The 576716-nt window shown below is 42.9% G+C and overlaps 2 protein-coding genes and 1 long non-coding RNA gene across 4 annotated transcripts; 2 read left to right on the top strand and 1 right to left on the bottom strand.

Annotated features, from left to right (window-relative positions):
- The first annotated feature begins 115067 nt into the window (after positions 1-115067).
- On the top strand, positions 115068-142872 carry MED30 (mediator complex subunit 30). Of its 2 annotated transcripts, none has more exons than XM_045002941.1 (5): positions 115068-115210; positions 117010-117215; positions 123097-123255; positions 128635-128745; positions 142391-142872. In XM_045002941.1, exons 2-5 carry the CDS (start codon positions 117042-117044, stop codon positions 142484-142486), a joined length of 540 nt encoding a protein of 179 aa, XP_044858876.1. In that variant the 5' UTR covers positions 115068-115210; positions 117010-117041; the 3' UTR covers positions 142487-142872. The 2 variants fall into 2 exon arrangements, with proteins under 2 accessions (XP_044858876.1, XP_044858877.1); XM_045002942.1 differs by lacking the exon at positions 115068-115210 and adding an exon at positions 115420-115520.
- Positions 142873-294983: 152111 nt separating this feature from the next.
- On the bottom strand, positions 294984-542804 carry EXT1 (exostosin glycosyltransferase 1). The gene is made up of 11 exons (XM_045004642.1): positions 540928-542804; positions 325396-325489; positions 322938-323045; positions 314798-314917; positions 310912-311044; positions 308831-308949; positions 308006-308101; positions 304020-304109; positions 299796-299956; positions 298473-298644; positions 294984-295478 (listed from the first exon to the last, which is right to left on the bottom strand). Exons 1-11 carry the CDS (start codon positions 541887-541889, stop codon positions 295293-295295), a joined length of 2241 nt encoding a protein of 746 aa, XP_044860577.1. The 5' UTR covers positions 541890-542804; the 3' UTR covers positions 294984-295292.
- LOC123363541 lies at positions 355383-363471 on the top strand. Its single transcript, XR_006576796.1, has 3 exons — positions 355383-355484; positions 359514-359635; positions 362813-363471. It is a non-coding gene; the product is annotated as an uncharacterized LOC123363541 (long non-coding RNA).
- Positions 542805-576716: the final 33912 nt, after the last annotated feature.

Raw genomic sequence — 576716 nt, 5'->3', positions numbered from 1 at the left:
TTGAGAAAGAAAGGGGAAAGTTTTCTGAGGAATTCAAATGGCTTAAGATAAAAAAAATTACGTTATGTTATTTAGTAAAAACACCGGGGAAATGGAGTAGTATTAAAAAGGCACTGTTGCATTACCTGAAAGACACAGGGAAGAGTGAGAGGATATAAACTGCTAAATACTGAGGAATTGTAGTTGGTGGTGGCTATAGACTATTCAGACAAGTCTGCTTCACCATAAAAGAGAGAAAAAGACAACAAAGAAGGGGGCGGCAGAGAGAGTGGGAAAGAACTCTGTTGTCCCTGTCTGGACAGTAGAGAAGTCTGCAGGGTAAAGGAAGGACATCAGAGATGGAGAGGAAAAGGAAGAGGAAACCCAGGGAAAGAATTGGCCTTTGGATCCTCCTTGAGTACAGAACTCTGACAAGTGTCCAGGAGAGATAGGGAGAAGCCACTGTGCTGGAGAAAGCTCCAGGGTTAAGCCTGGTTACAAGAGCAGCATCTGGGCCTCCAGGAGGTCCTCAACTGAGAAACAGAGCTCAGGCGAAACTTAAGAGGGATGAAAGATCAAGCCTGAGGAGGGCAGAAGTTATTTAAGTATATATTTTTAGTTGAGGTTTGTTGGGGGACTTCAGGAGGGAGCCCTGCAAGCCCCTATGGTGAAAGAAAGGTGAATCTAGAGAAACTATGGAGTCAAAGAAGAATAAAATTACACGGTGGGCCCAGGAAGGGGCTGTGGGAAATGTCTGTGGCAGTCTGAGGTAGGAAGAAGCCCAGGGAGAAAGTAGGGGATGGATCTGAATACACAGAAATCGCCTATTTATATAGGGTCTCTGGGCTGGAACCCGGAGGAGAGGGAAAGCCTGGGTTCTCCTACAAGTCCACTGAAAAGATGCTGTGAAGACCCCAGAAACCAAGAGTGGAAGGTCTTGGATAAAATACTTGTACTTGGACCAAAGACTTGACATGAGACCATTGGTCTCTTGTTTGTGGTACTCTGATACGCTGGAAAGGGTGAAATTTTAAAGTGACCTGGCTGTAGGACTAAGTCACAAGAAGAAGCAGACCACTGTAGGGCCAGAGTAGCTGTTGACAAGGAGCTGCTAGATGAGGAGAGCCTGCTATGCAATGCCAAGCCACCAGGGGGTCACTCCAGCAGTGAGTCAACTCTTCTACAATGGTACAACATGGATGTGAACTCTACTAAGGCATCGCACTAACCTAACATTTCCTGGCTCTGTTTGGTCCATGACATCTTGTCTGTTAATCAGCAAACTTGGCTTGCTGCAGCAGCAGTATCTCTGCTTGCTGCTTGGAACTACAAGGGAGCAGTTTGATGTTAATGTGAACTTTGTGTTCCTTGTTTTAACAGTGGTGAGGACTGAAGGCCTTCTGGTTTGGGGACACAACAGACTGCTTGTCTACACAGTTCATGTAACAGCAGTAGAAAAAACAATGTAGTTAAATGAGTTTTGCACAGCTCTGACTAGGCCCCTTCTTGACAGACTCAGTGACCCAAACTGTGATCTGTCTCCTATTTGTCTCTGCTGCTACATTAAATACAATAGGCCAAACCTAGCCCTCAAGTAACTCAACTTGTTTGACACTGCTAGTTAAGCTTGCCTGCTGGGGAACTGCCTGGAATGCTCAGCTAGATGTAAAAATCTCCACACCAAAATCAAAATGAAAGTGCAAGCATATCGAAGTCCCCATGATGTAAAGAAAATCCTGGAAGAAATCACATGTCCCCGCTATATAGTCTACCACTGAAATGGCAACAGTTTTATATGTACCCTGCTAGCAAGAAAGAAAGAAAGAAAGAAAGAAAGAAAACAGCCCTGCAGTAGATAAATCCATTTAAAATTGGCTTTGCTGAAGAATAATGAATATATATCGTACACATTGCAGCCCAACTCCCTCCAACAGAGCAATGGTACAAATGCTTGTTAGAACAGACATTGGACTGAGGCTATTATAGGGAATTTCCATTTCTGAGGGAAAAAAACCTGACCTAGATTTCTCCTCAGCAAATATATTCACTCAGTCTGAAAAGCAGCAGTGGTTTAAGTTTTGATTACATTCAAACCTCTGCATGGAATTACAATATGACTTAGCATCAGGTTTAGAAATGGTTTGTGGTCTCATTCAAATCATACCATGTTTGCATGAAACAGATAAATGCCCCACAAACATTTTGATTAAACGATGTGAGGATAGAATTACATGCACCAAAGTAATGTGTTAAGCAGATTGGTCCTCCTGCTGAGGAGAACCGTAGAGAAGCTGGAAAGAGACTGGGCATAGTTCAGAAAGCAGCGCTTAAAAGAATTGAGTGGTACATTATTGGAAAGGCAAAACTGTACATTATTTCTAAAAAATGTAGTGAAGTTCTCCTCTCTGGGAAATGAAAATAGTTAGGAGACCTCTCTACCCCCAGCAAGATCACACATGTTATACATCCCCTCCCCATTCCTTTCCACATGCTGTTTCAAAAGCCATCACATAACAGAAAGGATGGTCTTTCTCATAGTAAGGAATTGTTGCTCCCTCAACTGCCCTGAGGTAAAAATAAACATGCCAATATGTGTGCAACTGCCATCTGTACCTGAAAAGGGCAGAAGCTCTGTCTTGGTAACATAATTACTTTAATTTCAAAGGAGCAAAGAAAGGTACAGTTTTGTGGCCTTATTGCCGTAGGCAGGTTTATGTATCCGACTTGATGAAATACAGTGCAGGCTCACCCAATGAGACTAGGAAGTATTCAAGAGCCTAAAGTGCATGTTGCCTATAGGTGTGAGCCATGTGTAAAACAGAGTGGTTTCTGAGGAGGTAGATAAGGGACTGTCTTCCTGCTCAAACCCTAATTCAGACTCCTGGCTTCCCACTGATCATTAGATCTGTCTGTCTCATCTCCTTAAGAAAAATGGCTACATTATTCTACAGCAATGGACAAAACACAGCGACCTGTGTTATTACTAGAGACATGTTTTGATTCTGCAGATATTAGTGCAAAATTTTAAAACAAACAGCTGAATTATGCCTCAGTTGGGGGTCAAAACTAGAGATCAACCCAAACCAAAACTTGGGATCTGTAGCCAGACTCCGCTCTGAACTGTTACATTGCATCTATCTCTAGAATGGACCATGTCTGAACATCAGATCCAAACCTGTAGGGAAAGTTAAGCTGCATACCTACATTTTGGAACCTGAGCTTCAAAGATGTTCAGAGCAGAAACTTGGATTCTCCTCTTTATAAAGATACTGCACCAAATCTTCAGCTCCACTCTGGCTGCTTTGTGCTACTTGGAATATCTTAAAGTAGCCCAAAGTTGGCATAGGAATCCTCTTGACAATTCTTACAGTGTTCCCCTCCTGCTTCATGGCAGAAAGAGGGCATAGCTGAGATATCGCTATTCTCCAGTTATTGGAACATCCCATGACAGTCTGAGAAAAAACAGCATAAATTAGAGCAACTCTTAAACTGCTCTTCCTTGGCCAGGGGTCCCAGCTGGTGAAGCCAGCCACTCTTGTCCCACCTCAGTCTTGTGCCAAGACCAGCTCTTCCAGACTGAAGAATTTTCCCCACAAAGTTCAAACCTAAACTTTTGAGTTTGGGCCTTTCTCTAGTCGGAATCATATCAACCCACCTAATTTCACACGATTTCTGTTGTAAACCATAACCTAGCCATGGGTCAATTGAAATTCAGCCCAGGTTCATGCAAAACTCAAACTTGGCCCAAGATTCTGGCTGACAACCAAAGTAGATGGTTTCAGGTTTGTCACGAATACTTTTCAGTGATCTGGCTAGTACAATATTTTGGTTGACTGTTGTATCATATTGTAATGTTTTTTATAATGCTATCTGAACCATTTTAGCAAAGCTGGTAGCCTGGATATATTTATCAGCAGACTGAAGTTTTGTGGTTTCCTCACATAACTGTCAGTATTTGTCCGAAATGGGTAAACCAACTTGAATTTATTTTCAAATATCCATGAGTAAAAACACTTGTGCCATATGATCATCATAGTTTCTTTTTTTGAGGTTTATTATTGACACTTTACCTTTGCTCTGATGTGACTTAAGGTGCTCACAAATCATAAATGCACATACATTCCCTTTATACAAGTGAAACCATCTTGCGTAAAACTGGCCAGACTTTCAGCACCACTACTGTAGTCTGTATAGAAATGTTGTCCGTAGAGCTAGTGGTTTTGAAAGTGAAGGTGGCTGACATGAAAATACAAAGTGGGTGTCCTGACCTGAAATGTTTACCATGAATAAGACACTAGAATTGAGTTCTTCTGTAGAGGCCTGAGTACTAGGAACTGTGATGTTTCTTTAGGGAGAGAGAGAACTTCTTTACTCCTGACCATCAGTAGCGCACAACCATTTTGAATGCTATCATTTGTGATGAATGTGGAATCAATCAAGAGCATTTGAAAGGATTATCAATAGAGATGGGTTAGAAAATTTTAGTAAACTGTTTTGTGAATAAATGCCAAGATATTCACAAAATTGTATTGATCTCCATGAAATTTTGTTTTGAAAAAGATTGGGGGAGGACATCCTGAAAATGTCAAATGTCCCATATTCATTGTTCATTTTGAAATTTATTTTATTTTATATTTTAAAAAAATGAAAAAAGGAGGTCAGGCTAGCTGATCTGACTCCATGACTCTAAACATTTTGATTGGCCAGACTTTTTATTATTTTATTATTTATTCTGAGTTTTCATTTCCCACCAAATTTTGGCTTTTTGTCCTGATTCAGGATGAAAAGCAATTTGAAATCTCAATTTTTGGCAGGACAGAAAATCTGTTTTCTGACTAGCTCTTATTATAAACATAGATCCCTGGCTGGTGTCAATGGCATAGCCCAATTAAAAATTTTGTTTTCTCTGACCTTCTGTAGTTCAGACAGATAAACTCAAATGAATAATTATGTCTCTAGAATGTAAGCTAAAAATACTCTTAGGGTGAATTATTACAAGAAAAATGACAACCCAACTAAGTTAAAGAAAAGACCTAGTCACAAAAAGTTATGCCACATTCTCTATTTCACAAAGACATAATGAGTCAGAGACATAAGTCCAGTGTATGCTGTTACTTCCACCTACTGAGTGGCTTGTTCAAATTTCAGTTGTATTTTTGGAGAGGAATTGGGTTGAATCAGTTATTCAATTTGCCATATGCTAATGCTGGCATCTCATGTTTGTCACTTCAAAGGACCTCTTGCAGGAAAGCACACAAATCACGGGGACCACAAATAAACTGTGCTTATGACCAAGACCATCCTGGTTAACTCTGATTCATTCTTTATTCAATCCTAGTAGATTGCCCCCTTTTGTGATGAAAGGACTTCTCCTGGACATGGATAGTTCAGCATCTGAGTTTAATTAATGACTCCTTCTAGCAAGTATCCTTGTGAAGAAATATTAAAAGAACTAATTATAATTTGACTAAAACTTCATAACAAGTTGGTAAATAACAAAAAGGAAGATAAAAAATTAGGGTTAAGTAAAATCCATTTATTCATGTCTGAATATTGGTGATATCATAGCAGATTTTTCTGAAGTCTTCTCAATCCATCCCTACTTTCAAACACTCAGCAGATTACCTCCTAGTTATTTCCTGTACACCATCCATCCATCTCCTCGCTGGTCATCCCCTTAAATAATGACCCACCACCATTCGTTCTTTGATAACTTTTTGAGGTTATTTCCCTCCCTATGCTTGATGCGATCAAAGTACATCTATTTGCACCTGTTGATTTCCAACAGCAGGATCTGTTTCTCTCCAATCATATCTCTAACATTAGCATTTGTTTTCTTTTCCATCCAGGAGATATGTAAGAGTCTTTGCCAGCACCATGTCTCAAAGCTTTATGCCAATCAAACCATACCTTTTGAGATTCCACAGTTTTTCCAAGCTTTCATAAGGGAGACCATGGATGAATGAGCCATTCCTAGTCCTCTTCTGATTTCTTTGGAAAAGCTTCCTTGGATATGTGAGTTCTCAGGTAATTGTATTTATTTACTGCCTCTCCAACTTGACTATTAATTGTGATATCTGCTTGCATCTTGTTTTTGTTAATTAAATCAACATATATACATTGCATTTTCACCCCATTCAGGAATAGTCCCTATTCCTCACTAACTGCTTTTACAAACTCTACCATTTGGCACTTGCATCAGTGGTTGTAGCAAAAAGCATCATGTCCCAACTACATCCACTTTGTCAAACCATCCAGGGTTTGTCTTGCAATAAATTCTGTGTCCATGCTGAAAAGGCTTGAGGGTAGAATACATCCTTGTCTCACACCCTGTACAGTGGAAAATCACTTGCTGTCTTCTGCTACTATTTGCATCATGTTATATTGTTGATGTAGAGACTACTGATGAGTTCGATGAGATGCTGTGGAGTCCCCATGTCTCCAGTATCATCCAAAGATGGTTATGTTGGATGGTGTCAATTGCTTTTCAGTAGGCAATGAAACACATGATCAATGGGTGATTATGCTCCCTGCAGTTTTTAATGATGTGATGGATGTTTGGAATTTGATCATGTGTGTCTCATCCCTGTATGAAATCAGTTTGTTATGGCAGTAGTTCTGCTTCCATGTTTTGCTTCATGCAATCTTGGATTATATAGAGCAGAACTTTGCTCATGTACAATTATCAGGGAGATAATACAATTGTTACTGCATTCTGTTATGTCTCCTTTCTTTGATAAGGGCAGAAAAATTCCCTTCATCCAGTCACCTGGACAATTTCTAGTCATCCATACATTACTGCAAATTTTACATGAGAACAACACCACAGTCACTAATCACTTTTTACAATTCTGCTCATATATTATCTATCCCTGCTGCTTTCCCAGGTTTCATTTTCATAACAGCACTTCGTCTCACAGGATTGATGACTCTGGCTCCATACTCTCTCTTCTGTCATCCTGTATTGTAGATGGCTCTGATGAGGCATACATATTGATACAGTAAGCATTTGATATCATCACCTTCAGTAAGAACTCTGCCATCACAATATTTTATTAAGTTTGATCATGGGGAAAACTTTTTGTAAGAAGTCTGACTACTATGAACATATCTTCTGTATTATTTCTCTCTTTATAATGCATTCCCTGCATTTTGTCCTTATGTATTCACTCTGGTCTCATTTAGTCTTGGATATATCTGTTCCTTGTACTCTCTCCTATGTTCTTCAATCTCCATGCTATTCCCTTTCACACTGCATCTTTTTTTCACCAGTTCAAACAAATTGTCAGTTAAACCACGCTGGCGTCCATTGCAATTTTTTTTCAATGAGTGCTTTAGCAGCTTCAAGCACGATAGTTTTCATTTTATTCCAAAATTTGGTCAGGTTGTTCTCTTTCATCTTTGACAACGTCTCAAATCTGTTTTAGACAGACCTTATATAGTTTTTGTTGATTCTGGACAACAAAATGTCAAATATTATATCTTTTTAAGTTTTAATTTTAGGTTTGGTGGCCAACCCACAGTTGATGGCTGACAGTTGATAGTCAACCTGTAGTCTGCACTCCAGAAAGTCTTTGTCTATTGGATGCTCAACCTCTAGCATTGCTGTATCATTACATAGTCAGCTAAGTTCTTTATAGTGCTGTCAGGTGACCTTCACATGTAGGATGTTGGGTGGAAAAAGTATTTGTAATGACAAGGTGATTTGAGCAGCAAAATTCAACTAAAAGCCTCCCTCTCTCATTTTGTAAACCCAAACCATTATTTCCCATTACTACTTTATCAGAGCTTACACTTCCAGCTTTTGCATTCAGCTTTTCAATTACAAGGGTGATATCTATCTTCAACTAGTATTTTAATGTGTCTCTCATCAGGCCATTCACAGAGCTCATCATTCATGCCATCATCAGCTGCTGCCATAAGAGCATAAACATGTATGATTGACATATTGACTGTCTTCACTCAAAGACAAACTGTGATGATTCTATAGCTGATTGGATTATGTCAAAGAATATAATTTGTCTTCTTGGATTAGACAAATGAGATCTGTGACAGGATCAGGCCAGATGGCTACAGAAGAGCGTTAGAAGGCAGATATATTAGTCCCAGATTAAGTAGATCCCTTTTCCCTGGGTAAGGTAACAGGGGCAGTTCCAGAACAAGCAGGAACTTGCTGGAACCAACTAAGGCAGGCAGGCTAATTAGGACACCTGGAGCCAATTAAGAAGAAACTGCTAGAATCAATTAGGACAGGCTGGCTAATCAGGGCACCTGAGTTAAAAAGGACCTTACTTCAGTTTGTAGCATGCATGTGAGAATCTGGGAGCAAGAGGCACTAGGAGTTGAGCGTGAGAAGACATATTGCTAGAAGACTAAAGAGTACAAGCATTATCAGACACCAGGAGAAAGGTCCTGTGGTGAGGATAAAGAAGGTGTTGGGAAGAGGCCATGGGGAAGTAGCTCAGGGAGTTGTAGCTGTCACGCAGCTATACCAGGAGGCACTCTAGACAGCTGCAGTCCACAGGGTCCTGGGCTAGAACCCGGAGTAGAGGGCGGGCCCGGGTTCACCCCAAACCTCCCAACTCCTGATCAGACACAGGAGTAATTGACCTGGACTGTGGCTTCTACCAGAGGGAAAGGTCTCTGGACCGTTTCCTGACCCACATGGTGAATCTCTGAGGCGAGCAAATCTGCCAATAAGCGCAGGACCCACCAAAGTAGAGGAGGAACTTTGTCACAGACCCTACAGTCTCTCATTTTCACAGCTCTTGAGTAGTACACTGTGTATTCATTCATCATCGTGAAACAACCCATATAATTTCATTGTGGGCCTGAGATTCCATATATATCTAACAGCTTTCCAATTATTTGGTGTTGGGATTCCATCTGAGACCTTTTCTACTTAGCTTATCCAGATCACTATGTTCACTTCTGGAAGAACACTTTATCCAGTTCTCTGGGATCCAAAACACTAAGTTTGACTCTGGATTTCATTGCTCGAGTCCCTTTATTAGGCATAGAGCAAGGCTATGCTGAGTTGGTCAGATTCACGTGTAGGAGGTGGGTATAGGGCATACCACATAACCAAAGTTATACAGACAAGCTCTTCCTTTGTATACATTTACACATCATGTTGCATTTGCTGTATATTATACCACACATTTTTGGATTGGATTGGTTATTTTTCAGGAACCAGTACCTGTACAGCATGCTCTGTCTCTGTGATATTCATATGGTACCTGATCTTTATATTCCAGGTTTATCTTGTCCGTAGTCCCTAGCTACTTAGCTAACACAGACATCCTGACTCCAGCATACTGTTTGTCAAGCCCCTATTTACAACCTAATCATTCATTCACCTTCCTAATTACGCCAACTAAGAAATGAGGCAAGTTACTTATGTCAAGCCAGGCTTACATTTGGTCACAGTGATGAATTTCCCTTCGTACATACTCCTCACACTGCACGTTCCTACTCTGATGCTTTGTTTGTGAAGGTTCATGTCATTCTCTTCCTTAGTGCAAACATCAGACACAGTACTTTCCAAGGATTTGGTACGGCACCATCATAACCACAGCCTGTGCCATTAATGGCTGGAGCCTTCTTCCCAGTATAATTTGTCACACATTCTGTCTTGGGGGTCTCACTGCCTAGTGCCACATACAGATCTACACTTTGCCTTTGTTCTGCCATGATAGTTCTCATGGGGAAAAGTACAGAGACTGATTTCCTGTTGCCTTCCCTCCGGTTTGTGGCTTTTGTTGGTTAAATTCATGATTTAACTCTTCCACCTTTCGATGGCATTTCCTCCAGCAAGGGTTCCATTACCTTCTCCAAGTGCCCATCCAACCAAATCCATTGGCACTTCCTAAGGTTTGCCAAGTTACCTGAATGCCACTCATCATGCAGGTGGTGCTGTCTACTGCCATTACAGCAGCAGGCATTAATGTAGTCTGACCTGCCCCACAAACAACTTAGGTGTATAAGGAAATTAATGGGATAAAGTGTAGAAATGGAAAATCTAGGTTGAATAGCGGGAGAAGCTTCTTGACACTGAACTATATGAGGCTGTGGAACAATCTCCAAAGCAAGGTGGGAGAAGCCCCATCACTAGGGACATTTAAAACTAGACTGGATGAAGCCCTAGAAAATCTTTCACTCTGAAGAGATCTGTTCTGCATTGGCTGGAAGATGGACTGCATGACTTAGCAGGTCTCCTCCATCTTTCAAGGCATGATGCAGCCCTGCCATATGGATAGTTGGCCCTTTTAATGATTGTGTAAATGCAAAGGAACTGTACTAATAATAAATTGTCATAATTACGTGAACTCCTGCCTTCATATGGAAACAGGTTCTTGGAAATTAGAATTAGAAATCACCCAGTAAATCATCAAGTCCATCTCCTGTCAATGAATGTTGTAGAGCCCCAGTCCTGCTCTCACTGAATATATCAATGGAAAAGTGTCCACTGATGTCAATGAGTGCAGGACTGGGCTCATATCTGCAGGCAGGGTACATCAGCTATTAAATTGAGCTACACTTGGTCTTAGGCAAAAGACCTATAAAAAGTGAATGACTTCCCGTTTGAAACCCTAATGCCAATCCAATGAGAGAAGAATGTGATGGATAGTACAAATCTTTCCCAGTCTAAAAGGGATCCCTGATGTCATGGCCTCAGCCCCATGGGACCCAAATGAAAGGGGGCAACATGAACCAGGAAAAGGGGGAAACTAGGACCCAGAAGTATTCCTACAGGGAGTGAAGAGAAGGAAGCAGAACAGCTACACTCTATTTTTCAAAAGCACAGATGAAGAAGACAGTATCCTAGGAAGATTGCTGCTAGGAGAAGACAACTCTCCACACCTGGAGGGCCTGTGACAAATGTATGTACTTTTGTTTTTCTTATTTTGCACTGTGCATCTTCTTTGAATAAACAGCCCAAGGGCCAGCACGAAGAAACTTTACTTCAATTTGGATCTTGAAATAAATAACCAAGTATCGTTCCCAGTAAAAAGGTTTTTCTTCTGTACTAAAAAGGTTCTCTTGTTGCTCATGGGAAGAACTTAGGAACTGGACTCAGTCCCCCATATTTTCACCCTCTATTATTTCTGCTGTTGCCTTATTCACCCTCCAAAGTCAATGGTGATAAAAGGAAGCTATAATTTACGGTATGCTGAAGGCCATCTGTGGGAAGCTAATTGTTTTCCCCCAGCCACTTTCATATTTTTTTTCATCATCTCTGTAAGTGTGTTTGAACCGGAGGCCACTGCAATTATGGCAACTACCCACGACAGCACACGCTTTTATTTTTCTTGGCAACAATTATTTATCCAGCTTGTCAAGTTGCTGATGACATTGAAAGAGCATCTGTTTCACGCTGTCTGCATCACTTAATGTAGTAGGACACAATTTTCTGGACCATTTTGTTGGTTTCTCTGACGTCTTTTCTTTATTTAAGTTTACTATTGCTGGCAACTTTTACTTGAGCTTGGCTTGTTAACTGTATCCTTGTTTACTTGATTAGCTTATTTACTGCTGCTAACTAACTATTTAGCTTTCACCATGAAATGTATCCATCTGGGGTTTTCCCCCATGTGTTGCATTGCTCACTGACCTGTCTTGTGTCTGCCTGATCCACACACTCCCTGGGGTGATTCTCCCGCTCTCAGTTAATACAATGAAGTAACACAGAGGATCCTAGGGAGAATAATATTGAGCCACTGCACTATGAGTAAAATAACGATTTAGTTCCCAAAATGTTTACATAAGCAACGGTATTGCAAATCACATCATTCACTTTGGTTTCTGACTTTAGTTTATTCTGAATAATCAATCGGGAGTTTGTTTCTCTTTGTTCTAGATTCTAATTGCAAACAGCTATAATCACATTTCTACATGCAGATTACACACTGGTCCCAGGAAATAAGGGTACATATAAAGCCAAATTATGGCTACTCAAGCATGGGTCCCCTTGGTGTGATGGGATGGAGAAGGCATAGGGAACCCCTTCACTTCCTAGTGCAGGGTGAAATCATGATTTGTCTAGTAGGGTTGCCTCCTGTATGGTTTTTGTAGCACCGTGCAGGTTGCTGGTCAAAATGTGCTGTGGTTTTTGTTTGTTTGTTTGTGTTCCCTCACAGCACCAACATTCCCTCTGTAAGCTGTGTGCACATGTGGCCGTGGCTGTGCAGCGATATTGTAACTCCTGACACATGCACATTGCAGGGATGGGAAGGGAGCCTGGACGGTGCAGCAGCCAGGTCCTTCTCTGCATGCTAGGCCCTCAACCTGCTTTTGGCACCAGGGACCGGGAAGTGGGATGTACCCAAGGCTAGCCATCAGGGAGGAGTAAGGAGTGGGAACTGGGGTGAGGGAGGCAGGGCTCCTGGGAGGCCATGGTAGGCAGCTTACGAAAGGGCTGAGGCTCCTGGGAGGGGGTGGGTGTAAGGGTCAATGGGAAGATAAGAGACAAAGAGACCCTGAATCTCCCCTGTCCCATCACCTGCACTGCTGCCTGCAGGAAGGGATGGGATGAGAGGGGTAAGGCTGATGGTGAAGGGGGGCACCAGAGAGGGGAAGAGGAAGGTCAAGCTGGTGACCTGTTTGGCTTCCTGTTTGAAACCCTAATGCCAATCCAATGAGGGAAGAATGTGATGGATAGTACAAATCTTTCCCAGTCTAAAAGGGATCCCTGATGTCATGGCCCCAGCCCCATGGGACCCAAATGAAAGGGGGCAACATGAACCAGGAAAAGTGGGAAACTAGGACCCAGAAGTATTCCTAGAGGGAGTGAAGGGAAGGAAGCAGGACAGCTACACTCTATTTTTCAAAAGCGAGATGAAGAAGACAGTATCCTAAGAAGTTTGCTGCTAGGAGAAGACAGACAACTCTCCACTCCTGGAGGGGGGGCAGTGGCCAGGTTTGCTGTATTTCTGAGGTGGCAGGCCTAGCCACAAGCCTGGGCAGTGCAAAGAATTTGAGGTGGCTAGCATGGCTAACAGTTCTAGCTGTTTCATTCATAAAGTCTGAAGCTGACTGGCATTTAAGCTGAACAAGTGAAACTTTGTTTAACCCTGTGAACTGCTCTGCCTATGTGGCTGAATTGCTTCCAGCCTGACTCTCACTTTCAGCCTCTCAATAACAGTCCCTCCAGGGCATATTGGCGCTCTGAATCCAGTTCTACTGAGGATGATACCCTAGTGGCCTCAGGGAAGGGCAGTGGAGAGATAGCTGATCTGTGGCAGTCATCTCAATGGCAGCTCTTTGGAAAATCCATGCCGGAATATGGATTTAAGAGCCTAACACAATGTCTCTGAAATGTTATTGGTTGACATACCAATTTCACAAAAAAGTCTCATGAAGCGAATTGATTAAACATCAAACTTGCATCCCTTAAGTGGTGCTTGTGCCATGTTTGCACTAACTGCTAACTTTTGGCTCTTGTATGTGAAAATCTTTCTTATAATTAATCTTGTAGAAAACGCCTGATGACTTTTATTTGAGGAATAGGAGTGTGATCACGTAATTAAAGAGTATGGGCAATTTTCTGTTATTTTACCAGACTAAGTGTTGTAACAGCAGCTTTGGGCTCTGTATCCTACCAGCCATGGGGGTCAAGGTCTGGGTGCGTATACACTCCATTGGCATTTCCTGGAGTTTGAGTGCTTAATCATATGACCTATTGGGAACCACAAATTTTGTGGTTCCCAACAGACCTTAATGTAACACCGACAGACCTGGTCATCGGCAGGTAGGATCAAACCTGGGAACCTCTGAAGCTTAATGCATGAGCCTCTACTGCATGAGCTAAAAAACCACCTAGCTCTTAACTAAGGCTGTAGCAGACTCAATCTCTAAGTGGTCTCAGTGCCACCAGAAGGGACAGAGCACCACACCCAGAAGATGTGTGGGTTACATACTTACCCCTAGCTGAGGAAGTATGTCCCAAGCTTCAGAGACTTCCCAGTTGAAATCCCAGATGAGCCCCCACTTGTAACGCTGACAAGTCGTTGGTAGGTGGGATCAAATGGCAAAAATGTCAAGGAGTCAGCCAGGAGCAAGGAACAGTGGCTGGCAGGGTGGCCACTGGAGAGGAACCGCAGCTGGCAGGGCAGCCAGCCAGAGCAAGTGCTCAGATGGCAGAACAAGCCAGGTGCCTTCTTCCCCAGGTGGGATGTAAACTCACACAGATGCACCTCTGAACCCTGGTTTCTCACTGACCAAGGACAACCACTGTGAGTGGGGTGTGGTGAGAGAGCAGAGAAGGGCACAGTAAATGAACTTTTGGTGTAGAACTCAGGAACATGAAGTAGAAGACTCTGCCCCATGCACTCTGGGGTGGGTGTCCTACTCACATTTTTATGTTTATGAATCCTGCTTGCGGCATTTTTCCCTAATTAATGTTAGGTGACTTCCCTCCTTTCATTAAAAGTTTCTTTTCTACACTCAGACTCTGTGCTTGTGAGTGGGGAAGTATTGCCTCTTAGAGGCACCCAGGGATGGTGTGTAATTTTCCCAGGTTACTGGACAGGGGCACTAGCTGGTTCTATGTTGTACTCTTGAAAAGGAACACCTAGCTATTGAACCCAACACCGGTTGCTGCCATCAGCACTTGCCTAACATCACCATCAGCACTTGCCTGGAGCAGAGCCAGCAATCCACACTCCTCCAATTCTGGCTGTCTTCTTTCACAGGGACACAAAGAACCTTCCATCTACTCCTAGCTCTTGGTGGTCACTGGTACCTCAGGCTGAATATGAAATGCTTATTCTGATCGCTTTTTGGTTCAGAATAGGACCCCTTGAACTAAATTTGAGCTGTTCCTAGTTCTGCCATAAATGTGTTTAGATTGAGAGATTCAGATAATGAATTAGTCCACACAATCTTGACTCAGTGATTACAGTGCAATATTTGATTGAACACAACAGGAAGACCTTTGTGGCCACAGATCTAGGGAGCTTTTACTTGCCTGACAAGACTGTGGAAGCAATTAGTTAACACAGTAATTCTCAAACTGGGGTCCGTGGACCCCAGGGTGTCCTTAGAGACTGTACAGTGGGTCTGAACATCTGTTGGGTGGCCCACTGAGGGGAGTGAAGGAGTGGTGGTGGGGATCTCTACCTGAGTGCTTCCGCATGGGAGCAACCTGAGCTGCCAGGGATCGCCGCTCCCCTCCGCCCCAAACATTCCTCCATGCCCCCCTAAGGGCTCGGGGAGGATACACCAGAGGTTTTCAAACTAGGGTTGGGGAAGCACAACCAAAAATTGCAGCATCACTGCAGAAAAGAGCTCTCCTTCTGCCCACTGACTCCACGAGTAGGTAGCAGCTAGTCAAGGAGACACATCACTGCTCTGCCCTGCTACATCAGCACTTCAGGGAGCAGCGTCAAATGGAAGGCAGAAATCTGGGGTGGACACCTGACCCCATGTGCCCCCTCTCACCCCACGCATTGCCTCTGATGTCACTCGGGATAGATAGACTCTGTAGTAAGATGCAGACACAGCGAAACACCATCTCACTGATATCTGTAAGTACCTCTACTCTTTTTCTTAAAGCATTACTAACCAAATGTGTTGATATGAAGTACACATACTTTTGTCAATCAGTTGCTCAGTTGGGGGGTCTGTGATTAACATTGCATTTGAAAATGGGTCCATCAACAAAAAAAAAGTGAGAACCTCTAAGTTAACAGATAATCAAAAGCTGCCCTATGAACATTAGATGTGATATTCCAGTGATTCATTGAGAACATTTTTCATGACTTTCAGTACAAATGCACAGATAGGTCGCCCCTGCCCCCTCACACACACACCCAAACCACCAATGGATCAAAAGTTTAGTCAAGAGGAGTCACAATTTTAAACCCTTGATTTGCTTGACATTTTCCTTTCAGTATGAAATATCAGGTCTCTGAGATCAAGCAATGACCTGGCACTGCAAACCCATTTTCTGGAAGAAGATTTTAAATTCATAGGATTGACATAAAGGTGAATCATTCTAGTAAAAAGGCAATGTGGATGTACTCTATATGAAACCTGAGCAGAAACGCACTGAACTCTGTCACATAATGTCACAAAGGTCCTTTACTCCAGTGAAAAGATCTAATTCGCGTTGTGAAAGCGACTGTATTTTATTATTGGCTGGACAGTATTCTGGGAAAGGAACTCAACAGCAGAAGAGACAAGAGAGATGAAATGGAAAAGATCTAAACATAACAACTTGAGGGAGACCTTCTGCCTGGTGTGGGAAAGTAGGTGGGAAAGGTACATTACCTCTGAGGGCAGGATGGATGTTCAGGCTGTCGGATGCCTGAGTGAGAGCTTGGGGCATGATCCTGTTCCCAAGTGAAGTTTAGTGGAGTTCTACTGTTCATGTCAGTGGGTGCAGGATTGAGTCTTGGGGTCAGTTGTAGTGGAACAGTGGTGGGGAGAGCTTGTTATGAAAGGCATAGCAAAGTAAAAAGGAGCAGACACAGGAATGGCTTTTATCAGTATCTTGATTCGTAGACCTCAGAGATGATATTTCTTATTCACAGGGCCGGCTCCAGGCACCAGCTTATCAAGTAGGTGCTTAGGGCGGCCACTCCGGAGCGAGGCGGCACTTTCAAGTATTTGGCGGCAATTCGGCGGAGGGTCCCTCGCTCCTGCTCGGAGCGAAGGACCTCCCACTGAATTGCCGCAGATCGCAATTGCGATTGCGGCTTTTTTTTTTTTTTGGCTGCTTGGGGCGGCAAAACCCCTGGAGCTGGCCCTGCTTATTCAAAGGAAATGTCTGCAGCACTTTGGAAAGCAAATTGAGGGCTTAGAATAATACTTCTCTTTCCCAGAAGTTTGATTTGTTGATGGTTTTGTGTTGATATTTTTCAGTCTGTATTAAAGAAGAGGTATCAGACTATTTAAGAGTAATTAAAATGTAATCCAGTAGCACCCAAAGGTTCTAAACAAATCTATGCAATGTATCAAGTATCAGAGGGGTGGCCGTGTTAGCCTGGATCTGTAAAAAGCAACAGAGAGTCCTGTGGCACCTTTAAGACTAACGGATGTATTGGAGCATAAGCTTTCGTGGAGCATAAGCTAACTACAACCTCGTTAACCTCCAGACTGATAACCTCATTATCTCCAGACTGATTCTTGCCTGCATATTTATACCTGTCTCTGGAAATTTCCATTACATGTGTCTGACGAAGTGGGTATTCACCCACGAAAGCTTATGCTCCAATACATCTGTTAGTCTTAAAGGTGCCACAGGACTCTCTGTTGCTCTATGCAATGTAGAAACCTACGTAAGGGCTTACTCCCTTCCCAAAGAATTTACAATCTTAGATACATGATATATAGAGGGTGTGCAGAGAGACATACTATCGTACTATATGCATTTCCATATCCTTTTAATAACTATAAAGGGATAAAATACCACCTAGTTCACTCCTGCCCTCAAACTATCATTATTTGGCTGTGCTGGTAAGGGGGAGAAAGTGATTCTTAATACCATTTGGGCCAATAGAGATCAAAGTGCAGAAGGTCCCTTTCACGCCTGGATCTGGGGAAATGATCAAGCCCATGGTAAAGCAGAGGTATCCTTCCAGAAAGCACCCTTGTCTGTGTAAACCCACTGCTCAAGAATGTTCAGTGCTAGGAAAAAAAGAAAGAAAAGTTTCTAATGCATGTGTTGTACAAAATGTGTATGTTTAACGTTCTAAATATGAAATACACTCTCAACACACATGTCGCTGTCCCGCCTCAGGAATGACTGGCCGAGTTAGAAATGGATATTAGTGTAAATCTGTAGTTACCCCTAAGTGGATCAAATTCTGCTATCTGCTAGTCAGGATTCACACTGCTGTAACGGGAAGCAAATTCTGGTCCACGACCTTCAGTAACTCTCTGTGAGCCCAAGCATTCCAGATGGAGCACAAAGGGAGAGTGCTTTTGTTTGACACTCATATTCACTTCATTGTGGCTGAGCAACTGATTCAATTCTCTGCCTCTCATCCTGCCTCCTCCTCTTCCCGCCCCCCCTGTAATCACCTTTGGGCTAATCCCAACTGCTCAAAAAGCATGTTTGGTGCATTGAGAGAAGGGGTTAGGATACAAACAGTATCTCAACCTTAAATCCAGCATTTTCTAAGATGAACTCTAAAATTGTTTATGGGCTGACACTGTTTGCCTGAGACACCTTGTGATAAATGAGAGGCGGGGGAAGGGGGTGCATAGCTTCCTGTTATGGACACCCAGGCAGCCAGTTAGCTATAAAATCCCTCTTGGTGCTGTTCTCTACTTGCTTTTACCTGTAAAGGGCTAACAAGCCCACAGGTAAAAGGAAAGGAGTGGGCACCTGACCAAAAGAGCCAATGGGAGGGCTAGAACTTTTTTAAATGGGGAAAAAACTTTCCTTTGTCTGTGTGTTGTGCTTCTCCAGGGAAGAGGGGAACAGGGCAGCAGTTATACAGTGAGAAGCTGAAGGCCAGATATGAAAATCATCAGATCATATCTAGAACTACTTATTTAACAACCCAGATACGTAAGTAGATGAGGAATGTTTAGAAAGACACGATTAGGTTTATTTCTGTTTATTTCTTATTGGCTTGTGGACTCCTCTGTGCTAAACCAAAACACTTTTTGTTTTGCTTGTAACATTTAAGCTGGACCTCAAGAAGGTTATTCTTGATGTTTAATTTTTGTAAGTGGGTTTTTGAAATCCAGCAAAAGCCTAAGTTCCAGATGTATTTTCTTTCTTTTTATTTTTAATAAAATTTATCCTTTTTTAAGAACAGGATTGGATTTTTGGTGTCCTAAGAGGTTTGTGCATATGTTGTTTAATTAGCTGAGGGCAACAGCTAATTTCCTTTGTTTTCTTTCTCCGCTCTTCCCCGGAGGGGGGGGGTGAAAGGGCTTGAGGGTATCCCACAGGAAGGAATTCCCAAGTGCGCCTTCCTGGATATCAGGGAGGTGGAAGTGGTTCACTACAGAGAAAAGAGCTACGGTGTGGACGGAACAGTCCCGAGTGAGGAACCCTAAGAGCAGCCAAGCCTGGGGACCTTGGAGCTGAACTTTATCTTATTGTTCATTACTGTGTTAATAAAACCAAGCCCCAGAAAGAAATGTGGTTTTAAATGGCTCATGCACTGTCCAAGTGAAGTCAAAGTTAGTGAACATAGAAAGCTCTTCTGTGGTTGATTCTTAACTGCTGCTTCATGAAAACTGGAATTCTTGGCTTCAGAATTTTTGGACTTGGTAGTAAGTGAATCGTGGAGTCTGGAAGTTCCTTCAAGGAACTGTTTTTGCTCGTCCAGACAGCACTTTAGGCTGGGACTGGTCCCCATTAATACACTCATGATAGCAGACCATAACAGTAGCATGAAGGGTACCTTTGCCATCCGTTGTGTCTTTAAGGAAGTCGGTTACTGGCAGCACAAAATATAAACCTACCCTTGATGAGGTCTGGGGGAATGTGCAACCCTTCATTCATAGAGCCCTGCACGGATACAAATTTATACCTGTGGATGCAGATATCTACAGATATAAATTGGTATCCACGGAACCGCAGGGCTTTCTGGGGAACCGCGGCAGCGAAAGGAGCAGAACGTTGGGCCGCCACTCCCAGGAGCCAGCGCCCTGTGGCTGTACCACTCCCAACCCCACCCACTGGGGTGGGCACCAAGCTCACTGGCAGCTGTCCCTGGTCACACTAGTGTGTGCAAGCAGCACGCACGCTCCCAGACAGGAGACGCAGACAGCTGCGTGGAAGGGATGGGGGCAAGGCTGTGGGCAGGGCTGCGGGTGGTACACCCGTGCCAGAGGAGCTGCCGGTGCGGGGCACTGGTTCCTGGGAGCAGTGGCCCCACGTTCTGCTCCTTTCACCGCTGCAGTTCCCGAGCGACCCCTGCAGTTCTGCAAATACTGATTTATATTCGCGGTTATCCACATCCATGGGTATAAATTTGTATCCGTGCAGAGCTCTATAATTCAGTTCCAGGAGGCGAAAAATCTCATCTGCAATTGCAGTCTCCAGGCAGAGTGCTTTGTTGTACACAGTGAGGAGCCAAAACTGAGCATGAGGAATTTGCTATGGGTTTTGGAACAAATTGTTAAACCAACATTCACTTTTAGTGGTAGATTGTACATATGCTGTATAGTTGTCATGTATGTGTTAGAAACCTGCCTTTTACTCAAGCACTCATACATGAGGCTTTGCAATAAAATGGCAGCCTTGTGCTCCAGTTGCTTACTGTCGTACTTGCTGGTGTCGAAGTCACTGCACCACTGATGCATACCTAAAGAAGAAGTATAGGTCATGTGATATTATTATTTCAGGTTTGCCATCAGCTATAGATCCTGAAACTCCCATGTATTACAAAACAAAATGCTATTCCATAAAAATAGCAGCTGCAAACAGTCTTCATATTACTGTTGACATCAGCACTTTCTTCCACTTTTGATAGCACCACATCTTTTGCAGCCAGCTTTTAAGTATATGTGCTGTGATTCATTTCTGTGGATAGATTTACTAAAAACTACATCCATATCCCAGTTCATCTTCAATAAGTGCTTTAAGAGCCTTTCTGCTAAGCATTTGTTCCTCTTCAGTCCTGTTCAAAGCACATATTTCTTGGTATTTAGCCTCTGCATTGGCCATTGACATCACTTTCCCATCCATTAGAGCTTCTCAGAGGCAATTTAGGAACTCCAGCTGAGTCGCACCATTTGCAGTAGTAAAATCAGTATTTGTTTCTGTTGTTTTTACCTTTTGACACAACACATTACATACATGCTTGGTGTAGCACTTGATGTGAAGCTTAGTGTTATCGATGTGGGCATCTTTTGGGTCAATGTACCTCTTAACTTTACTTTCTAAGTAATATTCTTGGTAGAGTGACTGCTTCATACAGTTTCTCACCTGTCTCATGTGCCAAAACAGTGCTTAAAAATGGATGACTTCAGGTTTCCAGCTTACCACAGAAGAAGCAGGTGTTCTTGAAATGCATACCATGGGACCTAGTATGAGGAAAGTCTTGCCCACAGCTCGCACTTGTCCTGGCATCTTCAACTTTTTCCTGATGCTTGATGTACTTTCTCTCCAACTTTGCCAAATCCAGTTTATGGGTGCACTTCTTATAACTTGTAAGGTGCCACCCAGCATTGTGTTTAATCAGGTCCTCCGCAGTGGTATTCTCCAATTCAGCTACTAGTCGATGCTCTTTATTCCCCCAATGATGCCTAAAAGTGATCAAGACCAAAGTGAAAACAAGGATTTTGGAATAAATGACATTCAGATTGTAATTTATTGTTATGTAATATATATTATATAACTAAGTGCATACTGTTTGCAGGTGGATTCTAGTAATTTCTGGCTTGATACTGGCATCTTAACCAATGCCTCATTACACCTATATTGGCACAATAAACTAAGCTGATAATCAATACCACTGAACTTTTTTGCCGATGAAGGTAAATCAGCTTGAAGCTCCCCTTCAATTTATAGTAATCTCTACCATTAAAAAAAATAAGGTATCATGTTCTGAGCATTAAATGATGACGTAATACTGTCAGTCGAGGGCTGCAATTTAACTTTACGAGGGCTTCAAGTTTGACAGGCCCGTCTTAAAGTATGATTACAAATCATCGATTTTTAAACATTTTCTCGAATCTATATTTACACAATTGTTCTGGGTTTGTCATGCTTGGCACTATTGTCATCATGGAACATAGGCCTTTTGAATGATACTCAACTTGACCCATTTCCAATGACATTGTATTATCAATATTTCCACCACCCAGAGGACTTAGAGCTGGGAGCCCACTTACCACGCCAAAGAGGTTGACACCATTGAAATGATAATTTGATAGATTTTTACAAATCAAATGATACCTCCATTATCTTTCTATCATTTAACTTGCCCTCAGAATTACACATGCTCCCAGACTAATTTGAAGATCGCTGGATTCAGTCTGTAGGGTCTAGTGCAAGGGCAGAGCCCTCGGATGCACAGACAGCTGACACATGAGGATTGTGATATGTCCTTTCTGCACACAAGCCATGGGTCAATCAGGCCCTCTGTTTTCTATTACTATGGTATAAATCCTAAGTAACTCCACTAAAGTCAGAGTTAATCAAGATTCATGTCAAAACCCTTCTGTTTGGTGCATAAAGAGAAAGTATAATAGGTGAAGAGAATGTTTATACGTGAGTTCTCAAAATTATCACAGTCTACAAAGCATGCTTTGTGTAATTATTATATGGACTTCAGAGTAGTAAGATGGGTGTGTTGGGGGAGCTTCATGAGATCACTGTAAGTTTGGGGCATTTCTCTTTGCACCTCATAGGGTGGAATTCAGCCTCCACTCAAAGCTGTTCTTAAAAATCCTTTATTCTACTTTCAGCTTCCAAGGCTGATAATGGCGAGAATGTGCTACTCTTACCCTCTCATGTATATCACTGCTCCAAAGAAAAATAATTTAGTGTCTCTAGCTGGAGAAAACTTTGCAGTTCTTTTAATAACTGATTCGGACACATGTATTTTCCCCAGAGATGTGGAAATGGCCTGGTTCAATAAAATGTAGGAATAAGAAACTAGATGAAGGCGGGGAGAGGGGACCCAGCTTTCAGACTCTTTATAACTAGATTTGAATATATAAATACTGCATGAAACATAAAATCATGTGGCTACTCCCCTATAAATGTCCACAGTGCTACAGCGTGATTTAACTTCAGTACTAAATGGTTTTAAAATATGGGTGCACACTAACTACAAATGGCTAGTTCCCTCTGAAGAGGAATGAACACCTAAAAGACCAACCCCTCTCAATGAATAGAAAAAGTGTTGTACATTTCTTAGAGAGCTCAAATAATAACTGCCAGCATAAAATATTCACCCATACAACTGTATAAATATGAAAGTGGAATTACACAGCCAGTTGCTCTGAGAGTTAAACAGATTGCTAGAGTTGTTCCATCAGGCTCTGAAATAAGTATTTGGAAGGCTTGATATGAAGAAGTAAATCAGGATCTCCCTTAAAGATTTTCTCTTCTAAAGTGCTGGTGGCTAAACTGACAGAAACATATCCTGAAAATCCTATCAAATGTCTTCTCTTAGGTATTGTTAAAAATGTATTGAATGATCACTATCGTATTTGTCAGTATTGGAGTCTGTAGGGTGAACTAAAAGAAAAACATCGCTAACGTCGACTATTCTACGCTATTACTTATGTTGTTATAATTTATGTCGCTCAGGGGGGTGACTAAGCCACCCTCCTGAGTGACATACGTTACACTGACCTATGTGCCGGCCTGGACAGCGCTATGTCAGAGAGAGAGCTTCTGTTGATGACATAGCTACTGCCGTTCATTGGGGGAGGAGTAATTAAGTCACTAGGAGAGCTCTCTCCCATTCGCTCAGAGTGGCTACACTAGAAAGCTTACAGCAGCACAGCTGCATTGGTGCAGCTGCACCTCTGTAAGCCCTTTAGTGTAGCCATAGCCCTAAAACAAGAATAAGAGAATTCAACTGATCTTAATCTGAAACTACATAAGCAAGCTACAGAGACTCCTGTCTGGTTCTACAGTAACCACTCACCCAAGCTTTTTAGCAGGATATCAGGATACAAGCACCACATCATTACACAGCTCTTGTTGGTAGATGATATTTGAGAACATGTCACTAGTATCACAGTATGTAGAAATACCAGTCTTGTACATTACAACCCAACACTGTTTATGAATACCATCTTGTTTTCCATTGGATTGTTCAGCATTTCAGTTATTGGAGATGATCTGCTATGGAAAATGACTTTGCAAATATGTTTTCAGGGTTGTTGTAGCCTTCAGAAAAAAAGTGGGTGAGGTCATATCTTTTATTGGACCAACTGCTGCTGGTGAAAGAGACATGGTTTTGAGCTACACAGAGCTCTTCTTCAGGTCTGAAGAAGAAGAAGAAGAAGAAGAAGAGCTCTGTGTAGTTTGAAAGCTTGTCTCCTTCACCAACAGAAGTTGCTCCATGTGATGGGGCACCTGCCCCACACTGGGCTCTAAGGGGTTAATAGAGCCCTAGGGCAGCTGCATGGGAGGCAGCCAATCAGAGAGGGGCTGTGAGGAGCAGCTAATCAGGGCTGGGCAGGCCCATACAAGAAGAGATGCAGAGCAGAGCAGCTTCAGTCACTCCCTGGAGCTTGAGGAGGGAGGAGGACTGGCTGCCTTGCAGGCTGAAAGCAGGTAGTAGCCTGGATAGAGCAGTGCTGCAGGCAGAGATCTGGAGCACTAAAGGCAGGTCCTGGAGGGCTGCAGGGATCTACTGACTGAGGCCATGAGGCAAGGATAAAGAGGGTGCTGGGGCCACGAGGAAGTGGCCCATTGAAACCTACTGAAGAGTCAGAGGAGAAGCCACAAGCAGCGTCCTTCTACAGGTTCCTTGGGCTGGGACCCACAGTAGTGGGTGGACCCCGATTCCCGTCACACACACAGACACTCACCACTGCGGTCACCTCTGAAAGAAGTGGCTGGACAAGGACTGCAGAGACGTTTCCTTGAAGGGGGGAGCTCCAATTGTGGCATGGCCAGAGGGCTGTGTCACTGAAGAGGACATCACGGTCCATGAAGGGACATGGGTCCAGGAGCAGAAGAGGTGACGGGTGGTGTACCACCAGAGCAAGGTGCACCGGGTACCAGAGCTAATTCTCGTATTGGCCATGAGGAAGCGCTGGTGTGTTGAGACAACCACATCACAGTCCAATAAAAGATATTACCTCACTAACCTTGTCTCCCAATGTTGTAACCATGTTATTGTAGGGTCCATGTTTATTGTGTCTTAATGAACATAGATCAGATTTGCACAAGTTACAAATTAAGATCCTTTTTCTAGTTGTCAGCCCCATAGACTCACTTTAGTCTCTGAAAATTAAATACTCACCCATCATCAACCTGGCCCACATGAGGTGCACAGCTTAACTGTACTTGAACTACATCTACAATACAAGTTCGTTGAATCAGGGTTGTTGGTGATGTTGCACAGTCCAGACAGCACACAGATTGACTTTAAGATTCTAGGGAGAATTTGCAGGGGTGAAAAGCATTTTATAGCTTATCAAGGGAGAAAATTTAATGTCACTTAATAGCTTTCAGAGCAGTTGTGGAACCCTGTGATTCCATTTTTAGAGAACTGCACCAAGAACAATGTTTTTTTAATTACATCGTTTAGATTTCTGAGTTTATCAACATGACTTGCCATAATGGATTGTTGTATTTCTTTTAAAGTAACTGAATCAAATTAACCAAAGAATAAAATCTTCATACAGGGCACCCAGGGGCGGCTCTAGCCATTTCGTCACCCCAAGCACAGCGGCACGCCGCGGGGGGCGCTCTGTTGGTCGCCGGTCCCACGGACATGCCTGTGGAGGGTTCGCTGGTCCCGCGGCTCTGGTGGACCTCCCGCAGGCATGCCTGCGGATGCTCCACCAGAGCCACGGGACCAGCGGACCCTCCGCAGGCACGCCTGCGGGAGGTCCACTGGAGCCGCCTGCCGCCCTCCCGGGACCAGCAGAGCGCCCCCCGTGGCATGCTGCCCCAAGCACGCGCTTGGCGTGCTGGGGTCTGGAGCTGCCCCTGAGGGCACTGAGTCACTTACAGCATGGCCTATTTGTTTTCAAGCAGCCAGTAAGTCAGTTATGAATAACATGCTTACCCAAAGAAATTAAACACAAAGATGTCAGCATAGCCCAACCAAAGCTATGGGTCAACACAATGACCTAGGCAAAAACTAGAGATCTACTTGACAATGCTAGGATTCACTTGTATAAACATAGCTTTATATAACTATCTGAGTAATACAAATAAATCTATCTTGTAGTCATTCTCAGTGGAGGCATGTCAGTAACTGACTAGCAGGGAATAAACAACCTTATAGTAGTAACAATCACGTTGTTATTAGATGTTAGGAAGCATCAAGTTGGATTTATATGTGTTGACTACACCATGAGACAGCTTCAGATTAAATTGCTGGCTTGTTCTAGGACAAAACAGACGTTAAAGAGGAGAATGTTGTCTTTCAATAGCCTTATGATGATTTAGAGTAAGTTTAATCATCTCTCTCTCCCTCTCCAAAAAGATTAGAGATGTGACTGAAAGAGCACCATGTATGCTGCTTTTATTCTCAGAGAGATCACTCATTATAAATGTATAAATTTTCATGCAACCTACTTCACATTCAGAATGTGAGCACAAAGTTAGGAAGTTGGAACCTGGAACAGAGCATTTAAAATGGGAAACATGGTATGGTTCATAACACAGTAAACAGAATCCACAGAGCCTCAGGGCTGTTAGCAAAATGGACTATTCTCTAACTGCAAACTAAGCCAAGTCCTTGGGTAAATTAAAAATCTACCAGCATAAATAAATAAAAGCATGTTTTGTTAGTGGAGGGAAGGAGTGAGCATCTCTGCCAGTTTTGAGTTTGCTGTGTGATATTTCCTTCAAAGAATAGCTTAGCAACTCATTTTCCTAGTGTATGCATCCCCTGTGCGAATGAGACAAAATTCCCCCATTTTAATGCTTCTTAGTTTCACACTTATTTCATTTCCTGCACTCACCAGCCTCTTTTTGGTTTGTAAACAGGACAACTGCACAACTATACTCAAGCCCCATAATTATGACACTATTGATAATAATCCAGTAGATAAATTGTCTTTTGTGATTTTATTTTTTAAAGAACTAATACTATTTATTAGGGGGCAAATGAGTGTGTTTGATTACAATAACGTGCGAGCTCAGTCTCACTCTCTCTCTCTCGCTGACCGACATTCACCCCTAAAACTGAGCCTTTCTGAAGACTTAAGAGTATTTAGTTAAGGAACTCCCTCTGTGTTCCCCATTCTCCTCTGGTGCTCAGCTTCCTTTCCTGAGAGGCTGGAGCTGTTGTGCAGTCAAGGGGTATGCAAACTTATTTCCCTCCTCTGAGGACTTCAGGAGCAGTCTGCTAGCTTTGCTTTTGACCAAGCTACACTGGTGGTAGCTTGAAAAAGAGGAGACTAAGGGGGGATATGATAGAGGTATATAAAATCATGAGTGATATGGAGAAGGTAGATAAGGAAAAGTTATTTACTTATTCCCATAATACAAGAACTAGGGGCCACCAAATGAAATTAATGGGCAGCAGGTTTAAAACAAATAAAAGGAAGTTCTTCTTCACACAGTGCACAGTCAACTTGTGGAACTCCTTGTCTGAGGAGGTTGTGAAGGCTAGCACTATAACAGCGTTTAAAAGAGAACTGGATAAATTAATGGAGGTTAAGTCCATTAATGGTTACTAGCCAAGATGGGTAAAGAATGGTGTCCCTAGCCTCTGTTTGTCAGAGGGTGGGGATGGATGACAGGAAAGAGATCACTTGATCATTACCTGTTAGGTTCACTCCCTCTAGGGCACCTGGCATTGGCCACTGTCGGTAGACAGGATACTGGGCTAGATGGACCCTTGGTCTGACCCAGTACGGCCGTTCTTATGTTCTTATGTGGTGTCTTCTTCATCAAACCAGAGCTCTGTGCTAGGGTGTAAGGTCCAGAGCACTTTTTTCATTTTAATGTAAGAATCACCACAGGAATTACTGCAGGGGCCTGTTTTCTGGACAGGGACAGAGGCCTGCTTCCCATTCATCCCCGGAATATGCCAGTAGGGTGAAATAGCATAGCTACCTTCAACAGGATAAATACTCATTATGAGGGATTTAAACCCTTATGCTTCAGCGCGTAAACCAACAAACAACTGATTGGGGTTAAATTTCCCCCATGTACAGGTGTAACAACATGGCTGGATTCTTTTGATTACCCCTCCACCCCCTGCAAGGTGAAGCTAATTGAATTCTGCTGACTCACAATGACACATTGTGATGCTGTCTGATTAAAAACGACCATTTATATCAATGACATTGCCACTGTTACACAGTTACAACAAAACTTGTACAAAGTCTATCATGCAAGATATTAATGGAAAAGTTATGATTTGCTAAGTATGATTATCCTGTTTATATGCATGTATCACTTTTGTGTCTGAAGTTATGAATATTGAGCTATATACCTGTGTCACCATTGTATTTGTCCTTGGGATAACATCCACCAGATAAAATTTACATTGAAGCCACATAGCGAGGTGTTGATAGCCCATTAAAGACCATTAACTCTCACAATGGCCATAGAAGAAAGTCATCCCACCCAGCAAGCCTTCCTGTGGATGCCTTAGCCTCCAAGTAGCCACTGGCTGCCCCTGTGAGGGCAGGCCTATACTGCCACAGGGATCGATGCTCTGAGGTCGATCCACTGGTGGTCGATTTAGTGAATCTAGTGAAGACCCGCCAAATCGACTGCAGATCATTCTCCAGTCAATCTCTGTACTCTACCCACAACGAGAAGAGTAAGGTAAGGCGACGGGAGATTTTCTCCCGTCAACCCCCCACAATGTAGACCGCGCGGTAACTCGACCTAAGGTACATTATTCACGTAGCTGGAGTTGCGTACCGTAGGTCGACTTACCATGGTAGTGTAGACATGGCCGGAGTCAGCAAGCCATGTAAAGGGCATGTGACTTCCTCATGTGTCCCTGAACGCCATCTTGCACCAGTAATTTCCCACAAACTGCGCTGTGAGCTTTGTTTTGGGACAGTAAAATTCCAAGCACCTGGCAGAGAGTATAAAGGCCCCTTGAATCATCTCCTGCTGAATCATCTTTCCTGATCTGATTCTCTCGACTTACAACTAAAAGGAACATTCTAAACCAGTGGTGGGCAACCTGTGGCCCACAGGCCACATGCAACCTGTCAGGGTAATCCGCTGGCAGGCCGCGAGACAGTTTGTTTACATTGACTATCCACAGGCATGGCCGCCCGCAGCTCCCAGTGACCGCAGTTCACCGTTCCCAACCAATGGGAGCTGCGGGAAGTGGTGGCCAGTATGTCCCTGCGGCCCGTGCAGCTTCCCGCACTCCCATTCGCTGGGAATAGTGAACCGCAGGCCGCAGGTTGCCCACCACTGTTCTAAACCATGGATGAGGTCCTTCCAATCTTTTGGAAGTTGCCAGAGAGATTTTACAAGCGAGCGGTCTATAACATCACTGTTACACATCTGATATAAGAACTTTGCAATGATTGTATGTATATGATCTATTAACCATTTTTAACTCTCTTCTTTTCTCGTCTAAATAAATCTTTAGATTTTAGTTACTAAAGGATTGGCAGCAGTGTGATTATTGGGTAAGATCTGAGTTGTATATTGACCTGGCTATGTGGTTGATATCTTGAGACCAGAAGAACCCTTTGTTTGATTAAATTGGTTTTCAATAACCAGTCATCATTAAGTATAGTGTCTGGGCAGTGAAATATGAGCTGGAATGCCTAAAGAGACTGCATTTTTGACTTCTTGTTAAGCAGTGTGGTGAGGCAGAAGTTTACTTTTAGTTACTACAGAATAGGGAATAACTGGTTAGACAAGGATTCTGCTGGAAAGGACCTGGGGGTTATAGTGGATCACAAATTAAATATGAATCAACAATGTGATGCAGTTGGGAAAAGGCTAATATAATCATTCTAGGGTATATGAATAGGAGTGTTATATGTAAGACATCACAGGTAATTGTCCCACTCTGTTCAGCACTGCTGAGGCCTGAGCTAAAATACTGTGTCCAATTTTGGGTGCCTCGCTTTAAGAAAGATGTGGACAAATTGAAGAGAGTCCAGAGGAGAGCAACAAAAATGGGGATGTGGGAGTTTAGAAAACCTGACCTGTGAGGAAAGGTTACAAAACCTGGGCATGTTTAGTTTTGAGAAAAGACATAAAAGTCTTCAAATATGTTAGGGGCTCTTATAAAGAGGATGTTGATCAGTTGTTCTCCGTGTCCACTGAAGGTAGGACAAGAAGTAATTAGCTTAATGTGTAGCAAGGGAGATTTAGATTAGATATTAGGGGGAAACCTTCTAACTAAAAGAGTAGCTTAGCACTGGAACAGGCTTCCAAGGAAGGTTGTGGAATCCCCATCACTGGAGGTTTTAAAGATCAGGTTGGACAACTTGTCAGGGTTGGTCTAGTTACACTTGGTCCTGCCTGAGTGCTGGGGGCTTGTGAGGAGGTGTGCTAATGCAACAGGTCCCCGTCTGGTCAGGCAGAGCATTGCATAGCGTCCACTCAGTCTGGCGGGGCAGTCAATCAGCTCCTCTTGCCTGAGTCTCTATGGTAGTCCCATTTCTGGGGCATAAAGGGTGTTAGCCTCAGTCCTGTTGGGGTGTACAGGTTTCCCCTTATCTTTGGCTGGGTTAGCTGGTCCAGGTCCTCAAGGGCTCTAGAAACTCCTTTGATTCTTAAATTTCTGAGGGCCTGGTAGGGGAGCCCAGGCCTATCCACTCAACTGGGTTCTAGCTCAGGGCCCTTAAATGAGGCAGGTGAAATCAAACCTCAACAACTCCTCCTGGTGGGCCCTGAGATCCTTCTTACCTCTCTTAGTTCTGGAGGCTTCACCAACCTGTGGCTTTGTTCATCACTTCTCTGGGGTGTGGTCCCTGGGTGGCTTCTCACCAGCTAGCTCCAGGACTTTCCTTCCCCAGCCTGCTTGCTCCTCTGGCAGACACCTTGCCCCTCTGCATCTCAGCTGTTCTATTCTTCCCTCTGCTGTGAGGCTGATAGTCAGCACTGGCTGGTGGTTGCTGCATTAACATCTTGGTCAGCATGGGGTCATGCTGGTCATGGTCAGCATAATGATATACCCTATGACAGGGCTGAACTAGAGGACCCCTCAAGGTCCCTTCCAGCCCTAAATTTTCATGAGTCTATGTATGTTCATATGTTTAGTCCCAAGACTTCTCTGTTAATTCGGGATGGGATTTTCCAAAGCACTTAAATGCCTTAAGAGCACAAGTCCTATTGACTTGTGCTTTTAGATCTCCCAGCTGCTTTTGAAAAACCCCACCCCCAAATTCTTACTGGACACATCCTCTGTAGTGTTCTGCTTCTGCAACAAATTCATTGCTACAATCTACCAGAAAGTAGTGACTATGTCAAATAAAATTGTGAGTAACCATGGTGTCCCCTACCTCCCAGAGCTCTCCCAATTGAGGACACAGGATTTCCACACTCAGTTCCCTTTCAGACATTGCACACTTGTATTTCTGTCAGAGTCCTTCACTCAGAGAGCTTTCACATGTCTAATATTCCAATTATTTTGTCTTGTGTCATGTTGACAATCGGTTTGGTCCTGTTCCCATTGAAATCAAAACATGACACAATTCCTATTTATTTCAAAAGGAGCAGGATCAAACTCAGTGCTTACGAGAATAGGCTCTGGACAAACCCAGTTATTAGCAATGAACTTTCTTATATAAAAGTTAGAAAAAAATAAAAACCATGTCCAGATATTCATAGTATAGTCCAACATTTACAGGTGTACATAGAATAAAAAACCTAAATTCTTCGGCTGGTTGGCAAATAATACTTGGTCATACTCAGCAGGACTTGAGCCAGCTACCACTGAATTAAGGGGAGTCCTATCACTGACTTCCTTGGAATATGGATCAGGCCCAAATTCCTTTCTGGATCCATCACAGCTGTATGTGATTAACAAGTTAGTGTGTTTTAAACAGTACAGTATTGATGCAGCAGCAAGCAAAATGCTGGTGCTTCATTTGAATTCTTAAAACAAATCTGTTTTCTTAACAATCTACTTGACTTTCCCCATTTGTGATTTCCTTTGATTGCTCTCGCTGTAGTCAAAAGACTACACATAAAAGAGTTCTAGAAGAGCACATGTGATTAGGCTAATACAGGATAACCTAGCAAAGAATTTCAATTCTACAATACAATTTTTACTAATATGATGCCTGCTCCTTCACTGCTTTTAATATCAGTCAAAACTCTCTGATTGACAAAAATGAGCATTTTGCCTGAGTAAATCCTGCCCCAGATTATAGCTATTTTTTTTCATATCCAGCTTGAATCACTTTCCTTTCCAATACTGTACATCCAATAAATACACACTGTAACAAATATCATTACTATTATATAGCATAACTGAAACATTATTTAGTCTGTCATCTCCTGCTTCCCTATGTGCTCTATCTATTTTGTTTTCCCAGGGATAGCTCAGTGGTTTGCGCATTGGCTTGCTAAACCCAGAGTTGTGAGTTCAATCCTTGAGGGGGCCATTTGGGGATTGGTCCTGCTTTGAGCACGGGGTTGGACTAGATGATCTCCTGAGGTCCCTTCCCAGCCTAATAATCTATGAAATATTATGTAATTAGCATAAATTACTAGAAGGCAAGATGGTCCAGTAGGAATGGAGGCTGGTCCAGTGGACAGGACATGGTCATGGGGCTCAAGCGACCTATGTTCAGTATCTGAATCTGACACAGATTTTCTGTATGACCTTGAGCAAGTCACTTGGGCCCAGATCCTCAAAAAAAAAAATTTAAATTTACAATCAATCGGAATTAGGCACCTAAATACCTCTGCTTCAGTTACCAATCTGTAAAATGGGGATAACAGGACTTCTTTACTATGAAGTATGTGAGGGTAAGCTTTATCAATGATTGTGAGACACTCAGATAGTACAGTGTTGAGGACCATATAAATACCTAGATAGACAAGAATCATTTGGCTTGTTTCATCACTTTCTCCTAAAATATCACAGTAATTTGCCCTGAGCTCTGCTTTAAATAAATGAGAAACTGTTTTTGGAAGAATGACTTTGCAGTGTGTGCCCCATTGGGAGCTGGGAGCTTGTGTCAATAATGAAATAAAACACTGTGTGTCAGAAAGCTGCCTGCAGTCAAAAACAACAGCTGGGTTTGGATAGAAGGATAACACTAGATCTGGAGCCCAATCATCTCACAGGAAGGGGAAAGAAACCTGCTGGAAATAAGCTCATGGTTTCTCCCTCCTTTTGTCCAGGAGAGGGGGGTTTCTAATCTCACACAGGAGAAGCCTGGGTAGCCTAGAAATCCTGCAGAGTCCTAAGTATCATAAGGAAAGTAGGCTGCAACTAAGCTGGTCCTGGGTTGTATCGTGGAGAGTCATCCCTGTAGAGATGCTTCCTTGACTCTTCTTCTCCCCAACATTATGGCTATGCTGCCATTAGCTCTCATCCAGGCCTGCTAATCCTACGGCCTCTGAGAAAGAGTAGAGGTCACAGAGGAGGAGTGAATGTTTAAAGCAGCACCAATTTCCAGATAGATTTTGCTCAGAAATCCACTAGTTTTGCAAGGGACTGTGCAATACACAGGAACTCTTCTGCCTTTTGCACCCACTGACCTATGAAATCCCAACCCCACAGTACGCTTGCAGAGTGACTCCCGTGGAACTCGGGACAGCATTTTAAAAGTTTCTAAATGGCTTTCAATGGGTTACGTAACTTACGTGCTCCTTTGGGTGCTATTTTGAAAATCCCATCCTTTGACTTCAGCAAAGCCACTGATTTACCCCTTCCATTCAACACTGATTATTTCTGCACAAATTTGCTCCCCTTAATTTTAACTCTTTCATCCTGTCTGCATATACAGTAAGGTGACAGCCAAAGTTCACAAAGAAATAATAAAAATGTGAATAATTGAAACTTTGTAGAAGTATTGAGAGCCTTTGTCAATTACACATGACAACCAGTTTTGCATGTTGCACAGATGGTACAATTAAGTATTGAGTTACCCCAATGCTCCAAAGTATGATCCTTGGCATAAGATGGCACATATGCTAACTCCTATAAGGATAAGATCAAAGATTCCAAACCTCTCTCTGCACCCCTATCAGCAAAGTATCATGCTATTTCCATATTGGCATGCAGGAGTCAGAAATCCATTCCATTTCTAAGAGGTTTCGCAACTCCTCTCTTTTTCTAGCAATCAAATGTTAATGGACTATGCCACTTCAGTTTGCATTAAGTTCATTTGTTGACATAAAACCTTGCCAGACCATTTCCTACTAAACTGTTAGTCAATCTTATGTTTGGAGTCAGAATGAGTAGTTGGAAATAAAAGTATGTTCCTAGGAAGCAGTGTCCTCTCAGTATGAATTCTTTTTTTCTTAAACAAAACATTTCACATATTTTATATCAAGGGGAAACTTGGAAGAACTCATGTTTGATGTTCTTTTCAGGCCTAATGATATGCAGAAGAAAGACTAAAGATGGTTTGCACAATGCCAGCTATCAGAGATACTTTTTCTTATTCTTATAATAATCACTGGGTTAGGGAGCACATTTAAAGAGTTTTAAGATTTACTAGTTTGTTTGATCACCTTAACTGTTTTAATGAGTTTATTTATGCCAGATTTCCCCCACATAATCCGTAGAATCAACATCCTAAGATCTTTATCCCATGCTCAAAAGATAGCATCAGGCTTCATAGCATCTTGATTTATGCTCAGACCTGTATGTAAGTGTGAAATGATTTTTTATTCTGCAGCAATAGATATAATAAAAAATCTATACAGTGTTTCCATTGTGTGGTAGAACAACTGATCATCTTAATATAGTCAAACCTTCTTATGGAGAAATTATTTAAAAGAATAACTTCACAATAAACAAGGGGGCACTGTGGTCCCCATTCTGCAATAACATCTACTAGCATGAGCCCCTAACCCCGGATGAAGCCCTGGGGGCCATAAAAATAAATTTAATGTTGCACTTAGTACTGAATTGAACCAATTTGGGACTCTCCTTCTTCTCGATATGCCAAATCCTGAAGCCATCACCCAATAATCTGTACTCAGGCAAAATCCCCATTGATGTCAATCCCTCTCCTATAAAATATGTGGCCTACTGGGTAGAACACTGGGTTGAAACTTAGGAGACGTGGGTCTTACTCCTGGCTCTGCCAGAGGCCTGCCAGGTGAAGCTGAGTCTTTTTAATTCTCTACACCTCAGTTTCCCCAGTTGTAAAATGGTGTAATGATGTTGACTTCCTTTTCTAGAGCACTTTGGGATCTACCAGTGAAAAGCTCCATATAAAAGCTAGGTGTATTCATTATTATTGTTGTACAGAATGGAAATTAACAAATGGATCCGACTTAAATTGGAGTCCCCACTGTTTGGGCTTCTTACCTGCTTATTATATCAGATACTGTTTATAAAATCATTTAGTAATACTGGGCATAAACAGTAAGGTATAATTAAGGTTTTTAAAATGTGAATAGATCATATCAATCTACAGTAAATACAAGAGTGAAATTATTTCAGGCCTGCCTCTATGGGGTGTTTTAATACACTTATAGAAATGAGAATGTTAAACAGCACTGAATGCTTTGCTGTCCAAAACTCTACAAAATATATGTTAAAAAAACAGTCTGTGACCTCAGTGCCCCTGAAAATGTGGAACTGACAGCAGTCATGGACATAACCAACAGTCATGGACATGGATGTGGTGGAAGCTACTCTGCACAGTCCGGCTGTTATATCTTGGTGCCAATGTGTTTCTTTCTACAGACTCTCAGAAGTCATGCAGCCACTAGCTGAGGTACAAGCCAAGGAGGGGTCTCATGGGAGTCAATGTTACCTAGAACTGTGCTAAATCTCACGTGCACAGCTATGAGGCAAAGATGAGAACATGCCTATGGGAAGCTACTCCTTAGCTCTTCCTTCTGCTTCCTAGACATGCCCCTCTTGACCATAAATCGCCATCCCCATAAAGCTAAAATGGGAGGATTTGGGAAAGCAGCTGCCCTTTACCCTTTTCTGGCACACACCTGGCCTGCCTCTGTTTCCACTAAAGGAGAGGGGCTTCACGCACTCAGCCCTTAGGAAATTAATGGAAGTTTTGCCCAACCAAGGACTGTAGGGTTTGACCCAATGTCCGCACATTATTTTCTGTTCAGTAAGAGAATCATAGAAATGTAGGGCAGGAAGGAACCTTGAGAGGTCAGCTAGTCCAGCTCCCTGTGCGGAGGCCGGACCAAGTAAACTTAGATCATCCCTGACAATGAGCTCATAGTTTCCTCTTTACTTTTCTAATTGCTGCTACAGATCACTTCTCTGAGCTCTGCATGGTGACTTTTACGTCTTTCTCCTCAGAGAGACCCTGAAAAATCAGATCTCATCAACCTATCAGCAGTTTAGCCTGTTTTTACTATTCTGCTTTACCTGACACTTTGCAACAATAAATTACCCTTTAATAATCTCTTATGAGGGCTCTGATCAAAGTCTAAGTAGGCTGTCTCCACTGGGTCCCCTACATTAGCCCTGTAAAGGGCTCTAACAAAGTTGAGAGCACAGATTTTCCTTACAGAAACTCTGTGGTTTTGATGCCATGAAGTTATAGTTATCCAATTGTCATGCTAGTCCATCCTTAACTGAACCCTCAATCAGGTTCCCTGCTATCATAACAAGGTTCAGGGATCAGTAATTCTTAGCTTCATTTTTAAAGATAAGCATCATCTGGTGAGTTTTCAGTCTTCAGGCATAATCACTGTAAAGGAAATAATGTATTCTTGTTATTATCTTCACTATTTAATGCTTTGTTTGCATTAGATTCCTTGGATGAATATCAGCCAGTCCTTACGATTTTCAGCACCAGGGTTTCTCAAACTGCATCACATATAGCTTTCTTCTTAGGATCTTCAGTCTATTAAAGGCCACAGCTTGATTTCAGATGAAGTGCTCTTTGAATAGGAAATTTCTCTTTATGCTCTACCATAAAGATTGATGCAAAAGAATAATTTAATATCTCCGTCCTCACATATTGTACCTGATGCAATCAGCATTTACAGGATATGACTGGATAAGTTTGAGGAGACATGGCTTGGTAGAAAGGCAGAAAGTTCTGGGCAGAATGGGCAGAAAGATCTGTTCCCTTGAGAGTACACTCCCCTCCAGAGCCTAGAATGGAACTCAAGATTCCTGAGTCTCACCATTCCTCTTAAGTAAATCCATTTATTCACATCAGAACATTGGGACATCATAGCAGAATTTTTGGAAGCCTTCATGATCCATCGCTAACTTCCAGCACTCAGCAGCAGATCTTCCAGTGAGGTGCCACACACCTTGCATCCATCTCCTCGTTGGTCGTCCCCTCCACCATTCCTTCCATAATAACTTTCTCAAGGTTATTTCCATGTGTACGCCTAATGTGACCAAAGTATATACGTTTGAGTCTGCTGATTTCGAACATAAAGGTCTGCTTCTCACCAGTAATATTTCCAACATAGGCATTTGCCTTTTTGTCTGTTCAGGAAATATACAAGAGCCTTCATTAGCATCACATTTCAGAAGTTTCGGTTTTCTTCTTGTCAGCAGTATTAAATTCCCATGATTCATATCCCTAAGTCACTGTGGAAAAAAGTAGGCTTTTCACAATCGCACCTTTGTACGTTTCAAGATGCCACTTTTCTTCAGACTTTCTTAAGGGAGGCCATAGCTGAACAAGCCTCCCTAATCATCTTCTGATTTTTTTGGCACAGCATCCTTGTTGGATATATGAGCCCATATAATTAAATTCATCTACTGCTTCGACAGCTTGTCTGTTAATTACGATGTTGACTTGCATCCAGTTTTTGCTATTTGTGTCAATGTACGTGCATTTTTCATTGCATTCAGGAATAACTCATATTCCTCACTAACTGTTTTTACGAACTCCAACATTTGTTACATTGTCAAGATAGTTAAGTCCAAAGCAGACTGTGAAGAGTTATAAAGGGATCTCACAAAGCAGGATGGTTTGGCAACAAAATCGCAAATGAAATTCAATGTTGATAAATGCAAGGTAATGCACATTGGAAAATATAATCCCAACTATACATATAAAATAATGGGGTCTAAATTAGCTCTTATCCCTCAGGAAAGAGATCTTGGAGTCATTGTGCATAGTTTTCTGAAAACATCCACTCAATGTGCAGCAGCAGTCAAAAAAGTGAACAGAATGTTGGGAATCATTAAGGGATAGATAAGAAAAAAAATATCATATTGCCTCTATATAAATCCATGATATGCCCACATCTTGAATACTGAGTGCAGATGTGGTGGCCCCATCTTAAAAAAGATATATTGGAATTGTAAAAGGTTCAGAAAAGGGCAACTAAAATGTTTAGGGGTATGGAACATCTTACATATGAGGAGAGATTAATAAAACTGGGACTTTTCAGCTTGGAAAAGAGACAGCTAAGGGGGGATATAACAGAGGTCTATAAAATCATAAATGTTGTGAAGAGAGTGAATAAAGAAGTGTTATTTACTCCTTCTCATAACACAAGAACCAGGGGTCACCCAATGAAATTAATAAGAAACAGATTTGAAACAAATAAAGGAAGTACTTCTCCACACAGCAAAAGTCAACCTATGGAACCCATTGCCAGGGAATGTTGTTAAGGCCATTACTATAACGGGGTTAAAAAAAGAAGTGGATACATTCTTGGAGGATAGGTCCATCAACGGCTTTTAGCCAAGATGATCGGGGATGCAACCCCATGCTCTGGGTGTTCCTAGCCTCTGACTGCCAGAAGTTGGGAGTAGCTGACAGGGGATGGATCACTTGATGATTGCCCATTCTGTTCATTCCCTCTGAAGCACCTGGCATTAACCCTTGTTGGAAGACAGGCTGCTTAACTAGATGGACCATTGGTATGGCCCAGTATGGCCGTTCTTATGTTCTTACGATGGTTGGTGCGAAGAGCATTGAATTTGCAGCATAGCTGAAGTTGGTTAAGAGGTGTCCACCAGTGGAAATCCCACCTCCTTCTACTTTGCCAAAACCTTCCAAGGCTTGTCCCATAATAAATTCTGTGTATATGTTAAAGAGACCTGGGGACAAGATACACCCTTGTCTCACACCTTGCCCGGTAAAAAAACACTGCTGTTCGCACCATGGTCTGCTGTTTGTGGCAGAGACTTATGATGAGTTCAATTAAATGCTTTGAAATCCCCATGTCTGCCGGCATCCTGCAAAGATGGTAATGTCAGGGGGCATCAAACGTTTTTGTGTAGTCAATGAAGCACATGATCAATAGGTGATTGTACTCTGCATTTTTCAATGATGTGAAGAATATTCGTGATTTGGTCACATATGCCTCAACCTTCTGTGAAACCAGCTTGTTGTGGTGGTAGTTCTGCTTCTACCCTTCATTTAATGTAATCCTGGATTATGTAGAGCAGAACTTTGCTCGTGTGCAATATCGGGGAGATGGTACCATAGTTACTACACTCTGGTATGTATCCCTTCTTTGATAAGGGCAGAAATATTCCCTTCATTCAGTCCTCCAGCCACTTCCTAGTATAGGGTGAGAAATGAGACCCACTCCAGTTAGGCTTAAACAGCTTCTTTTAGCTTCTATTATCTATGTTGTATGACAATGCTATTATCAATTATGAATTGCATAAACATGCAAAAATAGACAAGGCAAGAAAGTAAATGGCAAATTACTCATCCTGAGAACTGGGTGACTCTTTCCAAATCTCTGGTCTCTGGTATGTTTGGCTTGTTCTTCCCCTGTTTCTCCTCCCCTCTCTTTTTGTCAATCATCTATCTTTTATCCCCTGTTCCATAACTTTGCAGAGACTCACTTTACCAAGCTACCTCATCTGTGTACTTATCTATATGCCTGTCATTCAAAACCCCTAATTAAAGCATTCTCATGCATAAATCACAATAATTAACCTAAATTAATACAATTTTACTCTTATCGGTCTAGTTCACCCACACTATTTCATCCAACTGTACCTTCTTTTTATCCTTTTGACTGGTTTGTTTTTGTAGCCTTGGGTTTCTACTTGTTTGCTAGATCTTGTCTGGTTAATATATCATTTCTTTATCTTGATGATCGTCGTAGGGGGGATTTCACCTGGCCATTATTCACTGCAGAGATGGCAACTCCCTCTTGACTCTCTGTTTCACCCTACCATCTGCACAGACTGAAAATTATACCGCTAAGACACACAAACCAGTTTTCTAGTTTACACAACCTTGAAACTGTCTCAGAAAAGTCTGGAGCATTGTATCAATGGAAACACATATAAAAAGCAAAAACTCCTTTATATTTTCTTATAATACTATATATTCTATATATAATATTCATTTCTCTAATATTTCGTGTATATATATATGTGACTGACACAATTAATTACACAGTTCTCTAACATTAGTCATTCATACATCATTACAAATTGTCCACATGAGATCGTGACCACATTCACCAACTGCTTTTAACAATTCAGCAGGCAAGTTATCTACCTCTGGTGCTTTCCCAGGCTTCATTTTCATAATAGCATGTACTACTTCCTGTCTCAGTACTATGGCTCCAGTTCTGTACTCACTTTTCTGTCAACCTGTATTATGAGTGGCTCTAGCGAGGTATACAGATTGGCATTGTAATCTCTCCACCTGCATTTAATATCATCAGCCTCTGCCATCATGATCTTTTATTAAGTTTTATCATGGGGAAAACCTTTTGGTAAGAAGTCTGACCATCATGAACATACCTTTTGCATTATTAATCTCCTTAGAATTCTCAAGTTCCAGGCATTTTGCCTTCAAATATTTGCTCTTCTCTCATCTAGTCTGCCTTTGAATCTCCTCACTACCTTGTATTCTCACCGATATTCTTCCAACTCCATACCCTTCTCTTTCACTCTGCATTGCTTTTCTGCCAGTTCAAACACCCTCTCAGTGAACCATGGTGCAGTCCAATGCAGATTTTTTCAGAATATGTGCTTTGGCAGTTTCAAGAATAATACTTGCTTTATTCAAAAATTAATTCGGATTGTTCTCCTCTTTCATCTGTGCCAATGCCTCAAACCGACTGTGGACAGAAGTTATATAATTTTTGTTGATTCTGGACAGGTCCAAATGCAGTGAACTTGTTGTATATTGTATCTTTTTAAGTTTAAATTTTATGTTTGAGGCTAAAAGCTAATGGTATGACCCACAGTGTGCACTGCATTCGACATTCAATCTCCAGCATTGCTGTATCATTACATAACCGATTTGGTTCTTGTGATACCATCAGATGACCTTCACTGGTATAAATGTCTAGGATATTGGGTATTTATAATGACCCGGTGATTCGAGCAGCAGAATTGAACTAAACATCTTCCTCTCTCATTTTGTGAGGCCAGACCACTGTTTCCCTCTTCATGAGATCTTACAGCTCCAAATTTCACATTTAAGTTCCCAGTTACAAGGGTGATATCTTTACTTGGTGTTTTAGTGAGTATCTCCTCAAGTCATTCTGAGAGCACATCAATCATGTTGTCAACTGCTGTTGTAGAGGCATAAACCTGTATGATTGACATATTGACTGGCTTTGCTTGAAGGTGAATTGTAATGATTCAATTGCTGACTGAATTATATCCAAGCACACACTTTGATGTCTCCTTGGCTTGGATAAATGCAATCCCATTTTCTCTCCTTTTCTCAGATCATGAACAGTATATTGTGCATCCATCCATCATCATGAAATGACCCTCATCCTTCCAACACAGCTCTAAGATTCCACATATATCTATCTTACATCTTGCCAGTTCTTTGGTTACAATGGTGACCTTCCCTTCGTACATACTCCTTACATGCCATGTTCTTACTCTGATGATTCATTTGTGAAGGTTCAGGTCATTCTTTTATTTTGGGGAAAACATCAGACACTGTTTCGGTACAGCACCATCATAACCACAACCTGTACTCTTAATGGCCAGAACCTCCTCCCTAATATAATTTGTTGTGCCTTCTGGCCTGGGGGTCTGACCATCCAGTGCCACACTTGGATCACTTCTTTGCCTTTGTTCTGCCATAAAAGGGGGCTAAATTAAACTTGCATGAGTAACCTGAATTCTGATGTCTCCTAACTTCTGAGTCCTTGACTTTGCAACCTTAATAATGTTCTTTTAACATAGATTTTTGTGTGTAATAATGAATCAGTGTAGAGATATCTGAGTATATGTATGCTCCTATACAATCTGAGTGAATCTTAGGTATTTAATAGTGGAAATATCAATAGAAAATATATTCCCTGGCAATATGTAGGAAACATAGTTAGATTATTTTATAGTTGTTTGTTTGGTTATTTGTATGTATCTCTACATGTGAGTGTTTGGTACATTCTGTGTGTCTGTTTCTCTGTGTGTAGAACTTATTGAGGAAAACCTAAATAAAAGAAATGAATTCTGCAGTTAGGTCTGAAAGGGGCTAGTTCTGCGGTCATTTTTATTTCCTGTAGAAGTGAGTTCCACAGTTAAGGCCCAGTTCCTGGAAAAGTTCCATCTCCAGGACTCATGAACCTCTCCTAATTGGACAATAGTTCCATTATTCTGGTGGAATGCAGCAATCGTGGGAGGTCATGGTCACAGAGGGAGTGAATATCTCTCTGGTAGCTATGGCTAATTCCTTTAAGTAGGAGAACCAAGACCTCAAATTGGACTCTGTATTCAAAGGGGAGCCAGTGCAAAGAGTAGAGTGTTAAGATGGTAGGCTGATTGTGTTATGTGCCAATGGGAGCTTTTCAAGACTGTGACTTCATTCCTAGATATGAGTTAAAATAATCAATCCTAGAAGTCACGAATGCATGGATGACGATGCCCAGGTCTGTTTCTGATAGGCTGGATGGCAGTCTACTAGTTGCCAGTTGAAATAGGAAGTCGGTGGAGTTTGGTGTCATGGCTATTGGGCCTTTCAGTAGAACTGAGGAATCCAAAATGACCCTAAGGCAGTGGGCTGACTTAACAATCTGAGTGCAGATATGCTTTACAGTAAGGAATATTATAAAAGTGGCACACTCTTTGAAATGTTTGGCTCTTCCTACTTGTCTGGGTCCAGCTTTAACCTGCTGCTCTTCATCCAAGTGCCGATTTTGGATAGACTCTGAGAAAGCAGGGAGATAATGTTGTTTATGTTTGACAAAAACAAGACAGACACTTGGGTGTCATTTGGATACTTCTTGCTGTATTGTCTTACCAACTCACCCAATACCTGTATATAGATGTTGAATAATATGCGGAAGAAGACTGAGTCCTGTGGGATGCTACAGATGAAGGCTTTGGAGATGAAGGAGACACATGCCCATAATGACCTTCTGAGCTTCTTCTCAGAGGAAGGACTTGATCCATTTCAGACCATTTGTGTCCACCCCAGAAGTCTGAACTTGAGTCTGGCCTGCTGCAAGTGTAATGCATTTTGGAAGGAATAAGATAAACTACTCGGACACATTGACTGTCCTAACCATTTAGGAAAAAGATCTGGGCATTACTGTGGGCAGCTGGCCACCATGAGGGGATCGTCGCTTTGATGTTTATATATCATAACATATAAAAATTGAAATGATAAAGTTGAAATGAAACATTCCAATCTTAATTGAACATTTGGACCTTATTGAAACAAAACATTCTGATAGAGTCATTTCGATGTTTCCAAAACAAAACATTTAAAAAATTTTGTTTTGTGGTAAATTTTGACTTTTTGTTCTAATTTGGAACAAAAAGTTAAAAACATGAGAATTTCCTGCTGAATGGACATTTCATTTTCTGACCAGCTCTCAGGAGAAGGAATGGTGGGGTCACAACCCAGCCCTCTCCACACCAGCCAGCAGAATTGGCTTGGCACAGAGAGAACCACATGCTTCCTCCATTGAAAGGATGGCAGAGCTGCTGTTGCTGCTGCTGCTGTAGAGGGTGCTCCACTGGAAAAACTTTGGTCGAGTCAGCCAGAACTCCTTAGGAGAGCTCCTTCTACAGGGAATATGATGTCGCTGCATCCCCTCCAGATAGGACTGTAACTTAGAACTAGGTATAAGTTGGACATTAAATTAAACTTATTTCCATATCCTAACCAAAACTGAAGGTGAGCAAACAAACAAAAAAAATTGTTAGAATTGTTAGCTAGAACTGAAACAGGAATAGGATGTGATTTTACTCAATAAGAAAATTTACTAAAGATATGAATTTTGTCTCTCTCCTAGCAGAAATACCTGCTCTTGTGCTGTTACTGAGACTGAAAGTAACTTTTTTATGTGTGCATCAAACAGGCTGTCTTTGGTCTTTTCTTGGTTTTTTTTTAATTGAAGTTGATATTTACACTTGGGAAGAGTGGCAACACTTGTTCTCTGCAAGATACTCAGTTAGGATCTGATTTGGCACTGTTGCTTGAGAGCATTAGGAACATGTTGTTCTCTGCTGTTATGGAAGGAACAAACTGCTTTCTTTGCACAGAAATCCCTGCTAGACAATGCACAAGGGAAGGATACAGATGTCAGTGGTGCGGTAGCTGTTGAATGCTGCCACTGCAAGATAGGCGTGTGGGTGTCAAGATGGGGGATGGGTATTAAAAGGGAGAAAAATAAAAGGTTACTTGGTTTCTTTTAAATCCATTTCTTGTGGTACACTATGAAATCCAGCAATTACAGCCCCAAATCCTGCTCGTCTATTCACCTCAGAGGATTCATGCAATCAAATTCAAACCAGACATAAATTCAACCCATTGAAGTTCCCTGGTGTGGCACCTGCTTAAGCCAGAACTGATTTAGGTCCATTGATTTCAATGGGACAACCCATGTGACTAAAGCAAGCAGGATTTGGCCCAGGCTCAGAACATGCCCTTGAAATTTTGAAGAATATTGACTTTTTCCCTTCTCCCCCCTCATCCTTTCCCTCCATATTTGTTCTTTTTTTCCGCTCCCTCCCTCCCTCCTTTTCCTATCTATTCATTCCTCTTCTCCCTCCCTCCCCTCCCCCTCCATTCTTTGGCAGGATGCTGAAATAACCCTCTGTGATTTCTCTGAAAATAAACTACAGTTTAACTGAGACTGCAACTTTTTTCAAGTGGATCTTCTTTAAAAGTAGTTAGAATAGCAAACCTACCGTTTTATGTGGCACCTGCACAAACTGGTCTCTAACTGGAGACACCCATTTGAAAATGTGGAATTCGAACTGCACATTCCCATCAGCTATTATTAATATCTAACTCCACCCCCCCAGGGCCGCCCAGAGAGGGGGACAAGTGGGGCAATTTGCCCCGGGCCCCGCGGCAGTCCGGGTCTTCCGCGGCATTTCGGCAGGGGGGGGGCTTCAGTGCTGCCTTAGCAGAGGCGGCTCTAGGATTTCTGCCGCCCCAAGCAGGGCGGCACGCCGCGGGGGGCGCTCTAGCGGTCGCCGGTCCCGCGGCTCCGGTGGACCTCCCGCAGGCACGCCTGCAGATGATCCACCGGAGCCGCCTGCCGCCCTCCAGCTGGGACACCGCCCTAAGCGCGCGCTTGGCGCGCTGGGGTCTGGAGCCGGCCCTGGCTGCCTAAGACGCGGAGCGACTGAAGGGCCCCCCCACCGCCGAAGACCCGGACCGCCGCCAGGTGAGTAAAAGCGCTGCTTTGCCCCAGGCCCCCTGAATCCTCTGGGCGGCCCTGCACCCCCCAGCCTCCCCTCTCCATGTAGACCATAGGAGGAAGGCTGGTTTTGCTATTAAGATCCAGGAAGGGGAACGGGGAGACCTGGGTTCTATTCCTGATTTTCCTACAGACTTCCTGTGATATCTCAGCCAAGTCATGACATCCCTCTGAGGCTTTATTTCCCCATCTAGAAAATTGGGATCATAATATTTCCCCCACCCACACAAAGGTGTTATTAGGTTTCATTGGTTAAAGTTGGTAAAGTGCTCTGAGATTCTCCAATGGGGGATGCTATAGCAATCGTACCAATTGTTCTAACGGTCCATGTTGCCTAAAAAAGCAACAGGATTTGGACAGATTAATACAGGTACTCAGTGAGAACGCTGCAGGTATCCTTTAAAGGTGAGACAAAATTATTATCTATATTTTTGCACTATCTGCATAGAGTACAAGACATAGTCACTGGTCCAATCCGCTGTATGGAAAAGTCTTCTAGAGTAGAAGTATCAGTGCCATGATATCAGCTCTGGCTTAACTATTGACATTGGCAGGAATGAGTAAAAACCATTGAAGGAAGTAAAGATTTTGTCCTGCTACAGTATATATGAATTACTTCGCCCTCCACTGAAATGCAGTCCTCTCCCAGATGAAATGCAACAACTGCGTCACAGAGCACAGAAACATTACACCACAAGGAAGAATGTCCGAACTGAAACTGGGTAGAGAGAAAGTAATTACCTAAATTGAAATTTAGTCAAGGCAGCAGGGTTAAAACTCCTGCTCTTGTAAAAGATGCTTTGGGTTCTCTACTGACAACAGATGGTAAGGATCTGTTTTGTTTCTTACCTGTACAGCAGTACCTCTATTAGCAAATAGCCTCCTAACATCATCCTGGAATATTGGTTCAGTACTTACCCTAGATGGAAATGTGAATGGTACCGGATAAACAATGCCATTTCCTGATGGAACATGGATATCCTTAGAGGTCTCCAGTCCAAGTTCTGAACAGGTAAGGACTATTCAGATTGTGAGATCTGATGCTTGAGGTACTATGGCAGAAAAAGCTAGATCTAAAACCATCCAAAATCCATGACAAATATAGGCAGACCCTGCAAATCCTTATTCACACGAATAGTCCCGCTGACTTCAGGGGGGTAACTTTTGTGAGTAAGAACTACTTATGACAGAGTGGGATTTATCTATGTCAAATTCTGAACTTCATTTTGTATTATGTGCCAGGCACAAGTCTAAACTTATCTGAGAGCAGACAGACAGCTGCCCTGCTCAGAAAATGTGCCCCACTATCAATAAGAAGCTATCAAGACCACAATCTAGGCACAATGACTTTGAGGGTCTCTCAACTGCTGGTCCATAGAACATAGAACAAAATATGTTTTCCATACAGGGGCCAGTGGGCAGGAAGTGGCATGGGCGAGAGGAGTGAGCTTTACCAGGTGAGGATTGAAATATGCCAGATAGAGCCCATGGGGCAGGGAAAACACCCTACGTAAGAGCATGAGTTTGTTCTGTGCAAGGTGGGGCAAACATTGTCACATGGAAGTAGGACATGCAGATAGGTTTGCCACATGTCCGGTTTTTGACTGGAATGCTCGGTCGAAAGGGAACCCTGTGGCTCCGGTCAGCATTGCTGACCGGCCACTAAAAGTCCGGTAGGCAGTGTAGCGGGGCTAAGGCAGGCTCCCTACGGCTCCCGGCAGCGTCCGGCATGTCCAGCTCCTAGGCGCAGGGGCGGCCAGAGGGGCTCTCTGCGCTGTCCCCACCTCGAGTGCCAGCTCTGTAGCTCCCATTGGCCGGGAACTCCTCCCTCGCATGCCACTTGCACTCATCCCCTCCTGCACCCCAACCCCCTGCCTCAGCCCCAATCCCCCTTCCTCACCCAAACTCCCCCTGGGGCTGGCCCAGCCCTGCGCCCCATCCTGAACCCCAAACCCCTCATCCCTGGCCCCATCACAAAGCCCACATCCCCAGCTGGAGCCTGCACCCCTGACTGCACTCCACCCCACCCGTCCCAACCCTGAGCCTCCTCCCACACTATGAACCCCTCAGCCCCAGCCTGGAGCCTCCTCCTACACCCCAAACCCCTCATCCCCGGCCCCACCCCAGAGCCCTCACACACAGTCAGAGCCCTCACCCTCTCCCACATCCCAACCCCCTGCCCCAGCCCGGTGAAAGTGAGTGAGGGTGGGGGACAGCAAGCAACGGAGGGAGGGGGGATGGAGTAACCAGGGGTGTGGCCTCAGAGAAGGGGCGGGGCCTCAGGGCAGGTGCAGGGTGGGGCAGGGCAAGAGTGTTCGGTTTTGTGCGATTAGAAAGTTGGCAACCCTACATACAGGAGAGAGAGGACAGGCGGGACTCTGCCCAGCTGCAAATGCTGACAAACCTCAGACTCACAAGCAGGAGTGTGCGAAGACTAGGGAAGGAGGCATCTCAGGGTTTCTGGTTATTTTCAAAGATCTGTAACTTTCAAGTGCTTTCAAGAAAAGGTTTCTGTGGTTTAAGATATTCCTTTGCTAAGCTTGTGTTCCTTGCTTTCCTGTCACATTATCCCTGAAGCAGTTCAAATAGAAGCTCAGAGCACCCATAGCTTCAGTGGAGCTCTGGGGGATTGGTTGGTCTCAGACCCTGGATTTGGGGTTTATGGAGGGTGTGCAGCAGTAGCCCATATCCCAAGGAAGGGCATTAGACAAAATGTCTGAGCCTGGGAGTGGGCCCTAGAGTCCAAGACCTAAAAATAGTGACTGGATTCTACCCAGACCCAGCTGTCTTGGAAGCATGGGGGGTGCAGCTATTGAGTCCACTCACAGCCAACCAGTGACTGCCCAGAGTGGTACAGGGCCAGGTTGTTGCACTACTCACATGAGTACAGATTGCACAGGATCAGCCCCTAAATGTTGTTTAAACTTAAGATTTACACATATTTTGCTTATTTGCCAAGACCTGAGTTTAGATTCTGGGTTTCCCCCTTGTGTGGCTCATGATCTCATTAGCAGCTAGTAGCCTGAGATGTGCAGAGATGAGGCCACTCAGAACCTTTCAGGATTGGGACCCTGTGAGGTACTGAGCACTTCTGCAAGGTTCTGAGGCCAAAAGTGTCAAGCTTGGTTGACTAAAGTAAGACCTTTAAATCCATATTTACATAACTAATAAGTGGTGGCTTTTTTTTTTTAAGGGAACAGAGGGTGATCAGTGGCCTTTGGGCTTGTGCCGAAAAACAGCATAAGGAATGTAGTTTTGCAAGACTAACATGGCATCGACTGCTACAGGACATGTGCAGAACCCTGAATGCAGGAATCTGTCTAATATAAAAAGCCTTTCAGTTCACCTTTAGCAAAAGCTGCAGTATTGTTTTCCAGAATGGTGAGCTAACAGAACTATAGCATGAGCTAACTTTTTAAAACCAGCTTTGGCGTAGCCTTTAAGTGGCTGTAAAAAACAGATCATCTGCACAGCAATTAGAGTCAGAGGAGGAGGAAGAGGTCACTGGACCAGTCAATAATCAGTGCACCTTTTCCCCTACAGCTGGCACACAGAATACTTCTAAAGCTTGTTGCTTAATTAAGCTTCGGAATTTTAAGTAGTGCGCTTCTGCCATCTAGAGGTTTTCCTGCCATCCTGAAAACCTATCTGTTGACTTTTTTCCATCTACTTCACAAACATAAGAAATGAACTGAACCAGAAACCCTAACCGTTGATTAAAGGATAACAATGTTAAGATTGATTCCACATGAAATTAAACTAAAAATAAAGAGTGTGGTAATGGTGGAAATGAACAGATGGGGAGTATCCTTGATCATTGCTTTGATGGGCAGAAAACTCTGCCTCACAATTATTACTTTTTTGTAGTATTCTCCATGGAACAAAATATATTTAGGAAGATGGAAGATAATATTGGAGATGTGCATCAATGTGAAAGATAAAACTTTCTTTTAAATGGATATAAAACACTGATTTTTTTTAAAGTCCTCTGAGACTGGAAGAAACTGATCTTTATATTTGTCACCTGCAAAATAAATTGACTTGTAATGAAGGTTGATCCTGTGATTAATATAACCCTTATACAAAATGCATAACCAGAACATTGCAATTAAAAATCTCTAAGTATTAAATAGAAAGGAAATTTACATAAAGATTCCATTAACCTTACAGTTCCTTCCATTCGGTTTAATCACACGTAAAAATCCACCGTGCACATTCCACAAGCAACCTGAACTGTGACACCCTCTATATACTTAAAACCTCTGTCAACATATGTCTCGACAACTTTGCCAGAAAGAAGGTAGAGACTCCATATCACCACGCTAGCTGAGCTGCATGCTGCCTTTTATGTTTTAAGCACCCCTGCCACCCTCCGCCTTTAGCATTTAAAAGCCAGAGGTTTTTCTTGCTCTCCCAGTAAAGAAGTACAGATTTCTCAACTATGAAGCTCAGGGCTGAATTAGTAGTGAGAGCTACATAGGGGCAGGGAAGCCCAGAGACCTTGGACCCTAGTCGCTCTTGGCCCTTCTGAGCTCCTTACCTGCCTGGAGAAGTGACTATTTGAATACTCCAGCACTTAAAGTTTTATGAAGGTATCATTCTAAGGGCTAAGGTGCTACACTTGATCAGTCCAAAGCCAGTTTGCTTCTAAAGCATTTAACTTCAAGGGGTTCAGTATTGTTAGGTGACGTGGCTGAGGCAATGGCTAGAAGGAAAATCTGTATACCGTGGCTATAGGAAACTCGGTGGTGTGGATGCAGTAGTCAAGTCTTGAAACGTGGATTTAAAAAAAATGTTTGGAGGAAAAAAGCATATGAATGGGATAGCTATGATTGTGAGACCAGAGGTTGCTGAAGGTGTCATGAGGATAGAAAGAAGGGGTGACCAATTGATAGCAATGTGATTGATGATAGAGTGTAGGGTTATATGTATGATGTCGGCATATGCTCTGTAACTAGATAGACCTGTGCAATAGGAGAGCTTTAGAAATTAACCGGCAGAGTTGGTGGCTCTGGCTGAGAGAAACATCTTGGTAGTGGTCAGTGATGATTTAAACTGCAGTGTTGGTGAAGAGAGACTAATAGATGGAGGGGTGGGTAAATTTGGCTTTGGTAAAAGAAATGAAGAAGGAGAGAAGTGGGTTTAGTGGTGTTTGTTTAATGGGTTTGCAGTGGTGAATACATGGTTTGGAAAGAGAAATCCACCTGGTGACATACTATAGTGGAAAAAGTAAAGCCCAGGTGGACTATATTTCGTTAAGAAGAGAACATATGAAAATGATGAAAGATGTAAAGGTAATACTGAGTGAATATCTGGCAGAACAACATAAGGTATTAATAGCTAAAATCTGACTGCAACCTGAAAAAACAGTAAAGAAGATGAAATTGAGGAAGAAAATGTGTTGGTGGTTATGTAAGAGGGGGAGAAAGGAGGATTTCTGCCAAAAGGTAAAGGAAGGCATTCATGCTTTGCCAGTGATAATGAAGTCAATGAAACAAGATGGAGAAATTTAAGAACTGGAGGTATGGGTACGATGGGGTGCTTTCAGAGAACAAGCTGGTAGTGGAAGTCTCAGGTTGTCAGACAAGGCCCATCTGCTGAGGGCTGAGCGAGTCTTGGTGCATTGCTGTGTCAATAATTTTGGTGTCCTCACTCTTTTTCATCACAGACCTCATAAACAGATGTAACAAATCAGGTGGTATTTGCTCTCAGCAGTGTGACGGGGTGTGCATATCCCGCACTAGGCAAGAAAGGTTTAACCCCACACTATGCGTGGGGGAAGTCCCGCTCCTCAGACTGTGCTGAGCATGCTCCAACTGCTGCTTCAGTATGAAAGGGAGCAGCCCAGCTCATTCAAGCCTGACCATGAAAAGGTGGTTGCAAATCAGATATCGAGTAGTTCCTTGTGTTACAACCTCAGCTATGGAGCTAGCTCCATAACCTGGCATCTTTCAGCATAAGAGATCCCAAAATGCTTTATGTTTATATATCATATTACATTTCATGCAACTGAGATTTTGTTCAAGGCAGTCTAGGAGATTTAGACAAACATCTTTTATTCATATTAAAATCTGAATTCCCTATATGGATTTGAAATTCTCAACCTTTCCGTCATTGAAATGCAACCACATCCGTATGGAGAAGGAACACTGGATGCTGGTATCCCATATCCGAAAGCCATAAACAATGTGGTGAATGAGGGAGTGGTGTTATGTGGCATTGTTTATAAATATATGCCCCTCTTGTTTTCTGTTGATATTAACCTGCCTGACTGCAAGGAAATAAATCAAAAGAGGCTGTAAAGGAGAAACTAACAGGAAACAAAACAATGGCAAAGATAAGACACTTGGAGTAAACAGCTTCAAAGGAATTAAGATAACAATGGCTGAGCCACTGACTGGAAAGTAGCTACCTAACTGACTGTGCATCCAGCCGGGCATGATTTACTCTTCCCAAGGCTGGCAGTGTGGAATCAAAAAAGGATTCTAAACCTCAAAGATGCTGGTCTTGGGAAGGAGGAGGGTGGATGGGTTGTCAGCAGATTGAGCCCAAAGGGAAAGAGAGACAGAGGGAGCATGCTGCAATCAGGAGAGTCTGCTTCTCCCTGAGTTGGGTGTCAAAGCTGTCAAGGAAAGATCAAGGTGCAAGACAGACCCGTGTGTGTAGGCCTTGTTTTTAAATTTTGTTCTGTGTCTTGTACCTTTGGGGGAATCAATAAATAATGTTTTGGTTTTGAAGATTCTGCTTTTGCATCATTTTAATAAGCTACTGGTCACAGGTCTCTGGCATGAAAGGGCTTACATATGGGAAATGGAGCGGCAGCCCAGAGATCCACTCTGAGAGCAGGTGGACAACATGGTTCCACCCAGAATGAGGGGCAGGAAGCCAAGCCTGTCACCTGAGGGATGCATTCAAGAGGAAGAAAAAGAGGTCTAACACAGCTGCCTTGTAACCATGACAACCAACCACTATAAACCTTTAAGAGAAACGGCACTCTGGTGTTGTGAGGTGATTGAATTTAGAAAGGTTAATGTTTTTTGCACGTTATGAATGAGCCATTTGAGATATATCACAGAGGGGCAGCTTGAAGTAAATCTAACCTGAATATAGACCAACTCACAGAAATCATTCTTGACATCATAACTCTGATCAACTTCACCGCCACGGTGTCCTGAAACCTAAACCCAAATTCAGATGAAATAAAATGTTTAGATAGAGGAAAACATCTGATAGTGGGTTTTCTTAATGGCCATTCGTATGTCTTGGCTGGTGATGGGGTGGGCATAGTCCTGCTCCAAGATGATAAAGGCATTGTATACAAAGCTGTAGAGGTACTTGATTAATATCTGGAGTGCGGGAGGAAGGGAGACGACTGATCAGATCTTCGTAGCAGTGACTGTCTGTGGTTTTTGTCTTTTACAACACTCAGCATGCTGTCCATGTTAGATCATAAACAATGATCGCATTCCATAGATGATTATTTCATATGCAGATGAACTTAAACAATGACCTTTATGCTCTATATATGGCATCTACAAAAATTCTTAACATGCCTGGCAGCCCTTCTTACACCAAGGCCCAGATCCTCAAAGGTATTTAGGCATCTAGCTCGCATTGGGAGGATCTGGGCCCAACTCCTCAACACTCTTTTCATGAGAGGGCCTGATCCTGGGATCATGGGAGTTCCTGGGAAAATCTCTGATTAACTTCCATAGAAACAGGATCAGGACCATCTCCTTTTTGTATACCTCTATATACATATTCTAGGCTTAAAATGTGACCTATCTTAAGGCCCATCCTGCAAGCCCCTACATGAGTAGTCTGGTTTGAAGTCTCATTCACATGAGTAATGTTTACAGGATTGGGCCCTTAAAAAGATACTGAAAATGAACTGTGATGGGGAAATATGCCATATAGCTACTTGACTTTTTGAAATGCCTTTACAAATGCTAAATGTTGACTTCAAAACCTGCATTTACATAAATATTTTGAGTTGTTTTTTTTTCTTTTTGTGGGGGAGTAGCAGGAACTGAGTATCCTCCCATTTACACCAGTTTTTGTCTGGTGTAGCTGTGATTACACTACACTGCACTAGTGTAAGTGAGAGGAAACTGCTCCAGTTTTGCCGGTAGCCTCTAGACCCTAGTGACTGCTTTCCACTCGTAAGTTCTGTAACAAATGCCATTCCTAGAGCTGTACTGAAGTGATATTCTCCCTGATGTTGGCGAACACACACAAATATGTGGTCAAGAAAACATAAGGCTGTTTCTGTTGGTAATTGCTTGAGGACTGGATAAATGCTCAGTGTAAGTCTCTAAAAGCAGCACTCATAAGGCACTATGGATGAATACTGAGTATCTAAAGATTGAACTGATGTTCTACACTATAGGAGAAACGTTGTCACCCATAAATAAGCACCATGTGAAGTGCTCAAAGCATTACGGTAAAACAGTTGTGTTTAAAATTTTGGAGGGAAGGGGATGCCAATATATGCCAATCGAAAAAATGACTGTATGGATGAATTCTGAAAGGATATTTACAAACAGTCTGGAGTAGTAAAATTAAAAACCTACTATTGCTGCTATTGGGGCACATAGTACTTCTAGGTTAATGCTTTAAGAACAAAGACCCATCTTTGAACCTCCTTATAATCAGACTATATTTCATCTGTTCACTGAAGAATCCTTTGTAGCAGGCTGGCGATGCACTTGGTTGTAGTGTGGGATGCTCAAGGGTTTAAAGCTGGCCCCTTATTCCTTTGTGTGAACTTCTTTGGTTTATTTCTGACTCCTTTCACAGTTTTTATGTCAATGATTTCACTAACATACAATCTCTATTTTACTCTGCTCTGAAAATATGCAATGATTACAAAAAAACAGATCAGTGTTAAGAAGCAAAGCTGTGCAAGTGGACCTTGAAGGCAAATGAAAAGGGAGGCTTTTAATGAGTCTCCTGACATGTTTTATGCTGCACCCAAAGGCATAGCCGCTAGTGCACCATCCCAATACAGCAAAGTAATGAGATCTACTGTAATCTTTTCACAGGAGATCAGCATTAACTGGGAATCAGTCCTGACAGCATTCTGATATGGAACTTGCAATGGGAGTTGCATACAGCATGTGCTTACAAGATTGAGCCCTCATGCAGCAAAATGGTATGCAAAATGAGCTACCCAGGGTCCTAAAGGCGGCATCTTTTTAGGTCAGCATTGAGGAATACAGTTTGGACAGTGTGTGGAAGCTTGAACTGCCACTGGCTAAGCTGTATATTTTGTGGAAAAAGAGAAGGCGTTGGGATGGTTTAATAGGCACTTTTCACTAGAATTAAATTCGCTAGCCAGTCCCTGTGCCTCCATATTAGAACACACTGATGCCATGTGAAGAGAGTGAGTAATAATTAAAAAGGCAAAGTAAAAAAAACCATGCAAGTCTGGCTTTGAACTTTGGGTCATACTTTGTATAAAGGCTCCATTCGTAAAGGGTTAACAAATGGTTAATAGATGTTTTTAATAAATGACTAGTCAATTGCTATAGAGCCCAACAGGTCCAATAGGTGGTTATAACCATGGGTTATAACCATCTATAATGCCTTCCACTGAGGTGCTTATAACCATCTCTAATACATCCCACTCAGGTCTGTTACAGTCTTATAACATTGATGTGACATTTATGAACCCTTTATACACTATTTATAAATGTAACCTTAATGTAAAGTGGGACCAAACTTGGATTTTTCCCACATTCATGCCAAAGACTCTGCCACTGTGCTACGTGTAATAACCATGGCCTGTGCAAGGCCGTGGGCACAACTTAAGCCCTGTGTTAATGGCTTATACGCAGCAGAGTTTTGTGTGGGCCCTCCGCCCTAAGGTGAATTTCAGACTATATCAGCAAGTGGAACCATAGGATTATGAAGTATCAGCTGCTTGTCCTTTCTAACAGTGGATATTTCCACAGAGCCTGTTAAAACCAGGCCCTCTATTAATATAGGCACAATTTTGCACCTGCAGTGAGCTGGGCCTACAGTTTTGCATCAGCCATTTATTTATGCCTTTTCCTGTCCAGTACAATATTTGTGTGTGCAGAACTGAAATGTATCAACCTGAGAAGGCGGTTGGTCTTTAGGTAAAAGCACTGGAAGACTGGTGGCAAAGCTGAGAAGTATCATTCTCCTCATTTGACAGATAGGGAAATGATGTTATATAGAGGGGACATGATTTGTTTACTATCACATTGCTTGTCAGTGGCAGTGCTGGGAATAGAACACAGTCTCCTGATTCCCCACTCTAGTGCCTAATGCACTGGACTACGGATCCATCAAAATAAAGAGCAAGAGCCTGGTGTGGCCAGTGCTTCTGATGATCTGAATGTCAAAGAGAAAGAGGACATATTGTTTTAAACAAATTTCGAGTTCATGAGCAAATTACACCAAAAAATGGATTACAGGCCCTGCTCTTTCATCTGATGATATATATGTCTATTGATTTAAAACTATATTTCCCCTCTCACTAATACTTAAAATTATGGGACTAGTGACTGATTCATCGACCAGTGGTATTGTTTCCTCTGAGGTCTGATGATAATTAATTTTATGTAATAAGTAGAGGCCAGGTTTAATAAAAGATCCATCTGGCTTCATATAATAAATTGATTTTATGTTGCCTCTCTGAAGAGGAAGCCAGGCAGAGTTTTTATTGAATCTAGGTCCAAATATAATACATCATAACTCTCATTTTCAGCTTATTTCATTTATTAATAAAATCCATTTAGTATCTTTGGATATTTTTCAAAAGGTTATCCTTTATCCTCCTTGTCGTAATTAGTACTGAAGGTAATTAGTTTTTATGTAGGAGTTCTCCTTCATCTAGATACAAGTCATCTAAATTATTTTCATTTGCTTATGGAAATGAGAACACCACAGTTTTATTTCTCCTTCAGTTGCTCCCTAGTGATTACCTTAAGTGGAATTACAATTTCTGTGCTGCTGTAGTGGAGTTTAACTCTTCTAGTGTTCTTGCTTTATACAGCGAGCCACAGCTTTCTAATGTCATTTTTGTTGGGTAGAGAATAAGCAAGCTCTGTGAGCCAAGACAGTAGGGTAGGAGGGCATGAGATGAGGGATCGTGTCCAGTCTGGATGTAAAATATTCACAGACAAACTACAAAGGACACAGTACAGAATCAGGAATATGGGGAGCTTTGAGGAAGAAGTTCTTAAAAACAAAGAAACCTTAAATACCACACACCAAAATTTCAAATAAATATAGGGCACACTTCTTATATTAAGAATATCTTTATAAGGGGTTAATAAATCATTAATAGCTTTGATACGCATGTCACAGATATGAGTAGAATGGATAATAGATGGTTGGAAGCTGTGGTTCTAAGTAAAGTTGGTCAAAACTTTTCCGAAGGAACGTTTTTTCTGTTGGAAAATGCTGTTTCATTGAAATCAAAACTTTACACAAGAACATGTCAATTTCAACAAAATTTTGTTTGGAAGAAAAATTAAAAACAGAATATTTTGACCTTGTCAGAATGGAATGTTTTGATTTTTCACTTCAAAATGACTTCATTTCTAAATTTATTTTGTTATAAAATAATATCATATAAAAATGTTACAAAATCAACATTGAAATGAAATGTTTTATCAAAATTGAACAATTAAAATTTTCATTTCAGAAGAAATCTTTTTGTTTCTGGTCCGATTTGGATAGAAACTACAATTTAAAATGTTGGAATTCCCTGTGAAATGAAAATTCTGAGTATCAACCAGATCCAGTTATAAACAACCTGTTGGACTCTATAACAATTTATTAATAGCTGTTTTAATAAATAGTTAATCATTCATTAACCATTTACAAGCTAGTTATAAGTCTACATTTAATATAAAATTTGGCCCAAGTGGGCTTCAGAAATACATTTTTTATTGGAAAAATGTAAAGGGGAATCATCTGGGTGGAATAGCTATGCTCTGACATGCTTTGTTTTGTCAAGCTATGCATGACAAAACAAAATCATTTGGAAATAGAAATCAACTGCACCTCCAGTGCCTTTCTGGCAAGGTCTCAAATGATTCAACAATATTAATTATGCCTCAGACCCCTGTGATTTAGGTACTGGAAGTACTTTACAAATGATCAAACCAAGGCTGTTATTTGTATTTAAATTGAAATTGTGTTAGATGTTTTCCAGTCATGGAGAACTCAGCCTTTACTCCCAGTGGCGGATTACCGTATGTGCCGATGGGGCCCTGGCCCAGGGGCTCCGGCCAATTTGGCGGCCTCACCAGAGCACTGTCATTCTGGCCCTGCCCCCTGCTGCTTCTTTCCCTCCCACCCCTCAGCCCTGCTCCTCCTCGTCCCCTTGAGGCCCCGCCCCCGGCCAGGTTGGAAGATGGATGGAGCATGTGTAGAGAGTGCGTTGTATTCCCCCACCCAGAGCTGGCTGAGCTTCCTCTCCCTTTGCCCTCTTTCTCTCCCCCAGCACAGAGCTGCCCAAGCCACTTGCCCAAGCCTCCTCCTTCCCCGTGCCAGGCTGGCATGAGCCCCCTTGCTGCTGCTGCTGTGTTAGATGTTTTCCATTCATGCAGAACACAGCCTCTACTACTCCGCAGGGTTTACAGTCCTAAAAACACCAAGACAAAGAGTGTAAGGGCAACAGGTATAACACACAAGCAAAGAGGTCAGGCTCAGAGTAGTCACATGGCTTATTAGTCACACGGGCTTTTTTGTTTTGAAAAGTTACACACTCCAAGACCCTGATCCAGCAAAGCACTTAAGCATGTCCTTAATGGCACTATTCATGTTTTTAATTTCAATGCCAGAGTCCTTACGATTCTCTCTCCACACAAATCAGCAGTTCACTTAGAAGATGAACAAATGAGGTAGATAAATAAGAACATAAGAATGGCCTTACTGGGTCAGAGCAAAGGTCCATCTAGCCCAGTATCCTGTCTTCTGACAGTGGCCAGTTCCAGGTGCCCCCAGAGGGAATGAACAGAACAGGTAATCATCAAGTGATCCATCCCCTGTCGCTCATTCCCAGCTTCCGGCCAACAGAGGCTAAGGACACTTAGAACAAATAGAACACTTAGCTAGTTTCTGTTGGTGTCATAAGGTATATCTATTCTGCAATGTAAACCCAGGTTAAGTAAGACTTGTAGCCCATAGAGCAAGCTTAGCATTTGATTTTACTTAGCAATAACTCAAGGCCTGTATCCTGTAAAACATTTGCTTAAGCAGGTTAGCATAAGTGAAGCCTAGGCCTATGACTCTGACTGTAGATAAAATGGCCTGTAGTTACCCTAGATTTTGGGGAACTGGGAATTGCTTGCTTAAGAGAGGAGTTGGTACATAACAAAACCAGGTGACTGCAGGAACATTGAATTGATACTAGGCTTGGATAGGATAAAATTGTTAGCAGATGTTTAACCTCAAACTTACTTTAGCAATAGTTGATGTATATGGTAATGAGCTAAAAGGCATTAATATGTTAGCCTATTTAGCCTATAGAATAAAGGCACTCTGATATTATTAGGGTGAGGAAGTTAGACATGGACATGGGAGGCTGGGCATCTGAATGAATATTCATGACAGTCACCTGGGCCCTATAATAGGCCAGGTCACTATGTAAGAGATAATGAGCTTTTCATCATTGGACCCTTCAGCGCTTCATTGTCATCATCTATCACTGACCTTCGGGTCTCAGAGTCTGAACAATCGGACTCACGTGAAATGCCAGGGACAGGGCTTGTCCTTTGTCTCTTACCACCAGATCTGCAAGGAAGTATGTGAGTCTAAACGTATATGAACATATGTAAGGAAGATCAAAGATATACCTAATACTATTATTACTGCTATTTGTTTATGTGATTTGGAGCTTTCTTGTCTTTATTGATTGTGTTAATAAAAGGGGCTAAGGCTTTGCTTTTGGCCTCAGTGTGAGTGTCTTTGCAGCGTGAGTGTCAGGGTTTCCCACAAGATATTGAACTTGTCAATTTTAATTCTATTGTGTCTGATTCTGGGACTAGAACCCTATTACCCCCAATTCTTTAAACTGGTATTAATTGGCAACCAAGTACAATTATCCACCATTAAAGATTCAGACTACAGACTCAAGGCAGCTGACCCACATTAGAGAACCCTGAGCTTGAGCATCTATACTGTTTTTTTAATCCTACTGTCTGTGCCTCAGTGGGTCACAGCTGAGAATACCAGATTCAGGACAAACTGCTGAGAAATAGGGCAGACTCACCCCAAACTGGTGGTTATTCTGTCATTAGATATACCAAACCAGTAACAAAAGTAAACTTCTTTCTCACCACACTGGTTACCAAGAAGTCAAAAATGAAATCTCCTCAGGCATTCCAGTCCTTATCTCACCACCCAGACCCTAGACTTTATGATGACTGGTTATTGAAAACCAATTTAATCAAACAAAGGGTACTTCTGATCTCAAGAGATCAGCCACATAGCCAGGTCAATATATAACTCAGATCTTACCCAATAATCACACTGCTGCCAATCCTTTAGTAACTAAAATCTAAAGGTTTATTTATAAGAGAAAAGAAGAGAGATAAACAGTTAATAGATCATATACATACAATCATTGAAAAGTTCTTATATCTTTGAACTTTTGTGGCAGTGAGGGAATAAACTTCTGGCTTGTAAAGTCTCTGGTAACTTCCAAAAGATTGGAAGGTCCTCAGTCCATAGACTTAGTTGTAAGTACATAGTTCAGCGAATCAGAGCAGGAAAGAGGCAACATGGAGATGATTCAAGGGTCCTTTATACCCTCTGCCAGGTGCTTGGAATTGTATTGTCACAAAACAAAGCTCACGGCGCAGTTTGTGGGAAATTACTGGCACAAGATGGAGTCATGGGTGGGTCACATGAGCAAGTCACATGCCTTTACATGCAGGGCCGGCTCCAAGTTTTTTGCCGCCCCAAGCAAAAAAAATGTTCCCCCGTCCCCCCCGCGCCCGCCCCATTCCAACCCCTTCTCCAAATCCCCGGCCCTGCCTCCTCCCCCGGGCGTGCCACATTTCCCCTCCTACCCCTCCCTCCCAGTCTTGCCTGGGAGGGAGGGGGGAGAAGCGGAGCGGTGGCGCGCATGGGGGAGGAGGCGGAGGTGAGCTGGGGGGGAGTGGTTCCTCTGCCCCCCCCAGGGTTACTTCCTGCAGCCCTCCCCGCACCCCCCTCTGCCGCAGCTCACCTCCGCTCTGCCTGCTTCCCTGAGCACACCGCCGCCGCTCCGCTTCTCCCCCCTCCCTCCGTCCCAGGCTTGCGGTGCGAATCAGCTGTTTTGCAGCAAGCCTGGGAGGGAGGGGGAGAAGTCGAGCGGCGGCGCGCTCGTGGGAGCAGACAGCAGTGGAGCGGAGGTGAGGTGGGGGAAGCGGTTCCTCTGCTCCCCCCCAGGTTACTTCCTGTAGCCCCCCCCGCCCCCGCGCCTCCCACCGCCACAGCTCACCTCCGCTCAGGGCCGGCTCCTGGCTTTTTGCGCCCCAAGTGCAAAAAAAAAAAAGGAGCCGGAGTGCCGCCCCTTGGAAAGTGCCGCCCCTTGGAAACTGCCGCCCCAAGCACATGCTTGGAGCGCTGGTGCCTAGAGCCGGCCCTGTTTACATGGCTTGATGCTTCACAGGGGCAGCCATTACCCATATTCTGGCTGAGGCAGCAGTCCCCAGGTGGCCAAAGCAGCTGTTGTCAGTTGCCCCCAGCAGCAGTCCCGGGGCAGCCGGAGCAGCGGCTGTTCAGTGGCCCCAGCAGCTGGTGCCACTGCCCCCACCCCCCCACAGCAGCCCCCTGGGGCAACCCCTCCCAGCAAAGACCCCTCCCCCCGAGATTTAGTCAGAAGTATTTATAGTATAAGTTATGGATAAGTCACGAGCCATGACCTGTCCATGACTTGTACTAAAAAATACCTGTGACTAAATCGTAGCATTAATCATAACTTTTCCATTGACATCTTATATGATATACTTTGTACATGATTTGTTGCAATTGTCTAACAGTGGCAATATTAATGATATAAATGGTGATATTTCAATCATACAGCATCAAACCTACATTAAGACTTTTGTAACCCGTCCTCAACCTTGGGGCTCTGGCATCCACACTGCAGTGCATAAACCCGAGTCAAACCAACCATATCCCAGAGTCCCTAGCACCCTCCCAAAATGTGGCCACTCCAGCCCTATCACTATGTTGAACTGTGGGAAAACTTTACTGCCCACCCTTCTGTGACATTCCCCTGGTGTTATCTGGACCGGTGATCTGCTAGGTCACGCCAATCCTTGACTCTGGGAGCCAGCCTTACCCTGCTTTGCTGTGAGAACCCCCACGCCTGGATTGTTCACACACAGCCTCTAGCATGTAACCTGCTCCTTGGATTGTGCAACCGAATGACACTAGCCAATATCTCTGGTCCCAGACACAACCCTAGGAACCTCCGTCTTGCAGTGTCCAGTTATGCCCGCTGGACGCTGCAAGCTTATATGAGTTCATCAATTTAACAAAGAAATTGATGTGTACCAGGTTTGTTATCCCAAGGGGAGTCTCTGACACGCTTCAAACCAAACGCACTGCTTCAGGTAGAATAAACAAACAGATTTATTAACTACAAAGATAAATTGTAAGTGATTATAAGTCAAAGCATAACAAGTCATATTTGGTCAAATGAAATAAAAGCAAAACGCATTCTAAGCTGATCTTAACGCTTTCAGTGCCCTTACAAACTTAGATGCTTCTCACCATAGGCCGTCTGGTTGCTCTTCAGCCAGGCTCTCCCCTTTGATCAGCGCTTCAGTCGCTTGGTGTGGTGTCTGTAGATGTAGGTGGAAGAGAGAGAGATCATGGCAAATGTCTCTCCCTTTTATCATGTCCTTTCTTCCCTTTTGGCTTCGCCCCCCCTTTCAGAGTCAGGTGAGCATCTTGCAGGAGGTCAGACTAGATGATCATAATGGTCCCTTCTGATCTTGAATTCTATGATTCTATGATTCTAGCATTACCTCATTGCAGATCCAAACTGACCAAAGGAAGGGGGGTGACTCACTCGAAAGTCTAATAGATTCTTTTGTTGCTGCCTAGGCCAGGGTCCTTTGTTCCTGTGAGGCTGGGCTGGGTTTGCCTCAGACTTGCCCTGATGAGGTGTGAACTGCCTCTCTGGAGAGCTTTTGCCTGGGCTTATTTTAAGTCACGAGGATACATTTTCATAACTACATAAATGAAATTATAACCTATAACATTACTGTAACAACAATGCTCAGTGCATCATGAGCCTTCTGAAGACACCCAACATGACAAACTTTGCATTGGATACCACACAATCATTTTATAAAGATGAACATGGTGGTGTAGGATGTTCCCCGAGATACAGAGCGTCACACCTTCACATTACAGGAAGTTTGAACAGCCCACCAACACAGCCTGCCAAGAAGTCATTTTGGTCTGTGTGCTCCCAGCTACCAGAGCCAGCAACATGAGGAGGCGCCTTTTGAAGAACTTCTCTTGCTTTCACTTTCACTCCTGTGTCAGGAAACTAGCAGCACATCTGTGAGGCACTGGTGGACATTTTGGTGGTTTTCTGTCCCACTAAAAGTACCTGATGGGTTTCCTGATGGAGATGCAGGAGGAGGAGGAGACAGCAGTGGAGGAGTACCCTGGCATAGCAGACTCACATTGGCAGATGCTGCTCAATATAACTGGCATAGCCGCTGATGTCCTCTATGTAGACCGGCGCTTCTGGTGCAGAGCCACAACACAGACTGGTGGGATCACATCATCATTCAGATCTGAGATAATCAGCAGTGGGTCCAGAATTTTAGCATGAAGAAAGCTACATTTCTGGAACTTTGTGAGAAGCTTGCCTCCACCCTCCCGCATAAAGAGACACAACTGAGGTCACCCTTGACAGTCCAGAAGCAGGTTAATATAAGTGTCTGGAAGCTGGCTACCCCAGACTGCTACAGGTCTGTTGCCAAACAGTTTGGGGTTGTGGAGTCGACTGTGGGTAGAGTAGTGGTGGAGGTATCTGAGGCAATCAGGCATGTGGTTTATCCCAAGGTGGTGTGCATTAAAGATATTCTGGGGATAGTTGGTGGCTTTGAAAGAATGGGGTTTCCTACCTGTGCTGGAGCCATTCATGGGACTCATGTGCCTATAGTTTCCCCTCCTCAAGGAACACATGAGTACACAAACCACAAAGGGTGCTACTCCATTGCTATGAAAGCCCTCATGGACCACAGAGGCAGGTTTATGAATGTCAACATGGGCTGTACTGGAAAAGTTCACAATGCCAGAGTTTTTCACTGCTTGGGAGTCTACATTCATGGACTAGTTGGGACGCTATTCCCAGCAAATGACATTGACATAAATGGAGCTACTGACCCCACTGTTATTCTGGGGGACCCTGCATACCCCCTTTTGCCTTGGCTTATGAAACTGTACCCTGATTTCCGAGGCCCTGGCAAAAGAAGGTCTAATTACACTCTCAGCAGGTTTAGAATGGTTGCTCAATGTGCTTTTGACACATCACGTTGGAGATGTCTACAGACCCGTTTGGATACCAGTATCGTTAATGCTGTCTGCATTACAATGGCTTGCTGTGCTCCATACAACCTTTCTGAAGCCAGAGGTGAGCCATTTCCCCCTGACTGGCCCTAGGACAGCGAGGGGCCGCTGAGCTGGTACACTCAGGCAGAAAGTGCATCTGTCACTGTGGGAGCTGATTGCACCCAGGCAACAGAAGTCAGGGATGCTTTGTGTTCTCACATTATGGACGAATGTACTTGTGAGGGAAAAGGGGCTAATTAAATGTTGGGACGGACATTTAGTGCTTTGGAAGGTGTGTGGGCTTGATTGCGGTGCAATATAATTATGAATAACGTGATGATTAATGAATTGGAGGGTTGGGGGCAGCATGGGTTTATGTATGGAATTTTTTGAAATGTGAATTGCTGCATGTTGGTAAGCAGAGGAATAGTGTTTGCCTACTAAAGTATAATTGCTCATGATCATGTTTTTAGCTTTATTAGCTGAAATTATGATTGTATCACGTGATGCAGTGGCAGCAACAAACTTTCTTGAAGACCTAAAAGGCTTTATTTGTAAACAGGTTAATACCAGTCACCCAGTGTTGGACAGACCAGCTGCCATTACAGCACCCCAAAACAAGTACCAAATGAACATTTTCAAAGAAAAAAATGCTGGAAACAGTGGAAACCCAACTCAAACCCGCTTCCGCTACATGCTTCCTGGCCTATGTTTTCTTTTGCCCTCTTTCCCTGTTTTCCATGCACTTGGAGCTGCAAGGGGAAGAGTGGAGGTATCCACGGGAAAGGGGTTGAAGAAGGAAGACCGCCCAGGGTTTAGTTGTCCTGCTTAGCCGCTCATGAGACTTGAATGCATGGGTCACTCTGACATGGAGCTGTCCAAGCTACTGCATGCCTGATGGTACATTGCAGGGGGATCTGGCCATGGTGTGGGGGAGGCAGTAGGAGCTGGCGCTTTTGCGGCCATGATGGAGGTGAGTTGCTGAAACAGTTCTTTCTGTTGAGGTATGTCCTCCTCCCGTATGTCCTCCTTCCCTTAAGAATCTTAAGCGAATCCACATGTTCCATAGAATCTCTATGGATAGAAATGTCATGCTCTAATAAAAATATAACGTTAGGGATCTATTATCGACCACCTGACCAGGACAGTAATAGTGATGATGAAATGCTTAGGGAAATTAGAGAGGCTATCAAAATTAAGAACCCAATAATAGTGGGGGATTTCAATTATCCCCATATTGACTGGGAACATTTCACTTCAGGACGAAATGCAGAGATAAAATTTCTCGATACTTTAAATGACTGCTTCATGGAGCAGCTGGTACAGGAACCCACAAGGGGAGAGGCAACTCTAGATTTAATCCTGAGTGGAGCACAGGAGCTGGTCCAAGAGGTAACTATAGCTGGACCGCTTGGAAATAGTGACCATAATACAATAGCATTCAACATCCCTGTGGTGGGAAGAACACAACTGCCCAACACTGTGGCATTTAATTTCAAAAGGGGGAACTATACAAAAATGAGGGGGTTAGTTTAAACAAAAGTTAAAAGGTATAGTGACTAAAGTGAAATCCCTGCAAGTTGCATGGACCCTTTTTAAAGACACCATAATAGAGGCCCAACTTCAATGTTTACCGCAAATTAAGAAACACAGTAAAAGAACTAAAAAAGAGCCACCGTGGCTTAACAACCATGTAAAAGAAGCAGTGAGAGATAAAAAGACTTCCTTTAAAAAGTGGAAGTCAAATCCTAGTGAGGCAAATAGAAAGGAGCACAAATACTGCCAACTTAAGTGCAAGAGTGTAATAAGAAAAGCCAAAGAGGAGTTTGAAGAACGGCTAGCCAAAAACTCCAAAGGTAATAACAAAATGTTTTTTAAGTACATCAGAAGCAGGAAGCCTGCTAAACAACCAGTGGGGCCCCTTGATGATCGAAATACAGAAGGAGCGCTTAAAGATGATAAAGTCATTGCAGAGAAACTAAATGGATTCTTTACTTCAGTCTTCACGGCTGAGGATGTTAGGGAGATTCCCAAACCTGAGCCAGCTTTTGTAGATGACAAATCTGAGGAACTGTCACAGATTGAAGTGTCACTAGAGGAGGTTTTGGAATTAATTGATAAACTCAACATTAACAAGTCACCGGGACCAGATGGTATTCACCCAAGAGTTCTGAAAGAACTCAAATGTGAAGTTGCGGAACTATTAACTAGGGTTTGTAACCTGTCCTTTAAATCGGCTTCGGTACCCAATGACTGGAAGTTAGCTAATGTAACGCCAATATTTAAAAAGGGCTCTAGAGGTGATCCCGGCAATTACAGACCGGTAAGTCTAACATCGGTACCGGGCAAATTAGTCGAAACAATAGTTAAAAATAAAATTGTCAGACACATAGAAAAACACAAACTGTTGAGCAATAGTCAACATGGTTTCTGTAAAGGGAAATCATATCTTACTAATCTATTAGAGTTCTTTGAAGGGGTCAACAAACATGTGGACAAGGGGGATCCAGTGGACATAGTGTACTTAGATTTCCAGAAAGCCTTTGACAAGGTCCCTCACCAAAGGCTCTTACGTAAATTAAGCTGTCATGGGATAAAAGGGAAGGTCCTTTCATGGATTGAGAACTGGTTAAAAGACAGGGAACAAAGGGTAGGTAACTAGTGGTGTTCCCCAAGGGTCAGTCCTAGGACCAATCCTATTCCATTTTTTCATAAATGATCTGGAGAAAGGGGTAAACAGTGAGGTGGCAAAGTTTGCAGATGATACTAAACTGCTCAAGATAGTTAAGACCAAAGCAGATTGTGAAGAACTTCAAAAAGATCTCACAAAACTAAGTGATTGGGCAACAAAATGGCAAATGAAATTTAATGTGGATAAATGTAAAGTAATGCACATTGGAAAAAATAACCCCAACTATACATACAATATGATGGGGGCTAATTTAGCTACAACGAGTCAGGAAAAAGATCTTGGAGTCATCGTGGATAGTTCTCTGAAGATGTCCACGCAGTGTGCAGAGGCGGTCAAAAAAGCAAACAGGATGTTAGGAATCATTAAAAAGGGGATAGAGAATAAGATTGAGAATATATTATTGCCCTTATATAAATCCATGGTATGCCCACATCTCGAATACTGTGTACAGATGTGGTCTCCTCACCTCAAAAAAGATATTCTAGCACTAGAAAAGGTTCAGAAAAGGTCAACTAAAATGATTAGGGGTTTGGAGAGGGTCCCATACGAGGAAAGATTAAAGAGGCTAGGGCTCTTCAGCTTGGAAAAGAGGATACTAAGGGGGGATATGATAGAGGTATATGAAATCATGAGTGATGTTGAGAAAGTGGATAAGGAAAAGTTATTTACTTATTCCCATAATACAAGAACTAAGGGTCACCAAATGAAATTAATAGGCAGCAGGTTTAAAACAAATAAAAAGAATTTCTTCTTCACGCAGCGCACAATCAACTTGTGGAACTCCTTACCTGAGGAGGTTGTGAAGGCTAGGACTATAACAATGTTTAAAAGGGAACTGGATACATTCATGGTGGCTAAGTCCATAAATGGCTATTAGCTAGGATGGGTAAGAATGGTGTCTCTAGCCTCTGTTCGGCAGAGGATGGAGATGGATGGCAGGAGAGAGATCACTTGATCATTGCCTGTTAGGTTCACTCCCCTCTGGGGCACCTGGTATTGGCCACTGTCGGTAGACAGATACTGGGCTAGATGGACCTTTGGTCTGACCCGGTACAGCCATTCTTATGTTCTTTGCCGCCATTCCTGTTCCAGGAACTGCTTTGCAAGTGCATGCTCCCTCACTGAAACCCCCTCCTCCACCTGGGCAGCAAGCCTCAGCCTTTCTTGCTGCCTCCCAGCATGCCCTTGCTCCTGTCTTGTGTCCCTCTGCTTCTGGTACAGAACCTGCTGGTCAGATCTCTCAAGAACATTGACCGTAACTTCATCACATAAATGCTCCCTTTTGGAACAGTCCTTGAAGGTACGTTAGGCCAGGGATCGAGTTCCCGATGAACACCTGGCAGTAGAGATTGAGGGGCCTGAAACTGGACAAGAAACAGAAGATTATTGTCTAAAGTAGCTCAGTGGAGAAGCACAGAACTAATTCTTGTGGAATCTCATGGACATAAAATGTTACATTTCTAAACTGGACCAACATATATTATGAAGGTGCAAGGTCCTGGCATCCTGGGTCTGAGTGCTAGGTTAGTGCAATTGCAGTGTAGATGCAAGGGGGGTTAGGCTTGAGCATAGACATGTAAACATACCCACAGAAGAAGTGAGTCTTCAGGAGGAATTTGAATGAGGGAAAGGGAGAGGCTTAGCAGCTTTGCCAATGAACTCAGTAAGGGTGTTCCTGACAGGCTAATAGTTGTGGACCCTATAAGGGGTTAATGGTGTTATTTTTTCAGTGGCTCTTATTCTGGGAGTCCCTGAAAGATAGCCTATGTCTTCATCTGTCAGAGGGTTTCCTCATGGGGGATCCCACCAGGCTGTCTTGCCCCCATTTACATTTTGAGTAGAAGGGAGGTTGAAGGAGAGTTGGTAAGGAAGGCTGGGTTACAATGACTTCAGTATGCGGATGGCACCCAGATTTACATTTCTCTTTCTCTCTATCCTGCGGGTGTAAAGAAGTGCCTTACCCAGTGCTGTATAGAGATTGGAGTATGGATTAGGGCTAACTGACTGAAGTTCAGCACGGACAAGACTGCAATGCCATTGGCTGGAGAAAGCAACTAAAAGAGAAAGGCAAAACTCCTACTTGATGGTGTATGCCAGCCATTCATTTCTAAGCCAGGCTGCCCTAGTGCCTTGTTGCATCTCCAGCTGCTTTTGACCTCTCGGGTAGCAGTGGTTGTCAAGTGTGCTTTCTATCCTACAGGTTTGACATGAAGGTTGTGTCCTTTCCTTTCAGATTCAGACCTTGCAGCCTCACCCATTCCTTCATCTCAAATTTGGATTATTTGCAATGTGAGTGTGCTTTGACCTACATCCTCACACCATTCACAGGTTGCAGACTGTGGCATCCTGCTTGTTAGGTGGTGTTTCTCGTTGCTCTAGCATCTGTAATGGCTTCCAGTTACTTACGGGCGAAACATAAAGCTACTGGCTTTGAACTAGAGTTGGGTCCCAACTACCTAAAGGACTGCCTCTCTCCCAGTATGATACCCTGGCAGCTGCAATCCTTTGGGTTCAGAAACTAACAACCCTGTGTTAGTATAAACAAGTGGGGATGGAAGGCAGATGACAGGGTGTCTCTTCTCACTGAAGCATCATCGACTGAACTGTTTGAAATTTTTTTTATTCCAAAAGGTGGGGAAGGAGGGTTGCCAAGAAAAGCTACTCTAACAAAACAATTTATTTGAAAAAAAATTGGCTTCCTTTTAAATATTTTGATTTTTTTCAATAAAATGAAAAGAAACTTTTCAGTTAATTTCAATTTCCAAAAAATTTAAAAAATCAGATATTGTTGTTCCCCGTTTCTTTAAAATGCACATTTCAATTCAAAAGGAAATAAAAAATGTGTGTCTCGTCAAAAAATCTGTTTCATCAAAAAATAATTTATTTTTTCATTTCTTTTGAAGTTTTTCATGGGAAATATTTATCTTTTTCTGATTAGCCTTAGGCACTGGCTGTCAGACCTGCTTCCCATATAGGCGAAACCAAAGCCTCAATTTGACCTTCAACTTTTGACCTTTGACTTTTCTGAATGCGGAGAATCAATGGGGAACATGGGGAAGATGGTTGTGATGTGATGTGATTATTCTGAAATAATTGTTTGGTCATAAAATGTTTGCGTTAAAGCACGTAAAAGAGTATGATATAGATATAATTTATAATTTCAAAATTAATAAATAAATGTAATCCAAAGTGTTTCCAGCACCTAGTAGTCCTGACTCTAGTCCCCTGATCTAAACTCTAGATCACAGTGTGATGGATGTGAAGCTGTTATGTAATAATTTTATGAATACTGCATGTGCCCTGGTTAGCGAGCTAGTCTCTGTAGCTAATTTGGTTACTGGTTACTGGGCTTTCATATATGAATGTATTGGTGTAGCTTAATAAGGAGATGTTGCAAAAACAAGCAGGAGGGCCACAAAAGAGCTCTACATAAACAGCCTCCCAACAAACATGTGGCAGTAATTGCAAGACCATAATAACAATATATATGGAGATATACCTATCTCATAGAGCTGGAAGGGACCCTGAAAGGTTATTGAGTCCAGCCCCCTGCTTTCACTAGCAGGACCAAGTACTGATTTTGCCCCAGATCCCTAAGTAGCCCCCTCAAGGATGGAGCTCACAACCCTGGTTTAGCAGGCCAATGCTCAAACCACTGAGCTATCCTTCCTCCCTATGCCTAAGCTATTAGCAGTGAAGATGCTGAAGTGAAGTGACATCCAGGCTCCAGCTGATGTCACCCAGCTGTTCTGCCAAAACTGGGAGCCTAGAGATCAAAGGAACAGCAAGTGGTTTAAAGGACTCTCTGCGGAGAGGGAATGGGGAATTGTCAGTGAGCTGCTCATCAGGGAACAGACTAATATGGGCACAGATACAGGTCCAGTGGGAATGTCTGAAGCAGTTGGCGCCTTCTAAGCTTCCAGGGAAGGGTAAGTCTTAGGGACGACAGGCCTGTGTATAGTCTGCATTGTTTTAAGATCTCTTTGTTTGGAATACTTTGGTTCGACATAAATACTTTGCTTTAAGAAGTGAGTCTTTTGAATAAAATTGTTAACTCTGTTCCATTTGCAGGATCTGGTTGCTGGATGACACTTACTTTAGCTCCTGAGGAGAAGAACTGCACATAAGTTGCACCTGCTGAGGTAACCTCCCACCTTGCAGGGTCCTAGAGCCCAGGATCCAGCCCAAGCCTGGAAGTCTACACCACAATTAAACAGCCCCTCAGCCAGAGTCCTGCGAGCACAAGTCAACTGGCACGGGCCAGCTGTGGGTATTTAATTGCAGTGTGGACATACCCTGAAGCTCAGACCTTCTGACACCCTGGGTCTGAGCTTGAGTGGCTAGCCTGTGCTACTGCTTGCGTCACAACATCCACACTGCTATTTTTAATGTGCTAGCTTGAGCAGAGCTAGTGCACATCTGTCCACCTGGGCTGGGCCTGGGAAGCATGCTCCCAGCTGCAATGTAGACACACCCAAAGAGGGTGCTGGAGAGGTCAGAGGCACAGTTAGCATGGTAACTGTGCCACACACTTCCTTCCTTCATTGTTATTTCAGTTCTTGGACTCAATTATTGTGCTGATAGGTCTTTTAAAAGTTCATTGAAGGTATTTGGATTAACTATAAAATGCTGAGAGAGATTCCATTCCAGCTGAATAAATTAAGACACAATAAAATCTTAATATAAATACATTTTAATAGCTGCATGTGTCACAACATCAGTACATTGTAGTTCCCATGGAATACATTTAATTTAATTTTGCAGTCATTTGAAATATTGGGCCTGATTGTCCTCTCACACCAGTGTAAATCATGAGTAACTCCTTTAAAGTCAATGTAGTTAAACTGGTATAAAACAGTATGGGAGGAGAATCAAGCCCTTATATTGGAGATTTATCAATTTTACGGCCAGAAGGGACCCTTAGATCATCTAGTCTGATCTCCTCCATAACACAGGCCAGTGACTTTCACCCTGTTACTCCTGTAGTGAACCCAATAACTTGTGCTTGATGAAGGCATGTTTTAGCAGTTTTAATTTGAAAAATGATTGTGTGAAAAAAATGGCACCTTCTGTGTTTGGTACTTAGACAGCCCCCATTACCACACAGTATCTGAGCACCTCACAATTTCCCTGGGAGGCAGATGGGGAACTGAAGCAGAGAGATACTGGTGACTTGGCTACGGTCATACAGGAAGTCTATGGTGCAGGAAATTTAACCCTGAACTCTCTAGTCCTAGGCCCAGGGGCAGCTCCAGGCCCCAGCACGCCAAGCATGTGCTTGGGGCGGCATGCCGCGGGGGGCACTCTGCCGGTTGCCGGGAGGGCGGCAGGCGGCTCCGGTGGACCACCCGGAGGCGTGCCTGCGGAGGGTCCGCTGGTCCTGCGGGACGTCCACCGGAGCCATGGGACCAGCGGACCCTCCGCAGGCACGTCTGCGGGAGGTCCACCGGAGCCACGCAGCGCGCCCCCCCCCGCTGCGTGCCGCCGTGCTTGGGGCGGCAAAATGGCTAGAGCCGCCCCTGCCTAGGCCAGTAGCCTGACCATTTCCCCTCCTTACTCAGCAAACCTGCTGTGTATGGGTATCCAAGGTCTAGGTCCTGTTAACCCTGCAGAACCAACACAGCTCTTGAAGCATGAGATTCTTTTCTCATCATGAGTCTTTTGAATAAAATAAAATTGTTAACTATGTTCCATTTGCAGGATCTCCTGCGCAAACCTGCTGTCTTTACATTATGACCTCAGTTACCCCTGTACTAACCTCCTGGAGCCAATAGGGCTTTACAGGTCTAATTTAAGGCATAATTTGACCTCTGTGATCTTTATTTCTCAAGATGATGCATGAGCCAGAAAGACTGCAGCTTGACTTTCAGATCCCAGACTAAACTTCTTTCAGGTCTACTGTTCAGAAAAAATAACACAAAACCAACACCCATCTCTACTGGTAAACAGCGCAAACTAGGCAAGGCAAAACATTCTGAAACAATAGATGGTGGAACTCCACACGAGACCAGACACTCTTCAGTGCAGAAACTCACTTTGCAATGTTTTCTTTTTACCATTGCTAAAAAACACCCTTGATGTTAAATATTTAAGCCTCATAAACTCCACAATGTCCTCCCTGAATTCCTGTACTTTGCTTCAGGGATCAATTAAAAAACACATGAAATTTTCCTTCCATCCTTGCAGGACTCTTACTCACTGCTGTTGGGACCTTGGGATTGTTGGTTGTGTGTAAGGTGGAATTTCAAGTGAGATGCAAGTGGCAACTGAGAAGGCGGTGGGGCAGAATCTGCTCATTTTGAAATTATTTATAAAATATGATCACGTTAGTTTTACATTCTTATTCAGAGGAAGCATATTTTACTGAAATTGCTGTAAGCAATGCAGCCTGAACCACATCAGGAAGAGAGGGAATGTAACAAAGCTCAAGTGACAGTTGCTGGCAGAGAAACAGAAAGGAAACAGCTGGAAAACATAAGAAACATTTTCAGATAAGTAGCCAGATTCTAGTATTCTTACAAAGTGGACAGGACATGATGCCAAAGATACATTAGGCCTTATTCCTAATTGTGCTAGCAATCTGACAGCGTACAGAGAGCAGAAACTGCCCTCTGAGAATACACCCCTTGTGCAGGGGTTTCCAGGATGTGTAGCATTAGGGACACATCAGGAGCAGGAACTGAGAAGGCAGAGGCAGGCCAGGTGGCAGGAGAAGGCGTGGCTGGAGTACACTGCACTACAGCTATTCACTGCTTCCCATGGCCCAGAGGAGCTGATAAGAAGCAGACCATAAGTTAGAGCAACCCCTAGAATACGGGGAGTGTAATGGGGGCTTAAGGACAATTTTGTCTCCTACCTCCAAACATCCTGCTGCAAGCATCGGCCAGGAGGAACTGAGAATTTGGGGCCATTGGTGTAGAGAGACCAGATATTTTTAAGTTTAAAAAGGAATGGCTTTCTTACTATTGTACATACAAGGAAGATTTGCATGTGGGATGGGTTTGGCAAAAGAGGATGAGATGGAAGCAGGAGATTATTTTATGGGGCTGCAGAAGGATTTTGACAGCCGGTTTCAGGGGATGGGCAGGTTAGTAAGGATTGGTAACTGGGGCAGGTGAATGGGATGGAGGTGGGAGATGCAAGACAATTCAGAAAGTGATTGTGGTAAGGTTTGTTGGAAGGGAGTGATATCCACAGCGTGCAGGAGGATTTTAACAGATGAGAAGGTCAGACTGCGGGTGCTTGTCCTAGGGGCCTGGAAGGATTTCATAGCTGAAATAGGGATTGGGCTGTGGTGTCTCTGGGTATGTCCACCATTTCTCATCTGCCAGGATCTGCCTTTCTCCTCTAAAATAGTCACAAGTCCTTTGCATACAAGAATTGAACAGTCATTGTCGGCACTCCATGGAAACGTAATTCCAATTGTTCCTTGAAGTATATATCACAGTTTCAGGGTATCCCCACTCCATGGTCCACTCCAGGAGTACCCAGTCAGGCCATTACCAGACTCTGGGTAAGGATTCTTGTCCCACTTTCTTCTCACCAGGTATTTAAGGCCGTATAGCTCCCTGCCTTACATTGAAATGTTTCCAACTAGCCACTCCGCCCAATGGCCAGCAGGCTCTCTCTTTGAGGGCTATGAACAGTATATTGCCGGCAGTATCACACAGCTCTTTCTAAACAAGCACCTTTATTTTTAAGACAAAACATCATTAAAAAAGTTCCTATATGTATGCTAAAAACTCACCAGAGGTCACCCATCAGTTTCATGAGGCCAGAGTAGGCCATAGTCTTCCCAATCCTTCTACAAGGCTTTGGGCCCGCCTTGAACAGAGGGTCCTGTCTGTTTTCAGGATTAGAAAAAGGCAATGAGTCCATTCAAGCTCGTCCTTTCATACCAAACGTCCTTTCTTTGTCTCCTAATCTCTGGAAAACAGGGCTTGAACCAGTACATGCGAACCCTCCCAGGTGGTGGTGATACAAGAAGCTTTTTAACTGCCTTGATCCTGTGTAAGAAATACAGCACCCAGGACAGAGACATGCAACCACACGCACACAGCTGTAAACAGCCAGATGGGCAGAAAATGTAGTAAAGATCACGTATCAGAGGGGTAGCCGTGTTAGTCTGGTTCTGTAGAAGCAGCAAGGTGCCACAGGATTCTTTGCTGCTTCTAGTAAAGATCACCTCTCCCAATTAACATAGGAAAGGTGGTGACAGTGTCATAATGCTTAAACATGTATAAAATGTAATTAGTTTGAATTTTAAGGCTTTTGATAAGTAATAAATAATGATAGTTTATAGCTAGAAATCCAAAATGGCAGCCACAATAATTTTGTATTAGAGACATCAAAATAGAAGATTCAAACTACATTGACCAATAGCAAACAGGAGATTAGGGTGAAATAAATTTCAGCAGGGTGTGGCTGATCTCACTCTAAAATACCTGAAGGGAGGGGTCAGGAGAAGGTTCAGCTGTAATGACAGGTAAAGCTGATTGCCTGAGCAGGTATAACCCCACAGGGAGGATCCATGCTAATAGCTGAAATTGAAGAAGCAACCAATCAGAGAAGGCCAAAAATTGTACATAAGGCAAAGAGCTCACAGGCTTTGGGTGAGAAAGGCTTTTGGATGAGTGGAGAAGACTACAGAAGGAGCAGCAAGAGAAGCAGAACATCAGCAATAGTACGACAGCGGAGGACAAAAGCAACACCACTAACAAGCAGAGAACTGACAGAGCAGAAGGACCCTGAGACGTATCAGAGAGATCTTGAGAAGAAGGAAAGTAAGTATAATATAGACACACATTCCCTGGTAAAACCCCAGCAGTTCCTCTAGGGTGGGCCACCCCTTGTTACCCATTGAAGTGGGCCAACTTGACAATTGGCTTATGGTTATAGGCAAGCCATTATTGGGGTGCTTTGGGTCCAAATTTTGAGGTAACAGTGCTAGCTCCATGGATTCCTAAGTGATTCACCTTAATAACCCCCCACTGTTTTTGGAGGACCTTTAGTAACCTTTCCCCAGGAACTGTATACAGTCCCTGGTCCATAGTGATACAGGAACCATTCATAAGCTTAAGTATCAGAGGGGTAGCCGTGTTAGTCTGGATCTGTAAAAGCAGCAAAGAGTCTTGTGGCACCTTATAGACTAACAGACGTTTTGGTGAGCTTTCGTGGGTGAATACAAGCATCCGACGAAGTGGGTATTCACCCACAAAAGCTCATGCTCCAAAACGTCTGTTAGTCTATAAGGTGCCACAAGACTCTTTGCTGCTCATTCATAAGCTTAATACAATATGGTCCCCAAAGATATTGCATGTGGTTGCTATATCTGTCATAGTATGACTCAAGCTTTCCCAAATCAATATACCTCTCTGTCAAACATGTCACATTTTAAAGTCTGTAAATTACTTCAGAGCTTTGTCTCCTGAAAGCATTCCTTCCGTTGTGTCCTGTAGATCCAAATTGTTTTGACATGACAGAATCTCTTAATGCTAACAAAATATCTACCAGCATCATTTATCTTTATAGAACGTCCTTCACACAAAAGTATCCCAGCACACTTTTCATCTATGATAGGTTGGATCACAGAACCCCCCTTGGAAGCTGCCACCTGATATGCCCAGACTACTTCTACCACTGCTTTCCCTGCCAGCCCTTTCTTAATAATTGGAGATATACCAATCTCCTAGAACTGGAAAGGACCTTGAAAGGTCATTGAGTCCAGCCCCCTGCCTTCACTAGCAGGACCAATTTTTGCCCCAGATCCCTAAGTGGCCTCCTCAAGGATTGAACTCACAACCCTGGGTTTAGCAGGCCAATGCTCAAACCACTGAGCTATCCCTCCCCCCTTGCTGAGCCAGACACTCCCGTCTGCTCCAACAAAGACCCAGGGTCTGAATTACTTGCCCCAAAGCTGCAGGTTTACCTGAAAGCAGCTAACAGAAGTGTTCTTGTCTTTACGACTCAGATGCCCAACTCCTAATGGGGTCTAAACGAAGGTGCTTGTTGGTACAGTGTACTGGACATTTCCAGCACTTTCTTTTCTATACCACTTCATTCTTCCTGCTATTACAAGTTTGCCTTTACCTTTGACAAACAGCAAGTCACATTCACCAGGGTTCCCCAAGGGTATCACAATGCCCCAGGTATATGCCATTGAATTGTTGCAGCATTGTGGAAAACTGCCTCTTACCAGAACAACATTGTGAGCTATGTGGATGACATACTAATAGCAACTAAGACCAAGCAAGAAAACATCAATGCTTTGGATGAAGTATTGGGGATAGTGAAGACAGCAGGTTTACTAATAAATCCAACTAAAGCCCAATTAGTCCAGCAACAAGTCGTTTATCTAGGAGTGCAATTGGGACCTGCTGGAAGGAAGCCTGACACCAACCGGATAGACTTAATAGCTAAACTGCCCATGCTGACAGATGTAAGCACCCTCGGGTTGTTCTTAGGCCTGGCTGGCTTCTCAAGAGATTTCATTGAGGGCTACAGTCAGGGCCGGCCCCAAGTTTTTTGCTGCCCCAAGCAAAAAAATTTCCCCGTGCCCCCCCCGGCCCCACCCCAACTCCACCCCTTCCCCACCCTATTCCAACCCCTTCCCCAAATACCCAGCCACACCTCCTCCCCTGCGCATGCCACATTTCCCCTCCTATCCCTCCCTCCCAGGCAAGCCTGGGAGGGAGGGGGGGAAGTGGAGGGGCGGCACGCTCAGGGGAAGAGGCGGAGGTGAGCTGGGGGGGGGAGCGGTTCCTCTGCCCCCCCCAGGGTTACTTCCTGCAGCCCTCCCCGCACCCCCAACTGCCGCAGCTCACCTCCGCTCAGGGCCAGCTCCCGGCTTTTTGCGTCCCAAGCAACAAAAAAAAAGGAGCCGGAGTGCCGCCCCTTGGAAAGTGCCACCCCAAGCACATGCTTGGAGCGCTGGTGCCTAGAGCTGGCCCTGACTACAGTGAAAATGCAAGGCCTCTGTACCAACTTCTCAGAAAAGGTCAACAGTGGAAATGGGGAAAAGAAGAACAAGATGCTGTCCAACAACTAAAGAAAGCTCTGATGCAAGCACCAGCTTTAGCATTCCCCCAGGAGAATAAGCCTTTCCACCTCCAGCTAGCCACTACCAGCATGGCAATCAGCACCATTCTGTTACAACACAATGGAATTTCCTTAAAGCCTATTGCATGTGGATCTAGAGAGCTGTCCGTGGTAGAACAACAGTTCACAGAATGTGAAAGAGAAGTACTAGTTCTCGTATGGACACTGGCACATTGGGAGTACATAGTGGTATGTATGGTATGTATCCCATTGTATTGAAAACACTGCATACTCCTGTAAAGTATGTATTGACTGGAAAAGCCAATTCAGGAAGAGTGAGCCATCCTCGCTTGGCCAATTGGACCCTGGCATTAATCAACAAGGAGATACAGGTGGAAAAAGTTGCTGGTCCTAGTTTGGCACCTTTTGCACTTTGTGTTCTAACACCCGAAGAACCCCTGACTAATCATGAATGTCCTCTTCCTGAAATCAAGAACCTTGAAATTACATCCCCTTTTAAGTTGGAATTGGTATTTGAGGATGCAAAGACTTACAATCAAGATTTGTGGGTTGTAGACGACAGTAGCATGTACATAAACGGGAAAGCAGCTACGGGATTTGCAGCTCTTCATGTTGCTTCCGAAAAGGTATATCAAGTAACCATCAAACACAACTCAGCCCAGGCTGCAGAAATCGTAGAAGTTATTGTAGCCTTGGAGAATGCAGAAGCTTCCTTGAACATTACCATCTGCACTGATTCCGAGTGGGTAATGAGGGCATTATTAGATCGGATGGTCATATGGAAGGCATGAAAGATGAGAACAACCGATAATCAGCCGGTTGCGTATGCAGGATACTTGCAACATGCATGGCAGTTAGCGGAAGCCAGGAGGGGTGACACCTTCTTATTCAAAGTCAAAGCTCATTGCAAAAATCAGGCAGAAATCACTCTCCTGAATAGCAGAGTAGATCAACTGGCAAAACAAGCTGCAAGGTTGGGACCAGAACACCAATGGGACAAAGTAAAAGCCACCAGAGACGCATTAACAAAGTAAAAGCCACCATAGACACATTAACAGATTATACTGAGCATCAGGACATTATAAAACTGCAGTTACAAGATCTGGAGATTAAACAGTTAGTAAAAGATGGAAAATGCAAATCATACAGCATTCAGTTGGGGGTTTATATGTGTTATTGCCAGGGTGATTTGTATTTTGGGCCTGAGCTTCATGCTCCTGTTTTAAAGCTGCTGTTTCACTGTTTTGTATTGTTTATCTAGTCACTGTTTATTCACAATTACCCTTTCCCTGATTTGTAAATTTATTCCCCCAATACACTTACCTGTTGTTTTTACCTTTACCTATTGCCAGTTTTTATTATTTGCACTACACATAAGGAAGAGGGAGGGAGACCTGTACACCAGTCCACCGGTGACAGACACGGCAGAGGGCGGGTCTGCTCTTCTGAGTCAAAGGGGCTTGTTTTACATCTCGATACCTACATCATTATACATTTAGAGTTACCATGGCTCCCCTTTGAGGTAACAGGTGGGAGGAAGGGGTTACATCCAGGGATTTTCTATGTTTCTAGCCTTACAAGCCTATGTCTCATATTGATTGCATAAGAGTTAGGTTTTGATTGCTATGAAAAACCTTTTCTAGTTTTGGTCAGGAAGGAAAAAAAGTTGCTGGTACGACTGAAAACTTAAACGTGAACCAAAATATTTGGAAGCATTTTACTGAACCTTTCTTCTTGGCAACAATGAGAAAATTTTGCATGCAGCCTTAGTAACTATTTCATTTGTTAGTTGTCATTTTAGGTTAGGTTAGAATTTTGAAATCCTTCTCCAGCTTCCGTGGCCCTTTTTCCTTTTCTTTACCAGTTACCATTCTGAGCACCAGGTGGCACTAACATCTTACAGTTACCAAGAGTACCTTCACAGACACATAGAAGATCTCATTTCCAGGGTCAACAGGATTCTGTGGAAATCTCTGAACAAATATGGTTCTTTCCTGACTGTACGTTATATTAACATTCCGTAAAGGTTCTCATAACTGCTTTAGGAAGTTAGGACCTGCTGTACTCCACCATATTAATGGTCCATTTGTTCCAGTACTCTGACTCTAGTGGTTCAGATGAAGGTGCAAGAACTCCACAGTGGATAATTTTTAATACATGTTTGTGAGGCATAGAAAATGGTGGCTCTTATTGTTATTTAAAAGACTCTTCTTCTTCCACTAAAGCACTTGGGATACTGCACAACAGTGAAAGTACCAAAACAAATTAAGTACAAAACAAATTTAAAAATGCATAAAATAAAAAGAGATGAAAAGCCAAATTAAGAGGCTTCATTTAAATATGAAAGTGGATGGGAAAGTCGTGTAGAGGGACTGGCATGGAAAGAATGAAAACATTTCTAGGAAAAAGTGCTTTCAGATGCTTTATATTTAAAGTAGAGAAGATGCATTTCCTATATATTTGTACTGTGATAGTGCTTAGATCAGGGCACATTGTGCTAGGCTCTGCATACACATGTAATGGAAAGATGGACCCTGCACCAAAGAGCTCATTGTTCAAGGTAAAATAGATGGATGCAACAAATAGATGGAGGAGCACAAGGTGTCAGGAATCAGGGCCTGCAGTAGAGTCTATCTGGAAGTAGGGCCTGCAGCAAAGCTGGTCTCTGGGCAACCTAAAAAACACAGCTGGCCTGCAGAAGGCCGTCTGATTGGCCCCACTGCCTGATTGGTTGGAAGGATCAGCAGACTAGCTCTTATGCCAGGCAGCAGCAGCAGCAGCAATTCAGTAGCTACTCAAAGCATTCATCCAGAGCTGTGATAACACGTGCCTCATTCCCAGTCCTGCTCCCGACTTGTCCCCACCCTTGCATCACTTCAGGTAACCCAGTTCTGACCCTTGGCTCTGGCCTCTGACTCTGGCTCTGTCCCTGAGCTCTGACTGCTGGCTCATGATTCAGTTGCTGACCCTTGGTTCTGGCACTGGGATGCTGACTCCAGCTCTTATCCTGGGCTCTGATTCCAGACTACTGCTTTGTGCACCAACCACTATGCCTGACTCCTGCTCCAACCACTAGGCACAATTGGCCACGTCCTAATCACATGACACAAGACAAAATAGAGACAGTTAAGATTAGTGTAGATGTAAGCGGGGTCTGAATGAATGTTCCTGTGACAGCTAGCTGGGAGGGGGAGAGACTTTGTGTGTGTTTATGTAAATACAGTTTGCTCCCGCTCTGCTTAGATATTCAGCACATAGAATGTGTCAAAGTAATCAATTTTGGCTGGCGTTGGGTACAAATCACCTTAGTACTGAATGCAGGGGTAGTGAAATGCTGATACCAAAATGTTGTAATTATTGTGGAAATATAGGGAAGCAGGACTGTGGTTAACCTGTCCCAAATGAGGGGTGTCACCTTCAGCTGAAAGGACCTGCTTAAGCCAGGGGCTCGAATGCCAGAGTGGTGTGAAACTAAGAGGAGTAGGGACAGATGTCCCAGCCAGGAGATGTGTGGACACTCCCAGACTGATTTAACCTGTTCCTCCTACTGTTAAAAGAATAGAGCTAAATAGGCTTCATTAGGAGCCTCTTTGTTATTTTAATGCTCAATGAGAGCTAAAAATCAGTTGTGGTGAGACTGTGTTTCTGCCCAGAGCTGAAAATCACTAAGAGCTGAAATCACCTGAGATGGGGCTGTGTTTCTGCCCAGCCTACAAAGAGCTGAAAATCACTAAGAGACTGATGTGCAGAGGTCACCGCAGAGAGAAGAAGGTGGCAGCAGAAGGTGACTGACCGTCGGCTGATGAACGAGTGGCTGATGAGGGGATGAGCAGAGTGAGTGGCCAGCAGGGCGGCTGGCGGAGTGTTGCAGCAAGTGGCCAACAGGGTGGCTGGCGGAGAGGTGCAGTGAGTAAGGTGCCTTCTTACCTCCACCCAGGGTAGTAGGTGAACTCTGCAGATGCACCTTTGAACTCTGGGTCTGCACTGACCAGGGACAGCAACTGTGAGTGGGGTGCAGAGAAGGGATGGGCATTCTAAAGGGACTTTTGGGTTGCTGGACTTAAGAACCTGAGGGGAAAAGGACACTGCCCAACTTACTTAGGGTGGGTCTTTTGCTCATGGTTTATGTTTATGAACCCTATTTGCAGTGTTTTCCCAAATAAACACTGAGTTACTTCCCTCCTTTTATTAAATGTTTCTTTGCTACACTTGGACTCTGTGCTTGTGAGTGGTGAAGTATTGCCTCTCAGAGGCACCCAGGAGTGGTGTGTAATTTTCCCAGGTTACTGGGTGGGGGCTCGAGCCGGTTCTGTGTTGTATCAATGGAAAGGAACCCCTAGATAATGAACCCGGCCGTGGTTGCTGCTGGCTTTGCCTGGCAGAAGGGTTACATAATAAACAGCAATCACAGCACACCAGCTGCCTAATCATCACTAAGGCTGATGTCCAAGGAAAGCAAGTTCTAAAACAGAACTCTCTAAGGCAGCAGAAAAATCTGTCTTAATTGGCACTTTGCATTAATAAGACTGGGTTAGAGTTAAACCGGGTTAACTTATATTTCCATTGGAAATGGACAAACCAAATCTGACATAAAAAAAATGTATTATTTGCACCAAACAATTTTAAGGTCCAGGAATTGGTCAGTTTAAATTCTCTCCTTTTTTTCCCTACCTGGTTGGCGGTGGGGTCTCTCTTGTCCAGGCCTTCTTGCTGCTATCTGCACAGGGATGTCATTCTGAGTGGTATTCTACAGTGCACAGCAGGCCTCAGAAGCTCAATCTCATGGACCTTTGGATGTGAGAGGCTCATTGTCGTGTTATGACTAACAATGGAAGCCCCAGACCATGTGGAAAATTAAAGTTTGCAATAGTGGATATCACCATTTGATATTTCTGCTGGAGCAAGGGCCATGAACCACCCTTGAAGACTCCTGAGCTAGGCACTGGAGGCTGTGGTGAAGGAAAGTTGCTGGGGCAGAGAAAAATGTCAGAGCCTGGGGAAGCCCCTAAATGTGTGGGAGTTCAATTATGATTCAGTTAAGCATTAGTACTTTGAGAAAATATTATAATTAGAAAGGTTAGAGAATCATTCTCATGCAGACAGTCTGAGTTTTAAGGTTACAGGAGAGATCAGAGGGTAAAGAAGTAGCTACTTCTTCCTTCAGAGAATTTCAATCTGTTCTTCTGGGGGACTTTTTGTGATACTAAATTTGATTTTCCTCTTTAGTATTGGAAAATGTATTTGGTCTCCTGGCCTTTCAAGCTTGGAAAGGAATTTTGTTGCATAGTTCTTTAACTGTTTCCTGCTCTATGGGCAATATAGGTCAAATTTTATCTTGTATACAAAAGAAAATAATTGTGATTTCTGGACAATGCATTCTAATTTTTCCAAGTATTGCAAAGATAGAATTACACTGAAATGTGTGCTCTCTCTCTCTCTTTTTTTTTTTTTTTGGTTGGACATTCTTTGCTATGTGTAACATTTGGTTATTAGTCACTATCTTATCTTCAGAGACCTGCAGAAATTTACATGATGATAAATACTTCCAGTCAGCATTGACCTGGGATGTGATTTGGGGTATGTCTACACTACAGCTGCTACTGCAGCACAGGTATGGCCCTGCAGCTGTGCCACTGTAGCACCATAGTGTAGATGCTTCCTACATTGTCAGAAGGGGGTTTTCTATTGAAATAGTTAATATACCTCTCTGAGAGCTGATAGCTAAATCAATGGAATAATTCTTCTGTTGACCTCGCTGCATCTAGACAATGGATTAGGTTGACCTAATTATGTCCCACAGGGAGTGAAGATTTTTACAGCCCTGAGCAACGTAGCTAGGTTGATCTCAGTTTTAAGTATAGATCTGGCTTAAGGTACTGTGGTGTGGTTGAGTTATTATATAGTGGTTAAATTAAGTGATGTAACTATGAAACAGAAAATACCAAGTAGATCCATAATTTAAGGGGGAGGAAAACAATCTGTACACTTAAAATGCTCTCCAGCTTAACTAATTTGAACAGCACCCCTGTGAGATACACAATTATATCCGTTTTACCAGTGATTTGCCCAAAATTGCACAATGAGTCACTGGAAATACTGAGATTAGAAAGACAAGGTAGGTGACGTAATATTTTTGATTAGATATTTATTTATCTTTCTGTTGGGGAAAGAGACACGCCTTCAAGCTACGAAAAACTCTTCTTCAGGTTAGAATGGTCATTCCTGTCTCCTTGTGCTTAGATCACACCCTCTGGATCAAAACCTGTACTAAGTACATTCTGGGAGAAGACGTGTCCATTACCTTTGCCAGATGGTGATGGAGCAGGGAATTGCCAAGAGATTAAGGCCACTGAACATCCCATCACTCTGCAGTCATGTCAGGAATGTGTCTTCAACCACTCCAGTTAAATGAGAGAGAATATTTTAATTTGTGAATATTTTAATTTTCTTCATCAGTTACTGTATTAGTGGGTGGGGAATTGCAGTTAGGCTAATCTTGTCCAATGGAGAGGCCCAATCTCCTGCTATTTGTCTCCTTCCATCAACACTGTGATCTTCCTGTGTCTTTTTCTAACTTCACCCGGTTCAAACTGGTTACTGTGGCAGTTTGACTGGACGTGGGACCCAGCTCTCGGTTCATTGAAATGACATAATGTACAAGAAAATGAACAGCATTTACTTTTGTTATGAATAATACAACTAACATTAAAATACCTCCAGTCTTTGTCAATCCCCTTCTGGATGGATTACCCAGGCAAAAAAGCAGCAAAGAATCCTGTGGCACCTTATAGACTAACAGACGTTTTGCAGCATGAGCTTTCGTGGGTGAATACCCACTTCTTCGGATGCAAGTGGTGGAAATTTCCAGGGGCAGGTTTATATATGCAAGCAAGAAGCAAGCTAGAGATAACGAGGTTAGTTCAATCAGGGAGGATGAGGCCCTGTTCTGGTAGTTGAGTGAAAACCAAGAGAGGAGAAACTGGTTCTGTAGTTGGCAAGCCATTCACAGTCTTTGTTTAATCCTGAGCTGATGGTGTCAAATTTGCAGATGAACTGGAGCTCAGCAGTTTCTCTTTGAAGTCTGGTCCTGAAGTTTTTTTGCTGCAGGACGGCCACCTTAAGATCTGCTATTGTGTGGCCAGGGAGGTTGAAGTGTTCTCCTACAGGTTTTTGTATATTGCCATTCCTAATATCTGATTTGTGTCCATTTATCCTTTTCCTTAGAGACTGTCCAGTTTGGCCGATGTACATAGCAGAGGGGCATTGCTGGCATATGATGGCATATATTACATTGGTGGACATGCAGGTGAATGAACCGGTGATGGTGTGGCTGATCTGGTTAGGTTCTGTGATGGTGTCGCTGGTGTAGATATATGGGCAGAGTTGGCATCGAGGTTTGTTGCATGGATTGGTTCCTGAGCTAGAGTTACTATAGTGCAGGGTGCAGTTACTGGTGAGAATATGCTTCAGGTTGTCAGGTTGTCTGTGGGCGAGGACTGGCCTGCCACCCAAGGCCTGTGAAAGTGTGGGGTCATTGTCCAGGATGGGTTGTAGATCCCTGATGATGCGCTGGAGGGGTTTTAGCTGGGGACTGTATGTGATGGCCAGTGGAGTCCTGTTGGTTTCTTTCTTGGGTTTGTCTTGCAGTAGGAGGTTTCTGGGTACACATCTGGCTCTGTTGATCTGTTTCCTTATTTCCTCGTGCGGGTACTGTAGTTTTGAGAATGCTTGGTGGAGATTTTGTAAGTGTTGGTCTCTGTCTGTGGGGTTAGAGCAGATGCGGTTGTACCTCAGTGCTTGGCTGTAGACAATGGATCTTGTGGTATGCCCGGGATGGAAGCTGGAGGCATGAAGGTAGGCATAGCGGTCAGTAGGTTTTCGGTATAGGGTGGTGTTAATGTGACCATCAATTATTTGCACCGTAGTGTCTAGGAAGTGGACCTCCCGTGTAGATTGGTCCAGGCTGAGGTTGATGGTGGGGTGGAAGCTGTTGAAATCGTGGTGGAATTTTTCCAGAGTCTCCTTCCCATGGGTCCAGATGATGAAGATGTCATCAATGTAGCGTAGGTAGAGAAGGGGCGTGAGTGGACGGGAGCTGAGGAAGCGTTGTTCCAGTTCAGCCATAAAAATATTGGCATATTGTGGGGCCATGCGGGTTCCCATAGCGGTGCCACTGATCTGGAGATATATATTGTCATCAAATTTGAAATAGTTGTGTGTGAGGATAAAGGCACAGAGCTCAGCAACCAGTTGTGCTGTGGCATCATCAGGGATACTGTTCCTGACAGCTTGTATTCCATCAGCGTGTGGGATGTTGGTGTAGAGAGCCTCTACATCCATGGTGGCCAGGATGGTGTTTTCTGGAAGGTCACCAATGCATTGTAGTTTCCTCAGGAAATCAGTGGTGTCACGGAGATAGCTGGGAGTGCTGGTGGCATAGGGTCAACTGCCAGAACAGGGCCTCATCCTCCCTGATTGAACTAACCTCGTTATCTCTAGCTTGCTTCTTGCTTGCATATATAAACCTGCCCCTGGAAATTTCCACCACTTGCATCCGAAGAAGTGGGTATTCACCCACGAAAGCTCATGCTGCAAAACGTCTGTTAGTCTATAAGGTGCCACAGGACTCTTTGCTGCTTTTACAGATCTAGACTAACACGGCTACCCCTCTGATACTTGACACCAGGCAAAAAAGCAATCTTGGCACCCATCTGGATTGCTGTTAAACTCTCTGATATTGGATGCAGAAGGAAATGAAATGGAGCAGTAATCCGGACAAGTGGCTGGCTGCAATGGAGTAATAGATAACAGGGAACGTATCCATTTTCATCATCCCACTAATAGTACTAGGGCTGCAAGAACTTTACACATCAATGAGTCATTACAAGTCATTCAAATCAATGGAAGTTTCACACCTAGAAGTCTGATCTTAATATTTTCTCCCATTCCTAGAAGTGTGATTCTCTTCCAAGTGGAGAAGAATGGATAAAAACATGTCTGTGAACAAACTTACCCTTTCACCACAGGACTTTTGAAGTCAATGGGTTTTCTGCATTGAGGGTGCATTCTTTGAACCTACACTAGTTCATCATTGTCTCATTGAACTATTTAGATAAAGTTTCCATAAAGGGAGATCATAGTGTACAATGGCAAAACCAATCCTATAATAGTTGACATTTGGTTGCAATCATTTAACAACAGCAGACTATTAGACCAAAAACCTTAAAAATCAGGAAGGAGGCAGAGTCAGTATATTTTCTCAACAAGTGATGAATCTTAAATAAACAAACATTCCTTTTAAGTGAAAAAGTGTTGTAGAGGATTTTAAAAAATAAACTTATAAATTAAAGCAAATGAAAATTACAGGGGGAAAATTAGAGTGACAAATAGCACAAACATTGTTATGTCCAAAAGTTTGGCAAACTCAAATTTAAATACCCACCCTGTTCATTGTAAAAGGATGCTGGAAGCTGTAGACTGAGAAGTGGACAACAGCAGCAGTAATTATTTAATAGTCTGTGTTTAGAAATGTAAAAGGTGGACTACTGCCTATTCCAGATAGCAAAATTATTAGGACAAATGAGAAGATATTCAGTAATGCCAGAAATGGCTACGTTAAAAGGCTCTGAAAATTGACAGGGGCCCAAGATTCAGAATACATGAAACTGAGAATATTAAAATAAGTAAGAATGGAAAGTGGAGGAGTTTCAGCTGACATTTTCACACATGTACTTAGTTCAGGAGAAAGTCCCTTAGGATTAGAAAGTAACCAGCATAACATTTTAAAAAAAGAATCAAGGGACCCAACAGGAAAATACAGAACAGTCACACTTACAATGTATTTGAAGGGATCAAATGGAGGAATAATTAAAGTAGCCAAGCCTCTCTTGCCTTCAGATGCATCCTTTGTTAGAATTCTTTGAAAATCTCTGACATGGTACTCAAGAGGGATGCATCCTTTAGCTAAGATCTCCTAAAATACTTGATAATGCAGCCCATCAGCAATGAATGTCTAATGTGTAAGAAAGAAACATTGGCAGATAAGATAGAGAGTGGGACAATGGGATAAGAATAACAGGTTGTAATAAATGAATCGTTTTCAGGCTGAAAAGGATACCTGCATACCTTAGAGATCAGTGTTATAACTGATTTGTTGTTTTTGTCAACAAGTCACTAGAGAGAAAGAAATTTAAATTGTTTGTGCTTCTTGCTCAATAAAAAGAGAAAATGCACTTTGAAGCTGAAAAAATAGAGTTAGATACATTAAAACTGATTTACTCTACAGGGTGCTTTTCCTGAAATTCTGTTCAGCTGGTACTGGAGATTTTAAGCAGCTCTATCCTAAGCCTTGAACAAAGAACTAAAAGTGTTATGAATGTCTCAAGCATACAACTGCAATGTGTCAAATATATAGAACCTTTGCTTAAGAGATGGAAAAGGTGGGTAGAGACTCAATTTTTTACCAAAGCCCCTTTTTAACAGAGTTAGAAGACATTTGTTAGGTAGAGCCTTAGGAGGAGCAGGAACAGGTCTTGGAGTATTACATAGTATAGATGTAGACGTGTAGGCTAACAAACCCTTAAAGACATCCCTAAATGAAATAAGTACTAGCCATCATTTAATAGCCAGTTTGCTTCCTGGCTGGTAGAAGCTGCAAGAAGCAGATCACTAAGTACTATTGCAGACAGTAGAAGTTCTGCAAAGCAATGTTTTTATGGCATTAGCTTGCATACAGGCACAAGCGTGGACCAATGATGTGATAAAATACATCATAAAATACGGAATGAGTGGTATTCTGCCATTAGAAATAAGCAGTATAATGTGGAAACATGCTACTATTTCTGTACAAAATCTGTATTCCTGATGGAAAATGATAAACTTTACCTATGATTTACAGTTAAACCACATTATCACCTATATAATAATGATGTCAAATGCTCAGATAAAATGAATATCCCCTATTGAGGCATTGGGATTAAATGTCAATAATAGTGTAAAGGAACATATATTATGGGCCATAAATGAAACCTCTGTATGGAAAACAGTAGAACTTGAAGCTTGTATAGAAGAATGTGAAATTGGATATGTTTGTAATAATCATACTACATAGTCATATGATATATGTTTGAATTCAGAAAAAAGGGAAATGTCATTACCAATTACATCCTTTCCCATTTAGAAATTATTGTATTATGTATTATTTCTATGTATTAGAAATTAGTGTAAACGTTAATCATTTGTTCAATGTAACGCATGATCCTCATGATAACCAATGTTTGTCTAATATAACTGTTTTAAAGGATCTTATTTTAATTTTACATTACTTGAAGTTAAATATGGGGAAAACAGAAGGGTCAGAATCAAATGTATTCGAGTGTTAAGCCAGTACCATTAGCTATAAATATAAGTTTAGTTAAACATTTACTTATTCATCCTGAGATGCAGATGCAATTACAAAAAGGATACACACAAAAAAAATTATGGTCAGTGTACATCAATCAGCTAATGAGATGGACCAAATTATGGAATTAGTAAAAAGAGATGCTAAACATAAATGGTGGGAAGTATTTTTGGGATGGTCTCCCACAGCACCAGGATTCTTAAATGCTATTTTACATCCTGTTATAATAATTTTGGCATTTTAGATTTTGGTGGTTTGTATGCTCATTATCCTACTGTGTTGGATCAGAAGAAGGTTTAAGCAGTTAAAGTATATATAATTCTTGAATGTTCAACCTTAGTGAGGCAGAATCAGGGTTGTGCAGAGGGGTCAGAGTTCTAGAAGGTTGATGTTAAATTCTGGTCTGGAGATGGTTCCCAAAAACCACTGCTTTTTTGTTACATTACATAGGTAAAAGTAGCTACCTCCTTTAACTTCACTAAACCTATCACGTTATTCAGCACCCCTAGGAAGGGCCCGGGTGGTTGTAGTTTTTGCAACAGATCAAGAAACCAACAAAAAGCAGCTGCCATGAGAGCAACAGCAATCGCAGCAACCATAGCAGCAGTAGCAGTTACACTGACAGGGAAGAAGGTGAATTGACAGAGCAGAGGGAGAGAAGCCTATGGAGAATAAGCATGCTAGCTATAGTGTAAATATAGCATAGAAATAGTATTAATGAGTATCTGTATGTACATCTGGATTAATAAAGATGTGTGTTGTTTTACATGTATAAAGTTTAAGCTCTAACACTGCTGTCAGCAACTGCACATGGCTGATCACCGTATGCCGGGTGAAACACTTAGTGCCATTCTAATTATATGACATTGCAATTGGGATATTTTAAAATCTGTATTCAGGAATTGTCTTGTTTAGATTACATTGTAGCCAGGGATCATCAGTGTGCTACTGTAATAAAACAAACTATCTGTGTGTCAATCAATCATATCGGAAGGCTGTATCCATGTCCTGCCAAGAGTAACTGGTCTGAGGGGGTTTTCTAAAAGGGAACCTCTAGTAAACCCAGGTAATTCTTCTAGGGCAGGCCTCCTTTCACCCTGCAAAAACATAACAGGTTAATAGGCCATCTTGAGGGGAACCTCTGGTAAACTCAGGAAGGGGCAATATGTTGATGAGCTACTCTGTGGGTACCCTAGATCTGTTTTTGGGGGCAACACAGGATTTAGTGCCAATCTATAAAAAGGGAAATAAGGACCACCCAGGGAATTACAGACCAGTCAGCTTAACTTCTGTACCCCGAAAGATAATGGAGCAAATAATTAAGCAATCAATTTGCAAACACCTAGAAGATAATAAGGTGATAAGTAACAGTCAGCATGGATTTGTCAAGAACAAATTATGTCAAACCAACCTGACAGCCTTCTTTGACAGGGTAACAAGCCTTGTGGATAAGGGGGAAGCAGCAGACATGGTATATCTTGACTTTGGTAAAGCTTTTAATTCTGTCTCCCATTACCTTCTCATAAACAAACTAGGGAAATGCAACCTAGATGGAGCTACTATAAGGTGGGTGCAAAACTGGTTGGAAAACCATTCCCAGAGAGTAGTCATCAGTGGTTCACAGTCATGCTGGAAGGACATAACAAGTGGGCTTCCGCAAGGATCAGTTCTGGGTCCGGTTCTGTTCAATATCTTCATCAATGATTTAGATAATGGCATAGAGAGTACACTTATAAAGTTTGCGGACGATACCAAGCTGGGAGGGGTTGCAAGTGCTTTAGAGGATAGGATTAAAATTCAAAATGATCTGGACAAACTGGAGAAAGGGTCTGAAGTAAACAGGATGAAATTCAACAACAACAAATGCAAAGTACTCCATTTAGGAAGGAACAATCAGTTGCACACATACAAATTGGGAAATGACTGCCTAGGAAGAAGTACTGCGGAAAGGGATCTGGGGATCAGACTGGACATAAGCTAAATATGAGTCAACAGTGGAACACTGTTGCAAAAAAAGCGAACATCATTCTGGGATGTATTTGCAGGAGTATGGTAAGCCAAACATGAGAAGTAATACTTCTGCTCTACTCTGTGCTGATTAGGCCTCAACTGGAGTATTGTGTCCAGTTCTGGGCGCCACATTTCAGGAAAGATGTGGACAAATGGGAGAGAGTCCAGACAAGAGCAACAAAAATGATTAAAGTTCTAAAAAACATGACCTATGAGGGAAGATTGAAAAAAATTGGTTTGTTTAGTCTGGAAAAGAGAAGACTGAGAGGGGACATGATAACAGTTTTCAAGTACATAAAAGGAAACAGGAGAAAAAAAATTATTCTTAACCTCTGAGGATAGGACAAGAAGCAATGGACTTAAATTGCAGCAAGGGAGGTTTAGGTTGGACATTAGGAAAAACTTCCTGTCAGGGTGGTTAAGCACTGGAATAAATTGCCTACGGAGGTTGTGGAATCTCCATCATCGGAGACTTTTAAGAGCATGTTAGACAAACACCTGTCAGCCATGGTCTAAATAATACTAAGGGCAGGTCTTCACTACCCACCAGATCGGCGGGTAGAGATCGATCTATTGGGGATTGATTTATCGTGTCTCATCTAGATGTAGATAAATTGATCCCTGAACGTGCTCCCTGTTGACTCCGGAACTCCAGCTTGTGAGAGGCGGAAGCAGAGTCGACGGGGGAGTTGACTCACTACCGTCCTCACGACCAGATAAGTCGACCTAAGATACGCCGACTTCAGCTACGCTATTTGCATAGCGTAGCTTAGGTCAACCCCCGCCCAGTGTAGACCAGGGCTTAGTCCTGCCAAGAGTGCAGGGGACTGGACTGGATGACTTCTCAAGGTCCCTTCCAGTTCTATGAGTCTATGATTTATTCTAATTTATACTGTAGGACAAACATAAAATGTGCGTAATATGGCTTTACCATATTGTATGCTAATATCTTTTCAGCACTCAGGTGAGAGGAAAAGTGGGGGCTATTTCTTTTTTAGGGCCAGATGTTCAGCTGGTGTAAATTGGTGTAGCTCCATTGAAATCAAGATGCTTAAAACTAACACATGCTGGATCAGGGCAAGAGTTCGCAACATTTTGAAGGATTGAGGAAACTTGACCACAGTCACACAGAAGTCTGTGGCAGACCCAGAAATTAAATCCAGATCTCTTGAGTTCCAGTGCAGTGCCTTAACCACATGATCAACCTTCCTCTTTGAAGGATGTCTTTGAGGTCATCTGGGCTTAAAAAGTGCTGCTTTCACTCAGCTTTCCATCACTTAGCTCCTCTTCAGTGCTGTCTGCTTCTACTCTTGGCTAATTATTTTATGTATCATATCTATCTAAATATGACTGTAAGCTACTCAGGGCAGGGACCTATTTGTTTGTAAAGTGCCATATATGCCTATGGTACTATATAAATAAATAATAAGACTAATAGCACTGACTCTATATATAGGATCTTAAATGTCACGCAATCTTAACATCAATCAACCACTTTATTAGCCGCCAGTGACTCTTGCAGATTCCCATCAGTCAGTTTCAGTTGGCAGCTTAGCTTCAGGTGACAAAACATCTTTTCTGAGTAGCATAAAAATAAATCTGGAAGCAAAGAAACATCGGAAGAAATATTACCTGCTAAAAAACCCCAAATCATACAGTTCAAGAAAGAGATGTAGGATGGGGGAGGGGGGGAGATCCATAAAGCTGGTGATGATTCTGAAGTGGCAAAAAAGTGCTGGATTCACTGCTACTGATGGTGATATACTGGACATTAGGCAATATGTCTGTCATGTCATTCCAAGCTGGTTGTCTGAACTCCTATTCCTTTTGCCTCCTTCTTTTTTAACTTGTCAGTGGTGGGAGCACGTGAAGAGAAACTGAATTCCTGATCTGACTGATAGCTAGAGCTACACCAAGTGGGCTGTGAGAATGGGGTAAGCTGTTTCACCAGATGAATTGTTAAATTACATTAAAAATGGCTTGGTGTAGAGTGACCAGATAGCAAGTGTGAAAAATCAGGACATGGGATCGGGGGCAATAGGCTTCTATATAAGAAAAAGCCTCAAATCAGGACTCCCTATAATATCGGGACATCTGGTCACCCTAGTTTGGTGTTTGATTCATTTAATAGATTCTGGGGCCATCGTGATCATCTAGTCTGACCTCCTTGTAACACAGGCTATAGGGATTCCCCAAAATAATTCTTAGGACACACCTTTTAGAAGAAACATCCAATCTTGATTTTAGAATTGCCAGTGATGAAGAATCTACCACTGGATTCTTCATCACTGGCAATTGGTAAGTTGACCCTTGGTAAGTTGTTCCAATGGTTAATTACTCTCACTGTTATAAATTTACATCTTATCCTTTCTGAATTTGTCTAGTTCCAACTTCCAGCCATTGGATTGCTCTGCTAGATTGAAGAGCCCATTTTTAAATATTTGTTCCCCACATAGATACTTATAGACTGTAATCAAGTCACCCTTAACCTTCTCTTTGTTAAGCTAAATAGATAGAGCTCCTTGGATCTGTCACTCTTAGGCATGTTTTTTAATCCTTTACTCATTCTCATTCCTCTTCTCTGAACCCTCTCCAAATTATCAATGTCCTTTTTGAATTGTGGACACCACAACTGGACACAGTATTCCAGCAGCAGTCATACCACAGTGCCAAATACAGAATTAAAATAACCTCTCTACTCCTACTCGATATTCCCCTGATTATGCATCCAAGGATCGCATTAGCCCTTTGGGCCACTGTGTCACTCTGGGAGCTCATGTTTGGCTGATTATTCACCACAACTCCCAAATCTTTTCCAGAGTGACTGCTTCCTAGGATAGAGTCTCCCATCCTGTAAGCATGGCCTATATTCTTTGTTTCTAGATGTATACTTTTACATTTAGCCATACTAAACTCCTATTGTTTGCTTGTGCCCAGCATACCAAGTGAGCCAGATTGCTGTGTAGAAGTGACTTGTTGCCTTTGTGGAAGTAGGGAAAGAATTAACAAGGATTTGAAGGGGATTTTAATGCATGTCAGTCAGTTGGCAAGAGTTAGGCCAGCTGTAACCCTAATGACGTGAGACTTGTAGAAGCGAGGATGGTGTGAGGCGAGAGGGAAACAACTGTGTAAGAAGTTATTACGACCTTGCAACTGATAACCAAATATGTAGACTGGCGTCTCCTAGAAGTGAGAAAAATAAGATAGCAGGATGGCTTATGTATAAACAAAATGCAGTTGTTGCTCATTATTGTCTGTATTATTGCTAGTTATTGTCTGTAACAAAGGTATAAATGCTTGCTGTAATTGTTTACCAGTTGAGAGACCTGTCTGGGACTGAGGTGACCCTGTGTCCTAGGGCACTCCCTCCCTCTATTGTAATTACTGGAGAAAAGAATAAAGTATTTGATTTTGCTGCACCCAAAGAAAAAGCGAGAACTGAGTTTTTCTCCGACACCTTCATTATTTACAACTCCCCCAATTTTGTGTCATTAGCAAACTTTATTCAGTGATCATTTTATTTTCTTCCAGATCATTGATAAAGATGTTAAATAGCATAGGGCAACGGACTGATCGCAGCAGGATCCCACTAGAAACACACCTGCTTGATGATTCCCCATTTACAGTCACAGTTTTAGACCTATCAGTTAGCCAGTTTCTATTCCATTTAATGTGTGACATTAATTTTATATCTTTCTAGTTTTTTTAATCAAAATATCATATGATACCATGATATTACATTAACATTACTAGTTTTATCAACTGAACTTCTAATCTCATAAAAAAAAATCTAGTTACTTTGATGGAATCTATTTTGCATAAACCCATATTGATTTGCATGCATTACACTACCCTCCTTTAATTCTTTATTAACTGAGTCCCTTATGAACCACTCCATTACCTTTCCTGGGATTGATGTCAAGCTGACAGGCTTATAATTACCTGGGTCGTTCCCCTGTTTACCCTTTTTAAAAACTGGCACACCACTAGCTTTCGTCCATTCTTCTGGAACATCCCCAGTGCTCCAAGACTTATTGAAAATCAACATTAACAGTCCAGTGATCTCCTCAACCAGCTCTTTTAAAACTCATGGATGCAAGTTATCTGGACATGCTGATTTTAAAATGTCTAACTTTAGTAGCTTATGCCTAATGTCCTCCAGAGATTTAGTGGAATGGAAAGAGTTTTATCATATGATATGACTATATCAACTGTTTTTTCCCCAAATATGGAACAGAAATGAACACTTCTGCCTTTTCTGCATTATTATTGTTGTCTCTACCATTTCCATCTGATAATGGAACAATAGCATTGTTAAGATTCGTTTTGTTCCTAATAGACTTAAAAAACCCTTTTTATTATTGTCAACTCTACGGGGCATAGATTTCTCCTTGTGTCTTTTGGCTTCCCTTATCAATATTCTACAATTCCTAGCTTCTTATTTATATTAATTACTATCTGCTTCCCCTTTCTTCCATTGGTTATATATTATTATGAATATTTTATAGCTGCCTTCACTTCACAATCAGGTTGTTTTTTTAACCAATATGCCACTGTTAGCACCAAACTAACTGGAATGCAGTTCCAGTTTCAATTTTCAATAAATTGCAAGTTCAGGCCACGATTTCAAAGGCAACTAGTGTTTTGGGGTCACTCAGTTTTGTGTGCCCAACTTGGGTCACCTTTCAAAAAGAGCTGAGATTTTCAGAGGCAGCTGCCTGGCACATTATGAAAGTTATTTCAAATTGGGCATCTTAAAAGCAAGTCACCTCAAAACGTTATTCAGCTTGGATAAAATCTTGCATACTGACCTACCATCTTATGGGGTGGGGAGGGAAGAAGTGAAAATGAAGCACAAGATATTGTTTTACAAGGTCTGCTGCCCACATTAGTAGAAAAAACACTCAAGCCTAATCAGCTCAGTAATCCTGAGGCTTTGTCTACACTAGAAAGCTGTCACCACCAAAGCTATTTCAGAAGAGTGTGTTCACACTTGGCTGCTTCTGCCACTGCATTGTGTCCACAGAGCACCAGACTATATTGGCAAAAAGCATATTCCACTGTGGGTATGTATTCCAGCTTCTGCGCTGCATTGAGCCTGCACTACCTTGTGGGTAATTGTCACTGTATACTGTGGAGCAGCCACTGTGCATTATAGGATACCTGCACACTTCTCAGGGAATTGTGGCAGTTGGGGTTCAAATACCCACAATGCCCTCTGTTATATTCCATAATCAATGGCTCTTGTGTTTCATTTAAGAATCTGCTGCTACAAACATGGATGTGTCACGGAGGAGCACAGCTCTCTTCTCCACTGTAAGATCTCGGCATACAAAAGTTGTATTTTGCAAGGATGCAGAGCTCAGACAGACTCAACTGAGAATGTCTGAATAGTGAACAAATGTTTCACTGTTGGAACAGCACTTGGCACGAGACATTCAGACTATGTATGGCGGTCTGGACGAGTATTGAACAGTTCCTGACTTTCAGCTATACTTTTTCATTCTGTCCAGTCCACTTCCTGGTTGATGCACATCCACCACACCTTGATAGCTTTCTTCCTCCTCTGCAGGATGCAAAATATCTGCAGTGGTTACAGGGGAGGTGGTATCGTCCCTGCTGAATATGGCATCCAGCTTATTATAAGAGGCACAGGTCATGACTCTGGAATTCTCATTCTCCTTCACCTTCTGGAAACCCTTTCCCATTCCATGGCACAGGGCTCCTCTCTTTCCTTTCCTGTGCCATTGCTCCTGTGGGAGTGCCATAGCTGTGGCTGCACATGCTCCTCCTCCCCACAGTGCACTGAAATTGAGCACCTCCTGCCCGCACCAATCAGCAGCACGGGATCCAGAATGAGGAGCCATGCTTTCAGCAAAAAGGTAGCCGGTTACAGGAAAAGAAGTGGCTGAGAAGACAGCACCAGCCCTTTAAGAGTGTGGTGGACTTCTGCACTCTGTAACCTGTGGGTAGTAAGGGTTATGAGAAGGTCACTCCTGAAAGCAATGTTGCATTGTGGGATTACAGTGGGAGGACTGCTAAAACCAGTATGTGTGCGTCCAGACTGCCACTGTCCTGATAGAACTGTACCAGCAGGGGTGCTTATATCACACCATAAAGGGGAATAACTGCCAGAAAGATAGGATTGTCAGTAGGAGACACAATTAAATCTGGATGCATGCCAGGCTGTGCCAAAAAGGAAAGTTTTGCTAGTACAATATTCTAGAGTAGAGCAAGTTTTACTCAGGCACTGGTGCTTTTAACTTAAATTGGAGTGGTGTATGTAAGGCTTCGTACATGAGAAAAACTTGTAGGACAAGGTTCAATAAGCTCAAATTACTCTATGTTGCTACAGACCAAATTTTCAATAGCTTTGTAATTATTTTCATCTTCTCAATCTCTCCCATTTTATTTTCTAACATATTTACTGGATATATTGCCTGGAATTTACCCCCTATTGAGAACAAAACGTTTGTCAGTAGGTAGGATGGCAATCTTTAATCTTAGTGTCCCTTTTTCGAAAGTCATGCTGTGTTTGATCACTAATCCCCTTCTGAGCATTTCTTATCTTGTGGATGGTTTCACCAGTGAGCCCCACAAAGGAACTGCTTCTTAATGTTTTTTGTTTGTTTGTTTTGGAATGAGGCTTATCTGCCATTGTCACACAGCACAGTGGGTCATCCAGAAACACAAGGAGGCCTTTTGTGTCACTTTCAGAACTTTGCTTTAACTAGAGCCACATTGCCTCCAACATAGGCACACAACTCCTGCATCAGAACCATTCTCTCCAGGTCTCCGCATTCCACTCAGCCTTCAGTTTCTTCTGTAGCCTTTGAAATTTCAGTTAGAAATAGTGATATGGATACAGTTTCAGAAGAATCCTTTACAGCTCTCCAACTAACAGCCTCAGTCTGTTCCTCAGTACTGCTCATCTTATAGAGAAGGGGAGTTTAGGGGTTATGGCACTGAACTCTCAAAATCTGAGTTCAGTTCCTAGCTATACCACAGACTTGCCCTAGTCAGGTAGAGTATATCTACACTGCATAAGAAACCTGCAGCAGGGGATCTCTGAGCCTAAGTCAACTGACTCAGGCTTGCAGGGCTCATGCTACAAGGCTAAAAAATAGCAGTGTAGATGTTTTGGGTTTGGGCTGAAGCCCAGGCTTCAAGACTCGACTCCCTCACTGGGTTTCAGAGCATGGGGTTCAGCCCCAGCCCAAATGTTTAAACCAGTGTTTCTCAACGACTGGTCCGTGGATCAGCGCTGTACCCTGAGATCTCCCTGACAGTTTAGGAAGGCAACAAGCTGGTCCTGGTATCAAAAAGGTTGAGAAACACTGGTTTAAACAACTATTACGAGCCCCACAAGCCTAAGTCAGCCGCTGAGATTTGCTGCTGTGGGTTTTTTATTGCAGTGTAGACATATCCTTAAATTATCCATGCCTTATCTGTAAAATGGGGACAACAATCCTTCCTTTCTTCCATCCACTAGCTGTTTTTTTTAAATTTAGATTGTAAAGCCTTTGGGACAGACTCGAGACTGTCTCCTACTCTGTTTGTACAGTACCTAGCACAATGGGGCCATCATCTCAGCTGAAATCTCCAAACACTACTGCCATACAACCCCAAAAAAGTTCTTTGATAGTCCACAGTGCAACAACCTTCCTTATACAAGAAGGATTCAGCATTACATGCTGCTCTTGTTCCTTGTTCAGCTAAAAGGGTTCCTGCAGAGTGACACAAATGGCTCTCTTCAAGAGTTCAGGACTTTTATGGAAGCACCTTGCTAGTTATTGTTCATGATTCCATATTTCAGTATTTTTAATTACTTTCTAGCTGTTGTCAGCCTGTGAAACAAAAGCTTGGACCAAAGAATCAATGCTGGTTATAATAAATATAATAAAAAAAAATAATTGGAGATATACCAATCTCCTAGAACTGGAAGGGACCTTGAAAGGTCATTGAGTCCAGCCCCCTGCCTTCACTAGCAGGACCAATTTTTTGTCCCAGATCCCTAGGTGGCCTCCTCAAGGATTGAACTCACACACAACCCTGGGTTTAGCAGACCAATGCTCAAACCACTGAGCTATCGCCCTCCCCTTATGTGGTACTACAGTGCCCTGGCTACTTGAAGGTTTTTTTTTGTTTGTTTGTTTGTTTTTAAACCAAAACTCCTTAGGCACAATTTATATAGATTTTCATGTAACTTGCTGAGCAAAACTGCCTAACTGGCATCTGCCAGAATTCATATCCCATGGGGCATCAGTACAATAAAGAGCTGTAAGGGAACCAGATCTTTCATTTCAGGGGCAGAGGAAGTTTCACAATTTTGAAATTTCTTCCATTCTGGAATGGACTGAAAACAATAAATTTCTAAATTTCCTGCCAACTGAAATTTAAAAAAAAAAAGTTGCTTTGATAAAATTAAGTATCAGAGGGGTAGCCGTGTTAGTCTGGATCTGTAAAAAGCGACAAAGAGTCCTGTGGCACTTTATAGACTAACAGACGTATTGGAGCATGAGCTTTCGTGGGTGAATACCCACTTTGTCAGACGCACTTTTGATAAAATTAAATGTTTTGTTCTGATTTCAACTTTTTATTTTATAATATAATAGTTCAAAAATGGAAGTCACTTTGCAATGGAAAATCGAAATGTTCTTGTAAGCAGGGCTGGGGAAACTTTTTAGGGTTGGGGTGCAGGAGGAAGTGAGGGCTCTTGTTGGGGAAGCGGGCTCCGGGGTGGGGCCAGAAATGAGGAGTTCAGGGTGTGGGATGGGGCTCCGGACTGGAGTGAGGAAGTGGGGTGCGGGAAGGGGTGCAGGCTGCGGCTGGGGGTGTGGGCTCTGGGGTGGGGCTGGGGATGAGGGGTTTGGGGTGCAGGAAGGTTCTCTGGCCTGGGATCAAGGGGTTCGGAGGGCAGGAGGGGGATCAGGGCTGGGGCAGAGGGTTGCAGTGTGGGGAGAGGCTCAGAGGTGCGGCACTTACCTCAAGCGGCTCCCGGAAGCAGCGGCATGTCCCTTCTCCGGCTCCTACGCAGAGGCACGGCCAGGAAGCTCTGCACGCTGCCCCATCTGCAGGCATCACCCCTGCAACTCCCATTGGAGTGCTGGAGGGGAGCCATGCCACTGCTTCCGGGAGCTGCATGGAGCGGTCCCTGACCCTACTCCCCGGCTGGAGCGCCAGAGCAGGGCAAGCCACAGACCCCGCTCCCCAGTCAGACATTGATGGATGGCTTAAAACTGGCCCGCAGGCAGTAGTTTGCCCACTCCTGCTGTAAGCAGTTGCTCTTACTGCCATAGCACCCACCCCTGCTGGCAGGAAGTGATGTTGCAGTGGTCTCCACTTCTAGTGCCCCCTAGTGACCACTTCCTTGGCCCCATGATGGCCTGTAAGTCCAAACAAATATCTAAAGTGCTAAACTAATAATTTGTCTGCCCCTTTTGGTTACAGTGATGTTATCTACCTTTTTTGCCCTTGCTCCTAGGCCCTGCAGAGTTTCTCCTATGCTGCTTCTTCCCAGCAGGTTTCTGCCACCAGGGTCTCCAGCAGCTTAGCTCAGGGATCTCCATGCTCCTTACAGGTCCTATCTCAGGGCCACCCCACAGGATCCTGTCCTGCTCCCCATATCACCTCCAACCTGACTCCACCAGGCCTGTTCCCAGAGAGGAAGAAACCCCTGGCTCCTCTCTCCTAGGTCTCCTCTCTGGACTGAGTTCACAGCTCTGTTTAAATAGTGCTCTCTGATACCCCACTGCTGGGGTCAGCCATTATAATTAAGTCTCCATTATACTCAGCTGGGAGGATAGCTGGCTGGTCACAAGCAAGGCTGAGCCCAGCTTGCCTTAAAGGGGTAGCCACCCTGTGCCAGTTCCATTCCTTTTTCAATTTTTCTTTTGAAAGGAATTTTCATCGAAGGTGACACATTTGTGAGAAATGTTTTGCTTTCAACAAATCAGCATTTTTTGACAGGAAAATGTTCTGTTGGGAAAATTTCTGAACCGCTCTAATCCTAATGCAATGGATTTTGTGGCTGGTAGGCTAAAGCAGCTGGAGTACAAAGGTAGTTGCGGGAGAAATCAGCACAACCAAGCATCTGTACAAGTTCATGATCAAGGAATTCAGAATGCGTCTGGAAATGTTAGTTCTACAAGTCAGGGTTACACCAGCCACAGGCCTTGTTAACTCACACAGGGATACAGCAATTGCCGTAGCAGGTCAGATCAGTGGCCCAATTACTCCAAAATGCTATCTCTAGTGGACTTCAGTAACAAAAACTTTAGAGAAAGACCCCATAATTGCAAATAATAGTCTTTTAAATCAAGTGGTACAGGCTTATGCTTTTAGTACTTAGTGGCCCCCAGTTCAAACCCCCCTCTTAACACAAGTGGGGTCAACTACATTCAGATCAGTGATTTTGGTTTGAGCCTGTCTCTATGCTTCATTCCCCAACGAGAATATGTATGAACCCAGAAGCAGTGATTATCACTACTGTGAAATTTAAGCCATTGGGAACAACATAACAAGCAGAGTTTGCTGAAGCAATTCTCTCACTTTATGCCAGGAATCCAATCTGTTCTTGGCTCTTACCCATTTATGAAGGCTGTGTTCAAATTTAGGTCTTACCATATATGGTCAAATATGGATTATATCTGTGCCTAAGGAACATTTTGTCTGACGTTATTTTCTACAGTTTCTTTCTCCTCCAGCTAAGTAACACTTCAGTTATTCTGAGAACACTCTCCCCATTATAAACACATCAGTATATATTGGCATGTTTTCTTCATATATGTCAATATGGAGAATGTTATCAGCAGCAATAGAATTCCCATAGACCAATTACTCTCCTGACATTTACTAAATAACTAACAGCCAGGACGAGATACGAATTGCTATAGTTTTCCTATAACCCTGTTGCCCTTTAATCATTCTTGTTGCTCTTCTCTGGACCCTCTCCAATTTCTCCACATCTTTCTTAGGACAGATAGGCAAACATTTTTGCTCAGCTGTTTCTCAGGATTTGACACACAAACTAATGGAGTGGTCAGACAGACAGTTACTTTTCCTCATCTAACTTTTGGATACCATGATTTACTTTTTAAAGGTGACCAGTAAATATAAAAAAAATTACCCCAAATCCTAAATATAGGTTTAATTGCTGGATTCTTTGTATATGAGTTGCATTTAGCCACACATAGGTGATTTTAAATTCATGCAAGTTTAAAAATCACTTATGTGCTGAATGATTTTCTAACCCTTTCTGTTTGAAAGGGTCGATATTAATCTGATATTAATCTGATTTTTCTGTCAACTTTGTAGTGCAAAGCACAAAAATTTCAATAATAATATTACTTATAATTTGAAGTGAGATATTTGCCTGTATTTTGAATCTCAATTGCTCAAAATTAAGCACATGCTAGAGTACTTTCCTGGATCAGGACCAAAGAGACCACCTGAGAGGAGGGATTCATTGAAGGGACCAGGAGTGGCAAGGTAGGCTTGTGAGCTGTCAGCATACAGATGGTAACTGAAGCTGTGTGAACAGATGAGATTATGCACAGAGACTGTATAGAGAAAGAGACGATGCAGGGCACTAAGACCAAACCTTATGGGATCGTCACAGAAAGCAGAATTAAGGAGGACCTGCCAAAAGAGACATTGAAAGGGCCTTTCTCTCCATCCTCTTGCATCTTGTGTACAGATCAGCACAGCAATATTTTATACCCCTTTTGCACTCTCTTGGTGTAGCTATAAATGACTACAAATTCATAGATTCATAGATTCTAGGGCTGGAAGGGACCTCGAGAGGTCATGGAGTCCACTCCCCTGCCTTCATGGCAGGACCAAATACTGTCTAGACCCTCCTTGATAGACATTTATCTAACCTACTCTTAAATATCTCCAGAGATGGAGATTCCACAACCTCCCTAGGCAATTTATTCCAGTGTTTAACCACCCTGACAGTTAGGAACTTTTTCCTAATGTCCAACCTAAACCTCCCTTGCTTCTTGTTCTATCCTTAGAGGCTAAAATGAACAAGTTTTCTCCTTCCTCCTGATGACACCCTTTTAGATACCTGAAAACTGCTATCATGTCCCCTCTCAGTCTTCTCTTTTCCAAACTAAACAAACCCAATTCTTTCAGCCTGCCTTCACAGGTCATGTTCTCTAGACCTTTAATCATTCTTGTTGCTCTTCTCTGGACCCTCTCCAATTTCTCCACATCTTTCTTGAAATGTGGTGCCCAGAACTGGACACAATACTCCAGTTGAGGCCTAACCAGCGCAGAGTAGAGCGGAAGAATGACTTCTTGTGTCTTGCTCACAACACACCTGTTAATGCATCCCAGAATCATGTTTGCTTTTTTTGCAACAGCATCACACTGTTGACTCATATTTAGCTTGTGGTCCACTATAACCCCGAGATCCCTTTCTGCCATACTCCTTCCTAGACAGTCTCTTCCCATTCTGTATGTGTGAAACTGATTGTTCCTTCCTAAGTGGAGCACTTTGCATTTGTCTTTATTAAACTTAATCCTGTTTACCTCAGACCATTTCTCCAAATGGTGCAAATCAGTGGAGGATCAGGCCCACAGAATAGCCAGAGTATATAATACTTGACATTTGTAAAATAAAATTCCATTCATTATCTAAATGTGGATCCAGATTTTGGAAGTGGCCCTGTATTTACTGTATTTGACTGAACCAAATCCCTGGATCCAAAATTTCCCAAGCTTTGGAATGTTCCAAATCTCAATTTTAAATTTTGCAGATCAGATTGCAGCCCAAGTGAAACCTAGATGAGGTTTATCCATGATTATCCTTCTCTCAGAGCTTGTCTACACTAGCCCACTGAATCGGTGCTGCTGCATCAATTTAGCGGGTCTGGTGAAGATGTGATAAGTCAATGGGAGAGTGCTCTCACGTTGACTTCAGTACTCCACCTCCCCAAGAGGCAGAAGCTAAGTTGTCAGGAGACCATCTCTCACCGACGTAACATGGTGTAGACACCACATTAGGTCAATGTAAGCTATGTCGCTCGGGGTGTATGTGATTTTTTTCACACCCCTGAGCAACGTAACTTACATCGATTTAAGCGGCAGTGTAGACCAGGCCTCAGTCTCAGAAACATTTTAGCGTAATACAAAATGGGGCAAACGTTCAACTGGTGTAAATTGTAAACGCTTAGTTGACTTCAGTAAATAACTCTATTTGAAGTCAATAGAGCTATGACAATTTACACCAGTGGAAGATCTGCCCAAAGGTATTCATCCTTCTTTCTGTTTACACTGAATGTAATGCAGTATCTGTTAGTCAGTCCTATAGCCAGATTCCTAAACAACTGAATCACTGAATATTGCCAAACAGAGATGAGAAAAGTCACTTACAAAACTTCTCATTTCATATAGTTGGTGGAGGAAATGGTTTTATCTTGTTCAACTTAATCAACAAATGATGAAACATTGACCTGACCTTTGCACTGTAGTTATCTTTTCTTGCTTTAGGATAAGCATTTCATTCTTCCCCATATATGCCGCTATTGCTTAGTAGATACCACCTGCTGAAAAGTCTCTTCCCACACCCGTATAATACTGTATGTTTGCTCTGTCCCTTCTGACACTAATGGAAACAGCATTCTAAATACATTTTTACCTTTGAATATAAAGATTTTCTAGAAGAGAAAAACAGATGAGTAGTGGTTTGCATCTCTGCTTTTGTTCTGACAGCCAGTGTGAGTGTGTGTGTGTATATATATATATATATATCAATGTTTGAAGGATATGAACATACAGTTCCAAACACAGGGTCTTCTTACAGCATGTGAAACACATATCAGACAGGTGAATTTTAATCTTTCCAGATAAAATTAAAATTCTTTTAATCTCAACTTCAGAAGCAGCAGCAGGATACTGACTTGTACCTGCATGTACTCTTTCTAGACCAAGACTTTGATTCTGTAAAGGTTGTGAAAAGGATTTCACAGATTGTCTGATTAAAGAAAATAGCTCTTTTATGTGTTCTTTATATATGCCTTTTTATGTATGGTAATTTGGCATTTGTACCTGAGAAGCAGAGAGGTGGAGATTTAGGGTTGATCCTGCCTGGTTCTGAGCATCCTCAGCTCACCCAATATGTTAAATATGCCGAGTAGCTCACAGAAATCATTCAGGGCTTTATGATAAAGCCCTTAGAAACGTATTTTATCTGTTCCTTCTTGCAGTGATGCATGGACTATTATTGTTGTTGCCGCCAGTATTGTGGGAAAGGACTAGGATTTCTTCTTTTTTTCATATCTGATGCCCCTTTTGTTGATATCCACAGGGATAGTATTTATTGAAGTTTTTGAAAATGTATTCTCTTAAAGGACCAGTGTTTGGTTAAAATGAAGTTAAACAAAACAAACAAAAAAAATCCCACTTGCCCAAAATCACAATTCCCGTCACATGTTCCAGATTATCCCTTAGAGTATTAAAACAGAAGATTTCAAACATATAGATGAACCCTCACTATTTAGGCTGTTTATTTTTTGACTTCCTTTTTGCTGGAACCTTGATTACACAATTAGTCAATTTCATCTTCCTTTGTCACTTTTTAGTAAGTTTCACTTTAAGATGCTGTAATGTTTGTGTTGCAAATAGTGCTAATCAAAAACTTTCCATTAAAACATTTTTGATGGGAAATGGCTTTTCAATTAAATGAAAATTTGTTTAGAAAAAAGTGTTTTTTTTAATTAGTTTTGACCAAAACCCCTCCCCCTCAACATTTGGGGAAAAACACTTTTCAGTGGCAACAAACAAACATTCATTTTCACCAAAATCTTTCCAGGGCCGGGGGGCTGGGAGAATATAATTTCCTGACCAGTTCTAGTTGCAAACACTGCAAGAGAGTTTCTAATGGAATGTTGAAAACAAAAAATGGCAACATCTCTACAGGGCTTATGTTTGGTAAAACCTAATTTTTACAAAGCCTAAGTTTAGGGCCAAATTTGTTTTAACAGTGTTCTTCTAAATTCCAATAGTACTCTCCTGGTTTAAAAAATGATAGCATATGAGGAATCCCTGTGACAGCTGCTCTAATCCCTAGCATGACAGGGAATTGCATGTATGTGCACTATGGTAGCTCCCTGCCCCCATGTGCATCCACATCCCTATCCATGATAGCAGCCTTCAACAATATGGCCTTGAAGCAGCCCCCACCCCCAAGAAAGGCAACAGCGCTGCAGAACTTAAGAATGACCATACTGGGTCAGACCAATAGTCCATCTAGCCCAATAGCCTACCTTCTGACAGCAGGCAGTCAAATACAATCTGACTTGCAACAGAGATCAGCTTCAGAGAAATTGTTTGTGGTGGGAGCTTTAACAAAGGTTTTTTAAGATAAATTGTGGTATTTAAACTGGTTGGGCTTCCTTGGAATCCCCACCTCGCTATATCACTGGTGGAATAATTTGAAGGTCTGCTGCCCTTCCATTTCCTCTCTTGTGTAGTCTCTACTCCTATTCCTTTCCCCAGTCTCATCTGTCTGCATCCCAGCTCGGCTCACCTCTGTAATTGCAGATGTGCTGCTTTGCACTGAGCAGTGATCCCGATACACCTGCCATGGGAGAACATGAGCCCCTGGAGAACAGATGCAGTCATTTGCAATTATCTCTAGTGGCCATATACAAAACAAAATGATGTTGACTTTTAATGTTTATATGAAAAGCATTCTATACCCCTCTGTTGTTGTTTTCAATTAATAGATTCAAGTGACAAGTTTTATTATTAAATGACTGTGACCAAGTGTCCTAAACACATCTCTTCATCCTGATCTCTTGACTTAGCACCATGGTTGGGTTTTGCATCCAGCTCTCAACACTCTGCATGGCTAGAGGAGAAGAAACGAAATTCAGAAGCTGTCTGACAAATGCTTAATAGTAGCAAGCCCTTTACCAGAGTTACTTGTTTGGTCAAGTGAAGGTGAGTCTCAGTGTGGTCACTAGCCTGGAGAATTCAGCCGATGCTGGCCTGCATCCAGGACATTATGGAGGACCTGTTACACCTTTAATCTTCTGGTCTTTCCCTCAGTTCATTAAGAGTACACTTGGCAGCAATCTCAGCATTTCATCTGCGCATCCAGCAGAAGTCAGTATTTTGAACTCCATGGTAGTGAGATTTCTGAGAGGAGTTACTCGTCTCCACCTTCTAGTTAGAGACAGTTCCTTTGTGGGCCCTTAATACTGTCCTAGTGCCTCTTGTGGGACCTCCGTTTGAGCCTCTGGCAACTTGTTCTGTCTCTTCTGGGTCCGAAAACAGCCCTCCTTGTTGCAATAACATCTGTGAGGACAGTGTGTGAGTTGTAGTTTTTGATCTCAGAGCCTCCATACATAGAGTTTTCCAAGGACAAAGTGGCCCTGCAGCCATATCCTAAAGCAGGGGTGGCCAACCTGTGGCTCCGGAGCCACATGCGGCTCTTCAGAAGTTAATATGTGGCTCCTTATACAGGTACTGACTCTGGGGCTGGAGCTACAGGCGCCAGCTTTCCAATGTGCGATGCAGTGCTCACTGCTCAGCTCCTGGCTCTGCCACAGGAGCTGATCGGTGGGGCTGCTGGTGGGTGGGAGGTGCTGGGAGTGTGGGGAGGAGATGATGGGAGGCTGCTGATATATTACTGTGGCTCTTTGGCAATGTACATTGGTAAATTCTGGCTCCTTCTCAGGCTCGGGTTGGCCACCCCTGTCCTAAAGTTTTGTCTAAGATGATTTTTCAGTTCATCTGAACCAAGTCATATATTTACCGTATTCTTCCCTAAACCACATGCAAATTTGAATGAGAAGCAACTTAATTTGCTGGATGTCAGCCGATATGTGGAGTTTTATATGGATAGGACCAGACTTTTCTGTTCTTCACCTCACCTTTTGGTCTCCTGTGAGGGTCAAATGAAAGGTCAAGCAAACTTTGTGCAGACAGTCTCCAGGTGGATAACTTCCTGCATCATGACAGCATATGAAGTAGCTCAGACTACATCTCCACAGAGATTACAAGATCATTCCACAAGAGTCCAAGCAATGTTAATAGCGCTCCTAAGTGATGTTTCAATAATGGACATTTGCACGGCGGCGACTTGGTTCTCTCAACATGCTTTTACCAAGCACTATGTCATTACTATTGTGTCTAGATCAGATGTAAACTTTGCGAAGGCTGTCCTGCAGTCATTTAAACAGACTCCAAGACCCATCTCCTATGAATACTGCTTGTGAGTCACCTAAGTGGAATATATATATTTGCATCCACCTGAAGAAGAAAAATCGTTATTTACCTGTACTGTAACAGTTGTTCTTTGAGATGTCGGTGAAGATGTGTCGTGGAATACCCTGCACCCTCAGTCCCCTCCACACTGCAGTCTCTACCTTGGATGTTTGGTGCAAAGGAATTTAGCAACATCAGGGCAATACTGCCCTACTATAGCCATGGGAGGGGTGAATGGCACAAGGTCTGAGTGCTGCCCCATGAGTACTGCTAGGCAAAGTTGTCCAGCTTCAGTGCACTGGACACACGCACAATAAGTAGGATATACATCTGCACCCACAGCTTGAAGAACAGTCACAGTATAGATAAATAACCATTTTTGATAGTGGATCACAAGCTGCATACGCATCAGCAATGTGATTCAGTAGCAAAAAGGCTAATATTCTGGGAGGCATTAATAGGAGTGTCAGATGTAAAGCACGGAAGGTATTTGTCCCACTCAGCACAAATGAAGCGTCAGCTGAGGTCCAATTCTGGGCCCCACACCTTGGGAAAGATGTGAACAAATTGGAGAGAGTCCAGAAGAGCAATGAAAATGATAGAAGGTTTAGAAAATTTGACATATGAGAAAAGGTTAAAAAAAAACAAGGCATGTTTAGTCTTGAGAAAATAAGACTATGGGGAAACCTGATAATTGTTTCAAATACATTAAGAGCTGTTATAAAGAGGATGATGATCAATTATTTTCCAGGTCCACCAAAGGTAGGACAAGAAGTAATGGGCTTAATCTGCAGCAATGGAGAGCTAGGTTAGAAATTAGGAAAAACTTTCTGACTATAAGGGTAGTTAATCCCTGGAATAGATTTCCAAGGGACGTTGTGGAATCTGCATCATTGGAGGTTTTAAAGAACAGGTTAGACAAACACCTGCAGGGATATTTGATCCTGCCTCAGCCTAATGGGCTGGACTAGATGACCTCTCAAGGTCTCTTACTGCCCTACATTTATACGATTCTTATATTGGCAGCTCTCTCCTACTCCCTATCACAGGAAAATTCTGCATTTGGAAAAGGTTGGACTTGCAAATCTTGAGAGCACAGTACAAGGGTAAATTGTTATGGACCTTTCCATTGGTAAAACTATGCACATTACTAGGAGGAAGGTGCACATGGGCAGGGCACTTGAGTCCTCCAACACAGTACAGCAGGGTAACTTCAGGCATCTTGAGACACCCATGGTACCCACATTGGAATGCATCTAACCCTGTTCTGAATTGGGTTAAAGGACATGATAATAACACAATTGACTAGCTGCATCTGAGCCTATTTGCCTACTTAGGCTTAACACCTTTAAAAAGGGTGGGTTACTTTCAGAAGAGGAGGGTTGTGTTGTCTGAAAATAGGGTAGAAAATTCTGAAGACATATAGAAAGTACTAAGTTTGGAGTCTGTTTATTATTTGTGATGCAGCTAGAGGCTTTTGCATAGATAGTGTCAATGTGGGTCAATCCAGAATCCCTGAAGTGACACCCAACTAGCAGTGGGATGATTTGTGGTCAAACCTGCACCTTCAGTTATTTTTTTTCTATCATTCTACTCCCTAGTTTTACTGCATGTAGCCTTAGCGCATTGGAAGGCTACCAGCAGCTTTTACTTCTTCATTGGCGAGATGATAGCTTCTTGGATGTGAGCTATTAAATTAAAATGTCTGTATTCTTATTACTTATGCTGCATTACCTTCTATAATTCTCACATCTTTTGTTCTAAATTAGGCCACTCCATCATCCTTATCCAGCTATCCCTAGGCCCTCCTTAGCCTATTCTCCTTTGTGCTTTGAAATACACGATCTCTGGATTGTACACTACTCGAGGAGGGATTGTCTTTGCTGTGTTTGCACAGTGTCCCGCACAATTGGGTGATGCCATAATATAAATATTTACTACTACTAATATAAGCCCTCCTTTTTTAACAAGTTGTAAAGCTACCACTAAGGGGGGAAAAACAAAGAGACAAGTGCCCCTTGGGATGAATAAATTATATGAAGGCACAAATAAGAGTGTAAGACAGAGAAGGGTTGCATATATGGACAAGCAATTGAACAGAATGCAGAAAACTCACAGGACCAGATTTGTAGCATTGGCAGAGGCTAGTTTTACATGCTCATTATTAACTGTTTTACATGCTATTCAGGCTTTGCACACAAAATCTGATTCACTTGCAGCAAGGGTTGTGGAACCTGAAAATAAAACAGAGACCATAAAATCCAAATTGATCGACAGTGAATAAATGGCAAATAATGTTGTTTATGAGAATGGGGCTATAGGTGAAAAGGCATTTCATGCCTTTTCTTACTGTGTGTGCCCTGGAGCAATGATGAGTCTAACTAGGCCGTGAGAATGTGAACTACCCATGCAATCCACTCGTGGATACCAACTCCTCAAAAGACAAGGCACTAGGGATATACTGACCCTTTAAGGCCAGAGTGGGAAGTCTCAGGGGTCAGTCTACCTGTTTCTGGAGTTATAAGCCAGATAAAGACCAAGAGAATGACAGACACAGAGAGGGAGGAAATGGTCCCCTGGAAAAACTCCAGGCTACTGTTCCTTTCAGGGCCTAGGACTTATAGTGTAGAGCAGGGCTGGCCTCCCCTCTCAGCCAACCAAGACAAGCTCACTCTTGCTTTCACTAACATTTTGCAGAATACCACAGGATGATAGTGATACTCACATTGCTGACTGCATCATCATTGCATGTCAGCAAGATCCTCCACTTTGCTTTAGGCCACCAAAATGCACATTGAATCACCACTTTGCACCTGCTGAGTTTGTAGTAGAACCACTAGCTGTCAGGGTTTGTATAGTTAGGCTAGAGCTTCATAAACCAGTGGAGAAGTGGTTATGCACGGTCTCTGAGAGTTCTGGTGGAAAGAGATACCATTATTAGCTATCATGTAGGGTAGGAAAGAGTGCCACTCCTGAAAACCCCACGGTTCCTACAAATTCTTTGCTTGGCCATACTGCAAACATTCAGAAACTGGCTAAAATGCTCCACTGAGGCCTGTATCTCATACAAACATAGAAATTGCCAATTTGCCATGTGGATCAGACCTAAGTTCCAGCTAGTCCAGTATCCTGCCTCTGACAGCAGTGAGTTAGTGCCAAATGCTTCAAAGGTAAAAGAACCCTATAGTGAGCAGTTATGAAAAATGCCTGCTCACAGATGTTTCTTCCTAACCTCAAGCATTTAGTAGTTGCCTTATGTCCTGTAGCATGAGGTCTTATGTCCCTTCTACAATTTATCCTATGTAGCCCAACTGTGGATGTGCTCGGCCCCTATAAATGATTGTCTTTGTGATTGTACAGGGGAGACAATACTGTGGCAGTAAGCTCTTCAACATGATTCCTTTGGCCTACCAGCATAATCTGTTTGCATAGTGTTTGACTTTAGCCATCTTTTCCTCATCTGTTGTTGGCCAGACACTAAGATAACTGGGTGACATGGCCTTATCATAGTTTAACAGACTTGTATGCTCTCTACGTATTATTGGCAGCTGAATCAGTGAAGTCTCACTATTCTTCCTAGTAGCTGCATGTAAACATTGAACTAGACGGGGGAGACTAGAACCCTGTGGTTCTGTTTAAAACATTTCCCTGTACGCAGCATTCAGTGATCAACAGTAAAGAATCCTGTGGAGGGATCTTAGAGTATGAATATGGAGGTTTCCTCTTTATTCATGGAAAAGAAGAGATTGTCCACCAACACCTTAAACCTGATTGGGAAGGATATAGGGGCAGATGTGTTTGGAGACAGCTTTTTGCTAGATTTTCAGTGCAGCTCCTTAGGTAAAGAAATAAGAGAGATTTGATGCTGTGTGTGGTAGTTGGCAAAGACCATTGTATCCAGAGACACTGGTTGAACTAATGCCATGAATCAGTATGGATGTGAAGGAGGGACTGTCTGAGCTGGACACATTTGGCCAAAACAGACAGAGTATTGTGTGTGTTTTCTGATTTAAGCAGGGCTGGAGGGGGTGTTCTGGTTCAAGTAGGGAAAGGTATGAGGTGGCTCCTGCTGCCTTGCATTGGCACAAAAGATCAGAAGGTGTAATCCTGAAAAGATTCGGAGAATTCCAGATCCCGCAGGCATCCCTATGTGCATAACCTAAAGTCTCCCAGCAAAGAGGGACTGAATTAAGTCCCTTGCAGAGAGGGAATGGTGTTTCTTTAGGCGTTGGAGCTACATCTGCCAAGTGTTGAGCACCCAGGCATGGTGGGCATTTTTCATTTATTGTTAGTAACAGTGGGAGCCTGCTGGCCTGGAAATATATTCCTCTTATTTTTACACAGAGCCTCCACACAATCAATTTACGAAAGCAGCTTTTTATTTAGAAGTTGTTTTTATGTATATCTATATATAAACACACATTGTGGGTAGTTTACATATTTAAGCCATTAATATAAGAGGGCACTCAGTAAACTTTTTTACACAACTACTGACTTGACTATAGGAATCAAGTTTGATAGTTTAATCCTTAAATAGTTGTATAATCACTCTATACATCGTAGAAAACATTATATTGCACAGCTTGGTTAATGCTAATATCTTTGTTAGGATCATTTGTGCTGTGCTTTGGCTAGGGGAATGTTTTTGAAAGAAAATTACTATTTATTTAGCCAGCCAGGTCAAAGCTCAAAAGCTCAATTAATCTGTTTCAAGGGGATGAGCAGCTTAGTTCTGGTGGCAAGTCTGTCCCAAGTAATCTTTACTGCTTTCTTTCCTCCTGTTAAAAACTGATCATGGTATACAGCCCTACTGATTTGTTACCAGAATGACAAACATTATAAATATCATACAGAAGACTGTACATGCCATCAGTATTAATATAGCACAAACACTTTAGCCCTGTACTTTGATCCAAACACACTGAATTAGTAAAAGGCCACTGGTGTATACCGTAAATGCACCCTTCTGGGTTTTCATGCAGTCATTGTCAGAATCATTAGCACAACTGCCCTAACTATGACGATAATTGTGGAAACAGGAACTTTGATTTTTATCAAGCTAACACATGCAGAAACTTGACTGCCTTTACAAAGAAAGGAAGCAAACCCTGGCATTGGTTCATTTTTCCACCATATGGAGACAAGCATATTTATTAGTACTCAAAGACATTTTAATCAGTACTTGGGGCACTCTGAATTTTAGTTTTCTAATGTGGTTGCATTTTTTATACTAAATGTTTTTATACTAAATGTTTATACTAGCCCTGTTCTTCAAAGAAGGTGATCAAGCAAGAAATTTGGGAATAGGAGGGGAGGGGGGGGGGGTTCTTGATATTACATATTTATTATATAATTTTTCTGACACAGAACACAATTTTTGAAGTAACAGCAAAGAGGATTCATACCCCACCCTGCTTCTTCCAGGTAGCGTATTTTGATTTTCAACATACTAGCACTATCTCAGGCCTTGTCTGCTTTCAATTATATCAATGTAAAGGTGTTTGAGGGCTTGTCTACATTTGAAAGTTAACACTGATTAAGGTAGGGTATGAATTAAAAGTGCAATAGCTGTTCTTAGGGGATGGTACACTAAGCAGGAACACAACACTCAACCCCAAAGAGGAGCGTTCACACACACAGTTAATGAGGAAAAACTCCATGTGTAATCAAGTCTTTAAGCTTATACCCATGCAGGAAAGGGAAAACCCTGTACCTGTATAAAGCACTTTTATACTGGTATAAATGTGTCCATTTTGAACCATTTATACTGGTTCAAAATCTGTATGTAGACCAGGCCTCAAAATGAGTTGCCAAAAACAGATAGTCTGTTATAGTAATATAATCTCACAGGAAAATGGGCAAGTTTAAAGGCTAAATCTTATTTGCCTTATTCACAAGAATAATGCTATTTAGCTGTCAGGTGAGAAGAATTTGACCCTAAATTTTCAACCTAAAGAGATGAAAAATGACATCCTCAGTTGCAACCTCTTGCATTAATTGGGATATTTCTTAAAGCCCCAGCTCTTAGAGTCATGGGAGTACATAGAATATCAGAGTTGGAAGAGACCTTGGGAGATCTAGTCTAATCCCCCTGCTCAAAGCATGACCAACCCCAGATTTTTACCCCAGTTCTCTAAGTGGCCCCCTCAAGGATTGAACTCACAACCCTAGATTTAGCAGGCCAGTGCTCAAACCACTGATCTATCTCCATGCCCAATCGTGACAAATTCAGTTTTCATTTAAATAAGTGCATTTCTAGCCCTCAGTTGCAGAGAAAGGCATGAAACTGTGAAAAGTGCACAAAAACCAGACGGCCCCAAAACCAGAAGGCCAATAACAATAACTGCCTTTTTTTTTTAAATCTCACACCTTTTAAGCCAATCATGATGTCTGGGGAGGCTGATGTCTTTAAAAACATATGCGGATTTGGCAACACCGCAGCGCCGGGCACGAGGTGACGTTGCGCCCGGCTCCCCAGCCCACCAAGCGACACGTTTCAATTCTTCTCGGCGGTAGCTCTGGGGAGAACAAAATCGAAGCAGCCTTCGAAGTTCCCATTCACACCAGGCGTCCTGCCCGCTCCGGCGCCCCAGGGCGCTCCTGGGTTGGTCACTGCACACGAAGCCGAGCCAGCGGGGTCCGGCCCCAGTCCGCCCTTCTCGGCCAACAAACACGTGAAGCCCCCAAAACCCGCACCTACCCCCCGCCGGGACGCGGCCCTGGGGCACCACAGGGGCCGCTCTGACCGCGCACAACGCAACACGCCTCGCGCCAGCGCCACCGCCCGCAGCGCTTCCCCCGCCTCGCCCCGCTCCGCTCTCGCCTTCCCAGCCGCGCCCCGCCCCTTCCTCTGGCGTCACTTCCCGCGCGGCCTCGCTTCCGTTTCTCTCCTCAGTCCTGTCGTCTCCTTCCGCCTGGCCGTTTCCAGGGTAACTAGCCGCGCCGGTCGGAGACTCCTGTCGCCCGCCTCCCAGCGGGGGAGTCAGCCCGGCCCCCGCCCGGCGTAAGTAGCTCAGCACCCCGCTCTCAGCGACCTCCTCGGCGGAGAGGAGCCCCGCCCTTCTGCCTCCCCCCCGGGCGTAGAGCACTGCCCCTCCCGCACTGGGGTCAGGAACCCCCCCCTCCCCGAAGTAGAGGGCTGCCCTTCACCCCCAGAGGTGTGGGACTGCCCCTCCCCCCAGGTCCGGAATCCCCCCCACCCCCAGAGGCTGCTCCTCTTCCCCTCCACCCGTCCCCACCCAGATGTGGGGACCCACAAGAGATCAGGATCAACACTCCCCCCCTACACACCCCCAGGACTGCATTCCCCACAGGTGAGAAATTCTCCCCTCCCTATGAAGTGGCAGACTATCCCAACCCTCCCCTCCCCTCCCCTCCCCTCGAGTAGTGGCTCTCAACCTTTCCAGACTAATGTACCCCTTTAAGGAGTCTGATTTGTCGTGTCACCTCACTTAAAAACTACTTGCTTACAAAATCGGACATAAAAATACAAAAGTGTCACAGTACCCTATTACTGAACAATTGATTATGTTCTCATTTTTGCCATATTATTATAAATCAATTGGAATATAAATATTGGATGTCCATTTCAGTGTATAGTATATACAGCAGTATAAACAACTCATTGTCTGTGTGAAATGTTAGTTTGTAGTGACTTTGCTAGTGCTTTTTATGTAGCCAGTTGTAAAACTAGGCAAATCTCTAGATGGCTTGATGTACCTCTGTTCCCGGCCAATGGGATCTGTGGGAAGGGGTGTGGGCCTGCAGACGGTTGATGTAAACAAATTGTTTTGCAGCCCACCCGCGGATTACCCAGATGGGCCGCAGGTTGCCCATCACTGACTCAGGAGTAAAGGACTGTGCCTCCTGCCTCCCCTGGAACTGACCCCTCCCACCCAGAAGCAGAAGCATAGGAGATTGGTCCCCTCCCAAGCCCAGCAGAATAGGAGACTGAGTCCCCACTTCAGTGCGAAGGACTTCCCGCCATGTTCCACATTTCAGAGTCCGGTGACCTCAAAGTATGTTGCTGCCGGGGGGAAAGGATGGGGATTGATAACCCCCACACACTGAGTAGTTGAGCCCGTGTGTTCTCTCATCCTTTCCCACTAAGCTTCTGGTGGGCAACCCCTACTGCTTTGACATGTTGCCCAGGCATCAAAACCATCTTCCTTGGGGTAGAAAGTTTTGGGCCTGCTTGCCTTTTTCTAGATGTTTGTACAGTGTGTAAAGCATCTAGAGTTCTAGAGAGGAACTTGATAAACCAAATGAAACAATACCTAGATATGGAATTTATTTTAAACTTTTATTACACCTTTCATCGCAAAGCTGCTCATGGACTACATATACTGCCTGAAAAACCTTTCTGAGGTGGAGAGGACAGCAATTGGGCTGACATCAGTCATACAAGACAACAGTAGAAGGAAAGGAATTTTGGCCAAGGGTACTAGGACAAACTCCTACTTCTAGGAAAAGTGCCCTAGGATCTTTCATGTCCACAAAGAGTAGATAGCAGACAGGACTCATCCAAATAATTCCTTTATAACGTGAACTGCTTGGATATAAGTTGCTAGAACTGAGTTCGTCCTACTGAGTTACAAACCTGTGGTTCAAGGAGGCTGAAGATATTTCAAACCTGATGTTTGAAACACCAACCTGTCTTTTGCCTGTTTAGTAATGTAGTTTGTTTTTCATGTTTGGGATAGGGGTGTCATGAGGAAAGGAAGAGTATAGTAACTGTACAGAGTTTTAACTGAGAATTCATGAACTATACTTCAGCATCTCTTTCTCCCTGTCTGTGTGCAGCCTAATTTTGTGGGATTGATTGGAGTCAGACAATGTCCACTCCTCCTCTCGCTGGGGCAGGGATGCCTCCTGGTGCTTTCTCAGGACCACAGGCTCAAGCAGCCCGGGAAGTGAACACAGCTTCTCTCTGTCGCATTGGCCAAGAAACTGTGCAGGATATTGTATTTCGGACAATGGAAATCTTTCAGCTACTGAGGAATATGCAGGTGAGAAGCAGAAAGACCTTCCCTTTTCATTGTCTTCTGTTCCCTTCCCATCTCCTACCAAATAGCTGTTTAAAAAAAAAAAAGTAATACAGTTGGAGGTGATCAGGGACATCATAGCATGTGTAGAACGTGTTTTCAGTATTTGAAGGAGGTAGTTTAGCTTAGAGCAAGTTCTTGACCAAACTGCTTTCAGGGGGTGAGGATATGTTGTCTGTATATTGCTGTTGGATTATTTCTGTAAATCTGTTCTTCCATCCTGGTTGCCTGAGCGTTGTGAATTAGAGAAAATCCTCATTTAGTGTACCGTGGGTACACTTTAAATGTAAGACTTTTGTCTTCATGTTTCTATTTTCTTTTAAGAAATAACAAAAATTGTATGTGAACTGCATTTCTGTATTCTTGCTGGCCTTTGGGGATTATTTTGCCAGAGATCTTTTGATCATCTTATTATAGAATAACATTTTCCATCCAAAACTGGGTGAAATTCTTAACGCTCTTTTTATACTCAGAAAGTGGTACAAGTAATCTTCAGTGTGAGGCTGGTTACTGAGTAAATTTACAAATAAACCCCAAGATGTAATTGTATTTGAATAATAGAATATGAGAAGATGAATTGGAATATAATCCTTGTATTTGTTCCTGTGACTATGATTTTTTTTATTTAGTTGGAAGTTATATTATATTGTAATTTTTTATCTATACGTAGGTATTTATGTCAAAGATTATTGCTAAAGCATTTTGATACTGAGCTTGATAACATCTCATAAAATTTTAAGATGGCATCCAATATCACATCTTCTACATCTTGCATAAACCAGTTTAGGGTTGAAGTTAGGGTTAGGGTTGTCATAGCACTTGTTTTGGGAGGTGATAGAAATAATAGCGGCCAGATATTTGTATCTGTGGGAAGAATCCAACAATCATTGAAGTAACTGGGAGCTGAGCAGAAGCATTTTTGAGTACAAGACAGAATTTGGCCAACAAAATGGAATAGCCTTTGTAAATTGATATATAACAGATTAAAAAGTTATAGCTTGAGAATTATTGCATTTCTAAGAGGTTTTCCGGAACTGTGCATCGTACTAGAGTTGCACATTTTTTATTGAACAAGTTATTTTTTTAAAATCCAAATTTAACTATGAAGATGCCTCATTTGAGCTATTTCACTATATTTGAATAAAAGTAAAGTGAGAAATATTGTAAAATAACTGCAAGAAAAATATGTATTCTTAAGGCAATGGTTCCCAAACTAGTGTTCGCAAAATGTCATCGAGAGTTCTTGGGGAAAAAATTCCCTAATGGCTGACAGAGCCGTCCCTAGGGATCTTGGGCAGCACAGGGTCAGCAGCCCAGAGACCCTGGATTTCCAATAGCTAAGCAGATCTAAGCAAGCCTATCTATCACACTGAGGAGATTTAAACTTCAATACTCCTTATAAGAAATGGAAAGGGAGGTGGATTTTTTTTCTTTCTGTTTTTAAAATGAAATAGGCAGCTAGTATGGTTTTTTAAATTATTATGAAGAACAAGTTTAAGCTTTGTTGTAATGTGTGTTGTTTTCCTGGACTGCTCAAGACTTCAGTGCTTGTGTAGGAGGAACTCTTTGAGTTGGCTTCTTAAATACCTTCATGCTGTTTCACATCTGATACTCCTTGATTAAACATAGGAGCCTTGTCTTATAACAGGCTTATTCAAACTGATACAAGCTATGAAAGTGAGATCTTGGAAGAGTGTTGCTGTTTTCATAATATAATAAAAATACTGTAATGTTAAATAATAATTAATAATAAATAGTGTGGAATAAGCATGTCATAAAAACAAATTTTATATTTCCAAGATCACTGCTTTTATAATTTATATTCAGGTAAAGGAGAAAATCCCTGGAAATATTCATTTTTAGGAGGGGGTTCACAAGACTTGACATTTTAGTGAAAGGGGTTCACAGGTTGTTAAAGTCTGGGAACCACTGCCTTAAGGGGTATTGCTTTGAGCAGTGACCAGTACAGTTTGATTAGGTATAGCAAATCCTCTATTATTGTAATGACATTTATATGATAAAATAAATTAATGGAGATAGGTATATCTCCTAGAACTGGAAGGGACCCTGAAGGGTCTTTGAGTCCAGCCCCCTGCCTTCACTAGCAGGACCAAGTACTGATTTTGCCCTAGATTCCTAAGTGGGCTTGCTCAAGGATTGAGCTCACAACCCTAGGTTTAGCAGGCCAATGCTCAAACCACTGAGCTATTCCTCCCCCTGCTAAAAGTAAAGGTGAAAAAAGAATAATTTATCTGTGGACTAAATAAAAAAGTAGTACCAGGTTGTACACTATTATTAACAGGACATAATCTAGTTGCTTGAAAATGTTCCTTAGATCAGAAAGGGAGGATACAAAAAAATTGTCTGTGTAAATTATTTTTACAACATTTAAACAGAATGAAAGAAACCATGGTTTCTATGAAATTCAATACAATTAACATAGCCTTGATCTATTAAAACCCTTTAAGCTATAACTAGCAAATACATACAGTCTATCTTAGTTCTCTTTTCAACTCTTAAAGAAATGCTCGTGCATTTGGTACAGCTTAATGAAGTAATTAACTTAGATATAGAGGAAATAATGTTATTGTTTAAACATAAATATTTTCTGTGTTATGTAACAGTACTAAAGCCACTTCTCGGGATTTCATAGTGGAGTCTTTTTGTAGAAATTTATGACTGTATTTCCTTTCAATATTTGGTTTTATGAAAGTCCACCTTAGCCTCTTATTTTCTCTTATTAACCACAGAAATGTGACACTGAGCCCTAGTCTACACGACAAACTTATGTCAGTAGAACTACATTGCTCAGGGGTGTGGAAAATTCGCACCCCTGAGTGTCGCAGTTATGCCAACCTAACTCCTGGTATAGACAACGCTATGTCGATGGGAGGGCTTTTCCCATTCACATAGCTACCTCCTCTCAGGGAGGTGGTGTACCAATGCTGAGTGGAAAAGGTGTCCTGTTGGCAGGTAGCATTTTCATTAAGTGCTACAGCGCTGCAAGTGTAGACAAGCCCTTAGTTCATCACTTTGATTCGTGGCTGAGATGGCCACCTAGATGCATTGGTAGTAGAGATCTCTGACTATTCATGATTTAACTGCAGTTACAGAATTCATATTTATAGTTGTGAGTACGGTCACCTCCTGAATGAAAATAATAAAACAAATTCTTTCTCTCATTTCCATCAGTGGGGAAAACTTGAAAAGTAGAAGACATTTTGTTTTGTGATGAATGTGTATATGAGTCTGTGTAGAGAGCTTATTGTGGGAAAGCTGAGTTGATGAGGTGTGTTTTGTATTAAGTTCTAATTTTGGAAGTTCTGTAAGAGTGAGTTCCATAGTCTAGATTCAGACTCCCGTTTTCTTGTCTGTGTCATAATCCTCCTCTCTTGGTAAACAGTTTCATGGTTCCAGTAGAATTTAGCTGTCAGTGGAGAGAGAAGTGATCTTAGGTAACAAATGTTAACCCCACAGAGAGCTGTGAATTTTAAAATTAAAGCTGGTCAAAATCTCACAAAATTATTTCATCAAAATGCTGAATTTTCAAAAAGTTTCAACCCTTTGTAAATTGGTCATAAACAGAAACAATAATTGAAAAAATTAGAAATATTTTTCCTAAAAATGTTGTTGAAACTTTTTTTTTAATAACTAACTAAAATGAATTGAATACAGAATCCAATGCCTTTGCTAAGTGAGCAGACTGCTGCACTATGCATTATGGAGCCTCTTTTCCTGACATAGTGAATATGTCTGGAGCATAAGTGTGTGTATCACTCTGGTCAGATCTAACCAGGAGTTAGATTGTTAGTTAGTTAGTTGTTTTTGCTGATACAGACTAACATGGCTACCACTCTGAAACTGGTCAGATCTGTGTTTGATACCAGAGAGTATCAATAGGAAAGATGCTAGCATTTGCAAAATGCTTTGAAGATATTAAATAATGAGTTATTGACCATATAAAGGTTCTGTTGATTACATAGGACTTGAGTTTGTTGATGATTTTATATCAGTGATTTGGCATATAAAATCAGCAGATAAGGTGCAAATTTTTAATGTAAAGAAAGTGGCTGGAACATCTATGACTGTTAGTCGGAGAGAAGAGGTAAAAAATAGGGCTGTCAAGTGATTAAAAAAATTAATTGTGATTAATCACACAATTAAAAAAATTAATCATGATTAGTCGTGCTGTTAATAATAGAATGCCATTTATTTAAATATTTGTGGGTGTTCTCTACATTGTCAAATATATTAATTTAAATTACAACCGAATACAAAGTGTACAGGGCTCACTTTATATTTATTTTTATTACTGTAAAAAACAAAAGAAATAATATATTTCAGTTCACCTAAAACAAGTACTGTAGTGCAATCTCTTTATCATGAAAATAGAACTTACAAATGTAGCATTATGTACAAAAAATAACAGCATTCAAAAACAAAAAATGTTAAATTTTAGAGCCTAAAAGACCACTCAGTCCTACTTCAACCAATCGTGCAGACAAACAAGTTTGGTTACAATTTGCAGGAGGTAATGCTGGCCACTTCTTGTTTACAATGTCACCTGAAAGTGAGAACAGGCATTCGTATGACACTGTTATAGCTGGCGTCACAAGATATTTACGTGCCAAATGCGCTAAAGATTCATATGTCCCTTCATGCTTCAGCCACCATTCCAGAGGACATGTGTCCATGCTGATGATGGGTTCTGCTCAATAACGATCCAAAGCAGAGCGGACCGACGCATGTTCATTTTCATCATCCAAGTGAGATCCCACCAGCAGAAGATTGGATTTTCTTTTTTGGTGGTTCGGGTTCTGTAGTTTCCGCATCGGAGTGTTGTTCTTTTCAGACTTCTGAAAGCATGCTCCACACCTTATCCCTCTCAGATTTTGGATGGCACTTCAGATTCTTAAACCTTGCATCGAATGCTGTAGCTATCTTTAGAAATCTCACATTGGTACCTTCCTTGCGTTCTGTCAAATCTGCTGTGAAAGTGTTCTTAAAACGAACACGTGCTGGGTCATCAGCCAAGACTGCTATAACATGTAATATATGGCAGAATGCAGGTAAAACAGAGCAGAGACATACAATTCTCCCCCAAGGAGTTCAGTCACAAATTTAATTAATGCATTATTTTTTTTAACGAGCATCATCAGAATGGAAGCATGTCCTGAGGGCTGGTGGCCGAAGCATGAAGGGGCATACAAATGTCTAGGTGACATTGTAAATAAGAATCAGGCAGCAGTATGTCCCGTAAATGTAAACAAACTTGTTTGTCCTAGCGATTGGCTGAACAAGAAGTAGGACTCAGTGGACTTACAGGCTCTAAAGTTTTACATTGTTTTGTTTTTGAGAGCAGTTATGTAACAAAAAAATCAACATTTGTAAGTTACACTTTCACAATAAAGAGATTGCACTGCAGTACTTGTATGAGGTGAATTGAAAAATACTATGTCTTCTATCATTTTTACAGTGCAAATATTTGTAAAATATTAATAATAAAAAATAAGATAAAGTGAGCACTGTACACTTTGTATTCTCTGTTGTAATAGAAATCAATATATTTGAAAATGCAGAAAAACATCCAAAAATATTTAACAAATTTCAATTGGCATTTCTAGTCTATTGTTTAACAGTGCGATTAATCACTACTAACTTTTTTAATTGCAGTTAATTTTTTTCAGTTAATTGCATGAGTTAACTGATTAATTGATAGTGAAAAAGAACTTTTCATAAACACTTAATTTTAGTTGATGGGCTAGAAAGTTTGTTTTAGTAACTTGTTTGGTGTTTTTTTTGTTTTGTTAACCATTTTCCTTTTTAAATTGTTTGGCTTTTTAAGCTACCAAATGGTGTTACTTATCATACTGGGACGTACCAAGACAGATTAGCAAAGCTGCAAGAACATCTCCGTCAGCTATCAATACTCTTCAGGAAACTGAGATTAGTCTATGACAAATGCAATGAAAACTGTGCAGGGCTAGATCCTGTTCCCATAGAGGTAAGTATTTACTTTGATATGCATGATTCGTGGGTCTGATTTTTATTGTTTGTTTATGTTACAGTAGCACCCATTCCTTCAGATTGCTTGTTATACTCTGCTGTTGTCTCTGATTTTAAACGAGACTGTAAACCACTGATCCCTAAACTTTTTATTTTGTGGGATTTCTTACCCATAATAGAACCTGTCCACCCTCTCCCCCCAGAACCATGGTTGGGAGCAGGACCAGAGGCACAGTCAGGAGCTAGGACCAGGAACAGAGCTGCAGTTGGGGGCCAAGAGCAGGGCAGGTGGCCAGGGCTGGGAGCCAAGGCCAGGACTGCAGCTGGGGCCGCAGCTGGGAGTGAGGCCATGGCTAGGGCCCAAACTGAGGCTGGGGGTAGAGTGGGGCTGAGTGGCACTCCCTCCCCACCCCCTGGGGGCTGTCCTGGACCCCACCACATCCGATGTTCCTCTGCTTCCCCCCAGGGGGGTGCGCCCACTAGTTTGGGGACCACTGCTGTAAACTCTTCAGGGGACAGATTGTCATTTTGTGGAGCTGGTTGAAATTTTGGGGTTTTTTAATTAAAAAATTTTTTTTTAAAGAACTACATTTTTTTCATTTAGATTGAATGAGGTTTTTTTACTTTTGGGAGGATGAAAAATTTGAAACATTTTTTTAAATGAAATTACATTTCATTTCAGATTTTGGATTAGTCTTTGTCCAGTAGAAAAAAAAGGAGAAAGGGTTTTTGTGGGAGAGAGACAAATTGGAAAAAAGCTTACTTTCTTGTGTCTTTTTTTACACTTTTCCAGGGGAAAGAACTACATTGGGTGGCGGTGCGGGGAGTTAGAGTGGAGATTTTTAGCCACTACTTTCTCTCTCATTTTTTCTTTTTCCAATTATTTTCCAGTGGGGAAAAAGAGAGAGGAAGAACACTGGATGGAAAATCCTTTTTCCATTCAGCCAAAAGTAAACAGAAAACCTGAGGAGAAACTTATTTTCTCTTGATTTTTTTAATCTTCGTCAAAGCTACCTTTTTCTCTTTGAAATTTAGACATGCCCTACTTAATCTGAGTTTACTGTATAGCACAATGGGGCACCTATCCTCATTGGGCCTCTGGATACTATTGCTCCTGCTATTACTACTACTACTACTACTACTACTAGATTTTTGGATTTTCTACAGTTTAATTTAAACATGGTGTTATATGTTTTAAAATGTTCACTAAACAGGGACAAAGACATATAGGAAATTTAGGATCAGACCTGTGGTCCATCTAGACCAGTCTCTGACAAGATTACTACCTGCTTTAGAGAAAAGTACATGAAACCCTGCAGCAGGTTGTTATGGGATAATCTGCTCCATGGAAAGTTTCCTCCCAGCCCCCAATAGATGGACTTGACTTATGCCCCGTAACATGTAGATTTATATCCTTCTTAGAGTTTGTTTATGGGATTTGGGGATTTTTTAAGCATTTCCTATAATATATCTGGATATTTTGTTATCCATATTAACATCCAGTCCCTTTCTGACTCCTTCTAATCTCATGGCCTCAGTGATATCTTGTGCAATGAGTTTCATTGTGCTTTTTGTGAAAGAAGTTTATTTTTATTGGTTCTGAGTTTGCTACCTTTGAGTTTCATTTTGTTCCTCTTCTTGTGTATTATGAGACAGGGTGAATAGAAGCTCAATCTATTAGACCAGTGGTTTTCAAACTTTTTTTCTGGCAACCCAGTTGAAGAAAACGTTGATGCCCGTGACCCAACAGAGCTGGGGATGAGGGGTTTGTGGTGTGGGAGGGGGCTCTGGGCTGGGGCAGAGGGTTGGGCTGTGGGAGGGGGGTCAGTGCTCTGGGCTGGGGGTTCAGGCTCTGGGGTGGGGCTGGGGATGAGGGTTTTGGGGTGCAAAGGGGGCTCAGGGTTTGGGGGGGGCTCAGGGCTGGGGCAGGGGATTGGGGCATGGGTTGGGGTGCGAGGTTATCTCGGGCAGCTTCCAGTCAGCAGCTCCACAGGGGTGCTAAGGTAGACTTCCTGCCTGTCCTGGCACCACAGACTGTGCTGCACCCCGGAAGCAGCCAGCATCAGGTCTGGCTCCTAGCCAGAGTCACGCAAGCGGCTCCACGCGGCTCTCACCTGCAGGCACTGCCCTCCCGCCCCGCAGCTCCCATTGGCCGGGAACGCCGGTGCACAGGGCAGGGGCAGTGCCTGGAGCCCTGTGGCCCCCCCCGCCTAGGAGCCGGACCTGCTGATGTCCACCACCGGGACACAGCGTGATGTCAGAACAGGTAGGAACTAGCCTGTCTTATCCGGGCAACACCGCCAACGGGACTTTTAACGGCCCGATCGGTGGTGCTGACCAGGACCGCTGTGGCCCAATGCCTTACATTCATGACCCGCAGTTTGAAAACCACTGGACTAGACCATTCACTATTTTGGGTCCCTTTGTCATATTCCCTCTTAGGGCCTTTAATTACCTTCTATTATGAAAGTGAAAAAATACCGTTGGTAAACACAGTAACTTGAAGAGGTGGAATTTGGGCTGAATATAGCAAAATGGTATTGCGTTGGTGAATGCAGAGAAATTGTCCTCAGGTTCAAAAGGAAGTGTGTGTGTTAGGTCAAGCTCTCTTCCAGTTCCCAGATTCTATAACTAACATTCCATCAATAAAACTAGATTAAGAAAAGGTTGCGTAACCTTGTGTCGCCTTGTGCATTGCTTCTGATATAGTCTCTAATTACGTACTAAAACAATATTAAGCTCTACTCTATTTTTTATATTAATTTAGCTCCCATCCTGCCACTGATTCCATCAGAACCAGTTGCAAGATTCTGGCTTTCGATTACGTGTGCTGCATCTTGGGGGGAAAAAAATCTTCATTTTTGCTATACTCTGTTTTCATTGGCAGTCTTTATTTACTTAAATGTTTTAAAATAAATCTCTCTTTAATTTATATACGTTAATATAGTTGGCTTCTTTGTACTGTGCAACTCCTTTTCAACCAACGGATCAGTATGTGAGGCAATTAACTATGAAGCTGGCCTAGCTGCAAACTTTCTTTGCCTGAATTTCCTGAATGTTGAATGCTTAACTGTTAAATTTGAATGTTCTTAGTCACTTTTATCAAAAAATTGCATTAGGTTTAGAGATAAAAGAAATGTCATAGTGTAGTATATTTGGCTGCAAGCTACCAGAATGTCTTCTCCTTGCCCTGCAGGGTAGTAAAGGAAGCCCTCCTCCAGAGAACCTTAGTAGCTAAGTAGTTTCTGCCTTATAAGATGCAAATATTATAAGTCATGCACTTTCATAACATTTTCACTGTACAGCTTAGATTGACACATGTAGTTTGGCATTCGTTGGCTGTCCACTTTAAGAAGATTAATGAGAATTCCATGCAAAATGTATTTCACATGCATGAAATTCAATTTTCAATGGGTTAAATCCGAACTATTTTTCACCAGCGTATTCAAAGGTGGTAATTCTAAAATGAGGACTCCTACATACCAACTTTAAACTTCCTACCCCCATCCATTTTACTCCTAGAGTTGCATTTGATTTTTTTTTTTAATTGGGAATGTCTGAGGAAGATAGGAGGTTCCACTCTTGTACTTTAAAATACATTTAATGTCTTTGCTCAACTTAAAAAAATAAAAACCTCCCTTAAGCAGAGACCAATCCTGCAAAATTATGGTACAAAGGGTAAATGTTTCAGTAAGTTATGAATGTCTGAAAATGGGTTAGCATGGAAATTATCATGCTATCTGAGGTATAACAGATATATTTGGACTGCATAAATGATTTAGTATTCATGATTTCTCTTCCTTTCACATTCCCTCAGCATAAATGGTTCAGTTTCCAGTGTAGCTGAATAACAGATGAATGTGAATTTGATTGAGAACCTATTCCCTAATCCTTAACCCTTGTCTTCTCCTTGCATGTTTCCAGTAATTACTAATCTTAGTTTTGTCTGTTCTCTGTTTACATTTAAGAGAATCTTATTCTACTAGCAGCTTCATCTTTTCTCAGTGCCTAATGTTTGAGGACACAGACATTGTGTTGACATGTATAAGGGTTCCAAATTCTCAATTTTGTTCAGAAATGGAAGTTTAAAGAAGCCAACAATGGACTGTGTGCCTTCATATACAGGTTTCATTAACTCTAAGATCTAATTCTATGCTGTTGTAGACTACTGCTTTTGAATCAGAGTAGTATTTTTTGCTACTGAGAAAAATACTTTTGTCTACATTTTTTATATGCAAATTGGTTGGATTTTCTTTTAAAGGAAGGATATGGGTGTTAAAGTTCATTTAGGACTGCTTCATCAGATTTGGGGTTCAGATTGTTTCTTTTTACAATGGCAGTTTGTAGGAAATGGTGAAACATGGGTTGTTTGATCTGATCACAATGGAAAATATTTAAGACAAAATTCATTTTTGACATATTTTCCTGTTAAGATCTTTCTATTTCAATCAACCTATAATGGTCAAAAATACAAAGACATCATGATATAGACTTCTTAAAATATTAAAGGCTAGATTTTGCCTGTTTGTAAACCACAGCCCATCTTGAGGCCTGCATAAAGTTTCAATGGTCCAAGCATAGGTCTGTGAGGCATTGTGCCTACTTGAAGTACAATACCCCTCCCTGGTGTACTGGGGGTGTGTGCTGGAGCCATTCTGTGGGCCTTTGTGTCAGGGGTGGGCAGGGGTGGTTGAGTAAGCCATGTCACCACCACCTCCCTTTAGGGCAATTTGCACTTCCAGAGAAAGCCATGATGTCTTTGCTCTCTTATGCACCTATCCAAAGGCTAAGGCCAATCTGGCACTAATATAGCACACCTGTAAAAAGAAACTTTCCTTCTTATCCTCTGTCTGTCTCTGTTCCTCTTTCCCTCTTCTCCCTTACTCCCCTCCTTACCCTCCCCGCCCCACCAAAAACACACAAAAGAAAACAAAGGAGTGGTTCAGATTAAGAACTCTGTATTTGTATATATTCCCATGCAGAGCTCCCATTGCCCACTGAAGGAGAGCTGAAGGGTTAGAATATTTTAAAATCTGCTTCTTATGTTCCTTGATTCTATAAAAAATACTGTTTACAAGCTTCACAGTATTGAAATAATAATACTAAATAGTCCTTTACAAACATATGCTTCAGATCAGGAAACTTATTAAGATTTCTGTTTAATATATTTAAACTATTGAGAGCAGAGGTTTATAATGGAAATGACATTGGCACTGAAATGCTTCATTTTGACTGCATTGCCATAAATGTAGGTGAGAAGTTTATTTTGTCTGATGAGCTCCATAACTCTGGAGCATACTATGGTCCTCTTCAGATTTTTAGCATATAGCAAAAATAGTTTTTTACTTGAACTCTAACATTTGGTTCACCTTCATAGCAACTTATTCCATATGTTGAAGACGATGGATCCAAGCATGATGATCGTGGTGTTGCCAGCCAGCTTCGTTTTGCTAGTGAAGAAAGAAGGGAAATCATGGAAGTAAATAAGGTAACAAAGTTGAGATTGACTTGCATAGCGCAGAAAATACATCGCTTTGTCCATGTGAAGCTTGTATTGCTAGATTGCTTCATAAATGCAGTGTGTTTGCTCTTTGGCCCCAAGTGACAAATAGTTCAGTAGTAAACATTTCTTGTATACCAGGATTTCAGAGTTCTCTATCATTCAGCAATTTTTGATTTTGTTCTACTGGGTGATTGCAGAACTAAGGCACCTCAACAATGGAAACTAGGTTGCTCTCTACAGTGTTTCCTAGCCAGTGCTGTGAGATTTTCATAAATGAGGCACATTTGGGTTTGTACCTAGTAGTTCTGGTTAGTGTTTGGAGAGTAGATTGGGATGAGATCATAGTTGGGTTCTCTGAGGCTTTGAGGCTTCTCCAGGAATAGTGGATAGCAGAATGTATATACAATGTAAGATGTGAAAATATTATCAGAACTACGTTGTGGATTAATAATGAACTTTAGAGCTGCCACTCCAACACCTTTCATGAGTAATAAATTCCTTGTTTGAAGGGGGGAAAAAATGGGGTCTGCTTTTTGTATTTTGAGAAATTGAAGAAGAGCTTTTCTTTTGTCAAGTGTAGCATTTATGGAACAGTAACTGGTTCAAGCACAATGCATCAGATATGCTAAAGATGCTGTTAAATTTTCAGTCTGAATGGCGGGTATAGTTACTAATTAAAATTTTATTCAAACCTAAAAAAAAGACGAATTAGCATTTACTACAGTGTACAAAGGTTACTAAAATGTACAGCATCACTAAAACACAAGTAGTTGGTCCTTCAAATTGTAAAACATAAAGATAGGATTAATTAAATATTTGAAGGGCTGGAATAGACATATGTGTAAATACTAAGCAGAAGGCAGTACAGGTATATGTAAAATAGACAGAAAACAACTGAACAAAAAAAGAAGTATCTAGATTCCAAGTAATTAAAATAAGTGGTAGAGAGAAATACCAGAAAATCCACTGAAAATATTTCTTTGATGTTTCAACTTCTCAATTCCCAATTAGAGAGGGAAAGATATTACATAAAACCCTATATTTATTCACACACTCTATAGGCAAAAACATGGAGACAGCATGTGAATTGAGAGAAAAACAACTGAAAGCTTTCCTGTTGTATTTTATCTTATATGTTTGATGTAGCGGGATTGTATGTATTAAATCCTGTATAATGTTATACTGTGAATCTATGCACATTTATTTACAATCTTTAACTGTTAATAAACATAACTGTCTGTATTTACTGTGTTTTTGATAGTTTTAGGACATATTTTTAACCTTGTTGTTTTACTTGTATGCAAATTTGTTTTTTAAACCTCCTTGGCATGATCTTGTGGAATTTCGTAAATGTTTACGCTTTCTTTTAACAAAATAAGTTAATAATAATAGAAATGTAGGACTGGAAAGGATCTCAATAGGTCATCTAGTCCAGTCCCCTACACTAAGTACTATATCTAGATCTCCCTGTCAGGGGTTTGTTTAAACTGTCCTTAAAAACCTCTAATCACAGCGATTCCACAACCTCCCTAGGTAATTTGTTCCAGTGCTTAACTACCATTATATTTAGGAACTTTTTCCTAATGTCAAACCTAAATCTCCCTTGCTGCAATTTAACCCCATTACTTCTTGTCCTGTCCTCAATGGATAATGAGAGCAATTTATCACCCTCCTCTTTATGACAATCTTTTATGTACTGGAAGACTGTTATCCTGTCCCCTCTCAGTCTTCTGTTCTCCAGACAAACAAACCCAGTTTTTTCAATCTTTCCTTGTAGGTCATACTTTCTAGACATTTAGTCCCCTTTGTTGCTCTCCTCAGGACTTTCTCCAGTTTATGTACATCGAAGTGTGGATACAGTACTTGGACACAGTACTTCAGTTTTGAGGCCATATCAGTGCTGAATGGAAAAATTACATCCATTGTCTTGCTTGCAACACCCCTGTTAAAACATTCCAGAATGATGTCTGCTTTTTTGCAATGGAATTACGTTGTTTACTCATATTTAGTTTGTGCTCCACTATAACGTCCAGATTCTTTTTTTCAGTACTCCTTCCTAAACAGTCATTTCCCATTTTGTTTTTGTGCAGTTTATACTCTTAGGGCAGGGGTCGGCAACCTATGGCACGCGAGCCGATTTTTAATGGCATGCCGGAGCAGCGTGCCATTAAAAATCCTGCCAGCGGGCAGAAGCATAGGTGTGCGCACCGGGTGTGCCCAGGCACACCCTAATGCAGGGGTGGCCAAATGGCACCACTCTCCCAGCACGGCAAGCAGCGGGGTCCGCGCTCCCGGGCTGGAGTGCCCGGCTGAGCGCAGCAAACCATCAGTCCCTCCCCCACCTTTCCCCCTCTCTTGAAGCCATGCCGCCGCGTGCACAGCGCTCTGGGGGCCGGGGCTGCAGGGCAGTATTTGGCTCCGTGGGGAGGCAGACATGCTCCCCCGTCCTCTGGAGCCATGTCGCCGAGCGCACAGCGCTCTGAGGGGCGGGGCTGCTCACTCCTGCGGGGCGGCGTGTCTGGCTCTGCGCGGAGCAGAACATGCTGCTAGGAGCCTCATGGTAAGGGGTCCGGGGCCGGGAGGGTTGGATAAGGGGAGGGAAGTCAGGGGACAGGGAGCAGGGTGGGTTGGATAGGGAGTGGGATCCCAAGCGGTGTGGTTAGGGGCGGGGGGTCTCTGAAGGGGGCAGTCAGGGAGCAGGGGGGGTTGGATGGGGCATGGGAGTCCTGGGGTCTGCAGAGAAGAAGCAGGGGCAGGGCCTGGGGTGCGGGGGTGGAATAGGGGCATATCCCCTCCAGTCCCCTGCCCTGACCCCCCTCACACAGCCCCCAGCCCTGTGCCCTGACCCCCACACACACACAGCCCTCTGACCTGACCCTCCCTCACACACACCCATCCCTCTGCCCTGAGCCCTGTGCCCCGCAGACACCCCATGTCCCTGCCCTGAGCCCTGTATCCCCCTCATACACACCCAGCCCTCTGCTTGACTCCTTCACATGACCCCAGCCCTGACTCTGGCACCCCCACACAAACCCAGACCCCCCCCCACCCTGACACCTGCGCCCCCATCACATGCCCCCAGCCCTCTGCCCTGACTCTTGCATCCCCCACATCCCCAGCCCCCCTACACTCCATGCACCCCTCCACATCCTGACTCTTGTACCCCCCACATCCTCACCCCCACCCTGAGCATCAAACGGGAGCTCCTGCACACACACACACACACACACACATTCCCACCTGCACCCCTCACACCAAATGGGAGCTGCCCAGGTAAGAGCCCCACACCCAAACCTCCTGCCCCAGCCCTGAGCCCCCTCCCTCATTCCAGCTCCTGGGCAGACCCTTCACCCCCAGCCCTGTGCTCAGTGCACTCCCACCCTCAGCTCAGTGCAGAGAGAGGAAGAGAATGGGCCAGAACCAGGGAGAAGGTAGGTACCCACTGTATGTGGGCAGGGCCGGGACCCCAGACTGGCAGCGGGCTGAGCGGGTCCAGCAGCCGGGATCCCGGTGGGCAGGAACCGGCAAATGGAACCCACTGCCAGTTTGGGATCCCGGCCGCCAGCCCCGCACAGCCCACTGCCAGTCTGTGGTTCTGGCTGCTGGACCCTTGCCAGCCAGGGTCCCGGCCGCAGGCCCCGCTCAGCCCGCTGCCAGCCTAGGTGAACAGAACCCCAGACCAGCAGCAGGCTAAGCGGGCCAGCGGCATAAGATCAACATTTTAATTTAATTTTAAATAAAGCTTCTTAAACATTTTGAAAACCTTGTTTATTTTACAATACAACACTAGTTTAATTATATAATATATAGACTTATAGAGAGAGACCTTCTAAAAAACATTAAAATGTATTACCAGCATGCGAAACCTTAAATTAAAGTGAATAAATGAAGACTCGGCACACCACTTCTGAAAGGTTGCCGACCCCTGCTCCTAGGGGAATTCTGCACCAAAAAATTAAAAATTCTGCATACTATATTTTAAAATTCTGCAAAATGCTGCATATTTTATTTGTCAAAATTACACAATATAATCATGCCAGTTTCAATTATTTTGATAATTTATTTCAAAATATCTGCCAGCAAGTATGTCTGTAACAATACAGACCAAAAAAAACCCGATTCTGGTAGGGTTTTTTTTTTTGTTTGTTCATTTGACAAATAGATTCCTTACTAGGCATATTAATACAGAACTTTGAGTAATTAATTTAAATTACAATACAGAACTGTATTTCCTGCACCTGTCAGAAGCAGCGCAAAGGCTTGGGGGAGTCAGGGGTAAGGAGGAGCTGAGGGAGAGGGAAGGAGCCTGGAGTGAACCTGGAGGGTTGTTGGGTGTGGGTGGGAGAAATATAGAACAGGTTTTTTTGGGTGGGGAGAGTTGGGATTGTTAGGGAATTGAGGATCCTTCCCCATGCAGACCCTAGCTGACCCCAAGCCTCTCTCATTCAGTCAGGCACATCTGCCTCTGTCCTCGTACTCCCCATCCCCATGGGTCTCTGCAGCTTCCTCCCCCATCTTTGTGCCTCAGTTTGTCCCCCACTAGCCATTGTGAACCCCAGTCTCTGATACCCCCCAGCAGCCCTGTGTGCCCCACTCTGTCCTAACCTGGCTCCGCAGGCAGGTTGCTGTGATGAACTTCTACTTCTGGAGGAATTTCCCCCACAGAAAATACATTCTGCCCCAGTAGTGCTTCAGTTCCACCTTTTGCCCACCAGAGGCTACTGTGGTGCCAGAACAGCCAGCTGCGTTCATGCCGCTAACTGTTCTGGTGCCACAGCAGTCTCTGGTGGGTGAAAAGCAGAACTGCAACACTTCTTGGGCAGAAATGTATTTTTTGCGGGAAAGAAAAAATTCTGCAGGACACGTGAATTATGCGTGTCCGCAGTGGTACAGAATTCCCCAAGGAGTAATACAAGGGGGTCAAATTAAGTTGGCACAGATTACCTTAATTGTGGCATTTCTTAATTTTTGAGTGTTTGACTTTGCAACTTTACCATTCTTTGAATAGTTGTTTATGTAATAGATTTATTACCCCACTACTCCCTTCTACACATAATGGTGTAAATCTGGTTTCAAAAGGTAGACAAAGTAAAGGAGGAGGCCTGCCCTACTTCCCACATTTCCTCAAGATTCCACTCTCAAGAACTTTTAAAAGAACAAAGTAAAATTGCCTGAGCATCCTGAACTTGTTCTTACCTAAACAGAAATATTAATTTTTCTCTAACATCTGTTTTCCTAGTTTAAGGGGAAAAATAAAGGTCACTGTAACCTTAGCAGGAATTTGCTGTCACTGTTTCAAAACGTAATTATAGCATAATTTAGTGGTCAGAAATACCCCTAATGCTCATGAAGGGAAAGAGGAAGTAAGTTCTTTGCACAATAGACTGCTATATAGCAAGACAGACTTTGTTTCTTTAGTTCTGTTGAAAATGTTTGCAAATAAAATGCTGATAATAATGAAATTTAACACCATTATCTGCACTTACTAAGCTCAGATGCAATCCTGGGTTGAACAGCTGCAGGGCCTGGTTATGGTTGTGGGAAAGTATCTATGGGCACAGAGATAAAGAGAATGGAAACTTGTTATGCTTTTGGAAAGGAACTCAATTTTTTCTTCAGAAGAGGACACACTTAAAACAAAGATGCATCATCTGGATCTTATTTTACCATACTTCCTACGCTCTTACCCTTTGTTTCAAGAGTGACCAAACTTTGACAAGATGGACCACACCATGGTAATACATTAAGGCCCTGATAACAGCTAATAATGATTGATGTTAACTCCATATTGTTTGGGAGTGAAGGAGGTTGAAGGTGATTAGGCTCTTGGATATGTGTAATTAAATTGTGCTGGTAGAAGACTAGGCAAACATAAGCATCACTGATTCAGTATGAAACAGAATTGGTGGGGGTGTAAAGAGAAAAAACAACTTGCTAGAGGATTTGAACCAAATTCCAGGTGTTAGTAATTTTAACTCCCATTGAAGTTGATTTGTACGTTTCAGCAAGAGGTATTAATAGGATGTACTGAGGCATTGCTGAAAGAGGACAGAGTTAAGGTTGCATGGCAACCCTAACTGCATCTCCTGGTTTTTCAGAAATTTGTGTTTCATTTGACTCAGTGTTCTGCAAGGGGACAACATAACACCAGGCAACCTTAAGTCTCCATTAATGTACTTTTTTGCCATTAAATTTCTTAGTTTTTTGAACAGGAAAATATATGTTGCTGGTACAAGTTAGTATTTTTTTAGGCACTTGTGCATTACATATCCCACAATTTGCATACCGAACCAAATCATGCTATACTCAGCAATCCCCATATCATGGTGTACTCCTTGCTCTCCTGCAAACTTCTGTAGCCTTATGATCTGGGAATTGCCCAGAATTGACACATTGGCAACACTGGCAGCTGTCAATTCTAAATCTCTGCAGTATGTGTCTTTGGAAACGCCACATTAATCTGCCTCATTATCAGGAAGTAGTTACACCCCTACCCCAGCAGTGAGTAAAATACAGCTTTTCTGAAACAACTAGTTTAAGGATTGCCTATCACCTATCCTCATTACTCAGCCCCTCCTCAACCACAACCTCTCTCCCTGTCTCCTACCCCTCCCCTCACCCACACAGTCTTCTGCCTCTGACTTCTCTCCACCTAATATAACAAAAACTTTGGTTAGGCTGCTGCTGACTATTCTGCTGTTTTCACAGTAAAGCTCCCCATAAAATAAAAACATGTTATATTATGACAGAGAAAATTTTAGCAAGCAACATAAGTTATTAACCTTTTATTGCAAAGGTATAGAAAGGTTCAGACTAGAAATGTCAGTGGCTTGGAGTTCCCCAGGAGCAGTGGCATCAGCACATTCCCTGCAACTACCCAGACAAGCATACAGTGACTGTATAGACACCGTCTCATGTTTTTTTCTTTATTGGTGCATGCATACTAATCCTTCCAGATTGCACATCTATGCACGTGAACATGTTCTTAAATACCGTTCACAATTTGGATCCCCCAAAGAGTTAGTGGGTGCCATGCAGTGCCTTGGGTAAAAACTGACTGATAGAAACCTGTATCACAACAATAGTTTGATCTTTAGTTCTGCACAACAACAACTTTTTGAAAAACAGCTGTTTTAACTCTGGCTCAAATGAAGGTCACTAATCCTTCTTTGCATTCCTACAAATAATAGCAAATTTTAAGAAAATCTGTGCAAACATTCAGCGTTGAGGCCACATCTACACTACAAATTTTGGTCAATGCAAGTTACATCGATGTACAGTTGCCAAAGTTTGTATATCACTTATGCACATGCATGCTTGACTGATTGCGTTGGCACTGTGCGTGCTCAACAGGAGTGCTTGTGTCAATGTAAAGTGGGGTGCACTACAGGTTGGTATCTGTGCCACGCGCAAGTTCCCAGCATGCAATTTTCTCCATCCCATAATGCCATCCATATCTCTTAATTTCCATGCCTTTTTTTTAATCCCACAAACCTATGCAGCACTTTTCAATGTCCTCCATCTTTGACAGACACATGGAACCCACAGAGCTCTAACACTATTCTCATAAGCATTGCAAATACAAGACCACAATTCTCCTGTATTTGCAGCCTGCGAGAAGTACTGCAAGGGGGGACCTAACAATTTCTTGGAGGACAGTTTGCTGAGGGACATAGCAAAAAAAACAATTAAACTGGTTGGTGGCATTCATGGAGCAGCTGCGATGGTGGTGCACTGCTGACTGGTGGGATTACATCGTAATGCAGGTTTGGAATGATGAGCTGGGGCTCCACAGCTTTCGGATGCGAAAAGCCACATTCCTTGATCTGCCTGCCAAGCTCACTCCAGCCCTGCAGAATAGGGACACCACAATGAGACCCACACTAACAGTAGAGAAGTGAGTGGCGATCACACTCTGGAAGCTTGCAACACTCGATTGCTACCAGTCAGTGGAAAATAATTTTGGAATTGGAAAATTGACAGTGAAGGGTCTTGTCATGCAGATGTGTAAGACCATTAATCATCACCTGCTAAGCAGAACTGTGACTCTCTGCAATGTGCAGGACATCATGGATGAATTTGCAGCAGTGGGATTCCCAAACTGCAGTGGGTGATAGACGGCATGCACACAGCTTTTTTGGCATCAGTACAACTTGTCACAGAGTACGTCAACAGAAAGGGCTGCTCTTCTAAGGGTGTGCAAGCACTGGTGGATCACCAGGGATACTTCGCTGGTATCAGTGTGGGCTGGTCAGGGAAGGTGCATGATTCTTGCATCTTTAAGGACAGAACCATTCAGAAAGTTGCAAGCAAGGACATTACTTGCCAGTTGACAGATTACCATTAGTGATATTGAAATCACAATAGTGATTCTGGAGTATCCAGCCTACCCTTTGCTCCTTTGACTCATGAAGCCATATTCAGGCCACCTTGACAGCACCAAGGAAAGAATCAATTACCAGCTCAGCAGGTGCAGAACGATTGTTAGTGGTTTTGGTAGATTGAAGGAGTGCTGGCAATGTTTACTTACTAGAATGGATCTCAGTGAGGAAAAATATCCATATAGTTATAGTTGTCTCTTGTTTCCTGCATAATAGCTGTGAGGCAAAGGAGGAAAAGCTGTGGCTAGGGTGGAAGGCATAGGTGGAGCAGCTGTCTGTTGACTTTGAACAGCCAGACACAAGGTCTGTTACAAGAGCTCACCATTGAGCTATGCAGTTGAGGGAGGCTTTGAAAAGGCATTTGCATGGTCATCCAAAGTAATGTTCATGCTGGACTGTTCTCTGGACCTGGAGCACTGGGCGCTGCTAGGAGTTGTGTAATGATTGCTGTACATTTACATGTATTGTGTGCTCTGAGTAATGTTGTGCATTTTGCAATATGTGTTGTGAACTAATAAAGATAATTGTGTTCTCCAAAAATAGAAATTTATTAACTGGCAAAAACAGTGCAGAAAAACAATGTGTAAAAACCAACAGGCAGTGCAAAAACCATCAGCCAGAGCAATACAAACTATAAACATAGATTAACGGAATGGGACTTAGAAATTGGAAAGTCAGAAAACATTTCTGTCCATTTCAGTGCACAAATGTAGTTTGTTGTGGCCACATGTACACAAATTATAATTCTCGCAGGTCAGTGTGTATGTGAAGCTGTGGTTTTCCATGCTGTCTCCCAGCATGGAGTGATGGGGTAATGATGTGACCCGTGATGTCATGTGGTCAGTTGTAGGGCATAGGGAGCAGCAACTATGGAGTTCTCCAAGGACTGCAAAGGGTGGAAAGTCTGAGATATTTGAACCTGTAGGTCAACCTGGGTCTGGAGCATTTGGGTTTGCTGCCTGAGAAGACCCATCATGCACTAGTGCGTCCCACTGGCCTTTTCCTGCTGGGACCTCTAGGTCTCTCTCCTGTCCACTCTTTCCTTCTCTAGGCAGTTTGCCATTTTGGCCTTCTAAGCCCTTTTGTTCATGGTCTGATACAGCAAGCTTGCAGGACCTTGCAAAACATATCCTCCCTAGTGCTCTTCTTTCTCCTCATCGGGATCAGGCATTGTGGGGGAGTGGAGGAGGCACTCCTCAAGGTTACAATGGCAGAAACTGCTGATAAAAACAGACAGATGTATCATTGGATTTACAGTCACAACGGAAAGGAAAAGATAAGGGAAGGGAGTTTTGAAACTTATTCCCATAAAATCTTTTAAAAAGATACTTATTGACACTTCAGCTTTGGAGCGCCTCTGTACAGCACTGCTCTCCATCCCCAGCCATGGTAAGTATAGCCCACCGGGGTGGTGGGGAACGGAAGAAATTTTGGTTACACAAAACAATAAAATTTCAGTCCTTGCTTCATGGATACAAGTATAGGGCAACAGCATTGAATATTGGCAGTATTTTCCATAGGCGGTGGTGGTTTTAGCAGATATCTCACTCCTGAGGTTAACAAAGGCACAAAGAACAAAGCTGCTACTGGCATTCTGAAGCCACATGGGTTTGTATGCCACTAGCCTGTTTACTGCAATGGTGCCAGCCAAACACATCGTGGAATGGGTTGGGAAAGCGTCCTGTCATGGAGGAAGAAATAAGACATCTATCCATAGATACCTTCAGGAGAGGATTGTGGAGGATCTCCATGAAAGTTTCATCAAGATCTCTCAGGAGGATACAAGGGATATCCTTATATATATATATAAATAAGTGCTCTGCATGCCTGCTCCCCCCAACCCAATAGAGGAATGAAAAGCAGATGCCAGCTTTATCTCTGTTGTACTTCTGCCTCTTCTTGTATGAATAAAACAATGGAAAGTCTACACCTGGGTCTTGTTAACTTGGGGATGAACCAAGTGCCATCTTTAAACATTCTAAGGAAAAATGAATGCATGTGCCTTCTCCTGCACCATGCTTATCTGTTCGCAACTGGTGGGATTAGCTAACTGAGGTGGAATCTCAAACAGGTCCTGGTTGGAGCCCTCACCACCACCTCTCCCTCCTCTTCCTCCTTACTGTTCATGGCAGGGATCTGTCTCTGTCTCTTCTGAGGTATCCATGTTCTGTGGGATGCTGGTGCAGTCTCTGCCAAGAATGGCATGCTGCTTGTAGTAAAAGCAACAGGTCTGCAGCTTGGCACTTATGCATGGTGCTGCTGTTGTACCCCTTTTGCCTGCATTCCCTCTACAATCTTTTTCTAGATGTCTATGTTTCTATGTCTCTGTTCCCCGTGCCATTTGGGGAGCTGGTTTTCCTGCATTGCTGTAATGAGGCATTTACACCAGCTGGAGACAAATTTGAGTGTAGACACATGCACAAATATATTGACATAAGGCAACTTACATCAGCCTAACTTTGTAGTATAGACCAGGCCTTAGAGCCATCATCCTTTAAACAGGAAGGATAGAGGGACGATGGAGGGAAAGGGCTTCACTACATATCCACCTGCAGAATAGGAAGCTCTGAAAGGCCCATTCATCTCAGTATGGTGTTCTCAACCAAATGAGAACCCCCCATTGCAATGAATACAATGTGAAGCAATGGCTCTGAGACATGTGAACTGCCCTGTTCACCTCAGTGAGGGTTCTCATTCCCCTCCTGAGCGCTCTAGAATCTGTGATATGCGTGAAGTATACTCTTTCTCAGCTTCCCACCCAAAGAGTCAGGATTACCCCAGATCTTGACTTTGGAGGGGGAGGCAAGGAGGAGGCCTCAGACCCTCCCAAAATGGCAAGCCCCCCAAAATGGCTCACGTAAGGGGGAGGAAAGCCAACGCCTGTAGATGGACATGGCCTATGAAGACCTTGACACTCATGGGGGGCAGTGGGAGGGCCTCAGACACCCTCAAAGGGTCTAGGCCTCCCAAATCACAGTTCACAGAAGGGTTGGGACGGGGGGCTCAGACCCCCTTACAGGGGCAAGAGCCTCCCAGACCTGGGCATTAACACATGGGAAGAAAGAATGTCCCTGTCCCTAGTCTTCCCCAGTCTCCCTGCCATTCACCCAAACTTCCCTCAGCTGAGCCTCCAACCTCTCTCCCCTCCCCTATCACCCATCCCCATTTATCTCCCTCCTCATAAACCCTTTTCCCCTCACTGCAGCCCCATTACCACTTTAACGTGTTCCCCCACTGCTCCACACCCTAATTACCTTTCCTTTCTCCCTGCCCCCACTCGGCCAGTGCACAGGGCTTTGGGATGCACTGGCAGAGCTGGGGAGTGCAGAGTTTTCTCACGTCAGGCTATGCCTGCTACTGTAATGAGAGTAGATGGTACTCTCTGCGGCTCATCAAACCCACTGCCTTGTGAGAACCCCAGGAGGGCATAAGGCCAAGAGAGCAACCCCTGTCAGAAAAGCTCCACTGCCATGTGGGTAAATTCATGAGAATGTAAAGCTCTGAGAATAACCTGAGACAGGAAACCCATAGTGGAAGGCGGTCAGGTACTGACATTTTAGTATCTTTCTGGCAACTCCAGATCGGGTACCAGATGAATTGGTTCTTCCTCTCCTCTGGATTTTACTGGTGACGCCAAGAGGAGTATCCTGATGCATGGACGGTCAATGTAAACAAACTGTCTCACTGCCCGCCAGGTCGCAGGTTACCCACCACTGGTTTAGAGGCTTTTGTTACAGCCCCTAGGTATGAAGTCTTTTTTGCCTCAGGCTGTGGCTACACTTAGCACTTCAAAGCGCTGCCGCGGTAGCGCTTTGAAGCGCTAAGTGTAGTCAAAGCGCCGGCGCTGGGAGAGAGCTCTCCCAGCGCTGTCCATACTCCACCTCCCTGTGGGGAATAACGTACAGCGCTGGGAGCCGCGCTCCCAGCGCTGGGGCTTTGACCACACTGGCGCTTTGAAGCGCCGCAATTTGCAGCGCTGGAGAGGGTGTGTTTTCACACCCTGCTGCAGCGCTGCAAATTTGTAAGTGTAGCCAAGCCCTCAGACTATTTTTTCCTAGTTGACCAGTCAGACGGTCTAAGGTGATACCCCTGTGATGGTGAAGTACCTACACTGCTGGGAGAAGCTCTGTTGGCATAGATAGCATTTTCACTATGCACTACAGCGGCACAACTGCAGCACTGTAATTATAGACAAGCCCTGATTTTGCTGGTCCCCTAATCCCTAGAGTATTTGTGCACCCAAGAATCTAGAATGAATAGGATGCCCTATTTGCTGGCCTGCACATCAGTTATAAATCAGGGTTGAGGTGCTTTGGGAGAGCTGTTGAAAAAACTTGAACAGCTCTCTTCATCAAATTATGCCTGGTTCAGACTACGTCAGAGTTACAAACCCCTCGGGAATGCAGGTTGTTCGTAACTCTAAAATGTTCGTAACTCTGAACAAAACGTTATGGTTGTTCTTTTAAAAGTTTACAACTGAACATTGACTCAATTCAACTTTGAAACTTTACTATGCCAAAGAAAAATGCTGCTTTTAACCATCTTAATGTAAATGAAGCAAGCATAGAAACAGTTTCCTTACCTTGTCAATGTTTTTTAAACTTTGCAAATTTTTTTTTTAGTTTATGTTTAACTCAGTAGTGCATTGTATTTTCTTTCTTTTTTGAGTGGGTGGGGAGGGATGGGGTGTCTCTGCTGCTGCCTGATTACGTACTTCTGGTTCCAAATGTATGGTTGTCCAGTCAGTTCATTAACTGGTGTTTGTAACTCTGAGGTTCTACTGTACTACTAATCCACCACTTTTCTAAGCACTCAATTCACACAAAATATGCTCACATAAATATACCTGTTCCCCCTAGACCTTTTAACTAGTTCAGACTGTGCAGTTTTTTCTTCCTACAGAAGCATGCTTTTGTTGCTTTAAGGGCTTTGCTAATATCTTCTGATGCCCTCAATCACTCAGTTTTTAAAGGAGCTTGTTTGTGGTGTGAGAGACAAGGGTTCTGACCAAAAGACTGTTGTGAAAAGAAACAGTATTCCTACAGCACTTCGTAATTCCTGGTTTTTCTAATCATCGAAGAGTACATTTTAAAGAGAGCATGGCATTCAGTTGATGATGATGGGCGCATTGGTGTGTGAGAATAAACCCCTGTGCTACATTATGTCGTATGATTTTTTTTTAATTGAAATTCCAATTACATAGTCTGGGCTTGATCAAACACCACTTGATAAATTCTTTCTTTTCACAGAAACTGAAACAGAAGAATCAGCAGCTGAAGCAAATTATGGATCAATTACGGAATCTCATTTGGGACATAAATGCCATGTTGGCAATGAGGAACTGAACTATGATACAATTTAAGTTTTTTTTGTAATTATGAAAATAGACTTTCTTTATTTGTTTGAAAATACATAATTTCTTTTTTCTAAAAAGCCATTCATTTTACCCTCTCCTAATCCCACTGGTAGACAAAACTCCTTTAATGTTACTATGTGGTTTCTTTTGCGATATTTAAATGTGTTGGTTCTGTTTGTGTAAACAATTCATCATGTAATTTGTACACACAATAGAGACTCATTTGTGTTTACTACAATAAGCTTTGTAACCTGTAGTCATATTTTGGTTAGCATTCCAATTCCGCTGATATTTTTTTTTAAGCTGACTACAAAACTTGTGTTTTGAAATAAATTTCTCAATGTTTAAACAAATAAAGCTTTTGTTTAAAATATAGTCAGCATTCAAATATGTTCAATGTATTTTCAATATTTTCAATGCTCTGTAGTGAAAAGCACTCAGGTGGAAAGAAGGGGATGTAAGTGATACTAAGGAAATTTAAGATAAAGGATTATGGTTCTGATGTAAGTAATAATTGGATCCTAGGATGATGCATAATGGGAACACAAGAATTGCCATGCCCAATCAGATGATTAGTTCATTTTGTCCAGTGTTGTGTGTCTGACAGAGGACAGAACTAGATGTTTCAGAGCAAAGTGCAAGAAGCCACATACGAAACAATTCTGGAATAACCTGCCTTTAGAGGATGCAATACTTTCCACCTAACCGTTGTCCTTGACTAAAGAGTAACACATCCTGAAACAAACATTTGTGTCTGATTTTTACCTTGTCTGCTGTATCGGTAGATGTTCTTATTATCCTTTAGGTCTAATTTTCTTGAATCCTTCTAAGCTCTTGAATTCACTGTGTCTGTGGCATTGAGTTTTTTAGATTAATTATGTAGATTGGTTTAAAGATAGTATTTCTTTTTATCAGTTTTAAATATATTGACTTTTAGTTCATTGGATAGCACTCTTGTTCATATATTATGAGAAGGGGTAACCATGAGTGCCTGATTTCTTTTCCTGTATATCATTCATTTGTTATATCTTTATGCTGTCTCTAAACTGAACACTTACTCTTCTCAATCTCTCTCTATGGAGGTCTCACCATTCCTCATTTTTTGTCCTCTTCTCCGAATCCCCACCCCCATTTTTTTAGATGAGGTGACCAACCAGAAATTGAATGCAGTATTCCAGGTGAGCCATGTATTGTATAATGGAATTAGTATACTTCTACCTGAGTATTTTGGTTGCTGCTATTGCCTGTTGTGCATTGAGCAAATTTTTCATTAAACTGTCCAGCATGACCTCCACTATTTTTCCTTTAGTGATTACCATTCATTTAGAAACCAGCAATGTATGTGAGTAGTCCATTATCTTGCATTAGTCATCACATTTCATTGGTATTTGTGCTGCCCATTTGTGTAAATTAGTTAGGTCACTCTGGCATTCCTCACAGCTCTTCTCTAGTTATAAAACTATCAGATTCTTAAATAATTTTGCATCATCCACAGATTTTGCCACTTAACTGTTTACCCCTTTTTCCAGACCAATGACTATGTTAAACAATATTATTCCCACTGCAGATCGTTAGGGCACCCTACTGTTAATATTTCGCCAGGTTGAAAACTGGCCTTTTATTCCTACTCTGTCTCATAGACAGGTTATACTATTACTTTACTTTTCATCCCATGTCTAATTAGTTTCCTGAATAGGCTCTTGTGAAAGACTTAGTCAAAAGCTTTTTGAAGTCCACATATATCTACCAGCTGTCCTTTACTCATACTTCACTGATACACCTCAAAGAATTCCAGTGGATTAGAAATTTCTTTACAGAAGCTGTACTGCTTTGTTCTTACATCATGTGCAAGGTGTCTGTTTGCATCTGACTATCTCAGCAGCGGGTTCATTATTGTGTCCTTTTCTCTCAGCAGAAGATGCCCTCCACTAAAGCTCTTTATTTCCTGTTTCAACCAATTTACCTCATACTGGAGGTAAGACCATTGGTGTGTAATTCCCAGGATCATCACTAGCATTTTTTTTTTAATTCATTCAATTTTTTCAATAGCTCAGTCACTTCATTTTAAAATTCCTTCAGAACTTTTGGAAATATGCAATTCAATCTTGGTGGTTTGCTATCCACTTGTTTCAGTCTCCTCTTTCATTACCTAAAAAGAGGAGGTCTAAGGTAGGCATCTTCCCACCCTCAGTGTTGAAGGCTGTTATAGAGATATCATTTAGGTCCTCTGCAGTGTCCTTTGCTACCTTAAGCATGTCTTGACTAGGGAACAAAGCTGAGTTTAGTTCAGGTTTAGCTAATGGAAGTTATAATCTAATTTGACCTGCAGTAGTAAAGCTAGTGGTTTTGCCCTATATCTACATTAGGAAAAGTGGTCAAATTTAAATCAGCTGAGCTAGCTCATGTTAACTAAACACACACAAATTCATGCAAGTTTCCTAATCTAAACAAGTCATTAGTTGCTGCCTTTACTCCTCCTTTGGTGTCTGTAAATGTATAGATAGCAGGTGCCCAAATTATCTTGTGTCTGGACTTGCAGATTTAGGGGACACACTGATTGGATTTTGGTTCAGATTAATTTATTTTTGATTAGAGGCCTAATTGGAAGGAATGGTGATCTAATAATATGCCAGATACCTCAACAGACCAGTACTGCTGCTCATCTCAGCTGAGCAAGGGTGAGCTCTTGGTGGTGATCTGGAGTCGTACCAAATATAATGGCAAGATTGTCTGCCTCTGGACACTCTGCTGCTGCTGTCTGTGAAAAAAGGGCAAAGCTGGTGAAGATCCTCTGCAGAGCAATAGAAAGAGAGTTACAAATGGGTGATACTGTTTGGCCCTCTCTAAAAAGTGCATGCTCTGATCTACACCTTGCTTCTAATTTTCTGGTGCAGTAGCGCTTTTTTTCCAGTTGCTTGGGTGAGTTTGTGGGCATGACTATATATCCATGAAGTGCACAGCAGGGTGGTGCACTGTAGATTTGCACCCTGGCTCACTGCACTCTAAATCACTATTTAGAAGACCCCCCCTGTGTGTTTGTGGGTCCATGTAATGGAGTAGGAAGGGAGAGTGTGACAGGGACTGGTCCACTCACTGCTCGGCAGCACCACCTTGTGGCTCATCTGGGGAATTAACTCTGGCACCTGGTCTGACGCCCCTTCCCACTGTTAATCAATCAATCTTTCACCTCACTCATTCTGTAGCCTCTCATGCTGCGCTTTCCTCTTCAGAGCTTAGCCTTCCAGCCAAATCACATTAAAGTCCTGCCCCCTTCCAAAGTATATGCAAGTTCTTTGAGTCAAACTGTCCCAGGCAGTTCACTCCCCGCTGCCTGGTCTGGGCAACTGATCCAGTGGCTGTAGGGGAACCCAGGCCCACCCTCCACTCCAGATTCTAGTCCAGGGACATTCAACCCAGCAGCTCTGGGCTTTTACTCTCCAAGCCCTTACTGCTCCTTTCCTGGACTGCTTCCTACTCTGTCCTTACAGCTTCCTGCTCCTTCCTCTTCTACCAGGGAGTGCAACAGCAGGTTTCCTCCTACCAGCCTGCCAACTTCCTCCCTTTATAGATCCTGCCCAGCCCCTCCCCGCAGCTAGACTTAATCTGCCATTAGGCCCTAGCACTCCCTAGGTTTTCTCCAGGGGCAGACTAAGGTTAATTGGCCTAATTTACTCCCTTTAGGCCTTGTGGATGGACACTCCATCACAGAGACCTTTTCTTTGTGGTTTGCGGCTAGAAGGACAGGAATTCGCAATGGGTGTAAAATGATGCCACCAGTGTAAGTGAGAGGGGAACTCTCATTTGGTGGTATTTTATACTCACTTTGTTATTATCGGGGTATGGAAATTGTCTGGCAGGCCATAAAAGCTTGTGAAATTGGGGGTAGGCGTGCAGGAGGCGGTGAGGGCTCCGACTGGGGCTGTGGGCTCTGGGGTGGGGCCAGAAATGAGTTCAGGGTGTAGGAGGGGCTCTGGGGTGGGGTGGGGGGTGAGGGCTCGGGTGGGGGTGGGGATGAGAGGTTTGGGGTGCAGGAGGGTGCTCCAGGCTGGGATTGAGGGCTTTGGAGGGCGGGAGGGGGATCAGGGCTGGGGCAGGTGGTTGGGGCATGGGGAGAGGCTCGGGTGCAGACTCCAGGCGGCGCTTACCTCAAGCGGCTCCCAGAAGTAGCGGCATGTCCCTTCTCTGTTTCCTACATGGAGGCGCAGCCAGGTGGCTCTGCACACTGCCCCGTCTGCAGGCATCACCCCTGCAACTCCCATTAGAGCGCCAGAGGGGGGCCGTGCCGCTGCTTCCAGGAGCTGCATGGAATGGCCCCAGGGCCGACTCCAGGCACCAGCCGACCAAGCACGTGCTTGGGGCGGGGCGGCGGTCAGGTTTGGGTTTGTTTGTGGTTTTTTTTGGTTCGGCCGGGCAGCGCAGGAGGGTTTTTTTTGTTTGTTTTTGTTTTGGCGGCGCTCGGGGGGGGGGGGGGGCTTGGGCGACACGGCGCTCGGGGGGGCAGGGAGCTTGGGCGGCGCAGCACTCGGAGGGGGTGGGGGCTTGGGCGGCGCAGCGCTCAGAGGGGGGCCTTGGGCAGCGGGGGGTGGGGGCTTGGGCAGCGTTGTGCGGTGCTTGGGAGGGGCGGGGGTTTGGGTGGCGCGGCACGGCACTCGGGTGGGGTTCGGTGGCGCAGCACTCAGGGGGGCGGGGGCTTGGGCGGCGCAGCGCTCGCAGGGGGGTCCTGTTGCACGGCACTCGCGGGGGGGTGTTATGGCAGGCCGGCAATCTTTTTTTTTTTGCTTGGGGCGGCAAAAAAGTTAGAGACGGCCCTGAGTGGCCCCAACCCTGCTCCCAGGCTGGAGTGCCGGAGTGGGGCAAGCCTCAGACCCCGCTCCCCAGCGGGACTTTGAGGGGCATCTTAAAACAGCTGGCAGGCCGGATCCAGCCCGCGGGCCATAGTTTGCCCACTCCTGCTATAGGAGATGCAGAGTAGTGTAGACTAAGACCCATTATGGGTGACTATGATTGTATTTTTGTTAAAATTTCCTTGACGCTAGCTGGATTCTTTTTTGTGGTAGGTAAACAGTAAAAACAGCCTAATACAGGAATAAAAGTGCAACAGAATGTTAGGAACCATTAGGAATGAGGGTAGGTCCATACTTACCCGCCGGGTCGACGTGGAGAGTTTGACTTCTCGGAGTTCGAACTATCGCGTCTAATCTAGACGCGATAGTTCGAACTCCGAACGCGCTTCCATCGACTCCGGAACTCCACCACCGCGAACGGCGGTGGCGGAGTCGATGAGGGAGTCGCGGACTTCGATCCCGCGGCATCTGGACAGGTAGGAAATTCGAACTAAGGTAATCGCGTACCTTAGTTCGACCCCCACCCCCCCACGTAGTGTAGACCAGGCCTGAGAGATAATAAGAAAATATCATAATGCCACTCTATAAATCCATGGTATATTCACACTTTGAATACCTCCAATCTCAAAAGATATATATTGGAATTGGAAAAAGTACAGAGAAGGACAACAAAAATTATTAGGGATATGGAACAACTTTCATGTGAGGTGAGATTAAAAAGGCTGGGACTGTTCAGCCTCGAACAAGAGATGACTGAGGGGGGATATGACAGAGGTCTATAAAATCATGAATGGTGCGGAGAAAGTGAATAAGGAAGTATTATTTACCCTTTCACAAAACACACAAATCAGGGATCATCCAATTAAATTAATAGTCCATGGGTTTAAAACAAATATGAGGAAGTACTTCTTCATACACAACAGTCAATCTATGGAACTTGTTGCCTGGGGATGTTGTGAAGACCAAAAGTATAACTTGAGTTCATAAAAGCATTAGATAAATTCCTGGAGGATAAGTCCATCAATGGCTATTAGCCAAGATGGTCAGAGACGCAACCCCATGCTCTGGGTGTCTCTAAACCTCTGATTGCCAGAAGCTGGGATTGGACCACAGGGAATGGATCAATCAATAAATTGCCTTGTTCAGTTTATTCCCTCTGAAGCATCTGGTACTGGCCATTGTCAGAAGACAGGATATTGGGCTAGAGGGACCATTGGTCTGACCCAATATAGTCATGCTTATATTCTTAAATATTACAGGTAGAATCACTACAATATTTAATATATATGTTCCATTCTATGCATCTGATGAAGTGGACTGTAACCCACAAAAGCTTATGCTCAAATAAATTTGTTAGTCTCTAACACTATGAAATTAGGTTGAATTTATAGAAGTCAGTTTTTTAGAAATCAATGTTATACAGTCGATTGTGTGTGTCCCCACTTCAGACCCATTAAGACCATTAACTCGGCGGAGTGCATCCACAGTATGGGGCTAGCATCGACTTCCGGAGTGTTGCACTGTGGTAGCTATCCCACAGTTCCTGCAGTCTCCGCCGCAGATGCCTGATGGGTCAAAAACATTGTCGCGGGTGGTTCTGGGTACATGTCATCAGTTTCCTCCCTCCCTCCATCCCTCCATGAAAGCAACGGCAAACAATCATTTCTCATGTTTTTTCCTGGGTTATCCATGCAGACACCATGCCGCAGCAAGCATGGAGCCTGCTCAGCTCACCGTCACTGTACGTCTCCTGGGTGCTGGCAGATGTACTGCATTGCTACGCAGCAGCAGCTCATTGCCTTTTGGCAGCAGATGGTGCATTACGACTGGTAGCCATCATTGTCGTCTCCTGGGTGCTCTTTTAGCCAACCTCGGTGAGGTTGGTCAGGGGTGCCGGGACACATATGAGAGTGACTCCAAGTCATTCTCTTTTTAAGTTTCATCTCCTGGAGATTCAGTCCTGCCTGCAGTTGTACTGCACCATCTTCTGGCGAGCAGCCAGGAGACGACGATGGCTAGCAATCATACCATCTGCTGCCAGCCTAAGATGTATAAGAGAGATGGAGTGGATCAAAGCAAGAAAGACCAGATTTGTTTTGTATTTATTTATATTAATTTGCTTCCCCCCTCCCTCCCGCCGTGAAATCAATGGCCGACAATTGTTTTGGTAAGGTCTGGCAGGGGCACCTCGAAAAGTTTAATGGAGATTCAGTCCTGTTTGGGATAGTGATGGGAGGGATAGCTCAGTGGTTTGAGCATTGGCCTGCTAAGCCTAGGGTTTTGATTTCAATCCTTGAGGGGGCCATTCCGTGTGTTTCTCCTTGATGCAAACCCACTGCCTTTATTGATTTTAATTCCCTGTAAGCCATGTCATCAGTTGACCCACCCTCGGCACTGCTGTGGGTCCCTGTTATAGTCTCTGTCCTTCATGCCCTGGGAAATTTTTTCAAATGTTTGGGCATTTCATCTTTTGGAATGGAGTTCTGATAGCATGGATTCATCTCCCCATACAGCGATCAGATCCTGTACCTCCCATTCAGTCCAGACTGGAGCTCTTTTGCGATTCTGGGACTCCATCATGGTCACCTCTGCTGATGAGATCTTCACTCACCTGCAGATTGCCACACTGGCCAAACAGGAAATGAGATTCAAAAGTTCACGGGCCTTTCCTTGTCTACCTGGCCAGTGCATCTGAGTTGAGAGCGCTGTCCAGACCAGTCACAATGGAGCACTCTGGGATAGCTCCTGGAGGCCAATACCATCCAATTGTGACCACACTACCCCAAATTCGACCCGGCAAGGTCGATTTCAGCACTAATCCCCTCGTCGGGGGAGTAGGACAGAAATCGATTTTAAGAGCCCTTCAAGTAAAAAAAAATGGCTTCGTCGTGTGGATGAGTGCAGGGTTAAATCTATGTAATGCAGCTAAATTCAACCTAAACTCGTAGTGTAAACCAGGGCTAAGGTGCCACAAGTACTCCTGTTCTTTAAACACGCTATATACATCTGCAGCTAGTGGCCAAGAAATATGTTCCAATTTTTCAGCTGAAAGAGAGACAACACGGTAAGCTGCCACCAGCACACTAGCTAAATTGCAAAGGGTAGAAATTGATAGAATTGTAAATTATCACAATAAACATTGTCAGAACAGGAACTTTGCAAGGTATTGGATCAGAAGAATGTCCTTTGTCTTAGAGAAGGCTAGTGAGGGCAGTTTATATAATTCACTGGACTGCCAAATCTGTGAATAAATGCAAGGTGTGTTGAAGAACAGTGGAAGATAGATTTGAAAGGAATAGCTATTTACCAAGGGCATTATACCACCGTGTAAAAAAAGTCTGTTGGAGGCATCTCCCTAACTGGGCTGGGGCCCCTCACCATGCCCAGTTTCCACCACAGGGTGGCCTAGTATAGGCCAGAGCCTCTTAGCTCTGGTAGTGGCCTCGCCCTTCTGGGCCTGATTACTTCTGGGTGCGGGGCGGGGAGCAAAAGTCCAGGTCAACATAAACCAAGCCCCACCTAAGATCAATAAGAAGGCAACAAGAAAAAGTCTGAGGCACCACCTTACTTCAGGGGTGCCTGGGTGGCAGCTTTGTTGAAGGGCGTATAGCTGGGTAGTCGAGTCAGTCCCTCCTAGTCAAGCTTAACCCTGGGGTTTGCTGGCCCCCTCGCAGAGCTGGGAGGTTTCAGGAATGAGGGTTCCTCCTGCTGTTCCAGGAAGTACTCTAGTCATTCCCTTCTCAGGCCTTCTCCCCCTTGTGTAATTGTTTCAATGTTTGTATATCAGTGTAATGAACTTATCTTGGTTTTGATATTAGAACGGGAGGAAAGTCTCATGTTATGAGAATAAGTAACTCTTGATGCTGTGATCTTTCTAATGTAGCTGATGAAATAATTTCTGTGTGTAATCCTCATATGCATCCAATGTACTCCAATTCAAACTCCAAAGTAATGAAGCTAGTCCAAAGGTCCTGCCAGATCCTCATTTAAGTTATGGAATTAAGTTTTAAATTCAGTTTTGGTTCCAGGCAGTCATGTCCCCGTCACTTACAGTATATGTATTAAAAACTTGTCTATGAGCAAAATATAGGTATATGGCAGTATATGTTCCTGGGTGGTGAAGGATCAAACAAATGTTATAGTCTGCTTCCACCTTAAAAAGAACAGAAATACTTGTGGCACCTTAGAGACTAACAAATTTATTTGAGCATAAGCTTTCATGGGCTACAGCCCACTTCATCGGATGCATAGAATGGAACATATAGTGAGGAGATATATATGCACATACCGAGAACATGTAGAGGTGGGAGTTGTCCTACCAACTCTAAGAGGCTAATTAATTAAGAGAAAAAACTTCTGTAGTGATAATCAAGATAGCCCATTACAGTCAGTTTGACAAGAGGTGTGAGAATACATAACATGGGGAAATAGATTCAATGTGTGCAATGACTCAGCCATTCCCAGTCTCTATTCAAGCCTAAATTGATAGTGTCTAATTTGCATATTAATTCAAGTTCAGCAGTTTCTCGTTTGAGTCTGTTTTTGAAGCTTTTCTGTTACAAAATTGCCATCTTTAGGTCTGTTACTGAGTGGCCAGAGAGGTTGAAGTGTTCTCCTACTGGTTTTTGAATGTTATGATTCCTGATGTCAGATTTGTGTCCATTTATTCTTTTGTGTAGAGACTGTCCGGTTTGGCCAATGTACATGGCAGAGGGGCACTTCTGGCAAATGATGGCATATATCACATTGGTAGATGTGCAGGTGAACAAGCCCCTGATGGCGTGGCTGTGATTAGGTCCTATGATGATGTCACGTGAATAGATATGTGGACAATGTTGGCATCGGGCTTTGTTGCAAGGATTGGTTCCTGGGTTAGTGTTTTTGTTCAGTGGTGTGTGGTTGTTGGTGAGTATTTGCTTCAGGTTGGGGGGCTGTCTGTAAGCGAGGACAGGTCTGTCTCCCAAGATCTGTGAGAGTGAGGGATAATCTTTCAGGATAGGTTGTAGATCTTTGATGATGCGCTGGAGAGGTTTTAGTTGGGGGCTGAAGGTGATGGCTAGTGGCATTCTGTTATTTTCTTTGTTGGGCCCGTCTTGTAGTAGGTGACTTCTAGATACTCTTCTGGCTCTGTCAATCTGTTTTTTCACTTCAGCAGGTGAGTATTGTAGTTTTAAGAATGCTTGATAGAGATCTTGTAGGTGCTTGTCTCTGTCTGAGGGATTGGAGCAAATGTGGTTGTATTTTAGAGCTTGGCTGTAGACAATGGATCGCTTGGTGTGTCCTGGATGGAAACTGGAGGCATGTAGGTAAGTATAGTGGTCAGTAGGTTTCCAGTATAGGGTGGTGTTTATGTGACCATTGCTTATTAGCACAGTAGTGTCCAGGAAATAGACCGCTTGTGTGGATTGGTCTAGGCTGAGGTTGATGGTGAGATGGAAATTGTTGAAATCATGGTGGAATTCCTCAAGGGCTTCTTTTCCATGGGTCCAGATGATGAAGATGTCATCAGTGTAGCACAAATAGAGTAGGGGCGTTAGAGGACGAGAGCTAAGGAAGCATTGTTCCAAGTCAGCCATAAAAATGTTGGCATACTGTGGGGCCATGCAGGTACCCATAGCAGTACTGCTGATTTGAAGGTATATATTGTCCCCAAATGTGAAATAGTTGTGGGTGAGGACAAAGTCACAAAGTTCAGCTACCAGGTTAGTGAGAGATACTTTGTGTGGAGGATTGAGAAACTGGATGGGATGGTTTGGGTCTCTGGTAGGTAGTGTGGGGACAGTTTGGATAGTCTTTGAGGAATGCTAAGGAATTGGCAGTGCATTTGTGTGGGAGCCCTGCACAGGCAAGCACACTCCTTTGTACATTTTCATTCTCTCTGTTCTAAAGGTGAGTACATCCACTCAGAATGTTGTGTTGTTGATCCAGTGCTGCCAGAGACAGTACTATGTTCCTGAATTCAACTCAAGATGACAATAGAATAAAGTTAGAAAGATGTCTATTGGGTAACAAACAGTCAAACGTGTATCTGCAGAGGTTCCAAGTTACATACAAGACAAAGTACAAACCTACGCCACTTTCAAGAAGGCTACAGAAAGCCTACTTCTGCTCTGCCATAGAGGCAGCAAAGCCACACCCTACTGAACTTTCCTAGACCATAAATTTCTCCGTTAAACACAGATTGCCTTCATTCAGCTAGAGGAGCCTAGCTAGCCTTGTACTTCTTCCAGTTGAGAGTTAAAAGGGAAGTTGGAACCTGTGCCCAAGTGCTACTTGAAGTCACTATGGTAAAATAGTGGGGTCACACAGTACAGCAATGCAATGGTGTTGGACTTCAGGATTGCAAGAATCCAACAATGTGTAAAATGGCTGAACAAGCCTAAGCCCATAATAGTTAGGGCACCACTGACAATTGCTCTGAAAAAAATGCTAATATTGCTTCCTGAGTAGTAGCTGTTCCAAGATCTGAAGTTAAGAAAACCTGTCCTGGCAATGGAGAAAGGAGAGAGGCAAGCTCAAACATGAATAGTATGAGTCAGTTAAACTTTACAGGGAATAGATTCAAAACTAATTATATAATGCTAACCAAAGGAGTCATGGGTAAGAAGGGAATTCACAAATACAGCAGGCTAGAAAGAAGTACTTGGGGAAAAGTAAGTACTGTATTAGTAAATGATAGGGATAAAATTAATGAGGATGGAAATGGCAGAGCGGGTGAACTTTTTAAAAAAATTATCTTCAACAAGAAAAATGTCTGTATAAACATAGGTATGATAGGGTATTGAGGGAATTAGCAAACAAACCTATTGTACCACTGACAATTATTTTTGAAAAATCATGGAAACCAGGATGTACTGAAAGTGTGGACAAAAGTAAATAAAGTACCTTGAAAATTACCACCCAGTAAGTGTAACTTTTATTCCTAGTAAAATAATGGACTGTGAAGAGAATAAATCCCTAAGGGACTAATTCTGGGCTCTGTTGTGACAGTGAGTCATGAGTAACTACACTAAAGTCAGCGCAGTTATTCTGGACTTACGCCAGGGTAATTAGAAGCAGAATTTGACCTTGTGTTTCTAAGAGCAGATATTACCAAAGTAGATTATATATATGATATAGAATTACAGTACATATGAACTTATTTTGATTTTATCGTAAAGTAATGGATACTATCACATGAAACGTTACTTGAAAAATTAATTTAAATTGGCTTGGACAGGAAGTGTGGCTTGAAAATTGCCTGAAGGACTGTAAACAAAGAATAATGACAAATGTCAAAAAATTAAAATGGGGAAGCTATGTAACTGTGTCATGCAGAGATCGGTATTGGATGTGGTTTTATTTACCATAATAATCGGGATGGGTGGGTTTAAAACCAGCCCATTAATTAAACTTGCTGATAAAGTGGGTGGAGCTTGCAAACAGTTTAGAGGATAGAGAAATAATACAAAGAAACAGTTGAGAAATAAACTAACTAACGGACAGTTAAAAAGGATCGTGGGGAACAGCATAGGAGACATAGGAGTGGTAATAAACAACAGATTAGACATGAGATTGGAGTGATATGGGTGCAAAAAAGGCGGCTGAAATTTTGGGGTACACATCCAGAGATGACGTGTTAGAATACTGAGCAATAGGCCCACTCTGCAAGGCCCGGATGTAATTCCACCTGGAATACTGCATTAATCTGGGGGCACCCAGTGGTAGCAAGTTAGATGGAGGTCAAAGCAGAACTACAAAAATTCTTAGTGGAATTAATGTCTGAGGAAGAATTAGAAGAGCTAAATAATATCGTTTGGAGAAGAGAGGACATGACACAAATATTGATAGTGTACACAAAGGATGGAGAATTATTATTTGGAGTGGTTCATGGGGGTTATAACCGAGTAATGGAAAGAAAGTAAGAGGTGAAATTTAGGCTGAATACCAAGAAAGTCCTTTCTGTCAGTGAAATATACAATAATAATCTCCTAAGGTGTGTGGTAGAAGCCCTACAAGGTGCTTGGGACATGTAAAACTCAATGGCACAAAAGGCTACCTAAATAGTTGTCTACAACCTATCTTGCATTAGCAGAAAGATTATGTGGATTGAGCTAGCGTGTCTTTCCCATCTTTAATTTCTCCGACTATAACAACATTTGTGTGTCAAATGAATATTTGTCAGACCATTAGCTCTTCAGAACATCTGAACCAGGCAACACCTGCTCATGTTAAACAAGCTTCCACGGCTTCTTTTGTGTAAAAATTTGTTGCAGAATTCTTCCTTGGCTTAAAGTGCTTTCCTGGAGTTTGGATTTAAAGTGAAGTGAAGAAGAAGCGGAAATACAGAATGTAGCAGCACCATGTCTTTATTCTTCATTCCCTAGTGATGAAGAATCATCTTGTGATCTTTCTACAAAATCACAGTAGCAGCTGGTGTCAGTTGACTAACTGGAGGATCCTATGAAGCTATTTACTCATTTGAAACTTGCGAAGCGAATGCTTTTTTTTTTTTCCCCCATAAAAAGGAAGCTGTAACACTCACGTGCCTTGCAATGTAAGATTTTTACACAGCCCAGGTAGTAAGGATATGTTTGTTCCTTTACATAGTTGGGATTTTTTTTAATGGATGGTGTTGTCACAGAGTCCCTGGGCGATGCTCTGGAACTGCTCCCCACAAAGCCAGTCAGGACTTTGGGGAGCCTCCTCTCCCTTGGAGCAGACTTTTTCAGGGCAAGAAGCTCACACGTCTTCACCTCCTGGGTCTCTCCTTGGAGCATTCAGCATCCTCTGCCCCTCAGTGCACTTCCCAAAGCGAGCCTGCCCCAGAGGGGTCCTGGGGAAGCCACAGGGTCCTGCACCCCCACTTTGCAGTCAGACATGACTCTCTGCCAGCCAGTAAAACAGAGGTTTATTCGATGACAGGAACACGGTCTAAAACAGAGCTTGTAGGTACAGCGAACGGGACCCTTTGGCCGGGTCCATTCTGGGGGGCAGTGAGCCAGACTCCCACGTCTGCACTTCACTCCTCGTCCCCAGCCAGCTCCAGACTGAAACCCCCTCCAGCCCCTCCTTCTCTGCTCAGTTCCTTTCCCGGGCCGGAGGTCCCCTGACCTCTTTGTCTTCAACACCTTCAGTTGGCACCTTTGCAGAGAAGGGGCCCAGGCCATCAGTTGCTAGGAGACAGTGTCAGGCATTTATGTACACTGGCCTTTTGCTCTGCAGCAATCACACACCCTTATTCCACCACCTATATACTTAAGAACTGCATAGGGGACACTGAGGCACCAACACAGTATTCAGAGACAACATTAAGAACATTCCCAGTTCGTCACAGGTATGTATCTGTATGTACTGTAACATGAAACAGGCTGCTTTTATATTTGTTAAAATACAATCACATAAAACATATGCTACTTGCATAGCATTCATATGTTACATATATTTTTGTTCGACGTGGGAGGTTTTAATTACTTTCTAGGAAATGGGAACTTCATTTAAAAGGTTTTGAATAGCATCAAAAGCTAGTTTCAGCAACCACATATGAAATGCCCTCTCGCAGTCACAGAAACCAGAAATAAGGATGGAAGTAGACCATAGTAGACCAATGCACTTTCACCAAAGAGAAGATGTTTTTTACATGTGTTTACATAAGATTGCATCAATCCTAGGTTCTCAGATCATTTGTTTGCTTAGGGTTTATAAAAATGAAGAGCCCCATACCATTTGGAAAATGATAATGAGATTCAAGCCAATTAAGGCAAAGACAGTTAATATCTTTATTTTACAGCCAATTGAAGCCACGGAGGCTTACAACAGCTTAAGTAAGGTTAAGCAGATCTGAGCACAGAGCTAGTGCAGAAGTGGGGCTTTAGCAAATTAACTCAGAGTATGATCTTTACATTCAAGCTTTGAACTAGGACAGCTTTCCTAACCCACAACAAGGGGAGGGATAGCTCAGTGGTTTGAGTATTGGCCTACTGAGCCCAGGGTTATGAGTTCAATCCTTGAGGGGGCCACTTAGGGATCTGGGGCAAAAATCAGTACTTGGTCTTGCTAGTGAAGGCTGGGGGGGCCTTTCAAGCTCCCTTCCAGTTCTAGGAGATAGGTATATCTCCTATTATTAAATACAGAGACAATAAATTCTTCAATGGTATAAAGTAACACCATAAACAGAAGTTTATCCAAAATAGGCCATAAGGGGACAAATAATCAAACCGGTGACTTTCTGGATTTCTGTGGTGTTTCAAATTATGCAGTAAGACACTGCTCATATTATTTGTTGTGTTTGTACAGTAGCTCACACAATGTTCCCTGATTGGGCCTCCTTAATGCTACCACAACACAAATAACACTCAACAGGAGTAGAGGTGGCAGAATCTAGCCCTGAATTGATTTAGCTATTTAACTTCCTGATTTAATGCACAAACATTTGTTCCTGAAATTGATTGTGCCGAAAGCTGTAAAAGTACAGATTCCTTTTAAAATTAGTCTCTGGTTAAAAAAATAAGCGGTAGTTTACAAACACATTGACAGAGGAAAGGATGTTTATTAATTAGTCAATCCCTCATTCCCCTTACCGTTGTTCAGTAAATATATTTTCATTTATGTATATGGGGCTGCACAACACAGATAATGAGGGATTTCTCTGTGCCAAGGAGTTTTACAACATAAGAGAGTGAACAAGAGGAGATGGTAACATGGGAGTGGAGAAGAAACAGTACAGCTGGCGGGCCACTATACTTGTACCCTGACGCAAGGACCTAAAGCAGGCATCTGGAACAAAGGTTTTGTTGTTTCCTTTTGTTTTAAATATTTATATTTGTCAGTTTTTATTTGAATATGTAAGAGTCTGTCAGTTTCTTCTTCGAGTGCTTGCTCATATCGATTCCAATTAGGTGTGTGCACGCCCCGTGCACGTTCGTTGGAAGATTTTTACCCTAGCAACACTCGGTGGGTCAGCTGGGCGCCCCCTGGAGTGGCTCCGATATGGCACCAGATATATACCCCTGCTGACCCATCCGCCCCTCAGTTCCTTCTTACCACCCATGTCGGTCGTTGGAACAGTGGAGCGCAGCTTAGCTGACCTCCACTGCCCTAGCCACTCGTTAATTCTTGTGTATATAGTTCAGATTTATATAGTTGTAGTTAACTCTATTCGTTTGTAGTATAGTTAGTGTATATAGTTCAGAGGTGTTCGGGGATTATCCCCTTCCCCGCACCCGGTGCCGGGGCCTATGCCCGGTTCACCGGGTTTCAAACCGTGCTCGGCCTGCCACAAGCCGATGCTGACAAGAGATCCCCACGACTCCTGTCTTAAGTGCCTCGGGGAATCTCACCTAACAGATAAGTGCTGCATTTGTAAGGCCTTTAAGCCGAGAACAAAAAAGGAGCAGGACTTTCGTCTCAAGCAGCTCCTGAGGGAGGCAGCTCTTACTCCTCCACCCTCGGCACCGAGCACTGGTCAGTCTTCAAGAAGCGCTCCCTCAGCACTAGATCGCGCTGGTACCGCCAAGGCCTCTCAGCACCGGCCGTCGCCGGCACCGATGTCCGCTCGGCACCGATCCCTCCCCCCGAGGGTGAAGAGGCACAAGACTCCTGCTGCATCTGAACTGCCTGCTCCGCAGCCCGAGCGCTATACTAAGTCGGACAGCCCGGCACCGATACCTGCCGTGGCACCGACAATATCGGCACCATCGATTCCGGCCACGCAAGAGCCATCGAGTCCGGTGCCTGAAAGCTCCCTGGTGCGAGCCGTGGTTGAGCTCACTATTCCCTCCACACCGGAGACATTTTCCACGGTGAGGGAGTTGATTGCAATGACAGCGTCTGCGCTGCCTCTACTCCCAGCACCGCCAGTGCGGGTTATATAGTCAATCGGCAAGCCTGCCTTGATCAGACCACCCTCCATCGGCACCGCAGAGCAGCACCCTTCACGATTGCGGTCCCACAGACGTTCTCGGTCCTGTCGCCAATCCAGGTCCCGACGCCGCTCGCAGTCCCGGCACCGTTCTCCAATTCGGTACCGGTCGTACTCGCGGCACCGGTCAGCGTCCCATTCGCCGGCCCGGTACACTCGGCACTGATCCAGCTCCCAACACTGCTCCAGGCACCGTGACTCCCGTAGCCACTCCCAACGTCGAGCCTCAAGATCTCGGTCAACCTCCCAGCACCGCTCCGGTCGCAGGTCCCGTTCTCACTCCCGGTACCGGTATGCCTCCCGGTACCGATCCCCGGTGCCGCGTCGAGCGACGTCAGCTAGAGAGGGAGACTCTGCCCAGGGCTTTTCAGCTCCTCCATGGCCATCCAGATATGCATCAGTGTCATCCCGCATGGACAGTTCATACGCGCAGGACTGTGATTCGGATGCCCACCAGAGTCTTCCAGGAGCCCCAGGCCCAGGACCCTGGCCCCCCATCAGTGGTCATTCTGGACACCTTGGGCGTACCACCAGGCCAAAGGCGTACCTGTGATCCCATCTCACTCTGTTCCATCAGAGCACTGGGTGCCACAGGCAACAGTTAGCTGTCCCCCTCCAACGGGTACGGAGGAAGCCCCGGTTCAACCACCGGACTCCCAGATCCCACCAGAACAGGAGGTTGTCCAGGAGCATTAGCCCACACAGGACCCGCTTGTCCCCGGCCTTTCTTCTTCCTCCTCCCCAGATGAGGCGGTGGCAGGAAGGTCCTCCTCGGGCCCTCCTCCAATCGACTTGAGGGCCCATCAGGACCTCCTGAGACGGGTGGCAGTCAATATGAACCTCCAAGTGGAGGAAGTCTCGGAGATAGAGGATCCAGTCGTAGACATTCTGTCAGCTGACGCCCCCACTAGAGTGGCCCTACCGTTCATTTGGACGATCCAGGCCAATGCGGATACCATCTGGCAGTCTCCAGCCACTATCCCGCCCGTGGGCAAGGGAGTCGAACGCAAGTACATGGTATCCTTCGGGGGTACGAGTACTTATATGTACATTCTCCCCCCTGCTCCCTTGTCGTCCAATCCGTCAATAAGAGGGAACGCCATGGCCAGCAGGCACCAGCCCCTAAATCAAAGGAGGCTAGGCGAATGGACTCACTGGGCCGTAAGGTGTACTCGGCAGGGGCCCTGCAACTCCGCGTAGCAAACCAGCAAGCCCTGCTTAGCCGCTACAATTACAACACCTGGGCGGCGGTGGGCAAATTTACGGAGTCGGTTCCTCAGGACTCCAGTCAAGAGTTTGCTGCCCTCCTGAAAGAAGGGAAGAAAGTGGCGAGAACTTCCCTCCAGGCCTCGTTGGATGCAGCTGACTCCGCTGCCAGGACTCTGGCCTTGGGTGTTGCCATGAGGCGCATTTCATGGCTCCAGGTGTCGAGCCTTTCCCCGGAGCTGCAGCATACTATACAGGACTTGCCCTTCGATGGCAAAGGCCTGTTCTCCAAAAAAACTGACCCTAGGCTGCAAAGCCTAAAGGACAGCAGGGTCACTATGCGCTCTCTCAGCATGCACACGCCGGTGACTCAGCGCCGACCTTTCTGTCCCCAGCCTCACCGCCCTTCCCCTGCGCCTGGACAAAGACAGGACTTTGCCAGCGGGCGTGGCCGAAGCGGTCGTAGGCATCAGTCAGGACCCCAAGGGGCCAAAATCAGGGTCCCTCTAAACCACCAATGGGGCCAAAGCCTAACTTTTGAAGGCACGCCCAAGGACGGCGTACCAGTTATTACCCAGGATCCATTCCCTCCCTTTTACAACCACCTCTCCTTTTTCCTCCCTGCATGGTCCCATCTAACCTCAGATCATTGGGTCCTACGCACGGTGGAACTTGGGTACTGCCTCCAGTTTATTTCGTCCCCCACCTCCCACCCTCCATCCTCGTCCCTCTTTAGGGACCCCTCTCATGAGCAATTCCTCTTGCAAGAGGTGCGGACGCTCCTCACCATCAGAGCTATAGAGGAGGTACCAAAGGATGAAAGGGGCAAGGGGTTCTACTCCCACTATTTCCTAATCCCCAAGGCGAAGGGAGGTCTCAGACCTATCCTAGACCTGCGGGAACTCAACAAGTTCATGATAAAGCTGAAGTTCCGCATGGTATCCATGGGGACCGTCATCCCATCCTTGGATCCCGGAGACTGGTATGCCACCCTCGATATGAAGGGCGCGTATTTTCACGTCGCCATTTATCCTCCACACAGAAGGTACCTCCGGTTTGTGGCCAACCGTCATCATTTCCAGTTTACAGTCCTTCCGTTTGGCCTCTCTACAGCCCCAAGAGTATTCAAAGTGCATGGCTGTAGTCGCCGCCTCCCTCCGCCGCCGTCGAATACACGTTTTTCCATATCTAGACCATTGGCTCATTCGAGGGACCTCCAAGGCCCAAGTTACCAGTCATGTGGGCATCGTCAAGTACCTATTCCTGCGTCTAGGCCTGATGATCAATATAGAGAAATCCACTCTGATTCCCACACAGAGAATAGAATTAATTGGGGCCATCCTGGACTCCAATCTCGCCAGAGCCTGCTTACCTCAGCCTCGGTTTCAGGCGATGGTAACAATTATACAAGGTCTACGGAACTTCCCGACAACTTCGGCTCGCACTTGCCTAGGTCTCCTGGGTCACATGGCTGCCTGCACGATCGTAACCAAACATGCCAGGCTTCGCCTCCGTCCACTCCAATCATGGCTCACCTCGGTGTACCACCCGGGCAGAGACAGCATAGACATGATCGTCTCGATCCCTCCGAGCATCCTAGGCTCCCTCGACTGGTGGTCAACACCCTCTCTGGTGTGTGCAGGGATGCTGTTCCATCCACCTCACCCCTCGGTGTACCTCACGACGGATGCCTCATCTCTCGGCTGGGGTGCTCACCTTGGTCAGTTTCACACTCAGGGCCTTTGGTCAGCTCAAGAGCTGGCCTTGCACATCAATGTCCGAGAGCAGTCCGCATTGCGTGCCAGGCGTTTCAGCAGCACCTACAAGGCCGTTGTGTCTCAGTGTTCACAGACAACATAACGGCCATGTATTACCATGCTCCTCCCTGCATGTATAAACAAGCAGGGAGGAGCATGGTCCTCCCCTCTTTGCAGGAAGCTATCCAGCTCTGGGACTTCTGCATAGCCCAATCGATAGGCCTGGTAGCGTCCTTTCTCCCAGGGGTCTGGAACACTCTGGCGGATCGCCTCAGCAGATCCTTCCTGTCTCACGAGTGGTCGATTTGTCCGGACGTTATCCATTCCGTTTTCCGGAAGTGGGGCTTTCCCCGCATAGACCTCTTCGCTTCTTGCGAGAACAGGAAGTGCCAGACGTTCTGCTCATTCCAAGGCCTCTCCCTGGGCTTGATCTTGGATGCTTTTCTGATGCCGTGGACGAGCCATCTGCTGTACGCTTTTCCACCGTTCCCACTGGTTCACAGGGTCCTGCTAAAACTCCGCAAGGACAGAGCGCACCTAATCATGATCGCTCCAGCGTGGCCCAGGCAGCACTGGTACACCATGTTGCGAGACCTGTCGATAGCCAACCCGATTCCCCTGCCTCTTTGCCCAGACCTCATAACGCAGGATCACGGCAGACTTCACCACCCAGGCCTGCAATCCCTGCACCTCACAGCATGGCTGCTGCGTGGCTAAACCGATCCGAGTTACGTTGCTCTGCCTCGGTACAACAGGTTCTGCTGGGTGGTAGGAACCCTTCCACTCGGTTAACATATCTGGCCAAGTGGAAGCGCTTCTCCTGCTGGTGCGAAAAGCACAATGTTACTCCCACCGAGGTCCCGATCCATTCCATCTTGGACTACCTCTGGTCTCTCAAACAGCAGGGCCTGGCAGTGTCATCATTGAGGGTACACTTGGCAGCCATCTCTACCTTCCACCCAGGGGAGAGTGGCCGCTCCGTATTCTCGCACCCTATGGTTTCTAGGTTCCTCAAGGGCATGGAGCGCTTATACCCCCAAGTTCGTCGCCCCGCCCAAACCTGGTTCTAACTGGACTTATGACTGCCCCATTCGAGCCACTGGCAACCTGCTCGCTGTTATACCTGTCCTGGAAGACAGTTTTCCTTGTAGCCATTGCATCGGCCAGACGAGTCTCCGAGCTTCAGGCTCTCACGGTGGACCCACCATATACTGTGTTTCACAAGGACAAGGTGCAGTTGTGACCACATCCGGCCTTCCTCCCTAAGGTGGTGTCAGCCTTTCATATCAACCAGGATATCTTCCTTCCGGTCTTCTTTCCGAAGCCACACTCATCGCGAAGGGAGCAACAATTGCACTCCCTAGACGTCCGTAGGGCGCTCGCATTTTATATCGAGCGGACAAAGCCCTTTTGTAACGCCCCAACTCTTCGTCGTACTGGCAGACCGAACGAAGGGCGTGCCTGTCTCCTCCCAGAGGATTTCATCTTGGGTGACATCGTGCATCCGCACCTGCTGTGACTTGGTCCATGTTCCATCGAGCCACCTCACTGCACATTCCACCAGGGCTCAGGCTTCTTCAGCTGCCTTCCTGGCTCACGTACCCTTCCAGGAGATATGTCGCGCAGCTACCTGGTCCTCGGTCCACACCTTTGCCTCACATTATGCACTGGTCCAACAGTCCAGAGATGATGCAGCCTTTGGCTCAGCAGTTTTGCATTCTGCAACATCTCACTCCGACCCCACGGTCTAGGTAAGGCTTGGGAATCACCTAACTGGAATGCATATGAGCAATCACTCGAAGAAGAAAAGACGGTTACTCACCTTTGTAACTGTTGTTCTTCGAGATGTGTTGCTCATATCCATTCCAAACCCGCCCTCCTTCCCCACTGTCGGAGTAGCCGGCAAGAAGGAACTGAGGAGCGGGTGGGTCGGCAGGGGTATATATCCGGTGTCATAGCGGCGCCACTCCAGGGGGCGCCCAGCCAACCCACCGAGTGTTGCTAGGGTAAAAATCTTCCGACGAACGTGCACGCGGCGCGCATGCACCTAATTGGAATGGATATGAGCAACACATCTCGAAGAACAACAGTTACAAAGGTGAGTAACCGTCTTTTATGCAGAGATGCATGGAACTGTTCAGATCCTGACTGAACCATTTCCAAGGTTCAGAGGAGTTTGGATCTTTGGATTCAGCCTGTTATGAAGTCAGGACTCAGGAGCTGGCTGCAATGTTCAGATCTGACCTTGGAGTGCAACTACCCCAGAGTGCAGAAATTCATCAGCTCCAGGGTTTTGGGCGAGGCCCATGTTGCTCTGTTTTCACTTTCTATTCTTTGTACATCTTATACAACTTCTGTATCTGAAGCAGAAAGAAAATACAGAGGCAATACACAGATCTGTGCTCTCAGTGGAGTGACTAACCTTTACCCTTCATGGATGTTCAAGGATAGCCACCCCTGCTAATAATTAAACTGTTGTTTTTAGAACATGGAAAAAATGTACGTACAAAGCAGTTAAGTACATTTCCCAAGCATTTTGCAACGTAGTCTTTGTCTATTCAGATTCCCATAGTCATTACCAGATAGAAATTAGCTGCAGCAATGGTCACTGTGATGCTATCAGCAATACAGTTTACTTTTAAATTTAAAATGGAGTCTGTCATGTGCCTCATACCAGCTATTAACTTTACTGTCATCCTCACAAAGCCATCAGTCTCAGTATGTCCCAAATCCATTTTCTATGTAGAGCCAGTCCTTCGCACTTAGTGCCTACACATATAGATTTTAAATCACCTTCTCTTCTACTGCATAAGACAAATGTTTAAGACTGTAAGTCTTGGAAGTTTGTGATTTTATATACATTCAGCATCTCTTACCAAATGACAGATTGCAGCTACGCTCTGGCTTTTATCATGCAGGTCAAAAGAGAATAGCTTATAAGAAATGGGTGAAATCCTGGCCCCATTGAAATCAATTGCAAAACTCCCTTGAACTTCAGTGGTGCCGTGATTTCAATCTGTAAGTTTTAATATTTATTTACAGATATTTGCCATAAAGAGAAAACACTAACGGAAAAATGTCCTTTATGGGCTGGATCATGTGTACCTTAGAGGCTGCCTCTGCTTGCACGATACCACAGCATCTGAGAACAGCAGAGATGCTCCGGCTAGTTGGAAACCTAGGATTCAGTCCCTGTGCCAATGAACAGTTAAGTATTTCATGCAAAAGGGAACAACTTCTACAGGAGAGACTCAAAGAGACCCACTCCAGAGTACCCTGGAGCCAAGCAGTTAGGGCACTTAGTTGGGAGATGAGTGAGTTGGGCTCAGGTCCCTACTTTACATCAGGTAGAGTGGAGATAGAGTGGTCTCCCTCATGCTGGGTGAGTGCCCTACCTAGTGGGTAAAAGGGGGCTCCAGCTATGTTTTATGCAAGGCCTGACCCAGTAGACCTTCTCTAAAGTGGCCTCTACTCTATTGGGCCCCACAGGAGAGACCCTACTTTGTGAATCCTGCTGGGGCTTAGGCATAAGTTAGACTCCAAGCTGCTCAGAAGTGTCAGAGTGGAGGGTGCTGTGCATGTCCCCAGTAGCAGAAATTTAGGCAGTACTTTACCAGTGAAAACTTAGGCCCCTAGGAAATTTCATTGCCTACCAGGGTAGGTGGCAGCTGAGTTAGGGTTTTGTGAATGCCAGTGATGCCTAAATGTTGGACTTGGGCAACTGAAATGGTAGTTAGTGAACTAAGTCCTGCTCGTGAATCTGGCCCCTAAAAGCAAGCTTCACCAATTTAGACGAGACCCTCATTCAGTAGCTAGACTAGCCGGAGAGTATGCATTCACATTACCAAAGAGGCAAGGCTCAAACTCAGCGCTCGAAGCCAGCAATAGTATGAGGGATACCTAAAAGGAGCCTGTTCCCAGGCCAGTAGGAGCGTTGATATGCTTGTCTCAGCTGGAAGTTTCTCTTTGCATAACTTACAAGCCATGCCACAGTGAGCTAAACGCAAGCACGTATAACACTGTGAAAGTGCATAATCTGCAGCCTTAACGTGTGCACTGAACATTTGCACAGGGGGATTATAAGAGTAAAAAATTGTACTATTCAGTGAGCAACCAAGCAAGCACTTCCCGTAGCACAACGGCAAAGGGTAAAGCATGGACAGAGCACCTTTTGTACAGAGGCATCTTGAAGCAATTTGGGACTGAATTTTTGTACTTTTGAATTATATACCCAAGTGCAATCAAGCTCTTCACGTGTAAAGGCCATATTGACATGGGTTGCCAGTAAATCTATACTCCAGTTAAAGGGACATCATATTAAATACCTGAAATACCTGTTTCCACATTTGCAAAACAATCTTCAGCATGTGCACAAACGTAGCACTTGATCATGCTAACATTGCTGGGTGTCGTGTTTACTCCCGTGCATAGCCCGTTGATGTTGTGGTCATAAGTACAGTGCAAACGAATGTTAGCAGCACCAGGCCATAATTAGGAATTGAGGGCCAGATTGTCCGCTGGAGAATTGGTACAGCTCTATGGAAATGAATGGAGTGGTGCTGATTTTCAGCAGCTGCGGATTTGGCCATATGATTGTGGTATCTCATCACATCCCTGCAAAATTGCCAAAAGACCTCACTCCCACCCCCCGTATACCCAGTCTGTCACTCATATATCAACAGCCCTCTGGAGCATCACGCACTCCCGCAGACACAAACCTGCCATTCTCTCCCTTAACACACACACACATACAGCACCTCTGGCCATACCCTCACTCTGCCCAACACTTACCAACCCATGCACCTCTGCACATCTACGCAGAACCCCACATCTAAACCATCACATTCTCGCACCCGCTTTCAGACACAAACATATCCCCTCAGCCCCCACTTGTCCGCCATTCATCCCCAACTCATCAATTCTCTGCTCTCCTATTTCATATTCATCAGAGCTCTTTTGTCTTCTCCCACCAGATTCATCAACTGTCTTTTCCATCTCCTTTCCTGCCTTTCTCCTAGATGCAATCAATTTCCTTTCCCCACCCAATCTATTATCCTCAGCAGTTTCTTCCCAACTGCTGCAGCAATCTCAGCCCCACTCCCCCAGGTGGGATGAAAGTCTTTCCTGGTGGCAGCAAGCACCTCACCTCTCTTGGCTGCTCCACTGGCAGTGCCATGACTCTAACTCCGATGAGATGCTGAGGGTCCTGCTCTATCACTTGCCCTGCTTAGCAAAAGGCCCGCAGAATTTCTCGGACCGTCTTCTCTTTCTTGGAGGGGCTGCTGGAGCTTGGCAGGAGAAGCTGGGGCCAATTATGGGGAGAGGTTTTAAGGTCAGGAGAAAAGTTGGTGAATAAGGAGAGAAAAGAATTAGCTCAGGATAGTGGAGGATTCTGAGGAGCCACCAATCTTCATTCTCTCAATGTGTGGAATCGGATGCCTAGTGTGAGACATGAAATCTCATCTGTAAAAGGAGGATAATGATAATACTTAACTTTATTGCAGGCCTCTTACTTATATTATTTATTGATCATTGCAGATGTGCTCAGCGGCACAGAGCATGGAGAACACAAGGCCTCTACCTCCAGGGGCTCAAAAACAATAAACAATAGATACAGACATGCAGCTCACCAATTGACCAGGATGTGAAATCATTACATAGCAGCAGTGCAGGCCATGTTTAGCTTTTGAGTGAATAGAAGTGTTGCATCAAGCGTGTTAAGACTGATGAGCTGCACTGAGGAAGTGTGGTTTGGGTTTGAAAAGTCAGGGTGGGCAGCATGCTGCACTGCGTTTGGGAAGGCATTCCAGTGTTTGGGCAGCATGGAGAGAGGTGACAGGGAGAGCTTAAACTTGCTGGGCTGGCAGGCAAAATGGGAGCAGAAAACACTGCAGTCAGTGATGTAGGTCAGAACAGAGTTCAAATTAGCCTTGAAGGGAAAGACAAGTAGCTTGAACGTGATACAGAAGGCAAGAGGAAAACTGAGAAGGAATCCAAGGAGATGAGTGATGTGGGCAATGCAGATGGTGAGGAAAATGATTTTCACAGACGCATTTGAAACAGAGTTAGGTGGAAATGAGGAGGAGGTTGCAGTAGTGTAGGTGAGAGCTGACCGGAGCATGACCAAGGCACAGACCCCTGAAAGCATTTAGGCACCTAAATCTCATTCATTTCAATGGAAGTTAGGTAACTAAATATCTTTGAGGCTCTGGGCCTTAGCCACATGAAGGAGAAAGGGTGTGTTTTAGAGAGGTTTATACATGAAGAAGTAACAGAATTTGGCAACAGCCTGGATGTAGTCACAGACTCAGGTTGCGGGGATGGGTCTTGTGAGATTTAATTAATCAATGCAGCACAACACTTAGGGATCTGTGGAAGAAAATATAAAAGTGTTATTATTCCAGAGACTTTCTGAAGAAACAGAAATGGAAGTCAAAGACTGTCTTGATCTCTTGATCTCAAAAAGATATTAATCTAGCGGGGCCGTTTGCACTTGACGTCCAAATGGCAAACATACCTATCTTCTCCATACAGAAACTGAGAGCAGTGTTTGTGCTCTGGAAAGGTCAACTCATCCCTCCTTGGGCCTCCAGAAGGTTATCTCTGAATTATGTCAGAAACATAGCTCAATAAATCTTTATGGAGAGAGTCTGTATAAACTGTATCTTTATTTCAAATTGACTTTTAATAGACTTTATATCCAGTAGCAAAGCTTCAGTTCTCAAAGCACTTGTACATATTATTGCATATCCCTATAGAAAATTCAATGTGTCAGTTGATATGGGGGGAGGGGTGATTTGCATTTCGAAGAGAGAGAAAACAAAACCACAATGCCTTTTAGGGTGACAGTCTGTTTGGAATAGATGGATTCAGGCAAAGCAGAAGGGGTACCAACTTCCTGAGTTCAAAATTGGCAGAGTTTGTTAAAGGAGCTTTAAATTCAATAGGAAGGAGAGAAGAGGACTTTTCACCTGATTCAAATAACCAGACATATACCTCATCTTATGAATAAGGCAGAAGCTGGAGTAGTTCCGAAACAGAAGATAAAATAATAGTAATGTACTGAAGTGTCTACACAGGAATGCAGGTAGCATGGAAAATAAGCAGCAGGCACTACAAGTGCAAAGGAGAGCAGTAGAACAGAGACCCTGGACTTCAGAAAAGCAGACTTCGACTCCCTCAGGGAACTGATGGGCAAGGTCCCCTGGGAGAATAACATGACGGGGAAAGGAGTCGAGGAAAGCTGGCTGTACTTTAAAGAAACCTTATTGAGGTTGCAGGAACAAACCATCCCGATGTGTAGGAAGAAAAGTAAATATGGCAGGCGACCAGCTTGGCTCAACAGTGAAATCCTTGCTCGTCTTAAACACAAAAAAACAGCTTATAAGAAGTGGAAGATTGGACAAATAACCAGGGAGGAGTATAAAAGTATTGCTCAGGCATGCAGGTGTGAAATTAGGAAGGCCAAATCACACTTGGAGTTGCAGCTAGCCGGAGATGTTAGGAGTAACAAGAAGGGTTTCTTCAGGTATGTTAGCAACAAGAAGAAAGTCAAGGAAAGTGTGGGCCCCTTGCTGAATGAGGGAGGGAACCTAGTGACAGAGGATGTGGAGAAAGCTAGTGTACTCAATGCTTTTTTTGCCTCTGTCTTCACAGACAAGGTCAGCTCCCAGACAGCTGCACTCTGCAGCACGGTATGGGGAGGAGGTGACCAGCTCTCTGTGGAGAAAGAAGTAGTTCGGGACTATTTAGAGAAGCTGGACGAGCACAAGTCCATGGGGCTGGATGCGCTGCATCCGAGGGTGCTAAAGGAGTTGGCCGATGAGATTGCAGAGCCATTGGCCATTATCTTTGAAAAATCATGGCAATCGGGGGAGGTCCCGGATGACTGGAAAAAGGCTAATGTAGTGCCCATCTTTAAAAAAGGGAAGAAGGAAGATCCAGGGAACTACAGGCCAGTCAGTCTCACCTCAGTCCCTGGAAAAATCATGGAACAGGTCCTCAAGGAATCAATTCTGAACCACTTAAAGGAGGGGAAAGTGATCAGGAACAGTCAGCATGGATTCACCAAGGGCAAGTCATGCCTGACTAATCTAATTGCCTTCTATGATGAGATAACCGGCTCTGTGGATGAGGGGAAAGCAGTGGATGTGCTATTTCTGGACTTTAGCAAAGCTTTTGATACAGTTTCCCACAGTATTCTTGCCAGCAAGTTAAATAAGTATGGGCTGGATGAATGGACGGTAAGGTGGATAGAAAACTGGCTAGACGGTCGGGCTCAAAGGGTAGTGATCAATGGTTCCATGTCTAGTTGGCAGCCGGTATCAAGTGGAGTGCCCCAAGGGTCGGTGCTGGGGCCGGTTTTATTCATTATCTTCATTAACGATCTGGAGGATGGTGTGGACTGCACCCTTAGCAAGTTTGCAGATGACACTAAACTGGGAGGAGTGCTTGATACGCTGGAGGGTAGGGATAGGATACAGAGGGACCTAGACAAATTAGAGGATTGGGCCAAAAGAAATATGATGAGGTTCAACAAGGACAAGTGCAGAGTCCTGCACTTAGGAGAGAAGAATCCCATGCACTGCTACAGACTAGGGACCGAATGGCTGGGCAGCAGTTCTGCAGAAAAGGACCTAGGGGTTACGGTGGACGAAAAGCTGAATATGAGTCAACAGTGTGCCCTTGTTGCCAAGAAGGCTAATGGCATTGTGGGTTGTATAAGTAGGGGCATTTCCAGCAGATCGAGGGATGTGATCATTCCCCTCAACTCAGCACTGGTGAGGCCTCATTTGGAGTACTGTGTCCAGTTTTGGGCCCCACACTACAAGAAGGATGTGGATAAATTGGAGAAAGTCCAGCGGAGGGCAACAAAAATGATTAGGGGGCTGGAGCACATGACTTATGAGGAGAGGCTGAGGGAACTGGGATTGTTTAGTCTGCAGAAGAGAAGAATGAGGGGGGATTTTATAGCTGCTTTCAACTACCTGAAAGGGGGTTCCAAAGAGGATGGATCTAGACTGTTCTCAGTGGTAGAAGATGACAGAACAAGGAGTAATGGTCTCAAGTTGCAGAGGGAGAGGTTTAGGTTGGATATTAGGAAAAACTTTTTCACTAGTAGGGTGGTGAACAACTGAAATGGGTTACCTAGGGAGGTGGTGGAATCTCCTTCCTTAGAGGTTTTTAAGGTCAGGCTTGACAAAGCCCTGTCTGGGATGATTTAGTTGGGTTTGGTCCTGCTTTGAGCAGGGGGTTGGACTAGATGACCTCCTGAGGTCCCTTCCAACCCTGAGATTCTATGATTCTATGATTCTAAGTGATACTACTGGATGTAGATTATGAACTAGTGGGCATAGTTGAAAGCAGGTGGCATGATTCTTGTAAATGTATTGAATGTCAACATAAAAAGATACAATCTACATCAAAGAAACAGAAAGTGAAAGAGCGGTGGCCTTATGTGTCCAAATTTTCTCAGTAGTGTTGTGAATGCAATTGACTTTAAAAGGAGTTATACTTGCATAACAGTGGCCCAAAAGATGTGGAATGCTAGAAGGAGTGAAAGTGATGGGTCTAGTATGATTTTTTTTCCCCCAGCTCCTGGGAGTTCTTAAACCCCTGAAGCCTTTGAACTAAATGGTTATAAAATGTTTCTCATAAAAGTCAGTTCAAACATTTTTAGCCTAACTCACATTTACATTTGTTAAGTAAAGCTACATAACATAATACTAGATGCTGTACTGAATGTTGAGTGTATTTGTAGGAAGTTCCTTAATTGTAGTAATTAGTATCAGCCTTGGGATGGGCCACCCACTTGCCTTTCCCTCTTTGATGTCAGCAGCTTAAGGAAGGAATAAAATAGAAGCTAGAATGAAAAGAAAAATACTCAGTGAGGCCTTTGGCCCCAATATCATAGCCCTGAGTTACTGCTTTAGGCTGAATGCCACTCGTCTAGCAGAGAGAATTACTCCATAAATTATGAAACCACAATTAAAACATTCTATTCAGCTCCCAGGCATAAACAGTTTGATCATGGATTGTTTGCACTTTTCTTTGTACCAACAACATTGTCAATCACTGAAATCCTGCATCCAGCCTCAAGCTTTCCATTGGCCTGATTATGCCGCCATGGCACAGATGACTTCCAGGGGAGCCAGATATAGCTTGTAGCTGGGAAACAGACCTGTGCTCAGATGAAGTCACACAAAAGTAGCACAGCAATGGAACTCTAGTGGACACCTGACTGTGAATCTAACTTGATAGCAGAATGACTGTGTTATACAAGCACCATAATGGGGGCACCTACCTGCCTCATCATCAGGGTCCGTGCAATGAGATTTCCATACCTGTGAGTTTCTGTCCCCAAATAATCCCTTCTCCAGCAATGTGGGCAGATGCAGGCCTCCTGTGAATTCATTGGAATCTGTGCTTTTGGGAACCCATTGAAGGGGAGTGTTCTCAGCACTAACAAGAGCTTCTGCAATAAACTCCAAGGCAGGATACTCTGTAGTAGGAAGTAGGAAACCTATCCATACTAGGGATCATGTAGCAGCCAACGTTGCTGCTTCTGTTGCCAGTGCAAGCCATCGTTAAGCTATAGCAGTTAAAATTAAGGCAGCTTCCTCAGCATCTGCTGATTCTTTAATGGGCCTGGTGCCATCTCTTAGCCACCACCCAACACTGCTTGTGCACTGACTAAATTGAGCACAAATAAGAACATAAGAACATAAGAAAGGCCGTACCGGGTCAGACCAAAGGTCCATCTAGCCCAGTATCTGTCTACCGACAGTGGCCAATGCCAGGTGCCTCTGAGGGAGTGAACCTAACAGGCAATGATCAAGTGATCTCTCTCCTGCCATCCATCTCCATCCTCTGACGAACAGAGGCTAGGGACACCATTCTTACCCATCCTGGCTAATAGCCATTTATGGACTTAGCCACCATGAATTTATCCAGTCCCCTTTTAAACATTGTTATAGTCCTAGCCTTCACAACCTCCTCAGGTAAGGAGTTCCACAAGTTGACTGTGCGCTGCGTGAAGAAGAACTTCCTTTTATTTGTTTTAAACCTGCTGCCTATTAATTTCATTTGGTGACCCCTAGTTCTTGTATTATGGGAATAAGTAAATAACTTTTCCTTATCCACTTTCTCAATATCACTCATGATTTTATATACCTCTATCATGTCCCCCCTTAGTCTTCTCTTTTCCAAACTGAAGAGTCCTAGCCTCTTTAATCTTTCCTCATATGGGACCCTCTCTAAACCCCTAATCATTTTAGTTGCTCTTTTCTGAACCTTTTCTAGTGCTAGAATATCTTTTTTGAGGTGAGGAGACCACATCTGTACACAGTATTCGAGATGTGGGCGTACCATGGATTTATATAAGGGCAATAATATATTCTCAGTCTTATTCTCTATCCCCTTTTTAATGATTCCTAACATCCTGTTTGCTTTTTTGACCGCCTCTGCACACTGCGTGGACATCTTCAGATAACTATCCACAATAACTCCAAGATCTTTTTCCTGATTCGTTGTAGCTAAATTAGCCCCCATCATGTTGTATGTATAGTTGGGGTTATTTTTTCCAATGTGCATTACTTTACATTTATCCACATTAAATTTCATTTGCCATTTTGTTGCCCAATCACTTAGTTTTGTGAGATCTTTTTGAAGTTCTTCACAATCTGCTTTGGTCTTAACTATCTTGAGTAGTTTAGTATCATCTGCAAACTTTGCCACCTCACTGTTTACCCCTTTCTCCAGATCATTTATGAATAAATTGAATAGGATTGGTCCTAGGACTGACCCTTGGGGAACACCACTAGTTACCCCTCTCCATTCTGAGAATTTACCATTAATTCCTACCCTTTGTTCCCTGTCCATTAACCAGTTCTCAATCCATGAAAGGACCTTTCCTTTTATCCCATGACAGCTTAATTTACGTAAGAGCCTTTGGTGAGGGACCTTGTCAAAGGCTTTCTGGAAATCTAAGTACACTATGTCCACCGGATCCCCCTTGTCCACATGTTTGTTGACCCCTTCAAAGAACTCTAATAGATTAGTAAGACACGATTTCCCTTTACAGAAACCATGTTGACTATTGCTCAAGAGTTTATGTTTTTCTATGTGTCTGACAATTTTATTCTTTACTATTGTTTCAACTAATTTGCCCGGTACCGACGTTAGACTTACCGGTCTGTAATTGCCGGGATCACCCCTAGAGCCCTTTTTAAATATTGGCGTTACATTAGCTAACTTCCAGTCATTGGGTACCGAAGCCGATTTAAAGGACAGGTTACAAACCTTAGTTAATAGTTCCGCAACTTCACATTTGAGTTCTTTCAGAACTCTTGGGTGAATGCCATCTGGTCCCGGTGACTTGTTAATGTTGAGTTTATCAATTAATTCCAAAACCTCCTCTAGTGGCACTTCAATCTGTGACAGTTCCTCAGATTTGTCACCTACAAAAGCCAGCTCAAGTTTGGGAATCTCCCTAACATCCTCAGCCGTGAAGACTGAAGCAAAGAATCCATTTAGTTTCTCCGCAATGACTTTATCATCTTTAAGCGCTCCTTTTGAATTTTGATCATCAAGGGGCCCCACTGGTTGTTTAGCAGGCTTCCTGCTTCTGATGTACTTAAAAACATTTTGTTATTACCTTTGGAGTTTTTGGCTAGCCGTTCTTCAAACTCCTCTTTGGCTTTTCTTATTACACTCTTGCACTTAAGTTGGCAGTGTTTGTGCTCCTTTCTATTTGCCTCACTAGGATTTGACTTCCACTTTTTAAAGGAAGTCTTTTTATCTCTCACTGCTTCTTTTACATGGTTGTTAAGCCACGGTGGCTCTTTTTTAGTTCTTTTATTGTTTTTCTTAATTTGGGGTATACATTGAAGTTGGGCCTCTATTATGGTGTCTTTAAAAAGGGCCCACGCAACTTGCAGGGATTTCACTTTAGTCACTGTACCTTTTAACTTTTGTCTAACTAACCCCCTCATTTTTGTATAGTTCCCCCTTTTGAAATTAAAGGCCACAGTGTTGGGCAGTTGAGATGTTCTTCCCATCACAGGGATGTTGAATGCTATTGTATTATGGTCACTATTTCCAAGCGGTCCTGCTATAGTTACCTCTTGGACCAGCTCCTGCGCTCCACTCAGGATTAAATCTAGAGTCGCCTCTCCCCTTGTGGGTTCCCGTACCAGCTGCTCCATGAAGCAGTCATTTAAAGTATCGAGAAATTTTATCTCTGCATTTCGTCCTGAAGTGAAATGTTCCCAGTCAATATGGGGATAATTGAAATCCCCCACTATTATTGGGTTCTTAATTTTGATAGCCTCTCTAATTTCCCTTAGCATTTCATCATCACTATTACTGTCCTGGTCAGGTGGTCGATAATAGATCCCTACTGTTATATTTTTACTAGAGCATGAAATTTCTATCCATAGAGACTCTATGGAACCTGTGGATTCGCTTAAGATTTTTACTTCATTTGAATCTACACTTTCTTTAACATATAGTGCCACTCCTCCCCCTGCACGGCCTGTTCTGTCCTTCCGATATATTTTGTACCCCGGAATGATTGTGTCCCATTGATTGCTCTCAGTCCACCAGGTTTCTGTGATGCCTATTATATCTATATCCTCCTTTATCACAAGACACTCTAGTTCACCCATCTTATTATTTAGACTTCTGGCATTTGTGTACAAGCACTTTAAAAACTTGTCCCTGTTTATTAGCCTACCTTTTTCTGATGTGCCAGATTCTTTTTTATGTGACTGTTTATCATCTGATCCGGCCCTTACATTATACTTCTCATTCCTCTGCTCCTGACTATAACCTGGAGATTCTCTATCATCAGACTCTCCCCTAAGAGAAGTCTGTGTCCGATCCACACGCTCCTCTGCAGCAGTCGGCTTTCCCCCATCTCCTAGTTTAAAAACTGCTCTACAACCTTTTTAATGTTTAGTGCCAGCAGTCTGGTTCCACTTTGGTTTAGGTGGAGCCCATCTCTCCTGTATAGGCTCCTCCCATCCCAGAAGTTTCCCCAGTTCCTAATGAACGTGAACCCCTCCTCTCTACACCATCGTCTCATCCACGCATTGAGACTCTGAAGCTCTGCCTGCCTACCTGGCCCTGCGCGTGGAACTGGGAGCATTTCTGAAAATGCCACCATAGAGGTCCTGGATTTCAGTCTCTTCCCTAGCAGCCTAAATTTGGCTTCCAGGACATCTCTCCTACCCTTCCCTATGTCATTGGTACCTACATGTACCACGACCACCGGCTCCTCCCCAGCACTACACATAAGTCTATCTAGATGCCTCGAGAGATCCGCAACCTTCGTACCAGGCAGGCAAGTCACCATATGGTTCTCCCGGTCATCACAGACCCAGCTATCTACATTTCTAATAATCGAATCTCCCATTACTAACACCTGCCTTTTCCTAGAAACTCGAGTTCCCTCCCCCGGAGAGGCAACCTCAGTGCAAGAGGTAACCCCAGCACCATCTGGAAGGAGGGTCCCAACTACGGGAAGGTTTCCCTCTGCTCCCATTGACTGCTCTACTTCCCTGGGCCCTTCTTCCTCCTCAACAGCACAGGAGCTGTCTAAGCGGAGGTGGGACAATTCTACAGTGTCCCGGAAAGCCTCATCAACATACCTCTCTGCCTCTCTCAGCTCCTCCAGTTCTGCCACCCTGGCCTCCAAAGTCCGTACATGGTCTCTGAGGGCCAGGAGCTCCTTGCACCGACTGCACACATACGCCACCCGCCCACAGGGCAGGTAATCATACATGCGACAGTCAGTGCAATAAACTGGATAGCCCCCACTCTGCTGCTGGGCTTCTGCCTGCATTGTCTCCTAGTTAGTGAAAGGGTGGTTTACGGAAAGTAGTTTTAGAATGAAGTTTGGTATATAGGTTTTAGGATTTTAGGGGGGGGCCACGGGGAAGGGGTTAGGGCTGGCGAGGGGCTCCCACTCCCTTCCCACTCTCCTTCTAAACTCCCTTGCGAAACTCCCTGTTAGCAGCCCCTGGTCGCTTGTGCGCGGCTTTATAAAGCCCTGGCCTGAGTGAATGCCCCGCCCACTGATTAAGGCTCAGCCAATTACCAGAGGCTTCGAGCTTTCAAACCTGCCTCCAACTGCCAGCCAGAGCACACGGTCCCTCAAACAACCAAACAAACAAACAGACTGACAAACACAAGCTCAGCACACAGCAAGTAACCCCCAAACACAAACAAACACACACTACAGACAGTCACTTACCCCACAGATGCTGTATTAGCTCCTCCTTCACCTGGAGAACTCCCTTGCGAAACTCCCTGAATCAGACAACATTTGGGAGCACTGTGCTCCATGCTCTGAGTGCCTTTGAGAAGAGCAGGTGACGGTAGAGTCCTTGTTCTGTGACTCTCCCATTCTGAGATCGGGGTTGGTTCAGTCCGCAATAGTCTCAGAAAGATTTGCTACTCTCCAGTCTTCTATTTTCTAGTCATATCTTTTAGCTCATACCTATTGATAAGAAATTAAGGTGATTACCTCTCACAGATCTAGGAAAAGCAGTAGATTGACACCCTAATATTTGAAGGTACTTGTCCTCTCCTATTTGTATCTGGTATCTATTGTTTGGAGGTGCCTACCTTACCCAGCAAAGGTAGTGCATCCATGTTAGATACACTGAATTATGTACAATACTTGGGAATAGGTACTAAATTAATTACTAGTCCCCTGAGGAGTGGTACAGGGCTGGATGGTCTCAGCAATGATCTGAGATCTAGAGCCCTCTCTGAATTTTTATCTTTTTGGAAGTACTCAGGCCACTATTATATTTTCACAGCACATCAATATCTCTGATAACATCAATTAGGATGCAACTCAACAGTCAAGAGCTGAATACTGTTTTTTCTCAAACCAGCTAGAAGTGACATGTTATATGGAAACTTGATCTGACGTGGCACATGGTAATGAGTTCTGCTTCTTTTTGTCCACAAGTGCATTAGGAAGGTGGAACATGGCACAGAGCCGAGAATGGAGGAGATGGTGTAGGGAGAACTTAGGCATGATGTACTAGTATTTTTCACCCTCCCACTTTTTGTCCCATCAGGAGTCCGTCACAGAGCATGACTATTGCTCTGCAGTTATCAGATCCAGCCAACTTCAGTTATACTGAGCAGGAATGCAGAACTTAGCTAATACCTATGAGCAGAGATGCTGGAACTAGAGGTGCTGGGGTTGTGGCAGCACCCCCTGGCTTGAAGTGGTTTCCATCATATACAGGGTTTGCTGTTTTGTTAAATGGCTTTCAGCACCCCCACTATAAAAATAGTTCCAATGCTACTGCCTGTGAGCTAGATTCTGTCACCCTTACTGAATAGATCCATACTTTATGAGTTGTCTCACTGAAATCAGTAGGCTTTACCCATAAACTGCAGGGCTACTCCATGTGAACGTGAGTGACAGAACCCGACACTAAGGGGGACAGAACATGACATTCAAATGGGGACTTGGGCGCTGCAACTGAGAGCACCTAACCTTTAGGGGCTGTGCTGCCTAGTGGAATTCAACCCCAAATTAGGTGCCCAGAGTCCCTTTACAATGACTGGGGAGAGTTAGGTACCTAAACATGGGATTCACAGGAGCCAGCATGTTAAGCAGGGAGCTGCCTGAGGAGAGAGGTCGTTTTGTGAATACCAGTGGCACCTAACTCTTGGGCTTAGGTGCCTCAAGTGGCAGTTAGGTGCCTAAATCCCCTGTGTGAATCTACCCCTAAGATTTTTGCAATCAGGTCTGCTTGTCTTCTGTTGAATGCAAAAGCGTAGTGTGGTGTTGAAGAGTGGTTGTAAAGCTAGCAGAGGATGGTTTGTGGGTTGGAGGGAGGTGGGTGAAAAGGTCCAGGATGGGGATCTACAAGGTGCTTTGCACAGGAGCCTTCATTCCACAGGAATTTGTTGGGTGAAGGAACTCCCCCTGTAGCTGACGCTTATGTTGCTCTCTTGCTGTCCAAGAAACTGCTGTTTCCTCATCCTCTGCTGTTTGTATCATTGTACATGTTGGGGATCATTGGCCAAGATGAATGCAATGCATCTCCACGTGCCCCAAAGTTGACTTGATGTCATTACATTTGCATCTTGTACTTTGAAGTCGCTGTTTCCCTAGTCTTGGAAGACAGGAAATGCTTGTTTGACTAACCTACCCAGAATTCTTTAACAGGAAGTTGCTTGTGTCTGAACTGGAGAGTGAAAGATAAAAGGATGGTGGCTTGTCTGCTGTGGATTTTCCAAACATCCATGTTCAAAACAAAGCAGCTGGAACAGAATGGGGGGAGGGGGAGCAGAAGTAAGAAATAGGATTGGAACAAGATCTTGCTCTTTATGAGTGCCCCATGAATACAATTAAATTAGGGTTTTCAAATATAAATGCCATGTGGGATTGTCAATGCTAAATATATCAGTCACAAGCAGAGATCGGCTGGCATCCTGCAAATCTTATTTGCATGAAATCAAAAATAGTAGGAGGAAATCTGCTCACAACAGACTTTCAGTTTGTGTCAGTCTGCCAAAAATCTTTCAGCAGAACAAAGTCACCACATGAATACTTAGTCATTTTCTTCATTTAGCATAGCAAATGGTGGATGCAATGTTTGGCACCCTAGCCCACTGAAGATACAGACCTAGGATTTCGTTTCAATGCACTATCTGATGATATTGCATCCCAAAATGAGAAAAACACTAAAAAAATGTAAAATGATACAGATCTGGGGTAAAATTTCAAAAGTGTCTCAATGACTTAGAAGTCTAAGTTCTGTTTTCAAAGGTAATTTAGGCTCTTAGGGCTGGATTCACAAAGTTACTTGGGTGCTGCAACATCTAACCTGGGCACCCTGCTGACTAGTGAAATTCTCAGCCCCAAATTAGACACCCAGGTACTCTGTGCATTGCATGGGGTGAGTTAGGATCTAAATTTTGGAGATATATCTATCTCATAGAGCTGGAAGGGATTGAGTCCAGCCCCCTGCCTTCACTAGCAGGACCAAGTGCTGATTTTGCCCCAGATTCCTAAGTGGTCCCCTCAAGGATTGAATTCACAACCCTAGGTTTAGGAGGCCAATGTGCAAACCACTGAGCTATCCCTTCCCCCCTAAGAAAAGAGGTTCCCCGGAAGCCAGCAATCTCAGCAGGGACCTGTCTAAGCTAGCCAGGTGTCAAACATAAAGGAAAGGAGTGGGGCTAAGTCCCATTGATTTGGGCCTGCGTCTCCCTCCACGCTGGATTCTGAGCCATAACCCCTCTCCTGGATTTGGGTGCCTAAGCCAAGTCAGCCCATGCCATAGCAGATAAAACCCAGACTTTTTTCATGGAAAACCAGAAAGAATGAGCCCCCCTCCATACCAAATAGCTCAGTGGGTTAGACTGCTCCTCCAGGAGATGGGAGATCAAAGTCCCTGTACCAAATCAGGGAGAGTGGGATTTACAAATAGGTCTTCCCCCAGCCCATCTGTGTACACTAACCAGTGAGCTGTTGGGTGTTGTGGCACACTTGCATGCCCACTCCCAGTTATCATTTGTGCAAGCTCTGATCCTCTAGGAGTGTTCTAAGCATGCCTACCAGATCAGACTTTGCAAGTGAGATAGGTGGGGGAATACCTAGTTGGAAAATCCTGCCAGGGCTTAGGTGTGAGTGAGGGCTCCAAGCTACTTGGTAGTATGAGAATTTATGTGGTTTTGCACATGCCCACCAGTGGAAACTTAGTTGCCACAGGGATTTAGGCGACTACAGAGTTAGACAACAGCTAAGCAGCGATTTTGAAAATTTCATTATCACCTGAATGTTGGACTTAGACACCTAACATGGCACTTAGATACCTAACTCCCCTTGTTCTAAGTTACCTTTAAAAATAGTCCTTAGCTGTCACTGAGGCAATTTAAACGTTTACCTCTAAACCCATCTAGAGAATCAGTAGTGAGCTGACCTGATGGCTTATCCAGCTGATACTACTGCAATCTGCTCAAGTGTTTTAACATACACAAAATGTAATGACTGGTGAGAGGAAACTAGCTGATCTTTTTATTTACAGCTAACCAGTGCCTGATCTTGTGAACATACTCTTGTTCGCAATCCTGAAGCCAGTGGGATTACTCACATAAGTAGCTCATAACAGAGTAAGGGTTTGCAAGAGCAGGCATCAGATGACTCATCTTTCCCAAAAACAAAAAAAAATCAATGAGCCAGTAAAAGAACAACACAGTTAAATTAACTATTGCAATATAAAAAGAGCCCTTTGGCATCTATACTGTCACTATTACTGAAATGCTGTCTAGGTCACCAGCCTGTCTCACGCTAATGCATCTCTAGTTAATGCCTTTCCAACCAACAACAATTCCACCACCATCACTTTTTCAGAAGCAAAAAGGAAACACTTCTCAACTTAAAATGCACATGCAATACCTGCATATAAGTACAGTAGAACCTCAGAGTTAAGAGCACCTCAGGAAGGGAGGTTGTTCAGAACTCTGAAATGTTCGTAACGCTGAACAAAACGTTATGGTTGTTCTTTTGAAAGTTTACAACTGATCATTGACTACATACTGCTTTGAAACTTCACTATGCAGAAGAAAAATGCTGCTTTTAACTTTTATCTTAATTTAAATGAAACAAGCACTGAAACAATTTCCTTACCTTGTCAAATCTTTGTTTTTAACTTTCTCTTAATTTAAAAAAAAATCATTTTTGCTAATTTTTTTAGTAGTTTACAGTTAACACGGCACTCGACTGCATTTGTTGGAGCGGGTTTGGTCTCTTTTGCTGCCTGATTGTGTACTTCCGGTTCCAAACCAGGTGTGTGGTTGACTGGTCAGTTCATAACTCTGGTGGTCCTAACTCTAGTGTAGCTCAACTAAGGAAGGTTATAAGGTTAGATTTACTGTCATTAATATCCAGGACAACTTGAAGAAGCAGAGTTGCCTATAAGCTGGAATGGAATTTTTCTGAATGTTTTCAATGTTAATACAATATTGGAGTGTGTGCAAGATGCATATTAAAAACAACTTCAAAGAACCAATATAAAATCATAGCAGATAGATGGATAAAATAATGCTTGCAGTGTTGTTGTAGCCATGTTTGTCCCAAGTTATGAGAGAGAGAAAGTAGATAAGGTGATATCTTTTATTGGACCATCTTCTGTTGGTGAAAATAGAACAGAAGTTGGTTCAATAAAATATATTTATGCAGCATTTCTCATCTGAGGGTCTAAAACCTTTTTTACAAACCTTAAACATTTAAAGATCTATTCAGTAGTTTAGTACAAGAACAGAACAGGATTCAGTCCCTTGGCCAGTGCAGTATTGTGCCCTGTGATATACTTTCTGTGTTTTCTCCAGGCTTATTAAAAAATAATAATAATAATCAAGCAATGACACTTTGATAGGACTATTCCATGATCTCAGAAATCTCCCCTATAGGCAGTTTCTTCTGATATTCAGCCTAATTTTTTCTTTTATTACTTCCACCCTACTACTCATTATTGGCTTCATCACCACTTCTTGTGCAAGGAACTATTACATCAGCATTGTCATTAAGGGCCAGAGCCAGTGCCCATTAAGTCAATGGGAGCCTTTCCAGTGACTATAAAGTAGGCATTGGAGCAGGCTCTTAGAACTTGTCCCCAAGGCAAAGAAAGATGCATGCTATCATATTCATAGCTGTGGCAAGTAAAGAGTGACCAGGGACCTGTCCTTATTCCATTCTTTTGTTCACACCTCAGCTGCTAGCAGAGGACCTCACCCTCCCTGATTGAACTAACCTCGTTATCTCCAGACTGATTCTTGCCTGCATATTTATACCTGCCTCTGGAAATTTCCATTACATGCGTCTGATGAAGTGGGTATTCACCCACGAAACCTTATGCTCCAATACATCTGTTAGACTTAAAGGTGCCACAGGAGACTCTGTTGCTTCTTTGTTTATAATGATTTTTCATGGTGTATGGTTGACTTGAGCTAAACTATAGGGGCCTGATTTTCAGAGAGGCTAAGCACCCAGGCCCAGATCCTTAAAGGTACTTAGGCATTGCTTCTCTCAGCATGGCAATGCCTAACTCCTAGGTGGCCTGATGCCCAGTGGAATTTTCAGCCCAGTGCTAGCTGCCCAGGCAAAGGAAAGGATTTTCAGATGCTGGCCAGCTGAGCAGGGAGCCAGCTAGGATAGCCAGGAGTGAAATGTCAGGGAGAGGGGTTTAAACATCCAAGCAGCAGATCTGGTGCGCCTGGTTGAGAGGCCAGACATAGGTGCCTCCCTACACTCAGGATCCTCAGCCACAGACCCTCTCCTGGAGTTAGGCGCTGAAGCCAGGTCAGCTGCTTAGGTAGCACATGCCCTAGCAGCCAAAACATAAAACTCTCTCCTTCTCCTGCTCACAGTCAATATTTCTCACATGTCTGCCCTACACTGCCCTGTGCTCCTGGCTCTCTTGTATTGGTGCTCTGCTGGCCCTCCCACCTGGGACGGCTTGCCTAGTCCAGCCCTCCTGCTGTGGGTCTGACAGGTATTAGAGCCCACCTGCAAAATCAGACTCTGCTGGCAAGATAGGCATTCCCTTGCCTAGTCTGAGATGCCTGCTTTGGGGCCTTACAAGCCCACCTGAACCCCTAGGCTTGAGAGCAGCAATGTCCACTCTGCTATTTTTACCACACTAACTTGAGTCCCAGTAGCATGAGAGGCTCACTCCCAGCTGCAGTGTAGATATGTCCTTAGGTGCCTAGGGGACTTAGGCACATATGGAATTAGGCTGCAGCTGAGCAGCAGCTTTGAAAATATCCTTGACATCTAAATGGTACATCTAGGTGCTTAGAGGTAGATCGGCACCTAAATACCTGTAAGGATCTGGGTCCACATTTCCAAGCGAAGTCAATGAGTACTGCATCAGGCCCGTAGAATACACTCAGCTGGTGTTCAGCCCTGGGGTGAGGACACACAAAAATAAAGAGCGAATTGTGCTGTTTCTGGAGCCTTAATGTTAGGTGACTGTCCCATGCCTTCTGAGCCGAGAAGTGCTCTGGCTTTTAATTCCATTTAATTAAAGGACAGCTCCTCAGCCCTTGCAAATCAGCATAGCCCCTGTTGATTTTACCAGTTGAGGATCTGGCGCTTTTTCCTTTTGTGTTTTGACAGCAAGTGTGATCTGATGATTGCAGTAGGGGGCTGGGAGTCAAGATTCCTGGGTTCTAGTCCTAAATTAGCTAGTGGGTGAAATTCTGGCCCCACTGAAGTCAATATAGGGCCAGGATTTGACCCCGTGTGTCATATAATTTCACTGTCCGTTAGTTCACTTCGCTACTCCACAGGGGGGTAAAGAACAGTAGTCAATGTTTTTCATGTGATTTGAGATCCTCGAGCGGATGTTAAAAACATAAAAATAAAACCCATGGGGGCCTGATTCTCCATTGCCCTGCACCAGGACTAGCCATTTCCACCACTGCAAGGCACATGTAAAGTGTTGCTATTCTTATTTTACACCAGATCCATATGGGTATGACCCCAGTGCCCATGCAGGGTTCCTCCCATGTGGCTGTGACTGCAGTATTGGGCCGTGCATGGTGCAAGGCAATGGAGAACTAGGCCTATTCCTTTTGATCTAGTGCTTCAGCTGTGGTTTCATTTCAGCTGTATCTCATGTGACGATCCTTCTGCTGACAGACATCGTATAAATAAAATATATTATCATATCAAAAACATAACCTGTAGGTCACTGTCTTGTGCTGACTAGAGCGTATGCTGCTGGCATTCTTCACTCAGCCAGAAATAAGTGGAATCAAAGAACATTGTGGTTTTAAAACCAGACCATCAACTTAAACATGCACACTATGCCTATAAAACAGAGGGCCCAGATTAGTAACTTATTATCACACACTCCCACAGGAGAAAGTGTCAGTTTTTTCCTTCTGAAACAGTTAGTTTTAACAAATGAAAAAATCAGTGATGCGACTCAGATCCCAGTGTAATGTGAAGTGTGATTCACCCTGCTAGACAGTAGGTGTCATATCACACCACAATTTCTTCACCTTTGCAATACTAAAATTGTCAGGCAGCATATTGATCTCTAAAAAAATTTTTTTTAAAGGGCACAAATGTTCTCCCTTGGACACGGAACAAGAGTAACGTGATCACTTTCTAATGAGGAATTTGGCAATTAGCTCTCATCTCTGTTTGGTTTCAAGAAAGGTGGGTGAATTTAAAGAGAAAGGCAGAGTGCTCCTGTACATTCAGTGGGCCCTACTTGCAGATTCTAAACACGAAGGCATCAGGACCAGTGCCTGCTCACCTCCGCATTACCTTTTTTCCCCGCAATAATCTAATAAAAAACTCTTTGGTTTCTGTCAAAGCTGCAGCTACAACTCAATAATGTCATCATACAGATCAGCCAGCTCAATTTTCCTCTAATCCAATCAATAAAATGACTATGCTGTGCTCCCAGTTCCAATTTAAAACAGGATGATAAATCCTGAGCTGCTGCTGATCAGACCTCAGGGGTTCATTTGGTTTAGTTGCTTGCTGTTTTTGCAACTTGTTTATATGCACATTGAACCCATAGATGCAACATTGCTGCTAAAGAGTGAAATGAAGGGAAAACAGTCATTTACATGTTATAAGTCTGACGTTGAGTTTAAAGTGACATTAACCCATTGACTTCAGCGGCATTACTCCTGATGTAAGTGCAATCTCATAAGCAGCCCCTACATGCATTGTGTATTTTTCGTCTTGCCATGTTATCTGTACGGAATAGGTTGTCAGCCAAAATGGCTAGATATTTACACACACACTGGTAAAGCATACTTCACTGTAATAGATAGATAGGTTAGATTGCCAGGAGTAGTAACAACCTCTATAGTTAAGGTTGCCTAAACATTTCCATTCTAAACCCCAACTTCCAGTCCCTTATAACTTGAAATAGTCACCTATCAAGCTAAAAATTTCCTGGTCTCTGCCTGAAGCTGAATTTTTGTTTGAAAGTTGGAGAAAAATCATTTCAGCCATTTCTGAGTATAAAGAAAATGATTTTTTTTCATTATAAAAAAAAAGTTGCAACCTATTTATTTTTCAGCCACTTTAATGCCAAAGCAGCTGAGGTGTGAAAAGACTGCATTTGGCATAGAGAGAGCCCTCACTGAGTAGAAGTGTCTTTGAGTGTTCCCGTTACAATTGGTTTTGATTTGCCAGAGTTAAGAGCTGTTGAGAATTGCACATGCAGTAAATTTTTAACAGTGAGCGTGCTTAGCTGGGGGCACACAGGTAAAGTGCTGCTGCTATTGGGGGCACTGCCAACTTAGCTGTGTTCTAGAAAGTCTTTGGAAAGGTGGCATTGGGTGAGGCCTGTATGGTTTGCAGTTGGAAAGGGGTCTATGGAGGGCCCCTGCATGCTTTGCAAAGTGCACGGGGACTGATGGAAGAGGTCAACAGGAGACCTTGGCTCAGTCTTTGCAGGTGTTGTACAATTGGCCTGAAGGAGTTATGGAGGGATGGGTGACTACAAACTGAGCCCTCAGGTATGTAGGAGGCCTTGAGCCAGCCGCAACATCCCTTACAAACCATGAAGACGCTAGGGAGGGCTGCAATAGGCATGTAAGGTGTGCAGGGGATGAGCCAAGGTACGTATACAAGTTTCACTAATAGTGAAGTGACTACGTGTCTATACTGTTCTGATCCCATGGGGCTCAGGAGATGTGTAGGAGCTTTGTTTCAGCATTGTGGCACTCAGGAGATAATCAGGAACTATACAAGTTCGATCCCGCCTGCCGACGACCCGGGTCTATCAGTGTTACACATGCACCAGGAGATAGGTGTCAACAAAAATGTGTGGAGCAAACTCGCACTCACTGGGAGCTCTGAAAGCTGCTCTTCTGCTCCCAACATTTGTAAAATGTGTGGCAGAGACTGAGAAAGTTGCAATTTCAGGACCACAGATTTAGAGGTAAGTCTGTAGTACAATATTTTCATTGCTTACAATCCATGTGCAGCACATTGCTGGACTATGTTTGATTCACTGTTGAAAAGTAAATGCACATATAGAGTTTGTTATCATTCCTACCCTACTAAAGTAGATGTGGGTCAGATCTTTAACCAGTGTAAATTGACATGGGATCATCATCTGATTTATACCAGCTGAGGATCTGGCCCTGTGTGTTTAAAATTGTACGTAAGTATCAAGTTTCATATCCAGACAATGTAAGCAAGTGCAGTTAGAGTGTCCTACCATTTGCTAGAATCGCAGAATATTAGGGTTGGAAGAGACCTCAGGAGGTCAACCAGTCCAATCCCCTGCTCAAAGCAAGACCAACACCAACTAAATCATCCCAGCCAGGGCTTTGTCAAGCCGGGCCTTAAAAACCTCTAAGGATGGAGATTCCACCACCTCCACAGGTAACCCATTCCAGTGCTTCACCACCCTCCTAGTGAAACAGTGTTTCCTAATATCCAAATATGCTACATCACTGCTGTAACTTCATAGTAATTGAAAGTATTGTCTTAGGAACCATTCGCTGTCACAATAATTAACTGGAAAACTTTTCTAATTAGTTTGTTTTTGTCTGTTACATTGTTGACAGTACCATGTTAGCTATCTTGTGCCGCACAAGTGTGGTGAAAATAGTTAACTGTCCTGTTAAGCAGTTATGCTTTGTGATAGACCCAGGCCAGTTGGGTACAGCAGAATAGCAGAAGGCAGATATACTGGCCACTGGATTAACAGTTTTCTGTTCAGTTTGGAAAAGAGAAGACTAAGGGGGGGACATGATAGAGGTATATAAAATCATGAGTGATGTTGAGAAAGTGGATAAGGAAAAGTTATTTACTTATTCCCATAATACAAGAACTAGGGGTCACCAAATGAAATTAATAGGCAGCAGGTTTAAAACAAATAAAAGGAAGTTCTTCTTCACGCAGCGCACAGTCAACTTGTGGAACTCCTTACCTGAGGAGGCTGTGAAGGCTAGGACTATAACAATGTTTAAAAGGGGACTGGATAAATTCATGGTGGCTAAGTCCATAAATGGCTATTAGCCAGGATGGATAAGAATGGTGTCCCTAGCCTCTGTTCGTCAGAGGATGGAGATGGATGGCAGGAGAGAGATCACTTGATCATTGCCTGTTAGGTTCACTCCCTCAGGGGCACCTGGCATTGGCCACTGTCGGTAGACAGATACTGGGCTAGATGGACCTTTGGTCTGACCCGGTACGGCCTTTCTTATGTTCTTATGTTCTTATGACTGACCAAAGCAGGGGCTGCTCTAGGCTAATGAGAACACCTGACTATAATTAACCTACAAAGCGTCAGGTGAGGCCATTAAGCTAATGTGACCACCTGACTCTAATTAAGGCCCCACTGATACTATAAAAAGGGCTCACTCCAGTCAGGTAGAGGGGAGAGGAAGTGTGGCTGAAGGGCTGGTTAATGAAGACACCCTCAAGCCAGCGGTAAGGGAGCCCTAAGGTAAGGATGAAGAAGGGAGAAGCAGGAGAGCTGTGAGGAAGTGGCCCAGGGAAATGTAGCAACTCTGGCAGTGAAAGGTTGGCTGCCAACAGCTGCTACCATTAGGGTCCCTGGGCCGGAACCTGGAGTAGAGGGTGGGCCCAGGTTCCCCCCAACCCACCACTACAGGAACATCTCCTGGGAGGGGAAGTCAGGCCCCTGTCAGGACAGGAGGCTAAACTGTTCTGAAATAAGCCCTCAGGGACAACACCAACCTCCTTGCTGGCCTATGATGAAAAGGGCTCAGTAGACTGTACCCTGGCCCTAGAGAAAGAAGAGCTATGTGGAGGGTCACAGTGAGCCACTGAGGCTAGCATAAACCACCTAGAAGCGCAGGACCCACGGGGGCAAGGTCAGACTTCTGCCAGCTTATAGGCCTCTGAATCAGCAGTCCATATTTAGCGAAGCACAGGCGTACTTCAGGTATGTGCTTGAGTTCCATTGAGGTCAATGGCCCAGATCCTCCAAGGCATTTAGGCACTGAACTCCCATGAGTTAGGCACTTAAGTACCTTTGAGGCTCTGGGCCAGTAAGCTTAAGTGCTTTGCAGAACAGGGATGGACTTAAGCACGTGAATAACTGCTATTGCTTTATTGCCCCATTAGCTCTGTGGTACACAACTGCATATGGCGTGTTACAGCATTGCATTAGTTGTAAAGTTAACATAAAGAAACAGAAAATGAAGCACTGGATCCATAAAATGTAATTAACTGCACTGGAAAACAGAACTCTACCTAGCTCATTTCACATGAACATCTTTTTTTCTCTCTTTCTCTCTCTTTTTTTGACATGAAACAGTTCTAGGGCACAGCAGCCAGCTTCAAAGCAGAGTGGGCAGGAAGGAAGAAGCTGAGGAGGAAGAGATGGAGGAGGATTATGAGGCTGGCCATAATTATGGGAGCAGTTTTTGGGTGTTCAGCATTGGATGGACAAATATAAATTCACTCTATTTCTAGGTATTAAATAATTTGTGTCTGTGTGCAGAGACACACAGAGATATTAATACTTAGAGTCACTAAACAATAACACACATACACATAGTTTATTATTACTAATCTTCCTGGACATTCTATAACAGATTTAAAAGAAGCCATACTTCAACAAAAAAACTTCAGAAACAGACTTCAAAGACACAGGACCTAACCAGATCAGCCACACCATCACTGGTTCATTCACCTGCACGTCCACCAATGTAATATACGCCATCATATGCCAGCAATGCCCCTCTGCTATGTACATCGGCCAAACTGGACAGTCCCTATGGAAAAGGATAAATGGACACAAATCAGATATTAGGAATGGCAATATACAAAAACCTGTAGGAGAACACTTCAACCTCCCTGGACACACAATAGCAGATTTAAAGGTAGCCATCCTGCAGCAAAAAAACTTCAAGACCAGACTTCAAAGAGAAATTGCTGAGCTTCAGTTCATCTGCAAATTTGACACCATCAGCTCAGGATTAAACAAAGACTGTGAATGGCTTGCCAACTACAAAAGCAGTTTCTCCTCCCTTGGTGTTCACACTTCAACTGCTAGAAGAGGGCCTCATCCTCCCTGATTGAACTAACCTCGTTATCTCTCAGCCTGATTCTTGCATACCTGCCTCTGGAAATTTCCACTACATGCATCCGACGAAGTGAGTATTCATCCACGAAAGCTTATGCTCCAATACGTCTGTTAGTCTATAAGGTGCCACAGGACTCTTTGCTGCTTTTACAGCTCCAGACTAACACAACTACCCCTCTGATACTAGACTTCAAAGAGAAACTGCAGAACTAAAATTCATTAGCAAGTTTAACACCATTCATTTGGGCTTGAATAGGGACTAGGAGTGGCTGGCTCACCTCAAAAGCAGCTTTGCCTCGCCTGGAATTGACACCTCCTCATCCATTATTGGGAGTGAATTACATCCACCCTGATTGTATTGGCCCTGTCAACACTGGTTCTCCACTTGTGAGGTAACTCCCTTCTCTGCATGTGTCAGTATAATAATGCCTGCATCTGTAACTTTCACTCCATGCATCTGAAGAAGTGGGTTTTTTACCCACGAAAGCTTATGCCCAAATAAATCTGTTAGTCTTTAAGGTGCCACCAGACTCCTCGTTGTTTTTGTAGATACAAACTACCATGGCTACCCCCTGATATTTATCATTTTTATTTATTATTTATATTGTGATAGCACCTAAGGATCATACTAGACACTGTACACACATAATTAAAAGACTGTGTCTGCCCCAAAGAGCTCACAGTCTAAGGGACCACAGAGGGTTTGCATTTTTCCTGAACAAAGTTGCATTCCTCAGAGGAAAATCTCATGTAGGGATTTGATATAGTAAGATCTCAGGGACCAGGCGAGAGGCGAAAGCGGAGTCGACGGGGAGCGGTGGCCGTCGATCCCGTGCCGCGAAGACGCGAAGTAAGTGATTCTAAGTCGATCTAAGATACGTCGACTTCAGCCACGCTATTCTCGTAGCTGAAGTCGCATATCTTAGATCGATCCTCCTCCCCATCCCACCTCAGTGTAGACCAGGCCTTGTGTGTAAGCAGAAGGCAGAATGGCAGTTTACTTACAACATTTTTTGGTATTGTTCTCCATTGAAAACTGGTTCTGTCCAATGGAGAAGAAAATGAGGGTGGCCATGAGAGGTCAATAGCTGCAAATGGAGGCAAGTATTTAGTAGATTCATAGGTTTTAAGACCAGAAGGGACCATTGTGATCATCTAGTCTGACTTCCGGCACAACACAGGCAAAATCACCCAGAAATTCCCTCATCATGTCCATACCTTATGGTTGAACTCTTGTATTTTGGTTTTGTCAGGGTGAGAACATGCTGTAAGTAGCTCTATAGTGCATGTGCCACTGAGAAAGACAAAATGTGCTAGCTATATGTTATTCCCACCAGCAGGAGAGACAGGGCTACCATCACTCTGTTGTGTTCAGATCTTTTATCCTTTTTTTAAATTTTATTACTGCTACAGCACTTTAATATGTCCCATCCTGTGTACTGTACATGTCTGTCAGTGAGGAAAAGAACCTGAGTGAAATATGATGAGTGGAGTTTAGTGTAGCACAGACGTGGCTACTGCGAGAGGCAGTAATGTAATGACAATGGTGTAGGACATGTATAATTAGTGCATCACTAAGCCACTCAACAGCACTGCAGAATCTTTTAATGTTTTGTGGTTTGATTTCCACCCGCTCCTCCTTCCCCGATGCTGCTGAACAGATTGGTGGGAGTCAGAGGGCATGATATCATGTCTGCTGCCCTGGAGACTGCAATGCTTCTGGAATGTGAGGATCCTTCTGGTACACATATTTCAAATGTTTACCACAATATGTAGGTGTAGAAGAGATCTGCCATTGGAGTCTGGTACATTTCAATTTCTCTTTGTGTTTATCTTTAACATAAATCTCTTGCCTTGCAGTGTAGAACATCTCTTGGAGGCAAGAACTCATTGACCACATGCTGCAGCCACTGGGAGGGAGGGGGCATGCCTGCTAATTAGTGGGAATCTGCAGCATTTAAATCAACATTTGCAGCCTCAAGTGATAATAATGAACCACAACATGTATTAGGCTGCACAGTTGATGGCTTCTTTCCCACTTGATTTCCCAGATTCCACAGTTCTGCCTTTTCAGCTTCTGCATTCATGTCCTACTACCCCCACTATTGACCCTGAGCCCTAATTATGTACATGTTCCTCACCTGGTACAACCTCTCCTGAAACAGCAGCAAGGAACATAGAACAGTCAACTTCTGTAAATTCCTTTGAGGATCCAGAGGAGGGGTGGGCAAACTTTTTGCCTGAGGGCCACATCTGGAATAGAAATTGTATGGTGGGCCATGAATGCTCACAAAATTGGGGTTGGGGTGTGGGAGGGGGTGAGGGCTCTGATTGGGGGTGTGGGTTCTGGGGTGGGGACAGAAATGAGGAGTTCAGGGTGTGGGAGGGGGCTCCGGGCTGGGCCAGGTGAGTGGGGTGGAGGGGTGAGGGCTCCAGCTGGAGGTGCAGGCTCTGGGGTGGGGCTGGGGATGAGGGGTTTGGGGTGCAGGATGGTGCTCCGGGTTGGGACCGAGGGATTCGGGGGACAGGAGGGGGACCAGGGCTGGGGTAGGGGCTTGGGGTGCAGGAAGGTGTGCAGGCTCTAGCTGGGAGTGGAGGCTTTGGGTGGGGCTGGGGATGAGGAGTTTGGGGTGCATGAGGGTGCTCCAGGCTGAGATCAAGGGGTTCAGAGGGACGGAGGGGGATCAGGGCTGGGGCAGGTAGTTGGGGCATGGGGAGAGGCTCAGGGGTGCAGGCTCTGGGCAGTGCTTATCTCAAGCACCTCCCAGAAGCAGTGGCATGTCCTTTGTCCAGCTCCTAAGTGGAGGCCCAGCCAGGTGGCTCTGCGCGCTGCCCCATCCACAGGCACCACCCCTCAGCTCCCACTGGCTGTGGTTTCCGGCCAATGGGAGCTGCGGGGACAATGTTTGGGGTGTGGGCAGCGTGCAGAGCGGAGCCTTCTGTCTCCCCGTATGCATAGGGGCCAGGGCAACTCCCAGACCCTGCTCCCCAGCGGGAGTTCGAGGGTCATATTAAAAGGACTGGTGTGCCACACCCAGCCCATGGGCCATCGTTTGTCCACCCCTGATCCAGAGGATAGACTTACCCCCACTGATCTGACACAGACTGATAAGAAAAATATATATATGGCTTAATATACATGCTCCACATCAGGAGTCCACTCACCATTTGGTGCATTAGTGTGAAGAAATGTTAATTTGTTAATATGTGTGATGTTGGTATGGAACAAGACCAGGTTGTGGAGCGCTAGACATCTTTATGGCGTTTAGCCAGAAAAATCAGATTCTATTTCCTTTTGGTTCAGAGGTCGCCCCTGCCCTCATTCACATTGTAAGCGATTATGTGCCCAATTTTGCTCTGAGTTACATCAAGGTAAATCAGTAGTAACTCCACTCTGCTCAATGAAGACAACACTGGTATAAAACCAAATCAATATATAAGTAAGGAGAATCCAGGCTATATAATATTAGTTCTTTGTGAAGGCCTTTCTATTTTATATTGTATCTCCAGAAATGCCTAGTAAATTAATATCAGCAAAGATTGACTGTCTGTATAGAGAATTTCAGAATTCCATACCATGCTTTACACATCTTTGTAATAGACGTTTTCCTCAACTCTGAACGACACCTATTGTGTTATTTATTTGGCTGAGTCACCTCTGTGTTGCTCTAGTGTAACTCCACTGAAATGACATTGGCATAGAATTAGTGCTTCTTAACAAAATGTTCATGTTACCCTGGTTACCTTTCTATCCAAATGTTTTTAGAGAAGTCAGCTTCCATTGTACGCCAGTGCGAGCATGTACTGACCCAACCAAAGCAAAGCTCCAAAGTAAAGTTCACTACGCACTGTGTGGAGTCAGACACGCACAACCCCTTCCTTTGGTAAACAAAGAAATTACTCGTAATGTAACAAAGTTCATCCCAAGCCTTCTCCCCAGGTTTGGCTGCAGTGCACCCAGGGTTCCATCTTCAGTATCCTTAGCGCCTCTCTGTCTAGCTTTCACTCCCATTGCCCTTATACCTGGATAACAAGCCACCTGTCTCAGTGAGTCAGCAGAACTTACTTAATCCCTTCTCAGCAGAACCAATAGCTGCTCATAAGGCGTGAGGTTCATAGCAGTTCTGTCAGCCTGTTACAGTCAGCAACAACTTCCACTGCACTGCCAATATTGTTGTGCTATGTAGCATCTGCTAAAATGCATTACTCAATGTTTACAGCAACAAGGTCGGTGAGGTCGTATCTATCATGGACCAACTTATGTTGGTGAACGAGACCAGCTTTGGAGCGTATATGAGGTTTAGCTGTCTCCTGTCTGTAGTGTATTGCTCCCTGTTTCCAGTCTCCCAAAAACGTTCCCGTTGCAGTACTCCGATGACCTAATAATTCATAAAACATGACCAGTTCATTGGCTAACATCTTCAGAATGTCTGTGTGCCAGTTTTGTGCATTAATAGTAATGTGAGACATGTTGTCTATTATTAATCAGTCTGTACATGTCAGACATTCCGAGGATCTTCGTCTGCTCACTCAGTAGGAAGGAATTTGGCAAGATTATCATTTATTTTCATACAGGTTTAGATTCACAAAAGATTTAGGCACCTAATGTCCATTCAGCTGCCTCAGTCCTGACACCACTCAGGAGCTCAGCACCTAACACCCACCTAAGCACTGGCAGCATTCACAGACTAGGCATCCTCCTGCCTATCTTGCCTTTGGTGCCCAATCTGGCAGGTGTTCTCAGAGGCCCGTTGGAGCATGTTTACCATGTCAGGTACCACAAGACCAGGAGGAGGTGCCTCCCTTTTACCCAATAATCCACTGGTTAGAGCACTCACCCAGGATCTAGGAGATTGAGATTCAATTCCCCACTCTGCCTGGGGATGTAAAACAGGGACTTGACCGTAGGTTTGCCACTTCCCAGCTGAGTCCCCTTAGCCACTGGATTATAGAGTAATCTGAAATGAGCCTTTCTCTATCTCTCCTATTGGAACTGTTCCACTTCATAGAAATAATTAACTGTTCATTGGAGCAGGGGACTGGAACTTGGGTCTCCTATGCAGGGCCGGCTCCAGGCACCAGCCGAGCAAGTTTGTGCTTGGGGCAGCAGATTCCAAGGGGCGGCTTTCGCCCAATCCCTTTTTTTGCCGCTTCGGCCGCCCCCGCAGGTTTTTTTCTTTTTGGTTCGCTGCTCCAGCCGCCCTGTAGGGGGCAGCAGTGCAGAGGAAGGGAGCGTCCTGCTGGGAGCTGTGCCAGGTTTATAGCAAGCCCAGCAGGGCAGCCCGCGTCCTTCTCTGCCCGCCGACCGGAGCGGCACGGAGCCCTCCTCGCAGGCGGCGCGGCGAGCACTCCGCTGAAGGAAGCCCTGGCTGCCCCCCCTTTTCTCTCTCCCCGGGGCACATCGGCAGGGCCAGGAGTCCCCCTGCATCCACGCTCCGTCCGCCTCGCAGGTTTTGGTTTTGTTTTTTCCTCCTCCCTTCGCTGCTCCGGCCGGCTCGCAGGTGTGTTTGTTTTCTTTTCCCCTTCGCTGCTCCGGCCGGCTCGCAGGTGTGTTTGTTTTCTTTTCCCCTTCACCGCTCCGGCCGGCCTGCAGCTTTGTTTGTTCCCCCATCCTCCCCTTGGCTGCTCCAGCCAGCCCGCAGGTGTTTTTTCGCTTGGGGCGGCAAAAAAGCCAGAGCCGGCCCTGCTCCTATGTCTGAGATAAGTGCCCTAACCAGTGGGCTACAGAGCAAGTCATTTGCATGCTTTTTGGCCTAGTGAATATTTTATTCACTGTGGAACAGCTCCAACAAAGGCATCTCATCATCTCTAGAAAGGCAGTCCTGGGGAAAAGGATCCCAATGAACCTGAAATACCCCACAAGCCATAACTTCTTACATATTTCTACATATTTCAACCTAACTCTATTACATTTGCAAGCAATCTGAGTCTTCTAGAATCTATAGAGTCTGATATTCCTCCCATATACATCAGTTTGATATCAGTGTAACTCCATTGACTGCAGTTGCCCCTGATTTGTATCACTGTAAGGGAGGGGAGAAATGCCATCACTTTCCCACCTCTTCAACCCAGGAAATGTAAGGACCACACTCTACAGTGTGTCCCTTGTGGAAAACTATTGGCTTGGGTTTCAAAAGCGTGGAGGCCATTACAGAACTTATTAACAGTGAAATTAATAATGGCAACGTTGTTCTTCCTGCTATTTGCATAAAATCTGTACTGAAAGGAGAGAAACTGTGAAAGCTTGATGCAGAATTCGATTAGAGTTTTGGCATGAATCTATAAACACAGCACTACTAAAGAATTCATTACATCGAGCAAGAAGTTACATATGGAAGATGTACAAGAATCCACAACTGTGGGCCATCGTTATCTATGTTCTGCAAGAGTGGAGTGTACACAGCCTGACATCAAAGAGAAATTTAGCAGAAACTTGTTCTTCCACTAGTGAGTTTGTTATGCCCTTTAAAACTCCAAGGGCCCTTACTGCGCCTGTAGCCTGATCACGCTTTCTCCAGTCCAGGTGGTAAGACTGCTACAAAGAATTGTACACCTGTGAATGTCCCTGGGTGCTACTCACATCTTGGTATGGTTGTTTCACACAGTCACTGGCTATCAAGCTAGTGAAATGTAATAAGCAGAACAAACACAATATTAGGCAGTTAGAATAACAGTTCACCTCTGTGTCATTATCTAGATGAGGATAATGAAGTGCTCTCAACTAAACAAGAGGTGTGAGTTGCACAGCCATCAGTTTCACTGACAATCTCCTTTATTGGGCTTTGCATCTTTCTAGCCTTAGGAAGAGAGATTTGTGGCAAGTGAAGTGCAAACTGACTTATTAGGCAATTAAACTCACTAAGCCATTCCTAATCAGCTACAGCTCTTCAAGGATCCATTTCCAAACTAACGAAGAACTAGGCCCAGATCCTCAGCTGTGTTAGAGAAGCTCTTGTCTTAGACTCTCACTGTAGGAAAAACAACAAGGAGTCCTTGTGGCACCTTAGAGACTAACAAATTTATTTGGGCATAAGCTTTCGTGGGATATAACCCACTTCATCAGATGCATGGACTGGAAAATACAGTAGGCAGGTATATATATTACAGCACATGAAAAGATGGGAGTTGCCTTCCAAGTGTTGGGGGAGGGTCAGTGCTAATGGGGCCAATTCAATCAGGGTGGATGTGGCCCATTCCCAACAGTTGACAGGAAGGGGTGAATATCAACAGAGAGGAAAATTACTTTTTCTAGTGCTAACGAGGCCAGTTCAATCGGGGGGATGTCGCCCATTCCCAACAGTTGACAAGAAGGTGTGAGTATCCACCCTGATTGAATTGGCCTTGTTAGCACTACAAAAAGTAATTTTCCCTCTGTTGATATTCACCCCTTCCTGTCAACTGTTGGGAATAAGCCGCTTCCACCTTGATTGAATTGGCCCCATTAGCACTGACCCCCAACTTGGTAAGGCAACTCCCATCTTTTCATGTGCTGTATACCTGCCTACTGTACTTTTCACTCCATGCATCTGATGAAGTGGGTTTTAGCCCACGAAAGCGTATGACCAAATAAATGTCTTAGTCTCTAAGATGCCACAAGGACTCTGTTTTTGCTTATACAGATTAGCACGGCTAGCCCTCTGAAAACTGTAGGGAAAGCAGCCTCTACACCACCTCACTTTTCCAGACGTGGATCTAGGAAGAGAAAACATGATCTTATAGGGCTTGGCTACACTTACGGTTTGCAGCGCTGGTAGTTTGCAGCGCTGGTCATCCAGCTGTGTAGGAGCAGCGCTGGTGTGTGGCCACACTCACAGCTACCAGCGCTGGTGTGTGGCCACATTTGCAGCATTTCCAGTGCTGTTGGGAGTGATGCATTATGGGCAGCTATCCCAGCATTCAAGTGGCCACAACGTGCTTTTCAAAAGAGGGGGGTGGAGTGGGGTCTAGTGTGACAGGGAGCGGGGGGAAAGAGAGAGGGGATTTTTGGAGCCAACACTGTGTGTTTAGCTTCCTGACTTGAAAAATCAGAACATTTTTCTGACCCCTTAGTCTTAACTCTTAATTGCAAACAGCCTGCACGACTCCCCGCTGTTTCCCTGCCTGCCTCTCATTTGATTGTTTACAGCCAGGTACAGATGATCACAGCAAACAGGAGCTGTGTTTGTTTTTTAGATAGCAGCAGCGGCAACGGAGGAGCTCCACAGAGCTGTTCACAACAGGGAGGAGGATCTCATTTGATTGTTCACAGATTGATCACAGCAAACAGGAGCTGATAAACAGCTCCGGTAGAAACGGAGCTCCGGAGGTTCACAACAAAACAAAGACAGGCTGCATAACAAAACAAAGGGAGTAATTTTAGTTAAAAGCATTCTGGGATATCTCCTTATTCCCTGGAGGCCAATAAAAGCGCTGGTGTGTGTCCACACTTGATGAGCAGCGCTGGATCACCAGCGCTGCAATCGCTACACCCCAACCTGGCCAGGTGTACAGCCAGCGCTGCAGCCAGGGAGTTGCAGCGCTGGTTGTGCCCTGCAGGTGTGGACGGGGTGTAATTGCAGCGCTGGAAAGCCTCTACCAGCGCTGCAACTTGCAAGTGTAGCCAAGCCCGTAGTCAAGTTACTGGATTAGACCACAAAAGATGTGGGTTCAAGTGCTTGCTGTTCCACAGACAGCCTAATGTGACCATATGTAATCATATAGGCCCAGATCCATAAAGGTATTTAGGCTTCTAACTCCCTGAGCTCTTGTCTCTCTGGGCCTGATTCAACATGGTGCTTAAAAACATATCCAGATTTAAGCCCATGAGTAGTGCCACTGATCTTAATGGGACTACTCATGTGCCTAACTACCTGGGTGGGTTGGGGCCTCAGTTTTCCATCTGTAAAACAGATACAATAACACTTCTCAACCTCACAAGGGCACTGTGAGAATGATTTCATTAATGGAGCTGTTCTGATACTAGGATGATAGGGCCAGAAAGGCATCTACTTAGGAAGGAAAGGGGGCATGGCTGAATATCAGGATCGATTTGGGAACCCAAAAAAAGAGGCATCACAATCATAATTTATTTATTGAGGATGAATAATTCACCCACCATTTATTTACCCAACATTGGGAGTTTATTTTCATTCTGACTTTATGTCAGATCATGTACCAAATGAAACAACATGACATGAATCCATATAAAAGTTTGTTGTTTCATTAATGGGAACTTTCCAATCCAAAGATATTTTAATTTGAGAACTATACTGTTGGGTGCAGTTCTTTTCTATGGTTTTGGAAACAAACTTTGAGTTAAAAAGCCCTCGTCATCAGAATTAAAGCAGCTCTCAGAAGGGACAATGTTTTATCTTAATTGTTGGCTAGCAAGGAAAATGTTTATATACAAATACTTTAATATAAATCAATGAAGGGAAATATCATAAGGCTCCACTAGAAAAAGCATTTCTTTTCTTGTGTGTATTTTATAATGCTGTTAAGATATGAGAATTACATAGCCTGCTTGCTTTGCTAACACAATATTTATAAATCTGTATTATGCTAGTTTCCATCATTTTTTAACCTTTTTTCTGTTCCTGAGCAATTTGCAAAAAGCATTCTGTTTTTGGATAAACATTGAAATACAGATACCTTTGCTTTACCAAGTACTTGTGAATTTACAAATGAGCTGTACAAACGATTTGTAATTTAAAACCTATTTTTTAAAAAACATACATAGCTGTGAGACTGCAGTGCTATAAAATATCACCCTGAATAAGCTTATGATTCATTGCAATGCATTTAACATAAGTGCTTTCATTATTTAACATAAAACCTGGCCAACGTGACTGGCCCTATTCCAAAGAGAGGGAGTGGGAAAAAGCTCTTTGCTGTTGGTTTTACTGTTCTCTAACTTATCTTCCCCATATCATTAAAGGTCTGATCCAAAGCCCATTAAACCCAATGGCAGGACTAATATTTTCACAAGTGACTAGTGATTCTGAGTACCCAACCTGAGCCCTCTTAAAAGAGCCTAATTTTCTGAGGGTGCATACTCACCACTTCTGAAATTAAAGTCCCTTTAAGGTGCACTAAGTTTCCTTAACAGGCCTTGAATATTAAGTTGTAGTTTTTAATTAACTATTGAAGACTTATGGTGACACTGCATGACAGTCTAGTGCAAAATCACAGAAGCATAGAAGATTAGGATTGGAAGAGACCTCAGGAGGTCATCTAGTCCAACCCCCTGTTCAAAGCAGGACCAACACCAACTAAATCAACCCAGCCAGGGCTTTGTCAAGCCTGACCTTAAAAACCTCTAAGGATGGAGATTCCACCACCTCCCTAAGGTAACCCATTCCAGTGTTCCACCACCCTCCTAGTGAAATAGTGTTTCCTAATATCCAACCTAAACCTCCCCACTGCAACTTGAGACCATTGCTCCTTGTTCTGTCATCTGCCACCACTAAGAACAGCCAAGCTCCATCCTCTTTGGAACCCCCCTTCAGGTAGTTGAAGGCTGCTATCAAATCCCCCCTCACTCTTCTCTTCTGCAGACAAAACAAGCCCAGTTCTCTCAGCCTCTCCTCGTAAGTCATGTGCTCCAGCCCCCTGATCATTTTCGTTGCTTTCTGCTGTAGTGGGGGGACCAAAACTGGACGCAATACTCCAGATGTAGCCTGATCAGTGCCGACTAGAAGGGAATAATCACTTCCCTCAATCTGCTGGTAGTGCTCCTACTAATGCAGCCCAATATGCCATTAGCCTTCTTGGCAACAAGGGCACACTGCTGACTCATATCCAGCTTCTCATCCACTGTAATCCCCAGGTCCTTTTCTGCAGAACTGCTGCTTAGCCAGTCAGTCCCCAGCCTGTAGTGGTGCATGGGATTCTTCCTTCATAAGTGCAGGACTCTGAACTTGTCCTTGTTGAACCTCATCAGATTTCTATTGGTCCAATCCTCCAATTTGTCTAGGTCACTCTGGACCCTATCCCTATCCTCCAGCGTATCTACCTCTCCCCCCAGCTTAGGGTCATCTGCGAACTTGCTGAGGGTGCAATCCATCCCATTATCCAGATCATTAACAAAGATGTTAAACAAAACCAGCCCCAGGACTGACCCCTGTGACACTCTGCTTGATACCGGCTGCCAACTAGATATTGAGTCATTGATCCCTACCTGTTGAGCCTGACAATCTAGCCAGCTTTCTATCTATCTTATAGTCCATTAATCCAATCCATATTTTTTTAACTTGCTAGCAAGAATATTGTGGGAGACCATATCAAAAGCTTTGCTAAAGTCAAGATATATCACATCCACTGCTTTCCCCATATCCACAGAGCCAGTTATCTCATCATAGAAGGCAATCAGGTTGGTCAGGCATGACTTGCCCTTGGTGAATCTATGTTGACTGTTCCTGATTATCTTCCTCTCCTCCAAGTGCTTCAAAATGGTTTCCTTGAGAACCTGCTCCCTGGTTTTTCCAGGGACTGAGGTGAGGCTGACTGGTCTGTAGTTCCCTGGGTTCTCCTTCTTCCCTTTTTTAAAGATGGGCACTATATTTATAGGATATATTTGTAGGATATCCAATATTTATAGGATAATTTATAGTATCCTGTTACAGTGTTATTTTAAAACAATTGTCCTATCATGCGTTTCGCACCTAGCACTAGCTTAAAGGTATTGTAGGTACCAGTAATGCAAGAACCCAGCAGGTCTGCATCTTGCAAGACATTAGCTTGAGCAGTTAGCATAAGGCTGTGAGGCCTTTGAGCCTTAGCATGAACCTGAGTTATTGGGAAACTGGCATGTTATGTTTAGGGGATTTTTGTATAAAATGATACCAGGTTACCACAGGAATATGAACTGATACCAGCTTTTGGATAGGAACATCCGCAGATGTCTGACCACATGATGTAGATATTAATAAGCTTGAGGTAAAAGGCCTAGTAAACTGTGGAAGGAGGGCACCCCAACATTAGTAAGGTGAAGAAATACTGATAAAGAAGAGGGGAGAAACCTCTGCTGAATAGGCATTAGGCATAATGGCATTGGCATAACACATTATAAAAGTTATATCCCAGCCTATATGCTTTAAGAGGGAGAGATGTAGCCCATGGGAGGTGCCAGGATGATGGCCACTGGTGATGATGATGAGGATGAGGATGGTGATGAGGAAGACAGTGACTAACAAGGGATGGTGTGAGTATATGGATGTTCAGATGTACTTTCTATACATATCTCTATGCCCCGGGCTGGGTTAGAGTGGTTGTGACTTTGCTAACTGTATGAATTAAACTATTACAAATACAGAAGGGTTTTCCTCAGCACAAGAATTACAACTGTGCACATTGAGGGTCCCAACTGAACAGTAACTTTAATAATACTGGGCCTGATCTTGGGGCAAGAACCTATCAAACCTCAGCGTGTTAACTGGGCATTCTTAAGTAATCAATATAATTAATACACAATCCATAGATCAGGCAACATGGAAATCTTCTTTAAACCTGCTGCTAAATGAAATTACTGTGTTCTACCATATATCTAATAACGATAAATATCATCTTACATTTACACAGTGCCTTCTATCTCAAAGGATCACAGCACACGCTCCTTCACTGCCTGCCTCTCACAGAGAGAGGGGGAGATCACTTCACCCACTACTGACAAGAAGCACCGCTATATACATTTCAGGACAGTTCCTCCATGGCCCATGTTTAAAGTTAGGCATCTGCTGACATACCATATATGCAGAGCCATATAAATGAGTCTCACGTTCCACCACTCAATAGCGTTTAGTGAAGCATGATAATGAGCCAAATTCTGCTCTCCTTTCCCGTCATGACACCCCACTGACTGGAATGAGGTTGCAGGGGTGGGCGTAACCAAGGGTAGAATTGAGCACTAAGAATTTAAATGCCAGCAGTAGCAAGTCAAGTATCCACTTTGGCTATTTTTAGATAGACCATTCTCTTCTATTCTACTCGAGCACCCATCACTTATACCACACCCATCACATCTTTGTCTGTCATCCAGACACAGAGTCGTCCAGAATGTTTAAATGTTTGCACATTCTAGGCTCACATTTTTGTCCCCCAGGACCAATGCTGGTTTTCAATTGGTATTTCAATTTGATTATTGATTAGCCACTAATGGAAATTTACTAGGGGTGGAACATAAAATCGGTGAATATGCTTCACATTTTTGAAAAGTCTTTTTTCCAGTAAAAGTGAGGGGGGAGGAAGAGATGTACAGTGAATCTTGACAGCAAAGACACTTGCCATTGCACAGAGAGAAAATCTAACTTTCCAGCTGTCTGCTGGCTCAAGACTCCATTAAATGTTTGAAAGGGAAGCGTACACATTAGAAATATTGTTTGAGTACTGTCACTGGGCAGAGTGTTAACATGGTTTCACAAACAAAGCACTGGATGTCATGTTATTGTTATTCTCCGTATAATCTACAGATTCCAGGCACCTTATGACACATCATATTATTCTCTGCTTGGAATAATAGGGAAGGCGTATGAAACTTGATTATACATAGGCCACCATCAGCAGCAGTAATAGCTAAAAATGCAGAGCATTCATGCCATTGAGAGTTTTATGAGTGCTAAAGCATATGGATAGCTGAGGCTTTTTCCCCATCATTCCAGAGTACAGAAGGCTACCCAGGCAAACCCAGCCTACCTTTATTGGTGGGAAAATATTTCTGTGACAGATGTCTGCAAAGACCCTTTAAAGAAGTTATTTATGGCCAGTAAAAATTGCTTTTCTCTACTTGAGATGCCTACAAAACAGAACACTAGTCAGACCATATGCCTACATCCAATAGGCCCTGATGATGTATTCTACGTACTTTATCCATGAGACAGCAACCCTAAACCAGAAAATACAGTCCAATCCTTTCACAAACTGGCGGTGCATTGGAGGCGCTCTGGATGCCATTCAGAAATGTCCAGCATCTAACTGCACCCAGTCCAAATCGCACAGCTCCTCTTCAGTGTAGCCGAGCTGTGATAATGGGAGCTTTTGTAATTTATAGGATTATTTATACTGAACCAATAATTTCGATATATTTTTAGATTTACCAGTAACACCGTGTTACGGTAAAGCACAGTGGGGAGATCAGAAAGTGGGGAAAACAGTGTGAAGAAAAAGAAGCGGGATAAGCAGATAACTGATTCTTGTAAAACACTGGAATACAGTGAGACCAGCCTGAAAAGACAAACACCTCTCTCCCTTCGGCCTCAGAGCCTGATCGTTTATACACTTTGCCTTCTCTCCTCTCTGCTCTGCAAGTCACTTGCCAGTACTGGTGAGCTGCTCCCTAGCCCCACATGCAGAATGCCAATCAATATTAACAGCAGCTCTGTTTGCAGAACATACAATACAAACCCTATGGTGGATCTGAGAAATTTTCCCCTTAAAATAATATTCACATTAAACACTGAGCAAATACGATCCCTGCCTTAGAAGAGCTTTGGGGAGTTAATGTGACGAAAGCTTTAAAAGCATTAAGGGATCTATCCCTTTTATGAATCCCAAAAGGCTATTTTGAGAGTCGCCCAAAGGCAATACTTAAGGAGAAGAAATATTATTTTTCAATAAGGTATAAAATATTTACTATCTGCCAGTGATGGCATGCTGAATGATTTGTAGATATTACTTTGACAGCTCAGTGTTTAAGAGTGCTTCTCATCCTACGTCGGTAATCACCAAAGCTGTATATCAAAACCTAGCCCACCCCCCTCCACCAGTTTAGATATTGACTGCATCTGAAAACAAATGCATGTATAGGCTTAAAGTTGTATGTATTATTTTTTTAAAATATTCCCATTGGAGTCCCTCTCCCTTCTAGTACATTTTGTTGATCAAGCAAGAGGAAATCAAGGCACAAACTACAGTAGATGTAGGAAATGTGAGGTCTCTCTCCTGTTGTTTATTTATCCTGGGTGGGTTTATTTCATTTTTACTCTCTCTCTCTCCTATTACTCAGCAACACACGCTTGCTTCATGGTTCAAGCTTTCCCCTGGGGAAAGAAGGTAGTGGGGCTTCAGGGTGGGCAGCTGTGGACTCAGAAGAATCTGAGGAACTGTGGCTTAGTTCATGATGAGGTAAGTCCCTTAACAGCTCAGTGCGTGCCTCAATTTCCCCAACTGTTAAATAGGATAAGGATACTTTATGGTCTACAGTGGATAAACATTGTGTAAGTGCAAAGTATTTTTATTATTTTATTGTTCTGATCCTTGACACAGCTCAGAAGATTTCCCCTACTGCAATGAGCCCATTGAACCTCGGTGTAGCGATCTTTTGCTGTGGCCATGATCCCTCTAAGCAGAGGGGATCTGGCTGCCATTCCCAAACTGGCCAGACCTTTCTACCTACACACACTCATAGGAGATGAGCATTGCAACCTTTGCTAGTCCTCAAGTCTAGTTTTCTTTTGATCCTGCTTCTCTTTTCTGGAACTATTTATCATCAAGAATAGAACCAAACAAACAAACTACTTTGCTTCTTTGTGAATGGTACTTAAATGATAGAAATTCATCAGGAAGAATGAAAATCTAATAATAAAATAACAATATTAAGGTATTGAATTTCTACAGCATGAGGGATAGCTCAGTGGTTTGAGCATTGGCCTGCTAAACCCAGGGTTGTGAGTTCAATCATTGAGGGGACCACTTAGGGATCTGGGGCAAGAATCTATTTGGGGATTGGTTCTGCTTTGAGCAGGGGGTTGGACTAGGTGACCTCCTGAGGTCCCTTCCAACCCTGATATTCTATGATCCCAGAGTACTTTACAGACCTAAACTGATATACATATAGAACTGTGCAAAACTAAGGGCAGGCCTACACTGGGGGGGGGGGATCGATCTAAGATACGCAACTTCAGCTACGTGAATAGCGTAGCTGAAGTCGAAGTACCTTAGATCGAATTACTTACCATCCTCACGGCGCAGGATCAACGTCCGCGGCTCCCCATGTCGACTCCGCTACCGCCGTTCGCGTTGGTGGAGTTCCGGAGTCGACAGGAGCGCGTTCGGGGATCGATATATCGTGTCTAGATGAGACGCGATATATCGATCCCCGAGAAATCAATTGCTACCCGCTGATCGGGCTGGTAGTGAAGACGTACCCTTGAGTGCTATGGAGTTCAATTCACAGTGAGCCTTAATTTTTTGTTTCAATTCATTTACGCTCACAACCCTGAGTTTCTTCTTGAATTCTGTGGTCTATTGTACCCAAGCAATCAAAGTGAAATTCAAGCAATATCATGTAATGTAAAACCTCTGAGTTGTGAATGCATTCAATTCTAAAGATAAATTCTGCTGTTGAAAACCTTTAAGCAAATCTGACCTGAACGTTTTTGATCAAAATAAACCTGGAACCAATCCATTTTCACCCAGATTCTGGTTTTGTTCTGCCAATTTTGTAGGACAGTAGGAAAAACTATCAGCCAATTAAGCAACACGTATGTGAGTAGTCTTTCCGTTGACTTCAGTGGAACTAATTACATAACTAAAGATTATTCACAGGAGTAAAGACTGAAAATCAATCACCCAAAACTGACATGCAGCCACCTCTGATATAGAACACAGTAGTTGTTTAACAGTGCACAGCAAGAGAACCCAATTACTTCAGTACAAGAAGTGAAAGAGAATAATTCTTCCAGATGAAACTCCACAACAAATATAAGTAGGTAAGCTTTAACTACTCAAACTGGCACTGGACCAGGAAGCTGGGGCTAACTGCTCTACTCCTGGCAAAAATGCTGTGGGGTCTTTAATGTTTTGAGTGGATGAGGTCCTGGGTTTTCCTCTGACATACAACTATGCTTGGGGCATTAGTTCAATACTGAGTCAGAGAAATATACAGTGGCTGCAAGCTATTGCACTTACCAGGGCTGATGATCGCTCGTCATTGCTTGCACTAGTGCTGGGGGCACTAATTCAGTAATGAGTCAGAGAAAAGAGTGACAACGACTGAATCAACAACACAACTTCCTGGAGGACATGATGGATCTGTTCCTATGCAATATCCTATTTTACCTGCTTAGCTTGTGTGATCTGAGAGGATGGCTCACAGGCCCCAGGAGTATACTGTGGCTGCAATCTGAGGTTATTGTACTTACTGTAGCTGGTATTATTTTTCATTGCTTGCATACACTTTGGACCTCTTTTGGGTCATTATACACTTTTATATTACATAAGATTATATAAACTCTTCCAGTAGCTATGAATAAACTGAACCCCATGCTGTGACTCAGCCCGGAGGAAATTAAGATGCTGAGTCTAATATCTGATGCACCAGGGCACATCATTATGATGCCTGGGAAAATCTATGAGTGAATGCTCAGATGCCTTCACTAGCCCAGAGCTTTCAGATCAGGTCTCCAGACAACCTTTGAAAGACTTGTAGTTTATTTCCTTTTCCACTGCTGAATTTCAGCTTAAGAATACTTGAAATTACTGTAGCAAGAAAGAGTTAGGGGCGCCGTATTCAGTCCCTTGAAGTGAAAATATGTCATGTCATTTTCAAGCTGTCTGCTGCTCAGAACACCAGAGATGAGAGAGGGCTAATATGATGTTGGGCCCTTGAGTTCCAGGACTGGAAATGCTGATGGACCCCACCTCACTAAAAACCCACAACACAATTTATTATAAAAATGGCAAAGCAGCCTTCATTATAGAAATGTGTGTATACTCTGTGAATCTGATCTGTTGGGTTCTCAAATGTCTTCAGCTCCATTTGAAGTCAATGGGAATGGAGGGAGCTCAGCATATCACAATATTGAGTATAAGGTTGACATTTAGCTAGCAAGTGTTTCAGTGCCAGTTCGTTAATCAGAGAGGACAGATGGTCCAGTGGTTAGCATACTAGCCTGGGACTCTGGCGAACAGTGTTCAATTGCCTGCACTGAACATTTAAAAAACAGGGAGATAGACTGAATCCTCCCTCAGTGACCATAGGAAGATTACTTAGGGCTTGGCTACACTTATGAGTTAGAGCGCATTAAAGCAACCCCAGGCGCCCTAACGCATGATGCGTCCACACTGGCAAGGTACATAGAGCGCCCGGACGCCGCAGCTGGAGTGCTCCTGGTAATCCACCTCCACAAGTAGCATAACACTTGCTGCGCCCTGGCCCCAGTGTGGATGCCTTGGTCTATTAATGCGCCCTGATCGGCCTCCAGAAGTGTCCCACAATGCCTGGTCTAGCCACTCTGGTCATCAATTTGAACTCTACTGCCCTGCCCTCAGGTGACCAACCGTCAGACCCACCCTTTAAATTCTCTGGGAATTTGAAAATCCCCTTCCTGTTTGCTCAGCAAGGCGTGGAGTGCTGTCAACGAATCTTTCCAGGCGATCCCCAGTATGGAGCAATGGCAAGGTGCTGGACCTCATCAGTGTTTGGGGGGGAGGAAGCTGTCCAGGCCCAGCTGCACTCTAGCTGTAGGAATTATGATATGTTCGTACAGATATCAAGGGACATGATGGAAAGGGGCCATGACCAGGACACCCTGCAGTGCAGGGTTAAAGTGAAGGAGCTGTGAAATGCGTACCGCAAAGCACATGAGGCAAACAGCTGCTCCAGTGCTGCCCCCGCGACCTGCCGTTTCTACAAAGAGCTGGATGTGATACTTGGGGGGTGACCCCACCTCCACTCTGAAGACCAGCATGGACACTTCAGAGCCCAGTTCAACAAAGCAGGAGAAGGAGGAGGAAAGTGGGAGCGAGGGTGCTGAGGAGGAGGGAGACAGCCCGGCATCCCTAGATGCATGCAGCCAGGAGCTGTTTTCAAGCCAGGAGGAAGGTAGCCAGTCGCAGCAGACAGTGCTTGGGGAAGAACAAACACCAGAGGAGGTGCCCGGTAAGTGGCTATTATTTTGGGAAGGAAGTTGTTTGGTGCGGGCTCTTGGGGCAAAGAGGGTTAGGGCTGCATGCATGCCACGATGCGGAATAGGGTGTTGATGTGCTCTCTCACATCGCGGTAATTGGCCTCAGTGATCTCTTCAAAGGTCTCATGCAGAAGCTGAGCAATCCCCTTGCGCAGGTTCTGTGGCAGAGCTACCATGCTCCTTGTCCCAGTAACGCTAACGTGTCCATGCCACTGTGCTGTGAGGGGCAGGGGCGCCATTGCTGCACACAGGCAAGCTGCATATGGGCCAGGGCAGAAGCCGCATTGTAGTAGAAGACCCTCCCTTGCTTCCCCGGTCACCCTCAGCAGCGAGATATCTTCCAGGACGAACTCCTATGGAAAATGTGGGACAGTGTTCAGTATAGGGGCCCCCTGCAGCTGTTGGCTCTCCCCTTGCCCCTGTGCTTACTCACCATTTTGGGGCTCCTGTGGGTTAGTGCACTCACTTTGGCCAGGCAATTTCTGCTATTGTGTACACTGTGCTTGTCCTTAAGTACAGCCGAATCATTGCTCTGTCTGGTGTGAACAATGCTGCCTCTGTTAAGTGTTGCATTTTGCCTTTACAGATGCAACCTTGAGATCCCAGCCGTCCTTGTTATCAACGTCCAAAAGACTCCAAAGAATCAGGAAGTGTACTCGAAAAAGCAGAGGACATGCTGCATGAAGTGATGCAGCAGTCCAGTAATGAAAATCAAAAAGTGCAGGAGTGGCAGGAGAGTGAAAGGAGGGTCCGCCAGCGGAATGTGGATTGCTGGCACCAAAGCATGGAGTGGCTGCTAAGCATCATGGAGCACCAAGCGGACTCGATGGGCGGGGTGGGCGCTCGTAGCAATGCAGGCGGAGCACTTCCGTGCCCACCCCCCCCTTGCAGCCCTTGTCCTAAAACTCTTTCCCTTGTGCCCCCATATCACCGCCAACCCACTTTCCCCAACATCTGGGTTCTTATCGCCACCAGCTGCCTCCAGCTGCTTCACCACCCTGCCCTGCAAACTATGACCCTTACCCACTGCACTCAACCCCCATCACTATGCATTTTAGCCATCTTGAAGTGCAGGACTCAGTGCACAGCACTCCAGACAGGAAGGCTGAGTATGATAACAGGACATTATCGAATCTGTGATTGTCCCTTTCCCCACCGCACCCCCTTCCCTTGTCCCACCCAGCACAGATGTGTCATGCCCTTTCTGTTTCCCAAGCAGTTGTGTTTCTTTTCAATAAATGAATATTTTTGGCTCTGAAAACATTCTTTATTATTGCATCAAGTAAAAAATACTGTAGCCCAGGAAAGCAACAGGCACTGCAAGTCAGCGCATCATACGTAGCAAACATAGATTCCTACTAGCATTGGAACCACTGCACTTCACTCCCGTGCAGGGCTCCAGACATTACTGGTGGCTTTCAGCCTCAAATTGCTCCCTCAAGGCATCCCTAATCCTTGCATTCCCATGCTGGGCCCTTCTAATAGCCCTGCTGTCTGGCTGTGCAAATTCAGCCTCCAGGTGTTGAGCCTCTGAGGTCCATGCCTGAGTGAAGCTTTCATCCTTCCCTTCACAAATGTTATGAAGGGTACAGCACGCGGATATAACTGCGGGGATGCTGTCATCAGCCAATTCCAGCTTCCCATACAGACAGCGCCAGCGGCCCTTTAAATGGCCAAAAGCACACTCCACAGTCATCCTGACCAGCTCAGCCTGTTGTTGAACCACTCCTTGCTGCTATAAAGGCTCCGTGTGTAGGGTTTCATGAGCCATGGCATTAAAGGGTAAGCGGGGTCTCCAAAGATCACAATGGGCATTTCGACTTCTCCTACAGTGATCTTCTGGTCTGGGAAAAAAGTCCCAGTTTGCAGCTTCCTGAACAGGCCTGTGTTCCGAAAGATGCGTGTGTCATGCACCTTTCTGGGCCAGTCTGTGTTAATGTCAATGAAACACCCACGGTGATTCACAAGCACCTGGAGAACCATAGAGAAATACCCCTTCCAATTAATGTACTCAGAGGCTAAATGGGTTGGTGCCATAATTGGAATATGCGTCCCATCCATCGCCCCTCTGCAGTTAGGGAAACCCATTTGTGCAAAGCCAGCCACAATGTCCTGCACGTTACCCAGAGTCATGGTTCTTCTGAGCAGGATGCGATTAATGGCACTGCAAACTTGCATCAACACGATTCCAACGGTTGACTTTCCCACCCCAAACTGGTTAGGACCAATCGGTAGCTGTCTGGAGTTGCCAGCTTCCAGATTGCAATAGCCACCCGCTTCTCCACCGGCAGGGCAGCTCTCAATCTCGGGTCCTTGCGCCACAGGGTGGGGGCGAGCTCAGCTCACAGTCCCATGAAAGTGGCTTTTCTCATCCAAAACTTCTGCAGCCACTGCTCGTCATCCCAGACTTGCATGACGAAGTGATCTCACCCTCAGTGCTTGTTTCTCAAGCCCCAAAGCGGCGTTCCATGGTGATGAGCATATCCATGAATGCCACAAGAATCTTGTGTTGTATGCATTATGCGAGTTGACATCATCCTCAGACTTCTCACTGCCAGTTTGTAGCTTAAGGAGTAACTCGACTGCAACTTGTGACGTGCTGGCGAGACTCGTCAGCATATTCCTCAGCAGTTCAGGATCCATTCCCACAGACCGAAAGGGAAGACAGAGCACACAGTTAAAAAAAACATTGAAAGATGGCGCCAAATGTGGATGGAAGCACAGGGATTGCTGGGATGCAAAGCGATGCATCACGGGGCATGGGGACAGGACCCAGAATGTGCCACACCCTACCTCCCCCTTCCCACAAGCCACAACACCAGAATGGGAAGAGGTTCTCTGTAGGATAGCTGCCCATAATGCACCACTCCCAATGTCACTGCAAGTGCCGCAAATGTGGCCATGCCAATGTGCTTGCAGCTGACAGTGTGAACACACTGCAGGGCTTTCCCTGCTGCAGTCTCTGAGGGCTGGTTTAACTCACAGCGCTCTACAGCTACAAGTGTAGCCATGCCCTTAGTGTCTCTGACTCATTGAACGTAGGCAGCTAAATACCTTTAAGGATCCATGCCTCAGTTCCCCCATCTGTAACATGGTGATAGGAGTATTTCCTTACCTCACAGGGGTGTTGTGAAGCAAAATGCATTCATGAGCATGAGGTGCTCAGACACAAAGGTGCTCATGGCCATATAAATACCCAGTATAGATATGGTCAAAAAAGCGTGTTGTAGAGCTGCAAGATCGGCATGTTCCTAGCCTCTCAAAGATGGCAAAACACTCAACTCCAAAGACTGTTTCTAATGGTCTCCTATTGAAAGTTGGCTGGAGAAAAGGTTAAAAAAAACCTACTCAAGTTGCAAGAGTTACCTAGAGAGGAACCAGAATCCAGTAAAGTGACAATGCAGTTGAATTTGTTGTAAGACTATCTGCAATTTCTGCTACCATATCTCTACAAGATGAGTTATTGCAAGCCATTGTTATTAGACTGCAGCTACCTGAGCTCTCACTGAGACCCAGTAATGACCTCATGAGTTTCTGACTAATCAGAGTAAGCAAACATAAAGAGCTCTTTAGTGAACATTTAAAAGACAGGGAGGTAAACTGAAGCCCCATCTATACTGGTTGTGAAACAATTTTAAGAATTGTTCCTGTCAATATGGTTTAAACCATTTTCCTCACCAGTATAGAGTAGGCATAACTATTTCAAAGACATGGTTAAAAAAACTCTTCCCCAGAGATTTTCAGCAAGGCTCATAAACAAACACAGTAAAAGGCTATGTTTGGCCAATATTGACCATGCAAACAATGTTTAAACCACGTTGGTAGGAACCATTTTTAAACCAGTTTAAGTTCCAGTCTAAATGGATCCTAGGAATAAAGATTATAGCTAAAATTACTCAGGGTAGAGTTAACAGATTTATGACACCTACAGTACTTAAGTAACTATAGCATCTTTCTCCATTGGTCAGAGGATAGAAGGCCTTTCGGGTTTTTTTCAGGCACAGGAGAGGTTCTCCTAGAGTTGTGAACCCAGGTCTGTGGATGAAGGTCCCAGGACCTTGACCTTCAAAAGGTCCCAAAGGTGACCTCTTTTTAATTAGGTTTGAGAGCTTTATTTCTGTTCACAGAATGCAATACCCTTTTTTCATCTCATGTCACGTCTCCATGGGAAAGTGCACAATATAGGTGCCCCTTTTCCACCAGGCTACAGCAACTCTGGGGACAAAATAGTGACTGTGTCTGCATTTCAACATGCAGCCCCCAGAAAGCAGATGAATTCAGTTTCAAGATGAATTCACCCCTAGAACCACTGGATGTCAGATGGCCTTTAGCATCAATTTGATTTTTCTATTTACTAGACCTTACTGTGTTTTTGTGTGAGGAGCTTAGCACATTACTATTAGCCAAGTGCCTCAGAAATAACTATAACTAAAGAAATAAAATTAATATTATCTAACTAGTGTATGTCTGAGCCAAGTGTTGCTGACAGATAAGAAGGTAAAATATGTACATTAATAAGTGCCTTCAAAGGAAACTGAATAGAGGCATTGAACGTTAAAAAAAACCCCAAAAAACACAACCAGTGAAAAAAGTGGAAGTGTACAATCCTGAGAAATTGTGATTATGTCTAAAAATATAGAAAAGAAAACTTCAAAAGGCCTAACAATAGACCGCAACAGTTGAAGTGCTGGCACTAGCTGTTCATGTAGATTGTTAGCATTATCAGATTTTTATCAGCCACAACAAAAGAGGAGAAGATTAAGGCGGTCCCTTCCATTTCCAAAGCAGAGCACAGACAGCTGGCAATAGACTTCAGAGTGGTTCCCTTTTAGATCACCAGTTCAAATCCAGCCCAGGTCAATGGTATCCAAAAGCTACCACCTGAAGGCTTTTCAGGAGTTAAGGGAGGAGTCTTAGAAATGTAGGTAACTGTAGGGTTGAAAACTGAAATCAGACTAAAACTCACCTGGCTTCAGATTTTGAGCCAGAAGCAAATCTCAAAGAAGACTTGGGATGACGAGTGATTCCACCTCAGACAAACTCCACCAACAGGCTTGAACTCATTTCCCCATTACCTGACACTGCGTTTTGAAGGGATGCCCTATACGTGCTATTCCCTCTCGACTTAAGAAGTGCACTTCAAGAGAGGCTGGCCCTTCTCCTGGCTCTTCAGACAAATGCTGGCTGGAGAGTGGCCAGTCATCAGGATGGGGATGGAACTGGGATAAAAATGAAAAACTCTAAACTAATGTGGATGGAAGTGGGAAGGAGATAATGTGTTTCTTCAGGGAATTATAGACACAAAAGTCAGTCTGATTCTATTCTACAGGAGGGAAACAATACTTAACTGACAAGATAGCTCCAGGTACAGAAGATAATTAGTTAGATTACAGTGAACAAAGGAGGCTGTTGTGACAGCAAAGTTTAGTTTTCTGTGTCTAACACTCTTAACAAATGTTTACTTACTTAGAATGCATTTTTTGTCTTAAAAATATAGTTCAGAAGAGAGGCAGGAATTCATCGCCATCATCTTAACAAAAGAAGCACTAGATGCATACCAAGCTGTCATCTCAAAAACACAAGTTCCCAAAAACTTCAGCAAACAATAAGGTCACGTGTTTATTATATTATTTGGATCTGTGAGTCATCTCCAATAAAACAGAATCCTCTATTTGGTGTAACCAGAGTCTATCCAAAATAAAATGTTCTAAAGAGGTTAATTATTTTAACAAGTATTTCATGCTGTACATTTCCAATGGTCTTTTTATGTTGGTAATGGTACTCATACCCTGGTTTGCTTTGTAGAAATGTATCCGTTAGCATGATAAATCATAAGGAAAATGTTTTACACACAGGTGGTGTGCAGATGATCTTGACAGGAGGGCTTCAGCTTCCTTGACCATGTTCCAGGCAGAAGGTCTCCTGGATAGAGATTCACCTGACCAAGAAGGAGAAGTTTTTCTTTGTGGGACTGACTCACCAAACTAGTGAGAAGGGCTTTAAATTAGGTTCAAAGGGGGCAGGAGACAAAACCCCAAAGGTAAGCATAAAAAGGCAACCTTAACAAAGAGCTAGACATCGTGGGCTGGATATGGAAAATTACAATAGGGTCATAAGAGCAACAAGAGTGAAATCTGCTCAACATCTTAGTTGCCTCTGCAAAAAGCGTATGAGAAATAAACAAGAAGAACTGGAAGTATTAGTATCTAGGCTAAATTATTATTTAATTGGTGTCACAGAAACTTGGTGGGATACGTTGCATGACTGGAATATTGGTGTTGAGTCTGAACTTTTCATGAGTTTAAACTTAATCCAGACTTGATGTCTCTATCTGAAACTTTTAATCAAAGCTCTGACCTGCGAACTACTCCTGACACCTCCCCCCTCCCAATAAGTAGCCATCTCCTCTTTTGTCTTTTCTAATTTACATTTTAACCTGTTTTATCCTGTAGAATCTTGATTGATTATGCATGACCATTAAGATCTGTTAATCACTTTGTTTACTTCTGTGTATAAACATTGATGCTCACCCCTAATAAACTTGCCACACTTACTCCGAAGCTCTGCTTTTAAGCTAAGGATGGTGTGAGCCCGTTGATCAACGAATTGTTGTCTGGTCTCTGACAGATTTCTGAGCCCTATACCAACTCCACACAAACTCGGGTGCTGGAGAGGTGAGTAGGACTTGCTTTTTACCTAACAATTTGGGGGCTCGTCCGGGATTCCTTCTGGTGCGGTGCCTCTGTCCAGTGGTCAGACCACTCATATACGAATTGGCAGGCACCACGGGAGATTTCTCCCAGCCAATTCAATATTGAGGGTCGTGTACTGGACAGCAGGATAAACGCCAGTTGGAGGGCTCCTGTCAGACACCATGGGTCAAGGGACTAGCGTGCCTCTTGAGAGTCCGCTGGGGATTGTAAATAAGTTATGGAATGAAGGGAAACTCCCAGTACAGACAGGAATGTCTAGGAGGAAGTTGTACACACTGTGTGTAAGGAATTGGACTGGGTATACCGCGGTATTGGCCGACCCGGAGATGAGGTGGCCTTCGTATGGCTCTTTTGAACAGGCTGCCTTAAGAGGAGTAAGGAGCCAGATCGAAAAAGACCATCCGGGACAGTTATGTTACTGGTTTTGTTGGGACACAGCAGCAGAGCTGTGGAAATCTTTAAAAATTATGGCAGTCAGGTATTCTTCCGAGAGTGAACCCCCTCCATGTTATTTCAATGAAGGGTGTAAACCACGGCGTGTTTTAACTCGTCAGTTGGTCCCCACTGCACCTGCCCCTATTCCTCCGCAAGGGAACTCTCTCCAGAGCGCAGAGGGGAATCTGCAGGACTCCAAATTGGAATCTCTGCAGAGGGATAAGGAGGAATTGGAGGGGCACACCTCGGAAGGAGTTTTGCATGGGAGAAAGAAAGGGAAAGTAGTAAAAAGAAAGAGAAAAAGGAAGAATATAAGTTGATGGCTTTAGCTTTTCGCGGTGGTATTCGAGGCAGAAGCCGTGGCCGTGGCAGGGAATTTCAGGGTGCTCGGGGAAGAGGGTCCTGGCAACCCCAGCCATCAGGAAATTGTTTTCAGTGCGGACAGCCCAGTCACTTTAAACGTGAATGCCCCTGGGGACGCCCAGAGGGTCCGGTCGCATCCGCAGATACTTACACCAGGGACAAATACACCCCTGCACCACCAGCCCAGCCCGTTCCTCAGGCCTGGATCAACTACGGGCAACAGCAGCAGCTGCAGCAAACTCAGCCTTCTCAATGACGGTACCCCGGGGGCGAAGGCAAACAATGTGATGGTCTTATTTCCTTAATGTCTTTAGCCGGCTCTTTCCTCACTTTCTCCCCTCCCAGCAAAGAGCCTCGTCTAACCCTTTCAGTCCAGGGACTGCCTGTCTGTTTCCTCATTGATACTGGAGCTACTTTCTCTCTTTTAAATCATGCCCCCTCTCCCTGGCTATCCTCTGAGGTTAAAACTGCAACTGGGGTGGAAGGCAACCCACAGTCTCTGGGACTCACTTTGCCTCTAAATGTTATTTATGCTGATAAATGTTTTTTCTCACCGTTTTCTTTTTTCCCCAGCTTGTCCGATCCCTTTGATGGGCCGGGATTTACTCTGTAAGCTTGAGGCTACTTTAACCTGTAATCCTGAAGGGGTAGGATTATTGATGACAGTGTTAGGAGATTCGGCCCCAGCTCAGGGTAATTGGGAAACCCCCCCTCTCTCTCCCCTGACCTCACTGACTTGCCTTTAACCCTCTGGGGAATTTCTGACACTGATGTTGGCCTGCTCCTTTCGGCAGAGCCAGTAAGGATTCAAGTGAAGCCCTCCTTAGCCCCCCCGTCAGTCCCCCAATACCCCCTGTCGCTGGAAGCCCGGGAGGGCATCCGCCCCATTGTCGAGGGATTCATTGCACAAAAGCTAGTCCGCCCTCAGCGCACTCCCTGTAATACCCCTATACTGCCTGTCAAAAAGCCTCCTAAAAAGGACGGAGACCCTATTCGTTGGCGCTTTGTACAGGATCTATGGGTTATTAATAACTATGTGGTCCCTCTTCATGCAGTAGTTCCTGATCCAGCTACTATCATCAGCCAAATCCCCTGGGATGCTGAGTGGTTCACTGTTATTGACTTAAAATCAGCCTTTTTCAGCATTCCTGTGCACCCAGACTCTCAATATCTCTTTGGTTTCACCTGGGAGGGACAAAGTTATGTCTGGCAACGACTTCCTCAAGGCTACAGAGACAGCCCCACGATTTTCAGCCAATGCCTACGCCACGACTTGGAAGGCTTCACCAGTCCGCAGGGATCCACGTTAGTCCTATACGTAGATGACATCCTACTAGGTAACCGCGAAGAAGCCGCCCTCCGCATCGATGGTAAGGCACTTTTATTATACCTACACACCAGAGGCCACAAGGTAGACCCTAACAAGATTCAGTGGGTCTCACAAAAGGTTCGATATCTGGGTTTCCTGTTAACCCCAGAGGGGAGACAAATGGACCCAGCCCGCATAAAGACTATCCAAAACTGCCCTCTGCCAAACACCAAGAAACAACTTCGAGGTTTCTTAGGATTAATTGGCTTCTGTCGCCCTTGGTTGCCGTCCTGCGGGGAGTTGAGCAAACCGCTCCACCGACTCACTGCTAACCTTGCTCCTGACCCTTTGCAGTGGTCCCCAGACACGATTCAAGCCTTTCAGTTACTCAAGGACAGTGTGGCCTCCTCCATGTCTCTCCGCCCCCCCAATTACAGCAAACCCTTTCACCTTTTTGTCCACGAGAAGGGCGGAATTGCTAGTGGCGTCCTTACCCAGCTGAGCGGGCCCCACCATTTTCCGCTTGCTTTTTACTCCCAGCAGATCGACCCTGTCGCTCAGGGAACCCCATCCTGCACCCGGACTCTGGCAGCAGCTGCCCTGCTGATCACAAAGGCAAAGAGCCTGACCCTGGGTCATTTTACCACGGTCTGGACCTCTCATGCCTTGTCAGCCCTTCTGCGTAGGGGCACGACCCAAGTCTTTTCGGCCCATCGTCAGCAGCAGCTAGAGGCCAAACTCCTAGAAGACACTAACCTAATTTTTGAAAGGTGTGGGCCCCTTAATCCAGCTACCTTGCTTCCTGACCTGCCAGTCCTCCAGGATCAGCACAATTGTGTGGAAGTAGTTCATAGCATCTTACAGATAAGGAACAACCTGTTTGACGTGCCACTGGACAACCCTGATTGCATCCTCTTCTCGGACGGAAGCTCCTTCTATGTTGATGGCAAGCGTTTCACCGGTTATGCAGTCACCTCTGAATGGGACATTCAAGAGGCCGCCTCACTGCCAGGCAACTGGGGAGCCCAAGCCGCCGAACTCTATGCCCTGGCCCAAGCTTGCCAGTTGGCCGCTGGTAAGACCGTTACCATTTTTACTGATAGCAAGTATGCTTTTACCCTGTACTGGTACCCGCTGCTGAACTACAGTCGTGGGAAAGCCTCGGAGCCACTCTGGTCAAAGGGACCTGGCTTATGCCGGATGGCCGAGCCTGCCTCCCTCGCTCCACATACCCCGTGGCAGTTCGCTGACACCATGATAAAGGGGGTCACTACGGCACACACGCCCTTGTGGACACCATCGCTCGCTTTTGGTATGCTCCAGGCATTCAACCCTACTGCCTGTCAATAGTGAAAGCATGCAGCACATGTCAGCGAAATGGACCTGCTCCGCCTCTTAACAAAATTAAGGGTGGAAGACCGCCACCTGCTGCTCCATTTCAACATCTTCAAATTGACTTTGCAGATATGCCAAAGGCTTTTGGGAAAAAACACCTCCTTGTTTTGGTTTGCCCTCTGACTTCATGGGTCGAAGCTTTTCCTACTGCTAATTGTACTGCTGCCACAGTGGCGAAGATCCTCCTTAGAGACATTGTACCCCGTTTTGGCATCCCTCTCATACTTGATTCAGATCGCGGACCCCACTTTACTGGTAATGTCCTTGGCCGTTTAGAACAAGGACTGGGCATTTCACACTCCTTTCATACACCCTACCACCCCCAGTCTAGCGGGAAAGTTGAGCGTATGAATAGGGAGCTTAAGCTTACATTGGCTAAATACTGTCAGGAAACAGGGTTAAAGTGGCCTCACGTACTTCCCTTGGTCCTGTTTCACCTTCGTACTCGCCCAACCCGTGTATTGGGATTATCCCCCTTTGAACTGCTCTATGGACACCCCCCTTTCAAAGGCGGGGCGCTACCACGTGCTGATGTTTCACTATTGGGAGGGGATCATATGACTGCGCGCCAGTTTCTCTCCCTACAGGCTCGCCTCCGTACCCTTTGGAAAGCCTCGCAGTTTTCCCAGACCGTGCCGCTGGAAGAACAGATCCACCCGTTCCAACCAGGGGACTTCGTCTGGGCCAAAAAGTTCGTTCGTGGCGACGCCCTCCAGCCGAGGTTTACTGGACCCCACCAGGTTCTTTTAACAACCCAGACTGCAGTGTTCCTGGAAGGACGCAAATCCTGGATCCACCACTCCCACGTCAAGCCAGCCGTAGTGGACCACAGTGACGGACCAGCAGCTCTTGCCACCACTAAGGACACTGCCTCTGACCAGTGGACCAGCTTACCTCTTTCAGACATCAGACTTAAATTGACTCGAAAAAAATGAGAGGACCTTTTATTCTGACAACTGTATGTTTTTTATCATGCCTTTTTAGTTTATTTTCTGCTTATGAAGATAATGCTTTTATTAGATATTCCCACGAGGTTAAAACTCGTATTTTAGGAAATAGAAGTAATTGCTGGGTATGTACTCAATTTCCAGTAAATGCAGAACAGGGACTCCCCTTCACACCCATTCCCCTGACTACTGCTAATATGACTTGGATGCCACCAGCTAGAGTAAAAGATCCAGTCCAACACAATCTTACATGGGACAAAACAGAAGTGCCAATTAACAGATATCTCAGGGTGACCAATCAGACAGGATCACTGTGTTTTGTTAAAGAAAAGGGGTCAACTTTTGTGGGAACAAGTAAATGCAACATGTATTTTAATGGCACCGCCTTTAGTAAAAATCTTGGCTTCAAGCCTTGCGCATCCCACTTATCCCATATGTAGATCCCTCACAAGCCTTCAGAGTCAGCTTTTAAGAAACCCTGTGGGTCAGTTTATTCTTTTCCTACTTCAGCCAAAGGCCTTACTCTCTTCGAGTTGGCCCAGGCTGAAATTGCCAAGCGGCCCTTGGCTCCTTAAAATGGGGTGTAGCGTTTGGTAAATAGTTATCCCAAAGCTACAAATGGAGGAATGTTGAGTCTGAACTTTTCATGAGTTTAAACTTAATCCAGACTTGATGTCTCTATCTGAAACTTTTAATCAAAGCTCTGACCTGCGAACTACTCCTGACACCTCCCCCCTCCCAATAAGTAGCCATCTCCTCTTTTGTCTTTTCTAATTTACATTTTAACCTGTTTTATCCTGTAGAATCTTGATTGATTATGCATGACCATTAAGATCTGTTAATCACTTTGTTTACTTCTGTGTATAAACATTGATGCTCACCCCTAATAAACTTGCCACACTTACTCTGAAGCTCTGCTTTTAAGCTAAGGATGGTGTGAGCCCGTTGATCAACGAATTGTTGTCTGGTCTCTGACAGATTTCTGAGCCCTATACCAACTCCGCACAAACTCGGGTGCTGGAGAGGTGAGTAGGACTTGCTTTTTACCTAACATTGGTATAGAAGGGTAGCTTGTTCAGGAAAGACAGTCAGGAAAAAAAAAGGAGGAGCTGTTACATCAAGAATATATACACTTGTTCTGAGTTCCAAAAGGAGGTGAGAGAGAGACCAATTGAAAGTCTCCAGGTAAAGATAAAAAGGAGAAAAGTAGAGGTGATGGCACAGTAGGAGTCTACCATAGACCACCAAGACAGAAAAAAGGAGGTGGATGAAGCATTGCTAGAAAAAATAACAGAAATATCCCAAACTCAAGACACAGTAGTAATGGGGACTTTAATTACCTGGACATCTGTTGGAAAAGTAATATGGCAAAACACTCAAGCACGCAAGGACGATAAGGCCATTGTGGAGAAACTAAATTAATTCTTTGCTTCAGTCTTAGTGGCTGAGGATGTGAGGGAGATTCCCAAACCTGAGCCATTCTTTTTTAGGTGACGAATTTGAGGAACTGTCCCAGACTGAGGTGTCATTAGAGGTGGTTTTGGAACAAATTGAAAACTAAACAATAAGAAGTCACAAGGACCAGATGGTGTTCACCCAAGAGTTCTGAAGGAACTCAAGGGTGAAATTGCAGAACTTCTAACTGTGGTATGTAACCTATCATTTAAATCAGCTTCTGTACCAAATGATTGGAGGATAGCTAATGTGACGCCAATTTTTTAAAAAGGTTCCTGACGAGTCCCCAGCAATTACAGGCCGGTAAGCCTCACTTCAGTACTGGGCAAATTGCTTGAAACTATAGTAAAGAACAGAATTGTCAGACGCAGAGATGATCGTAATTTGTTGAGGAAGAGTCAACGTGATTTTTGTAAAGGGAAATCATGCCTCTCTAATCTATTAGAATTCTTTGAAGGGGTCAACAAACAAGTGGACAAGGGGGATCCAGTGAATACAATGTAATTAGATGTTCAGAAAACCTTTGACAAGGTCCCTCACCAAACGCTCTTAAGCAAAGTAAGCTGTCATGAGATAAGAGGGAAGGGCGTCTCATGAATCTGTAACTGGTTAAAAGATAGAAAACAAAGGGTAGGAATAGTTCCTAGTTTTAGGAATGGAGAGGATAAATAGTGGTGTACCCCAAGGGTCTGTACTGTGACCAGTCCCGGACGAGCCCCCAAATTGTCGGAGAAAAACTCAGTTCTCGCTTTTTGTTTGGGTGCAGCAAAATTAAATACTTTATTATTTCTTCAGTAATTACAATGGAGGGAGAGAGTGCCATAGGACACAGGGTCGCCCCAGTCCTGGACAGGTCTCTCAACTGGTAAACAATTACAGCAAGCCTTTATACTTTTGTTACAGACAATAACTAACAATAATACAGACAATAAAGAGCAACACTACATTTTGTTTATACATAAGCCATTCTGCTATCTTATTTGTTTCACTCCTAAGAAAAGCAAGCCTGCATATTTGGTTATCAGTTACAAGGTCGTAATAACTTTGTACACAGTTCTTGTCCTCTCGCCTCGCACTATCCTTGCTTCTACAAGTCTCACGTCATTAGGGTTACAGTATGGCCTGACTCTTGCTAACTGACTGACATGCATTAAAATCCCCTTCAAATCCTTGTTAATTATTTCCCTGCTTCCACAATACTCATAAATAATCTGGGAAAAGATGTAAACAGTAAGGTGGCAAAATTTGCAGATGATACAAAACTACTCAAGATAGCTAAGTCCAGAGCAGACTGCGAAGAACTACAAAGGGATCTCACAAAACTGAGTGACTGGCCAACAAAATGGCAGATGAATTTCAGTATTGATAAATGCAAAATAATGCACATTGGAAAACATAATCCCAACTATACATATAAAATAATGGGGTCTAAATTAGGAGTTACCATTCAAGAAAGAGATCTTGGCGTCATTGTGGATAGTTCGCTGAAAACATCCACTCAATGTGCAGCGGCAGTCAAAAAAGCTAACAGAATGTTGGAAATCATTAAGAAAGGGATAGATAATAAGACAGAAAATATCATATTGTCTCTATATAAATCTATGGTATACACACATCTTGAGTACTGCTTGCAGATGTGATTGCCCCATCTCAAAAAAAGACGCATTGAAATTGGATAAGGTTAAAAAAAGGGCAACAAAAATAATTAGGGGTATGGAATGGCTTCCACGTGAGGAGTGATTAATAAGACTGGGACTTTTCAGCTTGGAAAAGAGACAACTCTTTTCGTCGGGGGATATGATAAAGGTTTATAAACTCATGACTGGTGTGGAGAAAGTAAATAAGGAAGTCATTTATTCCTTCTCATAACACAAGAACCAGGGGTCCCCAAATAAAATTAATAGGCAACAGGTTTAAAATGAACAAAAGGAAGTATTTTTTCACACAACGCACAATTAGCTTTGGAACTCCTTGCCAGAGGACATTGTGAAGGCCAAGACTATAACAGGGTTCAAAGAAGAACTAGACAAGTTCATGGAGGACAAGTCCATCAATGGCTATTAGCCAGGATGGGCAGGGATGGTGTTCCTAGTCTTTGTTTGCCAGAAGCTGGGAATGGGCAACAGGGGATGGATCACTTGTTGATTACTTGTTCTGTTCATTCCCTCTGGGGCACTTGGCATAGACCACTGTTGGAAGACAGGATACTGGGCTAGATGAAACTTTGGTCTGACCCAGTATGGCCGTTCTTATGTTAAGCCATTTAGTCAATGCAGAAAATGCTTTTTACTTCCTGTCCTTACACAGTGATGCTGGGGCCTATCATTTCCAGTCTCATCACAGGGAAACTGAAAGGGTTAATCCATTCTGCCATGCAATATCACTGGGCTGCAAAGCTTTTGATGTTGCCTGATTTCAGAAATGGGGCTTCATGCATTTATGACTGTGACCATTAATTACTGCCACAATCTGCTTGTTGCTCTTCTTCAACCATTTCTGCAGCACGTACAGATATACTGCTGCCACTATTTACCTACACATTAGCAGAGCAACTCCTTTCCTCATAGAAGTCAGTTCAGTTGTTTTGTGCTGAATAGCACAGTGATTGCATATTTTTCCCTCTTCAACTTATCAGTCCCTGTACCTTCCCCACCTGGCTCATGTTTGTGATAATAAAGATGTTGGAATTCTAACCATCCCTAAACATGCTCTCAAGCCAGACCATTTACAGAGCTCTCAGTTGCTTTGAAGGACATTTCACGGTCAATTCAACTAAGGATTGTCAAGATTTCTACTTCCAAACTTGGGAGAATTGTTTAACTGGGCACTTTAAGAATGTCATTGTTTAAAAAGAATACTCTGGGTATTTCTCTAATAAAGTCAGCCAAAATGTAAAAAATAAAATAAAGAACAGAACTGAGTTCAATTCACTGTGATTCTTTGGGTTATATTATAGAATATCAGGGTTGGAAGGGACCTCAGGAGGTCATCTAGCCCAACCCCTGTTCAAAGCAGGACCAATCCCCAGACAGAATTTTGCCTGAGACCCCTAAGTGACCCCCTCAAGGATTAAACTCATAACCCTGGGTTTAGCAGGCCAATGCTCAAACCACTGAGATATCCCTCTCTCCCTCCCTCTTATTGCTAAGTCGCCAGACAGCCACAAGGTATTAATGAAAATGTTTATAAATCCTGAGAGTTTTACAGATATTATCAGGAATGATTATTCAGCTGAGAATTCCGTGAGGAAATGTGTTATTTGTTATTTCTATTATGGTAGCATGCGTTGTCCAAATACATTGTAAGAGACCATGTCCCCCAAAACTCCCACTCTATAGGTATAGCTTCACTCAAAAAAAAGGTGTGTCCTGCACTAAGGTTAGCTAACTTAGGCTAAAATAGCCATGAAGACCAGGCAATGCGGCTTTTAACTCAGGTTAGCAGGAGCTCAAAGTAAAGCTTGGGGTTGAACCAGAGCTGCTAACCTGAGTTAAAAGCCATGTTGATGTGTCTTCACAACTGTTTTAACCCAAGTTAACTAATGTGGGTTAGCTAACCCAAATTAAAAACACACAATTTTGGCATGAAGCCATACCCTTAATAGAGACAAGACAAACAAAGGCTCAGAGAAAGGAAATATCGCCCTTCCCTCACCCCCCAGTTTATAGATAGCAAACAGAGGCACAGAGAAATTACGAGATATGCCTAAGGCCGCCTGCACTGTCTGTAGCAAAGCAGGGGATTGAACTCAGAACTCCTGAGTGCCAGGCCCCCACCTCAATCACAAAGTCAGCCTTCTTCTTGTTGTTTTCCTATTGTTAAAAGTTTCAGCTATCTAATCATGCAGGAGAAACACTATCACATGTTTTAGAGGCTCAATGTCACCATGTAAGGCACACAAAAATGTACCGTAGGTTACATAGGTAGAGATGGGCAATATTGCATTTATTACTGGCCTGTGCTACAATGAACGTGCACATCTGGAGTGAAGGTAGAGATAATCTGTATTGCTTGCTAAACACATTCTATCAGTTATACATTCAGGCAGCTCCAGGCAAACGCTTAAGCATTTAGTTACTGCACCATATGTCTAAAATGTTATAGTTCCAGCTGACATTTTTAAAATATTTTCATTTCAGGGTAACTCACTGAGTAACTTCATTGCTCCAGGAGCTGGTTATCCCACATTCCCTTTCACCACAACATTTTTAGATCTGTCTGCCATGCTTTCCTAGTTTCTGGCACTGTAATCGAATTTAACCTCATATAAATTTGGGTTGGCAACTGCATTCGCTGTTTTGTGTGTATGAAGGTGCTAAATGAGGCAGAGAGTGTGCATGGTATGTGAGACTGCTTTCCTTAGCTTGCCCATTGTAGAGAATGATTGCAGTTTTCTGGAGTGGGGCATGAAAAGCAGGGCAAGACAGTGCCTCTGTATGACCTACCTGGCAGCAAATGAAGGTAGGTCGTGGTACATTTGCAGGGAAGCCTGTTGGTGAACAGTGGAGTAGTGTAGATCAGGCTTAGCTTTACACATACTGTTCAGGTGATTAGTAGAGTATAATTTTTGTGCACTTTAACAGATCCATCCAGAGCTCAGCATGGGTTGGCGGGTAGCTAGCTAATTTATCCTGCTTCTCCCTTTGGAGCTTTTTAGGTTGGATCATGGTCAGGATCCCTTGTTGCTATAAACTTTAAACTGAGTTCATAACTTCTGGGCATCATCTCAGACTCAAAACTAACCACAGCAAAACAATTTAATGATTTCACTGAATTACAGCTGAGCTTCTTCAATTCTAGCTATCACATCAGCTTCCAAGAAAATGTAACTACCTGGAAAGTTTGCACGGGCGACAACACAGCAACAAGCTGTTTTCAAGCTAGGAGGCAAAGAAACATTAGGCTGAAAGTCAAAAATTCAAATCATTGCTAGTGTTTAATGATCTGTGACTTAAAAACAGCTTGACAAACTTTTGACAAATTTTGCAGAAGCATCTTCATTTGTTCTCAGTGTGAATCTGCCAATTTTCTGACCAAACTAATTTTCTTAACCAATGTTATAAGGAGACTAAAATAGATCTTTATTGACAAGTTATAATTTTTGTACTAAAGCTCAGTGCCAATGTTCCAGAGATGCTGAACCAAATTCTCTGCGCCATTCAAGTCAGTGGTGTTACACCAGCGGAGAGTTTAGCCCGATATCTGAGAACATTGCCTCTGCGATCTAGTTGAGTTATGCCAACAGAGAATTCAGCCTACCACCCCTTATATGCATGGGTTTTATCCAGGGAGAGCATTTCTAATAATAGTGGGCCTAATTCTGCCCTCAGTTCCATAAGTGCAACATCTGTTGAAGTCAATGGAAGATGGACAAAAAAATTAAATCTGTTATGTTTTATAGAATCTTATTTTTACAACACTCAAATCTGGACGCTAAGCATCATAGTTAGATCCTTTAAAACAGCCACAATTAACTACTTTCCGCTTCAGAAAGCTTTTAAGCAACTTTTAACTTGCTAAGTCTTAGCAAGACTTAGCAAGACCTGTTGAGTGCCAGCAGTGCGCGGGACTCCCAGCTGAAATGGTGGGCCGCAAAGGAGCTACGCACAGCTTAATCAGAAGGCCAAATCTATGCCAGCACACCCCTGGAATAGCTTAGCGCAGAGTTAGGCCAATGCTACACCCGTTTAAAAATCCCCACTATACATTTTCCAGAACCTTAGGATCATTTGATTGTCCCACTTCAGTGAGGCAGGAGGTGGTGCTTCTAGGCTGGGATTTCCAAACATGCTCAGCATTGGTCAGCCTGCTCCTGCTGAAGTCAAGGGGAGCTTTATTATTTACTGCAATAAAAGCAGAGTTAAAAGAAAGCTCAGTGCTTTTGCAAAGCCCGTGGCAAATGAGGCAGGATGAGGTTTGTTTATATATAAATAAAAAAAACACCTGATCCTGCCTCTCTAAAGTGAGACGACTTGTGTGAATAAACACTATGACACATACTGCAATTTCCTGCAAAACCCTTAAAAACCCTAAATGAATTATCTTTGGAGTCCACAGTATTAAATGCAAAGGTTATGTATTATTGTGGGCCTGGATGATCAAAGAATTATAGTGAACAATGTGGGAGACAAGAATGACCTTTGGGACAATAAGTATGAAGTGGATTTCCTGGGAAATATCTTGGGGGAAAGTGAATTGAAATTCCTCCTCCCCCTACTGCCGGCACCTCCGATGCTGCAAAAACCCAGTCCTTGGACATCAGCCCTGAAGAGAGGGCAATTGTCTGCTGATTACCTATTCTGAGGGTCCCAAGATCAAAGGCCCATGTTGTATAGAAGAGGTGCTCACAGATCCATGGGGGTGCTTGTTCTGAGTTAACTGTTGTTATGAACTTGTAGCCAAGGAAAACCCCTTTGGTAGTGTTTGAAGGACTGATCACCTGCTAGAGACCTGGTTGAGGTTTGAGTGATCTCTAGTAAGCTCATTAGCACCTGTGTAGGATCTTTTATTTATTGTTTTTAATATGTTTTCCTCTGTAATGGTACCACCTTAAGAATAAAATGTACTTGCTTATAAAGGGCTATGTGGTAACCTCTAACGGTGGGCAATTATGCTGTTTATAGCCTCTGAGGAGAAAGCAAAGCAGGCCTCTTTGACAGTCTGACTTGCTGAGAATATCACAGAATGGGCCAGGAACAGTGCAATGTGGAAAAAAATCCCAGTCAGGAGGAAGTGAGTCACAGGTCTCCACCCAAGAGAGATGATGGCTGAGAAGCCGAGAATGGGCTCCCTTTGCTGGACCAAAAGGGGGAAATTCAGGTGCATTTGCCCTGAACTGTGATAAGGGCTGCTTGCATGTGTGTGCAATCAGGCCCCAAAGGATGAGGACATAGGTATGCTTTCTTGTGCTTTCTTGCAATAACATAGCCTGCTCTGCTGCCATTTCAATTACCTTGGATCCCATTACTTTCACAAAGGAATAAAGCTGTATGCTCCTCTCTTCTTCAAGACTTTGTTTTAGATGAACACCATTAAAATCACTATCTGATAAAGTAATCAGCTCGTTTAAAATAATAAAAGCCCAATGTACTAAAGGTGGCATATAATTATTGCCTAAGCTATTAAAGGAATGAACCTGCTGCAGCCCAATTACACCTTCCCTATATACAATGGCATAGCCCTTAACCAATTCCTCAACAAAGGAATAAACCTGTCATGAAAGAAAAATGTATTGTTCATCAAAGCTATGTATTCAGGAAGTAGTACTCGTGTCAGGGTCATGCTGGCAGTAACTCAGTGTGCAATTAAAGGGAATTAGAGAGAGTCTTGTAGATTTTCCATTCTCTTTGTTGTGCTATAAAATGTGTATTTGAATCACTAACTTTCATCAACAAAAGCTCATTCAATGGAAAATGAGAGTGTTAAAGCATATTTGGTAAACAGAAAGAATACAGCAATTGTGTATAATCTCAATCCCTCAACACAGGGTCCATTCTTGCTCTGAATTGCACCAGCAGAAACCCAAAATAGCTGCATTGACTTCAACAGGTTTACTCCAGATTTACACCAATGTAACTGACAGCAGAATTTGGGCTATTCACAGTAAGAAATAGTCACAGGCAAGGTTCAGCATCCACCTATAATTCTGTTTGTAGGTCAACAAAGAAACTGGGAGGTGAAATAGTTCTAATGATTTTCAGCTATAAGGAGTATTCCCCAACCAATCTTTGCCAAAATAAATAAAAAAATAAAAAAAATAAAAAAAGACTGTGAAATAGAAAGGGTTAGCTGAGCTCCAAGTGAAGATCACTGGGAAAAAAGGGTCATAGAATAGGCTTAAATATTGATTGGATGCATGGTCTCATTCTGAAAAGTTTAAGCTGCATAGTCTCTTGAGCTTTTCCAATTAATTACTAAACCCTTTTCTACCAGCTCTCCCAGGCTATTCAGGCAATAGCATTTCTCACTAACTACTCATATAATCAAGCAGTAATTAGCATGATTTTCTTTGGAGAAAAATTAAAAGTGACCCAATGACATAATTATACACAGTACACATTTTATGATGGAAAGAAACACCGCAAGCTCAAGAACTGCCATTTCCAAAATGAACAACGCTTTCCCCTTCGTGTGTTTTGGTGAAGATCAGTAGAACAATTGCTGCAGATAAATGAGACTCCTGACTTATTTAACAATCATTTAAAGGACAGAAGGTTCTGCTTCTGAGCAATTAGCTAGATAGAGGCATGATCAGAAATCATAGAGCTGCAGAGCAGAGAAAGTGAAGCTAGTTATAATTCTGATGCTCCACAACAGGGGGAAAAAATTGCCATATAATTAAGCTTCCCTGAGCTTTTATGGAAATATTTATGAAATGAGAACACCTTTTAAATAAATCATAGGTCTGTTTTATTATTCTAAATATGTTGCATTGACAAAATATTCACTGAGCCTTGATTACTAGCCTTGTCCTGTGATTCAGTAGCAGCAGACAGACAGTCAGGAACTCAGGCTCTTAGACAGCTGACGGTTAAATCGCACAGTACATTTTCCACCTCGCCTCATATAGGTTTCCTTACATGGACCCCTATTGTCTCCTTCTTATACACAGGTGGCTCCAGAGTGAATGGAGTGGGGAGCCCTCCTTCTGCAGTATCCTCTTCCCTTGTTCTGATCCCACAAGGGCTTTCACATACAGTGAGAGTAATGGTCACCCAGTCTCACAAAGGATGTTGCAAAACTAGAGGTGAGGTTCAAAGAGAGGCAACAAGAATGATCAGCAGCCTGCAAACACTATCATAAGAGGAGAGGTTGTAAAGATTAGGGTCATTTAGGAAGGAGACAACTAAGAGGGGACACAATGAGAGTGTGGGCAGCAGGTAATGCAGGTGTAAGCTGTTCTACATCAAGAAGGCGTGGTTGTCCCTGCCCACACAAGTCTTGGGTTGGACTGGCCCCTATCAGTAGTACATGATGAGGGGTCTTGCTCAGATTACTGAAGGAAGGCCAACAATGGACCCAGCAGCCGAGGGCCAAGATCCCCAATGGTGGTGAAGGTGGATGAGCTATGACTGTGGATGTGTGGACCACATAGGGCAGAAGAAGAGCTAGATCACCATAACAGCCATCCACGCCCTCAGAAACCAACAATATCTGGAAGAGGATATGATTCCTGTGAAGGGGGATGGTGTCCCCAAAAATAAAACCCCTATGTTTCCTCAGTCCCAAGGAAGCAGAGTGAAACAAATGGTCAACAGAAGTGATAACTGTGACAACAGCACCAGGCTTAAAGCCCTGCTTTTACTGACTCCAGGATGAACTGCGTCACCCAAATCCTGCTCAGGGAGTTCCCAGCCCCAATGACCCCAACTTCTTGGCTGTCCAAACCAGACCTTAGAGGTATGTTCCATGTGACCATGGAATGTGTTTACACTGAACACTTAGCTGATTTGGACTAAGGAGCTGTTTAATTGTAGTGTAGATGTTTGGGCTCAGACTGGAACTCAACCGCCCTGCTCACGGGGTCCCAGAGCTTGTGCTCCAGCCCGAGCCCGAATGTCTACCTTGTAATTAAACAGCTACTTAGCCATAGCCCACAAACCTGAATCAGCTGGCACTGGCCAACGGCAGGTGTCTAATTACAGTGTAGACATACCCACAAAGGCTTGTCTGCCATAAAGCAATCAAGTTATTGTTGAAGGCGTAACCTTCCTCCACACTGGTGGTCCACACCTAACTCAAGGTGTGGCACTTGTCATTTAGACAAATTCTAGCCTGGACTCCAACTCCATGGAACCATATTTTTCCACACTTACTCTATGCTCAGCTCCAACATTGTTGTGGACACTTATTTGTCATTGTGGCCTATGCGCCAATAGAAGACGTGTCACCTGAGGAAAAGGACACATTCTACCACCAGCTAGCAGCAAAAAGAATCCAGTCAGCTCTGCCATGACGCGCTACTAGAGCTTGGATATTTCAGTGCCATGACCGGCTGCAGTCAAACTGGATTTGAAACCATGATAGGTCCCTTTGGGTCAGGTTCTTCCAATGACAACACCACCCAAAATTTGACATTGTGTGTCATTGAGGGCGTGTCTGTTATGGGCTCCTAGTTTAGGTGCCTTAACAATCATCGCTTGAGCTGGGTTTCAAACAATGAAAGTGAGATGCAGGAAGTTAACCACATCCTCATCAGAAATTGACCATAGTGAAATCCCACCTGGTCTTCATCAACACAGAAGCACCAGCAAGCTCAGACTAGTTGTTGCTCATCTCTCACTACATTTTCCAACTTCCTGCAAGCTGGATGCCCACCAATAGTACAATGTCCAGTATCTCTCTGAGGATCCTGTTGAAGCTGTGAAATATACATAGGCCATCAAGGATTACATACATAAGCCCTGTATCCTCTTGGATGACATGGAGATCACCTGGAGTGGCATACATAACACTAGATCACATATCACTGCTGGAACATTTCTAAAGATGTCTTTGCTATATTAACGAAAAAGGCAGAAGCATACACGCATTGAGATATTCAAGAACATAAATGACTGAAAGGCTTCTTTCAGGCCACGCCAAATGTGACCATGAGATCAATATCAACTGGCTGATGGAGCAGAAGACAGCCTAAAATACAAGAATCTGCATCCTGCCTACAGATCCATCTGGCTGGCAGCCATAAACAGCCTTCTAAGAGCCCCATCATGAAACCAGGCAGGTCTCCCTGCTTATCAGTGGACTTGGTCCTGAATAGATGGAAAACACATCTGAAAGCATACTGAACCACACACTTCCTGATGACTGTCCAGAGCCACGTGACCTGGCAACTTTTGTGCCTACTCACCAAGGGATGAACATTGATCCTCTGTTACTAAAGGAAGTACCAAAGGTCATCCAAAAGTTTACAGAATGGACATGCTGCTGGAACCTGATGGTATTCCATCTGAGCTATTCAAAAGTGCCTTGGAACCAGTAAGCATCAGTCTGCATCAATTGTTCATAAAAGCGTGGGCCTCAGGCCAAGTACCAGCATCATAGTTCCCTGTACAAGGGTAAAGAATCTTGTACTAAGTGTGGCAACTGCAGGCCAACCTCATTGTTATCAGTCCCTGGAAAGGTGTTTGCTCATGTTCTGCTTGATAGGATGCAGCTGCTCCTTAACAGACATCATCATCCACTACAATCAGGTTTCACTGTTAGGCAGTCGACAATGGACACTATTCTTACCCTCCAGCTTCTGGTTAAGCTGCACCAAGAATTTAACTGACCGCTTCATGTGGTTCATATTTTGAACATCAAAGTGCTTTGGATTCAGTCCACAGGTCAGCACTTTGGCTCGCACTGAAAGGAGTTGGCGTTCCAGATGTTCTGCTAAATCTGGTGCACAATCTGCACACCAGTACTGGTGTGAGAATGCACATTGGTTCACAGTTTTCACTGCCTTTCTACACAACTTCAGGTGTGTGGCAGGAACGCATTCTTGTCCCAGCACTATTCTGTCAGATGATTGGCTGGATATTAGGACTTGCTGCTTCACATATTACATATCAGAATCACGGTGGGTCAAGAAGTGATTATCCACTAAGACTATGCTGATGATGCTGTCTTGCTTATGGAGAAGTCAGAGAATTTCAGCCTCGCCCTTCAAGGTCTTCAAGATGCCTCCCCTCCCACATTATGGAGCTGAATATCTTGTGGCAGGAGACCAAGGTACAGAACCTCAGAACTGGGCCACCAGATCTGCCAGTGTAGGTGGGATCAAGTATCGTGAAGAGCGCTTACGAGTTCATTTACCTGGGCTGCAAGCACAGTTCAAAAGGTTGCAGCAAACTGGACATTCTTCAATTAACTTCAACTCCTCCATGAAGTCCATGTCTCGCTTATGGATGCAAAAACATCTTTACACTGAGGCAAAATTCAGAATCTATCAAACATGTCACCTGGATGGATGAAAACATCCCACCACACCCTGCTCTCAAACTCTCCAGCAATGCGCAAAGGGGCGCATACTCGGATCCTACCTAGGATTGCCTGAAGGCTGCCCCAGAGATTCGTGGACTTGCAGGATTGAGCCCGATCTCAGAATTTCACTACATGATGCCTGGTGTGATGCCATCAATCATGGTTACTCTGGCTGGCACAACGTTCCTCAGAACTATGCATGTTTGATAATAAAGATAATAAAAGTATATAAAATAATAGAGAAGTTAGCTAAGAAGCTTCCATTCTTTCTGTCACAAAACACCAGAACAAGGGAACAGTCAGTGAATTTGAAAGGTGGCAAATTCAAAACTAACATTAAATACTTTTTCACACATTGTGTAGACTGTGGAACTCACTGCCACAATTGCTCATTGAGGTCAATATGCAGAAAGGGATTGGACATTTATACGGGTACCAAGAGTACTGAGAGCTGTCATAATTAATGATAACAAGTTTGGAAGGGGTATTAAATCTTGTGCTTCAGGGTTTAAGACAATCTCTGACTGTTACAGCTTAGGCTGAGACCTAACATGGGAGGCAGATTGTCCCACATTTGTCTACTGTGGAGTTCTTACACCTTCCTCTGAAGCAGACAGCACGGGAGACAGGAAACTGGACCCTTGAATCTGACTCAGTATGGCAATTCTTATATTCCTGTGGTCACAACCAATCATTCAGTACCAGTAGTCCTGAGGCTGTCAGGCTGCATCCAGGAGGTGGCCTCAAAGTGGCATGTAGTGCAGCTCAGAGCAAGGTACATAATCAGCTTTGTGTCAAAGGAAGGAGGCCTTTATTTTAATTGTTAAATCTATTGTATTAATTATTAGGTTATATTAGACATTAATTTATCAGCATTATTAAGATGTGCTCTGTGAGAGACCAAAGGGAAGGGGAGAGTATGGGGATTGTTCAAAAAAACCTGACCCCCAGAAGGGAATGAAGGGATGGGCTGGGCTGGAGGTGCATGCCAGACCAATAATAGGTTCAGGAATGGGGGACTGGGTGTTGGGTAGGAGTTGGGGATCACCAGCTGTTTACAACCCCTTGATAAAGAGGCAGGAAATCATAGGCAAGAGGAACTAAAGAGGACCTGTCTCTCCTGACAGTTTCATTCCTGCCTCGCTAATGAGCCTACTTTAGAAAGAAGGGAGTTAAAATAAAGATTTATCTTTGTATTCTGATGGAAACGTGGAAGAAATGTAGACCACCTTTTAGTCAGTGGAACGCTTTCCTTTCTACTGCTAGTAAAATGCAATAATAATCTCCCTAAAGGGCGTAGAGGAAAGTCATCAATGCACACTGTTCCCCTTTGAGTTCTCATCATCTGTCTGTCTCCTGCCAGAAATCATCTGAAATCACCTCGACTCATTAAAAACTAATCTAATTAGGAATCAGAATGAAAATACTTCTTTTTTAAAAAAGTACATTAACTCCGAAATATTGTGTCCCATGGATCTGGGATACTTTGTGGGTCCTGGAACCTCTTTGGTACAAAACTGAAACAGAATTATTTTATAAAGATAATCATGGACCTCGAGAATTTTATTTTATTTTACCATTTCATTGTTTTCCCTACTGACCTCAGATGCTGACGTACCTAAAGGCACAGAACAATCACTTCAGTAATGTTTGCCTGATTATTGCATAAAGAGAGATGTTTGTTGTGTGTTTTGAAATGACAGCATGGTGATAAAGCAAGCATTCTCTTGGCTCAAGGATAACGGCAGCCACAATCCTACTCAACAGAGTAACCACAGTTCCCCTAACCACAGGGTTTATAACCACAGCCCTGCACATATATTATGTACAGAACTATGAACAAACCCATCTTCAAGGCTATTACAGCCTGTGTGAGCATATAATCCATTACACTGGAGCTCTGAAAAGTTATCTGTTAGATATTAACAATTGCCTTCAAGCAGAGGGTGAAAATCAGCCCACTGCAAGAGCCAGAATAACAGTCTCTGTAGCACTCAAGTCCCTAACAGAGAGCTTAAATTCTGTATCAGACCTTTGCATTAATTGCAAAATGAATTGATTACTGAGTACCTTTCTTTTGCTTCTTTCTTTCCATGCATTGTGCCCAAAGCATTTGATAGGCATTACTGGATTAATTCTGGATGCCCACCTGAGGCGTTTCTGTTTGTCTGGTTGGCTGTCTGGCTGTCCATTTGTCTAGATATTTACAGTGTACTGATCATTATGGTTGCACCTTCACCCTGGTGTCCGAGTGCCTATGCCTGATCAGGTTAATGAAAGAAGGAACGAGTGAGTGGAATGTGTAGTGACTATGAGAATTTATGTAAAATTAAAGCTCTCATGGGATCAGCAAAAATTATATCACTTACTATTTACCACACACATGCACCAATATTCCCCAAAACCACATATTACAATTTCACCAGATCTTCAGATATGTAAAAATCCCTTTGCACTATGCAAAAACAAAGTAGTGTTTAGGCTAACATTCCCCCGCTCAGGAAAACACATTCTAATGTCTTAGTTATTTGCCCCAATTGTGAGATGAGGAAACCGAGGCACAAACTCGTTAAGTGTGTGACACTCCCCCCTAGTGGCAACTAGCAAAGGGGGTGACTGTTCCATTACAGCAACTCCTATCAGGCCTGCCAAACTCACTACACCTAATACACTGCTTTCATAATATTTATCTATAAAGAGTGTCATGTAAGCTCTAAAATGAAAGCCAGGATCACATTGGTCATTAATATTGCTGTGAAATGTATGTACTGGCACTATAGAAGGAAATGTGTATGTATATTGGAAAATATGTTTTAAGGTCTCAATCAAAGCAGGGTTGACAGGTTTTTGCCAGATAAAGGATGTATGTTCAGCTGTGTGCCTCAGTTCACGTCTAACTTAAGCCTTGTAAGCCAACACAATGGAAGCCCCTGTGACCATATGCCTGGGATGGACCACACTGAGAATGCCACACTCAGGGCAGGCTGCAAGAAATAGGGCAGACAATTCCCAAAGCTGGTGGTTTAGTCTATAGTTAGATTCACCAAGCCAATAACAAAAGAGCTTCTGCAGTACCACACTGGTTAACCAGAAGCCAAACACAGTCCCCTTTGGGCATTCCAGCCCTTGGCGCCCATCCAGACAACCAAGTCTAATATAGTGAGAGGTTATTGAAAACCCATTTTACCCTATATGAGGCTCTTACTAATCCCAAAGGATCAGCTACTTATCCCCTGGTCAATATGAACCTCAGATCTTACCCAAGTATCATGCTGTCAGCCAGTTCTTAATAGACTAACTAAAGATTTATTAATCAAAGAAAATAAGAGAATTATAAATGGTTAATACGGTAGATCATATACGTACAGGTGATTGCAAAGTCCTTAGATCAGGTTTGTTAGCAATGATGGAATAAACTGCTGGCTTGCAAAACTGTCTCTGGTAACTGCCAAAAGGCTGAAAGGTCCTCAGTCCATAGTTTAAGATGCTCTTTTTAATTGTAAATCCACAGTCCAGAGAATTAGAGCAGGAAAGAGGCAAAATGGAGGTGTCTCGGGGGTCCTTTATATCATTTGCCATGTGCCTGGAAATTTACTGTCCCAAACAAAGCCCACAGCCCCTTTCCATGGAAATTTACTGGCCCAAGATGGAGTCACATGAGCATATCATATGTGCTTACATGGTTTGCTGACTCACAGATCATGGATCCTTTCTGTCTGAGGGATCCACAGGAAGAGTTATCTGGACAGGATGAGTTTCTTCATTGGCCCCTTGTGAGCGTAGAGTATCCTTAATGGGCCATCAACATGGAGCTGTCTAGCCTTGATGTAAATCTATCAGGAGGGTATCCTCAGGAAAAAAGCACATGCTGGAGATATACATACATAGCCAATATTCATAATTTTAGACACAAAGATGGTACATACATATACACAGGATACTCATACTTCGCAATTCATAACTTTTCTAGTAATACCTTACATGACATTCTTTGTACAAGATTCAAGGAAATTGTGTAACAGTGGTAGCAACAGTGATATAAATGGTTACCTTTCTTATACACAGCATCACCGCCCAGTTTGCACAGGAAGTCAACATGAGGATGTGAAGGCAACATGGAGTCTGCACACCAGGGAATAAATTGCGGGATGGGGGAGGAAGTCATCCTGACTTGAGAGGCAAAACAATGACTTTTGGGGCTATAAGAAAAAAGCAAAAGGACACCTCTTTATCCTTCACCGAAGAAGCAAAAAGGACAGCGCTTTTTTGCATTCATGAGGGCTCCCAGACATGTTGGTTGGCAATGCACGGAGATTGCTTTAGGTGATCTAAAGTACTTTAGATGAGGGGTTAGCCAGTTAAAAGGAGGCTTAGATTCTAGGAGGTGTGTTATACAATTTGTTTTATAGGTAACCATTTCTGTTTTTATCACGAGCCTTACTCACTCTCTCTTAAATTGTAGCCTTTGATTTTCACTGTAAGTGTATCTCAGTGCTGTGATGTTATACAGGGGCTGGTCCTCAGATGAATCAAATAAATTGGTGTGTGCACTGTTAGTTTGGGGAAAGCTTCCCTGGTCATTTCTGTGAGTGTCTAGTGGTTAAAGGCTGGCTGCTGCACAGAGCGGTCTGAGGAGTCAGAAGTTGGTGTGTTCCTATCACTAGCAAGGGCAGCAGAGGCCTGGATGGCAGTACTCGTGTTGCCAGAGGCTGTTGGCATTAGGTAGCTGGGCTATAACAGGCACAGACAAGGCTGCTTCATGCTAAGGGCAGGTAATGGTGAGGTGCCTCACAACCCTGGGGAGCATCACAAAGTGACTTTGCCATGGTCACTCAGGGAGTCTCTGTACCGGAGTGAGGACAGAACCCCACGAGTGCTGCTTAGCACACCACATATGATTTTTTCCCTACTTCGCTCTGCTCCTTCTACCATGTGCTTGGTTTCCTCTACTTGTTGTCTCACCTCATGTCTCTCAATTGTAAGCTCTTTGGGTCTTTTGAAACATCTTTTTATTATATATGTGTACCGTGCCTAGCACAGTGAGCCCCTGAGCCCTGACTGGGTCCTCTTTGTGCCAACGCAGTACAAATAACTAACGCAGAAAAATACAACAGCTGCTTTCTAACTCGCCCTGCATTTCAGCCACAAGACCATCCCGCCTCACCCCCTTTCCCCATCATATGTGTCAGCTGCATTCCAAGGCTCCATTCCAGATCTGTATGGGCGGACCTTTATTGGGAGATAGGGTGACATCCAGGTTCCACTGAGGCCAGCAGGAGTTTTGCCATCTCCTTCAATGGAGCCAGGTTTTCACCCACGGAGCACAACTGACTTTGAACAAAATTTTAACAGAATTATATTGAAAAAGTAACCAAAGAAATCTGATGATCAGTGTAATGGTGCAGATGCAGTGGGGCTGAAGGTGTAATGATAGTGAATACAAACCTCATACTCAAATCAACAATGACAATTGGCCCGCCACACAGCTGGTGTAATTCAGCTTAACTATTGACATCAAAGGAGCTAGGCCATTTACACCAGTCAAGGCTCTGACCCAATATTACACAGAAAATAAAACTAGTCTACATTTACTCTGTAATCTGCCCTTGCAAAATTACATTCACCTAGTGTGAGTAATTTTATTTGACCAGCAAACATATTTCTTCACCATTATTATCAATCATCATAGCAAATGGTACCTGAGTAGATAGTGTAACTGGGTTGGCAAACTTTCAGGAAAATTTAGCAAGGCTGCTTTATTCTCAGGGAGTACAATTTTTTTAAAGTAATCTTGTAACACATAAGTTGTAACAGAGATCAATAACTTTAGCCATCCAGATTCTCATTAACAAATGACACCTGATGCTCTCTGGTCCTTCTGTTCTCTTGCTAATGATCCCCAATTTTATAGCAGAAACAATTGGCTACAGTAAGTGTCCATGTTAAAGTAAAACATGCACATAGGGAAGCAGCAGTAAAATAAACTTTAAGGTATATAATGACAAAAACTGTCCCAGCAGTTTACCCACAAATGCTCACTCTATAAAAAGTTCAATAAACTCTTTTAAGACATTTGAAAATGTCTTCATTAACTCTGACATGCTAAAAAGGTCATCTAATACAAGAGAGGTTTCTACTGTATCAATGAATAACATCTTTATTTTGGACCCATGAATAACAAATGTGATTTTTTTTCCCCCCACACGCAGAAAATATGGCTCAAGCCTCATTAGCATTTGGGATTTCTTAGTTTCCAAAGTAAAGAAGTGATTTTCTTCAAGCTCAGGTTCCAACTTCTTGCTTCTGAAACTTTGTAAGATGATATCCATCTAGTTGCTAGTCACCAAAAGGCCTTTTATTAAGTAGTGAAAGGTTCATACATAAGGCCCTACTTGAATCGCAGAATGATTACCAAGTAACTGAGGCTGAGTTGCGGACAAGACATGAAAAATCATGGAAAAGTAATAATGGACCTTTATTAATTGTGGCTGACAGCGAGAGCCCCAACCACCTCAGAGCTGACAGCAGAAGTCCCGGGAACCCCGCGCATGGCAGGGCTGGCAGCCGAAGCCCGGTGCAAGGCAGGACTGACAGACAGAGGTAATTAAAATCAAAATTGCAGTGGAAGCCTAATATTGCAGGATCCACAATATCGCGAATTAAGTATTATTTATACAGCAATTAAATACAAGCTGAAATAATTATGTCACGTACTTACAGTACAAATCAGGACTCCAGTTGCCCAAGGCCTTCACTAGAAGGTGGCAGGGCAAACCACAATTACATTTGAAGTGCTAGGGGGAAGAAGCGCTTCGCCATTCAATACCTTGGACCAGAATCTCACCTCAATGTGTGTATGTGCCCCTCCATTCGATTGTGTGAATGGCCTGTAGTCTGTGTCGAAAGAAAGAAGCCTGGGATCCTGCAAATAGCCTTCTGCTGTGGTTCCATGCAAAAGCAGCTGTACTTGGGAGTGAGGTGTTTGGAGTGGGAAAGGTGGGAGCCGTGGTCCTGCCATGAGGGCAGGGGACTGGACTCGATGATCTCTCGAGGTCCCTTCCAGTCTTAGAATCAGGGCTGGTGCAAGGATGTTTCGCGCCCTTGGCGAAACTTCCACCTTGCGCCCTCCCCCGTCCCCGAGCCCCTGCCCTGAGGCGCCCCCCGTGGCAGCTCCCCGCCCTGAGGCACCGCCCTGCCCCAGGTCACCCCTGTCCCACCTCGACCCCGAGCACGCCATCACTGCTTCACTTCTCCCGCCTCCCAGGCTTGCGGCACCTACGCTGATTGGTGCCGCAAGCCTGGGAGGCAGAAGTGAAGCAGCCACGGCGTGCTCAGGGAGGAGGCGGGGCAGGGTGAGCTGGGGCGGGGCATTCCCCTGCGTGCCACACACCCCTCTTACTTGCTGCAGGCGGCCCTCCCTGCGCTTCCCTGCCCCAGCTCCCTCTGCCTAAATGCCGGTGGCGACCGGGGCAGCTGAAGATCCGGCCGCCGCGGTCACTGCAGAAGAAAATGCCGCCCCCCAAATCCTAGCACCCTAGGCGACTGCCTAGGTTGCCTAAATGGTTGCACCGGCCCTGCCTAGAATCTATGAATCTATGAACAAGGCACTGGCTGCTGTTAGTACAACATCATGAGCAGACTTATCAGACTCTACATAGAAATATGATTGTGGGGTTAGTACAGTTTGAAGAAGTACTAAGGCATGCTGGGTGCCTTCTACGACAAAATTGCTTGGGTTCAGTCTGAGATGGCTGCTGCTGTGACTTCTCTGTTTGAGAATCAGCCAGTATGCCACACGGAAGCAATGTAGGAGCTAGGGCAGATTCTTTCTACAACCGTCCTGGCTGGTGAAGGCCCACAATGAAGGACTAGTCCCCTGTTGATAAACATTGTTAATGTTTTCCTGTGGGAGGTGAGACGACTGCATACCAATGATCCTTAAAGAAGTCATTGTGGGATGACTGCTCAAGAAACGAACTCTTGATGTGGACAGTCAGGCTCCAATCTCCCCAATTTTTGTGCAAAATCACTAAGGCCTGGTCTACACTAGGACTTTAATTCGAATTTATCAGCGTTAATTCGAACTAACCGCTCAACCGTCCACACCAGGAAGCCATTTAATTCGAACTAGAGGGCTCTTTAGTTCGAATTTGGTACTCCACCCCGGCAGGTGGAGTAACGCTAAATTCGCACTTGCTAGCTCGAATTAGGCTTGGTGTGGATGCTAATCGAACTTAGCAGCTCCGGGAGCTATCCCACAGTGCACCACTCTGTTGACGCTCTGGACAGCAGTCCGAGCTTGGATTCTCTGGCCAGCCACACAGGAAATGACCCGCGAAAATTTGAATTCATTTTCCTGTCTGGGCGGTTTGAATCTGACGTTCTGGTTGCACATCGGGGCGAGCTCCGCAGCACCTGCAACGATGCAGAGCTCTCCAGCAGAGGAGTCCGGGCAATCCCAGACTAGAAAGAGGTCCCCAGCATGGACTGACCGGGAAGTCCAGGATCTGATCGCTGTGTGGGGCGAGGAGTCTGTGCTCTCGGAGCTGCGCTCCAACAAGCGGAACGCGAAGACCTTCGAGAAGGTCTCTAAAGCCATGAAAGACAAAGGATACAGCCGGGATGCGATGCAGTGCCGCGTGAAAGTGAAGGACCTAAGACAAGGGTATCAAAAAGTCAGAGCGGCAAACGGACGCTCCGGAGCCCAGCCCCAGACATGCCGCTTCTACGAGGCACTGCATGCCATTCTAGGTGGGTCTGCCACCAGTGCCCCACCAGTGACGGTGGACTCCGAGGACGGAATAGTGTACCGGGACAGTTCCCCCTCCCTGTTCGCCGATGGGGAAGATGAGGAAGGGTCTTTAGAGGACGGCGCAGGCGACATGGAACCCACTCCCGCTTTCCCTGACAGCCAGGATCTCTTCATCACCCTCACAGAGATCCCCTACCAACCCTCCCCGCCCGTTAACCAGGACTCGGAATCAGGGGAAGGATCAGGCGGTAAGTGCAACACACGTATAAACATTTATTTTTTATAACATTGTTATAGAAAAAATAGAAACAGTATTTACAAAATTCTAAATATTAAACTATAATATATATTAAATTATATGAAGAGAAGGTCCACACAAATGGACTTTAAGAAATTCTAAATATTTACAAATTAAAACATTCTAAATATTAAACTATAATATATATTAAACTATATAAAGAGAAGGTCCACACAAATGGGGATAGAAAAATAGTCCTCTAGCGACATTTCTACGAAGGTGTCATTCAGTTCCTCGCAAAGCCTCCGCATGAGGTTCGTCGGAAGAGGTCGCTTGTTGGGCGCTCCGTGGAAGCAGACTCTTCCACGCCAGGACATCCGAATATAGAGTGGAACCATCGCCTCTACTAGCATTGCTGCATATGGTCCTGGTCTGTGCAGTGCGTCCCGTAACATGCGGTCTTTCTGGGCACGAGTGACCCGCCTCAGGGTGATCTCGGTCTGCAAATACTGCATCTAAGTAGGGCAATTAGTGTAGTGTTACTATTGTTAATGGTTTACAATTAGGTTGCATAACAATGACCCTCGCCTAACAGCCACGTGCGAGAGTCCACAGAGAACAAGCATGCATTGATCGTTCCCGTGCGCTGGCGGGAGGGGCTGCTAAAGGCTTATCCTTTCTGCTTTGCACATTGCCTTTAGCAGGAGAGCACAGCTAACCAGTAACTGATAAGCAGTATGTACTGTAAGGCTTACCAGGACTTTGTGCAAGAGGGATGCAGCTATCTTTCCTCGCTTGTGCGCTCTCCAGTGCAATGGCGCCGCCAATGAGAGCGTATTCCGAAATCTCGGACTAGTTCTGAGATCTCCTGAGACTTGGTTCCCTCTTTGGTCTTGTTAACTGAAACTGACTAGACTGTGTTTACTGTTGGCAAACATGTATGTGTTCAAGGAAATCACCTACTTTTTCACATCACACAGCTTCGGCTCCTTCCCGGACTGCCCCGCCATCCCCCTCGCAGAGGCTGGCTCGGATTAGACGCCGAAAGAAAAAGACAAGGGACGACATGTTCCAGGAACTGATGGCCAGCTCCAGAGCGGAGGCGGCAGAGCAGAGACAGTCGAGGGAGAGCCTGTGTCAGCAGCATCGCACACACCTGGAACGGGAGGATAGGTGGCGGCAGGAAGACCAGCAGGCGACTCAAACGCTGCTTGGTCTAATGAGGGAGCAAACGGAGACGCTCCGGCGCCTTGTAGATGTTCTGCAAGACCGCAGTCAGGAGGAGAGAGCCCCCCTGCAGTGCATCTGCAACCGCCCTCCAACGCCAAGAAGTCCTGTCCCCCCTCACCCAAAGTGACAAGACGGAGGGGCGGTAGGGGCCGTGAGAACTGTCCCTGCACCGCAGCACACCGATAATGTTAGAGACAACTGTCGCGCTGTAAATTTGTACAAGCTCTTTCTTTACAGCATCAACCAGTCCCAACTCCAAGTTCAAACCCCCCACTGTGTATTACATTATTAAAAGCGGTTTGGTGTTACTGACTGTTTCCGTCACGTTTCTGGTGTCAGAAGACTTTCTGTTGTTCTGTGGGGGGGGGGGGGGAATTGTAATGTCACTGCATAGCCCACAGTGCCATGCTACAGACTTGGCTGCAGGGTCAACTGCAGGGCACACACAGACTGCAGTCACTAGGCACCAGGGACAGTCTGTGTGGTGTATGCTGCCCCGGGTCTTTCCTTGATGTGTATGCTTGTGCAGGGTCCTGGTGCCTGACATCCCCGAATGTAAAGGCAGGCTTCCCTTCACATGCATTTGGACCGTAGTCACGATCCTCCCCGGTGCCACGAGCCCCAAAAAGAGACCTCATCCAGGGGCAGATACTCACCCTTCCCCCACACCCCTCCCCCCTTCCAACGCCCAAACCCACAGCCGTCATGGTAACCCCTATCCAAGGACAGCACCCCTCGCCCCTTCCTGCAAACCCACCCATCAGTGCACACCTTAACCAGCACAGAATGCTTCCATGTTTCAACGAATAAACAGAAATGCAAAGTCAACGAAAGATTTATTATTAATTACTAAAACATGTCCTTAGTTTTAAAACGTCCTTGGGAAGTGGGGAAAACTTGGTTTATGATCAGGCTCTCTTAAAATCAAGTGGACAGTCACAGGTTACCCTGCTCTGCGAGGAAACTCGCTTTCAAAGCCTCCCTGATGCATATCGCTTCCCGCTGGGATATTCTCTCAGCACGGGTGTCTGGCTGATCGTAAACAGCAGCCAGGCGATTTGCCTCAACCTCCCAAGCGGCCAAAAAGGTCTCGCCCTTGCTCTCACAGAGATTGTGGAGCACACAGCAAGCAGCAATAACTACGGGGATATTCTTTTCGCTGATGTCCGAGCGAGTCAGTAAGGTCCGCCATCTCCCCTTGAGACGTCCGAAAGCACACTCCACCACCATTCTGCACTTGCTCAGCCGGTAGTTGAAGAGTTCCTTTTCAGTGTCCAAGGCGCCTGTATAGGGCTTCATGAGCCAGGGCATTAGCGGGTAGGCCGGGTCCCCGAGGATCACTGTAGGCATCTGCACATCCCCAACCGTTATTTTGTGGTCCGGGAAGAAAGTGCCTGCCTGGAGGCGTATAAACAGACCAGAGTTCCTGAACACACGCGCATCATGAACCTTGCCCGCCCACCCGACGTTGATGTTGGTAAAACGTCCCCTATGGTCCACCACAGCTTGCAGCACCATTGAAAAGTAGCCCTTTCGGTTAATGTACTCGCTGGCCTGGTGGGCTGGTGCCAGGATAGGGATGTGAGTCCCATCTATAGCCCCACCGCAGTTTGGGAATCCCATCGCGGCGAAGCCATCTATGATGGCCTGGACATTTCCGACAGTCACTACCTTTGAGAGCAGTTGCTCAACGATTGCGTGGGCTACTTGAATGACAGCAATCCCCACGGTAGATTTGCCCACGCCAAAGTGGTTCGCTACTGACCGGTAGCTGTCTGGCGTGGCAAGTTTCCAGAGGGCTATGGCCACTCGCTTCTGCACAGTCAGGGCTGCTCGCATCCTTGTGTCCTGGCGCTTCAGGGCAGGGGACAGCAAGTCACACAGTTCAAGGAAAGTGCCCTTACGCATCCTGAAGTTTCGCAGCCACTCTGTGTCATCCCAGACCTGCAGCACTATGCGGTCCCACCAGTCTGTGCTTGTTTCCCGGGCCCAGAATCGCCGTTCCACACCATGAACTTGACCCATTGCCACCATGATCTCCACTGCCCGGCGTACCCTGCTTTGTGAGAGGTCTGCGCCACTCTCCTCACCGTGCTGCCGGAGCCTCCTCGCCCGGTTTCTCAGCATCTGACTGTGGAAGAGGTGGACGATAATGTGCGAGGAGTTGACAACGGCCATAAGTGCAGCGATGATCGCAGCGGGCTCCATGCTCGCAGTGCTGTGGCGTCCACGCTGTAACCGACCAGAGAAGGGCGCGAACAGATTTCCCGCCGGCGCTTTCAAGGAAGACAGGGAGGGCGGGATTGACGGTTCAATGACGACACATTTTTCCCCCCAGCATGCATTGGGGGGAAATCCCACAATTCAAATGGGCAGCGGGGAGTGCGGGAACTGTGGGATAGGTTCCCACAGTGCACCGCTTCCAAAGTCGAAGCTGGCCCCGTGAATGTGGACTAAGAAGTTCGAATTTGTGTATTTAGTATGGATACACAAATTCGACTTATTAAGGTCGAATCCACAAATTCGACTTAAGTAGATTCGAAATAGTCCTGTAGTGTAGACAAGCCCTAAGAAGGACCCTAAGGGTTTCTTGAATCCTCTGATTTCCTTGACTGGTCAAATTGGGGTATACTGCTGGGGTAGGGTAATAACTGCACTGGTTGTGTCAGCTGATTCATAGATTCCAAGGTTAGATGGGCGTATTGTGATCATCTAGTCCAGGAGTCGGCAACCTCTGGCACGCGGCTCGCCAGGGTAAGCACCCTGGCGGGCCAGGCCAGTTTGTTTACCTGCAGCGTCGGCAGGTTCAGCAGATCATGGCTCCCACTGGCCGCGGTTCACCATCCCAGGCCAATGGGAGTGGCAGAAAGCGGCGTGGGCAAGGTATGTGCTGGCCACGGCTTCCCGCCGCCCCCATTGGCCTGGGACGGCAAACCGCGGCCAGTGGGAACCGCGGTCGGTCGAACCTGCTGATGCGGCAGGTAAACAAACTGACCCGGCCCGCCAGGGTGCTTACTCTGGCGAGCCGCCTGCCAGAGGTTGCCGACCTGATTTAGTCTGACACAGCCCAACACAGGCCATAGAACTTCCCCTCAAAAAATTCCTAGAGCAGATTTTTTAGAAAAACATCCCATTTTGATTTACAAAACATCAGTGATGGAGAGTTCACCATGACCCTGGGGAAATTGTTGCAATGGTTAGTTACTCTCCTCCTTACAAATTCACACCTTATTTCCAGTCTAAATTTGTCTAGCTTCAACTTCCAGCCACTGGATCATGTTACACCTTTTTCTGCTAGGTGGAAGAGCCTATTATTATAAATTTGTTCCTCGTGTAGATACTTATAGACTGCAATCAAGTCACCCCTTAAACTTCTATATGTTAAGATAAATAGATTGAGCTCTTTGAGACTATCATTATAAGGCATATTTACTAATCCTTTAATTGTTCTTGTGCCTCTTCTCTGAACCTTCTCCAATGTATCAACATCCTTGAATTGTGGGCAACAGAATTGGACACAGCATTCCAGCAGCTTTTGTACCAGTGCCAAATATAGAGATAAAACAACCTCTCACCTCCTACTCAAGATATCCCTGTTTATTCATCCCAGGATTGCATTATCTCTTTTGGTCCCAGCATTGCACTGGGAGCTCATGTTCAGCTGATTATCCGCTATGACCCCAAATCTTCATTATTTACCACTCCCCCCATTTTTGTGTCATCTGCCAACGTTATCAGTGATGATTTTATGTTTTCTTCCAGGACTTGCAGGACCCCACTGGAAATACACCCATTCAGTGATGATTTGTCATTTACAATTATATTTTGAGACCTGTCAGTTAGCCAGTTTTCGATCCATTTAACGTGTGCCGTGTTAATTTTATATTGCTCTAGTTTTTTAATCAAAATGCTGTGCAGTACCAAGGTAAACACCTTACAGAAGTCTAAGGATATTACAGGAATGCTATTACCTTTATCAAACTTAAAATCTCATCAGTTTGACAGGCTCTATTTTCCATAAACCCAAGTTGATCTGCATTAATTACATTACCCTCATTTAATTCTCTATTACTCAAGGCCTGTATCCTCCATTATCTTGCCTGGGATTGATGTCAAGATGACAGGCCTATAATTAGCCTAGTCATCCTGTTTACTTTTTTTAAACATTGGCACAACATTAGCTTTCTTCCAGTCATTTGGAACTTCCCCAGTGCACCAAGACTTACTGAAAATCAACATTCTCTCTTAAAGATGTGGTCTACCCTTTGGAAATGTTTGAGAAGCCCAGTTTACTCCGTAGTTCATACACTGTCCAGTTGAGAGTATGGGTCAGCATCAGACAACAGCTGGAGTCAACAATGTCTGAAGAACCTTAACACAGAAATCTCACGTATTTACAGGTCTGCTAGTACTGCTACCAGACTTCCACCAAGCTGAACTCAGCATTTTAGAGAACAGCTATATTAGAAAATAATTTAGAAAGGAAATGAGAAGTTGACTGCACCACAAAAAACAATCAAATGTTCTTGTGCTCCAACTAAATGAACTGCAGCAAATTCCACTTTAACAAAAAGTAATCAAAGGTAAGAATATAAAAGTCATAAAAAATACCAGGTATTTTACTGAGGAGGATGGGGGAAGTTTACAGAATGAGCTGAAGAAAGCAACAACAAAATAAAAGGCAAGCAAGTAAAGAATGAAGTGAAGATCACACAAGAAGTTAAGATAAATAATGGATCGTTCTTTCAGCTGTGTAAGGGAGAAGTCACTGAAGGGCTCAGTAGGGTCTCCCAGTGACAGTGGGAACTGGATGGCAGGCATTACAGAAAAATTAAATGAATTTTTTGCTTCATTGTCCACAAGGGAGGAAGATGCACTGCTGCCAAAGAGAGAAATGTGCTTTCCAGGGAGAGAAGAATGAAACACTGAAAGAACTCAAGGTCAACCCAGAACAGGGGATAAATAAATTAGAGTCGGACGAGATTTCTGAGGCACCAGGGACACCCCAGGCTCCATTCCACACCCTGAAAGGATGCAGCAAGGGGATGCCTTTAACTGAGTAGCTTAGATGCTCATGGGGATCAAAACTGGGGGAACATGTAGAGCTGGACTAATTAAAGGATAGATAATAAGACAGAGGGGCAGAGCGGTATAGTTGAACACAAGCCAAGGAGCAAAGAACTGCTCAGTTATAATCCCACCAGGAATGTCACGAATTTACTGTGTGCCTTGGGGAAGTCTCATGGTAACCTCGCTGTGTTGTGTTTTTTCTGGGAGTGACATATGGGCAGTAATATTACTTACCAGCTGCACATGTTGTGAGCATCAATATTTATCATTTGTGAAATGCTAAGAGGAGATTAAGCACGATATCCCTGTTAAGGGCTCTGGCTCAAGTTTTCAAAAGTGCACACCTTCCACGTGCCCAACCATGCACGCACAAAAGTATGCTCAGGCTCTGACAATGCACATATCTAGGCGCCTCATATTTGCTTGTGCACAATGGGTGTTGCAAGCACACAGGTCAGGCATACCATGCACAAGGGTTTGACCATTTTTGAAAAGCTGGACCGATGCTATTAACAAAAGGAAATGGATGTCACTCATGGGAATGGCGCAAAATGTCTGGGGGCTCCAGTACCATGAGGTCCAGGAGTAATTTAGGCATAGACAGAAGCGGCTAATAAATTACAAATAATAATAATAATGCCTTGTGCTTTTCTATGTAGCTTCATAGATTCCAAGGCCAGAAGGGACAATTGTGCTCATGTAGTTGGACCGCCTGTCTAGCACAAGACATAGAACTTTCCCCAAATAATTGTGCTTTTCATCACTAGATCTCAAAGTGCTTTACAAAGTATCAGTAGCCCCATTTTACAGAGGTCCAAAGAGGTGAAGTGACTTGCCCCAGGAAACCTAGTAGGCCAGTGAGCCAGGAATAGAATCCAAGTGTCCTGAGTCATGGTTTCGTGATCTACCCCTTGGCCACATTGCTTCCCCTAATGCATAGGACTGACACTCAGAGGTAGCAGTCAGAGCATCTCGTGGGAAGCAGTGTGTCTAGTGATTAATGAAGAGGACTAAAAGTCAGTACTCCTGGGTTCTGTTGAGAAAGTCACTGTCTTTCTGTGACTCAGATTCCCATCTGTAAAATGGAAATAAATACTGTATTATTCCTATATTGCAGGGAAGCTTCTCTTCCCCTCAAAGGGCTAGAAGATCTTCAGATGAAATACAGATCAAAACAACCAAGTATTTTGATGATTGTAAGGATTGCCAGTTTGAAAGGCGATTAAAAAGTGGTTAACAGTTAGATGCCCTAGGGATCAGTAAATAGGACCAGTGTCGTTGAGAGAATGTATATCTGTAAGCTAAAAGTTTGCTCACTGACTTTGCTTCCTGAGATACACATCTCATTTGCATTCCAGGGGACCAGCAGCCAAACAATGCTATTTCCTGACAAATGCATAATACACAGAATAGATTTATTAACCTGCAAAGTGGAAGGTAGCAAAATATGCTGATGAAACAAAATTCTTTAAGATAGTCGAGACTAGAGAGGCTTGTGAGAAATTCCAGACAGCCTTAATCAAATGAAGTAACTAGGCCGCGTGATACCCAGATGAAATTCAGCCTAAACATGTGGTTTGTAAGGAATGATGTAAAACTACTTGTAAATGCTGATGGGCTCTGAATTAGTTGCAACCGCCAAGGAAAAAAACAAAGTCATCATTGTGGGCAGCTCAGTGACAATATCTACACAGTATGCAACAGCAATCAAGAAAGTGAATAAGATGTTAGGGTGCATTGAAAAGGGACTAGACAGAGACTAATATAGAGCACACTAGAATCAATGGGACATCCTCACAGTGCTAGATCAATAGAATTCATTTTGGATAGCATCTGTCATGAAAGCCATATCTCAAAGTGCCTTGCAGCAAGAAATAATCTGATTCTAGAATTAAATAATGAATAATTATGTGGAAAAAGAAATGTAGAGGTGTATGCAACTGAGAAAAGAGATGGGTTCTGCTGAGAACTAAAATGACATGGAAACTGAATGAGGCAGAGAGCTCCAGGAGAGCAGGTCTAGTTGGCAGGAGCTGCAAAGGAGAAGGTTCTTGCACTGGTGGTTGGGAAATGTTGGGAGGACAAACAGAAGGAGAAGTGAGGGGGCAGAGAGAGACAAAATCCACAAGAGAGGCAGGAGCAAGTCCACGTAGAGTTTTAAAAACAAGAGGGCAATTTTGACCTGGATCCTGAATAGGAAAGAGAATCTGTGGAGTGAAGGATGGGATAACCTACTTGCATTTCTGTACTCAGGTGTGAGAAGATGGGTGCTAACACTCTGCCCAAGATGGCATCTCTAGGGCTGGGCGTTGAGAAATCAATGTCGTTTAGTGGATGCAGCTCTGGACTTGCCCTGGGTTTTAGTCCCAGCACAGCCTCTGATGGTTACCTCAGGCAAATCATTTCAACTCTCTGTATGCGGTTTCCCCTCCCAGCCTTTGGCTGTGTTGGCTATTATAAGCATTTTAGGGCAGGGACTGTCTCATTCTATATGTTTGTGCAAACTGGAGCCCCACACTCAGCTGGGGCCTCAAGCCACTACTGCACTCCAAATAATAATAAGCAGAAGGGAGTTCCCGTAGTCAAAGCAAGGGGGTTGGATATCTCATCAGTCAAGGCCATAGTCTTGCAGAGATGGTGATAAAGTAGATTTGTAGACACAAGAGACAGGAGGAAGAGAATTCAAGGATGCTACCAAGGTGACAAACAGCACAGCAAAGGGAAAGTCTGTGTTCAGGAGGGAGACAAAAGAGTACAGTTGTGAGGGAGATGGCCTTTTTCAGCCATTGAGACATTTAGCTGAAGGAGGCTGAGGGGAAGTCACAAATTTACTAGGCTTGGTCGGCCTACTCTGAAAAATTATATTGGCTTGGCTAGAACAAACCACACCCCTGACTGACGGAGCTATGCTGACAAACCCCCGAGTGCAGAGCCAGCTGTGTCAGTGTAACAGGCTGCTGTCAAAGTAGCTAATGTTTTTCAGGGAAATAATGGTCCTATACCGACAGAAAAACTCCTTCTGTTGGTATAGGCTGTGTCTACACCACAGGACTATGCCAGCACAGTCTTCATGGTGTAGACATTCATAGGCAAAGATAGCAGCTTTCATCCCTCCATCTCAACGTATTTTACAAAACTGGATGAGCATCATTATCCTCCTCGTACAGATGGGTGAGCTAAAGTGAGAAATGAATTAAACGTTATCCTCAGTGTCATTAGCAGACATGAGTACTTGTGGCACCTTAGAGACTAACAAATTTATTTGAGCATAAGCTTTCGTGGGCTACAGCCCACTTAATCGGATGCACAGAATGGAACATATAGTGAGGAAATATATATATACATACAAAGAACATGAAAAGGTGGGAGTTACCCAACCAACTCTAAGAGGCTAATTAATTAAAATGAACTGTTGTCAGCAGGAGAAAAAAAACGTTTGTAGTGATAATCAAGATAGCAGGGCCCTACACAAAGAACCACACTGTCTCTTGGCAGGAAAAAGTCACTAAAACTGCCCAATTGCATGTGCAACTGAACATGACCATCTACATGTACGTGAAGGTTACAAGTAGAGAGAAGACAACAGGTGTGAAAAGGTAGCTAAAAAAGGAGGATCTTGAAAACTGCCTTGGCTTTTGGTGGTCTCACCATGAAAAAGACAGAGCAGGTATCCTGTGAAATGTGCGGTGTGCAGTAACAGCTACAAGCTGGACGTCGTTTGTATTTTTTATTGTTTGTTTCTTTATGAAAATTAAAAAAGATTAATCAGAAAAAAGAGCAGACATGGAAGTGATCAGTGATGAAGAAATGGATTACAGCAGTGTTTCTCAACCAGTGGGGTGTGACCCCCCCCAGGGGTTACAAAAGTCAATTGGGGGCAGTTGTGAAGCATTCAAAGTTTCTTTACAAGAAAGAAAATCTAACTTCTGCATACCCCATTACCCTTCAAGGTCAAGTATTTACTGTTGATCTCTTGAAACACGCACACACACGAATTATACCATCTTATTGTTGAAGCAGCAAAGAATCCTGTGGCACCTTATAGACTAACAGACGTTTTGCAGCATGAGCTTTCGTGGGTGAATACCCACTTCATCCGAAGAATGGTACCATTGTGATCACCTAGTCTCACCTCTTGTACAACACAGGCATAGAACTTCCCCAAAATAATTCCTAGAGCAGATCTTTTAGAAAAGCTTCCAGTCTTGATTTAAAAATTGCCAGTGATGGAGAGCCCACCATGACCCTTGGTAAATTATTTCAATGGACAATTATCCTTACTATCAAAAATATAGGTCTCATTTCAGGTTTGAATTTGTCTAGCTCATCTTCCAGCCATTGGAGTATGCTATACCTTTTTCTGCTGGATTAGGGACCGGGGCAGGTTATGGGGTCAGCCAAAACAAGTCTGTTTTTCTGTCCATTTCTTAAAAGATTTTAAAATTTCATTTTTTCTGAAAAGCTTTAAAATGATTTTGACTATCATTTAATTTATATAGGAAAAGATCTCTCCTATTTTTTACATTTTTGCTAATGGGAAAAATATTGGGGATGGGCAGCACAAAGTAAAAAGTGAAAGTGAGAAAAACCCACTCTTGCTTTTTTATTTTTTCCACTAGGAAAATAATCAAAGGGTGACTTTGAACCTACTTGCTGTCACTTAATGAGAGAGCTAAAGAGTGAGAGATTGAGCTGCTTTTACAGTGAACATGTTGTTTATCAACTCCATCCTGCTTTCAGTAGTCTCAATTTCCATCTCAACAGTCCATCCTCCTCAGCTGCTCTCAAGTGATTACCATTTACTGCACTAATTTAATATGACCCCATCATCCAGTCATAAAATACTTACCGCCCCCATCCCCATGGGGATAAACTCTTTGTTCATTGTCTGGTACTTGGGGGACAGGGGGTAGATTGGACTATAATAAATTTAAGCAACTTTTCTTCCACATATAATTATTCTGAATCACAGTCTAGCACAGCTCAGGTTGAGTATCAGATCTAGGGATTGTATGACACAGGAATGCTTGAATAGATCATTCTCTCAGTCTCTTTAACCAACTTGCAATCAGGACTAGATTTGCCTTATGTTACTCTGTCACTAGCGTTGTTTTGCTTGTGTCGCTGCTGTTAAACAGCCCTGTTTTGTTTATTGTAAACAGTGGCAGATTAGCCACTGGGCTTACAGGGCCTGTGTTCAGGGGCCCCAGCCAACTGAGGGGGCCACAGAGCTCTAGCTTCCAGGCAAGTGGGCGGGCGAAAATCCTGTGCTCCAACCCCGCTCCCTGGCAGCAGTGCCGGGTGGATGGGGTGGTGGAAGCAGGGGTGAGCTGTAGCGGGTTCGCACGGGTTCGCGGGAACCCGTTGTTAAATTTAGCAGCCATTTTAGAACCGCTTGTTAAGGGCTGCTAAATTTAACAAAAGTTCCCGCCCACTCCTCTCCTGCTCCGCCCCCTTCTCCTCCCCCTCCCCTGCTTCCCGCGAATCAGATGTTCGCGGGAAGCCTGAACAAGCAGCATGGAGGCAGAAAGCAGGTAAGCTGGGGCGCGGAGGGGGAGGGGAGGTGCGGCTGGCTCAGCAGCTCCCGGTCCCAGACCGCGACTCCCTCCAGCCCAGCGCCGGCCCGGGGAGTCGGGCCCCGCGGCTGCCGCCGAGCGGCCGGGCCCCGGTGCCGGTCGTGGTCCTAGCAGAGTGGACCCGGTCCCCAGGCAGTGTGGTAAGGGGGCAGGGGGGGTGGGTTGGGGGGGGGTGGATAGGGGTCAGGGCAGTCAGAGGGCAGGGAACAGGGGGATTGAATGGGGGCAAGGGTCCCGGGGAGCAGTCAGGAAAGAGCAGGGTTGGATGAGGTGGTGGGGGCACTCAGGGACAGAGAGAAGGGGTAGTTGTATGGGGTAGGGGTTCTGGGGGGCCATTGAGAATGAGAGGAGGGGTTGGGTGGAGCGGCAAGGGGCAGTCAGGGGACAGGGAAGGGGGGGATGGGTCAGGGGTCTCGGAGTGTGTGTGTTAAGGAACATGAGGGGTTGGATGGGGCACGACCCCCCCCACGGAGTGGGGGGGAAGGAGGGAACCCGTTGTTAAAATTTTGGAGGGAGGAGGGAACCCGTTGTTAAAAATTCGGCAGCTCATCACTGGGTGGAAGTCCCCATGTCCCCCAATCCCGCTCCTGGCAGCAGAAGCCAGGGAGCAGCAGGGGAAGCCCTCAGCGTCCCCTAACCCCATCCCAGGCAGGAGTGCTGGGTGGGGCAGGAGAAGCCCCAGAGCCCTGACCCTGGTCCCTCGCAGAAGCTCTGGGGGTGGCAGGGAAAGCCCCATCACCAGGACCCCTGCTCTGGCCCCAGGACTGGATGAGCTCTCGCTAGCTGCTATGGCCTAAGGGCTGGGGGGACAGAGCTTCTCCGGGGCCATGGGGGAGGTGAGGCAGAAAGTAGTAAATGGGTAGCAGGGCTGCAGTGGGGGGCAAAATGGGGGGGACCCTGAGTGGAACAGAGGCGGGGCCTTGGGAAAGGGGTGGGGGTGTGGGCAGGGCCGCAGGCAGAGGGGGGCGAAACGGGGCCAGGACCACAGGTGGAAGAGGTGTGGAAGGGCCCCCACTTGCTCTAGCCCAGGGCCCCAGGAAACCTTAATCCACCTCTGGTTGTAAGCTAGCTATCCCAAGAAGGTTCCTTCTACAGGAAGCCAAGTATATAACACTGATTTCTGAGAGCACTATTCTCTTGATAGATGGTATTATCCATGGGAGGGTTGTTTTGCTGCATTTTCTCTCCTCTACCCCTACATTCTGTTGTGCATAGATTCCCACTAGTTGAAGTACTTCAGCCCAAGCTTCTCATGGACTCCTGCAGACCTATTAGAAGATAAAGGCCTTAATCTTCAGTTCCTATTGAGACACCTAGCTGGATGGACGCCTCCAGAATCTTGGGAGAGTGAAGGAAATGCCCCTCTCCCTAGCTCAGTGGTCCCCGGGGGGCATGGCCCACAGTTTGAACATGGTGGGGGGGCGTGGCAGGGCCCAGGCCAGCCCTCATGGGGGCAGGGTGGGGAAGGAGAGACATGAAGCCTTGCTCTGCCCTCAGCTCTACTCCAGCCCAGCCAAAGCCCCAGCTCCACTCCTGGCTCTGGCCCTGGCCCCGTCGCAGCCCCCCTTAACCCTGTCTGTGCTGCTCCCAGCCCTGGCTCCTGACTGTGGCTCCTGGGATGAGGGGGCACTGACAGAGGTAAGGGCATGACATGGAAATCAGTGAGCTCTGTTATGAGGGACTACCCTTTGATTAGATTAAAATCTAAAATACGTTGACTGCGTTGTCTAACTCAAGGTTTTTCCATGGATAACTGGTCCTCACCACCTTCAAAGCTACAGAGAAATGGGTCAGCACACAGACTGTAGCTTCCTATAGAACATTTTCCAGGAGCCCTGAACTTCTACAGCAACTTTGTGTGTTGCTGCATTGAGCTTATTTACTTTGCCTTCAGAAGCACTTCATGCCTTACATACTGGTACGAAGCTTTGCATAAGTAACTATCATAAATCAGCACTAGCATGCTCTGTGTTAGGGGCTCAGTCCTAAAATTCAGCAAGGTGCCTGTAACAGTGTAGTGAAGGAATTTCTTCATAAACCCAACATGCTATCTCAAATAAAGAACTGGCTCAGGAGTAGGACTTCAAGGCGCTACAGTAATACAAATAAAATAAAATAATAATTCCTCAGGTAAATGTTGCCAACCCATCTAAGGTTTCCTGGTGCCCTTTATATACAGTGTATATGTATATTGCTAGCAGCCAAAACCAACACAAAATATAATTTCAGTTTCTTCATCCCTCCCCGCCACTATTTTCCAGCTGAGAACCTCAGTGTTCCACACGGTCATGTGATATGCACACCCCGTCATCCATTGAGGTCAGGTGGGGTTGTGATACCTCCATAGTCTACCAGACTGTCCTCAGGCTGAAAGCAGCACAGCCCACGGGCTGGAGTCAATATGGTGGCCCTTGGGTACAGGACTGCACTGCCTAATGGCCAGAGTCAACACAGCTGCCATTAGGGTCAGGGTTGTTCGGCCCAATAGCCAGAGTCAATAGAACTACCCTTGGGGTCAGGGCTGTGTGGCCTAGTGGCAGGAGTCAGAGAAGGGGCCACCACCTAGGGGTTGGTGGTAGCCAGGGTAGGGAGACCTGGGCCCTCCCTCTCCACGGGCCTTGTCAGCAATGGATGTTGTCACTACCAGTCAGCGGGGAATCCTACCATAACATGCTGACCTCGCTCGGGTGGGAGGTACCACTCCCTCCACCGCCCTGGACCACTTCCTGTGGTAGCAGTCCATACATCATCTGGGTCCCTGGGGTCCCTGTCAGGGGTAGCTCTCTGAAAGTCTGACTCTCAGCAGTTGCCTGAAGATAGCAGGTCTCGTCTGGTCTCCAGGTTCTCTGGTTCCCTCAGTCAGTGGCTGTAGTGGCTCCTGGCCTGAAGCTTCCACCAAGCATTCTCTCTCCTCGGTGATTAGCCTAGCATGAGCTGTTTATACTGAGTCAGCAGTTGGAGCCTGCCTAGCATGGTCTGAGGGGTGGGACTTCCGTCGCCCATAGTGTTGGGTTTACCCTTTCTTGCCCAGTGTGGGGTATGTACACCGCGTCACACACACCCAAACCACTGCAATGTCTGCTGGATGGTGCTTTGCTTCAGGAAATGTCAGGAGGGATGGTTACCACTCAATAGTCCTATAGCTGATCTATGCCTCAAGCTCTCTTTTAATATTTCAGGAGGTGTATGTTGCCTAAGTATGCCAGCCAGTCACTTTACCTGCTGTTTCCCCTTTCTTTGAATAGTAGGGTATGATTAGAATCTTCCATCTATATCCTTTTCCCATTCAGGCTTTGGAGAACATTCCAAAGTATTCATCTCCTAAAACAAGAGAGACTTTTTGGCAAGTTAAGAGGGCTGACGGGAAATTTAATTCCCCAGGAAAACACAATTCTGATACAAAAATCTGGTTTTTGATAAAGTCCTGCTGTTTCCCAATTAGGCAGATAAGCTGAATCAGACCGAAGGAGGCCAAATGATTGCCTGGGGTTACAAAGTGAGTCAGTGTCGTGGGCTGAATTAAAACTACATTCCTCCAAGCTCTGATTTTCTTGATCCATCTCCTAGACAACTCTCTTTCCACCCAGATGCAGTCTTTACTGACACACTTCTGCTGTTACAAGTTTAGCAGCAGTTTCGTTAACTTAATATACAATAGCTCTTATTGATCTTGACAAAAGATGGAATATCTTATATTCTATAAAGAGATCGTGTAAAGATGTCATTATGGCATTTTTCTTATACATTCTGGTATGTAATTTCTGTGCCCATTGAGCCTCTTGGCTCAGTTGAAAACCCTCAATAAAAATATTAGGAAAATGCCCTTGTTTCTGTGTTTAATGTGCCTCAGTAACTCCATGTAATGAGGTGCCCACCCCACACAGGACTGGAAGGGGTTAAGTTGGCCAAGTAGCTGGGGCTGGGAGAGTAAAGTCCAGAACTGCTGTATTGTGGGTATCTGAACTGGAACCCCAGAGTAGAGGGCGGGCCTGGGTTCCCTACCAGCCACAGAAGGAGCGGCACCTGAGGTAGTAAATGGAAAACTGCCTAGGACTGTGGAAGGAAAGATTTTGATATACCCCAGATGGGGGGGAAACGCTGAGTGACCTGGCCGGAGGACTGAGTCATGAGGAGGACGCTGACGTTCCTAGAGTGAGAAAGGGGCTGCAGACCAGAAAGAACGATGGTGTGATGGCATGCGACCATGAGAAGGAGTGTCAGCCTTGAGAACTAATCCTCCGAGTGACCAGGGGGAGGTGCCAGAGAAGTAGCACCCTGTCACACTCCATACTAATATTTATTTATTTCCACTAGCATCCAGAATGTGGTGGTTACAGTGCAGACATCAAGGAAGGCACAGTATCTGCCCCAAAGAGCTTGCAATCTAGAAAGGTTGCATGTAAGAATGGGTTTGATTTTCATGCCAAATGGAGATGGAAAAATATATTTCTTATCTTTCTTCCACTGCCTGTGTTGAGCCCTGCCTCCCTTCCTTGTATGATAATTTACATCAGAACCCATTGGAAGAGTCATTACAAGTGGATGCCACGGCCCTAGCTCAAATACACACATTTCTACTGAGAAAACATATAAGGCCAACTTCATCCCTTGTGACTTTTAAGTGGAGTGACAGCAGGAAGAATTTGACCCAGTCTGTAAATCATATTGAACCTGGCATAGGAGGGAGAAAATTGTAAGCTCTGTGGGGGCAGGGACTGTCTTTTTGTTCTGTGTTTGTACGAGACCTACCACAATGGGCTCCATGACTAGGGCTCCTAAGTGCTACAAATAATAAATAATAATAAATTAAAGAGGAATAAATTGTAATAGTGTAAAGTCACATTTAGCTGTACAGAGTAAAAAAGAATAAAAATCTCCATGAACTCCCACAAAATACACAGGGAAGTGGGAAACTGATCAGTTGAAGTGAAGAGCTGGTTTAAAAACAGACTAATAAAATAAGAAGGAACTTTAACACATTGTTCATTTTCCAGATAGCTTGAGTGACACAACATGTCAGCATGCACCATTCACACTCTTTTCCATGACAAGTCTAGCCTGACATAATGAATCACAATAACATGAGCCGTGTGACTAGCAGAAGTTTGTCCAGTGCAGCTGTTAAATTGCTGGTTTTCAGTTATACCCCTCTAGGGTCAATGTGTAAAGATTCCAGTTGTGAAGGCAGCAATCTACATTTCTTCGTTTGTTAGCAGATTATGAGACTGCAATAACGAGCAACAGACCTTTTCATCATTCACAGTTCTTTCCAACCCTCATTTCAGAGAGATGGTAATTTCCCACTAAAACAATTGGCACCTTTCTAGGTATAAGGCCAACTTTGCATGAGATAAAGAAGCAAAAATATGCAAACGTGTTAGCATTCAAAATCCTCCCTAAACCGACTGTAATATAATGTATTCAGCGTAAATTTGTGCTGACCTTGGAGCTAAAATGATCCCTTGCTGCCAATAATGTGCATACTAGGTGTTGTTTTTGAACCAGGAATACAGAAAATTGCAGTGTTTGGGTTTTCTCACACTAACAGGACACAGAGACCAATTCTCATTTCAATGAGGCTTGGGTAAACCTGGAGTACTTCCACTGAAGTCAATAAAGGTTCGCTGGTGTAAGTGAGAAGAGAAATAGATCATTGCTTTTAATGGGGAAATGATTTATTTTGCTTATATTAGTCTATAGTATTACAGACCTTAGGCTAGCTAACAACTTCACGGTTAAAAACATAAGAATGGTCATACTGAGTCAGACCAATGGTCCATCTAACTCAGTATCCTGTCTACCGACAATGGCCAATGCAAAATGCTTCAGAGGGAATGAAAAAAACCAGGGCAATTATTGAGAGATCCACCCCCCCACACACATACACACTCATCCAGTCCCAGGTTCTAGCAGTCAGAGGTTGCAGGTTCAGGGACACCCAGAGCATGAAATTGCATCCCTGACCATCTTGACTAAGAGTCATTGATGGACCTATTATTCATTAAGGTATCTAATTCTTTTTGCAATCCAGTTATACTTTTGGCCTTCACAACATTCCTTGGCAATGAATTCCACTGGCTGACTGTGCGTTGTGTGAAGAAATACTTCCTTTTGTTCTAAACCTGGTGCCTATTAAATTTCATAGGGTGACACCTAGCTCTTGTGTTATGTGAGGTGTAAATAACACTTCTCTATTCACCTTCTCCACAACATCTATGATTTTATAGACCACTATCATATTCCCTCCTCCCCCCGTGCTTAGCTGTCTCTTATCGAAGACGAACAGTCCTAGTCTTTTTAATCTTTCTTCATATGGAAGCTTTTCCATACCCCAATCATTTTTGTTGCCCTTTTCCATTTCTAATATCTCTTTATTGAAATTGGAAGAATGTACAGTATTCAAGGTGTGGGCATAGCATGGATTTATATAGTGGCATTATGATATTTTCTGTCTTATTACCTATCCCTCCTAACGTTCTGTTCACTTTTTTGGCTGCCACTGCACACTGAGTAGATGTTTTCAGAGAACAAACCACAATGACTCCAAGATCTTTTTTGAGTGGTAACAGCTAATTTTAGAACCTATCATATTATATGCATAGCTAAGATTATTTTTTCCAATGTGCATTACTTTGCATTTATCAAGACTGAATTTAATCTGCCATTTTGTTGCCCAGTCACCCAGTTTTGTAAGATTCCTGTGTAACTCTTCACACTCAGCTTTGGACTGAAGGGTTTTGAGTAATTTGGTATTGTCTGCAAATTTTGCCACCTCACTGTTCACCCCTTTTTTCCAGATCATTTATGAATATGTTGAACAGCAGAGGCCCCAGTACAGGTGCTTGGGGGACCCTGCTATTTACCTCTTTCTATTGTGAAAACTGAACATTTATTTCTACCTTTTGTTTCCTACCTTTTAACCAGTTACTGATCCATGAGACGATCTTCCCTCTTATCCCATGACAGCTCACTTTGCTTAAGAACCTTTGGCCTGGGAGCTTGTCAAAGGCTTTCTGAAAATCTAAATGCATTATATCCATTGGATCCCCCTTGTTCACATGCTTGTTGACAACATCAAATAATTAGATGGGTGAGGCATGATTTCCCTTTACAAAAGCTGTGTTGACTCTTCCCCCAACATATTATATTCATTGATGTGTCTGATCATTCTGTTCTTTACTATAATTTCAACCTATTTGCTTAATACTGAAGTTAGACTTACCAGTCTATGGTACGCCACACACTGGACCTTTGAGAATGGTTACATGGAATTACCCAGCAACAGCATGGATATAATTCAGATCTTCCTGCTTCAGAAGCACAGGCCCCTGACAGTTGAGCTAAACAAGAATCTCCATTAGCATAGGCATCCCACACAATGGTTGTTCCAGAATCTTTCCTATTTTTCTCCTCTCAAAGGCCAGTGTCAGGCTGGCCCGCTCTCCAACAACGAGGCGTCTTTCAGAAATATAGCATGTTTCTTCCAGATTGCTTCAAGTTGCTGAGCATGCTGGTACCCTCATTGTGCACTCAAACTCCTGTCGGCCTGTGAGCGAGGGACTAAGATGGGGGTCTGGATGCGGCCGTTAGACCACTCTACTCACCAAGACACTGGTTTTAATACCTTCTATATCATTGCACTATGCATGCCTATAACCACTCACTTTTCACTAATGGGCTACTTACAGTCACGGGGATTTCAACATAGCATAGATATTGCTTGTGGAAGGAGGCTACAGTATGTATATTGTAGATGCTATTTCTCTGATTTTGTGCACATTTATTTGCATTGTAAATTATAAGAGTCATGAACATATAATGGATTGGAGAATAGGCCCTAAATATTCTGAATACTTACCAGTTAACCAAACAGTAATTAGTCTTAATGGTAACAAATTATTTTTACTTACTGTTAAATTTAATAAGAAAAGTGTCATTATTCAAAATCCTCCATAGGTTACTTAGTTTTGAAATTAAATAATTTATAAATTAATTTCAAACATATTTCTTTTCTTATCTATTTTTAATTTCTTAAGCCTAGACAATGCATCAATCATAAAACTATACACGGATACATTTTTTTCAGAGAGTAACTAGACAAGAAGAAAATTAAACCTTCCCTAATTTGAAAGGAGGAAAAGATAAGTAAGGTTGCTTCAGTCACTAAAGGAGAAATTATTTCTCTTGCAAACAAAGTATCATTAGTGAATTATTCACACTTTATGATCTGATCTAGTTTGATAGTAATCATCATTTTACGTTTATGTAGCATCTTTTATCCCATCGGATCCTAAAGCACTTTTTGGAATGGCACCATTTTCCTGGTTAGACTTATTTTTATTCACTAAGATCATAATGTGCCTTGTACACTGAGACTCTTTAAAAGCAGATTCTTAGATGTGTCAGCTCTTGCCCAAGAGAATTTCAGTAAATATGCCTAGATCATTGATTCATGCAATTCCAGACCTCTTTCACTTTATTCTGAAAAGTCAATATTTTTGAAGGATTGGGTAGAGGAGTATTAGTATAGTACATTGGTAAAGACAGCTCTACTTTTGAGGCTATATGAATGTTAGCACCAGTGAAACGTTAAAAATATTAAAGGAATATTGTTCATGGCAGAGTAGTAGCTGGAGTGAAATGGAAGCATTTGATAACCACTAGCTCCATTTATTGGGAATACACTTCCATGTTGTGAACAGTATTCTCATTATACAACACAACAAAGGAAATGTTATCTTACATCAGTGTTTTCTACAAATAAGTATTTGACTTGCTGCCTGAAGGTATGTTCTCAAACTTTTCATTGTCTTCACTTCAAGTCATAGGGCGCTATGGCATGAACCAAAATAGTTGGGTGCACTTCATGTCAATAAGGATTTCAAATGTGGCAGTGTGGTCAAGTGGCTAAAGCACAGAAAAAGCATGGATTCTATTCCATGACACTGACTTGCTGTATATCCTTGGGTAAGTCACTTAAAATTTGTGTCAGAGTTCTCGCAGTAGTGAGATTGTGACAATGTTATTTAGTCCAGTATTGTAAAGTCCTTTGACATCACACCATGAAAGGTATGGGATAAATGTAAATTCTGGACGGGTCACTTCAAATGTTATCTTCTCTCAAATGTCATCAAAAGAAAGAGACAGAGTGTCTTTGACTAAGAGGCAGCATAGTATAATGGCTGGAGCAAAGCAGTGGGAAATGGAAACTCCCTATTTCTAATCCCATCTCTGCCACTGAGCCACTGTGTCATTGACCAAGATGCTTAATCTCTCTGTCCCTTTTTCTCCATCTGTAAAATAGGGATAATTACTTACCTCATAGGGTGTTGCGAGGAGAAATGAGTAAATGTTCGTTCAGTGCCTTGGAAAGGATATTTACTTCATAAAAAGGGGAGGTTAGTATGATTAATTCCAAGGCACAGTCTTGTATAGAGTTAATAGAACTATTTGTTATCATGACATCATTTCTTCTGAGCCCTGGATTATTGTTGGAGGCTGTGCATTTCTCTCCATAGGCTACTGTCTTATAGCATCAGGGATGGGAAACTACAGCTGTATGCACAGACTCCCTAATGTCTAGGAGCGTAGAAGTGGCCATTCAAAGGCCTTAGAAGATATGCTAATAAGCAAAGTGAGGCTCCAAACCAGAGGATACAGATGAAGTCTCTGCAAGAGCTGAAAAGAGGCTGAATGATCGACATAAAACAACCAAGTCAAAATGCAGCATAGTGAACATTTGACTAACAGCATCTCTCAAAGGATGACATTGCAACTGAGTCAAGATCCTGAAGATAAGGGGTGCATATAGATCCTGTCCACAGGTTGGTAAAGAAAGAGTTAATTGTTCCAGCCTGGCATAGGAAAATTTATAGTTTCCTGCCCTGAATAGAGGGGCTAGCAGCATTGGGAGGCCTACAAGAAATGAATGCATCCCACCAGCTCTCTGTAAGGAATTGTCTACACAAGAGAATTGCAGTGTGGCAAACACCAGTGCAGCCCCTGACATGCTTCAGAGTAGCAGCCGTGTTAGTCTGTATCCGCAAAAAGAACAGGAGTACTTGTGGCACCTTAGAGACTAACAAATTTATTTGAGCATAAGCTTTCGTGGGCTAAAGCCCACTTCTTCAGATGCATAGAATGAAACATATATTGAGGAGATATATATACATACAGAAAGCATGAAATGACATGTTTGTATTGCTTTGTTTGGTTTCATCTCAAAACTACCTTTCAAAATTAACATTTTCATTTTGAATTTTCATACTGGAAAAAATGTGTTGAAATCTCCATTTTCCTGCAGAAAATGTTGATTTTGATTAAGCCACATTTTTTGACAGGAAAAAAATTTTGGTTGAAAAATTCTGACCGGCCCCAATGTTCCGAATAGAACCTATACCCTTACATTTGCCCTCTAGTCCAGGTGAAAGAAAGCAGGCACCTACCATAGATTTCAAACTGTACATTAGAGCTCAGTTTCAATACCTCTCAGAAGAGGAGCAGAGTGCTGGGTCTTTTTGAAACAACAGATGAAGAGGAGGACAAAAGAAGTAATTCAGGTCTAGCAGCATTCAGAAGGAAAGAAATGACTGCTCATTCAGAGTCCTTGTAGCCAGAAATCAATTTTGAAAAGTGGAAATTATTGAAGTGCCATCCGCACTAGATGATCACTGATGAAAGACCCACGAGACTCAAGTACTAAAGCAATTCCCCCATGAGTCAAAGTCATGGCTGTATCACTGGACAGCTCCCAACACAGCAGCTTCTGCAGTAAGGATGAGAGAATTCAGGAGGAGATTGTTTGAAATAGATTATATGGCACTGATATCGTGTTGGCCTTGGACACCTCTGCTGATTGCAGAACTTCAAAGATTCTGAAAACAGCCTAACATGTGCATGGGAAAAAGAAAGAAAAAAAGAAAAAGAAAGAAAGAAATACTGAACAAACAGTATGCTTCCAACACACAAATAATTGTTTATTATTAAGTGTCCATGGTGTGCAGTGCTTTATGTAAAACACAAAGGCAGGCATAACTGCAGCCCCAGGGAACTAATGGTCTGAATAGACAGATAACAAGAAGGTACTGGGATACCCAATCATTAAAGTATTGTGGGTAGGATGTGGTTTTGGAAGAAGACCTGAATTCTGATCCTTCTTCTGACACAGATTTCCTGCGTTGACCTTGTGCTAGTCAACGTGTTTCTATTCCTCACGCCCCATCTGTAAAATGAAGACAATAATACATCCCGTACTTCATAGGAGTTGTCTTAGGATAAGTTCACTGATGTGCATGAAGCACTCAGTTGTTATGACGATGAGGACCACATAAGTATCTAGACAGAAAGTAGAACTTTTCTCCTTTAGGTAGGTAACAGTTTTTTGACGACATTGGCCAGCATTTTTGGGATTCCAAATGTAGTGAATTTTCGGGGGGGGGGGGGGGTTGAATGAGTCTGGCCCACTGAGGGGGAGTTCTGGGCAACACTAGATTTGAGAGGGGTGAACAGTTCTCTATTCAGCTCAATAGAGGGTTAAATGGTCATCAGCAGTCTTGAGTGTTCACAGTCAACATATGAACTACTTCGATGTTTTGAGCTGAAACGTCCAATCACTCTGGAATTGTCAGAGGAGTATGGGATGATCAGAAAAGATGGAACAGAGCTTTCACCTTCCCTCATTTCTCTCCATGAAAAAAATTCAGTTCTGCAGAAAAAAAATAATTTTCCATCAGGAAAATCTAAATGGCTGCTTCCTGCTGGCTGCCTGTGTGCAAAGTTCTTGTCAATTTCACTTGTGGCCAATGAAATAGACAGACATTTTCCCAGAGGGCTACCAGGCTGAGCTCCCTGATTCTGTGTTACTCCACCACCCCCAACTACAAGACTCTCTGCCTCTCTGGTTTCTGGAGCTGGGGGAGGCTGAGCACTCTAGCTCGCTGCTTTCTGGCAGCTGAGCTGGAAGGCTCTTGTCAATGATGGGCAGTTGAGAAGCCAAAAAATTCCAGTTTGGTTCTCCCAAAAGAGAATTTTTCTTGAAAATTCTCCCCCCAAAATAATTTGACTTGGAGCCATTTTTTTTTGTTCAAAAATGCAAATGTTGTCATGGGAAGTTATTTCCATTTTCCAGCCAGCTCCACTTCCAACATGAACAGAGATACATGGAGGTGAAGTGACTTGCCTGAGCTCGCACAGCAGGTGAGTGGCAAAACTAGGAATAGAACCCCACTCTTGACTCCTGGTCCAGTGATTGAAGCACTCGTTTACCCTGCTTACCCTATTAATACCTATGCTAGCCAGTCCTCCTGGGAGTTTCTTCTTCCTCCTCCTCTTCCAAATGTCTGTGTTGCTTACACGTGGACTCAGAATTCACCGTGCTTTGCTCACAACCATGAATTACAACTCTATTTGTGCATAGCACTCATGAAACCTTTGCAGAGCTGCTCTATGCCGGGATCAATAATTGATAACGCTGCCTCTTATCTAAGTACGGAGCATTTAATGGTCCCAGTTAAAGTGCAGGCTAAACTAAAACAGACTATCCGTCATAACAATTATAGCATCTTTATATGCAAATAGCTGAATTTCACCTTTCATTCCCACTCTCGGTCTCAGAAGCCACAGCATGGGTTTGGGAATCTAATGAAGCCAATGCTGTAAGGTACGAAGTCAGACAAAATTAAAGCATTTCTGTTTCGGTCCAAGGCACTAGCAATTCCCCTTTAGGTTGAAATCTCACCATGGGCTTCAACCCCCTTTTGGTGCATATCACAACCCCACTGTGAACTCTCTTTCCCCAGGACTGGAACAGCAAGGTGTCTGAGAGAAAGGGAATGTTCAAAACTGAGATGCTATTACAAAGCCACTATGCTGGTGTCAAGCCAATGTTTCCTCTCTTCCTGCTACAACTCCAGAGCTGAAATCAGCTGGGAAGCTAGAGCTCACATTCCCTACATCTATCTGGCTGGGGGCAGGGCAGTTTCAGTGGAGGCCTGTGACTCTGGGATAGACACTTCTCCTCCTGGTTTGACAAAGCCCATTTCCACTTACTCTGTGGCTCATTGCAAGGCTCTCTTTTTACTCAGGTTTTTCCCGGTGAGGTGGACTGAACATGCCCACAGAGGTTATGTTGGGCATATTTTATAAATCAGAAAAGTAACTAACTGGAAAAGTTAAACTTGGTCCGCCACAGCTGGAATGCGTTACTATTCCAGACGCACTGCAGCACATGGGTATTTGGGGAGGAGTCAGCCTGAGGGTACGTCTACATTGACTGAGCTAGTGCACTAAAAATAGAAGTGTTGCCATGGCAGTGAGAGTAGTGGGAGGTGCTAGCCAGGGGCGGCTCCAGGCACCAGCATGCCAAGCGTGTGCTTGGGGTGGCAAGCCGCGGGGGGCGCTCTGCCGGTCGCTGTGAGGGCAGCAGGTAGGCTGCCTTCGGCGACATGCCTGCGGAGGGTCCGCTGGTCCCGCGGCTTCGGCGGACCTCCCGCAGGCATGCTGCCAAAGCCGCGGGACCGGGGACCTTCCACAGGCAAGCCGCCGAAGGCAGCCTGCCTGCCGTGCTTGGGGCGGCAAAATACCTAGAGCTGCACCTGGCGCTAGCCACCCTACGTATGATCCCACCCAAGTTCCTAGGTATGTACGGCATGGGGCAGTGAGCTCATCTCATGCTCACACCATCATGGCTACACTTTTATTTTAGCACATTACTCCATCAGAGCTAGCACAGGTATGTCTAACTGAGTTGGAAATTATACTTGTCAGCTCCACTGCAGCCATGCCTGGTGGGAGGAAGACTTTATATTTTTATTTTTGGTTTGGGTTTAGGAGAGTGGTAATGATAGACTCACAGGTTTTAAGGCAAGAAAGGACCATTATGGTCATCTTGTCTGACCTCCTTCCTAACAGACCAGAGATTTCACCCAGTGATTCCTGCATCTAATCCAACAATTTTTGGTTAAGCTAGAGTACGGGTATGTCTACACTCAAGCTGAGAGTCGTAAATTCCAGTATGAGGAGACATACCCAGGCTAGCTCTGATTGTAGCTGCAGTGACACCAGGGGTGGGAGGGGCTGGCCACCCCAAATACAATCCCAACTGAGATCACAGGTATGACCTCCTGGTGGCTAGCTCTGACTGTCACTTGCATCGCCATAGCGACACTCCTATTTTTAGTGTGCTAGCTCGATCAGAGCTAGAGCAGATATGTCTCCTTGAGCCTGAATTCATACCGTCCAGCTCCAGTGTAGACATACCCTACCTCTTTAAGAAAGACATCCAGTCCTGATGTAAGGACTCAGAGTGACAGAGAAACCCTCACTCCCCTTAGTAACCTGTTCCATTGGTTAATTATGAGGACAGGGGGAGCAGTTTAGTATACGGTATTTGTGTATGATGATTTTACATGTTGTAACAGAGCCCAGTGCAATATATAAATTACCCCCTGACTTTCATAAACATCATCTGTACACACACATTAGCCAGAGCTACTGTATGGCAGAGTGATCCTCCAGTGTGAGATAATGCCATCTTGTCAGCAATCAGAAAGGTAAAACAGTACTTTACCAGCTGGAAAAGAGGCAGAAGCGACAAGCAGCAGCCAGCTGTAAAATGACCATGTTAGGGCTACGGGCAGTTGGCTCTGCCTGATCTAAAGAGCCAGCCCCAGAAAGGCAGGCTGGGGAGAAAAAACCTCAAAGGGAGCAGCCCCGTACCCAGAAGAGTTCATTGACACCTCGTGCTAGATCCACAAGGGGACTTTGGCTCAGCACTGCAACACCTGACATTCGGGTGCCCTGACACCAAAGGCAATCACCAGCCCTGAGTTAGAGGCCCACGCTCCCTGTACAAGGCCTGGGGCAAGTTAGGTGCCTAAGAATGGAACTGACAAAAGCCAAGCTGAGTGGGAAGCTGCCTAAACTAGCCAATAGGAAATGCGGAGAAGAGGGGTGTGGCCTAAGTCCTGCCCCTCAAAGGTAGTTAGGTGCCTCCCTCCACTTGGAATTCACAACTATGAACCCTCTCCTGGAATTAGGCACCTAAGCCAGGTCAGCCATTCCTCACAAAACACAGGGGAGTATGCTCTGCCCCTTATACCGCATAGACTGGGGGAACTGGGCACCACTCCTCATTCTGCCTGCTCTGGAGCAGGGATGTGAACCCATGTGTTCCCACCTTCTGGGTGAGTTCCCTAACCACAGGGCTATGGGGTCTGTCTCAGTCTCTCCAGTGCCCTTTCCACTGAACCAGACTGCCTCCTATAGTAGTGAAGATAGAAGAGCTTAGTGCATGCCTTAGTCATTCAGCACCGCAGCTCAGCAGTCAGGACACCAAGACTTTCCAGTTCATTGATGAGAGCAGAAAAATGATCAGATTGCTTCCTAATCTCTCTCTCCTTTCACAGCACCCCTTTGCATCAAGCAAAGCCACTTCCAGCAGCTGGACAACCTTCCTGAGTTACAGCAAAGAGGAGCCAAGAAGTTAGGCCTCAGAGGGCAACCCAGGATTTCAGATCGGGTGATTCAGGAATTGCAATAGTGAAGCTGATTACAAGATTTCTTTCTTTTTTTAAAGTGGGCTACATTAGCACCCAGCCTATTTAATGACAACAGCCCATACAGAGTGCGATGTCTTCCCCTCTCACGTGGCCAGCTAGTGACCCTCCAGCATCTCAGAACACCGTGGCAAGTGAGACATTAGCATACAGCACATAGAGAGGCAGGCAGCTTCTATAGATTTCTCTGCCAGCTGAGCTATAGCGGCAGATCTGCCAGGTCAGAGTGGGAACAATTCTTTTGCATCGTTGCCCGCAGCTCTTTGATCGGACATTGTCAAGAAGTGGCTAAACTTCTAACCTACCTCTGAAAAAGAAATGACTCTGTTCTAGATGGATTCCTAATAACTCCATTGTTGTGTGAATAAAACAAAACAAAACAAAAACCACCAGAGGGTTGAAAGAAGATTTATCTGTTAATAGACACACTGTGTGCTAGTTTCTACCTGATCATTGCAACCAAGTGAAGGGTTTCTTTGCACGCTTGGAAGAATATGGGCATGAATAATAACACGTTATGCTTCCTTAGCACCTTCAGCTGGAGAATTTCAATGTGATTTGATAACATTCATCAACCCTCTGAACAGCTATCTTGGGTAAACACTAAAAGGACAATTTTATAGGGGAAACCTGAGGCCTGGAGACAATGATTGGTGGCTCTGAGATCTGGAAGAGGGTCAAAGCTAGCACACTATGGGCCAGATTTTCCAATGACCTCAGCTCCCAGTTAGGCACCAGAAATAAAAATATATGAATATTTAACCTTTATATTGAGGTAGCACCTGAAGGCCACAGCCAGGCTGGGTCCCATTGTGCTAGGCGCTGTACAAACACATAGTAAATGACAGTTGTTGCCTCAAAGAGCTTACAAATGGCCAGATTTTCAAAAAAGTTCAGCATGCTGGGTGTGAAAACCTGGCCACAATGGTGGCAGCTCCATGCTGAGCACTTCCGAACATCTGGCCCTTATTTAAGTGGCTAAATAGGAGCTGCGCTCTTTAGAAAATCTGGACACTCAAGCACATTTCAATGATACCGCGTACGGAGGAGATGGAGAGGAAGCACTCCATTATTGAGAGAGTATTGCAATTATTTACTATTTATGGTCGCAGAGGCATGCAGAATGAACTAGATGCTTTCCCAGTGCAGAAGATGATACAGTTTAAAGAGCATACAGTCGAAAAAGGCAAATGAAAGATGAAGGCAAAGGATACAAAATCCAAGCAAAGTGTCTCCCAAACGTCACCACTTTCTGCTGCAAGTGCAAGGCACTATTCTTCGACAAGGGTTGCCAGGTGCTCAGTTTTTGACCGGAAAGTCCAGTCGAAAAGGGGACCTTGCAGTCTCCACTCACATGTACTGACTGGACACCAAAAGTCCTGTTACCTTGGTGGGAGGGAGATGCCCAGTCATCAACTGGTGCCAGCCCCTGCTCAGGCAGGGCTGCCTTCTGCCTGCATCTCATGGGCAGGCAGGCAGGCTCCATGTCAGGCTGCTCTGGAGCAGAGGGAGCCCAGCGGAGGGGAGGTAGGTAGAGAGGATCCAGCTACGGAGGAGGAGAGGAGAAGGAGGATCCAGCTACGAGGGAAGAGACGTGAGTGGGTGGGGGGAAGCGGAGTGAGTAGGGGGTGGGGCCTGGGAGAAAGAGGCAGAGCAGGGGATGGGGTCTTGGGGGAAGAGGTGGAGCAGGGCCTCCGGGAGAAGAGGCAGGATCGGGGGGGGGGGGGGCGGTGCAGTTGTCAGTAATTAAAAAGTTGGCAACCCTATGACATCAACCCGGCCTTCTCCAACATAAACACAGGGCAGTGAGGACTTTTAAAGAAACCCAACAAACCCCTGCAGTGCACACACGGAGGGAGAGGATGAGAGAAGGAACGAACCTCATGTGACTCACGTCAGTCATGCCACCTAGTGCACGACTGGAGGGGGCTCAGGCGCTATTGATGAGGGGCACGCAAGAGCCTGTTTAGAAGTGACACCGGTGATGACAGGTCGGTGCCTTAGTATTTCTGCGTTAGCTAAATATAAACATTCCCCATTACCCCTCTCCGAAGCTACTGTCAGTCCCTGATAGCATTCATCTTGGTCACTGCTTATTCTTCATGCCCACTAAAATCCCACGACCACTCCAGTCTCAGCACAGATAACCCCACTCCCTTCCCACAGCTCCCTGCCTCGCGTTCCCCTCCCTCTGCATGCGCCTGCATTCTGCAGAGAGGACAAATGTGAAAGTGTCTGCAGAGGTGGGGGCTGCACTACTGGCCGTTCTCCCTCTGGCAGCATGACTTGAGTCTCCACCGTTGGTTGGGTCCTTTCCCACCCTTATGGCTGTTCAGAGGCAACAATGGAAGGGACCTAGAGAGATGTCACAGTTCCAAGCTGTATTGATTCCCTCCTGGGAGGTAAGCAGGGCCAGAGAGTGGCACATCCCCTGTACACTCCCATATCTGTGTAGCTCCATCTGTTCAGAGGTCTAGTGGGATCCCGAGCCCGTTGTGTGGAGGGGACATTGTGCTGCTATGCAGGTGAGAACAGCTCCCCCCATGCACATATAATTAGTGGAAGAATCCAGCCTCCCTTTCATCTTTGCCATTTGTGTGTGGTCCCATCCCTCACTCTTTGAACTGCTCAGATAATGGGGGTTTGTCTGAGATATGATCTGCACTCTCTCTCCCTTCCCATGTACATATTTTAAATACCAGCGGGACCGTGAGGGGGAGTCAAAGCCCTCCCTGAAACCTCCCATGTCACTTAGTTCCTCAGAACCTTGCTCTTTGCTCCCTAGCAGCAAGGGAAGTGAAACTGACTAACGTTCCAATCTCTGAAGCATGGGCACAGAGCACTTTGGAGATTTGGGAGGCTAAGCTTTCACTGCTGCTGCATACAGAGGGCAGCAGGGTATTGCTGCAGGGAAAGAGTGAGAACAAAGGGGCAAAGAGACAATGCAGGATAGTTTTCTATCTAGACCTAGTCACTCAACACTCTCCCTCCTGCACACTGGTATGATCCTGTCAACAAAAAAGTAATAGGATACAGCATCCCAATACCAATAGTGGGGTATTTCTGGATGCTTAGTTAAAACAGTTATAAATGGAAGAGACCTTGCAAGGAGTCCATTTCCCTGCAAGGGTGGGTTATAGGCTTTAGAGAGAGGATATCCCAGCTATTAAACATCTAGGACCAGACTCATCAGTATGCTCTAGCTGATGCAAAGCTGCCGTCGACCCACTTTAACCAGACAGTTAAACTGAGTTTACAGCTGCTTTGTGTTACCGAAGTGGCACAAAGCAGCTGGGGCATATGAGTAAAACTGGCCCCTAAAATGTTCTTGGGGCCTACTCAGCCATCATTTTACCAGCATACTTCAGATGGTCGGGCGGACATTATACATCACACACACAAATACAATGAAACAAATTAAAAACAAGGCTGGACTTTCACTCTAAAATGACAAAGTATCACACATTTACAGGAAATAGTTCCAAGTTTGCGGCTTTGAAGTACAGATAGGAGAATTCGGACTCCCAGGCGCAGCAATGCCATGAAGTTCTTATCCAACAGCCTCTTCCCCAAACTGAATATGAAAATAATTATATTGTAGACAAGCTGCTGTCTGTCCTACTTCTAGATGTTCAGTGGCAAACCTTCTACCACATTGCTAAGTGTATTTTGTTAACAAGCCAGTAAACTTATGGTAAGTTCACCGTTCATACAGAATTTGCACACGTAAACTAGCAATGGTATAAATCTGGAGAACGAGAAAAGAGGATTCCTAATGTATGCAGAAGAATCCAAGTACACCAGTGTTTAAGACTTTTTTTAAAAAGCTCATTCCTCTGCAATAGACGTTGAGGTTGCATAACCACTCATTAAAAGGAAAAAAATAAGCATCCTCCTATGTTGAAAATTAATCTGCACACTGACCTTCAACCCATTCTGGTGCTTACTTAGCTGTGTGACAGGAAATATGGAAGCAGTGCAACAACATAAACAAATTCCTGTGGAGGAAACAACTCTGATGGAGACATTCATTTTCTAAATGAAAACACAATGTATTAATACACTTGACTCATGTTCTGTGCAGAACTCTTGATCTATTAATGGAAAGCTTCCTGCACCAAATGTAACTTGCAACCAATAAGATGGACTAATCAATGAGCATTGCTTTGAATTTCCTCAAGCACATGCTTTGGCAGAGCAATATTTTGCCTTTGATCAAACTGCCAGTCTGGAACTTTTGTGGTCAATTATTTATTGCAACTCATCAAGAAGGAGTTATCAGCTGGACCAAGGCTGCTGTGTAGGAAAAGAAAACAGGTATTATTGTTTGCTCAGCACATAAAACAATGGGGAACAAAGACAGAGTTACTAGAGCTCTTTATTTAGAGTAAATTAAATATATCCATATGTTCCACACAGTAAATGACATTCAATGCACTTTAGTGACTCATTGCATTTATTGCATCACAAAATATGTCGTGTAGCTCATTAAGTTTGATGCATTACATGTATAAAGCACCACAGGTCATTTGCAAGTATTTTCAGGATGCAAACTGCCATCCCACCTTGTGCTGTCAGCGCGCATGCGCGCACACACACCCACTCCCCTTACTATGTAACACTTCAGATTTGACAGCAACCTTCAGAAGGCATCTTGGCACCAACTTCATTCTCCCACCGAGGACGACTTGTTATGTATGATGCCTTTAGGGCTTCAGCATACTGGGTACATTCTGTTGGTTTCTTTTGGTTGGTTTGACTGAAACAGCACCGCTTCCTTTCAGATTGAAGTCAAAGAAAGGTTGGAAGAATTGTGGAAAGCTAAATAAGCATTGAAGTTGGCCAGTTGCAGAATACAGTACGACTTCACTAATTTGCCTGGCATTAATCCATACACACAGGCCCAGCAGACCACCCCCAGCGAGTTCAACATGGAGTGCTACAGCAAGGTGTTCTATTGCTCAGCCTACATTACACACTATGGGTATGTCTACACTACAAGAGTAGTTCGATTTAACTTAGGTCGAATTTGTGGATTCGACCTTATGAAGTCGAATTTGTGTATCCACACTAAGGACACTAATTCGACTTTGTGAGTCCACACTAACGGGGCAAGCGTCGACATTGGAAGCGGTGCATTCTGGGCAGCTATCCCACAGTTCCCGCAGTCCCCGCTTCCCATTGGAATGCTGGGTAGAGCCCCCAATGCCTGCTGGGGGAAAAATGTGTCAAGGGTGGTTTTGGGTAACTGTCGTCATTCAACCGTCACTCCTGCCCTCCCTCCCTGAAAGCGCCGGCGGGAAATCTGTTAGCGCACTTTTCTGGTCAGTGACAGCGCGGACGCCACAGCACTGCGAGCATGGAGCCCGCTGCGATCATCGCTGCACTTATGGCCGTTGTCAACTCCTCGCACCTTATCGTCCACCTCTTCCACAGTCAGCTGCTGAGAAATCGGGCGAGGAGGCTCCGGCAGCGCGGTGAGGACATGAAGTGTGAGAGTGGCACAGACCTCTCACAAAGCACGGGATCCCGCGCCGCGGAGATCATGGTGGCAATGGGTCACGTTCATGCTATGGGACGGCGATTCTGGGCCCGGGAAACAAGCACGGACTGGTGGGACCGCATAGTGCTGCAGGTCTGGGATGAATCACAGTGGCTGCGAAACTTCAGGATGCGTAAGGGCACTTTCCTTGAACTGTGTGACTTGCTGGCCCCTGCCCTGAAGCGCCAGGACACCCGGATGCGAGCAGCCCTGACTGTGCAGAAGCGAGTGGCCATAGCCCTCTGGAAACTTGCAACGCCAGACAGCTACCGGTCAGTAGCGAACCACTTTGGCGTGGGCAAATCTACTGTGGGGGTTGCTGTGATGCAAGTAGCCCACGCAATCGTTGACCTACTGCTCTCAAAGGTAGTGACCCTGGGAAACGTCCAGGTCGTCATAGATGGCTTCGGCGCGATGGGATTCCCAAACTGCGGTGGGGCTATAGATGGCACTCACATCCCTATCCTGGGACCGGCCCACCAGGCCAGCCAGTATATTAACCGAAAGGGCTACTTTTCAATGGTGCTGCAAGCACTGGTGGACCATAGGGGACGTTTTACCAACATCTACGTCGGGTGGCCGGGCAAGGTTCATGACGCGCGTGTTTTCAGGAACTCTTGTCTGTTTAGACGCCTGAAGGAAGGTAGTTTCTTCCCGGACCACAAAATAACTGTTGGGGATGTGGAGATGCCTACAGTGATCCTCGGGGACCCAGCCTACCCGCTAATGCCCTGGCTCATGAAGCCCTATACAGGCGCCCTGGACAGTGACAAGGAACTCTTCAACTACCGGCTGAGCAAGTGCAGAATGGTGGTGGAGTGTGCTTTCGGACGTCTGAAGGGGAGATGGAGGAGCTTACTGACTCGCTCGGATCTCAGCGAAACCAATATCCCCATTGTTATTGCAGCTTGCTGTGTGCTCCACGATCTCTGTGAGAGCAAGGGGGAGACCTTTATGGCAGAATGGGAGGTTGAGGCAAATCGCCTGGCTGCTGATTACGCTCAGCCAGACAGCCGTGCGATTAGAAGAGCCCAGCGGGAAGCGCTGTGCATCCGGGAGGCTTTGAAAGCTAGGTTCCTCAGAGAGCAGGGTAACCTATGACTGTCCAGTCTCTTTACAGAGAAGCTGAACCTGCCCCTGTTTCAGTTATTATTGACTTTTTTCAGCGGTTACATACCCCGTTCACCATGTTTCCCCCCTTCCAACAGACGTTTAAAAATAAAGTTATTGGAACATTTTTAATTAACAAAGTTTTCTTTACTAACGAATTTGCGTTAAAGGGTTCAAACAGGGACGCAGACTGTGGTGGGTACGGTGTGCAGTGATGTACAGACTGCTTCTACACTCGAGGACTGACAGGCTCCTGCTCCTACAGCGGTCTCTGGGGGGAGGACGGTTACAGAAGGGTGTGCAGGAAGGGGTGGGTTTGCAGGAAGGGGTGAGGGGTGTGTGGGAAGGGTGAGTAGGTGTAGGGGGATGATGGCTCTGGCTGGGGCTCAGGGCATCGGAGAGGTTCATGGCTAGGGTGGAAGGGCATGGTAAGGGCAGCCTGCCTTGCCATTTGTGGATGCCAGGCGCTCGGACCCTGGGGCAGCATACACCTCCCAGACTGACCTGGGGCAGCAGACACCTCCCAGAGTGACCCAGGTGCCTAGTGACTGCACAGGTGTGTGACCTGCTGTTGATCCTGCCCCCATGTCTGTACCCTGGTAATGGTGGCTGTCCTATGCAATAACAAACCCCTATCTCCCCTTCACACAAAGTCTTCTGCAAAGAAACATGACGGAAACAGTAATGAACAGCAAACTATTTTTAATACTCAACTACACAGTTGGGGGATGAAACTGGGATTTTAGATCGGGTGAGCCAGGAAGGGAAGCAATTCTCATACTTTAGGGAATGAGAGCTGTTTGGTACATGAGCGCTCTGCTGGGGTGAAGTGACAGTTTTCACGGCCCCTAGCGCCTCTCCTTCTTGTGATTTTGGGTGAGGGGGGGACAGGACTTTGTGGTGGGGGAGGGCGGTTGCAGATACAGTTCAGGGGGGCTCTCTGCTCCTGCCTGCGGTCCTGCAGAACATCCATAAACGGAGCGTGTCCGTTTGCTCCCTCATTAGTCCAAGCAGCGTTTGAGTCGCCTGCTGGTCTTCCTGCCGCCACCTGTCCTCCAGTTCGCTGTGTGAGCGCTGCTGCTGAGAGAGGGTCTCCCTCCATTGGCTCTGCTGGGCCGCCTCGGCTCTGGAGCAGGCCATCAGTTCAGCGAACATCTTGTCCCGAGTCTTTTTCTTTCGCTGCCTAATCTGCGCCAGCCTCTGTGAGGGGGATGCCGGGGCACTTCGGGAAAGAGCCGCAGCTGTGTGATGGGAAAAAGGAAGTGATTTCCTTGCAAAGATACATGTTTGCAAACACTGAACACAGTCTACTCAGTTTCTGTGAACAAGACCATACAGGGCACCTATCTCATGTGCTCTCAGGACAAGTTCGAATTTTCGGCATTCGCTTTCATTGCCTGGGGTCTTGCACTGGAGATCGGACAAGCGGGGCAGGACAGCAGAATCCGTGTAGCAGCCAGGCCTGGTAAGCCGTAAACTTTAGGCTGCTTAACAGTTAATGGATAGCAGTGCCCTCCTGCTGCAGGCAATCTGGAAAGCATAAAGTCTGACCCTGTTCCAGCCCCTCGCGGCTGTCCCCAGGAAAGATCCCTGTATGCTTTCCCTCTGCAGCCTCCACCACGTGGCTGTTAAACGACGGTCATTGTTATGCAAAGGAAAAGTTAAGCATTCACAATAGTAACATTACAGTAATTCCCCTAATTAGATGCAGCAGTCGCTGAGCGAGATCACCCTGAGGCGGGTCACTAGGACAGACAGAGAGCGCATGCTGCGTGAATCCCTGCACAGACCAGGGCCCTATGCTGCCATGCTGGTGGAGGCAATGCTCCCACTGTACCTCAGGATGGCCTGGCACGGAAGAGTGTGCTTCCACGGAGCACCCAATAAGGCACCTCTCCCCAGGAACCTCCTGCGGAGGCTTTTCGAGTACCTCTATGAGAGCTTCGTGGAAGTGTCCCAAGAGGATTTCTGTTCGATCCCTATATGTATTGACCTTCTTTTCATATAGTTTTTATTCCTGTTTTTAAAAAAATAAATGTTTACATGTTTATAGCACTTACCGACTGATCCTTCCCCTGATTCAGAGTCCGGGTTAACGGCCGGGGAGGGTTGGTAGGGGATCTCTGTGAGGATGATGAAGAGATCCTGGCTGTCGGGGAAATCAGTATTGTAAGCGCTGTCGCCTGCCTCGTCCTCCACAAACCCTTCCTCATCTTCCCCATCCGCGAACATCGCCGAGAAACTGCCCGTCGACACTATCCCATCCTCAGAGTCCACGGTCACTGGTGGGGCAGTGGTGGCAGACCCACCGAGAATGGCATGCAGTGCCTCGTAGAAGCAGCATGTCTGGGGCTGGGCTCCGGAGCGTTCGTTTGCCGCTTTGATTTTTTGGTAGCCTTGTCTCAGGTCCTTGATTTTCACGCGGCACTGCGTTGCATCCCGGCTGTATCCTCTGAGTGCCATGGCTTTGGAGACCTTCTCGTAGGTCTTTGCATTCTGTTTGTTGGAGCGCAGCTCCGAAAGCACAGACTCATCGCCCCACACAGCGATCAGATCCAAGACTTCCCGGTCAGTCCATGCTGGGGCCCTCTTTCTACTCTGAGATTGCATGGACCCCTCTGCTGGAGAGCTCTGCATCGCTGCCGGTGCTGCTGAGCTCGCCCCGAAGTCCAACCAGGAACTGAGATTCAAAATGGCCAGACAGGAAAAGGAATTCAAATTTTCCCAGGGCTTTTCCTGTATGGCTGATCAGAACATCTGAGCTCGGACTGCTGTCCAGAGAGTCAACACAGTGGTGCACTGTGGGATAGCTCCCGGAGCTACTAAGGTCGATTTCCGTCCACACATAGGCTAACTCGACATAGCCATGTCGAATTTAGCGCTACTCCCCTCGTCGGGGTGGAGTACCGAATTCGAACTAAAGAGCCCTCTAGGTCGAACTAATTAGCTTCCTGGTGTGGACGGGAGCACGGTTAAATCGAATTAACGCTGCTAAATTCGACATAAACTCCTAGTGTAGACCAGGCCTATGAAGTATTTACTAGTGTACCATTAGCAGGATAAGAAAGGCAGAATGGTTCAGTGGAGAAAGCTGAGAAAGTGGAGAAATGGGCTCTTCTGGTTCTGCCACTGACTTGCTGTGTCTTTGTGGATAGGTTTGCAAGGCAGTGAGCACCCTTAATGACCCAAGTGCTTAACCCATTGCACGAGGTGCTCACCATTGAGCCCTCAAACTCTGCCCCGCATTTTACCTAGCTGCTAAGTGGGGACAATGAGTCTGATCTATCTTTGTAAATGCTTCAGATATTGCTCTTGCTTTGATGCAGCATAAATCATTACACTTTTTTACTGTCTCTTAGTTACATGCTAGTTTAAAAAACAAAAAAACAGTGATTCACAATGGGTTTCCCAATTACCAACATGTATCAGGGAGGTTCTCCTGCAGTGAATAATAAATACAACGTTGTGCTTATCCCTTCATCTGAGGATCAGAAAGCTCTAGTACAAACACGAAATGCTCACATTACTTCTTGTGCTACAGGTACAGTGCTTAATACTCATCTGATTCTTGTCAAAAATAGTTTCAGGCATAAACCCCAGGAGTCCTGACTGCCAGTCCCTTGCTCTTGGCACATTGGAGCTGTGATCTTCTGCCGTCCAGAAGTCCCAGCTTCAAAGTCCCAATTTGGAAGAAGTTTAAAAAAAAAAAGATTAGAAAACCCTCTTCATTTATTATTCTTTTTGTAGTCAAATGTTTTTTCTGGTTCCCTATACTAACCGGCACTACTGGTGAAATAACACCCACATTATAAAGTTCTAAGGAAGGAAAATAAATGAGTGGCTTAAAATTGTTCTTGTATGACCGGCTGTCTTGATGCCTGTGAAATATTTCTTCTCTTACCTTTCACAGATTATTTTTATTATGTATTTGTATTACCTTAGCAGTCAGGAGTGATAGTCATGGGCACCCATTGTACTCAGTGGTGTATAAACACAGAATAAAAAGTCCCTGCCATGAAAAGTTTACAGTCTAAATAGCCAAGGTAGACACAGGATGGGGGGAAAGGGCTTATGGCAAACAAAAATGCAATCCCGGTTGGCAAGCGTTATAACATCCTTGCTTCGCTTCTGCCCCTCACAGCTGGAAGTTCAAAGGCCTAACAGCACGGGCATGTGTCACACAGTTCAGGTTGTTGGCTTGGAGACTCCCCAAAAGATGCCTATAAAATCCTTACTGTTCTAGCTAATGAGAGATTCAGTGCCACACGTGTGCAGTTATTTTTACAAGCAATTAGAGGCTTTCTTTATACAGACTCACAAGTGATAAAGGAAAAAGCCCAGCGTCTTTGTGTACAATCATTGTATTCATTTCCTTAACATGGAGGTTCAGGCTTCTCCTTAAGAAAGCTGCCCCTTTCTGACAGTGGTATCTGTCAGTGTGATTGGGGAGCATATTGAACTGGACTTCCCACACCTTGCCCACCTGGAAAACTGAAGGCTGGGTGGTGGGTACATGGTCACTGCAACCCCCCAACTCCAAGCAAACTTTCTATGAGTGCCTTGGGTACCCTGGCAACCGACAGCTAACCTGAGCTTATTGACCTAGGGCAGAGAGTCTCAAACTGTGGTCTGCGGATCAGCAGTGGTCCACAAGCTCCATTCAGATGGTCCTCGGATAGTTCCTTCTATGGTGCACACCTGGGTGGCCACAGATGAGAGAATGAAGGGCCGCCCACCTAATTAGTGGAGCTGCACAGGCGTGGCTCCACTAATTAGGTGCCTGGACCCTGGAGAAGATACACGTGTAAGGTGAGGTGGTGGCCTTGGGGGGAATAGGGGATAGGAGGCAGTAGGTGAGGTGGGGGAAATAGGAGATAGGTGGGAGGGGTCAGTGGGATGAGAAGAGGGGGTAGGGGCATTTGGGACATGCAGGGCTGCAGCGCCAGAGAAAGAGGCTACTTTCTCCAGCTTCAGGGCTGCAGCTGCTGGGGAGAGAGGGCGCTCCTTCCCAGCCCCAGCTCGGGGGCTGCCGTGGTGGGGGAGAGAGGGAGAGACCCCCCTCCTTCCCAGCCCAGCTTGGTGGCTGCCATAGTGGGGGAGAGACTACTGATATTAAAATATGAGTTGTGTGCTTTTTATTTGTAGAACAAAAACACGTTAATTATTCTTTAGGGTTTTTTTATATAGCGCTTTTATCCAAAGCGCTTTACAATAGTTAACTAAGGGTACAAACAACATTTGGAAAGATCATTAAGTGGTCCGCCGAGACCCTCAGCCATTTTCAAGTGGTCCGTGGAAAAAAAAGTTTGAGAACCACTGACATAGGGGTTGATCTTACTTCACTGAAGTACGTGAGAGTTTTGCCATTGACTTCACGCCTCTAATTACTTGGATTTACTCTGCTGTTGGTAAGACCAGAATCTAGCCCCACAGGGACAGAGACAAAGAGAGAGAGAGAGTGCATGCACCTTTATCAGTTATTGGCTGTTTTTGGAATGAACTAAATGTATTTCATTACTTCCCAGGGATTGTATTTAGTCAGTCTGTAGACTTAAGATGATTTCATTATTACCCGGTCCCATCTCAGTTATTGTTTGGTATCCTGAGCAAGTCACAATTTTTAGATTATTTTGTGATACACTCTGATTCACTGTGGAGGAGGGAACTGGAAACGCAGTGGACTGGAGCACATTACAGTTAGTAACTTTTAAGGGAAGTGGATGCTTTATTTCTGCTTTTCCTATTCTCTGGTTATAAAAGAAATAACCCCGCTGAGTAAAATGTCATGGGCTCCTTGTCCAATGACCACATTAAAGTGAACACAGTCTGATCTGCGTGTGCAGAGTGGCTTAACTATCTGACTCTGCTTGTAGGTATAGGATTAGGTGCTGAGAACCTTGAACTCCCGCTGAAGTCATTCAGCAGGAGCTGAAGGTACTTAGCACCTCTTAGATGTGGCTCAGTAACTGGCAGGACATGAATTTAATTTTGCTCATGGCTCTCAAAGCCTGATTCGCCCCTTTCTTACACCACTAAAAATCCATCATCTTCAATGCAGCCACTACTGAGTTACCCCCGTTTAAGTGAATGGAGAATCAGATCCTCATTATCCCACCATTATTGTGATCTAAACCGAAGCAAAATCCTGACACACCTTTTGATTTATAAAGCCAGCTTCTGGCCCCTTGCATTAACCATGTCTGCATTAGCAATTTCCTTCACATTTCCAACCACTGTGCCTCCAACAGTAGTATCAACTGCAGAAGCAATGATGTAGCTAGGCCTCTGGTGTTTCAACTGGATTGTCATGGAAACCAGCTCTGAGCAGGGTGAGGTGACATAATAGTTAAGGGCCAGATTTTCAAAACAGCTCAGCGCCCAGCAGTTGACTGGAGAACAATGGCTGCTGCCAGAAACTAAGCACTGTTGGAAATGTAAGGGTACGTCCAGACTACCCGCTGGATCGGCGGGTAGCGAGCTATCGGTCTTGTCTAGACACGATATATCGATCCCCGAACGCGCTCCTGTCGACTCCGGAACTCCACCAGGGTGAGCGGCGGAAGTGGAGTCGATGGGGGAGCCATGGCCGTCGATCCCGCGCCATGAGGACAAGAGGTAAGTCGAAATAAGATATGTCAACTTCAGCTATGCTATTCCCATAGCTGAAGTTGCGTATCTTACATCGACCCCTCCCACCCAGTGTAGACCAGGCCTAAGACTCTCCTTTTCCACGGTGCTAGTGATTTTAAGGGTCTAGTTTTGGATGCCCAATGATCTTCTGAGGGAAGGTGCTCTTGCTTGTCCTGAAAACCAGGCCTTTTAAAGATGTCTCAAAATGGGCACCCAAAAAATGAAGGATCCCCAAATCACTGGTTAAAGATAAGTGGAAATGCCTAAATGGGAACTGAGCAGTTTTGAAAATCTGACCCTAGATTGTAAGCTCGTTGGGACAGGGGCTGTGTCTGTACAACACCTAGCACAACGAGTTCTTGGTCCAAGACTAGGACTCTGAGGTCTATGATAATACAAATAAGTAATAACATGCCAGCAGCTGGTCTGCACCAACATTTCTAGTATAGTCCCTACTGGGGAGCTGTTCCAAGGGAAAAACTGAAGAAAAAATGCTGGTGTAGACACTTCCCCAAGTTCTTTTTTCAGTGCAATGTAACGAGATCGTTATTTTTTGACCTCTGTAGTTGATGTTAGCATTGCTTTGTTCAAATACAATACAGTGAAGTATCAAATATGGATTTATTAAAATTCCTTTTTTAAAACAAAATGTTCTATTCTCTAAGTCTATAAAAGTCAACAGAACAGCTGTTAATTACAGAAAGAGGGTGTGCTGTGTGGGGGGTGTTAGAGATGAAAAGAGGAAAAAATAAAATACAGTGTGATACAGCAACTCATTATTAATGTGAAAAAACCCCTCAGTGACACACAGAATGAGCTAAGCGGTACTAGGAGACCGCCTCAAAAGAATACACAGTCTGGAAGGAATGTTAATACCGATACACTTGCAAAGCCAATATAAGATAAAACAAGAAGAAAGTTTGGAATAAGACCTATCACGCAACATCCCTACTAGCCACCCCAAAAGCAGTTTTAAATTGTTTGAAATCTTAAGATAAGAAAAATCTGGTTCCATCTGGTCACATAATAAGTATGCTTTGCTAACGGTTTTCACGGAAGGAGAAAACAATATATTTGGTTTTCAGTGGAAGCTATTTTCTTTTCCCTAAGAAGCATTTTGCAGATGGTTTAGAAGAGGAACATAACATAGAATGCAGATCAGTGCAGACCCATCTATATATATATATATATGTCTCAATTCAAGTTACCGTATAATGAATTTAACAGATAATTTTCAGAAAAGCCCTGCTGTCAAACGTGTGTCATTTAGATAGTTATTATTTCTGTTAATTTCCCCTTCAATATTTGGGCTCATATCCTCAGCTTGTGTAAGTCAACATAGCTCCCTTGACTTCAATAGAATTACACCAATTTACAGCAGCTGAGTATCTGTCCCCCTTTTTCTTGTTCTGCAGGTAAACAGACAATAGAATTCCTCTTTCTGTTAACATTAGCAAATGAAAATTCAGACACGTGATGTTATATTGTGATACACAAGCCAAGTATCTTAGAATCATCTTAACGTTTATATTGTGATATAACTAATGAGCCAGCCAGACTCATCTACTTTCTGCAGCCATTCTCTGAGATAGACCAGATTTTTTTTGGCAGTAGGACCAGATGGGATGACAATTTATTGTAGGGCAATTTTCACTGTGTTGTTGTTGTGATTATTGGATGTAAAAATTTACCCTAAGCAACTGTGAAAAGTATGTGAAAGTTCATAACATGTCACCATAATCTATGACTTGCCGTCTGCTTGAGAATTAACCATGGGAAAAAAAATTAAGTTGTTTTCAATAAATGGATGTTATGAACAGGTGCAGGGAAACCAAACAGAAAAACTGAATTAGTCCAAACAAAAATGGCCTACTAATCATCAGTGAAGGACTACAGTAAAATACTACTCAGTAAACAAGAAAATGTGGGAACAAAGTTACCTATGCCAAGTTTGGCCCTATAGAAACAGATTTAGTTAGTGGACAAAATAAGGAGGATAAAACATGCCACCCACTTTGACTCCTTTTTGGGTTCTTATAAAGACACATTGAAAAAAAGGAATTATTTTCCTCCAGCTCATCCCCTGACCAGCCAACACAGCAACTCACCTTGATTCATCTCAGCTTCCTCAACCTAAGTCAGGAGCTGATCAGGCAAAGGACGTTGTTCCAGAAAGGAAGGCCAGTTGGCTTGCTCTTCTTTAAGGAACTTTGTTTTCACCTGTGGGAGCTGAAAGTCATCAATCATGCCATCCAGTCCTCAGCCCATCAGTGAGAATACCTAATTCCCCGCACTGCACAGGCAAGTAAGATCCCGTAAGTTGTCCATTCCCTTGTTGTGTTACTTTAAAGACACCATAATAGAGGCCCAACTTCAATGTATACCCCAAATTAAGAAAAACAGTAAAAGAACTAAAAAAGAGCCACCGTGGCTTAACAACCATGTAAAAGAAGCAGTGAGAGATAAAAAGACTTCCTTTAAAAAATGGAAGTCAAATCCTAGTGAGGCAAATAGAAAGGAGCACAAACACTGCCAACTTAAGTGCAAGAGTGTAATAAGAAAAGCCAAAGAGGAGTTTGAAGAACGGCTAGCCAAAAACTCCAAAGGTAATAACAAAATGTTTTTTAAGTACATCAGAAGCAGGAAGCCTGCTAAACAACCAGTGGGGCCCCTTGACGATGAAAATACAAAAGGAGCGCTTAAAGATGATAAAGTCATTGCGGAGAAACTAAATGGATTCTTTGCTTCAGTCTTCACGGCTGAGGATGTTAGGGAGATTCCCAAACCTGAGCTGGCTTTTGTAGGTGACAAATCTGAGGAACTGTCACAGATTGAAGTGTCACTAGAGGAGGTTTTGGAATTAATTGATAAACTCAACATTAACAAGTCACCGGGACCAGATGGCATTCACCCAAGAGTTCTGAAAGAACTCAAATGTGAAGTTGCGGAACTATTAACTAAGGTTTGTAACCTGTCCTTTAAATCGGCTTCGGTACCCAATGACTGAAAGTTAGCTAATGTAACGCCAATATTTAAAAAGGGCTCTAGGGGTGATCCTGGCAATTACAGACCGGTAAGTCTAACATCGGTACCGGGCAAATTAGTTGAAACAATAGTAAAGAATAAAATTGTCAGACACATAGAAAAACATAAACTCTTGAGCCATAGTCAACATGGTTTCTGTAAAGGGAAATCGTGTCTTACTAATCTATTAGAGTTCTTTGAAGGGGTCAACAAACATGTGGACAAGGGGGATCCGGTGGACATAGTGTACTTAGATTTCCAGAAAGCCTTTGACAAGGTCCCTCACCAAAGGCTCTTACGTAAATTAAGCTGTCATGGGATAAAAGGAAAGGTCCTTTCATGGATTGAGAACTGGTTAAAGGACAGGGAACAAAGGGTAGGAATTAATGGTAAATTCTCAGAATGGAGAGGGGTAACTAGTGGTGTTCCCCAAGGGTCAGTCCTAGGACCAATCCTATTCAATTTATTCATAAATGATCTGGAGAAAGGGGTAAACAGTGAGGTGGCAAAGTTTGCAGATGATACTAAACTACTCAAGATAGTTAAGACCATAGCAGATTGTGAAGAACTTCAAAAAGATCTCACAAAACTAAGTGATTGGGCAACAAAATGGCAAATGAAATTTAATGTGGATAAATGTAAAGTAATGCACATTGGAAAAAATAACCCCAACTATACATACAACATGATGGGGGCTAATTTAGCTACAACGAGTCAGGAAAAAGATCTTGGAGTTATCGTGGATAGTTCTCTGAAGATGTCCACGCAGTGTGCAGAGGCGGTCAAAAAAGCAAACAGGATGTTAGGAATCATTAAAAAGGGGATAGAGAATAAGACTGAGAATATATTATTGCCCTTATATAAATCCATGGTACGCCCACATCTCGAATACTGTGTACAGATGTGGTCTCCTCACCTCAAAAAAGATATTCTAGCACTAGAAAAGGTTCAGAAAAGAGCAACTAAAATGATTAGGGGTTTAGAGAGGGTCCCATATGAGGAAAGATTAAAGAGGCTAGGACTCTTCAGCTTGGAAAAGAGAAGACTAAGGGGGGACATGATAGAGGTATATAAAATCATGAGTGATGTTGAGAAAGTGGATAAGGAAAAGTTATTTACTTATTCCCATAATACAAGAACTAGGGGTCACCAAATGAAATTAATAGGCAGCAGGTTTAAAACAAATAAAAGGAAGTTCTTCTTCACGCAGCGCACAGTCAACTTGTGGAACTCCTTACCTGAGGAGGTTGTGAAGGCTAGGACTATAACAATGTTTAAAAGGGGACTGGATAAATTCATGGTGGCTAAGTCCATAAATGGCTATTAGCCAGGATGGGTAAGAATGGTGTCCCTAGCCTCTGTTCGTCAGAGGATGGAGATGGATGGCAGGAGAGAGATCACTTGATCATTGCCTGTTAGGTTCACTCCCCCAGGGGCACCTGGCATTGGCCACTGTCGGTAGACAGATACTGGGCTAGATGGACCTTTGGTCTGACTCGGTACGGCCTTTCTTATGTTCTTATGTTCTTATGTTTCTCACCTCTATCTTTTCTCCCATTCTCTCAGCTTTTCATTGAATCCTAAAATCAACTATACGGCATTCATCCAAATCTGCCTTGTCTAAGGACAAAGGATCCAAAAGATGAGATTCCTGACCAGAGCATGAGCCAGGGTCCAAGCAGCAGGTATTGTGGTAGACTTGCCAGCCAAAACATCTACCCATAACTATCCAGCAGTCCAGTGTTCCAAAAACATCAACAGAAGCCATATTTCACCCATCTTTCCTATTCAGTCTCCCCTACCTTGTGTCTGTCTGTTAAGAACAAGATAAGTAGATGCCCTTCCCACTGAGGATAAAATTAACCTTTTCCTTATCAAAGAAAGATTATTCTGAAAATAAGAGACTGATCTTTTGTCTTCAAAAGGAGAAGGACTTTAGAGGTTATGATTAAGTTTGTAATCCCTCAACCACAGTTTCAATATGAATGTGTGTTTTTTCTTTCTTGTTCTTTCTTGTGTTTAATCAATAAACTTTCTATTTGAATGAATGCTTTTGGGTGTTTGCCAAATAACCAGGTAGAATCAGGGTCTCTGTAGAAACATAGCCCAAACCTATCTATCACTCTTTAATGTTGGACAGCAAAAGGGCTTATAAACACCTTTAAATCTTTAGGCCTTGGAGATCAATATCAGTACAACAATGTGTATTGTAGATACACACACATATATACAGTGATTGCCATTAAAAGGTCAGCATTAGTCAGCAGTTATCATGACACATTATCTGTCATACCACTGTAATATTACACACCAATACTGTGGTGATGGGTGCCAGTGATGATTGTGTGTGTGTGTGTGTGTGTGTGTGTGTGTGTGTGTGTGTGTGTGTGTGTGTGTGAGAGAGAGAGAGAGAGAGTGTGTGTGTGTGAGAGAGAGAGATTTAATATTCCAGGTATGGGGAAATATGCATTTTTCTCAGGTAACACTAGATGGTAACTGCAGGTAAATGTTGAATTTTTAATAGCTACCACTGTGTATACATGATACAGTAAATATATTATCTATATAAGATATAGATATAAGACACATCCACACATTCCTCTGTACAGTTTGAGGAGAAAACAGATACAGGAAAAAGCAGTTATCAGTAAGTAATCTGAAGTTTGAGAAAAATGACAATCACACCCCTCCCATTTGCACTGTTAAAAGTACAAGCAAAGTTGTGGCTCCTCATTAAAAATAATAAACACACTATGACAGAATAGTACATAATTTATTAACAAAAATTTTAATAAATCTGAAGAAAAAAAGTCTTTGGTGACACTATCTATAAAAACAACCTATCTTTGATGGTAAACCTATAATGTTATACAGGTTAATGAAGTAAATCAAGTAATATGGCTTTGTAATTTTTTTCTCTCTCTCTGTTATTAAACTTCAAGAAAGTGTGTTACACCATATTATAGTCAAATGGGGGAAGAGGAGACGCTTTAAAAAAAAGATGTGGCAGCACTATGAAAACATTGGTAATACATTAGAAATTTTTTCCCCCAAATGTACATTTTATACAAAATAAGGTATGATTTTTTTGTTTGCTTTACAATTGCCCAGTTTGATTTTTCACCCTTTTCAATCATATACTATACATATTTTCTCTCAAAATAAATATACAAGATTATGTACACTGTCACAAGGCCCATTTGATCACCCCTAATTTCAATGTGAAATGATTCATGTCAACGAGGGAGAAAAATCCTAATGTATCAGGTGGTTACAAAGAAATTAACTACAGCTGTTAAAAAGCAGGTAATGATGTAAAATAAAAGGTATATAGGCCAGCTTGACATCACTTTACGCAAGGGTGAGACGTACAAAGCTTGGAGGACTGTTTCATTATCCTAGAGACAATGGCTCTGATCCTGCAGTGGGCAGACCCCAGCACCTGCAGAAAGCTCAGTTGACTTCTACAGGGCTATGCAAAGGATCATGGGGCCATCTATGTGGAGTCCCATTGAAGTCAATAGATCCCACTGTAGGACTGGGCTACTGTCCTTCATGGCAACGTTTCTTTGCACCTTGCTAAAGCTGAAGTTTCCAACAGCAAAGCCAGACTGGAAAAAAAATCCATCCTTTCTTTGCTGTAAGAGAATGCTGGATTTGGGGATTTAACAAATAGATTTCAATCAAAAAATGTATTATAATGACAACCACATACTATTCTTTTGTTTTGGGTAGGGGAGACAGACACAAGTAGGTTGCATTTTAAGCAGGAGAAAGAGAGGGTTTTGTTTTTTAAGGACGAAATCCATGTACAGCTGAATATATGCTGGTACAACTGTTTCAATGTCAAATTATCACTTCCATTTTTGACATAAAATGTTTTTTGGAAAAGATCTATTTTAAAAGAGGGGCTCATTGGTGAAAGATTAATTTCTTTGTCAAACCTGGTTCTAAAAAGAAATTGAAATCTCAACTTGATCAAATCCAGGGTGGATTCAAATGGAAAGGTAGATCAAAGTGCTCAATAGCTGCACATCATGATGAAATCGTTGCAAAGCTTAAACATTCACATTTAGAAAAAGTTGTGGTAATAATTAGAGTTTTTCAAAAATGGAAGGATAGCAAATAAGATCTCACCCAGCCCCAAGGCGCTGTGGAGGGAGCCAGGCATTCTCTAATCCTGGAAGTTTGCCCCTACTTTTGTGACTCGTTTTTCTCATTATGAAACCCTCCTCCAGCAATGGGTCTCATTCAAACAACAACCAAGCAGGGATTTTTTTTTTAATAAATTCAATTAAAAATTCATTACTTCTCCCAAACTCTGATCCCTGTTTTTATTCTGTTTTAATGGCATGGATCTATTCACATACATCCAAGTCACCCCTGATGAAATTAAGGTTGGTAACCTTTACTAAAGGCCACATGCTTAACACTCCTTCAAGTCAGCAGGCATTCAAGTACCTGTAACGTAAAGGCTAACATAGCCTGCTGTTAACAAACAAACCAACCTAGAAGAGAAAAAACAAGAGAGGAAAGCAACAAGGAGAGATTTTTGCTTGAGCACCATTTGAATTAAGAAAAAAAGAAAACACTGACACATTCATCGGACACAATAAAGGAGGGTTTTGTTTGCTACAGAAACTGCACAGCTCTGTACAGCATAGTGACAAGTGAGGGTGTGAAACATGCTTAGCATCCTTCAGGAGCACTGGCTGATAAAGGTTTCACTGTGGCTAATGCATAAAGTTCTAAACTGGATCTGCATCCAAGTCTCAAAACTCAGAGAGGAACTAAATTGCCATACATGGGCAGAGAGATCCATGGCAAGGTTGGCAGTGAGATGCATTCTTTGCTAGAGAGATGGCTACGCCTTGGTAACATGTTATACAGAAAAGTGTCTCATACCTATCCGAAATCGTTCTGAAGTTCAGCTTTTTATAGTTGCTTCTTTAAGTAGTGATTTGTAAACAGAAAGAGCCTTGAACGATATTCAGATTCAGCCCCCTTACTCTCTTTTTGCCACCCAGGGAAATGACATGTAAAAGAATGTTGAAGCGATGCTGTCAAAGAGTTTTAACCCAAGATTTCACCTGCTGCCCTTTAAAAATGGATAATACCCGCTGCCTTTTCTTAAGAACCCAACCTACTTCTGCCAAGAAACCACATTACATAAAAGAAAAGCAGAACTCTGGGCATTATTTTTGTATAATGAACTAGCCGCCCCCAAACCGCAGGCACTTCTCCTGCTGGCTAGAGGCCCGTTACCTAGTTCCCAGAGCGAGCTACTGAAACAGCCATGTGCTTGTCCACAAACAAGACAAACAAACTAGGAGCTGTGCTGGGCTTGTCCACTATTTGAACGACAGGACAAAATGTTCACAAATGGGTGCCTTGAAGATAGGCCATATTTTAGCACCTAAATAAGAGGCCTCAAGAAAGGAGACCCAATGGGAGCAGTTGGGTGATCAGCACTTTTGAAAATCAGGCCAACAGAGTTTGGTCTCTTGCTCCCTAATTGGCAACTGCAAAAATTAGAGTAAGGACAGTTCAAAAGACCTTGGCAGTGTCCTGTATGGGGTTTGGCTCGGACTTAAACAACACAGCCAGGAACTTGAGAACTCTGCCCCTAACTCACTGTATTGTACTTGGTTATTGCGGTTCATATGGAAAGAAAGCCACTGGTTGGAATATCCTGACAGGAGATCATGTACTAACAAAGAGTAATAGTATTGTGCACTTCTATATCTTTCTGCTGAGGAGCTTATATGTTTTGCTACAAACATTAAACAAACTTCATCACCCCTCTGGGAGATAAACATTACTATGTCAATTTTACAGCAGGGTAAACTGAGACACACAGGGATTAAGTGATCTGACCAAAGCCACATGCGGAATCAGTGGCTGAGTTAGGACTAGAACCCAGTAACTCTGACCCAACCACCTTCACTCTTTCTCTGGCTTCGAGAGCATACTCTCTCCATCCCCTGTATCAACTGTCTAGACCAAGTGTTCTCACAACAATTTTTTTGATGGCCTCAGAGTGCGGCCACCAACTCTTGCTGGTAGCTGCTCTGACAATTTTTCCTAAAATATTTAATTAACTTTAGGAAAAGACAAATAAATATGCACATATATGTGTCCAAATCATTGTAATTTATTTGTGCTGGTGGTTTTTTTTTTTTTTTGCAGATAAAAATAGCACACAGTTGTCTCCATCCTTTACTGGATCTAAACAGACCTGAAACACTAATAAGGTGCTTTGCACGTTCTTGTCTTTTGTTGTTGTTTCTTTTGCTTTTTTGGTTGCTTTTTTAAAGAGAGTTGCTGGCTAGTAAGTCTGCTGCAGTGAAAAGTGATGCTAGCATATTAATATCACTTTGCACAGCCTCCCAGATAGCTGCTAAATCTGCTGTGAAAAGTGATATTAACAAACATACAAGTATCGCTTTTCACAGCAGACTTACTCAGCACCAGCAAGCCAGGGGAGGTGGATAGGGAGGCAAGTGGGCCAGGGGCAATAAGGGGAATGGGTGGGGGACTGGCAGAGGCAGCAGGGGCCGGGGCAATGGGGGGTGAGCCCAGGGCCGGAGCCTACTGCTGCACAGCCAAGGGCCGAGGCTGGAGCCTGTTGTGGCAGAGCTTGGGGGATAGAGCTTTGTGCCCTGCACCAGGGAAATGGGGCCCGGGGATGGACCACAGGCCGGAGATGAAGCATGCAGCCCCACGCCTGGAGCCTGCTGCTCACCACCCCAAGGCTGAAGCCTGATCCCACCACCCCCACAGGAAGGTGGGGAACTCACTGGCTGCCTGCTCCTCCAGTGTTTGTGTCCCCAGAGGGGAACAAGGCCCAGTCCCTGCTGGTGGCTCCATGGGAAGGGCCGCCGCTTTCTCCCCCTCTCCTCCAATCACCACCCAGGAGTGTGGCCACTAGAAAAGTCCCTGGTAGCCGCATTTGAGAAACACTGGTCTAGACACGACGGAATGAGGTAAGGAATGCTCGGCAGTGGTTTTATCTGGGGCCAAAGTCACACCTTCTTGCTGTTAACTTAACACACTTTTTTGCGAGTGATTATTGTTATCAAATACCCAGAGACATGTCGCGGAAACATGTGACAGTTAAAACAATTGATAAAAGTGCTTATTTATCCAATAGATAGTAATTGCTTCTTTTTAGCTCAAATCAGTGTTTTTATTTTATTCCCACAATTTAAACACATACGTAACTAGTTCACACTATGGCGTAAATAACGGAAATGTTTCTGTTTGAAATGAGAAAACCATTTGTGAGTTATAAGGAAAACAGAAAAGAACCTGGAACTACCACATGTATCTTTGGGCCAGATTCTACCTTGAGTTACCGTGGGTTAAATCTGGAGTTAACTACTGCCACTGATTAGAAATACTCCATACCAACAGAACTCCAGGATGGAATCTGGCTACTTGCTTTCACTCTTACAACTACAAAATACCTAGACTGATTTGATTTTCCTCAGTACAACTAGTTTCAGGCAAAGTCCTTGTAAGCCAAGCTCTTCCTCCCATCCCCCTTCAAAACAAGGAGATTAAAATGGGACTGTTGATAGACCCTCAACTATTGTGACATAATTAGTGCCACCATGATACATATTCCCATGTGCACAAGAAGAGCAACTCATGCAAACTGTAGCTTATCCATCACTAAGGTAAAAAAAGGTAATAAATGGAGATATACCAATCTCCTAGAACTGGAAGGGACCTTGAAAGGTCATTGAGTCCAGCCCCCTACCTTCACTAGTAGGACCCATTTTTGCCCCAGATCCCTAAGTGGCCCCCTCAAGGACTGAACTCACAACCCTGGGTTTAGCAGGCCAATGCTCAAATCCCTGAGCTATCCCTCCCCCTCCACTGTAGCTATCGCTGCTATATTATCCTCCACTCATAAAAGGTATATAATTAAAACAGAACTTCCAAACTCCTGCCACACCCTGATGAGAGAAGTCAGGATGATTTCTTATGAGGCATTCAGAACTCAAATATAACCTCCACCAATAAAAGGCATTGGATTCCTCCTCTTTGACTTCCATCCTGTTTTGTTCTTTGTGCAAACCAGACAAATCTTTCCTAGGCCTCAATCTTTCTTCCCCATTTAAAGAAATAGGGTTTAATTGTCTTTGTTCCCTAAACAGAAGGATCTTAATTATGCTTCACTAAATGGACATTCTTCAGCTTTCCCTCTGTGCAGTAGAATGGTTGATACATTTACTGTCATTGACTTGAGCAGTGAAAGAGAAAATTAAAAAACTAAAACCAAAAAAGGCATTAAGTGAAACAGTGTTCAATTTCTGTCCTGTTTGTGCTTGATTTTTTTTGAAACTGCTGTATTTTCTACCTGTGAGAGCTGAACTTTTAATTTTGCAATTTTCATTCAGTTTTCCCTGCAATGATAGTAAAACGCTTGTAAGAAAGCAATGGCAGCTTCGAATGCTTGTAAGGAAGGAATGGCAACTTGGAAATATTCACACCCAACACCATTTTGATTAAAGAAAGAACTCTGTTTTTAATAGTTGTGGGTTTTTTTGATCATTAAAAAAGTTTTAACCTGCATAGCAATCATTTCAAAAATAATTATTTAATGTTCCATAATGAAACTGTACACAACCTAGTCTTGAACGACAGAAGCCTGTGAGGTGGTTTGAAGCAGTCCAGCACAATGATTCCTTGGAGCCACAAAACTCTGCTTTCCACTTGCATGTGTTTTTGTCCTCGTTACAGTCTGGCTCCAAGTGTCCGTGGATCTGCACTGGGCATGGAGAACAGTTCAGGCCCCTCAGCAGGGCTCCTCAAAGTCGTTCAATGTCTCGATATTTCTTCCTCAGGATGGAGACCTGATCTTTAAAGAGGACAGGGTCAAGCCTCATCTGAGAATGGATCAGCGGCATATAGCCAAACCAGCTGGCGAAAGTGTTCATGCAGCTCTGCCGCTGGGCAAAATGATCTGGGTCAGCCCAGCGGGAAGCCCTGGAAGTCTGAATGGAGAGAAAGGAAATGCTAAGTCATTGTGTCAACAACGCTGTGTAAATGGCAGGAGACTAGGTCAAGCCATGGCTGTGCTGTGAGGTGATCTTAGCACCTCATCACCTGGCTCCAAAACTTCAACATAGGGCTGAAATTTGGTAAGAAATACATATTTGGTAGTTATATTTCAAGCCACATGGATCAAATTCTGACCTTAGTAACAGCTGGACAACTTATTATTTGTATTACAGTGGTGTCTAGGAGCCTGAGTCATGGACCAGGACCCACTGTGCCAGGTGCTGTACAAACAGAAGAGAAAGACAGCCTCTGCCCCAAGGGGCTTACAGTCTAAGTGTAAGGCAAGAGACAACAGATGGAGATAGACAGATGAGGGAGTACAAGGAAATAATGAAACAATATTGGTCAACATGATAAGCAGGGCATGCCTTCGCCTCTGTGACTTTTAAAAGTCTTTTGGTTTATGATGATCATTAGGCTTGTTTAGAACAGAAATACCTCGGGATAAATCCCCTGAACTACGTCAAGGCATTATTCTAGAATCTCTCTATTTCAACCCAATTCCCAGATTATTTTTCATAGTGGATAATAAAACATTACTCCCCCGCAAAAGGCCAAGCCACTGGGGGTGCAAATGTCAGAGCTAATTCTGCAACCCTCAAGTTATATTCTAACACATGTCATCAGTGGACACACATGGCAGCTTGACTAGCCAGAGTGCTCACGTAAGAGCTTCAAAATGGCCCAAGGGCCCCCAAATTAATGGCTCAGGTACCACTGAGGTCTATGAGAGTTGGAGGAGGCCATAAAACGCCTAATTCTGGGAGTTGACGGAGTCAATTTGAGTGGAGAATTTGAGCATCTCACAGGACCGAGCCCTAAGAAATGAACACTGTAACACCATTATAGGTGTCAGGTTAAAAATTAATTTTGAGGGCCCAGTCCTGCATCCCATATGCATGAGTAATTCCACTGAGTTCATGAGTCCAGTGGAACTTCTTTATGCAAAAACTCACTCAGGTGTGTAAGTGTCAGCATGATCAGGGCTTTAGAATATTGCCTACAAATAAATGGGCATTGCAGGTGCACAGACAGCACAGCATGGTGGATGGAGCCAGCACAATACACGTTGATAGAGAAGTAGAGAAAATAAACTGAAATCACAGAAGTGATTACATTCCATCAGGTCACGCTAATAATTTAGCACTTTTCAAAATTAGTATGAAAGCCACATTTCATATTTACCTAAAATACTAACAACCTTATTTTCAGAGGTTCTGAGGTTCATTCACAACTCCCATTAAGGTCCATAGCAGCTATGGGTACTCAGCACCTCTGAAAAATCAGGCCCTAAAAGCTTTGAAGGAGTTGTTATTCTCTATTTGGAAAATATTGCACCTCACTGTATGTAGGAACCCACTCAATCCAAAACAATTCTTTGAAACAGACTGTAAGTGCTCAGAAAGTGCCATTAAAATCTATTTTGTGCCATCTCTCATATGTTTGCATGACACTTTACTTTTGTTTGTCCTGCAATTTTTTTTAAACAGCAGAAACTCAAAGTGTGTTCATTAAATGTTAAAACAGTGATAGAGTCAGGAAAACTGGCCAGTTTAACTCCAACAGTAGATTATAATGTGTACTAATCCCAGACACTTGATTATACGTAATCACAACAGGGCAGGCTAGGAAAAGTGTGCTGGAGGATTATAGAAGACATCCAGCCATTAGCATTGAATTTCCATATGACTATTAATTGGTGTCACAACCTTAAGGTTCTGTTATGTTAATTTTTTATTTGTCTTTTCAAGGGATTATGAACATGGACCATTCAGTTTGTTTTAGGAAGACAACTGTAGTTCATTTTTCACTTACATCACCATCTCCTGCAAAGGCAAGCCTGTGTGTAGTCTGAACTGAAGAGCCAAAGTACAGCTCTGTGGATAGCAGGAGGTACCTTCTGAATGGTGCAGATGGAGGCATTTTGGCCATGTCAGGCCCTCTTCTGGGTGCTTCAGTGAGCACACCAACCAGTAGTGTCTGTGGCATCAGAGCACTGAATTGTTAGTACTATCAATTGGAGCCATGGTTATGCCCTCATCCAACTCCCATCTTTCTCTTTGGTGTGCAATACTGGTCTCCTTTCTTCCCTCCAACACAGTGGCAGCACTGGCCATGGGCTGCCTCCTGCACAGATATGCAGGGGGCACTCTGTGTCCCCTACTCCCATGACTCACTTATGCAAGGCAAGAACAATAGAACGCCATGCTTGCAAAGTTTCTGAGTTATAAAAGGTATTCTTTTCAGAGGGCAGGATCCTTAACTAGTAGCTGGAAAAGGCAAATCTGCTCACTGTGAAAACGAATTCTAAAATAAATAATTTGCTTAGGAACTACAGAGGCTATTGATCATATTGTGTCAGCAGTGAGACAAATATAACAGCATGTGGATGGTTCTTCCTTACCTCCTTAACGAAGCAACTTGAAATAAACATTTGAAAACAACAAATTACATCTGTTGTGACCCAGTTTAAGAACACTGCTCCAGTCACATTGAGAATGCGATATTATTTTTAAATAACATAGAGATTGCTCTGTACATTACATTCATTAATAATCATTAAAAAAAACACTTTTAGAACGGCACAACAGGCTTGCATTAGAAAATTCTCTTAAATGAAATTCAGCTGTCATGGAATCCATTGCATGAGTTTTACATCACCATGAATAAATAAAACAATATGGGAAAATGAGGGAGAGGACGTTGCATTCCACAGGCAGATATTTACCATCTCTATTGTGGGATTTTCCTTTGGTTCATTAAAAATGTTCCCAGCTCCATTTATGATTTTATCAAACAAGAAATCATGAAAAATTGAGCAGAATTTCATTCAGCCCAGAGGTCTCCTACAAAACGTGTCTGGTTTGGAAGCGAAAAGTGATTTTACCAAGATGACTCAACAGATCAAACATGCTCTAAACACATACCTGCCCCATCATGGTCTCCTTATACTGTTTTTTCTGTGTTACTTTGATTGGAGGCAGTTTTGTCACAGCAGACACCAAAAAATTCATTAGAATGTCCTCACAATTGGCCAGTTGGTCCACCATATTCTTCAGGCTGGCAGGCAGGTAATGAGTGTACAGGTAGTGATAATATCTAGAAAGCCAACAACAGGGGCATTAATGCAAGTCTTTGCCTTACTGGGGCATACGGATGCCACAGGATTTCAATCCCAGTTGAGGCCCTAACTCACAGTGTACCCATGGACACATCATGGGTCCTTTGTTGCCTCATCAAACCACAAAAGTGGGGAGGAAAAAGCAGGATGATACGATGAGCTAAGCTATTAGGGATACAAAAATTAAAAACTCCACTGGGCCTTTCACAATTAATGAGAGAGAGATAGGGTTGACTTTAAATCTTGAGCAAGATAATGCAAGACTAGAATTCGGACTAGCCCACGTGCATTGTCGTAGCCAAGGTGGGTAACTGTGAGGAAGAGCATGTGGGAGCAAGAAAAGTTGGAGAGAAAATGGAATATGGCCTAATAAGGCCTTCACAAGTGCAGTTCAGATGATTCTTTTGTGGACCTAAATAAAACTAGATCCCTCTTTAACCAGTGCCTACTTCCTCCTTTGTGGGGAGTGGATCAGATACAGCAGTATAAATTTGACTTCATTAAAGGCTAAGAGAGGCCTCCTATCTACCCTTGCTCTACTGAAGTGGTAATAATGTGAATTCTCTCCATTATACTGTGCCCGAACTTCAAGGGGTCACTGCACTAAAGATTCAAGAGTGGCTGGAAGAGTTAACAGCTCTACCGGGCATGGCAGTCAGCTACCACAAACCCATAGTCAGTCTGGCAGCAACCTTCACTCCTCTGCACTATAGGCCATTTGGCCCAAGAGTTTAATAAATTTGGGGCTTCTTTGAAGTGCATAATTCCTGATGTTAAAAAGAGCAGTTAGACTGCCTCAAAATACAAGTGACTTCAAAAGAGATCCAGGGAACACAGTTATGATTACCAGATCCTCAGAGTCAAACTGGGAATTTAAATCATTACCCTATAAACAGAGGAGAGCTTCATCCAATCTCTACCTTCGTTTCCAATAGGATTCCCCCACCCCCCTTTTTTCTGGAGGGGAGACAAGAGTTCCTTTATTGGGGGGAGGGAATGATAAGATTTTCATTCCTCCTTTTGGTCAGGAACAATTTGTTCACCACCTTTAATAAAATAAATCAACAAATTAATAAATAAATAAATAAAATGAAATAATAATAAAGACAAAGATGCTTTGCTTTCTTACTTGTGGTAAATAGCAGCTCCTGTCAAGACCATGGAATAGTCATTAGTCCATTTGGATGTATAGCCCCATCTCTCCTTAGTATTATCCCAAAAGTGACTGCGAGCAGGGTACCCTACAATCCTCTCCGGAAAACTCTGCCATACTGTAAAGGCAAAATCCACCTGCAGGCAAAGACACATGCCAAATGAATAATCAAACTGTTTCAGTAATTGTCAACAAAACAAAATATTATCTTGCCACTAATTCATAATTCAAAAGCTTGGAACTGTTGCAAAACATTAATTCGGTGTATTCATCAGTAAATTAAAGCGATTGCTTGACATTTTGCCCTATAATTATGCACATTTTAATTTTTTCTGTTAAAGGAAGTCTTGAGCACTGCAGCATTACATTAACATTTTGCAGATATGCCCTTTACAATTCAAACCTTTTCAAATAGAATCGTGTGTGCGCGCACTTATACTTCTATGCCAGGAATGGTCAAACTTACTGACCCTCCGAGCCGCATGTGACAATCTTCAGAAGTTCGAGAGCCGGGGTGCCACTGCCAGGGCTCGGGGCTTCAGCCCTGCCGCAAGGTGTTGGGGTTAGGGGCTTCTGCCCTGCAAAGTCTGGGGCGGGGGGAGGTCTCGGGGCTTCAGACCTGTGGGAGGCTTCAGCCCTAAGACCCCCTTCCCTGCTGCCATAAGTGCTGGAACTAGGAGTTGAAGTGGTTTCAGTTATATACAGGGTTTACAGTTTGGTTTAATGACTCTCAGCACCCCCACTATAAAAATTATTCCAACTCCTAGCCCCACCATGCTGCTGCAGGGCAGAAGCCTCAAGCTCCCCCAAACAATCTGGTAGGCCGAGAATGGAGAGGGCATGGAGGGCTTCAGGAACTGCACTTTAACTGTAAAAGAGCCGCATGCAGTTCATGAGCCACAGCTTGGCCACCCTGTTCTATGCCATGGCATATCCCCTCATCCTGCACCTTTGAGCATCTCAACTATACTCTGTGCACAAATTCAACGTTATCAACCCGAAGCATTTTAAAATCATACATCAGGTCCTCCAAAAACAATGAGACTCACTCAAAAATCATTTTTTAAAAATAAATATGTGGTTCTATCTATTTTCCTTCTGGTTTTTCTGCTTTTAGGATATAGTTGGGTCATGTTTTTAAGTTTCTCTTTGCAGCCAGGAGGGGCAAAAACTTACTAAAAATAGATGAGATTCTCATGTGGTTAACATGACTCCAGGAGCTGGGGCCTTATGAAAAATACTTTATCAGCAGCCTCATGATAAAATAGTGAGCGCTGGCAACACTGCTAATTTCTCTTTAAATATTCCAGCCTCTGAGCACCAAAAAAAAAAAAAAAAAAAAAGGGTTGCAGGAGGTCAGGAAGCCCATCAAGAAGAAGAAGAAAGGGAGCAAAAGCCAACTATAAATACCCGGGCCAAAAGCATGTAAAGCTACTGAGAGCCACACCTCAATTCCACACTAAAACCATTAATTCGCACTGATGCCTGAAGTTCAACCTAGACTCTGACAAAACTTTGCTCAAAAAACGTCCCAATGAACCTTTCAACAAAACACGACCAGAGTTTCAGGTTTGTGGTGTTAAGGAGTCACACATATTTCAGCTTTAATACAGTAACACTTCTGTTAGAATAGTTACATTTCCTTGTAATTATTGCCAGAGCTTTTTCATTTACAAATTGGTGTGTGAAAGAGAAGAGTCACAAACGTATTGGAACATGCAGTTAGAGGCATATTCTATTATTTCGAGTTGTTTGAAGGAACTTGAACCAAATGGAAAGCCAGTGCAGCTAAAGTCGTTAATTCTTGTGATAATGATTTGGATGAGATCTGAACTAACACATCAAAGAACTAAAGTTGACCTTAAGGACCTTTCCTGTAAAACCAGACATCTGTTTTCTTTAGATGAGTTTGAGAATCTCAGGTTAAGAAAAATAAGACTAAACCATCTACATCTATAAATACCTACTACTAATAGTAACCCAGCTAATGTCCTCACTCATGTATTATTTAAATATCTGTCCTTGTAATGGAAAGAAGCTTTAAAACAAGCTGAGCTCCCTAGGAGAAGACGAGCCACAGTTTATCCCCTTAAAACACGCCTCGTCCTAGATAATTTAAGCAGCATTATCACTCAGCTGATCAGCGGGAAAAGCAACCAGTCACTTCAATCCCTGTATCATTTCCAACCCATACTGATTTCTAATTGCTTCCCATATAAATATCCCTCCAAGCAGCACTTTTGGGCTGCTACCCTTGGAAATGAAAACAATAGAAATTAGGCTTCATTTCATTAAGAATGAGAAACCTTTATTAACACTAGAGCTGAGCAAAGAGTGGAAAACGTGTCTGGTGATTATTCATTCACACTTGCAATGTCAGCTTGACCGTGCTTGTGAATTTTTTGTTTGCTTTCCCTAGGATGAAAGCTTGGGAAAAGTGGATTTTAAGTACAAATGTTAGCTGAAAGGGAATTCTGAACTCAACAATTCAACTACGTTTGAAATGCAGTTTAGGTTTATTTACATAAGCCATCCAATCAGGGAACAGAAGCAATATCAAGGCCCCGATCCCGAAAAGAAAACCAGGCAGTAAACTTCTGCCCCCACGTGCAGTCCCACTGAAGTGAATGGGGCTCTACCTAGGCTCTGTGGCCTGCCTACATATTTCCCATTGCAGGACGGAGGCCCAACTGACATATGGCGCTAACACACAGACACACACATTATTTTGAATATTTGCAGCAAATTATTCAGAGCAGTGAAAATGCTGCGAAGAAATTAACAAATCGTTTCACAAAACAAGCAAACATTAAAATTCTGCCACCTCTTTAACATAAAAAGGGGCCAAACTCAGTGAAAAACTGTTGCACATTATTTGCTTTGCGTAACCCAAAAAAGGTGCAATTACCACTAAAATGGGTGTGTGTGGTGGAGGGAAGTGATGGGAATAACAAAGTGGGCTGCTGTAGTACCTTGCAGGAGACTCTGGGTAAAATCCTGGCCCCAAACAAAATCAGAGTTTTGCCATTGACTTCAACAGGGCTAGGATTTCACCTTGTCTTGAGCCGCGGGCCAGTGCAAGGAGTCTTCCTTGGAGAACGCTGGATTTTGTCCATGTTATCTCACAAAGCGGCGTTCTTCCCGTTCTGGCAGGAATGGCCCAGGTGTGGCCTGAGAGCCAATGCTGCCCTCTTCTACAACACAGAGTGAAGCACATGGGGACTACAGTGGACCTCCCCATGGATCAGCTGAAGGGCTGAATGATGGGACTAGTAGTTCCACACTGGCAAGGAGACTCTCTGAGGTAAATTATGTGTAGTCTTAGGGCTTATAGCAAGCTGCCAATGCAGCACTCAGTCTGGCAAAACTTGGGCATCCCTGCCCTAACGTAAACCGTAATGGCGTCATCTAAAGGGCTAGGACTATTGACAATAGTAAGAGCAGCACTGTGAGGGAAAGTGGGGAGAAAGAAATGGTTCTGGATGTGATGAAAGGGGGGGGAAAGAATAGAAGACTGAAAAGAAAATCAAGTCTCCAAGCTTTTCAATAGCCACCATTAATAATGTATTTCCGATATATTGTACTTCTATATAAACAGTCATTAGTCTCCTCTGTGGTTTTCAGGACAAGCTTCCAGAAATCAATACTCATCCCATTTGTAAAAATTGGTTTTCTACAGAATCTTTCCTTTCTCCGCTTTTTTTTTTTTTAGTGCAATCTTGCTCCAGGCACAAATGCTGGAATGTTTCAACCATCATGTATCTCCAGCTCTATGGTACAGAGATACAGTTAGTGCATGTGTAGAGGAGAAAAATCAAAACACTTGTACCCAGGCAGAAATACTGTCTTTGAAGCAGAAATAATGTCCCATCGTTGAAGCTAATGTGTGGGAAAGGGAGGAACCACGATCAGCACAGTGGAAATATAATGCTAAAACAGACTGCTGTTACCTGTCCACATCCACCTATGTTACTAAAATGATAAAGAGGGGAAGAACCACCTGCAAATGATGCCAATTAACCATGAAAAAATCCTCTCCTGCTGGCAGGTGGCGGCAAGATTTTTGAGACAAATGCAATACATTAAACTTGGGGTGCGAGTGGGAAATATTATAAGACACGCTCTGGCAAAGAGGTTGTAAGAAGAAGGGTGCGCATCAGGCTGGAAAAGCCGCAGAGATTTCAAGAGGATGGGTCTTACCTCGGTGGTTGAAAGCACGGTGTCCTCGTCAAGGCTTAGCACAGCATCTGTGACTATGTTGTCATAAGGTAGGAAGCGACTGCTCATAACCTGTGGTTTTCAAAAAGAGAGGGGAGAGGGAAATCACTTGAGACACTTATTTCCAAGAGAAGGGGAAAATAACCCTTCTGCATATGCTATTTTACTCTTCATTCTTATTTCATCCGTGGCACATCGTACATCTTTATCTGATAGGAAGGATTTCTCAGCTCAAGGGTGAAAGGCTGTCATTTTCCATCAGCCCAGCAGTCAGCTTATACCTTGTACCTGAGGAATTAATTTCTGAGCAGATCTGTCTCTCTTGAGCAGGCTGCCTTCCTCCAAAGCCCAAACTATAAGTGCATCTGCTGAGAATTAGACAGATGTAGGGTTCTTCATGGCTGACACCTGTCTGGCAGTTAGAGTTGTCCATCACCTCCCCCTCTCCCTCTCCCTCTCCCTCTGCCACCCCCACCTCCCACTCCACTGTGGGAGAATAATATAAAATGAAGTGCTCAGAAAGACCTTGCACCTTTGACAGGGCCATTCTGTTGGCAAGCTAATGACCCCACCTTGCATCCCAGGCCTTGTCTACACACACAAGTTGTACTGATTTAACTGTATAGTTATAGTATGGTTGAAGTGGTACAGCCCTCCATGTGTGGATGCAATTATACTGGTATAAAAGTGTTTATACAGGTATAGCTATTCCTGTATGGGAAGGAGAATAAGCTATAGAGGTAACAAGGCATTTTTATACAGGTATAACTGCATCCACAGTAGGCATTATACTGGTATAAAATTAGTGTGTAGACCACGTTTTTTATGCTAACCTGGGAAATGCTTCAGTGTAATGGGAATTAGATGCGAGAGGGGGGAAAAAGAAGATGACAATAAAAAAGGGGAATCTATTTAGGTAATTTTTGGTCTGCATTACCAGTGGGATCTACGCTTTTTTTGAGTAATGAAAAATGGATATAAGAACACTACATGTGCATTCTCTCCTCCTGCCCCCTCCTTTTCCAGCCTGTAGGAACAATTGCTTTATTAGTTTATAGATTGTGTGTGTGTGAGAGAGAGAGAAAGAGAGAGAGACTGGATGTATTGTATGCGCCTGTGACAAAGTTCCTCCTCTACCTTGTGGGTCCTGCGCTTATTGGAGGATTTGCTCGCCTCAGAGATTCACCATGTGGGTCAGGAAACAGCTCAGAGACCTTCCCCTCTGGTAGAAGCCACAGTCCAGGTCAATTCCTCCTGTGTCTGATCAGGAGTTGGGAGGTTTGGGGGGAACCTGGGCCTGCCCTCTACTCCAGGTTCCAGCCCAGGGCCCTTTGGACTGCAGCTGTCTAGAGTGCCTCCTGGTACAGCTGCGTGACAGCTACAACTCCCTGGGCTACTTCCCCATGGCCTCCTCCCAACACCTTCTTTATCCTCACCACAGGACCTTTCTCCTGGTGTCTGATAATGCCTGTACTCCTCAGTCCTCCAGCAATATGTCTTCTCACGCTCAGCTCCTAGTGCCTCTTGCTCCCAGCTCCTCGCATGTACACTACAAACTGAAGTGAGGTCCTTTTTAACTCAGGTGCCCTGATTAGCCAGCCTGTCCTAATTGATTCTAGCAGTTTATTCTTAATTGGCTCCAGGTGTCCTAATTAGCCTGCCTGCCCTATTGGTTCCAGCACATTTCTGCTTGTTCTGGAACTGCCCCTGTTACCTTACCCAGGGAAAAGGGATCTGCTTAATCTGGGACTAATATATCTGCCTTCTAACACTCTTCTGTAGCCATCTGGCCTGACCCGTCACAGTGCCTAACTCTAACAGATACCCGCCGGGCCTGTCTCTTTATTATACTTTGGCAATACTTGTACAGCTTGTCATGTCAATAAAGCATTACTGAATCGCACTGTGTGTGAAGAAATCATCGAATGAAAACTAGGATGAAGAGATGAGTTTTGCAATTAGCTCTGAAAGCACATAGTGAGCTCATGTGGAAGTGAGTTCCACAGTCCTGGGCTAGTTCCTGTGAAAGCTCGGTCTTCTACACAACTGTCATTGTTCGGGTGGAACTTAGCTGTCATGTGAGGTCTGACTGTGGAGGGAGGGACAGTCTGGTAGGTAGCCATAGTTATTCCGGTGAAGGGCTACCAATAACAGAACAGAGTTCAAACTTGGCTCTGTGTTCAGTGGGAAACCAGTACAGAAAGTAAAAGAGAGAAGATTGGTTTCCGTAGAGGATTTCTAATTGGCACTAATATATGAAGAAAAATAATTCAGTCAGGAGGCAAGAAGACAATCCCATGCAATTAAACACTTACACTGTTCTTATAGTGAAAGAACAGAAGTAGAAGTCAGGAAATCAAAGTTCTGTTCCTGCCTCCTTTACACACCTACTATGTGAGCTTGGACTAGCCATTCATTTTTATCTGTATCCAAGTTGTGCCAGCTGTAAAATGGGTGCAATAATGCATCTCTGTGTCACAGTAGCGTTATGAGGCTTCAAGTGCTTTGGGATCCTTGGACAGAAGGCCCTAGAGAAATGCCAACTATGAAAAGTAAGGCCTTTGTTAGATCTTTGGAGTACACTGAGCAGCTCAGCAAGACTTGTGAAAACAAACAGCTTTTCTGTTTCAAAAGCCATTTGGTATGTGATGTGATATTAGAAAGGAGAGACTGTCCACTATAAACACTCCTTTGGGAACTTGGGAGATAGGTTTGTAAATTAAACAGCTTCTTCATATGCTTAGAATTGGCCCAGGTGGTCTCCCCATACCCCGCCTCCCAGCCCCAGGCAATTCACGAAGTATGAAAATAGAGGGGGAAAAAGCCCATAATGTTCGCAATGCTCAGAAATCCCCAAGCAGCAGCAGCAGCCGCCGCCTCTCTTAGCCATGCAGCAATTCTCTTGACCCCGTTTACATGTCCAGTGACTAAGGCAGAACTATTAGCTGTCAGCTTAGCGGTGCCCTGACTTTCTTCTTGTTAAGCCTACTGGGGAAAAGAGCGAAGACAAGGTGTAAAAACTCACAATAGGATTTTACAGCCAAAGCAGCTAAAACATCACACTGTGAATTCGGGGCGGGGGAGGGGGGTTGGAGGCGGGAGGAAAGATGATAAAAATCACAGTCTGGCACAACTCAGATGCCTCAGCTCTGACTTCCAGCATTGGCATTAGAGAGAGATGATGAAGAATGGGCCTGATTCTCTACTCCATGCCAATGCACTGGGTATATCATTGGCACGAGTGCAAAGCAGGCAAAAAATGCCACTAGTCTCACTTGGCAGCATTTTACCCCCACTTTGCACTCACGCCAATGACTACGCACAGGGGAGGGCAACAGAGTATCTGGCCCAATGGCAGAATTTTTTCTCTCCCCTTTTGCTGTCTTCTCTTGACCAGTCAACTGTGTTTGGATCCCACTGGGTCCCCAGGCTGTGCATATCTCCCCACCCTCTCCTTGTGAGTACCTTAATGTCCTTGCTGAGAGCTATACAAGCCATAAAAGCAGCTCTTTCTCACAAGCCGGTGGAGAACACACTTGCCAATTTCTCGGGGAGCCTAATTTCCAAATCTGAACACAGATGAAGGGTCCTCAAATCCTGCGTCAGAACACTCAGACTAGCATTTGGGTGCATTATTAATTTAATGCTCCTGCCTGCTCACAGGCATGCAAGATTAGCACCTCCTCTCTCGGTGGTCACATTTGAAAATTGGGTCCCTTTTGCCACTCTCAGACTCGCAGTATTGACTGCCCCCTTGATCAATAGCTGACATGTGATGAAAGGACAAACTTCATGCACTGAACCTTCATTAGAACGAGGAGTCTGCAATCACATTGGTACAAAAGGCAGAAGTAAAGGAAGAGGCATCGCCCACCTGGTCACCATAAAACATTTGCCAGCTGGAGAAGTAAGTACCCAGTCCCACTGCACCACACCTGCAATCTTGGACTGTTTTTCTCTCCACCTACCTTGCTCTCCCCTTCGATGACTATGACAGGCACAGGAGTGGCAGGCCAGCGGTGTTTGGCTGGGAGGGGTTTATCACAATTCCATAAAACAATGATCTGAAAGGAAGATTGACCTATGGTGTTAGACACACATGGGTACACTTACGTCTGCGGAGTTCAAGCCTGGAGGACCCTGAGCACCAAATGGATTCAGTTTAGGCATTTCAAAAAAGGTGACACGAGCAAATTAAATATCCAGTTGGCATAAAAATAACATCCCCCAGCTACTCAGCCACCCTGACAATAAATCCTACATGCCCTCAGTCAAATACCATCTGAACAGAAAACCAGAGAGTATCTAGCCTTACTCAGAAGGGTGTCACTGGTTTACTTGGGCACCTGATAAAGTCTAAAGCACTCATGGACTCTTCGAAGCAGAGGGCAGTCTACTGCCTTCTTGAGATAGTATCACCAGGCAGCGAGGAGTCCAAATGCTGCTGAGATAAAGGGAGGTAAGGCCGTCAATAGGCCTATTGACCCTTTTGTTATTTACATCATACATATGCTCTAGTCTTAAAGCACAGCTGTGATTTTACCTCTCTTCCCAAAATACATCAGAGATTTGATCATCCGTTTTCCACTTTTATTAAAGTTCAGAGTTTTTATTCCCCACACATGCTGGTTAAGGTCTCTGATGATAGCGATCTCAGAGACAATGAGGATCAAAGTTTAAAACAGGGAACTGGGAACAAGAAGGAGGACTGACAAGTCCTGAAGTCAATGGGGTGCTTGTTTCTGTGATGGCTTTGGCTCAAAAGCGATTGACAGCGAAACATCAGGGCTCACCTGTGCACAGTACTGGGACTTGGCTACAGCAACCAGGAGTTTCAGCACAGGCTGAGACTGGGATACCAAGGGAGTTACTGCATGGATAACGGCAGTGAACTTGGAGGGGGGCTTGAGACCTGAAATGAAAAATGGATGCAAGTTGAATATAGACCAAGCTGCCTTGTGTAGTATAAATCAAAGAAGTCAGAGATGAAAAAAGACCATTTAAGAACAAAGGAAATGCCATGTTGGATCAGACCATCTCATCCAGGATCCTGTCGCTACAGTACCAGATTCTCTAGAAGAGCGTTCACTCCTTCTCATAAACTCCCCAGCTCTCTGAACGCTCTGTCTGTATTACAACCACTGCTTTTACATCGTTTTCTCGGATTCCCTCCTGGATGTCCTGCAATCTGGGTTTCTCCCCTTTTGCTCCACAGAAACTACCCTTGCCAAGTTCATCAGTTAAGTTCTCCTGGCCATGTCTAAGGGCTTCTTCCCTCATCTTCGTGGTTTCTGATTTCTCTGTTGCCACTGATATGACTAATCACCCCCTCCCCCTTGGACTGCCTGATAGATGCTGGCTTCTTGGTGCTCTCTTCCTGCCTCTCCAATAGCTCCGTCAGCATCTCCAATGGTGCTTCTTTCTCCCCTCTGTTTCAGCATCCCTCAGAGTCACGTCCTCTGTCCTCTCCTTTTTCCTCTAAATCCTACCCAAGGGCGACTTCATCACACACAAAGTTTCAACGATCATCTCTGAGTTGATGACTAAACTATTCTGCCTGCCCATTGAGGAACAATTCCCCTCCATCCATACTTGAGAGTCTGCAAGTTTCTGTGATATATGTTTCCAGTCATCCTTCCACCAGCTCATATACTGGTGGCATATGGTAGATCCTACCTGCTTCCTCCCTTCACTACTGCTGCAAATACCATTCTCCTCCACCTCACCCAGGCCCACAACCTTGGTGGCATGGTCATTTTTCTCCTCCCTAACTGGAAGTGTTGTTGAATCCTCTTAGTTCTTCTTTCAGAACAACTCAAACATACACATTTTCCTTTTACAGTGTAACAGTGGTTCTCCGAGCAGCTTGTCTCTATGGTGCTGGCACCAGACTTGGAACCCTGGTAAGCAGTGACTGTTGAGGCTGCAGGCATGCTCCCTTGCAGAATTCAACATTCAATCTTTGCCTAAAGGAGCCAGGGATCAAATTCTTCTCAGTTCCTCCCACTCAATCAGAACCCATACAGAGACTCTGAAGAAGCGAGGCTGGAGGGTGGGGAGGGTGGATCTATACTGACTATCAACTCAGAGAATTATTTGCGAATAACTTCTGTTGTCTCTGAGTATTGTCAAGCAGAGCTAAGCAACGAATGCAAACCAGTGTTGCCATGAAGTTGCCAGCTACTGATCTGCAACATAACGATAACCAGAAAATGCAGGGAGGGCAGGGATTTGTTACAATATTCTCTGTAGGCTGCAGCTATTAGAGGGGTAACATGATATCCTGTACTTATGCAGGTCAGTCAATGACATTCCATCCAGCAGGGGGCAGTGTTTTGCAGCAGTGGTTCTTATCCAGGGGTAGGTGTACCTCTGGGGGTACACAGAGGTCTTCCAGGGGGTAATCAACTCATCTAGATATTTGCCTAGTTTTACAGCAGGCCATGTAAAAAGCACTAGTGAAGTCAGTACAAACTAAAATTTCATAGACAATGACTTGTTTATACTGCTGTATATACTATACACTGAAAGGTAAGTACAATATTTATATTCCAATTGATTTATTTTATAAGTATATGGTAAAATGAGAAAGTAAACAATTTTTCAGTAATAGGGGCTGAGACACTTTTGTATTTTTATGTCTGATTTTTAAGCAAGTAGTTTTTAGGTGAGGTGAAACTTGGGGTACGCAAGACAAATTAGACTCCTGAAAGGGGTACAGTAGTCTGGAAAGGTTGAAAGCTGCTGTTTTGGAGGACAGGATTAAACAAGAATACCACTGGATAGATACTTCTGGTGAGCCATTTACAATACACCATCCAGAAATCAACAATACCCCAATATGTGTGAGGTCCAGAAGCAAGGATTCACTCACCTAGATTAGCATAGTAGTAAGGAAAATCTCCCAGATATGAGGAATACTGTGGCAATACAAATAACCCTCCAGGATGTTTGTTCCATATTAAACTGTTACGTGATATGTGCTTAAATATTCTGTCCTGAATAATCTGGAAAATAAGAAAGGTAGTGATTTGTAAATAAGTTGTAATGGCCATCTTCAGCAACTCTGGCAGACTGCAATCACTACACATTTTTTTTTTATTAAAAGCAGCGAGACACAAATCTTTTTTAAAGATGATACCGAACCTATACACTTGTGCACATTCTCAGCAGTTTGAGGCCTTGGATAACAGTATTCAAACTATCTCATTAGTTTCGGCGGACATAGGGATCTTGCAATTCATTAGATTCTGCATTTAAAGTGAAATATTTTTCCATCTAAAATCACTTGTCAGTTGCAAGCCTGATTAGTTCATTCTAGAGTTTACCACCCAGGACTTGCATAAAATAATTAGTCAAGAATGGAATTACAAAAGATGGGTGTTATTTTGAGATAATGAAAACTTTTAAATACACAAAGACAGACTTCCAAGCCAAACAGGCTGGGTTGATATTTTCCCCTTTATTTTATAACTGAGTTATTATGTGACAAAGTGACTAATTACATCAGATCCCATACCTATTTTACAGATAGCTGTCCACCACGGCGTGGTTCCGGACGTTCCCATTTCACCCAACGTGGAAATAAATTTGGGCAACTTTTTGGAGCAGGGAAAAAGATGTGTATCTTTGTAAGGGCCATTAGATGATCTAGTCTCACTTACTGTGTAACACAGTCCACAGAATAACATTAACGGTGCTACATGTTTGCGAAGGTAAAACTAATTCTATATACTCAAAGTGTATGCACACAAAATTTGAAAGCAAAGACCACATGTGTAGGAAGAGCTATTGATTGAGTTAGTTGTAGAGGTAAGGAGTCTCCAAGGGCATGAGGGTAATGTGACATTAGGGTGATACAGCATGTGAATGAAGGCTGTCCCAAATGGTCATTTCCTAAAATTTGTGATTACATGGGAAATGCACAGGAACAATCTTAACGTCAAGCTAGCAGCATTTTTCACATGAGAATAGTGGACTCAAGACTGGGTCAGAGTTAGTTATGTTACACTATCAAGTGCATCTCTAGATATTTCTGTTAATAGATGTAAAGTTACATGCTTCAGCCACGGGGTGTTTTGTGTGGGAAGGTGGAGGACGGGTAGTGACTGCCTTCTCCCCTCCTTTAATTTATGCCACTGAATGTAGCAAGAAACTAGAAAATGAAGAGAGAAATTAAAAAATGTGCATCTTCTACCATCTGATGAAGAACTAGATGGAACTAGCTCCTTTGTGCCCCGCCTGGTTTTCTCAGAACTGATGCATAAACAGATAAGAAGTAGTCTGCAGGTTTAGATGATGAGTAGGTTTTCATAGACTGTACAATTTTCCACTGCTCTGGTAGCTGACAACGCTTCAGGGGAAACACACGGCTCACATTTGATGATCTTTCAATGTACACAGAGCAAAAAATAGTTTCATCTTGAAACAAACTTCTGATGTCATGCAACATATGCAACCTTTATTGCATGTGAGGCATACAAATCTCACCAATACTGTTACTCAGTAGGCTAGGAAGCCAACCTGTGGAATATCTCACATTTAACAGATGGCAGATTAATTTATGGCACTTCTGGCCAATAATCCTTGCAGTTTATAAGAATGGCGTGGAGAAAAGAAAACTCGAAGGAAAGGAAATAGAAAAGGATGAAAGGAATCCATGAAGAGCTAACCAATTAAAATACAAAAAGCATACGGTAATTTGCTAAATGTATTGCAGAGATTTCTAAATACCAGCACCGGCTTTAGAGGCTCTCTGGTGATTATGGAACACAGGCAGTTTTATAATGAGGAGGTTAGGTACTCCGGCTGGATCTGTCCTGTCTACATGGAATATGTTGCTGGCACAATATTTCGGCCCCCAGCTCCCAAAAATATTCTGTCGTATACAGGTACTTGTATTGACCTCATAGCTGTAGTGTCTGGGTGCCTTCCAGTAGTGCACTAAATGTCTGTCACATGTGGTTCATTCTCTCTCATTTCTCCTGTTCCCAGGGGAGAACTGTGTAAGCTGTGTAGGGCTGGTTTCTGTTTCTTAAATTTCTACGCTGCTCTGTGTTGCTATTGGAGAAGGGAGGTTGAAGAAGTGCCCCTTGCACTTGGAGCAGAAGATGAGGAGTTTTGCGATAGTCCTCCCCTGAACCTCCATAGTGTCAGTTTGGCGCCCAGAGAAAGCTGTCATCTGCACAGCCAAGCTTTGCCCTCAAGGCACAAAGGTCCATGGCACTCCAGAGCCATGCAGTTATTCACCAAGGGTTTTGGTGACAATATGTGGGGCAGAGACCATTGAACATCCTGAAGATAAGACCTTCAAGACTTTGAACTTGAGTTGATATTCTACAGGAAGCCAGTGTACAGAGCAGGGGACAGGTCTGATGTGCTCATGGTAGCCCGTGTTGCTGAGGAGACATGCTGCAGCATTCTATACCCTTTGAAATTTCCTAAGGGCTGATGGCTTCATGCCCAGGCATATCGCATTGCTGTAGTTCAGACAGGAGGTGACTAAATGATATGTAGGATCATCAAGATATTGCAGTACTACAGCATTATAGTTAGAGACTGAAAGTAACTACCAGAATAAATCCATTCCCACTCCAACTATACGATTTACTCCCCCACATCAAATTTTAAGCAGAGGGCGCATCTGATCTTACCAACTTCCGACACCTAAATCAAAAACAACCTTTTTATTTTCTCTCTTTCTGAAAGGAAACAATTCAGGCTTTTCTAAGGATTGTTGGACCCTGGAATGAACACCTGAGCATGCATGTTATTTTCCACTGAACAGAATTATTGTCAATTTGCCTTCTCTACATAGAAGTGGTTCTGTGAGATTGCTTATCCTGGCTTCAAAAAACAAAAGGTCTGACATGCCCGACTTGTTTTCATTAAATTAAAACCTTGCAGCTCCTTCCCTGTTCTATCCTGAGAGTCTTCCTTGCTACTAAGCTCAAGCTTCTCAGCTGGTAGCTTCCTAAATCCTAGCTACAGGTGTTACTAACCATCCCCTAGTCAACTGACAACTATGGCCACATTATTGAAGATGTTTCAATTCAGCCCTAAAGTTGCACTTGAGGGACTTGGGGACAGATTCTGTAAACGAGACAAAGGGAGCTGGGGATACCCCAATTGCAGAAGAGATCGCAGTGAGTACAGAACCAGTGTATACCTCCTTCTCCACAACCCTCCCTGGGGTAAGGAGGAAGAATGGCTGGACTACAATGGGCTCTGGCTGTCCACAGCTGGACTGCTATGCATAATTTGGGCTCTCTTCTGTGTGTCAGCTTCTATCTCCCCTTGGAAATGGACACATTTGATAAGTCTCAGGTGACTTAGAAGCAGCCACTTCCAAAACAAGAGACCTGTGAAAGGGCATCAAAATATTAAGGGGGAATGGGAGAAAAGGGGCTTTTAAATAATATTTTTTCCAAAATGAGTTCTAGTAAGGATCACATTCACTATGTATAATAGGAATACTGATTCATCAGCCATAAAGCCTTGAGAAACTGTGATGGCACAAGACAACTTTTCCATGTGTCGGATGGCTACTATTTGTCACTATGTCAGTTTTCTTATGTGGATTCCAATAATGAAGAAAATATTTCCTTAGGGGAGAAAAGTTATCAAGCTGCTGAAGGTTTTTCAGGTGACCAATCACATGTCATGAAAGCCAAGGTCACACACAACAGCTCAGCACGGAGTGTGGCAGACATATTAAGGAACATCTCTGCTCTGACTAATATCTGAGAATTGTTACTCACCTCTAGTGTGGTCAATACAATCTTCTCAACTGAAGAAAAATAAGCCTCCCACAAGAACTGTGTCTGCTGTCTAAGTGCTAGGATTTTATCCTGATGGATAGACCTGATTGTAGAAGGAATCTGTAATACAAGATGCACTACAATCAGATGGTGTGGAAAACAATGTAACCTGATCAAATTAATACATGCTTGAGAATCCCAAACTAGCATTCTCTGCTCCTACCCAGCAACACAGATTCAGTGTCAACCAGTACCCTCACCACACACAGATATATGAATTAGCAGCTAAAGAACAGCGACTGGAAAATGAATGAGCAGCACCTTTTGTGACCTTTGGTATTTGAGCCTATTGGCCAACGTTAGGATTTACTAGCAATTCTCCATTTTTTAAGGAAGTTGTTTCTATGGTAGCAAATGCTACTTTTTCCACTTCTGGAGCGGTGGAAAGTCACAGTGAGGAAGTTTTCGGCAAATCCCTTGCGCACACAGCTTTTTGCAAACCACCAATTAAAAATACTAGTAGCTGCGGGTATTTAGAGTCCAACAATGATCTCCGTTCTGAAAGTATATTAAAGGGATCTGCGATTGCAGTCACTACAATGTGGCAACACAAATTCCCGGAAGAAACCATCACAGCATCTACAGCAAAGCCACCCCTTTGTGGAATAACATGGAGAGAAGAAAACATCTGCTATTTACAAGTTAAAAACAATGATATTTTTCATTGGACACATTGTGCAGCTTTAATTCTGGTAGAGCTTTCCTTATAAATGAAAAAATAAATCCTACCATCCTTCTTCCTGATAGAGAGTTGTCCTGCAAACCAGATCAGAAGGAGGGGGTGTGTGAACCCAGATTCCCCCACCCACTTTGGAGAGAGTCCAGCATCTGTACAGACTAGTATTTAGCTTGTTAAAAGCCTGATTCTCATTTGCACTTAGAGCTTGTCTACTCAGGGAAAAGGACTGGACTAGCTAGTGCAGAACAGCTAGAGGGGAATAGTATCAGAGGGGTAGCCGTGTTAGTCTGGATCTGTAAAAGCAGCAAAGAATCCTGTGGCACCTTATAGACTAACAGACGTTTTGGAACATGAGCTTTCGTGGGTGAATACCCACTTCGTCGGATGCTCCAAAACGTCTGTTAGTCTATAAGTTGCCACAGGATTCTTTGCTGCTTTTAGAGGGGAATAGGTACTCCACATTAGCATCCCATGTGGACACTTATTCTGCATTAAGTTCCTTTGTGCAGTTTAGGTTTGTCCCCTCCGGAAGCAGATTAACCTAAATGGCAAAAAAAGTGGGGAGTTAGTGGGAAATAGCTATTGAATTCATACCCTGGCTATTTTGTACTAACCTTCCCATTAATTCTCCATGCAGACAAGCTCTAAGGTCTCCGTACTCACTGCTCTGGCCGTGTAAGAGGCCATCGGAGTGGGTGTAACTGTAATTTATTCCTACTTCAAGATCTCTTTACACTGTCAGAATGGTATTAGCGGCCTAAGTGTAAATGAGAATCAGGCCCCTTCAGTGTAGTGTGGGTGTGTTCACTTCTTGTAGAAATGGGGAGTTATTTTGCTGTGGTACCTACTTCTAATTATTTCAAATTGTGAGGCCACCTCATTCTCCTCCTCTTATTACTCACAAGCCTGTCATATATTTACTTTCAGGGCTAATTACACACAGACACCAAAGTTCGCATTATTATAAGATAGCATTATCATTATCGTCCATCTAGTTATTAGATTAGCCAAAACCCCCACACCCCTAATACACACCCCCCTATCTCTCTCTCTCTCTCTCTCCCTCTCTAACACACACACACACACACACACACACACACACACACCCCATGTAAAATATCCCCGATCAGAATACAATTATTCTTCATATAATGTTCTGAAAGAGTTTGATGGCAAAGATTATTGTGCAGTTTCATACACATCTGCAGGAAATTGTTCCATAAGAAATCTGCTCCAGAACAGGATTCAAAGTTTTAAGGTTTGATATGTACAGAGATTCAGGAGGGTTATGCAGATGTTATACAATTATTATTCTGTCTTGTTTGCATTCAGGTAGTGCCCACAACTCCCAAACAGGATCATGGCTCCACATTGTTAGGTGCTGTACAAATGGTAAGAGACAATTTCTGCCCCAAAGATCTTGTAATCTAAGGGTTTGTCTACACTGCAATTGGGGTGTGTGTGTGTGATTGTGGCATGTGCAGACACACCCATGCTAGCTTTAATCTAGGCAACTCACATCCTGATAGCAGTGAAGCTCTGGCAGCACAAATTTCAGCACAAGCAAGCCACCCCAATAGTTACCCAGGGTTCCAGGCTGGCTTGTACAGCTTGCACTGAAGTTTGTGCTGTTGCAGCTTCACTGCCATAGGTACCCACGTTAGGTAGATTAAAGCTAGCTCAGGTATGTCTACATGGGCTGCAATCACAGTCCCACTTCCACTGCAGTTCAGACATACCCTCAGACCTTGAATTGGGGTTTAAAAGGACAAGGAACCAAGGGAGTGGGATACCATACAGAAGCAAAGCAGTCAGGGTGATAAGAGGTCCGTGGCATATTAGAGTCTTTTGCTTGATCCTTCCTGTAAAAGAAGCAACACAGGAAGGGTGGGGGCACAGGGAAGCAGTTAAAATATATACAGGCAGACCTCGACTTTACAACGTTCGAGTTATGATGAATGGCACTTCCGACGCTTCTGCATTGACACCCTGATTCGACTTACGACTACTGGTTTCGAGTTTACGACACTTGGTCCCGCAATGGAGTAGACTGCAGTTCCGAGTTCCGACTTACGACGCAGTTGTAAGGAACCAATTGTGTCGTAAGTCGGAGGACTGCCTGTATACAAATGAGGCATCTTACTATTTAGGTTTATACCACTGAACTACAAAATTCAGTCCTCTGATATGGATTATAAAGTGGATTGTTTTCTATTAGGCTCCTGTAAGTATGGGAGTATAGTGATGCATGTTAACAGCACCGTTATCACCAGCAATCATATTATTGTGACTGCATTTTAGTACAGCCATGGGGCATTACTTCTAATAGACATAAATGTTTCATGGTACCACGCATGATTTCACAGGGCTTGATGTTGTGATGGACACAAAATGAAATTAACACCCGTCTCTAACTACGGCACGCTCTCTCCTTTGTAATGCGGAAGCAATTCTGACCCAGAAAGTTGAAGAGGTTATCGTTCCACAGCTTCATGTATGTGGCCATAAACGTTGTGCCGAGGTTAGAGAATTTCTTAGCCTGCCTGTGTGCCTGGCCTGTTATAACAGCTGGAAAGCAAAATCAGAGCTCCCATTTTAACTGTGTTTGCCTATTAGTTATTAATCTATTTGTCCAGAAAGACAGGTTTGGAAAATGACATATTAATACTAATCTGGCAGGATTACACTGGAATTAATAGACCTAGATGACGTCTTAATAAAAGGTCATTTTGGTAATAAAAGTGGAAAAAAGATAACCCTACAAAAATAAATGCAGGAAGACTAAATTAAGACTGGAGCTAAACTGGTTCTATGGTAACAAGAATATGCAAATAAAAACATCCGAGCTGTTCTAAAACAGGAAATGAAAAACTGCAACATAACAAAAACATTTCCCAGAGCAGACATTCAGGCTCTGTGCCAGCACTTTACAAACACTGTTAATAACGGTGCCGTAGCTGTTCAATAAGGAAGCAGCTGTGAAGAGAACGAATGGCATATTACAGGAAGACACAAAGATCAGCAAATTATATTTTTTAAAATAATTTTGCTTACAAAAACGTGTGGTCCTTTGAAGCAAAAAATTACCTTATTTTTTATACTTGCAATTAATTCATAATAATAGTTCTCTCTTAAGTAGAGCTTTTGGGGTCAGATTTTTAAAAGTATTTCATCTAGGGATGTAAGAGTTTAAGCAGTTAATGGTTAAACTCCTCCCAGGGTCCCGGCTGCCCTCCCGTGGCCAGGGTCCCTGCTGCTGCCGCACCTGGGGCTCTGCTCCTGTCCATCATCCCGGCATCCCTGCGCGCCCGGCATCTCGGTTGCTACCCTGTGCTGGGGCTCTGCTGCTGCCCAGCATCCTGGCGCACCTGGGGTCACTCCAGGCTGCCAGCCCCACCCAGGCTCGGGGGCAGCAGCTGAGCCCCATGTAAAATATTTCGGCTGTTATAGCAGAAATAAAGGAGAGATAAGACAGAACTGGGGGTGGGGGGAGATCAAATCAGTATTTTAGATGTCTGTATACTAATGTGACAAGTATGGGGAATAAGCAGGAAGAACTCGAAATGCTAGTAAATAAACACAACTATGACATAGCTGGCATCACGGAGACTTGGTGGGATAATATGCATGACTGGAATATTGATATAGCAGGGTACAGCTTGCTCAGGAAGAACAGGCAGGGAAAAAAGGGAGGAGGTGTTGCCTTATATATTAAAAATGTATACACTTGGACTGAGGTTCAGATAGAAATAAGAGACAGACTTGCTGAAAGTCTCTGGGTAAGGATAAAAAGGGTAAAAAAAAACAAGGGTGATGTCATGGTAGGGGTCTACTACAGACCACTTAAGCAGGAAGAAAAGATGGATGAGTCTCTTTTTAAACAACTAACAAAATCTTCCAAAGCACGACTTGGTGGTGATGGGGGACTTCAACTACCCAGACATCTGTTGGGAAAATAACACAGCAGGGCACAGATTATCCAATGAGTTCTTGGAATGTACTGGAGACAATTTTTTATTTCAGAAGGTGAAGAAAGCTACCAGGGGAGAGGCTATTCTAGATTTGATTTTGACAAATAGGGAGGAACTGGTTGAGAATTTGAAACTGGAAGGCAACTTGGGAGAAAGTGATCATGAAATGGTAGAGTTCATGATTCTAAGGAATGGGGTAGGAGGGAGAACTGCACAGTAAAGGCAATGGATTTCAAGAAGGCAGACTGTAGCAAACTCAGGGAGTTGGCAGGGGAAAGACAATTGGCAGTTTTTCAAAGAGACATTATTAAGGGCACAAGAGCAAACTATCTCACTGCGTAGGAAAGTAGGAAGTTTGGCAAGAGACCACCCTGGCTTAACCAGGAGATCCTCAATGATCTAAAACTCAAAAAAGAGTCCTACAAAAAATGGAAACTTGGTCAAATTACGAAGGATGAATATAAACAAATAACACAAAAATGTAGGAAAAAAATTAGAAAAGCCAAGGCACAAAACAAGATCAAACTAGATAGGGAAATAAAAGGAAAACATTCTACAAATACATTAGATGCAAGAGGAAGACCAAGGACAGAGTAGGCCCATTACTCAATGAGGGGGGAAAGACAATAACAGAGAATGTGGAAATGGCAGAGGTGCTTAATGACTTCTTTGTTTTGGTTTTCACCAAGAAGGTTGGTGGAGACTGGATGTCTAACATAGTGAATGCCAGTGAAAATGAGGTAGGATCAGAGTCTAAAATAGGGAAAGAACAAGTCAAAAATTACTTGGACAAGTTAGATGTCTTCAAATCACCAAAGCCTGAGGAAATGCATCCTAGAATATTCAAGGAGCTGGCTGAGGAGATATCTGAGCCATCTGCAATTGTCTTTGAAAAGTCATGGAAGACGGGAGACATTCCAGAAGACTGGAAAAGGGCAAATATAGTGCCCATCTATAAAAACGGAAATAAGGACAACCTGGGAATTACAGCTTAACTTCTGTACAGGAAAGATAATGGAGCAAATAATTAAGCAATCAATTTGCAAACACCTAGAAGATAATAAGGTGATAAATAACAGTCAGCATGGATTTGTCAAGAACAAATCGTGTCAAACCAACCCGATAGTTTGACAAGGTAACAAGCCTTGTGGATAGGGTGGAAGTGGTAGATATGGTATAGTTTGACTTTAGTAAGGCTTTTGATACTGTCTCCCATGACCTTCTCATAAACAAACTAGGGAAATACAACCTAGATGGAGCTACTATAAGGTAGGTGCATAACTGTCTGGAAAACTCTTCCCAGAGAATAGTTATCAATGGTTCACAGTCATGCTGGAAGGGCATAACGAGTGGGGTCCTGCAGGGATCGGTTCTGGGTCCAGTTTTGTTCAATATCTTCATCAATGATTTAGATGATGGCATAGAGAGTACACTTATAAAGTTTGAGGATGATACCAAGCTGGGAGGGGTTACAAGTGCTTTGGAGGATAGGATTAAAATTCAAAATGATCTGGACAAACTGGAGAAATGGTCTTAAGTAAACAGGATGAAATTCAATAAGGACGAATGCAAAGTATTCCACTTAGGAAGGAACAATCAGTTGCGCATATACAAAATGGGAAATGAGTGCCTAGGAAGGAGTACTGCGGAAAGGGATTTGGGGGTCATAGTGGATCACAAGCTAAATATGAGTCAACAGTGTAACGCTGTTTCAAAAAAAGCAAACATCATTCTGGGATGTATTAGCAGGAGTATTATAAGCAAGACATGAGAAATAATTCTTCCGCTCTACTCTGCGCTGATTAGGCCTCAACTGGAGAATTGTGTGCAGTTCTGGGTGCCACATTTCAGGAAAGATGTGGACAAATTGGAGAAAGTCCAGAGAAAAGCAACAAAAATGATTCAAGGTGACCTATGAGGGAAGATTGAAAAAAAATTGGGTTTGTTTAGTCTGGAAAAGAGAAGACAGAGAGGACATGATAACAGTTTTCAAGTACATAAAAGGTTACAAGGAAGAGGGAGAAAAATTGTTCTTCTTAACCTCTGAGCACAAGACAAGAAACAATGGGCTTAAATTGCAGCAAGGGCGGTTTAGGTTGGACATTAGGAAAAACTTCCTGTCAGGGTGGTTAAGCAGTGGAATAAATTGCCTAGGGAGGTTGTGGAATCTCCATCATTGGGGATTTTTAAGAGCAGGTTGGACAAACATCTGTCAGGGATGGTTTAGATAATACTTAGTCCTGCCCTGAGGGCAGGGGACTGGAGTAGATGATCTCTCGAGATCTCTTCCAGTTCTATGATTCTAAAATGTGGGGGTGCTGATAGAATTTTAATCGGTTACATGATTACTGTTTTACGCATTATTTACATCCCTAATTCCATCAACTAAACGTGCAGAAGAGTGTCTCTAGTGGGTTTTTCAAAAAGGATGAGCACCTAGCTCCTATTAATTTCTAGTGCCTCAGTACCTAAATACCTTTAAAATTTGGCACTTCACCCATTTGCCTCAAAATGCTTTAGAAATCACAGAAGAATCATGATGCCCATTTTACCGCAGGAGGAAACCGAGGCACACAGAGATTAAGTGATTTGTCCAAGATCACACAGCAATTCAATGGCACAGCCAGAAACCTAGAACCCAAATCTCAGTTTAATGCCCTCGCCAGTGGACTACAGCCACAGCTTTGCTCGTCCTTTAATAGGTTCTGCACTGGAGAAATTGATTTTCAATGGTGTTTCCTTGATGATATCATCATATACTTTGGCTTCTGACTGATTTTGAAGAAAACACAGAAATAGTATTAATAGAAATAGGAAAAACAATCTTTGAGTGCATTTAAGAAAGAAGCAGATACAGACTGTAACAACACAACACAACACTAACTGGTCATTCTATAGCCCTATTTCATTCTCCCTCATGGAGATAAACAATTAAGAGATAAGTAACATCACCCTTAAAAATGAAAAAGTGAGGTACAGAAAGGTAAGGGGCAGATTCTGCCTCCCACATCAATGTTGGGTAGCACCTTACTCCACAGGTAGGATCCTTCAGTGTCACCATCTCCCTGTACATATGGCAATCTACATCAACAGGTCTCTTTGCAGAGTAAGGTATTCTGCAGTACACGTACGGGTGGCAGAAATTGTTCCTAAATGATGTCCACCCTCGAGCATGCAGTTGATAGATAACGGAGGGCATCCTATTAGAGAGGCATCCAAAGGAAATTTGATACTCTTAAAAAGACTCTTCTGTGTTTTAACAATGTCTGAAAATGACACTCTGGTCAGAAAATGAATGATGTCATATTAAATGACTTCATATTTACAGTGACCCTAACCTTAACTGACCTTCTGGATTCATCTTCCTACAAGTTTCGTTGGTGGCAGCAGCACTTGAGCAATATGCCGAAGGCCACAGCCATTTTCTTACCTGTAATAACAATCTCTCATCCCCTATGACGGCAGCTTGGTTCCAATCAATCACTTCGGAGAATGGCAACTCCCATCCATTGCTAAGCATAACTGGGACACAGGCAGCCTGCACACAGAGGAATTGCAGACATTAGAAGAGTCACTGAATGTGTGGTCATTGATTAGCACAAACTTTGAAGTGCATACAGATTGAATTATTGGCATTTTCTGCAGAAGTCAGGACCCAAGCTCTCACGAAAGACATTAAAAAAGAAAACCTGCAAAGGGCCCTACAAGGCAGACATAACAATACATCTGCCAAGATTCCCGCTGATCTCCACTCTCTAAACAGGCTCCACATTTGTTTGCATGCAGGGAAACCCTGATTTTGCATGTACAAAGGAGAATTTGCACTCAGATGTAGATGTTTTGTGAGCCAACTACGGAGTTCTCTAGGGAGAACTTATGTATTAAATTACATAAGATGGTTTAAAAAAACCTTTTGAAAATGTATTTGATATTTAACTCTATACCTCTTTTCCATAAGGATAGACGTTTAGTTATCCACTTTGTACATCATAGTATATGTTCTGTGCTTGTAAACAACTGCATGTACAAAACCTGGCCACAGTCAGAGAGTCCAGTTTGGAAAATTTAATCCATTGACTTTATATTTAAATATAAACATATATCACTCATTTATCACCAGCTTTTGTTCTGCCAGTGTATCTGATATACTATGTGCTATTGTTAAAAGGTAAACTCTTTGGGGCAGCAACCATAATTGAATAATGTTTAGTAAACACCACGTTACTGGTACTGTATAAGTAAATAAATAATTCGCTGCCACCTATTGGTCAATTGGACCAGAACTTGAGACCTGATTGAAAGTCTGTTGAAGTCAGTGGAAAGGCTCGCACTGAGTTCAGTGGGATTTGGATCAGACCATTGCTGTGGTGGTTCAGTTTCTTCTAGACCAAGCCAGATTTAACTGATCTGAATTATCGCCCAGACAGTACAATAAATGAGCTGGTCTTTCCCATGCTCAGTAATAAGTGGAACACTGGGGAAGTTTTCTAATTGCAGTGCATTCTCTTTCTCACTCTCTAATTCTGTGCAGTAACTTTGATCTAGTCAAGTCTATGCTACAGCAGTATTTGCAATTGGTAAAGATTCTGTTTATTGGTAAGGAAACCACATTACACTGTCTAACCCCCCCCCCCCCCCAACACAACAACAATTAGCAGTTTTCATCTTCAAAATACTCCACACACATTAATTACACCTCACAAGTTCCCTGGGAAGTAGGTACAGAGTGGGAATACCAGAGAAAAAGGGTGATGTGACCTAGCTGAAGTAACACAGGGAATCAGTATCTTAGTAAAGACCAGAACTTAGGAGTTGCTGGCTCTTAGGGTACGTCCAGACTACCCGCCGGATCAGCGGGTAGCGATCGATTTATCGCGTCACATCTAGCTGCGATATAGCGATCCCTGAACATGCTCCCGTCAACTCTGGAACTCCACCGGAGCGAGCGGCGGTAGCGGAGTCGACAGGGAGAGCCGTGGCCGTCGATCCCACGCCCTGAGGACGGGTAGGTAAGTTGAAATAAGATACGTCGACTTCAGCTAAGCTATTCCCGAAGCTGAAGTTGCATATCTTACATCGGACACCCCCCCCCACCCACACACAGTGTAAACCAGGCCTTAGTGCAGTGCTTAGGGGAGGGGAAACAGAAGAGAAGTGACTTCGGCAGGAAGAGACAGAGCGGCTCAGTGGGAGAGGTAGGAACAGAAGCCCTGTTACCTGACTCCTGCTCCAGTGCTGTATCTACTGAACCACACTGCCTGTCACAGGATTTTCAAACTTTATGCCTTTGCTCTCCATTGCTGGCAAACAAAAGAGAGCATCTTGCTGACTGAAAGATTTCAAAAGGTGAAGAGGAGTTGGGGAGTCCTGCCTCTGACACAATACAGAAGAATATTTTAAACACGTAGACAGCAGCCAGTTTGAATGTCCTTCTTGCTGCATTACTTTCAGATGGGAAGCAGCAGAACAGAACCATCATCTGCACATTCAGTATGCAGCACAGCGAACAACATGTAGGCAAGTTTGCTTCAGCTGAAAACAATAAGCTGTTTTTATTGCCCCAGGACTTGCTAGAACAGGTCAAGGTCTCCCCTGAGAATCCAGACTCAGTTGGGCAAACACTGCTCTAAACGGACCCAACTTCGCCTCTTCTACAATGAGCAGGGAAACCCTCTCCATGGAGGTAACGCAATTCTATCTTCAGACGAGCTCAATGCAGAGTCCCTCCTGCGAAGAAGCTGCCAATTGCTTCGGAAGCATGACTAGAGGCTTCCGCAGTGTGGATTATTGCCCACTAGGGAAATTAAACACAACCCCAAACACCACCTCTTGATATCACCAGCTGAATTCCAACCAGCAGAGTCAAAGCTTTAAACCCCAGTTCTTACCTGCAGAGCCTCCAGAAACCTGAAGGATCCAAGCCTGCGGCCACGGGGAACCAGACAGAAAGTGGCATTGTGCAGCATTTCACGATAATCATACCTAACAGGAACCGGGGGGTGGAGGGAGATAAGAAAGAGAAAAATCAAATTAACGATGAGTCCTAGAGTAACTGTGCATGAAAATGCAAACATCTGCTGATATACATCTGGATAAAATCATCTCCAATCAAGTCCACTTCTGTATGCTCACCATCAGGTTAAACCATTCTCTCTCTCTGTCTTTTTCTTCCTCTCCTCCACTTTCCCTCCCCCCACCTCTTTTTTGTTTGTAATGGGAAGGCAATCAATGTGGTTAACAGAGAACAGGCAAAAGGGATGTTGCCTTTAGAATCATCAATTTTGTTGTTAGGAATATACATATGGTGTTTTTTACTGCTAAAATATCTTTGGGGGAGCTCTGAATTTGAAAGGAAAATACAGACAATTAAGACCAACTGTCTTCACAAAAACAGGGTTTCAAGACTCTTCACATAGTGAACCAGATTTATTCACAAGCAATCATTAATTTGGTCACTTCTGAGCAAGAGGTTTGTAAAGAACAGCCCAGAATATTCAGCTATACAATACAAATCCTTTCTAATCAATCAGGAAATAATAAAGAAGGGTCATCAGTTGTTATTGGGGGGGAGAGGGAGAGGCGGGTGGAGGAGGAAGGGGAAATCAGCTAAAGAAAAAAAGCACAGAAACAAATTTTGATAATTAACCATAGAGCTCCAATGACTTCTGATCCTCAAAATTAAAGCTTGAAGCTAGATACTACTGTTTTTGTTCCAATTCCATCAATCACTTCAAAACCATTTACCAAAAACACACATCAAATCCTAACAGTTTCAAGCCAGTTATTAGCTAATTGTACTTCTGTATTAATGGAAACCTATGGAACTGTAAATGGCACTGACCCTGCAGCCTGCTGGGTCTGAGACAAAAGGATCAAGATTAAATATCCCTCATTTCTCAAGAGTTACCAGCACTCTGGAGACAGGTGCTACATTGACAGTAGCTACTTTGACAGTAACATGCGGCACTGAAATTTTCTAATTCTAATAATCTAATTTAATCATGGCCTGCAGGCACTGAATTTTTTTTGTATGTATAGAGATAGAAGATAAATATGTATATATGTATGTGTGTGTGTGTGTGTGTGTGTGTGTGTGTGTGTGTGTGTGTGTGTGTGTATATATATATATATATATATATATATATATATATATATATATATATATATATCCAGATCTATTTTTATATTCTCACACAGGGCAGGCAGATGGGAGTAAGCCAATTTTCAATTATATACCCTGTCATTAGGAAGAGATCTTCCGAAGGCCCATTTGCTTAAACAAGCGTGTATAGCTAATTTGCACAAGAAAAGGTCGCTGTGAATGGATTAAGATTATCTCCACTGAGAGTAAAATAAAAACTCTTGTTGCATTAATTAAAACTACAAAACAGACTTCAAAGTGGACATTTTTTTTAAACAGGTCGCAAGTTTGGTTATATATTTTCCCACTGAGTGGCAGCAATTTCTTTTTCTCAACACGGAATATTGATTGGCAACTAAGTCCCAGCTCAACAGCCTGCAGTGATGCAGCACGTGGAGGAAACTGTTAGGAAGCTGGAATAAAAAAGTTGCCATATTTAAAATGTTCATTTTTCACATGGTGAGAGGTCTAACACTCATCACTGTCAGTATATATTGTACAACAGGAAAGTTTAATAAATACCAAAAATAGAATCCCCTGTAGGGCTGGAATACTTCACTCATTTGTCCCCATCATTAGCTAGCTAAAACTTTAAAATCCTGTTAATACCCTGGACTGCAACAAGCACACAAAACGTCAGCTTGAAAATCAGAACAGAAAAGAGAGAAGGAAATGAGAACAGTGAAAGTGAGGAGAGGCCTCAACAGGCCAGCAATTTTCACACTGTGCACCTTTTTTTTTTTTTTATAACTGATTAGTTGATATGGGAGAAGATTTTCAAAGGCACAAAGAGGAGTTAGATTCCCATTTCCAAGTCAATAGATGCCATTCGTGCTTTTTATCATCTCCCCTGTAATTAATTGCTCAGCTCATGAACAACCTGGGCATATACACACAAAAGACCTTATCCTAACCTTCATGTATGTATCTCCATCCACAAATGTAACATCGGCAGAACCACAGTACGGTAACATACCCATCAATAAGATTCATACTACAGTTAATGAACTGCACTAGAGATTCTTTTCATGACTAAATTTCACTTGTATTTCAACTTCAGTGTTTTAAGGTGACTCAAAATGGTCCTTTATAGCAGCAGGAAAGGAATGATTTCAAATTTAATCCACATCAGATAACACTCTGGGATTAAGAATCTATTTCTTTGAAAATCCTCAGACATAGTGAATCAAATTTTGCCATCATTTATTCCCGTGAAATGTTGAAGACAATGTAGATACACAAATTTCACTGAATGTAAACTGCAGCCCAATATCTTTTAACAAAATTGTACATAATACAGCACACACACACGGTATCTATGTAGAGATCACACACAAGTATATTTGAAAATCGGAGACACCATTACACGATGAATGTTTTAGAAGTCCCCTATATAAAAGTAGTGCTTATCTGTGGACTACAGCAGAGATCATTTCATGTATTATTTTTCTTCATGCTGTTATGTACTTCTGAAGAAAACATGAGTCACAAAAGTGTTATAATAGGGTAAATTTACCTACAGTTCATAGATGAACAAAAAGCTTCTGGTTAACTGCAAAGTATTACTAGAAATGTTAGGTGCAGGTTCAGAAACTGAAAGGGAATAAAACCAGCAGTAACAATAACCACAAAAGAATTAATATATGAATATGACCAACACCTGGCACCGAGAATGTGCTTAGTAGGAACTGTGACAAACATACTTCTTGGTCTTCTGAAACTATTTTAAACTTTATGCTAGCAGAACCCTTTCGCCAGGTCCCTTTCTGCATGATATGGACTCTGAGTCATTGTCTCTTGCACAGCAAAAATTCAAACACTTACCCATAGAACAGACTACAAAACAACAGGCGTCAAAAAATTTCCACTGCAAAGGGTGGAGCTGAGGAGTGACAGAAAAACAAAAGGACTTAAGTTTCAGACACTTACACAGACCTCTCTTTTCTACGAGACATGGTAGAAAACAGAAACCCTGCACAGTATTTAAAATGTTGTTTAGCAGGGGAGGGAAAAGTATTCTTTCACCTAGCCAGGGAGGAGATGAAGTAGCATTTTATCACCTGAGAATCTCAGGGGCCACAATTGAAAGCACTGACATGCTTAATTTTAAGCTTGTGAACAGTCACATTAAAGTCAACGCGATTACTCATATGCTTAAAGTGAAGTATACACATCAGTGCTTGCAGTACTGGGACTGTAAATTCCTCCTTCGTCTGGAAGATGGAATGATAGAAATTGGAGATAGTAAAGAGGTGTTAGAATATCAATCAGTCCCACGGCCAGTACACTAAGGGCTGTCTCACTCAATGATACTCAGACTGAGGCTCAGGAGCTGAAAGTGCCTCTTGAATGTGTCATCTGCAGCTCTTTGTAGCACGTGATATTAAAACACTGTGTGTTTTAATTATTAACCAATCTAAGTTATTAACCAATCAGGAGGCTTTCACTATGTCATTAACAAATTGTAGAATACTTGGTCAGTCATTTTGCTGTGAGAATAATTATATATAGTATAGTAAATGAAACAATGAGTTCAAACTACGGTGGCTCTTTTGGGTAATGTTGATCGCTAATTTGGCTCCTGAACCACTGAGGTCTGAGTATCACTGATCTAGCTAGATATTACTATGGTCCTATTACCATAATATTTGAATGCCTCATAATCTTTAAAGTACTCAGCCTCACATCACCCCTGTGAGGTAGAGAAGAACTATTATCCCTATTTTAAAGATAGGGAACTGAGGCAGAGACAGACTTGTCTACACAGTGAGGTAATGCACCCTATAGTGCTGTGATTTCTGAAGGGCACGAACATGTTGTACCTTAATTGAAACATGTAGATCCTGCTGTTGCACTATAAGGTAGTGCTGTCTGAAACAGTACTTTGTTAAAGCACACTAGGGAACCTTTAGTGCACACTAGCAAGGTCAACATGGACTAATTAACAAGCAACACATTAGTGCACTTTAGCTATCATGCCCCTGTAGAAGTCATTGTCCCACCATGTAGATAAGCCCTAAGTGACTCACATCACAGTTTAGGGCAACCGCATCTGTATTTTCCCTGTATTTTCCCACTCTCAGACTTCTGGCTCCCCTGGCTCTCAACTCTGATGGTGGAGACCTACATCTGTCCTAGTCATCTGTACAAGTTTCCTAGTCATCTGTCCAAGTTTCTACTTCTTGTAAGCTTCCTTTTTGAGTTTAAGCTCCCCAAAGACTTCTCTGTTAAGCCAAACTGGTCACCTGCCATATTTGCTATTCTTTCTGCACATTGGGACAGTTTGTTCCTGTGCCCTCAATAAGGCTTCTTTAAAATACAGCCAACTCTCCTGGACTCCTTTCCCCCTCATATTGGCGTCCCAGGAGATCCTGCCCATCAGTTCCCGGAGGAAGTCAAAGCCTGCTTTTCTGAAGTCCAGGTCCGTATTCTGCTGCTCTCCTTTCTTCTTTTTGTCAGGATCCTGAACTCGACCATAATGATCACTGCTGCCCAGATTGCCACCCACTTCTACTTCCCCTACCAATTCTTCCCTGTTTGTGAGCAGCAGGTCAAGAGAAGCATGACCCTTAGTTGGTTCCTCCAGCACTTGCACCAGGAAGTTGTCCCCAACACTCTCCAAAAACTTCCTGGATTGTATGTGCACTGCTGTATGCTCTCCCAGCAGATGTCAGGGTGATTGAAGGCCCCCATGAGAATCAGGGCCTATGAGCTGGAAACTTCTGTTAGTTCTGGCTCATTGGATATGGGGAAAGCAGTGGAAGTGATATACCTCGACTTTAGCAAAACTTTTGATACGGTCTCCCACAGCTTTCTTGCCAGCAAGTTAAAAAAGTATGGATTGGATGAATGGACTATAAGGTGGACAGAAAGCTGGCTAGATTGTTGGGCTCAATGGGTAGTCATCAACGTCTTGATGTCTAGTTGGCAGCCGGTATCAAGCAGAGTACCCCAGGGGTCGGTCCTGGGGCTGGTTTTGTTCAACATCTTCATTAATGATCTGGATGATGGGATGAATTGCACCCTCAGCAAATTCGCAGATGACACTAAGATGGGGGGAGAGGTAGATATGCTGGAGGGTAGGGATAGGGTCCAGAGCGACCTAGACAAATTGGAGGGTTGGGCCAAAAGAAATCGGATGAGGTTCAACAAGGACAAGTGCACAGTCCTGCACTTAGGACGGAAGAATCCCATGCACTGCTACAGGCTGGGGACCGACTGGCTAAGTGGCAGTTCTGCAGAAAAGGACCTGGGGATTACAGTGGATGAGAAGTTGGATATGAGTCAGCAGTGTGCCAAGAAGGCTAATGGCATATTGGGCTGCATTAGTAGGAGCATTGCCAGAAGATCAAGGGATGTAATTATTCCCCTCTATTTGGCCCTGGTGAGGCCACACGTGGAGTACTGCATCCAGTTTTGGGCTTCCCCACTACAGAAAGGATGTGAATAAATTAGAGAGAGTCCACAGAGGGCAACAAAAATGATCAGGGGGCTGGGGCACATGATTTACGAGAAGAGGCTGAGGGAACTGGGATTATTTAGTCTGCAGAAGAGAAGAGTGAGGGGGGATTTGATAGCAGCCTTCAACTACCTGAAGGGGAGTTCCAAAGAGGATGGAGCTCGGCTGTTCTCAGGGGTGGCAGATGACAAAACAAGGAGCAATGGTCTCAAGTTGCAGTGGGGGAGGTCTAGGTTGGACATTAGGAAAAACTATTTCACTAGGAGGGTGGTGAAGCACTGGAATGGGTTACCTAGGGAGGTGGTGGAATCTCCATCCTTAGAGGTTTTTAAGGCCCAGCTTGACAAAGCCCTGGCTGGGATGATTTAGTTGGTGTTGGTCCTGCTTTGAGCAGTGGGTTCGATTAGATGACCTCCTGAGGTATCTCTTCCAACCCTAATCTTCTAGGATTCTCTCTCACTCTCTTCTGGTGGGAGTATGTCCTGGCTGAACAAGTTCCCTGCCTTCACTATGTTCTCCCAAGCAAAGACAGGTTGCCCAAGGACACCTGCTTGCTTTCTCTTCAGAGACAGTTAAAGGGTGTAATTGCTACAGTTATAAGGTACCACACAGCTCTTTCTAAGCAAGCATACTTTAATAAACTTAAGACACATCACCCCAACTCTAACATGGGCTCTGGAAGGAGCTGTCCTTCAACCCTCCACCCAAGAGAATTCCTTGTGGTTACAAGTTCATCACAGCTTCAGCTCAGAACAAGCACCCAGTCTTACAGGGCCTCAGCTGGCCAAGTCTGCCCAATCCTTTTCCTAAAGACTGGGGCCCTCCATGGACCAGGGGTCCTGTCTGTTCACTAGCTCAGAAAAAAGCCAGGAGCCAGTTGAAAACCAGACTATTTATCTAAAAAACTCTTTCTTTGCCTGTTGGTCTCTGGAGAATCCAGTTTGAACTAGTATGTGCGTACCTTGCCGGGGATGGCTTCAAAGGGTTGATAACGGAGGAACTACATTAGCACCCTCCCCATTACTAGAGAAGGTACATACAATGCTGCAACAACCACATACACAACTGCATTTTTAATACAATGTACGCCAAAGGTATTAACCCTAATTCAATAAGGATTAACAAAGTTTATCTTAATTCTATTTAGTTTGTTCAGGATATTACAGGACATTGTCCATCTGTCACAACTTGCTTGAGGACACACAGGATGACTGTGGCAGATCAGGAATTGAACTCGGGTCTCCACAAAGCAGGAGGGCAGATTCTCAGCGGGTATAAATTACCACACTGTAGTTCCATTGAAGTCTATGGCATTCCTTCCCAATACTACTCCACTGAGAGTCCAAGTGCTAATACTCCAAGCATATGGGCTTCCACTCTTATCTACCCTTGGAAGAGTGCCATGGTCCAACAGATTTCTTCCATGAGGAAAATAATGTTCTAAAGTATCAGGCATTGTTTCCCCAATGCAGATGTGTGTTGAGGAGTTCATTGTCTGAAGAAAGACACACAAATAGAAGCGAGGGGGGCGAGCTGGAGGAATTCAACACATAATCAGTCGGCTAAATTCTCAAAAAAGTCCTGGAAGAAGTAGGAAGGAAACGCTGGGAGAGATGAGGACTGATTTTTGCAGCTGTTTTATTCAGGGCAAATTTAACAAAATAATAAAGAAAGGAAAAAATACACAAACACAGGTGCTGCTATATTGATGTTTAACCAACGCCATGTTACATTCTGAGATGTTAACCTCAGATTTAAGATTCACATGGCTAGTTCAGCTTTTCCCTTCTCAGATGTACATTTCGATACTGGACAATATCATAAAATGACCACTCGCTGGCTATGCGGACAAGTTACATTTTCTGATAAGTTGGGATGGATTCCCTGTGCCAACGTAGGTACACTCTGGGCCCCATTTAAATGAACCAGTATGAGTTTGTCTGTGTAGGCAAGAAAGCAGGGGTTCTCAGCCTTTGCCTTTTTGAGCCCCGCCACATGCTCTAAAAACTCCACGGCCCACCTGTGCCACAACAACTGTTTTTTCTGCACATAATAGCCAGGGCCAGGGCCAGGGTGTAGCAAGCAGGGCAGTTGCTTGGGGCCCATGCCACAGGGGACCCTGTGAAGCTAAGTTGCTCAGGCTTTTTCTTCAGCCCTGGGGCCCAACAAGTTTAATGCCAGCCCTGCTTAGTGGACCCCCTGAAACTTGCTCACTGCTCCCCAAGGGGCCTCAGACCCCTGACTGAGAACTACTGCTATAAAGGATGACTTAAGTTTATTATATAAAGCTTATAGTTAACATATACTCTAAGTGGGATTTATGCATTAACTTCAAGATGACCTGATTAAGTAATATTTGGATTGGCTGGTAGTTTGATGCTTTCACAAAAATGCTTATCTATGTGAGAGGCGGCCTCTCACTTTAATTGCAGTAATGTATGGGTAGAGTGTATGTGTATATCTATATATTAGCTACTTAGGGTAGGTCTATACTTACCTGCCAGGTCGACGCGTAGCGTTCGACTTCTCGGAGTTCGAACTCCGAACGCGCTCCCGTCGACTCCGGAACTCCACCACCGCGAACGGCGGTGGCGGAGTCGACGGGGGAGCCGCAGACTTCGATCCCGCGGCGTCTGGGCAGGTAAGAAGTTTGAACTAAGGTAGTTCGACCCCCCCACCCTAGTGTAGACCAGGCCTTAGAAGAGATCCATCGAGATAGGCTTTTTCCTAGCAATGTGCAGGTTCACCTGTTTTCAGAACTGTAAAAGAACCCCCATTAGTCAGTACTGTGTGAAGATCCTGGGAAGTGTTGGGTTACGTGTTTGTTTTCGTTTGTACCACTGTGGTTCCTATAACACTGAAGTCCCAACTCTTGTTTTATTGGGGGCAGCCTCTGATTCATTTGTGTATCTAGGTACTATGTATTTATCCAGCTAGCTATGTTTTACTCATCACCGTGCCAACAAAAATTCCACAAATCAAACTTAAAGAGCTGCCTTGTATTCTCCCTTGCATGAAGCGGCTATCGTGTGGGTGGGCAGTTTTTTAGTTATTACTGTTATTTAGGTGTTACATGATTTCTGTTGCTTATTGTTAGCTCAGTACTGTCAGTTAATCTTCAGGGACTGAAAATGTAGGAAACGTTCGTAAAGAGAGGAGTTTTCCATTTTGCTCTACACATATTTATTTCCAGGACGCACCCAGTTTCTGATGGAAAGAAATTCCATAACCGAGGAACTGGATCTGAGGGCCTCTATGATTTGTTGTTCACATTTGTGTGCTCCTTCACTTTTCACTTTCATATGAACGTAACTTATTACTGCTCCATTAAAAACATTTAACATACACAGTGTATGTGCCTTTAAATTGTTGGTTGAGCTTTTAAAACAAAAAACTAAAGATTTAACCCAAGGCTCACATTCCTCCGTAAGGATCTGCAGTGTGTTTTATTAACTTTCCGGCTCCCTTCCACAATGATTAAGTACACCATGTTCACAGCTAATACCTTTTTAGGCAGTACAAACAAATAGCCCTATTTATAATCAATTCTAATTTATTCACACTCTAATTGAAATATCCCCTCCCTGCTACCACCCATAGCTGAGAAAACATGCATGGCCCCATCTATCATGCAGGTGTAAACACTAGAACACCATGCAGGCAATTATCAGAACGAGAAATGCTGCTCAGCAGAATGGTCTGACAATTTTAACTTCTTGATCCAACACGCTGCTTTTTTTTTTGATGTACCGACCTTGTCAATCAGCACTTGGATTAGACAGCTGCTTGGAATTCCTGGTTCACCATTATCCCAACCAGTATGAGCGGTCTGCAGAGGCTCTGCAGTGACTAATCAGTCATGCCATGCATTCTTTCTTAGAGCTTAACTATTTCCCCTTGTCACTACATTTAAGAGATTATAAACTACCCTGGGAACCATTTTCACTATTAATTACTAGTACCACAATTTTTTTTTACTCTTAAATTTAGTTCTTTCCAGTCACTCCCACCCCTTTCTCAAAGCTGGGCTCTTTCAGGGAACGGAGTCAATTTAATCATATATAATACTACTTTATACTTACATAGCCCCTTTCAACCATGAATCACATAGCCCTATACAAATAATTATGTAAGCCTGAGAACATTCCTATGAGGCATCATCATCATCTCCATTTTACAGATGGAAAAACTGAAAGGCACAATTACCGGCTCTATATCACACAACAGGTCTGGCAGAGTTCAAGACAGAACTCAGGAGTCCTGACACCTACTACTGTGACCTGCCTACTACACAATCCGGTCTTCATCCCAGATTATTTAGTGCACATTTGTAAAATCCATCTCTAAATTCTACCTGGAAAATGTATCTGAAAGTGGAGGAGCAGAACCCAAGACAAAACATGAGAGGGCTTTGCCCAGCTGTATACATTTTAAAAGCACCACACTTAATAAATCTTCTGGAGGATGCAGGAGCTCATCATTGGCAGGGAGCTTTCTGTTGTGGCAGTAATGAGCACATATCGTTTGGGATGTCACATGGGACTAGCACTGCCTTTTCTTTTGCAAGCCAAAAATTGCCATGGCATACAATCAAATACGTCCACTGCTTCTTTCCTGAATCTGTAAACCCCATAGAAGCACACTGCATCTTCCAGAAAGCGCATCTGGATCAGTTAAAGTGTTACAAAGAGAGTTATTAAACACACATGATACCACAGGGCTAAATGGCAAAGTGTTTCCTAGTTTTCCAGTGTATTAAGTTTCAGGTCTTAACCAATCAGTCAGTTTTCAGCATATGAATTCTTAATACAGGTGGCTCTGAACTACTGGCTAGAGATCCTGAAGCAAAACCCATTCTGTCACATGGACTGCCTTGTTGCTTGGTTTCCATTAAGGTATCTCAGCTTTTAAGTAAACTGTCAAGTAAAACTTGGCATTGAAAACACAAAGTGAATAACTTCCTTTGTAGAAAACCTGACAGCTCAGCTGTGTGTCAGACAGAGAGTTGCCTAATAGTGAGCTCTAAAGACTAATGCATCCGAGTTGGAAGAGTGCCTTTACCACAAACTGCGTGCACCAGGATTAAGGCTGAGCAACATTTAGGGATGATTTTATTGAAAGTTAACATGCTATTGGTTGACAGTTTATTTCCCTCTCCACAAGTGCTGGTTTTGGAATTAGAAAAAGTTTGGAGGTGCAGAAACACAAATGGAAAACTTTTTTTCCCCCCGCTTAAAGGGCTAATTGATTTCACAGGTGTTTAATTATCATTTGCTGTGAGATAATACCTTATAGTGCTATAAAAAATGGATTTAATTTTCAAGTGCCTGCAAAACCACTGCCAAAGCCAAGTTAGAGCTAAAGCTAGATAATTATTCTATAAATCAAACACACTGCCTCCTTTCTTTGAAATTTTTAATACATGGCTATAATGATATCTGACGACCTTGAAACTAACATAAAAAGGATTTTCTTGCCAAGTGCCGAAAGGCAGCCATTGGAGTATTTCATTCAGTCTGGTTCATTAACATTGAATCAGCCAGCCATAGTACCCTAGCTGCAAGCTTCCAAAATATGCCACAGTATATGTGTAGCAGTAGTAGTGTACATGAAGATACTGTATTTTCTGCAGAGCTATGGCTACTAAGAACCGTTGAACTCTACACAGGCAAGGTGGATCTGACAAATGCTGTAAAACTCTCTTCTACACCTGACATGGGAAACAAAGCTTAAGAATCTTTGAACAACTAATTTCAAGGTGAAAACATTTTCTATCATATTTATGCCTAACCATGTACAAACTACCATCGTCTCCCCCATAAAATGAAAGATCACTATAAAAGAAAAACTGAAAAGTAATTTGGAATCCACTATAACAATACCAGGGCCATTTTACAGTTAAGATGGACACTAACTAAGGCATTTTAAATCATTTTTATAGCCTTTATGGCTGTATAGTTGCACTCTATTCAGTGCCATGTTATACATAAAAAAACTTTGATACAGAAACCATTAAAGTAATAGTATGGTCTATTAAATAAAATACGTTTTAATGATTTCACAGCACAGGACATTTTGACTAAATATACAAGCACTGTCTGTATCATAAATCTATATCACATGTATACAACATGCACATCTTTTGGACTGCCAAACAGAAACCAATTGGCTTATAAGGTCATGTGACCCTAGATTATTACTCTTTTTCTAGAACAGTAGTTACTCTGGCCAGCAGCTTTTGGTGTTTAAAGGTGTTGACTAATACTCCAGATAGATTCTACTCTATCAATGCTGCAATGTGAGAGTCAAACTTCATCAGGGTGTCTCTTTAGATAGCAATATGGCCAATTAAGAACAACCCATTAATTTAGTGTCTTAAAAGCCGCTTTTAAAACAAAGTCATTAGCGCTTCCTGTTGGTGTGTGTGTGTGTGTGTGTGTGTGTGTGTGTGTGTGTGTGTGTGTGTGTGTATATATATATATCAATATACACTGTGATTCTCCCCATCCCGTAGGAAGACCTCTATTGTGGGTCTTATGTTTCACACAAACACAACTGAAGTAATCAATACAGACAACAAAGAGGAATCAGAAAAGTCCATGGACGAAGACTACAGAAGTTTTTTCATCTCACTAACAAACACAGATGTACAGTGAGTACTACACATTCTGGCACAGTGGGCAAGTACTTTTTTGGGATGCATTATATGTTTGCATGCATTGTTTGGGTGGGGTTTTCAGAAGTACTCGTTGGCCTAACTCTTCCCCCTCTGAAGTACATGATCACATCCATTTCCAAATCCTTAAATATTCTAGTCTCCTGAAATGCATGAGGGCCAAAGTCTGACAGGGTTACAGACTCTTAGAGATTAAAGATGAGAATGACCTGTTAGATTATCCAGGACATAGCACATCAGGGCAGTAATGTTTCCTATAGCACGCTTTCGAATAATAATTAAGTATATTTTGCTATGGCACCTCCCATCCTCTGAAGATCACAAAACACTTTTAAAATTTTTATATATAAAGACTCCACCCCTCTGTGAGGTAACAAAGCCTCATCTTCATGGAGTATCATAGAATCTCAGGAATCATAGAATCTCAGGGTTGGAAGGGACCTCAGGAGGTCATCTAGTCCAACCCCCTAGTAGTTGTTCACCAAGTCAAATACAGAGCCTGGAATGAAATCCAAGTCTCCCAAGTCCTAGTCTAACCACTAAACCATGTTCCTTAGTACTTTGCCCAATAAAATACAGAGTTAACATGAGATGCGATCACTAGCATTTGATACTTCTGATACCCTGTTCCACAGACACAGCAAAAGTGGAGCTGATAACTAACTTTGAAAAATGGGGCACTTGATATTGTACATCTTCTCCAACTGGCTCTGTTAGAGACTTAACCTCCTGCTTCTAGTGAAGCAAAAATGGAGTGTCAAACACACATGCCATATCATCCTTATCGGCTCCCAGTAATGATCTCTGCAAAGCTCCCAAACTCCAGCTACAAAAGCCCTTTGCAATATCTTTCTGATGCAAGTTAAATCCTCCCGATTGATTTCTTCCCCAACTTTAAAAGCTACCATTAGAATTTCAGTTATTAAAGCATTAGTTTAGATTAAAGACCCAAACAAAGGAAAATCCATACTGCATTTTCGGAACAAAGAAACAAGCTTTAATTCATCTGCCACCTATTCTAATTTCCAGATTACAGGACATACTTGAAAGACTTAGAGCAGAGAGAAATAAAGATATTATTGTGAGGTCTCTACTGTGTCAACTCCTGCTAGTATTCAAGTTGATGATCATTTAGTGGAACCCCCCTGATCTTTCTTTATTATTATTATTATTATTTTTTAAAAATAGCTTTGTATTAAAAATTTGGTGTAAAAACATACAAGGCCTATGTTGCTGGGGATTAACGTTTCAAAAGTTGTATGCTTTGATAACTAGGGGTAACTGGATACTTTAACTGGCTAGAGAAAGAAGTGGTTACATTGAAAAATCGTACACGTTAAAATAAGGGATGAAGTTAGTAGATTCTGTAGAAATTCAAGCAATTGGATCCACATGAAGCCATCCTGGGGCACAGGGTCTTCAAGCATGAGGCAGTTGCAAGATCTGAACTTCAATACGGTGCTATAGAAAGTAAACCTTTTTGGAGTTTAATAGAGGATGTAAGCCTTTCAACTGATGTTTTGAACCATCCTATTGAGTTCTGTACAGAATAGATCGAAAATTATTTGGCAGGGTGATAGTTTTCTACTCAGTGCTACAGAATTTTTCCAGGAAGGATGCTGGACACAAGTGACTCACTGGCATTTTTTAAAAAGTTATATTTCTCCAAACACAGTCTCTAAAAATGGAAAGCAAAGACCACATATAATACTGATTATGCAGGAGTGCTTTTTATGAATGACTAGATTTCTTTGGGGTATTTTTTAAATGGACATTGTACAGAAATTATTGGCAGAGCTAGATGTTGTCAAGGTTTACAGACCCAACATGTGGCCCGTCTTAGATAAAAAAATTAGTTAAAAAATCATGGAGCTCTTTATACGGTACTTTTGCCCTGAACTAAATATATAAGTGACTTATCTGTACCCTTAAAACCTAAAAGGGAGCTGCAGCTCAGCCCTCATGAGCTTGAACACTAGAACAACTACAGATATTCATGAACAAATGATAAATATAAATCATATACAATGATGTCCATCTCAGGACTGCAAAGCACTTTATAAAAAGGTGATTATAATTCCCATTTTACAGATGGGGAAGCTACCTTGCAGAGAGGCTAAGACCCACATTTTCAAAAGAGGCCTCTAACTTTACTATCCTTAATTTTTGAGTGCCTAGTTTTACACATTTAGGGTAAATCTAGGCCCCATTACAGTCAAATAGGAGTTTTTCCATTTACTCGATGGGGCCAGGAATTTACCCCATGGGGTATTGTCAAAAGTGCTCAGCAATGGACTAACTCTGTTCCCAATGAAGTCAACTCCCACTGCCTGAGATGGAAGGCCAGAGTTAGGCTATCGCTAAGAACTTTACAAAAACCTCTCTTCTAGGGTCTTATTTCCACAGTTCCCACTGATTTCAATGAGAGGTACAGGAATTCAGCACTCCTACATATAAGGCTCTAGGCGTCTGACGTTGAGCACCTGGAAGTAGAAGCCACATTTGAAGATGTTGATCTCAGTGACCCACCCAGGATCACATAACAAACCAGTGTCAGAGAAGGATAGAATCCAGGAGTCCTGATTTTGAAATTCGGTGTGAAGTATGCAAGTGTTTGGATTCAGCTCATTATAAAAGGCCACTTACAAAATCTGGCCATTGAGTCAGCTTCCAAACAATGTGGATTGTTCAAGACTTTATTGATTTGGAGCCCACTCTAGTTTGGAGAAGCATCCATAACATTGGGTGCTTATCTTCTGAACTTTATGAGAGTCACCTTCAGCACAAATCAATGTGAGCTGTGGAGGGATGAAAGATTCAGTTAAGAAACTAATCTCCTATTTACACTCCCCTGGGGTTATTCTATAAAGAGAGAAAGCGAGAAATGTTTTAAGTTGGGAAAATTATGAAAAATAAAAACATTGCTCAGGCCCTTTGCAACAGAAGCTGGGTACTCCAGTGCTCAGTTCAGTTAACATCAACGTGGATCAAGCCATCTCACGGAGAGTTTAAAGTGCAGTTGTGCTCTGAGCAGTGATGTTTTAAAAACAGCACCCTCTTTCTCAGCAGGTCGGCTCCCTGTGTGTGGACAGTCATATTGGCTGATCTTGGTAAAAAATAAAGTTAAGTTTTTACTATTATTTCCCCTCAGCACACACAGCCTTGGGAGACTGAGCTGGATTCTCTTGTGCTCACACATCATCAACAGTTATCTAAGGGTAGTATGTTTATACTATCCACCGGATCGGCAGGCAGCGATCGATCCAGCAGGGGTCCCCTGTTGACTCCTGTACTCCACCGCTGCAAGAGGCACAGGCGGAGTCGACGGGGGAGCAGCAGTAATCGACTCACTACGGTGAAGACACCAATGTAAGTCGATCTAAGTATGTCGACTTCAGCAACGTTATTCATGTAGCTGAAGTTGCATAACTTAGATCGATTCCCCCCACACCCAGTGTAGACCAGGCCTTAGTTCCATTTGCAGAGATGTGCGTTCAACCCCATGGTTTTCAACTGGTGCCTTAGGTTACACCTGTGCAACCCCATTAAAGTCAATAGGGCTGCACAAGCATAGCGGACAACAGCATTTGGTCTGCAGAACTTTATTACTGGTGATGATGCATGAGTCAAAGAAACCACAGCTGGATTTTCAGATCCTAGGCTGAGTGAACAGGGCTGACATTATGATTGCAGAGTCCACATGAAGCAATATGCCTTCTAACAGCAAATGCCTGCATCCCCAATGCCTCATCACAGTGTCAGAGCCATTAGCCACATGCTGAAGGTGCTCTCAATCTCCACTGGCTTCTATTAGAGCTCAAGGTGCTCAGTACCTTGCAGGATCGAGTCTTAACCTTTTAGCATTCCTATCCTGCTGGGCAGTGTGTGCTTGAACATGCTAAGTCTGTTTTGCACGCTAATACATTATTTATGTAAGCTATTCAGGCATAGGAGCGAGGACATAAAACATTTATCAAGAAAGGGACCAGTTTGTCATTTTAAAATAATTATGTTTTTTTTTTAGAGAAACCAACAAATTCTGTTGTCTTGGAATTATTTATTGGATTGTGCAGACAAGAAAGGACTCTTTCTTTTGGAGGAAGGAGTCTCAAGCCCTGATTAATCTTTAATCACTAGAGATTTTATACCTCATGTTCAGCAAGTACATTTAGTAAGGAACAGTGATCAGACCAACTGTACACTCTCACCTATCTTTTACTATTGTGGACAGCAGAACAACCTGTATTAACTGTGGAGTTATATTAATAAGAACTCTTCCATGCATCTCTTCAATTATGCAATACAACCAGTAGGTGGAGCACACCTACACAGCAATTCTTCCTAAGAACCCATTCCTATGTTCTGAGCCTCCATAGGACACATTGGTGCAGAACTGCTATTGGTTATAGTTACACATTTCCTATAGCCCTCTACTGGATAATTCAGAGAGAAGACCTGGAGTCACCTGGGGAGACATCTTTATTTTCTCTATGCTCCACCTCCTGCATTTCCCAGTAGAAGCTAGTGGGAGAAGGTGTCTCACTGGCTGGGTGACAATTTAAACTATACAGAAAACAGAAGACATTCAATGCACATGCACAAATCTAAGGAGAAACACGATCAGATGTGTTTTGTAAAGTGCCAAATAAAATTCCATAAAGAACAGTTTGAGATCTTAACGATTATCAGATTAGACTAAGGGCTAGCAGCCCCTGGACTCACCATGAGCTGGAATAACTGATAGATGTTAAATGCCAATAAGAGGAAGGAGCCACTTTCCCTCATGAACAAAAGTCTACAAACACTGACTGTAGGTGGGAGGACAGTATTCTACACATTGAAGATAAAATGCGACCTGGTAAGGGGGAATCTGTTACATAGTCACATTATTTTCAAATGTCCTCCAGTGTATTAAATATAACCCACTATTATGCTTTTTTAAAAAAAAATTTTTTTTTCCAGTGGTGAGAACAACAGAGGTCTGTGTTTTATGTATGAAGAAATCTGTAAATGAGGCTCTTGTACAGGATAACTTCAGTTTCATATATCTTTATAACCAATAACACTATCACTCTGTGCTGGTTTGTGTATACACTGTAGAATTCCTAGCTGAGTCTGGGGTTTGTATACCATTTCCCTCAGGGGCAGTAAATTAGACTGCCAGCTATCTCCACAAAGTTTCAAACAGATGTTCTCCCTGAGTTTACTCTCCCAGATTCCAGATGGCTTCTGATACAGGCTCTTCCTACTGCAGCTCTTCATCTCACACTTCAGGCATGTCAGCAGTTTTTGCGGATATCTGAGGCTAAAGAGGTGCAGTTTTTTTGAATGGCCTCATGTAACACAGTTGCATTCTACACACAGCTTAAGAGACCATAAAATTGAGTAAACCAAAATCTATGGTAATACTTAATGTCTGAAACAGGACTGTATTCTGGAAAGCAGTGACTTAGAAAATTATTTAGGGGTCACAGTAGACAAGCAACTCAACATGAGCTCTCCCAGTGCAATGCTGTGGGGCAAGAAGGGCCAACCTTCGATGTATAAACAGAGGAATAGTGAGTAGGAGTAAGGAGATGCTTTTCCCTCTGTCTGCAGCATTGGTGAGATAGATACTGGAATACTGCATCCAGTTCTGGTGACCACATTTTTAAGGGATGCTGAAAAATTGGAGAGGATGCAGAAAAAAGCCACAAAAATGATTCATGGGCTGGAGGAAATGTCTACAGTGAAAGACCTGAAAAACGTAATCTGTTTTGTTTATCAAAAAGAAAATTGAGAGGTGACTGGATTATAATGTATAAGTAGCTTCATGGGGAGAGAGAATAAAAGATACTAAAAGGCTTTTTAATCCAGAGGAGAAAGGCCAGAACCAATGGCTGGAAGCTGAAACTAGACAAATTCAAATTAGAAATTAAAAAAAAACAACAACAAAAAACTTAAAATAAAACCCGTGAGGGTGATTAACCACTGTGACAAACTACCAAGGAAAGAGAAAGACATCTCTTCATGTCTTCTGATCAAGACTGGATGTCTTTCTGGAAGACATGCTTTAGCCAAACAAGTGGGCTCAATACAGAGGTAAAAAGGGTTAAATTTAATATAGGAGGTCAGCATAGATGATCTCATGGTTCTTTCTGGCTGTAAACTATTAAAATAGTTTTTTTTTTAAAGTGACATTGCTTTGCATTTTCTATAAATGCTTCCAATACCAGCATGTTTTCTGAAAATATTCTACAAACGGTTCAGAATGTAAAAACCCACTCCCTGATCTTTTATCATGAATACTTCATTGAATTAGATTGTGAACTCTTGGGAAGGGACCTATCTTCTTATATATCTATAAGTCACTGTGTAAAATCATGATGCTAAATGCATTTTTCATGGATTAACTAAATCGCTCCTGGAGTCATTGGCTGATGTGTGAAAATAGAAGGGGCAAGTTAGGAAATCTAGGGACCAGCACAAAAATCGATAGGCTTAACAAGATTTCCTTATGTACAGTATTCTATTCTCTTCCTTCCCCCTGCCTCTTAGATATCTCTGATCCTTGGCTAAAAATGGAGCCAATTTTCTCACTGAAACATACAGAGGCACTATAATTTACAGGTAATATCTTCAGGGGATTTATTACCTTTTGCACGGAGTAGTTCTTCCTAAAACTATTTTCTCCACGTACGTTAATATGTTGGCATGGGAGGGGACAGAGGCTGAGAGACAGTTTACCTGTGCTTTAAAGGGGGAAGAAGGTCTTACCTCTTTCTATCACATTTTACAAGAGATTGTTTTCTCTTATACCTTGTTCAGTGTCACGTTCTCTAGCTCTGTCAAGTAAAGACATCTTTGGCACTGAACCAGCCAGATGTAGAGGCAATGGAGTTAGTATCTTCCGCCACATCTGGATATCTAGCTAACTGAGGGCTCCACAGGTGTCTCCCAAGTGTGCTAAAATTAGAAAGGACTGGAGCCAGCAAGTATTCCATTAACTCTGCCCTCTCTTGCTGCTTTTCCTACCTTGTCGTCCCTCCCTGACCTGACAGGATTGGTATATTTCAATAATATTCTTCTCAGTGACATTCTTATGGACGCAACTATTTTGTCAGCATATTCCCAAGAAATTCATGGGAGATCTTACAGCTCCAGTTTCGGTGGGAATTCTTCAACATTTAAAGTGCCCCTGTAAAGTGACACATGAACCTGCAGCCGGTCCCAGCATTACCATGACGGTCTACTCCTGACCGTCAAAACTCTTAGCAAATATTTCTTGAATGAGCCATTTGACAAAAGCCCTGTAGAGAGGTTATGACAGATGAGTGGTAATGTTAACCTTTTCCCTCCACCTCTCCCCCCAAGTTTTCCCCCCCAAAACAACAGGGCAGCTTCACTTTGCTCAAATACACTGGTATTTAGACACTGGTATCCAAATGTTGTGGTAATAAGAATGCCATAGAGAATATTAGTGTGCATCTCCTGTGCATCTAATTCTTTATCCTTTATAACTGTTTATATGTAGTGCTCTTCAAAGATACTGGATGGACAGCCCAGCTACCTTGAACTGGCAAACACTTATGCACATGCTTACCTATATACATGCAAGTACTCCAATGGGACTAAATACTCACATGCATGTTTGACATGTGTGCAAACGTGTTTAGGGTTGGGCCCTAAAACATGGAAGTCCAAGGCACATTGAGTGCCATGGCATATTGCTACCCCAACAGTAATGTGTGTGATAGATAGGGCCAGTCAAAACAGCCTCAATTTGAGAACAGCTCAACATCCAGACAGCAAAGAGTGCCACAATCACAAGTCTACAGGAAAAGGAAGAAAGCCCTGATGTCAGAGGCAACCAGATGCTGCGGGGGGGGGGGGGGGGAAGCAGGGACAACATGCTGGAGGCAACGGCCTGGGAGCTGGCTGCAGAGGAAAGGCCAGGCTGCTTGGGGAGCTGGGACAGAAAAGCTGAGAACCAGCAGAGAGACACCCTGTTGCTGATGGTACAAAGCTCACTGCCAAAGATCTAGAGGGGACTGGCACTCCATAATAGCCAGAGTGACACCCTGTATCGGGGTCAGCTATCATATGAATTTAATGGCAAGCTTCAGGCATCTAAGTTTGAGAAATCTGTCTATAATTTTCAGACACCACCAGCAACAAGAAAAATATCTGATTGTTACACAGTTCCACCTTCTGTTTATAAAAGAGTACGAAGGTCAAACAAAGAACATTACACAAAATTTCTTCCCAGCAATGTCGTGTTTTTGGCCCCGGCTAGAGGTTACGAAAGCAAGGAAAAGTACTTTTGTTTCTGACATTTGTGTAACAAACCCAAACAACAAGCAGAGGGTCAGGTCTGAGCTCAGCCTGCAGGATTGTTTGTAAAATGATCAATGACGCATATAAATGGACTCTTGCTTGTCTGACTGCATTTAAAAACATGGTTTTTAACAACAATATTTTGCCAAAAGGTTCTCAGTATAGCAGAGAATAGAATCTTGGTAAAAAATTAAAGGAGGGGTGAGGGTAACTTGTTCACCATCTACGTGTTATTCTAAACTTTCCAATAAGGGTATTGAGCATAGTAGTCTTGTGATTTTGGCCTAATCTGCAAGATTATTTTAGCCTGAATACAAAAGGGATGTAAATGTCTTCATCTCATCTCTAAGTGCAGCACAGCTGGTTAGAACAGCCAGAATTGCACTTAGCCATCACATTGTGTTTAAGCTGAAAATCATTTCCTGCCCATCTTCGGAGCCATTCTAATTCTTAAAATTTAAATTCCTGGACTGCCAACCAGAAATTAATCAAGATAATTTTTTGGAAGGTGTCTAGGTCACTAATGAATACATACATCCTATTTTGGGTGTATGGCTTTCTAATTACTTTTAATAACCAGTAGGTGGTAGTTATTGTGCATATCTTTCCAAGTCCCAGAACAGAGCAAAAAAACAATTAATGGCTGTATAAAAATTACATGTGAAATGCTCATTAAGATATGTGGTCCTATCTGTATTCCATCATGGGTTATGGAGGTGCACCATGTGCCCCAGAACCAGAGAATTTGCAAGCAGTGTCCAGGGGTTTGCATGTGTGTCCTGGCTCAACCCCATGCCTCTGACTGAGGGGATAAAACTGTGGACTGGGCCGAATGCCTCTCCAGTTCCTTCTCTACTGTGAATCAGATAAAATCCAAAGCAGAGGGTAAGGAGAGCAGATAGTGGAATACATATAGGGATCACACATCTTGAAGAACCTCCAGCTACAGGTAAGTAACCTCCTCCTCTTTTTCAAGTGATGGTCCCTACTGTATTCCACTGTGAGTGATTGATAAGGAGTATGCAAGTAGGAGGAGGCTGTGAGGATGTAGATGGTAGGGCTGAGCTGAGTACTGCTCTCCCAAAGGATGCATCAGCAGAAGGGTTCTGCACCAGGGCATAATGTCTTACCAATGTGTAAATGGAGCCCCATGTGTCCAGGAGCGGTACCTCTTGAAGAGGTGCCATAGCTGTTGCTTGCACTCTAGTGGAATGTGCTTTTAAGCCATGGGTGGAGGGAGAGGAGGTTCAAAAGCTGATAGCAGAGCAGAATGCAACCAGAGATCCATTTGGAGATTCTCTCGGCAGAGATGGTGTTCCTCTGACTCTCTTTCTGCTATAGTGACGAGTAGTCTTGGGAGTGGACTCTTTCTTCCCCTGCAGAAGCATGTGGTTTTGAGAAGAACACAGATAGGTGAATGGATTGGTTAAGGTGAAACTACTTTAGGGGTGAATTTTGTGTGTATCCTTATGGAATATAGTGTGCGGAGGATCTGTTATCACTCCAAATTCACCAACTTTTCTCACTGAGGTGATGGTTACAAGGAAGGCAACCTTCCTGGAAAGGGGGCACATGGAACAAGTAGCTTAAAGGCTGAAAGGGGGGCCTTGTGAGTACTGAGAGAAAAAGGTTCAGGTGCCCAAGAGGAGAAGTCCTTCCATTTAGCTAGGTAACATTTTCTAGTAGAGTCCTTTCTACTATTAGAGAGGATGCCTAGTTGGGCTGTAGAGCATGAAAGTTCTAAAGATGATGCCCATCCAAATACCAACCTCTGAAGTGGAGTGGACGCAGATTGGGGTGCTTGATCTTGCCGTTCCACTTGGTCAAGAGCTCAGGGAATGCTGGGAGGATGATTGGTGGTCAGGACGACATGCGTAGCAGGTTGGGAAACCAGAACTGCCTGGGCCAAAAGGGGGCGATCAGGATTACTCATGTTCTGGCCTGGTGGATTTTTCATACAATGTGTGGCAAAAGCAGGAGTGGAGGGAAGGCATAGTTGAACTGGTCTGACCACGAAAGAAGTGGACTGTTGCCTTGGGAGTGGTAACCTGGAGCAATACATGGTGCATTCCCTGCTTGCTTGAGAGGAGAACAGATCCCTGGTTGGGGTCCTCAATAGAGTGAAAATATTGCACTGTATCGAACTGTGGCGCTCCCACTCGCGGTCGACTGTGAAATGTCTGCTGAGGGAATCTGCAAGCACATTTTGCTTCCCTGGAAGGTAGACTGCCAATAGCGTGATTTGATTGCTGATACACCAGTTCCAAAGGCTCACTGCTTCTGCACACAGGGAGGTGGATCTTGATCCCCCTGCTAGTTGATATAGAAGACAGTTGTAGGTTGTTTGACATTATAAGGACATTGTGAGTGCAGAGGAAAGGACTCGTATGCATTCCAGACTGCTTGCAACTCCAGGATATTGATGTGTATCCTGGACTCTCAACATGTCCAGGCAACTTGTGCTATGTTGCTGTTCATGTGGGCTTCCCAACCTAATAGGGATGTGTCCATAACAATGGTCCTGTCTGTAGAGGAAGGGAGAAAGGGGACGCCCATATACACCTGATGAGGATTTGTTCACCACAGCAGGGAAGACAGTACCTTGGCTGGAACTGTCACCATGAGGTTCACAGAATGATGGCTTGGGGAGCACATGGACTGCAGCCAAGGTTGAAGGCAGAGTCTTGCGAACAGGGTGACATAGGTGCATAAGGCAATATGACCTAGGAGAGACAGACATGTCTTGACCTGTACTTGAGGGTTGCTTGTGATGTGAACTATGATATTATTTATGGTCTGGAACCTGTTCTTGGGCAGGTACACTCTTGTGATGATAGAATTGAAGGTTGCCCCCAATGAAGTCCAGAGATTGTATGGGAGAGAACAGATGTTTAGATGTTTATGCTGACTCCCAGTGAAGAGCAGAGGTGTAACATCATGGAAGTTGACACAGGCTTCCTGGAGGGACTTAGCAACAAGAAGCCAGTCGTTGAGGTAAGGGAAGACAAGGAGACCACGATGTCTGACATGGGCCGCTACTACCAAGAATATCTTGGCAAAGACTCTGGAGGGTGGTTGCTATTCTGAAGGGGAGTACACTGTACTGAAAATGGTTGGAGCCTACCATGAATCTGAGAAAGCACCTAGGGGTGGGATGATTGTCTATGTGAAAGTAGGTGTCCTTCATATCAAGAGCTATGAACCACATGCCTTTTTCTAAAGATGGAATTATTGCTGCCAATGTGACTATGTGAAATCTGAGTTTGCGAATGAAGCAGTTGGGATGGCAAAGGTCAAAGATTGGTATCCAACCATTCTTCAGTTTGGATATCAAAAGTAAGTTGAGTAAAACCCTCTCCCTTGATACTGAGCAGGGATATGTTCTGTCACTCCGCACTGAACTAAGGAGTTCACCTCTTGTTTGAGAACACTCTCGTGAGAGTGGTCTCCTAATAAGGGGGACAGGGAGAGGAGCTTTGGAGGAGGTAAGAATGCAAACTCTGTAATATAGCCAGACTGGATGACGTTCAGCACCCACTTGTCCATTATTATTGCACTCCAGGTGTTAGAAAAGAGTGCTAGACAACCCCCAAGTGGTGTGTGGAGATTGGGAGGTGTTGGGCTTAGTGTTTCATGGCTCTCATGCTCCCATCAAAAATAACATCAAGCCAGAGGCTCAGTTTGAAATGCCAAGCCTGTTACAGAGGGCGTAGGGAAGTGGGCTTATGTAGTAGTCCACAGGGTCTCTGATGGAAAAACTACTGAGCCATACATCTACATTTGACTGATGGGCGGGGCAGGCGTGTATATCCCCAGCAAGCAGCGGGGCAGCCCTGGAATCCTTCAGGGTATGGAGGTACTCATCTGTCTTCTAATTGAAGAGGTGCAATTTATCAAAGGGAAGGTCAGCAGTGGTATTCTGGACCTCTCTAGGGAACCCTGACGCATGGAGTCATGACTTCCTGCGCATGACGATGGCAGTAGCCATAGCTCTAGAGGAGATATCAGTGACACTGACTGCAGATTGGAGGGCGGCCCTGACTTTCAGTTTGCCTTCAGCTATCAGAGCTTGAAAGCGAGCACTGTCCTGCTGCGAAAGGCTGTCAGTAAACTCCACAAACTTGGCATAGTTCAGGAAATCATATTTAGCCACAAGCACCTGATAATTGGCTATCCTGAACTTGAGGCTGGATGATGAGTTAGCCTTTCTTCCCATTTGATCCAGGTGTATGCCCTCTTTGTCAGCAGGAGCAGACCAGGTATGTTGCAGTCTAGCCCTTTCAGAAGCAGTGGACTACCAGTGAATTGGGAGGGAGGGTGAAAAAAAAAATCTACACCCTTGGCCAGCTCATAATAATGTTTATACACCCCTTTAAGGGTGGGACCACTGGTGGCAGAGATGTGCCAAATTGTCCTGGCTGGCTCCAGGATGGCTTCATTAATGGACAGAACTATTTTGCTGGGTCTGGAAGCGTGCAGGATGTCAAAGAGTTTGTGCTGGGAGTCTTGGATCTCCTCGAGAGGAATCCAAAACTCTCCAGCAACTCTGCTGAGGTGGTCATGGAATTGCCCGAAGTCATCAGGGGAGAGAGAGATGGAGGGAATGTAGATGTGTCAGCTTCATTCAGGGATGACAATGGCAATCTTGCTGGTTCTGGTGGAACCACAGGATCTGGAGCATAATAGTCATCCTCTTCTGTCAGATCCGGGGGCAGATCCGAGTGTCCCCTTAGAGGGGAGGCAAGGGGGTGACTCCCTAGTGGATCAAATCTACTCTGCAGGTACTGGTTCCAAGACCACCGATACGGACAGTAGCAGAGGTTGATAGGTAGTCATGGCAGCCCCCATGGCATGGGGTGCCAGCGGCTCTAAGTTAGATGAGGTGAAGGTTGGTCACAAACCAGTGTAGGTCTTTTGGGTAGTGGAGGGTGCAGAGAATAAGGGAAGAGGTTCACTGGATGGCTCAGAATCTCCCAGTGAGGAAAAGGCTGATTCTGGTTCCAGTGGTGAGGAGATGTATTCTGTGTATGGGATGGGTGATAAGCTCTTTCCAGCAGTCCATTCTCTTGGAAGTGATATTACCTCTCTGGAAATGAAGGGGCCTGATGGAGGAGGGGATTCTGGATCCGGGAGAACGAAAATGTCATGTGTGGCAGCAGCAGATTCAGATATCCCCCAGTATGAGAGGGGTCCTGCTTGTCCGAGCCATCAGAACTGGCAAGGAAGGTGACATCCAAAGTTAGCGGTGATCAGACTTCACTGGTGATGACAGGATTTGGGAGGAGCTGGGATGATGGTACTGATGGAACACAGTCTAGTATTGATGGAGCCCCATGCTCAGGGGCTTTCTTGTCGTGCCTCTAGGACTTAAGATGTACTAAGTCCTCAGACTGCGTTGTTGGACTTGCTTACAGCTGAGTCTGACTGAGAAGACTTAGTCTCATGTTTATGAGAGTGCTTCCTAGCTTCCCGACAAGACCCTTCCATGGGGGTTTGTGTGAGTAGATTCTCCTGCACCAGAGTGAGACTTTGCAGCAGGAGGCACACTCTTTGCTGAATTAAGATGATGTACGGGGAGGTTGCTTGGCCTACGTCCAATTGGAGCCTCATGGCCTTCTCTATGAGGCAGAGGTCGCAAGCTCAGGCACGTTGCCCATCAGGGTAATCCGCTGATGGGCCATTAGACATTTTGTTTACACTGACCATCTGCAGGCACAGCCCCCTGCAGCTCCCAGTAGCCGCGGTTTGCCGTTCCTGGCCAACGGGAGCTGCGGGAAGGGGCAGGCCGCAGCTGGCCGCCCCTTCCCGCAGCTTCCATTGGCCAGGAACGGCAAACCACGGCCATTGGGAGCTGCGGGGGGCCATGCTTGCGGACAGTCAACAACCAAAATATCTCGCGGATTACCCTGATGGGCCACGTGCGAAAGGTTGCCAATTGGCCTGCTAAACCCAATCCTTGAGGAGGCCATTCAGGGATCTGGGGCAAAAAAATAGTTGGGGATTGGTCCTGCTTTGAGCAGGGGGTTGGACTAGATGACCTCCTGAGGTCCCTTCCAACCCTGATATTCTATGATTCTATGACTCCTGCTGTGAGGTATTTGCAGAGACAAAGTTCCCGCTCTTCTTGGGTAAAGCTAGAGAACAATCAGCAGATACTGCATCTCGCTGCAATGTGAGTTTTCCTCAAGGCAGTACAGGCAGTGCTGGTGGTTGTCACTGACCGAGAAGAATCATGGAAAGGAAGCGTAGAGTTTGAAGCCCGGAGCCCTGGGCATAGTCTAGTACCCAAACAGGGTAGGGGTGGGGCGGAGGGGGATGAAGGAAGGAAGAGTCCCCCCAGCAGACGAATCTAATGCTAATCATTAAAAACTATTAAAACTGTTTAAATAGTTACAAACTAGATGACTCTTATAGAACCAAGCCGAAACTGTGGACATTAAACATTACGACCCAGACCATGCACCGGTGAGAGGGAACTGTACAGGTAATCAGTCCACCCCCCGTGCCCCCTTTTCCCCTCAGTCAGAGGCATGAGGTGAGCCAGGGTCTATGCACGGAGCAATGGATACTGCTTTAAAATTCGCTGGCTTCGAGCATACAGAGGTGCTGGAACTAGGCATGCTGGGGATGCTACTGCCCTGCCTGGCTTGAAGTGGTTTCGATAATATTCAGTGTTTACAGCATTCCCACTATACAAATTGTTCCAGCATCTCTGCGGGCATATGTGTAACCTGAAGTGGAATACAATAGGGACTATCACTGAAAGAAGGATGGTAGATACTCCTGCATGTGAGAAGGTATGTTTCCCTTCCAAGTACTTTTCTGTGGGTAAATTATGGGAGCAACTGGATGCTGTTGGGAAGATTCTGTTCTCAGCTACATTGGTGTGAAATAATTTACTCTGGATTTACGCCCATGTAGCTGAGAACAGAATCTGTCTTCATAGGTTTTCCTTCATTGAGGACTGTTCTGCTAAATCTTGGGATCCATCCTAGACTTGTTTCTTAATACCAGTTGCCTAACTTCTACAGAATCAGATGGCAGCATTCTCCTAATCTGGAAGTATTTAAACTCAAAGTGGTTCCACGTGGCTTTGTGGATGCTTTTAGACATAATTAAGAAAGAAGGGACTTGGGTGGTGCCTTGCTTATTCTACAGTGCAGTCATTTGGATAACATGCCCAAACTGTTCTCTGTGTGTCCCAAAAACAATTAGCAGCACCGTGAAAATGCAGTTCCTATGTTTTGTATTTAAAGCAGAGTTTTTTAAACTCTGGCACCAGCGGGAGGCTGTTTTTCACAAAACTGAGTGATAAACTCTGCAAGAAACACTCATTCCCCAACTATCTGCATGGCTTTTGCACACATCTGTTTCTCTCCTGTCCCCAAGAGATGTCTAAAATCTAATTAACCAATTAATTTGCAAATATATTCTAATTTATTCAAGGCAGATTTTCTTAGTGTTAAATTATCTGACAGTGAACCATACGCTGTACACAGGAACAGGACTTCATTAAAATACCAAAGGTTACACAAATGGAATAAAAATTATATTTGTACTATAGTCAGCACAAACTTCTATCCCCTAATGAGAAAATGTGTGTGTATTTCTCTCATTCTAATTTGTTTTTGCATGTTTGGTGTAAACCTGTGGTTAATACATTTGCAATACCAAACTACTATGCTTAGTGTGGGAACATGAATATTCTAATTAAGAGGTTTGCACTTCCATTTAGCTTGCAAAATAATTTAAATATATAAATACATAAACCACAGCCAGTGTCTGTAACACTGAGTTTTCTACAACCAAGCTATGCCATAGTTCATTCTTCACTGAAAGGTAAGAATTAACATTTACATTTGCATCCAGGGCTGGCCTGTCTAACAAAGCAACAGTCGCTCCCTTCCGCAGCAGGCAGTATTGTTTACTGAAAAGTTCGAATTGTAATTTACAGCACTTGTGCAAATGGGTTAAAAAAAAAAGTTGGTGGGTTGATCTTAATTGCTACATTCAAACATTTTATCCAGCTCAGTGGCTGCATGGGTACAAAATACAACAGCTGGGTACAATTCTGCCAGCTATTAGAGAGATTATATAATTTACTGTACAGGGATGCCAGCCACAAATAAAAACAGAGAGAGTGATGGCGGTTTTGAAAACAGTCCTCCTGTAATTGCTAAATACCCAATTACTTTATTATGTGGCACTGGCAAAAACAAAAATACTGAGGTTTGAAACTGTCAGGTTTAGAATGATGTCTCTTAGAAAAGAATCCTAAATAGTTGTTCGTTCTCTCTCTCTCTCTCTCTCTCACACACACACACACACACACACACACTTTCCTTTACACTAGGATTATCATTATAAGAACATAAGAACGGCCGTACTGGGTCACACCAATGGTCCATCTAGCCCAGTATCCTGTCTACCGACAGTGGCCAATGCCAGGTGCCCCAGAGGGAGTGAACCTAACAGGTAATGATCAAGTGATCTCTCTCCTGCCATCCATCTCCACGCTCTGACAAACAGAGGCTAGGGACACCATTCCTTACCCATCGTGGCTAACAGCCATTAATGGACTTAACCTCCATGCATTTATCCAATTGTCTTTTAAATGCTGTTATAGTCCTAGCCTTCACAACCTCCTCAGGCAAGGAGTTCCACAAGTTGACTGTGTGCTGTGTGAAGAAGAACTTCCTTTTATTTGCTTTAAACCTGCTGCCTGCCCATTAATTTCATTTGGTGGCCCCTAGTTCTTGTATTATGGGAATAAGTAAATAACTTCTCCTTATCTACTTTCTCCACATCACTCATGATTTTATACACCTCTATCATATCCCCCCTTAGCCTCTTCTTTTCCAAGCTGAAAAGTCCTAGCCTCTTTAATCTCTCCTCATATGGGACCCGTTCCAAACCCCTAATCATTTTAGTTGCCCTTCTCTGAACCTTTTCTTATAATGATTATTTATATTATAGTAATACCTAGAGCCTTTAGAGGACTACTGGTTACAATTCTATTAGGCAAACATAGTAAGAGACCATTCCTGACTCGAAGATATTATGATCTAAATAGACATGACAGACAAGGGTGGAAGGGAGAAAAAGAGAGGTAAAATGACTGGATCACACTAGCAGCTCAGTGGCTGAGCTGGGAACAGAACCCAGGTCTACTGTTTCACAGTTCAGTGCCCTAAACACTGGATTCTACTGCCTCTTGACAACTTGCGCACAGGTTACCAGGACTACCATTATACATTTCATGACTCATATGTTGGAATGCACACAAAACGGAACACTTGCGACAGCATACCCAAGAGTTATGTGAATCCATCACCTGCAGCAAGGAACGACACAATCTGGGATCGGTTGGAGTGGCCAATGGAAGGTCAGTCATACACACACTCTCTCTCTCTCCACAAGTTTGCAAACACCTGCAGGGGCTGAGTAGGGAGTTCAGTTGCTGGCCTGGAGTGTCAGCTGCTGGGTCTGGAGCCCCAGCTCTTGCTTTGTTCAGAGTTATGAACATTTCAGAATTACAGACGACTTCCGTTCCCAAGGTGTTCATAACTCTGAGGTTCTACTGTAATTTTTTTAAATTGATTTCATGAAATAAAAAGTAAATGATCTGTTACAGGGTTACAATTCCATGGTGTGGTTTTGGTCACCACTTGAGTTTGCTATCACAGTTTATTACATCACCAGAACCCATTGGTTGAATTATAGCCCCAAAATTCACAGTTGCTCATTATTTATTCTAAGGAACATATTTTACTGTCCTCTGAAACAAAGTTTTGAAAATTGGCATACAGCACCAGTCTCTCATGATACATTATAAAAACAGACCCGGCTAGAGATGAAGGTCTTGTTCATTCAAAATAAAACTTCAAAAAACCCACAAATATTCTCAAATCTTTATTCTTTGATTTGCTACAGCAACTCAGCCCTTTTGGTCTTAAATCCAGGCCACTTATGGCTTTCAGTAACTAAGCTGTGCATTGCAGAACTAACTGTCACCCAGAATAGGCTACATTGACAAATGACAGGAGAAATAGAAGTATATGATCATGTGACTATAAGTTGCCATATGCCAAAGTTTGCTTCTGAGTTGGCATTGTTTAATATTAAAGGGCCAATGCTCCCCATGATCTGTGGTTAAAGATCTTCCCTTAGAACTTTTGAGATTATTCTTTTCACTGAAAAGTTTTCTTGTTTTGTAAGTCGCCCTTATTTACATACTTGCCTACGTACAGCATTTTCAAACGATGTGACACACCTAGACAGTAGCACACTGATTTAGTTATTAATAACTCCAACTGTATATGCCACTGATTGTAAATAAAGCTAACATTTTGCAGAGATCCTGAAACTTAAAAGAAGTCTCTGATCAAAACTGGTTCCTGTATTAGTGACAGCTTAAGCTATTAAAATATACTCCTCTTCATCTGCTTCAATGTCAGCCACAATAAATTACCTTAGTAATATAGATGAGCCTGTAAAGAGAGCAGAATTTCTTCTGCATTTTTCAAATAAAGGAAACAACATTTTTTACCTTGCTGGAATAGGCGCTACCACGTACATTGCATACCACATGAACACTGTATTCCAAATACTCAGCTTGCCATCTCAGAAATAGCTTTATATGCTCTTAGATATGCTTGGCAAGCTCAAGGTTATTCAAGACTCGCTCAATATTTTCCTTTTCAGGAGCTGAAGGGTAGAGGATGGGAAAATCTGGGAATTGTCAGTGTTTTACGGGGCATTGCCCATAACTGGAATTGTGCAATTTCTATTTAAAACTAAGCAGCCATACCTAAATCATAGCATTTGGAAGTGCCCAAGGTTTATTTCCTGAAGTAAGGCTTGGAGCACACAGACCTAAAGGTTGTGGTTCTTTATTAACAATGGCATAGACGACTTTTTATCTTTTAATGCGGGTGGGAAGGGAGCAAGTTTTTTAAAAAAAAATTGCTGCTTCAGTGAGCAGTTTTGTACCATAAAATTTGCCCCAAAAATCAGTGTTTCCTTTATTTTATTAATGGGGAGCTAACGCCTGCTGTGGTCTTCAGTTGTCTACATCCATGACTTATCCACCTTGAAGGCTGGGGTCTTCGGCACCTATAATATTGAGGAGCCTTCTGCAGCAGTTACAGTTTCCAAGTCAACTTCAAGGGAAATGATAATAAAATAATAATCTAGTCTAGAGGAGGCGAAGGCATAAACGGTTGTGGGGAGCTTCGTATTGGAGAAACAAGCAACAAGCCAAGAAGAAACTCTCCCCTAAAGAAATGGAACTAACATGATGTTACCCAACCATCACCTTGGTGCTTGTACATTATATTTTCTCTCCCCTTCTTTCCTGTGTCTTTCTGGTCTACTTAGAAAACCATTTTGAGGCAGGGAGTGTTTGTGTTTGTATACTGCCCAGCACATTGCTGAACTTCATTGGAGCCACTAGGTACTACCAGAATGAAAATAAACAATCGTAAAGCAGTTACAGCGGGGACAGTAGTGGTACAACCCGTCCTTGTCTCTCTTAAGACTGTGAACAAGAGTTTGGCTATCCGTCAACTCGAACACAGACATAAATGTTCAGACCACCAGCTAATTTCACACATCACCAAAAAGGCATCAGATGGTGGTAACGTTCAGTCACCACCAACCGTGGCTGGCGTCATGTTTTTAAGAAGGATTTGCTATAAGACAACAGGGACATTAGTATATACATAAAAGCATGTCTGCAATTTAATGTTTTTTTATTTATATATAAACACAGGTGTGTATATATCAAATACCACAAAATTACAGACATGCTCATGTGCTATATAGGAATGTTCTTAACATATTTTGTTGTGTAGACTTTTTAAAAATATGAGTGTCCTATCTAATATCTCTGTATTGATCTGCCAATAGTACACATGTATCTGGAGTCAAACAAAACCTTCTGCTCTAAGAGCAGCTCCATTAGCTCACCAGCTAGCAGGAGCTGATTTAGATAAATATAAATATACATAACTGATACATACACAGACAGGAGAGCCAATCTGACATATTCAGAGGTTTCAGTGCACACTAGACAATTCATTCCAAACTGATTTTGCTCTACATAAACACTTCCTGGCCAGAGAAAGTCCCATAATCCCAGCTGTACGAACGGGAGGTGTATTACATCTACTTCACAATGAAGGAAGATGGTATTGCACGGTGGTCTATGCAGCCTGGTCATGAAGGAAACACATACTTGTATGACTTAGAGGGAAAATTAACCCGGCAACATACCTTACTTCTCTGACTTACTAAGCAGCCACTGCCTGTAATAACAAACGTGGGGTGGGGAATACACACATACACACATTCTTAACAACATGTTCCTTGTCTTCTCGCTATACATTTGGCAAAGTTAAAATCATGATAATATGCTGGGCACTTCCCAATGCTAACCTAATGACTGATTATAACGAAATACCATATTTTAAATTACAGCCTCTCTCGCTCAGAATTTTTTTTTTTTTTTTTTTAAAGACACATCACCTTTGCCCAGTGCAGAGACTTTGACTCTTGTAACAACCGGAGGCCAGTCTGGCTGAAACAGCTGGCCTTTTCCTGATCACAGAAAAGAAGGTCACTGAATTAATGAAGGATCAGCTGCAGGACCCTAAGCCAGCCTACGAGGCGGGAAAAAGCAGACTTAGTAATTTTCAGCAGAACCATAGGGGGAAAAAAATGAGGTTCTATCTGGGTGAAGTCAGTTTTCTAGACTTGCTGTTCACACTATAGCAAAAACTACAGTGACACTGGGGTGAGAAAAAATAATTAGGTCCCAAATCTGCATTAAAACATTTTTGCAGGATTTCGTTCTTGAAGTGGAAAACTGTTCCCACAAGGTCTATTTTTAGGCATTTTATTTTAAAGAGATCAGAAAGCCTCTTCATGTTTAAATTTCTCAGTGGGAAGTTTTACAGTAATGATACTTAGAACTAGATTAACGATGACAGAGCACAGGAAATAAGTGAATACCATAGGTCTATGGAAATACAAATGTAGGTCTGAAATGAACATATGGCTAGCCAAAGAGAGACACTTAGAACATTCACCCTGACACAAACTGTACATGCTAACTAACATTATTGCTTCTTGCATTATAATCACTTGGGAAAAATATATAATATTTTGGGTAATTAACTGCATTTTTGAAAAAGTACTGAACCTTTTAGCCTGTCAATACCAAGCACTGGAGTCTATTTGTTGAACTGACCTGTGTTGACGTAAAAGTCTCTCTTTTAAATCAGGTTTGAAAAATCCTCCTGTCACTAATATATAAAGAATAGGAAAGCCTTAGTGGAGCAGTTTGAGATGTGGGGAAGCTAAGATTTCGGTTTTATTTAAGCTTTTATTATAATTTTGTTTTTTAATTGAGATTCTAGCCCCTATGGTTGTCAAGATAACCTTCTGAATATGAACCAGTGCACTGCTGACTTCCTGAGTCTACAGACTGGAATGCCTCTGTTGCTGCCCATAGTGCTCTCAAATACCAGGAAGGTAAAACTTACAAGAATGGCATTTTCTCTGCTGCTCTTCAGAATTCTGGGACAACAATGGAACTGACAAGATATCATGCCAGTTTCACTCTAATGATTCTTGGAAAAAAAACTCAGAGAAGGAGCAAGAACTGGAGCTCTGCATGGGGTAAGATCACTCAAGAAGTAAAAACTAGGCGTGAAGTACAACAGATGCCACCGCTTTTAGACACTGGGGGAAAAGGAGGATGGCAGGGCATCCCTCCTCTGCCCCATTCCTCAAAGTTTCAGGAAATTATGGAGTGATGCAAGAAGAGAAAACCTTTCTCCCTTCCAGCAGCCAGAGGTATTTGGTGCTGTGTGAAGGCTTAACATTTATCAGACACCTACTATCAGTGGCTCAGCTGAAAGACAGAAGCCCGGGGAAGTGGTTCAGGTAGGCAAGTATACTTCTCCTTGCTGCAGCTAGGGATCAGGGCCTGCCCTTTCAGCAGGGTAATCCCTTGTTTGGTGATGGTGAATCTCCCTCATCTTTCAGATCAGTCTTTGGTTATTAATCCTCTGGTTAGTAAGTGTGTCTGGTAATTTTTTTAAGTTTTCTATCAACTAACCTTGATTCAAAATTGACTGTGAGGGTAATATGGTGGTTGAGCCTCTAAATGCACTGGAATAAGTTATCAAACCTAATTCTGAAACTAGAAGTTTATTTATTACAAGAACCATTTGAGAATTCTCTTAATTAATGGAGACACGGGGCCAGGATTAGAACCACTGGAAGGTTTCCATCAGAATTATTTCTGGAAGAAAACTATCTACACCAGAAGCAACTTCTGAATTATCTGCCTACATGCTTCCTCTCTCAGCAAGAGAGGAAATCTAGGTCTTCCTTTTAAAAGTGGCTGTTAACCCTTTAGAGATGGATAATAATTTACTGATACACTCTCACTTCCCACCTCTGCCCATAGCATTCATTTATCTGGCAGTCTGGAAAATGCTACATTATTAATGGGCAATGCAGAAAGGCTATTATAAGAAAAGTGTAAGAGTTTGGCTAGCCAAGAAAGAGCTTAGAGGAAACATTTTTACCCTTCAGTCTTTTCATAGCTTGTGCTGGATTTCTGTTAGATTTAATAGCTGGCTCAGCCATAAGGAACCCAGGTCTGTAATTCCATATTTTTAACATGTCAGAATACAGCCTTGTACTAGGGGTGATGGGTGGGTGGCAGGATATTAATTTCTATCTCTGTGGCTTTCTATCAGCCAAAAGCAGCTGAGGATTTAAATTCTGAAGCTCCCAAACATGAATTACTTTTCCAACAACGCTGCTCGTCTTGGAGGAAAGAAAAATCCCTTTCTGAAGGAATTATTCTTCAGTGCCCAGACGACTGCTCTTTGGTTTGCAGCTAGAAAATTCTCCTGAGACTAATGTGACATTTTGTACTGTCAGACGAAAAAATGCCCCCAAAAGGCTGGTTTAACAACAGCTTCTTGACTTTTTTACTCCACACCAATTAAAAAAGAATTAGAATACTGGCAAGAAAAATCTTAGCAATTCAAAAGGCCATCCTAGGCCTTTCTGTTTCTTAGCAACATGCTGAGCAACAGACACAAGTATTCAGCTATACCAGCACAAGTTTGTATTAGGGCGCTGAATTTTGTGATGACGACTTTCGCCATTGTAATATTTTGCAACGATGCTTCTATAATGCTATTAAAATCTAGGCATTTTAGAGACTTGTAAAGTTTGCATTTGCCATGCAGAAGGCAGCTGCAGGTTATGTCCCCATTCACTGACCTGAATGAGAGTAAAACAACAGAGAACAGGATTTAAGACCTAATCCTAAGAACTCTGTACTGTTCTTACAATGCTTACTACCAACAATTCTGCCAATGATATTAGAGTTAGAAAGTATGTAGTGTCTGCAGGTTCAAGCCCTTAAACGCTACCAAGATAGGCACTACAGAAATAGGTAAAACACTCATATGCCTATCAAAACAAACAAACTGAGGCTGAACTGCCACCAAGCACTGAACAGGTATGATTCCAATACAGCCTCTTGTGTGCTCATCAACTTCATCCTCTCTCATCAGTCATTTCAATGCTGCATTGGGCCAAACTCAGAATTCATATACTTATTATACGAATAGATAAAGGAAACACAATAATGAGAAGTGAACAAATGAAGCAAATTTTTTGCACACTCAAGTGGCGCACAGTGAACAACCTTTTTTTTTTTAAATTTGGACTTCATGAGAAAACCAAACTGTTCAGCAGCTGATAAATCTGACTCGTTCCCCTGCCATAAAATTCACAGTAATCACAGAATCCTTTCCCAGTCTAATCTCTGTTGCAGTTCAATGGTCGGGGTGGTGATTTCTGGGTGTCAGAGGAAACCACACACACACACACACACACACACACACACACGTTCTCAATCCATCCACAATTACTAGATCACCAAACCAGTTTGCCATTCCAAATAAATAAATATTAATAAATCAATCATTTCTGGTTGTTTCCAACTCTCCCCTTTTCTCCTAACAAAAAGAGCATTAGAAGGACATGAAACCTCATGTTTCATCCCTTGAAATAAAGCCTGTATACTGAGGATTAAGGTGATGCCTTCAGGGGCAGATTAACCCACATCTGCCTATTGCAGGTTTTCTTGCACCTTTCTCTGGGTACGTCCAGACTACCCGCCGTATCGGCAGGTAGCGATCGATTTTTCGGGGATCGGTATATCGCGTCTCATCTAGACGTGATATATCGATCCCCGAACGCGCTCCCGTCGACTCCAGAACTCCACCGGAGCGAGCGGTGCTAGCGGAGTCGACACGGTGAGCCGCGGACGTCGATCCCACGCCGTGAGGACCCAAGGTAAATCGATCGAAGATACTTCGACTTCAGCTACGCTATTCACGTAGCTGAAGTTGCGTATCTTAGATCAATACCCCCCCTCCCCGAGTGTAGACCAGCCCTCTGTTAGAGCACGATACTGGACTAGATGGACCATGGGTTTGAGTCAGTCTGGCAGTTCCCACTTCTTGCAGAAACTAAAAGGAAACTCCAAAACAACTGTGTAAGATAATACGTCATAATAAAAAGTGGAATCCAAAGGCGTGCTACTGTAAATAGGAACTTACTGATCTTTAGTAGTAACATGAACATGTAAGGCTATCACATTTTTGTCTACTTTAGAGCCTGATCCTGCAAGTTGCTGACTACCCAGTTTCCAGGAATGAGAATTGAGGATGCAGCCACTGACACACGAGCTGTCCCACTGCGTTCAAACAGAAATGGAAACCACACAACCACCTTTCAAGAATACAGCCTAATGTCAGATATCAGGCTCAAATAAATCACCTATACTGGGAGTGGAGCATGTCATTTTATTCCCATAAAGTTCTATGCAAAGTGATGATGTCAACTAATAATGAATAATGGGCCTGATCATGCCATCAGTTTTTAAGATGAATGTTCTATGACTTCAATGGGGAATCCTGCTTACAAAACTGCTGGCATGACACGGCCTAAAAAATGATATTGTAACGAGATGAGGCAACAACATCCCATGGAAACAAGCTAACCCTGGACCAAGCTATTTTTTTTTAACCTGATGTCCAACAACTGGCTATATTTTTAAAAGTTAGGTGGCAACAATGCTGTGTGTCTAGAGACCTGGTTTTATTTTATTTGTTGGTGAAGACTGCTTTTTAATTTTTTTTTTAAAGGCACTGCCCTCTACCACTTAAACTGCTATAAGTGAAAATTCAGTTTTTAAAAATGACCAGAAAATAATCTGTGTTTTACAAGGTTGCTGGTAAGCACAGAAAGATGAGGGAAAGTGATTTATTCAAATAAAAGCCAAATTCTTCTGGTAAACCCTATATCACAGGCTGAGATTAATATTCAACAGTCAGGTGAACAATCATTTGATGCGCCAATACCCAAATGTCAATGGAAAATGTCATTATCTCATTGCAAATGGTATATGCTGTAAAACAGATGAATTACAAGCACTCATGCAAAGCATCAGAGCCACAATATATACCATATGTCAGCAACTCCAAAGGTTGGAGCTCAACACTTCAGTCAGTTCCGTCTCTGCAGCCTTCTGGCTCTTTCATAAATATATGTCTATTGATGCACTTCACCATGATGGTTTTCCCACTCTGCTAGGATTACACGGGGTTACCCCAGTAGTAGGCAAACAGCCAGCCAAGAAGCAATGAATAGTAGGGTACTATAACTAAGCAACTGTTGAATGGATTTGCTTCCTGTAGTGCATGCTGGGTAAATGAATACTGAATACCAGTGAGGCATGCAGCCTGATTGTATAATTAAGTGTCTCTTAAAAGATCAGAGATCAACTGTGGTACGAGTCAATAGACAGCTCTTTGACAGCTTTAGATGATCAACTACAGTCAGTTTTGAATGGACTCTTCTGTGAATCATACACTCTATTAGTCTCTGCGTGGGCAGATTTCAGTTTCCCTCCAAATGACTGAAATTGTAAATTTTGTCACCACTCCTGCGATCACTGCACCTGAACCAATAAGGTTGTACAGGGGCAGCATGTGAAAGAACATGGACATGTCAAATGATTCATTTTCTTTCAGAAATTTATTTCTCTTTTTCTCTCATTTTAGAACAAGCTTGAAAAAATAGAATCTCAGTAAGTTCCTGCTTACTTGAATAGAGATTAATAAATTACTCTGCTTAAAAAATGACCATATGTTTCAGACAGCAAGCTTCTGCTCTGAAGTTTCTTTAAAATCTGTTTTAACACTTAAAGAATAAAACCAACTGTTATTCAACTTTCCATGGCAGCACCTCTTACGCGCTAAGTAAGTGCATTAAACCATCGAGTATAAGCACTAGCAGCATAGCAATTCCTCACTAAAGGAGGGGAGGACATGAAGGGAAGGCATAATTAATTAGTCATGGAGGTCGCAAAAGTCACAGAATCCGTGACTTCCAGTGACTTCTGTGACTTCAACCCGTGACTTCAACCTCGGGAGCTGCAAAGTACCCTGCCGTCTCTGGTGGCCCAGGGAGATCCTGGCCGCCACAGGCAATGGGTGTACCCAGCAGCTCCCAGCCGCTGCAGGTGGTGGGGAACCCCTGAGCTATTGGCTGAAGTGGGCAGCGGGGGCTCCTGGAGCAGCTGGCGGCAGAGGCACTCCACAGTTCCCAGCCCTATGGGCAGCAGGGGCACCCTCAGCTCCCGGCTGCTGTGGGGGGAATCCCTGAGCTCCTCGACACTGCAGGCCCCCAGAGCTGCAGACAGTAGGGGCACCCCACAGCTCCTGGGACCCCCGGAGCTGCAGGCATACCTTATGGCCCCCAGGTGCTGCAGGCGGTGGGGGTCTCCGCAGCTCCCAGCCATGGGATACGGGGGACCCGGGAGCTCCAACACCCAACCCAACACCTGGAGCTCCTAGCCACAGCCCAGATGCAGGTGGTGTGGGGAGCCACAGATCCTCATTTTGTCACAGATATTTTTAGTAGAAGTCACGGACGGGTCACAGCTTCCGTTAGTTTTTCTTTATTGCCCGTGGCCTGCCCGTGATTTTTACTAAAAATATCTGTAACAAAATCTTAGCCTTAGGCATAATTAAGAAACATACCCCCAACAACCTAGTCCAGCAAATTATATTCAAGATTAGGTCTGTCAAGCGATTAAAAAAATTAATTGCAATTAAACAACATAATACCATTTATTTAAATATTTTGGATGTTATCTACATTTTCAAATAAATTTCAATTACAACACAGAACACAATGTGTACAGTGCTCACTTAATATTTTTATTACAAATAGTTGTGCTATAAAAAACAAAAGAAATAGTATTGTTCATTCACCTCATACAAGTACTGTAGTGCAATCTCTTAATCATGAAAGTTGAACTTACAAATTTAGAATTATGTACAAAAAATAACTGCATTCAAAAATAAAACAATGTAAAACTTTAGAGCCTACAAGTCCACTCAGTCCTACTTCTTGTTCAGCCAATCGCTCAGACAAACAAGTTTGTTTACATTTGCAGGAAATAATGCTGCCTGGTTCTTGTTTACAATGTCACCTGAAAGAGAGAACAGGCATTCACATGGCACTGTTGTAGCTGACATCGAAAGATATTTACGTGCCAGATGCTCTAAAGATTCATATGTCCCTTCATGCTTCAACCACCATTCTAGAGGACATGCTCGTTAACAATCCAAAGCAGTGCAGACCGACGCATGTTCACTTTCATCATCTGAGTCAGATACCATCAGAAGAAGGTTGATTTTCTTTTTTGGTGGTTCAGGTTCTATAGTTTCCATAACAGACTGTTGCTCTTTTAAGACTTCTGAAAGCATACTCCATACCTCAACCCTCTCAGATTTTGGACAGCACTTCAGATTCTTAAACCTTGGGTCAAGTGCTGTAGCTATCTTTAGAAATCTCACATTGGTACCTTCTTTGTGTTTTGTCAAATTTGTAGTGAAAATGTTCTTAAAACAACATGTGCTGGGTAATCATCCGAGACTGCTATAACGAGAAATATATGGCAGAATGCAGGTAAAACAGAGCAGGAGACATATTATTCTCCCCCACGGAGTTCAGTCACAAATTTAATTAACGTATTATTTTTTAATGCATCAGCATGGAAGCATGTCCTCTGCAATGGTGGCCGAAGCATGAAGTGGTATACGAATGTTTAGCATAGCTGGCACGTAAATACCTTGCAATGCAGGCTACCAAAGTGCCATACGAACACCTGTTCTCACTTTCAGGTGACATTGTAAATAAGAAGCCGGCAGCAATATAAACAAACATGTTTGTCTTAGTGATTGGCTGACCAAGAAGTAGGACTGAGTGGACTTGTAGGCTCTACAGTTTTACATTGTTTTGTTTTTGAGTGCAGTTATGTAACAAACAAAAAATTTATATTTGTAAGTTGCACTTTCACGATAAAGAGCTTGCATTATGGTATTGTATGAGGTGAACTGAAAAATACTATTTCTTTTATCATTTTTACAATGTAAATATTTGTAATAAAAATAATAATATAAAATAAGCACTAAACACGCTGTATTCTGTGTCATAATTGAAATCAATATATTTGAAAATGTAGAAAAACATCCAAAAATATTTAATAAATTTCAGTAGGTATTCTATTTTAACAGTGCTATTAAAATTGCAATTAATTGCAATTGATTTTTTGTTTAGTTAATCGTGTGAATTAACTGTGATTAACTGACAGCCCCTATTCAAAATTATATAGTGTTTATGTGCATTTGACACACAGACATTTCAGCTGAAAATCCTTACCCAGAAGCAAAATGCAGTAGCCCATTCTTTCCTCTACCATCGCATAATACAGGAAAAAGAAAAAAAGACCTTTTCTTAATTTCTTTCCAGTCCCACTATTTCTACTTATATGTGCCACTTGAAACCATTTCTCCCTGGCGTGGATTCTGTTCAAATACTTGTACAGTTTTACAAACTACGACTCAGTGCTGTACATCTCTTGATTGATTAAACAAAAAATCCCTTTATGGTTAAGTCTGTTCTACTCAGCAGCCAACAGATAACACACCTGGCTCGATTTCCCTTGATTAGCACAATTTGCATACTCTTCAGAAAGTGCTAATCAGTTTTAGCTCAAATTGATTGAAACGCCACAGAAATTAGAACATGAAGAAAAATGTTACTCAAACATGACATTGGATAAAAAATAAATCTATTGTGAAAGTCTGAACTGGAGAATCCCTAGTAACAACAAAATATTAATGGCATTATAAGGAGAGCAACTAATAATAACTGTTCATTTCTACCAGCATTAATGGATACATGATATCTCTGGATCATAGATCAGTATTGTTATCCCTGTAAATAAGTAACAAAACAAACACAAAGAGGTTAAGGCCCCTCTATTTTCAGAAGTGCCTGTAACTCAGGGCCGGCGCTTCCACTAAAGGTAATAAGGTAATAATTGGAGATATACCAATCTCCTAGAACTGGAAGGGACCTTGAAAGGTCATCTAGTCCAGCCCCTGCCTTCACTAGCAGGACCAATTTTTTCCCCAGATCCCTAAGTGGCCTCCTCAAGGATTGAACTCATAACCCTGGGTTTAGCAGGCCAATGCTCAAACCACTGAGCTATCCCTCCCCCCAATAAGGTCACCTAGGGCGGCAAGACTTGGGGGGCGGCATTTTGTGCCGAAGTGCCCCGAAGACGCGGAACGGAAGGACCCCCGCCGCCGAATGCTCAGAGGAGGAGCGCTGCCGCCTAAGGCGGCAAAAACCGTGGTGCCGCTCCTGCTGTAACTGTAGATGTATCAGTATTGATTTGACATACCTGGGGCCTGATTTTCAGAGAGTGCTGAGCGCCCAGAACTCCAAGTGAAGTCAACTAGAGGTACCTCTAAAAATCAGATCCTAGCTATTTCAGTGTGCACACCCAAAACTGAAGCATCTAAAATTAATGGAGACTGGGCACTTGAAAATGTTGGCCTAAATGTTCTGTCCAAGGTCACTCAGGAAGTCTGTGGGCTAGAGAACTCAGATCCCCAGCATACCAGTCATCAGATTAACTACACTGCCATCATTCCTGCATGCAGTCCATCCCTTGGAATCCAATCCAATATTTCATCACTCAGAATGTCATGGAAAGGGTGGCTTCTCATTTTAGCTTTATAGCAACCTGATTTCTTCAAACATATCCTATGCACAAGATATCACAAGGTTTTAATGATCTGTAAAGTTTGAAGGGTCTTTGGTTATTCCAATGAGCTCATTAGAAACGAAAAAAGTCTCACAAGAGCGTCAAATACCTTAAAGGAACAATTTTCAAATTAACTTAAATTCAAACTAATTAGTGGATTTACTTGCAAATTCTCTGAAATTTCATTCTGTATTTAAAAAGAAAGTACTGCAGAAGACTATTCATGTTTAGAACAAGTCAGAAATTTTTCAATGAAACTTTTTTTGTTGGAAAATTTTGTTTGTCAAAACAACCTTTCTGAGGGAAAAGGTCAGTTTAAATGAATTTTCTCACTCACAATCTTTTTGAAAAGTTTCAGAACTGTCAAATATTTTAAATGATAAATTAAAATTTTAAATTTTTTAATTTAAAAAAATTAAATTTTAAGTAAAAATGGTTAGAATCGAAAAGAAAATAAATTTTCCAGTTCACAATTTTTATTTCAGATTTTGACTGTTTTTCTCAATTTGGAAGAGGAACAGAGATTGAAACTCCTTCAAGTGCAAAACTCAACTCAACCTTGGCTGAGGAGCAGTGACTGTCACATGGATTATAAATGTAATATTTTATTATAGGTAAATAGATTATATAGATATTTGAGTCTCTTGTTCTAAATCTTTCCCCTTGCAGTTTAAAATTCTTTTCAACAAATTTCAATTCACAGTTTTCATTACATTTGTATTCTTATTTAGCTTTTAAAGAAAAGCTGCATAAAAAAATAAACCATAAAGAAAATAAATTAGTGAAGGGTTTTGGCACCTCCTCCGTGCCAGCTTTAAAGCAGTGCTATGAAAATGAACGCCACTGCAGCAAATACAGATCTCCTATTTGACAGGATGAATTACTGAGAAAGAACCCAGATTTTCCTTTTCAAAAGCTTTGTAACTTCTGACAGTGCACCCTTAGTAGCCAATTTATGCTGGTAAGACTTTCATCCTCTGTTCCTACCATGTCTACCTTAGAGATGAAGGACGATCCACTTGTTAGAGCACTCACCCGGGGCTTGGGCATTCAACCCCGTGTTCTGCCACAGACCTCATGTGTGAACTTGGGTAAGCCGTTTAGTCTCTCTGTATCTCAGGGTACGTCTACACTACGGGACTATTCCGAATTTGCATAAACCGGTTTTGTAAAACAGATTTTATAAAATCGAGTGTGCGCGGCCACACTAAACACATTAAATCGGTGGTGTGCGTCCATGGTCCGAGGCTAGCGTCGATTTCTGGAGCGTTGCACTGTGGGTAGCTATCCCGTAGCTATCCCATAGTTCCCGCAGCCTCCCCCGCCCCTTGGCATTTCCGGGTTGAGATCCCAGTGCCTGATGGGGCAAAAATCATTTTCGCGGTGGTTCTGGGTACAGCCTCACCCCTCCCTCCCTCCCTGACAGCGGCAGACAACCGTTTCGCGCCTTTTTTGCTTGGTGAACCGTGCAGACGCCATAGCACAGCAAGCATGGACCCTGCTCAGCTCCATACCGCAATCGTGGATGTTTTAAACACCTCGCGCACTCTCGTGCAGTATATGCTGAACCAGGACCTTCGAACCGAGGCGAGTAAGAGGCGGATACGGCAGCGCGGCGATGACAGTGATGAGGACGTGGACACAGAATTATCTCAAACCGCGGGCCCCGGCGCTTTGGAGATCCTGATGGTAATGGGGCAGATTCTATCCATTGAACGCCGATTTTGGGCCCGGGAAACAAGCACTGACTGGTGGGACCGCATTGTGTTGCAGGTGTGGGACGATTCCCAGTGGCTGCGAAACTTTCGCATGCGTAAGGGCACTTTCATGGAACTTTGTGACTTGCTTGCCCCTGCCCTGAAACGCCATAATACCAAGATGAGAGCAGCCCTCACAGTAGAGAAGCGAGTGGCGATAGCCCTGTGGAAGCTTGCAACGCCAGACAGCTACCGGTCAGTCGGGAATCAATTTGGAGTTGGAAAATCTACTGTGGGGGCTGCTGTGATGCAAGTAGCCAAAGCAATCACTAAGCTGCTGCTACGAAAGGTTGTGACTCTGGAAACGTGCAGGCCATAGTGGATGGCTTTGCTGCAATGGGATTCCCTAACTGTGGGGGGGCGATAGATGGAACCCATATCCCTATCTTGGCACCGCAGCACCAGGGCACCCAGTACGTAAACCGGAAGGGGTACTTTTCAATGGTGCTGCAAGCACTGGTGGATCACAAGGGACGTTTCACAAACATCCACGCGGGATGGCCAGGGAGGGTTCATGACGCTCGCGTATTCAGAAGCACTACTCTGTTTAAACGGCTGCAACAAGGGACTTACTTCCCAGACCAGAAAATAACAGTTGGGGATGTTGAAATGCCTGTCGTTATCCTGGGGGACCCAGCCTACCCCTTGATGCCATGGCTCATGAAGCCATACACAGGCAGCCTGGACAGTGGTCAGGATCTGTTCAATTACAGGCTGAGCAAGTGCAGAATGGTGGTGGAATGTGCATTTGGCCGTTTAAAGGCGCGCTGGCGCACATTACTGACTCGCTCAGACCTCAGCCAAACCAATGTCCCCTATGTTATTGCTGCTTGCTGTATTCTCCACAATCTCTGTGAGAGTAAGGGGGAGACCTTTATGGCGGGGTGGGAGGCTGAGGCAAATCACCTGGCCGCTGATTACGCGCAGCCAGACACCAGGGAGATTAGAAGAGCACACCAGGAAGCGGTGCGCATCAGAGAAGCTTTGAAAACGAGCTTCATCAATGGCCAGGGTACAGTGTGACTGCTGTGTTTGTTGATGAACACCCAACCCCCTTGATTGACTCAGTCCCTGTAAGCAACTCCCCCTCCCCCTTCGAGTACAGCTTACTTATGCAAATAAAGTCACTCATTTAAAAAGCATGAATTCTTTATTGATTCATTATAAAAAGAGGGAGAGAAGTAAGGGTGTGCTTTGGAGGAGGAAAGGAGGGATGGAGAAGGCCATTAAAAAAATAAAATTCAGAGTAACGACATCCTTCTGGTTGGGCTGTCCACGGGGTGGAGTGGGCGGGTGCACGGAGCCTCCCCCCACGCGTTCTTACACGTCTGGGTGAGGAGGCTAAGGAACATGGTGAGGGGGGAGGGTGGTTATACAGGGGCTGCAGCGGCACTCTGTGATCCTGCTGCCGTTCCTGAAGCTCCACAAGACGCCGGAGCATGTCAGTTTGATCACGCAGCAGCCCCAGAGTTGCATCCCGCCACCGCTGATCTTCCTGCCGCCACCGCTGATTTTCCTGCCGGTCTTCCTGCCGCCACCTCTCATCTCGGTTGTCCCTCCTGTCCTCACGTTCATCCCTCCTGTCCTCACGTTCACTGGCCTCTTTCCTGTAATTTGAAACCACGTCCTTCCACTCATTCAGATGAGCTCTTTCATTGCGTGTAACTTCCATAATATCCGAGAACATCTCATCTCGCGTCTTCTTTTTCCTCCGCCTTATCTGTGCTAGCCTTTGGGATGGAGGAGGGACGCTTGAAATATTTGCAGCTGCATGAGGGAGATAAATATTTAGAAAGATACATTTTACAGAACAATGGTTATACTCTTTCACAGTGAAAAGCACTATTCACCTTACATAGCACATGTGATTTCCCTACAAGGTCGCATTTTTCATCTTAATAGTGCCTGCTTGCAACTCTTGGGTTACAGATCTCAGACACAGGTCCAGGCATCAGGATTCAGCTTGCATGCGGCCATGGTAAGCCACTGTCTCAGTGATTTACCCCTCCCCCCCCAACGCATGGCTAATACCACGCTAGCTCCCTGCTAATCAACAACCTTCCCCCTCCCCCCCACCCACTGCTTGTCCGGTAGCTTGGGGAAGATCGCCTCGCCGGTGACCAAACAGAAAAGATCATCGGCATTTCACTCCTCCCCTCCCCCCGCTTCGCTACGTGCAGGAAAGTGTTTTTTTTAAGCTGCTGCATTCCACGAACCCAGTAGAAAAATGGCCACCCCCCCTTACTTAAATTCCTGATTTCTAACCAGGTTATCCTGAACGATATCACTTTGCTGAGGATAACAGAACAAGATAAAGAGCGCATGCTTCTTGAATGCCAGCAGTCACCGGGACCATACGCCGCTATGCTTTGCCACGCAATGATACCTGATTACTTGCTACATGCATGGCATGGTAAAGTGTCCTACCATGGTGGGCGGAACAAGGATGCTTTGCCCAGAAACCTTCTGCAAAGGCTTCTGGAGTACCTACAGGAGCGCTTCATCGAGATGTCCCTGGAGGATTTCCTCTCAATCCCCGGACATGTTAACAAACTTTTCTAAGTAACTATACTGTCTGCGAATGCGTCCCAAGTCCTCAGGGCAAATCAATCATTAAAAAAGGCTTGCTTAAAAAACACTGTTTGCTATTTGCAAAGGTACACTCACCAGAGCTCCCTTCCATGGCGTCATTCTCTGGAATAGTTGCTTGTGAGGGCTGGGAGCAGGGTAATTCCGTCAGGGTGATAAAAAGCTCCTGGCTGCTGGGGGTCACGGAGTGCTGTGTGCTCTCTGCGAGGTCTTCCTCCTCTTCTTCATCTTCATCTTCCCCGTCTGACATGGCAGAGATTACAACCCCCACCTCGGAATCCACGGTCAGGGGTGGGGTACTTGTGGCGCAGCCCCCTAAAATTGCATGCAGCTCAGCATAGAAGCGGCATGTTTTTCGACCTGCCCCGGACCTTCCGTTTGCTTCTTTGGTTTTCTGGTAGCTTGTCTGAGCTCCTTAACTTTCACTCTGCACTGCACGGAGTCCCTGCTGTGGCCTTTATCCGTCATAGACTTAGAAATTCTTTCAAATACTTTTTCATTTCGTCTTTTGGAACGCAGTTCTGTTAGCACTGAATCCTCTCCCCATATAGCGATCAGATCCATTACCTCCCGAGCGGTCCATGCTGGGGCTCTTTCGATTCTCAGGAGACTGCATTGTTAACTGTGCTGATGAGCTGTGCGTGGTCACCTGTGATGATGAGCTCTCCACGCTGGGGAAGCAGGAAATGAATTTCAAAAGTTCGCGGGGCTTTTCCTGTCTACCTGGCCAGTGCATCCGAGTTGAGAATGCTGTCCAGAGCGGTCAGTGGTGCACTGTGGGATAGCTCCCGGAGGCCAATACCGTCGATTGCGGCCACACTAACCCTATTCCGATATGTTAATACCGATATTAGCGCTACTCCTCTCGTCGGGCAGGAGTACAGAAACCGATTTAAAGAGCCATTAAAATCGATATAAGGTGCCTCCTAGTGTGGACGGTTGTGGCGTTAAATCGGTTTTAGGCTCCTAAAACCGATTTAAACGCCTAGTGTAGACCAGGCCTCAGTTCCCCATCTGTAAAATGGGGACTATAGCTCCTCTCTACCTCACTGGGCTGTTGTGAGGATAAATACAGTAACTCCTCACTTAAAGTAGTCCCGGTTAATGTTGTTTCGTTGTTACGTTGCTGATCAATTAGGGAACATGCTCGTTTAAAGTTGTGCAATGCTCCCTTCTAAGGTCGTTTGGCAGCTGCCTGCTTTGTCCACTGCTTGCAGGAAGAGCAGCCCGTTGGAGCTAGCTGGTGGTGGCTTGGAACCAGGGTGGACTGGCAGCCCCCCATCAGCTCCCCGCTTCCCTAAGTTCCCTGTGCTGCAGCTGCCCACCAGGCTAGCAATTGCCAGCATTCAGCTGTCCCTCCCCCGCTGCCATGTGCTGCTCCTGCCAGAGACTCCTGCTTGCTGTACGGGGGGAGGGGGAAAGTGGGGGGCTAATGTCAGGGTGTCCCCCTCCCCCCTGCTCCTGTACCCTGCTTACCCCATTTCCATAGAGCAGGGGGGACAGGGAGCTTCCAGGCAGCAGCTATCTCAGCAAGCTGATCTAATTAACAAGGCAGTGTGCTTAAGACGGGGTCAGCTACCTAAAAGGGAAATGCACATCTCTCTCTCTCTCTCACACACTCACACTCACACACACACACACGTTGTGTGTCTCTGTCTGCTATGCTCTCTCCCCTCCCTCCATGCCTGCTGCCTTGTAGAGTGAGGCTACATTAACAACAATGTGTTAACCCTTGAGGGCTCAGGCGATTGCTAGTTCATCATTTAGCAGTAAGGCATTCCCTGGGAAATAGCCCACCCTCTGACTTCACTATCTCAACCAAGCTTCACATCGCTGTGTGCCAGTATTAAATAGTTTCTTTAAAACTTAGACTGCATGTGTGTGTGTGTGTACACACACACACACAACATTATATATATATATAGTCTTTAATCCGGTGAAAAAAATTTCCCTGGAACCTAACCCCCTCATTTACATTAAATCTTATGGGGAAATTGGATTCGCTTAGCATCATTTTGCTTAAAGTCGCATTTTTCAGGAACATAACTACAATGTTAAGTGAGGAGTTACTGTACATAATGATGTAGTGTTCAGACACTATAGTAGTGGAGGCCAGGTAAGTATATAATATAGAACTCCATGTTACTTATAATTACTCACTTCCTTTTCACATTTCTCCTGAAAACGGGGTGCATTCAGTTGGGCACGTCACCACTGGCCCCACCACAAAAATATTCATTTTCCTGATTTTCTTTGGTTTCTCTTCCATCTGACTACATTACTATATTCTAAGAGAGACACTGACAACATAAAACCACACTTTTCAGAGACAAGTGTTTGTCAACAGGTGTTACAAGTAGAACCTAAGATTATTGTACTTGAAAGAGACCAGAAAAAATAATTTGTCTCTATTTGTTCAGTTTATTTATGATGTGTATTTGAAACCAGTATGTGTAGAATTAGCTTCAATGGCTGGAAGAAACTAGTCAGTCATTTTCTTTTCTTCTTTGTGGGAGACATCATCATCAAAAAGAAAAAAAAAGATCAGAAAACCATAAAAACTGGCAAGGGGATGCTAGACAGGTGTAGTATCTGAAACTACTATGAAAGTGATACCATCAACTTGATAGTTCAACAGTAACGTTTTAGAAGTAGTTGCACATACTGCACCTGCCTCAAAGTCCTTCTACCATTTGGGGGGATTTTACAATCACTTTTTTAATAAGGTTCTCTCTCCCATTTCTGCGTGAAAGATCCTCATACAATCATGAGTCAGAAACTAACTGACTGGCTACACAGGGAAAACAATTATATTGACTATACTCAAAATATTATCAGATGCACTCCAGGTGAAATTCACTCCTGTGTAGAGGCCCAGTACAAGACCTTGAGATTTAAGGGTTTCACCCAAAGTCAATAAACTAAAAAAAAAATACAGAAAAATATTTCCTCTTTGCTTTTTCAGTCATTAGCAATCTTAGGCATTACTTGTACCAAGAGTAGGCAAAACACTGCGATGTTTAAGTTGATGGTGTTCCTTTAGCTCATACTTTTCAACTGACTGAATTTCCAAGCTGCCAGAGTCCTTTTAAGGAAAATGTATGCCAAATATACCAGATTTACATGCAAACAGTCACACAGCACATGGGCAATGCTGCTAATAATCTGTAAATGAAGGGAAAGTGGTTTTTTAGATTTCAAAATTAAGCCAGGTAATACATTCATCAATTATATTTTCTGTGTGATATATTCCCAATATGGATATGATTAAATGATAATATGACCCTTGGTTAACAGCTCCAGGAAAATCTTCTCTGATGCCCTTGGTTTTGCTGAAAGTAACAGGCTTTGTCTTATTACGAACCTTATTGTAGACTGTAAACTGAACTATTTATTCCCTGGAGCACATCACAGTTTTATATTCTACTATTCATTAACTAGCAACATCTCAGTCTAAACCTGACAGTATTCATCTGACCCAGAGAAACCCCATCCATCTTTTGTCTAGTAAGCAAGGCCAGGATTATGAATTTCAATCTTTTGCAAAGACACTATCAGGTCCTTTGTTCATACTGTCACTTTGCCACCCCTTTCTTGCAAAACCAGCATATGTGTGATCGGTGGGGAGACGCAGCTGCACATGAAACAAAACCAGATTCAAGAGCTGCTTTACCCAGTCCCAGAAAATGCCACCATGTCAAAAACTTTCCCTTGTAAATTAATATAATTTGGTGGTAGTGGGGAGTTTGCTGGCAAAACAAAGACAACAAATGTAACAAACAAGCATGCAAAATGGAAGGGTTACAACAGAACATTGGAATTCTATAGCTATTAACTAAATAAGTTTTTCAACAAGGAGCAGAAAGACAAATGCAGTTTAAAAACAACCCAGCAACATGACAGGAACACAATGGATGGAATTCTGAACTGGAGGAGGAAGAGAGAGCAAGGAAGAATCTTCTCCATCCCTAATCAGGCAGGAGCAGAGAAGGCTATGGGCCTACCATCGCTTTAAGCCCTAACTAGGGTCCTGGCCCTTACCCTTCCTCGCACGCTGGTGCTAGCAGCAGGCACTATGGAGGAAGCTCACCATTCTCATCTTTCAGAATGGGTCACCCTCCAACCTCTGAGCTATTATGCCTTGCAAATGCAACATGGCTCTGACTCACTCTGCTTAGTGGCTACTACAAGTGCCACACACTAAGGCCACGACTTTGCCCTCACTGTAGACGTGCATGAGTCTTCTATTCAAGGTTTGGAGGGTAGCCATGTTAGTCTGTATCCACAAAAACAACAAGGAGTCCGGTGGCACCTTAAAGCTTTATTTGGGTATAAGCTTTCGTGGGTAAAAAAAACCTCACTTCTTCAGATGCTATTCAAGATTGCCATTTTACACCAAACACAAACAGCAACAAGCTGCAACTCGCTCGGTTTAAACACAATTATGCTGCATATACAGATGAGTTCTGGAAGCTAAGCACCATCAATAGTAAATTCCAGACATAATGAACATTTCCTGTAGTAGAGAGAGGGAGAGAATATGCCAGTCATCACAAAACCCTGGAGAGCAGTTTCAGGAATGCCCCAAGAGCAAGGAGGTCGATTTTCATGGCTAGGACGGCTGTTGGGCCTTTCTGACTATCAGAAGGGTAGCTATATTGTGAGCCAACAGGGTAGAGGGAATCTTGCGGTAGAATCACACAATAGGCTGTATGCCAGGAAGCTCAGGGAAGCAGGTGGTGACTTATAGGTTGATTAAGGGGCTATGAATACTCTGGCTGGGCTGAGCCTTTGGCTGGCACTCACCAGCTGAGAGGCAGAGTGTTTCACATCTTCTTAAAGAAGCTCTCAATCTTTTTTTATATCAGGAGGTGACGTGGACACCTGTGGGGTGGTGATCTGAACACTGCAAGCAGACCAGTCCTGCTAATGTTTGACCACATGCCTACCTTGGATTAAAGCATTTCCTGCCCTTCTTTGACTCCTTTTCTTCCGTGATGGTCAAGAAGGAAATTGGCACATGCACTACAAAGGCTGCTGTTTGGCTATCATGATTATTCGCGCCAGAGGCCAAGTAAATAATACTGGGGAGCAAAGAGCTGAAAGGAAGTCAGAGGTGGTACATATGGCATCAAAAAATAAGTTGGCTGCTATGGGCCATTAATTGGTTGGACAAGGTGCAAGCCATTAGCTACAAACTCATGGAACACAAAGAGCAAGAAATTAATGGGAACAAGGTTTTCTCACAAAGTGTTCATCCTCCTCTTCCTCAACGTACTACATACAAACACCAAAGCTGATATGTGCTGCCCATTTTTAGAAGGATTTCCTGTCTGATTAAAGCCATTTGTGCAAGCTTATCACCATCGCTGATCATTAGCTTGAATAACCGAATGAATATTTTCCCCTCCCTGAATAGATCACACCAGGATAAATTGAAATAAGTTAACTTTACCCGTTACAGCTTTTTCATTACCTCATTTGGGTGGGTGTCTCTTGGGGAAACAGCACCCAAGGGGAACCCACGTGCTGTGCATCCAGCAACTTTTATTCCTCTAAGCTTCGTACAGTGGTAAAAAATAATTACTTTACTATTTCCAGAGTGGGTTACTTCCCCTAATTAGTGAGTCAGCTCTGCTTATAAAGATTACAAGACGACATTAAGCTATGTTGTAGAAGGGAGTATTTATACAGGTCAGTAGGGGTTTTCCTAAACATTTTGATTACAACTTTAACTGCACTAACACACATGCAAAAACCCATCATTAAATTTAAACAGCCTGATGATATGCGGTACAAGGCTATGGGAACTGCAAATGGATTGCTGTAATCTGCCATGCTGTCACCTACTCCTGCTCCTCAACAGCATAATTGACTAATAGGATAATAAGGTGGCATTTTACAAATATGTAAGCTATACTCCATTGTTTTAAATGCCCTTGAGGAGAAAATGCTGCAAATCAAGATGACAAAGTGGGCCTGATCACAATCATCTCCCTTGACTCAAAGTTTTGAAATGCTTCAAGACTCATCTAGACTAATGGATTACTCCGTGTACAATGGAACAGCATCACAATCTGTTCTACATGGTGACAAATGTACCAGTGTTTAACTTTTAATAGTGCTCACGCTCTTCAATCTCCCCCTCCCCCCCCCCCGAGCTAATAACCACAGGCATTGAACAGCCAGGCTATGAGGTCTTGGCAAAACCTCACCAAGGTAAATCAGAACTCACCAAGGACCAACATTGACCTCACTTCTCATGCAACAGGGCTCTGCTTCGCATAGGGTTATTTTCATTTTGACCCTTAGAGGCCAATACACCCAGAAAGGCCTTCCTTACTGTGATATACAGTAGAACCTCAGAGTTATGAACGTCAGAGTTATGAGCTGATCAGTCAACCACACACCAGAATAACACAATCAGGCAGCAGCAGAGACCACCCCGCCCCCAAGTATAGTACAGTCCTGTGTCAAAATGTAGACTATTAAAAAATTAAGGGAAAGCAGCATTTTTCTTCTGCATTGTAAAGTTTCAAAGCTGTATTAAGTCTATGTTCAGTTGTAAACTTCTCAAAGAACCACCATAAGGTGTTGTTCAGTGTTACAAACAACTCCACTCCCAAGGTGTTCGTAACTCTGTAGGTTCTAAGTAAGAGCTTCCTGGAATGCAGCTAGCCTCTCATCCAATTATAGTAATATTTGCAAGCAAAGAATCCCCGAATTGTGGTCCTGGTGGGCTAGGACCTATTAAATTTATTACTTGTACAAAATGGGAATATTTAACGTTCAGATTGATTGATTCACAAATTCCAAGGCCAGAAGTGATGATTGTGATCCATTAATCTGACCTTCTGTATAATACAGGCCATAGAACTTCCTTGAATTGATTCCTATTCTATGCACTTGATGGAAAAATCCCTGCGGCAGTGACTCTCAGAGCCCAACTGACTCGCGTATATGAGGCCTGCGCTACAGGGCTAAAAATAGCAGCACAGATGTTCCCACATGGGCTGGAGCCCAGGCTCTGAGACCCAGCAAAAGGAGAGAGTCTCAGAGCCCGAGCTCCAGACTGAGCAGTCACGTCTACAGTGCCTCGTATTAAATGATATTGATATAATAGGCATCACAGAAACTTGGTTGAATGAGGATAATCAATGGGAGACAATAATACCACGGTACAAAATATATCGGAAGGACAGAACAGGTCATGCTGGTGGGGGAGTGGTGCTATATGTGAAAGAAAGCGTAGAATCAAATGAAGTAAAAATCTTAAATGAACCAAATTGTACCATAGAATCTCTATGGATAGTAATTCCATGCTCTGGTAATAAGATTATAGCAGTAGGGATATATTACCGACCACCTGACCAGGATGGTGATAGTGATTGTGAAATGCTCATGGAGATTAGAGAGGCTATTAAAATAAAAAACTCAATAATAATGGGGGATTTCAGCTATCCCCATATTGACTGGGTACATGTCACCTCAGGAAGGGATGCAGAGATAAAGTTTCTTGACACCTTATATGACTTTTTGGAGCAGCAAGTCCTGGAACCCACAAGAGGAGAGGCAATTCTTGATTTAGTCCTAAGTGGAGCACAGGATCAGGTCCAAGAGGTGAATATAGTTGGACCGCTTGGTAATAGTGAGCATAATCTAATTATATTTAACATCCCTGTGGAAGGGGAAACACCACAGTGGCCCAACACTGTAGCATTTAATTTCAGGAAGGAGAACTACACAAAAATGAGGAGGTTACTTAAACAGAAATTAAAAGGTACAGCACCAAAAGTAAAACCTCTGCAAGCTGCATGGAAACTTTTTAAAGACGCCATAACAGAGGCTCAACTTAAATGCATACCCCAAATTAAAACAACATAGTAAGAGAACCAAAAAAGAGCCACTGTGGCTAAACAACAAAGTAAAAGAAGCAGTCAGAGGCAAAAAGGCATCCTTTAAAAAGTGGAAGTTAAATCCTAATGAGGAAAATAGAAAGGAGCATAAACTCTGGCAAATGAAGTGTAAAAATATAATTAGAAAGGCCAAAAAGGAATGTGAAGAACAGCTAGCCAGAGACTCAAAAAGTTATAGCAAAAAAATTTTTTAAGTACATCAGAAGCAGGAAGCCTGCTAAACAACCAGTGGGGCCACTGGACGATCAAGATACTAAAGGAGCACTCAAGAACGATACGGCCACTGCAGAGAAACTAAATAAATTATTTGCATCTGTCAGGGTTCCCTCCCCACTCTGAACTCTGGGGTACAGATGTGGGGACCCGCATGAAAGACCCCCAAAGCTTATATTCTACCAGCTTAGGTTAAAAACTTCCCCAAGTCGCAAATTCCTTTCCTTGTCCATGGACGTTATTGCTGCTCCCACCAAGTGATTTACACAAATATTCAAGAAAGGGTCACTTGGAGTCCATATTCCCCCAAAATATCCCCCCAAGCCTCTTCACCCCATTTCTTGGGGAGGCTTGAGAATAATATACCAACCAATTGGTTAACAATGTGAGCACAGACCAAACCCTTTGGTTTTTAGGACACTGGAAATCAATCACGCTCTTAAAAGAATAATTTTATTATAAAGAAAAAAGTAAAAGAATCACACCTGCAAAATCAGGATAGAAGGGAACTTTACAGGGTAATAAAAAGATTTAAAACACAGAGGACTCCCCTCTGGACTCAGCTTTACAGTTACAAAAACAGGAATAAAACTACCTCTTAGCATAGGGAAAATTCACAAGCTAAAACAAAAGATAATCTAATGCATTTCCTTGCTTTACTTACAATTTTTGTAATCTTAGATTAATCATTTCAGGTATGTTTACAGGAGATGTTGTCCCTGCCTGGTCTCTCTCTCCGTCCGGAGAGGGAACAACAAAGAGAACACAACCCGCCACCCTCCCTCCGATTTGAAAGTATCTTCTTTCCTTATTGGTCCTTTTGGTCAGATGCCAACTAGGTTATTTGAGCTTCTTAAGCCCCTACAGGTAAAGATTCAGTACAGCTGCCCAGGAGGGATTTTATGCTACCCTTATCTGTATGTTTATGATAGCATCGATCTTCACGGTAGAGGATGTGAGGGAGATTCACAAACCGGAGCCATTCTTTTTAGGTGACAAATCTGAGGAACTCAATCCCAGATTGAGGTATCATTAGAAGAGGTTTTGGAACAAATTGAAAACTAAACAGTAATAAGTCACCAGGATCAGATGGTATTCACCAAGAGCTCTGACGGAACTCAAATGTGAAACTGCAAGACTACTAACTGTCATCTGTAAACTATCATTTAAATCAGCTTCTGTACCAAATGACTGGAGGATAGCGAATGTGATGCCAATTAAAAAAAAAGGCTCCTGAGGAGATCCTGGCAACTACACGCTGTCATGGGATAAGAGGGAAGGTTCTCTCATGGACTGGTAACTGGTTAAAATATAGGAAACAAAGGGTAGGAATAAATGGCCAGTTTTCAGAATGGAGAGAGGTAAATAGTGGTGTCCCCCGAGGGTCTGTATTGGGCCCAGCCCTATTTAATATATTCATAAATGATCTTGAAAAAGGGTTAAACAGTGAGGTGGCAAAATCTGCAGATGATACAAAACTGCTCAAGATAGTTAAGTGCCAGGCAGACTGCAAAGAGCTACAAAAGGATCTCTCAAAACTGGGAGACTGGGCAACAAAATGGCAGATGAAATTCAAGGTTGATAATGCAAAGTAATGCACATTGCAAAACATAATCCCAACTATACATATAAAATTATGGGGTCTAAATTAGTTGTTACCACTCAAGAAAGATCTTGGGAGTCATTGTGGATAGTTCTCTGAAAACATCCACTCAATGTGCAGCGACAGTCAAAAAAGCGAACAGAATGTTGGGAATCATTAAGAGAGGGATAGATAATAAAACAGAAAATATCATATTGCCTCTATATAAATCCACGGTATGCCCACATCTTGAATACTGCGTGCAGATGTGATTGCCCCATCTCAAAAAAGATATATTGAAATTGGAAAAGGTTCAGAAAAGGGTAACAAAAATGATTAGGGGTCTGGATCGGCTGCTGTATGAGGAGAGATTAATAAGACAGACTTTTCAACTTGGGAAAGAGACAACTGTGAGAGGGATATGATAGAGGTCTATAAAATCATGGCGTGGAGAAAGTAAATAAGGAAGTGTTCTTTACTCCTTCTCATAACACAAGAACTAGAGGCCACCAAATGAAATTAATAGGCAGCAGGTTTAAAACAAGCAAAAGGAATTATTTTTTCACACAATGCACAGTCAACCTGTGAAACTCCTTGCCAGAGGATGTTGTGAAGGCCAAGAATATAACATGGTTCAAAAAAGAACTAGATAAATTCATGGAGGATATGTCCATCAATGGCTATTAGCCAGAATGGGCAGGGATGGTGTCCCTAAACTCTGTTTGCCAGAAGCTGGGAATGGGTGACAGGGGATGGATCATTTGATGATTACCTGTTCTGTTCATTCCCTCTGGGGCACCTGGCATTGGCCACTGTCGGAAGTCAGGATACTGGGCTAGATGGACCTTTGGTCTGACCCAGTATGGCCATTCTTATGTTCTTATGTATTCACATAAGGCCCAGGGGAGATCAGAGGAACAGTAGGTGCAGCTCACAACAGAATATCAAAAGAAGTCCATAGTGAATGCCTTTCCAAGTGCATGGCTCCTCAGGAAACAGTCAAACCCCATCTTCTGGGAGCCCCATGTGAAATCAACTAGCAGAGAATAAACTCTACAGCATATACTTTTCTTTCCATTAGGGAAATTGCCTTCTATCCTTACTACTAAAGGATTCCAACCTATCACATGACTTTACTATTACTAAAATTAAAGCCTTAATAGGCAGAGAGAGAAATCTGGCCCAAAGGAAAGGTCTCAGCTTACAACCAAATGCTCAGAGTCAAAACAGCAGGGCCCGATAAACTGATGTGGTGCTTGACCATGCAGCTATGAGAAATCAGCCCCTCGCAGTTGTGAGGTTTTTCATGTCCTTTGAGTATTCCTAAGTGCAAATGGAATTCAAACGGTGAGAAAGAAATAAGCAGGCCCACCTCTGGAGGAGGCTAGCATCAGTTCAGCACTTTTATACTCAAACATGTTGCTAAACTCAGTGTTGGAGGGAATGCAGAAATCAGAACTTGTCCTTAATCTCCCACTGGTTCCCTTCCCATTGGTCTGGCCTGCATGTGAGAATCTCTCTATTGCTTTCCTTCCCTCCCCTCCACTCTCTCCCTTCACAATCAGCAACTCACTTTTGATCCTCCTTATCGGGAATAAACACCAACTGGCAAGACCACTAGGATGCATTTTCCTCACAGGACCCTGTCAGATCTATATGCCACTTCTTCTGTACAAGGTCATTGCTTCCTTCTCTCAATTCTGCCCCCAGATCAACAGTGGTTTTACTGTCCTTTGCCTAAAGGAAAACCACTAAGGAAAACTCACTGTTACTTTCTATGACTTTTTTAAATCCCAGAGAACGCTGGCAATGTCAGGAATCAATCACAACTCACTTAATCCCCCATTTCCTCCCACCCGATAGTTCTCAGCAACCGCTGGCCACTTTTTCCAGGAGGGAATGCAGATCCCCTGGCTGCTCTCAAAGCTACTGACAGTGTCACTTCTTGTTAGAGAGAATTCAGCTGCTTCAAGTGCTTGCGTTTTAAGTGAATTAGCAAGAACACATTTTACATGGTGTAACCACCCAGACAAGGAGTGTCCTGCTTAACTGTGGCATCTCGTTTACATCAGGAAGAGAGAGAGATGCAGGCACTGAAGTTTTTGTGTGGTTTGACACAGGCACATAGCAACGGATGGACTAATCCACCAAACCAATGGCTGGGTAAAAGGCACTGTGTGTAAAGCACAGCAGATCCACATGTATCAATCCAGTCAAACACAGACTAGACTCACTAACAAACAATACTGGATGAGATGATCTAACCCAGAGTTTGAAGTTACAGATGTATTCTCTTTTAGGTTTTTACATAGCCCCCAGCACTGTGGTATCCAGACAGTATAATCCTGTCTCCCCTGTACTCAACCTGAAGAAAGTAAAGCAAGAGACCAGCAACAACTAGGCATTCCGGAATCAACAGCTATGTCTACGCTACACACCACTTTTGGTAGCAAGTGTGATACGTGGAGTTACACACCCCAGTGAAAAGCGGACTGTGTCCACACTGCAGTGCATAGCTACATGTGTCTTTCCCTGCAGAGGGAAGCTGCTGGAGCCCTTCCTTGCTGCCAGAGCCTTTCACTGCGGCAGGGGAAGGGCTCCAGCAGAAGGGAGATGCCAGGCTCTTTCCTGCAGCAAGGAAAGGCTCCAGTAGCAAGGACTCTACACTGCTTAAAACTGCAGGGTAGACAGGGAGGCACAGCTTGGGAGAGAAGAGAGCCCTCCAGGTATGTCTTTACTTACCTAAGCCATGATTCACCATCTACACTGGTATGGGGGAAATGGGCGCTACATGTACACTATATGCCGCTGAAAGAAGCCTGTGGTGTAAGAGCACTCAAGAGGGAATTGCTCTGGCAGTTCCTGTGGCTAAAATTGGGATTAGTACACTGAAGTCTTTTTCTAAAAAATTAGTCCCATGATTTAAGAAAAAAGGATTAACACTTAATTTGATCCAAATCCTTTAAGACTCTCATGCAATAGAACTGGAAGGGACTGCTGTTTATTCTGTCTGTTTACAGCAGGGCACGTTAAAGTAATTAAAGGTTCTCAAAAAATAAAATGCTTCTGAACTGTATGCTTTTAACTCCATTTGAGTCTGCAGTGTCAGCAAGTAAAACTGTATCGTTGACTCAATGTTATAAGAAAGTTTTAGCCTGGGTAATAACTTTTCTTTAATAATGCAAATTACAGAAAATAATTAGAACATTTGCATGCTTCGTCAACAAAGAGGGGCATTTCAAAGTCTCTGGGAATAGCCTAGGCAATAAAAAATGTTCTTGTTCTCATGTGTCAAAACCGCTTTGCTTTTTCCTCTTTCCTGCTGACCAAAGGTTTCATGCTGGAAATGCTAATCACATTCTCATTTACTGGAGCTCACCCTCTTGTTCTTATTGTAGTTGCCATTTGGTTGAATTACAGGCTATCACTACAATATTCACTACAGTACATAACAAACACATGGGTCATACAAAGGCACACACACACATCCCCTTCTACCTCTGCATGAGCCATTCCAGAAGCCAGAAGTTTGGGGTAATGGTAGGAGCTGAAATCTACTAAACATGCAATAAACTTTAAGAAAACTGGCACCCAGCTGGTCTGTTAAAGGCAACAGTGCATGAAGCTAAATAAGTAGAATCTCACAGTTCTCACTCTGCTGCCAAATTCTTGGCTTCACACATTAACAAGCAGTCACCCACATTAAAAATTGTGCTTTCCACAAGATTTCGAATTGATCTCAGAGAGAGTCAGGAAAATGGAAGCCAAAATGTCTGTTGTGTGAAGCATAGATCCTATCCAGGGTTCTGTATGGTTATTAATGAAACTAAAAAAAACCCAAATTAACAGATTTTAAATGAGAAGGTGAAGTCAGACAAACAGTAATGGGTAGGGCATGTCCACAAGTATGATATTTGAGAAGTTCAAAAGAGTCTCAGGAAAATGATGAAAACTGGCACAAACCACAAAAGATGTTAAAATACCTTGTAATTAGCATGAATATGAAGAGCACAGGTTGCAGGATGGAGGTAGATAAGCAAAGGCCTTGAGAGAGAGAGAGAGATTTAAAAATAATCAGTTACTCCATATTCTAAAGAGCTTCTAATATCTTATGCATGCATAGAGGATCTAATGCACAAATCCAAGACTATGTGATTCTATCAATGTATCCTGAACCACTCCCCGGGGAAGAGTGGATTGGGATGGCCTGTTGGTTGGAAAAAATGGCACTGAAACTAGATAGACTCTTGAAAGGTCGTTATGAGGCTGTAAAATAGCAGCCTGCAAAACCAAAAGCCCACCAATAATTTGCAATTCCTCAAAAGCATCTTTCAGGTAGAAAAAGAGAACCCAGTTTATATTATGATTTTCCTTTTTTTAAAGCAACTAAACACCTACGGGTTTCACATCACGGTCTTAAATAGCATACAGGCTCTTAGAAATTTTCTCTTTTGTTCAGATTAATGTGGACCTGGAGGCCAAAATGTATCAATGATGAATGTGTGTGTCTTTACTGAAGAACATTTACGTTGGGATCAGTATTGACGAACAGTAACACTGGATTTTCTCATGTTTTATTTTTGCAAAGCTTTCCCCGCCTCCCCCACCTTTCCACCATATTTTTAATGTTGTAGATTACAAAACTTCCAGAAAACTGTATTAGAAACATCTGAAGTTTCATGGGGAAGCTGGAGAGAAAAGTTACTAGAAGACAGGAGCAAAGATTCCAATGCTTCCAATTCTATCATGCTGTGATTTATTTACAATAGATAGCTCCTACATTAGCTGCTGAACTTGGAATGTGTTATAGAAGGGGGAAATGAATGAATAGCACTTTCCAGAGCTAGGATAATGATACCAATCAGCTCAGAAGATAGTGAGGGGAAACAGTGTCTAAGACAAGTCCTGATTTGTTTTGTTATAGAAGCAAAAATGTGCTCGCTCACTGTTTTTTCTAATCTACACAAAAACTTTGTGATAGATAATAGATCCTTCAGTGCTATCTTAAAATGCATTTTGAATAAGTGGTCACTTGCCTTTATGTGGATCTATTTGAATATATTTATGCTGATGTAATATGCACGCTCATACTGTAGGGGGAAGGTTGCATTCAGGGAAAGCACTTATCGAGATTGAATTTACATTCTCTTAGACTATCAAAAAGTGCTTTTATACAGACAATCATACAAGCTGCATTCACATTTAGAAAGTCTGGAAAATGCATTTTTAGAAAGGGGTTTTGCTCTGGCTGAACCTGGCAAAGATGCAGAATCTACAGTGAGCTTGACTTATTGTTTTTAATAAAGAGATGTGCTAAAAAGCTTTGGGATAAAAATCATAAATATTTTTTTTTTAAAAAACCATTATCAAAATGAAGCCAGGATTGAACCTATATCATAGGTGAAATCCTGGCCCCCATTTAAGCCAATGCCAAAAAGCTATGAGTCAGTGAGGCCAGCATTTCACGCCATGTCTGTAAATTTAATTCACAATCATACTGCTCCTTCCTATGCCAAACTCTCTTTATTCTTACATCTTCAAAACAAGAATGTCTACACTATATTACACACACAGACGCACGTACACACAAAGACCCTGAAGTGTGAGCTTCCTGAATCACAGTCTATATGTGTATGCATGGGTGTATGCATGTGCACACACGTGAAAGTACTTAAGCACACACTACAAGGTCTTTGTATGTATGTATTTGCACACTCTCTCTCTCTCTCTCTCTCTCTCTATATATATATATATATATGCATGTGTGCAACACTGGACACAATAAATTATTGCAGGAGCATCAAAGCGGGTCATCCACTAAGTGAAAGCAAAATGATAGCTCATAATATTCACTGAACAAGAGAGGTTCCCTTACATGCCAGCTTTCAAACGACCTGATGGGTTTCCAAAATTTAAAAAACAAGGGTTCCTATGCAGGTTATGTACAACTACTACCCAATTTTCTATTAATACAAGAGGGAGAGGAGGAATCAATAACCTCAAAAGCCACCTATGCTATCTCAAGAAGTCACTTGTAGTCACATATCCAATGAAAACTTATAAATCATCAGTTCTATACTTGTTAATGCAGTAAAAGAACAATTCTGATTTTCTCTCTTTTTTTTGGTCTATTTATAGATTTGAGATATAAGGTTATGTTAGGAGATGGGGAATGTTATACATGTAAATTTGTGCACATCTACAAGGGAACATGCTCTGAAGATCTCAGAATAGGGTGACCAGATGTCCCGATTTTTGGGTCTTTTTCTTATATAGGCTCCTATTACCCCCCACTCCCGGCCTGATTTTTCACATTTGCTGTCTGGTCACCCTATCTCAGAATCAGTCATTGCATTTTCCAGACAACACTAGCAAAGCCATTTGCCAAAAAGACTGTTACAACTCTTATTCTTGACTGCAAAAATAGAGGTGGACAAATTGGTCTGTTTTCTGAAATACCTGCTGTTCCTCTAATCACTGAGTTACAGCCTATGTTGAATGCTTTCGGTTATCCTGTGGAAATAAGTCTGGTGTATTTAATACAGTGGACAGGTATCTTGCTACACCACAAAGTTACAACCACCTGGCACCCTTGCTGGAAGTCTCAACAAGTGAGCTCAAGGACTAAATATGGATGGAGACTGAAATACCCTCTGGAAGTGAAATCTTGGCTCAACTGAATTCAATGGGAGTTTTGCCATTTCCTTTAACGGAGCCAGGATTTCACCCTCTGTCATTTAGAGGAGGTCCTTCAAGGTCAAGGTTGAAGCAAGGCTGGGGAAGTTTGCACTGCTACTGCTGAAGCTGTACCTGTTCTGTGTTTAAATAGAGGACTTCATCTCTAGGCAACGGTAACTCGCATTTTTGTTCTGAAAACCAAAAAACTGAAAGGCTTATCCATCATCTATAAAACTGAGTACAGTCTGATTCATTTTAGCTTGACTTCCATTTCATTAACATTCATAGACAAGTAGTCTTGAATGTATCAGATGGACATCTTAGAGAGGCTTTTTATTGCAATAGTCCAGCAGGCCCAAAACCAACATCATTTTAAGTTGCTAAGAAATATTATGCTTTGAAAGTTTTAACATAATACTTATTGGATTCAGCACACTCTGATTTCAGTGGATCAAACTCTTGCTCTCCTTTACAATCATGAAAATGTGGAGTAACCCCACTGAAAGAGAAGGAGCTAGTTGAAAGTACCCAAGATCAGAGTTTTGGTTCAATTTACACTTTTCTCCTGGCTCCCCTAAAAATGGAAGTGATAAAAACAGCACAATAAGATGGTTTCTTGCATCACCAAAGATGTGTTTATATTTTTCCCTTCTGAATTAATGAGTTCACTTAAGAAATTCTCCAACCCATTGGACACTATGAAAAACTGAGCATAGGAAGCCAGTGCCAAAGATAACAATGCTAGTTCTTTTGGCATGTATTAGAATATATATTTATATTAGAAAAAATCAGACAAGTCAGACTGACAGAGAGCTTCTTGAAGCAGCAGGGTTTAGTCTCCAATGACTCTTACTGGGACTAGACTTGATTTACGTCAATGAATGTTCCATATTGTCCTTTTTTCCCCAGGCAGATTGTGGGTATTAAGTATTTTCAAGACAATTAAAAAAAACCCTCCAACCAGAGGTGACACGGGGGTTGGGGGGAGGAGAGGCACGCTGGGTCATGTCCAACCTCCCCCGCCGCCTCCCTTGTGATTTCTGCCAGGGTTTATATATTTTATTTACTTATTTGTGAGGACTGGGTTCAAAATACAAGTTCCCACCCCACTATCAACAGCTGCGCGTTGCCTCTGCTCCCAACCATCCTTATAAACCTTTCCCTCTTGAAAAGTACTAATACAAATCTGCTTGAAATTTTTTCTCCCTTGCTATAAACAGGGGCTGAATTCTAGTTCATATTTGCTGTACTGTAACTTATTGGCAGGGGGAAGGGTTGCACAGTACATTAAAGCAATTAAAAAGGAAACAATATACAGAACCTTACTACGGTACAAGCTGAAATCTATTGTCTCTCAATGCTCTTGGAGCTTGAGCTGAAAGCGTTACAGACAGGAGTATCAATATCGGAGCCGTTTCTAGGGCTATCCATCCACATTATTATATCAGCAGTTAGATGGGATGTCTATGAACAGAGATAGTAATTCGCTCATCAACACGTGTACAGCTATCTTTATTAGCAGCAAAGAAGGTATATCAGATCAACGACACTGCTCTGCTGGTAGCAGCTATTTATTACATCTCCTCGCTGAACCAGTGCCAGTGCAGCGGTATTCTTTGCAAAGAGGAAGATAGCATCTGCTTTTTTCATGGTGGCCTGCTATCTCAAAACACTAACCCTGACCTCTTCCCTCCCCTCGCCTCCCAGTCCCCCGAAGAGACCACTTTCTACAAAAATAAAGGCTGGTGGTCTCAGTGCTAGGACTATCCTGCTATTCACCAAATAAAACCTTTGTAGCTGCCCAAGGAAATTCAAGAAGCACCGAAGTAAGCAGTACGAACATGTTCATATAGCATGCACACTCGGGAAAGTGACCTAAAAATGGCTTCTGCAGGACAATTCTATGTCCTTCAACCCCTTTTACACAGACAGATCGCTTTTATCATTATGCCCATTGAGAGTCAGTTCAGAAACATATACAGTTGTGCTTGGTGCAAAATTCTAGCTGCAGTGCATTTTTTCTTAATGGTTCTAAAACTGGCAACACATCAGGCTTTCCCAAGATGTAACGTGTAATAAAAACATTTTGCACTTGCATATAAACATCTAAGGATCTCAACACTCTTTTCAAACATTAGTTATACCTTCAACACCCCTGTGAGGTAAGCATTATCCACATTAGTACACTCACATTATATATAAAGGATACTATATAGGGCAGGGGTCGGCAACCGGTGGCTCGCGGCTCGCCAGGGTAAGCACCCTGGCGGGCCGGCCCGGTTTGTTTATCTGCCGCGTCGGCAAGTTCGGCCGATCGCGGCTCCCACTGGCCGCGGTTCGCGGTCCCAGGCCAATGCGGGAGGCAGGAAGCGGCGCGAGCCGAGGGATGTTCTGGCCGCGGCTTCCTGCCTCCCGCATTGGCCTGGGACCGCGAACCGCGGCCAGTGGGAGCCGCGATCGGCCGAACTTGCCGACGCGGCAGATAAACAAACCGGGCCGGCCCGCCAGGGTGCTTACCCTGGCGAGCCGCGAGCCACCGGTTGCCGACCCCTGCTATAGGGGAATAAAGGAATTAAGTGCTTTTGCCCAGTGTCCAGACTGAGTGTGGAGCTCAAAACAAAACCTAGATTTTAGATCCATGTTTTAACCACAAGACCATGCTTCGTCTCCTATTCTAGAAATAATAACCGAGTTACTGATGGGTAACGTAAAGCTGAATGGTTAAGTGACTTGTCCAAGGGTACACAGCAACTTAGTGGCAGGGTGAAGAACAGAACCTAGGAATCCAGTCCCTTTTGCTCCAATTTAATAACTAGATCACACTCTCCGAGGAGTACCACAAGCACATCCATGACTGCAAAGTGGCTGTTACTCCAAAGTCAGCCAGTCATTGCAAAGTACTTCCCAGACATAGGGGTTTCCCAGAAAACAACAACAACAAAACCCAAAAAACAAAACAACCTCACCCATATTTTAAATAATTTACAATAAAAGAAACCCCCTTGTAACATTCAGTGAAGGAGCAGCGCTGGCAAACAGGAATAAACAACATTAAACATTAATGTTAAACACCTAATCCCTGCAGGATGTAAAAATATATATACAGTTCAGAAAAAACTGTCAGAAAATCCCATGGCGAATGGTGTCCCCTCATGTATCTCATTTGAAGCAGTTCAAAAAAAATGTATAAAATATTGACCATTTCTTTATGAATAAATGTTGCTCAGAGTGATGGAAACAGTGAATGACCGAAGGTTAATTTTTTATTAATTAAAGAACAAAGCATTCCGACTTATCCCTCATTTGGATACCTTCAGGCAATCTGGGCCTGGCTCATTAGATCTCTGAGAGAAGTTTCCAGCTAACAGTCACTTTGTAATAAGGAGTGGGAGCAGAGGGCTCGTGTTCACTAAGAGCTTAGCTAATAGCGATGAAGGAGTTTGGTTAAGGCTGATTTCACAGAGGAGAGAGATTGGATAAGCCCCTCCCGCTATACAGCTTTTTCAGTTTTTTGATGAGGCTGCTGCAACAGACTGCAACACCAACAAAACTAAGCCACTCCATTTTAGCCGAAAAATGAAAATAAAAAATAAATAAAAAGGGGTGTGTGTGTGTGTGTGAAAATAGTGCTGAGATCTTCAACAAATAAATGAGAGAGAGAGAGAGAGACACTATGAGAAAGATTGGGCATCGCAGATTCATCTATTTTAATATATTCTACTGAGTCTTCACCACCCTATCCTCAGGAAGCATTAGTATTTTAGACCATAGGTTCTCAACCTGAGGTATGAAAGGGTTTCAAGGGGTCCCCTTCTTAATGGCTTGATGGGGGTGGGCATATGCCAAAACATATGGGATGGAGTTGGGGGCAGGAAGGGCAGTCACACAAAAATCTTCTCATATCACACAGGGTCACAGTATGGGAAAAGGTTGAGAGCCACTTTTCCAGGCTGATCAAAAATCCTGTGAAACGCAGCAACTTAAGATACACACACATGAACAGGAGGAGAAGGACTTGGGGTCCTTGACCATGTACTGAATTGCAGCCACATTATTATTTCCATTCATGGAAAGCGCTGTGTGTGTGTGTGACCACTGATCTGCCGTTCACATACACACACAAACAACAGAATTTCCTGAATGAATTCTCATTTTTGTTCTACTAGGAAGATGGCGTAGACTGGGGTGGGCAAACTTTTTGGCCCAAGGGCCACATCTGGGTATGGAATTTGTATGGCAGGCCATAAATGCTCATGAAATTGGGGGTTGGGGTGTGGGAGGGGGTGAGGGCTCCGGCTGGGAGTGCAGGCTCTGGGGTGGAGCCAGAAATGAGTTCAGGGTGCGGGAGGGGGCTCCGGGTTGGGGCAGGGGGTTCGGGTGCAGCTCTGACTGGGGGTGTGGGCTTTGGGGTGGGGCTCATTGCGCGTGCAGGAGAGTGCTCCGGGCTGGGACCGAGGGATTTGGTGGGCAGGAGGGGGATCAGGGCTGGGGCAGGGGCGCGGGAGGGGTTGGCACCTGCCTCAAGCAGCTCCTGGAAGCAGCGGCATGTCCCCCTCCGGCTCCTACATGGAGATGTGACCAGGCAGGTCCCATTAGCCACAATTCCTGGCCAATCGGAGCTGTGGAGGCAGTGCTTGGGGCAGGGGCAGCGTGTGGAGCTCCCTGGCTGCCCCTATGTGTAGGAGCCGGAGAGGGGACAAGCCGCTGCTTCCAGGAGCCATGCGGAGCCACAGCATGTACAGAGCAGGGCAAGCCCCCGACACCACTCCCCGGCTGGAGCGTCGGAGTCAGGCAAGCCCTGGACCCTGCTCCCCAGCAGGAGCTCGAGGGCCAGATTAAAACATCTGAAGGGCCAGTTGCAGCACCCAGGCTGTAGTTTGCCCACCTTGGTGTAGACAATGTCTGGTATTACACTTGAGATAAACCTCCTTGTTCTTGTCAAAGGCAATGCCATATCAATGACAGTGTACTCCAGCTTTAGCTCTTCCCCTTAGAAACAGATATCAAACACCAGCACAGGACTAACCCTGGCATAAATTGTATAGAATTAGATTCAGCCAGATTCAAGTTTCCTTCTGACAATATGAATGGCTGACAAACATTTTACTTAAGTGTCTGCCAGTATATCCAGTTACAAACCCTTATTTGCACAGTTTGTAAAATTTTCCGCTAGATTTCTATACACCTTAGCCCAGATCAACAGTAAAAAAAAAAAAAAGTCTGTAGAACATCTGTATTTCAATTAAATGTATTGGAGCACTTAAAGAGACATTTACTGATTTCAAATGTTCTTTTGTAGTTCCAAAACTCAGAGAGAACTTAGAATTTTAAAATGACATTTTTTCCAATAATTTAAATACATAGCATGGACTAAGGGTTTTTGCTTGCAAATAATAAAAATGATTAAAAAAATAGAATGAATAATTAATTGGAGTTTGGCTATTGGCTGAGCACAACGCTACTGTCTCACAGTTTTTACTAGACATCGGTATATTGATTTTGCTATTGCTCCTTTGCTGTTAATAAACAACAAAAACATTTTGTATTTCAGCTACATTGTATGATCTTGTCTGAGGCTCTCAAAGTGTTTTATAAATATTAAAGAATTTAGACTCGTATAGAGGACTAGACCGGGATGGAAGACCACTGGGTTCTATTTCCAGCTCTGCTACTGTCCTGTTGGGGGACTATGGCCATGTCACTTTGCCTCTGTGCTTCCGTTTCTCCATCTATAAAATGGGGGTGACGATACCATCCTCCTTTGTAAAGCACTTTGAGATCCACTGGTGAAAATCACTACATGAGAGACTAGGCATTACTTATTTATTTGTGAACAGATGGGAAAATTGAAGCATAGAGAGATTAAGAAACTTGCCCAAGGTTGCACGAGTGTGTGGCAGAGGAATGAGTGAAATCGAATTTCTAAACTCCTAGCTTTAAGGTCAAGATGGTCTGAAGTTTAGTGTCTCAAACTGACAGTCTGCAGAGCCAAATATCTATTTTTTTTTAAATTGCCTAAATACAGATTTTCATTCATCAGCTCTCATAATTGTTTCATTATTTTCAGGAAATTAGACCTGGCATTTAAAATTCTCTTAAAACTCATTAACATGCCTTTAATATTCTATACTGTGGCCTAATGCAAATGCAATATTTATGGGTGCCTGTATTTGCATGTGTGCACAGACATTTGCATGCATAAACTGGCTATTTTGCATGTCTAACTCCTGTTTATTCACAAAGCCTGTTGCTGAGGTCACATTTTTAGAGGCATGCTGAAAATCTCACCTTATGCAGTATATTCTGCAGCAGCAGTCTAGGCACAGTGAGGCATTGAGCCTTCAGTTTTAAACATAACTCTCAATTATTCTCTTTTTGTGGAGTTGTGAAGACCCCTAACCATTTGATAACTAGTTTTTGAATATTTTAATAAATTTCTATAACATTTTTTTTGTTTACTCATAGCAAGCTTACAGCTTATATGGGAGCCAAAAAATACTCTCTCTTGAAAGAGGCTAATATGAAACCATATTTTGGAATCTACTCAACCATTTCCAGAAAAACTCAGTCTTTTCGGTTCACTACAAATCCAGATCATAAAGAAAATGGATGAAAAAAATCTGTGTTCTTAATTTATTATAAGGCTCAATTAAACAACAGCCCTTTTGATAAACAACTATCAAAAGCTGCCAGGGACATTAAGAAAGTGGTTAGTGCACAATCTAGAGGAAAAAAAGTCTTGTAGTTAAAGACATGAGTTCTATTCCGGCTCTGCCATGAATTTACTGTGTGACTTTGGGCATGTTATTTAGCTTTGCTGTGCCTCAGTTCCCCCATTTGTTTCATCAGTGGGTCTAGTTGCACTTTTTTAACACAGTTTAGAATTCCTTAAAAAGAACCCAATCAAACTTGGGAGGTTTCATATGTATTTATCCTGCAGGTTAGGAAACTAAAGAGAAAAACAAAAACAACACATCATTATTAAAACCCCTCCAAAAAACTGTTCATTATTGCAACACTGTATTTTGTTTCATGCCTATGAAATGTAAAGAAGAACTGCTTGTTTCCATCCCCAAAGAATTCCCTTTAAAAACTCTACAGCTGGCTGCAAAGTCTTTTTCTCCAGACTTCAGAAAGCTGAATGTTGATGACACCACAACCTCCCCTCCCCATTCCCTCAAGAGCCCTGCTGTAAACATACACCTGGTAAACACGCACTGACTGGAGGAACACTGGCTTGAATCCCATGAAGGCCAAATGGAACTTTAAAAAGCAGTTGAGCACATGTGGTGTTCTCTTCATTTTAACTCAGATCCCTGTTTGTCTGTTCAGAGGCTAAAATGAAAACCTATAAATAGGCTTAGCAGACTGACTGTTTAAATAATTGACAGATTTTTTTTAATTGATTTTGAGCAATTTATATTTTCTAAGTTGCAGGAAATTATGGGGGTGTCAGACACGGAGTGATAGCCAATAATTATTTAACAACAGTAGATGCTGAGGTTCAAAAAGTTAAAGCTTTCTAACAGTTAAGTACAAATTGTCAACATGTCAAAATGTACAAAGTAAATATCCTTAAATCAAACTTGAATAAATTTTCAAGCAGCATTTTTCTTACTTTACCAATGGATACACTTTTCATTGCGTTGTGTGTGTATGGTTAAGTCCATTTTTACCAATATTTACCCATAAAAACCTAAGCCCTTCCAAGCCTACTTATAACAAACCAAAGCTATTTCATTTTTAAAGAATTCAGATATTAATTACCTAACAAACCAATGTTTTTCCAGTTGCTGAGAGAGCAGTTAATTCAAGCATTATTTTTATAATGTTATGTTTACTAAGGAGAAATCACACAGGAATACTAGAGTCTAGTGTATATCTGTGTTTTCTTATCCAATATGTGGAGTAAAAACAATACCTCTCTGCCATTAAAGACACTACAAAATACTTTTCCATATCACGTGGTTCATCTCCACACTGGCTCTCTGTTTGAAGACGGCATTCAAGGTATCCATAATTAACCATCAATAGTTTGACAATCAATAATTGGTAGAAATTTTAATCATGATTAAATGTTTACTGAGAGGTGTGCTCTCTCGTTCAGATTAGTTTAATGACAACAGACCTTGGGTAAGTCAGCTTTGATTGGATTTATTAATCAAACACTTAGTAAAGACAGCTCATACAAGGAGGCATATACTACCAACAGCTGTGGAAGACCTTCCCTGTAGTTTCTGACAGCTTGCATCCAGCCTGCCAATAGTCTTACTTCCCTTATGATTTAGGGGCAATTATACCCAATCCCCCCCTCACTCTTCTCTTCTGCAGACTAAACAAGCCCAGTTCCCTCAGCCTCTCCTTGTAAGTCATGTGCCCCAGCTCCCTGATCATTTTTGTTTCTCTCCACTGGACTCTCTCCAATTTGTCCACATTCTTTCTGTAGTGGGGGCCCAAAACTGGATGCAGCACTCCAAACGTGGCCTTACCAGTGCCGAATAGAGGGGAATAATCACTTTCCTGGATCGGCTGGCAATGCTCCTACTAATGCAGCCCAACATGCCATTAGCTTTCTTGGCAATAAGGGCACACTGCTGACTCATATCCAGCTTCTCGTCCACTGTAATCCCCAGGTCCTTTTCTGCCCCAGCCTGTAGCAGTGCATGGGATTCTTCCGTCCTAAGTGCAGGACTCTGCACTTGTCCTTGTTGAACCTTGTGGGAAACCGTATGCAGAGCTTTGCTAAAGTCAAGATATATCACATCCACTGCTTTCCACGTATCCAGAGAGCCAGTTATTATGCTTTCTTTTAGATAATTTCATCTATTATATATCTTGCAGTTAGTATATGATAAAAATATGTCTTACAATAACTTTCAAAATAGTTTAAGGGTTACCGCACAATAAAATTCCATTCTTCATTAGACATCTCTAGCTTAACTGCAAAGCATGATGGGAGTCTTGCTCCCAGACAAGCCTTAAAATCCTGCTTGGCCTCTTAAAGGTCATCAAAAGAATAGGACTATCCGACCTGTGGGGTCTTGAGCCTGTGCTTTCAACCCATAGTCGGTCAACTTCCTCAAAAAAGCCTTTCAAAACTCATACATTGAATCCCCCCCTCTCCTCTAAATGCTCCTTTTTCGCGAAGCTGATAAAGGTGATGACAAAACGAGTTCTAACTGGAATATCTGTAGGCTTGTAGTAAGCCTCACATAAAAGGTTCAGATCAAAATGGCTGGGGTAGGCTTAGAAAGCCTATTTGTGGCCCTCCAGCAAAATGGAGATATTATATAGCTAGGTCTTCAGAACTGCTCAATTTCAGTTGGACTTGGAGTAGGGTTTTTAGGTAACACCTCCAGCCTACGCTGTCCAAAACTAATTATGTTTTTTCCCCGCTGTGCTCAGAAAAGAACTGAGGCTTAAATGAAAGAGAAAACAGCTCAAATGTTTCATGTACAGTGCAGGTTATTGTCAAAATACCCTATCTTTCCTGCTAGATGCCAGAAAGCATACTCATAGGTTTGGACACCGAGAGCTACCAGTCTTTTAGGATATCTCTTGACAGGTGAAAAATACACCCTTTATAATCACGTTAGCTTGGTCAAGTAAGTTTAGCATTATTGAAAAACACACCTTTTTGCCTGTCAGGACAAAGCCATAGACTATCCAAGACTGCTTACTCAAGTATTTTGTAGTTATCAGAGGATGTGGACTGGAGTCATGACTCCTGCATTCTATTCTTAGCTCTGCCATTAACTTGCTGTATGTGAGCTAAAAGTCAATTTATCTTTTCCCATCTGTACAATGGGTATACCTACCTACCTCTCACAGGGTTGTTGCACGGCTTAATTTATTCATGTTTGTGAAGGGCTTAGAAATTCTTGGACAAAAGGATTCATAGAAGAACTTGGTATAATTAGTATTTTACAAGCCAATCTACAAGTGAAAGCAAAAAGGCTCCAAAGCCATTTCACCTACTAGAATCTTCTACCTTTCCCATGGAAATCTCTAACACTGGCCTTGATTCCAGAGCCAGAGCTATAAATCAAAGCAGGCATTGTTATAATTTAGAGAGTTGCAGTCTGGCTTCGTCTAGGTCTGCGAATCCAAAGAGGCTTGTGTGTGGAGCCAAGATAAAGTTGGCATGAAGTTAAGGGAACCCTCAGGATGCACACTCTGACCTGCACAAAGACCTCTGTAACTCACAGCCACTGCCTTCTGAGACTTTTCTTTACCCACGGCCTGAAAAACAGGTCTGAGGCTCTTATTTCATTGCAAGGTGTTTGAAGAGGATGGTCCAGTGAGTGGGAAATTTATCACGGTAGGAAAAAAAAAATAGGGAGCTTACAGTGTGCTCCCAACCTGCATGCAAAGCTTGAACTGCATTCTTTCTTGCTGTCCTTGCTGCAGTCTGAGGTGTGGTCTAATGGCCATGTAGAAAAAAGAAAAAATTGGAGCTGCTGATTTCTGTGTACAAACCTACTCTAGGTAGAACAGAGACAAGGCATTCCAGTCAATCAGAGTTTGAGTATGTCTTAGAAGTCCACTCTCTGCCTAAACAGCAGCCCCCTAGCCTGGATAAGTGAATCAGACACTTAACAAATTAGGTATTGTTAAAAGTGTAATTGTACTATATTAACTAAATACTAATTATTAGTAGTATTATTATTTATTAACAAACATTGAAAAAATCCCTCCCTCCTGGTGAGCCAGAAGCCTTCCTGGGTGAGTGCCATCAAGTTCTGCAGAATCTGAGCTTCCATCCAAAATAAAAAATCCCAGTCCTTATCGTTGCAAAGAAAATGTGAACTGAACATAGGAAGATGGTGCTGCATTGGATGAGTCTACAAACAGCTTCAGTGCCTTCCAGCTCAGAGCTTTCCCAACTTGCAAGAGAGAAAAAGACTTGTCAATTATTACAGATGCTAATCAGAACCTGTGTGCAGCAGTGAAACCGACAAGAATCAAATCAATTTTACTCTCACAAGCAGCAGCAGAGGAAGGTGTTGGAGTTATTCACTGTGGAGAAGGACTGAAAAACTGATGTTGTGGTTGGTGTACTTTACCTTATATGGGTATGACAATTTTGCAGCTGGAGGTGTATTTTCCAGCTTAGGTAAATGTACACACACTAGCTTTGATTGAGCTAATGTGCTTAAACTACTAGGTAGCTGCAGCGGCTCAGGCTAGCCCCCACAATTACAATCCTGTCTGAGATCCTAGGCACATATTTGGGCCTCTAGCCACCATCCAAATTGCTGTGACTACACTGAGCTAGCACGCTAAAACTGCAATCACAGCTAGCGAGTGTACCTCTACGTGATATGGAAATTACACCTCTAGCAGAACAGAAGACGTACCCCATGTAATGAAGTCTCTCAGCCACCACCAGTAGCTAGGAGGGTGGATAGGTGGATGAGAGAAGAATAACGCTTCTTCTCCCAAAGAGGCACTGCAGATTTGTCAAATAATTGTCAGCCTTGCAGAATCATGAGATTGATCCAAAAGATAAAACTAATTCAAAATTTTATTATTTTCTTCTAGTTTCTCAGCTTTTGGAGGTCATGTTTCCAAGCATTTCTCTGCAACCTTGAGGGCCAGAATATTTGTAGGGAGGGGTTGTTTTGTTTTTTAATAAAATAAGTTCTAAGATTCTCATGTAATCACAGGAGTCCAGAAGCTGAGGCTTTAAGAAAAACATCCGCTATTACAAAACTCATTTTAAAATCACAAAGGACAGTGCACTGGTACTCTTCTTTGAGATCTAATAAGAGAGGGAAAGGTTGAAATGTAAATGGATTCCCTTCCAGAGGCAGCCCTGCCAAAACAAGTCTGTAGCACAGTGCTCAGGTAGTGTAGGGAAGCTTGTTCTGCCGTGCTTGTTCAGTGCTCTGAATCAAATGAGCACTTTGGTGCCCACCTCATCAGTAACTACTACCGTGATGAGTAGCAGTAAAAGATCTTTCCATGAAAACAAAAACTTTAAGAGGGAACCAAAAAATAAAATTTCCTAAAACAAATCTGGACTTGGATACATGGAGGCAGTTAAACCTGAACGGGTTAATCTGGACACACAATCCAACCTGACAACCATCAACCCCTTCATCAGTCAGGGAACAATATGGCCACAGGGAAGCACTGAAATGGTCACTCATTTCTAAAGCCAAGCTTAATCATAAGAAAAATTCCTTCCCAGAAGGAAGATATTGAGAATTTATGGAAACTGATGGCACAGCCTGTAATCATGTGAGACATAATGTAATCTGCAAAGCATTAGGCACAGTGTAGCCAAGTACAGCTGTGACACTCTGCTATAGCAGACAAGAAATGGGAGAGTGGAGTTAGAGCCATATTTTTTTCTTTCACAGCTTACTATGCAGCACCTGAAGGAGAGGAAATTGTGTAGGACAATTTATTTATTGGTCAAATAAAGAGGCAGCAAATTGTGTACCTTGTACATTTATTTCTCAGGCCAATATGGGGTTACACAAACATTTTCTGCACATTGTATGCATAGAAGAACGGATCACGCCACAAAAGACATTATTTATCATCCTGGACATAGCTGGACTTAGGGCCTGTGTATGTGGTTGTAATGAGGCAGATTGGCCGCCCACAAACCTGGAGGGGGAGGGTCCCCTCACTGAACCCTGGTGGGCGGAGCCACACCACGCTCAACCGTCCTGCCAGAAGTCAGTGGGCGGGACTGGACATATAAAAGGCGGGACGGAGAACTCAGCGGGGGCCCAACCACCGGAGGAGCCAGATGCCTCCTGTGAGCTCCCAAGCTGAGAGGCTGCCGCAGACCCCAAGGAAGCTGAGGACTGGCAAGGACTCCCAGGGCCATTTATAGACCTGAACACGTAGGAGCTGCAAGCACTGACCAAGGCCTTCTTCACGTACGACCAGGACGGCCGTCTCCAGAGCCAGGTATGCCCGGGGTGGGGGGAGTTGGAAAGTGGCCCAGGGTAGCTGACCCCTGTCTGGCTGCAACAATGTCATGTTGCGGTCAGGATCCCCGCTGACCCAGTGGCAGACTGCTCTGCCACTGCTAGGGCTCTGGGCTGGGACACAATGGGGGGGGGGCCTGCGTCCCCCCTCCGCCACCCGAATCTATGGGTGGCAGTCTCCCTCCTCTCAGGCAAGAAGCCTGCACTTGTCAGCCCTCCGCCAGAGCTAGGAGTCCTGACTGTTTTGAGGCTCAGCTTGAGTGCAGGTCTGAGTCCACAGACTCTTTGCTGCCCGGCCCTGACCAAGGGTTGGGCTCTGTAACTGTGTTTGTCATTCGGCCCTGATCACGGACCCACGCTCAGGTCTCCCATCACCCCACTGATTCCCCACACCAGGCGACCACCCAGAGACGTAGTGAGGCGGATTGGCCACCCACAGACCCGGGGGGGCATTCCCCCCAACAGACTACAGTGGCACCCTGATCTTATTTAAACAAAACCAAAGAGGAACAGGAAAAGCTGGTTGCTGGTTTCAAGCAAGTCTGAAAGCCAACAATATTGTGTGTGTGTGTGATGCTTTATATATATATATATATATATATATATATATATATAAAGCCATTTCAGGGTAGCTGAATGATACACCATCTTGACACAGAAGTATTTATACATAAATTACAGTAACTTTGCCCATGCTAACGAGGCTGTCATCCCCTCCCCCATGTGATTTACTGTGATCTTGTAATGGAAAAGCTTCATTTCCTTGACACCTGGGTGGTAATGGGACCGATAATTCCATCGCTGCAAATGTTTCCTCCTCTCGCCTACTGGAGGTGTTTTAAAATCTAGAGTGCATTTGCAGGTCACAGCAATTCTGATACCAGTCTCCAGAGCCCAGAGAGGCTGCCACACACACATTCATTATCCAAGATGCCTGGCTAAGCCATCGTCTTCCTTTATACATTTAAGGGTAAAGGATGCCTGTCCTTACTTAGCAATAGAGTTTGGGGAAATGACATGAATATATGAGTAATTAAAATAAGGGTGACTCAATTTATAGCTGAAACTGAACATGCAAATTAAAACTTTTAATGAAGGATTATTTTTCTTTGTGGGAGAGGGCGGATGGTTTATTTACGTTTTAAAAATCAGCAACAGCCACTCTCCCTACACCCCCCAAAAATAAAAAACCTGTGGGGCTTTCTGGAAATCACAAAAGCTATCATCATCCAAATAATGGCACCTGCATCTATTTAAGCATGAAGCAAAATGTGCAGAAGATAACGGGGAAAGATCGTGAAAAATGAAATTATGGGCCTCTTTCAGTCAAAATGGCCTCAGCAGCTGGTGGTCCATACCTCTATAATCCTGTAGGCTGAACACCCATAACAGGTGGCCCTGATGAGGGTGGTATTTAAAAACAGGTTGCCAGACACTGAACTTGAAATGTATAATCAGGACATTATACAGATAAAGATCCCAGTCCTGAAAACTGCTCTGTGAAGGATGAGAAGGGCTTTCCATTAGTAGTAATTTCTTTCATTCTCTACAAATGCCTCAGCATTTCCTTCCATATTTGGTTTCAGGCCAAATGTGAGTTTTAAAAAAAATGATCCTAGTCATTTCAGGTATTTTTGAGATATGAGAGCATGAAAACAGATACCTTCCTCACTGAGGACTAGTATCATGCCCAGTTCAAAAGTTCATGTCCAGGCAGGATGACTATTTTTTAAACGGGGGTTGGGAGGAGAGGTGAATGTGATCTCAGACACCGGTAATGCTGCTGATTAGGGGTAGGGTAACTTGCATGTACTCTTTTCTCCCCGTTCCCACCCCCCTTTTTGGCAACACAGCTGAATCTAACTTGAGCACAATGTGGTGGAGATGAAACTCCAGAATTCTTATTAACCTTGTCTTGAAACATGGTTCAGTTTGGCTGGCAGCAAAAACTGCATTAGATGCTGTCAGGGTCAAGGGGATGCATCCAGGAGTAGAATGAGAAGGACAAAACCAGAAGTAAACAATGCCTGCTAATGTGCTAAAATTGGCCCAATGGCTCTCCCCACATAGAATGAATTATAGATATTCTACTATATCAACTACACACACTAAAAAAGGATTACCCCACAAAAATTGCTGATTAGAACTTCACTTAAATCCATATAAAAAATGAATACCCTAACCTGCAATCAACGAGATTTCCCCATTGAAGACAATAATCTATTTTGGTATGACTTCAGCTGCGCTTGGCAAGAATATGAACATCTCCCTCAAACTTTCATGTGCTGTCCAAACTCGAAGCCTTTAGCAATTACATTCTCCACCCTCTCTGACTCACTCTCTTTTCTTGCAGTTCCCCTGGTCTTGCTTTATAACTGAGCAGAGGGAAAGGAGGTAGGGCAAAAGAGGAAAATCCCTCCGTTTGAAGAGATGTATTTTCTGTGAACTAATGTAAAAGAAATCTGGCAATTCACTTTAAAGCTTTCACTTCCCAGCACTATAACTATGTAACAAGAAACTCCACAGCTAGCCATTAGCAAAGAAAGTATAAAACAAGAGTAATTTTCTTTGGGGATGGGAGAACTTTGCTCTTGTGCTACTTAGGAAAAAAAATCTCTCTATGCTGCTTCTGACCACAAGCTCACCAGGGTATTTCTTGGCTGACAACGCTGCTGCAAAGTGAACTGGAATGATGCTAAATGAGTGGGATTCCCTTTGGTTGCATTGCTAACAGAAGCTAAAAGGAAATTATCTGTTTACACCTTCATGCAACATCCTCTCAAATCATCTGAGCACAAAGGCAATCAGCATTTGCCAGTAATTACTGTGTTGTACAGCTCACAGTGACCTCACACTGGCCTCATGGGTTATATCATGCACTTCAGAGAAAAAATAATTGTCAGTGCAGGCCTAAACAGGTAGAATAAATAGGAAATCTAACCATGCAAGTGCAGTCCTGTCTAACAGGATTGAGAAAGGGGGTAATAGTTCCCAGTATAAATTTAAGACACGCAGAGAAACAAGTCCATGCTGCACAAAGCTGTACAGTACGAGATGACGAGTTGATGTTGCAATAAACAATTCAAAGAAGAATTAAGAACCTTTTACAGACTGCGATTAATAGTTCTATTGTGCTTATTAATCTCTTCCCATACCTGTTATGATAAAAACCCAATGAACATAAGAACATAAGAACATATGAAAGGCCGTACCGGGTCAGACCAAAGGTCCATCTAGCCCAGTATCTGTCTACCGACAGTGGCCAATGCCAGGTGCCCCAAAGGGAGTGAATCTAACAGGCAATGATCAAGTGATCTCTCTCCTGCCATCCATCTCCATCCTCTGACGAACAGAGGCTAGGGACACCATTCTTACCTATCCTGGCTAATAGCCATTTATGGACTTAGCCTCCATGAATTTATCCAGTCCCCTTTTAAACATTGTTATGAAAGAGTACTGACATTGCACTTTGTAACTTACTCATTGACAATGATGAAATGTGTACGTAAATATATTATTATTTAGTGTTTATACGGCCCTAGAGCCTAAAGGCCACAGTCAGGTTGGGTACCATTGTGCTAGACATTGTACAAACATATAATAAATGAGCAATCCTGCCCCAAGAATTTAATGTCTGAAAAGCAAGATGTACCATGTAGATGACACAAATAGGTGGCTGGGTTAGGGGGTGATGTTGTAGCGGAGCCTAATGGACTGGGACTCAGGAGACCTGCATTCTATTCCTTGCCCTATTGGGTGACCTTGGGCAAATCATTTTACCTCTGTTCCTCAGTTTCCGCATCCGCAAAATGGGGATAATGATACTTACTTGAGCCTTGCAGAAGACAAATGCTGCTGATAAAGATGAGGGGTTGACAGAGGGCACAGACCTCAGTGCCAAGTAGAATTTCAATTATGGAAGGTTATCAATTATTATTATTTGTATCATGAAGAATATTAAAGGACCTATCAAGGCCATATCGTGCTAGTGACTGTGCACACATATAACAAGAAACAGTCCTTGCCTCAGAGAACTTGCTATTTATGACCCTAGTAGTAAGGTTCTCCTCTGGATCATGGCACTACATTGGCCAGGATGTGGAGTTGCTGGCCACCAGAACTGTTCTAATACTGACCAAGATGAGGAGCAGATGGTTGTTCAAGCATGGAAGGCAGGAAAGATTAGGAGAGGAGAAAACTTAGGACTACTGGTGTCAGTCCAATGGTGACAGCCCCAGACCATTCTGCAGCTGAAGAACATGGTGGGAAGGGAGGTCAACTGTGCTTGACTCCTATTGTGACCGTTAAGCTGTTGAGGAGGAAGGGCAGAAAACAGGTATGTTAAAAATGGGATGAGCACTTCCTTTCTCTTTCTCTGGTATGGAGTGACCCTTAAGTTTCTACAAATAGAACACTGATGGACAAAACATTTTCCCCTCACGTCTTTTATGAAACCTGTTGTCTGAAAGAAAGGGGAAAAAAATTGAAAAGGGGTGGGGGAACCCTGAGCCTCATGAGTTATTTAGTCTCTTCCTTTCCCTGCTCCCTAAAATATTTCCTTGGGAGTTGCTGGAATAGTTGTAAATAGAAGTGGGTCAGAACTTACCAGCTATTCAGCATTTGTATCTAAAGAAGTCAGGTGCCCAGGGAACCAAAAAAGACCATTTCCCTCACGGACAGGAAGCATTAGCACTTTCTTACACAACTTGGCACGTACACTACACAAGGTCACACTTGCTTTTTAGATGCCTATCTAGCCTCAAACCCGTCGCACCTCATTTCTTTTTCCATATATTTGTGATAAACTAAACTAATTTGTCATTCATGCTTGAACGTCTATCCTGTGAGTCATGTCTAAGCAGGGATGTTAAGACCAGTGTCTGCGGGACTGAACAAAAAGGTCATTAATAGCAATAGATGCTGGGGATATTCATAGGGCTGGTGTGATTCAGTTTACGGAGGCAATTTGTTTTCAGGTTATTGGTGGTGATGGTGTATGTCAGGCTCACGATACATTGCAAGTATTAAAACAGGGAAGAGAAAAAATAAGAAGCTCAGAGAGCAGTCAAAAAAAAAATCCACAAGTGAAGAATCAGGAAAAAAAACAGTGAAAAAACATGAAAGATCCTTCTCCTAGAATGGATAACCCGATAGAAGAGAGGCCAGTTCGGGGGGTTCATGCTCCTACAGTCTTTACTCTCATTTCCCCTTAGTTTATTAATAATTTCATATGGCTTTTTATACAATACTAGATGGACTAGAACAAGCACTTTCCTTACATAGCTTATATTAGAAAAAGGGCCTGGGCAAGAGCCAGTTGGAATCAAAAGTGGAAAATATTTCACAACTTTTTTTTTTAAAACCAAATATTGTCCGGTTTGAAAACACATCTGGATTTTGCAGCTCAGGCTCATTTCTATCTCATATATTTCTGCATATTCCCTTTTCTTTACTTTTGTCATAATGTGTACTTGTATTCCAGGAGAGTCACGTGGTCAGTGAAGATCCCTTTGCAGAAAACCAAATTATTTCCAGTATCCCAGGCAAATTTCAACCCAGGTATTGACATTATGCCTACAGAAAGTTCCCACCATTGTTTCAATTGGACGCTGCACTCCACTTCATTTGTTCTCGTAAGGAATCCATATGGCTGCAAACTGTTAAACAGCTGATACTTCTTTTTCCTAGAGGTGGCTGCATTTCAGTAATGGGTAAATAGAGATGCGAAGACTTTGCGTGAGAGACTGCTAACTTACAAGAATTTTAGCATCCTTCAGAAAAATATATGAAATACTAATCATTAAAACTACTTATAGGTCACGTTCTTCCCATTTTTATTGTTCAAAACATCAATTTCATGATATTCAGTTTATTGTAGAAGATTTAATAGATTTAACAACCTTAGCAATTATTTGTGGATTTTTCTGAATTCTCCATGAGACTAAAGGTGATTGAAAACAACGGCAAAAAAGGGTCTCTTTGTTAATGGATGTGCCAAAATGCCAGAACTTAAGTAATGTCTGGGGCTAAGCACATTATGCTACTTCTTTCATCCATCTCGCAGCACAGAATTGAAGATGTATTTAAGCCATGTGGTTTAGAGTTATACCTGCAATTTAGAGTTAACACTATATTTATAAATGTACTCACGCACACATATTTGTATAGGCATATGTGCGCATGTGCGCACACACACACACACACACACCCCTCACTCGTGATACCTATACTTGTTTATAGGTAAATCTCACTATATATACACATTTAGTGGATAAACTTAAAAAGTTCCTTCTGGTCCCTGAAATATTATCAGTTCCAGTGATATTCACCATTTTTAAGTATAGGGAATATCTCCAGAACCCTTATTTTCTCTAGTCCCAGAAGGAACTTTCTAAGTGTACCCTCTGTAACACATACACTGGTGAATACATGTTTACAATTTATAATTGGAGTATTTATTTATAAACTATTCCATATACTTGTTTTTAAATGCCTTTGTCTCCATTAATATGTACAGCACTGGAACAAACCCATAAATCCTTCCCCTAGATCTTATTTCCACTGCCAGGAGCACACTGTCCATTAAAATGTTATAAACTCAAGACAAATACAATCATAATCTCTTGTGACCTTATGAAAATGATATACCACTACTCCTGGCCGTAGCAGCCCAAAGCTAGCTGCACACACCATAGCCATGTTCATTAGAGTCAAACCCCTAATATCTACTCTAACTAAACTACTGCTGTTGTCTGATCAAAATTAGCATGTGCTTCAGAGAACAACCAACAGAGCCTTCTCCCTCAAATTATCTTCCATGAACATGCCGAGCAAAACCGTTAGACATATGAAACCAGTTCACCTAGTGAGATCATCTCTGGGTGATTCTGTCCACACAGCTCTCCGGAAACCACACATACAGCTGCTGCCTCAGTTTCTATTATAACCCTCAGAAAGACTCCACATCCAGCTAGTCTCCCTCAATTGATGAAGTGAAAAAAAAAAAAAAAAAGAGTTCTGAGAAATACGAAGGCCATTAACGGAGAACCCAGCCAGGCTTCTCAGCCTGTCAGCACTAAGTTATGGTTCTGTACAGTTTTGTTTATTTTATTACAACTAAAAACTAATAAGGGAAATAAATAATGGGGGACTGTGAAATGCTACTGCTCATTCATAAGGGTGGAAACTTCATATCCTCTAAGGATAAGCCTGGTTCTCATGAGTTATAACCATGGTATAGCCAAGAAAAATATAGTGTCCCACTTCCAAATGCTAAACGTTACCCAGAGAGGGCATGTACAATGGGTTTAGTTTTGATAGGACATTTATCTTCAACAGCCCAGGGAACAAGGTCATAACATACAAATGTAAACAGAATAAATGATTGGTAGGAGAATTACAAGGCTGTCAAATACATCTCGGGGTTCAGCTGGCATCATATAAACTAGACGAATGAAGCTCAAATGTTTTGCGATGAGACTGGAACCTTGGGGAGTGTTTACAAGTTGGTTCAGTTTCACTGTCTTATTTCTTTTTTAAATCGTCTTTTTATTTGGATCCTACAACAAAAGCTATGTTTAGATTTCAGTGGCTTTGTAAAGGGTTTCCCCAACTCCATCACCCTCCTTTCTCAGCTACAAAGCAAAGAATAGCAGCACTTTCAATGCTAACTTTTCACTAAGGACCTAATCCTGCAAATACTTCCCCACATAAATATCTTTACACTGCAGTCCAATGGGGCTAGTAACATGTGTAGAGTCATGCACAAAGGTAAATATTTTTAGGGTAAAGGCCTAGCAAAAGAATAATCCTCCTGGGGTTAGTCTTCCTAATCTATTTGCATAAAGTAATTTTTAAAAGTTTCACTTGTCAGAGACATAGTGGCAGTGAAAAAAACATGTTAATCATTTGCTTTATATGTTGTACCCGTTACGTATGACACTGCATGATTTTTTAAAATTATTATATTTATTTATTTTATTCCTGGGAATAGAAAGAGTGAACCACAAAGATAGAGGGAGAACAACTACATACAACTAAAGACACCATTTACATTTTTTTCAATCATCACCCACAGTGCAACTGCACCCTGAATACCCCTCAAGCTCCTCTAGTCTAAATGGCCTATAAAACCAAGGATTCGGACTTTCCCATGAGATTTAGAAAGAGTATGACTTCATTTGGGTAACTATGTGAATTACAGGCAAAAGCAGCAATAGAATGCAGGCCTGGGAGGAGTGAAGTCATGCACATGCATTTAAGGTGCATTTGCATTTAAGGTGCATTTAAGGAGATGGTCTTGCAGTCATTAATTTGACAGGTCTCCCCAGGGGAGAGTCTGTCCCTCAATCTGCATTTCTAAAGAAGCCTATTACTGCAGTATCTCCTATCATTGGAGTTCCTGTTTAAGCATCTGATTTCCAGTCAGACACGATTGGAAATCCATATGATCAGAGCATCCAAGTCTCTTGACGGGTCTGTCAATGTTTCAAATAATTAAGTCATTAAATCACAGTGTCCAAGTTAAAACAATAGCATTACGGAGCCAGGTTGGGGAACATTTCTTAGATGCACTCTGGACAGGGAGAGGGAGAGAACGCAAGGGAGACAAAGGGCAGAGCTTTTGCTTTTATGCCTGTGTTACAACAAAAAGCATACAGGCCCTGCCGAAGAGAGACAACTGAAATAATGAGCGGGGAAGAGAGATGAAGAAGCACACGAGGTTTGTGCTGTTAGCCAAGACCTGCTGATGCTGTACAGACAGACAATGTACAGACAGTTCTTCTGTGTCAGAAGTGCCCATAATGCTTTCATCTGAACGTGATCCTGTCAACTAAGAAATATATCTGCAGAGACCTCACCAAACGCCAGCTGAAAGGCCTTTGTAAAGGTTGGGATGCAGTCTGAGGATTGGTGGGGGAGTATATCCTGGTTAGGGAATAAACCTTTTCCCAGCTCCTAGAAGGTTTCTTAGAAATAAGGATTTTACAAGTAGTAGTAATTCTAGCTGGCTCCATGGGAGAGATTCCTATTACAAATCAAAGGGGAACAAAGGGGAGAAAAGATTCTTAACGTACATATTAAATTTAAACACAGACATTTGGAAAAAAATTAATCTGCGCCATTTAACCATGGAGCTTTACAAACTGGTGCTTTCTGTTTACATAGGAGGCTTATACAGTCAAGTCTCACAATGCAGTGGATATTGTATTTTAGCTTTTAACTCTGTTAGTATCTTTTCTCTGAGACAGAGTGGTGGGGTCTGAAGAACACAGTGTAGATTACACTCAGAACAGGTTTCCTACAATGGTTTCTGGAACAGCGGAACAAACTCTTAAATTGAGAGCCAGAATAAAATATCTTTATCAGAGAAGGGATAGTCCAGGAGAGGAGGAAGACAAAAAGGTGGCTTTAAGCTACCCTTGCACCTTCCATATTCTTGGCTTCTCTAGGGGCCAATGTGGACCATTGAGGAAGTCAGAGTAGCCTCCCATGCAAAGCACTCCAGCCACTCGCCACTTTGCCTTCTCCATGCCCTTTCCGGCCACACAGGGGACTCCCTTGGCGCACATGCACACCAGAGGCTGTGCAGGAGTTTGGTATAAGGTCCCCTGTACCACCCTTGTGCTGGGTGAATTTTCAGAGAGCTGTTTTCATCTCCTTCATGCTGCTACAGGGTCATAAAGTGGACTTCAGCAGAGTATAGAATCTTGTGCAGAATCTCTTGTGCAGACCCACCATACTATATTTGCAAATTTTCATAGTACATCCTGAAATTAGGCTAGAGTGTCCAGTTACGAATCAAAGTGGATTCTGTCAGCAGTTTGGGATTAAATAAAAGATGTGCTATCTCAAAATGATCAGAAAACCAAACCCCAGTCTTGTCTTTCATACCCCATAACATAGGCTGGAGGAAACGGAAAGGCAGCCAGCAATGCGATTCGTCCTGACAACAGAGAGGTATGTCTTTTATTGCCAGTCCTACAAGATAATTAAGCAAGCCATTTTTGGCTGCTCATAAATGTAATGCAGTAGATAACGTTCTGTACAAAAATAGAAAGTGAGACTCAAACATCACTTGTCCCCAAGGCAAGCCTAACAACTTTTGGCAATCTAATACCAATTGGATTTTAAAACCTTAATTAGCATCTAACAAAATCTGAGATGTCAACACACAAGAAAATATAATGAACATGCCAAAGACCCACACTACCCCCATACTTTTATTTAAACAAAAAGTTGGCAAACTCTTGACATTTTAGACACGTTTTCCTACCACATATTCCCTTTAAAAGGGCACTTTGGATACGGCTGTCTGTAACGGCTGTCTCTCTGTACATTTTGAGACTTGCATAGCTGGAATGTCAACTTGTCAGATGCACAAATCTCCATCATCAGTCAGGGTGATTAATATTTGAATAAATCCCCTATCTGTATATACACAGGGAAATACGTGCAAATGAGACATAGCAATGTAAAGGAGATTAAGAATCCAGTACAACATGAGATTAAAGATATTCCTTCTGCCTGGGGTCTGAGGTCAACATCACTTATTCTTGTAGATTTCTCACTGTGTACATGGGCAAAACTGTGGTTCTTAACTTTATACGGGTATTTCAAGATTTTTGGTTTACTTGACTTAAAAGAGCTGGCACGGGGCACCGAGTTTGTGTGTGGGTGGTTTGTTGTTCATTGGGGGGGGGGGGGGGCTTTTTTTTTTTATTGGCATGAGTCCTCAGATTCAAACAACAACAAAAAACAGACAGAGCTATTTCAGATTTAGCTACTTTCATGGCAGATGGATTATATGGTCCAGAAAGAGCAATCGAAGGGACATCAGAGCGTGCCAGGTATGTCCAGTTGTGTTGATGAACTAACTGCATTTAAAAGAGAAAAAAGTGTCAAGTCAGGAGTGCTACGGGAATATTCTAGGCATCGGAAGGCACTTTGGTTGCCATACTCATTCAGTTGCCGGCCTGAATTGAGATTGCCAGCAAGGGTGCCAGTACTGGGTATATTCTGTGCAACGTGGGATTCCTCTCCACTCAGAAGTGGCCTGAGGCCATCAAATAGCTAACAGATGGCAACAGCTTTCAGGTTACTATCAAGCCCAACCTAGGACACGTTTGAGTTCAGAAAATTCTTCTGCTGACCCTTCTACGCCCGATATATTTTAAACACAAAAGATGGCCCACAATAGTGGATTGAAGTGAAGCCCTGAAGTTACTCTGAGAGTCTATTTTTAAAGTTTCCATCTGACACACCTTGTTAGCTAAAGAGAGATTTTCTGAGCCCAACGTTCTGCTGTGACTGCCTCTCTGAAACAGAGCCAAGACTAGGGATTCCAGGGAGACAAGACCAAACATTCAGCCATGGATGCAGCTACTAGTATTAATACCGTTGCCAGCCATTCACGAGACAAAAGCTGCAGCTCATCAGTTCAGATTAGTGGATCTGAATGTGCAGCAAAACAATCAGGATGTAATTGGTTCAGCAGCATAGAACTCAGCAATGTTAGCACTGAGGGGAACCAGTACAAACTCTAAGGTAGACATAAACAGCTGTCATTGAGGCACTAAAATTAACTCCCCATTAAGGTGAACGTGACTGGGTGTGTATGGTTAAAATCTTTTTTAGTGCTATTGTTTCAGTCTCTCTTGCTGCAATCTCAAGCAGACAGTCTGTGCATATGTTTGCTCTTTATAACCAGAGGGGCTATAAGTTTTACACTTTGCTAGAGAAAAATTAGATTTTGGTCAATACAAAACGTTCCAAGGAAAGATATTAAGGTTTCATGTTCAGCTATTGATTACATGAACCCAGCTACAACTGATTCTAATGAGAACTGTGTGTACATATAATCAATGCAGAATTGGGCCCTGAAGCTGTGATTTCCATATATTTTCCACAGAGTGGCTTTGCCCTTACACATCTAATCACTAGGTTTGTTTATTTTCTTCAACTGGTTCCATTGCAATTCTTGGTTACTGGGCCCACTGAATCTGACGGGTACAAAACTTCACTAGACCAACAAAATAGCATCATGACTACTTCCTGAAACGTACAAGTACTGCATTTAAAAGGAAACAGGAACTTCAAACAGGAGCACCCTGTGCTGAAAGACTGAGCCATAGTGAACGTTTCCCCCCTTAAAAAGAAATGAAAATTATATCCACTCTGCCACTGAACTGTCTGACTGTGACCCTGTTTGCTAAAAATACAGGTGCATTTACACCTAACCCAGTTACAAATTCTATTATAACCATGATCAGTAGTAATCAGAGATCAATTTACCTATAGGGACAGGCAGAAATGGCTAATTATATACAAAACCCCATTGCCAATTATTATTTTTTACTAGGACTTACCTATCATTAACTTTTAGGCCCTATTGTCTACCTTTTAAAGTGTGATAGCATCAACATTTGGAAGCAATTGCTGTAGCATGGTTTCTTGGCTAGTCGTATTTCTTCCCCATCCGTGATAGCCTAAAGAGTACAAGATATAGGGTAAAATTTTCAAAAACATCTAAGTGATTTAGGAATTTAGGTTTCACTGAATTTCAATAAGCCCTGGTCTATACTACAAACTTCTGTCGGTATAACTATGTCGCTCAGAGGTGTGGAAAATTCACACCCTGGAGCGATGCAGTTATACTGACCGAACTCCCAGTGTAGACAGCGCTATGTTGATGGGAGGGCTTCTCCCATCAACATAGCTACCACCTCTCAAGAAAGCTGTGAACCTATGCCAGCGGGAGAAGCTCTCTTGTCGGCATAGGTAGCATCTTCACTTAGCGCTTAAGAGGCAGACCTGCACCAGTGCAGCTGCAGCGCTGTAGGTGTAGACAACCTCTAAGGCATAGGCTCTTGAGTACCTAAGTCACTTTTGAAAATTTCACCCCGTAATTTATATTTAGTCTACAGAAAAATACAGAATCACAGTCTCAAGAACTAAGCACAGAAATGCCACCCCAGAATCAAATCCCAGTTCTGATACTGACTTTCTAAGAGGCCATGGGCAAGTCACTTAACCTCTCCATCTGTGTAAAGGGGATCACAATACTAGTACACATAGGTTCTGAGAGGATTAAGAATGTAGATGAAAAGTGCAGTCTAAGTGACTGTGATTGAAGCCGTAGCATGTAAAATGCCTAAAAAAAAAGATAGGTTTCAGAGTAGCAGCCGTGTTAGTCTGTATCCACAAAAAGAACAGGAGTGCTTGTGGCACCTTAGAGTGTCACAAATACTCCTGTTCTTTTTTTAAAAATGATGATAATGAACCGTGTGTAAAATCATCATTCAAAATGGATCTTTGTAATGTAAGCAGCCATTTTACCTACCCCTACAAGACTCTCCCAATTCAAAACCTTTATGCTCTGATCTGGCATTTCCACACAAGATTTTTTTTATGTGATTAACAGCTTTATTAATTTAACAGCTCCTTATTTAAGAGGATTCCACCAGATTACTGTTAGGATCTTGGATAGAAGATACACAGCATAATATATACAGGAAGGCAATATAAGCTCATCAGAACTTCACGCAGTACTTAATATAACTGAAGACACACACAATAAAAGTATTCTTCCTAAACTAATAAAACCATTAAAACGTCAGCTTCAACCCAGATGTATGATGTATAGCGCACGGCTGGCACAGAGTCAATTCAAATGGAATCTTACTGAATCTCCCTGATTTATTAAGTCTGACTGACTTGTTTCCCCACAGTACCCCCTCCTCATTTTTCAGTGCTGGCTGCTTGCATACAGTCTCAGAAAGCATATAAACGGGCATGTGGCCAGATATTGTAGCACAAAGCAGACTCTTGTCAAACCATTTCCCCATTAGGCGCGCATAAACAATAATTGTTTAAAAAAAATCCTCAAGATTCAACAGTCTTTGGGGCATTCTGCAGTATTTGTTTAGATTTTTCTTTAAAAAAAAACAAACCCATGTAAAGTACAGCTATGTGGGAAAGGAACAGGGTGTGTTAGCAAACAGAGAATTTACCACAAACCAGGGGACAGACTGATTACTCAGCAAGCAGGAAGTCGGTGTCATAATCTGACTAACATTTCTGAAGTCACTCTGTAATGACTGCGATATCCAGAGCCAGAGATTGCTAAGATTGCTCTTAAAGAGGTAATGCTGAAAATATGAACAGCTAGTTTACAAGTTCATGGGAACTATGTGGCTTTTATTACTTGAAATACATTAAATCTGACTCGGATGGCAGCCTCCTTGCCCCCTCTTAAAACATGGTTATAGATTCCAGACCCAATTTGGAGGGCATTACACCACCGGGACACAAAACTTAATTGCTTCATGACAAGCAATTGTTCTCCTCTGTAATACTTTTCACACAATGCAATGGACTCATATTTCCTTAGAGAAGAGAGGAGTTCAAGAGGGGCTTTACAATTTTTTTTCTACATTGTTAAAGATAATTTGACTGTAAGGAGACAAGCAAGCGCATTCTGGTCCACCCTCCCATCCTAGGCATGTTGCCTTTCACTTAACTCTGTACTGAATTCCAGCATGGTCTGGTGAACAGGGCTAGCAGTCCGGAGACCTGCCACTAACCTGTTGTGTGAACTTGGCCAAGTTGCTTCAGCTCTCTGTGACTCTGTTACTCCCGCGGCCCTTTGTTTTTTCTATTTAGGTTGTAAGCTCTTGGGCGAGGGACTGTCTCTCACGATTTGTTAATACAGCACCAAGCACAATGGCGCCTCTAGGTGTTGCCATCATAGACCTAAATTTATTCAGCTATCAACTCTCTCTCTCTGATTTTCTGAGGACTCCAGCCATATGAAATTTAGCTGCTACTCCTCCGATAGCAGCCTCACATTTCACTGTAAAAAGCCAACGTAAGTTACGTTGGTCATGTCTGTCTTCTAACCCAGCCCCGCGTGGCTTGTTCTAATGGACCCATACATTTTCTTGTGAACCATTTCACTCTCTCATATGCAATTCCTAAGATCACTTTGACCGGACAGTGCCTGGCCATGGCGTGGGTTCACAGCGGAGGCTTTCTGCTAGCCTTGTGTGATGCTCCCACGGTCAGGCAGAATTTCAGTCCCTGCACACAGGGGACAAGTCTCCCCCAACTCTGCTATGAGGCACATCGCGCCCCAGGTTGGCTGGGGAGGAGGCAGAGCATGCTCCCTCCAGACCCCTCTGTGCAATGAGTAGGATGGGAGCAGGCGGCCCCCCATAGCTGTGGACTTGCTCATCCCAGTGCTCTTCCAGGGTCTGTACCACTCCTTAGTCCAGGCTGTGCCTCAGGGTAGGTCTACACTGAAAACGCTGTCCCTGTGCAGCCCTGTATTGACTGTAGCGCTTCAGTGAAGAGCTTCTCCGGTCGCAAGAGGCGGTAGCTATGTCAATGGGAGAAGCCCTCCTGCCAACACAGCGCTGTCTACACCGGGTGTTAGGTTGGTATAACTGCACTGCTCGGGGCTGTGGATTTTTCACACCCCTGAGCAACACAGTGATACCGACGTACGTTTATAGGTAGGCCTGTCCTACCTATCAAACAAAAATGATTAGGGGGCTGGAGCACATGACTTATGAGGAGAGGCTGAGGGAACTGGGATTGTTTAGCCTGCAGAAGAGAAGAATGAGGGGGGATTTGATAGCTGCTTTCAACTACCTGAAAGGGGGTTCCAAAGAGGATGGATCTAGACTGTTCTCAGTGGTAGAAGATGACAGGACAAGGAGTAATGGTCTCAAGTTGCAGAGGGGGAGGTTTAGGTTGGACATTAGGAAAAACTTTTTCACTAGTAGGGTGGTGAGGAACTGGAATGCGTTACCTAGGGAGGTGGTGGAATCTCCTTCCTTAGAGGTCTTTAAGGTCAGGCTTGACAAAGCCCTGGATGGGATGATTTAGTTGGGGTTGGTCCTGCTTTGAGCAGGGGGTTGGACTAGATGACCTCCTGAGGTCCCTTCCAACCCTGAGATTCTATGATTCTATGAAAGGCACAATCTTTATATTTACTGCCTCTTTAGTAAATCTCAACATCAGCAACCTCTTCCCTTCCCCCGCATCCTCAAACACAGCTACAAAAGAGATCTCCTTCCAAAACTGCTGACAGGGTGCAGGTCTGATTCATTGTAATCCTGTGGAAACCTTCTGCTTCCACGTTCTCAGATGACCAAACATTTCCAGTGCATTGCTTCTGCAATCGGGAGCCATGGAATGCCCCTTCAGCCGAGGCAGGAAACCGTTCCTGAGTATTTCTCATAGCTCCAACAAAACTTCTGCTGGAATGGAAGTGGAGCACAACGCTATGTGCCACAGTTGTTGCCAACTGCTATCACCGCTTCTTTCTTCATGTGAATTCCTCAGCATGCACTCCCATTGCTTTCTCAGCCTCTCACTGGTATCTGTTCATTGTGGGCTTTGCCTTTGCCCTCTCTTCTTGTCCTTCCCATTTCCAGGGGTGGCTCTAGACATTTCGCAGCCCCAAGCAGGGTGGCATGCCGCGGGAGGCGCTCTGCCGGTCGCTGGTCCCGTGGCTCCGGTGGACCTCCCGCAGACGTGCCTGCGGAGGGTCCGCTGGTCCTGCGGATGCTCCACCGAAGCCGCGCTGGACCAGCGGACCTTCTGCAGGCATTTCTGCGGGAGGTCCACCAGAGCCGCGGGACCAGCGGACCCTCCGCAGTGAGGCCTGCGGAAGGTCCACCGGAGCTGCTTGCCACCCTCCCGGCGACTGGCAGAGCGCCCCCCGCGGCATGCCGCCCCAAGCACGCGCTTGGCGTGCTGGGGTCTGGAGCCGCCCCTGCCCATTTCACAAGCACTACTCGCGTGTGAGGGGGCAGACGCCTACCAAGCTTTGTATGCCAGCATTCTACATTATTTTCAAACAATTTCCTAGTTTCCTTTTATACCGTTATGATTTCTTACTCTACTAGATATTAGGAAGTGTGAATTCACAGAGAAAGTACTGGGCTGTCTCCCTTGGGCATGATTATGCCTATTAATTAGCCTAGGATTAGAAATGAAGTTCAATTGGAACATTCTCCCTGCCCTTGAAATGGGAAAAGCTCCTCAAGGTCAAGTCTGATGCTCCTGTTGAGGCCAGATAAGATGGCAGTTTGCACAGCATTCTCTGTACGGTATCGTTCTCTCCATTAAGACCTGCACAAAGGAAGCCATTTGCAGTTCATGAAAGCAAGTTGCATCGGTCCCACGAAGCCCAAGAATTCTGCTACATATTCTAAAGGTGCCAGGACAAGACCCTCCTCCCTCAGTACCCAAAAGGGAAAGCTGAATTCTCCTCCTCTTTCCTATTTATCTTACTACTAGCCACAGAATCCCTTCTTCCTCACATGGAAAGGCATATGGGGCAGGAGCTGTCGAGGTGGGGTGGTGAAATGGAGGTCACAAAACAGGACAACATGCAAGACTAGCAAACGGGAAGAGACAAGTGCATTTCCCATAAGCTGGTATGATCCTGGCCAACAACACGCGTAACAAGCTTTGTGCAGGCTTGTAACTTGTTTCGGTAAACAACAGACGTTGTTCCAGAAGAGAAAAAAATGTCCCTAATAATTAACTTTTCAAGTTTCTCTGTGGGAGTTTCTGACAATCCTGTGCTGCCATTTGGCATCTCTGCATGGGACTTGCTGGGCATGATTCACCTCTAATTTTATGCTGTTCTTTATACCATTGCAACTTCATGGACTCCAATGGACTTACTCCCAGTTTACACCAGCGTGAGCAAGAAGAGAATCAAACCCTCTGTCACTCACTCATTCTTAAGTAAAGCTCATTTTTTAATTTGGTTAAGTTGTGTTCAGCACAGTTTCCCCATTAGAAGCCCTACAGCTGCTTCGTCTCTAGGAGAATCAAGTGCTCCTTCAGAATTTTTATTGTGGTGGGAGAAAAAGGGCCGACTGCAGAAGTTATGGGGATGTTCTCTGCTGTGCAATCAAAACACTGCCGGCCCAGTACAAGAAGGAAAAACATGCATATGTATATATGTACATACACACCAAGGAACATATATGGATATACACATACATAAAATTATGCAGAATCACTCCTTTAATGCTTTTTTAACTGTTAAGTCACCGTTTAAAGTATTCTTCTTTTTACATTAAAGCCAAACAAGTTTACATTAATTTTTTTTTGTTTTAAATATGCTCTCCCCCGCCCCGCCCCGCCCTAGTGTTTATTCTCTCATGGAAAAGTCCTATAGAATTTAATAGAAAGTGATGATGACCTTCCTATAGGATTTTGGGCCACCCTATGGAATAGAGTATCTGTGCTATAGAGCTACAAACCAACCACATGTTCTATTAAATTCAATAGATTATTTTCTATAGAACCCTCTGAAATTTCGACAGAAGCCTACTGGTTGTATCCTTTTTCCATTAGGAATTTTCCATTAATGTTAACAGGAAGTGGGATAGCATTCACTCAAACAGGACCAGCAGGAAGGCCCTACTCTGAAGACTGGCCCTGCTCCCATTAAAGTCAATGGGAGTTTTGCCACTGACTTCAAAAGTAGAGAGAAAGAATATTTCAGTGGTTAGCCTGGGACTCAGGAAACCTGCGTTCAATTCTCAGTTCCACCATGGACCTTCTGTGTCACCTTGAGCAATTGGCTGAGCTTCTCTGTGCCTTAGTTCTCCATGGATATCAAATGGATAGTGCTTCCCTACCTCACAAGGATATGGTGAGGATACGTACATTAAAGACTATGAGGTGCTCAGATGATATGGTAATGGGGGACAGATATGGATCAGGAGAGATAGGCCTTGGTCCTAATTTCCCCTTTGAATTTGGCCAAAGTCTCTGAGCTCTCAGTACAGGGCCTCCCTCAAAGCAGCTGCTGCACAAAAGTCCAGTAAGAAAGATTTTTAAAAATTCTAATCTTTAGCAGGCATTTAAGATCAAGCCAGGCTTGAATTAAAACTTCTGATAGGAAACTAATGCACCAAGTCTCTTTCCCACCCTTCAATTTTTGCCTTGTCTTTCCCAAACACAGTAACCAACTTTAAGTGCACTTTCATTATGAACAAGAATCATGCTGCTTTAGGCACCTGTTGGCCCTTCAATTCTTAGAGGATTGAGAGACTCATTTCAGTGATCCCTGCTTTAACCTACCCCAGATAAAACAGCTGTGTCACTGGGCCTTCCCATTTATGGACACTGAGAACTTCTTGGTTAGTGTTTAGATCTAAAACCAGGTTGTATAAACAGTGCAAGGCAGGCTGCACTGTGATTTCTTCTATGCACACAAGCAGAGGATTTTTTAAAAAGGTAATTCTTTTAAAAGTACTTATTTGCCTTTCAAATCTGAGAGCTGGCCCTCTTAAAAATAATACTTTTCCTGAGCTAAAAAGACAAATTTTCAAAAGCACAAAGGACACTTACTTACGCAGCCAATTCCCATTGAAAAAAATCAATGGGAGTTGCAAACCTATCTTCCACTTGTACCTCTGAAAGTCTCTCGTAATTGTCCTGCGCCCCTCTAGGATTTTTAAAGTTAAAAGTGAACAAAGCAACTGAGGTTTGTAGAATACAAATGTTGTAAGATATATTGGAACACGCTAGCGTGTGTGTGTGTGTGTATATGCGCACGTGCGAGAGAGAGAATGCGCGTGCAATAAATGCACCACTGCCCTCTGCTGGATGGAATCAGAACTACTCAACTGTATCATGGACCCCACACAGCCAACAGCTAAAGATTTTTCTTCAGCTCAAGCAATAGAAGCAGTGCTTTTGAAGCAGGAGAATTTGAATTCTATAATTGTCACCATAACACGCCCAACTGCTGCGGTGTGCAGCTTCCCCATACCTCTTCTAATCTATTTTGAAGTGGAATGATTTTTCCGTAAAGTCTCAGCTAATAAATGCTAAAGACGTGCTTCCATAGTATTTTTTGTAAGAACTGAGATTTACCCTGGTGTCCTTGGCCTAAGATTTCTTTCTACACCACTGGCTATGGCTCTCTAACCCAGAGATATTTGGGTGACGTTGTGTGTATATTTCGTGAAGCATTTCAAAGTCCTTGGGATGACAGCTGATATTTAAATGTAGTTGTGTTGTGTGTGCAACAGACAAAAAACGATTAACTATTTATATTTTAAGAAATGTATTTAAAAGAAATGCTAGCGGTACCAGGTGTGTGCTTCTTGAAGCAAACTTCTATTCACTGCCATGTGACCACTCAGTCTAAAAAAGTCGCTACTGGGTCCTCATGGGCCAACTCGAGACAAGTGGTATAAGCTGAAAGGATGAGAAGGGAATTCCCTTCAGGCCTCATTTTCAATGGGGAAAAAATAATTACTTTTTATACCAAGAAATGCAAGCTCATTCCACCCCACCCAAAAATTAAATAAATACAGAACAGTGGGAAATGATTGTTCTGTTCCTGTCTAGACCCAAGCAAATGAATGGATTAATCAGCTGATTTTGACTAAGCTGTGAACCATTCCAATCCTACCAGCAAAACAATGCCACTGATTAAGTGGTCTAAACACAACATATGCTTTTACTTTATAGTGGTGAGCTTCCACTGAGACCCATTTAAAACAGCTAATAATTCCTTATATGGCTACATTTCAGAGTTTTAGTTTTGCTCCCAGCAAGCAAGCCCAGAAGGCCTTTATTCCCCACCCCACACTCACTCCCATGACTATTTACTGGCCATATTTTTTGGTGTATGCATTTATGGCACTGCAGTTTGGTTACAGAGTGAAAGTCAAAACCTACATTCATAACAAGAAAGCTGACAACCCCTTGACATGGTCAACAAATCTCATCTGATTAGGACAAATCTTCCCCATGTGTGTTCTTTGAAACCGTAAGGTCGCTCCCAGAAGCCAAGGTCAGACCTTACAGTAGAATATCTGCGTATATCTAAGAACTGGAAACTGGTCTGAGGGGCTGTTATACACAACAATAATCCTGACACCAACAAGAGGAAGAAGCAACTCATCTGAACAGTTTAAGATACTCAACTGTGTTTCCGTTGAAACGTGTTTTGTTACAATTACAAACTGAACTCCGTTAGATAAATCTATCAGGATTAGATACAGAAGTGACCTTATCACATTTAACCAGCCATTAGTGCTAGCTTTTCTAAATACAGGGCTAGTGACAAGACTAGCAAAGCCAGTGCTGGATTCTACTGAGGCAGAGAACGTGCTGATTTTTTGTTGGGCTTATTGTTGTACACACTACATAAGCCTAAAAGGGTCAAACAGGTCCATTCCTTCACATGTTTAAAAGGAACAAACACTTAAGAAACTGAACAGAATCAGGACAAAGGTGAGAGAGAAAAGACATACACACTTAAAATAAACTTACTACAGTAACCTTACTTTCAAGTACCTCTCTTCTAGTCTTACCCTGTAGGTATCCACATTTCCTAAGCTACTTAAGAAGAGAAGGCAGGGGGTGGGAGGGTATAGCAACACATCAGAGAGCCATTACGCTAAAGCAAAATTTTTTTTTATTTTATAAGAATCCCTTGTAAATTGAAAAATCAAATCTATTCTGGGATAGCTGACTTACAAAATCATGTTAACTTTAGCCTATACTGGAAACCTCAGGGCTGTAGAACATCTGTGTTGATTTAGGTATCAGTGAGAATAAACGTCTTCTCTATGCTCCAGAAACAAAACCACAAGAAAGCAGGGGGGAAAACCCTGACACCTTGGACCGGATTCTGATCTCAGTTGCACAGGTATAGATGTGGAGGAAACTCCACTCACTGCCTTCAGAGAAGGAACAGTACTCCAGATTTACCCAAGTGTAACAGATTAGTATCTGGCTCTTATCTCCAGCTGAATGTGTGAGAGAGACATGTTAAAAGAGAACTGGAAAGAACTAGTCTCAGGGGAAAACCATATCAGAATAAAAGAACAGTGTCTCAAGTGAAACTGAGCCATAATCTTTGCAGCGTGAACACACATGGACATTATACAGGGTAGCACTGCTAACACACAGCCAAGAGCAAGTTCCAAAACAGCCCGTATTTAGATTGGGACTCCTTTTAAAAATATTCAGTATTCTCCAGAACCTGAATTATTAGTTTCCATATGTGATAAAGTTTCAGCACAGTACATGGGACATTTCAAATCCAATCAAATCCTCTTCACATTTGGTATACACCTTTACCCCAATATAACGCGACCCGATATAACATGAATTCGGATATAATGCGGTAAAGCAGCGCTCCAGGGGGGCGGGGCTGCGCACTCCAGCGGATCAAAGCAAGTTTGATATAACGCAGTTTCACCTATAACGCAGTAAGAATTTTTGGCTCCCGAGGACAGCGTTATATCGGGGTAGAGGTGTATTTCCAAGAAGAAACTAGATCATTCAATGAATTAATCTTAATGCAGTTTCTAAGAGACTGCCATACATATTCTGTCAGAATACTGCTAGAACTTTAAAGGCTAATATTCCTAATAATTCTGCTACTTTAAGTTAATGTTCCTGAAATTCTGCTTATTACAAATTGGTTGTTCTCAACAGAGAACAGACCTTTTAGAGATAGGAACAATTGAAAACACATAAACGCCAGATAGTAAGGAGCACATTAGGAAGTTTCAGGAGCACTTGGTGTTCAGTACTCAAAGCTAATTTTTAATATTATGTACATCAAAATGATTCTATTGATTTTTTTATGTAGCTCATTTAACTCCAATTGATACAAAAAACGAGGGAATTCCATAAAGCTGAAAGCTCTCCCCATTATATTCAGCACCAGCAATGTGAAAAGTTCACATTATAAAGCATATCTCAGCATGTCTAAAACTGTGACTTGAATTTGAAACTAAAGATTTTAATTAAAATTGACATCTCTGAGCTGACTGCTGTAGACAGCCATCTTGCTGAAGTGACAACCTTTATGACAGAAGCAGTACGGGAGCCAAGAGTAAGACAGGATAAAGCAATAGTAATTGTATAATGGTTTACATCTTCAAAGCCCTTCATGAACATTAACTAATTAATCCTCAAAATGCCCCTGAGATGCAGGTAAGGACTGTTATCCCCGCTTTGTAATTAGGGAAAACAGACACCCATCTGATTTACACTGATGTAAATCCACAGCATCTCTAGTGATCTCAGCGAAGTTACTCCAGATTTGCAGCAGTACAAAAGGAGGTTTAAGTGAATTGTCCAAGGACACAGTGAATTGGAAGCAAGAATTCATAGCTCCAAGGCTCAGTATGTTACACCACATTGTTTCTCTGTTTAACAGAGAAATACACAGTAATTTTCCTCTTCACATAGTTAGCTTCATGTCAGATACATGGAGGTTAATCAGCATCCGTCTGCAAGTACCACAGACTCCTCCAGTGAATGAGCATGGAATCCCCATCGGAGATGGCGGCGGCTGCACATAATGTTTCTCTACTGGTGCTGACAGTGGCAGAGTGAATCTGGCATAACTCACTACATCTACAGCAGTGGATCAAATTTGAAAGCACTTTACCCAAATAATAACCTACAAAGAACAGTTGCTTACGTCACAAGCCCTCTGAGACGTGAACAAGCTCAGTACTGTAACCCTCTTCCTGCTTCTGTAGATTTTGGAAGAATTTTGGGGAACAAGAAGGTAAGACACTGTGGTTTCCTCTCCTTGCAAATACAAGCCATTTTCCACACTCAACTTCCCTCATTTAAAGAAGCATACAACCCTTATTTAAAAAAAAAAAAACAACCCAGAAACCTGAAGAAATCTACTCTCATGGCCTAAATGCCATAGTTTACAATGAATAGTGTTATTACCAAAGTGGTGTTAGACCATTATCATAGTATATTATAATACTTGTAGAATAAGAGTCCCTTGAGTTTGACTCATCCACTACCAGGAATAACTCCTCAGAGAATTTTGCATCACTGTGCATGCACAGAATTCATGTCCCACACAGATTTCTTTGCTTCCCCACAGAAAAATGACTTCTAATGGGAAAGCAGTCACGCGCCCTCCCCAGCAGCACAGGCAGGTCAGTGTGGGCTCCTAGAAGAGCCAGCAGAGACGTAAATCACCGCTGGGAGGGGAGCTAAGCAGTCGTACATGTGTGATAGAGACACACACACTCACAAAGACTGTCCCTCTCGCTCGCTACTGAGGCATGCTTAGCATGGAGGGGCAGGGCTTTGGGGTGTTTCTGAGGAGGTAGGCATGTGACAGACTGTCCTCTCAGACAGAGCTGAATGTAGCAGCCTGCCTGCTTAGTAAATTGTTCCCATTGTCTTTGTGAATTCTCCCAAGAGTATAAAACAGGTGTAAAAGTTTTAAGGCTCCTTTACTTGCCAGGGTGGTGTAAAGGACGATATAGCCTTATAAATGCTTAGAGTGCTTTCATGATTAGAACGGGTCTAATTTTTGGACTGAAAAAATGTGCTCCATGAACTATTTGCTATTGACCTTTCTGGTGATGGACAGTAGCCAATATAAATTGAGAGTTTGGATTTTCCAGTCATCACTCGCTCTTCAGTTGCCTATGATGTAACACTGAGCATATGGCTGCATCTATTTGCTGACTAATAACTAGAAATAAAGGGTCAAACCAAGCTACATTACTATTAGACAAGGGGGGGTTGGGGATTTCCTCCAATGCTCATCACTCCCATTCTCCATCCATTGTACTGCAGTTTAAATAAATTACCTAAATAAATGAAACCAGCATGATTACATTGGGTTATATTGACAAATAAAATATGCAGAATTTTAAAATATTGTGTGCAGCATTTTTAAATTTTTGGTGCAGAGTTCCCCCAGGAGTAAGAAATGGAGGTCAGCAAGTTCTTCTCCTAAGAAAGAGGCAGTGTGGTCTGGTGAGCAGGGCATAATACTGGAAGTCAGGTGACCTGGCTTCACCAATGAGCTTGGGCAAGTCTACTTACTTCAGTGCACCACAACTACACCATCTAGAAACAGACATACGCACCCATCTTTGTAAAGCCAACAGCAATCAAGAAGAGAAAAGGGGTTAGCTAAGTCCTTGCTGTTATTGTTGTTGTTAATCATAAAATGCTGCCTTCAAGAATTCTGCCTTAACTGCTCTGTACTTATGTTTGCATCAGGAGCTCTGCAGAGAAAGACACTAATTAGCTTTGACTAATTCATGAAGGAAAAAACCTAATTAGCAACCCTCCAAACTTTGAGTGACCTCGCTCCCTGATGCTCACTGTGGCAGCCCATCGGCATCCATAAATTCTTTCCTCCCGGAGAAAAGAAAGGATGATGGATAACAAAAGGGTAAACTGAAATGGCAGATGAGGGTCAAAACATAAGCTTCACTTGGTAGCACCCTGCTGCCTGAATAAAGGGGGAAAGGTTGGTTGAATGTATAGAAATTAAGGTACTAAATACAGTTGGTCCTTAACCCAATTTTCTCTCTCTCTTCTGGGCAGGCTCAGTTTTTCTCAACATACATCACAGAATTTAAGGCCAGAAGGGACCATCAGATGATCTAGTCCAGGGGTAGGCAACCTATGGCACATGTGCCAAAGGCGGCACGCGAGTTGATTTTCAGTGGCACTCACACTATCCGGGTCCTGGCCACAGGTCAGGGGGGCTCTGCATTTTAATTTAATTTTAAATGAAGCTTCTTAAACATTTAAAAAAACATATTTACTTTACATACAACAATAGTTTAGTTATATATTATAGACTTATACGAAGAGACCTTCTAAAAACATTAAAATGTATTACCGGCACATGAAACCTTAAATCAGAGTGATTAAATGAAGACTCGGCACAGCACTTCTGAAAGGTTGCTGACCCCTGATCTAGTCTGACCTCCTGAGTATCACTAAAGCTAACAATCAATCCCAGCTCTCTTAGAAGCTCCTGTAAGCCCCACCAGTTCACAATGCACTACAATTACAATGCCCACGGATTGCTACATGTTCACCTCTGTCATAGTTGTTCCACTGTATTGTGCGTACCCCTGCCCTAGAGTCAGGCAAGTAAAGGACTAGTGGGAAGAGTGAAGGGGATGGAGGGAAAGCCAAGGCTAACGTAGATTTCCAGTTCTCCTCACGCGTGGAAAAGACTTCAGCTGCATACTTGTCTATAAAATGTGATCCTCGTTTAGTGAAATTTGACCAAGAGGCTCACGTACTCCATCCAAGCTTGATCATCATTAAGGGTTTAATTTTTTTTAGAGGAGAATTCAGTGTTTTAAAATTACACTGAGACATAAATGAATGCAGCAAATACCCATCTCAACTTTAGGATAAAGGCTAAAAGTTTATCTTGGCATAAAAGCTACAAGCTGTATTTTACTGAAACCTACACAGTAAAAATGATTTATTCTTGGATTCAAAATGGTATAGCACTGTGCATTGGCCAACACTGGTATAATAATAATAATATTAGAGAGATCATATAGACTGATTACTGTCCAATTAAACATTTGGAATGGAATTAATTCTTTCTACCCAAATACTTCTCTTTCTTTGTAGAATTAAACTAGCAATCTGTAGTAACTCTTCATTTCCTGGCCCAATATGAAATCAAGATTATGAAGAAATGTCTATATTTAGAAAACTTTAGCCAAATAAGTGCCATTTAAAATAAAGGATTTGATTAAAACCTAGAGTACTGCTCTGATCATTTACTCAATAAAATAACATTACCCAAACCAAACTGAAATTCACACAGAAAATATATTTAAGTTACAAAATACATATGGGCTATGACTTATTCTATGATACATAATATCTATTTAAAAAACTGCTATGGAGCACCATCCCTTCTACTTGTATGCGATACATCCAATAATTCCTTGTCTGCTCCAATTTTTTTCTTTTTCAAGGTGCAGTCAACTTATGTCACTTCTTAAAATTGCATTTCTATATTTTTATACATACATACATACATACACACACACACACACACACACACACACACCCCTGCAATTACTACAGCTGCAATTACTACAACTGAAAGAAATTAAAGGAAACTATTTTTCTCTATTTCTCTGTTAACTTTGTGCATAGTCAGTTGCACTGATTCACTTGTATAATCAGTCGTTTCCCCCCTTTGTATTGTTTTCTTTCATAGAGCAACAAGAGTAAAGGGGATGGAAATCCTCACACAGGAAAATGTGATCTACTCTTGGATCTACTGGAATATAGTCCGTTGGGAAGAGCTAACTAAGGAATTTATCTCGTAGACAAGAATTCGGATCTCTTGACTCAACTCAAATTCATAGCATTGGCCCATGCTGCCTCCCCAGTTTACTGCTTATATTTAAATATTTACATTACAATAAAATTCAGGATCAGGGTCATGTTGTGTTAGGCAATATTCAAATACACCTCTACCCCGACAGAACGCTGTCCTCGGGAGCCAAAAAATCTTACCGCATTATAGGTGAAACCATGTTATATCGAACTTGCTTTGATCCGCCAGAGTGCACAGCCACCCCCCGGAACACTGCTTTACTATGTTATATCCAAATTCATTTTATATCGGGTCACGTTATATCGGGGTAGAGGTGTATATAGGAAGACACAGATCCTGCCCCTTCGGAGTTAACAATTTTAAAATGGTATTCCTTACCACTTAAGAGTGATGGATGACAGCACTAGCAGACTGCATGCTGGGACGTGTCAGCAGAACAAGAATGAATTGATAGGGATGCACTTCTTCAGACGTGCAAAAGTTTCAACCCTGGTATGCACCGAGAAGTTCAGCTGCTTTTCTGAACTCCCCAAATCATCTCAACTCTCTAAAGTCAGCCAAACCTGAACTGAACCATTTAGACATAGACTGAGCTGATCAGAAACAATAAGTGAAGAAATGTTCAAAAGTTTAAAAAAAAAGTTGACAGAAAATTCCCCAGAAAGGTTTATTTTGGGGGCAGCTTTCATTTTGTCCAAACCAGTTTACCCACTTCAAGATTGGGCAAATACTGCAGCAGAGACTATTATGATCAAATATCACATGTTCTATCAAAAAGTATATAGCTGCTTGCATAAAACAAAAAAAGGACTAGCAATTTATATAGCCTGTGTGTTTATTATGTGTGCACAGGTCCTAGCACAGTGGGGATCCTGACCTGTGACTGTGCTACCAAAATACAAATAATCAGTAATAATAATCTTAGTGAAATGAATTACATACTTAACGCCTCTTCATACTATGTAGAAGATAATGGCTATATACTTGACAATAGGCCTTCATTGCATCTGCTTATTATTTACTAATTTTATTTGTTGTTAAGGTTCTTGCTGCTAATTTTCTTTCAAATTTCTTTTAGAAGAAATTTGTCCAGATTCTGATCTAAGATCTCGTGCCTCAGCTTCCCTTATGCTAGTGAGCCTGGAAAAATAGTGAACCCTGATTCATATTTTTTGCTCGCAAGAAATCTGTATGGAACCTGTTATTTCGTCCAAACAATGATGAACCTGAAAAAATGGTTATAAAATGTTCACTACTCTAGATGTTAGTTCTGCATTGCATTCAAAGCCAGTGGTACAGCGCCCAACCTGGCATCATGCAAGGGCACTGATTCAGCAGTGGCTCGAGGGAAGAGTGCCAGCTACTGAATCACTAATACCACTTCCTGCAGTGCCTGATTTCCTGCAGCTAGTCTGGAAGAAAAGTTTAGGAATTAAACACAGAGAGATGGAGAGAAATTCAAGAATACCTAAAGCGTTCAGCCAGGTGGATGGAGTAAGTCCGGAACAACTTAAGAAGCTCCAAGTCGGGGGGAGCGGGGGATGGACAAGATGAACACTTGGGCATATTGTTTGGTCAAAACTTCATTTAGTATGCATGTCAGATGAAAGATAGGCTTATACCATGGCTCAAGAAAAGAGACTACATTTCCAGTAAATATGGAACCTATTTATACTGAGGAAAAGCTTCCTTACTGTGTGCAGGTGACTTTTTAAAAATTATATTCTATGTACACATATAAAAGTGAAGATTAAATTCAAAGTTTACAACCTGTTCATGATTACCATTTAACTTCAATCAAAATGTGAACATATTTCCATTAATAATACTGGACGGCATGACAACCCTGAGAATTGCTTTTAATGGCTTTAAATGCTGTAGGATAAAAATGATGAAGCTTGGCATTATCTGAGTTCTCAAATATTTTCCTAAAGAATATCCGAAAAAAATATTTGGACTATGTTCTGTAGTCAACATCAATGCAATCAGCACATCTGAGATGGTGCCACATGGAAGATGCCAAATTGAGGATGGTTCCTCCTGTACTTTACCTAGACTTTTCAGGGGTATTTGGACAACGTCTCTCCCGATCCTCCATCATGGAGTAGCAGTGTTCAGGAGGGGCCTGCACCCACTGACTTGAGTGATGCAACTTGAGACGTTACGTCAGCTTTTGCTAATTTGCCCAACAGCATCTTTAGATTTAGGTTAGGCATTAGGAAACAGTTTCTCATTATAAGGATAGTTAAGCACTGGAACATGTTACCTGGGGAGGCTGTAGACTCCCTGCCATTGGAGGTAAAAAAAAAGTCTAGTAGTGGGGTCAGAAGACAAGGGGCATCACCCTCTCAGGATTTTTGCAATTTGAATTTCTTATGTGTTCTTACACCAATAAAAACTGCTTCTTAGAGTCCTCAGAATACGTGTACTTGCCCATTTGAAACCTGGCCATTAATCCATCACAGATGGCAGCACAGGCTCTACTATGTACAATGTTTCAGAAGGGAGGGAGTTTGTTTTAATTTGTGTTGGTAACACTGAGGAGTGAAGTAATTTGTTTTAGATTGTTGGCCATGGGCAGTTGCAAAGGTAACTGGGCCACTCCCTCATCTAATCCAGGAATTGAAAACCCCTTTTATGAGTATAATCTTTTACTAATAAATCTTCAGAGGAGTGTTGGCATGCCCAAACATATACAGGAAATGAGATTTAGCAACTGACATGGTGTTCAAGGCCAGTGTGTAATTAAAATCCATTCAAATACTAAGTACACATCATTTCATACATATAAATGGACTCTATGCAATTCAAGGGACACAGTCGACTTTAAAATCAAAATTTCACTTGCTTGAGTCTGCTTGCCAACTTTTTTAGTTTTACTATCACATTTTCCTATTTTTGAGAACTTGCTTCCTGTTGCTTTGTGCACGACCCAGGCAAACAGGGGAAACTGATTAGAGAGGGGGAAAAACAGAACTGACTGACACATGCATGAAGTAAACAGCCTGAGAGAGAGAACTTTTTTGTCTAATCTCTTTTAGTTATGGTATCTTAAAATTGTTATGGTAACAGTAGAAAAGATAGAAATGTGATTTTTGAGTTGACAGCGTTCCTGTAAAATCGTATCTCAGTCTTAAGGGTAGACTTACCTAAGTCTTAATGAAGGGAGACTGATGGGTTAAAAACATTTAATTTAAAAGCAATGTGAATTTTCTTACCTGGGTTGCAAATAAGTTAGATTATTGAAACTGAAGGCATTTTGCAAATTTGGATGCAAATTCTCAACTGCCCCCAGGTTTATCCTGGGTACAACTGATAGGAGAAAGCCAAAGTTAAAGCTCACTGCTCCTGAGTGCTGTTTTAAGATGTGTTGGCTGGCTATGGATCTCAAGGGACCATCTAACAAGCCAAGGATGGCCAGAGAGTAGCATGTCCATTTGCCCTTTCTGTCTGTCCTTGACAAACCCGTATGCTGGCTGTTTCAAAACAGACTGACATAGAAGTTAGCTGTACCTGCTTTTTTGTGGTGTGCTTACATTGCTCCGAGCACAATTGGGTTCAGGTCCATGACTGGAGCTTCTAGATGCTACAGCAATGCAAATAAACAATAACCATAATAACGATCATATTGGTTTCCACTTTCTTTGTCTGGGTGGAGTGGGGCAAAGGCAGGGGAGTGGACCAGAGAATCTGGCCCTTATTATTTTACCATTTGCAGGTCACCTTTAATTACAGTGTGGGTGTTAATGAGTTGCTTTTTGTCATTTTCTTTTTCTTTTCATAGTTTTCTGAGCCCTGTTCTTGAAAGACCCATATGGTGTGCTATGATTTAATCAGATATAGTTTGAACTTCCCAAGATGTGTTAATGATCATTGTTGCACAAGGGCAACTGAAAAAGCAAAGTGTTTTTCATTTGGGCACACTGAGGATTTGTTTAAAAAAAAAACAACTTAGTATCATTAGGATCTAAACAAGATATAGTGCATAATAATTATGCATGAAATAAAATATTCTCTAGATTTCTGATAATATTGCAATGTCTTGACAGAAAACTGGCTTGCTAGTTGCAGTGAAGTTCCTTGTCTCAGCTGGCAAATTAACAAGTTTTTTAAAAGAGGGTTGTGGAGAGATTGGGCTGGAAACAATAATTCTTTCCAGGTAGGAGTGATTTAATTAGTGAGATAAATAAATATGTCACCTGACTTTTTAAAACTATTGATTAAAATCAGTTTCACAAAGCTTCAACCTTATTTGAAAATTTGTGCAAGTTCAATTATGAATTAAATTTATAATTAATTGAATTATAAATGCTGGGGGCAGCAGGAGAAGGTTATATAACTTTCAGTGTCCCTATAAGTTGGGTAACTTATATGAATTTTACAAATTGATATATGCAAAGAACAAAATATTTTAATTGTTTTGTTACAAATTCTTCCCAAATATGATTTTTTTCTATTCCCTTTTGCTCTTAAACAAAAAAAAAAGCAGTTTTTTAAAAAAGGCTAGTGGTTGTGGGTGCTGCAGTCTTTGGGGGCCCAACTCTAAGACATCTTAAGGCAGGCTGATTTTCAAGAGTGATCAGCACACATCTCCTGAAAAGCATGTCTTTTTAAAATGTCTGAAGTTGGGCACCCAAATCACTTTTGGAAAATGAAAGCCAAAAGCTTATTTACATTATGAGATATTCTTACTTCGTAATAAATGCATTACTCTCAGTCTTTCTATGTTCTACCTTGTATTAATGCAAATTTCCCTTACAGGCCGGTATTTCTAATCTTATTGACCTCAGTTCTGCAAATACATATGCAGCTATTGACACATGCAGAAGGTTAAAACACATGTATAAATGCCGGATCAAGGTCATGAACTACAGAGTATTTTTGAGAAGATTCTATCCTTCTATGCCCCTTAAATGTTCAAGGTGTTTGGAGCCAGGAATTTTGTTCAGGGCAATCTCTGTAAAATATACTCTCCCCCATGTCAAGACATGTCCAGATATTTTCGCAATTAATTAGGTATTTGCAAGTGATCATAAGATGAGTATTCTGGCAACAGGTACATCCAAATAAGTACTATACCAATTTAGGATTTAATACGTTATGCTTCTATAGTGCCTTTCATCAGATGATCTCGGTGTGCTTTTCTTAACATTAAATTAAGCTTCAGAACATCCTATGAGGTATTATCTCCATTTTACAGATAGAGAAACTTGGATACAGAGAAGTTAAGTGACATTCCTGAGGTCACACAGAAAGTCTCTGGCAGAGCCATGATCTTCCCAAATCTTCTGAATCCTAAACCTGTGCTTTAAACTATAAGATTATACTGAGGGGAGTTTACAGCAACTGTTAGCGCTGCAAATAGCTGGTGGATACACGGTAAGCAAAAGATATTCACGGATAAACTCTCTCACTTGCTCCTAGATGTTATTTACAGACTGCAACTTCTAACAAAAACTTATGCACTGCAGTCATATTTTACCTACATGCTTATTCTAATTGCGTATTGAACACTATTGAGTGGCTAATTAAGAGTTTTCGAGGGACTATGGCTGTTTGTCGGTTTAATTTCATTTTGGAACGTGTGCTTGCATAAATGGCATAGAAGAAAAAGTCTGGAGGCCAAAAACATCCCTAATATTAAAGAATTTTACATTCTGTGAAGTTGCTCCCTGAGGGTTTCAATTCATCTCAACTAGTTGAAAATCCAAGTTAGAAATCCCCTCAGTGCCTAGCAGAAATATGACCCTTTCCTTGTCCAGGCACGCAGAGAAGTGATGAATCAGACTTTCCCAAGAAAATGCTGCAAGTCTCCTTTTCCTAATGGGTGTTGCAGGCTGAATAACTGAGGTTTTCCATCAGTGGTCACAAAGCATAACCCTCTTTAACAGCACATAATTTTTTATGTCAAAGAAAGCAAGAGGCATGGTCTGGATCTGATCGAGGTTATCTAGTGCTATCTTGGACAGCACATAAAGAAACCCTACAAGTTTTTAAAGAGCACTTTGCTTCTCTCCATCCCCCTATTTCAATGTGACTATTGACACAGTGCCAGAGGGTTTCAATTTGCTTGCAGTAATCCCAGTCTATTCTCTACTGTTCACTAAGGAGCATTGAGACACACAGTGCACATTGAAAAATATCTGTGAAGGCTGCCAGACACTACTTCCTATTACCTACAGCACATACCAATGTACCTATCTGCTTAGGGCTTTACAAGACAGTTTAACTAGGGTTTCTAAGGGACATTAGCAAACATTACTCTTTATCATTTCCGTTACAAGGTCTTAAGGACTAGATCCATGGAGCACTGCCACCCAGGAAAGTCCCCAAATCCTGCTTCTTCCTTTAACGTGAAGATGGGCCAGAGCCACATGGTCATGCCCTCTGGAGAGGTGGCAGGATCTGGTCCTAGGGAAAGCAGGATTTAGCCCCTTTAGAGATGTTAAAGAAAGTATGTGTCAGCCCACTTGTATCAACCTTGGCCAGCCTGTTTTATTGAGGGTTTTGTTTAAGTCCTCATTTGGTGTCCGTACTTCACCAAGACTGAGCCAGGGAAAACAACAAAGAACAGCTGAGCACTTTCCAGGCTCCAAAGGCAATCAAACCTCACAACAATCCTGCCAGGTTTATCATTGTCCCCATTTTACAGAAGGAAAAACTAGGACAGAAAGGCAAAGTGACTACCCATGGCCTACAGCAAGTCAGTGGCAGTCAAGATTAGAACTTAAGGCCTCCTAACTCACCAGCTTTACACCCATTTCTCCAGACCACAGCCCATCCAAACTTCAACAGCTCAATCTCTTATACAGGCTTTCACACCAGTTAACAGACTCTCAGTGAAATCCTGGTGCCATTTAACTTAATGGCAAAACTCCCATAGACATTAATGGGGCCAGGATTTTACTTTTGATTATCTGGGGAGAATGGAGAAATGGCATTTTCCATTCCATACACACAGTAACACTACACAACTAGCTTATGACAGGAAGTGATAGAAAATCCTGTACCCAGCTCAGAAAGAGAGAAAATTTACACACAACCAGAGCACTAAGTGTTTTCCTCAGAACATTCAATTGTTTTAAAAGTGGGCAGAAAGCAACAGCCTGAATGGTGATACTTCATTTTTAAAACGTGAGAATAAAGTGAAATAATGGCCTACGTGCAGTCTGATTTACTCAAACCTGGCTGTTAAAGCTCTCCCAAGCCCGAGAGGAAGGTGCAGAACAGAACGCCAACTCCCTCCCTCCTGCTATCTTGCCTTGCAGTCAGGCAGGGTACTTTGAACTTTGCCTGAAGCATAAGTTTTGCTAGAACATATGCTTCAGAGCACATTAAAAACAGGCGGAGGGGTGAGGGAAAAACATCTCCCAATCATACCATTGCTTATAGTGGTTCTTTATATTAGGAGTCTGATTTTTCCAGTTCGCTCCATTTTAACTGTACTTGATCACTCATTTGTTGTTTCTTCAAAATGCTTTAAAGTTATGTACACAAAACTCTATAAAATTAGGATTAAAGAACAAGAGTTAGACATAATAGAAATAAAAGTACAGTACAGTCTAAGGGCTGTACAATTATTAGCTGCTAATCAATAGTATACAGGTAACAATATTAAGGAAGCTTTGTATCAAACTGGGCAAGCCATTATAATATGAAACAGATTTACAATCTTGCAAACAAACATTTTCATTTGTCCTGCTCCCATCTCTTTCTTCGAGCAGATGCTAAACAGACTCTTCATCTTCCTAAAGGTGTGTAATAGAATCAAAGAGTGCTTCAGGGAAGTATGCATCCAAACCATTGTTTATTTGGATCACTATCATCCAGCCCGATTTATACAAAAAGAAGGGTCCCCATTTAAGCAGACTTGTTTCAGGTCATTTCTATTTCACACTTGCACCAGTTCTCCCAGAGCTCCATGAGTTAACACAGATGTTTAAGAGATGAATCAAGAGCAGAGACTTAATATAAAGTTTGCAGACACAAACCAAAAAGTAACACAGCTGTAATGCACAGACCCCCACTGTGCAAATGACTCCAGCTTCCTGTCTAAAATAGCTCGAAGTATTTTATTAATTCAGAGAAGGTCAAAGTTTCACATCAACATCCACTGGTTTCAAGATGGTCTGTGCTGAATTTCACAAGATCACTGGATATAGTAACAGACGATCAAATTATCTGTCTGAGGAACATTTTCCATGTGGCTGACATAACCATGATATTAAAGGGGGGTGGGGAGGAAGAGAGCAGAACTAAGTTTTTCAAGGAGGTAGTGGAGTTAAAGTGAAAGTACATAGCTTTAACACAATGGGCTGGATTCACAAAAGGACTCAGGCACCTAAATCTCAGAACGAAGGCCTAAGGGGATTCACAAAACCCCTGCTCAGCTGCCCCTGAGCCCTGCAAGGGTCTAAAATCGCTCAGCACCTAAATTTTTGCAGTAAATGTTCCATAGGCACCTCTTTCTGTCTGAGCACGCACACTGCAACCCCACTCCAGGCATCCAGAGGCCTCAGCTCCAGTGGGGGAACATAGGCGTTTCTTTGCCTAACTCATCTATGGGGCCCAATCCGGTAAGTGTGTTCAGGCCATGCCTACTAGATCAGGCCCCTATAGATGATCTTACAGAAAATAGCTGAGGATGGGAGGAACCCTCATAACTTTTAGCCCAGTGGTTAGGGTAATCACCTGGGATGTGAGAGACACATGGTTCTAGTTGTTCCTCCATCTGAGCAGGAAAAGTGATTTGTGAACTGGGATCTGCCACTGGGCTCTGGGATATTGTGATGTGGGGGCTCCCTGAGTCTCTCTTGTTGAAGCTATTCCACTGGATAAATAATTTAAAAAAATGCTGGCGTGAGAGGGGACTGGATCCTGGTTTCCTACCTCCCCAGTGAGTGCTCTAACCACCATCTGAGGCACTCTCATGCTTTCTCTCTCTGGCCCCATGTTGAAGTTGTTCCGCTGTGGATAAACTAATGAAAGAATCATTGGACCACAGAGAGAGAAAGCACTGAGCAGCACCACCCCTAAGTTTCTTTGTAAATGTAGCCCAGTGAACCTAAAAAGCTTTAAATAATAAAATGAGCAGGAATCTACAAAGGTAACTGAATAAGTATCAACTTCTACCTGAAAAATGTAAAATTAATGTATCATCTGATGTTTTCCTCCCTGTATAGATATTGTTACTTGTGCTTTTGATTTCCTGCTTCATACTGTTAAGAAATGTACACCTCAGACAGTTAATGAGAGGCCAGTTTAGTTAACTTACACCCAAACTGTACATTTCTGAATGCAGACAAGAAAGGTGACCTAAACTCTGCCCCTACAGAGCTACAGCCTGTGCTATAATCGATGCATAAAAACACCCAACATACATGCTGTCCTGCAGAGATTCACTTACTTTGTGAAACCCATACCCAGTACCTGTAATGAACCTTTGTTACAATTCAGTGACTTCCAATGAGGTTTCATTACACCAGATTATTCTGACGGACATGTCAAGACAAAGGTATCTGGGCCTTATTAAAGAAGCAGAGTTACATAGTTAAAATACTGATTATATGGATCATCATTATCCTTTCATTTCCCTAGGCAAACAGCATTGATGGTGGCTCTTCACACCTCTTGCACTTTAATATAGAACTCCAACTTGGAAAACCCATGAAGGAAAAAGTTCACGTTAACAGACTAATAGGAAAACTTAATTCCAGCACGGAGGATCTTTAAATTACAGGTTCCTTGGATTGTTTTTATTTTAAGTTTTAATAAGAAATGTATTTTGGCTTTTCAGCGGATTATATTACAGTTTTATTAGGAAGCGGCCCCCACTCAGATCCAGGCACCACTCCCTCCTTAAACCAGCTGCTGAGAAGGGAAAGCATGCTGGGATTTCTGCCAGGATGTCTTTCTATCTAAGGTACTTTTATGGCCCAGTCACTATAGCATCTGATCGTCTCACTGTTTGTTTAGAGTCAGAGTTTAACGCCAGAAGGGACCACCAGATCATCAAGTCTGACCTCCTGTATATCACAGGCCATTAACATCACCCTGCACCCACACACTAAACCCAACAACTGATGGATTTCTCCTCACAACACCCCTGTGAGATAGGGAGCTGTTATTTCCATTTTATAGATGGAGAACTGTGGCCCAGCAAGACTAAGTGACCTGCCCAGGGTTACACAGGATGTTTCTGGCAGAGCAGGGATTGACCCAAAGTCTCCCTTGACATACCATTCAAAAATCAGACCAGGGATCTATCTAGTCCCATATCCAGTCACTGACAGTGGCTGGTACCAGATGCTTCAGACAAAGCTTCAAGAAAAGCTGCAACAGAAATTTATGGGATAACGGGCCCCTGCGAGGACTCTCCTAATCCCCAGTAGTTGGAGGTTGTCTTATACCCTGAAGCATGAGGATTTATATCCTTCCAAACCTCTTGCTCATTTTTAGTGTTAACTATCCTAACTGGATATTCTGGTTGCCCACAGGCATCCTGCTAAGTTCTAGACCTCAATGACACCAGAGTCTTGTCAGCTTCACTTTGTGGCTTGTTGGGAAAGGGACAAGCTGTAGCAGCAGTGGGGACAGAGGAGCTGCCTGCCTGCAGACTGAGGCAGGAGCCAGTGCGTTGTTTTGTGCCAGCGTCTCATGTGAAAGGCTCTCTTTCCAATTATAATGGCTAGAAATTTCTTTTAATGAAAGCTTTAAAAAATTGGGGAAAACGTATCGCTTGATCCCCCTTTCTTCTGCCTCCCATTTGCCAAGAAGAGCATTCGACTCACCACTAGCAAGAGGAATCTTTTCCCCCAACCCTTGCCCTTAACTCATAAACAGAACAGACACCGCTATGTCTCATTATAGCCTGCACAGACACATGGTCATGCTGAGAGGGCAGTCCCATGCAGAGAAGCACACAACAGCAGAAGGAGCAGTTGTCTGCTAGTTTCTCATAACAAGAGAACTGCTCTTCATGCAATACGAGGGCTGCTTAGAATTTTCATTTTTAAGCCCTTTTCCAAAAAAAATCTAAAAAATCTGGACATGAACATTTGGTACAGGCTGAATCATCACATGCAAGGTTATATGTAACAGTATATTTCCCCTCATTAAACTAGAGCAATGGCAGTGATTCTATAAAGCTATGAGATTGTTCCATTGTAAGTTTAATTTTAGCCACCCAGCTCTAAACTTCCCAATAAAAGTACATTTCAGCCCAAATTTAGCATGCTTAGTTTTGGGTCAAGAACATTTATTTATTTGGGGATGGGGCGGAAGAGAGAAGGAATTTGAGGTTAATTGATCAAGTTGATTTTGAGGTGAGTATCTGTCTCAATTTCCAAAAAGTGGAAATAAAGCTACTTTTCCTCCAACTTTTGTGTCCACTTATATTTAGACTGACAGATGTCTGCAGGTCATAAAAGAAAATTGTGCGTTACTTTCTATATGCAATAAGAAAGGATGAGTCAGGGACAAGAACATAGCTGAAGTATGAGTTTTCTCACTTGTTCTGATGTTTGTTTCTCCAATAGTCCAGTAATTAGAGATGAATCCATTTTCAGATAACAAATTTGGATTCAGGCAAAATATGACAAGTTTGGCTTCAGATAAGCTTTTGTGAACAAAAATATCATGATCTATTTGTATGACTTTAAAATACACAGTTTGGGTACAGCTGAAATCCAGGCAGGATATATTTGGATAAAATTAATAGGTTACATATACATTTTAATTCACTAAAATTTTATCCTAAATCAAATTGTCCCCTTGCTCATCCTTAGTAATAATGTTATAATGTGCAATTATTTCAAATTTTAACAACCTTAATAAATGTTTTATGCATCCTTGGACATTGCTCATACAGTTTTTTAAATGAATTTAGATCTAATGAAGGTGCCAAATTAGCAGCACAGTGAACCTTAAGACTTTTGTATATACCCAGAGATCAAGTGCAATAAGTTACGCTAGGCTGCCTCGTGCCAGTGTCTGACTGCATACCACCACAGATGCTCAAATACCATGGTGATGAGGGCAGGATAAGAACCTGAATAGTATGAAATGGTATGTATAGGTCCTAAGCTAGAGAGGGCCTTCTATGGACACAAAATGGTACACAGCTGTGCTGCGGTAGTGTTTTAAGTGTAGGCATAGCCTGAGTGGTTAGAGGCAGGCACAACTTAAGCATATGCTATTCAAGTTCGCTCTGTCAGCGTACCTCATTCCCGTCCTGCTATACTCCTGAGATTTCAAGCCTGGAACATTAGGGCAGATACTGCCAGTAGTGCTGTCAACCAATATCTGCAGAGGACAAGAATGAGACCAGCAAGCACTGTAAATTGCTCTGACCGGAGCAAGATCTGAACGTAAGTTTTCAGAGTGAAAGATCAGTCAGCTCCTTCACGTGATGCATCGCCTACCTGTTTTTCAATACAGATGTTATATAGCAAGGGTGGCCAAACTGTGGCTGATGAGCCACATGCGGCTCTTTTACCATTCAAGTGTGGCTTGTGGAGCCCCACGTATTCCCTTCATCTCCACCTACCAGCCGGGGGGTGGGGTGGGGTGGGGGGAGAGGCACCTCGGGAGCTCTGCCTTGCAACGGGGTGGTGGGGTAGAGGCTTCTGTCCAGTGGGGGGGGGGGGGGTCCTCGGGGCTTCTGCCCAGCAGGGTGCACCTGCCAGGGCTTGGGGCTTCAGCAAGAACAGGCCTGAGGCCCTGAGCCCCCTCAAGCGTGCCCCGGTTCTCGAACTTCTGAAGATTGTCATATGCGGCTCAGAGGATCAGTAAGTTTGGCCACTTCTGTTATGTAGATAGGGAGCCACATTCTGCTCCTGATTTGCTCCATGGGCAATAATGACTTTAATGACATTATGGAGGGTAAATTAGGACAGAATTTCACCCACTATGCACAATTAAGTACTTACCTACCAGATCATAATGCCTGAAAAGGATTCTGTGTATTCTAATGACTCACCATGAAAGATTATTCCATTTATTATTAACTAGAAACTACAAAAACAAGCATCAGGAATACAAAGTCTGAGATGCCACTTTCACGCAATTCATATTGTTACACTTCCCCCTTCTCTGCTCCCACAACACAATAAATTTACAGATAGAGTAGATACTGAATGAATTGGCTATACTGTCTTTGCTTTGGTTTTCCTCTGCTTCTGACTGTGTGTGTCACAACCTTCATGTTATCCACACACAGCTGTTTTGTATTCATTTAGCCAGGGCTTCCATTATAGAATGTAATTATTTATTGCTGTATCTCTAGCCTTAACAGTTTTTGTAAGGCTGAACAGTCCATGAAATAATCAGAACGAGACTAGGAGAAAAGTTGCAGTGAGTTGTAAATCTGAAAAGAATCTCTGTATGTCTTTGGGTTTGGGATGGGAAAGAAGTAGCAACGTAATTCTTATCCTGTCACGTGGATACTTCATAAAAGTTAAAAGGGGTTAAATTCGGTACTGTTGGCAGTAGCTATTTAGAACATAAAATATACTGGGAGTCTTATAATGACTACTATGGCTGTTCATATCTACCAAATACTAAGTGACCCAACGTTTAAAAATTAAATGCTAATCCCCAAACAACAAACCACTGTAAACAGAAATCTTTCAGTTCCATCCTTCAGGCCATTTTTTCAGCTGTCACATCAAAGGTTATTTCTTAAAACTAAATAAAATATTTACATTATCCAGTATGAGGCAAGCAACAAATTCCTCTCCCACTTCCTCCACACAGATTTTAAGAGACTGTCTAGAATTTCCTCTTTTTCCCCCTGTTAAAAGTGGTGAAAATTAGTGCTCATTTTCACCAACATTGAAAATGGAGATGAGACACTCCAAGGTCAGGCTCAAATTATATGTTGACTGGTTTGGTCACTTCTTGCTTCATCAATCTTGAATCTTGTCCCAAAACATCAGCTTTAAAATCAAAGCAGCTAATGTGACTTTTGTCCTATATCAAAGATTAACAACAGTTTACATTTAGGTCCAAACCTGCATTGAGGACTGCACAGGCACACCCCTGCCCTAGCACAAAACCCCTTTCAGGTGCAGCATGCAAAGCATTCCTGCACTTGCATGGATCTCTGTGCAAGATCGGATCTTAGCCATTTCTTTTTATGCAGTCAGTATGCTCACATATAGCATTATTGAGCCACTTCTATTCTCTGGATTTAAACCAGTGCAATTAAGAATAGAATTTAGCCCATGCGTATCATGTCCATAAATAGATCTTGCAACATTCGCTATCCAAAAAACAAAACAACCTTACTCATCCACACTCAAGAGACTTGTTTCTGTTCCGTCTGAAGTCAATAGGTATTTTGCTATTTATGCCAATCAAGGCAGCAGTGGGCCCAAAGTGTGTGTTGGTGCTAGCTCTAGCTGGAGTTAAATACTGAATTATTGTCAGCACTAAATATGCAAAATGAAAAGTACCATAAAAGTGCTAAATGTTGTTATCAATCTAATTCCTACACATTTGCTGGAGAAAATCACCTTTGTAAAGGTCAAATTCTCCTCTCAGTTACCCCTGGATAAATACAGTGCAATTCCAATGACTTAAGCGGAGAGCAGAATTTGGCCATAACTGAATGCACCAACTTGGAGAAAGTGATTTCTGGGTGGAATTTATTCCCAGATATTTCTCATCAATTCCCTAAACATTGGGAAACTGACCGTGATGACTGACCAGACAAATTCTTGAGCTTCCAAACTCTATTTGCCAGTACAGGAATTCTCTGCCTTCATAGAAAAAGACTGGAATGAAAGGAATGTTTTTTTGGGGGGGAGGAATACATTATAAGAAAATATGCTAAAAGCCCTCAAATAATCAGTGATAAATAATTTGCAAATGATCTCTTTCATTGTAGAATGTCACAATACAACCTCACCCATAGCATCACCACTTTAGGTGGGATTGGGAAACCACTAGATTTTTGTCTAACCAATATAGCCTCCTGGATGGTAATTGGTGCCAAAGGAACCTAATGGCAGGAAATTCAAGAAATATTCCTACCTGAAAAGGAAAATTAGAACCGATCTTCTATTTTTAAGCAAGAATAATCAGATATAGCTAAGATTTAAGGATGGCATTTGAAAGCCGACGATAAAATGAGAAATCCACAAAGCAAGTGAGTATGTTCATGAGACGCCAGAGTGTGCTGAAATTCCATGAATACAAATGTATTTCAGTTTAGGCACTGGCTGGCAGAGGACCACCCAAAGTTAGCTGGAAAAAATAACTTTGAAATGACTTACACTGGTACTTTTAAAATAACCAAGCTTGTGTGGTGCGGCAGTACATTTGCGAGAAGCATCATCATCTAACATGCACACAGCAGATTAGAGAGGAATAGCCCTATCAAAAGATAACCTAGAAAGCAGTACTGTGTTCACAAAACATATCAAATGCAGGAAAGAAGTTGTCCCTCCTCTTCAATGGATACAATCAGAAATGGATAAAAAAAATAAACTATGAACAAGAACTTTTGGGATTCAAATAATATTTTAAAAGAAGCTATTAAAAGCATTTGGGGAATCTATTAATAATAATTTATTATAACTAATAAATTAAGGATGAGATTTTGCTTTACTCTCTTAATAAAAAATATGCTACCAATTTTAATCTATAACAAGAAACAGTGCACAACTGAGACCACCCAAGAGAGTATTAAAATCTGGGCACCCTTTAAGTGCCTTCAGCTGGAAACTGAAAACTTAAAAGAAGGGACTTGAATCTCACTGGAGATTTTCTCCTAAGGTTTTTTTGGCCTGGGCAGGAAGATGGTTTCTATGCTTCTATTTGTCTTTACGAAGCATACGAGTGAATTAATGACATGAAGCTAGATCCTCAGCCCCGTTTAGGCTGCATTGCAATGACAAATCCCCAGATGTGTCTGAGCTCTCATCATGATACAGCATGAGGTCTAATCACCACTGGCTGTAATGCTATATTAAAAGATCAGAGTGGCTGAAATCTGCTCCATTTCATGCTAATTAAGAACAAATCCTGCTTTATCTACTCATGAGAGTAAACTGATTTGAGTGGGATTACTTGCATGAGTAAGGGAGAATCAGGACTGACCCTAGGTCTCCTGGCAAGATGTCAATGATGCCCCAGCTGGGCAAATTTTGAGCACTCTTGTCATACAAAGTTAGCCTCTAACTGATGGTTGGGATAGATGATAAAATAGCCCACCACACACACAATACAAAACCAACTTTTAAATAGCATGCTTGTTTTACTATTGTAAATATTAAGATTTGCGCTAAATTGTCAAGAAATCTGATTATAGCAGATAATGATATATTACAAATATTTGTTTTTAAAAAGGAGAAGTTTCCAAGGCGGCACCTGCCTTAGGCTAGTAAAAATTTTCAAAGCAGAATGGATACAAAAACTTGGCCCAAACCTTCTCTTAGCCCCAATTACTCCATTCCTCAGAGACCAATGCATCTTTTTAACAAAGACATGGTTTATCAGCCTAATATATTATTATTAGCATTACATTTTCTCCCATGAAAAGCTTTCCTAGCTTTCAGGTCCCTGCAGAGTGGCTGTTGACACTTCACATGCACCTACTTTATAGACCCTTTGTCTTATGACAACATAATCAGCACAAGCTAGATAACCCCTATATGGAGAGGAAGTTAAGATGGCTCTCAATTCATGGTAGTATGCCTGCAATAACAAAGAGACTGTAGAGGGCTAGATGACATACAAACAGACCTTGTATCTATACACCTTGCATCTATGAATTTCTGCTACATGAAATTCTTTTTCCACCCCAATAATGATATTATCAAATAAGAAAACAAAGGTTTTGCTACTTTACTCTCATTCTGTAAATCTGAGTATTTCAGATCTGCATACAGTGTCTTGTTGGTTTAGCAATGTTTGTATTGAAAAACACTCCTTTTCCACCAGAGGGGTATGTAACCCACTCAGGAACGGATTGCATTCAGACAGCAGTAAGCTGAACAATAAGAAAAGGGGAAATTGTTTTCTATTTGCACATTTTGTTTTCCTTCAGTAAAGCCACAATGTGCTATGCCTCTGGCCTTGTCTGTATGGAGTATCTTCTTACCATTTCCAATTGTTACATTACCACCAGTGCAACTCCACTTGAAGGCATGATGGTGGGATATCTAGAGTAGATAAGACATCAATGACATTTTTACCACTGAGTCATCTGGACCTTGCTCTGAAGAGTGACATGACACAGTTGTTAAAAACCGCTGACACCTTGTCTATGCCAGCAGTAGTGTGATGGTGGGAAAGTTCAGTGTAAATACAAAGGTTCTGCTATGACCATTTTCTGCCTGCAGATGAACCCAGAAATACTCCACTAACACTATGCATGTATTCTTCCTTGGTGCCCTTTCTTAGTGTGATAAATTCCACAATGGAGTAGTTGTCTCTAGATCAGTGGCTTCCAAACTTTATTCATTCATTTAACACTTTCTTAAAAAATTGTTGTGACGTGAATGAATGGAACATCAAGCTGACATACTACCAATGGTAAAAGTATCACGGTTTAGGAACCCATGCCCTAGATAATTCTTGAACCATTCATCTCCTAAATGTCGCATCAGGTAAAGAGCATATACTCCAAGTGCCCCAGCTCACTTTTTAAATGGCATCTTAAGTTTCCCCTCTAACAGGCTGCTCAGTACTCTATAGTGCTGTGTTCCTGAACCTTTTTGATACCAGGGACCAGTTTGCTGCCTTCCTAAATTGTCTCAGGGAAATCTCAGGGACTGACAAGGAGGGCTGCCACAGACCTGGGCCAGTCCACGGACCGGTCATTGAGAAACACTGTTCTAGTAGAATAACCTGTCTCGAATTTTATAGGCCTGCATATTACAGAAAATATTTCATAAGGATGGCCAAGAGGTAGGTAACTGGCTCTCAGCTGCCCCAAATAGCATCAAAATTTCAACTTTTTTTTTTTTTTTTTGCAAAACAGAATTTTAAAATCAGCTTCATTCCAAAAAACAGGATTCCCCACAAAACAATTTCCCTTTTCTCATTGTGACCCCTGCTTATTTTATTGTCTTGATCAGAATCATCTCATTTTTATCTTGCTGTTCCCTCAATCTGTTTGTTGTACGCTCTTGTTGGCTCTTAATACTTCGGCTGTAAGCTCTTTGGGGTGGGAACCATCTCTTTGTTCTGTGTTCTACAACATCTAGCACAAGGAGACACTGATTCCTGGACTGGGGACCCCTGGACAATACTGCAATACAAGTAATAATAATGTTGCTAATACTTACAGACAATATCTAACTATAATAATATAACCATCTACCTAGAGATATTTATATGGTTCCCATCCCCATAAGATCTGCATGCACTGTAGAGTTAAGGGAGACATCTAAGATGCAGGCAAGCAAGTGGACCAGTAAAAAAATCAGCATGAGCCATCTTCCTCACTGGTAACAGTAGAAAGCTGGTGAAAGTGCTAACACCATTCACACAACACAGTGGACCAGATCCTCAGCTGATATAAAATAGCACAGATCCCAAATTATAGTTGCCAAATATTTCAGTTCTGTATTTGAGGGGGGAAAACAGATGACGTAGTCATATCACGTGTTAACACATTCCTTTCTACTGGTATCTCAGAGGGATGTTAAACAGCAGCTATTAAATTTGGACGTTTTTAAATCTTGATATTTTTATCAATGACCTGGAAGATGACAAAATCATCACTGATAAAGTGTTCAGATGACATAAAAATTGGGGGAGTGGTAAACAATGAAGAGGATAGGTGACTAATACAGCGTGAACTTGATCTTTTGGTAAGATGGGTGCAAACAATCAATCTGAGTTTTAATACAGAGAAACACAATTATAAAAACATCTAGCCACAAAGATTGTAGGCCATACAGGATGGGACACACTAACTTGGGAAGCAGTGACTCTGAAAAATATTTGGGGGTGATGGTGGATAACAAGCTAAACATGAGCTTCCAGTGCAGCACTGTGGACAAAAGAGCTAATGCAATTCTTGGATTCATAAACAGGGGATTCTCGAATAGGAGCAGAAAGGTCATTTTACCTCCATTTGGCACTGGTGTGACTGCTCCTGGAATTATTGTGTCTAGTTCTGATGTCCATAATTCAAGAAGGATGTTGATACATTGAAGAAGGTTCAGAGAAGAACCACGAGAATGAATAAAAGATTAGAAAACATAGTATATATAGTGATAGACTCAAGGAGCGCTATCTATTTAGCTTCACAAAGAGCAGATTAAAGGGTGACTTGATCAGAGTCTGTAGGTACCTACTTGGTACCTCAATCTGGCAGAGAAAGTTATAACATGACCTAATGGCTAGAAGTTGTTGCTATAGAAATTCAGACTTGAAAAGGCATAACAATGAGGGCAATTAACCATTGGAGCAATTTACCAAGAGTCATAGTGGATTCTCTGTCACTGGCAATTTTTAAAATCAGTATTGAATGTTTTTTCTAAAAGTTATGCTCTAGGGATTATTTTGGGACAGCTCTATGGCCTTTGTTATACAGGAGGTCAGATTAGATTAGCAAAATGGTCCCTTCTAGCCTTGCAATTTATGAATTCAATGTCATCTTGCCAAATATATACCAGCTGAGGATCTGACCCAGCAGATAGACTACATGAGTTACTTGTTTCTGCTTCCACCAGCCAAAAGAAGAGAATTACCTGGCAGTTTAGACTTCCAGAGAAATGCTAAAGAGTGGATCATTTGGGGGTTGTTGTTGTTTTTTGATGGTACATATGTTTAAAATCACACTCCAGATCCTACCCACGACAGAATGCCACAGTAAGATAATGCATTCAGGCACAAGATGGTAAAAGAGTTTCATTTGTTTGACAGACGTCTATATTGAAGGCTAATAAAAGCTGAGTGAATACTGCAAAGCCTATCATAAAAATTCCTAATCATAACTAATTACAAGACTGATAAGACTTGGGGGCTGGAGCTCTCTTGTGCTAAATCAGATTATTGTTTGTATTGACCAGCACAATCTGGCTAAATCCCCTGTGCAAACAAGCAGTTTCAGCCAATATAGTCACACTGAGCCAACAAAGTCTTAATTTGCTAGAAGAAATGCTCATTTTACAGTATCTTGTACATCTGGCAGTGACTGAAATGCATCTAACTTAGTCAACAATCAGATGTGATGAAATACTGCCAGCATTTTTCCACTGGAGAAATTTAGCATTCTGCAGAGAGTCTGAATCCAAATCTTAACCATCACTGAACATCAGATGTTACTGCATTCGTTTTCAATTAAATGGTTTTTGTGTAGCACTTACAGATAAATAGGCTGCCCACAAATGTTGTATGTGATAGAAGGTACATAGAAACAGAGTTAAAAAATAAAACATTGATAAACAAATAAATAAAAGCACAAGAACTAAGTTTAAGTCTGTGACATTGCTGAGAAAATGCCTTTTCTTTTTAGCATCTCTTTTCTTTAATAATCCTGTTTAATTTCTTCCTGAAAATTGATTGACATTTTTGACATCTGACCTGTACAAATCAATTGATGATTCTTCTTTCCCATCTGAAATGTGCTTGAACCTTTTGACCCACATTAGATAAAATCTTCAATATTCGTTCTTTATCTGGACAATATGTTATTAACATTTGCTGTTCCCTTATAGTCCCTTCTTGTAGACTCCAAATCAACCTATATGAATTGGCGAACGGCAGATTCCTCCCCTTCCTCCACCCACTCCAATTCTGAGTTCTTTAGGATTTCAGTTTTCAAGGATGTAAAACTGCTCCACATGGCTGCCTATGGATGCACATGGAGCAAATTGGGAAATTTCTCCTTGGCTGATGGAAAACATGACTAATCTGCAATAGGGATGGCTCTAAAATTGACTTGCTCCCCCAGTGGAACAGAGCCATTGGTTGCTAATGTGGAAAGCCCAAACTCCCAGCAGCCATGCTTATTTTCTGATTCATTCTTTTTGGCACCAAGATCTTTTCTTGTCACTTGTCAGAAAATAATAAACCGTATCTTGGGGGTGGGGGGGAATAGCACAGTACCAACTATATTTTATTCTAGTTACACTTTGAAAATCCAACTCTCTCTTCACTTTTTCTGTTAATGGAGAGGGAGGAGAAGATGGTGGACTGTTAGACCTGAAACACCAATTGTGAGATAACGTACTGAAACACCAATATAGAAACAATCAGCCCTAGTCACTGACCCTGATGTAGATGGAGAAACAGTAGCTTCAACTGATATCTAGCTACAAGTCCTGCTTTCTTCCCTTTCATGGTACCGGTTCGTCTAGCACAACGGGTAAAGGAAGCTCTTCTATTTTGAATTATTTATAGGCTTTTCTATAGTACTTTGTATCTTAAACATTGATTAATTTAGCCTCATAGGAAAGGGAAGTATTAAAAATGGGAAAAATTTAAGGCAGGGAGAGGTTAAGTGATTTGACCAAAGTCAGTAGCAGAGCAGAGGAAAGAATCTGAGTCTCTTAAGTCCCAGCCTAGTACCCTGGCCATAAGACCATCCTTCCTCTCTTCTCCTTATGTTCAGGAAGAGAACCCTGTTCTGGGAAAGATCATCTTCTCCAGAAATAAAGACTGAAATGTGCAGAACCAGTTGTGAAATATACTCTTCCTTTTAGAACGCTTGTAGTAAAGCATTGCCTCTGAGTGCCGTCAGAGCATATCCAGTTAGATTTCCCATAGCCTGACATTAAAATAATATTTTTAATCCAATAAAATAACATAGGCCCAATTCATCCTTGATTTATGCAGACACAACTTTACCCAAAGTCAATGGAGTTACACTGCTTACACTCAGCCCAAGCTGGCCCTAATTATTTAATATTCCTTATTTAGGTCCAACATTTTATCAGAGTGCAAGTTTAATCCTTTCCTTTTGTTTCAAAGGCGTAGACATAAATGCATGCTAAGTTCAGGAAAGGTAAAGAAATCTGATAAATGTGTTTGACACAGAAGGCTCAAGGCAAAAAGACCTCTCTGTTTTGGTGGGGGTGGATCCCCAGATCTCCTATTGCTTTGCTATGGGCTGAGAATGAGTCTGCCTCAGTAGATACAGGGCTTTTCCTCTCTGCTTTATTGCTGCAGGCTCCTAAGAGCCTTGTCAGTTCTTTCAGTCATATTCATCTGGTGTCCCACAGTAATCTGAGGTGGAGCTTATCTGTGCCTATAAGAAAACTGCAGGTCTGAGGCCTACAAGGATTCCCTTCCTCAGGCAGCCTTTATGTGCTGAAAAATGGAGGGGAGTGGAGGGGGGAGAAGAATCACCAACAGCTTGAATTGTTCCTTTGTCTAGGCAGCAAGGCCTTAAATGAAAGATTGCCTATCAACTGGGGCTGTGGGAAATGATAATTGGGGCTCAGCCCTAACCTCATTGTTCTGCACTCATCCACAACAGCATGTTTTCACAAAACAATCTTTCTGAATTACTTTTCTACCCACCGTTTGTCTAAGACTGTAACCATCTTGCCCTCCCTTTATTTCTGAAGAGATGCAATGACGCTCTTGGGTTCCGTAGTCCAAAAAAAACCAAACAAACAAACAGCCAAAACAATGTTTTTTCCAATGGTTTCACAAAAGAGGTTTCTTGTCAGCTTGCTCTGACAAGACACTCTACATGGGCCTTTCGCATTAAGTCAGGACAGCTCCTGACTTCAGTTTCTTCTTACTCACAGGCCCCATCATATGCTCTTTGGCCTTGGAAAACTCTTGACCTCTAGCTAGCTGACAGAATAGAAATTTGCATTTATTAGCTCCCAACGAAGTAGGGAGGATACCCAATGCAATAAGCTTTCAAATGAGCTGGAATTTCCAAATTCCCCCCAAATAATAAGTCATATCTTACTGTCTGGCAACTCTAAATGCACCTTGTCACATGACAAGTGCCATCTTGCTGGATGGTTAGTTGTAAAAATAAGTAAATAAAACTAAAGCGGGAGGTTAAAATGAGCTGATTTCCAGATTTGCTGTGCACTCACAAATCCCACTGAAGTCAATGGAATCTAGAGGTACTCAACACCTTCGAAAACCAAGCCCTAAATTAATAGTTTTTAATCTAGTTTGTTTTCAGTGTGGAAATTTTAATGTGATATTTCTTTGGTGTGTTTAAAGTTACAGGATTTTTTTTTTTTTTAAGATCTAAGTTTGAAAACAATGTTTATTTACATCTCAGAGCCACTTACATTACAAATAGAGTTTTGGCCCTTGAATACAAATTTCCCCAGATGTAAACTCAGCTGTTCATGTAATTAATCACTCAAGATGACTAAAGTCGAGTTCCAAAAATCCCTATTCTTCAGCCTGAGAAACTGGAAGATGCCAGAGGTTGCGATAGGAATTCTTCAGCAAAGGCGTAGAGCCTAAAAATGTAACCTTAAGTACTGTATCAAATATAGGATAGGCTGCCTTCTCCTCTTGAGACCGAATTCTGCCTTTGGATACGTGCGTGTGGCACTGTTTGCCTTCTGTTGGAACAGCACAAAGGACATAACCCCCTCTCCCTCAGTATAATTTAATTTTAATCAAGTCCTATTATTTTAAAAGCCACACAGACCCACATTATTGTCTGTAAGAAAACTTGCATGTTTTACTGTTAAAATGCTCTATTTTTGCAAAAATGTCAACTGGCTCCTATGCAGAAAGAAGCGAGAGATCTGACAAAATACACTTTCAGGGTAAAAGACAGACCTGTCTATAAAATGCAATTTGAATGAAACTTTGTATAGATCATGTGAACTTAATCCTTGGTACTATTTCCAGCCAGGCAACCGTAATGAGAAAAATTCTTCAACTGAAGAGGCGGGTTATTTTCAAGCTGCACTGCAGCCTTTCAGTCTGGATTTATTCTTCCCCAAAATACATTACCCCTATAGAACAAAACTATAAAACTTGTGTTTTTGTCAGGAGCAACTGTCTCATAACCATAACGTACACAAGCACTGTTTGGCTTTAAGACAGTGTTTGTCACTCAAACAGATGTTGCACTGTAAATCTGTCCAAAGAAGATACTTCATTCTCTCTTTCTGGTCAGAGAACAAAGCTGATCAAGCAAAACTATTAGGGCTATGTAAACCCTGTAGGAGTCTGGGTGAACGAACTCTTGCAAGATTGTTTGGAAGTTCGAGTCTGAGCAAGCTGAACTTCCATGGCTACTTCATTCACAGTTAGCTGCTTTCTATCCCCTCCCCAAGATTCCATCTCTACAACAAGCCCCAGGGTATGCCCCTGCTCCTTTTTTATACATCTTAAGGCAGGGGTCCTAAGGATTATTGGGGAGGGAGGAGGAGGGGTGAGAAAAGGGAGTTACCAACAACAGGAGCTAGGGAGGCTGACTGTGGGGAAGGGAGTTTTCCCAGTTTCCAGATGCGCAAACAACCTCAAACCTGTATTCACCAACATTTTGAGATGGGCTAACACTTGTGGACTCGTGCGTTCAATACAACCTTTTTGACGTGACATGGGAATTCTGTGGACAGGCTGCAAGAGCAGCTGTCCTTGGCCAAAATGGCTTAAAATGGGGGCTCACAAATGGAAAAAAAAAGTGAGGGGAGGGGAAATGCATCCAGAAGCCCCAAAATAAGAAAAACGTTGACGATTACACTACAAGAGATATAAATAGTTGAAACTGGGGAAACAACAGCTGCTATGCAGATGGCATTTTCCACATCTTTACTGCCAAACCACACAACTCAGGGCTCCGTATTTCTGTTAATCTTCTTTAGTCAATGATGTGCCACAACAAGATTCACACAACCATGCACATGCATTCTATGAGTCTTTAAAGAGCCCTTAGAAAATTATGGCTCTAGATTTAACTAAACAAATGTTCAGATTAAAGGTAGATGTCATTTAATTATCATTTTAAGGGCTTCCTCTAATTATATCATATGGAAATACACTTTATAGCACACTGAGGTTCAAAATTAACAAGGGCCCAAGGTCATCAGTATACAGTACCTCCCAGGCCGTTAAAAATGTATTAGTGGGTAGGCCAATGGGCCCATGCAACAAATAGAGCAGTGATGTCTGTAATTATACAGTAGTAAGAAGAGTTACATCCTGACATGAGCAATAGTAGCATACTGTCCTGACACAATTCTATCTTGGGCTCTCCTTAAACCTGCCAGACTGAACATCCCCTACCAAAAAAGATTTACACAAGTGGTGATTAAACCCTTCCTAATTCTATGGTTTGTCCCAGTCCCCAATCTCCCATGTACAGCATCTTCTCTGACCAAACTATACAATATTCTATACAATTAATTTAGGCCTGTTTCAACCACTGCACACAACAGTTTATTTATTAGACTCATAAAACACTGACAGAGATGAAAATTAGAAACAGCCTTCTGCATGTGTGTATGGGGCGGGGGGAGAGGTGATCTTTGGTATAGAGTGAATTATAACAGTTTTGGACAAGAATAAACAGGACTTCTAAAAGTTTTCTGTCTGCACAGAGCTTTTAAAAGAACCCAAAACAGACAACTTTGTTAAGCCATGATTTCCTGTCCTACTTACATTTGGGAAAATGCTTCTTTATGGAGGGTAAAGTGGAAGAGGAGGGACAGATAAATTTATTTCCTTGCTACAGCATCACTCTCCATGTGCAATCACTTGTCAACACAAGAGAATGCTAATGATTGCAGTTCTTGCGTCTAAAATTCCTTTTTCACAGCATTTTAAGCATCACCACCAGACATGCTCTTCAGATCTAATAAATGCAACAATCCCAGGAAATTCCTTTTGGTTCACCCATACTTTACAAGAAAGTCACACAGCTGAAATTCATTTATGCCAAATTCTTTGAACAATATGCAAGAAGCACAAGCTTTGAATAGAATGCTAATTATGGGCAGCAAGACTTTTTTTTAAAGGATCGGGTTAAAAATTATGGTTCAGTGATAGACTAAGAAAATTCTAAATCATACTGTCTAGAAGCATGCGAATATGATGGAGATAAATGTACATCCAGGATACGGATCAACACATGTAACGGGGGTTAATGTAATCTTACCTCTCTATTAAAAATGCCAGACACCATAATTCTCCCAGTGTTTTATTTTCATATTCTGGTTTATCATGTGATACACACATATCAAGTGAAAGGATGCAAATGAAAGGGTATGGTTTGGAAGGTAACACATCATCGGCAACACCTGAGGGATGTTGTGCATATGCTAAGTCGTTGTCCATGGCAGAAGTATATCATGACTACCTTCATCTATCTGACCTGGAATGGTGCTGATTTAAATAAATAACTAAAATACATAAATACAGAAATTTAGATGACAGATAGATGGATAGACAGACAGTTTCAAGGCGCTACAGGACATGATAGCAGTTTTCAGGTATCTAAATGGGTGTCATAAGGAGGAGGGAGAAAACTTGTTCACCTTGGCCTCTGGGGATGGAACAGGAGGCAATGGGCTTGAACTGCAGCGGGGGAGGTTTGGGTTGGACATTGGGAGGGGGTTCCTGGCTGTCAGGGTGATTGGACACTGGAGTGGATTGCCTGGGGAGGTTGTGGAATCTCCATCTCTGGAGATGTTTGGGAGTAGGTTGGATAGATGTCTATCCGGGATGGTCTAGACAGTATTTGGTCCTGCCATGAGAGCAGGGGACTGGACTCGATGACCTCTCGAGGTTCCTTCCGGTCCTAGAATCTATGAATCTATGAATAAACACCTTGGAGAATTTTTGCAAAGTGTGTTGCCTCAAAGCCCTTTTCATTCTGGTTCAGACACGGTATCGGATTTACAATTGAAACCATACTCATTTTCCCTTCTAAACTGACCTGGTGAATTACTTTTCTGCAACTTGATAAACACCAACTCTTAAATTTCAAATGATGCTTTTCAGATTGACTAGAGATGACTGCAGATCATAACTGCAAAACCAGAGGATTCATTTCACGTTCTACTCCAAAGCAGACTGTACTTCAAGATTCCAAGAAATCCTCACCACAGTATGCGAATGCCCAGTGGAGACAATTCTAATTTTAAATTCCCAGCTGAGGCGAAGTCTAACGTGCCAGTTATCAAAGAAAGCTTTCCGTACCTTATCTTCCTTCCTACTAAGCAAAGGTAGCACGTTGAGGCTAACTTAACACCGGGGCGGGGTGGGTGGGGGGAGGGCTGGTTTGAATTCCTAGATCATTCCCTTTTTTTCTTTCCTTCTGAAAACTCTAGCATTCTGACCAGATGCTTGGTGGGAGCAATTCCAGTTCCATCTGTTTGAGAGTTTTCAGTTGTGCAACATAAATTTTACTTTAATGTGTTATAGCAAACAACCTCAAAAGCCCCATCTCATCTTTCAAATGTGCTAGCTCAAAGCCAGCTTTCATATATATTAACACATTAGGTATTATGCAGTACATGTCAGTGCAATGTACAGAGATTTAGCCACACAACTCCCATTAGCATTAATGGTGGTTTCACAACCAAATCCCTGAGTCACGTTGAAAATGTATTTTTGAGAAGTTCAGATCCCACTCCTTCATACCCTATTCACATCTGTCTTGCCACTCGTTTTCAAACAACCCATCTGCATCCATTCTCATTAGGTTTCATCAGCTAAACAGATTCAGGTCAGGTCAGTATTTGGATTGAAGGAAGTTACAAAGTGCTAAAGAAAATGACTCTGGTGCTTCATTAGTATGAACTCTCTGTTCTGAGGTAATATGAGTGAGCACTAGAGCTGTCTGAAATTTTCAAAACTAAAAATCTTTTAGCTGAAAAAGTGGCCTTTTTATCATATATAATACACACATGCACACTTACTTTAAGTCTTTTTAAACAAAATGTGGACAAAAAAAATTCAGCTTTGGATTTTTTTTTAGTTTTCATTTTTTCATACTCAACCCACCCCATTCTTATTGATTGGCAAAATGGAAGGAACAAACAAAGGTGAAGGAAGGGGGGCAGAGGGAAAACAAACCAAAAAAAGAAATGAAAACCACCCACAAAAAATTAAAAACGGATTTTTTTATCAAAAAGTTTTAAAACATGAAAACTCATTCCTCTTTGAAACTTCAGAAGGAAGATTATTTTTGAAATATTTTTGCAAAAACTAAGATTTTTTTTAAGCCTGCTTCAATCAATACCCCCCAGCATGATGTTGACAGGCACTGACCTGCTGTCTTCTAGATGATATATAAAAGAGATATTTTATTTTATTTTATATTACATACATACATTTTATGGAAGGCATCACAAGATGGTGCTGTTATATGTAGTCTTCTAAGTTTTTCTTAGCATACAAACAAATGTTCAGTCTTGGTACAAACAAATGCACATGCTGAAGTGTTTTTTGTTGTGCAAGGTTCTATGTAAAGACAGGGGTCCTTGGAGAAGGAGGAGTTGTGTGAGCAACAGGAAAGTTTAAACAGAGACAAGGTAGAGAGCAGAGTCAATTTCTGAGGCAGAATTGCTCTCTGGGAACTAGACATTGGGTGTTCGGCTGAGATTCCCAAAAGAACGAATTGCCCTGCATGCTATTTGACATCTTTGTTCCAGGACTCGTGTATATGTATAAAAAACAAGTTATAATAGTTAGAATATACACAGTTATATATACACAAGTTACATTAGTTAAATATACATCGACTCCATGTCACCTATTTCTCTTCCACTGGGAGAGAAGTTGTGTGCACATACACACAGTCTCTGTACCATTAATCATCAAAGCTCTTTAGGAATCCATGAATGCATGCAAAAACCTCCTCATGACATGGAGTTTATTTTCTTGAAAAAGTTTACAGCAACCCATTTTATATCACTATCACAGTCTACAGACTAACTGAAGTCAATACAAAAAGAACAGGGGTACTTGTGGCACCTTAGAGACTAACACATTTATTTGAGCATAAGCTTTCGTGGGCTACAGCCCCACTTCATCGGATGCATGCAGTGGAAAATACAGTAGGAAGATATATACATACGCAGAGGTCATGAAAAAATGGGTGTTCCCATACACACTATAAGGAGAGTCAATACAGTAACCTGTGACTCCGCCATTGGATTAGAACAATGTTTAAGCATCATATACAAAAAAATATTCGGATCTGAGACCAGAAATAGTGATTTTACGTGCTTCCACCACATGCAAATATTATCGGTCACATACTAGACTGAGCACAAGAAATCTGATCATATTCCTCTGAGGTGTCAATGGTAGCAAATGGTACAACAGAGCGGATCTCATTCTTTGATGCTACTATTACTTTAATACATTAAGAGTACTGCTATTGAAGTGTCTTTCAGCTCTTCATTATCATTTATTAAAAAAGAACACTAATAGATGTATATAGACTTCAAATACCCCCCCAAAAATAATCAGAGAAACTTATGTTAAAAAAAGAGGTCAAAATTATGCACAAAGCAATTCTATGTACTTCAAAAGCTAAAGGAAGTTTTCCTGCAACTTGTCTTACATTTAAGGGCCACACAGAATCCTTTGTTCCTCTGAGATTTTGCACTCCTGAGTATTACATTCCTCAATGAGCTATCAAGCACAAAACCACTGGTTTTTAATGGATACAAAGTCTGCAGTACTGCTGTCTTCAGACTGTCTATGGATATTTTCAAGAGCATCTCAAATTAAACAACTAGGAAGCCCCCAAAACTAGGTTCTTCCAGTTGTGGTTTCCAAAGTCTAGGGTTCAGTAGGAGCCAAACTTCTGAGGGGATTTGATAAGCTCTAGTGTGAAAGAGCTGATAGCATAGGCAGCAGCCCCATTTCCAAAGTACAAAACTGGATGCAGTGAAATGGGTAGCACCAACAGCTATACAGGGGAGGTGATGCAAGAACAACGGATGCAAAACAAGATGAAGTCACAAATTACAATGTCATAGTTTTGCATGTGCACATGTACCTGGAGCTCACATTTTCCCACTGGCTCTTGTTAAAATAAACAATAAAAACTGAGCACATTATTTTATTGAGAAAGGCTCAGCAAGCAGATGGATTTACCAATCCTTCCAGGTTATCAATTTTATTACAAGTCACACATCCCTTCATTCTCATCCTGACAAGCCTTCCCGCCTTTTCAGATGACTTTGGAAGGTACAAAGACAATCCAATAAAATTTTGGAAAAATGCTCAGCCTTCTTTCTCCTCCTTCCATATAGGGGAAAGACTTGGGAAAAAAAAATCTATTATCCTCAGTTGGGCAAAGTGCCAAACCATTTAGTCATTTTTAGCCTGGTTGGTGTTGATAAAAAAATACATGTTTCTACTTTGTCATATCCTTGTCTTTTGGGAGGGGTGAGAATGGGAAGCTTTTTGCTTCTGCGGCACACAAGGATTTCTACACGCGCACACACACACACACACACACACACCCCTCTCATTCCCTCCAAAAATAAAGAGCTATGCATGTACATATACACATACACAAGACACCAGGTGTAGTTAAATATCATATAAGAAAATAAATATGCACAAGATGTTCTAGGAAAGAAGAGAGTTTGAACTTGGAGCATTACACGAATGGAAGTTTCAAGTCTTATTCGAGGAACAGATCAGCTCATCTAACACTCTGTTTTGGAGAATTTCTGTCAAATTGACAATCCAATTTCAGCAGCGTACATAAAACTCTGCACAATTATTTAGCACTGTACAGATTTTACATAACTCTTGAAGTTACTGACTTAATTCATTTTCCTTCCAACTACAAGACAGATTAATGTGAAATGAACTAAGACAGGCAACCAGAAGTAATGTTACTAGGCTAGTAAACATGCTTTAAACTGCTGTATCGGTAAGCTCTTAAAATACTCACCATCTTTGTATATTACATTTCCTCAATAATAATTACCTCTCAAACCAAGGATTATGAATATATGTACTGAATATTTCAACACAATACCAAGACAGTACAGGTAGCCAGCGATCTTGAAAGCTGACTTTTTCTTTAATAAGGTGCACTTTAATATTTCCACAAAAAGTTTCCTGTGGAGCTGCTGATCCAGCAATCAGTAGTTCAAGACAGAACAAAGTGCCGAATCCCTGATACACAGACACCCCAAGGCATGGAATCAGGATACTCCTTATATCTGGGGGAAGCAATCAGACCATAGGGTACCTACTAATGGCTGGCTGAAATCACTAAAATAATGCATTGATCGTCTTCCCAGCCATCAATAAAGGTAGTCCTCAGTAGGAAGAGACAAATATTACTAAGGGAGATACTGTATCTTAACTAAATTAACAGGATCATATTTTCCAGTTAAAATGTAATAGAGCAGAAATATTACAATAGAAGGAAGAGGAGCTTCTCTGTACTGTAAAGTTGCTTTAAAACAGGAGGGGAGAACATATAGGTCCCCGGGGAAAGGATTTCTGTTCACTATGCATTTGTACAGCACCTACTAGAGTGGAGTCCTGACATGATTGAAGCCTTTAGGGTGCTATAGCAATATAAATGTTTAATACTAACTAATGATAATATTAAGAATTTCAACGTTTAGGATAAATAACAGGCCTCACTTTCCTACGACTCTACACCATTCTCCTGCCCACAAGCACAGTAAGGAACCTAATGCAGGATAGACTATGCAGCAATTTCCAGTCTTGATTTGCTCTGCCTCCCACAAACACAATCTTGCACATACATGCTCTAATCACCTGATATTGGAGACATCTGGATTTTGCTCTGAACTGCCAAGAAGAAGAATGCAACAATTTAAAGAAAGGGTGCTCTCCCAGGATTGTGTGTGTATTTGTTTATAGCATTATCACTTATCAGACTGCTTCACTGCAAAAGTCACAAAGGAAATTAGGTTAGTTAGGAGTACAGGGATTTTAGTTACTGAAGTTAATTTCTGCACTTCTAGGAAACTCCAATAATTTGTCAGACTTGATCAAGAAAAACTTAACAAAAACAAATAAAAGGACATACATTTATGAGAAAAAGCAACTCTGCACTATTAACACCTGTGGTTCCGGGTATGAAGTGTCCTTGATGCCTGACACTTTCCCACTGTTGCTCCCATATCGATTGGTATGGATCCAGATAACACCTCAGTGAAGTCCATTTATTTATTTACTTTTAAAAACTAGACACATTACTTGACACTACATGTAATTTACTAAATGGGTAATTCTTCTGATGAATTGTCTGCTAAGAATACATAACAACATACCCTCTCTATTCAGTAAGGGGGTCTATCACACAGAGGAGTTACACGGTTAGTTGCCAATTTCAGTATCAGAAGGAGTTTATTTGCAAGTCCCGTGTGCATTGACAAAGGCATAAACATTTATGGCCAACCTGCTGCCAGCCATGGGGACACAAAACAGGCACATGCATTTATTATGTCCACAGAATACCATATCTGTATATATAAACAGGAACTGTCAAACATTAGTGCCTGTTTGCACATGCAGTTACCCATTTTGCATGTACAAATACCTGTTTATATGGGCAGTCATGATGATTTACTACCGAGTCGTCTACCAGTTGGGCTATGTCTACACAAGCACTTACTCCAGTATAACTTACATAGCTCAAGGGTGTGAAAAAGCCAACATCTTGAGTGACATAAGTTATGCCAACCTTAGCGCAGGTGTCGATAGAGCTATGTCGACAGGAGAAGCTCTCCCACCAACACAGCTACCGCCGCTCACTGGGCTGGAGTAGTTAAGCTGACAGGAGAGCTCTCTCCTCTCAGAGGCCTGGTCTACACTACGCGTTTAAATCGGTTTTAGGAGCGTAAAACCGATTTAACGCCCAACCCGTCCACACCAAGAGGCCCTTAATATCGATATAAAGGGCTCTTTAAACCGGTTTCTGTACTCCTCCCTAACGAGAGGAGTAGCGCCAATATCGGTATTAACATATCGGATTAGGGTTAGTGTGGCCGCTGATCGACGGTATTGGCCTCCGGGAGCTATCCCACAGTGCACCACTGACCGCTCTGGACTGCAATCTGAACTCGGATGCAGTGGTCAGGTAGACAGGAAAAGCCCCGCGAACTTTTGAATATTTCCTGTTTGCCTAGCGTGGAGCTCCGATCAGCACGGGTGGCGATGCAGTCCAAAATCAAAATGAAAAAAGAGCTCCAGCATGGACCATGCGGACGTGATCGCTGTAAGGGCAGGCAAATCCGTTCTATCAGCGCTCCGTTATAGAAGATGAAATTCAGAATCATTTTTAAAAATTCTCCAGACAGAACCCGGAAGTTCCAAGGGGCGGGGGAGGCTGCGGGAACTATGGGATAGCTAGGGAATAGCTACCCACAGTGCAACGCTCCAGAAACCGACGCTAGCCTCGGACCGCGGACGCACACCACCGAATTAATGTGCTTAGTGTGGCCGCGCGCACTCGATTTTATAAAATCTGTTTTACAAAACCGGTTTATGCAAATTCGGAATAGTCCCGTAGTGTAGACGTACCCTAACGTAACCTCTTTATGCCTGCAGTTTACAGCGGCATAAAGCAGTTTACAGCGGTGCAGCTGTATCGCTGTGTTGTAAACTCTCTAGTGTGGCCATAACCGTAGGTATCTCAATGTTATTTTTCTCTACACCCACAGCCTGTAGACTGATTGGTTCAACACCCGTTACATAGTTTTTCATAAAAAAATGTGTATCTGTCTCTTCAGCAAGACTGAGAAAGTATCAGAAGACTTCAAATAATATCAGAAACTCTTAATGTTGTTATTTACATGGCATTAGCAAACATTATTATGGCGCCAAGGCACAGTATGAAAATCTCACAGCATTATCTGATCTAACAGACAAATGTTAAAACTTTTTCAAATATTCAGCTGTACAGCTTTAGACCAAAAAAAACCCATATTATCTAATCTTTGTTAAAAATACAACATACGCCCCTTAGCGTTAACTACTTCAGATCTCAGCAGCTTGAGGTTATTTCAGGATTCACTGACATAGTGTAACTATATTATATGGGATTTAAGTTGTAATGTCTACAGACTTTTAATTATCTTCCTGTAACTTTTTGTTTATAAACTACATTGCACATCTTACAGGAGGCAATATATTTGGAATACTATAGCAATATTTATGAGTTTGTTTCAAAGGTTTCTGATTTTATTTAAAGTATTCAAAGCATTTAAGCATACCCAGAGCAATATATTAAAAAACTTCCAATAAACCACTCACCATGCAAAAGCAAACTTTCATTAAAAAGAGAGCCTTTAATTGGTGGGAACTTACTGACTGTAAACCATCTCTCAGAATACCACCCCCAAACACCTTTCTTGTAACAGATGGTCGTTAACTTGCTGCAGGATGGTCATTTTAACTACTGAAACCTAGTCAATGTCTTCTGAATCTCCTAATACTGCCTCAGTACAGTGAAGTCACTTGTGGGATCCCTCCAGCATAAGAGCTGTTGGCCTGACTCAGCAATGCAGATCACTCACAGCTTCCAAGGCATTGGTTCTCAAACTTTTGTAGTGGTGACCCATTTCACACAGCAAGCCTCTGAGTGCGACCCCTCTTATAAATTAAAAACACTGTTTAAATATTTAACACTATTATAAATGCTGGAGGTGAAGCATTTGGGTTTGGGGTGGAGGCTGACAGCTCGCAACCCCCAAGTCATAACCTCACGACCCCCCGAGGGATCCTGACCCCCCGTTTGCGAACCCCTGTGTTAGGCTTTGACTACACTGCCACTTTACAGTGATGCAACTTTCTCACTCAGGGATGTGAAAAAACACGCCCCTGACCACTGCAAGTTTCAGTGCTGTAAAGTGGCAGTGTAGACAGTGCACCAGTGCTCCCAGCACTGGTAGCTACTCATGGGGTAGGTTTTTTTGTTTTTGTTTTTGTTTTTTACAGGCTGGTGCTGCGACTACACAGCTATGTTGAAGACACACCCTTATGGGTGCTCAACACTTCTTAACTTTTAAATTTAAATTTAATATTTAATATTTAAATTCCGTATTAAGCAGCTATGTGCTGAACCACCTTGCAATGATCACCAGAAAAGAGCTGGGATCACATTTTCCACAATTCAAACAGTTTTCTGCAAGGGTTTTGTCACAAAGATGCTGAAATTTAAAACGTGACCATTCTGGAGTCTTTGATCTCTAGGTAACAATAGTGCACTAATTATCAGTCTGAATCTAATGTTCTTCAACTAACAGATCCAGGGCTTGGCTACACTTACAAATTTGCAGCGCTGCAGCAGGGTGTGAAAACACACCCTCTCCAGCGCTGCAAATTACGGCGCTGCAAAGCGCCAGTGTGGTCAAAGCCCCAGCGCTGGGAGCTCGGCTCCCAGCGCTGTCCGTTATTCCCCACAGGGAGGTGGAGTACGGACAGCGCTGGGAGAGCTTTCTCCCAGCGCTGGCGCTTTGACTACACTTAGCGCTTCAAAGCGCTGCCGCGGCAGCGCTTTGAAGTGTAAGTGTAGCCAAAGCCCCAGTCTGGTGAAGTAAATAGGAACTCATTCAGAATTCTGATGTTAGGGTTGTAACACTAAGATTTCAACTGTGTGTGCTGGGTGTGTCCTCACACAAAGCTGGTGCTCTTAATGAACAAAATCCCCATGGGAAGAGATTTTAAAGAGAGTTTGGAACCTAACTGCCCTTTATGCTTTTGAAAATTTCCTCCATATTTTTAGTGGTGGTGCTGGTCATCTTCAGCAGAGAGTCCTAGATTTACATGTGGATGCATTCCAAGGCCAAATCTAAGGGCAGGTCTCATACTAATGATAGCTCATATGACCAGGCCCCTTGCTAACACTAGAAAAGCAGGGATGTTGCAAATTGCACATAATGCCAGAATGTAGACCTTTTGTCTAAAAATAGTTAAAGTAATACAAGAAAAACTTCTAGAGCAGAAAAGTAGCATTTGCCACAGCAAGTCGGCCTGTCACTTTATCAAGTCTATTATGCTAATACTTCCAGTAGCCAAGACTATATTTTAGAAGAAAGGAACCACCAGAATGCACCTAGTCAGTTGTACAATGCACATAGGAAAAAAAATATTCCTTCCTGACCCAGGCAGTGAGGTCAGTTGATGCTATCCCCAATGTATGGAATTATCTGAGGAACAGTGGCCATCTATGACAGGTCTCTAGCCATATGTACAATTAAATAAAATTTATCTGACCTTGCAGAACAGGTGGGCAGAGGTCAACATGTCAGCTGTCAAGAACTAAGGAACAAGCATGGTCCATTGGCTGAACGGGGTGGTCCATCAAAAAGAAGCCTCATTTGCTAAAACAGGAGCAAAGCTGAGCTTTGACCTCAAACAAATACATTCATGGTCTCACCATGAAAAGGGCATCCATCGTTCTCCACATCCCCAAACACTGTATCCATCTCTATGATCCAATCCGGAAGCCATTTACAATAATCTCAGTAACCATGTCACAGTAACCATGAGATCTTGATACAATTTAGAGGACTTGTCATCCACCTGGAGGCCAGATCTCATAACCATTACCAAATCAAATGGATTTGATCACCATTAGCGCGGTCTGATTTTACACAGCTACAGAGATGAGCAACGGACATCTGTTTGTTTGTTTGTTTGTTTTTTAAAGCCAGCCACAGAACTGATCTTCATTTTGCTTTTTCCAATTCTAGTGACCATAACTTTAACTAAGTAACCACCTCTCATTCTTGTAGCATGAGACTGAGTGGGAAGGAAGGAATAACCAGTTTTCATTATATCCTTCACAACGTTCCAACTCAGAGTAATCTTATGTCATATGTTTTACAGTACTAGGATCAACCTAACTCACTATTATAATCTATAAACACTTGGGCAGTTGCATTCTTTATAAACAGTCATACTCCATAGTAAAACACTTGGCACCCAGGAGTATTTTGATATTTGAGTACTTCTAGCAACGCACTTTAGTAGTAGTAGGCCACAATTAATAAGCAGGGAGAGGAGAGTAGGAGAGGGACAGGTAGCTTAAAAGATATAGACAAGAGTCTCTTCTCCAGCGAGGCACTGTGGCGGACAATAAATAAAATTGAAATTGCTGATCTCAGCTCAAGTCCTTGAATTATTCTCCAGATCACAGAACACATACAGGAAATAAAGTTAAGTAAAGCTACCCCACAGACAAATTTGGCACAGTTTGGCATTTTCTGCTCAAGAGAAAGATCTAAGACCGAGCAGGGAAGGCGCATGAATTTGTCACTGCTGAGAAGGAAAACCCATTCAGGTAAAAAGATTTAGGTCACCTGCCTAGCAGGACTGGGAAAACTCACACTGGCTGGCTGCCCTGCATGTGACCCATTGAAAAGAGGATGGAATTTACTTTCCAGGCAGACACAGCTCTTTACAATGAGAACTTGGAGATTACAAACTCAACTCAAAAATACAGCCTCAGAGATTAAAGCGTCCGTACACACACACACAAATAGCACAAAATTGCACCAAAAAGGTATTATTGGAAGTTCTGACACTAAAGGATCTAAATTGGAGGGACTGGACTATATATTACACAGGAGAGAAAGAAAGTGTTTTGTTTTAAAGCAGTAGTAAATATTACTCGTCTCAGTCAATTCAACAGTCAGATTCCAGCTCACAGCAACCTCTCCTCATTAAGTATTATTTTCAGCCCTGAATTAGTAGCAAGCCTCTCTATAGATAGTGATTATGTGCTCCCCTCTGACTCCCTAGCTTTAAAGAGTCTCTTTCAAGCACTGAAGTCAGCCTCCAAATGAAAACAGAATGCACACATGAACACAGACCCAAATACCTTCAGGTTTTTAAAAAAAAAGAAAACAAAGTATGCACTGAAACTTTACACCTCATCGCCCGGGCTAGGAATTTGCTTGGTAGCAGCTTGATTATACTGCTCGGGCTAGGTGACTTTTTCGGAATGATCAAGGAATGCAAAGACAAAACAGAAAACTCCCTCTGATGTCCCCTGTAGCGAGTGACCTGTTTAAATGCCAAGGTGACAGATGCCTTTATCAGGAAGAGGAACTTCTCTTCTCGGCCTTTCAGGTGACTTGCAGACAGAGTGAACAAAACGGCTTTGATGCAGCAGATGGATCTATAATTTCAGTGGCTCTAGAGTACTTATTATAGAGGTGCGAGCCTACATTTGGTAAAGCAGCCAAACCTTTGTATAAAAAATGACAGCCCCTCCTCATTAACATGATCTTATTTTAGGGTGGGTTTTTCTTTCGAATTAATTCCGATGCCAAGTCACGCAACATGGGATCTTGTCCCGTCTTCACTCATGGCATTGTATTAGGGCAGCCCTGATGCCTATGTGGAATATCTAAGACAAGGCTCTAAAGCTGGATTTTAGAAATTCCATACAAATCTGTTCATTTGTATTCATAATCAAGGAACACCGTTCTGGGTTTTTTGAGGGGTGTTCTCCCTTTCAACTTCAGGTCTCGCTTTCTATAATCTTGTGTCTGCAGCTGGATGGGATTTCCAAAATCACCCAGCATTGGCCTACTTCTGCTTAAAATCCCATTGCCATCAACAGAAGTAGATACAGGCCAATACTGAGAGTTTTTGAAAATTCTTCTCCAAATGTTTAGAGTGGTTTGCTGACTCTCCTCCACAGAGCAAGCAGTGTTTCAATAAGACACATCTGGTTTTCCGATGTGCTCTTTGCCTCAGTAAATCAGGTTCTTGGTCTTCCCTGAGAAAGGCTAATGTAGCAATGCTGTATGATGGTGGAGTATGTGGTATGACAAATATTTTTCAACACTCACAAAATGTATTAGTGGGACTTACCTATCAGAACTTTCACTCTACTGGACAGGCACAGCTGTGTGATTTTGCATGCTCTAAGGAAGGGTTTAGGGTTCAGTAACAGTTCTGATAAACCAAACTGCAATATTGTGAAGAGACAAGCAAGTCTGCTTTCTAGTTATCTAAGTAGACAGTACAGGAGTCACATTTACTGATTTCTGACCTCAGACATTTTATTTTGCTAGGACTTTTCAAGGACACACGTTCGCATTTCTAAGCTTTATCCCGAGAAATGAACTTAAACTTAAAATTATTTCAATGAAGAAGAAGATGGAACTGATTGCTCATGTGTCACCCTTGATGTCCGCAGTATATACAAGGGCCTAAGTCAAATGTGTTAGGACAATAGCACTTACTGTTTTGTCTCATTTTTGCAGGGATCTTGATTGATGCAGTCCTGCCTACGCTGTTTGGCACCCTCCCTTAAGCGCACACAGAACTGCTGCCTCCAGAGAATAAAACACCCCCTCTGCAACATAGAGTCAATAATCAGATAGAAGGATAATGGACTCACACTTCCTTCTGGCAAATTTAAAAGAAGGATTTGGGTTCACGGAAAGGTTTAAAATGGAGGATGGGAAGAAAAACAAGTGGTAAAATATACCTTGAGAATCCCAAAGCAGGTGCAGTAAGTAGGTAGATTCTCTCCTCAAACACAGTTACCACATCAAACAGAGATCTCTAAATATCTACCGCTAGGAGCTCTGAATGAAAACCTAGTTAATATACTGCAGTCATTAGAGCATAAACAGATGGATACAGATGGCACTTGTTCACCCACTGCCAACAAAAAAGAAATCTGGCATTCCACACATGTGGTGGCTAGCAAACCCCCCAAGGCAGTATCTGTCTTGAAAAGAGACTAGCTCCTCCTGCAGAACAGAAGGAGTTAAGATGTAGAAATAGGGTTTGGTCATGCTTAGAGATACAGTAGACAAACAAAACCACAGTCCTTTCTGAGGTAGGTTCAACAAGGTGCTAATCGAGTCCTCCCAGACCTTGTACGGTACAAGAAGGTGAATGTCTGAACATACTCTTAGTAGTGAATTAACTGAAGGTCTGAAGTCCCACTAATGAAGGACATTTACTAGCTAGTTACAGCTCCTAGGGGGCAGCAGACTGAGACGGAAAAAATAAACCACACACAATACTCTCTTCTGCCTTGTGTGAACAAGGATGCCAGTCCCACGGCCTCGACATAATTGGGTCACACAGCATCTTCCAAAGGGCAGCCCAGGCTCACCAGGGCTGACTCCTGGTGCACATTCTCAAGACAAACTGACAAGCCAGCAGACACTGATCCTCCCCCTCCCCCCGGCTGACAGAGCTCTCCCCTTTGGATACTTCAGGGCCACAGGTGAAACAGACAGTTAGGCACTGGAGCTCCTTGGAGCTTCTTCAGCACCTTCCTCCTCCTCTTCCTCTCCCAACTCGCCTGCTCAAATGGAACTCCCCAGGCCCATGGCATCATCTGGGCCCCATCATTCCCTCCAGCAGCTCTCCAAACAGTCTCTCTCTTTACAGCTCCTTTGCTTTCGACAGGCCGGCAGAGGAGCTCTTTCGTCAACTTGCTTCTCTTAGGCACATGTTGGACGCCGGTGAGTAGGGTGACCAGATGTCCCGATTTTATAGAGACTGTTCTGATTTTATAGGGACAGTACTGATTTTTGGATCTTTTTCTTATATAGACTCCTATTACCCCGCACCCCCATCCCGATTTTTCACACTTGCTGTCTGGTCACCCTACCGATGAGGGAAGAAAGGGTATATGGCACACAGATTACTTCAACTCCAGAAAGGAGCTTAAGTAGACATCCTCTTCCGGGGCAAAGGTAGGATTAGGTGAGTCACTATGGGGAAGCAGTACAGAGTACCACCCAGATTTTGCCAGTCTCTGGCCTTCTGGACTGCATTTGGCTCCCTTGGGCTTTTCTGTAGGATTCCTTTGGGTTTTTATTTTTGCCTAAAATCTTTGATAATGTAGGCAGCTTCACCTCCTCCCTCTCCACAGTCTGCTCGGGGATGTCCTCCCCCTTTCGCCACCACCCAAACCTTGATTACCTCCCCAGAGCAGCCTACATCTCCCTACTTTTATTTGCCAAGCGAAGGCCCTGGGGTGGCTACACTTTATGACTTCACGTAAACAATTAGTGCAAATTGTTTCAGTGCATGCGTCTAGTGGTTCCTCCAGTTCCTTCGGCCATTGTTTTCATTGGCTATCCCTTTTGTGTCATTAGATATGATTATAAGAAAAGAATATTGTGCTCCTACCGGTTTCTAAAATCATCAGAAGCCTTCAGCAGGACATGGATGTTACCCCGCATTTTCCTTTCCTTTTCCATTTCATCTGCTGTAATTAACATTCGGCAAGGCAGGCAGATAAGTGACAGAGAGAAAAAGAACTGTGGAGAGGTTTTGGCCTTGCTGCCCTAAATGAGGGAGTCCTTTGCAGAAAGAGAGCTTTGCAGGTTAGAGGTTGGCCATTACAATCCTAGTGAGCAAAGAGTTAGACAGGCTATAATCTTTAAATCTAGGATTTAATCATTTCTAAAAAGCATCATGAGAGACTTCAAGAAGAATTTGATGTCTTTCCAAGCATCTGTTCTGATGAACCAGACAGATAAGGTGGTATTTACTTATTCAGAATGGAGACCTGAAGTTTCTGATCATTTTAAAACATCACACACACATAATTCAGTAAAGTGCATCTTTAGCACCATTTGTCTAGGAAATCCAAATGACAAAGGACCAGATTGTGTTACACTTACTCATGTACTTTCTTCCCAACCAGTCCCTTTAATTTAAATGGGATTACTCATGTAATGAGGTACTGGTCAGGTTGAATAAGGGTGGCACAACTGTACCCCCTCAAAAAATTAAATTACGGTTGGTTAGGTCAATCAAAACAAGTGTAAAATTTGCAAAAAGCCATTCAATGTGGCTAACACAATGGGTACATAGAAAGGGGAAATCATACAAAATAAGTGTGTGTGCAGAAAAAGAGGGGAGTAGAAGTTTTCCCTTCTCAACAATTCTTCAGAAATATCACCTCAATCAAAGTTTTGACAATTACGAAGCATGTCAACTGATCATGAAAATTCATCAAGTATGTCACAAATGACAAGGAATAAGTAAGTACTTGACTGCTGAAATTGGCTGGGCTACAAAAGTTACTGACAATCACTTCCATAAATTATAAGAACATATCCATCTTTTGACACAGAAGGTGTTTCCAGAGAGTGATGATTTCAGGCAAAGAACACCAAAGTTTGTATACCTGCTTAGGAATCACACTATATTTTTAATCACTGTTATGCCAAAGCATTTCAGAAAACGGCTCATCTATGCTTCTACAGCTGAAAAACATTTGCCTCTGAAGCAGATGGACTTTCATAGGACTTTTCCACATAAAGGAAATTTAATCAAATCAATTTTGAACACCTATATTTCTTCTCCGGGTTACAAAAAGTCATGTGTAGGTAACAAAGAATAATGTTACCCAAAGTGTACATATATACTGTAATGCAGCTGCACTTCCATCAAGGGATTAGAGAAAGATATTATAAGCCAAATCTTGAGTGGTTTGTTCAGGTCACTTGAATTCTGGTGACAGGTTTGCTGAATTTGCAATTCAGGAATTGTTCTCAGGGCATTACTACACAGGCCAAGTAAAGGGTGACCTTAACTGTGATTTTCTTTGTTTTAGATATTTTAACCTTAAACATAATTTAAAAAAAAAATTAAAGCCAAAAACTATGTTTTTGTCGGTTTTGTGTAACTTTAACTCAGAATTTTCTAGTTATCTTTTTCTTTCAATGTATCGCCAAAGTGTTTGCAAAACTTTAATGCTCATTTTTTTAATATGAGTTTACAACCTTCAACACATGCCATTGAGCTGGAGTTTCATTAGCGCCATCTAAAATTTCATTTGGGAATTTCACTGGGCCCATCTAAAAAAAACTAAGGTCAACTAGAGGGGTGCACTACCTCTGCAGACATTACAACAGACTATAGGAAGGAAGCCCTGATCTAGCAGACTTAAGTGGATTATCTAAAGCCTACAAGAGAGGAACTCCAATGTGACCAACCTGTTTAGGACCTCCACCTGGTCTGAGGCCCCTGTCCATTTGCCAACTTAGATACATGACGTTTCCCCTCAATGAGACCTTTAAGCACATAAAGTGTTCAACTTTGAAAACTTCATGCATTTCTAGTGGTAATACTTCTGGTTTCTGAGCAAGCAGTATATCCCCCACCCCCCTGCAGAGCAAAGGATATCCATAGGAATGTCTGGAGTTGCTGTGAGGCCCTCTACCCCGGCCTCCTCTTTCTATAGTCCTTCTGAGGTCCAGAGGAAGGGAATCCAGAGATTCACAAATATTAGGGGGAAGCAGCAGTTACAATACACTTAAATTTTACTCTCACTTTCCATGATAAACCCATTGTATCAAAACCAAAGCCTCTCTAGCTTTTTATTTATATTTTAAATATACTCACCAACCTGTACCTTATTCTGAATCCAGGGTGATTCTTTTAGCTGTCAGTGGCACTGGACAAGTATTTCCAGAGTTGCCCTAGGAATCTCAAGTCCTGATGCCCACAATTCAAGAAGGATGTTAATAAATTGGCGAGGGTTCAGAGAAGAGCCACGAGAATGAGTAAAGGCTTAGAAAACATGCCTTATAGTGATTGAGCTCTGACTCTACTTAGCTTAAAGTGAATCATAGAACCATAGGGTTAGAAGGGACCACAAGGGTCATCTAGTCTAATTCCAGCAAATAGAAGATTAAGAGATGACTTGATTATAGTCTATAATTACCTACACAGGGAACAAATATTTAATAACAATCTAGCAGAGAAAGGTATAACATGATCCAATTGTTAGAAGCTGAAACTAGACACATTCAAACTGGAAATGAGGTGTTAATTTTTTTAGCAGTGAAAATAATTAGCCATTGAAACAATTTACCAAGGACTGTGGTGGATTCTCCATCACTGTCCATTTTCAAATCAAAATTGGATGTTTTTCTGAAAGATCTGTGCTAAGAATTATGTTAGGGACGTTCTATGGCCTGTGTTATACAGGAGGTCAGAATAGATGACCACAAGGGGCCCTTCTGGCCTTGCAATCTGTGAATTAAGAGTATGGTTCAATCTGATATGATCTTCTGAACTGGCCCTGTCTAGTAGGCCCACTGGTCTGTTTCTCAGGCCTTGTCTATATGAACAGGTAGTGCACAGCAAGCTAACTCATGCTAGCCTGGCACATGTGGACCCTGCTGCAGTGCATTAAAAGTTCCCTAGTGCACTTTGATCTATTCACATTTCACAGCAGCATAGATCAAAGCTTTTAGTACATGACAGCAAGGTCTGCATGGATAGTTAGGGCATGGCAGGCTAGCACAAGGTAGATTCACACCCGAGCTTGCCGTGCACTAACTGTATAGACAAGCCCTTGGATGTGAGGTCAAGTATCCATTCTAATAACTGCCTCTCTTTTTCCATAGCCTTTATCCTTATTCTCAACTCATATACTCTTACTGGTGGTACAAGTTATTCTTTTGACCCATTTCCAGGCCTGCTGTAAGCATATAAAAAGCCATGCCAAACAAAGAGCAGAGCTTACACACCCAAATTCTTGCAAGACCCAAGCAGTACAAACAGCAGAAAAAGTACCACATGGACAAAGGTGGATCAATGTGCAGTCATGTCAGTTTGAGGGCCTACATAGAAAAGTAGGTTTTGAGTTTCAAAGGGGATGGAAAAGAATGACAAAGTAAGGGACTGCATAAGAGAACTGATCATATATGGTCTTTTCATGCTAGAATAATCTCCCGTGCTCAGAAATGACCTATCAGCCAAGGCTTCCTCATTTCTTCCTCCTAATTAAAATATAAAATACATTCCAGGATTTTTTTTTCCATGTTAAAGATTGAATAAACCAAATTGGACAGCACTGAAGAAAACATTAGGGAATTTTACAGTACATGATGGTTTGCTAATGGGCCAGGGAACATCTCTGATGGCTTACAAATGAAAACACTTGTTTTGTTTCCTTTCATTCTCAAAATGCTGTCAAAAGGACTGGCAATCAAATCACTTATGTGGATGTGTGTCAAAAACATGCCTGAGCCAGGTACAATATTTACACTTCAGCAGCAAGATTCATCTGAAATGACATACTAGATTTTCTGAACAACAAGGTCAAAAGAGAGGAGATACAGCTGAAATGTTATTTCCCACTTATTTATGGTGTGTGTGTGTGTGTTAAATTCAAATCTTGTTATACTAGAACAAATGTGTGTGCATGCGCGCGCACACACACACACACACACACACATTTGGTTTCGTAAGACAAGGTTTAGATTTAACACACACGCTTTCCAGTACATACAGCAAAAGACCGAACGTCTTAAAAGTGGATTGTAAAACTACATTCCATATGCACCATATCACAAGGTTTAATAATTGCTTAACAGTTCTCTTCATCTCTGTGAACAATTTCTGCATGGTCATCTACTTGATGATACAATAAAAACTGGGCTGGCCCAGTAAAACTAAGACATCTCCAAAAGATTCAGTTTTTAAAATAGGAAAGCATATAATTTCATGTGTAAGTTTCCTTGGTTAACAGAACCACTAGAAGGTGGATGGTTTATAAACTTTCTTTCAACTATTTAAAATAACATTTTCCAGCAAATGTATTAAATTAACTATTCCCTTTATTTTTACTTTTTAAAATAAGCAGCTATCACTTTTCAACACTTGGGAATATTGTATCAGAGGGGTAGCCATGTTAGCCTGGATCTGTAAAAGCAGCAAAGAGTCCTGTGGCACCTTATAGACTAACAGACGTTTTGTAGGTGAATACCCACTTCGTCGGATGTATGTCGAATGGGAATATTGGTTATTTAAAGCTAGTGTTATTGGCATAACAGAGAAACAAAGACACAATTATGAAAAAGCAAAAAAGCATTTACATTTTAAACATGTTGTCTGGCTTTATTTTACCAATCTGCATAAATCTGAAATCACAGTTCTTTGGATCACCTGGAGGGTGTGTAATATTGTACTGCTCAATAATCTCACTGCTTTCCTTTCCATACAAGGAGAATTATTTTTCTGTATACATGCTGTGCTTTATAATGTGCAATCTTGTGTGTGTGTGTGTAATCATATATCCCCATTAAGCCCATTAAATCATATAGCCATGAAGGGACCTCATTTAGTATTGAAAACACATACATACACATAATTAAGAAAAGCTTTGTTAAAAAAGTTAATTGACAGGATAGTGACCTACTGTAATCCAAGTTTTCCCAAACAACAAAACAAATAACCTGAAATGAATTATAATGGGAAGCTAGCTTCAACCATCACTATGGAGAGACATCACATCAATTCATAATTGGCACTGGATTGTCACTCGCAGGGAGGCTCAGAACAACGCATTGTACATGGCTCTGTTGCTTCTTTGTTTGGATTCCCCTGATGGTTTGTGAGCATATTAAATCCAATTAACAGTTTAAGAGCAAGTATCTAGTCTTCTCTATGAAACTGAACTAACAGTTTGGATGGAAACCTGATCCCCTCCCATGACATTGATATCTGATATTGTACAGTCAGTTCTGAATGCCCTGGGAGCCCATCCTGTAGCCTTGGACCTGGAGATGATCTGCCTATATTCTCCACTCTGAAGATAGAGCTCCAAGAAGAGGACTCAAATTACAGGCCCAGAAGAACCCTCTGCTCCAAAAGCCAGGTAGCGGGCAGAGTTTGGATACAAATCAAACTGTGGGCCAAACTCACAGGTGGCAAGAACCTGAAATCTCCACTGACTTTATGCTCAGCCCTTCTGCTTCATGCTGAAAAGCAGAACCCAGATTCACACAGTGTGTAAACAGGAAAACCTGTATGGTTTACAACAAATGGTTCCTTATGGTTTTCTCTTTGACAAGCCACTGCTCCAGCTACTACCCTACCACAAAAAAAACCCAAACCCACAATAATATTAAACTAGAATCCACTTTAAATTTACTAACTCAAGAAAAGGAATTAATGGGAAAATGACTGTACATCCTCAACCTATTCCTCTAGGTCATCAGTTCTCAACCAGCAGTACATGTATCCCCTGAGGGTACGCAGAGGTCTCCTTTGGGGTCCATCAATTCATCAAGATTATTTGCCTAGTTTTACAACAGGCTACATACAAAGCACTAGTGAAGTCAGTACAAATTAAAATTTCATACAGACAATGACTTGTTTATACTGCTATATATACTATACACTGAAATATACGTAAATATTTATATTCCAATTGATTTATTTTATAATTATATGGTCAAAATGAGAAAGTCAGCAATTTTTCAATAATAGTGTGGTGTGACACTTTTGTATTTCTATGTCTGATTTTTGTAAGCAAGTCGTTTTAAAGTGAGATGAAACTTGGGGGTATGCAAGTGAAATCAGACTCCTGAAAGCGTACAGTAGTTTGGAAAGTCTGAGAGCCGCTGCTCTAGGTTAAGGTATTAATTCATTGGGATCCAATCCAACCCCCATTAAAGTCTAATGAAAGTACATCTCTTTTCCCCCTCTCTCCCCACCAAATCCCTCCCTCCTGGGAATATGTGAAATTAGATTACATTCCTCCAAAACTTCCCAAAGCACAGTAGTTCACCCAGACATCTTCTGCACCTAACCATGGAGGAAAAACCTTGTTATGCCCAGTAGTACTTACTTCGTTACTCTTAAATAGACACCTAGCAACTAAATTCAATCTCCAGCCAATTTTGCTCTATTGTACAAATCTTCAATTTTCTGTATACAAAGTTATAAGAAAGAGGCACATGACTGGAAAGTTCTCTCTTACAGATGGCCTTTTTGGCAAATGCAGCTGATAATCATTAAAAACTGTTTTTAAGAGTCATCTAGTCATAGAGTTTAAGGCCTGAAGGGATCAGTAGATCATCTAGTCTGACATCCTGCATTTCACAGGCCACCAACACCCCCCAGCTCACACGCACTAAATCCAACAATCAAAATGAGACCAAAGCAAATGGGAGGGAAATGATTAAATAAGATATACTCAGATAATCCTGGCAAGTGACCTGCACTCACATGCTACAGAGGAAGGCAAAAACACTCTCCAGGTCACTACCAATCTGACCGGGTGGGGTGGGAGATTGATTCCTTCCCAGTCCCACATATGGCAGTTAGACCCTGAGCACATGAGCAAGAACCAACCAGCCAAGCATCAGAGAGACAGAATATTCAATGCCACCTCAGAGCGGTGCCCCACCCCGCCCAATGTCAAATCTCCATCTGTGGCAGGGGAAAGAGACAGAAAAGGACTCTGTATCTTAGACTCAAAATGTATATTTGTAAAAATATATTACCTGTAAAGAATATAAACGCCGATATGAAAAGACATTTTCCATCAATTTTGGAGAGAAATATGAAAATTCACCTAGTAAATAAGCGTGTACGGCAGAAGGCATGGTGGAAATGTAAAATTCCTTCCATTTTAATAAAACAGAACCAATCCTGCAAACATTTACTCCTGAGCATAGTGCTTCCTGCACTGAGGACAGAGTCCCACCAATTTTTGCACTTAAATTCATTAAAGTAGTAAGCAATGCATCCAGTAGCATTTGTTTGCAAGCCTGGGCCCTAATGGGCCATTAGTCACATAGGAAAGGACCTTTAATGCCAAGCAACTCTCATGATTTCTTAATACCCTGAAAAAAGAGAGGAGTCTTTTGGACTGCCAGGGAACTGAACATGACAATTTTCCTTTTAAAGCACAGGTGCAAATAAAAGAGAAAAGAAAGGGAAGAGACAGACACTGAAAACTCAGCTTAAAAAAGACGTGTCCAATTACTGTAATTTGCTTTGTTTCTATCTAGAATGACAACTTGTATATCAAGTTTAAACCCCTGAAAAATGAGGGTTTACAATGAAAATGCTGACAAATTCTTAACCACACAAGCACCGCCAGGCACCGTTGATCCATGTGAATTATAACTGGGAGTGAGCAGCTTTGAATGAATAAAGATAAAAATTCCTTACGTTGCGCTAGTCACAAGAAACACTTATAGAACAGGCTCCACAAACGTCCATTATAAAAAGAAATGGAAAATAAAAATATTTACGGTAAGAGATTTTTTTAAATTGCAATTTTATTTTACTAATTAAATTCCCAGTCCTGCTGCCTCTGAAATCAGTAGCAAACTGCCATCAACAAGTAGCTGCAGGTTTGTGTGGGCATTTTACTTCCATTTTCATTATTGCGCCTGAGTTTGAGTGTTTCTGAAAAGCAATGCTGAAATGTCTAAAATGGTAGCTAACGAAGAGTCATACTAGCTCAGAAAAATACAAGTGGGAAGCAGAAAGACAGTGTTTGACCTTTGAAACCTGCCTTCTTGTTACTGAGAGAAGCCTCCAACTTTTTTTTGTTCAGCCTGCATTTTTAAAGAAATCACTGCACAGTTCAAATAAACCATCTGATCTAATTAGCAGACCACAAGCCACAGGACAGAATTATCTCCCTTGAAAGAGTGTCTCCCTCTCCGCTGGCATCTAGGAGCACTGAAACCCCACTTTCAAACCTGCTACAGAGATCAAGAAGGTACTTTGATTCGAAAGCTAGACATGATTAGATTTCCTTTCTATCTATTTTAACCAATTGTTAAAAAGTGTAACACAAACACTTTTGGCATCAATTTTTTGAAGGGAAAATGAATTGGACGCCATCTCACACCTTCCTCTATTCCCTTCCCCAGTATTTCAGCACATCCCCTTTATCGGATGGAAACGTGGCAAAGCTTTATTTGTTAATAAACACTTCCCAAGTCTGCAGCACACTGCTGACCTTTCCATCTGGGAAGAGCAACCCATTCTGAGTGGCACACCAAATGCTTCTGTCAACATACAATGGGAGTGCTGCCATACACCATCTCTCTTCACTGAGCACAACCTCTCCCTTTTGTGGTTTGTGAAATTAGACCAGAGGTCTCTGCAGATTCCCAGAACAAAGGAAACACCTAAAAATCTTCTGCCCCAACAAGCTTTGGGCAGGACCAGTAACTTTCCCTAGGTTACTCTTATCCAGGGCACCTGAAAACTAAATCAGGAGTCCCCACGCATTTAAAAATGCAGATTGCAGTCTCAGATAAGTGAATGATGTCCAAACAAGAATAACTGCAGACTCTCCAATAAAATATATGCTAAAATTAAGACATGGGCCCAAATTTTTCTGAACTTCAAGGAAATCTGAACCTGAACTTGAATTTTGCAATTTGAGTTGATCTCTGACCAACTACTGTATCTTCTTGAGCCAGCTGTATCTCTCAGTTAAGAATACGACTGTCATACCATTTAGCTGATCCAATAAAATCATCCAGACTGGAAAGATCCTTCATGTCTTCTCATCTTAGTTAGTAAATAACATTTTTAGGCTGCTAGGAGGCAGGGAAAACCTGACTTATTTAAATGACTTTATGGTCAAAGTTCAACTAACCTTCTAAACACCTGCATCTGATCTAACTTGATTATTTTTAGTCCTTGGTTACTTGTATCTGCAACTGTTTGAGGATCTGCAATTTATTCAAAAATGTGGCAAGATTCCATATCCCCAAGGTCTGTCTCACTTCCTGAAAATTTCCCTCTGGGAAAGGACTTTATTTTCAACAACCTTGTTATTCAAGCCAAATAAAAGCGGCTGTACACACTAACCTGCCAAGAAGGAAAAAAGGCCCAAATGATTTAGGACAGAAAGTCTGACGAGATTACAAAAAGTTTCCAAAAACTAATAACTTCCATGGAATAAGCTTTGTCCTACATTAGCTGAATGATTTGTTTTCCATGATCTCCTTCTGGTCCTTTTAAACCTCTTAAAAGCAGTACATTTTAGAGTGTAATTTGCTGTAGGTCTATTAATTTTTGCTGAGTTATTCACAGAATTCGTCAGTCAGAAAACTCTCCCACTTCTTTCTCCCTGAAATCTACCTTTCTCTGCATTCTTTTTATTAATTTTCTGTGACTCTCTGGATTTACACTGAACTGCCATGGGAAAAAGCTACCCAGAATATCCTTTTAACAGAGCCAGGAAAAACAAGCTGGTATGTATAAAGCAAAAAGTCTAGGCTTTAGGGAAGACACAAATTATTTCAACATTGTACATGCTAAAAGCAGAGCACAAATAAAGCACATATTATACTGCATAAAAATAATTCTTATCAGTGGCAATATGGTAAGACTAGAGTCCTGGAAGTGAGGAATCATAGATTCTATCCTACAATGGTTAATGACTTGTTGTGATAGGCAAGCCGTTTAATGACTAGATTTGACTAGAAGGTGCCTCAATTTATCCATCTTTAAAATGGTTATGGTACCCCCTGCTATACCTCCCAGGAGGGTTGTAAGACTTCACTAATTGTTTGTAAAACATTCTGAAATCCTCAAGTGAGAGAAGCACTAAGTGGAAATGAAAAGCGGCATTCACCAGCTAGGGTTACCACCTCTGAAATGAAAAAAAAAAAAAAAAAAAAAAGGACCCCCCCCACACACACACACACAAGGCAAGCCCTCCTCAACCCCAACCACAAAGCAACTCTGCAACCCCCCACCTTCAACAGACACTTATAGTATCTAGAGCAGTGGTGAGCAACCTGCAGGCTGCGCTGCTTCTTGCAGCTCCCATTGGCTGGGAACAGTGAACCAGGGCCACTGGGAGCTGTGGGCAGTCGTGTAAATGTAAACAAACTGTCTGGTGGCCCACCAGCGGATTACCCTGACGGGCCACAGGCTGCCCACCACTGATCTAGAGAGATAACAAATAGAGATAAGAATGATAACATCACTGATAACAAACAAGTGTTTGTTTTATCAGTACATTTTGCTAGCCAGTCTTTGTAGTCTGTTTCGTTTAGCCAGTGCCCACTGAATGTGTAGTTTCTGATGCGAGCTTTTTTTTTCAGCGTCTAGTAGGATCACTCGCACCATCGCCCTAATCTTCCATTGTTTAATATGCCTGGCACGTCTCCTCACTTCCACGTGACTCAAACCCTCACACTCTCACACATGGTGCATTTCCATGTTGGTGGGTAACAGTTTTGATCTGTTGTGGCTTAAGCTGCGGAAGTGGGAAGACTGCAGCATCTTTAGCTGGACACAGACACTTAACATTAGATATCCCAGTGTTTGGTGGTAATAATGCAAATCTTTAGACCCACATTAAAAAAAATGGTAGATTAAATTATTTTTCTGACAACTGGCAAACCCATAAAAAAAAAACATCAGCCAGGCCAGTCGAATACCAGCTAGATAGTAACCCTATCGCCAGCACACTCCAGCTTCTTTGTGCCACTACAGTGAAGCAAAGCATAAACTTGTATTAATTGACTAGTTAAACCAGGTTTCCAGCTACTTTGCATTGCCACAGCACACAGGTAAATTTGGCCCTAAGTGTATTATATAAACCATCATAACCCTATTAGGAACATCTGCAAAGGAAGCTGTAGCACCAGTACAGTAGCTTGCTTGGTGACAGAACAGCAGTAGCATGTAACAGGACTACTGAGTGAGGGACCAAACTCAAAAGGCCTACCTATGCTCTCCTTCTACAGTGTAAATCAATCAATCAGTTTAGGTGAATGGAGCTACATCAGTTACACCAAGGGTGTTATACACCCTAGGCATGAGATCAGAATTCAGCTCTTGAACTAGCTCATGCTGTGTCCATGCCCAATATATTCAGCCAGGGAAAAGGCACTTATATGTTGGAGAAGGCACTGGCATCCATTTCCTTGAGAGAACAATGGCACTTCTCACCCTCTGCTAAGGGGACGGTGAGTTGCTTCCTAAGAGATGTTGTAGTGGCAGCTGCACGAGAGTGAAGTGGGTGAGGGAATAAGAGGGCAAGAAACAAAGAATGGCACTGAACTCAAACTAAAGCCGTTGTACAAGCCCCGACATGCACCTGAACGCTGCCTGTGAGAACTGCTTGCCTCAAGCGGAGAGGCATCACTCTTCTTGTTTTAGGGCCTAACTCACCATCCCACAGCGCCAGGGCTCTGCAGTAAGTTATTTATGAATGATCTGATGCACAAAAAACAACACACAACATCCAGTTCCAATTGCTGCACAAGAAACATAGCAGTAAAAGCAGCAGAAAAGTTAATTTACTTAGATTGTCATCTCTCATTTTAGTTATCTGTACAGGGCCATGCAAATCTACGGCACTGTATGAACAGCATGTAACAACTACTCATGACTGTCAATGGGTGTTTTAATCCACATTCAAAACCTAGCTATTCGCTTCCTCCCAAGCGGAACAAAAACATACGAAACTCCTATGCAACTACTGAACTATGAACATTATATGTATGGCTTTATACCTGGAGGCCACAGCTCTGCTATGCTAGGCACTGTGCAAACTGTATCACTGTATCAAAGAGGTAGTCCCAGAACCAAATTGCTTACAATTGAAGTTGAAGAGGAGAGACAACAGAGGAACACAAATAGGGGGGTGGGGGGGAGGAGAGATGAGAAAAGCTGGTCCTGTGATTCGGATCCTAGTCTAGGGTGACCAGACAGCAAGTGTGAAAAATTGTGTGTGTGTGTGTGTGAGAAAAATAGAAGCCTATATAAGACAGCCCCAAATAGAAGGATTGTTCCTATAAAATCAGGACATCTGGTCACCCTATCCTAGTCTCAAACTAGGGTTCAGATCCCTTCTTTGCCACAGACTCCCTGTGTGACCTTGGGCAGGTCACTGAGTCCCTTGGTGCCTCAATTTCCCCTCTGTAAAATGGGGATAATACCACTGCCCTACTTCCCAGAATGAGGATAAATGCATTAAAGATTGTGAGGGACTCAGACACTATGGGAATGGCAGGGAGATTAAGTATCTGAGGCTATGGCTACATTAGCGCTTCAAAGCGCTGCCGCGGCAGCGCTCCTGCGGCAGCGCTCCCGCGGCAGCGCTTTGAAGCGCTAAGTGTAGTCAAAGCCCCAGCGCTGGGAGAGAGCTCTCCCAGCGCTGTCCGTACTCCAGCTCCCTGTGGGGAATAACGGACAGCGCTGGGAGCCGCGCTCCCAGCGCTGGGGCTTTGACTACACTGGCGCTTTGTAGCGCCGCAATTTGCAGCGCTGCAGAGGGTGTTTTTTCACACCCTGCTGCAGCGCTGCAAATTTGCAAGTGTAGCCATACCCTGAGACAGACAGACAGATAGGAATCACAAGGTAACAACAACGATACTGTGATCACAGCACATTAGCTGCCCAAGCATTGCTGAGTTTTTTCTAGCCCTCACAGCAGAAAAGAGTTTAAGGAGAGATCTGGGAGAGGACAATAAGGGGACTTGGAGAATAGTTACACAAAAGCGCTTGTTGGAAAACTTGACAAATTCAGTAAATATACATACCAGACTTCAGAAACTTCATAGAATGGCTCAGATTAATTAATCTGAAAATGGCCTCTTTCATATATACCAACAAACTAAAGAAAACCTCTTGTGTAACACTTATGGTTGCTCAAATGCAACCACTAAAATGCACTTGACAAAGGAAAGCATCCCAGGAAAGAAGAGAATTAGGCTTTTCAGCTTTATGGTACCTCACTCAGTTATTTCTAATACAGCAACCCAATATACTTGCCTTAAAAGATCTGCTTGCCGAAGACTGCACACCCAGTCGTGCTAGTATGGTTTGAATGGTGAGCCAAAGCTCAAACATTGATTTACCACTGGCAATTTGCTGGGCCACTATGCTATTCTCCACTGTGGCGGCCAGCTGAAGACTGGAAAATATTAATAACGTGCTCAAGAGAGATGCAGCAATTCTGAAATATTCTCCTAACTAAGATGATTGGAAAGATGACTATAAGCTCTTTGGGGAAGGAACCATCTCTTGAAACTCCTGTGTGCTGCTGCAATAACAACCACCACAGGAGGGTGTGGAGGGCAGGACAGAACAACAGTCTTTTGATAAAATGCTTCACAGGGCAGTGGGAGCTAAAGCCAAACCTACCCCAAAACTTCTTGAGTTGAGTGACATCACTTTTGTTTAAACCTTACAGTCATAAACTTGTTTCATTTTAGCGTCCCATAAAAGTTCCCACCATTAAGACCTAAAGTTGCATGGTTTCAAATGCCCTTAAAAACCAACTGTCCCACATACAGTTTTCTAACTAGCACTCAACTCGCCTAGAAGCCCACAATCTCTGGGCTTAACCCAGTTTTTGTGGCTAGAAGCACTGACCAAAGCCCACACGGTGTGTCCGAAACTTGTATGTAGAAAGTTAGGTGCCTCAGTCCATAACGAGGCATGTAAACAAGCGACCTGATTTCCAGAGTGAAAGCGTGTACCCTTCCGATCAAGTTCAGTTAAGGGGAAATGCAGCTAACCTCCAGCAGAAGAGGGGAGGAGGAATGGGGAGTGGCCACCAAGCTTTACATGGCAACTGATCACCTAACCTTACAGCAGCATTCTACAAAAACCATGGAAACAGATTTCTAAATCTCCTGTTTGAAGCTGTGACTGAGGTCGTGTTTGTTTTACAGCCAAAAAGGAGAGTAAATTGGAAAAATCACAAGACAATCTAAAAGATTATTTATTGTCTGTTTTATGCCCCTTAAGGCTGTCTGTTCGTCTGTGTGCCTGCAGTACAAAGGGACGCAATCAAAGAGGGGTAGAGAAGAAAATGCATCATTCAAGGCCACCCCGTCTATTTTAACACTACCCTTATGATCACTGTCCTTGTTCAAAAGCATGTGTTCTTTATAGTAACGGAAAGGTCAAGGAGAGAAGGGAAATCCTCTCACTCAGCGCCAGGAGGGTTTGAGAGTTTCCATATTCAAATTTCTGCAGGGTAATAGGCTTCATCTCAAAACCTTTCCTTCATCTCATCAGACAGAGGACGAGTTTTTGCTTGCAAGTGCACAGCTCAAAATGCAACCACATGTGCTTACCAGGAAGCGTGACTAGAGCAAAAATACAACCCAAATATCCCACAGAGCCCACGTGACCACAGGCTTCCAGTTCAGTTCCCCCCTTTGGTGCTGTCATAGCCACATATGGTAACAACATGACATGTCTTCCTCGCTGCATCATGCCTAAGGTTTGCTCATCTAGGTGGTTTGTCGTCTGTGAAACCCAGAAAGATGCTGCTGCATTTGCAGGAGGTGGGAGCCGACTGGTTTCGTACTCACTGCAGGCAAAAAAATGCCACATCATCTGTTCAGCTGCCCTAAGTTAAAATAAAGGAGAAGTCTGTCAAAGATGCTAGGAAGGGGGAAAGCACAGAGAGGAAATTCACAAGAAATCAAATCCCACACACACCCACAGAGACTGAATCTCGCATTCTGATTTACTGCATCTGAAATCATTGTATCCAGCTATGAGGTGTTACTGCTAAACACAACAGACACCAAAATAAACCAGGACAAACAGCCACAGAAGAAAGCCAAGAGAGGGAGAAAACAAACCCTCAGGGGAAAAAAAATAAAAAACAGAGCAATAGTGTCATGGAAATTAGCTCTCATAAAATGTTCAGCATGTTGTAGTTTAATGGAAATGTACATTTTACTTAAAATCTAATCAATTTATTTTACTTGCGTTTTTCTTAAACACACATAACAAGCAAGTTTTTGCTGGTGGGCTCACTCAGCTATGAACATTATACTAACAGTATCAGTAAGATCAATCATGCGCTAAATTGCTACTGAAAATATACTCTCTCTTCTGGCTTTATTTCTCCACATGGCTGACCTGCTATTTTCTGCTATACATTCCTTACGTAAAGTGTAACTGCATTTCGAAACTGTATATGGCCTTGCTACCGGCCTTTGCAAAGGGGTCAACATAGAACATATTTTCTGTACTCTGATGGCATTTGCCTGTGATACTATGGTGGATATATATCTAAGCTAAAAACAAAAAAACCCAACCAATAAGATAATTGGATAGATAGCTAGATATTGGTTGGTGTGGTTAGGCGACTGAGTACGGTGCAGGAATGCATTGGCAGTGCTAGAGGCTGGGAGCTGCATTGTTGCCTACAATTCACTCTTTGGCCATCCCTACATTAAAGTAATAGAGTGTCATGACAGCCTTACATCATCAGGCCCCTGGCACGTCTCTGTAGAATGGAGAGGGGAGAAAATGCATTGGGTAATTACAGCCCAGACCTGGCAGCTCCTACTTGGAAACTGTTTTACAACCTTAACTGCACCATCAGATCATTTTATTCCACTTACAACTTTCCAAAGCTTTAACCTTCTGCTTCGGTTTCTGCCTGAAGGTGAATGAGCAAGATCCCACTCAGCTGTTTATGAGATCAGCAAAAGCTGAAATAAATGATAACCACACTTTTAAAAGACATGGCTACCAATAAAATATGGCTGCCATTTGTAACTTGAAACACTTGAAGCCTGGACTTACTCCTCACAAAGGGATAATGCCTCCTGCTTGGCTTTGATTTACCACAGTTATGACTATTTGAGATCAGCACTCAAAAAAACCCATACACACAGTGAACTGTTTCGTTACATCAACAGGGCGAAGAAAGATGCCCTGCAACAGTGTGTAGCTAGATAAGTGCACCCTTTCCAAAACCTGTTCTCTGTAAGTGGTGCTGACACTAAAACTACTGAACCAATTTTGGACTGCTGTGGTGCAACCTTGAACTGCCATTAAAGGTTTCCAGCTGTGTCAGGGGGAGAAGTATGGAATGAACATGGGTTTCAAGTGATTGGAAGAGAACTCTGCCGCAAGGAGTTTTGAAGCTGTGAGAGCATTTAAAATTGGCAGACCCTGAAACTACCTTAAAAGTGACCTGGAAATTATTTTGTTTTATTGGACTTGTGTACTTTATGCTTCTTTATGATGTTTAAAGTAGATCTGAAAGTTTGCTGTTGCGTTTTTCTTTGTTTATTTGTTTTTGGTTGGTTGTTTCTTTACTTTAGAATCATAAGGAATATTTTATGTCTGGTTTCCCCTGGATTTTCTGGAAGCTCTCTTGGGATTTCAGAGTATATGTATTGTGAGTTTTCTCACTTTAAAAGAATTGGGGTGTTTAATCTTTTACAAAGACGACCCCTCTCCAGAATGTTTATTAGCCACTGAAGTTAAATGAGTGTTAACAAACAAGTTGTCAGCATTTTAAAAATCTCTTCTCCTCTCAACAGCTCAATTCTCTTGACTCCTGTAATAATATCTGTGACATATGTGATAATTTACTAGGCCTCCAGTCATCCTGGGCCCTGCCTAACAGTTTCCCACCATTGCTAACACTGGTGTTCTCACTATGTCTCCCAACATTGGTAGTGGCTTCCACTACTAAAGGCATTTCTTGAAACTGTTTCACAAACTATCTGTGAGGCAGTTAAGAATAAATACAGGGATCACATCACCCACCAAAGAACTGCAATCATCACTGGGTTGGAATACGGCAGTTTACAACAGCATACAAGGAAGTATTACATCCAACTGAAGCTTGAGAGGTAACTTTATATAGGTATCAGGGGGTAGCCGTGTTAGTCTGTATCCACAAAAACAACAAGGAGTCTGATGGCACCTTAAAGACTAACAGATTTATTTGGGCATAAGCTTTCGTGGGTAAAAAAATCTCACTTCTTCAGACGCATGGAGAGGTATCACTTCTTATATAGGTATCAATTAAGTATCAGTTTGAATTTGGGCTGGTCACAGGATTAGCAACCCTGCTCTAACAACAAAAGATATCATAGCATCTTTCATAACTCTAAGCACTCAGGACCTCACCACTGTGTTCTTTAACCTCATGCTGGAGAATTTTTTCAGTACTGATTCAGAGGGCAAAATACTAAAATTCCCACAACCAACAGGTTGCAAATAATTTTGCAGTCCCTTGGTGGTCTCCCACTTTAGTACTAATCCAGCCTCCATGCGTTTACCTTATCAAGTCTGCTGGGATCACAACACAAAAAAGGATGAAATAAGTGGATGACTCCCTCTTCACAAAGTAAGTGTTCAGAGAAAGAGACTGAGTCAGGAATTCTGCGTTCTACTCCGGACTCTGCAGATGATGGTGTAATCCACACGCTTCACTCACCCATCTGCAACATCAGGACAATTCTTATCCACTTCAAAGGGTTCTTGGAAGGGTTATTTAATTAACATCTGCAAAGTGCTTTGAGATTTCTTGTGTGAAAGGCACTATAAGTGATTAGAACAAAACAGGAAACTCCGATTACCATTAATGTGGCAAGGAGGAGAAATCGGACATTTTATAATAGCTCAGATAGCATTGCCACCTATAGAGAACAATAGTTTTCGGGGGGGGGGGCGGGAATTCCCAGAAAACAAAAGTGAACAGGACATGTTGTAACACCTAATTATGCATCTCAAATCTACATGCCTATGCAGGCCTCTATATTGCCCCTATTATCATACTATCTGAGCACCTCGATCATTGACAGAGTTTACTCAGATAACACCTCTGTGGGATAGGGAAGTATCGCCCTATTTTACAGAGAGGAACTGAGGCACAAAGTAGATTAAGGCCTTGGCCACACTGGCGCTTTACAACGCTGCAACTTTCTCGCTCAGGGGTGTGAAAAAACACCCCCCTGAATGCAGCAAGTTACAGCGCTGTAAAGTGCCAGTGTAAACAGTGCCCCAGCGCTCTCGTGGCTCCCAGCGCTGTAAGCTAATCCCCACGGGGAGGTGGAGTACCTGCAGCGCTGGGATAGCTCTCTCCCAGCGCTGGTGCCATGACCACACTCGCACTTCAAAGCGCTGCCGCGGGAGCGCTCCCGCAGCAGCGCTGTACAGCTGCAAGTGTAGCCATACCCTATGTGACAGGCCCAAAGTCACAACATTTTGTCCCTGAGCTAGGATTTGAACCCACGGCTCCTGAAGCACACTCCATGTCTCTGTCTACTCTAGATAATTCTTCCTAGAAGATAATCTCCTGACTCCATCTCCTCACTGAAGAGCGTCTCCATTTTGATGTCTTTCTATAATCCCTTAAATCGCTCTCCTTCCCACAATGGCCTATATTCTTGGAAACATCACAGAATGCTATTGCGAATACTATTCGCAGGTCCCCTCTGCAATTCTCATCAGATCTCATAAGCCAAAATTACATAGATAGGTATGTTTAAAACACATGTTTTTAAGGAAGAAAATAATATCCCAAGCAGTTTTTCCCTCAAGCCTTGGTCACTGAGAAAAAGAAACAGTAGAACCAACAACCAGCTTTGTATTATGGATACAGGATACTAGGAAATCTGGTAAATCCTAAAGAAGTGAATTTCAAAGTGTTCTCTGAAGAACACTGGTAGGTGACAGAACACTTACTGATAGTCCATGGATGGTCTGGCTGGCCAGGCGGGGTGGATGAATATTATTTAAAAAAAAAAGTTAAATTTTTTGTAATCAGATTTTTGTTTTAAATTGAAATCTTTTATTTAAATTAAATACAGGCTTACTTTTAAAAAATAAACCTATTAAAAATTACATTTGAAATTGTGACAACCTATATTAAGGTCCAATCTATTAATCCCATTTAAATTAATTAAAAATAATATTAAACAGTACATTTGCTGTCACGTTTTAAAGAAAATTAAATAATTGAACCGGTGGAAGTCACTAGCTAAGCACCTGGAACTGGAGTTTGAAGTGCATATCCAGCATTTGACAGCAGTAACCTCTTCTGCAGGTGCAGAGAGAATATTTGCATTTCAGTTTATTCAACTAGTTCAGTTCAATGATTAGTTCATTCAAATTTAAGAAACCAACAAGGAGTTGAAAATGCAGAAAAGATTGTTTTCCTCTCCCAAACTATGAATACAAATGGGGTGTCGGAGGATGAGAGCTACTAGTTCTAAAACCTTGAAGGACGGAGTGACCTAGAAACAATCTGTTCAATTCACTAGCTACAGATAATGTTTCCTTTGTTTAATAAAGGTTAGTTTATATGCAAAACATGTTTTGATAAAACTTTTTTTCTTATGTATTGAGCATCTCAAGGTAGGTTTTATTTAACTAATAAAAACTATTTTAAAATGTTTTTGTGCATTTAATTTAATTTTAAATTTCCATCCAAATAGAGTTGGACACACATCACATATAAAAATTAATCATAATCTGGTAAATAAGAAATGTATCATTCACCATTTTTTAACAATGTAAAATATTAAGAATCTGAACAAATGTAAATTAAGTATATAGTTGCTTAAATAAACTTACATAAATATATAGTCGATCCTCCTGGTTAGCAAAAACAAGGACCAAATTTAGTGTAAAGAGTATGTTGATTTGCAAATCCACATGTTTTAATGGCTATCAACTAATAAGACAAACCTTTTTTTAGGATAATAACTAAAAATACAAATTCAAAACAAGATTAAAATCGACGATTTAAACAAAAGTTTTCTGGATGTTGATTTATTATGATTCAAATCAGTGATTTAGATCATTTTAACTTAAATCAATCCGCCCTGTGGTCAGGTGGTGCTGCTAAGTCACGTTAGAAGACACTCATTATTTCCCTAATAGCAGCAAAGAATCCTGTGGCACCTTATAGACTAACAGACGTTTTGCAGCATGAGCTTTCGTGGGTGAATACCCACTTCGTCGGATGCATCCAACGAGGTGGGTATTCACTCACGAAAGCTCATGCTCCAAAACGTCTGTTAGTCTATAAGGTGCCACAGGATTCTTTGCTGCTTTTACAGATCCAGACTAACACGGCTACCCCTCTGATACTATTTCCCTAATGTTTCATTTCCATGTAAACAATTACTGCAAGAATGTGATATGCTCATGAATGGGTGAGGAGTTAAGCCAGATGTACACTAGAAACCTTTGCCAGCATGGTAATATCTATATGGGGATTTATTTATTACAATATTTTTATATTGGCAAAAGCCTTAGTGTAGGCAGGCACAGTTACATCAGCATAAGAGTCCTTTGCTGGTAGAGCTTATTTTGTTTGGGGAACCACTATCAGCTACAAAGCCAACTACAAAACTCAAAAGAAGCCATTACTTGTCTTTTTTATAAGAAAATTGAAAAGGCAGCAGAATATAATAATTGTGCCATCTAATTTCTCTGGGTCAAGGGTGACCCTGCTCAATGGCATGCACATGCTTATTATTCACCCGATCACGTGTGTACAAAAGTTATCATTCTGTACTACGTACACAGACCTGAATCTCAACATAGCCACGTTTATATCTCACAATAGAACTAGTGAGGATTGGAGAAGGTTGTGTCAGATGCATTTCAAGAGAACGCAAAGGAATGTTTCAGATGATCTTCTCCTATGTTTTCCCGGCCTTGAGTCTGTGCTCCAGCACCTGAAGATCACGCTGAAAAGCACAGATGTAAATATGAACAAATGCATCAATTACATTGCACAGAAGAGGATAAGTACTTTGAAGCCTGCAGGTCTCTAGTTCTGATGAACTGCTTGTAGTTCAAAATGTCCCTAAATAGCTACGCTAAGAAGCCAAACAACTTACTCACTCTATCATCGTTTCCCCTCTTCTCTTTGCAAGGCGGGGAGGAGAGAAAGTGAACCTGCTCAAGGGAAGGACTGGAAAGATGCACATATCTAAGCTCTAAAAGAACCTTTTAACTGATGTACTGCCAGGAAACATAACACTAAAGAACTGGTAGAATTAGAATCTCCTCATAAAGATGATTGAAACATTCCTATCTTCTGTCTGGTGTCAAAATCTGTTAACTCCGGACGCACAGAAATGCCATAAAATTCCTTCATTCAAAAGTATAAAGAAAGATGCCAGACTTCCTTCTGCATATTAAGGAGGCCTGGATACTGAAGCACACGTTGCTGTAATCCCCTATGAACATCACATCTTCTGTGTCCTGTTCGGTCCTGAACATGCATCCCCACCCCAGATAAGCACGCTGGCATCCTCCCTCACATATATATATACACACACACACCTGCACGCTGCTAGTTAAAACTCCTTCCCAGCTCTGCTTCACAAAACACACACACACTTTGTTTTATGCTGGCATCTTTTAAACAAAAAAAACAACCCCTCTTTTATGTCAGAGAACAGCTTAAACCTTGTTTAAAATAGGAATGATTGAGAGGAGGTGCATACCTCTGACAGCGCACTTGTTGCTCTGACATGTCCAGAAACAAGCTACATCATCATCAGTTTGGATGCCTGATAGGAAAACTGCACGGTCCCCTGCCTGGGTGAACAGAAGGTCTAGTCTCTTCACCAGACAGTATCTGTTCATCTGGGAGACTCAGATTTTCTTCCTTTTCCCAAAGCATTTCAAGTCAAGGAGGCCATTTTACTGCCTCTTTATCTGGGCCGGAGGCAGCAAGCTGCACAGAGGAATCAGTCTGTTCAGCAGTGAGATACTTATTTCAGCTGCGTATTTCCTGCTTTATTCTTTGGGAAGTCCATGAGAAGGGTGTTACAGAAACGCAAGTGACTCAGCAACTGAAATGAGGACACTTAACATTTCGGCTCCTTCAGATTTTCATAGTACGGTCCCAGGGGAAAACTCATCCCGGTGCAGATGGCCAGCACAAGACCCAGATGCCACTAAGTGCCACTTCTGCAATACTTTAAGGCTTTAAGTGGGACTTAAGCCTTGTCCTTGAGCTGCACAGGGGCAAATTTCACCTCCTGTGAAGAAAACCTCTATTCCTGAAGTTCACCATTTCCCTATGTAGCCCAGAACTACTGCTCTTCAGAACAGGGAGTTTTATCTGTTTGGCAGTGCTGACAGTACAGCACCAGGCACATTTATGGTGCTCTACCATAATATATCATCACTATCAAGCAAACAACAGCACTCTTCCAAGCAATAGCCAATTAATGAGAAGTTGCAGCTTCCTGCAGCTGTGCTAGAGAGGCTCTTTTTAAAACTCTAACCTTGCTGTAATGGGAACTGTAATAAGGCTCCAAAATTCAGTCTTTTTAATCAAAATTAGAAATCTGAAGGAGCCCTGCAGAGCTGTGTTGGAGAGAGGAAGAGAGCTAATAGGCTTTGGCTACTTTTGCAAGGAAATGGGAGAAAGATACAAATAATCTCCCCTGCCCCCCCCCCCATCTTGGGGATGCGATCCCAGCTTTGCACCATTTGGAGTCAGTTCTCAGGCAACCACCCAATCAAATCATGGCTTTGAACAATGAGTGTTCAAACCCTCCCCTGCTCCGCCCCACAACCCTCTAGCAGCCTCCTGGAGGAAAATAATGAAATGTAAATATATAACCTGCCAGTTAAAACCACAGCTCTTTTTGTGGGAAAATCTACACAGAGAATTGTTTTAACTCGCTTGTTTGCTTTTCTTTCACTGGGGGTGGTGGGTGGAGGAAAGGAGGGGAGTAGGTTGTTGTAATCTCATATGCCAATTAATCACTGAAATATAACAGCTACAAATGAGGTTCAAGTTTATATTTTAGCAGGTGAAACAATGAAGAATTAAGCAAAAGGCAGATGGAAAAAGTCTAACTTCTAATGCAGGGGTAGGCAACCTATGGCACGCATGCCGAAGGTGGCACGCAAGCTGATTTTCAGTGGCACTCTCACTGCCCAGGTCCTGGCCACCGCTCTGGGGGGCTCTGCATTTTAATTTAATTTTAAATGAAGCTTCTTAAGCATTTTAAAAACCTTATTTACTGTACATACAACAACAGTTTAGTTATATATTATAGACTTATAGAAAGAGATCTTCTAAAAAGGTTAAAATGTATGACTGGCACGCGAAACCTTAAATCAGAGTGAATAAATGAAGACTCGGCACACCACTTCTGAAAGGTTGCCGACCCCTGTTCTAAAGACAGTAGGTCTATTTCTGTTCTCATTCACAATGGGATGGATCTGGAGCACTCATCGATTTCAAAGGAATTCACTCTGGTGTACCCACAGAACAGAATCTGTTTATTTATAGTGGTGACGTGCACAATGGTTAACATTTTCAAAAGCACTTAAATGATTTAGGAGCACAAGTCCCATAGAATGTCAATGGGCTTTGGGTTCCTAAATCACTTGGGCACATTTGCAAATTGTATTTTACTCAATTTACTCAAACCCCATTCAGAGTTATCAACCTTTAAATGGTTTCTGTCTGAAAGATGAAGAGGCTTGCTTACAACTGTGGAGGGAGGTGGGAGGAAGGACAAGCCAACCATCTCCTTTCCCTCTTGCTACCCCTCCTTCCAAGGTGTTAATGGGTTATAGCATTTTTGGTTCTCCTCAAGTCAAAAACAGCTACATTTTTCAAAAGCTCAGCTCTGCACATAACTTCAATAACATCCAGTTTAAATGATCCATCTGGGCAACCTCTCTTTTGATCTCTATATCTGAATAACCATCACAAGGGCTTCCCAAATCAGACACATATGCAAAAGCAAAATCTCCATCTTGCCCAGGCAGAGGAAGCTCTGCTAGACATTTTAGCATTAAGGCAGGCCAGTCAACTTGCTATTGGCCCTAATTAGCACTTCTGCAAACTGTTTAGAGAGTCATATATTCACAGAGTCATAGATTTTATGGCCACAAGGGACCACTATATTTTCTAGTCTGACCTCCTGTATAACACAGGCCATTAAATATTGCCCACTTACCACTATATTGAGCCCCAAAACTTGTGTTTGTCTAAAGCAGAGATGGGCAAACTATGGCCCGCGGGCCGGATCCGGCCCTTCAGGGCTTTGGATCCGGCCCGCGGGATTACCCCTGGTGGTGCTGTGGACCCGGCGCTGCTCTCAGAAGCAGCCCCCAGGCCGGGAGGCAAAGGGCTCCATGTGCGCACGCAGAGCCCTCTGCCCCCCCACCCACCCACCCATCCAGGGGCCGCAGCACTTCCTGGAGTGGCGTGGGGACAGGGCAGGCATGCAGGGAGCCTGCCCTGGCCCTGGTGTGCGCCACTGCCACCCCGGAGCCACTTTAGGTAAGCGGCACCGGGCTGGAGCTCAAACCCCTCCTGCCCCCCACCGCCCAACTTCCTGCCCTAAGCCCTCTGCCTGTACCTCGCACCCCTCCTGCACCCAACTCCCTGCCCTGAGCCCCTTTCTGCACTCCTGTGCATTCCAACCACCTGCCCTGAGCTCCCTGCTGCACCCTGCACCCTGTGCACCCCAACTCCCTGCCCTGAGCCCCATCCTGCACTCCGCACCCCTCCTGTACCCCAACCCCCTTCCCTGAGCCCCCTCTTACACTCTGCACCCCTTCTCTGCCCCAATCCCTTGTCCTGAGCCCCTTCCTCCACATCCCGCACTCCACCCGCCCTGCCCCGGCCCTGCATACAATTTCCTCACCCAGATGTGGCCCTCGCCCCAAAAAGTTTGCCCACCCCTGGTCTAAAGCATAACTTCCAGGAAGTCATCCAATCTTAATTTGAATGCATCAAGAAATGGAGAACCTACTCTTCTCTTAGGAATTTGTTCCAATGGAAAATAACTCTGATTGTTACACACTTGTGCCTTATTTCCAATTTTTATTGGTCTGGCTTCAGCTTCCAGCCATTGGTTCTTGTTCTGCCTTTCTCTGCTAGATTAGAGTCCTTTAGTAGCCAGTATCTTTTCCCCGTGATGTTCTTTACCTGTAGCCAAGCAAAATTCAAAAGGGTGAAATTCTCTCCTACTTTCAAAAATAAGAAAATGAAAACCCATCTTAACGCCAAAAGCCCCACTGATCTGAACAGCAAAGGCTACAGCAAAAAAAGGAATCTGCTTTAGAAAAAAGATCTGCTCCTTTTACCTGAACAATCTTTACTCAGGCCCTAACCCTGTATCAGCATCTCCTAGCACAGTCCCTCATGCACATTCAGTTACCATCCAAAGCTTATTATTAAAAGCACAATTAAATTTCCTTAGGTGTAATTTTGGTTTCTTCTAAATTGGATTCACCAACCAGGACTGATGTCATAACTCATGGCAAATAGCATGCAACAATCATCGGTGGTTTCCCTCCTGTTCCTGAACTTCTCTGCAGGCTTTGTGGATCGATGCAGGTTCAGGGCTCTGCTCTGGTCCCTACAACCAATTTGCCAGTGAAGTGCTGGGCAGCCTCCCAGTGGAGAGGCAAAGGTAATCCTGAAGGGGAAGACAGGTTGTAGTCAGGTGTTGAACTGCCTGGCACAGCAATCACTGGCTAGCGGAGTATGTGAGAAGTCTCTGAACTGAAAACCGCTGCTGGGCAATGGAAACGCTGTGGAGAATCTCTGGTACTAAGGGAATTTGGAATTTACCCCCAGCTGTGAACTCCATTCCAAATGCAAAATTCCTGGGCGGGGAAGAGGGAGGGAAGCTCATTTCACACAAGAGCATAATCCCTTGCAAAAGGCTCTTTCACAGGTAGCAGAAGTGGAAACATCTGCATGGGGACAAAGCCTGGGAAGGGCGCAGTCACTGTGAACAAGGCAGCAAGGAGAGTATCCCATTCCCATAACAAAACCCTCTGCCTCCATTCTGCTAGACTGGAAGACACACACGTGCACAAGTTGTAATCTCTAACACAAAATAAATATTTTTTTCGCCCATCTAAATGTTGCTCAGCTACAGATACAAGGCTATGGAGTCAGTGAGACGTTGCATAGATGTAGGCAGGGGCGGCTCTAGCTTTTTTGCAGTCCCAAACAAGGCAGGCAGGCTGCCTTCAGCGGCGCGCCTGTGGGAGGTCCCCAGTCCCACGGATTTGGCGGCTTGCCTGCGGGAGGTCCGCCGGTCCCACGTCTTCGGCGTACCCGCCACTGAATTGACGCGGAATCCGCAGGACCGGGGACCTCCAGCAGGCAAGCCACCGAAGGCAGCCTGACTGCCGCCCTCACAGCGACCGGCAGGGCACCCCCCACGGCTTGCCGCCCCAGGCATGCGCTTGCTGCGCTGGTGCCTGGAGCCGCCCCTGGGTGTAGGGCCAGCACTGATGGATCCCAGGGCAGAAAGGAAGCCTCAAAACTGAAGCCCTCTGTCATCTAAAATGCTGACTTCCATCTTTTACTATTTTTCTTTTCTGTTTAATTGATCTCTGCATTTTGGTAGTGACAAAATGATTGTGCTCCCTTGGCATGCTACTCATAGAATCTCAGGGATGGAAGGGACCTCAGGAGGTCACCTAGTCCAATCCCCTACTCAAAGCAGGGCCAATCCCCAGACAGATTTTTACCCCAGATCCCTAAATGGCCCCCTCAAGGATTGAACTCACAACCCTGGGTTTAGCAGGCCAATGCTCAAACCACTGAGCTATCCCTCCCCCCTACTGTGTTACTTGTTACTTGTTACTGTGTTTTGTATTCTGATAGCTTGTACGGCACCTCTAGAACCTAAGCAGGAGCATGAGAGTTGTTGTATTATATGTTCTGCTTGGGAACTTGCAATATGCAAGGAGCAAAGAGAATATAAATATGGCAGAGGACAAGCTGTCACAATAATTAGAGTATGCCCAAATATGTATGCTAAGCCCCACAACTGACATGACAATGGGAGGGAATGGGTATGGAAAGGAAAGTACATCTGGAAGTTGTGTGCGTGTGTTTCCATTAGCACGTGCAAAAGGATTCTCAGCACACACATTTCTGAGCCCCAAAGACTCATTATCTCCAGCTATTGATCCACTAATTAAAAAATTCTGCAGGAAATGACTGCCTCTTTGTAGGTCTACACTGACACAGCTAGTGCAGTTTTAACAGGTCACACACATGCTGCAAACATCTCACACTTTCATCAGGTCATTCCTTGCAATACATTATTACCTACCATTCACATTCACTATTTGATCCACTGCTGGGATCTCATTCTCTCTTTGTTTGAGGATACTTTTTGAGGGGGAGGGGGAGAGGACTAGTAACAAAGGTTTGACTGAAAATACACAAAAGCCAGGAAACTCAGAGTTAAGGCTGAAAATTTGTGCTGACACTGCAGCATTATCTCCCACCATTAAGCCTTTTCTGGATCTTTTGGCACAAGTGCCAGAGTTAAGGCCAGGGTGTCAGCAGAGATTTTCAGGCTTCCTGATGAATTTCTTTGCTTAAATCAAATGCTTAATGTCACTTAGACATACTATTCGTTAACACCACATCAACCTTTAATGAAAATTGTGCACACGCACACACACACTTTTATATATGCCATTAGCTATATTCTTCGCAGTGGCCGTGAATTCCGTATGAGCAAACTTGTAAAGTCCCAGCTATCCAAAGTGGACACAGAGGCAGATTAAGCAAGTGGCTGAATGGTACTGACAAACAGACCAGAGTAACCATAGCAATCAAAATTTCACAGAGTAGTGTCATATAGCAAGTATCGGTCTCTCCCCTCAGCCTGAAATCAGGAGAAAAAAGGTTGTGTTTTTTTAAAAATGGACTCTGAAGCTTCACTGTAGAGCAGTTCCACAGGAGGTTGGCTACAAATTGACATTGGAGGTTTCAGACTACTGAATTCTATGGTATTGTAGAAAACAAGAAAGCACACACACACACACACACACGCACTTCAATCTCATGGTCCTTTAGTTATGGAACCTGGGCTCATGGCAGTTCTGCTGATTTTATTCCATGAAACAAAAATGCTTTACCAGACTCACAAAACATATCCTACACAGATGACAATATTTGGGCTAGATCACAGCAACGCTCACTGAAACCGATGATGACTTACTGAGGTGAGTAAATCCATTTCATTTTTCCAGAGTAAGAGGTCATAATCAAGGTGAGTATGGCTGGTGTATTTTACTCCCTTATGTTTTGCATATTTGAGATTATGAGGAAACGTCATCAACTAATAATTTGAAGGAAGGTTCAATAAAACAGTTCAGTATTCTCAAGTTCTAAATGTCACAGGGTGATGATCAAGAGCAAATTCTGATTAGCAGCCTAATGAAAATGAGAACCTGGCTCAACTGTGAGTATTGATTAACTAGTGGGAGCCACCAGTTTTAAAAGACAAGATTGTTACAGTGTAATACTTACTGTGTTACACTACGTAAGGTGGACACCTTTTACTGAGTTGGACGAAATAGATTTTTTTTAAAAGGCCCAAACAAAGTTATTGCTGGTAACTCAAAAGACTTAGCAACCCAAAGCTGAAACAACTCCTTTCTACAGAATTAAATATGCCATAAAATAAGGGAAACTGCAGTTGATGTTTATGGCTGACATCATGCAAGTGGCAGAGCATGTATGTATTTCGCCTGTCCCCTTTAAAATTCAGACCAGGCCCGGTTGCAAATCACAAAAATTACTGAAATTACGAAGTGAACTATCAAGAGATCTTAAGTCAGCAGGAACAAAACTAGCTAATCACTGGTTAGGAACTTCGGAAATTACAAACTAATCTAATTAGAGACTTTATCTTGTCAGTTACAGCCCACATGTTAAATATTTATCAGTAAATCAAAAAATGGAAGGTTAGTTACATTGGCACGTGAATTACTAGTTTCATGCTAGAACACTTGCCAGCTTGGATCAACATCAAACAAAATGACTGATTTGGCTTTTACAGTTTTAAAGACTAGTAATTAAATATCATCCATAAATAAATAAAATTGTACTGAAAGTGAAGGAGGCCACAGATATAATGAAGACTGTCAAAAGGGGATGGAAAATACACTAAGGTGACATGAATTAAATACCGTATATACTTGTTCATAAGCCGAATATTTTTGGTAAAAATGTGGCGCATCAAAGAGCGGGGGTCGGCTTATAAATGGGTCTACATCAAAATTTGATGATTTTAAACTCTATGGAATCATTGAATATCTAATACACTGTCGTTTTGTTTACCTGGAGCGTCTGCAGGCATGGAGCCTCTCAGCTCCCTGTGGCTGTGGTACGCCATTCCGAGCCAATGCTCCAGGTAAACAAAACATCCCAACCCGCCAGCGGCTTACCCTGACGGGCTGGGAGCCAAGGTTTTCCAACCCCTGAAACGTAGGGTTGGCTTATGAAAGGGTCATACAGTTTTTGCTATTTTTACTTATCCATCTTGCGGGGTCAGCTTTTAAATGAACAGGCTAATAAACGAGTATATACGGTCATTTAAAGTAAGGCCACTTTAATTCTGAATCAGAGTGTCCACACAGGGATTTAGTGAAGTTTAACTGATACACTTTAAATTCACATCTTTAGTTAATTCGGATTAACTTTCTACAGCATCCCCATGTAGACAAGCCCTAAGTATCTGTAAAAAAAAAAAAAGAAGGTACTTGTATGTGTCATAGTATTTGGGGGTCCATTAATTTGTACACTGGAGGTGCAAGGGACAAGGACTTCATTTTTTCACTTGTCTATAAAGGGACTTGCATGCTAAAGACACTAATATAATAAAGTAATATCAACAACTGTGGGAAGACGGAAAGAGACGAGATATTGGTAGGAGTTAAATAAATTTCATTTTAATGTTTGAAGGTGACTAAAGCCCTCTTGGGATAAACCAGGTTGTTAGTTGCCCAGCATTTTTAGCCAGATCCCAGAAATATTGGGCAATAACATCAGGATAAACTCCTTCTCTCTGAAAGTGCCAGGCCATGCAAAGCACAGAAAACCTCAAGTGTTTTAAGTGCTTAGCTAAAAGACCTTCTACATACACACATCAACATGCCCCAGAACTTGGTGGGCCAGATTCTGCTCTCAGTTGCAGCAGCATAAAATCCACAGCAAATCCATTGACATGAATGGAGTTCCTCTGGATTGACAACCGTATAAAATAAAAGAGAGCACAATTTGGCCCAATTAGTATCCTAGAAGGTTGAGTGACTGAAGTTAACTCTGCTGGGAATTGAATCTGTGCTTCCAAAGAGTCCAGGGATTGCAAACCTGAGGCCAAAGGCACATTCACACAATGACGTGAAATAACAGAGACTGAAATTGGGGAGTGGGGGAGGGAGAGAAGTGGTTTAAAAAGGCAAAATTAAAAGCACTTAAAGAAATGTTTCAGCCTACAAAGGACGGGGGATTCAGTCAGTCGAAATCTGCAAATTGGTAGGTTGTACATGTCTGTCAGCGTGGCACATCTTAAAGGGCTGAATAAATAATTGAAGAATAAATAATTGCGCCAGAGCTCTGTCTCATGGGCCATTTTTATAGATTGCTGTCTAATGATAGCCCCATCTGTGACACTTTGCATTAATATGAGATAAAATTACATAGTGCCTTGTTTGCTCTGACACTGGGATGTTATGATGTCTCTTAATATTATCGTGAATAAAGGACTAGAGCAACGAGGGAAGCATCCTGATTGCTAGGAAATGCTCTGCTGGAAAGAACCAAGTTTTAACAGTCAGAGATGTTTTGCCTCCAAAGGGGGAGGGGAGAAGGAGAAAACACTATTTCCCGTGTACTTACCATCAGTGTAACGAAAGAAAGGAGGAGCTGCTCCTTGGGTGCAGAAGGAGCATGAGTCCACTTCAAAGCCTCTGGTTTAGAATGTACCATTTTGGGTCTAATAGCAGGGGCACAACTCAGAACCAAGGAAATAGCACCCGGGAGCCAACCATTTTTTCAACCTCTCTGCAGGGAGGGAGGAAGACAGAGATAAGTTGTAGGTCTCCAGTGATGACTCTTGAGCAGAGTGGATAAAAATCAATGATTTAAAAAAAAAATAAAAAAAAAAAGATATTTTTTATTTAAATTGGATTTTTTTGATAAAATGCTTTTTGAGGAAAAAACCTATCTAAAGACCATTTTAATTAAGATACATTATAGCTCAAAGATATCTCATCATGGAATAGGGATTACAAATTCTAATTCTATAGTATGAGACAATATATTCATGTTTCAGAGTAGTATTCATGTAATGTTTAAGAAAAATTGTGTAAATCAGTTCCAACAGTTCATGGATTAGGGACCCAATCTTATGCGGTTCCAGGGGCTTCTGCATAGATTATTTAGGTTAATCTTTCTATCTACCCAATGGGACTCAGTGCTCAGTCTAGAAAATATCATCAGAGATGCTTAGTTTTGCAGTTCTCAAACTGGATTTGTGTCTCCAGAGATAACATGCTTGTTAACAGCCAAAATGTTTTAAATAAATAAATAAATAGAAGTGAGAAATAACACACCTCAACCCTATTGTCCCTCTGCATATTTGTGTACATGGAATCAACCCCTTACCTCTCTAAAAGTGCAAAGTTTCAAAAAGTTGAACGAACAAAAGATTGTTGGGGGTGGAATAGATCTGGACAAGGAGAAGAAGTCTGGAGATAAATGTGAGAAGGGAGGGACTAATCTGAAAAGTTTTCAAAATAAATCACTTCAAAAATGTATCGTGTGTACCTTCTAAAAATGAAACCTACATTTATCTCTGAGTTGTGAAGAATATGTATTAAGGTTATAACAACCAACAAGAATGCACTTATGTAGAAATCTATGATTAAATTGAGTCTTCCTGACTAGTGATTTAAATCATGATTTAAATCAAACCCACCCTGCTCTTGAGTGAAATCAGATGCCTCAGCGGCTACCAGAAAGGGATACAGGCAAGCTGCTTGGAATAACAGATAGATAGGATAGGAAGATCATAGATGTATTTTAGAATCACATAATAGCAACAGTCTACAGCATTTTCCATCCTAGAATCACAAAGCACCTTGACATTACATTCAATAAGTCTCACACTATATTCTGTGAGGTAGGGAAACATTTTCATCTTCCTTTTGCAGATGATTGGGAAACAAAGGCACATGCAGGTAAAGTGACTTACCCATGGTTGCACAGCAAGTCTAGATATAGGCCTCCTAACTTCAGGTCCTGCTCTTTAATCACAAGGCCATTCTGCTTCCCACTTCAATCTGAAGCATCCTTCAGGTGAGCAGATCCTGCTCTGGATCTGGACTGACATTTCTGATGGGTGGTTATTACTCTCACCAGACTAGAATTGCAAGGACTTTAATAAATGTCTCAAATGGTTGTCTGTTAAGCTCTTTACTTTGTACAACCACTATCCATACCCACTGCTGGGCTAATACAAGAGGGGGTTGCAGAAGAGGAGGTGGAGCGTAGGGCACTGATGTCTGAGATGTAGCCAGCGGCGTTTACTTCCCATTCAAAAAAGCCAGGAGCTGCACGGGATGTTCTTCCCTTACCCTCTTCAATGAGTGACAGGTAGGTGGGGTGGACTGCAACCACAGGGAGCTGGCCCAGTATAACGGTGTCGTCCCCTCCCCCCCACACACACACCCCTGCAGTGACAGCAAGGAGTAGCTGCTATCAGGGTAGATCCATGAAAACAGATATGAGCAGCTAGCAGGCAATTTGGATCTCAGGGATTTAGACAGACTGCATTTGCATAGTTTGTTCTATAGGCAGATATAGCTAAGGTTTTATATTACATTTAATTAGATTTACAGGATACCTCCACAACCCTGTCACATTCTAGTGATCTAACATGGGGTGACTTCTGAGAGAAAATCTACTGTCTCTCTGAAGCCTCAAAGCACAAACCGACCAAAACCTTGGTGCAGCTGGTTCGCTGAACCACAACTGAATACTTTGTTTTCACTTGCACATACAGCCTGAGAGAGTACTTCCCAAAAATAGCACAGGAGGCTATGACACTGGTGGTCAAGGCTCCCAATGACATTATTAATGACATGACTGGACTCATAAGCGCTAGGAATCAATTTGCAAAAACAAGGAGGTTTTCAGCTCTCCACAGACCAAGATAAGAATCAGGGCTTGTCTACATTACCTGCTGGATGCGATAAATCGACCACCGAGTGCTTTCCCATTGACTTCAGTACTCCACCGGAGCAAGAGGCATAGGTGGAGTCGATGGGGGAGCGGCAGCCGTCGACTTACCGCAGTGAAGACACCGCGGTAAGTAGATCTAAGTACGTCGACTTCAGCTATGTTATTTACTTAGCTGAAGTTCCGTAACTTAGATCGATCCCCTGCCCCCCCAGTGTAGACCAGGCCTACGACTAAAAAAGAAATGGAGGAAGAGGGTTTGTAGGGGTATGAGTGCAAGACACTCTGACTGCACAAAACCAGTATGTTGACGTATGTGGTTTTATTACATCCAGCTCCCCGCAATGCACATTCCACAAATCACAAAAAAATCGTAAGTCACCTACTCTTAGGTCGGGTCTAAAAGGGCAGAGGTATAATTTTTTTTACCAATATAGTTATACTGTACAACAATATAAAGGTGCCGTAGCCACCTACCCATTTGGGAATAGCTATACAGTTATAAAGGCACCTTAATACCAATATAAGTGAATCCACACTAGGGTGGCTTAACCACTTTAGTGACTTGTGACTCTGCACTGACCAGGTACCGCTCATTTATGATACAAGCAGTTCATAGTTCTCAAACCCCTAACACTCTAATGTGCAGCACAGGTCTTTAAAACATGTAACAAGGAGGCCAAAGGAAGTATACAACAAGAGCCAAGAGCACAATGGTGGAAACTTAAAAGTATATTAAGCTCACTTCTTTAATATTCTTCTGATGATCTCCATTAAAGAGCTGTGATATCAATAACTTATTAGTTATAAACAGACCTCCTGATTCGCATGGGACAGAGGTATATTTGGATATAAAATAAAGTACCACCACCTCAAAGTTGGGTACAATCCAGAGGTGTGTTCCACATTTGGTTTAGTGCAGATGGATTGATTACAGTTTTCCACCGTCAATATTTTTAGAGCTGTATTCTAGACAACAGAGGATGAAACAACATGAACCATCTGGGCTCGCTCTTCCTCTTGAGTGGTGGCAATTTAAAACAGCACAAATGCTGTTAAAACAGCACAAAGTCAGGGGAGGGATAGCTCAGTGGTTTGAGCATTGGCCTGCTAAACCCAGGGTTGTGAGGGGGCCACTTAGGGATCTGGGGCAAAATCAGTACTTGGTCCTGCTAGTGAAGGCAGGGGGCTGGACTCACCCTTCCAGTTCTAGGAGATCTCCATTAATTTATTTAAATTTAAATTTTATTTAAATGCCAAAAGTTGTATAGTTACTGTTGAACATGCCATAAAAATTGAAACTTGTTAGAGGAAAGGTAACATGGAATAGTCATTCCATGGCTCTGATGCTGCAAAGACCTATACACGCACTTAACTTCACACACTGTGAGTAGTGCCATTGACTTCAATATCTGCACTGGGATAGTGGTGAACTCCTTTCCAATGAACGCAAGTACCCTTATCAGATGGTACGTACTGCTCAGTCCTCCCTGCTCAACCAAGACACCCTCTTCACATCCAGAATGAACAAATTCCAACAGTATGAAAGACAAATACTTACACCAAGTCTATCAAGGAACGATGGCACCAAGCAGTAAATAGTATGGTTTAGTGGACTGGGCACTGTCCCGTAATTCTGGAGACCTGGATTAAATTCGCAGCTCAGCCACAGATTTCCTGCATGACCCTGGGCAATTCGCTTAATTTACCCTGTGCCTCCATTTCCCATCAAATAGGAAGCACACAACTCCCTACTTCACATGAATATTATCCATTAATGACTGTGAGGTGCTCAGATGCACATACAGGGAGTACTGAGTAAAACTTTCATTCTGATAAAAAAAAAAATCTCCATCTTCTTCTGCCTTCATTGTTATATTGTCAGGAATATTTATTAAGCCTGTTTTTGTTATGTACCCATATTATAACCTTTAACTACAGTGCAAAGTTATATCCTAGTAATTCCTGGCCTGACTTTCAAAGGTGCTGATCTCCCACAACAACCTTTGAGGCCAATGGGAGTCGAGCACCTTTGAAGGATGGACAATCAGACCATCCAACTCTCTGTATTAGATGTATTTAAGGAGCACCGGGATGTATTTAAGGATCAGGGAGAGAGACTGAGAACAGGAACACCAGCTGAAGCCAGGGTTAAAAAAGTGAGCCAAATAAATTACCTACTGGGAGGGAGAAGCGTGGGCTACAAATAGGAAAAACACATTTTCTATGGCAAAAAATAAAAAGTTCAGAGGTTGCCCCAGACACGGTAAATCTTTTAGTGCCCTCAAAAGTCATTCCGTCTTCCAGACATTCCACTGTTTTCTGTGGTGGATAAAAAGGGGCCAGCGACCCATGAAGTGTCAGGAATTCATCTAACAGAGACCAGGCGAAGTTGCCGGACAGCTATTGTGCTCAAGTGAAGTTCAAACGCAAATCCTGTCAAGAAATGGCACTGATCATTGGTTCAGCGGGTAGCGAAGGGGGTTGAGAAGGAAAGGGAGGGGAAGGGGGAGGGGGGGAAGTTTAGGACTTTGCCAAGGAGCAGATAAAAAAGAAAGAGCAAGGCCACAATGGTATTCGGGTAGCTTTCTCACAGCTACAGCTGAAAAAGGGGGACGGAGGGAGGAAAAGGAAAATGCAGGCAGCTTGATGGTCAGGCCTTTGTACAAAGCAGGCCTACTGTTGCTTTTCCCGGGGCTTGGAGGGTAAAGGGGTTTATATATTTACATTTATCAAAGCAGATTGACAAAGAGGAATTTTGAAAAGTACTGCTCTCGACATTAAATATTCATGCCAGCAGCTATGGCAGGGCTAATGGAAAGTGTTCAACAAAACCCTTAACAACTTTGTTAATGCATGGAGACCAACAGGGGTCATGCCACATTTTGAGGAAATCACGTGCCGTTTCCATGTGAATATAACAAAAATAGTTTTCTCCTTTTGAAACCAGACTTAATAGGCGCCCATTTACTGAACTAGAAACCAAATAGAATTGGAGGCATCAAATTAGGGTTTTAAACACCCATCAAGTGCATGCTTTTAGTTAACCACTCTGTGTCACAGTCACTAAAACCTACTGCTATGATCTTGCCTCTGGACTTCGGTCATCAGCAGAATGAAGCTGCCAGTGTAATGCACTTACATAAACATCTTTGTCCCGATTGAGGAGGATTTGGGCAGTTACTATGTGGTCATCTATTTAACTTCCATGCTACAAACAGACTCAAATTTTGTTTGGTGGGTAAAAAGGGGCTGGAGGGGATGTTATCGTTTTATAGGACGCTGTAGTTACAGTAGCCATCTCAATTTCATGGGAGAGACACAAAGCAAAACTCAGATATCAACACCCCCTACAGTTTGGGGAAGATGGCAGCATATTTGAAATGTGAACCTAGATCAGGATCCACATTTTGCAAAAAGCCACCCACCTCTCACTTACCCCCAATCTTCATGATGGGCCAAACCCTCAGGTGCAAAAACCCCAAACTTCCTAAACCTGGGTCTGAATTTTGCTGCTTTCCTCCTTATTTCCTTCATCAAAAAGGAGATGAAGTTTGCTCTCCCCTCCACACTGAGAAAAGTGTTTTTATAAGGAATATACTGGGTCATATCCTCTGGTACAGGATGGCTGCTTTGTACCACACACTGGGCAGACTTTGACCAAAACTTAAGTGAGTGGCCTAGGGAGGATTCCCAAATGTGGAAGTGATCAAGCAGCAGCGTATTGATGAAGGGCTCGTATACCACACACCGTAATCACTGCAGGCATAGACAACAGGGGCACGATTATTGAAAAGGGAAGGTTATCAGGATGACTTATGCTAGGCAGAGCTTGGGCTAACAGTTTACCCCATTGTAGCCAATCTGGATGAGCATCATTTAAACCACCTTGAGGTGGTTCTAAGCGTATAGTGGGAAAATACCCATGATCGGAGCAGTGCAGGCAGAGTACCCAAGGATCTGGCCTGTAAGAGCTTTTTATGCCCCCTTCTTTTCAGATCATCGGTTTAGGACAAGAACCTCATCATTACAGTGCCTATCACACCGGGAATTCAGTCCTGATTTGACCCTACGAGCACTACAATAATATCAGGATGACAGAACACAAAGTACAGCCACCAACCCAGATTCAAAAGCAATTAGAGTCATAACAACCACATGCTGGATTCTGACCACACAGGCAAAATGAAGAGTTTAAGGAAAGTACTGCCTGCAGAAGATCACTATACAAATCACTACTTGCAGTCTCAAAGATCACACAGACACATGTGCTAAGCTGCTCTTAAAGGTATATATGTCATGTCTTTAAGGTTCAAAAGCTGCTGTCTCTGTTAAACTTTTTTCCCCCTAGGTCAGCAAGTTAAATCAGTGTGTGGTTCCTGCTATATCAACTCTGCAAGTTAGACATTTTGCTTTGATAGCAGAAGTGAAATCAAGAGGCCAATTAACTTGGTTTGTTCTGAATTCAAGACAATTTATGGCCCAAGTAAAATGATTTGCAATGCAAGAAAAGATCAGGTCAGGGAATCACTTTAGGAAACCAACATAGTCATATCAATCCATTTCTATCAAAGACTTTAGGAAATATGATTGACTCAGATTCTGTAATTTCTACTAGTTGGTGCAATTAAATTATATCGGTTTAGAATCTCATGACTCATCAAGCTTTCAAAATAGCTTTTGCAAAAAGAACACCAAGGCCTGTCTTCACTCTATTCCAGTGGTTCTCAGCCAGGGGTCCGTAAGCAGGTTTCAGGGGGGCCGCCAAGCAGGGCCAGTGTTAGACTTGCTGGGGCCCAGGGCAGAAAGCTGAAGCCCAGGGCTCCCAGCCCTGCCACCTGGGGCTGAAGCCGAAGCCTGAGCAACTTAGCTTTGTGGGGACCGCTGTGGCATGGGCCCTGGACAACTGCCCTGCTTCCTACCTCCTAATACTAGCCCTGGCTTTTATATGCAGAAAAACAGTTGCTGTGACACTGGTGGGCCGTGGAGTCTTTATAGTCTGTTGGAGGGAGACCCGGGGGGCTCAGAAAGAACCCCTGTTCTATTCCCTTTATTAAAAAAAACACGCACACACAGAGAAGAGAAAACCACCATGATTCATTCTCATGACACAGACTCATTGTTAATCTGAAAATGCATTTCTGATCGGGAAAATTTGAAACAAAAACATGTGAACATCTCCTAGAAATCCAACAGGTGTGAGTGGACAGTAAGACTGCCTTTTTATGTTCATATGCATAGCATTCCTTAGATCCCATTTCACCTAGAAAAGGTACCATTGCATTTTCTACTTTAGGCATCATTAACTCTCTGCATTCTGGACATGAAATACTGTGGTCATCAGACATTTAGCCTTCGTAAAGCAAGCAAGAACCTTTGAAGAGCTTCCCAAATTAAAATAGCCTCACAGTCCTAACTGAGGCATGTCTACACTGAAATTACACACCTGCAGCTGGCCTGAGCCCAAATGTCTACACCACAATTAAATGGCCCCCCTAAGCCTGAGCCCCACAAGCTCAAGTCAGCTGACATGGGCCAGCCGCCGGTGTTTAATTGCAGTGTAGACATACCCACACGCTCTAGACAGGGCATTATCTGAGGTTTGTTGAATAAACAATTAAGATTAAGTAGCTTCACTCTTCCTACAGGCATTAGCACGATCATATCAGTTCATGAAATGGTCATGAATATAGACTGCAAAACCTAGCAAGAGTCTAACATTTTCGTGCTTTTTATTCATTATGACAGGGTCTTTTGTGAGCACCTTGATTCCGTCACCATTTCCATTCACTTTTTGGGCTATCATATCAGCCCTGCCGTACTTCAAAGAATTTGTGGTGGCTTAATTACCATTTAACAAGAGTATTTAAAACTAAAAGAAGTCAGAGTTGATGCAAAGCCATTTTAAGCAATATATATGAACACTAAAGCATAGCTGACACTTACTGCTTTTGAACCAAACTAAATGCATTGGTTTGGAACAAAGGCACACAATACAACGCCACACCACACCAAAGGCCAGATCCAGAACCTCAGCTGGCATAACACAATATAGCACCCTTTGAGTTAATGCAAGTATGTCTGTTTATGCCACCCGATGCCCTTAAAACTCACTTTTAGCAGACAAAGGCTAAACCCAGGATAACCGGGGCTATTATTTTTTTTAATATCCATTTGGTCGTCAGGAGTTAAAGCAATGCCCCAAGCATATTTGAGTGTGTCAGGTTTGTACTTTTCTGTTCTGTAACATGTAATATCACAGATCACTTATTTTTATGCTCATCATGAGCTGTTACATTCATCACTTGATGTCTGATTTCCTTCTTTGTTTGTTTTTAAAATACTTCCTAATAAAAATCTCAAACTATTAATGTATGTATTTTTCACAAACTGCGCTTTTCATATTCTGATGTTAAACAGATGTTAACTACCTATACCCTCTGTGATGCAAGCATTAGCCCTATTTTTTAGGTGAGAGAGCTAAGGCAAAGAGGGTAGGTGAGTTGTCTGAGACCACAGAAACAGTTAGTGTCAGCGAGGAATTCAAATCTGAGACGTTTCTAGACATAATCCTGGGTTCAGGCCATTAGATTACACATTCCTGTAATATCCAGCCTTTGTCACGACGACAAATCAAATTTATACAGAGCTAGAAAGCATCAAAGAGATGTAACTCCACTTTAAAATTTGACTTGCAGTACCTACAGGGAACAGAAAAAAAGCATTGAAACTAATATTCATATGCCAGCAATGACGAGAACCCTAAGTGTTTAACAGTTTCTTTAACAAGTCTTTGTTTAAACCAAACTGATTCTATTAATCTCCTACTGAACAAATATGATAAATTTCTATCTAAATTATCCTCCGGTGAGCAACAATGAATACTAGCAATATTCTTTAAGTGATCCATTATTTTAAATCTGGCCATAAGCAACTCCAGGTATTTTATATGCATAGATACGAATAATCTTCAATCTGATAATCAGGTGTAAAACAGTTTGGTGCTGTGAGATTTGGACAGAACATGGAAACAGTCAAACCCTTAGAAACAGATCGAGCAACTCAGAAACCTCATCTCAGCAGAGTTCACACTGTAACAATACAGAACATAATTTACAAGCTACCATGAAATGCTAGAGGTCAACATTTTCAGGGCATAATTTAAACAAGAACGTGCATAGGATATTGTATTAGGCTTTGAGATCTTAAAAAAAAAAGTTGGCTGGGGTAAAAATGCAGACAGTGCTTTGTGGTTAGAAAGGAAAAGGTAATTATTTGTCAGATGTAACATCCAAATGCTTTTCTCTATTCTTTTTATTAGCAAGCTCATCTATCTACCCACATGCACACACATACACCATCTGACTTTCTTTTTAAAGTGTAAAGCATTATTTGAAGCATGTTCACAAATTATCTTTTTTGTGTCCCATTGCATAAAAGGTACATGGAGTGGTACCTCAACAGCTTCCAATGTCCCCACACTGCTTACTGATGGCCCGTAATAATTTGGGTTGTTAAACTACTTGGATGAACTGCATCTTCAACACCATAAAAGATCAAATTCTTTTGATGTTTAAGTCCCAGGAAGTTCAAAGGTCAGTCTGCTTACCTAATTTGCTGTTTATGCAGAGTCAAAGCAGGAAATGCCTCATTTCTAAACTTTTCAGTTGAATGTATCATTTATTGTGAAGTCTGAAGCACTGTTAATTGTTTAACATACTAGTGTTTAGTACTATGCTGAACAGTTCATTCAAATAGGTGACAAACGCTTTCTGATCACCTAGAGGAAGCACGTTGATTGTGCAAAGTATCTCCCCTTCCTAGGTCACACTTGCAAAAAGGGGGAAAAAATGGTTTCTACCTTTCCTGGGTATATCTGAATGCATTGCACATTTTGCATAGCAACAAAACCAATGAAAAATATTATTGCATAACCTGTTTTTAAAGTGAGCTGTGGTAAATTCTGAGAAAAAGCACACACAGAAGAATAAAAATAGAATATAAAAATTAGCATAATAGCAGGAAGGAGACAGTAAAATGGGACAGTTTGAGCAAAATGGTTTAAGTTAACAAGTTACATACAAATGTATATATGTTTCAATGAAGGAACCTGTGAAAGCAAACGTACTTTGTTTAAAAAACATATCCAGTTGCATTTTCCTTTAATACACATAAAGCATGGGGAGAGAGAGAAAACGCTGATTGGGCTCAATGGCTTTTTCCTTGTTCTAAAGCAAGTCCCCACAGGGTTACCTTTGCCATTTCTACATTTTTAACAAAAATTACAAAGTCTTGTATGAATTGCATTCCAGCAAAACAAAACAGGGAGACAGAATCATTGCCCCAGGCCTGGGGCTGTACTGAGGCTGATTTGCACTGCACTATTGGCAGCAAGCAGCCCTAAAACATCCCATATCCATCCATGGGACAAATGCACCACTCAGTACAGTTGTATGGAGTCAGAATAATGGCTCCTAGGCCATTACCTCCCCACCCCCACTTTGCTTGTCGTGCCAAGAGGGAGATCGGGGCAATACTGTGCCCCACTCATCATCAGTTATAGCTCCTTGGAGCCATAGGCAGCCTGAGGTCTGCTCTAACTTATGCCGAGTAACCAGCACAGCACACAGTCAGCCCAGATCAGAACCACCTAATTAGGGCAAAGGCCACCCTTGCAGACCTTTTACTGAGCTGTACCACACACTCTCTGCCTACAGTCAAGAACCCGGATCCTTATGCCCCGTCTGGGAGGCCACACCTTGCCTATGATGGAAAACAGATGTCTAGCAGGACTTCTAACTACTATGATCCTATACTTTATTGCTTAAAATGTAAAGTTGTTTAGCTGCTACTGCAATTTTCCTCTTGGAGATTCTCGAGTCTTCATAATTATCTCTGCTTCGTTTCTAGTAAACTGGATGCAACTTTCAGCAATGGACTGTCATACCAGCTAAAATAGTTTGAGATTCACAGAGAAGTATATTGGTCAAAGAGCAGTGTGTGTGTGTGTGTGTGTGTGTGTGTGTGTGTGTGTGTGTGTGTGTGTGTGTGTGTGTGTGTGTGAGACACACACACCCCCCTCTACCCCGATATAACGCTGTTCTCAGGAGCCAAAAAAAATCTTACTGCATTATAGGTGAAACCACGTTATATTGAACTTGCTTTGATCCGCCGGAGCGCGCAGCCCCCCACCCCCACCCCGAGCACTGCTTTACCGCGTTATATCCGAATTCATGTTATATCGGGTTGCATTATATCACAGTAGAGGGGTGTGTCTGTCTGTCTATATATATATTATATATTTTACAGTGGCTGTTTTACATTCAGTTCTTTAGTCTTATTTTGCAAGCTCTAAGGTAAGCATTATTTTTTACTCATCTTTATATCCTCAAGGGTCCTTCAGTATTGTTTTCTATTGCTTACATGGCAGCTATTAAAAAAGCAACAATAATAAAAAGACCTGTACAATTGTGTATCTAGGCAATGTCCATACTTAAAGTATGGTTATCCCATCCTTGAACACCAAACATCCTCCCGACCCAGCATAAAAAAAAAAAAAGGTTCTTCTTTTATGTGAAGAAGCTTCCCCAAGACTATGTTGGCTTCCTATTACTATTAAAATGAACACTGGTTTCGCTAAGAATGTTTTTTCCTGGAAAGCATTCAGCCATACAAGGTACACAGGCCTAAAGAAATTTACCAGATTTGCTCATGAGTTTAGATTCCCTGCCCAACTCCCTGTATCTCGCTTCCCATTTGTCTTTCTTCCATGTGTAGCCTCACCCAGGAGTTGTAAGAGAAAGCAGATACAAGAACACTCCATTGTTATTAATGAATTGACTCAGTCATGCTGTTAACAGCCCCATTCAATTGTACAGTAGTGTTTGCTTGGCAGTTCCTCCCATTATAATGTAATAACAATCCTCTACACTGTCCCAAATGAATTACCAAGGCTCAGTTTACCATGTCGCTTAACTCTCCACAGCTACTACCCACAATACTAGCCACTTGACTCTTTGTGCAGTATGATTAAACATACAGTCAAGATTAGCCCAGTCAATATCCATCACAGCTTTCACATGCAACCCACAGACATGAGTGCAAATAAAGAAATACCGTAGCACCAAGATGCTAACTAACAATGCTCCCATTACGGGCAAATCTGCCATTAATCACAAACTGATGGGTCTAGGCTGGTGTTTTCAGCTTTCTCGTATTCGAGAAATGAAGTAGTGTTTAGCCTAGTGAATTGTAATGTAGGCATCTCTTGCCTAGTATTAATAAATCAAATAAATAAGTCATTCCCTTTTTTTCTGCGCACCCTTGTATTACTGTAGCTAACCATTCATTTTGAAATACCTAGGCTCCCTGGAACCACAGATATAAACCCCAGCAAGGTCAACCTAGAGACATTAATTGCTAAATAAAATGAGTTCCATGTAGTTTACTATGTGAATAGCTTTTGGATCTGGCCTTAATAAACATGGCATTAAAAAATGCCAAGACACTTCCCCCCCCCTTGCCCCCAAGACTAGCGGTATGACCCAGTATAACTGAACCAAATTCCCTCCCCACAGTTCTTCAGTCAGTTCATTCATGGTGTATCAGTGTGTTGCCACCCTCCAGCCCAGAGGTTGCTGCATTTTGATGAAGCTATGTGCAAATACAGTTGGAAGAGCACTTCAGGAAAAAAGTTCTGTATAGCTGTCAAATAGGGTACACCTACACTGCAATAAAAAACCCAGGGCATGAGCACAGCTGGCCCCGCACCAGCTGACTTGGGCTCAAGGGGCTCAGAATTGGAGGCAAAAAACTGCAACGTAGACATTTGGGTCCAGGTTGGAGCCCAGGCTCTAAGACCCAACCAGGGTTTCAGAGCCCAGGGCCTCAAACTCCTTTACTGCAACTTTTAGCCCCTCTGCCTGACCCCCAGGAGCCTAAGTCAGCTGTCCCAGGCTCTGAGGGCTGGTGCTGGGGGGTTTTATTGAAGTGTAGATATACCCATTGAGGCTGTGTGGGCTTAATGAGCTGAGACTCAGAAGTAAATCAATGTATTCATGTCTGAATATTGGTGACATCATAGCAGAATTTTTGGAAGCCTGACTTCTCAGCAGCTGACCTTCCAGTGATCTGCCACACACCATCCATCCATCTTCTCACTGATCGTCCCCTACCACGCTTTCTCTAGCTTACTTTCCATCTCTGCACCTAATGTGACTAAAGTACATAAGTATGCATCTGTTGATCTCCAACAGGAGGGCCTACTTCTCTCCAATAATATTTCTAACTTAGGCATTGACCTTTTTGTTCATAGAGAAGAATCACAGTCTTCACCAGCACAACATTTCAAAAGCTTCAATTTTCTTTTTGTCAGCAGCATTAACTTCCCACAATTCACACCCATAAATCACTGCGGAAAAAATTAGGCTTTTTCTCCAGTCGCACCAACGTACAATTTGAGATGACACGGTTTTTCCACACTTTCTTAAGGGAGGCCATAGCTGAGTAAGCCATCCCAAGTTGCCTTCTGATTTCTTTGGAATTGCCTCCTTGGTTGGCTATATATGATCCCATATAATTAAATTCATCTACTGCCTCTACAGTTTATCTATTACTTGCAATGATCATTTGCATCCTGGTTTTGTTAGTCCCATCAATGTACATGCATTTTGTTTTCGTCACATTCAGGAACAGTCCATATTCCTCATTAATTGTTTCTGATTTGATTTGTTTTGCAGACTCCAACATGAGGACTGAAAGGTCAGATATAGAATGATGGCTTTGTGAAGAGTGTGCACCCACAGGTGACAGGGTGGGGGATTTTCTTTTATCAGTTTTCTATGAGCCTTCACCAGACAAGGACAATCCTCCAGAGAAGTGGATCACATCATGAAACAGGCCACCCAAATACCCTGAGAGAACCTGCTTCAATACGGAGGGGAAAAAATCCCTCCAACCGCATACCCCTAATTCATAGAATATCAGGGTTGGAAGGGACCTCAGGAGGTCACTTAGTCCAACCCCCTGCTCAAAGCAGGACTAATCCCCAGACAGATTTTTGCCCCAGATCCCTAAATGGCCCTGAAATAATTTCTCCCCGAACCCCCTCTACTAGCCTTCAAAACAACCTTGCCAAGCTCATCATCAGAAGCTCCCCATACACCAGGATATATCAACTCAAAGTGGCACAGACCCTGCAAGAAAAACAGATGCAAAATCTGTAGACATAGCTCCACTGCTAACCTTTCAACATCCATGAGACCTACACATGCTTATATATGTGGTGTACCTCATCCAGTGCGCTAAATGCCCCAACAACAACTATGTGGGTGCGACCAGACAATCACTATGCTGTCGAATTAACTCACATAGAAAAGTATCAGAGGGGTAGCCGTGTTAGTCTGGTTCTGTAGAAGCAGCAAAGAATCCTGTGGCACCTTATAGACTAACAGACGTTTTGCAGCATGAGCTTTCGTGGGTGAATACCCACTTCTTGCATCTGAAGAAGTGGGTATTCACCCACGAAAGCTCATGCTGCAAAACGTCTGTTAGTCTATAAGGTGCCACAGGATTCACATAGAAAAGTGATAGAAGACAAAAAACACCGAATCGCCTGTGGGTGAACTTTCTTCACAAAGCGATCATTCTAAATCTGCCCTCTCAGTCCTCATCCTCAAAAGGAAACCTGCACAAAGCCTTCAAAAGACAAGCCTGAGAGGATAAATTCGTATCTTTGCTAGATACTAAAAATCATGGACTAAACAGAGACACTGGATTTATGGCTTATTACAACAATCTGTAACTCACTAACCCCCCTTTTTTTGTCCTATGACTGCAGAGCTGTTAATAGTCCACTTCACCCTGAATGATCTCTTAGAATGTGTGTTAACTGTTTATGCTAAACAATCTGATCCACCTTTCATTCAGCTGTGACATTCTGGATAACTTTCCAGCCCTGAAGAACTCCATGTAGCTCCAAGGCTTGTCCCTTTCACCAACAGATGTTGGTCCAACAGAAGATATTACCTGACCCACCTTGTCTCTCACTCACGTAGCAATCATAGTGTCAGGAAAACAAATCACATCTCCAGACTCCTCGCTCTACCTGCTACATCACACTGCACAGCACTGAAGCAAAAAGGAAAAGATTTGTTATAAGCAACAGAGTCCTGTGGCACCTTATAGACTAACAGACGTATTGGAGCATGAGCTTTCGTGGGTGAATACTCACTTCGTCGGATGCATGTAGTGGAAATTTCCAGAGGCAGGTATATATATGCAAGCAAGAATCAGGCTGGAGATAACGAGGTTAGTTCAATCAGGGAGGAGGAGGCCCTCTTCTAGCAGTTAAGGTGTGAACACCAAGGGAGGAGAAACTGCTTTTGTAGTTGGCTAGCCATTCACAGACTTTGTGTAATCCTGAGCTGATGGTGTCAAATTTGCAAATGAACTGAAGCTCAGCAGTTTCTCTTTGGAGTTTGGTCCTGAAGTTTTTTTTCTGCAGGATGGCTACTTTTAAATCTGCTATTGTGTGTCCAGGGAGGTTGAAGTATTCTCCTACAGGTTTTTTGTATATTGCCATTCCTAATATCTGACTTGTGTCCATTTATCCTTTTACATAGGGACTGTCCAGTTTGGCTGATGTACATAGCAGAGGGGCATTGCAGGCACATGAGGGCGTATATTACATTGGTGGATGTGCAGGTGAATGAACCGGTGATGTTGTGGCTGATCTGGCTGGGTCCTGTGACGGTGTCGCTGGTGTAAATATGTGGGCAGAGTTGGCATTGAGGTTCGTTGCATGGATTGGTTCCTGGATGGTGCGGTGTGTGATTGCTGGTGAGAATATGCTTAAGGTTGGCCGGCTGTCTGTGGGCGAGTACTGGCTTGCCTCCCAAGGCCTGTGAAAGTGAGGGATCATTGTCCAGGATGGGTTGTAGATCACTGATGATGCGTTGGAGAGGTTTTAGCTGAAGACTGTAGGTGATGGCCAGTGGAGTTCTGTTAGTTTCTTTCTTGGGCTTGTCTTGCAGCAGGAGGCTTCTGGGTACATGTCTGGCTCAGTTGATTTGTTTCCTTATTTCCTCGTGCGGGGGCTACCCCTCTAAGATTTGTTATGTGCAACAAATTGTTTTCCCCATTTTTTTTTTACTAGATACACAACATTTAAAAAACAAATATTTTAAAAAATTACAGTATTCTAAGTAAAAAGAACAGGAGTACTTGTGGCACCTTAAAGACTAACAAATTTATTTTAGCATGAGCTTTCGTGAGCTGCAGCTCACTTCTTCGGATGTTCTAAGGGCTTGGCTACACTTACAAATTTGCAGCGCTGCAGCAGGGTGTGAAAACACACCCTCTCCAGCGCTGCAAATTGTGGCGCTGCAAAGCGCCAGTGTGGTCAAAGCCCCAGCGCTGGGAGCGCGGCTCCCAGCGCTGCCTGTTATTCCCCACAGGGAGGTGGAGTACGGACAGTGCTGGGAGAGCTTTCTCCCAGCGCTGGTGCTTTGACTACACTTAGCGCTTCAAAGCGCTGCCGTGGCAGCGCTACCGCGGCAGCGCTTTGAAGTGCTAAGTGTAGCCACAGCCTAAGTGTTTCTTAAGACTCCTCAGCCCCTGTAGCGTAGACACTTACTACAGAGACAGAAGGGGTTCTTCCATCACTGTAAATCCACCTCTCTGAACCCTGGTCTATACTACAGAGTTAGGTCAACTCAAGGCAACTTACATCGACCTAACAATGTAAGTATCTACACTAAAATTTCACTCCCACCAATATGACTCACCTGCTATGCCGATTTAATAACTTCACCTCCACGAACGGCACAGAGTCAATGTAGTTAGGTCAACGCAGAGTGAGTGTAAATACTGTGCTGCTTACATCTACTGTCGCTGGCTTTCTCAAGCCATCCCACAGCAATGCCCTGTTCAATTGGTGCAAGCGCTCCTGGTGAGGACGCGCACCGCCAACACAAGGAGCAAAGTGTAGACACGCACAAGCGATGTAATTACTGTGGCAGCTGTATGCCGACACAAATTAGGTTGACTTAATTTTGTAGTGTAGACATGCCCCGAAAGGCAGTAGCTAGGTCAAAGGAAGAAATCTTCTGTTGTCCTAGCACTGTCCACACAGGGGTAACACTGTCTACACAGGCCTTATTCCCCACTCTCTTACACCAGTGTAATTAAAGAGTAACCCCTCTGAAAATCAATGAAGTTATACTGGTGAGTTGAGAATCTAGCCAATTGCGTCTAATAATTAGACGTTATCATTCACTTTAGGCCTGATCCAACTCCCATTGAAATCAATAGGACTGTTTCCATTGCCTGTAAGATCATTATCCAATTCCCATTAGAGTAGAGAGAGAAGAAAATGATCCTATAAAAAGGGATGTGATCAACAGTATGAACTGACAGACAGGTGTTTCCAAGGTCCTGTAGACCAGAAATAATAATAATTTGCAGCTATTTACATACCATGATGTGTCTGAGTACAGAGGTCTGGTACAATTGATCCCAGAACAAGCCACGAAAATTGTTTAGCACCAATATGGGTTGGGGTTTTTTTTTTCCCATACATAATGTAACATGATGTGCTATAAAAATAGCAAAAACTGATAAAAATAGAAGACTCATCCTGAACTGAAGAGCAGAGTTCTGGAGTCTCTGTTTATTTAGAGACACTATTGGCAACCTCATGCATGACATCATGTTACAATATGAGTTTTACTATTAGCACATGCAATTTCTCCCACCCTCCCCACATCAATATCACAAAGAATTTCATTGTTCTACACATCTGAAAATTTTGGCTCCAAACTTGAATGTCTTGCCTTACTGGGGGAAGCTTTAGACTACAGCTTGAAATATTCGACACGAGTATCTGGGAAACATTGATTTCTTCTTCCTAACCCCCTAAATATTGGTCACTCCTCACCTTTTCTTTCCAGTATATCAGATAAAAGTTCAGCCATCATGAGGATACTATTAAAAAAAAATCAGACTTTGTTAAGGAATGTAAACTGGCATGAATACTTACTAAGAGAAGAAGTGCAGTTGTAGTTAAGGTGCTAGCTTGGGAACCCGAGTTTTGTTCTCTACTTGGCTTCCTGCATGACCTTAATAACTCACTCAGGGATTGTTTCCACAAAGGTATTAACTTGAGTTTTGCTCCTAAACCTAACTCCCATCCATGCACAAAAATCTCTACCTCAAGTTAAATGATGCTTTAAACTCTAGCAAGCCGGTCCATCAGGGGGCGTGGTTTGAAGTTCAACTCCTACTCATGCTTGAGCTAGTAATGCAGTGGGGACTACTACATGCTGCTAATACAATCATTCTGTGCAGCAGCATGCTGGTTTTCGGTGCAACTGCTCTCACTCCAGGTAGGCTATCTCAAGAGGTGTTAGCTTGAGCATAGATAACTGACTACAGTAAAGGCAAGCCCCAAGTCTCTCTGTGCCTCAGTTTCCCCATCTGTAAAATGGAGATAATAGCACTTGCCTACCTCCCAGGGGCATTGTGAAGATAAATGTAGTAAAGATTATGAGGCACTCAGATACTATGGTAACGCATTACAAAGAAGTATGTTAGATAGATATCTAAGTGCCTTGGGTTTCTTTTAGTAAGAAAGTGATAGGCTAATTAAAGAAAATGCAGGACTTCAATATTGTGTGTAACAAAAATCAGTCATGCTCCATGTAGATTACAAGCCCAAGGCACTTGAGGCAGAGTAATCAGAGTCAGCAGGAAATTTGCAGTCATGTGATGATCAGTGTAGTTAAATGAAAACTCAAATATTGACAAAAGGGTCAATCCTCTCCCACTTAAATCAGTAGCAAAACCTCCCCATCATCTTCCATGGGAGCAGGGTCAGGCCCAAACTTTATATAAATAAATAGAACTTAAAATAAAAAAGATTAAATTAAGAGATGCCGAGATTAGCTACAACAGACCTTTGAACGTCCCAGTTACACTGGATGTGGACAGCTTGACTTTATGCCATGGAGACAAACACACTGGTCACACTGGACGGCCTAAAATAGTTTCACATTTTTGTAGCACTGATGTAACTCCACCAGTGTTAGCTCTAATGTAGATGCACAGCCAACCACCACAGGAGTTTGACACTGTCAGTTAACAGGGTTACACAGGAAAGCATTAAAAACACAGACAACAGCCAGCAGCCCATCTATCTCAAGACTCTTAATGTTGCTAATGCTGGCAGAGCTGAACCAGTATCAGCACTGGGGAGAAGTTTTTAGAGTTTCCTCAGCACAGACAAGGTCCTTAAATTACGCATCCTTGTGGATCTCCCCTTCTCCATCATTTTCCCCAGTGGCTCCTGGAAAAGAGTAGCCCTGTCCCCCTCCTCGCCCCTCTTTCACACACACACACACACACACTTGGGCCTTGTCTTCTCTTTTCTAGATGCAGTGGTGGAGTCACAAACATTTGCAAATACTTCATCTTCCCCTACTCTGTATGAAGAACCACATCTATTGCCGTTTCAACTTCCATACCATTTTCCAGCACGTTATCCTCTCACTGAGTCCAGAACGAGATTATCCTAGCAAAGAAATCTGAACCCTTTTGAAGTCCATGGGAGTTTTGCCATTGATTTCAGTGGAGTCAAGACTTCACCTAGGTGCCTGAGCTAAATTTAAAGAATTCAATATTGAATAACCTCAAAGTAGAGAAGCAGAGGGTATGGGTGTATTGGAGTAGAGCAATCCACTGTATTATACTGTTCAAATTGTTCTGACTCTCTGAGGTTCAGGCCAGCCTTTATTTTTTAATTCACACCTGTTTTCCAACCCCTAAACAGCAGCACCATCAGCAAGAAGTTTTCCTTTAAGTTTCCACCCAGGTAAACATTGACACAGAAAATACAGGCAAATTGGCCATAAATCTCAAACTCGGAACATCACAGGGTCAGATCCACAAAGGAGAAAGTACAGGAGTACTTGTGGCACCTTAAAGACTAACAAATTTATTTTAGCATGAGCTTTCGTGAGCTGCAGCTCACTTCTTCGGGTGCATAGAATGGAACACACAGACAGGGGATATTTATACATACAGAGAACATGAAAAGGTGGAAGTATGCATACCAACAGGCAGAGTCTAATCAATTGAGATGAGCTATCGTCAGCAGGAGGAAAAAAAAACTTTTTGAAGTGATAATTAAGATGGCCCATAGAAGGTGTGAGGAGAACTTAACATAGGGAAATAGATTCAATTGGTGTAATGACCCAACCATTCCCAGTCTTTGTTTAGGCCACAGTTAATAGTATCTAGTTTGCATATTAATTCAAGTTCAGCAGTTTCTCTTTGGAGTCTGTTTTTGAAGTTTTTTTGTTGCAAAATTGCCACCTTCAAGTCTGTCACTGAGTGGTTAGAGAGGTTGAAGTGTTCTCCCACTGGTTTTTGAATGTTATGATTCCTGATGTCAGATTTGTGTCCATTTATTCTTTTGCGTAGAGACTGTCCGGTTTGGCCAATGTACATGGCAGAGGGGCATTGCTGGCACATGATGGCATATATCACGTTGGTAGATGTGCAGGTGTACAAGCCCCTGATGGCGTGTCTGATGTGATTAGGTCCTATGATGGTGTCACTTGAATGGATATATGGACAGAGCTGGCATCGGAGAAAGTGTTTGAGTGCAAAGAGTCATTTACAAAAAGGGTACCCAAGTATTTTGGTGATGGGTGCCTTAAAAATAATATTATTTCACTTTATGTCAAGTTTCAAAAGAGGGAAAATGCACTCTGTTTGACTACCTTGCAGACAATAAAAAGAACCCCTTAAAATCAATTAAAAAGAACTGGTGTCATACTGATGGCATAAATTCAGCTAATGGCTATATCTTTTCACATTTACACTAGCAAAGTAAATTTCTTTCACTCCAGTGACACAAGGTTAAAAGCTTTCTTGTGCAAAATCAGAAGCCAGCTTGAGTTTTAAATATAATGCTGCTTTGCATTTACACTGCAACAAGAATGACAAAATATTTTACAGACATGAATTAAGTACGCCTTCCAGGTAGATACCTATCCCTGATTTACAAATGGGGAAAGTGGAACCACTGAGACAAGGGACATGGAGAGGCTCACTCGGGATCCTTCATGAAAAACCTAAAAGGAACAATAAACTGCGTGAGAAGAGAATTCATCTTTAAAACTTGGATAATTTGACTTTTAAATGAGAGCTGCTGGGTTCCATAATCTCTGAAATATTCAGCATATTTAGTTTATGTGTGACATGAGACTATGCTGCAAGAAGACACAATTACAAACCAGCACACTGTCTGGCACTCAACCCCATTTTTTGCGGGGGATGGGGAGGGTTTCTGTCTCAACAGATCAAAGGCTCCTGGCCATGGGAACTGAAACAGCTCACATAACAAGGCAAGGTACCTTCCATCACACTATCTGCTGATGATGATTATCAGCTGACTAAAGGCACAGAAGAGCCACAACAATTCTGTCAAGAACTAAAGCTGGCAGCCTGCACATTACACTAATATCTTCCAGGGAGCTGGGGGAGGTCATGAGAGGAGGAATATTTCTTTCAAGTAAACCATTCGAGGAATAGCAGCAGCCGATTAGACCATAAACGTGAACAGGCACTGCCTTCAAACTAGGCAAGAATGCCTTGTCCTGGAAGTGCAGTCTGGCCTCAGCAGTGGACAGCTTGTTGTTTTGTCTGTGGCTGTTCTACTGCATTTTCCTCTCTGCAAAGGAGCTTGCATTAGGAGAGTGATTTCGAGAGGGGAATTCTCTCTGCCAGGGTAGCATTTAGCAATTTATTACATGCCCTCAACCCCATTGTTTCCAAGCCTAGAACAACAACGGCAGCTGTTAATCAATATTCAAAATTATAAGGCTTGCCTGGCAGACAGGAAGCAGCACCTAAGGCAGATCTGCCTTTGAGAAGGTTACAATTCATGCAAGGGGGCAAAAAAGGAATTGTGACTTCTGTATCGGTTTAATTAATTGTGCAAACAAGAATAGGGCCTGAATCTGTGAGGTGGAAAGTGTCATTGAGTTGAAGGTGCCCAGCACTCCACAGGATTGACCCTATAGTTCTTGTGAACAAGTTCAATAACATTATTATTATTCAAACTAGAGATTAATAAAAACAGACACGTGGTGCAAAGTTTTCATCAACACGGATTCCCTGCAAGGAATTTTCTGATATTTTGCCACTGTAATTCTTGGGAACGGTTGAGATAGTTAACTTTAATACAGGGGTCGGCAACCTTTCAGAAGTGGTGTGCCGAGTCTTCTTTATTCACTCTAATTTAAGGTTTCGCGTGCCAGTAATACAATTTAACGTTTTTAGAAGATCTCTTTCTCTAAGTCTATAGTATATAACTAAACTATTGTTGTATGTAAAGTAAATAAGGTTTTTAAAATGTTTAAGAAACTTCATTTAAAATTAAATTAAAATGCGGAGCCCCCCGGACCGGTGGCCAGGACCTGGGCATTGTAAGTGCCACTAAAAATCAGCTCGCGTGCCGCCTTCGGCGCCCGTGCCATAGGTTGCCTACCCCTGCTTTAATATCTAGCTGGCTTAAGTGCTCTTGTGCCACCTCTTCCTAGTAAAAAAAAAAAAGGACTTTAATGCAAAGGATTGGGTCGATATCACATACAAGGATCTGCAGCATCCTGGAAGCACATAAAACTGTCACTAGTGAAATAGTATGCCGTGTGATTGCTACCAACTCTAGCTGCTTCTTTAATCTTGCAGTAGCGGACGCACCACCACGGGAGGATGTGATCTTCACTTGGCACAGGGTGCTGGATGGAAGCAATGCAGACATGCTCAAGAGATGTAGCCCCTACAGGCATAGACACTGCTGCAGAAACTGTTAGCAAAACCCCACGGCACAGCTACTTTTTGATACTGATAAATGGATTTTGCAGGGTTGCAGCAATGCAAAGCAAACCATCAATGTTGTCTGCTTTAAAAATATCTAAGGGACAGCACAATGTAACCGGATTGAAAGTCGCTTGACGTCAATGATAAGTCTCCAAATGACTTGAATGGGCTTTGGATCAGGCCCACAATGCTCCAGTGAGGACCAAAATCGAACGAATTCAGCAGCTGAGAAAATTCCATCAAGGGTAGGTACCAAATCTGTGGAGCCAAACCCACATCCAGACTCTATGCTGGATTTACACTGAAGTTAGCGGGAACTACAGGCACCCATGTACTCTGGAAAAAATAATCAGACCCGCTTTTACTGAAATGCCTAACTTTAGGGATCCAATCCTGAAAATTTTGGCATTTGTTCCTTATACTTTTAAAGTAAGGATTTCCTCCCTTTCTATACTGTATCCTTTAACCAAAAAAAATTGGAGGGAAATGTTAAAGTACTAACTATTTCTCCTGCTCTTACACTTATGGCTTCCCCATTAATATTAGGGATGTAAAAGTTTAACCTGTTAACGGGTTAACCAAGAAGCTTGATGCTTATCGGTTTCTGTTAACGATTAAACTCCACCTGGGGATCCCTGCTGCTGGCCCCAGGCCCAGAGATCCCCACTCCCGGCCCCGCACCCAGGGATCCCCGCTGCCGGACCACACAGAGCCCCAAGGATGGGCCAGCAGCCAGGACCCGTGGCCAGCAGCAGGGAGTCCTGGGTGTGGGGCTGGAAGGGAGGAACACCGTCTAGAATGTGGGGGTGCTGCAGTACCGCCCCCCCATAGCTTCCCAGTTAAACATTTAACCATGTAACCGATAGAATTTCAATTGGTTACATGGTTATTGTTTTTAGATGTTCTTTACATCCCTAATTAAAAGGGTCCATTTTAGACAAATCAGGAGCACCCACCCATCATTATACAAAAGGAATGGTTTCAAATGTTCTAATCACTGACTCTTCACTAACTGGAAGAAGGGTTAAAAAAAAAATGGAAAAAGTACAAAGGGATCCTTTATCCTGTGGGTAAAATTAAAACCAAGTAGAAATGAGCTCATTCTTAGGCTTATAAACCAAGCCTTTACAGATAATTATGTTTTATTACTCTTCATTTTATGAGCATTGTGTTATACAAAACAAATACCAGATGCCTATTTGTTTTATTCATTTTCGGGGGAGTGGGGGGAAAAAAATCTCTACCAGCACTGTTATGAGCAGCGCTGCTTTTAATTAAACTCAATGCACAATGAAGGCATAAAAATTAATACTGTTTGAAACCAGCAGGTAGGAAGCAAATATATCCAACTGTAACTGCTGAATACCCTCTCCCTTGGCGCCTGCACTGCAAGGGGGAACATTCACAAGCCTATTACTTAGGAGCTGGAATCCGCAGAGCTGATGCTCTTGCACAAGGTCGTTTATAGATTTCATTTTTGTGAAAAATTAATGCCAGTCTTCACAGAAATCAAAAAGCTGGCGGAAAAAAAAAATCAATGGGAATTTAACGCCACCTGTGTTAAAATGGCACGCCAAGGCCCACGCAGAAACACACCCGTAATAAGTGAGAGCTGTCTCTCTTAAGCCACATTAGGTGACCTGCTGAAATGGAACAAATAGGATACGCTGCTGCCACCTTAGAGAAAAGGCAAAGGATGTGCAAAGTGATTTCTGGCTAGCCTGGAGTGAATCACGTGTTCTGAAAAAACAGTTAATGTGCCAATACCTTTTTCAAAGCAGAGGTCTAATTCTTCAACCATTTATTCACTGGGATTACTCGCCTGAGTAATCCCTGCTCACATGAGTAAGGCATGCAGGATGAGGCCCCTGATTTGAAAGGGGGGCCATGTATCTGTAGAGCCCCGAAAATCCACAAATCTCCTCAGACCATTTTTGCGGATCGGATGCAGATACACATTTTTGTATCGATGCAGGGCTCTATGTATCTGTAATTGAAGAATACCATTGCTCTTTTCAGATTGAGGCAAACAAATCCAATATAACAAAAGCAAAAATTTGACACATTTTCTCCAGAAAATAAATTAAATGTGACTTTTCAGCAGTCCGATATAAACGATGATTTGCCTGGAGGCACCAGGAGAAAACTATTTCCCATTTACGATACTGGTTTCCTTTTTAATTTTAATCGCATTCAGATGTGATTCTGGCAGACCTAGTAGTGACTCCTTAGTTCATGTTAACTCCACATTGTAAATCCAGTTTTCAACATCATATCTAGTATTTGTTTAATGTTACCTTCCCCAAAGAGAAGCTGATCTTCCTGAAATTTTGCATTCAGCATCTCATCCCAGAGTAGAGTTTTTCTGGAAAGTTTGGGTGTTTAAAATTATATATTACACAGACACACACTTTCAGTTATGGTGCAACAGTAAATGAAGAGTGAAGTGGCTACATCCTTTAGTTTTTCATTTTTAGAGACTTTCATACTTTACTTTTTAAAGTAGAAGAATTATTGTACAGAATTTGTAATACGTTATCTGTATTTTAGAGAGAATCTACCAATACCTGCTTTTCAACCTTAACTATTTCCTAATGAAATTTGTCTACAAATACATGCTAGATTCTGTACTTCAGTAATCCAATTAGTTAATTAATTATAGTCCTTGCCTATAACGAGACCACAAAATGCCATTATACTGATCAGTGTATTGATTGTGAAACACAGTTACCCTCATAGTAAACTAAGTTAAACTAAATAAAATAATAATATACAATCACGCCAATAGGACAATTCAGGATTAAAGTCCCAGTAGCAAATGTCTTAACATTTCTATCCCCCTAATTTTACAGACACACATGCCACAGCAGAACTCACCTGCAATCATTTCATTATAGCCCAAGTTTCAAACATTTTGGCTAAATTAAAGAAATCCTTTAGATACAAGGAATAATCACAATCCACTAAAACTGGAAACAACAAAAAATAAAAAAGTCTATACTCACTGAAGTTCAACAATGTTCCTTTGCAATAACAAAAAGAGAATTATCTGCATTAGTTACTTCATGTCTTATTTTTAATCCCTCTAGTATCTCGAGACATCAGTCAAGACTGGAGCACCACTGTAAAACCACATAATTGGTGGTCCCTACTGACAAGGTGCTTACAATCTCAATAGAGATGACAGACAACAGAGAAGCAAGGTGTGGGAGGAAATAGTATACAAATAAAAGGATCAGAGCGAAAGGTGGGAAACATCATGTTACTTCCACTTCACGGGAAACATGCGAAGTTCAAGGATAGCTCTGAAATTCTCTCCCCTCTGGCAGGTGAGCTGGAAAGGCTCTCACCATCTCCTTGTTATTAGGAAAGTTGGTCCTTTCTTCTCAAACATGGACTTCACATTCCCTTGCTTTAATCTAGGTGCTCATTGAAGTTGATCTGGAAGCTGCAGCACTTGCAGAAGCTCCATACCAAGATGCATGGAAGCAGTGAACCCAGCCTTCCATAGCTGCAATGGCTACTCGTAAACCAACAGACATATTTCAAGGCACTATTATTATTATAGTATATGAAGTCTTTAACCGAGGTGCAAGGTACTGAAGCAGGATCTTTAATCATAGTCTCACCAACAACACCAATACCAGCTGGGTTCTTTACTTAGCTTCTCAAGATTCTGTCTGGTTTGTGCCCAAGGCAGGACCCTCTCAGAGGTAAGACTTTGCTCTTGGAAGTCTCTCCCTGAGAATGTCTTCTGCAGCTCTTAGCACAGCTCTCAAATCCTTCCTATTTGTATTGGTTCATATAGGACCATCCTATTCACCTTTACTATCTATCCTTCTGCACATACGTGGGTGAAGGAAGAGATTTAGTGCTGCAGATCGGGTTTATGGCGTGGTTTCCTCATGTAATCTGTGACCAACGTGCATATGATCAAGTGAACAAACCAACAGGAAAGCACGGATAAAGCACCAGAGTGTACTTTGTCACTTGTGTTAACAATTGTAGCTTAGCTTTAATTATGTATATAACTTTGCAACATACCAGAGCATCTACAGAAGTATATTCTGTAAGTAAATAAAATAAAATAAAAATAAAATAAAATAATAATAATAATAATGAAGAGAAGATCTTACTACTCTGCCATTAATATTAGGGGGAGAGTGGTAGAAAAGTGATCACATTGTTTGCGTGTGCAAATTATCCAGTTACTAAGGTATTTTTGTATTTATTTAGGGCAGGGAATAGTCTACAGCAAAATGTGCCTGGGAGTCTTGTACTCATGATCTTTGAAGTGTCATCCATATAACTTCACAGAGCCCTAACAACTCTCATGCTTTGATTATTCTCCCTGCCCACCCCACCACCTCATTTAATCACTTTATTCTTGCCACAACAGCAGCCGGAAAAAACATAGTTGAGAGGTTCATGGCTGAACAAGTCACCCTGACTGACAGGAGGATTTGGAGAATGTTGATATTCCGGAGGAAGCTGAAGAAATTACCAGGGGCGGGGCGAAGCAGGGACTACAAGAGTATTTATTAAAATGGTTGCGTGTTCCCCAGAAAGAAAACACATCTTTGACACACATCTTTGCTTTATGTCTAGCAATCAATGACTCCCCAATTGAGTCATGCCTATATGATTTATCATATGCTGAACATATGTAAAAGCTACTTGAGATTTGTGTCAGGTCCAAAAAATAAAATACAATAAAATAAAAATGTATTTTAAAAGCACCTTTTATAAACTCCTCTGCATTTCCAAACCAATATTTGAGTCTAAGAGCAAGGCAGGCAGTAAGTTAACAATGGGCTTGCATTAAGAGATACAGACCTACAATATTGTATTTAAAGGGAGAGCAGGGGACAGAAATAAGGTATCTGATTGCTTGAAATAGTTCCCTGCCTTCCAAAAAGCTAGCTTAAAATTCCTATCTAACACACTCACCTTGCTGTTATAATTTTATTACCACTACTTTTGGGAATTTCTCTGGTACTTAATATGCAGAAATGGTACATGGGACTAGGTCCTGCTGCCATAGATAATGTGGTTCTAAGGGAAATCCATCAATTGTTAATGGCCATGCAAATTGTTGAAACCAGAGAGTTATTCACAGTTATCTCACTGTGATTTGGTAAGTGTCCATGCCTGATGTGATCACTCACTTGATATTTTATTCCATTATAATTAAAGTAGTATGCTTACCTTTCAGATGTTAAAATAAAAGGGGGTGGGAAAAGGTTTTATTTTTGTTTTTAGTTATTTTAGGTATACCTGTACTTACCTGAAGTTTTTACATTAAGAGAAATCTTTAAGAATAAAATCACTGCCTGCTGAAATGCTTAAATCCATCTGATCAGATATTAAAGTACTTAATCTGCACTTAATTTTAGGCTCAGACCTTGCAAAAAAGACATATGCATGTGCAGAACTTTATCCACTGAATGCCTTAGTAGGACTGGGGCCAAAAATTGCAGATTAAGCACTTTTAAAATTTCTAATCAGAGGGCTTAAACATTTCTATTGCTTAGGCTAGAACAATTTGTTGTTTAATAAGTTATATACAGATTTCCTCAAACTCATAATGAGTTCACTGTCTTGCATAACCAACTCACTGATTATTAATTTTCAGCTTTACCGCAATTCTTACATATCAGATGCAGTTTTCTTGTTTGAGATTCCTTGTTTTTACTAAAATGTGGCTTGGGGTTTGATTTTGTTTTTAACAGCCCTCAAAGGGAAAAAAGTTACTTTTCAGGAGTACTTCAAAAGGAAATAATATTACACAAAACAAACCCTAGTATTACATTTCCTGTTTGGATTAGATAAATTATATTTAATTTTAAAAATTCCATTTGCTAGCACCCAGCACAATGGTCAATGGCAAATCAAGGAGATAAAACATTTATATGTTTATCTTCCTGAAATAGCTCATTGGGTGTATGTGCAGAGAAACCCAAACCAAGCCTTTAGAAATATAAACCCAGACACTATAAGCCAAGAATTGTCCTTCCCTTCATCTCCAGATAACAGGCTTGATTTCCAAAAGCAGCCTCTGATTCCGCACCTGCAGACAATAGTGGATGCAATTTTGATAGCACACTTCAACATTAAACTACCCAATTGCACCTGTAAATCAGGTACTGCTATAAAAGGTGCCTGTAAATTATTTGCAGGTGCAAAAATCAGAAGAGTTGAAGCTCTGCTGAAAAGAATCAATGCTTCTCACTAAACTGGTTATGTAGCTACATGAATGTGCGAGAGACACATAAACTGATACCCCAAGGACTAAAAATGGGCCAAGCAAACCAACGCACAGAGCACTGGTACCTGTACTTGCTCCCTTATGAAGCCCATATACAATGGTGGGAGTGTGTTCTGTGCCAGTTTGTGCTCTGCTCACTCTGCCAGACCAAAGGCAGGTTTACCTGCAACCTGCTCACTGCAATGCCGAGGGGGAATGGAGCAAGTTAATCTGGTAGCCAGAGCAGATGAATGCACCCATTCAGACCCACTTCCATCTGCTGCAAGGGGTGGAGGTGTTTATGGAGGAGCTGGATAGGAAGACAAAGCATCACTGGTAACCCTTCCTTTGAAGGGCTGAGGAAAGGGAGATATCCCAAACTGGTAGGAGGGCAGGAGCGCAAGCACTTCCTCCACCCAGGAGCTAAGACAGAAAATGAAGAGCACTCCAGGAGCTAGAACCACCCCTCCCCCAGCCTCTCAGCAGTGGAGAGGAGAGCAGGCCTGGCACTGGAGAGGGAGGACAGATTGCTGAGACCCTATTGCCACTTCCACCTTTGCAATGTCCACCCCACACTGCAAGATAGCCACTAAGCGAGGACTCAGCTCCACCTACAGATAAGCGAGTCCGTTCACACACAGTCGCCCCCCTTTTTCATTTACACAGAACATGAGCTGCAGCTCAAACACCTACACACACAAATCTGTAGGGGCGAGGTTTGTTCCACCGGTGCACGCGACTCCCATTAACAAGGGAGCATCCAAACTTATTGAGGAAAGCAACAATACCTCCCCTTCGAGCCCCTCCACTGGTTTCCCAGCCAGCCCGTAACAAATCTAAGATCCTCCTAGGATCCTTCAAGGCTCAACACAATCTCAGCCTAACCTGCAACTCATCTCTGCTCTTCCGAGCTCTGCTCACTACCTACTTTCCTCCCAGTCCTCCCTTCACCAACCCCTCCCAGCCACACACTTTCACTCAAGCTTTCCTCCTCCTTTCTCCTATTAACACAAGACATTCCATCTCCCCCCTTTGCTCTGGGCTGCTGTCTTAGACTGCAAGCTTTGGGTGGCATTTTATTCTACATTTGTAGAGTATCATGTACTTTTTTTTACAGCCCCAAATAACAGATTAATAACAAACCTGGGATCCCCTAAGGAACTGAAGATTCGGTTTAATGTAACATGTCATGCTGCTAGAGAAGGAACTGTTATTATAATAAATAATAGATGTTATTATAGGTGCTGATGCACATATCCCCAGAACTAAGATTGGGCTTAAATTGTTCACTTTCATCAATAACATATCTCATGTGACTATGTTTACAGCAAATCCAATGTTTTCAAAAAACCTCAAGTATATAATTACAATCTATTACAATTATGCAAAGAAATAACATTACAAAGAGGCCTTCTCATTTCCCATTCTTAGCACTGAATACTTTTGTTTTCCAGCCAATCAACTAAATTAGCCCTAATTCTGTTTCATTCAGACACACAAAGAGTATATTAGAGAAAAAAGTGAACAAACAGGAAATTCACTTAGGAACCGGTTTTTAGCTTTCATGTGTTCCTGGACTAGAAATTGTCATGGGGAAAAAAAGTCAACTTAAATAAGAACAGCTTTAGTGAATTTATTAATGGCATTGCAAGGTCACATGGAACATTTACCAGTTATGGAGACGCCTATAGCAGCTGTAAATGTGACAGCATCTGGTACAGTTTGAGTTATGTGGGGTGAATTAAAAATTGTATATACTTAAAGGCAACAAAGTCATCCCTTCCAACACTGTGACCCAAGACAGCTCTGTCACAGATGAAGCAAGCAAGGGAATCTTAGTTTGGAGAACATCAGTTACTAGAAGCTGAATAAAACATCAATTATCTATCCTTGCTTCATGAAATATAAGTTGACCCAGCTGACACAATAATTAAGACTCGATCCTTAGGTAGCACTTTACAGATCTCAAAGTGTTTTAAAAAGGAAAGCAAGTGGCATTCTCCACTATTTTGAAGACGTGCGAACTAAGTCACAGTGTGGCGAAATAACTCATTCAAGGTGTCACAGCAGGTGAATGACAAAGCTGGGAACAGAATCCCAAATCAGGTCTGCTGACTCTTATCCTTTGGACCACAGTGATATGGAAGGAATAGGTTGGAAACTCATGAGATACCATGTGACAGCATTACCAATGCAGTGTAGTATAGAGGGAAACTGGAAAAAATCTAATGTACTTTAATATGAAAAGGGAGCATGATGAATCCAACATTAAAGCCTCCACTGTACAAGTTAACACAGCTCAAAAAGCCACATTAGATCCCTACCATGACTCTTTGGAAAGGACATGATTAGGAAGGTAAACAAAGAGGTCTCTCATTACAACACCAGAGCAAAAGAAACTTTCATCAAAACCTGACAGCCAATGTTAATATTTAAAAGTATCCAAACAAGTTACGTTGGATGAGCTAAGTGGCGAATGCACTACATTTAACATGGACAAAGAAGAAAGAAGTACCACCCTCCTGCTGTTATTGTAGCATTCTAGGCTTCTTTGGTTGCTTTTAATAATATGTTTTGTTGTTCAGCAAAGCCACACTAACCAAAATTCAGATCTCAATCAAAAAGAGCCTGCTTACTGAGAACACGCATATAGGCTCCTATCGAGAAAAGCAGTGAGACACGTGCTTTCCTGAATCAGGGTCATATACATGAAAATATTGCTCCCTTTTTGGTATGAAACATACTGCTCTCTCCTTCAAACCCTTCCTTAAAGCCACTTTCTTTCATGACTTTTCAATATATGGATCTCCTCTTCTAGGATATTGACACCTAAACTATTGTCCACATAATATGACATCTAAGTTAGATTATAAGGCTTTCAGGGAAGGGACTGTTACCATATATGCTTTATAAGTTTTGTACACATCTACAGCCCCATATGAAAACTTTAATATTCATTTTATTTAAAAAAAAATTACACAACATTAAAAAACAAAGACAAACAATAAGTGGTTTCATCCCAGCCTATCAAGATGACGGGGTGAGGAGAAAAAGACTTCAGAATACAGTGTGAGCTATAACAGGGTTTTGTTTTAAAATGAAAATATCCTAAAGTATTTGCTAATGTGGAAAGTTGTGGAACCTTACATATAACCTAAAGTTATACTCATGCATTCTTCTGTGCTAATGTAAGCTGCATAGGATATGCAACAGACACACACATATTGCGTCACATTTAGATATAGCCAAATCCTGTGGAAGAGAAATCAGTCATCTTAATGGTACAGAGCATGCTATTTAACTTATTTTTAAAACAGTCTCTAAATACTTGCTTGGGTGCCTATTGATTAATTTCTCTAGTTAACAGAATGGTTTGTTTATCAATGACCACAAAGCTCCTTGGATATTCAGAGAGAAACTTTGTAGACAGAAAGAAGAAGAGACAGTGAATACAGATAATATGGTGATTTCTGGAGCATTAAAAGCCAGTCCTCTCCACACCCAGCCTTTGAGTAAATAAGTATTTCCTTCTCTTGCTATGCAAAGTGTTTTCCCTTAAAACAAACTGAATGGTGGGGCGTGGGGGGTTGGAGAGGGGATGGTGTTTTTAAAACATTAATTACAAATATCTGAAACAGATACTTAATTATCTTAAGCATGGAATGTAGGAGACACCTCACCACTGGGGTTCAGAATGATTTACCTACACAGGAGCAGCCATACTTAATCAGACCAATGGTCCCTCCCTAGTTCACTACCTTGTGACAAACAGCGGTTGCTAGATGCTTTGCAGGAAGGGGCAAGAAACCTTCCAGCAGATGACTATGGGATATCCCTCCCAAGTAGTTAAGAGTTTGGGTTAAGGCCTGAAGCATGAGGGGAATATGTATGTGCATGCCTGTATACACATGCAATCTTTTTCAGAAAGGGCCTCCCACGTCTGTCAGTGGCTACAAATGGAATGCATGTATAACATCTCCCCTCCCTCTGAAGAAACAATCAGAGAATCCAGAGATTTTAATACAAGATTAAACTGCAAATGCTTAGTAGTAGTAGTATGCTAGGACCAGTCAGGATCAGTAGCTCACCATGAACATAAATGAGACCACTAAAGTATGGGCAGGGGAGAAGGAAGAACAATACAAACAGAGCAATCAGGGTGAAGATCATTAATTTTATGTTTTCGTGTTTTACTTGTTCATAAAAAAAATAGCTATGGTAAGGGATGGGCTGAGTGTGTAAGGGGAGTGGTTAATAGGAACAAGAAAGAGAAAGGCAATATTGAGGGCCGCATGAAGGAAAGGAGAGAAGGGAGGGGGAGGCGGACTGTGAAGCAGGTGTAGAGGCAGACAACCGAACGGCAGTGAGAAATAAGCATCTGGAACCAAAATATAAGGAAAGAGTTTCATAGCATCACCGCTGTCTGAAAGTTCAGAAGGTGCCATTGCTGCAATCATCACCTCAGCTCCTACCTGTGATCCCAGGGACTGACTCCACCTAGAAGTTTTGTTTTCCCACCTGGCAGAAGAGGCCCTGGTGTCCTGGGAGGAGGCCCCAGAGGGAGACAATCTGGCCCCAATTCTATATATACATACACACCATTTTCAGCACAAAAATAATGCAGAAGAAAGAGCCTATTAAAACGATGTCTTCAGATGTCTCCGTTTTGTGGGAAACCTGGTAAAAGCCAATGCCCACCTATTTGCTGCATTTTAAAGAAAAGCATTTTAAATCAGCACTATGAAGATCAAGTAACTGGAAGCTGATAGGACAGCAGTTTGATGGGGATAGCAGCCAAGCAGCTGTGATGCTCTGAGAAAATGCCCAGGATCCTTCAGTGGCTCTTGAACTTCTCCAAATCTACAGTTTGGGGAAGAAGCCTACTGGCTGTACCAAATCTATAGGCCAACTCTGGTCCTATTGAGGTCAGTGGCTTCAAACAGGAACAGAATTTGGCTCCATATGACCATTCAGCCTTTCATAACTATCTACACTAAACTAGAGGGTTTCTTACTCATTCCTAAATAGCAGCTTAAAAAGTGAACTGAAATTTTTTTTAAAAACAAATCTTATTTAAAAGATGCCAAATCAGTAACAGAATTTATGCAGAGACTTAAAGGGGACAAATATGTTGACAATTTAATACAGTGGTCCCCAACATGGCGCCCGCCGGGGCATCTATGTGCGCCCGCATACTAGCCGGCGGACAACCATCTGCCAAAACGCCGCCGAAAAGCGGTGTCACCAAGAGGCATTGCCGCCAAAATGCCACTGATTTTCAGCGGCATTTCGGCAGCGACGCCTCTTGACGTTGCCGCTTCTCGGTGGCTCATCGTCCAGCGCCCGCCACCCGGAAAAGGCTGGGGACCACTGATTTAATACAACATATTTGAAGCTCAGCTCCTCTATTTGCCTGCCAAGATCCAATTGTAAAGTTTTGAGTCTCCCTTGTGAGAGATAAAGACATCGCAACTGCCTAACGAGGGAGGAGTTCAGAAAAGGACTTAGGGGTTTGTACTGCTAATTCTAACAGAGGACACCCAGAACCCCAGACTCTATTCTTGGCAGGTAAGAAAAGACGGTAACGAGTTAAACATTTCATTTTTTCCCCTTTTTTTCTTTATTATGCTTCATTATAACCTTCACATAGGTATCCATAAAAATGCTTAGGACAATGGTTCTTTCAGCATAATGTACGTCTATCTGTAAGTTACATATGGTATACTAAAAATGAATGGAAATGTGTAGAGATACATTCATCTATCATAGGCATGCAATATGTTGGTACTAGCTAGAGAGATGCCATATATTTATAGGTGCATATACAGATGTCTAGTTGGATTTTGGTCTGTTGAGCCTATATTCCATGTATTGAAAAAGAGAGTGCTCAGCTGGGTGTTTACGGGCCTCTAAAATGTTCCTCATTTCAGGCTAGTGGTCTACGTTCCACACTAATTTGGTGGAACTGATCCCACATCACTTTCCATTCCCTGCATGAAGCATTTCTCTGTGTCCCTTATTTTGGGTTTTGGCCACACAATGTATCCTGTATTTCGGGGTTGGCTGATTGACAGGTGTAGCAGGCGAAGGTCTGAATAATGTCTTCCTTTGCTTATGCTCTGATCAGTTCATAGAGGCTACAAGAGCCAAGATCGCTCTACATGTATTCTGTCTCTCTCTCATAGCTAATCTGTGGATTTTTCCATTGATGAAGTTTCCATCACTGATTCCACATAGGAGGATCTAATCCTTTTTACCATTGGTGGAGTATGAAGGGCCTGATCCAAAGTCCAATGAAGTCAACAAAAAGCCTCCTATTGACGTCAGTCACCTTTGGATCAGGTCCTAAACATGTGACTACCATCGCTGTCACTTTCTCCATTTTCTGAAAGATGTGAGGTCAGGGCTATCGAGAGTCGAAAAGGCAAAGATAGGTTGGGTTACATACACTGCTATCTTCCACCTTAGAAAGATTTCACTTTTTAGAAAATGTCTTGAAAGCTTCTGGCTACATTAGGACAGACACGTAGCTTGCATTTGTATCCTCTGTTACCTTCGTGACTACATCAATGGCAATCTGTAATATTACCTTCCAAAAAGTAACTTGACATTATTTTAACCTACCCATGAATTTTGCTTTTGTTAAAAGACGATGTTTAGTCCACCTTTAAATGGCCTCTCTTTAACCTTCAATAAACATAGCACCTGTTCCTTTCAATGTATGCAGCTAACCATTTCCAAAAGTGGAAATTATCAAGCTAAAATTAAAAAACAAATCATATTGAAAAGGAATTTTAAAAAAGAGTGGTTCTAATGATAGACTATAGAAGTCAACCCTACTGAAGAGATTCAGGGGCAGAATACACAAAGTATTTTTAAAAACCCTGTTTGCAATAGTCTAATCGCAATAATGCAATTCATTTTAGTCTGCATCAGCTTTATCTGCCGAGATGCATAACTTTGATGAAAATTAATTAGCTCTCACATACAGATGGCTCTCTTAATAGAACTTATGAAGATTGAGCCAAATATGTCCTCCTTCTCAATGGAATAAGGTGCACCTTTCACTTTACATAAATAGAGAAATCATCAGGGGAAAGGGTAGGGGGAGAAAAGAGAGAAGCTGTATTCTGTAGAGACGTAGATCTTGCTTTTACCGGGCCGTAATCATTTTGCTCCACGCAGAATTTCATTGCAAATAATGTCAATATTACCTTTTTTACAAAGTGACATTTTACATTGGAAATAAATGTAAATCATAACCTTCCTCTGTTGATATGACATCATCAAGATTTTAAGTCCAATCATCTAGTTTAGCTGGCTTGACAAAGATTCTTCTTACAGCCAAACTCAAATCATTCATGATGCACCTTGCATGGATCAATACTTCTGGGCCAGTGTACTATATGAAGGGGCTCATGTGATGAACACAAGCACAGAAACAAGACAGTACAAATGCCACAGCAAATTTTTTTTTAAAAAGAGTGGCACAGAAGCTGACGCAGAGAGTGAAATATTTGACTTGGCCAACTCCTTATGGACAAGCTAATCCATTTCTAATACACAATTCTTGGAGAATGCACATCATTTTAAAACCATGAGGACACGTTGCTTAATCCAATCCAAAAATTGCAGAACAAAAGCAGCTCGGTCTGACCTGAGAGTCATGTGAATATGAATTTAGATCTAGCATAGGCCTAGTTTTAAAATCATTATAACGAATTTCTTCTTTAATTGGTATAGCCTTGTGCAATGTTATCTTTCTCAGGTGCATTTTCAGTTACAGCTAATAGAGGACTACCTGTTACAACATTTACATATATATGTTATATAGTCACACGTAAGAAATACTACTGGCTGCCTGTAGTCATAATTGGCTCAGGATGTGACCTTGTCAGATTTCATACATTGAACAGAGTCAGCTATGATCCGTATTTGAATGGAAGAAAAGCAAAAGTCAGGATGCTACAGGAAGTGGTATTCAGTAGGTGGCACACTTTGCCATAAATCAGTACTGAATCAATGCTTCAGCATTGTACTAAGGGACAGCAATATGCTCTTGCAGGTCTTTCAGATAAGATAAAAAGTTAAAAGGTCTTATGGTAATTCACAGGGGTATTAGCCCCAGTATCCTTACCACAACTCCAATTCAACAACTACATTCAGCCGACCTAAATTTCCTCCTGCAATCTTAAATAACTATGATTATCTCCATGTCCTGTCTTAAACTATTGCGTAGCACTGCTGTGCAATGTTAAACAGTTACTGAACTCTACCCCAGATAGAGTTGCACTTGCCACTGAAGTGGACTAGCAGAGATCCCTATACTTCTTAGATATGAAAGACATCAGGTGTGTTTTTATTAATATTAATGTGTACTATAAGGTGCATGCTGTACACTCCTTAATGAAACTGACCTGCATAGACATTGTAAATAATACAAACTCAAGTTCCCACGTAATTCAAGTTCCCAACAGTCAAACCTCTGACTGGTATTTTTTTGTGTTTTAAGAATCTAATAAAATTTTAAACCATCGTGAATTCTGCAGAATTCAGCAAGGTGACTAAAAGACATGAAAAGTGTAGACTCTCTCAGATTTAACAAGCATATGCCAGAAATTTCTGAAGGCTATAGGCATTTACTCTCTCTCTCACAATGTTTTATGAAGAAGACATCAGTTACTATCCATAATTTAAAGGAAATCCCAGTTCATGAGTCAAATGTGTAAACATCGTGATTTGAGCTACACAATCTGGATTTACACCAGGTTCTTACATGTTATTCATACTAAAAAATTATCAATTTTCTATGCTCAGAAAGCGGACAAAATAAAAAGCCAAGAAGTATTTGTGAAGCTTCACACCACTTCCTTACAGGGCTTTAAAATAAGCAGTAGGTGGATAATGTTCATATCAAAGAAAGCACAGAGCTTTCCTGGGTTTCAGCGTTACCTAATTAATTTATTTCAAACTTTGTGGCTAATGGCTGCAAGAGAAATTGGCAGCCAGTTGGAAATTTTGGTCAGCACTAATATCATTGTAACTTCTTCATTACCCTTTGCCAGGATTATTTTTCTTCTACACTGTATTTCACTATCCATTGCAAACTCTTCCAGCCTTTGGCAGTTCCTGATGCAGCTCTAGATTGTACTAACTCAGCAATATAAAGTTGCTCTGTTTTTAAAAAACTTTAGTTACGTGGAAACAGACTATGCAGTTTTTGCATGGGAATATTTGCTCTGGAGCACACACAGCAGTGGTCAGCATTTAAATTAACAGTTTCAAATTGACTAGTTAGTATTGCCATTCTAGAGGTAATTCCTGAACGTGATTTTTCAGCAGCTACATATACAAGCTACATAATTGCAAGGGATATTTGGGGAGAAGAGTAATACAGTACCCACCTAAACCACCTGGTTAAACTTGCCCACAGCAACAGTATGCAAAGCACCAAAAGAAGAAAAGTAATCAAAGTGTTACCACAGAGTATACAGAAATTGTCCCTAGCCACTGGAAAGAGTTATCAACATGGGAAAAATACCAAGGGCCTTAGAATCAGTGGGGTTTTCCTCCTTTACCCATTTGTATCATCTAGAGAAATAAGATTGCGAGCTATCTTACTACACCCCACTCTCTACAGGTCACAGACTCAGTCCTGTCATTGGACAAATGCTCTTTGAGAAAGACAAGACTGGGTGCATGCACACACACACACAATCACTGCACACACGCTCTACAAGTCATCAGCTCTCTTCGAGCTTTGTCCTAGGTGGTTAACTTCAGGGCTGGGAAGGAAGAGGACGTTTACCCTGAAGAGACAAAATGATGAATGAATTGTGGAGCCAGATAGCCTCTAGCAGCATCTTTGTTGCAAAGCCAAAGAGTGTGCATACAGGTCGTCAGCTCCTGGTCTAGCTAAACCCAGGAGAACCTACAGGACTTTGCATCCCATTGCAAATATTTTCCACAATGAGGTGCTTCCACCCCTGTGCCCCCGTATATCTAAGCAACTTACTAACAGCTAGAAAGAATTTCAGGGCAGGAAAAGAAAAATCATGGCTTTCCTGTGGCCTGAAAGTATGTAGCACATTTAGAAATGCATATAGCTGACAGCTGCCTAGAACACGAGAGGCCAGAAAAGGCTGGCCTAACCTTAGGCAGGCAAACACAGAAGGGGCACTGGTCACTTACTTTTCATATTCGGTGTTGTCTCTATCGCAACGCGAATCCTTGTGCTTTTGCCAGTCTTTGCCATGCTTGCAGGTGGTCAAGAGGACAACATCCTCCCCGTTGTGGACGTGATATAAGGCATTCCTGGTGTCTGACCCTATCCCTGTCAGGTACCTTTTCCCCTTGAATACCAACATGTACTTCCTGAGAGGAGGGATGGTGTTAAACCTTAGAAATCCCTTCTCCCCTCCTGTCCTAGGATGATCCTTAGAAAAGAGCGGAATAGAAACATCGAAATTCGGTCTGAAGTTTTCAGTACTGATGCTAGCTTTAGCCAGCATCGCCTGGCCAATATCAAACCCTACGTCCTCAGTGTAATCGGGCCAGGTGCCGGAATATAAATTAAAAATTAAATGATTTCTACCATTGTTCCACAAGTGGAGGCTTTGCACTTTCGATCGCAGGTTGTGCACGTACTGGGGTGACAACTGGTCTCTGTCTAAGGTATCCAAGCTCAGGACAAACAGGCAAGCTTGGCTCGGATCGGAAGTGTAAAACCTGGATCCCTCGATGGCTGCTAGAATGTTTTGGTAACTTTCGGCGATTTTCTCCCCTTTCTGCTGCGGGTACACGTAGACTTTGAAGCCGTTTTTCTTGCAAAGGGTGAAATCGAAGCAGGACTCCATGCGGCACTTCTTGCCTTTGTAGACGCTGGAGTTGGCGTCTCTCTTCTGCCTAGGGGAAATGTGCACATTGTAATCCTCGTTTTCCAATTGATCCCAAGGAATGAAGGGGCGCAAAGCGTCCGGGAATCGGGGCCAATAGTGATCCGGGCTGGTGTGGTGCAAGCCATTCCTGCTACTGTGCTCCTCTCTCCTGCTTTGGTTTCTCGCTGCCCTGAACTGCAAGCCCCCGAAGTAAAACAAAAGGACGAGACAAGTGCCAGCTGAGAGCAGGATGAAATAGCGTTTTTTGGCCTGCATGTGTCCTATCTGGGTCAAGATGATTGTAAATAAACACAAGGATCACCCAAGTTTGCCAATCAACACTTTCAGCTCCAGTCCGCCATCTTCCCGCCTGCAAAGACTTCAAACTCTCTTCTACCACCTTCTCTTTATTCCTTTCCCAAAGGCTTGGACTGATGCAGCGCATGTGGGCGATTTCTTTAACTTTCTCCCCTTCTGTCTTTCATCTTTGGCTCGCACAATAGAGAGAGAGAGAGAGAGAAACAGCGAAGGCGAATAATTCACGCCCAGCACGGGCTTGCGAGGCAAAGGGCTGGGAATTCTCTTGCATGCACCCACATACACACACAAATGAAATAAGCACCAAATCCAGCTCCCTTCAATCAGTTGCAAGACAGAGTGTGTTTCCCCTCCCCCACTCTCTCTCTCTAGTGTTGCAAACGATCAAGGTACAGCAGCAACTTCAACTCATCCAAAACACTCCCGCAATCACCAAGCCCCCCGGTTCCAGAGCAAGTCAGCAGCAGCTCACAGCCAGCGCCGGTTCACACAGCTATCATTATCACATCTTCCAGCTCGAGCGCCGTAACCTTACAAATCCCTGCATTTCTCTTTATTCTCTTCTGCAGAGGAGCTCCTAGACTCCGGTGCTGTTTACCCCTCTCTCCGCGATCTCTGTGAATGGCCCCCGGGATGGAACCAGCCGAAGCAGCGAAGATCCTCCTCCTCCTTCTTCCTCCTCCTCCTCCTCTTTGCTCCCGCCCCCCAGTCAGTCAATGAGGTGCGAGCTGCCGAAGCACGGAGGAGGCTGCCTGCCCCTGTTCGAACGTCGCCGATCGCAGAGTTCGATCTCCGAACGTTACCCGGTTCTGAATGTTACACTTACACATTCCATTCCCCGACACCACAGCGCTGACCTCATCTATCCACGCAGCCCGCTCCCCCATTGGCTGAGCGTCACGTCCGGGGTGGGCGGTGCTTCCGCTGCACCCATTCATAACCCCCCAGCCGGAGGATACAGTGTTGCAGTAGTATGTTCAATGGAAGCGCGTTGGGGATGGGGAGACCCCTCAAGGGGATGCCTGTTTAAGAGATCGCCCACACAGCAGAGCAGCTTGCAGCATCTTTGGGGCACAGTCACTCCTCCTGGCCTTTCCCTGGAACAGCACTGATGAGCGACGGTCGAGGAGGCTCCCTCTAGTTTTATGTTAAGCAGCGTCCTTGGGTGGGAGACTGAAATCTGGTTGCAACAACATGCAAGTACTTTTCAGTGTCCCCACGTTCAAGTACAGGCAGTAACAAGACTGGCTGCAGCCCACAGGCCGGAGAGGCAGTTTTCTAGGATGGTAGTCATAGGTGCTGGAATTAGGGGTGCTGCTGCCTGCTGCACCCCCTGTCTTGAAGTGATTTCCATCATACACAGGGTTTATAGATTGGTTCAATGACTCCCAGCACCCCCACTATACACATTGTTCCAGCACCCCCAGCGGCAATATTCAGTCTTTAGTGATTGTTTATGGTGGGAGTGTCTGTCGGGGGACAGACGCTTTCCAGTTTGCCTAAGGCTAGGAGCTGAGCCAAGGGAGGGTATATCTGAAACAATGCATGACAGTGTTAAGGGCGAGCCACCTTTGCGGAAGAAATCCTCAAGGCTATGTCTGCTGAGCAGCACAGGAGGGATCTTAGCAGCAGCAGCAGCTGGCTCAAGATCCTCTCTGGCAGGCTCATTAAGCCAAGGAAGAGAGCCTACCCTTTCATCTTTTAACAGCCCGTCACAAATCCATGCTAACTGCAAGCCAGTAATGCAGGAGCCTGAGCCAAACACATACAAGACAAAGTTCCCCCTGAGTAGGAGAGGACCTATTGCTACAGAGGGAAAGGGAGCAGAGGTCTGAGGAGCGCTGGTGCCAAGGGGAGGAAGAGAGAGTTGCTCAGGTTAATCTGGAATCAGGATTTCAATTGGAAAACTGAGGAAAGGGAGAATATCTTTCCCCTTTCAGATGGACTGGTTTATATGTCTCTACTACTGCCCTCTACTGGATGGAATACTGTATTGCCTCACATGTATATCTTCCCTCTGGTTGGTGATTGTTCCTACAACTAAAATGGAAAGAGCTCCTGCACTTTGAATCTCAAAGCCATGAACTATAATTCCATCTGGTACAAATATGATGTTATCTATTGATCTTAATGCATTTAAGATGTGTTCTTGTAATTAAAGCAGGGGATTGTTAGCATGACTGGGATCCTGCTCTGTGTGTGGCCTCAGGCCACTCATATGCCGGATTTACACCTTACGTGCGCTCCTAGGCACAGCATCTTCAGCGCTCTCCCTGCCCCCTCCTTCCCCCCACCCCCCTACAGCTGACCTTCGTGCTTTCCATACAAAATGCAACTTTTAACCCACTTTTAACTTTTAGGTGCCCTTAGGATGCCAGGGCCCCTAGGCACATGCCTACTGTGCCTAATTGGAAATATGGCCCTGGCCCATCCCTGTGCCTCAATTTCCCCATTTTCAAATGATGCATAACCTGTTTACCCCACAGGGATTATTACTACAAAATGCATGTACATAGTGTACAAGGACACTTTACAAGCAAGGATAACACGACTTGTCCTGAAGCCCTATCTTAATTTTTATATAAAGTGTTTTGAAATTTCCAGGTGAAACACAGGAAGTGCAAAATATTGTTATATTGCTCAGTGACTCTCAGACATAACTGGCAAATATTTAAGAAGAAGAATTCCATTAGACAACTACATACCTTTAAAAATCTGGCCTTAAGCAACTTCCTTACGGATTCACTGGTATAACTAGGAGCCCAATTAATTGATCAGAATGGTGTGCTTTACACCTACTTTGCACTGGTGTAAGTGACTACACAAATGCAGAGCCATGGTGAATCAGGCCCCAGGAATGCGATCAAGAGTCCTGATTTCCACTCCCTTTCTGTAACTAATAGAGGGCTCCTTTTCCCTCCCTCATCCTCACTGAGGGCTTGTCTACACTGGCACTTTACAGCACTGCAACTGTCTCACTCAGGGGGTGTGAAAAAACACCCCCCTGAGCACTGCAAGTCTCAGCGCAGTAAAGTGCCAGTGTAGACAGTGCACCAGCGCAGGAAACCAAGCTCCCAGCACTGGTAGCTACTCCCCTCATGGAGGTGGTTGTTTTATAGTGCTGGGAGAGTGCTTTAATGTTGTTAGTGAAGACATGCCCTGAGCTCCTTGAGTCTGCCATTCATGCTTCTAGAGGTACCTCAACAATCCAAATCTGAAACTATAATGAAACACATACCCCAGCAAGTGTTGCATGGCTTGAGTTTCACTGGGAATACACTGCACAGCTCTCCACCTGAATGCAGTATTCACTTTCCCTCCCTCACGCGGATGCAATATAGTCTGTGAGAGGCCTGTAACTGAGAAGAAAAGGGAAATTTAAAATAAAGTGTGCATTCACAAAGATGAAAGATCCTGCCACTACTAAAGAGGATAGTTGAGGGCCTGCCAGACCTATGATCATGAAGAGCTCATTGGTGACAGCCAAACTGATTTGGGCAGGAAGCTGATATGAGGACTCTACTGCCAATAGCAGGGGTCAGCAACCTTTCAGAAGTGGTGAGTCTTCATTTATTCACTCTAATTTAAGGTTGTGGGTGCCAGGAATACATTTTAATGTTTTTAGAGGGTCTATTTCTATAAGTCTATAATATATAACTAAACTATTGTTGTATGTAAAGTAAAGAAGGTTTTTAAAATGTTTAAGAAGCTTCATTTAAAAATTAAATTAAAATGCAGAGCCCCCTGGACCGGTGGCCAGGACCTGGGCAGTGTGAGTGCCACTGAAAATCAGCTTGTGTGCTGCCTTCTCATGCTGCAATTAGATTTTGGGGAGGACTGCTAGAGGAAAAGGGACAGGGTCTGATGTAGAAGCTACTGAAGAAAGAATTTAGAATAGTAAGAGAGAAAGGATCCCACAGGCAAAGGAAGTAGCATTTGTGACCAGCATAAATAGAGGTGGGGCTGGAAAGCAGAATTCTGGCTGAGCACCTGATAACACAGGGGTAAATCTGTCATGAAACCCTCCAATCATCCCCTGAAAAGAGGTCAGCTGCTTAGATGAACCAAGGCTGTTGATTGCAGCTCCTTCTGTCAAGAGTATGATGAATCCCATTAGTATCTGCATATTAAGTCTCCAGTGACCAATTTAAGACAGAAAGGAAAGCCAAGTGCCCATGAGTCTTGCCATTTGTGCCAAGGACAGTAGCTGTTAAAACTAGGTTTTGAGGATCAGGTACTAGTGAGTCCAAGAAGGAAATTCTGCTCATGATAGAGAATAATTGAGAGGAAAGGGACATGATCGGACCTGAAGCAAAACTGTATTGCATTTGAAGTACTGAGGCCATCACAAGGATCACAGTAGTACCAATAAATGATGAAGCCTAAAGAGGATTAGACCTAGGCAAAGATAATTGTGACATCACTTTGAAACCTGTCCTAATTACCCTACATATCACTGCAATTGACCCTTACAGTTATTGCTTATTATTTGTATTGCGATAGTCCCCAAAAGTCCCAGTCAGATCTGGGCTCCATTGTGCTAGGGACAGTCAGAAGACATGTCTGTGCCTCTAAGAGCTAACTGTCTAAGATATTGCTCAGACATTGCTATCATTCACATTTTGAAGGCAAGCTTTGTAAGTCAGACAACACCTCCAGTTCACTGCTGCTTTCTGAAGCAGCACCAGACTGAAATTAATGAGACTCTAGTCAATTTCATCATTAATATTCAGAACCCTGTGGGCAACTGTGAAACTGACAAAAATCATGTAAAGTTCACTCAGCTGCTGCATGGGAACCACCTGCAGCCTATGCAGGGCCTGGAGGGAGAGGAACCTGGTAATGGAAACTTAATAGTAGTAAAGTAGTAGATATGCTTGCCCCTAGCAGCAGGTAGGTGGCTTGGGAAGGACAGAGTAGCTGACCTCTTCCACCACATAGGTCAGTCTGCACACCCACAGCAAGAAAGCCAGGAAGGGAGTAAGCTCTTAAAATGTTAGATTCCTACCTGCCAGAGATTGCTGTTTGAAAGACAGAACCCCCAGCAGGCTTCGGATGCTGTTTGTTAATAAGGGTCTGCCAGCTTGAGGGTGAGCCTTTCAAGCTGGTCCTTACTGAGTGGACTCTTTCAAATCTTTTACATCTTCATCTGGCTGGCAGTTGTCTGGGAAACTTTCCAAGCCCTCAGATAAAAGGACAGGGCTGGGAATCAAATTTTTATTTCCAGCTTTGCCACAGATCACATGTGTGATATGAGGCAAGTCACTTAGGGCCAGATTTTTAAAGATATTTAGGCACCTAAAGATGCAGCGAGGCACCTTATGGGGTTTTCCAAAGTGCCTAGGGCCCACATCCTCAAAAATGTTTAGGCACTTAACTTGCTTTGGTTTCAATGGAAGTTAGAAGCCTAAAAACCTTTGAAGATCTGGACCTCAGTGCCCAACTGCCACTGACTTAGGCATCTTTAAAAATCTGGTTTTAGAACCTGATTTTCAGACCTGCTCAGCTCCATTTGTAATTTATAGGAGCTCTGGATGCTCAGCACTGATGAGAACCAGGGCATTAACTTCTCTGGGCCTCAGTGTTCCAATCTGTAAAATGGGGGTGATACTTCCCTACCTAATAGAATATTGTCAAATTTTATTTGTACATGTTGTGATGTGTTTTGAGATCCTAGGATAACAGGCACCATATAAATGCAAAATGATGTGTTGAAATTCTTGGAAAGATTGTAAGTGAAGAACTCATCCTACTTGCCACCTAGTCCTGCACTGTTTATGCCACAAAACGCAATTACTTGGCTAACTGACGATGTCAGAAGAATTAGGCTAACATTTTCAAAGTCAGGTACCTAAAGTTACACTCTTCAATCCATATTTAGGGACCTGAATAAAAGTGGCTTGATTTTTACTTTGATTTATGTGTCTTAATATAGACTGAAGCACAAATCTTGGGCTGAAAATTCTAACTTTTGAGAGCCATGTTAGTGATATTGACTGCCTTGTGAGTCTCACCTACTTCTCAGTGAGGTAGCACATATTTTAGGGTTAAACTGTAGTGTGTAATTTTTGAAGTCCAAGGGGAAAAAATGGAAAAGTCTGACTGATGAAGTGCTTAATTCTGCTGGATTCCACCTTCAAATAGCTTTTTGCCTGAAGTTGTTATTGCTTACCATTTAAAAAAAAAAAGAAAAGACAAAGCATACTTTCAAATGCGAATTTATGGAATGAGAACATGCCATAAAAAATTATTCTCCGGCTTGGAGCAAATTAAAGTGGTCTCTCCTCTACAAATTAATGCAATTAATACTAAAGCCATGGCTGTTTATCATGTCTTGATAATATCACATGGGAATGAAAATATTGGCTCTTTTATCCCTTTAAATAGCTGAGATGAAATGTTTGTGCTTCAGTGTTACAACAGCTGTTTCTCATGTCCTCATACATAATTGGTTGGTTTAGAGGCTATTTAATTGTAAGGAAATTATTTGGGTTTTGTATTGGTTTACTTTTAGGGTAAAATGCAGATGTCCTCCTAATAATAAGGTGACGCTTTCAAGGGGAATAATAGTTTAGACGTCTGGTTTTACTGTCACCCTGGACAGAGAATGAAATTAGAGGCTTTAAATATTAAGATCTCAGTTTTACACTACACTCCATGTGGGTGAGCCCTGATGTCTATGGCGCTTTGCATGGATGCAGAGATCAGTCTGCATGAAGCTCAGTGGGGAACCAGTGTGCTAACATTTTTGTTGTTGTGAATCAGGCTGTTTTTTCAATCCAGGCACCAGCCCCAGTCCTCCTCCTTTTGAATTCAGCAGGAGCTTTGGCCTAGATCAACAAAGGTATTTTGGTTGCATACCTCCCATTTATTTCAATGGGGGTTAGGCACCTAAATACCTTTGAGGATCTGAGTTTTTTCCATTAACATTAATGGGAGTCGGAGCCAACGTGAATGATCTCCTCAGGAATGGCAAACTGCGTCTCCCTTGTGTGGCGTGGTCTCTTTGCAAGCTATCCCTCTATTCACTGGGGCATCTGCAACAGCCGTGACTCACTCCATTGGAGAAGATGCTCTTACTCTAGTGATACCCCTGAGGGCTCAGACAATGTTACTCACAATCTACGTATTGGTTGTTCTTCCCCTGGAGGAGTATAACTGCTCAATCCAGCTTTACTCCCCGGCTGACTGAGCTATTTTCAAAGTGGGTGCAGTACTATGTAAATAGCTTATCTGGGGGTGGGAGGAGAAACTGCTCTGATTCTGTAATCGGAAATCGAAACTAGACGAGCACTTTCCTTCACTGCACACAGGAACTGGCAGCCCATGCCAGCCACCTGAACTTTCTGGGCCTGATTCTCCTCTCATGCTGATGTAAGTTACTGAAGTCAATGGAGTTATACCAGTGTAAATAAGGGAATCAGGGCTCCTCTTTCTTCAGCCCAAAAAGACATTTGCAGCTGAACTCCGAGGCAGGATCACACTGCTTTTCAGTGAGGGTGTGCTCGTCAACTTTGCTGCCACACCTGTCTAGTAACCTCACCTCACTTTAGGACTGTGATGGGGGCTGTATAAGAAGTCAGCCAGTAGATGATATTGAAGTTCTCATTCATTTTAATCTAATCTCTCTAGGGCAATTAAGGAGCCTGGACCTGTAGTTGAAACCGTTACCAGTAACCAGAATCTGATCTAGGCCACCTAAACTGGAGCCTCTGGATCACTTGAGTTCTTCAGCCCCATGACAATCCACCCCTACCTGTGATAAAGTGTGGGACTAGATCAGGTTCTTGAAACCGTTGTGGCTTTGCCAATGAGCAGACCTCAGTGTGTTTTACAGGGAGGGGCCCCACTGAGAGCACCTGGGGTGATATGTAATACATATACAGCAGGAGTGTGCAAATCTGTCTGCATATCCAAACACCTCAGGGGCACTGTAAATGCTTGCAAAGGTTTGGGCTGCAGCAAGGCTCTTGATGAGTCACCTCTGTAGGTGATGATGTGCATTCCCTCCATAAAGGACATAAAAATGGGTGGCAATCTGATTAACCTCTGAGTCACAAATTGGCTAAGTCCTTCTTTTCCCCAGTCCCCACCTGTTCAAATAACGACTACAGGAAAGCACACAGAAGGCAGTTACTCTAAAGCAACTTTTCTAGACCTTTTTGTAAAGCTAGCTGTGGCCCTGTCTACACACACAAGTTGTACTGATCAGTTTTTAAGCTTGTTCAAAACCCTATATAGACACTCCTATGTCCATTTAAGAAGGGCTTATTTAGCTTCTTCCTAGTCTATTAAGTTAAATCCACTAGCCAGGTTTAAATTGGTTTAAGAGAATGCCCACATAGCCCTTTGCACCAGTTTTAAATCACATCTTTAGTTAAACCAGTGCAACTACGTGAGCAGACAAGCCCTTAAGAATAATCTACATTCCACCTACAAAAGCAGTAAGATTCAGTCAAGAAGAGGAATTTGTGTGTTAAGGCTCATCAAAAGGGATGATCTTACTCCATTCACCAAACCAAGTGGGTCTAAACATTGCACTTTAAATGTTAAAATAGTTCTGAGGTCCCAGTCATAGAGGATCATACCCACTGTAGTTCTCATATGCACATCCTTAGATGCTAGGGAAGGACAGAGGTAAAATCCCACCCTTGTTCTTACACACCCCAAATATACTTATTGGTATATTTAGAGTATTTTGAACCTTTGCTTCTACCTTATGGGGGGAAAGTCACCCTTCTCCATTCAACTCCTGAGTCATCAAGGTTATTGCAAGGAGCAGAGTTTACACCGAAACACACTAGCCCATGGAACTACAGTGGTCTCGTATTGTTCTTTTCTCTACAGCAAGGTTGGAATTGTAGCCACTGGAGTGCATTGGTCTAATTCAGGAGCAGCAGGAAGCTTCCATGACAGCATGCAGGGGACACACAAATTGCCATGGTAGCCAAAGGCAGTATTTCCACAGTGCAAGCACCTTTAGACAGGCTCTCTGCAGGTGTGTTAATTTTACTCACAGCAAATACAGCACTAATGTAATACAGCACATTAATGTACTTTTAAATGCAAATTTATTTTTCAAATCAAATTAAGACATAAGGAAATATAATGAATAGCAATACAGTAATACATCCTAAAGGAATAAACCCCCAGGGCATCGGAAGGTACAGGTACAGTACAGTAGCAAAGATAAAAAAAATGCGAAGTCTACTGATGATATTCTGCAATGTCAAATACTGAGGTATGGAGCCCAGTTTCTAGTTCAAATATGAGCAGTGACTGGGAACATGTATCAAGCATCTCCTAAAAGCAGCTGCTGCTTATTAAGAAGCATCTTGGACAACACTCCATTCACTAATTTTCTCTTCCTCCAGAGAGGGAATGGCCACAGCTGGGCTGGATGGAGTAGGGGAAATGAGTTGAATTCTCAGAGCTTAATCAGGGAGATGAAGAATCTTAGGGTGGGGCAGATTTAGATCTGCCAGTTCAGACTGGAAACAAGGCATGCATTTTTAACAGTGAGAGTAATTAACCACTGGAATAGTTTACTAAGGGTTGTGATGGATTCTCCATCACTGACCATTCAAAAATCAACGCTGGATGATTTTCTAAAAGATCTGCCCTAGGATTTATGTTGGGAGCGTTCTATGGCCTGCATTATACAGGAGGTCAGCCTAGATCAGTGTTTCCCAAACTTGGGATGCTGCTTGTTTAGGGAAAGCCCCTGGCGGGCCAGGCCGGTTTGCTTACCTGCCGCGTCCGCAGATTCAGCCAATCACAGCTTCCATTGGCCAATTGAACTCCCATTGAAGTTTGCCGCTCCAGGCCAATGGGAGAAGCTGGAAGTGGCGGCCTGCGCCGCTTCCAGCAGCTCCCATTGGCCTGGAGCAGCAAACCGCAGCCAGTGGGAGCCACGATCGGCTGAACCTGTGAACGCAGCAGGTGAGCAAACCGTCCTGGCCCGCCACGGGCCTTCCCTAAACAAGCGGCGCCACAAGTTTGGGAAACACTGGCCTAGATGATCACAATGGTCCCTCCTGGTCCTGGAATCTATGAATACATTTTCTGTGTGCTAAACCACACTTCCCAAACAGGGTTAATGTCAGTGTGGGACTGTCAATGACTGCAGTTTCTATTACTACCTTCCTACAGATGAGCTGACCCTCCTCCATGCACAAATGTAGCTTTTCTGAGGCTTTTGAGAGGCAATGGGGTCTACTAGACTAAGGCTATGTCTACACAACAGCTTATGTTGGCAGAGCTTATGTCGCTCAAGGTTGTGAATAAACCACCCACCCCGAGTGACATAAATTACACTGACATAAGTACTGGTGTGGCCAGTGCTATGTCAGAGGGAGATCGTCTCCTGCAGATATAGTTTCTGCTGCTCGCGGAGGTGATTTTATTATGCTGAGAGGAGAGCTGTCTCCACAGAGCATCTTCACCAAATGTGCTGCATTGGTGCGACGCAGTACATATAGACATGCCCTGAGAAAAGGGCTGGAAATGCAGAACTATTGAGTTCTAAACCCTGCTTTGCTACTGACTCCTGTGTGGCCATAAGCAAATCACTTAGATCCAAATTTTCAAAAGGTCCCATCAATTTTGAAACACTTAGGCCCAGCTCCTCAAAGGGACTTGTATGTCCCACATTTACACACCACTGTGATCCACAAAACACTTGTTCAGCTGCCGCCTAATCCTGTAGGCACCTACATTTTTTCTGTAAAAGTCGTCTAGATACTCAAGGTTTCTGCCTCTTGGCAGGTGCCCAGATATCTATCTCAGACCTAAGCCAAGCGTGAACCTTGAACTAGGCGAAGCCTCACCTATGTTGCCTGCAAGGCCTGAGCTGGTAGGCATGCTCAGAGCAAGCTTAACTCCACACAAAATGACCAGGGAAGGAAGGAGGCCTTCCTTATAACTTTTCACCCAGAAGTTAGGCTACTCATCTGGGGTATGGAGGATCCCAGTTAATTCCTCTCTCTGCTTCTCTAAAGAGAAGCACCTTGAACAAGGGGTTCCCACCTCTCAAGTGAGTGCCCTAACCAGTCAGCCATGGGATGTTCTGAAGTGGGACTCCCTCAATGTCTCCTACTGAAGCTCTTCTACTTTGTACTAAATAGCTGACTATGCATTGGTCTAGAGAGAGAGGAAGGATAATTACATGACCCAGGGTACTCACCTTAGGCACCTATGGCTTAGGACAAATCCCTCATGTCAGCATTTACTATTGGCTAGCTTAGGCAGCTCTCCCCACAATGTGCTGGCTTTTGTAGATCTTTTTTGCAGGTGCCTAGCTCTCCCCATGCACTTATAGGGAGCCTAACCACCTAATTCAGGCTCCGTGGATTCTAGTGATTATCAAAGCATCTGAAAGATAGTCATTGCAATGCTAAGCATTGTAACACCTAAATCCCTTGGTGGATCTGGGCCTTAAAGCCTGATTTTCAGAGGTGCTAAGTACACATCACTGCAGTTGAAGTCAATGGGTGTAGCGGGCGCTAAATACCTTTAGCTCATGAAAGCTCATGCTAAAATAAATTTGTTAGTCTTTAAGGTGCCACAAGTACTCCTGTTTTTTTTTCTGAAAAATTAGGTTCTCGTCTCAAATGGGGCAAGAAAATCCTTTGGAAATATTTGGACTTACTGCCTCTGTGCCTCAGTTTCCCATCTGTAACATATAGTGACAAACAAAAATGACATCTTGTGACTGTTAAGGCTGCATCAAGACACATCCCATTAACCCAATGCCTTAAGAAAATGGAAATAAGAAGTTGGGGGGGAAAGATCTGTGCATTCCTTTCCTCCTTCCTATCTCCTACAATGTGAGCAATAGTGTATTGCCAACTGATATCCCAAAGCAATGCATACCCCTGACTTCATCAAACTTGCATCTAATACAAAACCCTAACAGTGGTTTTATATCAATTATATCAGCAGATCAGCACAGCAGCTCATCAGATTCCATGCAGTTAGGAAGTTATTTTGCCTTAACATGGCCAAGGTCACTGCTAAGGGTTGAAAGCTTCTTGTTAGAGGGAAACTCTGTAACACCATCCTACCTATAGAGCAGCTACTAGTGCACTATAACAAAATATATAGAGATCCCACACTATAATAGTAGCCCAGGGATTGGCAACCTTTCAGAAGTGCTGTGCCGAGTCTTCATTTATTGACTCTAATTTAAGGTTTCATGTGCCAGTAATACATTTAAACGTTTTTAGAAGGTCTCTTTCTATAAGTCTATAATATATAACTAAACTATTGTTGTATGTAAAGTAAATACGGTTTTTAAAATGTTTAAGCTTCATTTAAAATTAAATTAAAATGCAGAGCTCCCCGGACTGGTGGCCAGGACCTGGGCAGTGAGAGTGCCACTGAAAATCAGCTCGCATGCCACAGGTTGGCTCCCTGTGTACTAGCCACTGGAATCAATGGATACTGACCCCTGCCTTGTGACTTTTCTACCCTCAAACCCTGTCAGAAAATAAAAAACAGTCTTTTCCTAGCACCATTGGAGGGTCACATATGTACAGTCCTGCCAGCCTCAATGAGTCAAAAATAGACTGCCCCTCCCTGCCCCCAAAATCACAAGATTATCTTTAAAATCATGGGTTTGAGGGTAGAAAAAACATATTTGGTTCTTTTTATTTGCCCTTAGTTTTTGAGCCCCTTGGCTTCTTCACATTTACAGGCTTTTCTCTGCAATCCTGACGGCCAGAAATGACCTCAGCCTTAAAAATCACACAATTCCCACACGCAGCCTTTGCATTTCTATCATTAGCATTACACATGGGCTGAAGCACCATTTTTAATGGCCCATTAGGGGCTGTTACACTGGCAGGGATCACCATAGCTCGGCATGCCCTAGTAATGCCCTTTTCCACCCCATGTCCCCATGCTCAAGGAACTGGGCTGGGGTGGAACAAACTGGCTCCATACCACTGACAGGTTCCTTTATGCCAGGGATTCCCCAGCTGGCTCTTTATGCCAGCATCAGGGCCCTTTCACACTGCCATAGCAGCTCAAGGAGGCCATATTGCAGGGCAGGACCTCGCCCAGCCCACCATGTGTATTGCTATTAGTGATCTCTAAAGGAGTGGGATTCTACAATGTTCCTAGGAATGAAGAATGGGAACAACTAATTAGGAATGTGCACCCCGGGGTTAATCCAGCAGGCTGCAGCCTGAGTAAAAGCTTTGCATCAAAGAGCAGAGTTTCCTTAACCAAATTCCTGTGAAAAGAATCACGGTATGAGGCATCCATATTTTTCCCCTCTTCTATTTCCCATGTGCTTATCATCTTCTCTTGGCACATTTACAATATATGAGCCTATTCCAATGACAGAATCCATTTACATCAGCTGCAAAACTGACTCAGTGTTAATTTTTGTAAAGGACTTAACACACCAGATACACAATAAGGGTCTCTTTTTCCCCCACTTCCCCAATCCAAAGAAAAGAGACTGAGCCCCTTTAAATATCCCCTCAGGGGAATGCCTCTGTAAACAGATGGTCGGTCCCTACGCATACTCCAGGTCTGTGGCACCAGAGGAATGAGTTCTAAGGTATTTAAGCCTCTGAGAAAGAGATTGCATCTCGCTCATTCTAAAGCAGCCAGGCTCCAGACAATGGATGGCTCCAAACCAGCCCCTGGATTTCCTCCTGGAAATGAACTGGAAGCCAGTGCAGACTCAAGAGCATAGGTCTCATGTGCTCCCTCTGAGAAACACCAATAAGTAAATGGAGAGCCACATTCTGCGCTTGCTGAAATTTCAGAGTGATGTTTAGGTGTAACTCTAAGTAGAGCACATTGCAGGAGAATGGTCACAACTTTCCTGTTAGTCACACAAAAAATCGTACCATTGGCTTCCACTGCTACTTGGCCAGCAGATGCCTGTAGTTCATCCTTTATTAACAAAAGTCTAAGGAACCCCTTATTCCAGGCCATGCACATCAACAACCTCATTCCTGGATGTTTCCCACACTTGACTGGCGTCCTCACTCTTGTCTGGACTGAGAGGCGAGGGGCCAGTCCTCATCCAGACTCTGGTCTGAGCTCTCACTGTACAGATCAGAAAAAAGCGAGGTAGAGCCATATGTCAGGAGCCCGCTGACAGGCCAAGCCTCCTTGCATACATAGAAACAATTGTACCCATACAAGGAAACAGTTGGGCCTACAGGGCAATAGCTCAACCATGCTCTCTAGCTCTTCTCAGAGAGAGAAGAATAGAGCCATTCGAGCACCAATTATTTTGGCCCAGATCCTAAAAGGTATTCAGGCTCCTAATTTTCATTGATTTGAGGACTTAGGCCTTTGTCCCAACTAGCATCCCCAGCTATTTCCATAGGGGTCAACAGTATCAAAGTCATCCAGTAGATCAAAGAGAGTCAGCATGGACACTTTGTCTATTGCCAAGAGGAGATCATTGATCAGTAAGACAAGGGCTGTCCTAGGCATGTCTGAAAACCAGATTGAAAGGGCTCCAGGAACCTGGAGGGCTTCAGGTAATACCAAAATAACAGACGTCTCTAGTTTCCAACGACAGCTGCCCATGGTATCTGAAAAGTTCAATCCTATATACATTATTATGGTTATTTACTCTCTATGCTACAGTAGTGTTCATAGGCCCTGGTCAGGAGCAGGATCTTATTATTCTGGATGTTGGTTGAACGTAAGTGTAAATATAGTCGCTGCCTCTAAGAATTATGCTTTTCTTTTAAAAAAGCAAGACAAAAAGATTTGAATTATTACAAATGTATTGTTTACCGTGACTTGAAAACAGCTTGATTGATTCGTATGTGAGGGTGGGAAGAGGGTGAAACGTCTAAGGGGAGTTTTTCAATTGACTTCAATGGGATCAGCACTTCACCCCGAGAGGATAAACATGACATGTGGGCAGACAAGGTCTACACCAAGCTTCAATCCACTGTGACTATTAATCCTATTAAAATTGGGGTTCACAATGGAACCACTGGCAGCCTTTTACGGATTCAGGACTCAATCCCGTTCACATGAAAGTCAATGGGAGCACGGGCGCTGGAATGGGGGTGGCCAGGGTTCCATGGCCCCATCACTCTTCCCACTTTTTACTGGCTGTAAGGGCGAGCGACACATGGGGGAGGGGGCAGAAAGGAGCAAGCGGGGGGCAGGGCCTTGGGGAAAGAGGCAGTGCAGAAACAGGGCCTTGGGGCAAGGGGCGGGACCATGGTATGGGCCAAGTGGCCCCCTCACTTTTAGGGAGCTTCTGTCACTCCTGGATGGGAGTTTTTCTAGTGGTTGCATTAGCAGTAGGATTATAACCCATGGCCTGACCCTGGTCACATTGAAGTCAATGGTACAATGTAATTCACAGGGTGAAATCCCAGCCCTGTTGACTTCAGTGACAAAACTCCTATCCATTGACTTCAGCAGGGCCAGGATTTACCACCCAATGTTGTCAACTGAAGCAGGATCAGTCCGAGAGTCAAGCTGAAATGTAACCTTGTGTAGCTTCTTTGCTCTTTATTGAGAGTTGGAACTCTCAACTTCATCAAGTTTGTTTCGTATAACCAACGGCAGCCATTTTAGTTTAAGTTTCTGCTATGAATAGCTTCTCTTCTCCTAACTTCATCTGATATTTATTGCTTCAAATGACAGCTAGAAAGCCATTGCCTAGCGACTGGCATATTGCTCTCTTGTGGTCTAGTTACGCACAGTGATTGAATATTGCTATCTGTTCACGCGTCTGTCCTGGTCAAAAAGGAGTGCACTAATTTCCAGAAAGATAGTTGTATTCATGGTTCCTTATTTATTAAATGTCTAAAAAGCTCATGTTAATAAAGTTAAATGAATTTTATATCAGTTTGTTTGTTCCCTTTCTGGAATGATATGTCACAGACTCACAAAATATATTGTGTAGTGCTACTTAATAAAATCAAATCTACAGCATCTTCAGAAGAGAGAATTAACAGATTCTCTCTGCTTCATCTTAGGTGTGGAACAGTGCTCAGACCGCCTGGCTTTGGGATGGGGCTTGCTGTATGGTCAGTAGTACATAGGAACCTATTCATCCATGATCTTGACAGAAATTGGACTTTTGAAGAGGACTGTGGTCCAGATCCTCAAAGGTATTTGGCTGCTTAACTGGGAGTTAGGTGCCAAAAACCCTTTGAGGATCTAGGCCTATTTGCGTCTTTCATAAACGAAACTACATTGTAACCCACAAGTGAGCTACAACACCAAAGCTTGATAACAGCAATGAATAGTACTGCAGCATATGCTAAGCACTTTATGGACCTTGTCTAATTAATCTTCACAACAGCCCCCTTGAAGATAGGCGAGTGTCGTCCCCATTGTACAGATGAGGCACAGAGAAGATAAGGCCCATATTTTGAAAAGGAACCATTTATTTTGGGAGTCCAACCTGAAATCCTGGGACCTGATTTTCAGAAGTGCTAAGTGCCTGCAGCTTTCATTTACATCCATTGCAAGAACTCAATACCACTGTAAACCAGAGCCCACGTTTCAAATCGGATGCCAAAACCTGAAGCGCCCACAGTTAGTGGAGGCTTTTCTATAAATTTGACCTCTATGACTTGCTCCAGGAGACACGGGAAGTCAGTGTCAGAGTCAGAATTAGTCCTCGGTGGTTTCTGGTTCTCAGTGCTGTGCTCAGACGACAACTGTCTTTCACTACAAACTATATTAGGTGTGCTTTCCAATTTTGATCATTATACATTGTATTTACTTGTAATGAAGCCTGCTGTACTTGAATATGAAGAACAATTAATAAAAAAAGACTTGCAATTATATAACTGCACTTTTTCAATATGCATATGAGACAAGTGGAGAGTCATATACTGGACTGGATAGGAAAGTATAGCTTCCATTGGTGTCGTTAGGCTTTGCGTGCTGAGATTTAGACCCCACCAACCTGAGATGGATTAGACTGTTGTTTAACAGTCCAGTACAATGCTACATAACTATTGAGGACAGATCATTTATTTTGCCAGGACACTGGTGTTATTCCCTTAATCTTGCAAATGGGACCTTTAGTGAGCACAAATGATGAGGTGTTGATTTTGTACCTCAGTCATAAAAGAGCATGCCCAGCATTGAGGTGTGCTCTAACACTGTCGCTGAACATTGGTTCAGTGCTGGCTGAGAGAGAAAAAATCTACTCCATTTTATACCACCCATCCAAGTTGTGCGTCAGCCCAACCCTGCTTAACATATATGATTTGACAGATGATGTCCTGCATTACCCTAGCTGTAGAAATAATACAATTCCTGCACAGGATCTGTCTGCGTGGTCTTAAGTTAGGTAACACAATGGTAGCTATGATCTTATGGTACCTGATTAAAGCTTGAATTTTGTCTGATCTTGCTACTTTGGTCTTGTTCATTAAATTCTATATTCTTGTTAACATCCACTGATTCATGTTTTCCTCTTGGTTTGGCTGATGGTGCCTGCTCAGTGATGGGTGCACTCCTAAAGAGGGGTAGCTAGAAAATCTTCTGTGTGTAGTTATACAGTTTGGCTCAGGAAGGGCTGAACTCTGTTCATAGTGACAGTGCAGGTAACCATTATGAACTTAGCTGTGTGCCTAGCGTGGAGTGAGATGGATCAGAATTGGGTTTCTAATTAATATTTCAGAAGACTAAAACCCCGGTCGTCAGGGGGCAGGATCGAACCTGGGACCTCCGAAGCTTAGTGCATGAGCTAAAAGCCATATGCTGTTAGCTAAGGGTATAGAGCAGACTCATTAATCTCTCTCCAGGTGGTCTCTGTGCCACTAGAAGGGACAGAGCACCACCCCCAGGAGGGTTACATAAGGCTTATGTGTTTGTACAGTGGCCAGCATGATGGGGTCCTGGCCAATAACTGGGGCTCCTAGGTGCTATGATAACATGTATGATAGATAATAATAATGCTATTTTTAGAAGAGGCCATTATTTATATTGAACAGTGTAGATGAAATGTGGTAGAATATTATTGATATTTCTCCACACCCCTCACCACCTTCCCATTGCCCCAAACACAGTTTAGAACCTTATTATCTCTTTGCACCAAAACAACAGGAATCAGGCAGTGTTGTCTAGAAGGCAGAGCCAGGAACCAGCAGTCAGAATACTTGGGTTTTATTCCCAGATCTTCCATTGCCTGCTCTGTGTTCTTGGGGAACCACCAGGGCACCGTACTCAGCCTGTCTGACTCATGAAAGACCCGCCCGTGCCAGCCTCTGCTTGAACCAAATCTGCATCAGAAGAAAGATTTACAAAAAGCAATGAAAAAGCAGTGGGAGACACACCTAAACCCTTGGGATTAGGATGACAGAATTAAGGAAACTCCCCTGGCCTCATTTGCATCGAAGATGGCACAAGGAGGCATGTCCATTAGCATACAGAATGGAGAACAGCGATTCCAAGGCAAGAACCGCACTGAACTCTGGGACCAGAGAAGCAGGGAAGCACTGCATGATGGGGGATCTCTACTCCAGATGTTAATGAACCTGCCTGCACACACCCAGCTCAGTAGTTATCAATTCTAGTAATAAATCCTTTATTGGTATCCAAAATACTGAAGCTCCGTAATTGCATTGTGAGCTCCCTCCAAGGAACATCGCCCAAAGCCAGGAATGATCAGTTCTCACGTCTAGTCTGAACAAAACAACTTTGGTATTCTCTCTTGTTTACACAAACAAATCTAGTGATCTCCCTTGAACCATTGTTGTTTCTCTACAAAAACCCCTACCTGTGCTCAAGTAAGTGTTCTGATGCCTGGATCCAAAATCTGCATCAGTTCCATTGGGACTTCATCTTCTCCTGACTGATCATGCTGGGGGGGCTCTGCCTGACTCCAGCACTCTGGACCCTCAGCTACCATCACCACCGGGGACCCCCGATCGATTCAATCTTCATGGATTGGTGAGAACCCATCTCTCTCTCTCTCTAGGTGTAGCTTTCTGACCTTGACATGTGAGATCAGTTATAGTTTTCTAAACTGGACTTTTATAATCAAGTTTAAGTTAGATTTAATATTACAGCTGTTTTGTTTGTTTGGCTCCCCTATGGTTATTACCTGGCAATAAATAACTTTCATGATCAAGCTGGTTGCTTCTCTCTCTCTCTCCTCCTTGTGAGTGTTTTTTGGTTTCCTCATTTGCTCTGCAACAACGCTCCTCGTACCTAAGCTAAATATCCCTGCAGCACCCCAAAATCCTATGGGGTTTGCTCATCAAGTAGGTTACTACCAGAACAATCGTAATGTGAAAGTGGAGATAGAGATGTGCTGAACCTGGGACATATAAGGGTGGCAGCTTGGAAGTGCTGCTCGACCCAGTCTGCTGAGTCCAGGGGCATATGAGGGTGGCAGATTGAAAGTGCTGCTTGACCCAGCCTGTTTAGATGCACTCTATTCCGGTCGGGTATCCATGGCCTATGAGGGTGACAGCTTGGATGAGCTGTTCGACCCAGCCTACCACGTCCAGGGACATATAAGGAGTCAGCTTGGTCCTCTCAGACGCGCTCTGTTAATGTGTGTGTACACGTTAGATTTTGGAGCTGGAAGAATCCAGTCCTGGGGAACCTAGGTCCTGCAGGCTAGCTCCATTGGGAGGGAACTTGCAGCAGGGAGAAGTAGAGCTCCATATGAGAACACAAGTGAGACAAGCTGTACATTGCTAGAGGTACAAAACCTCCTCCCGAAGAGTAACTCTAATAAATGAGCATACCCCAAAGTAATGGGTAACACTGGTTGTGACACCTTTGGTTGTGTGCCTCAGTCTACCCATTTTTTCTGAATGGGTATTGTATTGTGCCAACCTCATAGGACTCTGGTGAGTCATAATTAATTCATTCTTATTAAGAGTTTGAGGGGCTTAGCTGAGAGGGCCTATTTCAATTGAGCATTAGTCTGTGAAAGCGCGATGTAATTATTTGTATGCATTTAATATAGTTCTAGCTATCTGCATACCATGGGCCAGGTCTTCTGCTTGTATAAATTAGCATAGTTCCTCTGGTTTCCTGGGGCTATGGCAGTTTACATCAGCTGAGGATCTGGCCTCAGACAAATTGAGGCGATGTCCCTGTGATAAATTGGAGAGGCATGAAATAAGTTTATCACAGGTCTATGGGCACATCACTTCAATATTCTATTGCTGGAAGAATTATCCTAACATTAAGCAGCTTCAATCAGCTGCCTTTTTAAAGAACAATCAGTCTGCCAGAGAAATGATTCTCCCCAAAATGTAGAATTTCTCCCACAAAATGTCCTTGCTCAACGCCCAGGATGGGTAAGATCCAATCTTGATGCAGGAACAGCTTTTCTAGACATACAAATGTCACAATTTAAAGTCTGATGAAATGCTTCTGCAGGGTTAGAAGCAGGAGCCTTACATCATGAAAAGGGTAGATTCCACAGTGCATCACACAGCATTCACTTCTAGCCCTTGCATGGGCTGAGATATTGGACACTAATACTTTGATTTTTGGGGGGTATAGGAAATCTATTTGAGGTCATTTTGAATGATTTTAAAGGGACCTGGCTTTACAGGCATAGGCTTACAAAAATAGTCCCAATAAAATATTTTAAAAAACTCTAAAACATCCCTAAAATAGTTTTTCTGTAAAATAGGTGGCATACACAGAATAAATTATGAAGTGGTGTGAAGACTTGATCAGCACTCACTTTCAGATTCATAGATTTCAAGGCCAGAAAGGGTCATTATGACCATCTAGTCTGACCACCTGCATAACACAGGCCATAGAAATTCACCCTGTAATTCCAGCACTGAGATCAATAACTTGTGCTTGAACTACAACACATCTTGTAGAAAGATATCCAATCTTGATTTAAAAACTGCAAGTGATGGAGAATCTAACACATCCCCTTGTAACCAGTCCAATGATTAATTGCCCTCACTAGTAAAGGAAACAAATGTGCATTATTTCCAGTTTTATTTGGATCTTGTTATGCTTTTGTCTGCTAGATTAAATAATAGTATCAAGTATCTTCTTCGTGTGCAGGAACTTGTGTGTAGATCTTGACCAAATCACCTCAAATGTCTCTTTGATAAGATCAATACATGCTTTACATTCATTCTTGTAGCTATTTTCTCAACCTTCTTCATTTTTTCAAACCTGATTTTAAAGTGTGGATGCCAAACTGGACAACAACGGTCTCCCCGGTGCCATAGGAATTGGTTATATATCCTTCATACTACTCAATATTCTCCTGTTTATGCACCCAACATTACCCCTTTTAGCCATAGCATGGCATTGAGAACGCATGTTCAGTTGGTTATCCATCAGGACTGCTAAATCCTTTTCAGAGTCACTGGTTTCCAGGATAAAATCATCCATCCTGGAAATATCATCTACTTTCTTTGTTCTTAGATGTATGACCTTGCATTTGGTTGTATTTGATTGAACGTATGTTGTTCCAATGAGCCCCCTCAGTGATCCAGATCATCAGTAAAACTGACCAGTCCCCATCATTATTTACTACTCCACCAATTTTTTTGTTTTGTCATCTGCAAAACTGACCAGTAATATTATATTTTCTTCTAGGTCATTGAGAAAGGAATTGAATAGCATTGGGCCAAGAACATATTTCTGCAGGACCCCATGATAAACACATTCATTGGATGCAGATTCCCAATTTACAGTTGCTTTTTGAGATCCATCAGTTAACCAATTTTTAATCCATTTCAAACGTGCTATCTTGATTTTGCATAGTGCTAATTTTTTTTATATCAGAGTGAAATACAGCACTGAGTCAAATGCCTCCGAAAAGTCCAAGTATATTTAATCAACATCCTTTCCAACCAGATTTGTAATCACGTCAAAGAACGGTATCAAATTACTTTCATAAGGCCTATCTTCCATGAAACCATTGAAAAGGAATTAATTATAACTTGAGAAGACTGGTACAAATGACTCATGACGTAGGCACATGTGAGTAATACACCCATCCCAAACTTACGTTTGTGAGGATGTGTGTACTGGTTCTTCACATCTGTAGCAGGATCAAAGGCAGGATGGGAGCTGGTGAAGATTCTAGACAGAAGCTCTACAGTGAAACAGAAAGTAGTTGGAAGGATAATATTTTCTCATTCTAATCAAGTTCCTTTGCTCAGTATGAAAAGATAGCAATGCTTTTTGTGACTGGTTACCATCATCATGGCAATGTTCATAGAATATTCATACAATGTTCTGTACCATTCTATGCCACTATATAAGACACATACTTCCCTGAGTTCAGTTTTGGATTAGCAGAATGCCATTAGAAGGATCGCTCCAAATTTTAGCAGAAGAGATTATTTTACTCCAATCACTAAATCAAGTGAGCATAGGTATTGCAGTTTAGATGTTAAATAATTCCGAGGTCCCAGTGATAGCGGATCATACGCACTGCAGTCCCCATAGGCCTGTCCCTAGATGCTAGTGGAGAACAGAGGTAAATCCTATCTTTGTTCTGATTAGCAAAAGGACATCTCCAAATTTCAAGTTTGGCGGATGAAGAAAACAGCATCCCTGCTGCTAAATGAACAACTTTAATATTGTTTAACTTAATAAAAGAAGCCTAATAGAGTGTTGTTTGCCAGCTCTGTTAAACTCCTGGGAAAAAAACTTTTCCCCCTCACAGCAGTAAAAATGAACAGCTGTTATCACCAGGTGGAGTTATAAATTTGGAGCCCACGTGCTTTCACAATTGCTCAAATTTCTGACAAAGTTTTATTTTCCTCAGAATTGCCAAAAAAAACCCAACCCAGGATGAGTCAAGAGTGATATGTACAAATATATTTTGCATAAGGAGTGCAATATCCTTCATGCTACGACCTAAAGCTAAGGCAGAAATAACTGCTTTGTTCTCCCTAAAGCACTGCCACTTATGGCAGTCGCAATGAGAGGCAGTAGCCTCTCTCACCCTCTTGCATCTGGGGCAGAGATGTTTTCATTGTGCAAATGCAAACATCTGCGCTTTCCATATTGGCAAATCTTACAGTTAATAGGAGTGTTTAAATGAGGCGGGCAACTTAGTACAGTGGTTCTCAACATTTTCCATACTGCCACCCATCTAGCTAGAGCTGCCCTCCCGGTTAACAGTCTGGGGAGAGCTACGTGGCCTCAGCCCCCATGAAATCTATTTGCTGCCCCCAGCTCAAGAACCTAGTATATACCACACTATTACCAGTCTCTCATTGGAATGAGCCAGAGGAGGAGGAGAAGCTGAGATTTATTACGTGCCCCAAAGAGTTTCACCTATTCATGGCATTACAAATTCCCACATGAAGTGAGAGAGATTTTTCTGATAAGGCTGCAACTTTGTACAGGGGGGCGGGGAACTGGGGCTCTCACTTTTCAAGTTGGCAGAAGGAATCGAACCAGCCTTGATCCTTCCAGTCTTTGTGCAACTGGGTACAAAGTGTTGCTGAACTCTAGCATGGGTACGTTGTATGTGGGTTCAAACAAGGTTAAGGACTAGATGCTCCCTCCTCATATACCTGTTCCATTAGTCACAAATGCGTATGGCAAACAGGGGGTCAGGGAATGGGCATGTCTGATGAGAGACAGACTTAAGCGTCATCCTCACCATGCTAATGAGGTGCTTCACTATGCAAGCCATTCTTTGGTCTAAGTTCTTCCATCAGATAGGAATACCTTGGTGGCCACACACAGCCATGATGGGGTCCCCCTCAATTACCTTACCCTTACCTGGGTAGCAACCTGACTCTTCACTCTTCAGAGTCAGGCACTTGGCAGCACAGTGGTAGCTTTTCTCCTCTGGATGGAGAGCCAGGATCAAATCCACTGTAAGTCACACAGGTGGTAGCAATCAAAACACAAATCGCCACCCTTTCAGTTTCTTTTAATCTCAAGGATTTTTCAAGGATAGATAAATATTATTCCCATTACAGACAGAAAGCTGAGGCATGGAGAGAGTAAATCAAAATAACTTGCCCATTGTTATGCCGTAAGTTATTAGCAGAGCTGGGAATCGGACACAAATCTCCCAGGCCTGTACCCCATTCACTAGACAACTAGCCCATAGGGACATTTCTCAACTTCATAAGACACCCCACTCCAAATTTTGCAAATGTCACTCTCTCCTCAGTAGGGCCCTGATTCAGGAAAGCACTGAAACATGCTTCAATCCTTCTCTATTCAGCAAGCACTTAAGCACGTATTTAATGCTTTGCTGAATAGTTTTCCTGAGTTGGAGTCCAGAGGTCCCAGGAGGAATAAAACAGCAGGTAAAGATTAATATTCATTGGTGGTGATACATTGCCCTTGACCATAATATGCCTATTAGTATTAGATTAGTGTCTCATATTAGATCAGTCTTTCATGAGCACCAGGAAGTCACACAAAAATAATGTAAGGAAGCATAGTTCACTTCAAAGACTAGTTGGTTGCTTAATGTAAAAATAAATTTAAAAAAGGGATAGGCACAGAAACAAACTCACTCCACCAATGACTTCCTACTAATAACTATATCAGCTGACACACAGGTGCAACCCCACTGGTAAAATTTATAACACAAAATCCCTGTGAGCTAACATGGAAGTTCCTTATTCCAAACAATTAGTGGCTATTTTTCTGTTTTTTCAGGAACTAATATTTCAATCACACAATAACTGCTGTCTCATTGTAAAGTGGATCTGAATAGGATCACATATTTACTATGGCAAGAACAAGAGTGTGCTGCACCTACAATGGTGATAAAATGGCGATGTTGTAGCCACAGTGGAGGTAGTGACTGTGAAAACAACAGTACATAGTAAATGGTATTTCTTAATCTTCTCAGTGGCTTTGATTTCTTTTGGCCTGGGATACAATGGGCAGAGTTTTACAGCAGAACTAAGCTTTTCTGTGAACACATTCTCCTCTCCAGTGAAGATTATGGCACAGAGGGACTTTTTAAAGGACGAGAAAAAGAACCTAGCAAATTGCAGCCCAACAAAGACACATACCACAAACAACTAATGGTCATAGATTTTTAGATGATCACTTGGTCTGACACAATACAGGCCATAGACTTCCACTCAGTAACCTCTGTATTAAGTCCCAAAACCTATGTTTGACTAAAGTATTTCTTTAATTTAAAGCCTTACAAAAGCAAGGAAATTGAGAATTAAGGCTGAAAAGTTTGAGCTGTCACAATGACAATTCATTAAGAAATCATAGGTAGGCCACAATGTCACCCTAGCATTTCAGTGTTACTTTTGACTTCCCTAGATCAAGTGATTTAATACATTTTGGTAAACTTCTTCCTTCTACACAGTATGGTTAGTGCTTGTAAAATGTGCCAGATTAGTTTTCAATATGGGCTGAATCCTCTGCCCTTTGTACAGAAGTGAATTTCACTCTTAATCCATAAAACAGGTACACTGCAGGCAGCAGAGCATGCATAGGCTTCCTAACAATTAAATAATAATGCTTACGAAAACCACTGTGACAATGTGCTTCTAATTTATTAACATACCAATAAATGACTAAACTCATAGCATAGAATAAATTGGGAATAAAGTATGCATCATAAAACAATAAACAATCCAGCAAGTCTTTTCTCTGTGGCTTCATCCCTTTAGAAGCTCCTAGAAGCATATAGCATAATTCTAGAAAAAAAATGCTCCTGTGAGGCAGATAAATAATACATTGACCCATTTTACAGATGGGGAAACTGAAGTGCAGAGAGGTCCTCAAAACTGAATTGCAGTCAATTGGGTGAGTTGGGAATAGAACACAGGAGTTTTATGTCTTCCAATATGCAGTTCTAGCCACTGGCCAACAGTACCTTTCTTAAGTAGCAAGTGGTGATTGTAATATTGTTGTCAGACAAATTATTTAGGATAATTTTATGTGAATCTAGGAGACTGATGGATTGACAGACCCTGAGAACATAGTCAACTAACCACAGGACAGGTACAGGATGGGACGTGGCGTTGCAGGCTTCCTCTTCTCACCAAAAAAATTCCCCCCAAGATGGAGGGAGAGTGCTTGCTGGAGTCAAAAAGGTAGTGTGCTTTAGTTTCCATGCCTTTTGAGTTTTTGGTCTCTTGCCCTAGGTTAGCCAGAAGCGATGGTGCTTTTCATGATGTGAACACTTGTCCTAAGAAACTGCACCAAGCCTACCAGGCCACTTCACAAGTGGTTTTAGGGATTCTTTTGGAAAGGTGCATCAGAAGCGTGAGCAATTTATCTCTGAGAATTGTATTTGCTGACTTTTGCATATAACTGGCTAATGTAGATCAGTGAAATTTTGGCCATTTATTTTTATTTTCCTTCTAAAAAATTAATGATGGGGAGAAATCTAGATAAAAATACATATTTTGCTGGGATTTACTGTTAAGTCGGAATCTGAATATTTTTTCCTGTTTTTAAACCAAGTTAGTGTGATCATTTTCATTCGTAGGGTTTCAATCCTGCTCACTTTTTTTTTGGTTCCTCGGCTTCAATGCAAGCAGTATCAAGCTTTGGATTTGTTTAACTCAAACAAAACACTTTTACACTAGAGTAAAAATTCCATATTTTAATTACATTGCCATGCACAAATGAAGTCAAACAATGCAGAGTACAAAATTGTCCAATATACAAAATGATAAAGCAGATTTCCAAAGCTTCCAGATATCATGCCCAAAGATACCAAAAACTTGATAGTAATTTTAATTTCGTGATTAAAACAATTCATCCCCCCCACCGATCTTTTTATTTTTTGACGACTTTGGAAAACAGAAGAAAATAAAAAGTAAATATAAAAACAAGAAAGTGGAATTAACATTGAGAGCCACTCAGAATTAATTAGTACAACAATTCCTGTGTTTTGAGAAAAAATGAACTGCGCTACAGATTAACCCCTTGGGTGCCTGGGAAGAAACAGTGTACATCCAACAAAAAGGCACGCTCTTGATTATGCCACCTTATTTGGCTCTGTCTAAAAAGTTTAGTGCTGGGTGTGCTGGGAGGAACTGCTCTTCACTGAGACCTATGAGTAAAACAACTCATTAACCCTTAGTGTGCTAGCATTTTCTAGACTGTCAGCCATGTGTATACTTAAAAGGAGATTAAGGGCCTGGAGCCAAATCCTCAACTAGTGCAAATTGGCATTGAAATCAATGGAGTGACAGTGATTTATACCAGCTGAGGATTCAGAGGTTTCAAGGCTAGAAGGGACCACTATGGTCATCTACTCTGAGCTCCAGCAAAACACTGAGCATAGAACCTCACCTAATAATTTCTGTTATAGATCTAGCCCATGATTTCCAAAGGAACCTAACCTGGCCTACCTTTCTGTATCTGAAATGTGCATCCACAAAAAACTGGCAGTGCCATTATTTGTGTGCGCAAATGAGGCCATGGCTGCAGCCAGATTCGGAAAAGGGGCCTCGGATTTTTTGGTTGCTCAGTTTAAGACACCTTGGACATAAGCCATTGACTTAAATTTCTGTGGCAGGTTTTCTGCATTTCTACAAATCAGGGCCAAGATCCCTGAAGTTCATAGTATCAGAGGGGTAGCCGTGTTAGTCTGGTTCTGTAGAAGCAGCAAAGAATCCTGTGGCACATTATAGACTAACAGACGTTTTGCAGCATGAGCTTTCGTGGGTGAATACCCACTTCTTTGGATGCATCCGAAGAAGTGGGTATTCACCCACGAAAGCTCATGCTGCAAAATGTCTGTTAGTCTATAAGGTGCCACAGGATTCTTTGCTGCTTCTACTGAAGTTCATAGAATCATAGAATATCAGGGTTGGACGGGACCTCAGGTGGTCCAACCCCCTTCTCAAAGCAGGACCAATCCCCAGACAGAATTTTTGCCCCAGATCCCTAAATGGCCCCCTCAAGGATTGAACTCACAACTCTGGGTTTAGCAGGCCAATGCTCAAACCACTGAGCTATCCCTGCTGCTAAAAACAGAGGCACCCAAAATTAGAGGCTACTTTTAACATTTTGGCTTCCCTTGCCTAGTTTGTAGGAGCGATCAGGTAGTTGCATGTCTACATGCTCTCATTTTCACCTGCAAACAACTGCCTGCACATTTATTTGTGAGTGCAAAAAAGAAAGTCAAGTTTTAAAAATCTGGACCTACATACCTAGAATCTTGAAAGGATTAAGTGGCCTGATGCAATGCTTTCTGAAGTTAACAAGCATCTTTCCATTACATATAATGAGATCAGACCTAATATTTCAGTACTGGAGGAAATGCTAATTACTGGGGTGTGTGAAATCTTAGTGCTGGATGCTAGCTTGGCTTTTTTCCCCCGATTCTGAAATGCCATGGAAAGGTAGATAATTAATTATTTCACTCATAGCATTTTTCTTTCCTAGTGGCTTAAAACAAAATAAAAGAAACCATCCTCATCAGATTATGTCCCATCTTAGAGGGAGCACAGTCATTCATTTACTTCACATTGTCTAATATTGTGCTGTGCATTTCATCCTAATTTTGAGTCAAGCCCAATAGACAGTAATAACTCATCAAAAGAGTGCAGTTAACCTGTTTTCTGTGGCCCTCAACTTGCCAGCTTCAAACTTTCAATGGCCTCTAGCAATCAGGGGATTTATACCACTAGGGTCTGACTGTGCAAAGTGCTCAGTGCCCTTAACTTCCATTCAGGTCTTAGTCCTGTAAGATCTAAGCTTGTTCACAGCATGGCACAAAATTCTCCCTCTCTCTATCTGGGTCAGTGGAGCTGAAGCCTATTCGCAGGAGGGAGAAGGGTTATAAATGAGTACCTCCTGTGACAGGATTTTTAGCACTGGTTGGAAGATTACATACTTATGGCATGGCATTGATCTTAGTGGAAGTCACTCAGATCTCTTCCACCCTTCTGAGAAGAATAACACAGAAATAGCGGCTACTGGATATAGCAAATGAGGATCAGGTAGTAAAATAAGAGGACTCTAAATATCCCTTCATCTGCACTAGTCTTGAGATCAGAGCCAGGCTCAATAAGGGAAAACCTCTGCATGCATGCTCCAAACAAACAAAACCCCCAAGCATTCAACCCGGTGGATCAATATTTTTCTCTACACAGCTTTTTATTGCTCATATGCAGTTTTGCTACAGTATCGATCTCTCTTTGCTAAAAATTTGTGTATAGCTATTTAATTTGGTGGCTAATGACATTAAATAGATGAATTCACTGCAAGTGTTTAATAGAAATAATATGATCAGAGGTGCAATAATAGCTGCACAGTGGAATTTTTTTTTAGATGTATTCGGTGCATATTCTTCACTTAAAAATCAGAAGGAAGCTTTACATCTCATTCTCAAGCTAAGCCTGGATATTGTATAATAATGCTCAAAATCCTGCTTTTAGAGCAGAAGCTGTCATTATACAGCCATCTGCAACATCAGCTCCTTTCTTTGTCCAAACTATGACCTCAAACATGCCTTTTAAGGACAGCTCTCCTTTGCGGGCTGCAAGGTTGTTCAGAATACTGGAGATGCTTATAAGCTATCACAAACGTAAGCTAGTGACTGCGTGAAATTCATTCCATGGCTGTCCGACGTGGGCTAGCGATCTTCAAGGAGTAAATCTAACCTAAACTAATTTATTTTTATGTTGGATTACAGCAAGAAGCCAAAAGATTCTTGTCTAGGTTCTCAGCTTCAGCCCTGCTTTTTGGCTAAGGTTTTCAACCCCAGTCTGCCTACATTACCTTCTGGTAGCTAAATGTAAATACATTGTTTTTTTTCTTTGGCTGAGTTTAGTTATTGTCTATTCTTAACAATATATATCCTGTTTTTTCCCCAGAATACTGAAGACCTGCAGGGCCGCCCAGAGGATTCAGGGGGCCTGGGACAGGGCCGGGTCTTCGGCGGCGGGTCCTTCCCTCCAAGAGGGACCCGCTGCTGAATTGCCGCCGAAGAGCCACCGAAGAATGAAGAGGTGGCAGTAGAGCAGCCTAAGTGCCGCCAATCATGGCTCCCCACTCCCCGCCACTTGTACTCACTGGGCGGCACTCTGAGGCTCCGGCAGCACTTCAGTGGCGGGTCCTTCACTCGCTCCGAGTCTTCCGCTGCACTGAAGGACCCGCTGCCGAAGACCCAGAGCGAGTGAAGGGCCTGCTGCCGAAGTACCACCAAAAACCCAGAGCGGCTCGCGGGGCCCCTGTGGGGCCCGGGGCCAAATTGCCCTACTTGCCCTCCACCCCTCTGGGCAGCCCTGAAGACCTGTAAAAAGCAGGTATTAAAGCCTCTGCTTATAGTACTCCCATCAAAACATTGTGTTGTGAAACTTGCCTCAGAAACGGAGTGCTCTGTTACTTATTTTTAAAGCAGCAAAATTCAAAATGACCTACTATAAGAGGTGAATCACGCAAAAACTTGCTTACTGCTAAAGTTGGTTAGAACATTTTAGTCAAAACAGTTTTCCATCAGAAAATGCCATTTTGACTAATCCAAGTTTTTTTGTGAGCTTGCATCTATTTGAACAAAATTTCCAACAGAAAACATGATTTTCTATAAAAAAAGAAATCCTTTTGAAAATTTTGTTTTGGAAAAATTTCAAAACAGTTTCAAAACAAAATTTTTAATTCAAAATTTTATTTTAAAATTTTCAGTTTTATGTTAATGTAAAAATAAAAGTATTTCACGACACATCAATAGTAGTAGTGCACAACATGACATATCATGTCAAGATACAATAGTCACAATATTCTCTTATTTTACTAATTAGAGGAGCAGCTATTTACAATATCCTAGAAAAATGATTCCAGGCTAACACAAGGCTATTGAAAACAGCTGCTCCTCTAATTAGTACATGGAGTGCTTATCTTCTTGTTCAAAGTGTCACACTGTTTCAACACAACACAAACAGGAGACACTCTGAAGAAAAGAAGATAAGATGTTTTAATCAACACAGAATAGCAGAAGAGTTTAATGATTTTAAAAATGAAATATAGATTTTGACTCGTTACAATATGACATGTGAGTAGTACTACTATTATTGTTATTTAATGACATCAGTAGCAAGTACTACTGATGTCATTAAATAAAATATAAAAATGAAAAAAACCAAATTTTTCAAAACAGAAAAGTTTAATTTTTAAACAAAAAGTTTAATTTTTTTCCAAAACAAAAATATTCAGAATGTACAGGCAGAGAAAGTTTCTTTTCTGAAGAATACCACTTTCCTAATCCAGTGCCAAAACTCTTCCGTTCTTACTCCTTACTCAGACAAAACTCTCACTGAAGCCAATTATTTGAGTGCATGATTTAGCTCCCAGGTGTTACTTGTAGAAGAACACAGACTTGTTCTTTTTTAATAGTCATTTTGGACCCAATTCTGTCCCCTTCAGTCATGTTCAGTCTTACCCTCCTTTGCAAGCAGTCCCACAGACATTTATCTCAAAGTCCATCTGCATACATATTTCTACTACTCTTAAACACATTAAAATCAATAGAATTCTGTCTGAGTAAGTCTCTGTAGGTACTTATAAGCCCCTCACCCGTCCTCTTATTACAGACGAAAGAACCTTATATATTGCTTAAATAATTGCTGCATCAAACCCATACACTGTATGAGCTATAGCATATTTGAAAGGGGGTTCCAAAGAGGATGGATCTAGACTGTTCTCAGTGGTACCAGATGACACAGAACAAGGAGTAATGGTCTCAAGTTGCAGTGGGGGTGGTTTAGGCTGGATATTAGGAAAAACTTTTTCACTAGGAAGATGATGAAGCACTGGAATTGGTTACCTAGGGAGGTGGTGGAATCTCCTTCCTTAGAGGTTTTTAAGGTCTGCCTTGACAAAGCCCTGGCTGGGATGATTTAGTTTGGGATTGGTCCTGCTTTGAGCAGGGGGTTGGACAAAATGACCTGCTGAGGTCCCTTCCAACCCTGATATTCTATGATCTTTTAGAAAGGCATTCAGACTTGATTTAAAGACTTTAAGTGATGGAGAATCCACCACATCCCTATGTAAGTTGTTCCAAATGTTAATTACCTTCACTGTTGAAAATGTGTTGCTAGTATGAATTTGTCTAATTTCAACTTCCAACTATGGGATCTTGTTATATCCTTTTTCTGCTAGATTAAAGAGCTGCCTGCCATTAGAAAATTCTTCCCCTTGTAGGTACTTGTTGACCATGATCAAGTCACCTTCAATAAACTGAACAGATTGAGTGTCTTTATTCTGTCAGTTTAAGGCCTTTTCCCCCAGCCCTCAAATCATTCTTATAGCAATTTCCTATCATAACCCCTAAATCCTTTTCAGTGTCACTACATTCCAAGATATAGTCCCATATCTCATAAGTGTGACCTGCATTCCTTGTTTCTAGATGATGACGTTGCATTTGTCTGTTTTAAAACACGTTGTTCAAATGAGACCACAATACCAAGAGATCCAGGTCACTCTATATAACTGATTTCACACCATTATTTACAACTCCACCAATTCTTGCGTCATCTGTAAATTTGACATTTTATATATTTTTTCCAGATAATTGATAAAGATATTGAACAACACTGGACCAAGAGATGATCCCTGCAGATCCGCTCTCGAAATACCCACAAAGGATTACAATTTCAAGCTTTGTCTCTCTCACCAACAAATTGGTCCAATAAAAGACATTACCTCACCCACCTTGTCTCTTTAATATCTTGGGACTGAACGGCTACAACTACACTTCATACAATGCAAGACTAAGTCAAATGACCTACAGAAATCTAAGTACATTATGTCAACATAGTTACCTTGTCAACCAAACTTGTCATTTCACAAAAATGATATCAAGTTTGTTTGATAAGCTCTATAAAACCATGTTGATTGGTGTTAATTATGCAAACATTTTAAAATTCTTTGCTGATAGCATTCCACATCAACCTGACCATTATTTTGCCCAGGATAGATGTCATGATAACCAGCCTACAGTTTCCCAAGTCATCTCATTTTTTCTTTTTAAATATGGGCACAACACTGGCTTTTTTCAGTTCTCTGAAACTTCCTGTGTTCTAAAATCTGTTTAAAAACAAAACCACAACATTAGTGATTCAGAGAGCTCCAGAGTCAATTTTTTTAATACTCTTGGGTATAAGCTATCCAGTCCCACACATTTAAAATGTTTATCTTTAATAGTTGCTGATTAACATTCTCCCTAGTGACTGATGGAATAAGAAGTATTTAATTATCACAGTAAGATCTGACTACACTATTCTGTTTCTTTCTGACCACAGAACAGAAATATTTGTTCAATACTTATGCCTTTCCTGCACCAGGATTGATATTTTTACCATATTTGGCTAGTATTGGACCTAGATAATTTGCTAAGATTTCAGTGGTTCATTATATATTTAAAGAATTCCTTCTTATCATCCATAACACTATTGACCAAAGATATTTCATAGATACCTTTAGCTTCCCTTATCAATCATCTGCATATCTTAACTGCGGATTTGTACACATTGCTGTGAGGTTCCCCGTTTTTTCGTTTGTTATGTATTGAGGTGTTTTGTACTCAAAACATCTTTCCTAAAGTTTACTGTAGATAATGTCAACAGCAATCTTGCTGCTTTGGCTCTATCAACCTTCATTAAACCACAGGACCCTTTTCTTTCTACATTAAAATCGTATATTGATCACAGTCTAGAAACGAGAGCCAACTGTACCACAGCCAGGTATCGAGGGCTTTCATTGAGACTGAGTTTACAAAGATACTATTTGTTATTAGAGGACAGAGGTAAAACATGCAAGATTTTATTTTTCCATGTGTGAGGTCAATTATTAAAAAATTGCTATCTAGTGTTTTTGATATTTTGTTTTAAGAAAAAAACATCAAAATGGACTTGGATCTACAGCTGGCATAAATCAGTGAAGCTCCAACAACTTCAATGAAGCTTTGCTGTTTTATGCCAGCTGTGGATCTGCCCCACAGCCCTTACAGAATAGCGAATTATGTCACTCTCAAAGGTTAGCCTCTCTTTAAAATAGTCTGAAGCTGCTTTAAGTCTAGTTGTAAAGTCACAAAATTACTCTTAAAAATAGAGAGAAAAATAGTGTGAAGAATGAACCTGCTAATTAATGCACTTGGGTACAGATGGATTGGCAAAACCAAAGAGCTAATAGAGCTTTTGTGAGCTTCTTGCCTGTAAGACTTTATCTTTCTTAACAAATCAATTATGTGACAGTTTCAGACAAAGCAAGCAATATAGCTAAAAATAGGGAATAAAAAGCACGTAACATATTTTAATCTGTAGTATATTTTCCTATTCAGGCTGGTGATTCCTTCGCCCTTCTAGTATAAGAAAAGACATTCTCTGAAGTAGCTAAGATGGCTTGGCCTCTGTGAAAACCCCTTAGTGAAGGTCTGATGCTGCAGCCTTTACTCACATATGGGTCCATGTGAATAAGGGCAGCAGGCAATTGGACCATTCATGGGAGCAAGGCTGCAGGACTGGGTGCTGAGATAGGAGTATTTTGATAGTGATACTATTATTGTTTACCCGTATTTTAGAGGTAGTAGTCAAGTCTGTGGTAGTTCAATTACCAGTGTCACAGTGGTAAATGTAATGGTGATACAGAGTGATAATGCAAAGTACACGCCCACCCACACTATTAAATTAACCACCACCTCTCTCTCTCTCTCACACACACACACACACACACACACACACACACACACACACACACACACACACACACAGCTGACTGAGATCTGCTATTCTAACACAATGGCATTAGTCTCCTACTCTGCTTTTACACAGGACTAATGGCTATGAGTATATTTAAATTCACTTCCTTTTGCAGGAATGAATTTATTCCTTCCCTTTCATGTTGGCTTAGTCTTGGCAC

The sequence above is a fragment of the Mauremys mutica genome, chromosome 2 (assembly GCF_020497125.1).
Source record: "Mauremys mutica isolate MM-2020 ecotype Southern chromosome 2, ASM2049712v1, whole genome shotgun sequence".
NCBI classification, from domain to species: domain Eukaryota; kingdom Metazoa; phylum Chordata; order Testudines; family Geoemydidae; genus Mauremys; species Mauremys mutica.
Note: the sequence above shows the minus strand (reverse complement) of the source record. Positions and strands in the feature narration are given on the sequence as shown.

Coding starts and splice junctions, on each gene's coding strand:
- MED30 (XM_045002941.1), top strand. CDS start 117,042: ATGTCCACTCCTCCTCTCGCTGGGGCAGGGATGCCTCCTGGTGCTTTC. Junction 123,256..128,634: donor TAGATCCTGTTCCCATAGAG/GTAAGTATTTAC, acceptor TCACCTTCATAG/CAACTTATTCCATATGTTGA. Junction 128,746..142,390: donor AAATCATGGAAGTAAATAAG/GTAACAAAGTTG, acceptor TTCTTTTCACAG/AAACTGAAACAGAAGAATCA.
- EXT1 (XM_045004642.1), bottom strand. CDS start 541,889: ATGCAGGCCAAAAAACGCTATTTCATCCTGCTCTCAGCTGGCACTTGT. Junction 308,950..310,911: donor TTACTACTATGCTAATCTAG/GTGAGTGAATCC, acceptor TTTTCATTTCAG/GTCTCAAGCCCCCCTCCAAG. Junction 299,957..304,019: donor CCGTGCTTTCAACCACCGAG/GTAAGACCCATC, acceptor CTTTGCCTGCAG/GTGGATTTTGCCTTTACAGT.